This window comes from Gambusia affinis, linkage group LG24, assembly GCF_019740435.1.
Source record: "Gambusia affinis linkage group LG24, SWU_Gaff_1.0, whole genome shotgun sequence".
Taxonomy (NCBI): Eukaryota; Metazoa; Chordata; class Actinopteri; order Cyprinodontiformes; family Poeciliidae; genus Gambusia; species Gambusia affinis.
The window spans coordinates 3,249,195-3,825,910 of NC_057891.1; the positions used below are offsets into that span (position 1 = coordinate 3,249,195).

The following is a 576,716-nucleotide window of genomic DNA, read 5'->3' on the forward strand; positions in this document are numbered from 1 at the left end:
GCTCCGTCTCCTCCAGGGGTTTTGGTCTTCAGCTCTTCAGGAGTTTAGCAACAATTTCTTCTGACATCCAAACCTTTGTTCCTCTGAGACGACGGACAGACCACTGCAGAGACACGGTTCCCTCTTCCAACCAGTTTGTCCCAGTTCCTCTCAGATCAACAGTCTGAGAGGTTCAGACCTGAAGCAGCAGCAGGACCGGTTCTGCTGCTGCTCTGCAGGACGACCAGAACAATCTGAAGCTTTTAGCTGCAGCAGGTTGACGACTGTCCACTTTCTACTTTGTTAAAGCATCAAATCCAGCAGATGAACGGAGACAGAACTGGGAGCATCATGTGTTTGGTTTCTGCTCCCAGTTTCCTCTGTGGCAGCATTTAATAACCTGCTGCTGGGAACTTTGTTTCTATAGAATATCCTACTATTATTAATGATGATGATGATTCTAGATGCTGCAGCAGATATTGGCTAAACAAACCCAGAGATGCCAGAGGTCCACAGCAGGCTGGACTTCCTGCTCTGCTCACTTCATTTCTAACTCACTTCCTGCCTGGTGGAAGATCTCAAGGAGCCAAAGGGTCTAGTCCAAGTCCCAGCTGTGAGCAGTTCCTCCTCCTCTCCATCATCTCCAGTAGTTTCCTTCATTCAGCTCAGTCAGCCTCTTCATCAGCTGCTGCAGCTCCTTTGAGGCTCTGATGCTGCAGCTCCATCAGATGCTGCAGAGAAAACTGAACTTTCCTTCACAGATGATAGAAGATCTTCAACATCTGACTGCAGCTGAAGGTCTGAGGACATGAAGCCTGGACCAGAACCAGAACCAGAACCTGGACTTTAACCAGGAACTGAACTGATTCTCTGTGGGGTCAAACTCAGTAAATTGAAGATCAGATGTTGATCAGATGATGACATCACTGTTATCATATTTTAGTCTGTTATTGATCCAGATTGATTTCATTAGAACTGATTTTATTTCTTCTCTAATCACAGACTTGGTGGCTGTTTGATCCAAAAGGATGAATGTAAAGTTTTGGCCTCAGCGCTGAAGTCCAACCCAGATCTGACTGAACTGGAAATAAATCAGATCTTCATAAATGGAGGTGGAGAATCTGATCTGAAGCCTCTGGTTGAGATCCTGGAGAGTTCAGTCAGTAAAGTGAAGAATCTGGGGTTTGTTTTATTTATTTATCCAATAAAATTATTGATTATTGAACTTTGTTTTTCTGATTTTAAAATGTTTTTGACTGATGAACAAAAATGAGTAAAATAATTCAAATGATGTAAATTAATGATGGAGATGTTTCAGTTTGGTAAAGATTCAGATTGTTTTATTTCTCATTTCTGATTCTCATCTTTACATCCAGAATGAAATGTTGTTCCTCCAGTCGAGCCACAAACACTGACAAGTTTAAATCATCATTAATGATCACATCTAAGAAACGACTGATTGTAGAAAAACAAATCTAGATGAAATGAATGAAAGTGAGGTTTGCAGCAGCAGCAGGTTGTGGTTCTGTTGGGCCGGGTCAGAGAGGAACCGTCCTCTTCAGTCTGACAGCCGTCAGTCGGTTGGAGCCTCGTCTCCGTGACGACGCTTCATCAGGTCACGTCTCCTTAGGAAATAATGTCCTCCATTGACTTTCAGCAGCTTTAATAAGAACCCAAAGGCCATTAATGAATAAACTGACTGGTTCTGATCCAGTTACCAAGTCGGGTCTCCAGCTGATGATCAGGAACCAGAAGAAATAGTTCAACTCATCTTTTGATCAAATGTTCTGGTTCTGCTGGTTTGGACTCTTTAAACCAGTTTGACTGGATCAGATGTTGGAATCAGTTCATCAAGTTTCTTTTACATTCAGGGAAATTAATTTTCTACATTTTTATTATTTATTTGTTCATATTTCAGTTTTAACCTGCATCCTGTTGGTTCAGCTCATCTTTTATTCTTTATTCAGATTGTGGAGCTGCAGTTTGTCAGAGACCAGCTGGACTTCTCTGTTCTCAGCTCTGAAGTCCAAACCGACCCATCTGACAGAACTGGACCTGAGCGGAACCAACCTGGAAGATTCTGGACTGAAGGATCTCTGTGGTTTTCTACAGACTGAAGGCTGCAGACTGGAGACATTGAGGTATTTTAATAATATAATTATTGATATTTCAGTGAATAATTATTTATAATTGATCATAAATCAAAGTTCATTTCTTCTGTTCTAATCAATATTTTCTGAGTTTGTTCCTGGACTTGGATCCAGAGTTTAATTTAGTCCCTCTGTGTAACTGAGTTGGACCCGCTGACCTGAGGTCAGAACAGGACAGCATTCGGACCCCCGGTGTGTAGAAATCCCCCTCATGTGAAGCAGGTCAAAGGTCATTCAACCCAGTCTAGAAAAGTGAATCCTGGAATCTGACAGGAACAAATCAATAATCAATGATTGATGCTTCAACACTTTGATCAGAACCTGGAATGATTTTACTGACTAAAATCCTCCAACACAACACGACCCAGTACCAGGTTCTGGTTCTGGTTCTGGTTCTGAAGTCAGCAGGTCTTTATTGAAGCAGCAGCTTGTTGGCATTAATATTCATGAGAATCTTTAACTGGTTCTGTTGGACTGGTTAACCTGCATCCTGTTGGTTCAGCTCATCTTTTATTCTTTATTCAGGTTGTTTGACTGCAGTTTGTCAAAGATCAGCTGTGATTATTTGGCTTCAGCTCTGAAGTCCAACAGCCTCCATCTGAAAGAACTGAACCTGGAAAGAAACAACCTGAAGGATTCAGATGTTCAGCAGCTGAAGGATCTTGTAGATGATCTAGAGTAAGTAAATGTTTGTAGTGATTTCATCTCCTGTCAGCATATTGAACTAAACCCAGTTAGCATCAAAGCAAAGATCCAGTGTTCCCAGTAAAGCTGCAGCTTCTCAGTGGGAGGAGAATGGTTCAGGCTTCCTGATTGGACACAGAGACAGCAATCAGCCAATCAGAGGAGCAGCAGCTTGCTGTGTTCCTGTGTTTGTGTGGGTGTGAAGATGAGTGTTGTTGCTGTGTCCATGTCTCCAGGAAGTCCAGCTGGACTCCAGCGTCCAGCCGTCCAACATGTCTAGAGACAGTCAGTGGTCCTCATTCATCAAACTGTGGCAGCAGCAGATCTGATCTCAGATCTGATTGTTCTCTCAGTTCAACAGGAAACAACTGATCAGGTTCATCTTGGTCACAGCTCTGAGATCAGTCTGACTGCAGCCTGGAAACCATCGACTGGATGTGCTGCGTCACTGACTGCTGCTGGAGAGTCTGGAAACACTCACTGATCTGATCTCTCCTTCCTTCTTCTCTCTGCAGGTTCTGATCTCTGTAAAGTAGAGAATGATCTCTGTGTCCTGCTGATCCTCAGAGGTTGAAGCTGCAGCAGTTTGAGTCTAAAGAAACTCTGACTGGATCATGATGATGACCTCTGACCTCCAAGATTTTCCTCCTGTTTATTTTCTCATGTCTGTCATTTAGTGTCTGATATTGTTTGTCTCTTTGGATCAATAAAGATCCAATTCAAACTGGGCTCCATTTAGAGGCTTGATGGAGTTTTGATCTGAACTGGATTCAACTGGAAAGTTGATCTTTTTTCTCTCTGATTCATTTTCATCCTGGAACCAGAAATGGTCTGAGAATGGAAACATGGGAATCATTTCCAGTTCAGCTTTGAAGCCATGAAAGACACTTCAACTCTCTTTTCTCTGCTGCTTCTTCCTTCTGTTGACATGAAAATGTTCCTCAAAGCTCCTCAGAGAAAAAGATGCTTTACTGGAAACTGGAGAGAAACTTCAGCTTCCATCACAGAAACCAGTTGAACCAGTTTAGAACTGGATGTCCCACAGAAATCTGATCTTAGAGCAGTTTTCAGGAACATCCATCTTTTATCTGAAAAAAAATATATAGATATATATATTGTGATGGAAAAATTACAATAAGGTCACATCTGCTAGTCATGTTATATGAAATGCTTATGAACTCTCACCAAAAGAACTATTTGGGTTTCATGTACAAGGTTGGAAGTTTGTTTTCCACAGCTGCATCCCATAACCTTGCATAAAACCCATGTGTAGTTTTTGCTTGGCAGTGCTTTGCATCCAGACTTGCTTCATTACTGATTGTCCTATGAGCTCTCGCTATATTATGCACAATATATGAATAAACCTGATTGAGTGATTTTACCTGAACAGTGCTTGGAAATAGTATATTTCCACGAAAATATATAAATAACTTTTGCATCATAGTTATTGTTGGGAAATTGATTTTATCAGAAAGTTAATGTTTTCATATTATTATTCTGTTGTGTTTTTTACTAGGCTCCTTTTCTTTCATGATACTTTATTAACTGTTTCAGGACGTCTACTTTAAACTGTTGTATCTCCAGGTTTCAACACTTGTCCAATAACCCCTGACCAAAATCTCACTGAACTCCAGAAAAACACAACATATTTCTGACATGAATATCCAAAAACGCCAAACAAGTAATGAATGTAACAGTATGGATGAGATCTTGTAACAAAGGATTTTCCTCATTGTTCTGATGGATGTTATCGGTTTAATTAACGGACTGCTTTGTTTTCTTGACAAATGTATAATTTGTCTGAATAAACCTGCAAATAAACATTTTTAACGTCATTTATTTTTGTCAAAATAAGAGCTCTTTCTATTTCCTGACGTTACCATGTTTCTCTTTGTGGGCGAGACGTGAGCAGCAGCAGCTGTGATCAATTGATCGATTCTCTGCTGAAGTTTGCAGCAACAATCAGCGATGGAAAACCTGGAGGTTGAACTTCTGGAGTCAAATAAACCCAAATGTTTCATTTGGTCTCCTAGAAATTCACTGATGGCCCAAATGAGAACGACTCATATAATAATAGTAATGTTGTATGGCCTGTCCATCACAAGTGCAGATGCAAACTTTTTATTTGTCAAAAATTACAAAAGAAAATGTTAAATATTTGTCAATAATATATTTTATGTTTTGTTTTGTTAGTTATTTTCTCCAACTGAGGATTGACAACCAGACAGTGAAGAATTAATACGTTACACATCACTGTTTTTATTTTTGTTATATACAAGTGTTTTTTTAAAAGTAAAGTAGAAAGAAAATGTTATTATAATAAAGCAGATGTTGAGTTTCTCTAATAAATTACACGTGGACTCTAAAAACACGGATATAAAGGTTTAATAAAAACACAAGATATGTATTAAGTTTTATTGTTAAAGGAGCAATGAAGAAATATTGTAGTAAAGAAATATATGGTTTGATTTGAAAGGTTAAGTTTTAATGTAGCTGTTAAAACTGCAGCTGCAGTAGCGTCAAGGTCCAGTTCTCCCAGTGCAGTAGTCCAATCAGCCACTAGAGGGCGCAGGACGACTCTCGCTCCTCACGTTTCTTCTTCAGCTGATTTTCTGCTTTCTTGGGTTGATAAACAGGAAGTGTGAGGATGGCATCTTCACCTTCATCGTCCTCCTCTTCCTCAGCTGCAGCATCAGTGGTCCTAGTGGTCCAGTTCATCTCCTGCTGATGCTTCCAGTTCTTCTGGGTTTCTGCTGCTCAGCTTCATTGACAGCTTCAGCTTTTCTGACTGGACTAACAGATGATTGATTTGTTGCTGGAAACAGAGATGGTGGAGCAGATCCTGCAGGGGGCGCTCTGGGGCCTCAGTGTTCAGGTCGGTTACAGTCACAACTCCCAGAGTCCTGAATCTTCTGGTTCCTTCCTGAAACGATTTCCTGCAGTAAAATGTTGGCTGTAAATGAGCTGAAAACAGAGAAAAACCTGAAAAACGTCAAATCTGACATCAGAGTTTCACGGTTCAGATCACTGTGGATACAAAGAGAGGAAAACATGGAAGTAAAGGAGTTGAAGTTGTTTTTACTTCAGAGTAGCCGGACCTTTTGAATGCAACCAGAATTAAAGATGAATAATTATTATATTCATAGATGTCCAGCTCCAACCAGAAACACTGAAGTCGTTGTTTGTTTGAATCCAGAAGCTTCTTGCTCTGTTTTGCTTTAAACGAGGAAAGAATGAAGCCAAACTCAGTGATGGAACCAGCAACCTCAGACCCAAATGCTTTTCTTAATGCTCTGAGGTTCTGCTCATCTCACCAGGAAGGATCTCGGCTGCCATTTTCCTTCAATTATGACATAAAAACAAATGAAATATGAACGTCACTTCCAAACCACCAGAAGAAGAAGAGATGATGAATTAATTTCAAACTTGTTGCATGTAGAGCTGAAGTTGTTCTCCATTAGTTTTTTGTTTACTTTTACTCACTTACAAAGATCAACTAATGGCTCTCAGTCTAAAGGTGTGGAAAGAAGAATTCAGTCAAACTTTGGCTGTTCTGATAACAAATTTTATTTATTGAGTCACTTGCACCAAAGCAGTTTTCAAAATGGCAGCCTTTACATCCAGCAGTCCATCTATTAACTAGTTAAACTCCACCTTGTCAATTTCCTCAGGCCAATCAAACTGCAGCTCGTTCTACAAAGGAGCTGTGTTTGGGGCGGGCCTCCTCTTTAGCACAATCCAAGATGGCCGCTGCAGAGGACACACCGCAAGGTAGCAAACATTTCATCGACAAAGACTCATTAACACACGCTGGAATTCAAAATGTTGAAGAAAAACTGGCTCCTTCTTAACAGAGACATGAAGTAACATGATAATTATCACATTTCTGGACCGTCGGGTCAAAACTTTTAGCTCTCGGTAAAATAGAGGCTAAAGCAGCTCAAGGTTGTTAAGCTACTGGATTGATAAGATGCAGGAGAAGACGTGAGAGTTTTTGTTTAATGGCGTAATGACGTTTTGACATTATTATTGCATTTCATCCGCTGGTATCGTATATCCGTGATAACGGTGTAACTGTGGGTCCTTGTCGCTCTTTGCAGCCCCTGCGTGTTCGTGGAGGTGGGCAGCGGCTCCGGAGCGGTTCGTGGTTTTCTGTGGTCGGACCTTCAGCTCTACCTGTGAGTTACTGACACACTGTATGCAATGCAGACACGATGGTAAAATTAAGGCTTTATTGTTTAGATGTGATTCAATAAATCAGCGCAAATAAACTTGTATTATTTTGAAATAAGGTTGTATTGTGATGTTTGAAGCTTTCAGCAGGTATGGAAAAGTAAATAAAAGTATTTTATTAACAGAAAAACATCTAAAAACTCACGAGGTCAACCACGAGTCATCCATAGGGGCTCATGAATATTGGTAATGTGAATATATTCAGAAATCATTTATGAGGGTAAAACATAATAATAAGATTACGTTTCTAAAATGCAAGATCAGCATTCCTGCAGTCTGCATCTCCAATCTTAATCCATGTAAGCCTGAAATTTCCCCAAATATGGCAAATAAAAATGACATTCTATTTAATGTAATTAGAAATAATGGGGACTAAAACTAGACCAAAAATGAGGAAATCTAATATGATAGAGGTGGCTATATTTAGGAAAAGAACTTTGGAGTCAGTGATGAATTGGTGTATCACATTAACAACATTATAAATAAGTAATTATTGTAAATGTCTATGCTCCATATGAATGTCATCATAGTGAAGATGAACACCTTAATAAACTTGATTATTTTTGCTCTTTTATGCAAAATGAGAAGTGAAAAAGTATCTATGTGTGACATGAATGCAGATAAAAACTCTGATTCCTTTTTGTACATATTGTAATTAAATAATTTCAAGTAAAGAAGTTTTCCCAGCATCTAGTTTCACTTCTACAAGTGAAACCTGTCATAGTTTGTTTGCTGGACCATCGTATCATTAATATCTTTTACAATGTGTTTACTAGTGATGGGTAAATGAGGGGTCACGTATCGTTTTGACCCAAAGCTAAACTGTATCGATATCGTCACTGAATACTGACACCTGCTGGACGTTAAAAGTCCCTACAGGCAACGCAGTTGGCAGAATGATTAGATGACCTGGTCTAAACAATAAGATTGAAGTCATTGTGTTTTATTATATATTGCATTATGTCATATCTTCATTTAAATCTAAATATATTTGTTATTCTTCGATACAGTAAATAAACAACGTGAACCAAGTGATGAAAATGAAAGTGTTTGGAATGAGGATGATTGTGGACTGTTTATTTTTTTGTGTTGTATTTTCACAAATTGTCATTCAAAAAATAAGTTTTTCCAACACAACTTCTCCTGCTGTAGAAAAAAAATGTAAACAATAAAATAATAGATAAAAAACAACTGATGGCTGCATATCTGAGTTTATCCTGGTGAATCTGTTACTTCATTCTGATTCACTATAATGTCTCAACATTGAGGAGGTGGATTTATTTAAAGAAAACTGATTTTAGTGACACTGTATGTTGTTTATATAAATTAAATGTTGTCTTTTATATTTAATTTGTACGTAGATCTTTATGAATGTGTTTTGCAGGAAATGTCGTTTTTTATTTATTTATAGCGGGGTTGTCTTTATTTATGGAGGTTTAATTCAAGAATAAAAATATGAAATGTATAATTTAAAAGGACAAACATAATATGAAAGTAAACTAAGAGTCAATTTCATCTGAATTTGGATTCAGATCAAGTAGAAACAGAAAAGAACTGGATGAAACAACAAAGTGAAAATCAATGTCTTGTTTTCTAACATAAGAACAAAATGGTCCCAAATACAAAACCTTTAGTTTGTGTTGAGGCTCCAAAGTAAAAGATGAAGAATAATTTTGTCAAATTCATCCCATTGACAGATTCACTTCCTTATAAACACAGTTTGGTGAATCAGCGTCATTTAGAAACAGTTCCTGTATCGATCAGGTGACTTTGAAAGCAATAAGCACCGACACGAGGTTTGGTCTCTGGACTTGAGACAAACATCACTAGTGTCTCCTGTTTATCACCTTCAAGCTGTGAATTAGATCATTTACCCACAACTGTAAATAGTAATGAAAATGAAACACATGTAGAGTGGTGTTGTTTATTTTCTGAACAAATATCCTGTTACTATCATCAAACCGATCAGTTGTAACGTACCTTTAAATTACCAAGAGAGGCAGCGACTTGTACAGACTGTTAACTTCTGTAATCTTGGACATAGAACCGGATTATATTGTGACATAATAAAAGTGATGTAAAGATAAAAACAGAGCAGGTTGGAACACAGATTTGTCTCTAAATATCTCAGTGAAGCTGCTACTTGTAGCAGGTAAATGGAGGTAAAACAGAAATATGACAGAATGAACAAACCATGAGGACGGACTGCTTGGCCAAAAGGCTCCTAGTTAAAGATACAAAGCCTTTTGGAAAGAGGTTAAAACTATAACAACAGTAAATTCTCCCTCACATCGTCGATGAGGAGAATATGATTGTAGATTTTTCAACAATCCTTCATCAAGTTATTTATCTGTGAACCTTTCCAAGTAGAAAAGGTCAGTACTGTAGAAAGTATCATAACTCAGGATGTCTATCAGGGAATGAAATAACAGTCTGTAAATAAATCTATAGGAACGGATGTTATTTCAGCAGAACATCTTAAATATGACAGGTCAAAGGTCACCACTCTTCTTTCCTTGTGTTTCACTGGTTTTATTATGTTTGGCTTTATTCCTGATAACTTGATGAATCTACTTCCTGTAATTAAAAACATTGTCAGCTCTAATAACTATAGATCTATAGCACTAGATAGTAGACTGTGTAAAGTCTTTGAACTAATTATTTAGTCAAAACCTGACACGTATTTATATATTGTTAAAATAATTATAACTGCAAACATTCTATGATTTTTCTGTGTTTTTTGATTGTATAAATCAAAGAAAACTAAATATGAAATGTAACCAACCTGGTGTGGTCAGATATACAGTAAGATGTCTGACCTGTTGATGAAACAACTGTGTTTCTGCATCCTTTCATGTCAGAGAAGGAAGATTTTGATCTCCTCTGGTGTTTAATGTTTATATGAACGATTATTAATCATTTAATGCTGATTATTTGTAGTTTAAGTTCATCATCTGTAGAACTACATGATGTTCAAATCAAAAAGTTTCATCTTGATCTGTGGCACTAAGGAGGAAAATAATCAAATATTTTTACATTTCAAGCTGCCTGGGACTTTATTGAATGAATTAAAATATCTTGTTCACGTGTTTACAGATTGTTTTTCTGATGATGTTTACTGTCAGGTTGAATGTTAGATGATCAGGTAAATAACATTTTCTGTAAGTTTGGATTCTGTTGAAGTGAAACTGAACTTGTGTAGATAAATTGTAGATAAAAACTATTTACAAGTGAAATCAATGAATGAATCACAATACAGAGAGTTTGTAGGATAATCAGTAATGAAATTCTGCCAGGCAGAGAAACACCTGAGTTTGATCCAAAGGCTGGGAAACCATCTGGTTCTGACCCAGATAGATTTATGTTGGTGGGAATAAACATAGAGCAACTTATTGTAATTATTCCACATCATTGCATTTGTTGTTTAATGTTTAAAAAGTCAGTCTTCAGAGATTGAAGGTTGTTTATGATGATGCATTGAGATTTTAGCTAAATAAACCCAGATGGATCAGAACCAGTGAAGTGTTTGTATTTGCTGCATCAGCACTTTGATGGTTGTTTTAATAAAGTTTATGTATAAATGTGTTAATTTTTTAAAGGAGTCTAATAATAAAACGATCCTTCTGTTTACTAACATTAAATATAATGCAGTAAAATATTCATCAGTCCTCTGGAGACGTTGGTATGATTGACTAGTAGCTTTTATTATGTGTTTTTTAAAGTATTAAGGACTTTGAGTGTGTAATAAAATCTGTGTTTAAATGTATTTTTATGTTTTTTTCCAATTGGTGAAGATCATAATAATTGTAAGATGTGTGGTTAATATCAGTATTATCATAAATTATCCAACTGATTGTATGTAGAAGTAGAGCACAGTATCAGGATGCACTTTGATATTTATTCTGAATTATATGAAACTTTACTGTCATCACAGTAACATGGATCCTAAAGAAAACATCTACAGTATAGGCTTCATTTTAAAATCATAAATATGTATGAAATGTTTCTGACATGAAGACTCAATAGATTTAGTTCAGTGGTTTCATCCTCCAGATGTGATGTCACTGCTCAGCAGGTGGTCCAGCCTCAGTTTCCCCTCACTGGTTACCAGAGCAACTCCTGAGAAACCATCATGTCTGATTTCATCCTGAATCTGTATTTTGGTCATGCTGTAAATATCTTGTTTGCTCATGGATTTACTTTAAAGAATGTGTCAAAGCAAAGGGCCAAATCTCTGCATGCGGTCCTCTAGAGTTTAAGTTACAGGTTCCTGAACTTCACTCTGTAAGTGACACAATAGAGATAAGAATAGTCAGTTAATTTAAATAGGCACCACAGATTGTCAGAGATAAAAGAAAATGTTCAAAAGTGTAGAGGAAGAGTTACAGTAATATTTTAATTGTTTTTTTCCTAATGAGGTTAAGAATATTTTGATAGGAGTTGTTGCAGTGTTGAAAAAGTAAAACCTGTATTTTATGAATGTTTCTGTTCTTTCTGACTTTCAGCCAGAACCGCCTGCTGTAACCGGGTCGCCCCGTCATCACAGACCTGCTAACAAGAAATTTGAGAGGTATCTGAGTGAAACTGTTAGTTTAGCAAAGCAGGATGAATGAAAGATTCACACAGTAAGTTAAAAGTATTATATTGGAACAACTTTGAGATAATGTTTTATTAAAAAGTTTTTTGTTTTCCAGATGTCATCACTCCATCAGAAGAGTCGACTGCATCAATGTTGAGGTGACTGAAAGTTTCTTCTCTGCGGTTGCTGCTCTCCAGAAGAGGCCACTTTGTCAAGAACAAGGCAGGTTAGTAGGAAAGTTTCTGAAGCAAAACCTGAACAATTCTGTTAATGAGAAACTGAAGGATTTGTTTCTCCACACAGGAGATCATGGGCTGGAAGAAGAGACTGTTTCCATAGAAACCAGCAGAGGTGAAAGGTAAGAATTCACAGTCATGTTTTTATTGTTTGTCTTTATCTCAGACAGACTCACTTTTCCTTCCAACAACTTGTGGATCAGAAGCTCCATTGTGAAAGGTAATAGTTGACACTTGACTTTATTACAGCCAGTGATGAACTTTTATAATGTTTGTCTTTATTTCAGACAGATTCACTTCTCTCTCCAGCCAGTGCAGCTTCCTGATGGCATCACCTCTTCATACATCATGTTGTTTCATTAAAGACAAATCAAAGTGTCTCCTGTGTGATCATTGACCCTGCACAGAATCTGGAGTAACTTTAACTTTAACTTTAACTTTAACTTTAACTTTAACTTTAACTTTAACTTTAACTTTAACTTTAACTTTAACTTTAACTTTAACTTTAACTTTAACTTTAACTTTAACTTTAACTTTAACTTTAACTTTAACTTTAACTTTAACTTCTTAACTTTAACTATAACTATAACTTGAACTTTAACTTTAACTTTAACTTTAACTTTAACTTTAACTTTAACTTTAACTTTAACTTTAACTTTAACTTTAACTTTAACTTTAACTTTAACTTTAACTTTAACTTTAACTTTAACTTTAACTTTAACTTTAACTTTAACTTTAACTTTAACTTTAACTTTAACTTTAACTTTAACTTTAACTTTAACTTTAACTTTAACTTTAACTTTAACTTTAACTTTAACTTTAACTTTAACTTTAACTTTAACTTTTCAAGGGTCTTAAAGAGGAAAAGGCACATGAGACAAGCAAGGTTTTTACTTTTTATTTAAACAAAAAAATCAATACATGTGATTGTTGCTACTTTTTAGTAGCAACAATCACATGTATTCAACACAAGATGCAAAACATTCAGTACAGATCATGATGGCTGGAAACCTGCAAAGACAGAAAAAACAACAAAGTATTGTCACATTTCTTTACTCACCAGATGAACCTCTTCAAGATCCTGCTGGACTCACAATCTGAAAAAGAAATAAAAGTTTCACTCATTCTGACCAAAGTCTCTGGGTTCTTCTTTACAACACTTTTATTTCTTGAAAAAAAAAACTCACCAATAAGCAGGCCAAGGTTGGACATCTGGCTCAGTTGGTATTCAGCAAAGACAATCTGCAGAAATAAAGCTGGAGGAGACAAACTTTCACTGATTAAACATTTTACTTGTATTGAGGATGAAAATCAACCAGGTCAAAGTTCACCTCCAGGCTCTGCAGACAAAAACGAACAATGTTACTGATGAGTTTAACCACAAATAAACGTTTTCCTACACTTCCATGTTTGCTGAACTGAACATAAAGTCTCATTTTAACGAGACTACACACTGGAAGCCACCACAAGGGGGCGATAGAGGCCTGAAACACTTTGGTTTCTGTTCACTGTGTTGGGATTTAAGCAAGTTTAAATTCGCAATACGTCTCTGCTAAAACTGGACCCAGCCAACTAAATCCTTACAGACTCACCTGTCAGCAGCTGTTCATTCCTCCAGGAACAAAACTACAAACACTACAATCTAAATCAGCTGCTGTCAGCTCGTCCGACATGGTGGACCTCACAGAACCGAACCAGGAGGCTGTGGATCCACGGAGATCTGCAGAGACACAATAGATTCTAACATGGATCAGTTACACACTGAGGCACTTTAAATTGTTTTTATGCATCAAGATGCTGCAGCTTCTGTTTCAGTCATCGGCACTGGAAAAAAAATATTAGTTTCTCTGAAAATAAAGAAAAACGTTTAAACACATTGCCATTTCAGAAACTAATGCACAAATAAACCAACCTGTGTTTGACCATGAACCAGGAATCGGTCACAATCCGTTTCACCTGCTGTCTGCGGCGGACTGGAAGCTGCGGGGACAAACGTCACGCTAAACGTCAAACAATGTCTGGATTCACATTCACGCAAAGCGACAACGCTAAAAGTTTGCACCAAATACAAACCCAACAAAGAAGTTGCTCTGAAAACAGCCTTTACTATCGCTGCTCCAAACGCCAGATGAAGTTTTAAGGAGCCGCTCGGCTGCAGATGAAACCCACCCGTGGACTCAGATGGACACGACGCTGAAAAACTCTGGAGGGGAAAAACAGAGAGAAGTTACTTCACATTTTAGACACTCAAACAATCGTTCGTCAGGTATGAGAGCCTGGCTGACTTTACCTGGAGCACAACCTGGAGACCCACTGAACCGAACCTGATCCAGAGCTCAACTAAACGCCTCTGGCTCATCCCGTTCCTTTTTATCCGGTTCCCCACAGGTGACTCCAATCAGCGCAATCAGCGCTGATTACCTCCTCCGGATGATTCATTCGCTTTCGGTCTCTTCTTGTCATTTTTACTATGATGATTGTGCTGCACTTTTCTCCTTTTGGGTCCATTCGCATCATTTTCTGGGGACTTTGGTCATTTTAACCTTTTTTGGTGCAAAGACAACGGAAATATAAAAAACCTTTTGCCTAAATGTGTCACTTTTACATAAATATAAATACATACAGCTTATTCATAAAGCCCTTTTCACAAACATAATAATCGACCTTGAATTATATCTATAAAACTAAATTTAGACAATAAAATCATCAACTGTCCCCAGCAGGCTGCGGAATGTCGCCGTCTAGTGGACAGAAGCTGCACCTGCAGCGGCTTCAAATAACATTTCAAAACAACCAAATCTTCTAAAACTGAAACTTTCTGCAGTTCGTGAGCTACTGGAGATGATTTCATACATTATCACAAATACAAGACTATAAACATCATTTTATTCCTTTTTAAAAAAGACAAAATGCCTCTAAAACTATAACAGTGTTACTTTAGTGAACGTTTGATCATGTAGAGCAAAGGATGAATCTGCAACTAAAATATCTGAAAAGCTCAACAACTTCTGCTGGACTGAACATCCATACAGAGTGTGGATGATCTGTATTGATCCTGATCAATATATAGATTCACTGGTTCTGAACTGGATGCTGAAGGTGATTGAAATGAAGTTTTTACAGGATGTCAATCAGGTGAAGCTACAACTGAACTGGAGGATTTCTGGTGGAACAGATTTTTAGCTGAGCGGTAGATGATGAAGGTCAGCTTCTCAGATTCACTGGAGCAGGAAGGACAAGTGCTGATGTTCAGATGGACCAACGGACCGGTGGGACAGGTTTCTGGGACCGCTGGAAAGAAACCAGTAACTGTTGGTCAGTTAACATCTGCTGATTGTCATCTCAGCTGAAAACATCAGGAAGAAAACGGTTTAGTTCAAGTCTGAGGAGGTGACCATCAGTTCCAACTAGATTCACACAGAAAAATAATCATTTACTGCAAATGCCACAAACCTTTGACCTTTCAGTCCCAGATACCAAACAGGAAGTGACATCATATCAGTGTAGAGCATCACATCTCCTGGTGGAGGACAAGAGTTTTTGATTTCAAATTCAGCAATCATCCATTATTAGAAGTATTTCTGTATTATAAAGAGGAAATATTATAAAAATGTTATATTTCCATTTGTGTTTCTGTTGCTTCTACAGAGAATCCCAGCATTAACTCAAATATATCACACTTCTACTTTTGGCAGTAAGTTCTTGTTTTTGGTGTCTGAAAAACAAGCATTTCCAAAAACATTCAGAACGCAACATCTACCATCAGCAGGAACTGTTACCTAGCAACCTGAGTGAAGCCCAGCCTGTTACCTAGCAACCCCACCTAATCTCCAGCAGGTTTTACCCCTTTATAATGTCTGTCTGCATCAAGCGTGGCCAGCAGCAGGTCATTTGGATTTAAAGTGAAAGAGACACTCAAACATCTCAGGATAGTAAGAACTGACATCTGATCCGACCAGAACCAGCAGCAGATCCATCAGTGGCTTCTTACCCTGAACAGGAACCAGCAGAGAACTGGATTCTACTTCCTGTTCAGTGAGCTGAGAATACAAGTGATTGATGAAACTGCAGAATCATCACAAGACGTTACCCATCAGGTTGAATGACCACTTCCTGTCACATCACAATCAATCCGTCCAATTTAAACATCTAAAAATGATAATAATGAAGTGATAAAAGTAATCTGAGGCTCCATAAGCTCTTTCATTTCAGAGCTTCATTCTAACACCAGGTTCTGCATTCACTAAACATTTACTTTGACTTGACTGTCTCAGTTGTGCAACTTCTTTTAGAGTAAATCAATAAACAAAAAAAACATTATTATTTATGCTAACAATCCTAGCCTGGGTAAAGATGCCAATGAGTCTCAGTTCATGTTCAACTCACCACCATGTTTTAATCATTTCTTATAAAACCAAACCAATGAATCTCTGCTAAGTTAAAAATCTTTGCTGCTCACCTGATAGAAGACTGAAGGTGTCTGTGTAAACAATGTTTTGGTTCTGCTTCATCCCGCAGTAGTCCAGCCTGCTGTCCTCAGAAGAGACGGTTTTAATCTCCAGATAGTTCCCAGAACTCTGATTTTAACTCTGCCTGGCAGTAGGAAGGGGATGTTGACAGACTATGTCCAATTCCTGCTCTGAACTGGCTGTGGATCTTCATGAACCAGGAGATGTCCCCACGGTTAACAGAGCACATCCTGACCCGGTTCTACAGAAACATTCTTCAGGTTCTGGACCTCTGATCCCACCAGAACCTGCAGCAGAACCGTCCCCAGCAGATCCATCAGACCGACTGCTGCTCTGCTGTGAGAGAGCAAAGTCAGACATACGTGGAGAAAATAACCAAACTGATAGCATTAGCTTTAGCATTAGCATTAGCTTTAGCATCCCACTATTAACCAGTTAATCCATAAATTGATCAGGATCAATAGGTTCATACCTGGTGAGGCACTGACTTCATCATAATCACATTTACTAATATAGACCCCTGCATGTTATTGTTTACATACGGAAATTTCGCACATGCGCACATTGCTGGAGAGAAAAATACTTTTATTTTACATGCAGTGGCAGAACAATTTATATAACTCAATAACACTTAGAAATGTAGATGTAGTGCTGTTCTCCACATCATAGGGAAAAAACAAAGTACAAATCAAAACCACTTCTCTCTCGCTCTCTGCAGCTACTGGTATACTCGTTGCCATAGCAACTGAACTAAATGCAACTTTACGTTTCAGGATTTAAAACCAAACAAACATACGGCTTATAGAAGTGAGGATTTTTCTGTCCTAGTTTGAAAATAAAATGAGAAAAAAAATTAACTGGAAAAAATAAAACAAGATATACACACAGGTGCAAAAAAACCTGCAGCAGCCTCACCTTGATTATGTCGGCCAATGACGTCATCATTCACAACAACAAACTGCCCATAAAAGCACCACGTGGACCCAGAATCTACCTGTCTCCCTCTTGTGGCGAAAACTTGAACTGCAGCATGAATTCATGAGAGGACAATGACATTCCTGCAACAACAGAGAAATTTAGCATCAAATTACACAAAATACATCAAAGAAGGATGTGAGACTGTATGAAATAGAGTACATTAAAATAAATATTCATTTGACTAGAGTAGCTCTGATTTGCAGCTGAAATTAATCTATGGAGACATTTAAGGAATGAAAGTCATTTATCAGAGACAATCAGCCTTAAACCACTTCAATATCAGAGCATGAACATTATAATCTATTAACAGCTTATAACCAAAACTTAAACTGAGACGTTGAATTTTACAAAACCGAAAGTTTACAAATCAGCCAAATCAATTAGCGCTTTAGCATTTATCCGGAACATTTAATTTAGGAAAAGCTCAATGTTTTCAACATTTATTAGATTTGTGCCAACATCTTACTATATGTAGTAAAACATTTTTGAGTACATAAAAACACAATACATTAGAATGATTTTTCTAACCACATTTCAGCTTTGGGATGATTATTATTGTCAAAAAAGACTCAAACTCCGGCGGGCTGTTGTGATATATTCTTTAATCCCTATACGTATATTTTCCCTCTTTGACATTGCACATTACTGTCATCATTTCTGGACAGAACAGACAGATGGTGTATTTTGGTCAGATCACTATTAAATTAATAAAAAATAATCAATAAATAATAGAAAAATCTTATCCACACAATCACATAGAAATTTCTACATATTGAATACAACAATGTAACAGGACAGTTATTCCAGTGTATCTGTACAAATAGATTTTCGCATATTTTTTTGCACATATTTCACATACTTTATGATATATTTACTGCACTTGTGGCCAACATGAAGTGATGAGCTGCAGTCGTAACTCCGGTTCTGAGTCTTTAAAGGTTCCCCAGAGTGATGACAGGTGTCTCCAAACCCGGGGTTTTTTGTCCAGGTTCTCTTTCATCCTCGTTTGGATAAATCCCAGATTTTCCCAGGATTCCCGGCTGCAACAAGCTCCTTCTCTCTTGTGTCCATGAAACAGTGGCAGACAATATCTATGTTTTAAAGCCAACACACTTCACATTTTTACTGCAGAGGGAAATGAGTCAGTTAACATGAACAAACACTCCAGTAAACAGTGACAGCAGGGCTGCTTTAGTCTTTTTTCATGTCCTTTTTCTTACCAAATGCACCTTGTCACAAAAAGTCAAAAATAAGGCATTTTAAATGCCTGCAAAAGAAAAAAATACATTTCCAGAGGTTCCCCCTGCAAAATCTGCCACTTAGAGAATCTAGAAGGCTGCACTTAGGCTTTAAAGTTTGTTTTTAAACAAAATGTGTCATAAAATTTAACATTTTATGGATTATGTCTTGGATTGGATGCTAAAAATCTGAAAAATGCCGTTTAACCATTTGGATTTTGTTCCAAGTATTTTTGGTTGACTTCACTCATGTAGCGATGGTTAGCATTTCATTCACAAAAGAAACAAAATCTACACACAGCACAAGAAGAGGCTCCGACTTTTTGGAACAAAACTTTTCTTTTTTGTAAAGATCAACATTTCCTGGATAAATTAGTTTGCATTGATTGTGTATTATTGCTGATTTTAATTAAGATCAGCAGCATGCCTAGCACAGCAAACTAAAAGTAAATTTCAAAAGGGTTAAAACTGTAGTGCAGCTAGCTGTTACAGGAGGGTAGAAAAGAAATGTAGCTGTTAAAAAGTCTCATAAGCCATTAACTCAAAACTTATATGAAAAAAAGCCTTTTTTTTATATGATGATTTAAAATTTCTCCCCATAAACAGAATATGCATGAATTCCACTTATCAAAAATTGTAAAACAAAACAGAATCTTAGGGAGGACAATGCTTTTTCACAGAACTATAGCTGAGAACCTGTCAGGAATGATGCGTTCATTTGAAGTATTGAGATGTTTTCCCCCCTCAATCAAACTAAACCAAACTCCTTGAGTTTAAACTGATAACGTACTGAACTTCCCTACTTACTTTCTGACTTCGTCAAACTGACAGTAATCCGATCCTGGTCCCTCAGCCCATTTTCAACACAGATTCACATGCATCCGCAACTTTTCACCCAAACTAACGGTACAGTGTACTTCCCACGCACGAAGACCCACAGACACGCACGGTAAAGCTGGACGCACACTGCGCGTGAGTTTTGTTTGTTCCTACACCCAGGAGTCGGGGGACCCGGTGAACTTGTTGGCCCTGTTGGAAGGCCTCCGCGTGGTGGAGTAGAAGTCCACGTAGTTGGTGTTGGCTTTGAATCGGAGCGACTGGGTGGCGTAGCCGTCGGGCGAGGACGGCAGGTGGACCGCTTCGTCCTCGTAGCGCTCCTCGCCGTAGCCTTGAGGCGACGACAGGTACATTCTGTAGCTGTTGTAGTTCTTCCTGTCGGGTTCGTCGTAGAATGGCTCTGGGTGCTACGAGAGAAATACTGGAGTGAAATAACTGTTTCCACACCAAGTTGAACATCCATAAATATAAGTTCAATTTGGAGATACATGAAGAATCGATTGAGTAGCTCACTTTGAGGCTAAACTCCAAATGTGCTTCTTAATATCGGCTCAAGTGAAAACATTTCTCACCTGTGATCTTCTTATATCCTCTCCTGACTGGGAGGAATATGTCCCAATAAAATAGGGAGTTTTCTTGTCTGACCCTGACAAAAGACATTTCAAATTAGCTTTAAAACAACAGGGGAGGTGTGTCCAAAGTGTGGCCCAGGGGCCATTTGTGGCCCTTTAAATTATTTTGTTTGGCCCCAGCCACAAATCAAGATTGGCACAAATTTGGCCAACAGAACATAAACAATTGATGCCCACAGACATTTAGAAATTGTTTTTTTCTATTAATAAGGTAACAGTTCAAAGTCCTTTTTAATGTTCTTTAATATACAATTTTATAAAAATAATATTGGTTTATTATTGCACAAGGAAGCTCCCTTAAAAACCCCAAAAAGAACTAGCTTTTTTATTTTTCAATTTCATTATTTCTGTAGCTAAACTAGCCAGTTTTGGCCCCCTGGAGAAACAGTTTGGACACCACTGCATTAGGAGCTCAGGTACACAACCCTGAGGAACGCCTAAATACCAACCTGTGTACTGCCGTTTGTGTAAACTGTCTCCATAATACGTGTCGAGTTGCATAGATGACTGTGCCCTCTGGTAGTTTGAGCTGTGTCTTCTTATCCCCAGCATGGCGGGCGAGGATGTCGCACTGCCACCTGGTGGTGAACACAAAACAGGAAATGTTTACCTTAAAGTTAGGGTAAAATATGGATGATTATCCCACATTTCATACCTGACTGGATGACAGGGGACATCTGCAGAGGGCTGGTGGGCAGGGTCGGTTGGGATCGGTAGCGGTCTCTCTCCAGGGTGGACACTGGGGTGACAAAGTGAGTGTAGTTCCATCCGTCCTGTTTGCATGCGAGACATCACAACAAGAAGTCAAATTCCCTGGGAAGATCAAGCTTGTAACTGGAATGTTTTAAATGTAAAGAGTAACCTTTGTTAAATATTCCACCCACCTGCTTATAGAGACTCCTCAGCTCTCTGTATTGCCACAGTGTGTTCAACACCTGAGCAGCAGCCTTTACTACTTTCATTGAGTACCTGTAACATGAAGAACCTTATTTTACTTTATGTTTAACCCCAAAAGGACAATACCAAAAGAAGCAAACATTAAATCTAGAAAATATATTTTTGAACTTATGTGAGCAATGTTTTCTGCATACCAGAATATATATCAATGGTTTGCCATACTGGTTTATTCAAACATTGATTTGCTATGTTGGATTATATGAATATTGAGCTTTCCATACTACATTTGTAGCCACTGAGTTTAGCTATAATGAATAAATGATATGAAGATGGAATTTCCATTTTGCACCATTTGAGCATTTGGCTTGCCGTACTGAAGAATATGAGCCTTGAGCTCATGTGAACAATCGATTTTCTATGCTGGAGTAAATGGACAATGTGTTTGCCATACTGGAAAAAGTGCTGGATTTGCCGTACATGATTAAATAGGTATTTAACTTGCTGTACTAGATTATATGAGCATTGGGTTTGCCAAACAGCTTTCTCCCCACTTCTGTTAATCATCATGTGATGGCCTGCAGCACTTTCTGCCATTCAACCATCTTTAATTAACAGTTCATGAAGGAAGCAGCCTCTGTTTTTACCCTTTCCCTCGTCCTTTGCTGATGTCCACCAGCTTCTCGATGCCGCCGCTGTCGGCCAGAGCTTTGGCGTTCTCCATGTTGCGGCTGGTGACCTCATGCAGCGTGCAGCACACCGATGCCACCGTGTCGTCGGACAGGACAGAGGGAGTGCCGCCCGGCAGCCGGTTCACCAGGTCCCGCATGGCGTACTTTCCTGACATATTCAGACATATTCATCTCAAACAGCTGCTGCTTCTCCTGTTTGTCTTCTGACTGTGTGTGCGTACCGATCAGCTCCTTGTTGCGGCTGTCCAGCGCCATGTTTCTGAGTGCGGTTGCGACGGAGCAGACCACCCGATCGTTGTCCATCCTCAGCAGCTCCACCAGGATGGGCAAACCTTTCTCTTTACGCACAGCGGCTCGGATGTAGGCGGAGAACTGCAGGTAAAAACACAAACTGACTGAACGCTACATTACTTTTTTATTTATATTGAGAGACAAGAAAGAAAAATGTACTAAACATTTAGTGCCAAAAGCATATTACTAATTTCAATATTTCAGAACAATAAGTGAATCTGTGCTTCAAAATAAATTAAACAACCATTACAACTCTATTTCCCAGGGAAAGATTACAATCAAATCTTTCCCTGGAAGTCCAGATTTAAAGGAACTCAGTGTTTCGGGTGTTTTGCAATTTTCTGGAATTTAAAGAAGTGTCAATTAATGTGCATTAAATCACTTTAAATGTTTATCCATCAGGTATTTAGGGTTGCTTTCTTCTTTATTTTGTTACCTTTTTAACCGTGTTGAGCATTATTTATCTCTCTTCTGTATTTTTTGTAGCTGGACAGCCTCAAAAGTACAGAATGCTTCGTTGTGATGAAGTGAGATGTTCTACCTTCCAGTTTCCGGCAGAGAGGTTCTGCAGGGAGCCGGCGGCTCCCTCCAGGGTGGCCGGGTTGGAGCTCTCAGCCAGCAGGTTGAGGTACGGCTTCACCACCATGGGGTGCCACAGCAGCTCCGCCCCCCTCAGAGACTGGCAGAAACCTGGGATGGGGCCGATGCCGTCCCACTGCAGGGCGGACAGGACGTCAATAAAGCTCTGAACTCAGATCAGGAAACGACTCTTTCCTCCGCCGTCGTACCTTGCCTTCGGGCCAGCCGCCCCTCTTCCTGCCGCGCCGTCTCTTCCCCCAGCACAGGTAGTCCAGCTCCTTCACCGGCGAGGAGAAACCCAGCAGGGTGTCCAGCTCCTGGTTGCCGAGGAGACGGGAGGACGGCATCTCCACCTCCAGGCGGTACGAGAGGTTCCTCAGGGTGCAGACGCTGTTCTCCACAATCTGAACAGGAGAAACGTTTTTCCATTTAGAATAATTCACCCATCGGTTTGTTTTGTTTTCTTCTTCACAAATTATAAGTTGAGCCTGAAGGTGGCGCCACATGAAAATATTTGGAAAATCTGAATTTTAATCCAGTAATTGCCAAAAGACAAACATTGTTTTGTTTTACTTTTAAGCAATACATATATCTGTTCTTGTTTGAAGTTTCTAGAAACCACATAAAGTTTTTGTTTCTATAAATATTTAGGACCACAGCTGAAGGTAAAATCTTTCTGCTGGAACAAGTCAGGCTTTTGGTTTTGCATAAAAAATACGTTTTGATCTGATTAACTCAATAAAATCTAACTGTAATTTATTTTTATAGGTCTTTTGCATAAGCCACCAGTATTAGGCTCCCCAATATGAATATCTGAGTCCAACTTTAATTAGAAATAAAAACATATATTTTATAAAAAGTTCAGATTGTTCATCTGCTAAATAATTTATTTTCTCCACAAAGTTGTTTGTTTAGTTACATTTTATATGAGTAATATAAACTATTGCTTATATAAACCATATGGATAAATCTTAAGACGACCTTTGATAAAAACAACAACAACAAAAATTCCCACAGCTTTACTTATGATCCAAGAATACATAATAAAATAATAATACAACTGTTTATTTTATACATATAAATGTTTAATGTTTGTTGTTCTATTTGTATTGATGTGTTAATAGTGATGAAGTCAATTAAAATACGTATTTTATTCATTATTTGTTAAACTCTACTCATTTTTTGTGCCAGAACCCCTAGAATAAAAAAATTGGAAAATTGCTCAAATAAATATTGATTTTCTTTTTAACATAAAATTGTTGTTATTCAAACTTATTTTATTTTATTTTTACAAATGGCCCCCTTTCTCCCGTCAGTAGCAGCCCCTGCATTAATCATTTCTAGGACCGGCCCTGATGCTGGATAGGAAGTTGGTTATTTTATAGGTTTTCCTGCATATTTCAGCATGATGACTGAATTATTCAATAATAAACATAGAAATTTGATCATATTAGAGGTTAAAATGCAAGTGGGTGACAGTGTTCAGCTGAGTTCGTCTCATCCTCAGCCTCTCTCCTGCTGGGAAGAAACTGAGAAGCGCGGCGGCGGCACCTTGCTGTCGTAGTCCGAGGTGTTGACGCAGGCCTTCAGGATGTGCAGCAGCGAGTCGACCAGGCCTTCGCAGCAGCGCAGCTGGCTCCTCGCCTCCTCCCCCGCCGAACTCAAGTTCCTGACACACAAACACACCGGCGGTTCAGACGGCGGTTCAGACGGCGGTTCAGACGGCGCTGCAGTGCGCGGGTTCCCCCACAAGGTGGCCTGAAACCTGCCCGGATACAGGAGAGGAGGGAGCCGCCCCTCCAATAGGAGCGGAAGGAGAACGACCGCACAGCAGCACTGAACTCCCACAATGCATTTCTATACCATCAATCTACAGCTGCACATCAGCGTGAATGAAGGGAAGAGCTGCAGACTGCAGAGGATGGAGTTCGCTCTCTGGGAGATTCACTTCAGCTAAACTTTGGATAAACACACTTCACAGTTTAAAGCAGCGGATTTTTTTTTCTCCTTAAATTGATTAAAAAACAAGGAAAGCTTTTAAATGAGTCGCATCAACAATTCACAGCTGCATAAAATCTGCAGCATTATAGAATCGTTAAGATGACAAATAAACCCAGATGGAAGAGATCAATGTAATCAAACATCCAGCAGCTCCGCAGCTTAACGAGGCAGAATCAAAATAATTCAACTTTTTTCATAACTACAAGCTTGAAAAAGTTCAATTTTATGTGACAGACTAAAACAAAGTGAAGATACATTTTCAACATTTTATTTTACTGATAAATAGTATGATTTCTATTGATTTTTATGCATCCTGATACATTAGTTTGCAACTTTACACTAAACTTTTTGCAATAATAGCTAAAGATAAGAGAGATTAAATGGAGGGCATTTGTGAACATCAAGTATTTCACAGATCTTTGAATGGATTTAAGCGTGGACTTTGACTAGGCCATTCTATCTTGTTCCAACCCATTCATCTGTTTAGGATTTTTGGCTATCCCTAATTTATATTTTTTATTTAAACCATTAAATTTTAGGGTAAAAGAAAATACAAGACAGTTAAAAGTGCTTCTGCAAGACTTGATATATATTTTTAACACAGTTCCAACATTTAGTTCATGCTGTGAGGTGCGTTTGGTTGGCGGCTCACCTCAGACAGCCGGTGGTGTTGCGCAGCAGCATGGAGGACTGGAACTTGACTTTGTGCTCTTCGCGGTGGGAGGCGGTGCTCCAGCCCGAGTGGGGGATGACCACTGTGTTGGTCAGCGTGCTCAGGGCGTCGCGGATGATGGTCATCTTCACAGCGTCGCACGAGGAGAGGTTCCACAGGACGCCTGACCAATCAGAAACAAGCGTTGAGATCTTTTGCATTAGAAACAAGATCAGAAACAACTGGTTTCCTTATAAAACAGGAAACACGGAGTGATGTTTTAAACATGCAGGTACATTTGTGAAAGTTAAGCATGGAGTTGTTGAAGAGCATCTTCAAAGAAACGGAGCATCCTGCTCTGTAATCATCCCAATCCACAGCTGAGTGTTCAAGAGCAGCAGCTCTCAGTGAAAGGACTCTCCTCTGTGTCTCTAGCAGCTTCAGATCCGCTGGCGCTCCACAGTATGTGCCGAGCCATCGGCGCCGTCCTGTTTCCAAAGCACATTATCTGAGCATCTGTCCCGGCGGCTGTGCCGAGATCCGCTCTGCCAACAGTGTGCGGCGAGTGTTTAAGCCTCTGCCACTCTCACCTCCCACCAAACAGCCAATCCACGGATTAATGCGCCGCCTGCGAGCCAGCCAGCCGGTCAGACGGCGCCGCAGAGCGACGCGCAGTCGTCGAGCTGGCCAGCTGGCCGACAGACCTCGCTAGCAGGAGAACTCCCACGCACATCACAGCGGGATTTCAGAGTGTCACGTTAACGTTTGGAGACAGATTTTGGTCATTTGGATGCTGAAATCAAATGTCTGATATAATAAATATCCATAAAGCTTAAAACTCCTGAATTAGTTTAATAATTTATTGCAGTCAAGGCTGAACTCATCAATTGTTCAAGATGCATGTTTGTGCAGAAAAACATTTTAACCCTTTCCAATCTGGTTGTATTTCACTAAATATATATATACAAATAATTTAAATATAATGTGAGGTTTCATTGCAAGGTTCCAATACTAAAAAGATAAAATAATAATTTAAGAAACATATTTTGTTTTATTAAAAAACACACGTTTTATTATATATATTGTTATAATTTATATAGTGTTTAATTTTTGATTAAACAATAAATATATATATGTACTTTTTATCATATAAAATATATATATTTATAATAAGACTAGTGTTATTTTAACAAGTCTCCATAAATAAGTAAAATATATAAAAAACATGAAAATTTATTTTAAAAAACATTCTAAAAATATACATAAATTACTTTTTTAATATCATTTATAATTTTTTTCTACTAATTTTCATGTTTTTTATTTATTATTTCATTTTAATGTATTAGTGGGAGTATTACACTGAATACGTACATATTAAATGTGCAGTTGAACAACAATAAGTTATTATTTCCATTTGAGTAAGGAAGCAGACCAACTTAATTCTGATTGGTTAGTGTCATGAACAGGCTCCGCCTTATGATCCAAATAAGGCAACAGGGGCAAAGAGTTTATCAATTGCCCCACTGCAGAATAATGTAATGATGTATCTGTTTTTAAACTCTTTCCTTAATGTATCAAAAACTGTATCAAATTATGTCATATTGTGTCAAACATTTCGTATCGCATCTAAACTGGTAGATTGTATCAACATATCAGATTGAAACATGTTGAAAGTTACTCTTCTGGATTGTATCAAATAGTATCGCAGCAAATTCATGATGTAGCTGCAGATAGCTAAGCGGCGCAGAGTTAGCCGATGCTAACAGGCGTACCGGTGACGAGCTCGCGGACTTCGTTGTCTGTGGTTTTTCTGAGGAGGCGCAGCAGAGCGGGAACGCCGCCGCAGTTCCTCAACGCCACCTTGTTGTTGTCGGTGGCTTTGCCATAAACCAGGTTCCTCAGAGCTCCGCAGGCGCTCTTCTGGACCTCAGGCGTCTTGTGATCCAGCAGGTCCACCAGGTGCTGGATCCCTCCCAGGTGGCAGACCTACAGATCCAAAACCAAACTGTTGAGTTTGTGTTATTCCTAAACTACTAAACAATCGACTGTTTCTAAAACTCTTACTCCAGATTTAAATATGTTTCCTCTTCTTTTCTTCTTCTGAGTTTAAATTGTGGTTGAAATTATTTGATTCTGCTGTGTCTCTAAAAAACTAAAAGCTCATTTTAAGGCTGCATCTAACAATTATTTTACTTATTCATTGACCTAACCTTAATTTAATTCCTTTTTAATAAAGAAAGTAAACATTTTAGTGCCTGTAAAGCAGTAACATATAATTTCTTTAGGCTTTGTAATTTGTAGCAAAGGATGCATCTGTTTTTTACAGAATTTGAACCAAATGAACACTTTAGGAGTTATAAGTACGTAAACTTACAGACAAAGAAGGTATTTTAATTTTAAATGCTAAATGTATGTATATGATGTACAGCTTTTGCTTAATTTCTACTCTAAGAGCATTCTGCCTTTTTTTTTAGTCTGCATACTCCCGTTGACGAAGTAAATAATCAACTAAACTAGTTGATTATTCTTTTAATCATGATTAATTTTTAAGGAAATTCGGCGACATTAAAAGCCTCCTGCACATGAAGCCACAGTGAAAACGTTAGCTGCAGGATTTCAGTGCTGAGAGCGTTTGGCACTGATGTCAGGTGGAATTTTCTTTGGAGCAGATGGTGCTTTGGCTCTGAATCTGGCTGCCTTTCCTAAAAAATCAAATTTAAACTTTAAAGGCTTAGAAACGCCCAGAGCAGCAAAGCATAAAGGACAGTAAAATGAAAAACATCCTGAATAGCTGGTTTAGAGAAATAGAACCGCATTTACTTCATGAAACTCCAACAGCAGCAGGTTTTCTCAGCGTGACGCTTGTCGTGATGCATCGACTTATTTTTAGCCAGACCGCCGCCCAGCGTGCCTCGTCACCTTACCTCCACCTTCACCCTGTTGTCTCCGTAGCACAGGTGCTGCAGGTAGGCGGCGGCGTTGGCCTGGACGGAGGGGAAGTGATGCTGCAGCATGTGGATGACCTCTGGCAGCTCCGGGTCACGCCACGCAAACTCCCTGAACACAGACAACAGTTTGTGGGTCAGTTTGTTGCTTTTGGATATCGACTCCAGCTAAACATAATTTTTTATAAGATGCTCTAAATATTTTCCATTTCAAAACATTTTCAGAAACAGTTTCTCAGTACCTGGGATCCTTGTGGATGCTTTCGATGGATGGCGTGCGAGTGATGACCCGGTCCACCAGCGCTGAGTGTCTGTGGGAGTACACAGGCTCGGTGGACACCCTGATGGAGTCGACGAACGCCGCCGCTGAGCTCAGCCCGTAGCTGCTTCTTTGGTACGGCAGCGTGCCGCAATGGCTTGTGGTCCGAGGAAGAGTCCCCATACCTGAGGGGCGACATGAGTTAGAAAATACAAAAAACACGACTACGTTATGAGCTCTAAAAGGAGGCTAACCATTTAAACTGAACACAATGTCTGAAAGGCAGCTTAAATAACGACTAAACAAAATTAAAATGGCTCCTTGGATACTTCACTATCGCCCTCCACAGAGCGCTCAGCTGTAATTCTTTCCATTAGGAAGCTGCAAAGGAACATGAAAGGCTTCAGTCTAATTAAGAGCTGACCTCAGGGAGCAATAATAATCACAGCTTCCCAGCCTGCAAACCACAATTTACAGAGTTTTCTTTTAAAAAAGAAATGATCTGAGGAGAAGCAAAGGCCTTAAGACGAGGGGAGTGGCAGACTTTGGTGTGGAGATCAGGCTGTTTGTGCCATTTAAATATGAGTTAAATGCAAATTAATGCGCTGGAAGAAATCTGAAAACTTCTGTGTTAGAAACTGACGCCAAAAATCATTTTCTTCCCACAACTGGAACCAGCTGAACTATTATAGTTTACTTGGGAGGTTTATGACTGTTGAAAGGTCGAGAAAATTAAATATTATTATGTGACCATAGTAAACATATTCACACCCTTCACATTAGATCACAGAAATAAACATCTGAAAAATGTCTCTTTTAATCTGAGGTCAATGACTTTTACATCTTTACCTTCAGTCCAGCCACAAACAAACAAAAGAAATCTTCTTTTACAATCTCTACTATCGGGCATTTAATCAAATTTTTAAATTACAATAATTTTACTAGTTACATATATTGCATCAAAACACCTAATAAAACCTAATAAAACCTTTTAATTAAAACAATGCTCAGTTCTTTAATGTTTGGTGGATTCCTGGTCCAGTTCAACCAGCTGCACGACAGTGGCAGCATAATGCTAGGGGAAACAAGTCTAAGATGAAAGTAATCTTAAAGGCAGAAAAGGTTTGATATCCTGAACAGCAGCTCTAAACATGCAGCCAGAGCTGTAGTGTAGCTTTTTCTGACCTAGTCAAAGTCCTGATCTAAATCTAACTGAGAGTCTGTGGAAACGATATCTTCAATCTACAGAGATATTGCTTTTTAAATAATAGAATGAGCAACATGTTCTGCAAAGCTGCTTCATGTTGCTGCATCGCTTACACTCTCAGTCTGTTTCTGGTGGTTGAGGGAGCAGTACCTGTGTTTGCTCTGTAGAGGGTGCAGTACCTGTGTTTGCTCTGTGGAGGGAGCAGTACCTGTGTTTGCTCTGTAGAGGGAGCAGTACCTGTGTTTGCTCTGTAGAGGGTGCAGTACCTGTGTTTCCTCTGTGGAGGTGCAGTACCTGTGTTTGCTCTGTAGAGGGTGCAGTACCTGTGTTTGCTCTGTAGAGGGTGCAGTACCTGTGTTTGCTCTGTAGAGGGTGCAGTACCTGTGTTTGCTCTGTGGAGGTGCAGTACCTGTGTTTGCTCTGTAGAGGGAGCAGTACCTGTGTTTGCTCTGTAGAGGGTGCAGTACCTGTGTTTGCTCTGTAGAGGGTGCAGTACCTGTGTTTGCTCTGTAGAGGGTGCAGTACCTGTGTTTGCTCTGCAGAGGGTGCAGTACCTGTGTTTGCTCTGTAGAGGGAGCCCTGGGGGTCGTGGGTGGGGCTGTGGTACAGGGGGCTTTGGAAGGAGCGGTCGTCGAAAACAGGCGTCATCTGGCAGTCTGGTGACAAGGCGGCTCGCAGCTCGGGGTCGATCTGCGTCCCGTGGCCGGCGTAGGAGCTGTGCAGCCCTGCAGGAACACAAACAGCCAAAACATGAACCCTATTGACTATTTATTGACCAATTATTACTATAGATCAATGCAAAGGGTTTTAATCATCTTTATTATAACAGTTTTGGGGTTTTTCATTACAATCTAATTCTATATTGTTGTGACTTTTTGTCTAATTCAGTTCGTTTTTAGTGAGTTTGCTTGTTTTTATTCCTAATCATTAGCAAGTTATAGAAGTAGTTTTAGTTCTTTCAGACTTTTGAAAGAACTAAAAGTCTGAAATCAATTAATGTATAAATTGACTGAATATTTAACAGAAGATGCCATTTTCAACTAACTGGTGTTTTTTTCCAACCTGTACTGTTGCTATTTTGCGGATTAGCATAAGTCTGACGTAAAAATCAATTTCACATCAGTTTGAAAACCTGATTAACAGATTCCAAAACACAAAATGTAGAATATTATATCTATAGTTTCATTTTTCCCCATTAATCATCATTTTTTTTCATTCCAGTTAATGAAAATGTTCACTCCATTTCAGTTTTATTCACCTTTTTGTGGAAAACATACATATTTCATGGAGACTTGGTGCAAAAATCCTGCATGCAAAGCAGAGAGAATTCGCCGTTCGGCTTAAAATCTGCACCATGACTCTGGTCATTGGGTTTGCTGCAGGCCTCGGCATCAGCAAGTCAAACAAACGGGGTGAAGGGTTTTTCCATCCTCCAATCTCACAGCAGATCAGCTCAAAGAGCGCTCCAATTATAAAGAGGCTTCAGGGCAGAAGAGGGAGGGAGGACAGACTCAGTGGATCAGTTGAGCAGCTCAAGTGAAAGATTTGCACATAAAGCTGGTGATGAAGGAGTCATTTCCCTGCTGCGCTTCTCTTTTTTATGATTTACATAAATTTCCTGTTAAGATCAATTGCAGAGCATAAAGAAATATGAGCCTGGGACAGTCAGGGCATTTATGTCTCCCTTTTCAGTCTTCAGCTGCAGAGAGCAGATCTGTAATCTGCAAGTTCGAGGATTTTAAAGGCAGAAGGAAAGAGCTGATTCAAGAAGAGAGTCTTGGACCGACTCATTTATTATTACAGCAGTTATGAAACGGGATGTTATTTAACTCTATTAATAATGAAGACGACTCTATCGTAAAGTCCCCAGGAGAATTAAGTCTCTTCTAAGTTTGTTCAAATGTTTTAGGATGTTTTTAAAAAGTAGATTCTTTTATTTTTTTCGTCTAAGCTGCACAAATAAACATTATTTTAATAAAACATAAGTACTGTAAGTTGGATTTTGTAGGATTTTAGCTTAATTAGTGAAACAAATCGTCTGTTATTTCAGATATTGGGTAAAAAAACACCACCAGAAATATTAGACTATTATATAATACTGTAATAATTTTTATTAATTGTGCCATGAAATCCAAAATGTATTGACTGATGTATCAATAATGATACAATATATGAGAAATCCATGTGAAGATTCATTACAAACATCTAAAAAACTATTAAAATGATTAAGGTAAAGACTCAAAAGTACCTTAAAGGAAAAGGAAACTTTAGTTTAAATAGGATTGAAGTTAGAAAGTAGGACAAGAACATTTTGTCCAACTGATGCCACACAAGAAACAAAATGAAAAATGTTTTTCACTTGGATTTCAGTTTCAAGCTAACAGTTTAAACGCTAGAAGAGTTTCAGCTGATGTGTTTTTAAAACTATTAGTACCATTTGTTCTTCTGTTAAAACCAAACATCGGTGCTTTGCTCCAGTTTTATAGTTTCTGCTGAGTTTAGACGTCTCCAAACTGGTTCTCCCAAACATCAACAACACTTCTTAGAAAATGTTTTTTTGCAATAAAAAGGCTCACCAGTCAGCTTCTGCTTGTTGGCAGATTCCCCGTCACTACCTAAGCTACTATTATTACTGGCCTAATCATGTGGCTCCATCTATTGCTTATCTCCCTCATGTAATCTGGGATTATCATGGATCTGCAGAGTAACCCAGAATAAGTCTGGAAACAACATATATGCCACTTAGCAGGAATTTCTATCGCATTTTCACACATGCAGAAGCATAAAAGAGCATGAAAGCGTCTGCAGCTCTGCCTCGATTTGAACAGCCACAGCAGGATGAAAACCATCTGCAAATCTGTGCAGCGTCGGGCTTTGCGACAGAATCAGACCTATGTGGGTCAGAGTGAGCGGCTTTGGGCAGCATGCAGGAGTAAATCTGCGTCTCTGCAGCCTCAGCAGGGAGAGCCGTCGATAAACAGCTAATAAAAGCAGGAGGAACGATAAATCTGTCTTAATGTTTGCAGAAGAAAGACTTTGCAGCTCAGAGAGATCCTGGTGCCAAAGTTAAACACAGTCAGTTCAAAGCTACATTGATGCGTTTCTTTTTGGTGGGAAATTTGCTCAGCGTACGCCTCAAAGACGTTTGTAAGCCGGGCTCAGTGAAGAGTCTGGCAGCAGCACAGAAATAATCCTTTCTCAAGTTTCTCAGCAAGACGCGGCTGTCTTACCCAATCAGAGAGCCGCAAAGTGGAAGGATTGGATCTCCAGGGATGTCAATTAGCTCCCATCATCTGGCCACAAAGTTACAGCTAAATGTCAAAAACGAGAACTGATAGATCGCTCTTTCATCCGATGGTGGAAATAATAAATCAGCAGCACTGAGGAATCGACAACAGTGAGAAACTTCAAAGGTTTTTGGTATAATTTTATAGCAGGTGAGGATTCAGATAACCAGGGCTGCAAGTTACAATTATTTTAGTTTAATCGAAATATTATTTTTCAGATAAGAAAATCCTTCTTTTAATATCTAAAATACAATAATAGCATTTATTTAGTGAGAATTTGATCTTTTGTAGAAGCTAAAAATATTTCTGACATCAACATGTGAAAATCTCAATCCTTTCTGCTCGACTCGATATCAATACTTTGATCTGTTGATTAGTTTTTGATCAATCAATTAATCACTGTATACCAGAATTTGCTTAGTAGGCCTTTTTTTTAATTTTTTACAAAATTTGAATCCTGTTGAGGAGTTTTGTATTTACAAAATATTTTTTTTTATCTTAAATGGAAACTTTTTATATATTTTCTTTTTTGTGCAGTTTTGACTTAAGAACGCCTCAGAATGTGTTTTTTCAGTCTTAACACTCAAGTTAACAATTAACAAATGACTAAATTAATTAATAATTATTTCAATAATTGATTCATCATGATTCAGGTCTAGATAGAAATAATAAAAAACAAAGTGGAATAGTAGAAATTTCTGAAACTGGTTGAAAAGAAAACACAATACCACAAGGAAGTGAAGCAAAATAAAAAGATGTTATGATGCAAGAAAATAAGAATACAATCTAAATGTTAAATTTTAATGGCTGAAATGGCAAAAAAACAAAGAACCAACTGTGAAGCAAGGTGACTTTTCTCCTCACATTAAAAGCTAGATGCAGCATCACAACGATCCAGCAGGATAAATCTGACTAATATGAAAGGCTGTAAATCTGGGGATTCAGTTTAACCACCCAGTGGTGAAGGAGCAACTGTTGATACTAAAACAGTTTCCTGAAATCCAGCAGATTCCCACTGATCATACTAGTGAGTCTTTCTGGCTTGTTTTCCTCCTGCACATCAATCATAACGTCCAACGTTGTGAGCATGAGGCCTCGGCTCAGAGTGAAGCCTCTGTTTTCCTCTCTTTTACACCAGCTTGCATCATGAGATTCAGCTGCGTTTGGAAAAGTTTCATCTGCAAACGCAGGAAGAGAAAACCGAGTCTACATACAGTAAGTTAACTCAAACCAAAACTAGATTATTACATCAACACAGAAAATAGTTTCACGTTTATCTAAATGAAATCTATCTGCTCAGATTGTGACCTGAGGTCAGCTGACCTCTCAACCTTTCCTTTCATATTACAGATTCAAACGATGGAGGATTGCATCACTCCATATCCAGCTCTGTTATAGGAAAAACAGAACAGCATTTTATTTTCTTTAAGGGAACCAAAGCAAAAGCTGTAAAACTATTATTTTATGTTTTTAACAGTTTCCAGCAGGTATTTATTCTATTCTATATTATTTCACCAAAAAGTGTCAAGTCAAACATTTAAAATTTTCTGATTATTCTCACAAATTCTCACACATTTTAGAAAATCTTTTTGAAAAATTTATGAGTTTGAAAAGTTGAAAATTTGCTAAAAACAAAAGTAAAACTTTTTGAATCATCCAAAAATGTGAAATTTTCTTGACAACACAAGAAAATAACTGAACCCCAGAGTCAAAAATTTGCAAGAGAAATTTTCGAGCTTCAAAAGTGGAGAACTTTCAACTTTTGAAAGTTTTAAATTTCTAAAAGTTGCACATTTTCTAGAAAGTTGTGGATAAGTTGAAAATAATCTCAGAAATATTCTAGAAAAAACGAGCAAATGTCTGAGTTGAAAAGTAATTTATTTTCTGAACATTTCTGAGGTTAATTTCAAAGTTTCTGAGTTCTTTCTAGCAACTTTTCAACATTTCAAACTCAGAAATGTCCTTGTTTTTCTAGATAATATTTTATAAATTTTTGGTGGAAATTTACTTTTCTTTATTTCTATAAAAAAACGCCCCAATATGCAGCTGTGAATCGATAACTAATCGCAGGTTGATACCAACAGGAGGTGTTGGGTCGTGTTTCTGACTGACCTATCAGGCTGTCTGGGCGCGGCAGGGCGCTCCTCTGGTACAGGCCGTACGGATCGGCGCCGTACGCCAGCGACTGGCTCTGTCTGGGCAGCGTGGAGCCGTAGTGCTGAGGCATCGCCGTCATCCCAGAACGCAGCGGAGACCCCGTCAAAGCCCTCCCCTCGATCAAGGACAGCGTGGAGCCCAGGCGGACGCCGCCTCCAATGCCTCCTCCGTTTCCCAGGGCCTGGGTGGCGTCGCTGGGGGAGGTGGGAGACGGGCAGGAGGGCGGCATGGTGGTGCCGGGGAAGACGGCGGCAAGCGGTTTGGGCTCAGACAGGATGGGCGAGTCGTAGGTGCTGCCCTGGGACGTTCGCATGGAGATTCGGGACGGGGAGACGGTTCCGGTTGTGCCGCAGCCGGGTGACTGGCTCCTGGAGGGGAGGGAAGCCATTCGCCTCAACATCCGACTGGAAGCCTGGGAAAAAGAAGAGGTTAGTCTTCACAATCCAGTGGAAATGTGACATTTAATTAGTCTGATAGAGGACTCTATTTTTATTACTCCTTCCATAAATGGGCTTTAATTTTCACAGGTCATTATGTTTGTGGGAATACTATTAAAGTGTGCTTGTGTTGAGTAGGAAATGTTATTAATTTGAGCTAATGGGCTTGAAAATCTGCTTTATGGTGCAGAAAAACACTCAAAACCATCAGCAGTGATACAGTTATACTTTTAATAAACAAAAATTTTTAAAGATAAGCTGAAGAAAATGTAATTTAATTGAACTGATTTGATGCATTGGTTAAAAATCGAAGCTTTCCAGATGTAAAACATGACCAAGCATCCAGGGAGGCGGCGAAATAAAGAGAAAATTGTAATGAGTTCATTAATATCTGCCGTTCCTGTTTCATCTGTCACACAGGGAGAATAATGTGACACTTTAAAGGTGGGGAATAATTTGACATGATGCTCATGGCAATAATTACCGGGCCTGCAGTCGCTGCTGTCAGTCAGAAGTAGAAAAGAAACAGGAGGCAGCTGCCAGTGGAAACGGTGAGAGCAGAAGATATTCTTCCTCCATAAAGTCGCCATGGTTGAGCTTCATGGTCTTTTGTTCTGCTCTCGTTTTGTTAGCGGCCTAAAATTTGTGTTTTTAACTTCGGGGTTTTTTCATCTAAAACTTCACAGTAATAAGAGGAAATTAAAAGATTTAATCTACTGTCCAAAATGAACTATTCATAGAAACCTGGATATAATTTAAAATATATTTCTTAACTCACAAACTTAACATCCAGTAGCCATTGGGCTTAACAAGTTACCACAAATAGTAAGAAACTAATATTTACATTATGGGTGTAAAATATTAAACTGTATTGTATATTTGTTTTGAAGTGAATACTTGGTTTTGACTGTGGATTATTAAGTACAAAAGTCAGAGTACAAGAAAATATAAGGGAAGAATAATTTGCATTCATTGATTTCTGGAACATTTTATGTTTTCATATTTTTAAGTGTACTCATGTGACAGTTGTTTATAAAAACAGGAGGATAAATTTACATAATTTCAATCCCATTCAGTTACTTCCTAGTCACAGGAATGCAGAATTCCCAGCTGAACCAGTAGCTGCTCCAGTGGTTTAGTGGTTTACCCGCATGAGTTACCAACTAGGACAAATCTTCTTCTTCTCTTGTTCCGCTGCAGTGCTGCTTATCATTCTGAATAAAGCAGCTTCCTCTGATTCTCAGCAGACACTAAACCTGGGAGTAGTAAAAGACGCTGACCTGAACATTCAGAGTCACATAAAGACAGTCACAAAGTCGGCCTTCTGTCACCTGAGGAACATTTCCAGTCTCAGCGAGATGTAGAGAAACTCATCCATGCATTTATCTTTAGTGGCATTGATTATTGCAACAGGTCTGCCTATAAAATCAATCAGATCCAGAACGCTGCTGCTGGCAGTAAGACAGAGAACATCACTCCAGTTATACAGTCCTTCCACTGAGAGAATAAATGTACTTAGTTTATAAACGACTGAACCACCTAAAGGTCTGGTGTTGTTGTCATAGCAACCTTCCAGACCTCTGAGGTCTTCTGGTTCTGCTCTGCATCCCCAGAACCAGAACCAAACGTTCAGCTTCTATGCACCACAAATCTATAACAAACTTTCAGAAAACTACGAAGCAGCCAAAACACCGACTTCCTTTAAATATAAAAACCTCATATATGCTTTTGAAACATTAATCAACACGTTTCAATCATGGACTGTTTGTTCTTTAAATTTGTATTTTTTTGTGTTTTTCTGATGAAATGCAGCGTTGCTGAAATGTGCTGTACTTACAAACTTGACTGGTTGATTAAAGTGAGGTTAAAGGTCAAACCCTACCTGCCCAGAGGCTTGACCTTCTGCTCTGGGGCTTCTCGATATCGAGGCTCGAGGTTCTGAACGCACCACGTTCTGGTTGCTGTAATAACTGACGCTGCTGTCTTGGTACCCGCTGTCTGAATACGAGGTCATGTGGGCTGAATGACCTCCTGACCCTGAAAAAACACAAAATAATCACAACGCCACGTCATCACAGATTTATTAAATATCATGGATTTGTGCGTTATGGTTTTGTGTTGCTCCTTGAACAATCTGCTGTCCTACTTTCTGCTGTAGGATGAGGAGGAGGAGGAAGAGGAAGCATGTGGGGGATATTTTTACACTCTGATACCACTCCAACTGTATGGAATACAAATAAACCCAAAGGCAATTTGTTTCAGCATTTCAGATTCTGCATATTTACCAAACTGGGAATTAACCGCAGAACGTCGGAGGTTAAGCGGCTTTCAGAATCATAAATACGAGCCGCGTTTATGAGACAATTCCTATAAATTATTTAAAAGTGTGGAGAAAAACAAAACAAACAAAAGGCTCAAATCAGAATTTACAGCCACACCAGCTGCTCCGCTCCATCACCCGCCCATCTTTGGCGGTTTAACAGATGCTGCCAGGAGGCTTGATGGAAGCAAAGTGTCAAACGCTCCAGTGAAGGTTCCTAATGTCCAACAGAGAGCCGCTGCAGCTGCAACGCTGAGCTCCAGGTGTGAGGACGAGAGGAAGTTTTACAGCTAAAAATAAAACGAGAGCAGCAGAGAGAAGACAAACTTTAGTTTCTGGGAGTTTTAGTGATCCGGAAAAAGCTGGAATTGTTTTTCATTTTGGTTAAAAATGCAGAAACATTAATTAATTAATTAGGTAATTTTACTGATTAAATTATGAAGAAATGCCTTTTTGACCAAAATACGGAGGGTTTATTTGTTTGTAAACACAGCTGATGCACTCAAAACTTTACTGCCTTCAAACGCTTACTGGTTACCATGGTAACCTGCATTTATCTTGATGTTTTAGCCTGTTGTCAGCGAACTACAACTGTTTACAACACCGTGATAAAATATAAATCATTGTAAATCATTTTATTAGCCTAATTGTAAATAGTTACAATAATTTATTCTTGCATGCATTCTGAACGCGACCTGCACAACAGCAGGGAGGAAGGGGGCGGAGCCTCCATCAGGCAGCCATGTTTACTTTAAAACATTTTAAGAGTTGTTTTCAAGCGTTTATAAGTCGTCATTATCTGCAGTTCCATTACAAATGTGTGCAAAAGTTTCTTGATCTTCCACTAATGTAAAAAAACACCCATTAAATAAGAATTAAAATCACGAATGAATAAGTTCGTTAACACGATAAATTTTTTCCACCAGCAGTAACATCCAGCTGTTGATCACGACTCATGAGATGCGAAAAAACTGTTTTAACTTTTACCAAATTAACTTGTTGGAGTTTTTGTAGTGGATTTAATGAGACATCCACTCCTAGAAAACTTTCAACTCTTAAATATTTTAAACTTTTGTTCAGATCAAACTCTGGCCTCCAGAGTAGCAAACCGCTAATCCTGCTGATTTTTCCAATTAAATCCTGTGGAAGCAGCAAAGTATTACAAAGTTTCTCTTGCTGATGTCATTGTGCTCACACATCTGTACGCAAAACAAAATTTTTTTTGCTTTTAAAGGACAAAGATGCTGTCCTGCCAAAAACTATTTCAATCTTCAAGAAGACTTCACTGTAATTTGAAAACAATCTGATCTGCTGTCTGAAACGTTAGCGTCCCCTCCGTGTGTTTCGTGGATGTGGACGGACCCTCACTGTCATGCAAGGAGGCGCGGTCCCCTTCAGGCAGGTACAGTCCTTCCTCCACTAGGTGGCGACCTGGTGCCTCTGCAGCCACACCCTGAGACTCTCCACCTATCACACAACATCCCTGTTAGCCAAACATTCATCTCTGGATTCAAATGCTCTAAACATTCACAAAGACGTCTTAAAGTCAAAGCGGCAAAATTTTTCATTTAGGGTTTTGTATAACTGATTATCAGGAGATGCATAATGTAAATAATAGCGCTGAAGGATCTTTGACAGAATAGTAAATGGTTCAATTCAAAGCTCATGGTCAGAGGCTGAAATATTGTTTTGTTTTGCTTGACCGTCTGGTGCTGCATGCCAGCAATCCTCAGTCCTCTGGAGGCTATAAAACGTCCTCATCTGGAAAAACGATGCCGCCCGGCTGGCAAATTTATAAACATTTGATTCTTTCTGAAGCTGCAGGATTAGGAAAATACAAGAAGCCTCAAACTAAACTTCAGACTGACGATCACAGAAGCAAACTGCAATCAGAGGGCAAAGATATTAACATAACACATTAAAAATAAGGAAGTATACCTGCAGATCTCCATGCATACGACTTCTCAGAAGAGCTTTGGTAGCAGAGAAGAGGAGGAGGAAATGGAGGAGACAGGAGAGCAGAGGGTAAATTAGATCACAGAGGAATAATTAATGTTCAGTCGAACCAGGAAGGAGGAAGAAGATTCGTTCAACTAAAAAAGAACAATCACTTTACCCTTAAACAAAAAGCACAAGGAAAATAAATGAAGTTTTGAAAGCAGCCCGTCCAAAAGATATGCAACAAAATGAGTTTATAAGGGTTTTATATTTTATATAAAACTGCCAGATGTCATTTTGTTTTGTGACGCAACCTTAAAACTTTATCAGATTGTAACCACTTTACAGTAACTACAGACTCAAAGCCATAAAAGTTTTAAGTCACTCCTTTCATCTCAAAAAGCCGAACCCAGAACTGAGGAGCCATTCATCATGTTTCTGGACACGTAGAGTAATTCAATAACATAAAACTGCAATAAACTCAAACCGGGCGGAGAAGTTTGAATTTATAGTTCAGTTTCTTCCATCCAAACTGGATCAAAGTTGCTAAAATATTTTCAGGGCTGTGAAAAAGATTTCAGATTTCTTCTGTTTCTACATTAACTGCAACACTTCAATGTTTCAGAAAACTAATTTTAATATCAGACAAAAATAACCTGAGTAAATACAACCAGCAGTTTTCAGGTGAGGATTTCATTAATTCAGGTTTAAATCAATTAACTTATTGATTCAAATAATCACTAAAACAGGAGAACATCCAGTTTTAATTTTAAAGAGTTTTTTCACAGTAAGTCAGTTTGGTTTAATGCTTTAATCAACATTAATAAAAAACATTTTTCTTATGTTGTTTTTGATTATTAGATACTTTTTATGTGATCAAAACAAATAAACAGAAATCTGTAACAGAAACAATATAATTGTCTAGAGAACTCAGAAATAAAATAATTCTGAATTTCTTAGATGAAATTATTTAAATCATCGTGAAAAAAGAAAAACAAAGACAGGATCTACCTGCTACTGTCTCCCGCTGGCGACTCAGCTCCCAGCATGCACTTCTCCAGCTGGCTCGCCACAATCTGCCGCTCCTCTTCCAGCTCCCGGGTCAGTCGCTCAAACTGGAGCTCCTGCAGCGAAACATGAACAGAACAATAACAAACCAACGTTTTCCATAACACAGCAGCTTTTTTATTCATGCTAGTTGGAATTAAACAAAATCAGCTTTTTGGACTCTGTGATAGAAGCTTTTCCTTTTCAATCTATTTTCTACAGAAGAAATAGGATTCTGACACTAGCTAAATAGCTAGTGCACTGGTTTAAAAGCAAAATAAACAATATATATGTAACGGGAAGGAAGTGAGCGTGGATGCTTCGTGGTTTTATGCTAAAAATATATCAGACATTGAGAGAGATTTAGAGGACGTTATCTGGAACAGAAATCTGGACAGGAGCTGACTGAGCAGCTGTCACTAGGCAACCCAGACAGGTATGTGCTGTCACCTGTTTTCATTTTATGATGAGTATTTTATATGCATTTTACAGAGCAATTAATTTATCTATTGGCTGCAAGTGTGTTGGTAGCAGGCTGGCTTATAAACATGGTTCAGTGTAATATGCATCGCTCTGTGTTTAGTCACACTATTTTAATTTAACATTTTCTTTATTTTAGGGATTGTAAAGCTAAGCTTTGTCTCAATATTTGCAATACATGTCATACAGGTTGTTCTTAAATGATGGTTTACCAAATGAAGAAGCAGATTTGGGTTTTTGGGCTTTATGCTAATCTGTGGAGGCAAAGAAAAGGAAAAACTACACGGAAAGTCTCTAAATTTGTTCGTGAGACATGGATCTTAGACACAAGCAGCTAAAATAAACTTTCAGTGCAGGATGGTTGGGCTCCATCTTAGAAATAAGACCAGAAACTCAATAATCTATCACGTTTTTGGGACTAATTATTCAAATCAATCTGGCTTTATGTAACCATAAAGAACTTCCAAATTAAATGTAATAACTGGCTGTTCCATCCTTGGAGGCAACAAATGCCATCAAATGTTCTGAAAACCAGGCAGTCAGTGTTTTAGATGGATGTGGAGGATTGTTGACCCACTCTTCTTTGCAGAATTGGATGGTTTTCAATCATCAATGTCCTCTTTAAGATCATGCAACAGTCCATCCTGGTCTTTTACATCATAATCCCTTTGAAACTACAAAAGACTTTTTAAATCCACACATGCCAGCTTTTCATCTATTTCCTTTTTGTTTTTGGGTCAGCCATGAACGAGCTTTTCTCTCATTTCTTTCACCAACATGCTAAAGCCATCGAGCTGCTGCTGCTGATGATGATGATGACGACGATGAAAATAGCAAAGCTGGCCTGATTTCAGAAGCAGCCAGTCCGTTTCTCTGAGCAAAAACCAACTCCGAGAGTTTAGCGACTTTATTTCAAACACCTGAGTGGACGCATTATCATCTTAACTGTAACAGCATGAAACATCAATAATCTCAATGAGGAGGCTGAACACTCAGGAGTAATTTTGCATTTTTAATCAGTGTTGATTCTCTGATCCTCGCTAATTGGACAGATGTTTGTGGACTCAGAGCTCTTGATGCTCGCAGTCGGCTGCTGTAATCTGCTGCAAAATGTTGTCCTGATGACAAATTGACTTTCATTAAAGCTTTTTTACGTTTTAGTCGTGTTTATGAAATGTAACCTCCATTTTGTAACAGCATTCATGCATCGTTTCTACTTGAAATGTTCTGCTGCAAGATTCAAAGTAATTATATTTTAATCATGTGGTATTTCTGTTTTTTGTTTTATTGTTTTAGCATGGCGCTTTAATACAACGTCAAGGTGGAAAGAAATCAGAAATGACCTTGAAGAACAAGCAACTCTCACAGCCTATTTATTTGTGAAGAACTGTAAAGTCATTTTGAAACAATTTGATTCCCATCCTTCCACCGTAATAAAGATTATTCAGGAGTGGAAAACATTTAGGAGCGCTACGTTAATAAGTTAAATATCGATTTTGTCTTTCCTGCAAGCAAGAAGCTGTGAAATCTCACTGAAATGACTTTAAACTAGATGAATGGTGATGGAAATTTTATAGCAGCTTGAAACAGGTGACTAACTTCTGGGGATAAAACTGAGAAAAGCAGAAACAAACTGATACAGATTCAGTGATGGTCTAGTTCAGGAGCTCGAATCAAGATCACATTTTCTGAACTCATTATACGAGCTACTTCTCAGTGAAATGCTGCTAAAATGTTGCAAAAAGGTTAATACTGGAGCCATGTTGCAAAGACTTCCTGAAGGCGGAAATTGTTTTTAAAGAGACAGAGGCCCAATTTGAAGACGTTAAATTACAAAGTCAATTTTCTTTAAGTCAGATTTGATATTTAAAGCATTTTTATGACAGTAACTTGATTCTGCTATAAAATGGCACTTTGTAATTAATACTAATCCTCTAAATAAACCTTGTCTGTTTTCAAAGGATTCTCATTTCCAATAAATCCATCAGAAACTCATATTTGTTGCCATCTGGTGTCTCATTGTTGTGTTCAAACAATAATCAACATGATTAACACGATGTCCACTACAGGCAGAAGAATTTCCCCAGATTGTAAACAGAGCTGGTGAATGTGAGAGTTCACCAGTTAAAGCTGCACACCAGCAAACAAATTTTGGAGCTTAAAGCATGCAGCTTATTGTCACAGCACTGCTGTCTTCCTGCATTCCTTACATCACCCTAAAGCTTTGCAGAGACAGGACAACAGCACACAGGCCTGCTTGTTTAGCCTGGCTGAGTTACGGCACAGCATCAGGCCAACATAAAGCCGTGCCAGGCGACTCCTCGCACCAGCTGAGGGGCTCTGACGGACGATCCGACACAGCTTACTGTGAGCCGTCACAGCCTGTTTTTCCGCCCCATTATCGAGTCGCATCAAGCACAGACCTCTGCCGTTTGCTGTGTCTAATCTTGGCCCAGCAGTTTGGTTTATCCACGCCGCATCTATGATATCCATGAAATGTTCGGCCTACTTCTCTGGCTTCTGCAAACTCCATCGCTAAGGCTTTGTGACAAAGCCAGCTGGAACATTTTCAGGCTAATTTTGCTGCAGTGGCAGATATTTTCCACGAGCGACTTATCGTGAAGGAACGTGTGATAAAGAAAGAGAAGAACGCTTCCACATCTTGCACCATCCAGTGATCCCAATCCAGAAATCCCTTAAGTATATAGAAAAAATATAAATACAAAATAAAACAAAAAGAAATGGATGGATTTACAAATTGTCCCACTAAAATAAAACAGTCTGGAATCAATGTTTTCAATGGTATTTTTACAGGTATTTCCAGGTATTTCCATGTTTTCCAGGCTGCCATCCTGTAACTGGATGAAATCCTGAGAGTAACATCGTCATCATCAGACCTCTGCTCTGTTTACCCTTCTCTTGTTTTCCCATCATCCCACTCTGCACGCCTCCACCTGCGACCCTCCGATACATTAAAGCACTTCCAGTCTCTTCACAGCCATCTGACTAAAAGCAACAAGTACACTCCTCCTCTAATGGCGGACACGCGTCAGTAAGTGGATGAGGCAGGTGGAGGCGGACCCGCATCTGCAAAGAACATCACAGAGTGACGCCACAGTGCAGCAAGATGGAGGATCCAAGAAATCTTCTTAGACCTTGGAGAGACGACTCCAAATCACCAAATTACCAGCATCTGTGCTGGTAATTTGCTGCGACGTGGAGCGTGCTTTCTTGGCTCCTTTCATTGAAACCCAGCTCAGGGTGAGAAGCGCTGAAGTGGCTTGGTTGTTGTGGTTTTGTTGAGTGCCTCATACATCTTGTGTGTGTTTTTTGATGAGCATGCATGTTCTTTTTGCATCACGTTCATCTGGGATCTGGCCTGCAGAGCAACAGCCTGCTGCTGTCAGCTCAGGGACAGAAAACCACCCCTGCAAACAGCCGAGGCGGGCAATGCCTCCATTCTGACGCAGTCTGGGAAAAGCATGGACTCCAGTTCATCTGTAAAGTCCAATGAGATTAAAAACTGTAAATTAAACAGAAGAAATCCAAACTGATGTGAACTGAAATGCATTAATTTCAGATAAACTGAATTAAATTAAACTGAAGTGATACAAACTAGTGAACTGAGGATCCACTTGCCTTGTAATGTGTTTTAAGGTAAATGAACTGAATTGAACAGAACTGGATTAACTGAACTGGATTGAATTTAATTTTGTATAAATTGTCTCTAGTTGTCTTGTAAGGTGAATTGAGAATCCAACCAATTGTTGAGAATCGAACTGAAGCGAATTGAACTGAACCAATCTGAGCTGAGATGAACTGGACTGGATTGAACCAAACTTATCTGAACTGAGACAGATTGGATTTAACTAAACTGATCTAAATTGAACTGAACGGTTTTGAACTAACTGGCTTAAACTGAACAGCTCTAACCCAAAGTGAACTGAACTGGGAAATGATGCACTCTGAATAAAATTAAAATAATGTGAATTTAGCTGATTAAAATAATTTATTTCAATCAAACTGAACTGCAGTAAATCAAGATAAAGAACTGGATTGATGTAAACCTGAAGTGAATCGGACAGGATATATTTTCAAACATTCCTCTTTGTAAGTTGAGTTCAGTTTCCAGAAAAGTTGGATGTATTTTTTTTGATCCCTGCACCGTTTCAAAACCCAATTCAGACACGATTCTCATCTTTCATTTAGCGGAAACGGCTGCAGGCTGTTATCCCAACATCAGATCGATCCCTCTGTTTGCTGAAGAAGTGACAAAATCAAACTGACACCTCTGTGGAGTTTCAAGTTTCCGAGTCGGCCCGTTTGATATTTCCCTGCTCACATCCATCACTCTCCCACTTTTAATGGGCTAAACGGGAGCAAAGTGGAAAAGCATCAGGCCCTGAACACAATAGAAGGCAATAACTGATGCGCTCCATTTAGCACCTCTAATTTGACATTTCTATGGAGGAACTGCAGGCGGAAGATTTGACGCTTCAGCAGCACCGACGCAGAGAAACGTAAAGCAACTTTGTTTTATTTTCTCTTCCCAGGCTGCTCAGCTGCCTGAAACAAGTCACACGATGAAACGTTTGGCCTCTAGGAGCTCCAGGCTTTTCGCCGTGGCCATGTTGGCTTTATGAAGGTGGGTTTTCCTGCTTCACATCTGTACATTTCATCTTCTAACCAGAGAAATCTAATAGAAATGTGTCTCAATTTGGACAAGTCCTCAGGACAAAATCCACAATACAGAATGATGTCATTTTCTTCTGATCCCCTGAAAGTTTCTAACAGTTTTCCTCACAAAACAACCTAACTGGAAGTTCAAAAATGTCCAATTTTAGATTTCAAGTGTCAGTTTTGCCCTTAATTGGAAATTAACCGGGGCTGCGTCACAATGAGCAATAAATCACTTCATTGCAGGACAAATAAAAACAAGCACAATCATTTTATTTATACAATTCTTTGTTTTTCTCATTTTTCTCTCTTTTTCTACCAAAGACTGATGACATAAATCTCCACTCTGGTGCTTTGATCTCAAATAGCCAGAGACTCCAGTATCCATTTTATTTGTTGTTTTGTTTATTTATCTTATATATCTAAAATGTCTTACAATTCCAGAGTTAAAAGTTTATTAGAAATAAGTTTAGTTGTCGTTGAGAGTGAACTTGCATTATTTTGCCATTATTATTATATTCTAACTTTGTTGTTGAGCAAAATGTATCATCATGACAATCCTTCATTCGAGTTTGACTTAAATTTTCTTTGAAAATAAAAATACAGCAGACTATGAGCAATGAAGTCAGTAAGTTTTTTGGCAAATGGTTCACAACACAAACATCTTTGACCCAAGAAAACAGGACATTAAGCAATCTACCAGATCTATTGATAAACGGTCTCTGAGTGTAGATCAATCAGAACCGACAGAAGTGCCCTTGACTTAACCCTTCTGCACACAGATCGTTTATTCCACTCTGCAACATTGGATCGTATTTCACCTGCTCAACAGAAACAGTGACATGTCTGCAACTACTCAACCACTAAGAAGACATTTTGGATTTTTAAAACAAGCTAAATAAAGTTTGAGTTTCTAGATCTAAAGTTTCTACCTGCAGACCAATGCATGTGCAGAAAATGTTTGCTCTTGATGAACATGAACCGTCTTCCTGAGATTTAGGCACAATCTGCATCCTAAAAACTGCAAATTAAACATCGGATCTGACTCTCTTTTCTTAGACATCACAAGCCTTTAAATAGCAGAGCGCCTGATTCAGAGCAGCACGCCCAGGGACTGAGCAGAGAACATGGCTACTGTCCAGGTATAATTAAGAGGAGGAGAACAGAAAGACTCCCATGCTGAATGGATATAAATCAGCATTAAACATAACAGCAGGGACAGCGAGACAGACGGAGGCTGTCCTCTAAGGCTGGGATTGTTGTTTTCCTGCAAATATGAGCCATTTCAGGGAGCACCAGCCGCAAAAAACAATAAAAAAGAAGTTTGGCATTTAACTTAAAATAGCTATAAAGCAAAGAAAATAAAACAGCAGCATGACGTCACTGTTCATTTAAATTCCTGCTGGCAAACAACAAATATCTCCTTCTGATCTGGTGCAAACTGCATCTTTAGCTTTTCATTTCATGCCATACGCAGGTTTTTCTGCACCGCTACATCGTTCTCCTGGTGCTGAATTAAGAAAGTGCAGCAGAAGAAATTATTAATGAGGCTTTTAATAGAATTTAAGGTGCAGATTTGTGTGACTCAGCACCGCAATTCATTTTCACTTCATCCTCAAATAGAGATAATCCCCTGGATTTACAGTGTACATTTGGGCAACTCAGGTTACAACCACAGCTAAAAACTGCTTAAAACTTGTATGGAACTCCAGAAAAACAAGACAAGGTTGAACTACGACCCAGAAAAGAAGCAAAATGACAAGAAATGGCTCAAGTTTTGCTCAAATTTTGCTCAAATTTCTCTGCCGTTTTCTTCGCGTCACCAATCTGAATGTGCAGTGAAATTGATGAGCGCATAAATCTTTGTAAACAAACAATAATTTGTGGTGTTGAGTTTTTGTATCTCACACTCAATCACTTTTGGCATCTGAAGTTCCAGATCGGCATGTACGGAACACAAGAAAAGCCAAAAAGTTGTGAAATTTCATGTTTTTCATATGCAAAGTAAGATGTGAAAATGGAAGCAACTGCAAAGCGAATGTAAATAAACCACATCGCCAACAAATAACAGACAACGTTTTCATCCAATCAGGGTATTCCTTAGATAAACACAAAACACAAAAAACACAAATTGGACATTATGGTGAAACATTTCTTATCATGACTAGAATTTAGATTTATTGTTTCCACAATAAATTCCAACTACTGATGTTTAAAACCCAACAAACCTGTCTGAATTGCTATTTTTTCCCGTTTTTTCCAATGATGTCAATAAATATCAATAAATTTGAAAACATGATTAATTGCAGGCACTGTGTGCAGCTTAGTGAAATAAATCACACTTCTTTATGTGACTTGCATCCGAAAACAAACGGGAATGTTTTTTAAAAACAGTATTGGTGCATCCCTAAAAAAGTATTAAATAGATCTAATTGTAACTTTTATTAAATAAAAGTCTAAATCCATATCACCCACCACTACCAGGAAGTGAAAGAAACTACAAAACTGCAGGATTAAAGACAAACACACCATAGTACAGTTGAATTTTGTAGCCTAATAACATAAAGTTATTGAAGATAATATTTCTACATTTCTTGAGTTATTTTGATGTGATCTTGAGCTTAAGACTCAAAATAACCAGAAAACATGCTGAATGTGATGGAAAATCTCCTGTAAGAATCACAGATTCATCACAATTCTGACAAATTTTCATCCTAAAATTAAAAATATTAGCAAAGTCACACCATAAAGCTGCCAAGGTGGTGTTTGCATTCAAAAAGAAGGAAGAAATGAGCGACAGCAGCATCTTACTTGCTCTTTAACAGAAGCCAGGAGGTTGGTGGTTGTTGTGGCGGCGCTGGACTCTGACTGGAGGCCTTGGCGGCTTGGACCTTCTCTGACCACCATGGGTCCTTCCCCTTCTGCGTCGCCTTCCTCCATATCCCCCACAGATCCGGCTGGCTGCTGCAGGCTCCCCCTCTGACCCTGCAGGACGGTCAGGATGAGGGTTAATGCACAGAAAATCACGGTAATATAATTTTAGGGAACCACTGTGTTTCAGTTGCAGGGATTAAGCTTTTGAGATGTTGCAATATCCCAGAATTCATGATATTCCTGCAATAAATTCCCCTCTTACGGTGTGGTTGTGCTTTTTAAATTCCTCTAGAGACACGAAGAGAAAAAAGATGATTATTCCATTTTCCCCTATGCATGTTTTTCATTTCTAATCTTTAACCCGTCATTTGTGCATGCAGGTACAAATTTCTCCACACATACAGGAACTGCACACACACACACACACAGAGCGCTGCAGGCTGCGTCCTTCCTCCTTCCTCTCTGTGTGTGTTTTACGTCTCAACACACATCATTGCTGCCTTTATGTATTAACAGGTGTGCATGCACGATGCATGGGATTGCATGCATCTCCCGGTCAACCTTGCATCCTCCATCATTCATTCACCATCCGGCAGCCAAGGACGAGGTCACACCGACTCAGAGCGCCCGAGCCCGGGCAGCCAGCAGAGCTGCTCGCCCGCAGCTGAGCGCGACTCACCGGCCAGATGTTGCTGTTAGAAGCAGGCCACAGCTGGCTCAGTCCGCTTCCATCCTCTCCTCCGTGACAGCTACTCCATTCCCCACCGCGCCGACGTCACAAACAGACAGCCGCGTGCACGTCCTCGCGCTTGTCGTGCAATTATAATTTGCCCCTTTTTTTGTTTTTCTTCCAATCAATCCCCTCGTGCAAGAAGAAGCAGAGGAGTCAAACGCGCGCATCCATCCCTGAAGTCAAGGCTGCACCCAGCCACGAGCGCCGGTTAACAGCGGCGTGACGTCACCATGCGGCTATGGATTATTTCCGATCGACGGATCGATGAGGAGCCGCGCGTCGCTGTGGCCGCGGTAGGAGTCGTGCGGCAGCTCTTCGCTACGAGGAAGGATGCAGCCTGCAGCGCGCGCGTGTGTGTGTGTGTTTTACCGTGATATGTCCACACACACACACACACACACACACACCAGTGCTGGTCACTGGGATGTTTATGGGATTCCCAGTTAGTAGCTCAGGTTATCAGGTTCATTATACGGAACTCCAATATTGTCAAGATTGCAATTTAATCCAACATTGATTTTAAAATAAATATATTTTAACAAAATTAATTAAAAGCTATTTTTCTAGTCACTTGTCTACACTATTATTGTATAAAACTAGTTGAATTAATGTAAATGCAAAAAAACTACAGTAAATTTTAGACACTTTAAATTCAAATTGGGAAAAATAGACTGAATGAATGAATGGGTGGAAAAATGGACACCGGACTTTTCAAAACTCAGTAGTGACGTTTTCCATTGTCTTTTTACTTTATTCTACTATTTCCTGTTTTATTTATTGTGTTTTATGAAAAAACCACACAGCCAGTAGAAAGCAGTTAGTTTAGTGGGTATTGTAAATAATTACTCAAATAAATGTGTTATAGATGATTAATCTAATTTTAATATTAACAGAAAAATCACTGTTAATAACAGAAAATCTAATATTTAACGTGTGATAAATCTCAACACTTTTTACTTAATAAATTGACATCAATAATATTCTGATTTATTGAATAGGTCTCTAAGTAAACATTTTAAACTTGGATATAAAATATGCTAGAAGTGTGCTTATAATCCTTTGATTTTAGAGGAAAAGTAGCTTCTAAGCTAATATTACTTTAGTCTTTCCTGGATTTCAGGAACTGTTAGTTTTTAGTTTCATCTTTTTTTTTAATAAATGTGCAAACTGAGCCTGAAGCAAGTTTATATTAATAAAGGGAAAACACCACCACACATGAACATGCACATGCTCATTTATTGAAGTGACAATTAATACTGTGAGAGCAAAGTTACACACTGAGAAGTGACGGAGAACTTCCCTTCATTTAAAACCTTCTTCCATCTCAGTCGGCATATTTGCATTTTTCAAAACCACCTTAAGATTTGACAAGAAAAAGCGAAAAGAAGATATTTTAAGCCACTAAAGGTTCCTACTGCTTCTTTGTAAACTGAAAAACCAGACAGAACGTTTACCTGAATATTTAACAGCTCATAAATAATAAACCTGTACTTCAAAAAGGAAAGTTCAGAACATGATACATTCCCAGTTCCTCACACTGCAAAGTAAAACCCAGAGTCAACATTTAACACTTACAGATAAAATATATTTAGCAGTAAAAGCTCAAATTGTTTCTACGACTAATTAGTTGGATTTATTCCAGTTTTAAGGAACAGGATGTAACTCCCAGCTCAGTTATGCCTTAAAATGACAACTGTGAGGCAAGTCAAGGCATTTATAAAGCGAGACAGGGATGCATTACCTCCTGAAGTCCTGGCAGTCAAAGTAACGGGACAAAGAGAGGAGGAACAGCAGACCTCTATTGTCTGCTGCAGCACTTTCAGATCACTTTGCTCCACCTTCCAGGAACATGTCAGCCCGTTCCTAATGGCTTTGCTCACTCCTCTGCTCTGCTGATTTGAAGGATTCGTCTCAAAGAGAAGCAGAAACGACAAGGTGTCAAGATTTTTTTTAAGTCGCATTGCAATTTTAAACCTTTTAAGATGATTTTACTGTAGATTTAGAGATTTTTCAGACAAGCAATGCAAAAAAAAAAAAGCTTCAAACTTCAAGTGTCTTTAGTCAAAATCCTACAGCAAATCTACATTTAGTCATGGCTAAAGGGGAATGTTGTGATTTCACAGCGAAACAAGCTTGGCCCTTTTGCACTAAAGCAGTTAAAGCCTGTTGCTTCAGCTTCGTCTGATTTACTATCATTATTTTGGCAGGTAAACACAGCAGTGAGGCCATACAATTCTTCATTTAGGACGCTTAATTAGTACGATCAAAGGAAAGAAAGAAATAAAAACATCTGGCTCCTTTTTACTCAAACAAACCTCAGCGTCTCCGGCCGTCAGTTTTCACTTCATCATGTGATCGCAGCTGCAGGGTTGCCGTCTCGACAGATGATCGTACGCGTCGCCTCGGCCAGAAAATAAAATAAAACACACCGAGCCGAGCAAATAATACTTCACGACACTGGAACCACGAATCATCAGCACAAACATTGAAACGTCACCAAGTCGATCTTCATACGTCCAGGGCGGGAAGCGAACAGCAACGAGGCTCAAAAGTAAAAACCAGCAGCTGTTGGATTCCAGCCCTGCTTTCAAATCGAGCACAGAAACAAAACACAAAAAGTCACCAACACTGACTACACTACTCAGAAACACTCCTTTCTTCTTCTTCTTCCTTCTATACAAATTAAAGCAATAAATAATAAAGACAGTACCTTTGCATAAACATGAGTACAAAACCTAACAGTCAGTGGATTTACAATAAACATGAGTAAAACATAAGAGGGTGCAGAGGTGTGTTCACACCCGTATCGGGGGGAGAAGAACCTTAAAGAACAGCCCCAATGTTCCTGCTAACCAGAACCTGAGCAAACTAATCCAGATCATCCACATCCTCCGTCATGACGGTGCTGGTCTGTTCTGAAGTCACACCTGCAGATCGAACACAGAAAACAACAAATCTAAACCCTGCATGCAGCGTCAGCAGCATTAGCAACACATTAATAATTTATTCAGGTGTTATTTTCACACATTTCCAGTGAAATTAATTGAAAGATTTATGGCCTAATTTTATGTAACCAAATCAGTTTCTTCCCGACTTCAGATTTTATTTCTTGCTAAACTATAAAAATGTTTGTACTTGAAGTATCGTCATCATTTCCAGACTTCTTCTTCTCCATGTAGCCGTGACTGAGCAGCTTGGACATGCTGACCGGAGGAGCTTTCTTATCGTAGGATCTGAGGAGAGAGAGAATCACGTTATCAAACCTAAAACCTTCCAAATAAATCAAGTTTATGTCAGTAAATGCAAGAAAGGAACAAGTTCTTACATTCTCTTATACTTGTTGGTCATGGTCAGACCCTCCATAGGCAGAACTGCATCATCTGGAGACATCTGCAGATTGAAACATCATCCAGATTCAGTCATAAAAGCAGCAACAGCCCGACTGATGGCTGCAGAACTACAGGGATTCACCAAGTTACCAAACATGGAGAAATGAGCGGCTGGGGAAAGATCAGGGAAGCAGAGCAGAGAAGGAAAACTTAAAGAAAAAAAACAAAACTGCCATGCAGTTAAAAATAAAACCAACCAGAACATTTTAAAATGATGATTTATCTATTAGTTTTAACCCAGAAACTCAGCAACCTGCAAACGTATTCACACTCTGTGAACCGTTTCCCATTTTTCCAAACTGCAACCGCAAACCTGAATGTGTTTAACTGTGATTTTATGCAGCAGAGCAGAAGGTAAAGCTGAACTTTACTTACTAATAAAGTGACCTCTGAATGCACCACACGTTGCAGTTTTTTCTTTGTAACTAAACCATAAGTTACATTTCTTCCACATAAAGTCCCAGTAAATACAGTGAAACCTGTGGTTGCAATGTGGAAAAACTTCAAGTGTGTGTGAATACTTTTGCACATCACTGTAATCCAGTTTTCCCAGATTAGAACCAGCTGGAATATTGGAGAGAACTGCAATCACTGAGCCAATGTTTCCCCTCCAAATTCCCAGGAAACAACAAAATCCCTCCGGAGGATCAAATCCTGAAACAATTTCCAAATGCAGGGATGAAAAATGAAGGTGGAAAATGAAGGAAAGCCGTGATAAAAACTGAAATAATGGCAATAACAAAAGATGGAGTGGCGTCTGCGTGGCATGAATGTTGGGGAGTGACTAGTTCGGTCCATTCACCTTCTCTTTACCATGGGAAAAACTATCAGTCTCTCTTTCCCAGGAGGAATTGTTATCAGTGCCAAAGGGAGCAGCCAGAGGCTGCCTGCCCGCCTTCATCTGGCTGTCAGGAGACGAGGCTTTGCTTCCGCTGAAAGCACAAAACCACGATGACAATCCATGTGAAGGTTCTGGGAACATTTCGCCTGCAGCCGCAACACTCGGGTGACAGACGTTACGATCACGGAGCATTCAGGAACATTTCATTTTCCTTTCCTCTGGACTTTTCCTACAAAACGTTTTCCTCTAAATCAGCGTCTGGCCCGTCTTACCTCTTTGACTCATCCCCTCCGAACCAGTTGGGCGGGTTGTAGGCTTTCTTCGGTGCGTCATCGTCATCAACATCATGACTCAATAAGCCTGCAGCAGGAAGGGAAACATTCCTGTTGAAGCTAAAACTCTGCAGGCGGTAATAACCCTTATCTCTGCTCTGAAAACACCAGAAGGGGTTTAAGTCACACCTAAAGCAGCTCAGTGGCCAAATAATTACTGCGACCTCTCAGAGTCGGGAATTGTTTCAAAATGATGAGTAAAAATGAGAATTCATAACGTTTTATACACATTTATTTCCCATTTTCTGCTTATGCATCATGAGTAGGCCTGTCACAATAACTAATATTACTGGATGATAAATTGTTCCAGAAATTATAGCAATAAAACCTAATATTGTTGTTTTATAATATATTGATAATAATGCAAGTTCTCAAAGAGCAATAAACTTTCATTTTGTAAAGAACACTTAATATTATCACTATTTAATTTTCTATTTAATTTCCAATCATTTGTTTTTATTAGTTGCAGTAATTTTTTTATTTACCATCTTTTTTTGTATTTATTTCGTTATTTTGTAAGATAATTTAAATACCAAAAACAAATAAAACAAAATTAAATCCACACTCAAACAAAACCATAAATAAAATTCATTATGATGTCTCTGGAAACAAAATTAATCTTCAAAAAATATTAGTCAGAATGGAAACTGTTGAGCTCTTTTAACTTTTCATGCGATTAATAAATTATTTGCTTATTGCAATGGGCTTGATCATAAAGTTAAGATAATTCTGAACGCTGGGAGGGAAACAAACAGATACTAAACCAAATAGTGAAAGATATTCTTTATGATCAACTTGGATTATTGTCAGTAACTCTTGAACTGATCAGTAATTTTAAATCTGTGGTTTATTGGTTCACCTTTGTGTCCTCCCTGCTTCGCCAGCTTGACGTAGTCCGAGTCGGTCTCAAATATTCCCACTCGCCGCCCGCTGGTCCTCTCCACCTCCGCGCTCTCGGTGGCGGTCTGGCAGAGGCCGGGAATCTGGGAGGTGGGTCCTGACACGCCGCTGTTCGCAGCTCCAGGCTTTATGCCTGCAGAAAAATACAAGCATGACCTTCATTAAGATGACAAATAGTGGCTCTCAGATGAAAATAGTTTCATTTTTCTACTGGTTTTATTGTCACAAACAGTCTTCAAACTATAACCAGTCTTACCTCCGGGTTTGGTCCTTCGATGGTTGGGTACAGCAGCGCTCATTTTAGCTGACGACGAAAGAAAATCTACAAACTAAATACAAACATTTTAAATTCACAACTGCCACAAGAAAAAAAAGGCAAAAACAAACTATAAAATACTTTTTAATTAAATGAATGAGCATCTGTAGCGTTTAAATAAATCAATAAAAAAAATGATTAAAACTGAATTTTATTATATTTTATCGCTTTAAATAGAAACAGTTATGATGCATGGTTCTACAAGGTTTATAAAAAGGTCAGAGGTATTACACAATAGCTGCGATCAGAGTTATTAGTCTATTTTTTAATATTTTTAATAGAAATGCAGAGATTCATGATGTATAAATCAAAGAAACATTGACAAATCAATGGATGGAAAAATAAACTGGCCAGATTCATGCAGATAAATATGTGCAATAGATGAACGTAGGTATGGATGAGAGGATGAACAAAATGATGAAAATGATTGGTTGGATGATTTATAGATTATGAATGGATGAATGGATAGCGATTAAAGCAGATGGGTGGATGACAACATCCATGCAAAAGAATAAACAGATGGATGCAGATGGATGGATGGATGGATAAACAGATGCATGGAGATAAAATGTAAAATCTGGCCATGGTGAGTAAATGTAAATGAGCAAATAGCGCTCAAGATTTACTCATTAACTACCGTCGGTTTTATTTCCATAGTTTTACTTAAAGTAGATTAAAACGTACATAAAACGTTTATTTTGCCGTAACATAATTTACATCACCCGGCTCAGGTTTCACCGCTAATGTGAGCAATAAATTACTGAGATAAGAGGCTAACAAAGCGTTGCTAACCGAGTTAGCCGCCTAGTTTCCATCGCTATCCCCCCATTTTTTTACAATGAAATTGTGCTAGTTTTTTTAATAAAGTGCTAAAAAATAAATAAGAAAATATAAATATTTCTTACTCTAATGTTGCAGTGTGCTTTTTTGTATTTGATTAGTTGGGTTGCTGCAGGTAAAAGCCGACGGCTCCTTCTATCCTCCTCACAGAGCGAACAGCTTCCTGTGGCACCTGCTGCTCACTTCCTGTTCACAAATCAGAGATCGTCAAGTGAAACGACACCGTACACTGTGTGAGTTTTTTCCCCCCGAATGGACTGTAGGTTTATGATGCACGATAATGCGGTGAGAGTGAGAACTCTGTGTTAAGCAACCTCTTTTGGATAAATGGATAGATGATCTTTGATCTGCGGTTAAAAAAAGTATAGAAAAATGTAAAATTCAAAAATACTTTTTTTGAACCCAAGAGGGACGTTTCTAGAATGTTTTCAAGAGTAATAAAATATTCCTTTTACTTAACATAAAATCTGAAGTTTTGACAGTGAACTTTGGCAGCCATATTGTCTTGCATTCCCTTTTTACTATAACCATGGGAGGATGCCCACTACCTCATATTGTTTTGGTGGTTTTTAGTTAAACCTAGTGGGTCCCATAAGAACCTCATCATTAATCCAGATCCACTTAAGAAAAAACAAGTAAGGAACAGAGTCAGGTTATTCAAACTTTTCAAACGTATACATAAATAAATAGCTGAGATGAGATTTCACTTGGAGTATTTAAGGCTTTTTATTTAATTTTAACTATTTAGTTTATTTAGATAACATTACAAGACTACAGGAAATGAAAACAAAACATATTGGGAAAAACTGTTAGCATTTAAAATAGATGTTATAGTGCTTGAAAAAATAAAAAGAAACTCAATAATTTACATAAACCTAAACAAAAACCAAAACTTCTTTTGACTGACAAATAATTGAGAATAATAGACTTTTAATTCTACTGACATCCAGGAATACCTACAGATGAAACATCCAAAATTATTAGACAGAGAAGAATTAGTAGAAAAACCTATATGACATTACTATTTAATAAAAATGCTTAAATGCATAGAAGAAATTAGGCAACAAAGGTTTTCACTTCAAACTGATATTTATATAGTTTTTCATTTGATCTTTAAGACAAACTTTTGCTTAAAACTGGTTCCAGCTTCTCAATTAAAACCAAAGAAAGACATCATGCTGGTTAATATTCATTAAACTGGAAAATAATCGTCATAGTATGAATATGCTGCAGAGTTGTCCCGATTGGCCGTCAAACTGGTTTGACTCCTTGGTGCTGGTGACCCCTCAGAGGTCTTTACCACAGTCAGGACAGAGGATGTCGTTTTTGAACATCAGGAAGCCGCGACCAACCATCGACGAGTTGCATTTTTGGCAGTTGAAGCAGTCGTTGTGCCACTGTCGATCCTCAAATGAGATGTACTTGCTGCCCCCGAGACCTGAGGTAAAAACAGCAGAGAGGAGTCCCATGATTTTATGCAATAACTCTGTAATTGATGGTGATTGGAGACACCAGATTCCAAGTTAAGCATATGATCTTATGATCTTGAGAATGTTGAGAGTTTAGATTGAAGGTGTTAAAATCAAACCAATTACAGCTCAAAAATGGTTTTGGTGAATCTTTTCAGCTTGATTTCCAAACTAAAAAACTGAAGCAAAACTTACAGTTTCTGCTGTGACTTGAAACTTTTTTTTTTCCAACACCTAAAATAGTATCTGAAGATTTGTGCAAGGTCATTTTACCACTGATTGGGTTGGTGCAGTGGGCGCATTTCTTTGCAAACAGGTTGCAGAAACACTCGAGGCAGTAGGTGGAGTCGTCTCGAGAGGTGAATCTCTGCCCAGCCAGCTGCATTTTGCATCCACAACAAACGAAACATTCCTTATGCCACGGCTGGTCATGGTAGCTCACTCCTCCAGTCGTAATGGGCTAAAAGATCAAAAGAAAACAAAGTAAAACAAACAAATGAGAAAATATTTAAAAAAATTCTAGTTTGTCCATTGAAATTTTTGATTTTATGGTAAAAACTCTGAAGCTATGGCAATTCTTTTTGGCTACGACACACTTAATTCAGGAACAGAGGTGAAAATAAAAACACAATACATTAGTCAGCTGCAGAATTGTTGCCATATTATAATAAAAACTAAAGCAAGTTATATTTTATTATATTTTAAAATAAAGCAAAAATTTCTTTTTCTTTTTTTAATTACAATTATCTTGAAGGTAAAGTCTAACTGACTCTCAAGCAGTTAATTAGCCAAACTCCAATTAAAGCTTAAAAATGAAACCAATCAACCTGGTTTGAGTTGAAGCTAAAAGCTAATATCACAAACTTAAATACCTTAAATGGAATTAAAGCTAAAATCTAACTAACATTAAAACTAATAGCTAACTATAATAAAACTATTAGTAAATAAAGTTAAAGGCTAATGATCTTAAAGATAAAGCATAATTGCCATTAAAGATAAAAGTTAATTAGAAATGTTATTTGCCAAAGTGGGATTAGAGATAACAGTTAGCTATCATAAAACTAATGAGTCTAAATTAATTGTTTTACAATTAAATAAAATTTTAACCACTAAACATACTGAATGAGAAATGAGCAACTCCTAGATTTTTACAATTAACCCTTAAAGTTTCCTGAAAAAAATAAACAAATAAATGAGACTAAAGCTAAAATAATAAATAAAAGAAAGAAATCAAACTGCTTATGTTGGTTTACTGACAATATTAATTTAAAATCTATTATATTTCATGTTAAAACACTTTATGCTGCATAACTACTGAGTTACAGTTTGAACAAGAACAGATATTTTCAGCAAATGTCCTCTGAATTAGTAGATTTAAACATTTTTCTGCATCACTCTGACATCACACTTTGCAGCCATCTTGGCTTTTCGTTGCTGACTTTTTCTCAAGTGAAACAGACGACTGCTGCCTGCCTGACCATCTGTTTGTTGCTCATATTTGTTATGTATTATACATGTGAGTCACCAACTTTCAGCTCCTCAGTAAAACCCTGTATGACCATATATTTGCAGAACATTGTAATTGGTTTAACAGCGGAAATTGTAATGGAACGTTGTGAGGATGTTTACCTTCTTGCAGTGGACACACTGCAGGGCAAACAGTTTCTCATAGCAGCCCAGACAGTAGTTGTTTCCATCCTTCTTGACAAAGCTCTTGGTGCCAATAGTCTGCTGGCAGAATTTGCAGATGAAACAATTCTCATGCCAACTGTTCCCCTTATGCTCCATCTTCTTGGTGCCTGGAATGAGAATATTGAATTGCATATAGCTTTGATCTTATATCAATCTTCTTTCGTACTGAATCAGTGGTGTTCAAACTTTTTCCCATGAGGGACAAAATGGTTAAGCTGTGGGGCCACAGAAAAACATTTTAAAACAAACTTTTTATGTCTTTTGTACATTTTTATTACATTGAAATAAAAATCTATATTTTTTTTAATAGAAAATGGATCTGTAAATCATTATAGATACATTAAAACAACCTCCACAGTTTCAAATTTTTGGGGTTTATTATTTTCTTATTGGACCACAAGCACTTTGGATGCACTAAACTATTTGAGCAACAGTATAAGGAATATTTCTTGTACCTGGCATGATGGTCTTCAGGCAGGCATGGCACTTGGAGGAATATTCATTGGCGTAGCAGTCGGTGCACATCAGGAGGTTGTTTTTGGTGGCAAACGGTTTGTCGACCAGAGAGCGGCTGCAGCTGCTGCAGAGGAAGCATTCACTGTGCCAGTGACAGTTCTTGAAGGACAGATCCTTCAAAAGAAAATCAAGAAGTTCACAATTTTTGTTTTACCTAAATATTCCATCAGCGACAAATTTAAATAGATTTTTTTTTTTTTATGAAAGTTACCACTCGTTTAGTGTCATTTGAAAAATGTCCAGAAACAAAAATGAGGCAGATATAACCAACTCTCAGTTTGCTGTTTTATACAACCCACAATTACAATATTTTAAAATGTATAATAATATTAAAATGCTAGCAGGAGTACTATATTATATTCTATTCTGTATTTTGTATTTTTTTATTAGAAGACAATAGAACAGCTGAAACTGAATCTCAACTTATTCCCATTTACACACCAGATTTTGTTAGCATTGCAGCACAGCTAGCTGCTACAGGAAATGAGAAAACAACCAGTTTACAACACTTTGTCTGTGAACCCATATCTGATGTAGAGTAACAATGAAATAGAAAGCAGCACAGCTGAAGCTGAATCTGTACTTGTTTTCCTTATTTATGTTTTCTACATTGCAAAGCAGCCAGTAGTCCTAAAATTAACTCCAAAAATGATAGAATTTTATTATTTTCTGTTCTAAAAATTTAAATAAAGAAAAGCAACAAGTGAAGACAAATCTGCACTTCTATTAGATAGCAACATGTTACAGGAATTAAATAAAATTGACTCTTACACCTACATGAACTCGCAATTTTAAGTTTTGTGGGACTATTTCTGATTTAATTATGAACTTTTCCTTAATGGCAAACATTTGGTCAGACAATGATTGCAGTGAAAATGTACAGAGGACATTCTTTCTTATTGGTTACAACAAAAAGCCACTGTTTTGATTTGTTCTCAAGAACAAATTCACACTTTATATATGTATTTTATCCTTAAAAAATTAAAATGATGGAGAAATATTTTAATTCAAGATTAACTGTGGTTCTTCATTTAAACAAAACCAAGTAAAGAAGTCACAGACATTGGAGTTAAAGCAAAAAATAAAAATAAAACATGGATATATCACCTTGCTGGTGCAGCTAATGAGCTTCTTGCACATTTCACAGCTGCTGGAGAAAAGTGTCTCATAGCACCTGATGCAGTAAGGATATTCCTCCCTCAGGATGTACTTCTGTCCATACAAAGAGTCCTTGCACTCTGTGCAGTCATAGCGCTCAGACATTTTGACTCAGATCTCCTCGCGGAGTCTTCTCCTCTGCAAAATAAAATAAAATTAGTTTAAAAGATTCAGTATTTATTAGTTGTACAGTGGAGCTTAACTCCAAATTATTAGAACAATATTATCCTATTCAAAGATATTTTCATAGAGCACATCTAAAATATTCAGTGGTTTCACCTCCAACCGCAGTGAATTGAGTGTATTTGTGTCAATCTGAAAACTCTACAACAAATCCAAATATCTTTTGTTTCTAAGTTTCTGAAAAGCAAACGCAGAACCTCTTAAGAAGTCTTTCTGCTCTACATGACACCAGTAACTTCTCTGAAACCAGTTTAATATATGATGACTATATGAATGTAAATACACTCATAAAACAATACCTTAACTTGCAATTCGCAGTCGTTTTAAACTAAATTTACTGTCTCAATATGTTGTAGTTGAGACACCATCATCTCTTCTTGTCCTTACTATCATCTGTTCTAAATCCCTGTGACTTGTGGCTCAGGTAATTGTACAAACTTCAACAAAACCAATAAATAAACACCAACAGTGTGGAAAAAGTTAAAATTTTTCCCCACGGAGAAAATAAATCAGAAGAAACCATGAAGGTCTTACCTGCCCGGCTTGGTTGCTGTCTGAGACCTGAGGTATTTACTGTACAGAGTACTTGGTGTTTCTTATTAAATTAGTCCAAATCGAGACCCGTGACAGGACAGGAGGGTGGAGACGGGTGGCCTGATCGGAGGAGGCAGGCTGCTTTACATTCAGCCTGTATAAAAATCACAGCAAACTGATTACATTTTCAAACCGGAAGAACAAAAACACATTTTAGTGATGATAAAACGATGAAATTTTAACACTACCTGTTCTGCACACCAATATTTACTACACTGAAAGAACTGCTTTTATTTTTTAAATGTTAAACATCGTTATAATGCATCCATTTGTAAGCATCTGAAGTATTTTTCTTGGCAGAAATAGACTTAAAAGTCACATTAATCACATTTTCAGTAAAGTTTAGTCTGCTTTAGTCTAATAATAACTGGTGAAAACCAAAACATGAGTGACCATCCACAGTGAAAGCAGTTTTACTTCCAGTGGAATCGGTGTATTGCATAAAGTGGAAGGAAAAGTGAAGGATTTTTCAAGGTTATTTTAATACTTTGACGTAGTTAAAGGTTCTGATCAGAAAATGGTTCAAATTAAACATCAAAACTGATTTCAGATTGGATGAAATAATCTCAAAACGTGAATAAATTTTACCAACAAAACTGACAAGATGATGAGTTCAATATATTAAATTATGATTAAACTTTTATGTTTGCAGGTATAAATGAGTTGCATGTACATATTTGATGTTATATAGATTGAAAAAAATCCACCAAAACTGAAAAATTAAGCACCAAATTTGTGTTTTTCGACATTATTTTAGTTGTGTGTTGCATAATCATTGGATAAACATCAAAAGCCCAAAATGATTACACCATAATGAGTGTAAGTAAACATCTCACCTATACTGTATTTTTAAAATCAGAACTGACAACCACATGGATTGTTAATGTAATTAACTCGTAAGCATATGACTGGAAGCTGTGAATATCTTTCCTCAAACCTGTCAGCGCCACATCAAATTCTTATGAATAAAATTTTCTTCACATCACAAGACGAAGTGAAGCCTTGAAGGGTTGACTGCTGGCTGCTTGGCCTGCTGTGAAGCTGCTACTTTGTGGTAAGAAGGCTCAATTTAATCCAAATCTAATAAAGATGATAGTTTAACATAATTATGTAGCGTCGCAGATCTTCCAGGAGACAAAATTGTTCAGATATTTTTTACACACAGACAAAACATATCCTTTAAATCTCTTTAAATTTGACCGAATATATCTTACATAAACAGTTACAACAAATTTATTCAGCTACATTTTGGTTTTGAGTCACTAATTAAATGTATTTTTGCCAAATTATCCACTTCTGTGTCCGGTATTCACTTCCTTAACGTCGTTTAGCCTTAGACCATCTAATTTAACCCATGTGAGGAATGTATTTTGATATATCACGGCTGGCACATTAAATAATGAAATAACACCAGATAAACCAAACAAAAGAAGGAATAAATAAGATAAAAGTAGAATGAGATTTAACCTGTGAAAGGGCCTATTGTTCTGGAGGTCAGCTGATTAGCAATACCCAGGTAAACATACTGAGAACATACTGATCCAAAACTAGTCACAAGGTTTAAATATAAATATAGTTAAATGTAAACAAAGGCTTGAACTTTGTAATGCTTTAAAATATTGTACAGCCCTCAAATTAGCTTAGCTATGGAGGACATGCAGCCTTCCAAGATGGCGGTTCTTGTGGAAACTACACATTAGGATCTACAACAGAGGATTTCACTTTTAATTGCTGCTGAAAACCTGATTTAAATTTGGGTGAATTTTTGTAGCTACATGTGACAAACATCAGCAGTTAATTGAATACAATTTGGAAAAAGGCTGTAACAAACCAAAATGTGGAAAATGTGAATACTTTCCAGATAAACTGTCCAAGTTGATTTTTATTTCCACATTACAAGAAAACAGAATCAGGTCATTCATCTGAGCTCAGTTTAAAACGTTCGTAATTAGGATACTAGTCAAATTATCAATCAGATGTTTTATTTAGCCTCCTTCCTGTTCCTGGTTTTCCATATAGAAACAAGCCAGGGTCGGTTTTCTGCAGCCTAAATGACAGGAATGTGTTATGGTGTTAGACAGAAAAGAAGATTTTAAATCTTAAAGTCTAATTAATAAATTAGCAACAGAAAATATTAATTTGACTGCTGAAACCTTCTCTTCTCTTACATTTAGCAGAGAAATAACATAATTATCTGTACCAAACCACATTATGTGGTTCCTTGAGAAGAAACAATAAAGCTGCAAGTTTTTCTGGGTAACATCAGGAAACAAACCTTCTTTGGAAAAACATTGCAGGTTTTCAGTTTTAATAAATCAACTTAAAACCACATTATTTCCAGACTCCTCCAGCAGTAAATGGAACAAACTTTATAACAAAGTCTGTTAAACAACTCCGCTTATCACTTGACTTTTTTTAAAGTCATGTTTTTCAAATTACGTTATTGCTAAATCTGTCCACTTGCTTTCTTCAACTTAATCTTAATTCTGAAATCATGATTCCATTTAGAGAAAAATAAGAAATAAATAATCAAGAGCAATTTTTGTTTTGACATTTCCAACCTCTTTGGTTGTTTTATGTGCATACATGATGCCAGTATTGTGTAAAATAAAAAATAACACATAATATATATTTATCCTGCTTTTGGAAAAATGGCTTCTTCCTCTTTAAGTGGCATTTCAGCCCAAGATACTCGCTTACGTTTGATTAAAGTTTCAGTAATTTTAGTGTACTTAGATGCTCAATAAATTTTAAAAACATTAAAAACAACTTTCTGAAGGAAAAAAATACTGAATGTATGCTTATAGAGAAAATGCATTAATCTGGTTTCAACTGAACGTAGTTTTATGAAAATTAAACAGAAAACAAAGCAGCCTGGGGTTAACTGGTGTTAAATATTTAGAACTTGTTTACAACCTCAGGTAATTAGAGCTAATTACCTTTTGAAATAGATACTGAACTGAGCCAAATGTGTAACAGTGTTAAGAAGTCTCTGTCAGTGGTTTCTTTCTTTTCCTTTTTATTCACTCCGATCTCCAATAAATCCAAAATAGTTTCAGATACTGTGTCATGCATGATTAAATCTTTTAAAAGCAAAAAAATATATAAAAAATTTAAAGGAATGTGAAAAAATACCCTTGTTTAATTTAATATTTGTGTTTTACGTTCAGCTCCTCGACTTAATATTTAGGTTTTCCTATTTACTTTCCTTTAGAGTAAACCACTGCGCTTACATAATTAGTTTTACCATCTGCTTCCTAAGAGTCCAACAGGGGAATTCTGGGAAGTTTTATGAACTGTGGCCTGATCTGATTAGCCTCTCCAGGCCCATTCACACAGAGGAGTCTAGTTAAAGACCATATGTTGTTCATTTGGTCTTCAAGTCAAGACTGTAACTCTACAATCACTTTTATTAGCTGCTGCATTTCTGATGTAAACTAGTTTAATCAATAAGGACTTACTGTTCATCATATGATAAAAGCTAAATTAGGTTAAATACTAAATATTAGGTTTTGTAAATAGTATTGCTATTGTGCATCTTGTTTACTTATTTTTCTGTTTATTGTTTCTGTATGCCTTCTTGAATGCCTGTAGTTGTGCATTCAACTACATGTTATTTTTGAATAATATGTTTTTAACAATAATTATAAAAGTTCAGCTTAGTTAAAATCTTTTTGTTCATCTTTGGGGTCCAGGAGGGATTTTATATATTTCTAATGTTGTTGTGAATCTCTGAAATTATATTTTTGCTGATTCTGGTCAGCAAAAATCTCTACAAGCCTAAATAAATTCACATGTGGAAATAGGAAATATTTGTTTAGAAAAAGCAAAAAGAAAGAAAAAAGGAAAAAACAGAGGAAATAGTAGGTAAAAACTAATACTTATCTTCACTTTAGAACAATTTGGGATTTTTTTATCTTTGTTTTCATAAGTCTTGCACAAAAACACAAAGTGTATGTAATAGGATAATCAAATGCCAGGAGAAACGGGCATCATGTGCTTCTTGAGCTTTCTTATTAGTCCTGGAAGTTTCCTGGAGCTTCCGCTTTCATGGTCAGGATCAAATCCTCCGGCTTTACCTCGATCATTATTACATTTCAAAAAGTCACAAGAATAAAAACTAACTACTGTTGAGTCAATTCCTGTCCCCTAATGGTTAGAACTCACAAAATTATAGATGCACTCACGTTTGGAAAGTCTTTTGAAGCCTTTCCCAAACAAGGGCCTGGGAAAATAGCTAAATCAGCTTAAAGTCTAGTAAAAAAAACAATTTGGGACGTTAGCCTCTCTCTTCTGCAGTACTACTGATGGAATACCTGATGTACCATTTGAACAAAACTCTTTCCACAATAGATACGGCTGTATTACCCCTCTTCAGTGTGGGTGCGTTGATGGACTGTCAGACTGTGTTTGTGAGTAAATCTATTCTCACATTGGTCACAGCTGCATGGCCTCTCTCCATTGTGGGCGGGTTGATGGACTTTGCTCACACAGTCATCATGAATTTTGTTCCAGTTGATGGTGTTCTAGATCTGTGGGACCAAATCATGAAATATAATAAATTACATCATAATTATACAAGACAGAATGAAAGATTTGCCATAACATCTTATGGGGGTGGGAGGAACAAAGTTCTTTCAATACATATGTTCTGTTTTTACATTGAAAGCTAAAATAACACACCCAGTCTTGTTTTGGTTGAGGGTAATTTAGTCCAGATTTAGTAATTTTAAACATATTTGACGAGATCGAATGTGCAAATTTGCAATCATAGATAGATAGATAGATAGATAGATAGATAGATAGATAGATAGATAGATAGATAGATAGATAGATAGATAGATAGATAGATAGATAGATAGATAGATAGATAGATAGATAGATAGATAGATAGATAGATAGATAGATAGATAGATAGATAGATAGATAGATAGATAGATAGATAGATAGATAGATAGATAGATAGATAGATGTTTTAACTTTGCATTAAAATGTCATTATTTACTAAGAAAATACAAAGTTCACACTTTTAATGCAACTTAAAAGTGTTGCATTAAAAGTGCAACACTTTAATCGAGTAAAATATTTAACATGTCCTGTAACATTTCATTTAGATCAAATATAACTCAATTAAATAAATGTTAAAAATGTAAAATCACTATATAGAAAATGTTCTTTTAAGGGCGCAGGTTTAACCTCTGACCACTAGGGGCGCCAGCGGTCGCGTTGTTTCCCTTCTATCTTTAGTGAGCTGCAATATCGGTGGCGCTGCTACGTTGTTTTGGTTAGAAGAAGAAGAAAAAGTTAAAAACAGGAAGTGTTTGTAAACAAATACGTGTTGGATACTAAACGGGGTTAAGCAGGATTTTTACATTTTTTTTCTCTTTTTGTTGATGAAATGAGAGAAATATAGCAGAGAGTTGGAGATGGAGGACAAGCAGCGGGAGGATATCGGAGGAGGAAACTCGGACTGGATGTCCCGTCTCCCGGAGGAGCTCCTGGACGTCCCGCTTTGGAACCTGGCTATTCCTGGTAACACCTGAACTGCTCAGGAAATACCCAAACGTTGTTGTAAGTGTTAATACTAACCATCTGTGCGTAACAGGGAGTCATGACAGTATGTCCTTCTGCCTGGACATGTCTTCCCCGGTGCTCGGATCGGAGCCCTGGCTTCTCCGGCTGACAGACCGACTCTTCCCCTGCTTGATCCGACCCTGTATTTACCGCTGGTGCACCACACAGGTACCGGGGTCTGATGTAACTCTTTGTTTCGTGTCTTTTAGTGGTCATCTTCATGATATTTTTCTTGCAGCAATCTGTCCTCTGGTATCAGTGTGAGCTCGGTATTCGCTACTTGGACCTGCGGATCGCCAGGAAGCCAGCAGGGGGCAACAGTTTGTTCTTCGCCCACGGGATCTACACGCTGATGAGCGTCAAGGTGTGTGAATGAGACAGAATCAGAGGTGTTAAGAGAAGCACAACTTCAACATATTTTTACTCAAGTAAAAGTAAACCAGCCAATAAATTACTCAAGCGTAAACGGGTTCATGTGTGTCTGTGTGTGTAGGAGGCTCTGGAGGAGCTGGCGTCCTGGCTGGACGCTCATCCTAAAGAGGTCATCATCATCTCCTGCTCTCACTTTGAGTCTCTGACTGATGAAGATCACGTCCAGTTGGTGGACTTCATTCTCTCGCTCTTCAGCAAGAAGCTCTGTTTGACACAGGTTAAGAATCAAAGCATCTCCTGAAGACACATGTTATCTGTGAACTTTATGTGCATGTGCTGTGTGTGCAGGACACTCCCACGTTGCGTTCCTGTTGGTCTGGAGGTCAGCAGGTCATTCTCTCCTATGATGACCTGAAGATGGAGTGTCAGCACTGCCAGCTGTGGCCAAAGATTCCTTACTGGTGAATTTAACACACATTTAGAAGCCATATTTCCTTCCCCCCCAAAAATATCACAAATATATTCCTATCTGGCCTCATGGGAGCCCTGTGTCTGCAGGTACGCTGACAGCCCAGATCCAAAGAAAGTGATTGCTTATCTGGAGGAAAAGAAACACCAAGGAAGACCAGGTACTTCAGTTTTAAACCTGTAAAACAAGTTGAGTTACATTGAGGAATGTTTCTGCAACATTCTGCATGCAGGGTAGCGTCAGTAGTCAGTATCTTACCTGGAGTAAATGGAAAATCAGGAAGGAAAGTGGACTGACAGACCAAACAGACTTAAAAGTGTTTTGTGTTTCCAGGTAGATTTTACGTCAGCGGTCTGAACCTGACTGAAGACACTCGCTACGTCCTCCTCCACCCCCTCCAGAACCTGAGGATGATGACGATGGAAGCGCTCTCGCCGCTGCTCCGTTGGACCGCAGAGCAGCGCCCCGGCCCAGGAGTGGGCGGAGTCAACATTGTGGGCTGCGACTTCGTGGGCTTCAGTCAGTTCTGTTCGATCGTGATCGGCCTGAACTTCAAGCTACTGAAAGCCGCAGGCAGAACTTCCTCTGATTCCCAGTTACCTCCAGGATGAGCCGCTTGAACTGGTTCTCCTGGTTTAGTTGGGAACATTAGCGCTCACTGTTACAGAAAAACATTTGGAGCATGTTACCAGAATCTCCACACTTTCACTTTCCATCAATTTAACTGCAAACTGTTGCACTTTTAAACACATTCCTAAGTAGAAAATCTAGTTTGATAAATCATCTGTATATATGTGTAAAAAATTATTTAAACCTGTGTTTTCTTCTGTTAAATCAAATATTTTTGTACAACTGAATGGGCTCAAACCAATCTGTTTAAGGGTCTTTTTATTTTAGTTTTATGCGAAAAGGTTTTAGTTACTTTTATAAATCTCTCACTATCTTCTCATTACTTATTAGTCACTCTGTCTACATGTCAGTACACAAATAAGACATATCTAGTAAACTACCAAATACCCAGAGCATTGGAAAATGTCTAAATGATTTGATTTCCTGACCAAATCCATCTTATATCAAATAAAATTGCTTCCATTATTTCTTCAACTCTCTTTGAGGAAATTTGTTCCCACAGATGAACAAATGAGGACAATGTTTTTTTAGGAGGAGCTGAACCTCCCAAAGTAATTTAAAAAACGCACCATCAAGTTTTCCCACACAAGTTTATTCAACCATGACATCTCTTTCCAGGATGACGGAGAAACAATCTCTAGCTGAAGTTATAATAAAAACAGTGCACAGCAGGTTAATGGCTGAATCCTTACGTATCTGTTCATACATTTTATATCTGTGCTCTCAAACTTTGAAAGCAAATCACATCACACGTTACTGTCAGAGTAAAAAAGCAGTTGATTTAAAAAAAAAAACTAATAAATATCCCTTTGTTATTGATATAAAATATTCTCCATCTTGTGGCAAAGTGATTAAGCGATAATACTCATGTGCCGTGGGCTGCAGTCAGTGTACAGAAGTGAAAAATATAAATTTCACAGAAAAGAATCATTTAATCTTTGGTTTGTTCAGTCACTTGGATTTAGTGGATTTACACGCCTACTCACCTATTTTTCTGTGGAATGTGATTCCAAGTTATTTGCATATTTTTGGCTGAGCATATCTAAAAAAAATTAAAAGAAAAGGCAGATGGGAAAGCTGAAATACCTAAAAATAATGCTACTATCGGCTAGGGTTTGCAAAGCAGCCAATCCAGGAGCGCGATTTCTTTTTCTTGCAGCTGATTGGCTGAACACCCAAAAGGGGAGATAAAATAGACTGTAGATGCAGTTTTATCTTCACCAGGGTAAACCTTGGGAACCAAGGTCTAAAGGTGTAGTTGCAGCTTGCTTGAGAACCTCAGGAACTCATCTTTGATTTTTGCATCTTCAAGCCATGACCAGGAAAGCCATTAGTAGATCTATTGGTAGAGCCACTGCTCATCCACATTGAAAGAAATTGAGGTGCTTTGCATGCCTCATTGGGTGATCTTTACAGTTTTCTTCAGACATTTTGCACTGAGGATACGTGAAGACACCCAGAATCCACTTGGGGGATTGTATTACCTTCCAAATGTCCTGGAATATCCTGATAAAGCTGCAAAGTATTTTCACTTGGAACAGGTTTCCCTCCTGAACTTGTTACCCATGTGACTTAATCTCAGAAGTCAGAGAACAAAGGAAGGGTGGATGGAAACTATGGATGAATGAACTACAATAAAGGAAGATTAATTCCTGGCCTGCCTTAATCTTAGCGTAGGGAAGCAGTTTGAAACCAAAGGTAAGCAAGAAAACAATGATATACCTCCAAAATAAGACTGAGTCACCTGAGTTTAACCAGATGTGTAGGATGATTCTCTCTAGCACCATAAATCCAGGCTAAACAAACATAAAGTGATATTTCATGATAAAAACATATATACAATGCAACACAAACGGTGTACAGACAAATTCAAGCTTAGACTAGATCTATCTTTGCCTGCTGTCACGGATGTAGCTGTTCTCGACACACAGCACGATGTAGGAGCTGGAGCAGCTGCTGGAGCTCTGCTGCAACAGGCTGCGGCTCTGCAGCGGCGACGCCATGCCCGTTAGCGCCCGTTCCCCGACGCGCCACGCCTCACAGTAGTTGTCGATGTTACGCTGACCCCTGCTTGTCGACCCGTGCCACATCGTCTTCTCTGGCCTTGAAGCAGCAAACAGAGCGGCTGTAGTGACCCTTTACATTCAGTTTGTAGTCTTATGTAGTGTTGCCTCACCATGTGTCGTCTTGGAGAACATCTTTGCCGTTGAAGGAGTAGATCGAAACGTTGTCCCTCATTCTGCTGTCGCTGAAAATGCGGTTCCAGTTGTCGAACAAAACCTCATCCTGCAAACAAACATGCATCAGAATTAGCTTTTACAACTTTAGGGCTTTATCTTGTCAAGCAGATCAGTTTCAGCACCTTCAGGTTGACTATTGGCACGTTCTCCCTGTTGGAGCTGTAAACGATGCTGTTGAGATCTTCCAGTTTGGAGGACAGGAAGGCTCGGAAAGTTCCCTTCATCCCGATGGCCTGGGCCTGGCTGAAGCACAGGAAATCCACGCCGGAGATGCCTCGCATGTCGCCCTTCTGAGGGCTGTTCAGCGCAATCAGGTGAAGCTGAGGAAACAAATCACATCTCAAAGAATACTCGCACAAATTGAGAGGATTTTGACTGACTAAATTCTTCAGAAAACAACAAAGAAGGGGATCCTTTTGGTGTTGAAATTGTCCGCGGAATATATCTGGACATTATGGAGGAGTGGCGATAAGAAGAAGACGTCCTGTTGGACAAAAACCATGTAAAAAAACAAAACTGATATTTTTGGATTGCAACCAAAATCCTACAGGGTGCAAATCCAAAACTGCTGGTAAAAAGCATCCCCTTCCTCAATGCTTTGCTTTCTACAGAGGATCTGGACGCTCAGCTAATGAGGAACAATTGCTTTCTTGAAGCAAGTACCAGAACAAGCAGATTTCTTTCAAACCCACTTCCTTTTAAACCCACTTCACCTTTCAACTCATTCTGGACAAAACCAAAAAAGAAAATCCTTCAGGTATTTCTGGTATAGGAATTGTTCTTTGGGGGGTTAATAACTGTGTACTCAAAATATTATTTTTACCAAGACTTGCTCTTCATTTCATTATAAATATACTTCCATCTTGTCCTACCGCTGGACCTGAAGTGTGTCTGTGGATGGGAGCCTGGGGAACCGGAGGCGGCGGTCTCTGAGGACGGGTGACCGAGTAGCGGGGGTCCAAATATCGATTGTCCGGCTGGTTGAAGCGGTCCGTGTAACTGGGGTATCTGGGATTTGACGGCTGTGGGTAAACCAGATCTATCTGGTACCGTGAGTCGGGTCGGTCAGAGTCTGGGTTTGACTGTGATGGGGGCTGGATGACAGGGGGCGACGCCTCAGCTGCAACACCCTGAAAATAATGTTTAATGGGTTAAAAAACACAAAGAGTATTATGGTTTAAAAACTTAAAACAGGAAACCATACTCACCAATTCACTTGGTAAGGCAATGTAGTTCCCAAGCTGAAAATAACAAAAATTAGAATTAAAAAAAAGTTTTTGTGACAAATTTTGGATTATTACTCAGAAACAAGTTTCACCTGAACTTGTCGGACTCCATTCCGGACTCGTACGTAGAGGTCCATTTGGTCGATAACGTACACCAGAGATCCTTCAGGCTGTCTTGTAGCTGTGGCCGCCATGGTGTCATAAGACCTGAACACTGTCACCTGAAAACACAAAGAGACAACCAGCATCTTCTTAGCCTGTTTAATTCATTTGTTTGATTCTTTATGCTACCATGGATGCAACAGGAGAAAAAAAAAAAAAACAGCTGCAGGTCCATGAATATCGTTCAGTTTTATGGTTTTCAGGTAATTATTTAAGTAATTATCCTTGTCTTTGGGATATATTTCATAATATTTGAGATTAAAAATCATTTGCATCAATCTAAAAACTCACTGCTGAAGAGAATCCTGGAAGACCTGGAGCTCCAGGTGGTCCTGGGGGTCCAGGAATACTGATGGCTGTGATAAAACACAGAACAATAAAGACCTTTAACACATCTTTAGACAAAAGCTAATCTTTTCCTTTTTCTTTCACAATTTTTTAAAAACTCAGTTTGTCCAGAACATTAAGAAAAAGCCAGAAAGCTGCTGAGTACATGCACTATAACTACTAGTCACATATTTTACAGTGTTAAGTTTTTAGTTATAAAACTAGAGATGTCGAAAAATGCAAACAGCAAAAGTTGTTTTTGTAACTGGACTCACTCTGTGTTCCTCCATAGGGCCCAGACAGAGATGGACCTGGAGGTCCCGGTGGGCCTGGTGGTCCAGGTCGACCGCCATAGCCTGTTCCTGGGGGTCCAGGAGGCCCCTGAGGGCCCGGTGGACCAACAACTGATTCTCCTTTTGGACCCTGGTCAGAGAGACAACTTTGATCGTCCCTAAATCAGGATACTGGAATCTCACCCAGACAGAAAAAGGTAGAAATGTTGTTTTGTTTTTTCCATTCAGAGTTAATAACTTCTAGTTATTTTAAATGCTAATTTGTTCAAACTAGTAACAGGAAATTCCAGACATCTATATGTGTAAAATATATATATTGTATGTTTTCAGAGTATAAGAGTTAGCAGAAAATATCATGTTTCTGTGTTGTGAATTAATTTTCACGTGGACATTTATTCAACCTTTAAAATACTTATATTTTCACCAAACCAATAACATGTGTAACATTTCTAGACTTTTATCATTTCATCAGTGCTCGAATGTTTGTGACCCACTAAAGCAGGGATGTATCCTGTTAAAAAGTCTGGCTCATCTTTGGGAATAATTTTCAGATGCTTGAAGATGCCAAATTCAGCAGCTCAAGTAAAAATACACAAGTAAAGACAGGAGTTAGGAGACGGGTTCTGGTCCAAAATATGTAGAATCCACAGTGAAATGTGTCTGGACTAAAAGGACTAAGAGGCCATTTCTCTAACTTGCAGTTTGCAAATGTCCACAGGGACAAGACCTGATTTTATGGAGACATTTCCTGTGATCTGATGAAACTAAAGGAATGCTTGGGCCATTCTATGAAGAATGGTGGTGGCAGCATCATGTTGTGGGGCTTTTTTGCTGCAGGAGGAATTGGTATTGATGGCATCAACATTATTCCAGATGGATGATGAAACTCAGAATTCAGCCAAAGTGGCTTAAGTACAAAGTTTGAACCAAAACTCCAGAAACTATTGTGAGAAGCTTGAGGACAGAAACCCAAAGTCACACCGTTCAAAGACAATTCTACCAAATACTGAGGAAATGGATGTTAGTGGCGGTCTTACTTGTGGTCCAGGTGGTCCAGGTGAGCCAGCTCCTCCTCCATATCGGGGGTCATAATAACCGCCGCCTGGTTCTCCTTTCTCTCCTTTTAAACCCACCTCACCTTTCAACTCATTCTGGACAAAACCAAAACAATTTCCATTTAAAAACAAACCGATTTCATCTGCAACACAGTTAGAATTGTGGAACCAGTGGGTGATTTTACCTTTAAAGTGTAAAAGTCAAAGCCTGTTCCCAGACCTGAAGAATAGAGGCGCTCACTGTAAATATTTACCTCATGTTGTATTAGTTTCATATATATGAACATCAATAATGCTACCTTGAATTTCAAGTATTCCTGGTGGTCCAGGATCGCCTTTCTCTCCTTTAACTGTGCAAAAAAAGGATGAATGAAAACATAAATAGCAGCAGATTTCCTTTGTGAAACTTTGATTTGTGCAAAAGAAAGTCTGAAACCTTACCTGCGTAATACCTGGAGTACTCATCAGACCCCTGAAACAAAGAGAGGAAACAGTCAGAGACCAAGTCATTGTTCCTTGATCTAAATGGAAATCAGATGTCTTGACCCAACTCACGCCTGGAGGTCCGGGGGGCCCAGGGGGCCCCGGAGGTCCTGGGATGCCCTGAGAAATAACAAGCAATGAATTACGTCTTCATGACTCACTTGTTCCAACACCAAAGCTTTTCACTTACAGGGTAACCGTATCCAGACCCGCCGCCAGAGTCTCCCTTCTCTCCTTTGACCCCGTTTAATCCTGGTCGACCCTGAAATATTAAGGTCATCCTTCAGTCATTTTCTTAACTTAATAAAAACAATAGTTTAAAAATTGTCCAAACAGAAACATACTGATCTCCCAGGAATACCAATCTCTCCCTTTGGTCCAGAAGGACCCCGCGGACCCTGGAGAAATAGTTACTCTTGTCACACTTGCACAATCCTGGTATCTTGTCAAACAGATGACAAAGTATTAAATCAGTACATACAGGAGGTCCCACTGGGCCACCCATCAACAGTCTCTTTAATTGTTAATTAAATTTAATTCATGCCTCAATGGCTCAATGTCTGATACTTAAGATCGAAGAAAGCCAAGAAAGACAGAGGATGTTTTGCATTGGTGTACCGGCTGTCCTGTCAGGCCTCCCAGATATAACGGTCTCCCATCAGGTCCCATGATAATGCCAGGCTCTCCTTTCTGTCCCTGCAAGATAAAAAGTACACATTTTCTCTCAAAAACATTTAAAATGAGAGCAAACATCTGACAGCAAGACTGCTGCAATCTCCATCACTGGTGAGAAGTTATTCAGATCGACCACCACACTAATGACGGTTGGTCAGATCCAGATTTTCCAGGTTTTTTCTGTTCATTACTAGTGGAGGGATGTGGATAGATTTTCACTAAAAGAACTGTCCCACCTTAGGAGCATATCCTGGAGCACCAGCATCCCCTTTGTCTCCTTTAGGCCCCGCTGGCCCCTAAATCAAAAGACATACCACCATTACTTTAAGCTGAATGCTTGTCTCAACAAAGTGAGGTTGGTAGATGCATTGATACGTACTGGGAATCCTGCTCGGCCTGATGCACTCTAAACAGGATGAGAGACGGCTCATTAAATACAGAACAGCCTGGTTCTGACTTGGTAAACATCAGTGAGTTTTAGTTTAGTTCAGGGAACTGGGGGAGCATCAACTCACCTGTCCCAAATCGTTCCAATAAACCTCGTTAAACTAGCAAGACAAAGTTAGGTTAGTTAGTAACAAGCAGTGAGGCAGGCAGTGACCGTGCAGTGAAGGAGGGAGAGGATGATGAAAGGTTAAAGGGTTAATTTCATTTTCCAATTAATGTACATTTATAGTTAGAGCTCTGACTCACATCTCTTGACGACGGCTGGTAGAGAATCTGTCCTGGTTGTCCAGGCGGTCCGGGTGGTCCAGGTGGTCCACCGTCTCGACCTGGACGACCCTGAGTTCAGAATAAACTAAATTTAAGAGACGGCAAAAATGTTTTTTCATGTGAACTTGGGTTAACGCTTAGTGAATGTGTTGTAGTTTAAGATTAAAACACAGTAGGACCTGCAAAACTTCAAATAGAAGTAAAAATAAGATTCTGAAATGACATTTTAGCATCAGTGTTTGAACAAACAATTAAGTGTTGAACACCTCTTAGTCTTTTTTTAAAGCTATACAATATAAATTAGCTCATTTTTCAACAACAATATTAAGACTCTTCTCAAAATACCAAATTGGGCACACAGTTAAAAAGCAAATATTTTGGTAGAACAAGAAAATATTTTCGTTGCAGATAACAATAAAGTTAGACAGGACAAAGACAAGATTCTCATACATTTTTCATTCAAAGTTTCCAGACATTTCTCAATAGATTTAACCATTTGGAAACAAATATTATTGTGCCGGTCTAACCTATCGGTTACTTCACCCGCACACCTCACCACCTTCTTGCTGCCCTTGCAAGTATCAACAAGGTTTCTCTGACTTTTCTCTAGATCCATATACTTTTCTCCTACACTCTTACAGCAAACGTAATATTTTTCTCAACATTTAAACCAATTGGCCTCACCAATCTTCTGAACCTCCTTCAAACAATCCCTCTTTATCTGTTATTCAGGAAATAAAGGAAACTCACCGTCTCTCCCTTCTCCCCTTTCTCTCCCTGTTTACCCTAAAGAAATCAGCACAAGTAAAGATTACTATCTTAAATGACACATTTAACTATCATGTGTCTGGAAATATTGCGTGGTGAAGATGGTCAGTACTGGTGTTCCAGGATATCCATCAACGCCTGGAATCCCAGGAGGTCCTCTTGGTCCCTCTGCTCCTTTAGCTCCATGATCCCCTGGAAAACCTGGCTTGCCCTACAAACCACAATTAAACATTTTCACATTTAATTTTTAACTAAAAGATAAAATGAATAAAGTAGGCCTTTTAGGGAACTTAGCTGGACCAGTTATTCCTGCATTGAATGGTTAGCATTGATGCTAACGGACAATAAAACCCAACAGCACTAATGTGGAAAAACATTTTTCAACATTAAACAGTTATGTGAAAAAGTTTAGCAGCTAAAACAGTTAATTGAGTTTCTGAGGGTTTTTCTGGAAAATTTGTCACAAAAGAAACCATTTTATTTTTTTACCAGTTGTAAGATTTACAAAAAAAAGCTGCAAGATGAAAAACCTAAACATATTTTTTCACCAAACTTCATTTTAAAAGCGATATAGTCATAAAACATAAAACATATAAATCAGAGAAATATTAATTGATGGAAACATACAGGAAGTTTTATGTAAAAATCCTTTGGAAACATAACTTATCATATAAGGCAGGTTGAAACCATAAATAAAACATTTAATACAAACAATTATTCCTAATAGTTGCCATAGCAACACCTAAAACAAGGCAGCAGCTTATAGAAAAGCAGTCCGGTTAGTTTTTAGTTCTGCTAAAAACAATATTTTTAAATATTTTTATGTACTACAAATATTTTTTGACACTACAATTTCCAGACAGTGACGTATTTGTTATACTTTACAAACTTCATCATGTTTTCTTATCCTACCAGCTTCAAAAACTCAATCTGACGTCCTGACAAGAGCAGCTAAAGAAAAGGAACCACAGGAATTCATTTCCACTACTTACAGGTAGACCAGCAATGCCAGGCGGACCCTGAAAACACCATACAGTTCAGATCAGATAGTATAAGGATGACATCATCAGAGAACCAACTGTGTCCAATATGGCTACCTGTGGTCCAGGTGGACCTCTGAGGCCAGGCAGGGCATTTAGCACCTCATTTTGACTCCCCTGCATGGAGAAAATGTGAATTATAAAGAATATTTGAACAGTTTTACACTTTTGTGATTTAGATTTTTTAATCCTGCCTAAAAGGGATTAAATTTGAAACTGCTACTCACACTGCCGGCGAGGTACGGTGGCCCCGGTGGTCCAGGAGGCCCTGGAGGCCCGACTGGTCCCATGGGACCTGGAAGTCCAGCCAAACCAGACTCCCCAGGAGTACCCGTCCTTCCAGCATCGCCCTGACCACCCTGAGTCAGGATCACAAGCAGAAATATGGTGTTTTGTCTTGGAAAATTATGTTAGACAATTAATATTTGTCACTGAAAGGAGAAAAATTAGAGAAAAACAGAAAGAAAACATTCAAAAAGTGGAAAAGCGGAAGCAGATTTCTAAATATTTAGACAAATGGATAAGAAATAGAGCTTTATTTGAAACATTGCCATCTTTATGGAAATGGAAAACGTTAAAAAGCAAAGCAGATCAGCAGAGAAGAAACCCAACCCAGTACCTGCTACCCATTACACACCGTAGAGGATGGAGCAAAGAAAGAGAAGAAGTAATTGAAAGGGTTGGAGTCCGTTGTGTCTTGCTAGAAGAAAGCAACAGAGAACCTTTGTGGTTTTGCAGCAGCATTTCCTTTTATTTTTAAACAGTAAATAAATCTTCATGGGTTTTATTTTTTACTATTTTAACTAACCTTTTCCCCAGCTGGACCAGGAAGACCAAGATCACCACCGTCACCCTAAATAATAGAAATTAAAACATTATTGCTAAAGGCGAAATCATCATAAAAGCAGGTGGTTTCATTAGCAAGCAGAAAATGAAAACACTGACATGGTGACAGACAGCAGGAGGCGCTGTTGTCAAACCATAACACAAAAATGAACTGCCTTCATCCCACAGCCACCAGTAAGAAGTACTGGTTTGTGTCTGATTAATAACATATACTCACATTTTCATACCAGCACTGACAGTTGAAATCAAAAGTTTGCATTCACTGAATAAAAAGAAAGATCCAACTTTTTCAATATCTGCTCAAAGCAGACCAAATTAAGTGACGAAGAAGCCATTACTCAGAAAAAACCCCCCATAAAAGCCAAACTGTGGTTTGCAAATACACCAAAAAAAAATCATTTCTGGAGACACCTGGTGGGCTGAAGTGGAACTGTTTGACCAGTTTGACCATCGCTACATTTGGAGGAAGAACTGGGATGTTGTACCAGCCTAACTGTGAAGCATGGGGGTGGCAGCATCATGATATGGGTCTGTTTTATGCAGAAAGAACTGGTGAGCTTCATAAAGTAGATGGCATCATGAGGAGGTGGAAATATTGGTGCAACTTCTAAAAACATCAGCCAGGAAGTTAAAGCTCCAGCGTATCTTTTTATCCAGAATGTGTAAAGTTCTTGTTGCAGTTTATCAGAAAAATTAGTCTTTTAGTTTCTTTTTAATTAATTCGAAGGTTGGTCAGGCCTAAGTAAAACTAAAGTAGATCTTACTACCTTGTGGAACCCCTTTTGTCTGACTTAGAAAGCAACAACAAACTGTTGTGTAGACGATAATCAGTTTTACCTTTTCTCCTCTGAGCCCGGGTCTACCAGGGAGACCAGGAGGTCCAGGTGGGCCCTGAAAACAACAGAAATACAGATTTACACCCTTTAGCTACCAAGCAATCAAACACAATACAATAAAATAAAATTGGCTTCTCACTGGTAGGCCAGGCACTCCATCTTGTCCAGGCGGTCCAGGAGGTCCAAAGGCTACTGGACCATCAGGTCCGATGGCTACTGAAGTACCAGGTGTCCCAGGACGGCCGGGTGGACCAGGGGGTCCAGGAGGACCAAGTGGACCCTGCACATCACATTTCACAACTGTTGATACTGAGATATTTTTTAACTCTTTTCTTAATGTTGAACAACTTACCCGGAAAGTTTCCAAGTCTGGGAATCCTGAACCCTCCATGTCAACAAATGTCTACAAAAACATTCATTGTGGTTAGATTTTTTTGGTTTTCACAAGTGAAGTAACGGCCAGAAAGGCGGATATTTTCACATACTGGACGATCACCAGTGCCAGGTCCTGGAGATCCTGGAAGACCTGGGGGACCTCTTGGTCCAGGGGAACCCTCTCCAGATTCACCCTGGAATGATTCAGAGATAACAAATTATTACCATAAATAGAGACTTCGCATGATAAGTCTAATGTCTTCATGTATCGCACCTTTTGGCCTTTCATACCAGCTGTTCCTGGAATTCCTGGAATACCCTGCGGTCCAGCAGGACCCTAAAAAATATCATAAAAATAAAGACGTCAATGGATAAATAATCAGTCAATTCAGTGAAAAGTTCTGCTAAAAAGACACTTACAGCTTTTCCATCCTCTCCTGGATCACCCTAAAGGAAAAAGAAACGGTCACAAACTAATATTTTTATTCAACCGTTTTAATTTCTTACACTTACAGGCTGTCCATCAGCCCCTTGAGGTCCTTCAGCCCCTTCCGGTCCTGTTGGCCCGGGTGGCCCAGCTGGACCAGCCAAGGGCTGCACAACAGAGCCGTCACCAAGTCGGACAACCTCAGCTGCAGGTCCAGGAGGACCAGGAGGACCAGGAGGCCCCTGAACGCCACGTTCACCCTTTTTGCCAGGGTATCCAAAACCAGTATCACCCTGGAGAGAGTAACAGGCAGGCAAGCTTTTAGATGTTTGGTTTGACTTTGCTTGGATCTACATCACCGATGGTCCACTGATGGCTCCCCTTTCACCATCACAGTTCTCTTTCTGTTACCAATCAACCCTGATACCTACCCCCATCCACTCCACCATGCCACCATTCTCTTCCTCTCTAAACCTTCACTTTGAAAATGACATTAAGTCATGCACCGTTAGAACTTCTACTTCCTGTAACTTCACTGTTCAATCTCTCTTCATATATGCTTTCCTTATTGTTTCACTTCTATTTGGAAAATGTTTATAGCATCTCTAAAATATTTAGCAGCAAATGCAAGTTGGGATGCTGAAATCTGGACACAATGCTGCTTGGCTGCAAAGCTCAAAAGCGTAGATAAGGAAGACTGTAGGCATTAGCTGTAGTGCTAAGACAGATTGCTAAGACTGATGGATATGAAGGCCTATTTGGTGTTCTAACTATTAAAATGCTATTTTTAGGAGAGGTCTCATGTATTTGCAAATTCCAGCTATTTACTGTGACTGTGGTCCCTAATTCCCATAAATTTCTGTTGTAGCATCAGAAAAAGTAAGAATCCACTGCCCCAAAATCCAATAAATGCAGTTCACATACCTTTTTACCCTTTTCTCCCTAGAAGGAAAAAAAAGAAAACTGGTTATTTGTGTCAGATATCAATGTCAACTCAGAAATGAGAGATTTCTTACTTTGTCGCCTTGCTCTCTACCCTGAGAGGAAAAACTTGAGCCTGAGCTGCTGCCTGAATCTCCCTTTGGTCCTGCAGGACCTTGGTCCCCTTTCAAGCCTTTCTCTCCTCTGTCGCCCTTCTCACCTTTGCCTCCTGAGAAGAGCAACAATTTAGGGTAAAGGTGATTTCTACTCAATCTAACAGCTGCACCATCTTACTGCTAAAATATTTTATTATTCAAGCTAATAACTAGGAAAGCTAGCATCTACATAGCTAAATCAATAGCTAAAAGCTAAATAAGCTAACTAATGCTAACATGTCACAAAAACTAACTATAACTCAAGCTAAGAATCAAGAATGCTAACCTTTGCACATGCTAAATCTACCCATGCTGACTATAAGCCATGTGCTAATAGCACTAGCAGCTAATAAAGCTAACTTAGCTACTTAAGCTAACAGACGGAATAATCCACAAAATACATAGATGCACTAAAATGGGTTCAGATCATCAAACAAGTTTTAAAATCCCAAAATGCAACACATGATGGCCCAATTTGAAGAACAGTCATTAATATCATTTGTCCAGAAAGGTATACAAAAAACATTTCTAAGGCTTTGAGACTCAAGTGAACAGCAGTGAGAGATATTGTCTACTAATGGTGAAAATATGAAACATAAAACAACCTTCCCAGAGTGGCCGACCTACAAAACGTACCTGTATATCTTCTTTACACAAAGTGCACAAAAACAGTAAAAGGAATCAAATATTATTAATTCAGAAAAATATTAACAACCTAACATTGGTGCAATGCAAAAGGGATAAACACTACACTTGACAACCCAGAGTAAATATGCACTAAGTTAACTTTTAAACACAGAAGTCGACCTTTTCAGCTCAGTGGCTTGTTATGAGTGGCACAATTAATGCTCCACTTACAGATTACAACCGACAAACTTGGCGCTTGGAGCAAAACTTCATTCTCAGGTACAGACAAGTTGTACCGAGTGCATATTTCCACTGATGAGACTTTGACGCTACATGAGTAATCTTTGGCAGAGGCAAAAAATATTTCCAAGTTGAGTTTTTGTTTTTTTTACCTGAGGGTCCTTTTCTGGTTTCTGTTTGGGATGAAATTGGGGGTACAGCTACTGGACGGAGGGGTGGAAAAGTGGTCTGAGAAAAACAAAAACAGCGCCAAACTAAAAGTTACTTTCCATTAGATATATATATGCAGAAAAACATCAACACAATTGTATCAGGTAGTTATTATTCCAGCTAAGAAATCTGCAAAGAAATCTGCAAACCAACCGTCTTTGTGTTTTCTTTCTGTCTCCTGTCAGCCTCTCCGTTGCCACCGTCACCAGAACCCTGACATGAAAAGAAACGTGTCAAACGGATGTGTTTGTTCACTTAAATTAAGATTTTTACAGAAACACTCACTTCATCGGCGTAATCCTCATAATCACAGAAACTCTGAAATGCCTGAGTGTCTCCCACGAGTTTTAGCTCTACAATTTCACCCTGCAAAGACACAAATAACTTATAAGAAATGAAGTAAGACAGTAGAAGCATAAATTTGTAAAAATATAGTTAACAACAAGAACAAAGAAGTAGTTTCAGGCCTACAATGATTACAGAATACTATGTATTGTTATGACTTCCTCATGGTGAGACATTTGAATATTTCAGCTTCTTTTACTTGGTCACTTTATATAAAACATGTCATCAGGACCAAAGTTCTGCCTTCTAAGTCCAAAAACTGAAAATTTCCAACAAAACCCCTGGGTGGCAACAAGTAGTTTGTTTCCTGAAGGCACTTTCTATTTCATTGTTTGAAAAAAAAAGGTTTATTTGCAGCAGAAATATGGACAAAACAATAACTAGAAATCTCTTACAGCAAAAGTTGAATTAATTTGATGCCACAAGTTCAAAAAGTGGTCAAAAAATTATTTTACAAAACCTCCTATTCTCACACAGGACAGACAAACAGACATCCATCACGCCCCCTGGTGTGTTTTAATGGGAGGGTGTAAAAGTTACCAAATTAATCCAAACAATTCCAAATATAACAATTGATAACAGATTTTGGTTCAAAACTAAAGTATATTCTAACTTCCCAAAGAAACCTAAATTGCTACAATTTAGGATTTACAAAAATTCAACCTAAACGGCCAAAATACAGCAAAATCTGAATTAGTCAAAGTTCAGACTTCGAGTTTGTTGAAATGCTGAGGTGGGACTGAAGATAATCCAGATAAGTGTGCACAAAAGTCTGCAAAACTCAATGAAATGGCAAAGAATGACAGTAGAAGGAAACCTAAACAGAAAGTCTAGCAAAATACATCCAACACCTAGAAAAAGTAGGAATAAACTAGAGTGAAATCACACAGAAGCAAACAAATCCAAAACTCAAATATTTGAACCAACTGAGGGAATGAACTAGAATGGGAGAAATAATGGAGAAAAAAGAAACTAAAGAGGTTGATATAGTTTTCAACTGGTTGCTAGCTCTGGATTTGCATCCAAGAAGATAAAACCTGTGGTACCAAGACGATTGTAAGAGTTACTTATTTATTACCTCAAACTTGTCTGGATCAGCTCTTCCTGCTTGACCCACAAAGATCATACTTCCAGCATCCAGGTCCATCGGATCAGGCGAGCGCTCAAACTTCACCACTTCTGGATCCCCGTCACATTCTGAGTAAAAACTGACCTGTTCGTCATGCACAGACAGAGCGAAAGGTTTCCAATAGACATCAAGCATTGGAACGTCAAAGCTGGCCGCCTCATACGAAGACTCAGAATCAGGTTCAGTGTAGAAGAACTGGATCTTTTGACGACCAGACTGCACTGCGCTGAGCTTCACACCGATGTACATCAATTTCTGGGCGCTGTCTGTGATGGAGAAGAGGACGGATGCAGCAGGAGTGGAAGCGTGGAGGTGGAAAATGATGGTGAAGTCCCTGTAGAATGGACTGGGGACAAAATCCTGGGCCAGTTTTCCTGATGATGATGCTGAGGTAAACTTGTAGGCAGTTCCTCCGGGCCTTGAAACTTTAGGTATTGAATCTCCAATCAGCTGGTGCAAAAAGACACCGCTTTTTTCTGCAAGAGAGACCGAGACCGAGGATAAAACAAGAGGATATAATGTGGACCAGATGAACAAAACGTTGCTGGTAATCCAGTTCCCACAGACCGTAGCAGGCCAAAAATAAACAACCAGCACCTTTGAGAGCAATAATTACATTTTCATACACCAACAGTCACAAGGGGGAACGAGTTTTGGCCTTTTGCCGATTCTTGAAAGATGTGGGGTTTACCCCAGGGTATACATGATATCAGTGTCTTGATTCTGTGGAAATAATTTAGCAGTAAATTACAACCCTAACAAAGGCTATTTAATGGGAAATTGCAATCTAGCATGTCTGCAATAAATCTAATGTGCAATAAACACATTGAGTGTAATTCCTTGAGGCTGATTTAACTCCTGGAGAGGCGCCGTCACACAGGTTATGCAGTAACAATTATCTTCTTATGGATTGCTTAAAGCTGGTGCTTTTGGTCAGTGGTTGTTTTCACTTACTTTAATGCATGTAATGCAGAGTCAATGAATAAAAGTAGACCAATCTGAAGTATCTAGGATCTCAGCAGGAGATAGACGGACTGTAGTTTCATCTAATGGTGAAAGAGAGCTGAGCCAAACAGCAGAGCTGTTGGTTTATCATTCCAGATCCTCGTCTAGTCAGAATATGGAACACAACCCAGAGTAAATATCAACCTAATTAACTTTTAAACATAAGAAAGATGTTTATGAGGACTTTGCCAACCTTATGTCTTATGAGTCACATTTAATGCTCCAGTTGCGGATTAAAATAGACAAAATTGGCCTATGGGGTAAAACTTCATACTCTGTTCCAGACAATTAGTGTCAAGTACATATTTTAGCTGACTAGACTTTGAGGCAGCATTAGTAATCGTTGGCAGAGGCTTCTGGATTCTGAGGTATCATTTCTGTTTCACTTTTCCAAGTTGTTTTATAACGTTTGACTATATTTCTTGATTTAGTTTAGATATTGTTTCACCTGAGGTTTTGATTCCAGCTCCTTTTTGGTGTGAAGTCGTGGGCTTAGAGACTGGACGGAAGGATGTCGAAGAGACCTGAGGGGACAAAAGTGTGAAACTGAAATTTATTTCATGTTAAACATAAATATGCACAAAATCCTCAACGCAGTTATAACAGCTATGTGATATTCTAACTGGACAACCTAAAGAAGTCTACAAACCTACCGTCTTTCCTGTTTGCTTCCCATCAGCCTTTCTGTTGCCGTCATCTCCAGAACTCTGAGACATGACAAGGAATGTGTTAAACTAATATTGATTCGCTTTAATTGAGATGATTATAGAAAAACTCACTTCATCTGGGAAACCGTCATAGTCACAGAAGTCCTGAAAGGCCTGAGGGTCTCTGACAAGTCTTAGCTCTCCAATTTCACCCTGTAAAGACACAAACAACAATAGAACCATGAATTCACAAAGGTTTAGTTAAATTTATGAAGAGAGGGACTCTCAACAGCACAGGAATGGGAGACAGAGGCAAAAAGACAAAAAAACTGTGGATTATGGGACAAGGTGGATCCACCTGGAGACCTTCATCAGCACTCTTGTGTGCCGATGTGAACACTGGTCTTGGGAGAGCTAAGGAAACGTTGAGCAGGCCCTATTGCTTTAGCTCCAAGCATTAATGTCCTCATGTCCTCTGAAAAGATGGGAAGTAGACTGTGGTCCTCTAAGAAGATGATAAGAGGCTTCTGGTGCAGTAGAAAAGGCATCAACCAGACTCTCCTGACCGGGAGTTGAGGCTTCTGTCAGGTCTGTACACAGAAGCGGAGGCGTCTCAATGAAAACGCTTCCACTTCTGTGGGAGGCAGAGGGAGCTAATACAGAGCAGTCTATAGGGTATAACATCCTCTGGAAGCTCTTTGGACCAACTCCAGGTGAATCCAACACCAGCTTAAACCCACTGGTCCAGTTCTGCAGGATCCCTATGGGAACGGCGTGCTTGACCCACAATTTGGCTGGATCCTTCTGTCAAGAAGTGTTTGGTTGACTCACTAGAGAATGGCAATTAAAGGTTCAATAAAAAAATAAATCTTATATGACGTGGAGTACGGACAGAGTAAGGTTTGACTAACAAGATAAAACCTGTGGTACCAAGACGATTGTAAGAGTTACTTATTTATTACCTCAAACTTGTCTGGATCAGCTCTTCCTGCTTGGCCCACAAAGATCATACTTCCAGCATCCAGGTCCATCGGATCAGGCGAGCGCTCAAACTTCACCACTTCTGGATCCCCGTCACATTCTGAGTAAAAACTGACCTGTTCGTCATGCACAGACAGAGCGAAAGGTTTCCAATTGACATCAAGCATTGGAACGTCAAAGCTGGCCGCCTCATACGAAGACTCAGAATCGGGTTCAGTGTAGAAGAACTGGATCTTTTGACGACCAGACTGCACTGCGCTGAGCTTCACACCGATGTACATCAATTTCTGGGCGCTGTCTGTGATGGAGAAGAGGACAGATGCAGCAGGAGTGGAAGCGTGGAGGTGGAAAATGATGGTGAAGTCCCTGTAGAATGGACTGGGGACAAAGTCCTGGGCCAGTTTTCCTGAGGACGATGCTGAGGTAAACTTGTAGGCAGTTCCTTGGGCCCCTTTGACTTTAGCTATTGAATCCGGTGGAGGATCTCCAATCAGCTGGTGCAAAAAGACACCGCTTTTTTCTGCAAGAGAGACCAAGACAGAGGATAAAATTAAACCTTTAAACATTTCTAAACCTAAAATAAAAACGCATCCTCCTGGTGTTTAACACCAATTCTAAGGTGCCAGAGACCTACAGGTTTGCTCCAACACAACTGATTCAAAGTGTTACATAAACTTATCCAACATGTCTTCAGATTCTGCAGTCTTGTGAATAACCCACTGATTAAAAGACATCTTCTCCCGGGAACGAGGGACAACTCTGTAACAAACAGTCTAATTAAACAAAACCAGGCACAAGTTGCTGCAAAGATTGCTAAAAATCAAATGGAGCAATGAGCACCAGACGAAAAACATATAAAGCTGAAGGTTAAAAAGAAACCTGAAATTTCATCTAGCAGAGTCCTTGAGAAATACATCTGAGACACATTTAGATACAGAAACACAGGATCATGAGCTACATTTATGAGACAAAGAGTGGGCCCTATGAACAAAAACCCCATAGACTGAAATATGCTAAAAATGAACAAGTAACAGCTTTGAGAGCAATAACACATTCTGATACACCAACAATCACAAGGGGCAACAAATTTTGGCCTTGTGCAGATTAATGGGAGACATGGAGTTTTCCCAGGTTTATGTGGGATGTGAGTGTCTTTGAATCAGCTTCACTCACTGAAGGAACTACATACAACCTTTCAGGTCTGGAAAAGCTTTGGGATGTCTTTGGAAAGTGTTGATAAGGAAAACAATATTTGGTTTACACTACAATATTTCCATGACAAACTAAAGTGTAAAAAACAGACGTGATAATTAGCTACTTAAAAGAGCTCCAAGTTGTTTCCTCTTAATTTAGATGTAAATTTAAATAAATCAGCTTTAAACCTTCCCAAGGAGATACCAATGTAACAATCTGTTATTGCAAAACCGTGCAGCTTAATTATTGTTTTCTTGTGTTTAGCTTAGCGTGGACCCTTGTGGGATTCTGGTCCAGCTGAATCTGGGGTGGGACAGGGTGGTCTTCTTCCCACTGAGGGCACCTGCTATCAGTTCATCTCCCATGAATGCAGCTGCTGCAGCTGTTGCAGCTCGTGTGTGCAGAGAAAGTTCACTTCAGCAGGATAACTTGCTTTTAATTAAGAGCCTCCAGTTCTGCTTTAACTGAATGAATTTCCCCATCTGGAGGTTGTTTAAACTGACCACAGTTTCTCCACAAACAGAAACCAGAAGTAATAAAATGAACCTCCACTGAACAGGGAAAATGTCTGCCTAAAAAATCAGACATACAGTTTTACTTTCATCACACTTGCAATCTGTTTCCTGACCTGTGGAGTTATTTAAGGTTTTTCTAAGAAGCTGGCTTCAGAAAACAGATTTATATATCCTACAGCCTAGAATCTTACATTTTATTAAATAATCTCAATTATTAGACAGAAAGAAAATGCATTTCCTCTTCATTTTAGTTTATAAACCTTTAAAACGTTGGATCGGTTGGTCAGAACCACCTGGAGCTTAAACTTTTCAGGACAGTGAAGATGATGGTTGACTCCATCCTCAACAACAGTTTCTACACTCCTGGTTCCTAAAACACCATTTCTCTGGACCTGATGTAGATATTGTCCAGCAGAAACTGGACTTCCTGCAACTCAAGTTGTACAACCGTCTACAGAAACTGTTTTTTCTGCCATTTATTCAGTCTGTCCAGTTTCGTTTCAGGTCTAGAGAGAGAATCATTGGGACTGACCATCCCTCCGTCCAGGACACATCTCATGATTACTGGTGTGTCATTTCCAGATATCTCAGAGAAAATGCATCACTGGATTACAAGTTGAAAGAAAAGCCTCTTCCAGCAGTAGTTAGAGGCTCAGATGGAAAGATGGCCGAACAGGAGGAGGAAGGAAATGCGTGTCAGATATCCATGGGAAAGTGGATCATGAGGGACCTTTGGATGGATGAAGCACACAGCCCCGAAAGAATGAGACAGAAAACACTGGTAGAAACATGCCAGAAGGTCATTATGGAGCAAACAGGATTCCTCCAGAGGTTGAAGAGGGCCTCCTACCCTCCCCAGGGGAGACGTATAGATTCCCTTGCAGAAAATACAAAAATAACCAGGCAAAGATTTACTACTTAAACTTTAAATTGTTAAAGATACAGAACATAAATAGCTTCAGAAACACTAGTTAACTTTCTTCTTGACCTAAAATGTCTTCATTGATAGAAAAAAAAAAAGGAGAATCATTGTGTGTAATCTTTGTCAGGCCCATTTCCAGCAGGACTGAATTTCACCTAATTATAAAAGCTGCCTGTCTTATTAGGCCGAACCAGCCCAGCAGAGGCATGCTAATCTAACCACATAATGATACACTGTGCTGAATTACACCTTTATCCTCAAATAACCTGAAACTGGCATTCACACAGTCAGAGAGAGACAAACATTTTCACCAAGTAGACTAACATGGGCATTGCAGAAGGTTGATTTTACTCTGGTTTGTGTCAACTTGACTGTACATTTTGAATCACTATCCTGCTGCAAAACCCAACGATGACGGAGCCCATCAGAGTAATTATATTCCAGGAAATACACCAAGACTTGTATCGCCAACAATATTCACAAAACGTTTGGAAGGAAAACAATTTGACCACAACATAAATCAAATGTCAAGATTTCTTTAGAAGCTTGGAAAGAGTACTGCAGAATATCAGTCACTCATTTAGTATTAAAACCAAACAATAACATAATCAGGAAGTGACATCATGACCCAGCAGAACACAGAGTTACGGTTAGCATGGCTTCACCTGATGAAGTTGTGATAAAAGTTTCTCTAACTATTCTTAAATCATTTGTTTACAGAATTTTGTTTCTCCAACAGAAACAATGAACAAACAATATCTAAGCTTTGAAAGCTCAATAAACAAGTTAAATAAAGTCATTTTGCAGCATAAATTTTTTCTCTTAAGTTTTCTTTGACATGATTTTAAAATATAATCTCATCCTCATGTTTGGTCTTATGAGCTCCAAGTATCATTACACCTCCAGTAGATATTCTTCCTAAGTCTTATCATCATCTTAACAATTACCTTCATTAGTCCTACAAGAAGCAGAAAAGAGGAGAGAATTGGCTTTCAGTGTCTGAGAATATCTTCTGAAACCAGCTTTGTTGAAAAGTGCAGCAGCAACTGTATTCAGGAGTATTTTGGTGCTGCAAACATGTTCTGAAAATTAGGTGAATGTCTGAAAAAATGGATTTACTATTTCCAGCTCTAAGTAGTCCAAAAATACATCAGGGTAATTTGTAGAGACTTTAAATAGCATCCAAGAATAAGAAAGCGTTTCAGCTGATATCACTTAAAGTTAATAGAAAATTAATCCTAACTTAACAATAAAACCCTTTTTCAGACAGTCTGCTCATCTCCTAATTATCTGCCCAACACTCATTTACTGTAAGTGCTGCTGGTTTCAAAGGGTAGGCGACTGGCGCTGCCCTTTGACCCCACAAACTGCCTTGTGTCACACCAGCGACAAGGCTGCTCTTTTTTCCAACCCCGACATTGTTGCCCTCTCCCAAACCAAGGATACAATATAGGCAGTCTTCCCTAGAAAAAAACCATTTTCCACCCACAGCGTCCATCAGAAATGTCATCTGCAGCTTCCACCCCTACCCAAAAAAGTTTCTCCCACAACAGATGACCTCACTGACTTTCCCTCTCTGGGATTATGAAAAGGAGCAGATCCCAGCAACTGATTAGAAGTCAGCACAATGAGGAGGAGACATAAACCAGAACAGAAACAGAGGACTGGGATGGGGGGAAAACCCGTCTGACTCCACTGATACTGAACAAAACAAAACAAAAAAACACTATTTTATTACTGCTAATCCAATGAAAATCTAAATCATTGCACAGAAATGATAGAAAAACATGAATATGTGCCAAAACAAATCCTGTAGTGATTTATAGTGGGTTGCAACAATGTTTTGTTTTCATTCCCTATTTTGATTTTAATAGTTTAAAAGCCTAATAACCCTTAATATGCATTATTAAGGGGTATAAGAAACACTGGAAATGCCTTTCCACTGTTACTGCAGAATCTATAGCATCCATGGTCTTTATTAAATCTGCCAGAGTGATTAAATGGTTCTGATCTCCTGTTCAGATTCTGCGATTTTGGTAACTTTTTGTATTTTCTTTGGTAATCAACTACAGTCGCTGGTTTCTACTGGTTATAAATAGTTATTACTCAAATGATTAGCTTTAGTCTGGGCCCACCAATCATTAATTCTTACTTTTATTGATATTAGCCTCATTAGCTGATAAATCCTAAAAATAAGTAAATAAGTATTGAATGTGCTGCATGTTGGTCCAAACTGTCTAATCAATGCATGACTGCTACAAAATGTCCCAAAGGCCAGAACAAACTGGTGCATGGTGATTACTGATCATCCTGAAGGCAAGTTGGTGCAAAATCTCAGAAACTACATTTGTTAAATGTCAGGCACTATTTGAGGCCAATGTGGTATGAAAATCCACAAAGTCACTGATGAATTGTTGTTTTGTTTGGGTGTTTTCTGTTTTGGAGGCTAGATATTTAAATATATTTGGTAGATTAATTATGTTATAGGAAACATGTCTTTGCAACCCTCCTTATTTATGAAACTGGAAAACGTTCAGCACACCAATGTACTGAACAGTGCATGTTCACCATTTCTCAGGATGGGAAAATGATCAGGGATCAGATCTGATGAACATGCATTCATGAATTACGATGTTTGCAGATGACATTGTGATTTTTATGGATCAGGAGGAAGAAGGTCAGGAGACATGAGGAGAAAAGAATGAAAGTGGGTGACAGTAACACATAATACAAGTGTGAGAACAAGCTCCAGGGAGTAAATGGTTTGAAGATGAATGAGTTTAAGTACTCAGGGTCAACTATCCAAAGCAACCGGGAAGCATCAGGAGTGATTTGTGACAGGAGGCTGCAAGAGAAAGAGAAGGTTTACAAGTTGGCAGTGAGACCTGCTGATATATAGACGTTTACATCCACAGCTATAAATCATCAAGACTGGAGGAGGAGCTGAAGATGTTGAGTTTTCACTAAGAGTGAGAGAAGAGAAGTTGAGGTGGTTTGGGGATGTGCAGAGAACAAATCAAGCACAAGTTGATAATTAAGAGAGAGAAGGAAAAGAGGAACTCATTAATATCTTCCACATTTTGATCAATTTAAGTTGATTCTTTGATGTGTTTCAAGTTTAAAACCCATAACAGCTGTATTTCTTTCTGTACAATGTAAAGCAAAATCCAAAACACCTTTACCTGAGTAAATTTACAAGCCTGTTGGCTTTCTGGAGCAAAATAAATGTTCCAATTAATTTTTGCTTTGCAACATAGGAAACATTGTCCAGATGTAATGGAATATCCGTCCTTTAAATTTGGGACATTTGTTTCTATGGGAAAACATACTGACAGTTTTATGGAGCACAGTTCAGAGGTTAACCCTGAAAATTAGCTGACAGCCCCACACTGCTAAATATATGAAGACACTAAAACACAAATTACATCCCTTTAGATTTTACAGAAAAGAAGAAAAGCTTTTAAATTATTTCTTTACAATACAACTTGTTTTCAGCATAAAAGGGGATTTTGTTTATCTTAAATAACCAGAATTGCAGTAAATAAGATATCAGGTAACTCAGAAATGTTTCGTTTTATTTTCTAGGGCTCAAACAAAAAAAATGTGATCTGTATCACTAAACTGCAGCCAGTAGCTACATTTACTAATTTATTGACATGTATTGTTGCTAAAATACATTTATACTCAGCCTTAAATATTGTAAAATTCAACATGATTTAATTTTGAGAATACAGAGAAATCTGTTTATTAATATTTGAAGTTTGTTGATGGGTTTTATCAAGACATTGGCCCAAAATAAAAAAATGATTTAAAATATAACATATTAACTTCAGCTGCTTCATGATGGACACATCTAGGCAAAACGTGTGAAGACATTTAAAACAACAGATACAAACAACGTTGACCAGATCTGAAATGTATCGGCACTCAGGATACATTTCAATCCACCAGGTTACCTTTCCTGCTACTAACAGCTGCACACCCAGGACTCTGGTACTCCTGCTCTGTTTCCGGCAGGAAGTGACAGTCCACCGGGAGACGCCCGTTTTCCAGGAACGCCCAGCAGCTGTCCTGCAGCACGTGGCACAAGCCGCGACTGGGAAGAGGTGCAGCGGGAATCGGGCACCTGGGTGCCAGCAGGAGGCAGAGGAACCGCTCTGTGTGGCGGTGACACCTCGTCCTCACAAGCCACACCCACTCCCGCAGGACAGCATCCACCTCCTCCACAGAAGTGTGGTTGAAAAAGTTTGGCAGCGAGAAAACGTTTGGCTGTTTGCATATCGGCCAATCAGAGGGGACAGGGAAGCAAGGTGAAGTGGAAGTGGTGTCAACGCTAGAAACCTCTGAGCCGGACCAAAACCGATCCCCAACCCCCTGCTCCACCCTCGCCCCTCTCAACCTGCCTTTTTCATCTGTAATGTTGGGCTTTGCTGTCGTCCCTGTCAGGCCTCCACTGGTAGTCCAGGCGGTTGTAGTCGCATCCCAGTCGTCGATAACCTGACGTATTCCTGTTGCCACTTTAAGGATTTCCTCCCCAACCTGTGATATTTTCCCATCCTTCGTCCCTTGTGTCACCAACACCCCACTGGGAGTGGTGGCTCCTTCTGTGGTTGTGCTTCCTGTTGTAGGTTGAGGATTGTTGGAAAACCACCAAGCCTCCAAGCTGCCAGCACAGAGAACCAGGAGTAGTGACCACATCTGGATCCCCGACATGCTGCTGCTGTTTCCCTTCAGCGCAGAGCTCCACTGTTTCCCCTGAACGCCACCTGTTAGCCAGCCGCTCAGCAGTTAAATCCAGGCTGATCGAGGCTCACTGAGCGTCCGCTGAATGGCAGCTCAAACATAAACCGCTCAGAGAACCTCCCAGTGAACAGGCCAAAGGGGGAGACCTGAGATGTGATGACAGAAAGTTTCCCCAACACACTGAAACTCCTCCCTGAAAGACTAAACAGCTGGTTCCCACAATCTGCAGAAGTAGCTTGAAATATTCAGATTAAATTCATATTTTCAGACCCAAAACTTGTATTATTCCAGACCGGTACGCAAACCAGGGCAAAGGAAATGCTTGTGAAAGAAGAGAAATGACTTGTAGTAACGTAATCTAACATTTCTGCAAAAACTTTTGATATTTTCCAAATTCTATCTATAAACCTTCATGTATTTTGTTGGGATTTGATATGATAAACCTACAAGAGAAAGAAGTTTCTGAAGTTGTGGCATGATTTTATATTTTCAACTTGATACTTTTCAATAAAATCCTCCAAGAACAATTGACTGTAGTCAGCTAATACTTTGCCAGCATTAATAAAACAAGCAGTAAAATGATACATCATAACTCAACTAACAGGACAATTATTAGTTGTGAATTTGACAGATGTTGGAGTTGGGATATGATCTTTGTCCATTATGATTGATTGAAGAGATGGTTTGAACTTCCTCTGGTTTTCTGATCAGGTGTAAAAACAATACCTTGTTGCCACGGTTACACATCATAACTGCACAGCTGCCGATGCCAGAGGGAATAATTGTCCAAACATGCAATGATTCAACCAAAAATATATACAAATATGCAATGTATTAGTAGCATTCGTTTCTACAATAATAATTATTGTGTTTTCTACATAAATATGTTTTTTATAAGTATTATTTCTTTAAAAGGGAATTTCTTCTGCCACCAGACTGTGGGAAAAAGCAGAAAAATCCTGTGGAAAAACGAGAGCCGCAGCTGACATATCACATGACGCTGTGAGAAAACTCTCCACGTGTTGCGACAGAAAACAAATGAGCTGCAGCCGACGAGAAATTAATCAGGTTCCACAGCAAACAGGAGGCTGAACAGCCCTGACGTGCTTCTCTACTCGTTTTTCCACCAGAACAACGAGCGCAGAAGACGTCAGTTTGTGTTGTTCTGGTTGAAATGTGATGAGCAGCACAGCTGGACAGAAACACAGCAGCAGCACGGAGTGATGGATGAGAGGCAGCAGCTGACATCTCACTGTGAAAATCCCCAGACTTCCAGGTTCTCACAGATAAGAGAAGAAGGCATCTTCCTCTTCCTCCTCATCGGGTCCATGTCATCTGCCAAGCGGGACGTCCAGCTGTTCCACATTCCAGCTGCCGGACCTCCCACACCCAAAACTGCGTGGTACATTTGTTTATTCAGACAACGCTGTTGCTGTTAGCAGATGTGCTGAAGGCTCTCACTGCAGAAACACAAAGTCTTACCAAGTCGTTTTAGTCTCGTTTGAAATAAGTCAAAATTATTTCAGTGAGATATAGAAGAGGCTTGTTTTAGGTAAATAATTCTTTAATGTTGATGAAAAGAACTTGTTGCATTGGTAGATTATTTCACTCGCAACAAGACATTTTTCCCATGTTAAAAGTTAATTTATCTGCCAAAGGAACTCATCAATATTAAGTAATTATTCACTTAAAACAAGCCTTTATATCTTCCTGAAAAGTTACTGTTAAGTTAGTTTGTCTTATTTCACGTTTACTAACGCATTTACAGTACAAACTGGACCATAAATACTTGGGAAGATTTTGTGTTTTCACAGCTGGGACAGAAAGAGAAAACATTTGTAACAGAAAAAGTTACAAAATAATTCACATAAAATAAGTGTCTAAATAAATATCTTATTGATAAAAGCAATAGAAAAGAGAGTCTGGGCTTAATAAAAGTAAATAAATCTTTTAAGAAGTTATATTTATTTCAACAGAGAAAATGCATGTAGACATTGCTAAATAAATAAACCTCTGACACATTTTCTTTATTTTATTATTGTGGTATTTAGCAATCTAACTAACATAAAACATGAAAAGTTTAGTCAGATTTTACTTCAGTGTCAGAAAAAGCTGAAAAAACCTTTTTATTTTGTGTATTATTGTATAATCCAGAACTAAAAATCAACTGAACATGAAGTGACTTAGAGTTTTGCAGCAATTATCTTAATAAGTCACAACAGCTTCCAGTCTCTCTCGTTTCCCTTCTCATTATTCTCCTCTCTGTGAGGCAGAACAAACTCATCAAAAGCATTAGAAACTAATAAAACCACATCACCATCCATTTGTGTCTGATAACATTATCCCAAATGCTGACTTAACATTCCAGATTTATGACCCAGAGCATCACCAACCACCAGTTCTGATCGCTGTCTGCTGTTGCTCCAGGCCACTAAGCCATAAAAAGTTCAGTTTTTACTCTATTTAATGCACAGGAGCAGATGTGTTTCATCAGGAGTGTTTTCTGGTGGACAATAACACATCTGAGCATGTGAACTGTGCCTGAAACTTGATATCATGACGCTGATAGAGCTGAGAAACTGCTGCAGGACCTTTAAAATCTTTACATTTATCTTAATAAGGACGTGTGGAAATGCATAAAACATTATTAATTATTATATGCAAACAGTAATTAACATAAAGGCCAAACTACAAGCAGAAACCAGGACAAAAGAGTTAGATTTTTCACACATGCTGATGCATCCATACACCACAACAACCAGCAGATGGCAGCAGAGACTAAGTTCACTGTTAAACTCCTTTTATTACTGATTTAATGTCTAAATAAAAGCACTGGATGAACAGAAATCAGATTTTAAAATTACAGTTTCTATTTCTTATGGAAATTTGGGCAGAAATGTTGGTAGAAATGTAGTATTTGGTGATTATTTTGTTTTTTTTCCAACAGTAAAATGACGTGCAGAACTGGCTTGTTGACTCTGCAGCTCCTCCTTTCCTTGTCTCTCAGTTTAGTTAGGCTTCCATCTGATCGTCGTGGTGCTTTCCCACTATCAGATAACCTGAATCAACTACAAAGCCAAGCAGGAAAGTTTTCCTCAAGGCTACTTTGGCAGAAACTCAGAAATCAACACCCATAACAATCCTGTCGGATGTTGGCGTGAACAAAAGCAACAAGAAGCTGCGAGACGTTTTAATTCCCCCATGCAGCCGCAGGCGCTGCATTCACAGCCGACTGAAGACAGTCAGGCTCTTGTTTGAGCCGCTGAATGAACTGCAACAAGCCTGAATTGTAATGTAATATTTTCACCAACTATTGCAGAAAATGTGGACTTTCCCCACTGATACAGGAATATTTCCAACAAAATTTAAATTTAACCAGACAACTCAAAGAGGTTCTGATGCAGGAATATTTTCATGTATCCATCCCTGAACTGCAGCGAGAAATAAAAATGGAAGAACAGAATATGTATCAAGCATAAGGGCCAACTAAATTAAACCTTTCTGCAATGCTGGAGACTCTAAGTACTTAATGAAATGTATTTACAGGGTTAAAAAGATGAATTTTGCATGATATATCATTTTTAAAAGTGTTAAGATACAACAGAACACCATTCTTATTGGTGTCCCACCTTCTGATTTATTTATGAACAACAAAACAGAAAACAGTTTGAGACAAATTATCTTCCTTAAGTTGTAGGTAAATCAGCCAGAATGTGCAAAAGCTTTAATTTCACTGTAACATAGAATTTATTTCCATATTTTTATATTTGAAAGTATTTTTTCATTGTTTTACTTCTTTGATTGTTTTAGATTGAAACCACGCTAATTTCTAATAATTCTCTAAATATTTTAGCACCATTTGTGTCAGATTTCAGACAGCTTGAAACATCTGCCAAGTCCAAACATTTAAATCTCAACCCAGGTGTCCCAGCTATTGAATTAAGCTAAATTTAGCATGAAGCCGTATGCTGTTTGTGGATTTCTGATGATTAGATCTGAAGGAGCGAAGCAGGTGAGAGCAGAAACCACAGCCACCATCGTCATGAGTTCTGCAGCTGGAAAAGCAACATTCCCCCATTAGCTGAGATCAGATGGACCAGCGCGGACCTTCACACGGACTGTACATGGAAAGATGAAAGATGTAAAACCAAACATCCTGTCACCCCCTCTGCATGAGGTCACACCTCTGCTGCAACACTTCAACATCTTGCAGCAGGTAGAAAACACCCCCAGCTGCAAAGGGAAGACTTTGAAGTTTCACTGGTTGCAGTCTGCAGGGCTAATCAACTGCAGGAGGCAAACGAAGCTGCATGCGAGACACGCTTGGGATAAAAACTGTAATTACACAAAAATGGGAGTAAGCTGCAGATGGGAAAAGTCCCTGAGGTGATGTGGAGCACAAGAGGCGCCGCGCGTTTGTTTTAAGAGGCCAAGCGTCACGATTTACTCAACGTGTCCAAACGCCGCCGCTGCATTACAAGCATATCTAAACATAAAAACTACAAGTGAAATCAGCTTCTTGAACTCTACTAATATTTATTTCTAACTTAAAAGCAGGAAGAGAGAGCATCAGAACTAAAAGTTTGAGAATCATTAAGCATATAGTCGTGATTTATTAGTTTTCTCTTTTCTCACTGCTTTTGTTTCAACTTGCCCTCGTTTTTGAAGAACTATTTTGTTCACATGGAGTTAATAATTCATTCTCTGTGTCTTTTTATTAATTTATTTTGGATATTTAACATAACTCTATAAAGGTTCATTAGAATTTAAAGTTTATTGATTTTTCAAAATGTGTAATTATGTTATTAGCATAATATTACTTCTTATTATTGATCATAATAACTTCTGGGATAATTTCATTGTGACTGCAAATAAAAATTAGTTTTGCAATTAACTTTTTTTCTTCATTAGAAAAAGGAACTAATTTGAATAAAGAACTTTGTATTGTAGACAAAAAAAGTCTACAAATGTATTTTCTAAACAATTTTTTATATTTTTTTAATTGAAATTTGTTTTTGCAGAATAATAAAGAGGCAAATTTATTTTAGTCTAAACAAATCAAGCCGTTTTTAGGAGAAACAAGAATAAATTTATGTTTACATAGACTAAATGTTATTGTTCTAGATAATACTGCTATACACAGTTAAAATAATCTGGATCTTTAATTAAAAAAATAAGTAATACATAAAATTATTAATAGATACTCCAATAAATTTTTATGCTACTTATTATTAAATCAGTATTTATTGAATCAAACTGATGGTCCAAAGAATCACAATTAGAATTTAATCGTGAGGTTATTAATTGGAGGTAAGATACTGACTGCTCAAAAGTACTCATCTTTAAGTAAACTGAAAATTTTTAAAACTTCATATAGCCAATCAAAATGTGGGATCAGATTATATGAGCAAAAAAAGTAAAACGTTAAGAGTGAATTTAATTCTTACTACAGAAATGGCTTCATAAATCTCAGCAAAGACTTAAAATAACATTCAGTTTACATAAACATCTCATCTAATCTGATCAGGATTGTAGGATGGGATTAACTTTACAGATTAAACCCAAGACAACATGTCACACATGGATTATAATTCATTCATCTGTAGTGCATTTAAAGCTTGTATAATTGATTATTTCCTGTATAACTTCACTCTGTGCCGTCTTCTCTTCCATCATGAAATCTTCCTTTTCTTTGTTTTCAGGGTTTAAAAGCTCAGAATATTAGCCAAAAACTTTTCTCCCGTAAACCCAAGATGGAAAATTGGGGCTTCGTGTTCAGGCAGGTAATTGACTCTCCAGTGGGGATAAATAAACTTTTATTCTCAACTCCAATTATCCCACAAACCCCCCTGTATTTTCTTTACACACCATGGAGCTTAGAGCTTTATTGATAATATATAAGCTCCAATATAACATAAAACATGGCGTTGGGCCACCCAAGGGAAACATCTTCTGCTCGTTATGTGCTGAAAACTGTAAATCTGGAGATAAATGGAACAAGGAGGATGTAGAGATCCACTCTGTCAACAGATCCAGATGGTAAATGACTATTTTATGAGGCTTTTTTTATGACTAAAGTTAAAACATTCCCTTATATGGAGGATTTTAACAATCATGCTTGCATTTAACTGTTTGCATAGATTATTTACCTTCATAGAAACCTGTAAACTCTGCAAAAACCTGCATTTTTATGCACTGAAATGTTTCTGACTTGATGTGTGAATTCCTGTACAGCTTGCAGAGCATTTCTGCACATTGAGAGGCTTTGTCTCGACATGAATGTGTGGGCATGCCTGAATGTCAGCATAATATTTCTGTGTGTCTATATATATATATATATATATATATATATGTATGTATATATATATATATATATATATATATATATGTGTGTGTGTGTGTGTGTGTGTGTGTGTAGTCTGCAGAAGAGACAAGCTGCCAGGTAAAATTAGGCCATAAAGATGTTTTCCTGGGAGGGTCTGGTGAGCCCTGGAGAAAGGAAAATATGAACTTTTAATTTGATTTAAGAAGAGAAAATTCACCTTGCTCTTAAAATTGAAAGTGTAATTCTCAGAAAATGTTAATAACGTAACAGAATTACACTGATTCTTCAAGGATTTTTGATTGGTTTGACTTGGTTTTCTTTGAAAAGATCAATAAAATGAAACAGAAGAATGCATTAAACAAAAATCTGCACCACAAAAAGGCTAAAACTAAATATCTGCCAAATAACAAAGAAAATGTAAAGGAACAACAATAGTAGGCATAAAATGATCAGAAAAACATCTATGGTGACAAAAATAAAACAAAGACAGAACTGGATATTTAAAAAACCAACAACACAAGAAGTTGTGCTTCCAACATTAACTTTAAATTTCCTTCTGGCAAAAGTTGGAAATTAACCACAAAAAGTCACAATAGCTACAAAGAAACACAAATATACTTTTTGGGTCAAAGCTGCAGAGAAACAATAATCATCAAAAGTTAAGATGTTAAAACTAAAGTAGTGAGTTTTCATGGGGGAAAAATCTCTTATGCTTTGCTGGAACACGATTAACTGGAACAGCATTGAAATATGTTACAATCCCAACTATGAAAACCGAGCAAACATGCAAAAATTAACTGAGCAAATGTACGTTCAGAAACAAATAATGAAGCTTTGCAGGTTTTATCAGAACATTGCAGAAGAACAAGAAGAGGAAAAAGCTGAAGAAAGAAAAGGAGAAGTAGAAAAAAGGTTTTGTTGGTGGTGTGTGTATCTAACGGATACCAAGGAGAGGCTGGAGGCGGGTCGTTATGGGCAGGAGTTGCCAGGCGATTGGGGAGAGTTGGCATTGCTCTTACCTCTAATTGATGCCACATTGTTCTAAAACAACCACAAATACATTAATGCACAGTCACACACACCATGGAGTGGTGAGTTTTCCAATCTGTTGGCTTGTGTCTATCTTGATCCATGATTTCTGTTTATCAGCACCGGTTGCAGTTTTCTGGACAATCTTTAAAAAGCCTCATCTGTTGATTCCGATTTTGGTCGATACCAAATTTTTAAATCTGAAATGTTGCTAAATATAGCAAGAAAGTCGCTGATTTGGCAACAGAGTTAACTTTAAACGTGCAGACATGAACTGGTGGGCCGGTCAAACCTCTCTGGAGAGAAGAAGAGGTTAATAATTAGAGGTAGATGAGATCTAGGAGTAAGATCGGCTTCACCTGTACGCATCAACCGACCGCCAGTCTCTAAAATATTTAGGAAATCATCCAATCAATAAATCAGTGCACCCCTACTTTCCTGCAACGGATGGAGGTGCATCTGTAGTGCATTTAAGTTTATATAATGTCACAGTTTAAATGTGGCACTAAAGTCACATAAAACAAAAACAAACTCAAAAACAGCTTCTTCCCAAAAGTATGCAAAGAAATGACGCTTTAAGGTTACTTTCTGGCAGCTACACATTCATATGCAACAAAAACTCAAGGCAGATAGAAAATGGAGTTAAATGTGCCCAAGGAAATACCAATCCATAAAAGGCTCACAACACAGAGACTTAAAATGACCACATAAATGACCATCTGGATCCTGTAACCACAGAAAAGCCTCCAAAAACTCCAAATAAATAAAAACCTGCCACATAAAGTCAACACAAGGACCCAAAGTGATACAAAATAAAAACAAAATGAACACATGGAGGCTAAAATCAGCAGAACCAGTCAGAAGCGCCCAGGTGACATCCTTTAGACATAAATCCAACTCAAACACAGCAGAGAGGGTCTCTGACAGCTGAGGAGAAAATTTGTCCTTAATTCCCCAAAAAGCAAGCCTGGACACTTTCATCAAGCTCAGACACATTCCTGCTAGGAAAGCTTCTCTTTGCATCCAGTTAACTTATTAGAAAAGAAGCCCAACACATTCCTTTTAAAAAAATCTCAATATTTTAGCACCTTCTTCATAATTTCAATGCATTTGTAGGATTTCAATGATTAGTTGCCTAAAGTTTTCTAAAATCCTCTTACCCCTGTGCTGAGATTTGATCTGTGCGACCAGCAGCAGCAGCACACAGATGCAGGTCTGCCAGCTCCTAATCAACCACCTGCGGCGTCCAGGCATCCTGATTCCTTCACGATTCTGACACAGAAAACCCCCCAAATAAAATCCTCCTAGATGTTTGGAGGGTCACTTCTCATCTCAGCCGCAGGAAGCAAAGAAATAAACAGCAGAAAATCCTCCTGCTGACCAGCGCAGGGTCTGTGCGCCTTTACGCACAGCGCTGAGCAGGAGACACGCCGCTCTGAACGCTACACTTCCTGTGGAGGTTTTCAAATTAAAAGTTTTTCTAATTAAGAAAAACGTTGATCAAAAAAGGTTTTTTTTGTAATCTAAATTACTAAAGCAGAAGAAAAACTTTGCAATGTTTGCAAACTATCCATAAAATTTGTGTAAAAACGTGTGTTAGTCTTTAGAAGACTGATCAAACTCAACTAAAAGACACTCTTAAAGGGACAGTCTTGGATTAGCGCTCGAGAAATTAGAGATACATTTACTTTCTTTGAAGTCAAACGTTTACAAAAACAAGATACAATTACTAAAAAACAATAAGAAATGACAAGACCAGTTTGAAAAATGAGAACTAAAATGTCTAATAAAAAAGTTATAATGAGCATTTTTAAACTACACACTGTAATGTTTTAAATAATTTCTGGAACTTTTACACTTTTATAACCTTTTATTCATTTTCACATGAAAATACACTTGATGACCATTTAATTTTTAAGTACTGAATATCCATCCATCCATTTTCTGGTCACCCTTTGTCCCTAATGGGATCAGGAGGGTTGCTGGTTCCTCTCCAGCTACGTTCCAGAGGGGTCACCCTGGACAGGTCACCAGTCTGTCGCAGGGCAACACAAAGACACACAGGACACACAAACATTCACACACTCACACCTAGGGAGACTTTAGAGCCCAATTAACCTGACAGTCATGTTTTTGGACTGTGGGAGGAAGCCAGAGAACCCGGAGAGAACCCACCATGCACAGGGAGAACATGCAAACTCCATGCAGAAAGATCCCGGGCCGGGAATTGAACCCAGGACCTTCTTGCTGCAAGGCAACAGCTCTACAGTAATATATAGTAAACTATTACTATAAAATAATTGTTTTAAACTATTCTGTGTTTTGTAAATTATGGTGATCCTCGGGTCAGGATGATGTGTGCCTTGAATATTGTTGCTCAGAATATGACAGAAAAATGAGCAGAAATGAGTCAGTCTGTCTCGATTCATTCAAGAGACAACATGTATTACAAGAAAAGGTAACATATTCCTGCTTCACCAGGTATAACAAACACCTGTCTTGTCATTGTGACTCATTTAAAAGTCACAAGATTATCATCTAGAAGAAAAAGTATTTTGGTGGTAAATAAATAATTTTATTTAACCAAACTGTACATCCATGAGTGTAAAATATATTTACAGTAAGAGCTTTTATTTTATTCTAACACATTTTTTCCTACTAAAAACAGATTTTGATTGTAACAAGTGGAGTGCTGCCTTCTAGTGGTAATACAGTGAATTCAGCTCCCACACTGCAAAAAACATGCTAACAAAAGATGTTTATAAATACATTTACATGTAAAAATCTTTACATGTAGTTTTAAAGCATGTTTGATTGTCTCTTTAGTATCTTCATTTATTGTTTATGATGGCTCTGATGAATAACTAGAGTAAAACTCCATCAAAAGCCTCAAACACATTTATGTAGGAATTCAAGTGTTTCTCAGGTCATTTCCCATCATTTACAAATCTAAAGTAAAAAAGCTAAGCTAAACTAAAAAGAACTAAAATCCAATCCAGCAGCACCACATTAGGAACTAGATCCTCAAACTGGTCAATGCTTCGATTCGTCATCAATATCCAAACTAGAAGTTGATCTCAGTGTTTTGAAATGAAAATGAGGAAAAATAAGCAACAAAGACAATTAAACAGATAAATGTGCCAAACAATAAAAACCTCAAGAAAAGTTAAAGCTTGGAGAAGAAACACTCATTTATCAAACTCATGGTCTAAAATGGTCAAAATCTGGAAGAGATAAAAAAATAAAAATAAAAATTCATAAGTCAGGCAGCCTTTGTTCCCTTCCAAGTTCGTCCCTCCAAATCTCAGACATACTATCCACCAGCTGAATCCTGTTGCTCTCACGTCTGTGAAGCTAATATTTTCAACATTTGAAATATTATCTTGTTCAATAAATACAAGTCAAGCAGCCTTAAGCAGCGTCACATCTTCCCAGAGGACCAGCTCACAGCGTTTCTGCAGAATCTGTCAGCCGTTTCTTCACTTGGCTTCGGTGGTGAAGTCTCTGTTGACTTTTAGAGTCTCTGCAGAAAGACAGAAGAATTATTAACACACACAACACTGGACTTTAACAAACAAATATAATAATAACAATAACAGATTAGCATTAGAAAACCAATAAGCTGCTTTCTGTCAGCACCTCAGAAATGACAGAACATTCATTCTAATAATCAACTTGCTGCTTAAACAAAGTAAAGAATAAAAAAGAGACATTACTCAACATCTTCTTCAGGTTTTTCTCTTATATTTTCACTAATTCTTGGTCTGTAAATGATTTAAACCTTTGCATGTTACTCTGAGTGAAATAATGTTATTTGTTCACCTTAACAGGCTAATATCCATTGAGTCCTCCTTCCTCCTTTGAATTATTCGCTGTAAAATTGACAAAAGTAAATTATGTTTGTTTTAATAAACAAAACAAAACATTATTTTTCCTTAAAAATGAGTTTAATAAATAAATACATTCTTATTTAAAAGCATGTCTACATGTTTCAAAGATTATTGTCAGAGCTCCTTTTACATCACATCTGAAAAGATGGCTCTGGACCAATAAACATCAACTCATTCGCTTCTCAATTCCTGAAAGGTTTTCCTTCCACTCAACTTTCCACCGCTATGCTTGGATAAATCTCTATAAACAGCCAATTTATTTAAAAACAAGCAAAAGGAGAAAAAAAGTATCATAATTACCAGCTGGGGTTTCAGGAACTGATAGCATAATTTGCCCTGTGAGATAAAAGACAAACTATTAATACCACAGATATTAAAACATCATAATTTTATATCTTATCTATTATATCTTATAGATTACATCTATTGAAATATGACTGGAAATTAGATATTTAGGAAATGCAAAAGTGTGAAATTATTCTCTTAAACAGCAAACAGAGGATTCAGACTTACCTTCTTCAGGTGCAGCATTTTCTGGATCTGTTAGAGAAGAAGATAATAAATGTTAATTGTCTATTTGTTGCAGTAATTCAGATCAAATAAGATTATATAGATTCATTTTTAAACAAAAAATGCAAATTGGAATGTCTTTCTACCAAACCCAAACATGTCTGTGTAATGCACAGACATGTTTATTATGTCAATACTTGACATAATAAACATGTCAATACTTGATCAGGGCTCCTTTTGCTTTAATTACTGCATCATATCTTAAAAGATGCTTTTGAAAAACTAAGCATCAATCATTGTTAAACTCCCTAAAACTTATTTTAGTTTCATAATTTCTCAAAGTTGTCATTTCTGCTGCTTTTGCACCTTTTCCAGCCAGTTTTTCCTGCCACTCAACTTTCCATTACTGTGCTTGGACAAAGCCTGTTTCTTTGTGGGTTAGTGTTAATATCACCTGGTGTCCAGTCAACAGTCTTAACCATGACTGTGTCCTGTTGGATTCAGACTTACCTTCTTCAGCGTTATCTTGATCTGTTAGAGAAGAAGATAATAAATGTTATGGAGTGATGACAGTAGGACCAGTGGAGCTGTTCTCCATTTATTCTATCTTTTATATTCTGGTATAAACCTCATGGGATTGCCCAGATATTTAACTGTTCAGGAAGGAAATGAATTAAGATGATGCTAGAAATATTGAAGCAGTCAGGAAGTAAAGTTTGAACACAAATGAGTCTTCCAAATAAATTAGTTGTGGCTTAAGGAAAACAAGGTCAATGTTTTGGAGTAGCTCTCTGATTTATTGTCAGGCAGTGAGAAAAACATATAGATTAAGTAAAAATCTGGCTTATATTTCAATTCTAATAAAATACATTGAAGGTTCAAACAGTGACAAAATGTTGAAAAAATAAAAAAATTTTCATATTTACTCATTACTTCTGGCTTAAATTGTGCTAAACCATCAGGATTAGTTAGATGTTAGAAATAAACTGTTAGAAAACTTTTAACTTACTCTGTGAACAATAACTAAAAGGCCCTGTGATAAAGAGAAATACATTTATTAGATTTTCACAGTCAGTCATATGTGCATTATGCATCATTTAGAACAGATTTAATAACTTACACATTGCCCTCACTCTGGGAACTGAAATTATAATGGAAAAAAGACGTTAGTGTTAAATATTTCATGTTTGCCATTTAGTTCAGGCTTAAAGACATTTTAAAAAGCAACATAAATCCACTGTTATTTCTAGGTTCAATGTAAACAAACCAAAACCTGCTGGTTGATAGGTGAATAAAGTGAAACAGATAAACACAAACTATTTTTACAACAGGAAGTTCATCAGTGATTCCCACAAACCTGAGCAACAGATCAGCAACACAACAACTTCTAGCGCTATTTATTAACTTTCAACAGATTCAGCTGTTCGTAATGCCCTCGGGGATTTTGTCGTGTTCAATTTGAGCTTTTCAGGAAGTGTGTTTAATTATCCGTTGTACAGTTTCACTGTTTAGTGTGAGGAAATAAATGTCTTTATCAGTTGTGCTTTTGTCTCTAGGAGAAAGAGAAACTTATTTTTGATTCCTCTGTATAACTGGAACATGTAGAAATTAACTAGGAAGTTGATGTGAACTTCTTTATGCCAGAGCCTCCATGAAACTCTCCCTCCTGATGACTGATTAACTAACAAACACTCTGCGGCCAAATATTTTTTTGTTTTTGTTCAAAGGGAGGAAGAAACGTAACATGATGAGACATTATATTAATACAAGACAGTAACTTGAATGTTTAATGCATTCTTACCTTTTCTGTACATCACATAGACAATAATACCCCCAATCAAGAGGACACCCAGCACCACTGCTGCAACCACTTTTGCAATATTATTCCCTGAAATAAAAAAGAATTAGTTATTAAAACTAAATCATTCAGAGTTCACCAGAAACACAAACCATCACCTAGTGCTCTTGGCATTAACGTCGTACTTTAGCTTTTTTTGCCTTTGTGTGGCAGAAAAGTCATAATGCGCACAACATCCTAAACATGGTGGTGGCAGCATCATGCTAAGGGGAAGCTTTTCTGCACTGAAGGCAGGGAAACTGGTCAGAGTTAAAGGGGAATTGGAGACATTCCCCTTTAACTAGGACAATAATGACATGATTATTGGGCATTTGTTGTATTTGAGTTGTTTTGTTCTCTGTTTTCTTCCAGTTTTTTTTTCTTAGACTATTTTGTCAGGCTTGCAACTATCAAAACAAAAACTGATTTAAAATGTCCTCTATCAGAGAGGTCAAAGGTCAGAACAACCTCTGGAAAACTCTCTAATGTGTTTGAATTAAGATTCTGTCAGTAACTTTAAAGACTCATTGTCACTTATCACAAACTCTTGATGTCAGTTATAGTAAACTCAATATTTACACTCAAACGTGAAAATGGCAGCAAACCGATACACAATCATACAACCATACATCTTTGAATAGCAGTAGTGGCGCCTCCAGCACAACAAACAAGAATGCAGCAATTGATTTCTGGATGGAAAACATGATGGGGCTCAGCTTGGGTTGCTAGGTAACAGGCGGAACTCTGTTGGGGTTGCTAGGTAACAGACAATGCCTGCTAATTTATGATGTTACATTAGAAGGTTTTTGAAACGGCTAATTTTCCCATAATACAGCTGGGTAGTTTTATAAGCACTTGGGCTGTTTTAAGAATCAGTTTAGACCCAAATTGAGGTACAAAAATGTACAAAAGGTGAATTTTGCATAATACGTTCCCTTTAACAGAGTCAGGTTGGTTTGGATAAGTTTATTACCTTGATCATAGGGTTGAAGTGATATTAAAATTTATCAAGCTATTAAGTATTTTCACTCTATTTCTCATTTAAAATCTGCTGTTGGATTTATTCAGGTTATGTTCAAGTTGTTCTATGATTTAAATAATTGAAATCTGTTGGAGGAAAATACTTTTTCAAATCATTACATCGCAAAAAATCCCAATAAATCACAGTGAATTTTGTGGGCTAATATCAAAAGGTGAATAAGAACATTATAGCAAGAGAAAAGATGGACAGAAATATTTGAAACTCACCATCGCTATTAGGGATAGAGAACTCGTCACTGTCCGAGCTGCTAACAAGGTTTGTCAGCACACAGATGAAGGAGCTCTCGTTTTTCTAAGAAGCAAGAGGAAAACAGCTCTTAACCACCTAAATAAATCATGGTTTCATCCTGAGTTCTTACAGGGTTTCTATGAAGAGGTTCGGCTCCATCTTAAAACATACCATTGTTATTTTGTTATGGTCAGCGTCTTCTTGTCGGACAACACTGTGTCTCCTGTTTTCCATTTATATGTGACAAGTCCAAACTCAGAGGAGATGCTGGCTTCACAGGTGAGATCACAAAGTTTCTCCTCCTCTTTGCACTCCATGGATATTCTGGGTTTTGGGACCCGTCCTGACAGAAACAACAACAGATTCCGATCAATTGGATTCACATCAAACCCAACAAACCTGAATCAAACTTGTTGAACTCACTGATAACTTTGAGTTCCATCGTGGTACCAACCACGTTGTTAATCTCAGGTGTGTATACACCGCTGTCCTCTAGAGTCAGATTTTTGATGGTGAAACGTCCAGTTGTTTTGTCCAAATCACATCGTCCTGGAGGGAAAATACAAGTAAAGACATCATGCATGAATGAATCTGAAGGAGTTTACAACATTTTATGGCTCAATCACAAGTGAACTTACCTTGAAAGGTTCTGTAGTAAGCAATTTCCTCTCCGGTCCAATCCAAGGCCAGGTCCTCTTGGTGCTTCCAGGTTATGCTAGTGATGGAACCAGGCTTATGACCTGGATCCAGGACAACTGAGCCACCAAATGCTCTGTATATCGGATCAGCTGTGGATGAAAAACATAATTTTTTTTTACTTCTGAGCAGCTTTAAAATGTTGATCCCTTTCTACCATCCTGCTTTCAAGATCTAATCTACTTTTGTTTTTTCTTTTCACTCCTAAACTAAGCTAATCTTTAAATATTATCAATAACAAGCTGAGTTTTAAAAATGATGCTCTAACTTTATTCACACTACTTTTAAAACAGTCAAAAAGACATTAAATACTCTCTGAAAGTTTGTAAAACCAAACACATTTCATATCTAAAATTAAATAAACATACTGTAACTTACTAATGTTATACAAAAGAGAAATTATTATTAAAATATTCTAAAATATATTATTTTACATTCATCTTTCTGTTCATTATTTGTTTGAAAAATCACAAACTAAAAACTTATTTGAGGTTTTAGGTTAGTAATCACTACTTTTAACGTTTTTAACGCAATCAAAAATAATGATTTGTAATGTTAATTAAACCATACATCATAAGAATACTGTTCAAGTAATGCAAATAACAAAAACACACATTTAACGCAGTTTTTCAACATCGTATTTAAGGTCAGACTTCAGTTTGTTACCATATAAATTTAAGATGCTACTATTTCCGCCTTTTCAACAACCCGGAAATGCACAAAAGGCGAAAAAATAGCAAATTGTAGAATTTCGACGCCGATATATCACGTTTTCTGTGATTTAAATTGAAGTAACTATCTGTAAATCAGTCGTATATTTCTGATATTTGCTTTTTTGAAACCATTAAAAGGCGTTTTTAGGTTATTAACAAAAATGCCACTAAAAGTCGCGTAATTACACATTTACACGGCGCTGTGCTTAAGAGGCAGAAAAAGAACCAAATAAAACAAATATTCAATGTTTTTACCCACCTAAGCCAAATTGCGACGTAAAAAGGACGAGGAGGCCAATGAAAAATGGCTGGAAAACAAACATGATCCTAAAGCGAAAAATACCGAGACCAAAAACACAACTTCGACTAATAACAATGATAATGAGCGTCAGCAGCAGATGTGGACTGTTTAAGTTAAGTTTTGAGAGAAATAATTAAGTTAAAAAGAAAAAATGATGGAGTCAAAAAGAGCCGTCGTAAACTGAGCCTCGCCCCAAAAGAATAAAGCGAAACTATTAATGATGTGTCGGTCGCGAACGATCCGGCTCTAAGAGCCGATTCTTTGAAGTGAACGATTGGAACCGGCTCCACAATGGGAGCCGTTTTAGGATCCTATTTTGGAGCCGGGGTTTTTTTTCTACAGTATATCGCTTTCTCTCCGCCTCCCTGTCGATGTGCTTGTGCTCTGCAAGTGCCAGAGCCGACAGTTTTCCCCCCCACATCGTTTTTTTTTTTTTGTCCTGCGGTGCCTCGCTGTCTCTCCCCCCTTCTCCTCACCCTTCTCCCTCTCCTTGCGCGTTTTGCTCTTCTGCCAGTGTTGGAGCGGGGAGTTTTTTTCCCCTCGGTCGGTCCACTGCCCTCATGTCAAGCGTGTGCTCCACACATCTGACCAATCACACATAGTTTCAATTAATAATGTGGGGGGGAAACTGAAAAAAAAGTTTATCTCCACTTTTCTTGTGGAAACGGCAGGCAATTGGCCAAGCTGTATAGCGTTCGTCGGCAGGTGTTTATGTACAGACACTCACTCAGCGGTCAAGTGATTTAATACAGTGAGTTCTTCATCTCTAGTGGTTCGAAACTTGTGTTGTTCACATATTTTTTATCTTTCATAGTTTTATACTTTAATTTAATAGCACTGTATTTGATATTTGTATTGTGGCACCTTTTCTGTTATGAAGCTGCTTTGATACTTTTTCGTATTGTGGTGGGTGTTTGTATTTATATTTAACTGTTTAATTTATTTTAAGTTATTTTTGTGTAAGTGGTGCTATTTTGTGATAATTGTTTATAATAAAATGTTTATTTATAAAGCATTGTTATGCGGCATTTTTACTCCTCATAAGTGCTTAACAATGTCAATAATGAAACAAAATATTATAAAATTAGGTTTAAGCTATTATTTAATTAATAATGTCAAAAATATATATGAGGAGACGTTTGGGAGCCGAAAAAGCCGGCTCTCCACAGTAAGAAGAGCCATTAGAGCCGCATCTCGAAAAGGAGCCGAAAATCCCATCACTGGAAACTATGAAAAATTTTGACGCAGTAGAAAATGAGAGGTTGAACTCCGGCGATATATACAACAGATCTCTGGAGATGTTTAAGTAAAATAATAAAAAATACAAATTAATCTCAGACAATAAAATTAATATTTTAGAAAACAAATGCAAAAAAATCTGACGCATTCATCACACAGAGATATAACTCAAGGGTTTATTTCTGTTAAATTTGATGATCATGGCTGACAGATCATAAAACCCCTAAATTTCACAGCTAAAGAAAACCCCCAGAGATAAACATAATGAAAACTTTAAAAACTCCTCTCTGCATTTAAAGTCGGAATTAAAATGTGCAATTGCTTGAACCTACCTGTACATCTTAATTTGGCTTCAGAGCATTACAAAGAACCTGGACTGAAATAAACATTTATTTGTCAGAAAAAAATCCTCGTTATCCTAATTTTTAACCCATCCAATCTGTCTAATGACGTAATTATTAAGTCACATGTTTCAGTGTCTGTCACTTTTCAACTATTTGTTAATTTTTTCTAAAATAAATAATATGCATAAAATATCTGACATGACTATAACATTTATTTAGTCATTAAAAAGATTCTGTACTCATAAGCCGGTAAAGCCTTTTTAAATATTTTTGAATTCAAGCTTTTTGTCCAAATGGATTTCCGTACATTTGCTCGTCTTTAAATGAAAACCTCCATAAATTCAGGGCTTGATTTTATCACACTGAATCTCATTAGTTTATTCCTTGATGAACAAATGAGTTAAGGATTAATAAAAAAACTTTTCATCAAGCAGCGACACGAACACCAGCGTGGATGTTTACAACGCTTGTTTATTAGTAACCATGACAACGTAACATAACCTTACTTCCGCACATGCGCATGTAACCGCACTTCTCAACCTAGAAGCAGCATAAATACCTTATATATCTTAAAGTCTAAAATTAAAAAATAAAAGTAACACAAATAAAATAATTACAAAGGAACACATTTAGGTCGAAGAAATTTTATAACAATACTGTTGAGGACCAATTTAGACACTTTATGAGCAGAAATAGTTGATTTGGGGGGTAACAACAAATGATTGATTTAAAGAACTTTGCTTCCAAAATCTCAATAAAATGTATTTAGTTTGTTGTGAGGTGGCAAAAGACAAAGGTCAAGCGGTGCTTTGCTTGATTCAATACATCTGTGATGAATTTAGAGGTCTCTCTGAAGTCGGAATTCCCGCAGCTCGCGGCTCAGCTTCCTGTACTCCGGATGGTTCTCCACCCACCGCTCTTCGTCATCTTGGAGATAAAGTTCTCGTGCAGAGCTGAACCTCCGTACTGGAGCTGGGGTCGGTCTGTCAGCACACCACAAACAAAAGCACATTTTGTGTATTATAAAGAGCTGTTACTGCAGTTTGGTTTTTCTCTTATTAAATAGTTTTCTGGACATGTAAAGATTTTCGAAAATTCCAAAACAAACGTCTCCATCAAAAAGTTGTAGCTTCTAAATGATTCTCCACAACCTGCAGCTCTTCATTCATAATCCAAGGTTTTCTTCCTCTATTTACTGCATGTACACTTGGACCAGAGGTTAAAGTTCAAGCTACATTGGTAAAGGTTTTTATAGAAAATCTGTTAACTCACCTAATACTTTCAATACTTTCCAAACTTCTTCCTGCAACAGAGATAAAAACGTGAGTTCAACTACATTTCTTTTACGAGTTGATGTCTGAATTGATATTTGAAGTTATATCCTTTCAAATGGATCTATTTTTCTCACTGTAGAAAAATAGTTTGAGCAACAAATTGACAATTTCATGGAAATTAGAGCTGCAAAGGTCAACTCCAACGGCCGTACGCCAACTATTAGAAGATTTAGTAACGTGATTGATAAATAGGAATATGCTGTGGAAGTAAACAAAGCATTTGACACTACAAGTCATAAATTACTGTTGAGTAAATTGGAGAAATATGGTGTTATGTTGGTTGAGGCGGCTCTAGAGGACAACAAAGACGTCTGTCTGCTTTCGATTAACGTGCAAAGAAATGAGGGATGAATCCAGACTTTAAATAATCTAATTTTACCATTTTCCCTCACGGGTTTCAGGGGTATAGCAGGCGTCTCGTCAGGGGGTTCTTCAACATTCTGTGCTTGTTTTTGCTCTGTGAAAATGAAACAATAAAGGCATGTTATGGCCACACTGGTTCTTTAATTACAGAAAAGGAAGATTATTATTATAAAGCTTACAAAATACAGCTGAGTTTGTGTTTACAGTAATGCAATGAAAGTCTTGCAAAGGCGATATTATCTAAAATCAATAAATAATTATAATGATTCAGTATTAAAAAAAGGAACAACTGTAACATGATGAGACGTTAAAGTAACACAGGACAGCAGCAGCTTCATGTTTTGGTGAACTCTCACCTTTCTTGTGCCTAATATAGCCACCAATGGCAACCAGAGTCAGAACCACAATCAAAACTGGTACAGCCAGTGCTGCAGGATGAATCCCTGAAATTACAGCGTTAGTTACTGAAACTAAACCATTCACCAGTTCACCAGTCACAGACTGACACAGTCCAACACCACTGCTGTTGGTACTAACATGTGTATTTAATCATTTTTGACATGTGGCATTAAAGTGGTCACAACCAGACCTTTAAAAAGGACACAGATAGAAATATTTGCAGCTTACTTCTAGGTTTAATGGGGTTCCGCACCTCATCACTGGACGAGTTGCTAAAGGGGTTTAGCAACATGCAGACATAGGAGGGCTCCACGTTATTCTAAGAAGCAAATGAAGCATCATGGGTTCATCCCGAGTTCTTAAAATCGTTTCTACTCAGAGGCTCGGCTGCATCTTAAAACCTACCGCTGTTAAGCTCAGCTTAATTTTACTGGACAGCAGCTTGTCTCCTGACTCCCATCTATACGTGACGGGTCCAAAATGAGAAGTGATGTTGGCTTTACAGGTGAGGTCACAGGAGCTCAACTCCCTGTTGCATTCTATGGACACTGTGGGTTTTGGGACTGGTACTGACAGAAACACCAACAGATTAGCATCAACTGGACTCAGATTAAAACCAACAAAACTCAGTCAAACCTGCTGAACTCACTGATAACCCAGAGCTCTATCTGATCAAACATCTTGCTGTCAATCTCAGGGTTGTAGTTGCCAGTGTCGTCTACTGTCAGATTGTTGATGATCAAACTTCCAGTTGATTTGTCCAAGCCACAGCGGCCTGGAGGCGAGGTCCAAATACAGGCATCAGGCATGAAAGAATCTGCAGGTTTTACTTTGACTCAATCACACGGGAGCTTACCAATAAAACTTCTTAAACAAGTTACATCAGCTCCAGACCACTCCATGATGTTGTTCATGTTGTGCTTCCAGGTTATTGTCGACATGGAACTGAAGGTCTGACCTGGATGCAGGACAACAGAGTCGCCAACTTTTGTGTAGATCAAACGAGCTGTGAATGAAAAACAAAAACATTTTCATTACTTCCTGTGAACCTTTTCCTGTTTCTGAGCAGCTTTAATGTTTTGATCGTATCTATTTTTATTTTTTCTTTAATCTCATAAACAAAGCCAATCATCATAAAAACTCCTATAGCCTGATCTGCAGATATAAATTCAATATCATGCAAGTCGACCCTTTTTTCTCCAAGAGAAAAAAAAAGGTAATTTTAGAGCATGGCCGATGTTGTATGCATTCCTTTTTTTAAATTTAAGTAATTGTGATATTTCCGATAACTGTCTTTTTGAAACCTTTGTAAATATAAAGGGTATAAAGTTTCAAGTTTACAAGTTAATTATAAAAATGGCACTAAAAAGTGACATAATCCCTGTAGCTATCAGGTTATACAACGTCCAACTCTAATTTATAAATTAATCCATGTGCATTCTTGTTATTATTTCACTAATATATTTTATTTAGTCATATTTCATTCAAAATATTTCACTTATGTATCTATTTTTAGAACATTTTGGACGGAATAGCTGTAAGTATATAAGTAGTAATAATATATTCTATTCTGTAATTATGTCATCTCTATGTCTACCAAGCAGAAATGCAACCAAATAAAACAAAAAAATCACTGTTTACACTCACCATAGCCACTTTTCTGCATGAAGTACAGAAGGAGCACGGCAGAGACAGTCCAGGAACCAAACATGATCCTAACATGAAAAATACCAAAACCAAAAACACGTCGACTTATAATACTGGTGATGTGTGTCAGCAGCAGACGAGGTGTTTAAGCTGAGTGGAGAGAAAAATAAAGAAATTAGAAAGACGAAGTGAAAAGCAAAGAGTGTAAATATGTGATTCTAACTTTTGTTTTACTGAACAGATTTTTGGAGATGATTCAGAAAAATATTTCAAAAAGTGAAATATCAGACATATTCATCACGTAATTCAAGTGTTTTAATTCTACTTGGTTTGACGATGATTGCTTACAAATTATTTAGCATCTCGGAAAATTTGAATATTAAACAAGTAGAAAAAATACAATAAAATAACTAAAAAGTTGTCCTTCTTTTAGGTGTGTTGTTCTTTCCTTTTGCAATAAATAGTCTATTATTTGTCTAATTTTTCAATAAAGTTGGCTAAGATTAAGTCCTTCTTAAAATAAATAACAAATTAAATATTTGACATTGCTTTTGCATTCATTTAGTGATTTGTTTTCATTTTTGGACACTCAAGCATGAAATGTCTATTAAAACCATTAGGTACAAATGATTAAAAGTGTGTTTTCATAAGAAAACCTGCAAAAAAAGCAAAGATACATTTAAGCTTTTCAGCTTTTTGTCAAAATGACTTTCCGTACAGTTGCTCTTGTCTGAAAAACAAACCTCTCCTGTTATTATGATCCATTAAATCAGGACTAATAAGGTTGATTTTATTACAGCAAACCTCCTGACTGGTGCTGAAAGGATTTCTTTCCACTGAACATTTATCCATGTGAGACTGAGTCCAAACAGAACCACTTACCTCTGTGTTTTAGGTCAGAGGTCAGCGAACCTGTGGTTTCATGCTTCCACTTCTATTTTTTGTCGTTTACTTGGTGCTATCAACTGCAACTGCTAATTGAACACGAAGATCAACTTCTACTTTCTAAAAAGCTAAAAAGCAAGAAAACAGTTTAAATAAAATACACAGCCATTTGATGCATTCTTCAGTCATACATCATAAAAAGATGAGTAAATATTAATTTTAAAAAACCATTTCTTTAGGTCAAAGAGTGAAAAGTAACAATGAACGCCAAGCCAGCTTCAAATAAATGGCTCACGTTACTCATTATAACTTACAAATGTAGATAAATGAAAACAAAAACACTTTTAAGTTTACTCTGTGGTTTCCAAACAGTCTGGTCAGACATTTAAAAAAAGAAGCAAAGAAGATAGCATAGCCTTTACTCACTGTTTCTGGCACTGCGCTGCCCTGCTGTCAGTTATGTTGCTCTTGAAAGTTGGTGGTTACCATAACAACCAGTAACCATGGAGTGAATCAGGATCAGTTCTGTGTTTTCTTCCCCAGCATTATATCAGATAGATTTAATTATACACAGGGTTTCATGTGTAATTTTGCATTATTTTGTATATGTTTTTATCTACTGTCATAATTAATGTTGTGCATTTTAGTTGTTATCTGTTGGTGTTACAGCAGTCCAGCCTTGAAGTAACAAACACATGGACCTGATTTCCAGCATCACTCCTGGACAGAATATTTCTAACCTGGTTTCTACTTCACTTAATTATTTGATCTTATAAATAAAGAATAGACTGGATTCATCAGGCTTTATGGATAGATGTAGCTGAGTATCATCAGCATAACATAACATAAAGTTCTAACTTTCAAAATTGCAAGAAATATCTGTGAAACTAAGGCTGAAGTGACAGAAATACAGAACTGAAAGATACTTAGAAATGTAGTTATAAATCTGATACACATCTGATCTTTTCAAATATGACCTGCATCTGCATGGCCAGGTCACATTTAATTAACCTTATACTCAATAAATGTCACTATTCCTTCCATCCTGGGAAGGAAAATGACGACCATAGTGGACAATAATCCAGAATAAGTTGTTAACAACTTCAGAATCATAAGCTATGCTCCACCATTAGCATCCATCCACGTTTACATCCGCAAACACTGAGCAGTTCTTCTTTTTTACGGCGGCTGGGAAAACACTGAGCAGGCTCTCTGTGTGTGACATTATATATATCTATACCTATAATAGAGCAGAATAGAATATAATTTATTGATCCTCAAGGGGAAATGCATTGTTTGCCATGCTAATACTTGCAGTGAGATTTTAAGGACTTTGTTAAATTGACTATACAGTTCTTACATTTTGGTGTCCAAATTTTACAAAACTAAAATTAAATATGTATATTTTCTTTTACAGATAGAGTTTTTCTGTTTTTATGCCTGTTTTTTCCAAGAAAACAGAAAATATGCAAAATAGCTCGAATAAATAAACTGCAAGGAAGAATATTTTTGACGTTTTAGCCTTGAAGTGCTGCTGATTACCGCTTGGTTTGGCTGCAGCGCCCCTGGAGGATGCAGTCGGTACTGCAGCAGGGAGCAGCGCATGTTTGTGTTGTACTGAAAAAAGCGAGAAACTCTTTTAAGGGCGGACAAAATCAAAACAGTCCGACTGAAAATGTTCAGAGCACAGAATAGACTAGCTTAGCCACTAGTTTATCTAAATACACTCCTAACTTAACACGTTTAAGTTAGGAAACTTAAATAAACTAACACCATTTTTGTGATGTGAAGGGATTGTTGTTACTTAACAACCAACAGAAACTACTGCTACTATCATATTTGGTTTGTTGTGAGGTTACAAAGAAAAAGCTCAAGAGGTGCTTTGCTCAATTCAATACATCTGTGATGAATTTAGATGTCTGCAGGAATTTGAAGCTCCTGGCTTTGCTTCTCAAGTTTCTGGTCGTCATGCTCCCTTTGTTCTTCATCATCATAGAGACAAAGGCGTCCTTGTCTGGAGTTCGTCTTCTTCATTGCAGGTGAGACCAATCTGTCAGCACACCAGGAACAGAAGAAGGAAATTCAACTGATTGCAAATAAATTTTGTGTTGTAAAGAACTTCTTCTTCCTTTCTTCCTCTATTTACTGCATGTACACTTAGCACAGAGGTTAAAGTTCAAGCTACATTGGTAAAGGTATTTATAGAAAATCTGTTAACTCACCCACTTTCAATACTTTCCAAAGTAAATCCTGCAACAGAGATAAAAATGTGAGTTTAACTATGTTTCTTTTACAACTTGATGTCTGACTGAATTGATATTTGAAGTTATATCCTTTCAAATGGATCTATTTCCATTTAAAATGTAAACAAAACAAGCCATTCCATCATATAAGAGTGGCAATAAACATCAGTTCTCCATAAATAAAACAATATATCTCATCTCTCAGTTTTTTATCACTATAGAAAAATAGTTTGAGCAACAAATTGACAATTTCATGGAAATTAGAGCTGCAAAGATCAACTCCAACGGCCGTACGCCAACTATTAGAAGATTTAGTAACGTGATTGATAAATAGGAATATGCTAAGTAAATAAAGCATTTGACATAAATTACTGTTGAGTAAATTGGAGAAATATGGAGTGAAAAAATAATCTTTGAAGCCGGGCAGATGTAACTCATGTTTTTGTTGCTTTTGTCCGAGAAAACCTGCTGAGATGTTGATTCAGGACAACTTAGAGGACAACAAGGACGTCTGTCTGCTTTCGATTAACGTGCAAAGAAATGAGGGATGAATCCAGACTTTAAATAATCTAATTTTACCATTTCCCCTCACGGGTTTCAGGTCTATAGCAGGCATCTCATCAGGGGGTTCTTCAACATTCTGCGCTTGTTTTTGCTCTGTGAAATGAAACAAATAAAGGCATGTTATGGCCACCCTGGTTCAGGCATTAGTTTACACATTTTAATAGAGAAAAACTTTAAAATGACACATTCAGCTGCGTTTTCTGATTAAATTACTACCAACTGTAAAGGAAATGTTTGTTTTTCAACAAAATTCAAAGCTATACGTGAAAAGTAAACGTATGGACCCACCAAAACAGATAAACACAAACCCTTTTTACAGCAGGGAGGATAAGATTTCCTTGTTTTTGTCCAAACATGGGAAGAAATGAAACATGATGAGACATTATAATAACTCTCACCTTTCCTGTGTTTAACATAGCCACCAGCCACAACCAGAACCAGGACTACAAGCACAACCGGTACCACCACTGCCGCAGGATGAACCCCTGGAATTACAGTTAGTTATTGAAACTAAATCAGTCACTGAAACACAGACAACACCAGCATCATGCTAAGCTTTCATCAGCCAGGACAAGGAGGCTGGTTAGATTATTTACTGTCTATCGTTTTGTAATCTTTCAGTTTTTCACCGTTCTCAATCAGTTCCTCCCTGGTTCCTGACTTAAACGTTTCTCAATATTTTTTGTTTCTACTTTGATTATTTTCTGTGTTCATCATTATTGCCATGTCCGTTTATTTTTCACAGGCTTAGTTCCTCTTTGTTATGAACTTCCCTCCCTCACAGATTTCTTCAGTCTATTTATGCCACTCTGATGAAAAACACTAAACTTTTATTTTATAATTATGACTTACAGTGACACTGCATTTTCATGAGCTAGTTAAGTCATAATAATAAAAGTTTTTATTTTTCCTTAAGACTTTGCTTAAGTCGTAATTATGAGATATAATTTATAAAATTTTTTAATTCCCCTCTACAGTTTTTGCCCTTCTGTCACTATTAAATGTTTTAATAAAACAAAACAAATAATATAAACGATAACCAGAATGAATAACAAATACAATTGTTAAATGATGATTTCATTTATTATTAAAACATGAATATACAGTTTTAATATTTCATATTTGCAGCTCACCTTCTTTAATAGGGGCAGCCACCTCATCGCTGGTCGAGGTGCTAACGGGGTTTTTCACCTTGCAGGTGTAAGCACGACGTAGATCTTTCTACGAAGCAAATGGAAAACAGCTCTAAACCAGCCCATCATGGTTTCATTGAGTTCTGAAAAGCATTTCTCCCCAGACAAATGGATCCGTCTTAAAACATACCACTGTTAAGCTCAGCTGATTATCAGTGGACACCACCTTGTTTCCTGCTTCCCATTTATACGTGACGGGTCCAAACTGAGGACTGGTGTTGGCTTTACAGGTGAGGTCACAGAGGGTTCGCCTATCGTTGCATTTTAAGAGCACCATCGGTTTTGGGACCGGTTCTGACAGAAACACCAACAGATTACCGTCCGCTGGACTCAGATTAAAACCAACAAAGTTCACTTAAACCTGCTGAACTCACCGATGACCTTGAGTACCACTGGGTTAAGAACCAAGCTGTTAATCTTAGGTGTGTAGCGCCCGGTGTCCTCCACTGACAGGTTGTGGATGATCAGACTTCCTGTTGTTTTCTCCATGTCACTGCGACCTGGAGGCAGAATCCAAATAAAGACATCGCATCAATGAATCTTTACAGCTCAATCACAGGTTAATTTACCTTTATAACTTTTGTAAGGAATAATGTCCTTTCCAAACCACTCCAAGATAGGGCTCATTTCATGCCCCCAGCTAATGGAAGTGATGGGAGTGAAACTCCGACCTGGATGAAGGACAACCGAGTCACCGACTTTTGCGTAGATCACAGTAGCTGTGAATGAAAAACAAGAGCTTTTTTACTTCTTCCTGAAAACTTTTCCCTGTTTCTACTTTTAGGTTTTTATTTACTCTTATAACAGAAAAAAACTGAACCAAATAAAACAATATATTCCATATTTATACTCACCACAACTCTTCTGCGCCATTAAATAAACAAGCAGAACCGCAAAGAAAGTCCGGAAAACAGACATGATCCTAAAATGAAAAGCATCAAAAACACAACTTTGAGTAATAACGCTGGTAATGAGTGTCAGCAGAAATAAAACACACATACTTCAGATAAACACTATGAAAACATGCATCTGTACAAATTAAAAAAAACATTTTGGTAATTGGAAGAACCACGCAACAAACCAAGTTTGGATAAATAACTTGCGAATGCAGAAAAATAAACACAAAAATACCTCAAGTGTTTGTTTGTCTTCCAAACAGTCTGTTCACACAAAGCTAACAGCGCACTGCGCTCGCTCATCAGTTAAATAAAACTGTTGTTTCTCTTGACTGTTGGTGGTTACCATAGTAACTAGCAACAGGAAGCTCCTCCCCTTTTCTGTAGATATCTTCCGGAATTAAGGATTAACACATATATTAGACCAATATAATTATATACGGGGTTTTGTGTGTAATTTTGCCATGTTTTAAGATTTTAAGTTTGTTAAATTTTTTACATTTTTCAAGGATTGCTCTGTAGTTTGTTTGGGTTATTTATTGTATGTATAGAGACCAATTTGTTTTTTTCTCTTGTTTGGTATTTTTACTTTCTTAATACAAAGTAATATTTCAGGTACCACTTGTGTGATAGTTATTGAACGTTAAATGGTATAGTTTGTTTTTCAACCTTTATTTAGCCAGGTAAAAATTTATTGAGACCAAAGTTTCTTTTATAAGAGACAGAATACAAAAATATGACTTTATATTGGTAGTTAAGAGATAATAAGAAAATAAAATACAAAGCCAACCTTTTTTTTAAAAAAAAGAAGAAAAAAAGTCATATTTGGAGAATAATCACAGATGAAATGTGTAATGAATCAATATTTTTCATTAATTAATGAAATAAATTAACTTTATGATATTAACTTTATGACTGAGATGCGTTATTGTTTAGACTTAGTTGCCTAGTGAATGATGGGCTGCACCTGGTTGCTAGGAAGGTCCTCCCTTCAAACCAGCTGTCGCTCATTTTAATGACGTAGATGATCGCCCCCTGCTGGAAGGGCTTATATTCATTCTATAATCACCACTCAGGGCTTAAATGTGATTTATCTTGACAACCAGGATACATCCTGACTTGAACATTTAGATCATTTTGTGTTTGTACCGTTGTTATGCTCAGCTTCTTGTCGTTGGACAACTCTGTATCTCCCATTTATATGTGACAGGTCCAAACTCAGAGGTGATGTTGGCTTCACAGGTGAGATTACAGGCGGTCTTCTCATTGTTGCAGTCTACAGATATTGTGGGTTTTGGAACCGGTTCTGACAGAAACACCAACAGATTACCATCCACTGCATTCAGGTGGAAACCATACAAATTTCCCGAAACTCACTGAAAACTCAGAGTTCCTTTTTGTCAAGAACTGTCATCTAGCGTCAGATTGTTGATGATCAAACTTCCACTTTCTTTGTCCAAGTCACAGCAACCTGGAGGCAGAATCCAGAAAAAGAGATTATGCAAAAATTAATCTGCAGAGTTTTACAAGACTTTATGGCTCAATCACAAGTGTACTTGCCTTTAGAATCTCTGTAACAAGTAAGGTTCCTACTGAACCACTGCAAGGCGGGGTTCATTTTGTGACTTCTCTTTAAGGTCCATCAGTCTTCGGTTGACAATATATTTTGGTAACTAGTTACTAAAAACCCCCAACCTCTAGGTTGCCTCAGGTGGAGCAGAGAACACCTGGTGTAGGACCTCTAGCAGCTCCTCGTTAGTATAGTGGTGAGTATCCCCGCCTGTCACGCGGGAGACCGGGGTTCAATTCCCCGACGGGGAGAATACTTTTTTATCTACAACACACACCCTATGCTATACCTTTTTATATAACACCTCTCATACAAATAAAAAAAGGGGACTGCATTGGCCGGGAATCGAACCCGGGCCTCCCGCGTGGCAGGCGAGAATTCTACCACTGAACCACCAATGCTTACACATTCATGCTGATGCCCTTGCACAGACACACACATTCTTGTTCTTCTACTCAACTGGGGTTTTGGTATTGACTTCCATACATGTCAGTTACTGCATTCATGCCTAAACAAGGAGTTCCACGGTATTAGGACTGGGCTTTGGTCTCTTTAAGGTCCATCAGTCTTCGGATGACAATATATTTTGGTAACGAGTAACTCCAAACCCCCAGTCAACCTCTAGGTTGCCTCAGCTGGAGCAGAGAACACCTGGTGTAGGAACTCTAGCAGCTCCTCGTTAGTATAGTGGTGAGTATCCCCGCCTGTCACGCGGGAGACCGGGGTTCAATTCCCCGACGGGGAGGAGGTGTCTTTTTCTTCAGCAACATTTACTCTATGGTCTTCTTTTTTTAAAACACAACTCATACACCTTAACGTAAAAGGAATGCATTGGCCGGGAATCGAACCCGGGCCTCCCGCGTGGCAGGCGAGAATTCTACCACTGAACCACCAATGCTTACATATCCATGCGCATGTCCTTGCACAGACACACACATTCTTGTTCTTCTGCTCAACTGGGGACTTGGTATTGACTTCCATACATGTCAGTTACTGCATTCATGCCTAAACAAGGAGTTCCACGGTATTAGGACTGGGCTTTGGTCTCTTTAAGGTCCATCAGTCTTCGGATGACAATATATTTTGGTAACGAGTAACTCCAAACCCCCAGTCAACCTCTAGGTTGCCTCAGCTGGAGCAGAGAACACCTGGTGTAGGAACTCTAGCAGCTCCTCGTTAGTATAGTGGTGAGTATCCCCGCCTGTCACGCGGGAGACCGGGGTTCAATTCCCCGACGGGGAGAATACTTTTTATCTACAACACACACCCTATGTTCTACGTTTTTATATAACACCTCTCATACAAATAAAAAATGGGACTGCATTGGCCGGGAATCGAACCCGGGCCTCCCGCGTGGCAGGCGAGAATTCTACCACTGAACCACCAATGCTTACATGAGTTTTACTCTTCTCTCTCTCACACACACACACGCATACATACACACACACACACACACACACACACACATTCAACCTTGTCCCACCAAAGTGGACTTCTTGTCAACTTCCGTTCATTTCTCTTACTGAATCCAGTGCATTGTCTCTGTTATTAGTGCAGCTGTGTCTACTATCCAGTAGCTTGTTACCGTCAGTGTGTGAATGTGTGCTTGAATGTGAAAAGCACTTTGGGTCTTCTGGACTTAAAAATGTGTAGGAATTGCTTGAGAAAGCACGCACACTCACCCCACCGGTCTTAAAAACAGTGGGACTCATAGACTGACATCATCTCCTCGTTAGTATAGTGGTGAGTATCCCCGCCTGTCACGCGGGAGACCGGGGTTCGATTCCCCGACGGGGAGTGTAAATCTTTTTTTATTTCTTTCCTGCACTATCTCATGCTATTCTTTTCTTTTTATCACAGCTATAGGACTTTTCCTAGGGCTTGAAAGAAACAGTTTGGTGGCGGGGGAGGTTTGTGGTACAATAAGAGTTCTTTAAAGTAGTGGAGGTGGCTAATGGCTGAGAGGTGTAAAGTGACAAGCCAGGATGAGTGTCAGCACACCCACCATTCATCTCCCACAAAATTAAACTTTAGTCCGTGTGGAATGGCCAAGATTAAAAAGGGGCAGTGGAAAACACATCACAGCTTGTCACGGGGGCTACCATCGTTAGTATAGTGGTGAGTATCCCCGCCTGTCACGCGGGAGACCGGGGTTCGATTCCCCGACGGGGAGTGAAACTTCATTTTGTCTTGTTTTTAGTTGTGGAAGGTTCTTTACTTATCGTTTTATGCACAATGGATACCAGCAAGACAGACTTAAATGTGGCTAGAGCATTTGGCTCAAAATGTTTGGTTCACAGGCGCAGCATTAACGACATGATTCTAGTTTGCAGCTGCTGTCGAGCATGACAAAGTAGCTTAATTAGTACTTTGAAACTGCTTATTTCACAAGCACTGAATGTTTTAGCAAAAATTTGAAGAAAAGGGTACAAAATAAATGAAAAGTATGAGTTGCATTGGCCGGGAATCGAACCCGGGCCTCCCGCGTGGCAGGCGAGAATTCTACCACTGAACCACCAATGCGTACAGGTCAAGAAAGTCCTGTATGCAATGTCATACACCCAACACTCAGTCTGTGACAAACTTGTGACTGAGGGGGGTGAAAAAAAGTACTTCGCCCAACGTGGGGCTCGAACCCACGACCCTGAGATTAAGAGTCTCATGCTCTACCGACTGAGCTAGCCGGGCTGATGTCTGCTCCGTCGAAACATTTTTTGAAAACCATCTCAGTGCGGCAACGTTCAGATCATTTCATTTAATTAATGTAATCAGAAAGTTTAACACTGCATATACTTTGATATATGCAGTGCTCTGAGATTTATTTGACTGAATAATTTAGGGTACTGAGAACCTTGCTCTTTATTATTTTACTGATTGCACGTTTTTCAGTTGTCCTTTTGACTGAATAGCTACTGCATTGGGCCTGCAAGTATTTCGTATGTTTTTCTCTAAATTAGGTAAGTTAGTGGATACGTTTTCCAGATGACATAGTAGCATTTAGACCTAAAGCGAAATATTAACAGCCAATCCAGCTGATCGACGATCGCCAGTGATCAGCCCTCATGTGTGATCGGAATAGGAATCAACAACAAAATACCTGATCGGAACACCCTAACAGATATAATTGTAATTCTTTAAGTGACAATCAGTAGATGAAAGTCGTAAATAATTAAAATATTTTTAAATTATAAAAAACTCCAAAATAAAACTAGGAAAAACGGTTAAAAACATGCCCCGTGTGAGGCTCGAACTCACGACCTTCAGATTATGAGACTGACGCGCTGCCTACTGCGCCAACGAGGCCTGAAACAAACACAAAATATATCCCGTTTTGATCACAGCACTGCGTGGATCTATATGACATTTATAGCTCAGTATGACACAGAGACAGCCTGAATACACTTAACAATAGCTAACAAACACGCCCACAAAAAGGACGCTCGGACCTATAAATTATTTTTGATTTGATGTAGTTCATCTTTCTGTGCACCAGATGGCAGCAAGGCACTGCTTGATGTAAAATCAAGGCCTTCTCGTATGTGAAACCCACAAATTGTACAGCCATTCAACTTAAGCACTTTCTTAATATGTCTATATCACCTAAACATTTGAAATTAAGTAAATGTTTCTTACCTTTGCACTTGTCCATGTTTTCTCATGTTTTTCCTTCAACTTCAGGCCTCAAGCCTTCCGTCCCGTCTGCGAAGGCATGTCCGTTCAGCCATTTTGGCCAAAAAGAATGAAAAACTCAATTTCTTGTGAACTTTCTAGTAATGCGTGTCCATTCTCCACAAATGCATCCGATAAACCATCTTTCTGTCCGTGGTTTTCACCAAAAATCGTGTAAAATCCTTAAGTCCGGCTGCAAAATAGGCTCAGGGAAGATTTGCACCTCGGTTCCATCAAAGATAGAAAAACTTCCTTCTGCGGTTCTTTTTCGACAACAAAGTTGGAAAACTCCGTCCATGTTTGCTAAAAAGTAACTAAGGAATTCATAAACTGACCGAACTGTCGAAAATAAGCACTGGTAAAGGCTAACTTTTCCAGCACTAAGCGTAAAAACATGACCGACACACCTGTTCACGTGTTCACATGACGTATGTCATGTGATTGACAACGGATATTTTTATTAACAGAAGATTAACCATGTTTTACCCAGTAAAATATATCCGCTTATTTTTTATTCTAACTTGGGTTAAAAATTAGGACAGTGGTGGGTTTATGTATTTATATTTTAGTATTTTACTTCCCCTTTGGGACCAAAACAGTTTGTAATTTCAATTTAACTAGAATTTTGGCTCATTGTCATGATACAAAATATAGTTCTTAAGTTTAATCTTTAAAAGATGTTGGTACTTTTAAGGTACTCTAATACATGGTGGATTCTATGGTGGTGAGCTGACGGGTCCTGAAGCTTCCCTAAACATGATACTTCCACCTACATATTTGTATTTTTTATGCAGTAGTGGGAGAGAAATATATGAACTCGTGTTCATAAGACAGCATATCAGGACCATTGAAATAGAGGGAGAAAGGAGTAAATTTCTGCCTACAAACTATGAAATGTTTTGATTAATTAAAAAACTTGGAAAGTTTCAAAAAGCACAAAAAGTTTTTATCACAAAACGTTTTTTTTTTAATTATTATTTTTATTATTTCAATTTGTGCAATTATTTTTTATGGCGAATCAGCTATAGAGAGCCAGAATTCAGTTTTTAACTCTGCAATGTAATTTTTGTATTTTTTTTTTTCCTTGTTTATTTTTATTTTGCCTGAAAAAGCACATTGATTTGCTCTGTTGCTGAAAATATGCTATAGAAATAAAATTGTTTTCATTATGAAATGCTTACTTCAAATTGAAACAATATATTTTCAAAACTTTTCAGAGTAGAACAGTCTCTAAGCTGACTTTGCATGAAAAAAACAAACTGCTAGACACTTCCATCACATTTCTTTCTTCCAGTCAATTTTCTTAGTACATTTGGACACAGTCCATTTCTTTTATTATAAATGCATCGCATTCAGATCATGATTTGAAAGCCAGGTTTAATAATTTAATTACAACATGCAGAAACCATATAGAAAATACTTTACAAACATGACAATAAAAAAATGACATTTCATGATGCTAAAAATAAAGCAAATTTCACAGACAACAGACAAGAGGCTCAGAGGGAAAGTTTGATGTTAGTACTTGGTTAGGTAATGTTTGATAAAGAACTTTGTTAGTTACATCCAACTCTTTACTTCTCCGGGTCATCAACGCTTCAATTTAAACACCGTCCCCCGACAGAAGTGGGGGTAAAGACAAGAAATAGGGAGTCTTAACTGATGAGGAGAAACAAGCAAAAGGCCTCCATTTTATCCCTTCAAATGACACAAGTTTCTTTAAAAAGAAGATGAAAATAAACTCCTTCATATTACAAGCAGTTATCAACAGCTTTGGACCAGAAATACTGACTTGACTGGTTGAAAATGTACGTTAAACCTTCACAGCTGGAGATGTTTGATCAGATTTAACACTCCTAATAATTTACTTGTGATTCAGTTAAAATAACAGTTTAACAACTCATAGCAAAAGTGTTTCAGCAACAAACGTCTCAAATTAAAGCTCAGCAATGGTATGAAATAGTTTCTCTGCTGTGTAGTTACAATCCAGCTTTGGGAGGAAATTTAAAAACAGAAAAGGTCCAAATCACTGATGTTTCGAGTTTCTCATTCATCCTGCTGTCTACTTTCATGAAGCCAGTACTGCTTCCTTCTCAGAGGAGATTTAAATGAACATGTTGACATCATAGTGAAGACAGAAAAGTGAAGTCTTGAAGTCTGTAGCAAGAAAAACACAACATGTCGCAGATTTGATTATTTCTTTGTTGTAAAAATGCTTGTTGGTATTAAATCCCTGGAAAGGCCTTAATACATGTAATATGACCACCAATCCAAGAGGAGTTGAAAAGAAGGCTTCATGGTTAAAGAGAGAGAAAGAGGATGTTCAAACCATCAATTCTAGCCAACCATATCCCCTACTCCAACATCTCTCTGCCCGGTTTTCTAACCATAATACATTCCAAAAGACTCTTTGACAATATGAGTTATGACAACATTTAATTTCCCTTTGGGATAAATAAAGCATTTTTTATTGAACTGAACTGAAATTAATTTTAAATGTTGCTGAATTTTGCTTACCACAGTTTTAGACAGAATAAAGGTTTTTAGCTAACAAGCATTGCTACAACAAAGAGAAAAAATAAATGTCATATGCTAAAAATTACCCAAATAATATACAAATTGAGCTCATTTTATGGGATTTGCTTCACAAATCTTCTTCTGTAGCTTCCGATTCAACTTGAAATGTCAAGATGCATAAAACAATGCCACCTTTGTTGGTCTTCTCACAGGATAAATAAACAGAAAAACTAAAAGCTAAAAGTTTCAAGGCATCCGTTTAAAAAATAAAACCAGTGTTTCCCCTACATGGGCATTTGCTACGTTTCTTTTTACCTCAGAAGGCTCAGAGTTTCAGCCGTTATTATCAATATTTAACATCTTCAAGTTTGCTGATTGTGAAAGATGACATATAAATGCGGGGGAATCCTCGTAAACAGTCCCTTCCTTCATCTTTCCAGACATGTTCCTCCATTTCTCCGGAGCTTTTTTTTGTCCTTTTCTCTCAGAACAACACATCTTCATTGGTAATGAGTGTCTCCACCACCAGTCTCTGGTATCGGATGTCATTGAGGGCCGTCATGGCGTCCAGTTCTGGCGCCCTCATCAGCGTCGGGCCGAAGACGATACCCAGGTTCTCGCTGGACATGAGGTTCTCCTTCTCATAATCCGTGACCCTGGATGAACAGCAGGGGGCGACATAAGATTTCTTCTTCTGCTAAGTTAAGATAAAGACATTACAATTGGTAAAGCTACAGTGCTGACCTCTTGAGGTGAGCCATGAGGTATCTGAGTGTCTCGATGTGGGCGGGGGGCAGCAGCTTCAAGGCCTCATGCAGAGACTCCAGTCGTTTTTCTGGGTCTGTAATTTCTGCGGCACACAGTAGGAAAACATTAACCATCAAATTACATCCTAAACTTAACAAAAAATGTAAATTAAAGCAGGAACACCCACTTGCAGTCTCTATGAAGCGAGGGTAGGCGTCGTATGTGATGAGAGGAATCGGCAGTTCCCTGAAGTACAGCTTGAGGGCGCCAGTGATGATGTTTATGTCTTCATAAGCGTTTGATGAAATGTCTGCTTTCTCTCCGTCTGTGGAAAACAAAAAATTGATCAGCGACGGAAATAAAAGTTGTAAAACAAGATGGCCGCCCTGAGCTGACACTGAATTATAAAACCCCAAGGAGCGCATTCATAAAAATATCCATATTTTCCAAAAGTTAAATCTTCAAACAACAAAACTTTGATTAAATAATTGATTAAATTGCTGTATTGCCCAGCCTTGGTTGTGGTGACAACATGTGGTCAGCAGGGGGCGACACTCACCTCTGTCAAAGGCCAGCTTGACGTCCTCAATCAGCTCACTGAAGCCAGATATTCTGTACAGACCCTCAGACTGAAGACCTGAACGATTGGACACTTCAAATTCAGATTCATTTCTTTGATAAATAATTTAAAATATTAGGTAATAATCCTAAAAATAAGAGCATGAATTGTAATTTAGAGGAGATAAATCACTAAAACTCCCACACAGAGAGGAGCACCTCCAGACAGAGCTGTTACATCTCCTCATTTTCTGCTTATTCTATTAATCGATGAGCGGCTGACGCACGCAGCAGCCTTGTGGGTGTTCTTCTCTCTACGTTACATAATCTCTGACTCACTCCCGCTTTCTTCGTCTCACCTCGAGCTTCGATTTCCTGTATGCACATGTCGACCACCATGGGCCTCTTGGTGTTGTGGGCTTTGACCAGCGTGGTCAGGTCGCAGCTGTAGACCTTCTTGACGTGCCGCAGGTCCGGCTGGCAGTCGTTGGGGACGACTTTGGAGCACTGCTTGTGAACGTTCAGCCCGCAGTCTGACAGGAGGAACACACACATCGTCTTTTACTCATATAAAGTCGTGATGTGACGAATTTAAAGTCTAAACTCTGAGTCTTAACCAAACTACAAAGGAACAATGAACACCTGAATTTATGGCAGAATAAATATAGTTTTAACCAATTCATGAAATTCCAGAATCTGAGAGAATAAACGGAGGGAGAGAAGGAAGGAAAGAAGGATGAGTTAATGATGACTGGATGAAAACTTGGATGGAGGGATGAGTAAACAACTGGAGGAATGAAGGGGTGAACAGATGGATGGAAAGATTGGTGGATGGATGACTGGAAGGATGGATGGATGAAAAGTTGGATGGACAGATGGATAAATGGACAAAAAGATGAAGGAATGGATGGATGGATGAATGGATGGATGAATGGATGGATGGATGGATGGATGGATGGATGGATGGATGGATGGATGGATGGATGGATGGATGGATGGATGGATGAATGGATGGATGGATGGATGGATGAATGGCTGGATGGATGGATGGATGGATGGATGGATGGATGAATGGCTGGATGGATGGATGGATGGATGGATGGATGGACAGATGGATAAATGGACAAAAAGATGAAGGAATGGATGGATGGATGAATGGCTGGATGGATGGATGGATGGATGGATGGATGGATGGATGGATGGATGTAAAGTTGGACAAAAAATGGACAGTCAGACGGATTAATGGATAGACTGATGGATGAATTGATAAACGAACAGATGGTCAGATAAATTGATAGACTAATGGATGAATAAATTAATGGATGGATGAATGAACAGATGGATGGACATTAGATGGACAGATGGGTGGTTAAATGAATGAAGAGTTGGATGGACGAATGGATGAATGGACAAAGAGATGTATGAACGGATGAACAGACAAATGGACGGACAGTTGAATGAAAGAATGTCTGAATAATTGAATGTATGGATGGATAAATGGCCAACAGTAATGAGTCCTGTTCCTCCAGTTTTCTCTTCTTTTCTCCGTGTTAATAGGAGTGAACTGCAACTTGCTGAATCATCTCTGACGGACTGAAGCGTAGGAGCAGGACGGGCGCCCACACACAGACACTTTGTTCTTCAGAACTGGACAGGCTTCACGTTACAAAACAGATGAGTCAACGTCAGCATCTCTGGGTTAAACAGAGGGGTGGACGGCGTCAAACACCCACAACATATAGATACAGATATAAATACCTGCACATTTGACTCCCTGAGCGATCAGACCCCACATGAAGTTGGCACAGTATTCACACCAGTGAGGACCTCTGAACGTGTGAACCTGCAGGGCAGAAAAAGTTGATTTTGCACATTTTAAATGAGAGAAAACATAATTAAAAGGAGAAGATATGAACTGAAGTAACAAAAGGTTCTGTTGAGCAGCTCTGTGTTGATAAGAAAAGGTGAGAAAATCATTCAGAAAGGTCAAGAAACAGCAGAGTGCCAGCTGTAATCTTAAACACAGACAGTCAGGAAGGAACAAAAGCCTGAGAGAGACATGATGGAGAGCTTTCATCAATTTAATTTATAATGACATGCTGATAACCTCACTGAGCAATAAGCAGGTTAATATTCAACACTTGGGTTCCTACAAGTCAGGAGTTCATGTTCAAATGAGTCAGTTTGACAAACTTTAAAGAACTCTGAGGTTAAAATGAACCAATCAGCTCAAAGAATACCTTTGATCTGGATGGATGGATGGATGGATGAACAAATGGATGGATGGATGATGGATAAGTTTAGTGAATGTGACAATAAAAACCTCTGGTTGTGTCAATACTTTTTCATTCTCTTATCTTGTTTTCCTAACTTCTCATAAAACCAGTCAAACCAGCTGCAGACGCCTCCAGACTGCAGGAACCTGGTCCAACCATCAGCTCTGTTGTCATGCCGACACAGAAGCTCATGTTCCCCACCAGCTCAGTGGAACCCGGTCAGATAAAGGAGAGCCTCACCTTGAAGTTGTGGACCTTCTCATACTTGGGCACCATGTCGCTCTCCCTCAGCGTGGCGCGCCGCACCAGAGACGTGAGCTGCGAAAGGGCAAAAGATCTGATTGGTTGCCAGAAGGTGGAAGCAGGGGAAGAGAGTTTGGAGGGGGCCGCCGTCCGTTTCGCCGGGTCCGGACCGCTCCTGGAGGCGGCCAGGGAAGGAACTGAACCGACACTCGCATTCAACCCGAGAGCAACTGAAAACAAAGATCCTTTCTGACTCGTTTTCTTCTTGTTTCGTCTGTTTTGCTGCTTTTTTCCTCTTTTAACAGCATAGGACTCTCTGCTCGGCATGGTTCAAGATCTAAAGTGGATTTCTATTACAGGAATTTACCTAAAAATAAATAAGAATAAAAAGTTCTGGAACAATTACAGCCTCCAGTTTCCGACTGACAACATCCTGACGAAAGCAACCCACAACAAAGATCAGCCAATCAGATTAGAGCATCTCCATTTCACAATAAAAGCTCTTCTGAATCAGTCCTGTGGTTTAAAACTAACAAAAACACAAAAACGCTTCATTTCTTGGAAGGTGACAGTGAAAAACTCCCGGCTGGGAATGATGCGACAGGATTCCTGAGTCTCCGGTGGATGAGCGCTTCTGCCCACATGGCTCTCACTGTGTTAGTGAGAGACAGGAGGGAAGGATGGAGGGAGACGGAGGAGAGGCGGGGGGAGGAGGCTGCAGCAACGGACGAATTTAACAGGTCACAATGAGAGAGGAACCGGCCAATCACGCTCCAGCGGTTCCTGTTGTTTCGCCACTGGTTCTGCCACCTCGCCTGGTCCCGGGGGAGGAGAGACGGAGCCGAGGAACAAGCTGTTGTTTTATTCATTCCTTTACACTTTTTCTTTCCCTCCATCCTTTTGTCTTTTAGTTTAACATTTACAGAGGAAAAAAACAAACAAACTAGCTTTCACCGGCGTATTTTGTAATAAACAAACAATAACAGTAAGGTCTGTTTGCACCCAACAAAGAGAAGAAGCTGAACTCCTAAAATGATGACATCACTTACTTTTAATACTTAGTTTTTAAAAAAAGAGATTAATGCTTTTAATGCTGGATGAATGAAGCAATTATTGAAATAATTATCAACTAATTCTGCAATCGATTAATCGTTACAGGCTCAAAAGAAGAAACTTTTGTTGAAACAACCACATATTCAACAGTAATTAGGCCAAATCTGTACAAAGCATACATTTTACATTTAAGATGGGAAAAAACAGCAGTTTGTCTGAACTCCTTAAGTGGCACAGTTTTAGCTTCACTGTAAAAAAATCCTACTAAGTACATTTTGCTATCCATTTATTAATCTATTAATTAGCATTTCTTTAGCTGAAGATGCATCCTTTGCTACAAATCATTAAGCATCCACTAGAGGAATTATATGTTGTTGCATTTTAAGCAATAAAATAATTAATTTTGAATTTCTTATTTGTTTTTAAGTGTGAATTTATTTGAGCGTCTTCATTTATTCTTCAACATAAACTGCATTTTTCTCCTGAAATTCACAAAAACAAATTAAAGCGCAATTTTTTTTCATTTTTTAAATAATTTTGATGTTGGTAAAGTTGATATTAAATAACCATATTGTCCAAATATATTAGAGAAACAAAAGATTGTTTCTCCTAATTGTTGCTTCAGGTAAATATATATTCTCTGATTTCTTAGGACCAACGTAGAGTAAAAAACTTTAAATTGTGTATTCGGTTCTTTTAAAATTATTTTTGTTGTAAAATATAATATAATAAATAGAATTTAAACATTAAAGACACAAAACAAGCAAGCAGACAGTCATTGCAAGGCGCTCCTGGATCATCTGGAAGCTTTAAAAACGGCAACAAACCATCATATAGAGGAATAAAACAATGATGGGAGCCAGTTCTGGTCTCAGTGTCACAGCTGCACTGCTTTGTCTGCAATTCCACCCAATTATAAAAGCACACACGTACACGGGACCAACCCCCCCTCCACCAAGACACATGCACACCGAAGCACAGACAATGATGTATGAGGTGCAGTGGAAGGTGGTCATGCACTGCAGGTCATGCAGGGCCTCAGGATCCACAAATATCACTTTCACACCTTGCAAAAGTATTTATACCCCTCAAACTGCAACACTTAGTCATATATTTCATCAAAAGATACACGTGGAGGATGATTCTGGGGGGTTTAGTGTGCAAACAAACACTAAGTTCACCTTATCAAATCACCTCCACCCCCGTGCAACTAAACTGAATCCACCTACAGAGAGACAACGAATCATTTCACAGCTGAATGGAAATTAATCTTGAACATTCTGGAGATTGCAACCTTCTGCACCCGGCTGCTGTTATGTAACTTTACTGCAGAGCCCTTGGCTGGAGGCCATCTCTCCTCTGCATCCATCCTCCTCCACCTCCCACTGCTGCATCTACACCAACCGCTTTCACCTCTGCTCTTATTTAAATTCACCTCTGGTTGTCTTAATTACTTCAGTCGTGACTGGGATTTCACAGCTTTCACAACTTGCAGTTTTATTACAAAGTGTCTACTTAGGACGGTACGGGCCGGGTACTCAGACATTTTATTTGGTGCATTGCCTGCAGAACAAACTCTTACAGCTTCCGCTAATAAATTATTCAGCCCTTTGTGTGCGTTAGTGAAACAACAGCCCTAATGATTTCTTATGTAAGTTTCATAAATTTAGACAAAAGTTCAAGTTTAATATCTTGAATGCAATTATCTTCCACTCTAAGTTAAGTAGCAGTAAGGCTTTGTTGTTTCTTGGGTGTTTGTGTTTGTTCAGCTAATTGGATAATCAGGAAATGATTAAAACTAGAATTATTATTTATATTTCTGCAGCAGCAGCTCCCAGATTAAAACTGTTTATCCAGGAAACGATGGGTTTTTAATGTGAACCCTGAAAGTCTTAGGGTTCGCCTACAACCTTTGACCTTTCACTGTAGACAGAAGGTTGGTCCTGATTGCTCACCCTCTCCTCTGTGTTTCGGCCATCTTTGATAGGGACCGGTCCGCCGGGCCTCTCTGGGCTGTGTGGCAGGAGTTTCTTCAGAGTGGGCTCCTGGTTCAGAGTGGTGTAGCCCACGCGTTCATAGATGGGGTTGATGGTCATCTTGGCGATGTACTCCGCTGCCTGAGAGGAGAAATAGAGCCACAGTATTAATGTGGCTTCATTTGTTGAGTAAAGCAGATTAAATCAGGGCGACTGCACAGCTTACATGTAAAAATAAAATTTTTCCAGACAAAATTTTCCACAGTTTTCAGAAAAAATATCAAAGACGTCTGAAAAAACATGTTCTGTTGTGTTTTTCCTAAAACAGTCTGGAAAAATATTTTCACAAGCACCTTTGTCTCGATGTAAAGCGTGATGAGGCCATCTGTCACCAGGTCATGGATAGACTCGAACCTTTTCTCGCCAACAAAGTGTTTCCCATCGTGGTAGAGACGGAAATTCCTGGTCTGGTTTCCAAACCTGGAAGAAAGAGGAAGATGTACTGACTTTGTTCTGAAAGTAAGATCAAAATGTTTCTAATTCTCTCAGTTCAAATGATTTTTTTTACCAGCTGGTGCCAAACATCGTTAAGCTGGACATGATTTCAACTCTTGTGAAAATTGTGATTTTTAACCTGAGCAGAGCAACAAGTACTGTCTGACCAAAGACTTGACAATAAAATGCTTTCCTTCAGGATTTTCTGATTTTAACAACTGTTGAATATTTTTCTTTGCTTAAGATGACAGATTTCATGTGTGAATGTGTAACTGTGCCCAGCAAGTTACTGTTTCTGCAGGAAAACTGAAATGGGTCAACAGTGAAAACGCTGCGAGATAAAACAGCACCGGAATAAATCATTAACCCAAAACCCAACCTTTCTTTTTCTGCCACCCAGATTGGGACTCTGGTTTATGAAGGAGTATTTATGGAAGGTAATTAGAACCACAGGGAGACAGAGCGGTTCAGGTGGAAGAATGACGCGTCTATGAATAGAGCAACTGACCCAAAAGCCAATCTGAATCGAGGCATGTGCCCATTTCAAAAGTGTGACGCCTACTCAGTGAAAACGTGGCGGCTCAGTTAATAAAGCCTCATATTTAACCAGATGAAGCCTCCTTTAGAAGTGATGCACTGAATTTATCAGATAAAAACTACTCTGACTCAGTTTTGGAGATTGAGTTAAAAAGAACTCCATTCTGGTGCAAGTTCAGGAGTCGTCTAAACACCAAGTCACACACGGTTTCTTAGAAATACCTTAAAGCCAGAGTGTAGGTGCCCGGCTGCCTCTGGCTCTCCCTGATGAGGTAGCTGCCTTCAGCCTGACTCAGGAGCTGATCGGCCTCCTCTCTGGATATCATCCCATGGAACCTGGACCAGGAAGACAGTCGGATTTAGCAACTAAAGATCTAAGATCAGAGGTTATCATGTTCAATCACAAAACAGTAACTTACTCTCTTCCATAGTACTTAGGCCGGTTTTCCACCTGAATGGGGAGAAAATACAGCTTAAATGATGGCAATAAATGTACGGTTGAGTTCAAAACCTGAAAGTGTTTCTTACCAAACAGCCACTGTGTTCGTGACTATGTGGGCGAACAGAATATTGCATGATTCAGATATAAAAGCTGAACACTTTGTTGCTGCCAAAAAACCTGCTGCTGAGCCAATAAATCAACACAAACAGCAGTGAATGTTAATTTTAAAACAATAACAAAGCTTATGGATTTCCATAAAAGATGGGATTTTTTTGTATATATTTACATTGTGCTCAACCTGACAAAGTAAACCGTGACACATTGTGTGTGAGATGGTGAAAGTGAGAAACATTTCAGCTGGAATGAAGGACATCCAGCTGGTTTATGAGCAAAGTGGAGGTTCACTACCCGCCTCATGCCAGCTGTGCACGTGTTCCCAGGACACGAGCCAAGCCAGCCCTAATAACCATTACTAACACCCAATTGACACCATCAACAGCACTTAGTAAAGAGGAGGGATTTAATTCACGCTCAGACATTTCAGCGTTTTTGTCCCCTGAGAGAAATGATGAAACAAAGTGATGAAATGTGAAAGGGTATTTTTGTGTTTAAACAGGGAACAGCAGGAAGTGAAACAAAAAAGTTATACTCTCTAAAATGTTAAATCTCACCAATACTTCAAAGTGGTGAGTCTTAGGTCACACATTTTTAAATATTATAGCCCAGGGCTTTGTAGAAACATCATCTGCTAATCCATATTGTCAACAAGCAGAGCTGCCTGAAGGGGATCATACAGCAAGTTTATCATCCACTTATAGAACGGAAGGGTTCACAATGTCAGAATACAACAATCTAAAGCAGTGGTGTGCATTCAGAGTAGTGTTAAAAACTACTTCATCAGAAAGTAGGGAAGATACTGAGAAAGGCCAGACAGAGTCCAACATCGATGTCATCATATGCAAGAGACAGAGACAAAACCAAGACTTTAAATGACCAAGACCATCGAGCATTTATTGAAATGGAAAAAAGTCAGAGGAGATCAAGGAACAATTGATCGTTGGTAGAATGATTGGTTTATCAGTCATTAACAAACTTTTTTTTAATGAAATCACTAATAATTAACTCTCCATTTTGACTAATGAAATGAAATCAACTCAAATCAGCCTATTTCATCATTTGTCATCACAGAGGTTGTGCAGACCTCTTAGATGTTACAAAGCCTCTTGGTGTCACAGAACATTAATAAATATGAGTCACAGATAAAGGATAGTTATTTAGTCACATATGGCAACACCTAAACAGTCTCTGTTGATTGGAGCAGATGAGGGTAAGGAGAGGTGGGGTGTCCTCAATCCAGTCTACCCGTCTGCTATAATTGGGTCATGGACTGGGTCGCAAAGCCAAAAGCTGCTCATTTAGTACCTACACAAACACAACGACAAGCCCAACCTCAGAGGACAGCTATGAACAAACTCAACAGACGGACAATCCCAACAGTAATCCCTTTGGGTTCTCCCAAACCACCAACATCTGGTGTCTCGTTCTAGTTTGGACAGATGTGCAGGGGTGTATCAATTAGTGTAAGGTCAGCAAGAATCTTGACCTTTACATTTTGCAGAGGAAGGCAATTAGTTGTGTATGAATATAGAGGTGTTCTGTGGCCAGCCTGACCTTTAGAAACACAGGGAGACTTAACACCGCCTCCCCTGCTGCCATGATCTGTCCTGTTCTCTGGGTTGTGTTTGACTTTTACATTATTCTAAATCGGATTACTTCTTGTCAAAGTCTTTCTCAAGTATCTTCCATAAGACCTGTGGCAAACAGCGAATGGGATTTCTAATATAATTTGTTCAAAAGTTGCACAACTAATCAATGACTCTAATAGATTCTTTCAACTCAGCTGTTGATCTCTGTAGCCCTTCATGAGTTAAAATTAACCTTTTGTCAGCTTTTCTGATTACGTCGGTGGTCTAAAAATCAAATAAATGAATAAATATTTCGTTATTAGAATTGTGGATCTAAATATTGCTGCTAATGATGACATATAAAAGGTAAATCTTCTGGTAAACGCAGTGATGATGCCAGAAGACGGAATCTCACCTCTGATGTGCAAGTGATCCTGCGAGGGTGTGGCGCCTCCTGCTGGAGCTGGTACACTACAGCAGAAAACAGACTTCAGATGGTTTGCCAAACATCAACAGAGAAGGCATCACTTTGTGCTTATCTCAAAGTAATAAAGATATAAGATAAAAATCTGAAAAATAAGAAACAAAATCACACATATTACATAAAAAGTGCCTATACTGATACTTACAGTAAGATTTCCAGACTGGTGGTCTGTACTCATCGTGATCTGAAGACAAAGGAAAAATAATACTGTTATTGCCCTTTGCTATGCTGCCATCTAGTGGACAGAATTTGGCTGTTATGTTTGAATTTTTATATAATCCCTGAACTAGGTAAAGTCAGATTAGATTGAATTTTTCATCCCCTGCCAGCTGTTGTGTGGATTGAGGGTCACAGTAGCTGAAAATGCAGCGTTTCCATCCAATAAAACAATAATAAATAAAAGCATCGGCAAAGCTTAATATTTCAGGAAAAAGTATCAGGATTTTATCCAGAGTCTTTGGGCTTAACTGCAGGAGTCATTTTGTTAGAAAAAAAAAAGTTTTAATAAGAAAGAAAATGCACAGAATAGGTGCATCAAAAATGGAAATTCATAACACGTAAGGAGTCTTTTGCAATATTAATATTACACACACAGTTATTGAGATGACAATGTATTTGCAAAACATTTATTAGCCCTGTACAAAATGACCCTTCTGAAGCATTTAAGCACATTTTGTGCAAATGTTATCATCTTTATGGCTACATAATGAAACTCTGGCAGATAATGTTGCCATATCTCCAGTTTCTTGATCAGAACAAGTGTAAACGATTAACAGATGCCTGGATTTGCTCTCACTAGAAACAATGCTTACAACAGCAAAACATTAAATTAAATTGTTTCCACAACAAACTCCAAGCCCTGCAGTAAAAATAAACATGCCCCCTCTGGTCAGCACCTTGCAGATTGTTCTGTCTTTGTTGCATGTGTAAAACTAACAGTGGGACTTCCTGTCTTGGTGTACTCTGTGCTCATTCCTCAAGCCTTATCTGTTGAGCACTCGTCCTCTTTGGTATCCTGTCTTCAAAATAACTCCCAATCCTCCCGGAGCGAGCGTCTCGCCCTCCCTTCTCGGAGCAATACAGCCGCTCGATTAGACAAACCCGACGAGGGCAGACATAACATGGACTCTGTGTTCAGAATCCACTGTAGTTACCGTGACGTTTTGTGCAAATACACGAGGAAAGGTGTGGCACGTTGTAGATTACTTTACGACAGACTGTTTATTACAAAAGGAAGTGTAAATATTCAACCTAAAACTACATTTTGCACAAACCAGTGGCAATCCAAAACATTATTATTTATTTAATAAAACAAGAAAATAAATATATTAAAATAAAATAAATAATTGTAGGTAAAATATCTCTGGAATGTATCCATTAAATTGGTTATTAAATCTGGAAATAACTGGTAACAATAGGCATTTATTGCCTTTTAAATTCATATAGAAAAAGTTTAAACAAACTAACAATTGTAACAATTAACCAAACAATCATTTTACCGGTGATTGTAGTAAACTATGGAAAACAATCATCATTTATTAAATACATGTGCTAAAAATGTATTTGTGACCATTATGTATAAAACTATTTAGATTTAGCTTAATGCATAATTAAATAGTGGACAGAAACTATTTGATAACAAATAGGATTGTATGTTATGTATTTATTGCTTTGAATATTTTTCACATTTATTATGTTTATTGATTGATTTCCAATTTTATTTTAATGATCACATTTAAATATGTTTGCATGTTTTATTGCACTGTGGCACTTTTACCCTCAATACTGGTCTATAGACATGCAATAAAGTGAAAAACTAATAGATTTAATTTGCAGATAGCTGAGAATGTTAATAAGCGGTGGTACATTTGTACCTACTAGATGTAGATATTATTTAATGTCAATTTTATCCACAGTTTTACTTGTCCAGCTTTATAAAACATTAACCTTAAGTGAAAGAAATAACAGATCTTACCATCATTTCCGAAATACATACATAGAAAAATGAACACACTCCAACTACATCACCTGATGTGTGATGCTGCTTACCAAAGACATTTAAGGCCATCCTGATCACCAGATGTAATGAACAATTGACCAGCAGTTCCCAATACCGTCCAAAAACGGACCGTGGTAACTCAGATCCTGGCAGAGAGGAGACACAACCACAAGAAAGAGGAGAACCTGAACATCACTGGGTGCGATCCAGCTTAATAAGTGTAAAGAGCTCAGTAGCAGTATAACAATAAGTGGTCAGATGAGGCAAAGGAGAGCTAACGTTAGCTGATTCACGCACAGCGCTTCCTCAGATGGCAGGAAGCAGGGGGACCAAAACGGAGCAAAATGCGTCCCACTTCTTTTTAAGGATAAAAAAACAGCAAGTCTGCGCTAAAATAAATTATCAATCTTCACACCCGTTCAGGGGAAAAGCCGCGGTAAGCGAATGATACTCACACTTACATCCCATTCTACATTATAGTCGCCATCTTGCCAGGTCACGTGAGCAGTCTCGTCTTCTCTTGGGGGGTAACTATGGCAACAGACCGTCACTCCCGCCTTAGGGTTTGTTGGACCTGGATATCCTAGATTATTCGCAGTGTTTTGTCTTCAAAATGATAACTAAATCCGGATTAATAAAAGAAAACACAAAATTCCACAAAAACAGAGGCGATTTATGGTTCTTGAAAGACACTGGAGGCGATGGGGCGTATGGCCGGTTAGCTCAGTTGGTTAGAGCGTGGTGCTAATAACGCCAAGGTCGCGGGTTCGATCCCCGTACGGGCCACATAAGCTTTTTCTCTCCAACGCTACAAGATTCATTCAAATATAAGTAAAACATTCCGACATAATATTACGGCTCAATTTTTTATGGACCTAATATCGTGGCAACATTGTCATTGAAGAAAAAACGGACATTGAAACACCTCTGATGATACTCTCATGTTGCGCTGCAGATTTTTAACGTTCTTGTCTGTTTTTTTTTTTTTGCTTTTCTTTATACGTTTTACAATGTTTTATTTTTCAATGTCAAAATTACTTTCAGTGTCAAGATAAAACTGTCATTGTTTTAGCTCCAAACTTAATTCCCCCAAAATTGATCTATGTGCAGCCGTTTTGATATCTTGTTTTCAAACCAAGTTTATTTTCTTTTTAGCAAAACATTTTGAAAAATGCTAGATTTTAATACTTATAAAATGCTTAAGTTTTATGTATATTTTGTATATTCTTCTGAAAACGTCATATTACATATTCGGATTTACATTTGGGGCATTAGCTTTAAAAGAAAAAAGTTATCAAGCCAAAATCACATTTTCCAACATGTTTGAAATCAATTCTAACACTTAAAAACAAAAATGAAAGAAAAGGCATTTGAAAAGTTTTATATAAAGCAATTTTGCCATTTCTGATAAGTAAAAAATATTGCACACACATATTTATTCCCTCTTAAAATGGCTATAATCACACACAGCAGGCATATCACATGCTAATCATAACAAAATATGTCCTGTTTAGACCGCAGACATTTAATTATTCTGCTGAAGTTAGAGTAAACACAACCGTAAAGCAAATAAAATAGTGCACAGCTGGAAAAAATGTCACATTAAATGTAAAGCAAGCCAAAAAACAGTTTAATCCAAGAACTTAATTGTTTTAAAAGACAATTAAAGCAATAACAGCCAATTCAGTTTGTTTTTCAGCATCAGTGTTCAACATATTAATCTTACTTACCTCACTTATACTGTTGAGTATTTGTTTCCAGCTGTATCCAGTTGCTGTTGTTTCACGAGTTCAGAGATTATTGTTCTTGTCTGTGTTGTCCGTCCTCGTCTTGTTGGCCCATATTTGCGGTTCTAGCAGGGCACGAATAAACACATGGACACATTTATTTATTTGTTTGTTCTAGGTCACACAGAAACACGACCTACTGACCTGACCTGACATGATCTGACCTGGCATGACATGGCAGCGGCGCCACCACCAGGAGGTTTCCATGTCTGTTCTTTGTTTTTCTCATTAGCAAATGAATGTAATTTATGTATAAAAAATAAAACTAGGTCAAGTTGTGATTCATTTAAAATGGGAGTATGCGGATTTGTAGCAACAAAACAATGTAACTGTTATTTTATGAGTTTTTTTTATTGTTGTTGTTGATGATGTCACTCAATCCTGCAGTTTTGCATCCAGTGTTTACAGACTAAAACTGTGTAGTGGTGTCCAAAATGCGGTGCAGGAGCCATTTATGACCCTCTGAAGGATTTTGGATGGATAAACAGACATTTATGGTCTACAAGCAAAGTTGGTTAATACAGATAGATAATTTTTTAGGGAAGTGTTTTTAAAGAGATATCTTTTTAAAAAATTATGAATATTAAAAATGCAAAAATAGATTTGCATTTATTACCAACATTTTTGTATTTATCTTCATTTTGAAAAAACTTGTTTATTGACCTAATCTTACTTAAAACCAAATCTTGCCGACCAAATAAGAAAACAATGAACACAAAAAAATTAAAAACTGTATGCCTGTCATACTAATGCAACCGTTAAATTCCGAGATTAATCTCCAAAATCTCCTTTTTTCTTGCAACTTTCTGACTTTTCAGTTTGAGAAATTTCCAAATTTTTTTGTTGGAGATTTTCTCCTTGTTTTCTAATGATAATGTCCCTTTTACACCGTCATAGTTTACATATAAAATTAACATGAAATAAATTATAGTACTTTGCAGCTGTAAATGCGGAAAGGTGAAACACATTTGCAGGAGAAAGGTGTAGCGGAACCAACCAGGAGGTGTCGCTGTTGCCCTGGCTCTGGTTGCGCTCTCTCCGCGCCCGACACGCCGGGTTGCACCACCTCCACCAGCTTCAGCGCTGGAGGCGGTGTGCAGCTCTTTATTGTTCTGCTGGAAAGCTTGATCCGCGGCCGGCCGCATTTGTTTCGATGGCCGCCGCTCACAAGCCCCGTCCCAGCTGAGAGGGAGCGGTCCATCTGCGAGGACGACACCGAGGTACCGAGCGGTGGATCGGGATTTCTCCTACATAAAAGCGGCTTCTTTCTGGCGGGCAGTGTGTGGATCCTGGAGGAGGAAGACGGGGTAAGGAGGAAGGCATCCCGGATCAGAGCGTGGCTCCATGCAAAACGCTGGATTTTTACAAATTTGAGAGTTTTCTTTGTTTAGTTTTCTTGTGCTATAAATGTGTTTTTTGCCTAATAGTAGTTTAAGGACGCCCCTGTTGCAGAGCAGCCTGGTTATTTTCCTAATCTGCAGCGCTTTAGGGGTCCAACTGAGCCTGTGTGACTGTAAGCTTAATATCAGCCAACCATACCTTTCTATTGGCTGTCTTCTGATTATCTGCAGTTCTGATTTGGCATTTTAGTCCATCAATATGTCCTACAAACATAAAAAATAGGACATCCTATAAGGGCTTCTATCTTCTGACACATTTGGACTTATTTATAATACTAAAATGCTCAATATAAGCAATAAAAACTAAATTAAGAGTCTGAAAGAGGTTGAAATCATCTATTTATCTATAGTAGCCCCTACAGGAGACCTTTCCTGCCAACAGTCATCATCACTATCTACAATAACTCTTTGAAGAATTTGAATAAACATGAGTTACAGCAACATTTATTTTCCCTTTGGGATCAATAAAGCAGTTTTGATTTGATTATTCAAAATAGATGCTAAAAACAACCGCCCAAACAAATTCACCCTGAAAGCAGACCGCAAGATGCTAAAGAAAGGAAATTCTTTGGAAATGTTTGGCATAGTGCTTCTGTGATGCACAGAGATGGAAGTGCCATGTTTTCTTTAAATAGTAGACATCAACATATGAACATTTGTTAATTTAAAAACCAACTTTGGTTGTATCTTAAAAAGGTGCTTCTTATTGGCTGCTTTTGTGTCACTTTTGTTTGTGTTTTTTTGTCTTTTTTTTCTCTGTTTTTTCCAGAGTTAGGTAGTAACTAGTTACATTATTTGAGTACATTTTTGAAAAAAGGAATATTTTTACTGCGCTGTACTATTTACTTTTACTTCAGTAATTTTATCATAAGGAATTTCTGCTGTTATTTGAGTAAAATTTCTTGATTTTCTACCCACTGAATGAAAAAGAAACATGTTTTAACCAAAAATTCACCAGAGACACACCTACAGTTTTTGTTAAAGTTTAATCAATTTTTATTGAAAGAAACGTATTAGGAAAAATGTTCTTTTCCAAATCATTTTGTTCTTAAAATACCAAAATGTCCACTTAACTTTACATTTTGGTCCATCTGATGATGTAATTTTTAAACATGAAATGATTGATAATTTGATCAGTTACTTTTACCAAATACTTTTTTTTTACTGTTTAGTAATTTCTTGGCTACTTTTTCCTTTTACTTTAGTAAAAATACGCTGAAGTAGTGCTACTCTTGTGTAAATGTTTTGAGTACTCTACCCTCCTCTGGTATTTTCTCTGTTTTCCTGCAGTCAAACATCATGCATGCTAATCTGCAGCACACAAACACAGGTTGCCTTACTGTAACCCACTGACATCGTCACACTAGCCTAACGGATTACTCTGCTAACCTACATTCTGGCTACTGTACTCAACTTCTTTATGTCTCTCTCTCTCTGGGCCGGATCTGTTTTATTTCAGCCTGACAAAGCGAGCTTTCGCTCACTGATCTCAGACGATCGTACGCCCCTTCCCCCCGTCTTTGCACCCTCCTGAGTGGGGTCACAGCTCAGGGTCACCAAAGAGGCAGCACTGACTTTTTTCTTTTTGCACGTGGTTGGTGGAGCATGTAGCTGTAACATAGCCTGCTCAATTGCTTTACATCCCCTCTGCATGTTTTCAAATCAATATGTCGCAGTGTGGTTGGTGTTTGTGTCTCAGAGCAGCTAAATTGCCCTTTCAGTGAACAGGGGAGGGTGTCACCTTGATAAAACGTCGTGTCGGGTGTAGCGTTGTGGCCTGGAGCTCGCCGCCGGCGGCTCATCTAAACAACGGAGTCATGCAAGACAGTCAGCAATAAAACCTCTGCTGGGTTCTCTGCTGTGAGACAGAGACACACTCCATGTTGTTTCATTTTCAGATCTGAAATGCACCAATAAATGTAGAAATATAACAAAATCTGACCGGAAATGGCTTCACACACACTTAACAAAAATATAGTAGGTCAAATTCTGTTGCTAAGAAACCAAAATATATCAGACGTTTGCATTTTAAGCTTCTTAAAGGGTGCGTGGATTTTCTTAAAGTGGGGTTCTGCGGAGACATTCTGAGTCGTCAGTAGCAGGGTTGCAATAGTTTTCATTATGTTTAGTTTTATTTTGTTGTAACTTTTTGTTTGTCTAATTCTGTTAGGTTTTAGAGTGTGTTTTCTAGTTTTTCTATTAGTTTTTATTTAAATATTTTTTCATACTTTGCTTAATTTTTAGGTGCAGAATTCAAAAAGTAATGATTTGCATTGAAGGATACATAAATTGGGTAATAAATATTAAACAGAAGATGCCATTTTCAAAAAAATATATTTAATTATTGTTGAAGAGGAGTGCCATAATTAGCTGTCAGCTGATGTAAACTGCTTGTGTGGGTAAAAATAAATATATTTCACATCAGTTTGAAATTAATTGATTCATAAATATGGAAACAAAAAAAAATTGTCTTTAATTTTATTATCGTTTAGTTAATTTTATAAACGCTTTTTTTGCTAAATAAACTCATTTCAATACAGCCAAAACGCCTCATCTGAGCATAAAACCATCTTTGCTAGCTATAAATCTTCAGTTTATTCAATGTAAAGTGAATTTTATCTCAAAAATATCTTGGTGGTTAAAAGAATTAATTTAATTTTTTCTTTTTGGTTTTGTAGAATAATTATGAGTGGTCAGTATCTTACATGTGTTCTGGCCAAAGAAGTTCCTGCTACCATTTTATTGGTTACAGCGGCCAGACCAAAGCAGATTTATTCCATTCTTTAACCAAACATAATCCTAAAAATGTTTTTTTTATTTATTGTTTTGGTGGAAGAGAGAGGTTAGGATTTTTAAATGGTAAATCTGGCTCAATAACTTCCTTCATTTTGCTTAAATCGAGATTAGTTTGTCAATTAAATGTTATAAAAACCTTAAATGCACATATATACAGAAACAGTTCAATCAATGCTATCTTTTTTCAAATAATCAAAAAAATAAAGTATTTACACCCAGTATTAAACTTGTATTTTATAATATTTACCAATTTGACTTCATCTTGTGTGAATTTGGTGCCAGTTGATTCTCTTTCCCTTATTTCCCACAGTTGTGCTGCGTCAGTGATTGCAACATCTATGCAAATAAAATTCCACATTTTAAAACATTCCTTTGAGCTGCATGCATTAAAGTTAATTTAGATGTTTTAGTTGCCAATGATTAATCAAAAATAAGGACTGGTTCAGATTATGGGAAATACCACAAATCCACATTAAGTGGTTGTCGCATCCCCTTTACATTGTTTCATGTGTGACGGCAGCTTCTCTTTTTCAATATGTGTTCACATTTTTCATTCTAATCTATCAGTGACAGCGCAAAAAATAGTCTGAATGTTTTTAGTACTTTCTTAAATTTTACATCCAAAAGACTCGGGTTAAAGAGGGAAAGAGAAGTTATGGTGTAAAATATGTGAATTAATCCAATATAAACAGCTCAAAACGGTGAGAATTTACTTAGAGAGTGAATCCTGATCTGTTCCAATGTGGGCTGAAAGGCTGATCTGAGAGGAAGAAGCCATTTCTACAAAACAACAAAAAAATGCCAAGTATTTTTTGAAATAAGACAAGCTAACTTAAAAGTAACTTTACAGCAAGATATAGAGGCTTGTTCTAAGTAAAGAAGTGCTAGGAATTTTCCCATGTTATAAGTGAAATAATCTTCCAGTGGAACTTGTACTTTTTTAATAAATATTAAGGAATTAAAACAAGCCTCTATATCTTGCTGAAAAGTTACTTTTAAGTTAGTTTGTCTTATGTCAAGATGGCTAAGATATTTGCACTAGAAACTACTTGGTAAAATTTTGCATTTTTGCGGTGCTGTAAGAATCTAGAGGAACTCCCACCAAATAAATTTATGACGTATGAACAAAATGTAATGTTTAGAACCAGATTAGTGAGCCCTGTTTGACGTAAAATGTGCGTCGTGGCTCATCTGATTCCCAGGCTCCTGCGCCCAGCCGCCATCTCTTGGGAAACGCTGGGCGAACCCCAGTTGAAAGGCGTCTCTGGAGGCCTTGGTGAGTTAAAGCTGCGCTGCCTGACGCTCCCACAGTGGCTTCCTTTGTGCCTGCTGTGTGACCGGTTCACTCTGTATTCCAGCCTTGCACAACCAGCCTCCCTGCTGAAGACAGAGGGTGATGAGGAAACCTCCCAATTTTTTCCCTCTCTGGGTTTAATTGCTGGAGACACTGATCCCAGAGTCTTAAATCAGAAATGTTTTGTGGGTTCATTTGGGATGGAGGTACACTCCTTCAGATCAAGTTGGGTTTTCCCAGTTTCTAGGGATTATCGACACCTGCTTGTTAGTAATAAAGTGAATTAGGGCTGTAAACTAGCAGGCTGGAACATGGCTACCCACCGATACTGAACTGCTGATAAGCTTTCACTTTAACGCTGTGGGGGAAGTAGTGCACAAAGACGAGCCAATGTTCCCACAGGTGTAATCAGTAACTTGAATGTCAGCTCCCTTTATAGTTGGGTCACTTCCTTGGTTCGGCTCCAGTTTCCAGTTCCAGCTTTTTGTCATGGAGGTGAGCAGAGGTAACGACACCCGCAGGGATTAAGGGAGGCTTCATTTTGTATCTTTTTACACCTGGATTACCTTAATAAAGAGCAAACAGGTGACTGATAGAGAATCAGCTATAAATATAACAAAATTAAAGTGAATAAGACACATTATAGAGTTATCACTGATACCCTATCTATTCACTCTAATTCTATGCTTTGCACTCCAAAAACCACAAAATCTTACCAAGTACTTTTGGTTTAGTTTCTGGTGTAAATATCCGATTACACTTAAAATAAGACAAAACTAACTTGCAAGTAACATTTTAGTAACATATAGAGGCTTGTTTTAAGTAAAAAATTCTTTAATATGGATGAAAAAGTACTTTTTCCATCGACAGATTATTTCACTTACAGCAAGACATTTTTCCCATGTTATAAGTTAATTTAACTGCTAATGCAACAAATCAATATTAAAAAATTAGTTACTAAAAACAAGCCTCCATATCTTGCTGAAAAGTTACTTTTCAGTTAGTTTTATTTCAAGTTTATGAAGATATTTGCACTTGAAACTACTTGCTAAGATTTAGTGTTTATGCTGTCTGTCCTTTATTTTTTTTTTATTTTATATTATATTTAGAGTTCCTAATTGCATTTTCTGTTGGTTTTAATGGCTGTTGGCAGATAAAATCTCTTGTTGCGGTCTAAATGAGAGTGCTGTACTGGTGCAGAGTTATTAAATAAATTCATAATTCAGTACATTTCTGTCAATGTTTAAGAAAGGAAACGTTTTAAGTCAATATATTAGTGTTTCCCCGTATCGGATTGTTATCAACCAATACTAAAGCTCAGATATCGGTATCAGAAGTTAAAAAAGTTAGCCTTTTTGCTTTTTTTGTCACATTTAAGTATTTCAGATCCTCAAACAAAGGTTAATATGAGGATATTATTTTGATTAAATGATTAAAGGTGGTAAAAATAAGCAATAAAGAGAGAAAAAGGTCCTTTTTGCCCAGTGATGTATGTTTTAAATCATCAGATCTCATGCATATGTAAAAAAAAAAAAGCTAATAACGGAGAGAAAATACAGACTTGAAAGCGAGGTTAAATTCCTGGTGCCTGACATAGATTACTGCCGCTGCTAGCCAACTCTTCCTGATCCACTTTGTTTTCTCATCCTTTGATCTGGTCTGGCTGCAGCTTTCATGCAATAAAAACCCTTTGAAATTATTGAGGCTTTTTAAATTGACTCTGAAGTGGATTTTTATGTTGTCGATAAAAAAATATTATTGTTATTTGAGTTTGCAGATTATGCAACTTTTTCTCCTTATTTCTTGTTTTAAGTGGCTGTCGCTCCATCTTCAGCTCCATCATCCTGTTGACAATGTGAATTACATTGAACACTTTGAAGTCGGCCGCCCCAACTGTCTCCCTGTAAATATTTAAAACTCTGTATATAGTTAAAGCCTGTCTGTATAAAACGATAGCGAAGTCATCAATTTAAAAGCCAACACAGTCTGAGACAAATACCTAAATGTTTAGAGACATGTTCTGTGGTCTGAAGCAAGGAAAACATGTTTGACCGTCAATATATTTGGAGAATGTGAGAACTGTGAAGTATGGGGTGGCAGCATCATCCTGTGGGGATATTTTGCTGCAGCAGGAAGCAAAACATTGAAATACTGAAGCCAGAAAGTTGAAGTTCGGACACTAATCCGTTTTGGAAATGGAAAATGACTCTTAGCATCCAGTCAAACTGGCTTGAAAGAATGAAAACGTGTTTGTGAGCAAATGTGACTCAGTTCTGTCTGGAAAAAAATTCAGATGATGAAGTAGAACCAAAATGTTTGACCCAAGTGATACTTTATTTGACTTCAGACTTTAATCTTTCTGATATTTATGTAGTAGAAATTATTTTAGGAATTTTAAATGATCCAAAACAGGAAATGTTTAGTGTGATTTAATGTCTTAAATTAAGGAATTTTTTTACATGCAAATATTTGATATAATCTATAGTTAGCCGCTAAACTTTGGCTCAAAAGAGAATAAAAATGTACCGTGTCCTCAGATTGTTGGTGCAGGATGGTTGATTGGTTTAAAGATTTAAGAGGTTGCTGAACTGAGGCCACCTTCCTCTCTTGGATCTCTTGTTGAGGCAGTGCAGAAGTGAGCAACCCTCCTGTCTGTCTTCTAAGACATTCCTCCACCCTGATGTCACCGACTGCCTCAGAGAAAGGATATTTATTGCCGGCGGTTGAGGTTTATCAAGTGTGGGATGGAGGCAGGGGAAAGGCAGACAGAAACCCTCTGGACTGGACCGTATATCTCCAGTCTGGAGGGCTGCATTCAAGTCTGGGCTGGTCTTGAATGGAGGTCTGTGTTTAGATCCCACCTGCTGGAATGTCTGAACGTCTGGGAAGGTGTGAGACATGTCTGTCTGTTTTTGCTGTGTTGTGCTTTATGGCTAATTTCTTCAGAGCTCAGTGAAATATGTTGTGGTTTAACCATTGTGCAAAGCCGGCTTAAATCCCACTAAATAACCAATTAGTGATTTAGGTATTAAATCAATTAATCGACTTACTATTAATTGTCGATTAATGTTTATTAGACTAAAATTAATTCCATTAAATTGACTAAAAACGTCCACTTGGAAATGTTGTTGTAGTTTAACCTCCGTCCAACAGAGGGCGCCGCTGGTCATCTTTGGGCGGAACCAATGGATTTAAAAACAAGGAGCCTGAGCGAGAAACGGTCCAAATGGAGTCTAGTTTGAGATGTAAAATGCACTTTATGATGCTATGTTTAAAAAAATAAAGAAGGCGTCGGGCTATACCAGACCTTGAAAGAGAAACGGTCCAAATTTAGTCCGGTTTGGGATGTAAAATTCACCGTATGCGGTTCTGTTTAAAAACAAGATGGCGGCGGGCACTGCAGAACGGGAGAAGAAACGGTCCAAACGGAGTTCGGTTTGGGATATAAAATACTCTTTATATGGTTTTGCTTAGAAATATAAACACTTGACAAACTCTCAAAGGGAGTAGCGTCGACTGCTAAACCAAAAATGACGGTTTTACTACGAAGGCTAAGCTAATATGACAGAAAAGCTGTTGTAAAAATTGTGATGTTTAGGCGTAGCAATGTGAGAAAACTAAAATTTAATGTGTATTCAGTCAGTAACTTAACAGAATTCACATAAAATCGTTCAAATATAATGATGTGCTTGAAAAAAATTAATAGCTAATTTTTTTCAAGCCAAGATGGCCGACTACATATAGAAAGAAGTTGGCCATCTTGATGCAATACAAATCTCAGATTTTTAATAAATCAACTATTTGCATCTGAGCAATGTTTCTGTCCTCTTTCTCTCTATCAGACGTGAACATCGGTCCCTGCTGCCTTTTCAAAACCCATCGCCATGTCTGAACTGACCGAGAGGCCATCCACAGCCGGACAGCGGCTAGGCGCCCCGGAAAGCTTCGGAGTGTCCACCCTGGAGCCCGGCATGCGTCCTCCGGTCCAGCCCCCGGGACGGCAGCTTTCCATACGGGTTCAGATGCTCGATGACACGCAGGAGGTCTTCCAGATATCCGTGAGTGATACTTCTTTTATGGAATACCTAGCTTTACATCTTAATCACAAACGTTACTGTTTTATATGATGGCGCAACACAAAATGGTTGAAAATTTGAAATATCTTTACTATTAATATGAAAAGCGTGATGTTTATGCTGGACTCTGAATGATATCCCTAAATAAAACCCAGCACACTATATTGGAGTAAACAAACTTCCTAGGCAGAGTTGCTAAGTAAATAGTTTACTTGAATATGCTTTTGGAAATTATGTACCTTTAGGAATATTTTTGCGACATAATATGTTTTACTTCCACTTTTCAGATTTTAGTTGCCAAGATTTTTGAAACCATGCATGACATTTGCCCAGTTTCATGTTATGGACTTCTTTTAGTTGGTTTGTGACAAACAATCTTCAAAAAATGCTTGAAATTTTGATGTTTCTGCCTGTTTCAGATAGAATCAGGCATAAGTTTACAAATTTAGATCCTGATCTGTTATTCCTTTTTGTCTTTTGAATCTTTTCTCTTTTATTTATCTGTTGAGACATTCATGTCCACACCTGAGGTGCACATGTTTTCCTTTATTTCCTTCATTTCCGGCTAAACTTGTTGTTTAAAGGCGACTCGCTATGAATGCCTTGCTCACCTTTGACTAAGATCCCCACTTCCTGGAGATACACAGGAAATTGGAGCAAAGCCCACTTCCTGTTTAAACACACCACACCTACAGACCCTGACTCAGTCAGCTCTCTGTCTACCACCAGCAGGAATTTGATTTAGTTCACCCAGTCACTCCAAACATGCTCCAGCAGCTTTTCTTTGTACAATCTGTCTGCCTTTACGTCTGAGTCACCTCTAAAACTGTCATGTTCGCATTTTGCAGCGTTTGCATGTGTTTTGAATCTAGCTGAAGCATGTAAAACGTCCTTGCACAACAGTTCTGCTCGTGTCTCTGCAATTGATCCCACACTACAGTGTGTCAGTGTGTCGTTTCCTTGAATTTCTGGTTTAACGTGTTGCAGTGAGCCGGTACTGAGTGTGCTCTGCTCCAGGGCTTGCATGCCTTTTGGAAAATCTAGCTGCTGTATTATCAGCACAGATTTGAGGGGATTTTTTGTTCTTATTTGTGATGTTAATTAGGAGAGAGTCCGCTGGCTTGTTGAGCTGCCGGTCTGGGAAGCCATAATTGGCTTTTAGCGAAAATGCTAAGAATGTGATGCGGCTGCTGCCTGAGGACGTGTCTGTGGATGAGAGGACAGTTAGGCAGGAATTTGGTCTGGATCTTTTTTTGAATGCAGTTTTAAATCCTAAATATATGGCTTTGCTTGTTAGGTTAAAACAAGAAGCTTGTGGTGCTTTGCAGAGCAGCGGCTATCCAGCAGAGAGGAATCCTGATCATTCTCCAGTCCCCAACTTAATCCACTCGTACTTTTTGAGAAATTGAAACCAGATCACATGAGCTTAGAAGATGGATCAGTGGCTGTTTTGAAGAAAATTTCAGATTTTTATAAAATCCTGACCCTATGGAATCATTTTAATGCCTCTAGAGCATTTAATAGTTTCAATTTTTTGAACTTTTTTATACATTTTATCCTTAGGTGAACAGTACAGTGGGTCTGGCTGCTGTACAGTGTCACAGCAAATTTTTACTTTCAGCACCTTACAAACATTACAAAATGGCTAACTGTAAGTCTTTTTCACTTGGTAAAGTTATAAGATTGTCGTCTGCTTTAGACAGTAAATAATAATGCTAATGACTAATTAGTCTTTAGCTTAAGTGAATTTTTCAGGCTGACAGAAAACATTAACTAATAATTTAGCACTCTTATAACCTAAAGCAAACATCCAGTAGCATTTCATGCTATAGATAATCAAATTAACACTCTAAATTAACTATTCCTGCATCAGTGGACTGATATCTATGATGTTGCTGCTTTCCAAGTTTCTGTTGCAGCGACGACTTCTGAAATTTGGTGTCTTGACTCTGAAAAGCTGCTTAGGAATGAAGAAGCTGTTACTCCAAAAGCCACTTAAAAAAACAGATTACAGCTAAATATAATCAAATACTAAGAAATTTCATGCAAACTACTTGTTTTTTGCATTTAGGAAACAAAATAGGTATTTGGTTAATCCTAACTGATCTAAAATGTTTAGTGATGTGAATTTAAATACCTGGTTAAAGTTGGTGGTTGTTTCTCTGCAGTAGCACCAGAAGTGGCATTAACCAAAGGAAACCACAGGAAGCCTCGGCTCAAAGTGATCCAACCTAATAAATGACGGCTGTTTTTGGTACTTAATGAGTTTGGTGAAATAAAGCCTCCATTGTGTTTTCAGCTTGTTTCACCTAATCTGTTTTCCTGCTGTATCGCCTTGCAGTGTGTTTGTGCACTAGGTGAATCCTCATGTGTGAATCAGGAGATAAGCCTCCAGCGTTGGCATTCATCGGGCATTTTTCTCCTTGGAGTTGGACCTCATTAACCAGCCGGTTATCTCTGGACCTCAGCAGGGCGCCGCACCACAGCAGCAATCCATTTTAAACCACTTTTGCTTTCATTCCCATTAGTCAGTGTGTGTCTGCGGTCTGAAGGCGTGAATGCATCATCATGGGTTCAGAAAGGATGATGGCGGATTTGTTTGATATTCTGTTATCTACGTTCAGCTCTGCGTCACTGAAAACCGTTCAAAGATCTGCTCTCATTGTTGTTCTGGTTTCATTTGTTTATTCAAATGTTTCCTGTCCTCCTTTGTTCTCTGTGACCTTCCTTTCTCTCTTCCTCATGGCGTTCTTTGTTTTCTTCTTTTTTTCTCCCATTGTGATTATTTTGTCCTGTGACTTTCCTTCTTTCTCTCCATTGCATCCTTATTTCCTTCCTTTCATTCCATTTGTTCATTCCTCCTTTTCTTCCTTTCATTTCTTTTTCTTACTTTTTTCCTTTCTTTTCCTCCTTTTATTTTCTCCTGATTGTTCATTCCTTTTGTCTCATTTTTTATTTCTTCCTGTATCCACTTTTTACTTCCTTTCCTCCTTCCTGGTGTCCTCTGTTCCTTCCTTTTCATTCATTACTTCTTTCCTTCCTTCATTTCTTTTGATTGTTCCACCGTTCTTTCCTTCTTTACTTTTGACCCTCCCCTCTTTCCTTCTTTATCTCTTCATTCATTCTTTCCTGTTTTCTCTCTTGTTTATAACTTTATTTTCTTCATTCTTGTCCTTTCATTGTTTCTTTTCTTCATTTTTCCCTTTTCTTCATTTCTTCAAGATGAATTCTCTTCATCTCTCCATTTCCTTGTATTTCTATCCTTCCCATCTTCCTTTCCTTTTCTCCACTCTTCCTTTGTATCCTTCCTTTCTGTCTTATCCCTTTTTCTTCCCTTTGCTTGTCTTTACAGTTTTCATATGTAAATTCTGCCCATCACATAAATATTTTCAATAAACTAACATTTCCTTAATATATTCATTTCTTAGAATTAACTCTGGAATATTTCCACTGCTGCTTGTTCATATTAAACCTGATTTATTTAATGAATATTGAATAATTGAAGGTGCTGTTAAATCTTTTAGCTTCATATTAAGACATCGGGACATATAGACGCAGCCTGTGGCTCCATTATTAATAAAAAATGGAGGCAGCGATCACTCCCACCTGCTAAATAATTAAATCCAGATAGGAGGTGCTCTTTGTGCTCACATCCACCTCAGTGAGATTGTTTCCATTATAAACACTGACCGTGTTGATCTTCATGCTGCCATTAATGAGACTGTGAATGCAGGAGTTAGCAGCTCAGATGATGGTTATGACTGCTAACAGGCTGCAGCTGAAGCAGGGCGGGTAATTAAGAATCAATTTTAACCATTTGCTCTGCGTTGCATCCGGTTCTGTGCAATGCAGCATGAATGGAAACCATTCAGACTATATTTGTCTCAAGTAAGACTGGAACTGTGCTGTTTTATTCCTACTTTGGTTATTTACTTGCATACCACTTTTTAAAAAATGTTTTTGTGTATTTTAATCAAGCATCTCCGTTAAAAATCACCAGATTGTGCGTTCATTTTCCTCCTTGGACTTATGCTGACTAAGATCAGATCCTCCTGATTCCCTGGAGATCAGTTGAGCTGCTTTAAGCTCCCGTTCACCTCCCCTCACTAGGAAATCCCATTTACCCACATGACGCCTTGCAGACTTCAAACCAGCACATATGGAGCCACGTTACCTCTCTACACCACCTAGCCTTTCTTTTTCTAAATTATTTGAGTTTTCTTTCCTTTTTTCATCTCTTCTTTTTTCCTATTTTGTCCTCCATGTTGACTTGACCCTAATCCCTGTAAGACCATCCAATATCTGCTCTCTGTGATTGACTTTCTCAGTGGATGTCAGAGGCTTTAAAGGCACACCATCTGACAGCAGGAGTGAGATGAAGAGGAGTGGCTTTAGAGGTGATAGAGGTGTGTGTGTGTGTGTGTGTGTTGGGGGAGGGCTATCAGGATTAGGATGACAGATCTGCTCCACGGACATCATTTGATAACCTAGCGACACTCTTGGGTTATGATAAATAACAGACAAGTCCCCCGACATGTTTCACCGCAGCAAGGGGCACACAAACACACACGCCGCTGACATTTGAAATTGATGGGCCTTTGTGCTGCCTGCTGTCTGGGGACTGAATGTAGAGGCTAAAAATGAAGGGAGCAGAGAGCTACAACGCTACTTTATGGTCCTGATGGACAGAGGTCGCAGTAAACATTAATCGGTTTTATTGTAAACGGTCAAAATGCTAAAATCTTTGTTTTATTGCAAAGGAGACTAAAGTACCCGCAGAGTTAGGGTCCTTGTAAAGGTTCTCCCTGTTGTTTTGGTCCTAAAAATTAGGGCTGAAACGATTAATTGTGGTGAATCAATTATTAAAATAATTGATAAAAATGTATTAATTAAATACAGACTCAAAAAGTCAATTTACGGGCCAATTAAGTCAAAACTGTACAAATAAAACCTGTTTTGTTAGCACATTTTGCTATCCAGTCATTAATTGCCATAAACTGTATTTATGTTAATTTGAGCAGAATGTAACTTACAGTGTTCAGAGGTGAAAACAAATATGAATTTACAAAATAATGTCTCAGTATTATTATAAACTCACAGTGATGAGAAGAAAACTGTCCCCATATATTGAAGGAATGGACAGTCAAAGATGCTAAAAGTAATTACAAAGACAAAAAAACAAAAAAGTGAACATTAAGTTTTAAACTCTTCATATTATTTTTCTTAGAATATAAATGCCTATTATGTCTTAAGTGCTAAACATGATATTTGATCAATATTCAAAATAATAAGTTCAAAATGAAAAATCAAATTTGACATTATAGCATCATTAGCTACTATTTTGGATTGGCAGCTAAAACATAGCAACTAATTTCTATGTTCTCAGTTTGTTTATTACAACAAAGCTTCATTAATCAGACTTTTTAAAATGTTAGTCTAACATTAACATCCTGATGCTGAATTTATGACGTTAGCTTGCTAGCTACAAAGATGAGCAGCTAAAGCATTTGAGAAAACTGGCTTGTTTTTCTGGTGTTGTAGTTTGTATGAAAACAAATGCAGTTTTTATTTTAATTTATTCTGAACGACTGCATCATTCTGTTCTGTTTGGTTTTGGGTTTTCCTGGAACGGGTGGGTTTCTTTAACCCAGCCATTCCTGTGGGTAAAATAAAAAAACATTCCTGTCATCTGTTTTAAAATTGTTTTAATGTTTATGGAAACAAGCTGTATTACATTTTATGTCTTTTCTAAATCCAAACCTTAAAGACCCTCTAGGTCTGGTCGTAACAAGTAATTTTTGTTGCAGTCAGTTTGTTTTTTACAAGATGGCTTTATAAAAACACTTTTAACATTAACATGCTAACTCTGAATCAATGATGGCTAGGTTAGCTTGCTAGCTGCAAACACTAACAGCTTGTATTATAGTTTGTTTTTATTGTTACAGAAGTGATGTAAAAGCACAGGCAGTTTTTATTTTCATTTATTCTGAGCGACTGTGTGTCATTATGTAACGGTTGGTGTTGGGTTTCTCATTCCTGTGGGTAAAAAAAGCATTCCCTTCATCTTTTTTAAAATTGTTTTTATGTTTAAGGGAATAAGTTGCATTGCATTTCGTCTCTTTGCTAAATCCAGACTTTAAACATCTTCTTGGTCTGTCTCTGTTGAATTTCTGAGATCAAAGGGACACAGATGATGCTTCCCTCTAGGTTGGAAAAAGAAATGATAGCAGGTTACTGCTGCAGAGTGAAAACTGTCCCCGATGGACAGAGATGATTGCTGAGATTGTTTGTAAATGGGAGCAGTAACCAAATGAAATGAGGCCCAGTGAAGGACAGAAAGGAGACGTGGTGCTGAGCTCTTTGTGGTGGAAAAAGAGACACGCATCCGACTCCCACAGAAGCCAATGAATGAGCAAACACTGGCTGCTCCGCTTGGCTGCAATCCTTTTTTTCTGTACTGCAGTGAATTTGGGCCTCGCTGAAGTAGTTCATCAGCAGTCACTGTACCCTTCTCACACAAAACCACCAAACCAATTTTGTCGTTATTGTGGATTACAAATGTTGTTTTAGTGCAACTCTCTGCAGCCAGAAAGGTGAAGTTGTGGTGAAGTTTTCACTGTGAGCACCAGGCGAACTGGGACCAAGCCAAACTCATTTGTGAAATTCTGGCTGAGGTTGTCTTCTTCTCTAAATGTCTCCTGACAGACAGAGCTTTGTCCTATTAGTCACTGCTGTAAATCTTCATTTTGATGATGGAGGGGGGCCTTCGGCCTCCGTCAGGGTTTTCCCCGCCTTCCAGAAAATTAAAACGAAAGGAATGCTGAGTAGAAATCTTGCAGCAATTGCGAATTGTTTCCACATGGATGACATCAAAATTAATTGGAAACTTCAAACAGTTTCTAAATACTATAAAGACCCTATAATCACACCAGTCTTCTAGTAAGGACATTTTAAAGTTAAAGAGCTGGACAAGATCAAAAAGGCTGAAAATGGTTCAGTTTTATCTACTTCCGCCAATTAAATCGCAGATTATACAGAATGGGAATGCATGACTTGAAATATAATATCCAATCAGTTTAATTTGGATCAGGTTGCATGCACTACAATTGCAGTCATTATGACATATTGCTCCGTTTCAGGAGGTGTTTGTTCTTCTCTTTGCTTGCTGCCTCCTCGTTTCTTCCGGGACGTTTTCCAGAAGACTTTGTGTTATTCTGCAGCCCTGCTGAGTGGATCGTCTGAGAAACTGGCGTTGGAATGCAGCTCTGACTGTGATGTTTAGGAGAAAAAAGTAGATTCAGCTTTCATCCATCTCTCTTTGGGTTTTATTTTTCTCTGATTAAAACCTTTTTTTTGTCATTCTCATTCCAAACTGCAGCAAGAAACTGGAAAGAAATTCCTTCAATTTAGAGCTGAAACGACTAATCATCATGAATCGATTATTGAAATAATTGTCAGCTAAATTAGTAATTGATTAACTGCATAGAGTAAAATATAAAGTCATCAGAACAGCAATTAAGACAAAAGTGTAAAAATATAGACATACATTTTGAATTTATGATTAAAAAACAATTTGTCTGTAAATATGTTCTACTCAAAACTCAGATAGCAGTTTTAGCTTCTCCTGGTTCAAATTCCGTAAAAATAAAAAATATATTAATCTCCTTTTGCTGTCCAATTATTTAATTGTTTAATCAAAAAATGATCAGATCAGCGATACTGTTTTTATGTCAAATTCAGCAGAAAGGCCTGAGGGTTTCACATGATGATGTTTTTATATTTTTAGCTTTAGATGTAATATTTAAGAAGTTAGATATTGCATGTTAGGCAATAAAATGTTTATTTTGTTATTTACAAAAAGGAGTTGTTGGCATATTTTAATGTATTGCTAGTTCTTTGATGTAAAATCTGCACAATGTGCCATTTTTTCATCAGATTAATAGTCAGAAAAATTGATACAGTTATCGATTACTAAAATAATCAATAGTACAGCTTTACTGCAGTTACAGAACTTCATTTTAATTTGAAATCTGACATTTCTACATCCTAATGTTTCCTCTGCTAATCAGCTGCAGCTGCGAAACCAGAACCTCCTGATGTGACTCAGATTTGCAGATCTTTGTAAGCTTTGCTTCATTTATTTATTTATTTTTTAAAATTGTGCTCACAATCTCTTATTATAGTGAAAAAGCCAGCAGACATTTGAGATCAAGCTTTAAAAACGGCTGCAGGTTGTTATTTTCAGCCCTGAAGGAGATCCAGAGGCCGTTTCTGTGCCAGATTTTTCCACAAGGCGTAGTTCAGACACACCCACCATCAAACTACACAAGATGCTAATTACGTTTTTATGCTTTGGAGCTGTGCATGTATTCCCTCTGCTGCTCAGTTTAATAGTCTACCACGTGTGTCCTGCAGACCGTAGCATCCACACACACAGACACACATTGCCTTTCGTTACAGCAGCTCCCCATCAGCAGGTTTGTGAACTTAATTTCCAATAAGTGGCAGGTATTTGCCAACATGCTGCTTTTGTTTTTCTTAGATGTGTTTGTGCGACTCTCTGTTTGTGGAGTTGAGCTGTTTAGCATAATCCAAACACGCCAGGATGTGATTGGTGGAGAAATAAAAAGGGTGAAAGCGTCTCTCTGCTGTCCTGTTGTTCTTTTATGGGAAACTGTATATTTTACACCAACCTGTCGTTTTAGTAAGCAGCTTTTTTTATACAGGTATTGCTCTCACACACCTTTTCACTCCAGATATTAACTTTGTTGCTCTTAAACCATTTTGAAACAAATTTTAGGGTCGTTATGATTAAACACTTTAACTTCAGTTTTATTTGACTTTATCTTGCTTTTTTCTCTCTCATCTGCCGAACATGGTGTTTATTTTCTCCAAGCTTCAACTACTTCATAACGTTACACCACCTTCTAAATGTTTAAAAGTCATTCATATCTCATCTGGCTGTTACTGGATGATTTATCTGCCATGTTTGTTTTGAAACGGTTGCACGGACAGAACCAGGAAGTGAACATCTGAAAAATAAAAACCTGTGAATGATTTGTTGATAGGGAATACGAGTGTTGATGATGGGTTATTATTCTGTTACACCAACCAGTGGCAGGAAGGAGAACCATGTATCCTCCTTCCTTTCCTTCCTTCCTTACTGCATTTCTCTTTCCTTCTCTTCTTCCTTCCCTCTGTCCTTCTTTCTTTTCTTATTTTCTTCCTTCCTCCTACATTTAAATTCTCTGCGTATATGAATATCTTACATAAATATCATGGTCAACTGTCACCTTTTGGGTTTAAATCTGAGGCTGGATCCCACTGAACTCTGGGAAGTTGAGTCTGGGATAATCTGACCTCTTGAACCCTGCTAGTCTTCTTCTGCATGTTTGTAACCTGAGCTGAGCTTCCTGTGTTGATGCTTCAGGTTTGCTGACGCGGTTCATCAGCAGGATGCAGCATGTTCTGTGGTATGAAGTTTCATGACAAGACTGACCATGAGGGGAACAAAACGCATCACCAGCCTGAGGTTCTCATGACCTCTTCTCATTCCTCCTCTTTTTGTTCCAGTTGTTCAAACTGGATGACATTACAGACTGAAGGAAACTTATGTGCTTTTCTAAATATTTCCTCCTGTGAAAGAAACAATGGATGGAGATTATTTGGAAACTCTCCATCCAACAAGCTGAATATCTTATTGGCTTGCAGAGTGAGAACTGAGTTTAACAGCCAATCAGATGGTTCTTTATATTATTGTTATTATTGTTGTTGCACCAGTGATTGTTGTGGAGTCCTGCTGGTTTCCAGTTTGGTCTTTTTCTAGGAAACTTTTCCAGGATTCCCACAAAACCTGGAAAAGTTCAGAATCTGATTTATTTCCTGATGTGGATAAAGATGGGAAAATTTAATGTTTTTGTTGTTTTACTTCATTCTGTGTCCATCCATCTTTTATCCACCCATCTTTCTATCCATTTGTCCATTGATTTTGTTTCTGGTCCATCTGTACATGTCATATTTAATTATTTCCCACAATAGAAATATAGTAACCATTTATTTTCATACTGCTGTGTATATGTTTATAAAACTGTAAAGTGATATCCTTTAGGAGCAGAGATGAGATCAAAGGCAGTAAGTTGAAGTCAGTGAATGTTGTGTTAGCTGCTGGGCCCAGAGGGGCCTCATGTGGGGAGGATAGTAGAAAAACAGTAAGTGATTCACTCTGACATACCTCTCAGCTTGGCGAGGCGCTGACTGGATCACATGAGAAGTTCTGGGTTAAAGGGAGAGGAAGTGTATCTGTCAGTGTTGTAGCTGGCAGCTGATTCTGCAGAGTCGGCCACACTGACAGCTTCCTGGCATGTTTCTTTCAGGCTGTGAAAGAAGCCGTGACAGAATGACTCAGGAGGAAGTGAACGGGGCACACAAACAACCTCTCATTAATCCAACTTACTAAGCAGTTTGTGTCCATTATGGACTCTGATATAGTCCGCTGTCTGATTTGCTGTGAGAATCAGCAAGTTGAGTCATGTTATGGAAGGTAAACGGAGAGAAACAAGTTATTTGTTATGCAGAAGGACAGCTGGTCATTAAGGCTCTTGTCTCAACCTTATAATTATCTGAGAAGAGGAGAGTTCGGCCCATAAACCCAGCTCTGGGAGCTCTGGGAGCTCTGGGAGCTGGACACGGCCCCCACATGTCAGCTGTTTTATCCAGACTCTGCTTCTGTGTATGCAGGCACGTTGGCCTCTACCTGGAATATTTAACCGCAAACAAATCCAAGAAGAAGAAGAAGAAAACACTTTATCTGAGTCTTGCACAGTAAAAATGTGATTAGGAGTGTATGTGTGTGCCTGTGAGGTTTTGTCTGGGTAAGAAGGCCTCATTGATAGAAACTGCTGAAAGAAGTGATTGTGATTCAAAATGAAAGGACCTCAGTCTGTGCTCAGCAGGGACCAATCTGCTCTCCGTCTGCTGAACGGATTCAGCAAACAGATAAAATCTGTTATATTTGTCAACCTTAAAACAACACACACTAAAAATTTATAGCAGTTAATTTCTGCTTTGTTTTAACCTCTTGAGATTCCTCTTTTTCTGATAAAGCTGCCAAGAGAGGGTCATGAGAAAAGGCTGAGCAGTTGCCTGTTGAACTTATTCTTCATTTATTGTCATGTAAATGGGTCTAAACGATTTTTCCTATTTAAAATACTAAAGATTAAGTCACCAGAACATCCCATTTTTCTTTTTTATAGCTTTGACCTTTCTGATACCCGTTTTCGCCCAGTTTCGTTTTAGCAGAAGGTAAGAGAAAAGTCAGAAAAGAAGGATTCTCCTGTTTTGAGACAAAACGGTTAACAATTTAAGCTAGCTGTAGCATATTATATTAGCAATTATTATGGCTGACATCACTAAATAAACAATATATCTGTATATTTTGAGAATGTAATCCTTTAACTCTTCCAAAAAGCTCAAAACGATGAAATCAAGGAGCTTTGTTAGCCTTCCTGTTATCTGCTGGAAGACTTGCTCTTGCTCCATAACAACTTGAATGAACCACAAATGTTGAAGAAAACATGGATTCTTTTTAAATAGCGTTTTATTCCTCTATGCTTCCTCTAACTTCAGTTTTTTAAATTACTCATTAATACTGAATACAGTTAAGTTTGAGTCTTCTTCTCTCTGTACCAGCTTCCACACTGAAGTGAGTTGGTTTTCCAACTTATTAACCACATTAGAAGTACATTTTTAATACTATGTAGCCCTTTTTTCCATTTAGCAAACCAATTGGAGCAGACCAGATGTTCTTAAAGAGACAGGAACCTAATTAAGAGCGTTTTAAAGACTCTAATTTCTTCATTGAAGAGATTAACAGAGATGCTATCAAGCAAAATGAAATAAAATATACAGATTGTGGTCAAGATTCCTACAATTCAGTCACAATTAGCTTTTTGCATGTTCTTTGAAGCCAGACTGTACATTCAATAGAAAACAAAAGGTCAGTCCTTTCCAAATTAAGCACATATTTCAGAGTTTCATGTAGCAGAAAGAGAGAGTTTGGTTTTTTCAAGACCCACTTCTCTCTTTCAGTTCCCACATGTGAAACTGCAGGGTGAACTGGTGAAAGCATGCAGCGGGATGGTAAACAAAACAATTTGTTTTGTCAGCAAATGTTGGAATTTGGTGTTGCTAAAAATGCACAAAACTTAGGTTTCCATGAAGTGGGCTAAATGCTGGCTTTCTCTAGCCACATCTGAAGAGTTTAAACTTTACTTTCACCGCTCTGTTGGCCGAGTTTGGTCAAGTTCCTGCCAGCTACTGTCTGTTGTTTGCAGCAGAGCTGTTTGGGATTCTGCTTTCCTCACTTCTCAGCACTTCAGCTCTCACCTTTTTTGTTAGTCTTTTTTTATTTCCCCCTCACACACTGTTCAGATTAGATCCAGTTTTTTCTTATGACTACCAGCTCGCTGTGTGGACAGAAAACTTAACGACAAACAGGTTTGCTGCAGCCTTTCAGATGAGCCACTGCCAGCCAAAGGAAGAAAATTGAATGTGTGGACATTTTCTGGCAGCTGGAAGGAGATAAAATCCATCAGGTTCATGAAACTTGTGTTGGTATAACTGGATTTGAGTTTTCTGGCTTATGTTTCCACATGCATTCCAGCGTGTAAGGTTACTTGAATGTGGTAATAGGTCTATTTCTTGATTTCCGTCTTTAGTTACTGAAGAAAGGTAAGTGGAGGAAATGGCTTAAACTCAAAGCTAAAGGGTCTCTGAACATCAGCCTTTTGCAGATGATGCAGTTCTCTTACTGTGGAGTATCTACCTGTGTAAACTCAGCGATGGAGATAAATTGGAGATTGAGAATATGAGAAATCGAGCTAATGATATGCCAATGATGATCTGACTTTTTATTAACGCAGGAGCTCGGTGTTTTTGTCCTAAAATAGATAAAAAATCTAAACTAATTCCAGCTCTCAACTCATTTGTTACCTCATTTATCTTGGAAATTAATTTAAAATCAACAAATTGCATCTTTGTTTTTGTGCTTGTGTGTAACGGAGTTCATTGAAAATATTCCAGAAAAATGGTGAAAAGCACTGGTTTTAAGTGATGCCAACTCCCACCTGCAGATGGCAGTACATTTTACTGCTGCACTTATTTACAAGTAATAGAAAGTCACATTTATTATCACATCTAAGTGAATCAACCAATCAGCACCAAGGACAATGAATGGCATTTTGGGGTTGGCTGCTTTGCATTGCCAGCCGATGCTGTTTCAGTTTCCCAAGCTGCATTTTCTTTAGAATATTTTATATGTGCTCTATGGAAAAATCTGCAAACAGGCAAATTTCTTTCTTCAGCCTGATATTCTAACAGCAGAAAACAATAACCAGAACTCAGTGTTGAGATCGCTCTTTACATCTATGTTTCCAAACTCTGCGTTTTCATTCTCACGCTTGTCAGTGGGATCCAAATCTGTCCTTGTGTTTCCACCAGAGCTGTGTGCTTTGTGGGTCGGACTCCTGCACCTCCTCCAATCCCAATACGGTTCTGCACGGCAGAAAACCTGGAGCTTTTGTTGTTGAAGTTGGACGTCTTATTGGAGGAGATTGGTTTGCTAATGAAGGCCGTCTGAAGAGGAAATAGTTCAGCTCAAAGTAAAGGAGACAAGCAGAGAGAAATCAATACAGTAAACCGGACTAATGTGTTTATAGACGTAGGTAAAAAGGAGAAGAGCAGTGAAGGATTGTTTTTGACTGCTTTCTTGCCATATAAGCCGTCCTCCTGTCTTCTGTTTTCCTACATCCTCCCTTTTTGTCCCGTCTTAACCGCCTTAAGGCGAAGATTACCACCACCCAGACCTAAATCCCGTCCAAACGGCAGCATCTGTCAGACGGATAATAAAGACGTTCTTCACAGAATCCTGATGTTTCCTTGATATCAGCCTGCAGCTAGAGCCAGTAAATGTGTGTTGTGCTTGGTGAATAGCTGGATGAAGAGTGTGTGGGTGTTTCCCTGCGGACAGACTGAACACACACTCACGTCGACATGCGGAGGCCAGATGGTGACAGACTTGGCTGCTCTGATGCACCGTGGCTGTGGTCGGACTTGTCACAATTAACAATTACATAGAGCTGTTTGGAGTAATCCTGTCCATATAAACTTATTGAGCTTCAGCGTTGTTGGTTTTTTTCCTTTTGTTTTTATCCTGGTTGGAAATTTTGACATTTATCATCTATTTCTGGCTAAATAAAGAGATTTAATCCAGTTTAACTGGGATTAAATTGGATTAAACGTTTAATGTTTTTGATCAATAATATTTCTATTGGCTAATCGTGAGAAGAACAAAGTTCATCAATCCCTCTTGAAGTAAAACATGATGCTGCCACCTAATTCTGTTGCAGTAAACAATCAATTAATTGCACGATTAATTTAAAAAACTTGCTTTTTGTCAGGATGCGCTCTTGATTTTTCCGAAAACTGTTGGATTAGGAATGACCTGTTCATCCATCCATCCCAACTCTGATTCTGTCGCCATATTTTCTCTTTTTCTAGTTTAATCCAACATGGCTTCCCCTCTGCTGTTCTTCTCTTGCAGCAACGTGCGCCTGGGAAAATGCTTTTTGACCTGGTCTGTGTCCACCTCAACCTGACTGAAGGCGACTATTTTGGGCTGGAGTACACGGATCACCGGAAAATGACGGTAGGATGAGTTTCAGTTGTAATCTTTATAAATTTGCATTGATGTGGATTTAAACCCCAGCTTTCTGCTGCAGTCTGGTTCCTATAGTTTCTAGCAGCAGCTCTTTGTAATGATCTGCAGACTGGATGTGTCTGTAGTTTGCAGTTGAAACTCCATTAGAGCACAAACATGTAGTAAAAAGAAGAAGCTTTCTGGCTCCTATAAAAGCTGAACTGTTCTCTAAGGATCAAATAACATGAAATCAAATAAATAATACAAATCTAAACTTCCACCTCCACTCTACAATGTTTTTACTTCATTTTTTAAAGCTATTAGTATAATTTCTAGCTCTCAGATTCTATTTGAATTTAATAAACTTCTTTAATGACGTCCATTTTCAGGAGTAATGATGTGTTCAGCTCCAAAGTTTGTGCTTTTGCTTTTAACTCTTTCAGCTTAAATGGTGCTAACTCCTCTATGTATTTTCAGATTCATACAAATTATTACAATTTAATTTCCCTAATATGAAGCCAAGTTTTAATCAGATCAGGTCTGACTCTGAATTTACCGTCTGGCCTCATAAGTTTTGATTTAACATGTTAGACTTTGTGACACCGACTCGATTTGTAGAACAGATTGATGAATTTTAACTCAATAGTTTCACTTTATAATGCAGCTTAGTTCTTTAAAGGGCCAGCGTTTAGAAATGAGCGACATCTAGTGGTCAAGTTGGGGAATGGAGTTCTTTGTCCTTGTGTCCTCCCTCATTTTTTCATTTTTACTTTTTTCTTTTTGTTTTCATTCTGTTCTTCCATTTTTGTTTTTCTTCCTTTCGTTTATTTGTTCTCCCTCTCATTTCCTTTTCTCCTTCCTTGTGTCCATCCGGCTTTCCTTTCTGCTTTCTTGCTTTCTCCTTCGTTCCATTTGTTCTCCTTTCATTTCTTTCTTCCTTTGATTTGTTCTCTCTTCCTTCCTTCCCTGCTTCTTTTTCTCCCTTCCTTCTTATCTCCTTTCCTTCCTTAACTCTCTCCTTTCTTACTTCATTACTTTGATTCTTTCTTTCTGTTCCTTATTTTTTTCTTTCTTTCTTTTTCACCTTTTTCTTCTCTCCTTCCTGCTGTAAGTCCATTTGTTCTCCCATCCTTATTTTCTTCTTTCTTTTCTTCTTTTTTCTTTCCTTATGGTCAAGTTGGACATCATTATGTCTAACAACAATATAAGTCTTCAATTTTTGAAAAATGTGAATTTTCCAAACTGAAGTTGTTCAGAAGGTCAGATATTTCTCAACAATCCAACATGGCGGCCGTAGATCTGAACCTCAGTGAAAACAGACCCGGTAAACTGTTGATTTTTTCCACAGTAGAACCAGTTAGTGAAGGAGCTGCTGCAGTAATGAGTGAACACAATGTTCAGCGATGTTGTGTTGTGATGCTAACAGTTGTTAGCCTGCTCACGGTTAGCGTAGCAGCGCTGTGTGATGTAATGAAGTGTTTTCTGCTCTCAGGTGTGGCTGGACCTCCTGAAGCCGGCGCTGAAGCAGATCAGACGTAAGAATTCGTTTTTCTCTCTGATAATCTTTCTTCCCACGTCTCCACTTCCTCTCTAGCCCATAATTTCTCTCTTCCAGGACCTAAAAACACCATCCTTCGCTTTGTGGTGAAGTTCTTCCCTCCTGACCACACGCAGCTCATGGAGGAGCTGACTCGGTAGGTTTTTCACAGAAACCACACCTATACTCCTCTAACTCGTTTTCAGCCTTCCGTGCAGCGTTTTCTGGATGTTTCTAATGATACCATGTCAAATATTCTGATATTTTTAGCTGCCACTTCAAGGCTAACTGTGGGATCTGGGAACCAGACTCCTTGTAAAACTTTTTTTGTTTCATAGCAGCTAAAAAAGAAACTCTTGTTTTGCTTTTAGTCTGATAATCCGGTCCAAGCCGGCCCAGATGTTTGTCCAAGCTCTCGCCACCAACCTTTGACCTTCAGCATTTTCCCATGATGCAGCAGCTCCCAGAATATTTCTGTGACTTTGGGGATTTCTTTCTTAACCCAGAGAACAAACCAGTTGTAGGTTTTAGTTTAGTCACAAGGACAGGAAGTGAGCTGGCAGCTGTTTGCTCTTCCTGTGTTTGGTCAGATTGGTAGAAACGTCTGGAAAAATATGGAAAAAAAATAAGGGTTTAGAAATGTATTATTTTTATTATTCCCTTTTTTCCTTCCTTCCTTCATTCCTATGTGTCCTCCATACTTCCTTTATGTATTTACTTCCTTCTTTCATTCCTAAAACTCTGATGTTTTAGTTTGTAATGTGACAAAAAGTTTAACATAAATCAGCTCTGGTTTAAGGCTGTTTTGTTGCTGCATCATGACTTGTTCCTGCCAGCTGATCTAATCCGACCATCTGATCATTTCCTGATGTAAGGATGTTTTTTGTCCTGCTGTTCTCCAGGTATCTGTTTGCCCTGCAGATCAAACGCGACCTGGCCTGCGGTCGTCTGATCTGCAATGACACCAGCTCCGCCCTCATGGTTTCCCACATCATTCAGTGTGAGTAAAACGCAGGTTTCACTTCCTTATCCAGCCACCATTTGAACACAATATCAAAAATAAAGTAATTTTTATTTATATCATGCAGAGACAATCAGCTGCTCTCTGTTAGAAATATATCAATAATTTGCTCAAGTCTCTTTCTGCTCTGAGAATATTCAGGAAGATTTTTAGGATTTCTGCGTTTTTACTGGAAGTTTTTCATGTCAGAAAATGGCTCTGGTCTGATTCTAGCAATTTTGATCCAAAAAGGCTTCCGTCTCTGAATGCCTGACTATAAATCAAACACAATTCAAAGGATTTGTCCTGTAGTTTTATAATCTCTGCAGATTTAGGAGAACAAATCAGCCTGGAAAAGAAAATATCGACAAGAATGTCTTTACACGTCATTTCCTGTACAACTGATGCATCCAGTCAGCCATCTGTCAAACCATCCATCCAACCATCCATTCATTCATCCAACCAGTCGTCCAGCCATTTGTCTAAACCTCCGTCTGTCCAACCTTCTGATTGAAAAAAGACAGGATGTACTCTTATATTTGTACAGATTTATTTATTTTATCAGTTTTCTTCATACTTTTCAAACTATTTGAATCTTTTCCGGCAGTTTTTTCTCCTTTCTAGTCCAAATAATCTCAGTTTTTCCTTCCCTCCGTCCCACCAGCTGAGATCGGGGACTTTGACGAGACGCAGAGCTGGCAGCACCTGCTGCACAACAAGTACCTTCCTGACCAGGACGCCATCAGAGACAAGATCATCGACTGCCACCGCCAACATGTGTGAGTTCAGCTTCCACAGACCTCCACTGCTGACTAACACGCAATCTTAACATTTGTAAACCAGGCGCACTTCCCCTCCCCCAGCTCAGATAAAGACAGAAAAACAAACCTCTGGTTTTCCCTCGCTCCAATCCCTCAGCTCCTTCGTAGCCGATGCAGGAAGGAAGTGGCTAATTCAGGCGCTCATACAGGAAACAGGAAGCGATTTTCAGATTTTGCGAGGAAACAAAGCTCTTTTTGCGGCAGGTTTCTTTCCGGCCTGCAGCAGGCGCCTCCGTCTGATCCTGTTGTTGTTGTGGGACTTGTGCAGTGGGTTTTCTGCTTGGATTTAAAGCTGCAGCTTTTGGACTTCATTTCAACTGAGTGGGGTTTTTCTTCCACAGAGGGCAGACTCCAGCGGAGTCGGACTACCAGCTGCTGGAAATCGCTCGGCGCCTGGAGATGTACGGCGTCCGGCTGTACCCTGCCAAGGACAGAGAGGGGACGAAGCTCAGCCTGACGGTGGCACACACCGGGGTTTTGGTTTTCCAGGTAGGATCTTCCTCCAAGTTCTGGTCCAAACACACCAGAAGGCAGCGACTCCGTTTGTAAGGGAAGTTCTACAGAATCCTGCTGGAGACCCAAATGTGTGGTTGAGGTTCACAGAAGCAGAGATGCACCTGAAAGCTGTCGGACATGAAGGACTGCAGTCTAATGATCTGTCCTTCCTTCTGTCCCTCATTACTTATGTCATTCCTTTCTTCCCTTTCCTTAATTCCACTCTTGTATCTTTTCTCTCATCCTCACTTGCATCCTACTTCCTATCTTTAATCCTTTTTTGTCTCCTACTTTCCTCCATGTATACTCCCTTGCATCTTTCTCAAACTATTTAATTTCCTCCTCCCTTTCTCGTGCCCTTCTTTCCACTCTTGTATAATTTATCTGTTCTTATTTGCATCCTACTTCCTATCTTGTATCTTACCTCTTTATCTTTTGTTCTGACTTTTTTTCTGTTGTACTTTTCTTCCTTGTGTTCTCCATTGTATCCTTTTTATACTTCTCTCTCCTTCCTTCCTTATGTCCTCCCTTATCTTTTTATCTCCTACCCTTTTCCTTTTCAAATCTTATATTATTCCTTCTTCCCTCCTGCAATCCTTCCTCTTTGTCTCCTTCATTTCTTCCTTGCACCTTGTATCCTTCCTTGTATCTTCTTGTCTTACATTAATAAATTTTACTCATTGTACAACAGAATCCATAAATTCATGAGAAAGTTGTGTTTTAAATTTTAAGCTAAACAAAAAATGACCTTAAAGTCTGCAGGAACTTTAGGATTGTTAATTCCTTAAATATATATAATAGTTTCTTTTTTTGCAGTAGAACTGGCTGCATTCAGTTGGTTTTCTGTTTCTCGTTCAGGGTTACACAAAAATCAACGCTTTCAACTGGTCCAAGATTCGCAAGCTGAGCTTCAAGCGTAAAAGGTTCCTCATCAAACTGAGAGCCGACCCCTCTGTAAGTCTATCTGAGATCAAAGTTTTTATTGTTGAAATCTTGAAAAGATGAAACTTTTCAACTGATTTTTCCAGTTAAAGCCACTAAATAGTTTTATTAAGATAGACGGTCACTTTTCTCCTACACAGGTAAAAATATGTTGAAGTAGTGTTACTCTTGAATATATTCTCTGGCTACTCTGAGATCTTCATTTAAGGAAAATGTTCCGTTTGATTAGAATAAGGGTGCGTTTGTTTTCCACTCCTCTGAGTCCATACTTTGCACAACTCTTGGTGTCGTCCAGCAGAACTCCCACCACGACACGCTGGAGTTCGCCATGGCCAGCAGGGACTGCTGCAAGGTATTCTGGAAGATCTGCGTCGAATACCACGCCTTCTTCAGACTGTTTGAGGAGCCCAAACCCAAACCCAAGCCCATCCTCTTCACCAGGGGTTCCTCGTTCCGGTTCAGGTGAACCAGGACCCAGAAACTGCTTTTTCTTCTGTCTTTTTTGTTTAAACTTACGTTTATATTCACTTTTCCTCCAGCGGGAGAACGCAGAGGCAAATCATCGACCACCTGAAAGACTCTGAGCTGAAGAAAGTCCCGTTTGAGAGGTGAAGACGTGTCCTGGTTCTGCTCCAGTTTCTCAGACAGACCCTTGTGTGGCTGTAATCAGATTTGCCTGGTGGGTTAGCTGATTAGTGGCGCATGCTTTGACCTGGTGTCGCCTCCTGTTTTCACAGGAAACACAGCAAGGTTCTGTCCAGCAGCAGCATGTCGCCGCACTCGTCTTCCTTCAGATCCCAAGTGCCAAAAGAGGTAAAACACCTTCCTGCCTTACCTACCGTCATAATTAATAAATTAATCACATGATGAATTAAAATGAGCTCCACATTAACAAAATCAAACCAAATTGAGATAAATTATGCTATGAGTGATTTGTTTGGCTTTGTAAGTGTGTGGGGAACCGGTTGACCTTTAATGACCTTTAAATGTAAAACTATGGCGGCAAAACCAATTTCAAGAAGGTGGAGGGCAAATTCACTCAGTCTGAAATCAAACGGTATTCTAGATGATTCTCCAGACTGGGAAGTTGGAGTTTCCCAGAATGCAGCATTAGCTAACACTTTCATTTTTTTTACAAAAGTTCTGATTAATATATCTTTAAGATCAAGTTTGTCATCAGAGACTAGAAAATCCATTTGATTTATCTTCCAGTTCCAGTGTTAAATGTTCTTTGAGAGTTGAATGTGTGATATTTTATATTTATTGAGAACAAACTCAAAACAACAATATCATTGTTTGTCACTCGTTTTTCTTGGTATATTTTGCAGAGTGCTACATCTATTCTGTTAGCAGACCAGCCCGACTCGGCCAAAACCAACGGCACCGAGGAGCCTCCCACCAACGGTTTCCCAGACGGCGCCCTCAGCTCGGACCCGAGCCGACAGAACCAGAACGGAGCGGGCCAGCACCTCCTGAACCCAGGTCCAACCTGCAGGGCAAACAAAGGCAGCAGCTCCTCTATTCCTTACATAGACTGCAGCGACATAGACAGCGAATGCGACGTGGGGAAGAGCGGCAGGGCCCCCAGGGGCCACAGCAGCGCAAACGACAGCAATGAGGATGAGGGCAGAGAGGGGGTTCTGTTCGGGGTGGTGAACGGGTTCTACCACACCAACCACCAGGGGCTGATGCAGCAGGGGGTGATGGGAAACAGAAATGCAGAGGAGGTCCTGTCCAATGGCGGCTCCTTCCACAGCCGCCTGCCGCTCCACAGCACGCTGCTGGACGAGATCTGCCAGGGCCGAGACAAGCGCGGCGCCGGCGTCGTTCGCCCGCTGGGGACCGGGACTCGCAGCCAGTGCTCCAGTCCGGTCATCAGCAGCTTCCACCCGCGAACCAATTCCCTCAGCGCCGAAATGACAAACGGGCACGGTCAGCCGCGCGCAGGGTCACGGTGGGACGACGGTGGCCATTATTTTAGCAAACGGCCCGGCGCCGGCCCAGTTGAGGCTGCCGCCGTCCCGCCGTCGTCCCACTACGGCAGCTACTCCCCGATCCTCTCAAACCACACGCCGCCACATCCGTCCAAACCATATAACCTCAACATCATGCGGAATCGTTCCGACACCGACCCGTTCATCCTCAGCCAGCTTACTTCCACCCCGATACGCCGAGCGGAAACCCCGTGCTCCGCCCCGACGGAGCGGAAAGCCGCCATAGCTAACGGTAATCTCGCGGTTCCGGGTCAAGCGCGGTCGAACGCGGCGGCCCAGCGGTTGTTTGGCCAAAAACCAAACAACAACAACAACAACACGCTGAGTCAGCCGGTCCAAATGATCGACGGGTCCACCAGCAGCGGCACCGACACCAGCGACACAGAATCCGACACCGGCAGCAGCGCGTACAGCCAGCCGCTGCTGTACGGTAACCCCGCGGCGGTTAGCGCTACTGACGGGAAGCTAACGTTTGGGAGTCTGCGGGCCGACGAGGAGCGGGAGCGGCGGTACCGGTTCGGTGAGGAAGACGTGGCGGGTCAGGTTTTTAGCTGCTGAGCAGGAAAACACAACCAGACTGATTTAATCTACAGTTTAACTTATTTACCTTTTAAATGTCGGGATGTAGTGATGTGGAGAATCTGGAAGGCCTCATTAAATATTGTGTTCTCTGGAAATTCGACTTTTTTAAAATTTGACATTGTCAGAGTATTTTGGAAAACACACGTTTCCATGGGGTGTCCTCATTTTTCCACACAATTCTGAAAGTAGAGGAAAAACATTTTAGTAAACTTTTCACAACTCTTTATAAAACGTTTGTGTAACAGATTTTGATCAAGTTTAACCACATTTTCTTAATTGTAAAATGGATGATTTTTAACAGAAATCTGTCGTTTTCTACTTTCATATAGATTCTTTTTCTTTCTACGCCCATCTGTTTTATGTTTTCCGTCTGAACCAGCTGTTGATGCTGGTTTATCTTGTTGCTGTGACGACGGTCTTGTAAATAGTTAAAATTTCCACGTAAATAACCTTTTTTAAGGGGAAATCCTTCCTGTACAATGTGCCATAACTTAAAAACTTTGTTGTTAGGAGGAAATCTTAAAGCTCACATTTGGAGCTTCTAGTTAAGATTATTTCTGCAAGTCTTCCAGTTATTTCTTTTAGCGTTGATTATATTTATATTAGTCTCTTCTGTATAGCAGGAATGTTAGATTTGTTGATATTTAGCTGATAAATTAGAGCGTTTTCTTGACTTATTGAGGAGAAACTGATTTATTTAGAGGTTAGATGTTTGACATGAATCTCTTTCTGTGTCCATGTTTGTGACGTGAAATAAAACCTTAGAGTTTGACTTTGTATGGTGCAATAGCAGTTTTCCTTAGAGGTTTTTATTGGGGCATTATAGAGGGAAAGTTGTGAGCAGCTCAGTTTATTTAAAGAAATGGTTGATCTAAATTATAGCCCTGTTTAATTGTATATGTTTTCCCAGAGAATGGGTTTTATTTTAGTGTTTGAAGTGACAGAAGAGGTCCTGTTGAGCACTTTTTGTTAATTATTTCAGATGACTTGCTCAGGAGATCTGTTAGAGGTGTTTTTCCACCTGTTACGCAGCATTTATTAGATTTTTTTAGAGAAAAGTCAACAAAAACAAAAAAGCTGCAATAATGAGGTTGCGTAAGTGTGCACATCCATAAACTAATACTGTTTAATATCCTAATACTGGCATAAAACAATTAGTGTAAGGATTTGCACACTTATATTTTACTCTAACAGATTTTTTCCTGTTAATTTGTGCTGGATGCATGTTGCATTAAAGGAGGGAAGTATTTTTCATGTTCTTTAACTTTATAGTAGCACTGGTGTGAAGACTTCAGAGAACTTATTCTGTATGTATCTTCGACTGAGATTGATTAGCTTTGAATTGAAAACAGTCAGATTTTGTGATATATATATTTTTCTGTTTTTCCTTCACATCCCTTTGTTTTCCTTACTGTAACTCAAAAGCACCACCCATAGTTGTCTGCTTGTGCTTGGCTCGGCCCCTGGCATGAACTCCACACTCTGCAATTAAATCTGAATCACTCGGTTCTGCTGCTCTTTCCTCACCTCTTAAACTGCAGTTTATAGGAGGCTCCTCATCTCCATCTGTCATTTGTTGCCCGTTCGGCTGCCTGTTCTCCACTTTTATTTTTGGCCTCACTGGAACAAGCAAATTCAGTTTTTCACACCAATTTGAGGTTATTTTTGCTTCATATTGTTCACGAATGTACTGCTTCAAATCTGATGTTTGACTTTTTTTCCTGCTTTCTTCTGAAAAAACAACAACTTTCTGCTTTGAAATGCACAGTTTTTTTTCTTTCTGTTTCTATGAATGCATGTTAACCAGGCTGGAAAAGTGTCACTTTACTGCTTTTTGCTCACTTTGTGTGTGTTGAGGGGTTCACAATGGTTCAAAATGTTTGAGATGCAGGTGATGCAGTCAAACATATAACCAAGCACATGCTCTTTGTTTTTTTTTTCTTAATTTTCAGAGTTGTGCCTTTCAATCGTTTTCCCCTCCTGAGTAAATCACCTGCACTGCGTTTATTTCAAACATTTAGGAGTCCGTTGTGTTTTGGATTTGTGCGACTTGGCTCCAGTTTCATTGGAAACAGAGAGGGAGGGTGAAGAAAGACAGACCAGTGAAGTTCATAACAATGCAATTATGCAAGTGTACAGAAGATATATTTGAGAAACGGGGCGTTTATGTTGTCAGATGCAGAAGTCTGCGTGTTGTCAGAGCTTGAAAACATGTTTAAACACAGGAACACTGGAGCTGAGTCTCACACTGTGGCGTCCTTACACTTTGCCTGTTTCATATTTGCATTTGCTACCACTCAATTCCACTGATGCTTCTTCTTTGTCATTTTAATGAAACTGAATGTACAGTGTACAGTAACTGTCACGGCACATTGGGGTTATTTTAGGTTGAAAGAAATCTTGGAGCTGCTGGATGTGTTTTTCTATCTTTTTTCTTAATCAATTAGCTTTTGCCTCATCTAAATTTGATAAATCAATTGTTTTTTAATCCTAACCACTTCCACTGGCTCTCTGGGTTTTTTAACTACCTAAAAGGCCTTTTAAATGTCCTTGCATTGTAACAGGCTTCTATGATTTTGTATTCATGCTGTAATTTGTATGTTTATGGACTTAATCCAAACCAAATTTGTTAGTTTTACCACTTTAACACTAAAATTATTCTTTATTCTTATTACATAGTTGTCCTGATATTTGGTGAAAAAAGGGAATAGATTGATCTTTTAGGAAGTAAAAAGCAGCATTAGATATGGGATACCAGCTGATGCTAACAGCCAGTTAGCTTAGCTTAACTCATATAGCTTAGCTTAAGAGAGATCATAAATATCAAAGTATCAATTTACAAAGAATTAAAGTTAAATAAACAAACAGTACAATGTTTTTTTAATAGAAGTGGGAGTATTTTGGTTATTTTGCAACTTGTTTTAATATTTTTAACTTCACCTCACCCTGGTTCCTTCTTTCTGTTACATTTCACTTAGCGTAGCAATATTTCTTGAATGTCTGTGGGTTTTTGGGTGTGAAATATTTGAAAACAGAATTTAAGTCTTTCATTGTCACTATAAGAACTGTTATATAAAATAATAGCGTTATTGAAACCAAAACTTTTTAAAATTCTCAATCCATTTCCTTTGTAAGCTTAGCTAACTGGCTAACAAAGCTATGCTAATGGTATCACCCAGACAGTATAGCAGTTATTCTCAGTATATGGAGCTAATATAAAATGCAGTTCATAAAAATGTGAAAAATGGAGTATTAGAATAAAATCTGCATGTTTTCCTGCTGTTAGCTGCCGACTTTTTAAAAAACTTCAGCTAGCCTTGCCGTGTTGCTGCTAACTAAAACATTAGCGACTGCTCCTGTTTGCATGTTAATTTTCTACTTTTAAAGCTGACTAAATCACCAAAAATCTAAAATAAACTGACTAAATCTGAATAATGATAATTTCTGATAAATGTGTACAGTTTCACTCGTGTTTTATCACTTTTGCAACGCTGTTCCTTCACATCTATCGCCAAACTCTTGCTGGATGTTTTATTTGTTGCTTCTATGACTTTTCCTCCTTTCTTTCTTTCATTCGTCTCACTTTTTAATCTGTTTGTGGTGCACTAGTGTTAATAAAAAAAAAACATTGTTTAACATAAAAAGGGACTCCAGAGTTCTGTTTGAACTGTGACCCCTCCCCCTGTGTTGCATTGTGGTAGATGTAGTCTTCCTGTTAGCATGTGTGTGTTGTGTCTGGAGTTATTTGTCCATGGAGTTTTTTTTCTCATAGCTCTGCATAGATCTGCACTCACTGGTTGCGATGGTTTTACCCATGATGCAGTTTGATGTATAGCAGTGGAAACTTTGCAGAACTGGGCAAGTATACAGTCGAATTTAGAATCATGTAGTTTAGTAGTAGTAGCTGTAGTATTAGTACTAGTATTAGTAGCTGGTTTCTACAGTTTAATGGGAGATGTTTGTGTAATGCTAGTATTTAATTGCGACATGCATATTTCAGATTCCCCACTGAGACTCCATTCAGAACCCCGCTATGCCCTGACCTACTTCCATTTCCCACACACTGCATGGTTGAACATCAGTATGTTTCTCTTGGAAGTTGAGATTAATGCAAAAAAGTTTAATTTTCTCTCATGTTTTGGTTTTGTTTTGGTAGATGTAATTTATTCGGGGTTCCTACGTAGTCTGGAACTGGAGTTTAGTATTTCCCAGTTTGGATAATTGTGGAAAAAGAAAATAAGTTTGCAGAAAAATATTTTGATTTCCAGATTTTATTGTTTTATTTACTTATTTTCCCTTGTTTGCTTCCTTCCTATTGTTAGTTTCTACCACTAATCTCTTCCCTTCTTTTATTCCGCATTTCTTCTTCTTGTGTCCTTTTTATTATTTTTTTGTATCCTTAGTTCCTTTCCTAAGTTGTCCTTTTCTCCTCGTTTCCTTCCTCGGTTTCTTCCTTCGCTCCCTCCAACCTAAGTTTCCTACGTCCTTAACTTTTTTTATCTTTTCTTTCCTTCCTTCCTCCCTTTCGTTTATTTGTAATAACTTAATAACAAATGTTAAAATTTAATATTTTTAAATTAATGTAAAGGACAGAAAACTCTGGAAAATTGAGTTTAAAATATGTAGGAACCCACATTGAACAAATGCTTTCAATTAGAAAATTGTTTTAAAAATTAATGCTTTTAAAAACTAAAAGAATCACAACCAAGTTCACCAAATTCAAAACCGACCTTTAATTTAATTTTCACACAATCTGATTAACCGTTTGCCTTGTTGTTCACTTTCTCCTCCTCCCCATTTGTGTTTTCCATTCCCAACGTTCAGGCGGCTCCGATTCCAAGGAATCTCCTCAGGAAAGTCCCCAGCTGGTTCCGAACGGCGGCGGCCCAGGGGAGGATCAGGAGAGGGGCGTCACCGCCATGGCGGATGTGTGTCAGATTCCAGGGGGTCATCCGCTGTCGCCGCTCACCAGCCCGCTGCTCATTGAGGCTGGATATGTCCGCCATGATGACGAAGAGGAGGCGAGGAGGAAGGTGTGCTTAGAAGTGGAAAAACAAAGAATTTGATTGGATGAATCAAAAAAAGAAGAAAATTTGCAAAATACCTGTATATATACTCCGTTGTTTTATAATTTGGCTATAATAGGACAACAAAAAGCAGAGAATAAGGTTGAAATAAATAAACACATCTCACAGCATGATACTGCCACTACCAAACTATAAAGATGTTTCCCCACAGCATGGTGCTGCCACCACCATGCTCAATGTTTTTATTTTAAATTTAAAGGTTTTCATAGTTATGGGAAGAAGATGCAAATAATTTCAGTTTTTATTTGTAGAACATTTTAAAAAAGATTCCCAGTTTTCTTCCTACTGTAAAGATCTATGTAGATTTGGTGATGATCTGTGTAGATGTAGATGTGCTAGATGTGCTGTGTGTGCTTGTGTCCAGAAGTTTCCCACAGACAAAGCGTACTTCATGGCCAAAGAGCTGCTGACCACAGAGCGGACGTTCCTGAAGGACCTGCAGGTGATCACTGAGGTGAGAACTGCTTCCTGTTCCTGCCAACACGCCGTCGCTTCATGAATTCCTCCGAAATGGTTCGGCCAAATATTTATGAATAAATCTGGGATCTGGTTGGAGGATTTTCCACATCTGTTAAAGTGAAAAAGGAAAAGAAAGAGGAGTGGAATGTTGTTAGATATAACTACACGTCCTCTCTTCATCATTTCTTCTTTCCTTTCTTCCAACATTTTTCTCCTCTTGTCATCCTCTTCTCTTCCTCCTGTTCTTCCTTCCATCTGCCATACTTTCTTTCCTCTTTGTATCTCTTCTTGTATTCTTTCTTTTTCCAGCATTTCTTTTGCTGCCTTTTTTCTGTTTCTTATTGTTTGCTTTCTTTGTTCCTTTTGTTCTTTTTAATTTTATTTCTTTCCATTTTTCTCTTTTGTTTTCTTCTGCTTTTTTCTTATTTCTGTTTGTTTTTCTTCTTCTCTATCTTGTTTTCTTTTTCTTCTTTCCATCTGACATTTTCTTTCTTTCTAGTTTTCCTTCTTTGTCCTTTTTTTCTGTTGTTCTTTCTTCCTCTCTCTTTTCTTTCTATCATTCTTTCTTTTTAAATCTCTAGGTTTTGAATGTAAATCCTGACTGGAGAGTTTCTGTTCTCTGAGACCTTTAACCTTTAACCCGTCTTTGCAGCAGAAGTTTGGTTTCTCTGCAGGTTTTAAACTTTTCTTTCAGATTGTTTTCTCTCTTTTCTTTTCTTATTTTTGTTTCTCCTTATAAAATTAAACTTCTGCATCATAAATCTCTACTAGAGGGCAGTGCAGCCTGGGCTGCATGGTTTAACTCTTCTGTGTTTTTAACAAAAATAACTTCAGGTTCAGACACCTGCTCTGAAGTCCATCATGACCTCTGACCTTTCCTGTGGAAAAAATCTCTCTGCTGACACTTTTTCTTCTATTTTCCAGTTTGACTTTAGATTTCTATTGGAAGTGGAAGGAAGGCGAACTGGACGACCTCTTGACCTCTCTGTCGTCCTATTTCCTCCCTCCCTTTCCTCCTTCCTTCTTTGTTTTCTAGCTTGCTGTTTTTGTTCCTTAGCTCTGTCCTCATCTCCTTCCTCCTTGTGTTTCTCATGTCCTCATTCCTTCGTTAGTGTTTACAAATCAAATACTGAGAATTCTGGGATCTGGAAAAGTCTGAAATATTTTCAGTGAATGTGTCAAAAGTCTCCTCTTCATATTTTACCATCTCCTCTCTCTGCTGTGTCTTCTTCTGTTTCCAGTTCTTCCAGAAAGCTGCAGGGAAAGATGAAGCCTTTCCAGACTCCGTTAAGAACCTGATCTCTTCCCACTACGATCCCGTTTACAAGTTTCACCAGGGGTTTCTCAAAGAGACGGAGCAGCGGCTGGCTCAGTGGTGAGCTCTCTTCTTCTACTGTTCTCCTCCTACAGAGGGATACAAACTTTATTTTGGTTTAGAGCCTCATAGGAAGTCCTCATTTCCTTAAAAACCTGCTTTCTTGTCTCTGGAAGTCTGTATGGTGACGTTTTCCACCTCAGTGTGTGAAATTTATCTCATCCTTCCCTCTAGTGGAGATTATAGGCAACTGCACATGTATAAATAATAAATGTTCTTCCTCCTGCAGGGAGGGTCGGTCCAATGCTCACATCAAAGGAGATTATCAACGAATTGGAGACGTTTTACTGAAGAATATTCAAGGATTGAGGGTGAGAGTTCTTCTGGATTTTCTCCCAGATTGTGGCGATTGCAGATCTAATCGCTTCCTTTTGTTCCTGCAGCAGCTGACGGTTCATCTGCAGAAGCATTCGGAGTGCCTGGTGGAGCTGGAGCGAGCTTGTAGGTACGGCAGTGGAATTAAATTAAAGCCTTAAATTAATTAACAAAAATAAATCATCTCAGGACTATTTAATCTCATATATTCTACATTTTATATTTTCTGAGAGACTTTTCTGTCAGTCAAAAGTTTGAGTCGCCTCCACAGATCTTCATTCGTTGAGGAAAACTACCTGCTAATACTCTCACTAGCCAGCTTTTTTACATCATTATTTTTAATATTTATTAGATTTTGTTTAACAACAAAACAAAATATACAAACTGAAAATGATATAAAATATAAAATGATATACAAACAAAATGATAATTTCCAGATGATGTATCCTAAATACTCCTCCCTAACTAACTTAAAGGTATAAGAAATTCTCAGTTGGAAGAGTTTTTGTGAAACATTTATTAATGTAAAATGTGGCAGGCAGTATATTAATATTTATCAAATTTTCAGCTTCCTTTCTGATTGAATTTCCATATCTGATCCCTTGAACAGGATTGGATTTTTCAGTTTCTATTTGCAGGCGCTGCATGTAACATTGATTTTAAATTCACTTTTCATGTGTCTTGTAAAATAAACATGTTTCCACCGTCGAGGAGCGGCCATATTGAAACACAAATCTACTTTATAAATCCTAACTAGTGGAAAATTTTGTATCTTTTTGTGTCTGGAAACCTGATTTCTGAGTCTGCCGTTACCTAGCAACCCCAGCAGATGCCAGTGTTGTTGCTTAGCGACCCCAGTGTAGCTCAGGGCTTACCAAGCGTTAAGTCTCAGTCTGTGTCCAGGTCGAGTCGTAAGGTGGAGGCCGTGTGCAGGGACTTTGAGCAGCAGAGGGTTTGCTACCTGCCGCTCTACATCTTCCTGCTGCGCCCGCTGCACCGCCTGCTGCACTACAAGCTGATCCTGGAGAGGCTCTGCAAGCACTACCCTCCCACCCACGACGACTTCAGGGACAGCAGAGGTGAGTGGCCTCGCCTCGTTTCGTCTCCGCCCGCCTTTTCCTCGCCGTCGCCCCTCTAAAACCTGGCTGCCTCGGTTCCTCCAGCTGCCCTGGCAGAGATCTCTGAGACGGCGCTGCAGCTTCAGGGCATCATGATGAAGATGGAGAATTTCCAGAAGCTGCTGGAGCTGAGGAAGGATCTGACTGGCGTGGAGAACCTCGTCACGCCTGGCAGGGTGCGTCTTCCTCCGCGCTGTCTCCTCCTCAGGTCTGCTGGACTCCAGCTGACGGGTCGTGTTTGTGTTTGTGGCCTGCAGGAGTTCATCAGGCTGGGCTGCCTCAGCAAGCTGTCAGGGAAAGGTCTGCAGCAGAGGATGTTCTTCCTGGTACCAATCACAGCTTCACTCAGTTCACTCTGCTGCTCCAGAAAACTAAACACAGGGATATTTACACACCTCAGTCCCAAAACCGAGTCACTCTTCTTCTCCTCTTTTTTCCTTCCTTTCTTTCTCCCACCAGTTTCTTCATTCCTCCCTCATCTTTTTTCCTACATCCATTACTTTTAAAATGTTTCTGTTCTACCTTTGTGGTGTTTCCCTTTTTTCTTTTCTTTTTTTCTTACTTGTCTTTTTCTCCCTTTTGTTTTACCTCATTTCCATCTTTGTCCTTCTCATCCTACCTTGTTTCCTCCCTCCTTTTTTCATTCTTATGTCCTTTTTCCTTTCCTTCTCTGCATCTTTCTTTCTTTTTTTCCTCCTTTCCTTGTTTTCTCTTTCATTTTTTTCATCCTTCCTGTGTCTCTAATTCCTTTCTCATTTTCTTCTTTCTGTCATTCTTTTTGTTTCTTTCCTCCCTTCCTTGTTTTCTTCCTTTCCTTTTGTCTGCTCTCTGTCGATGCCTCTTTCATACATTCAAAGTTAATTTTTGCATTAAATTTGTTTAAGATGTAATTAAATGTCAGATAAATCTTGTATTTTACACGATGGCATGTAGGAATGTTGTCCTTCTGATTTTATAACCGCTTCCTGTTTCCTCCAGTTCAGTGATTGTTTGATGTACACCAGTCGAGGAACGACTCCGTCCAACCAGTTTAAGGTTCATGGCCAGCTGCCGCTGTACGGCATGACGGTGTGTGATCAATAATAAGACCAAAATAACAATTATTGATCAGATTCAAATCTGTTATGTGTATTTTTTTATGCGTTTCTGCTGCTGTTTTTCAGATCAGAGAAAGTGAGGAGGAGTGGGGGGTCCCTCATTCGTTTACGCTCTTTGGACAGCGGCAGTCTGTGGTGGTGGCAGCCAGGTGAGGAAAACAACACGTCTCAGCTGTTTTTATTCCTCTAGAGCAGGGGTCTCAGACTCGCAGCCCGCGGGCCAACTGCGGCCCTCGGGACGATAGTTTGTGGCCCCCACCTTAATATGAAAGTTTAATGTTAGTGTGGCCCGCGAGCAGTGATGTCAGTAACGCGTTAATTTGTAACGCGTTACTGACGTCGGACCACTTTTTTCAGTAACCAGTAATCTAACGCGTTGCTATTTCAAATCCAGTAGTCAGACTACAGTTACTTATCAAAATCATTTTTGCGTTACTATCTTCTTTTGTTATTTAATCGTATTTCCTCTACTCGTCTTGTCGAGTGACCGACGTCTCTATGCGACAGAAATGTAAACAATGGAGGGAGATGCGCATTTTGTTGGTGGAAAAACTGGAACTATTTTGAGATTCTGCCGCCAAGTCCGATTATTATAAGCGGCTTTGGGCTTCATTTTTTAAAGTCGCTTGCCGATTTAATGAGCGGCGGGTTGCGCTTTTTGGGCTCGTTTTTGAACGTGAAGTTGCTCATTTGGGCTTGGAAATAAGCAGAGACTCATAATAAATCCCAGAATTTGTCCGTCATTAAGGTAGTTTTACTCAGTCTCTCCTGTTCATCATTTCTCAGATGATCCGTCCCGCTGTGTCTTTGTTAATGTCAAGTTAATGTATTACCTCTGAATGACGTCGAGCTTCGCGTTGCGCTCCAGAAAACTACAAACATCGAGACCAATATGAACAGCGCAATAAACGTGAAAACAGCCACGAATGAACGTGTCCGTAGTTTCCAATAATTATAATGGCAACTTAATTCTAATTATTAATACTAAGATAAGTGTCGCAAATCTGTGCAGCCATCTGAGCTGTGAGCTGCAGGAGGAGCTCTGTGCGCAGTGACACCAAATGCAGGGCCGTAACGCAGAACCTGGAGGCCGGGGGGGAGGGAAGGGGAGGCTTTAAAATCCTTCTTAGAGTTTTCCAGACAACAGTGGACCACACAAACTACTCACGTTTTTTATTTTTCTACAATCTCCTCTTCAGTTCAACCTTATCAGTGGAGACACATTGTTGATGTTACCATTATAAAATAGCTTACAAAAAAGTATTGGCAAAGCTCAATGTGATTTTCACAGGAGGCGGAGTGTTGTTGTTAGCACCTGCTGAAAGTAACTAAAAAGTTACTTTTAGTGTAACTTAGTTACTTTCCAAATCAAGTAGTCAGTAATCTAACTAAGTTACTTTTTCAAGGAGTAATCAGTAGTTCGATTAAAGTTACTTTTTCAAAGTAACTATGCCAACACTGCCTGCGAGTTTGATATGATTGGCACTTTTCAGTGTTGTGTGCGGAGCTGAACTAACTTACCAATCACAGTGCTTCAAATGGAGCTCATTGACCCGCAATGCCTCTCTGAACTCAAAGCCAAGTTCAGGGAGGTGAGTGGAAAAGCAGACAAGCTTGGGCAATTTTTGAGAGAATTGCCACCCAGCTTCCCTGAGCTTTCCCAAATGTTCAAGCGGACCATGTGTCTTTTTGGGAGCACATACTTGTGCGAAAAGCTCTTCTCTACCTTGAACTTCAATAATCTGTTATAATCATAACAGTTTATGTTCAATGTTCCATTCATGTTCAGAAAGTTAAAGGTTAAAGAACTGTTAATACAGCCATTTGAATCTGAATTATAATAATTACATTTATCTAGTCTTCTATAGCTGCTGTGTTATTATTATATTTTATTTATTTATTACTGATTAAGTTTTTTTTTCTTATGAATTGTTAATTTATTTTTTCATCTTATTTTGTGTTTAAAAAATAAAAATAAAGACATTTGATAACATTGGAATGTTTTTGTAAGAGCTTTTCTTGTGGAAAACCCGATGCGGCCCAGCCTCACCCAGACTCTACCTCCATCGGCCCCCAGGGAAATTGAGTTTGAGACCCCTGCTCTAGAGGCTTAAAAATAAACACTTTCTTTTTTTATATACTATATCTTGTTTTATTTTCTGAAAAAGAAAAACAAATAACAGAAAATATTTTTATAAAGCGGTTTTTATTTCAGTCATTCAGACGTTGAAATGATCCCTTCAAATCTGATCCTTAAGAGTTGAAGTTTGAAATTACAACTTTACAAAATGCTCAACATTCATCATTTTATTTTTTATGTTGACATTTTCTTAAAATTATGACTTCATTCTGGTAATCTTAGCGCTTTATTCTCACATTATCTCTCGTTTTACTCAAACTGTGACTTTATTCTTGGAATAAAAAAAAATAAAAAATCACAGGCTGTGAATTCAAAGTCCACATAAACAGAAGCTGCAAAAAATAAGCTGTCAAACTCACTTTAAAAACCCAAATCTTACCAAGTATTTTTGGTTGAATATCTAGTGAAAAAATCTTAATACAGAATTTCTTAAAATTGGGAAAGAACTAGTTGCAGATTCTTTCACTAATATAAATACATTTTTACATCTTTATAAGTTAAATAATCTGTCTAGTACTTTTTAAAATCAATATTAAGTAATTATTTACTTAAATCATCTAATATTTGCAGAAAACTTAGTTGTAAGTTAGTGTTGTCTTATTTCAAGTGTTTTAAGATATTTTCACTAGAAACTCGACCAAAAATACTTGGTAAGATCTTTGTTTTTGCAGTGCAAAATGGCGGCCAATCTGGAGTGCATAGATGAAAAAAATAAAGAAGCCATATTTGTTTGTTCCTGCAGTTGTGCTGCAGAGATGGAGCGCTGGGTGGAGGACATCAGGATGGCCATCGACCTGGCAGAACAGAGCAGCGGCCCAAACGCCGAACTGCTGTCCACCAGTCCACCCGACACCAGTAAGATGCTCCCAGTAGATCAGCAGTCAAACTGGTTCCAACACCCGTCCAGACGGCGTGTCTTTGTCCTTCAGAGCCTCTGGAGGACGCTGGAGCTGAGCTGGAGTCGGAAGAGGAGCTCTGCGGCTCGCGCTCGTCCCTCGAGCGTCAGAGTCACCGTGGCAACACCACCGTTCACGTCTGCTGGCATCGCAACACCAGCGTGTCCATGGTGGACTTCAGCGTCGCCGTGGAGGTGCTGCTCCGCTCTCCGCACTCATCTGTGCTTCATTCTGTGTGGTTTCCTGCTCAGCTTGTCTTCTCTTTATCCACCTGTCCTCTTCCACTCCATCTGTGCCTTCATTTGTTTGTCTGCTCACGCTGGCATTGGTAGGGCCGGTCAGTGAGTTCATGAGGTCCTGCAGTCTCACCTTGTGGTTTGCAGCCATTCTGTTACTGACATCTGGTGGCGCAGAGAGGTACTGCAGCAGCCGGGAAAGCACTTCTCTGTTTAGAAAGTTGTTCTACAAGTCAAATTGGTGAAACTTTTGTGAAAGTAAAGAGTAGATGGTAATAGAGGCAAGCAGCTTTCCCTTTTTTACGCAATTTGTCCAATTTTCTAATCAAAATTGTGAGCAGGGACGTTTTAATGAGCTTTGGGCTTCATGTGCTTGTGTTTGCAGAACCAGCTCTCAGGTAACCTGCTGAGGAAGTTCAAGAACAGCAACGGCTGGCAGAAACTCTGGGTGGTCTTCACCAACTTCAGCCTCTTTTTCTACAAGTCGCACCAGGTAAGATGTGCAAACGCGTAACAAAGAGTCCCTCTGGGATTTCTTTAACAATATCTGGCGTTCCTGCAGGATGAGTACCCTCTGGCCAGCCTCCCTCTCCTGGGCTACTCCGTCACCGTCCCGGCCGAGTCCGAGAACATCCACAAAGATTACGTCTTCAAGCTTCACTTTAAATCCCACGTGTACTACTTCAGATCAGAGAGCGAGTACACCTTTGAACGGTGGGTGTTCACTCAACAAAGAGCAGCAATTTAATCTGGTTTTACCCAGGGGTGAGTGTTTTATTTAAACCACAGAAGAAGTTCATAAAATTGCTTTTGATGTTGCTGCTAAAATATTCACGACTAATCGTCTGCCTGTCCATCTGTACATCCACTGACCAACCAGTTGCCAACTGGTCCTTACAGCCAACCATGAACCCTTCTGTCCATCATCTTTCCCAGTCATCCATTAATGAGCCCAATAATCTTTCCATTGATCCTTCTGTCCTCCTAGCAATGCGTAAATGAGTAAATTTTTTTGCCAATCTATTTGTAGGCCTGTTGAACCCGTTCATTGGACTCTATGTGTGTCCATTTACCCATCACTCCATCTACAACCTTTCACCAACTCATCCTCTCACCCATTGATCAATCTGTTTATTCACCCAACTATCAATCTGTCCATCAATCAATCCTTTGTGAAAACCAACACAAATTTTATTTGGGACAATAATTGACCAAGAAATTAGAATTTGGAATTTAAAATAAAAAATCAGCGAGAGCCTTTGAGAAAATGAAAATATGAACTGATTTCTTTCACAAACTAAGTGGGTTTCCTATTGTTGGTTATCAGGTGGATGGAGGTGATCCGCAGCGCCACCTGCTCCGCCAGCCGCCCCCTGCTGAGCTCCAGGAAGGATCTGTACTGATGACTCTGTCATCTCCACCTCGGCCTTACACAAAACCACAGACTTCTCTTCCAGCCTTTAAAAACTCATTTTTTTACACACCAACACACTCAGAGGTCCTCAAAGTTCCTTTCACACCATTTATTTTCAATGCTCTTACTTTTTCTGTGCCAAACTGGAAAATATTACTAGTATTGTCCTTATTTTCACTTTTTTAACTCGACATATTTAGAGTTCCATAAAGCAGATGTGTTGATTAATCATGATGCCAGATTAGGACACAGAAACCATGTTTTCTTTTTGTAATTCCTCTTTGTACAGTATTTTGATAACACTGTGAAAATAGTTTTTTCCTTCTTCGTTTTGTCGTCACTGAAACGAAACACTTCAGACCTGCTTCCAAAGCCGACAGAGATTTTCAATCTTTATCGCCTTCTTCCCAGTATTTTTACAGCTTTCTGGAATTGTTTTGGAAAGTTTGTGTTCATAAGAAAAATAAACAAAGCAGATTACAGATTATTTCATATTTTACTTGTACAGATTGCAGATTTTAATCCTTCATGACGGTGTTCCCCAAGGCACTGTGTTGGGGATCCTGCAGTCTTTTTTTTCCATCGTCTTGGGAGCCAAAATATCCAGTTGAAAATACTCAAAGTTCACAAAACTTTTTAGTGTTTTTCTTTTTAATTATAATTACAAAAACTGTTGTATTTTAAAAAATCTTACCTCCTGAATAAACAACATAAACACAATATTTTAATGGAATAAGCAAATGAGATTTCAGTAGATTTGAAACAAAAAAGCAGCAAAACATCCTAAAATATTCCTGTTGATTTTTTCTTTGTTTTGTTTTTGTTTTTAGCGACATTAACAGAATTTTTCTCACTTTTTCTTTATTTTTCCACCTTTATCAAGTCAGCATTTTATTAGTATCCACTGGAAGTTTTTAGTCCCTTTTACTAATAAATTAAATGGAATTAAAAACCAAAATCCGGGTGAAAACTTTGTGTTGAACGTTACATTTTAAGAGTTGACTCCTGTTTCAGTCTCGTCACACTGGTTTGTGCTTTTTTTGTCTACGGATTATCTCTGTAATCCAGGCAAAAAAACCTGTTGCCCTACCTTTATTTGTGCAAAAGAAAAGAAAAAAAGCTTTTATTGTGTATGAGAAGAAATGAACACTTACTGAAGAATTCAAAAGCACCACAAGCAGCGACTTGTTCAACAGAGGAACCAACATTAATCTTTTATATTCCTGTAACACAAAATACCTCGTAGGATGAGGCTGTGGACTTTCTCCACATCCACGAAACACACTTCTACCAGAGAAACAACCCGGAAAGACCCAGCGGCTCAATCAAATCACACTGAACAACAGAGTAAGCAATAAAAAACTCAAATAGTTAAAGTACAGAGAAAGCACTTTGATAAAATAAGATGCATCTTTTATTACAGCTTAACATTTTCATTTTTAAATATTGCTAACAGCTGATTGCCTCCCAGAAAGTTGTTCATTAAGAGACAAAGTATAAAAAGCAGACAAATTTTCGGATAAAACGTAAGACTGAGTGTATTTGAACAACTGAAGTTCCTCATCTGGCTTTAAATAATTAAAGAACAGAAAACTTAATCAGTTATTGATTTTTTACTCATTTGCTAGAACTCTTGATCCTCTTTCTGTGGGTTTAAAGGCACTAAAGTCATCCTACTCATCCACATCACTATTTCCTGTCTTCCCTCAGTACAAATTTCAGTCCGTGGTCTCCGTTGGAGTCGTAGTTGTCGTAGGTGGGCAGTGATGGCCAGTCCGGCTGGTAAGTGGTGGTGCTGTACACAAACGCCTCCATGATGCTTCCAGGTGACAGATTCTCCTCTCTGTTCGCCATCTTGACTTCCAGCTCCACTACAGTGCGCTGGTACATGGTGGGAACCTTCTCGAACCAGTCCAGGTATTTCAGCATCTTTTCGTCCACTTTGTAGACTTCCCCATTAACTCTCTTGCCTTGTCCAGGAAGGTTAAGGAGGAAGGGGATGTTGTAATTGGTAGCAATCACCAGTGGATACTTCTGGACGGTGACGGCGGTACTGAGGAACTCAGCCTTTCCATTATTGCTGTCTGTCATGTAGGGGTAATTGGGTTGGCTCCTCTTCAGGGAGCCGTAAACAAAGACACGATGCATGAAGACTGAAGGCACCTGGGAAATAAAGGATTATTGGTATAGTTCTGGTTTGTTCACCTGCATTGAATCGATATTATTTACATATCTAGAAAAAAATACAACTTAAAGCTGCAGTATGTAAATTTTATAAACTGATTTTTACATATTTGTTAAAATTGTCGCCATGTCCTGAAAGTTTGAGACCGAAAATGAACAAAAAGATTGATCTGAAGAAATTAACCCAACCAGAAACAACCAATCAGAGCCACTGCTGTCAATCAATCCCATGTACTCACTGCTCGTATGCTAATGGTGGAGGAAAAACTTTTGGTTAACAAAAAAGTAGTTTATCTGCAGTAAACTACAGCTTTAAAAACACAATTTTTTCACTTTATATTTAGGGACGTGAAATTCAGCCAAATTATTTAAACATTTATTTGATTCTGCATGATGTATTTACGTAATTTTGTCCCTTGCGTCCCTCCATACAAAACACAACATAAACCTCTACATTTAAAATGTCTGAATAAGGACTCTGATATATTTGGAAGCATTAAAAACAAAATTCAAAGGCTGAACTGAACGCAGGTTAGACAGGGTTGATAAATGAATTTAGGAGCCAACCAACCCGGAACTGAGGTCGGCACTCGATAATCCAACATTTCCTATATACAGTAACAACCGAACATTTCTAATGCTGCTATTTTGTCTGCTTTTATTAGTCATCCCGGCCTCCGTAGTTTTTGCTCAGCCCCCAACAACTGAAAATCCCAGTATTGTAAACGTAAACCAGACGTATTGGTCTTCTTACCTTGCAGGACAATAATTGTCAAGAGTAATCCCAGGATACTGGTTCACGCATGCGCACACGTGACGCCGGTCGCATGTCTTTCTCAGCAGTAGAAAAAATGGATTCTGGGTAATTTAAGAGCAAAATCACACCCAGAAACATAATCTCTCTGGTTTATTATTTGCTTTAAAGTTAATTTAACTTGATTTAACGCAGTTTGATTTGACCTCAACTGAGATTGAAGGCTTTGTACTGACACCTGCTGGGCTAAGATAGTACTGCAGGAGCGAAGAAAGAACCTCTTTAGAAATTTGACCAAAACATAATTTAAGACTTTTGCCATCCATCCAGTCATGGGAATAGTAGTAAAGATATTTTTATAGATACAGTTTGTATAGACCAGTACACTGAGTCTTGCATCTGTCGAAAATGGTTTAATAAAAGATTTTTAAAAAGATACTGAACTGCAATACTAATGCAGCCTATTTATCATTTCATATTAAACAATTTTGCTGATTTGCACTTAGCAGGTATGTTTTCTAAATATTTACAGATTATAGCTGGTTTCTTGGCTTTCTGCATTTTACTGAGAAAAATATTGGTTGTGTTCAAGACATATTTTGTGTTAGTAATTCTTAGGGGAAAAGAGTTATGAGCATCACTCGACTGAAGCCCACTTTCTGTCTTCCCTCAGCTTGTATTTCAGTCCGTGGTCTCCGTTGGAGTCGTAGTTGTCGTAGGTGGGCAGTGATGGCCAGTCCGGCTGGTAAGTGGTGGTGCTGTACACAAACGCCTCCATGATGCTTCCAGGCGACAGATTCTCCTCCTTGTCCACCATCTTGATTTCCAGCTCCACTACAGTGCGCTGGTACATGGTGGGGATATTTTCAAAACTGTCCAGGAATTCAAGCATATTTCCATCCACTTGGTAGATTTCTCCATGGACTCTGTTGCCTTGGCCTGGGAGGTTAAGGAGGAAGGGGATGTTGTAATTGGTAGCGATCACCAGTGGATACTTCTGGACGGTGACGGCGTTGCAGAGGAACTCAGCCTTTCCATTATTGCTGTCTGACATGTAGGGGTAATTGGATTGGCCCCTCTTCAGGGAGCCGTAAACAAAGACGCGATGCATGAAGACTGAAGGCACCTGGGAAATGAAAAAAAGGGAAATTGGTTTGCTTCTGTTTTTTTAAGCAACTCAACTTGAAAATCCAGAGAAAACACTAAAAAAGACAAAACTTTTCCACTCAAACACAAATGTATCTAGGGAAAATTAAAAACAATATCAAATGCTAACCTTCTTTAAAAAAGGCTTTAATCAGTGGATTGTTCTTAACAAAAAGCAATGATGAATTATTAACAGTACAACTTTAAGAGCTTCCTGCAGAAACACTGATTAGTCTTGTTCTTAGTGTTATGTAATCAACAGCCTTCAATAAAAACTGCTGTACAGAGCAGGTCACTGTCAAAAGTGTCAATAAAAATATTTATTAGTTTGCAGGGCGGCTGTATAAAGACTGAAACCTTGATAAGGTGTTTTTTACAATTTAGATATTCCTTCAGCTGCTCATTAGACTGAGTAACTAACAAGACTGCACCACCTCTCCATTAGTCCATACAACTAAAAGAAAACTTGTTCAAAGCAGACAAATAAATTATTTTTTCTTTTTATTTGGTGCTTGTGCGCCCCTTTTTTTATCTGCCCTGAACATCTGCCTATGTGGCCAAACTTCCACAAATAGATTCTACAAAATAATTTAATTAATATTTTAGACGACTATTTTTTAAGTTTTCAATAAAATCTGCCATTACTAAACTAACTGTGTCCATCTTGTAGCTTTAAAAATCAAACATTATCTAAAACTTATTCTTATATGAACATCAGAGCTGCTCTAGGTGAACATTTCTATTGTTGCTGTGGTTTTGCAGCGTGCAGATCTTTAATAACACATTATACAACGTCCTAAATAGAAACATCGGAGCAGAAGCGGCTTTCTGGCCGAAGTAATAAACTACAAACTGCTCTACAATGTCGTCATCACGGCCTACGTAGTGCACTAAATTCAATAACTTTTATTTTCGCTAAGCGAAAATAGCGGAATTATCCTGCAGACTTAAAACTTGTTCAGTGGTCTTACCTTGCAGAACGGGAAGAACAAGTTTCAATTTGGGTCGTGGAGCAATCCCAGGTCATGTGCTTCACGCATGCGCACAAGCTTCCCTAGAAAACTGTAACGTCAGCTCTCACGTAATTTTACACGTTAAAGAACATCGTTTCCCCGATGATTACAAGTTTTTAGAGACGATAATATGAATTATTCTGGTATTTATGATGGTAATCAGTGGGATAAAAATGAATAATAAGTAGAACGACTTTTTAAAAATAATTTAATTCAGATTTTATCATAATAATCGGTAGATGAGCTGGTAGATTTTGGCATAAAAATGTCTTTTTGTTTGCTAAATCTCAGGTTGTTTGTGCATTTTTTTGGCTAACCACTGCTTAATTAAAATAAATCTTGATTTTAATCTGGAAAAATATGGAGATATATCCTCATATTTCTATTTTTATCTGCTCAAAAATGTATTTACACTCATTTTAATAAGGTTCAAAACCGAGGACTAACTTTGAAAATCAGTTTTGCTAAATATTATTTGGACATATGTGATTTCAGTTCAAATGACACAGAATAAATGTAATTTTACCAAACAATCAAAACAGAATAAATATCTAAATATTCTTTGCTTCTGATAAATTAGAAATCTTCACAATTGATTTCTGATGTAGAAAATAGTCACAATATGATGAGGAAAAACCATTTGCTACAGTGAAAAGACAAACAACTTAATTTCTTTAATAGGCCACACATTTCCCCAACACATATGAATACCAGAGGTTCTCAGATGGAGGTTTGTAAATAAAAACACGGAAACAAAGCAGTTCGCCTTCTGCAATTTACACAGCTGGCTCCATTAAAATCCACTTAGCAGCACTGAGATATGACAGCTTTAATACGCTTACAGCAGAATTATGGCATAGGTTTTAAATCAGGAGTTCTTCCAGATCTGGAGCCAAATTTACTCATTATTCTCCTTTCTCTAACGCCTGAAGGACAAATAAAGGTCATGCCTGGTGCAGAAGATGGATGAAACCCCCAGAAGAACAGCTCTTTCATTTTAAATGTGCTCCTCTCAGAGTATTTCATTGTGGAAATGAGCTGATCCAAGAAACTAAAGTGCATCTGCGTGTTTTATTTTCCAAATCAAGATGGCTGATAGTAAATCTGCCAGGAACGAGGCCTGCTGACTCAGCCTGCAAATCCACTGAGATCTAATAAACTTTCAGCTTCTGCATTATGAGAGATCTTCACCAGCTCTGGTGATGCAATAAAGAGAAATTTATCATTTTTTAAAGCTAAACTGTGTCTTTATCTCTTTTAGCCACTAAGAGTTCATTTCGGCAAAGTGGATAATATGAAAATTTAATATATGGGGCTGATAGAGCATATAAGAAGAAAAGGGAAGGCGTAAAAACTGCCACTTCTGATTTCACATCACTTTAAAACTTAATTTCACTGATATTTTTTCCAGCTTCCCACCTTCTTTTTCTCTGTATCTTGCAGCTAAAAGTGCTAACTTCCCCTTCCTACTCTTTCTAAACTGCCACACTATTCTGCCATTGATAGTAAAACGGCAAAATAGTATCAATTTAATGTTTATTTATTTATTTTTCCTCCTTAATAAACCAAATTATTACTTGAGAGTATTTTTCATTTTGCATTTTTTTATTTATCTTTAAAATTATTATAATTTGTTTTACCTGAGCAAATCGTATTCTAAGCAAAAGATTAGAAATGGACAGCTAACTACTACTAGAAAATCCGACATAAAACACAAAAATAAAACGTAATAAAACATAATATGAAATAAAAGTGATGCAGTAATTAATTAAAATACATAAAAAACTTATAAACTATAATTTCCTATTTCTTTTTTTATTGTAAATTGAAATCAAAATGGATCGATGACCGCCTAACCAAAATATTACCGGAAAAATTGTAGGCCACAGAAGTAATAAAGGAATCATTTGCCATCAGCGTCCGTCGCACGCTCTCGTAAAGATTACGTCATCACGTCCGCAGCCTAGCAGCAGAATCGACGGCGTAAACAAAGCGAGCCGCTACGAGCTAAATGGACGATGTTTCTTTGGTGAAATAGTGGCTGTGTCTATACATTTTTTCACCAACCTATAGACGGAGCTCGGCTTCTCGTCGCTGAATTTTAAGACTTACTTTTCCGTTGAGTTCCAAAAAAATTAGCCTACCGTTACTGCTAGCTGCGTTAGCTCTAGGTAGCCTTGGATAACGGGATTTTTGTAGTCCTGGAATAGTTTTCAATCGAGTCGGTGTTATTTATTAAAGCTGTTTTATTATTTTCACTCATGTCGAGTAAGTAGAGAGCTGCTAACTCTGCTGGCATGAGGAGTTAGCTCGCAATGATGTAGCAACTCGTGACTAAAAGGATCGTTGATCTGGATAGCTAGATAGCCCCCCTTGGATCGATGACCACCTAACCAGCTGCTGCGATCTGGAGGCGGACTGACATGTTTAGTTTGATGGCGAACTGCTGCAGCTGGCTGAAACGATGGCAGGAACCTGCCAGGTGAGTTGAAGTCTTTTCTTTTTCTTTTAAAGAGACCAGAATGATAAATAACAGAGGTCCAATCAGTGCAGCGCATTCACAGATTGCATTATGTAGCGGAAGATTCCTGCAGTCTAAACCATTTCTAATGCTCTTTATAGATATTTTATTACATAAAATTAAATGATGGATCACTCATCATTAATACTCCGTTAGGGGAAGACCCTATTTGCTTTAATTTAATATAACCTCACGCTTCAGGATCACACAAACGATTGATAATAATGGAGTTTTTAAATTTATCTCTTATTATTGGTGTCGAAGAAATGCAAACAATCCTAAAAATAAAGCTTTTTATGCAGTATGCAGAAGTAGAGATGGATAATTATCATAAATATAATTATATGAATAAGTTACCCGGTGATAATACCTATAAACTGTAGCTGATGAAATTTGCAGACTTAAAAATACTTGTTGGTAAATTTAATCTTTAATCCCTGTATGATTGAAAACAATCCAGATTTGTCTTCTTTGTTTAGAGGTAATTAATTTTGATCTCCTTCTTATTGTAATTTAAATTGTAATAAATGCAGCAATATATTATGATCAAACTTTTAATTTGCTTATTGTCCACACTTCTTTATCAGTCTAACACAAATGGCAAAAAATGTAATAAATTCACAAAGTAAAAATATATAATAAATTGGGGCAAATGATGTGTAAGCATTTATGTTTTCCTACTTATTTACATTCAAGATCAAAGTCAGAAATGTGTAAAAAAAAAAAAATGTTAACCATTTATTTATGTATGCATACCCTATAAGGGCAGCATAAAAGTTTTTTACAAAATTAAAAAACATTAGGAAAAACAAAAAGTCTGCAACGAAACAAAAACCCAACTAAACAATTTATGAGCTATAAAAAGCTAATCATAAAAAATGTGCAGCTAATAGATGTGATGTTTGTTTGAAAGAATTAATACATAGATTCACAAATAAAGAATAAAAACTGGTAAAACAAGCAATACAACAAAATCAATATGTTTCTTTTTAATAAATTGATTTGAAATTAATATTAAGCTAGCAAAACCCTCTTTCTAATTATTTTATTACAGAAACTAGTTGAGAAGTTGATGCTAAGACAAATCTGTCATATTTTTTGTTTTCTGCATCAAACTTGTTGTTATTAGTGTCACTTATTTCACCAGACAGCAGCCAGTAATAAACAGTACTTTGCTCACGTGATGACTGAAACATCTGATCCTTAAGACTTAGTCAGAAATCCCAGACTAATCCCGCAGCCAGGTCGCTTCAGTGGGTCTCCTTCATGCTGCTGTTGCTGGTTTCCAGCGGCGACGACTGCAGCGTTATGGGTTAGTGGACGGCGTCTCAGCTCCTGGACCGATGAAGGCCAGCTGGCTGCAGAGAACGGTCACATGGATTGTGCGTTTGATGTCTTTTAGGCGCAGATGTCAAAGTTAAGTTGCGGAGAGACGTGGAGGCGGGTTGTGGATCGCTACGGCGACGTTCTGACTGCTTAGAGATTTCATAACTGTTTTGGTTTGTGATGGAGAACCTGGAAGGTTACTGTTGCTTTAAGAAGCTGCTGCATTTCTCAACTTCCTGTGTGAATTGTTCAAGTAGCAAGTAAGGCTTCATTTCTGAGACTGATGCATTTAATAAAAAATAAACCAGAATAGATTAATATACTTACATTTAGTTGAAAACACAGTTTAGTATTTTTGATTTTCATTAAATTTTTATTGCTATTGTGATAGCACTGCTTCTCTCGTTTCATTGACAGCATAATATTCTCCTTTTTTTAAACACCTCAAAGCTTGAATGCAAAATGGCTAAATATATTTTAGATTCTTTCTTCACTGAGCTAAAAAAACAAAATCAGTTTTAAAAATCTTCTTAGCTGAAAAATTTGACAGAAAAACACTGAAAATATTTAATGTTATCTCTTTAATCAGCTAATAATACATGTTCTCTCTTTTTGTAAATCCTTACTTATCCGTAATGTTTAACAGCAAAATGAAAAAAAAATTCAATATCATCACTTTAGTTTGTTAAAATAATAATCCTTTTTAATTTCCTGCTTAGCTGCAAAGTTTGACAGAAAAATACCTAAAAATAAATGATATTATCTTTTTAATTAGCTAAAAATTTCTCCTTTTATCAATATCTGCTTAGCTGACATCTAAATAGCTACAAATATTTCCTATTATCTCTTTAATCAGCTTAAACCAGTGATGCAGCCTCATCTTGGTCATCAGTGTTATGACTGCTGCTGACGCTCTCTGGCTTATCAGATGCATCATCATACCAGGTGTCTCTGCAGGCTGCCTCTGCTCAGCAGTAGCAGTGATGACTTAATGTTCGATGTTCCTCACAGGAAGGTGACCCTGGTGATGGTTGGTCTGGATAACGCAGGGAAGACGGCGGCGGTGCGAGGAATCCAGGGAGGTTGGTTTCCTCAGCCGTATGTTTTAAGCTGTGACTGAAGCTGCAGGACAGATTTTGCGTCATTTGTGTTTCCCTGCAGAGAATCCGCAGGACGTGGCTCCCACTGTGGGCTTCTCCAAGGTGGACCTGAAGCAGGGGAAGTTCGAGGTGACCATCTTCGACCTGGGAGGCGGGAAGCGGATCCGCGACATCTGGAAGAACTACTACTCGGAGTCCCACGGCGTGGTGTTCGTGGTGGACTCCAGCGACGTGCAGCGCATCCAGGAGACGAAGGAGACCATGGCGCAGGTCCTGCAGCACCCGCGCATCGCTGGAAAACCTGTCCTGGTGTAAGTCCAGATCAAAAATTCTGAATTCAGTCTTCCCTCCAGCTCAGTGATTTCTAAACTTCCTCTCCGCTCACAGACTTGCTAACAAACAAGACCTGGAGGGGGCGCTGGCAGAGGCTGACATCATCGAGAACCTGTCGCTGGAGAAACTCGTTAACGAGAACAAGTGTCTCTGTCAGATCGTGAGTGTTTCAGTCTAACAGGGAGAAAGTACAGCATAGTAAAAATACTAATAAAATAAAAGTTACTAGTTACATTTACTTAGTTCAGTTTACTTTTTTGAGTTGAGGAGTATTTTTACCATGTTGTACTTTCTACTCTTGAGTAAAATCTTTGGATTTTCTACCCACTGAATGAAAAACAAACAAGTTTTAACCAAAAATTGACCAGACACCTGCAGTTTCTGTTAAAGTTTCATAAATTTTTCATGGATTTGGAAAATTTTTCATTTGCCTGATTTTGTAATTCTTTTACTTAGAAATTATTGTCATTTTAAAATACCAAAAGTTCCAGTTAACTTTAGATTTTGGCCCATCTGATCATGTAATTTTTAAATATTAAATGGTAATTTGATCAGTTAGTAGACTTTTTTTTTTTTTTTACCAAATGCCTTTTTTACTCCTACATGAGTATTATCTTGGTTACTGTTACTTAAGTAAAATATATTGAAGTAGTGCAACTCTTACTTCAGTATAATTTAGTACATTACTGTAGATTAGCTTTAGCTAACCCAGGCTAACTGTTAGGTTTTCTAAATTGAAAGTTTTAAACCTGGTTTTAAAACCATGTATTCATTTCAGGAACCGTGCTCCGCCATCTTAGGATGTGGAAAGAAGGTGGACAAGTCCATCAAGAAGGGCCTGACCTGGCTCCTCAGCAACATCGCCAAAGACTACGAGGCGATTGCTGAGCGCGTGCAGAAGGACACGGCGGAGCAGCGCGCGCTGGAGGAGCAGGACAAGAAGGAGAGAGCGGAGAGGGTGAGGCGGATACGAGAGGAGAGGTGAGGACACAACGGAGGACAAGAGGACGACTCCGAAAACCAGAAACTAAGATGTTCGTTCTGTCCACAGGGAACGGCTGGAGCACGAGGAAGCAGAGCGGGAAGGACAGCCCGTCCAGGAGGACGAGGCTGACGGGAACATCCAGAGCCCCTTCCAACCCATTGGAGACTTAATCTCCGAGGTTCATGATCGCCGCTGAACACCGCCGCCGCTTCAACAAGCAAAAAAATAAAACATTTCCTTCTCCAGAGAGAAGAGACGGAGAGGCAGGAGCAGCTAGAGTTAGGAGACAGAAGTAACGGTCCAAAGGAGAAAGAGGAAGAGGAGGATGAGGAGGACAACGCTGGAGAACCAAACGACATGAGACAAACAGCAGGAAACATGACGCCCAGTGAGTTTCTGTTCTCTCAGACGAGATAATTAGATTATTAATCAGACAAGGAGGACAAATTTATCTGAGGATAATAATTATCTAATTATTGTGAGAAACGATATGACATAATAATGCAAGAACACATTCTCAAAAATCAATAACCTTTAAATTTTAATCAACATTTAGTAATTTAATTGGAAGATATTTAAAATATCCAAAACAAACAAACAAAACAACAAGTAAAATTAACAAATACAGCGTTGTAAAAATCCTCTTAAGAGTAACTGAAGCAATGTGTCATTAGTCAACACCAGCCTGTCGGTCCCAGCAGGCGAGCAGAGCAAGAAGAAGACGAGCAAACTGCATCTGAAGAGGAAGCACCGGGTCGACCCGCTGAGGGCCGACGACAGCCCCACAGAGAGCCTAACGCAGCCGCCGCCACCGCCACCCGGTCAGTCTGATGGTCAACACTGGATGCCTACAACCTCACTTCCTATCTACTTTACATATGTCCATCTTTCCTTCTTTCCTTCCTTCCTTCTTATCCATGTTTTCTTCCTCGTTGTTTTCAGTCTGTCTCCTGTAACGTCTCTAATCTTTCTGCTCTGACTTGTAGTTCTGTAGATCAGTTGTTTCAGTGATGGAGGACCAGCGCCGTCGCCGCTGTCTCTCTCTCTCTCTCTCTGTTTTTTTCCCCTCATCACTCTGTTTTATTCGTCTCCTTCCTCCAGTGGGATGGGCCACGCCCAAAGTCTCTCGGCTGCCCAAACTCGAGCCGATCGGGGACTCGGGACATTCTGGTAAAGCCGCCTGTGATGTCATCATCACCTCATGTCGTCATCGCACTAAGTCCTTCCTGGTTCCAGCTAACCTCACATGTGTTCATGTTTAAGTCTCGCAATCAGTTTTCCTTCTTAAATCAACCTTCATAAGGGAAAACTCAACTTTTGTTTCTCCATTTTTGGAAAAACGTTGATCTATTCGCCTCAAAATGCCACACTCTGGTTCTTTCCCCTCCTGCATCTCACAGGCATGCGCTTCACTGTTGTCGGTTGCACTAACTCATTTTCTCTCCACATCATCACCACCCCATCGCCGTGCCTCCTGTGGCTCCTCGACGGATGTAGTTTAGTAACCCAGTTAAAAATTTTCTCCTGCCTTTCGCAGAGTTTTACAAGAAACCGCTCCCGCCGCTCGCCAACAGGCCGCGACCTAACGGTGACTCTCAAGATGTCATCTCTTAAAGCTCCTTCACTGACAAACTCATTGACTGAGGTCAACTTTTGACCAATCACAGCTCTTTTCTGTGCTTTCTGTCCCAAGCGAGCGCGGTGTAGACCACCAAAACCACACCAATGGGACAACCGTGGGAGCCAGCGGATTGAGCTGAACAGAGGAGGAAAACGAAGCCAAGTTTCATGCGGAACTGTGCATCAAAACAATAGATTTGTTTTCTATTATTGATCAGTATTGAAATTTGGGAGTCAGTGCATCCAACTAAAACACTTTAAACTGAGAAGCAATGTAAATAAAACCTCATCTAACCTTAGCACAATAAGAAAGGACGTTCAAGTTCCTCAGTTGTTTCTTTGTTGTTACAATGCAGTTGGACACACTCTTTATTTCCTCTAAAATGGTGTAGTTGTCAAGTTTCTAAAGAAATCTTAAAACTGTGGCACCATTTCAGGAGAAATAAACTGAATTGGTCAACAAATGTTGCAGCGTTACAACCAAGAAATAATCAATCAAATACAGATTTCCCTACTTTTTGCGCTAAGATTTCTATGTGTTTGTTTTGAAGAAATATATTTGTATACTGATTGCCATTAAAAATGAACTGTCATTTATTTTTGCACTTTGAGATTCGTAGAGTAAGCTTGATGTAATCATGATGAACACGAACAAGATGGTAGAGATGTCTTTGCTTTTCATAGCTTTTTACATATTTATATAAGCTGATTAAACTCCAGAAAACACTAAAATTTTCATTGCTGTTACAAGAACAAAAGCAAATTCTCAAAATCTTTTTAGATGCATTTTTATACCACTTTATTTCCAGTTAGAAAATATGTAAAAAAGCTACAGGGCTTCATACTTTTTCATGCATTCTGCTGTTTACACTGTGCTTGTGTTTTTAAAGTGATATTTCCTCCGGTGTTTACCAATGAAATGGCTCTGATTTCATTTTATTTCTGTTTTATAAGAGTCAGCAGGAAGAAGGAAGTGAAGAAACAAACATCACTTTAAAAACACAATATGGACTTTGGATCTGTAGTGCAGTGATGATCCAAATGTTTGAAAAAAAAAAAGATTCTTTTTCTACCCTGAAATTTTATAAGAGCACTATTAAAGATGTTTTAAATATTTAAAGAATTGATTAGAGTCATTTGTTCATGCTGTTGCTATTTTAGAAGTGTGGTTCCTGTGAATGTGGAGTGTTTGTTTTATTTTGGGAACCTATTAGCATCCAAATCGCTTTCTGAAGGTCACGACTCGGTTGTTATTCATTACTTTCTGCTGATGAATTTAACACTGTTGGGATGGATTTGGTTGTCAGATTTTGTCATTTTAAAACTGAAGGTAGATAAGGAGATAAAACATAACCTAAAACTGTTCTTGGGTTTTAAAAATTATGTATAAAACATATAATGGGATTTTTACTGTCATACCAGTGCATATTTACACGGTCATGTTACTAAATTTCTAACCAAGTCCCAGTTTAAGAAGCCTAGTCAATAAATAAGAGTGAGTATATATATATATATATATATATATTTATTAATATTGCACCTTGGTGATAGTGTCAATAAGTGCGGCTTTTATTTATTTATTTATTTATTTATTTATTTATTTATGTTAACGCCACCAAACTGGCTCAAACGAGAAAAAAAGTAAGATTTTTTCAGCGTCACCAATCCGTTTCCATTGTTTTCATGTTAGCCATAGAACTGATAGGAAGTTGGCCTTTTCATTCGGACACAAACTGCGCATGCTCAGAGTGTGACGCGTTCAATTCTTTCCTCGTGCTCGATGTTTGTAATCAAAGAAGAATTAGCCCTGACACAAGCGTGAATTTTTACTTTTCTGTAGTTACTTTAAATATAAATAACCACTGCGTGGGTTTCTTGCGGGACTGCTGGTTCGAAACCCGCAGTTTTACATTTATAACATTTATGTTAATGTTAGCTAAAAGGAAGTGGCTAATCTGCTCTAGTTTACAGGAGCTACAGTCTTTCCTCTCTGCCTTTTTTGTGAGTGGTACTTGCTCTCCATAACATTAAAATGTATTTTGAGTCAAATTATGAAGAAGACGTAGAACAGCGAGACTAATTTGTGAATCTATGTCCTGTGGCACATTGGCGGCAGGAATTAAAAGGTTTACCAGAGGAAGAGCCGCCATGTTGGATTCACTTCCGAGGTGAGAGAATCAAAGTTTTATTGGTATTTCCTACACCTTTCACTTAACACTTGTTAACGGGTGACTACATTTAATAAATATTGTTTTCTGTTCAGTAATATTATTGTTGGAATGTTACTATTAATGACTTGCAGTCTCTTCTGTCTCTTTATGCCAGGGGTGTCAAGTTCCAGTCCTCAAGGGCCGCTGTCCTGCAGTTTTTAGATGTGCCACAGGTACAAAACACTGGAATGAAATGGCTTAATTACCTCCTCCTTGTGTAGATCAGTTCTCCAGAGCCTTGCTAATGACCTAATTATCCTATTCAGGTGTGGTGCAGCGGAGGCATATCTAAAAGTTGCAGGACAGCAGCCCTTGAGGACTGCAGTTTGACACCCCTGCTTTATGCTGTGTGGTGAGGAAAAAGACTACATGCTACAGCAAAGTTTTATTACATACATTAGACTTATTTTTCAGGCTTAATGACTTTTGACCCTTGACCTGACTACTTTCCCAAATCTCCCAGAAAGCTATTCTGTGTGGTCAGACACTACAGCCTAACATTATGAAGCTGAAGTTCGCTTGAGTTTTGGAAAATGATAAAGGGTGATTCCACCTAATTTTTCACCACCTTGAGCATCGTTAATCTGCTCTAGTTTTAAAACTACAATACTTGGAGTCTTCATACCCAGACTAGATCATTATTCACTCAGAAACATTCAAATAAGTGTAGAATAATGTAGTTTTAAGTTTTTGAGCTGGGCTAACTGGTGCAGAAAAATGCTTATATGGATTAAACACCTGCACTGAAAATATGTCGCTTTAACCACTTCAAATTGCCTCCATTCTCTGCAATGTTGAATTTAGGTCAAACTCATATTGAACTAACACTATAATTCTACAATTTAGTAATTATATTTCATTGTTTGTAGCCATTATTTGCTAAAAAAAAAAGTCACCCTTCTCATCCAAGAACATCTACAGCATATTAATGACTAACTTTACATTAAGTATTATTTACTCAGTAACATTGACATAAATGTTTTCAGATGTTTATTTTTAAAATGTCATCCACCATATAATGCAGTGCTTCACTTAAAATCAACTGAAACGTAGTCAGTTGCCTTCTGCTTGATTCTCATCTCCCTTTACAGCTCTGTCTGGGATTTCTCCCATTGAACTTAGTTCTTTTGGTTCAATTGAACAATGACGTTGATTTTCTGCACCATTCTAGAACTGTAGTTTGGCGCAGGAAGTGAACAAACTCATTCAGTCTGTGTTGGCCACATTTCTAAATATTTAATTAGTGAAGGCAGTACCTGCAGAGGAGTGAATGCAGCGTTAACTGGACAGGGCAACCCTCAAAGAACAAATATCCTGAGAAATTTCGACATCTGACATCATCAGACCGACGAGCTCACAGCTCCCACCTGCCTATGATGCCACTTTCCTGCCTATATTTACAGGCTTAATACCAGAGCTTCATAGCTCTGAAACAACTGATTGTGTTTTGGTTTCACTGGAAAATTAGGATATTATATCTTGAATGCTGCACTTGAGAAAAGAAATAACTAATTTGCATGCTGAGAGGGTGAATGACGATGGAAAGTGAGGTTGAATTAAATGATCCATGGCCAGAGTAAATTATATTGCTTTGCAAAATTCATTAGTTTGGGTTTCTGAAAGTGTTGGACACACTCAGCGACTAAGAATCCTGATTACCTGTAAGTCTTTGAATGGTTGAGCATACAATGACCTAATGATGTTGTCTATGTAGGACATGGACCTCAGTTTTGTTGGAAGAGAGTTGCACCTGCTTTGTTTCAAAGGGAATCAGTCGATGTGGTTTGGACGTCTTTAAGAAATCTTTTTGGACATTTTGGAAGAGATGGGTTTCTGACATCCTGCCTGGAGGAAGCCTCAGGGGAGAACAAACGCCTACAGAGGGCTTTTATTTCCACTCTGAGGCCCTGAAGGGAGAGTTAGCGCTGCTGCAAAAAAAATATTGCACCCTCATGGATCTAAATCTAAACAAATCTGGCCCGTTATGGAAGAACTAAGCATCCGCTAAACCTACCAACTGGTTTTCACTCATTTTGCTAAACAATTAGTTTTTTCTTCCACTGTGGAGGAATTGCAGAACAGCTTGAATTCAGATTGGAGAGTTTTTGAAACATGACCGTCTTCATTAAGGTAATGTGACTTTGGAGTTAATTGCAGAGTCAGCCAAACCAGTTCCTTTGTTTTTGTTTATTTTGTGTCAGTCAGAGGCAGACTTGCTGCATAAACCAACTAATTGAGTTTAAAGTCTCTAACTGATGGATATTGGCTGTCAGCATTTAATTCATATTGTTTTATTTTATTAATCACAACAGGTTGTCAAAGTCCTGAAGCATCCCAGACCATCTTTCTACCACCACCATGTTTAACAGAAGGTATGTTTTTTTTCTGAAATGCTGGTTTTTCTCCAGTGTTGCCAAGATGTCTTTTTACAGTTTTTTTTAGCTTTAATCTGCTCATAAAATGGGCTTGTTCCAGTCTTGAAGTTGAAAAATAAAATAAAAACAATTAGCACACAGTAGAGAGAGTGAAACGTAGAAGAATGATGGCATTAAATGAGGAACATTGAAGTCTCCAGCAGGCCACATGTAGATCTTTGCACCACTTTATGTTTGTGAGGAAGAATCTTGGAGACCTAACGAACCGGCACCACACACAGAGATTTAAAAGAAACTTCTGTTTAAACCAATCTGCTTATATTTTCCCACAGTGGTGAATATCCAGACAGAAAGCCTTTATTCAAAAGTAAAAAGTGAAATGCTGCAATTGTACTATATCATAGTATGCTCCTGTTTTAGGCATTGTCCAATCTGATTGGCTGTCATAGGTTTTAGCTTCACGCTACACTGCCCCCTATCGGTTTGGCATGTTTAAAGCAATGCTCAGGGTCAGATTTGTGTGGTTTCATGTGTATGACAGTATTATTATTTTTTAAACAACGTGGCGGACATATTTGTTTTTTCAAAGACCCCACATGTGGACAAAACTTTAGTCTCACTTCATGCTAGCTCTACACTTGGCTAAAGGGAGAACTAATAATATGATTTACAGTTCACTTCTTCATTTGGCTCCGACACTGAGGGAAAAAAAATGGTTGTAAAGTTAAATATTGTAGCGAAGCCGAATGCTGGACTAAACAGAGAAAACATCAACATATTTTTCTTGCAATAGAAATCATCTCACTGTTGATACGTCTCGTCTTGTCGATGTTCTGGATGCTGACTTCACCACAGCTGTTCGCCGCCTGGATCTACGGAAAAAGTAAGCGTGCTGCTTCAATTTTTTAAAACTACTTCCACAAAGGAGCCACAGATCTGCCTGACAAATTCCCATAATTTAAGTCTTTTATAACATCAAAAACTAGATCAGTTAGATAGATTTATTTATGTATTACCAATAATAATTTGTAAGCTTTCTAGCACCAAAACCTAAATTGGTGAAATCACGTTCTCAATTTATTATGAGGATTTTTCTTACCAGATTAAAAAAAAATATATAATTTTTTGCCAAAGTTTGGTAGAAATGAGTTAAATTTACATTTAATTAAATTTATTTTAAAAATTACTTTTAGGAGTATTTTTACTACGCTGTACTTGAGGTTTTATTATAAAGTATTTCTACGTTTACTTTAATAAGATTTCTGGATTTTCTACCCACTGAATGAAAAACAAACATGTTTTAACCATAAATTCACCAGACACAGACACACACTTGTAGTTTTTGTTAAAGTTTTATAAGATTTTTTATTGATTTCGAAACATTTTCTTTTGCCTGATTTTACCATTGTTGTTATTTACATAAATTATTGTAATTTTTATCATTAAAATGCCAACATTTCTACTTGTTCACTCATCCATCTGATAATGTAATTTATGAATATTAAAAGATTAGTTGATCAGTTACTCAGCACTTGAGGAGATTTTTTACCAAATACTTTTTTAGTCGAGTAACTTCTGGTACACCTAGCTCTGTTTTTGACCAAGCGGAGGTTCTTGATTATAAGTTGTACGTTTTTATCCTCTCTTCACCTTTTTTTCTGATCATTTTGTGCCAAGTCGTCCAACATGAACACTGAAATCAGTTTAGCAGAAAACTTCGCTGAGGAGGAACTTGATTAAGTCATGTAAATGTCATATTAGTAATACATGAGATGTTCAGAGTGAGGCTTGTTTTCCCTGCGTGAAACACTCTGCAGACTTCCTGTTCAGAGTTGACATCAGTTTTTTAAAAGAAAGCACCATTTCACCAGCGCTCCTAAATATTTATGTGTGTAAACCTCTGAGATATCTTTCATGCTGAGCAAAAATCTCCAGAACCATTTCATCTGTTTACCCCCAAATAAAACTGCAGGCGCTGCTAGAAACATAAAACGCATCACTTCCTGTGCTTTGTGGCAGAGCTTTCATCCCTGGGACTGACCTATAGCAGCGAGCGCTGAGCTGTTTTAAAATGCCAAACGTAAAAGCTTTCATGAGTGGGGAATTCGCTGAATCGCTCTTGTGTTAAATCACTTGGCAGCAGCAGCAGAAGTGCCCTGAACTGAGATGAAATCTTTGGACTTTCTCAGAAAGTGTTGCAGGCTGCGACTTTAGGTTGGTACAATCCTCCAGAGGCTGCGCTCTTTGGTCAAACATCGGGTGATATTGCTGCTAGCGCTCACTTCAAAGCTCGCTGATTTCTTGAACATGTTTTATCACTCAAGTAAAAAAAAACAAAAACGTTTATTTCTAACATCTGTCCAGCTGAATTCTGTAAATAATTTAATAAGTTGTGAGGGAAACTTTTTTTAGGCAGAGTTTGTAAGTGAAATGTTGAACTTCAGTCCAATCTGTTTGTTTTTTCACAACCACCTTTACTTTTATTTAAATTGGATGTTAAATAAAACAATAACTTTTCTTCCTTCTTTCTTCCCTTGTGTTTTTCCTTCCTTCCTTTATTTTCTATTTTTATTGCTTCTTGTGACCTTCCTTCCTCATAATTATTTCATTTATATTCCTTTATTTTTTTCTTCTCTCACTACTACATTCTCTTTTTCTTCTGCTATTCTTTCTTTTATTCATTGTATCCTTTCTTCCTCAGACTTATCCTCATTTCTTTTATCATTTTTTCTTTGTTCCTTTCCTCATTTTCTTTATTTCCTCCTTTCTTGTCTTTTCCATTTTTATTTTCTCTATCGTTTCTTTTCTTTCTTTCATTTCCTTCTAAGTTCTGCAGATTTTTTCTTCCTTCCCTTTTTTTTCCTTCCTTTCCTTCATCCTTCTTTCTTTACATTCTTCCTTCCCTCTCTCGTTTCTTCCTTCCTTGTTGTTTCTCCAGAATCCATTTATATTTCCTACCATAAAATCCTGGTTAAACTTGATATATTTTTTTTTAAATGTAAATTAATCACTGAGGAATTCTGGGAAATTGAGTTTAGATGCTCTTTGAATTGAGACACAAACACAAACTGTAACATTTTAATTGTAGATGACAAACTTTATGGTTTTCCTCTGTATTTCTCTGCAGTTTAATCATTTTTCTGACCTGTTGCGTTTCGAGCAGCAACTTCCTGCCTTTCCTCTGCAGTTATAACTCTTCTAGGCAACCTGGCAGCAGAAGAAACCCACACTGTTGCTCTCATGTGCCATCCCTCCTACACAAGACCTCTGCTGCATGTTGGCAGACACTTTCTTCTCTTTCTTTCTGCTCTGAATGTTCATTTGAACTCAGCACTGAGCCTTCAGGTGCAGCTTTAGACCTTGATGTCATTCAGGTGTGACGCAACCTGCAGTACAGCAGCACATTCACCCAACGGCTGCAGCAAAACATAGTTCAGTTTTCTAACTTACTGTATTTTCTTCCACTGTTTTATTAAATATTTGGGCTTTTTTTCCATTTAAGCACAAGACACATCCACTTCTTTACTCGGATGTTTTGGAACTAGGGAGAAAACATGCTGATTTGACTCCAGATTTATAATCTTTGGTGCCCAGCAGCGACTGGCACTCAACTTCACCTCATCACACCTTGAATAAACCCGACTGCAGCTCAGATCTATAAAACAGCTCATGGTAAATAAGCAGAAAGACACTCAGTGTCTCTGTCAAGGACGTGTGGGCAGCTGGATGCAGCAACAGCCTGCAGCTGTTAGTTACAGGTTGCTGAAAGTTTTCCCTACTGTATCCCATAGTATAATCCAGTGTCATGCTATCTTTGGGAAAGCATATTTAATTTAAAGTGCATACTTGATTTAACATTTTTAACACTGACAGAGTGGCACAAAGTAGAGCATGATTATAAAGTGAATAGAAAATTAAATATGGCTTTCAAATTTATTTATATTTTAAGAATTTGCAGCGTCTGTTAGAAGCGAAAATGCTTGAGACTGCCTCTAAAACCACTAATAACTTACTATTTTAATAGCTCAAACATGAAATATATATTAATCTGCATTAATACACACAACTGAAACCTTTCTAGTGCTTTTCAGCGAACATTTAAAGTAAGACAAAACTAAATTATATGCAACTTTTCAGCTTGTCTTAATATTGATGATAAAATACTTGTTGCATTAGGATATTATTTCACTTATAACATGAGAAATTATTTTGTTAAAAGTGAAATAATCTGCCAATTTTCATCAATATTAAGGAATTATTGACTTAAAACAAGTTCCTTGCAGCAAAGTTATTTATGATTTAGTTTGTCTCATTTCAAGTTTACTAAAATATTTTATTAGGAACCAGAATTAAGATTTTATGTTTCAGCAGCGAATTTATTTATGAAAATAAAATGTATTAAGATAGAATCCTCTTAATAAGATAGTGGAGCAAAATATGAGAAGTTCAGGGCGTGAAAAGACAAAACTTTTTCAAGGGGCTGCATGTGTTTTATCATGAACAATCAGCTGTTAAAGTGCCTGCAGTGTGCAGCATGTTGATAGAGCAGATTCTCTAATGAAAGCTTGAGGGTTAAATAAGAAGAAATTAATGAAGGAGTCGAGAACTGGCTTGCTGCCTGTGCATCTGTCTTTAAAATGGATAGAAAGGTAATTGCTTAGATGCTGCAGGGGATCCAGACTGTTGGAAGCTCCTGCATCGTTATCCTGCAGCGCCTTTAGCCGCCTGCAGAGGGCACTGCAGCCACAGTAATCTGATTTCTGGGAATATCTGGACACCAGCAGGAGGCTTGCCAGTCATCTGCACTAAATGGCATCTTTCAGTTTATTTCTAAGGTCAGCCAAGACTCTGACTGACGCCTTTGGACAATAAAAGGAAGACAGTGATAGGCAGCTGAAGCTCAATCCAGGTTCCTCTCCAAAGAATACAAAAGCCGGCTTTAGCTAAAACACCAAAGCTTTATCTGATTGTGAAGCTCATGTTATGTGTCTTTAAATAACTAAAGATGACTCATGTGATGAGTTGATTTTTACCAAGCTCCTGGAGAGGCAGGAACAGTTGAAGATGTAACAAACAAACAAATTCAGCTCAGACGCAAGCTATCTATTAGTTTGAATATCATTTTAATCCATCTTGAAGTCAAATTGGGAAGCAATTATTAAGAAAATGCAGTTTGTTGTTCATAAAATGTCTTTATTAGAAAACTTTTTAAGGGCTAAAAGGTGACTTTTCCCAATTTTGTATTGATAAAACAATGCAAATGTAAGATATATGACCTAACTTCATTTAGGCTTTGACTTTGAGGTGATTAACTCCTGACACCAATCTTGATCTGGGTCTAATATATTTTTATCCGACTTTAATGAGGGCACTCAGTCCCTGATTGCCCTTCTTCAGACTGTCACTGCAACATTTTTCTGGAAACTCATATTTCTACATACCGGCTGAAGAGACAATATATAAATTAGCATTTTATTGCTGTATTTAATGCATATTCTGGTGTGAGATCTTGTGTTTTAAGCCGTCATATTTATTTTATTACTTGATGCATCACTTTAAGATCGTCCTATTGACCTTTAAAGTGATGAGATCTTTTAATATAAATAGTTTTAATTTGCAGAACCTGTCATGTTTTAGGCTCTTCTCAGAAATATTATGACTTTCTATTGTCTTAACCAACTTCTCTCAACCCTCTCCACCTTCAGTGTCTCTTGGCTCCGCCCACTTTTGGGCGAGTACACAAAAATGAATTCTGGACGAGTCTGGTATGGCTAGCCATTTAAAAAATTAGCTAAATCTAATGTTTGTTTGGCTGGAATGCTTATCATGTTGGAAGTGTTTCATATGAGTCGGTTTTTGTTTTAAGTATACATAAATAAGTGAGGATAAAGTCATAATATCACAACAATACAGACATAACATCACCAGAAAGTTGTAGTATTAGGAGAATAAAGTAGTAATTTTAGGATAACTCAAACATGAAAAGGAGCAAAACGATAAAATGAAGAATGCTGAACATCTTGTGAAGTTTTACAGATAAGAAAATATTTAATCTTTTAACATGTTGGCATCAAAATATTATCAGAAGCAGGACTTTGAAGCAGAACTCCTCATGTCATGTCTTTATAACTCCAGAAGCTTTTTTTCATTACAATTATTTCTGATTTGTTATTATGATTATATTAGCCTGACCCTAATACTCTGACGTAAAACTCACAGAAGGGATGATTGAAATAAAAGCCACGTTTAGAAAATACCTTTTGCCATTTGTAAATTATTATTGTTTAGAAAAGAAGGCGAGAAACAAACTGAGCACCACTGAGTCTGTGTGTGGGGTCATAAAAATGATGTTTGTGCAGACCTCCAACAAGTGAAATATAGCCACGTACATGAGGGGGAACTTGAAACTGCTGCTGTGCAAGTTTCTCAACAGGTTGCTAGGCAACCACAAGTTACTAAGCGATTTGTTGGTAGGTAACCAGAGAGTGAGTGAGTTAATTCATTCCACCAATCTTTCTTAGCTGCCCTTGACAGCTAACAGGATGAACGGCTAGAGGATTTCCTCAGCATACATTTCCCAGAATGCCGCTTGGTTCTGGATCGGAGTTCAGAGAAATTGTCAAAATTTTATCACATTTTCTATTGATATTGGCTCCAAAGGCCCTCAAAGGTTAAATCAAATGTAATCTTCTTAAACAATTCAAGTTACTTTGTTGTTGTAAGTTGTGAAAGACTGAGTGAAGCTCCATCTTCTGCTGCAAAATCTCGTGTAAAGCGACATTTCTCAATTAGTAGCCTGACAACACAATCAAATTTCACTTCCCATTCTTCTCAAGGGGAGGGCTAATTTTGTGAGCTGGCACTAGCTGGAGCGTTGCATAATGTAGCAGCTAGAAAGCTTCGCGCTGGCTCATCAGATTCAGGCTTGATTCCACAAAAGCAATTTGCATGTGTTGGCGGAGACGAATTCTGTTAATGTAAATGAAGACTGTGTCCTACAACATAGTTGAACTAAAGCCCTCACTTTCCACTGTCCTTAGCTGCAAAGACACTGCGTTAATGAATGCCCAACACTGTCATTACAACCTGTTAATAGTAATTGAGAACAATAAACTAATGCATCAAACACACTGTGCCGTTAGTCGGTTCATTTTTCTTATTGCCTTTCTCTGGTAGTACAGTAGCACACCTGATAAGCAGACAATGCGGAGGCTTGATTGAGGTCAGAGAGATAAAAAAGAGGTTAACAAATGGCAGGAGGAGTTGCAGAGAGGCAGAGAAGGATGGGAAAATGACTATGGGAGATGGAGGAAGAATAAGAAAAACAGATAACAGATAATGAGGTGTTCATGGGGAGGAGAGATTGAGAAAAGGGCAAAAAAGGTGCAAATAATTGGTGAGTGTAGTTTAAGGAAGAGACAAGAGATAAAGGTGGAAAAGGAGCAGAGGAGGGTTGTGCTATCTCTGGCCTGGCTGGGGAGCCGGAGTCACAACAGGGGAAGTAACAAGATTGGGTGAAGCCACCGGCCTTTGACAGGACGGAAAGGTGTGAGGGGAGCGGAGAGGAACACGAAAGCCAGCAATGAGGCAACGCGGGGAAATCGGGGTTTGAATGACAGATTGGAAGAAGAAATTGTCTTTAGTTACGGAAAAAAAATGCAGATCTACGTCAGCTCAAAGTCTGAAATGACAGGTGATTGACGAATGCTCTTCTGGGAGGGAACGCTAGAAATCTGCTTTTCACTTGGCTGGATATACACGGCGCTCGACAGACTGCTGTTGATTTTATCTTGGGGGGTTTTGTCTAATAAACTGCACCTAGACAAATTAATGAAGGTGATTAATCACATTCATTTTAAGTTGAAAGCTCTAAGAATTGATGAAGGAAGATTTTCTGGATCCTGTGAAAGAAGAAACAGCTTAATTTGTGACATAACACATTAAGACGATTTAAGGAAAAGGTGATGGAGAGAAAAATAATTCACTGAGAAATTACAGTAAAAGTATTCACACTTTGGGCTGTCACAATAACAAATCTTGTTGTACGATAAATTGTCCCAATAATTATTGCGATAAACGATAATATTGTGGTTTCGAAACCATTTTCAAGTAATGTATCGATAAAGGCATAATAATGCAAGTTCATTGATTTTAATTTAGCAAAAAATACTTAACACTGGAAATGGAAGATAATTTGAATATCAAAATAAAACGCAATACGGAACTATACTACACCACACTATACTGCAATATACTACACTACACTACACTATACTATACTATACTATACTATACTATACTATACTTTACTTTACTATACTATACTATACTATACTATACTATACTTTACTATACTTTACTTTACTATACTATACTTTACTATACTATGCTATACTATACTATACTATACTATACTATACTATACTATACTATACTATACTATACTATACTATACTATACTTTACTATACTTTACTATACTATACTTTACTATACTATGCTATACTATACTATACTATACTATACTATACTTTACTATACTTTACTATACTATATTTTACTATACTATGCTATACTGCGCTGCACTGTGCTATACTATTGCTTACCTATATCATAATATATGGTGCTGTGTTATAATATGCCATGCTATGCCTTACCATATTATAACACACTGCCAAAACTGTAAATAAAATGTATTATTATATCTCTGTAACCTTAAAAAACATTAATTATGAGAATGGAAATTATTTAACTCATTTTAATTTATGATAAATAGATGAATTGATTATCGCCACAGGGTTTCCAGTTTTGTCCTTATTCTGATTTTCCATAACAGATTAACACAAAGTAGTGGTTGTTTTTAAAGTGGACGAAAATGACTTACTTATTTTTAAATGAAATCTGAAAAGTGTGGCATGCATTTGTATTAAGCTCCCCTGATTTAATATTTTCTAGAACCATTTCTAATGCAATTTTAACAGTTGTTAAAACAGTTTTGAGTTGTTTCCAGCCCATCTTTGCACATTTAGAGGATTTTTCAAGTCTTAAGACATTTCTAGATTCAAAAATAGTTTACATTACTGGAAGACTTTAAAGACCCAGCAGCTATCTTTTCTCCCCAGATAAATACGTCCATGAGTTAAATTTTATTCCTTTGCTTGCAGATCAAATGAAAGTCAATAAAAATTTCCCATCTGAATGAGAATCAAAATGTATTTTTTTTTATTTTATTTTTTATTTTTAGTAAGTTAAAAAAAATAAAAACTTGTTTCATGAGCTTGCGTTTGTCAAGGACTCCTGGCTGTCATGGAAACCACTGTGCATAAATATTAACAGTAGAGACGGGACTCTCTGTTGCCTTTCTATATCTAATAAAGCCTCTCAACAGGTTGTCTGTGTAATTAAAGCAGCTATGAAGGGGCTTCGGTTTGCAGCCGAATCACCCATGAGACGCACAAGACTTAATATATGAAGTTCTAGGGTAAGATTCAAGGATGTTTAATATTACTCTATAAATATTGCCAATAAATTGTGGATGTGTTTGCTCTGAGTTGTTCCAGTTAGAGCTACTGTAAAGAGAAAATTCACCTTATTATGCACTTTGAATTCCAAGACTTTTTGTCTGAGAATATAATAAAACTTTTGTTGCAACTAATGATTATTAGAATTAATTATTCTGATGATGAATTATTATGCAGATTTTTTTTATTCAACCACTTCAGCCATTTTTAAAAATCTAATATAATTTTATTTTATTTTTTTCCGATAACGCTGCATTCCTTTAGAGTACTCTTGGTTATTTCTAGGCTAAAAAAGACTTATAAAATCAACCAGTGAAAAGCTGAAACCTTTTTCCACAACTAAAGATCAATAAAAATATATTTTTTAATTAAGATTAATAATTGGAAAGCAAAAGGTGCTTAATATAAGGTTTCTCTTTACAGAATTTGATCCAAGTGAAGCTAAATCTGCCATTTAAATCTTTAATTTAATTTAAATTACAGACAAAGAAGGTTTTTATTATTTTGAAAGTAAAACGTAAATATGTTTTGTACAGTTTTGGCTTAATTATTGATCTGAAAATGATGTTATTTCCTCAAATGGCCTTTTTTGACTCTATACTCCAGTAGCATTTAATTGATTCCTAATATAGTTGATGATTATCTCAATTACATCTGGCCTTTTCAAGGTTGTATGTTTATCCAAAACTATCCTGAAGTGTACCAAAAACTTAAAATGTTGTTGAGATAAAATCAAATTTTAGGATTGGATTGGGGGTTGCAGCAAAACCAAACACAGTCCAAAGTCGTACTTTGATGGTCCAAAAGAAGATTGTGCTCCTAATGTTCAGCTCTGACTGATATGAGAAAAGTTGGGTTATAATCACTGGCTAGCAGGAGTTGGAGGTTAAAAATAGCTCAAAGAAATGTTGAGTTGTCAGCTGCCTGCAACGCTGTGATGTCAGTCCTGCTCTGGCTCAGTGGTGTCATTCATTGTTGGTCTGAAGCTCTTCTCCTTTTGAAGGAGATGGTGTGGAAACTAAGCCTACGACTAATATTCAACTTTGATCCTGGAAGTTTGCAGTTGCAGCTGAAGAAAGAGGGACACAGTTAAAAAGCAGTTTTTGAAGGACTCATCAAGATTATTTAACCGTCCATTTTATTTGTCTAATTCAGGCACTGTTGAAGCCACCGTCTCCATCTTTCCCTTTCTCTGTTATAAGTTATTGATTCTTCATTTAATGTTATCTCAGATCTCTTAATGTGGTCAGATCACATTCAGCTGGTCAGAACACAAATAAATGTAATTATATATTAGCTGGTGCACTTCAAACAAACTTTCTCTCTTTCTTCAACTCCAAAGTACTTCGCCACAGTCTAACAGGAAGTGCATATGCTTGTTATTCAGTAATATTGTGCTGAATCAATAAAAAGTAAACAAAACTGTATCTATCACGTATGCAAAATTTTAGATTGAATTAAGTAGTTATGTCCTGTGTTTCACTCTAACAGAAGGCACTTTATTATTGCCATACTATATGATATCATATTAGGTTAGCATAGCCTGATATATACTATATATATATATCAGGCTATGCTATAATACACTATACTATACTATGCTTGTGTTATTCTATATAAGCTATAGTATAAGGTTTACTTTACCATGCTATACCATACCACCTATATTTATTAAGTACATATTTATGTGCCAAAGGCTTTAGCACATAACCTTGAAACAGCTACAACTGTAAAGTATGTTAAAGCAATCCAGCCTAGACGTAATAAAGACGTGGATTATTGTTTCAAAAGCCTTCGATAGAAAGGGCTTTATTCTGGTGAAATGATAAAAACTAGATCTCACAACAGCTCTAATCTAACTTTTATGTTTAAGGTAAGGATCCATTTTAACACTCAGGACTTTTTACATTAATAATTCAGCTAAGAGTCAGAGCTATTAACAAATACTACAATTTGTAATGAGATGAGGTGTTTTATGGCCAGATGGTGTTGGCAGTGATTTATTGAGACGAAAACATTAATAAAACTTAAAAATGTGTCTCTGTTAATGCAGATTAATAAAGAAACTGCATCCTTTGCTTGCATGGCAATAAATCTACTCCTCAGTATACTTATGCCTCTCATTGCATAACATTAGCTAACATTTAAAGGAGTGGGTCAAATGTTACTAATTGTTGCTGTAATTCAGTGTTAATAGAAGACCTTCTATTAATCCAATAGAGAAGCTTTTCACAAAACATGAAAATGTCTAAATAATTATGTTGCATTTCATGTCAAGTTATTTCCAACTGGTTTGTGAATCATTCTGGTAGTTTTTTTCCATCTCCTTTAGCAGTTTTTTTTCCAGTTTAATTGATACAAACTTGTTTTATTCTCCTTTTGGTTTTAAATTACCTCCTGCACAAAAAAGAAAGCAACATTTTTTTTCCTGTGATCTTAGAGTCTTGACATTCTTGTTTATTTTTCTCATTTCTCAGTTGGATGTTATGCGTTGCGTTTTTTCACAGGCAGAGGGTAATCTAATTTATGCAGTTATTTTGCGGCTTGCTGTATCACATAACCTTGTTATCTGTTGTTGATATAAAAGTGTCAGTTTCACACTTGTAGCTGTAATTGGGATTTTTTTTAATGTGAAATCCAAAGTGTCTCAAAATTGATAACGTTTCTTTGGAGTCACTTCATTTTCAACTGAAGTTTGGAGGCTCTGGTAATGAACAAGATGTTTGATAAGTTGCCTTAAAGTGGGAGTATTATGTCAAATTAACTTTTTTGAGTTTATGTGGAACATGCTTGAAGAGTTGCTTTGATTACACCACATTTAAGATTCATGGGATGAACTGATAAAGTGTATAATCACCTCAATTTGAGACTCCAACTCGTATTGCACTCAAATTACAAAAATAAAACTTCAGATTTGACTTAGACTTGTGCTACCAAGACTTGAAACTTAACTTGAACCCGTACTCTGAGATTCTAGTTTTAGTAAAGTATTGAAAAGTTGCAGTTGTGAAAGGACTAGCTTGATTATAAGCCAGTGTTGTTGGTAGATTATTATGGGATGTTAAAACCTCAAAATAATCTGTTCATGTTAGCTATCGTTTCATTGTCTTAACATTGTCTTGCTGCTAAGCTAGCGGTAGCATTAAAATGACACTTCCTGTTGAATGCATCAAAATAAAAGCTCATTCAGAAGTTCAACACTTATTATAAATTTGGGCATCAATTGACAAAATGTAGATTACATTTTTTTCCCAATATTATTGAAACTTCTCCAGCTCACAATGACAAAATTTAGTGCAATATATGATGAAATTGACAATATGAAAACAGGGATAAATAGGTGTTAACTTTGTCATTACGAAGCCTAAAAATCAAAAACTTTAGCACTAACAAGTTTTAATCTGTTTCTAATATTTTTAAATGCCCATTTATATTTCTAATAGCGGTAAATATTACACTTTATCCATTTCTAAATAACATAAATCAGTCTTTCATGTTGAATTAAATGTAAACTGAAAGATAATTATTAAAAGTTAATGAAATAATTTCTGAGATCATAACCTACAGCAATGTAAGGTTAGATGTTGTGAGAAAATGTTTATTTCTGTCACTAGAGACTTAAATAATTCAACCATTTAACATTTCTGCCTCCTGTTACCTGACAGGGCAAACCATTGATGGAAAGTTGCTAAATGAACATTCACTGCTAGGATATACAGATTGAAATCTCTTCTAGTTTTATATATTTTTCCTCTGAGTCAGGCCCTTTCCGATGAAAGGTCATCAGGTTTTTGACGGCCTCTTGTCAAGTGGAGGAGAAAAAAAGATGTAAAAAGAAAAAAAAAATCTCCAGCAGATGAAACAGTTTCTTTGCTTTTAAGAAAGAAATTGAATCCAGTAAAGAGGATCATCCCTCAGTTGATCTACTGTTTGCCAAGTTTCACTGAATATCTCTGGAAATCAGTGTCTTTTATCTAAAATACAATTTTCAATCTGTCAAACTGTGTTATATTTGCCATTTTACACTGATTAAACTAAAGAAAGGGGAACAAATTGTTTTTGTGACAGCCTGTTGGTAAAAAGTGCCCAATTTAACATTTAATTTAATATCGATTTGCTAACTTGTCTGTAATATGTCAGCTCAAGTCTTATTCATTCTTCAGACCAGGAGGCGCTGCAAGCCTGAATAAAATGTAAGTTAGCCTTGGAGCTTTGAGTTTTCATGCTCTCAACATGAACACATTGATTTGTGGGCTGTGAAGGATTTATCATTCTTTTCAAGTCTGGAATGGTTATTAAAAAAAAGACAGTTGGTTTCATAAGTTTTTGTCTTTTTTGTGGTCGTTCACTCAATAAAATTTATACACACAGGCTCAGACATATAGATATAACAAGTATTTTTGGTTTAGTTTCTTGTGCAAATGTCTTAGTTTTGTCTTGTTTCAAGTGTATTAACTTACAAGTAGCTGTTCACCAAGATATAGAAGGTTGTTTTAAGTAAATATTTTCTTAATATTGATGTTAAAGTACTAGTTTTGTCCACCTATAACATTGGTAAAATTAATTGTTGTAAGATAAATAATCTGCCAGTGCAACAAGTACTTTTTCGTCAATATTAATGAATTATTTACTTAAACAAGCTCCTATTTCTAGCTGATAGTTATATTTTAGTTTAGTTTTTGCAGTGCGTAACTTTTAGTCAAACATCCCTCAACCACAGTCTTTTTTTGTCGCCACCTATTATCTTTTTGCATAAATCCTGCTAGATATTTGATGAATTATTAAAATATGTTGGTTTACCGCACAGCAACATCCTGTTGGTTTCACTTTTACACTGTAAAACATTTGAAAGTGGTTTAAGTCGACCTGCTGCCTTAAAAAGAAAATTGTTTTGTTTTGGTTTTAACTCAGAAATTAAAGTTTATGCAGTGGCTTTAACAAGAGACAAGTTGTCTAAATGTTGTTCTTTAAGTTCATTAATCTTGAATTTTAACTTCATTTAAACTAGATAATAATTTCACAATATGCAAGAAAAAAACCTGCCATCTCCTGGTTAGAGCCACATTTCTCTATTATTTTACTCGCAATATAAGTTAAAATAAGCACTTATTTTACTTTAGAAAAATTAACATTTTTGTTTCAAATTACATGAACAAAATTTCTGATCAGGTAATGAATTTTATTAAACATCACAACGAATTCAGCTCAAAAACATTGATTGTGAACAGGACAAAAATAAACATTTGCCTTAATAAAACACAAGAGTCAGATCATTGTAACGTATGTTCATCTCAGGATACAAAAACATCCCGCTAAGCATTCTGGGAAATAGTTCCCACTCTTGTCAGTTATGTGCTAACCTAAAAACTCTGATTTATTCACCTGTTAATAAAAGGTTAACACAACTTACTATTGTAAGTTTATTTTCCACAAACTCACATTTAGGTTCAAAATATAAAACTTGCTAAATTTATTTGACTTAAAGTAAAAGATAGCAGACAACTAAATGCGGCTCAAATGTTTTACAGTTCAGTTTCGTCTTATACATGGAATATTTCTTATTTCTTCACATTTTTATTTCTTGTGCGCCGCAGTTAAATGCATAAGAGGTTTTCTTGAATTGCTTTTTTCAGTAAAACTCCCCCCTGTTGAAATCACACATGTAAAAGTTGATTTTATTATGTTTGGCTTTGTGTCCCACCAATCACTACTGAACGTGGGGTGATCAGCACCTGACATTTCCACTAAACACACGGGCTGCTAGGTCTAGAACACAGTCGGGGTCGTGTTACAGCAAATGAAACAGTCAATATCTGGTATTACACCCTGTGCCACATCCAATAACACAAAGCCTCAAATAATTCAGCGGGTTGTTATTAAAAAAAAAAAAAAAAAAGAAGTAGGCAGCCGGTGGTGTGTTAGACACCAAATGTCAGTGGATATTGTGCTCACAGGGATCCATACCTTCCTGTTGCGCATTTAAGCCAAGCAGAGGAACGAAGGGTTTTTATACCCCTCAAACTTTTTCTGTCTCAAACTTCAATGTGTTTTTTCTGGATTTTATGTGACGTGATTTGTAACAACTTTGACAAACAAAATATGAGCTGCAAGTCTTGAGAGTACACCGAAGGCTGTTGGGAGACAGATTGTCCCAGAAATGATGGCAATAAACAATAATATTTTTATTTTGATGGGTTTCCCCCAGTGTATTATAAGCCTGGTGGGCCACCAGGCTTTACTTGTGCCCCACCAGGTTAAGCATTGTTTATTTATTCAAGTCTTTTTAAAATGTTTGCATTTTTACAGACTTTTTAGTTGGTGTTCAGGTATTAATCTTCCAATCCTGATTATCAAGTGATATTTTTCAATTTCCTGTCAACTTTAAACATTTTTAACTCAAAAACATGACTGATGAATGATTGCCCTAAACCAGTACAGCCAGATGCTTTTCCCAGATGGTCACATTCCCACTCTGAACAGACACCTGCGTCCTAACATCAGTATTTCAGAGCTAGTTGTTGGTTTTTCTTAATGCCTCACCAGTATGGGGATAGATAACTGCATGGAAATAGGCTTTTGGGAAGACTGATGGACACCATAACGCCAAACGCGTCATTATGAGACGGCCGTGAATCATAAACAAATGGCATTACAGTCAAAAGGTGCTTCAAGAGTGAAGGAGAAGATGAGAGTCCTATGTGGCTACATTAAATGAAGCAGTTAGCGTCTTCCACTGATGATAAATCTTATGTGCACTGGATCAACATGTGCTTATAAACACCAATAGTCTGTCATTGGGTCCCTTTTCTTAAAATTTACCTGCAAAGGAGTAAAATAACCACTTTTCTCTCATCGTCGCCTTCTGTCATGTAGCTGCAGTGGAGCGTCTCGGTCATTCATTCGTGATCTATGTTGATGATGCCGACTTGCCCACACCCAACTCCATCTGGAGTGACCTTAGTCATAACCTGGTCTTACACCGCTAGCTCCAGTAGATCCCATCATTCATCATGACGCATCCTTTAAATTGGCCTTCTGACAATGACTTCCACATCACAAATTAGTAGCCCAACAGCTACATACATACGGAAATAAACAAATAGCTGTAATTATCCGCAGGCAGGGTGGCACTATTAATCACAATAATGGGTCGAGCCAAGGTGGCGGTGCCGTTAAAGGAAGCGCCCCATTATCTGGAGGTTTGGGACGCAGTGTCAGCCCACATGTTTAGTCACACTCTGTCAAACGAACTCAAACCACCAACAACAGAGAAGAGGAGTCTAAAATTGAAGTTGTAGGAATTTTAATTAATATGAATTACAACATTACTTTTGAATTTGTAAGTCCAGAAATGCAGCACTTGTTCATCATCGTTTAGATTAGACTCGCTGACCAATAAGGCGTATCATTTATCATTTATTGTTATAAATGTCTTTTGATTTGTCTTTGTTGCAATAAATTCCAATGAATAATGTTTAAAAATTTCCAAAACCCCCAGTGTTGTCCAATCAACAAGTTGAATTGTATAGCACATTTCAGCAACAAGTGCTTTACATGATAAAAATATAAAAATGCAGTCATAGAAGACTCCACACAGTCAACAATTGAGAAAACCAGTAAATATGACATTTTCCAAGGTGATTTAGTTTTTCTACAGCAATATTTGTGTTTGTTTGGCTAATATTGCTGTGCCATGCAATCATAACCATAGTTACCTGAAAAAATAAGAAACAATCAGTTTTTATTGTCACTTTTATTGTTATCACGATACTACCACAGGATATTGTGATAAAACTTAAAGTCTGTATTCAAATCTTATTAAAATAGAGAACGTAATTGTCTTTCTTTAAACTGTTTTCATTGTCATTTCATAATTGGACCGCAAACATTGAGTGAATTTAACTGGAAAACAAACTTTTATTAAACCTGACAAACTGTAGCAAACATTTTCAGTGACGCCCATTTGTTAAGCAAAGACGTAATTGGTTTCTTAGGACCTTCCATGATGGTGATTTAGTAACAAATGCTGGTTTTAACAGTTTTTCCAGTTATTATATTGGATTTCCACAGCAGAAAGACAATAAAAGTACCAGTAATATGTTTTTTAGATTTGTTTTTCTGGTATTTACACTAGAAACTGTGTAGTTTTTTACATAATTTTACACCAATGTCAACATCTTTTACATATTCAAGAACTTTCACACATAATGTTTTTGCATTTAGTGGAGACTTTAAAGCTAAAATGGAAACTATTTGCTTCCCATTCCTGACAGGAGGAGTAATTGCACACCAGCTAGCTTGTTTGTGAATAATCTTACTTGCTTTTTAGCTTCTCTTATCAAACTGGAAACTGTTTTTAATTACTGGAGATCTTATCGTGTATGCTGATAACACACTGCTGCATCAAGGCTATGGATTTTTTTAAGACTGTGATTGAGTGTTTGGATGTAAGAGTCAAAGATCTGGGATAAATCTCGACCAATTAGGTTTGTTCGCTCCTGGTTTCTTTTTCTTGCAGAGAGTCAGCTGGAATTGAAACTACAGAATAATAAGATTAAAGTAGTGCTGAAATTGTATTGAAATAATCGTCAAAGGATTCAGTAATTAAATAACTGAAACTCAAAAAATGGCAACTGCTTATAGAATAACATATTCAGATCAGTAATTAAGAAAAAACTGGACAAAAATATATATACATTTAGCATTTAATGTATAATTAAAAAAAGATATGCGCAGAACTCAAGTAGTTTAGTACAAATTATGCAAAAAAACTCAAAATATTGTATTAAGCAACTTCTGCTTTCCAAATATTAATGCAAAAATTAATCAATAAATCAGCGTTACTGAATTTTAGACAAAATGTAAAATTTCTTGTTTCAAAATGTTTATTTGCATCTTTTAACGTGTTAAATTGTATAAAAAAGGCTCAAGGTTTCACCCAGAAAACTTGCTAAGCCTGGTGGTTGGGTGTCATCCATCCAGCGACCCGCCGTGGGTTTGAGTTTAAAAATGCTTAAAGTTGACAAGAAATCTGAAAATATAATTTCATAATTATGTTATTGAAAAGATTGGAAGATTAATACCTCCTGAACACCAACTATAAAGTCTTAAAAAACCCTAACATTTTAAAAAGACTTAAAAAAATTGGCACTGCTAAAATACACTGGGGGAAACGCAGAGGCTTAAAAATCTGTAAAATGCCACAGTTCTTTTTAACCGACTAATTATCCAAATAATTAGAAAAATAATCGTTAGTTGGTAACTGAGTGCTGTGTTTGATAAGTCTCTACCTAAATATTAGTAAAAACTTTAAAACTGCAGAGTATATTTAACTGTAATTTATCTGAGGCAATAAAATAATTGATGTGCAGATTATTCTGACCATGACTTCCTTTTAAAATATGCAACACTGTTATCACAATGTTCTGGCCGATCTCCAGCTCGACTGAGTCCTAATTTCCCTCAATGCAAGCTGAACATGTCCTTTCTTTGTGACCCTTCCTGTCTAATAGATGCCCGTTATTGTCAGACGTAACATCCAGAGAAAAGCTCATGCTGAATTGGAGAGGGCGTTACAAAGCTAAATGTGGTGCAGAGGCGCTCCTTACACTTTCTAAACTGATGATGTGTGAAAGTGCCTCTTAAATTGAACTTTCTGTTCGTGAACAACTCCTTTCAATGTCATCTTTTCAACCTTTTCTGTTTTAACATTTTCTCAGTATTTTCAAATACCAACCAAGGCTCCGTCTCCGCTGACCTAATATAGCTCACTCCTGTGAATTGTGCTGCGCCTAATGACTCAGAGTATAATTACGGCTCATTTCAAACAGTTCAGCTCTCACTCTGCAGGCTGGATGGTTTCCACATCTGTTGGACATGCAATAAATACGTGATAAAAAAATAACCCTTAATGTCAGATTGTTGTAGCTTCATTTGATTTAAGTTCTTTACATCTTTAAATACGGTTACTGTTTTAATTTTGCCACAACTGGCTCTTTTTTTCAAGGACAGTTTTGTTTACAGAAACTCTAATTGATTTTATTTGTTGTTTCTGTTGTTTTGTTTATTTATCTTGGATATTTAAAACGTCTTCCTCTTCCAGTGTTTTAATTTAAAGCTTACTGATCTTTGATGATGTGTTTTTCCATTATTATGCGTAAAAAAAAACCACACAAAATTGATAGAAAATCTATTTTACTAGGCAAGATTGTTTTATCGATATTATTGTTTATCGCATTAACTACTGGGACAATTTATTGTCCAGCAAAATTTGTTATTAACGGACCTAATTATAAAATCTTACCAAATAAATCGAAATGTCTTGATACACTTGAAATAAGACAAAACTAACTTAATATGCAAGTAACTTTTCAGCAAGATATAGGTGCTTATTTAGAGTCAATTATTCCTTAATATTGATAAAAAGTACTGATTCAACTGGCAGATTATTTCACTCATAACAAGACATTTTTTCCCGTGTTATAAGTGAATTTATTGACCAGTGGAACTAGTATTTGACTGCTATATTTCCCAAAAACTTTGAACACATCCTCTCTAGCAGTTCTGTTGACTCTTTAGCTCAACCTGATCTGAAGAATCATTTTCCTTTCTTAGTTTTAGCTGCTAAAAGATAAGAAGAAACACATCCTCCTGTTTGTTTCTGGCACCTAAACATCCAAAGGTTCAGTTTGAAAGGATTTCATTTCATTCCCTTTTCTATTGTCCACTTGGAGTGAAAGTACTGGTTCAAGTTTTCACCGCCATTGATGCTTTATGGGTCCAACAAAGGGCGCGGCGCCAGCTGAAAGTGAGGCTCCGCGTTTGTCCAATGATGAGTTGAGAGGCAAGCATGACACTCCGGTTAAATTAAACGTGAGAGAGTGACAACACATTCAGAGGTGGTCATTTTGAAAATGATCACTGTAATCACACACTTGCTGTAATTGGCAATCCGATGCAACGGCAATTTCAATCAAAGCAGAGGGCTGGAGCTCTGGCTATTTGTTTATCAGACATGTGAAGAGAGAGTTGTGTGTGCTTATTTTCTAAAGGACAGGCTGACTGTAAGTGGTGTTTAAAACCAATTTTAGCTGCATTTTCCCCCAGACTTGTAATTTTGAAATTAACCACAGCCTGGGATATATGTTTGCTTCTTCTTCTCCTTCTTTCTACAACCGTGGATGTGTTAGTTTGAGAGATGGCAGCCTTTTGTTCGTTGATGTTTGTTATAATTATCGGAGAGCAATTTTGAATAAAAATAAAGTTGTTTTCTGAAACCTGGAGAGAGGGAAATAAAAGGACAGCATGGAAAAGCTGAGTTGAAACTTATGAAAGACTTCAAGGAGAACCCGCTGAAAAAGTCCAAAATTCTGGTTGAGTTTGAATCCACTCTTCATCAGCATTGATCTCTGATCTCTGAAACTCAGTATGAGCAGCTTTATCTATTTTTAAACCAGTTTTAATTATATTTAGGCTCATTTTCCTGTAGGAACATAACATGCAATGTGGACAATCTCTGGCGTTTTACTGACACAATACAAAGCCAAACTAAACTTGTTTTGCAACACCAAAACTCAATAAAAGTTAAATATCTGTCACTGCAACTAAATCAAGGGTTTAGTGGACCACTTGTTGCTGTATCCATTCCTTTTTTAATCCATGTGGTAAAGAGAGCAATGAATCCTGTGAATAGTTGATGTTAAAGAGAAGTTTGTTTTTATCCAGGGAGTTGGAAATTTCAGAATAAATGTCGGGTACACTTTGCTTTACAAGTTCTCCAACTCCACCGCTCCAAAAAGATGTTGCTAGAGCTGTTAGAGAATAAAAATCCCCGTTAATCGAACTCTGGTTGGTTTTTCTGGGAGGTTTGGTTCGTTGTGGAGGTGTGAATGCATAATCAAACTCTGATGGGAACCAAAGAAACGAACTCTGGAGGTCTAGGAGACCACGTCAAAAGCAGGAAGTAGACTACAGCTCAAGACAAATTGCGTTCAGTGTCTTCAGAGGTTTTTATGTCGTTTCCTTCAGTGTTTCTTGGTTTAGCAAGTTAACCGAGTCACCTGTCTCCTGCCAGGTGTGAAAACACATTTAGTCTTTTGGTGAGAAGAATAGTCAAATATCTGGGCAACCCTTTGTTAACGGATCAGGGATATTTACTCTAATATCTGTTGGGTTTAGACATATAATCACCTGAAAATGGACAGACCTAAATTATTAACTGGATGTAAGATCCTGGCAGTAACTGCTGCATTTGCCACATTTAAGCTTCATTCTGCCTCTTCCTGACGTCACCATAAAACATTATTTTGCAGATCTAACCTGCCCACCGAGTGGCAGCTCTTTGCTGCATCACTAATCACTGCAGGCACCGGTATTCTCCTCAATGCCAAAATAACAAAACCTGATTTCTGCATGATGCTTCTCTCAAAGGACTTGCGCTCGACTTTAACAAGAGTGCAACATGGCTTTAGAAACAAAAGGTAATTTCTCAGCCGTTCAGAAAGCCTAATTTGTAAGCAGAGCTCAGGGAAATCTGCATGTTAGCACTCAGGCAGGAACTGCTTCATTGCTCATTCTGCGTCTGCAAGGGATACATCCAGGCAAACCACTTGATGTAATCTTGATGAGGCAACTGCATAAAATATTTGTAAAACACAGAATATGCAGACAAGACTGCGGTGTACTGCATCTGTTCTGCTACTTATGCATCACATGGTAAAAACGGAGACAGTAGATACATGGAAAAACATTTTCTTAAGCCTTTTTCAGCTCTTCAACAGCCAAAATTGTAATTATTTTATATTTAAACAATCCTTACAGGTAATAAATAAACTAGATTAGGACGGCAGAAATACTTACATGTTACAGATAGCTATAAGGTTAATACAGATATTTAGATTCATTGTGCTGTTCTGACATGACAAGTTTAAAGGTTAAGGTTCTGCATGAGGATAAAACCAAAATAAAACCAAAACAATGATGCTGCCAGAACATTTTCAGCAAGAAATTCAGATTTTTCTTTCAGATTAGAGACTTGGATTCTTACTCTTAATTTCTTCTACAAATCAATCATGATAAACAATATTTTTTTATTTTTTGGGGACAAACAAAGACAAAAACCTTTAGCCACTCGTTGCAGAAGAGACCAGATTAAAATCTCATTATTCAAGAAAGATTTTGTGCAAAAAAGGTCACCTTTTAACATTTAAATAAAGAAAACTATATTTTTAATCCAATTAATCATAAGAATAATCAATACTAAAATAATCAGAAGTTACAGCACCAATATGTTTTATTTTACTTTTTTTTTTTACATAATTAATGCAGTTCTTCAAATGCATCAAATTAATTGTTTTTCCGAACTTCATAAGGAATCATTAAAAAATGTCTTTTCCTGTTATCAGTCAGATTGTAATCCTTTTATTTGACATAATTGCACGGTTTTATTTACACATTTTTAATAATTAATGAGTGAATAGGTAAAATATTTCATTACATTGAGGACTAAATAAATGTCCACTTCTTTATACTTCTTTTCAAACAGAAAAGTAAACAAATTATTTTGATTTGCACGTTTTCTCGTCGTATTTTTTTAAAGATTCGTGATATAAATAACCAAATAAACCGAAACATTTGTAGTTATAAACCTCTGATATTAAATTGAGATTTTTTCAGGGTTTCCAGTGCAGCTAATATAAAATAATAAAGTCGGCTCCAACTCCCAGGATCCCGGTTTATGTGGTGGAACAAGCTGCACTTTTGTTCCTGCGTCCTCGCCTGAGCGGATCAGAACCGCTGTTCCTGCAAACACAACACCAGGCAGGTGGGCTTAATGTTTTAGCTGATTGGCGTTTTACAACAGGCGACACAATTTCGCACGTCTCCATCAGGGCTGTGTGTGTTCCTATAAGTGAGAACATTGCTATTGATTCGTCTTTTTCACCCCGAATGAATAAAACTAAACCTCTTAAGGGACTGAGGTTCGGTTTGTCATCTGAAGAGAATAAAGGAGCAAGTTCTGCTCGTATTCGTCTCTCTCACTGAGAAAATCCTCCGTTTTCCTGCGATGCAGGTCCTTCTACCTTCTGATTCATTAATCATAATTTAATCACCGAGGTTTCAGTAGATTTTCTCCACCCTGGAGAACCTGAGAGAAGGTTGAAACCTGTTTTTGGTGCTTAGAAACAGAAATCTGTGGGGTGAATGTATATTTATAAGGTCCAGGTACGGACTGTGACTGCAAGAAGAAATAAAGCTGATTCAGGCCCTGAACAAGCAGCTACAGTGTATTAATAAATTAGATTACAAGAAGTATCGACTGAACTCGCTTTCAATAAATGGTCTTGCCTTTTTCCATAGCGGATGGAAAGTGTTAAATTACACCATAATAAATTAGTAGAAAACGTTTTCCACTTGATAATTGGACTTTTATCTTTTGAAGATTAATTTTAAATTTTTTGGAAAATTGTAACTTTTTTTTTTCACCAACTTCTGGTGTCCAAAATTCAGGGCCTCCATTTTGTTTGACAAGTTTTTAGTTTCTTTTTATTTCGTCTTTAAATTTAGGTCAACTGTTAGGGCAAGTCTACCATTTATTTCTTTTTTTACCATAGAAATAAATTCATAATACTCCAAGGATAGAATCGTAATGTTAGCAGAATGAAGTAATATTTTAAAACGACTTCTAACTCAAAAAATATCCAACAATTAAAAAATTATATAAATTTTTCCTCATTAAAATGACTTTTCTCTTAATTTTAATAAATTATTTTGGTAAAATTGGTAAAATATTCTGCAAATATAGAAATTCTCGTACCCTGCCTTTACTAAACTGAACATTTCCATCTTGGAAGCGTTTTTCAGTTTTGACATGAAAATTAAATAAAACCTTTTTGACTGAATTCCAATAAATCATCAATTTGCTGAAGTTTTCCCACCTCTGGAACGTTTCTGTAGATTTTTATTCCCAGATTAAACTCCATCCGTGTTTTTCATGGCTAATTCTCCTGATCTTTGTCTGAATTTAATTTAAAAAGGCAATAAAAACACTCCTACAAAATCACCTGAGCAGAAATTAATGGTGTTGTTTCACAGTTTTGATGTTTAACTAATAATCCCATAAAATAAGAGTTTTATTGGTATTTTATTCCTAGCTGATTTTATAAACATATCTGCATATTTTGTTGAATTTTTTTAATTTATTCAATGTTTTTACACACAATTTCACCAGATTTTCAAATATTTTAAATATTTAATCATTGTTTTTCAAGTGTGTTTTTCTGATTCATGCAACAATTATTAGTCAAGTAACTAAGATAATAATAGCATCTTTTTCCACTTTTTTCTCTCCTTTGAGTTATTTTCTTTAGAAACTTTTAAACATTTATATTTCTGATTTGAAAACAGAGTAAACATTTCTAAAAATACAAAGAAAACTCACCTATTCATCCAAATGCGTCTATAAATCCAAAATATTTGTGAAAAATTCACTTATTTGAGAATCTTTGTTGAAAATCTGAAGTATTTTTCCTGATTTGATTTTAAAAAGCTGATTGGTTTTTGAAATATTTCCTTTATTTTGCACTTATTTAACACTTCTGCAGCGTAAACCGTTCTCATTTTCTCTGTAGGATCTTTCCACAGTTGTTCTTATTTATTTTTGTATTTTAAACCTTAATATTGTAGAAAATTGCAGCGAGTTGTTAACACCTGAGTGGAGGGCTTGTCATGAAATAAAGAAACCTGCTGCGACTTGCTGCAGAAAGGTGAAGCAAAGGGAGGAGTGGAGATGTTGACTGTGAGAAGGAAACCAGTTCTGATGGGATTAAGCAGATTAGCAGGCGATGTGGAGGATGCACAAGCTTCCTATGCAGCCTTCAAAGTCTGCAATTTGATTTTACCGTTTTAAGGTCTTTGTTTTCTCTCCATTCCTTCACCTTTCTATCTATCCTGTATTCCTTCCTTTCCTTGTGTCCTTTCTTTCTCATCTGTATTTCTTAATTCTTTCCTTATTGACTTCATTTTGTCCTCCTTTTCTTGTCATTTATATTCTGTTCTTTCTCCCCTCCTCCGTTTTAATTTCTTCCTTCCTTTCTTTGTGTCCTACTTCCTTCTCTATGTCCTCCATTCCTTTCCTTGTGTCCTTTCTATCTTCACTTTATTTCATAATTTTATTGCAACTTTCCTTCTTCACTTCATTTTACCCTCCTTCCTTGTGTCCTATCTCCTTCCCTACCTTCTGTTCTGTCATTTCTTTTTATGCTTGTTTTTCCTTCTATACATCCTCACTGATTCCTTTTCTCATTCCTTTCTTTCTATTCTTTTTCATTATTTTATCCATTCTTCTTTCTTTCCTTTCTTGCTTCCTTATTCATCTCATTTGTTCCCCTCCTTTGTTTCTTGCCTTCCTACCTCACTTCCTTTCTTTTTATCAAAAATCATAGTTAATTAAATGCTTCAAATCTTAAATTACTGACTCTTATTTCTTTACTGTTCCTATATGCAGTTCTTTTCGGAGCTGCACAGTTTGCTGTAGTTTGGCTGTAATCAATGCAGTTGAGCTACCAGTGAATATCAGACTGTTTGACCAGAGAAGCTTCATTTCTAGTTAATGTGCCAGAGTCTTGCATTCAGCCAGCTGGCGCTCCAAAGTTCTCCAAGTCTTCCTGGGCCAACAGGACTTTGTTGCCATTGCGACACAAAGGAGCCAAAACATCCTGGAGCCAACAGAACATGAGTAAAATATGAACCGACAATTATCCTGGAGTACAATCTGTTAGAGAGACGACTGTGTGAGCGTGAGCTTGCAAGGTCCAGATGTTGTTTGGGATTGTTATTCTGTTTCCGTCTGAGCTGAAGATGCTTTTTGGTGACTGTAAAAATAATCTCAGCGCTCTCGCCGGGACGCAGACGATCCAAATTGTACGTGACTAAAGCCTCGTTTGGGTTGGGAGCGAGAGCGCAGCGCCCCCAGGATGTGTGAAGTATTAGCAGGGAGCTGCAGGGCATGCTGGGACATTTTCAACACTGTGGGTGAGGCGTGAATGTGTTTCACAACAAGAGCGTGTAATCGCTTGGGATGCGTGTCCATGCGAGGCTAACAGGTAGCCTGGCGCCCAATTAACTCTGGAGTTAAAGTCCATTTCTCCCTCCTTTGTCTCCCCGAGGGCGAAAATCACTCCGAACGTGCATAGAATGGACAACATGGAGGAACTATTGTTTTTGCAATAATATATATATATTTGTTCATTTTTATAACAGAAAAAAGTATATTATGTTGCTTCCTTTCTATATTTTTACAATATTTGATTAACAAGATAAAAATTTATTTAAACTTGTAACCTCAAATTAAAACTGCAGTTCCTAAATTTTACAGAAAAATTTTTTTTTTACATATTTATTAAAATTATCCATAATAAGACAGATAATCTGTGAAAAAAGAGCTCTTCTGTGCTTTCAATGCTAACTTCAGAAATACACCACTCAGTCAGAAACAGCCAATCAGAGCCAGGAGGAGGGTCTTAGCGTTGCCAATCACTCTTGTCTGCTGTTACAGCTGGTACACCACAACATAGCATAGCCTGCCTCAAAGGCTAATAATAGGTAGCAAAGCCACCGAAGATGACAAATAAATGGTTTTTCTGTAACAATAAGTTTTTTTTTATTAAAGCGGATTTATTAAAGTGAAATGTTCTCTGCCATTAGCACATTTAGTACATGAGGTTGATTGACAGCGTTAAGACCCTCCTCCTAGCTCTGATTGGTTGTTTTTTGTCGGAAGTGGTGCATTTCTTCAGACTGCAATAATCCACAGCAGTAAATTGTGGTTTCCTCATGTTATTAAACATAGACAGCCCTCTACATGTTTGTCCGATGCCTTTAACCTTCATCGGCTCTAAATCCCGGGTTTGCAGGTCCTGTTCGATGTTTTTCCTCTCCTTTCCGGTTTCCTCTCTGAATGCTTTCAGGCTGTTCCCTGTAATTAACCTCTGGATATTTGAACTGTTTTCTTCTGATCTCTTGCATTCAAACTCCCCTGTATTCTCCATTTTCTTCCTGTTGCTGTTCTTGCGTGTGATAGGCCGATATTTTCTTGTAGTAGCAAAGGCGAAGAGGTAAAAAGCCCTGAAAGAGGTCCTCCAGGGCCACTTCCTACTGTCACAGCATGCACAACAAAGCAAGGTGCCCTGAAATGACCTGCCATTTACTGCAGAGGAAAACAGCCTAATGGCCGTCTCTTTCACTTTTATGCCACCATTAGATTGACAACATGCTGCTGCCATTTAATGTTGTGCAGACATTCACGTTCTCCTCTTGGGCTGAGAGATTTTCGTCACAGACATGCTTTATACAAACCAGATAATTGCTAAAAGTGATGCTGAAACACGTGAAAAGGACTGTTATTCTTAATAATTTATTGATTTTCTTTCCTTTCCCCCTATTATTCATGACCTATTTTAACTTCTCAGTGCTCTATATAGAATAAAAAAAAGTCAAAACAACCTTTTCTTTCCTGGCGGATTTCAACCTCTTTCATATTTCACTGAAATATCTGAAGTTTTTATGATCACAGCCTTATTTTTTACTCATCAGGTCCATTTCTTCTTCCTCTGCTGGAATCCAGTATTATTCAGACTCTTCTCATTTCCTTTCAACTTTAACACTTTTTACCTGACAAAAGCCAAATACTAGACTGACAGACTAAAATCAGCTTTGAAGAGAAAGAATTACAAAGGATGAGAAATAAATGAGTTATTGGATTTTTTTGCATTTATACAATGACATTACCCTTTTCAAATTATGTTATCACAGAAACCTATTTTCTTTCATAACCTAACTTTGTTTTAATGAAACAAAGTTGAATTTTTTTTGTCTTAATAAAAGACAAGCAGTTGTCTAACTTTGTGGATCATTGTTTTTCCAGTTGATTTGGTCTAGAAAATCTCTTAGTTTATTCCCAGTAATGAAAATGAGAACTTTCTTCAAGGAAATCTTTTTTTAGTAAAAGTTTAAAGGGAACACATTCATCAAAAGTCACATTTTGCATTTTTTTGTGCTTTTATTTTGGTCTCAACTGCTACTAAAAAAGCCCAAGAGCTTAAAAAACAAAAACAACCACCCAGCCAGTTTTTGGCAATAAATTAATGTTTTTCTTGTTTAAGAAATGAGGCGTTTCAAAAGCTTTCTAAATCTGTAACGACACAGATCTCCAGATGCTGCCCGTTTCCTAGCAACCTAAGCAGAATTCTGCCCGTTTCCTAGCAAACTAAGCAGAATTCTGCCCGTCACCTAGCAACCTAAGCAGAATACCAGCATGTTTGGTCAGTTGGTTTTACCACTGTAAGTTGCTGGATGTTTATTTTTTCAGCCCTACTTAGTATGAAATTATAATTAAAAGAAAAATACCTAAAATTTTCATTAAAGAATTTAATTTGTCATTGAAATTTTATGTTAAAAATTGACAAAAATCTGCGGCATTCCTGAATTGCCATTTGATGGAGCAAATCCATGAACTGGTTTTTCAGCAGGATTTTAGCTGGCAGTCTTTGTAAGTAGTATGTATATTTTTTTACATCATGTCATTCACTTGAATGTTTCTTTACGATCATAGTCCTCCACAGTAACATCACACACTCGATACCCGTCTCCACTCAACAGAACATCCTGCTGCACGAATGCAGTGCGGAGCTGTTCTTCCAGGCCTTAATGTCCCCAGAGACTGCTCACATGGAGTCTAATTGCATCTGCAGAAAACCTTGCCTCACCTCACAACCCATAGGAAACACAGTCCAACCATAGCAGATGCTCCACGACACCACAGATGTTCTGTTGAAATAGTGTAAACAGAAAAATCACCTACTAGATATTTGCCTGGTGGTCATAATGTTTTGGCTGATACTTTCTTGGTGTATTTAACAAGCTGTTTCCTGAAGCTCAATCTGAATCGTGATCTGTATGACATGCAAACAATTTTCCCCTTCCAGTGTAATCAGGTTGATGTAATTAATTTTCCGTCTTGTGCTAACATACACAGCAGGCTGCAGCTGTGAAGCTACAAAGGTATAATTTCACTCATCAGCCAAATTGGCCAACAGAATCACGCTGTCACATCTAATCGACAACAAAAGCTGCTTTTAAATGAAAAAGAGACAGCATTAAACATCGAAAGCAACAAAGTAAAAGGGGCCAACGCCAGATCGGTGCTGCCAGATTTTGACCAATCTTTTGTTGTCTCTAAAAATAGTTTGATGTTAAATGATTGGTTTGTTTCTGTTGTACGGGGATGAGCAAACCTACTGTGTGACCGCCAACGATGCTGGAAAGCATGTAAAGCATGTGAAGTTAGAAAACATGCAACAAAATCACAAGAAGACAACGTCCATCCAACCCAACAGACAAAAACAAACACAATGAGAGCAGAACAAGGACAGAACAATACAAGCATGAAAAAATAACATCCACAAACATTAAATCAGAGGAGAGACCAAGTGCAAAAAGATAGCACAAAAAATAGAAGATAAAACACAAAACGGGTAAAAACCAGTTATGTAAATACAGGAAATAATTTTCCACCACAACCAAAAATAAGCCACATATCAGGCAGAAGAAAGCATTAAGAAAATAAAAATAATTCAACACAGAGACGCATCAACAAAAATGAGTCAATAAAACAACATAAAAGTCAATTAAAGCACAAATAAATTAACATTAAATAGGAATAACACATCACTATCTTCCTGTCACTTTTCTTCTCATCTCCCTCAAAAACTGCTTGATATGATTTATTGAAAGAATGAATGTGTGTAATTAGCTTTCTGTCACATTTAAAACACCTCTGTTTATAATATTTGAAATAAAATGAACCAACAACAACGACATTAATTTATTTAGTTTGGGGTGACTGGTGAATTTTCAGTAAGTGAAATTAAATATTTGCTGCATTTAAACCTATTAGAATAATTAGTTGCATAAAAAACTGCTGGTTATATAATCTTTTATAAAGTTTTTTTAAATATACATAGTAAAAAGCACAGTTTATAATAATCTCCATTTGTTGCAAACTCTGAGATAGTTAAAATAACAATTAGGCTTTTTGTTACAAAATTTTTCTTTAATATTTAATACATTTTTACTGTAATGTTTCTTCACTTTATCCTATAATACCTGTGAGAAATTTTATCTTTATTTTGCCTTTCCTTTTTCTATTTTTGACAAAAGAAAAAAAAATTTGAATTAGCTCATTTTTGTACATTTTGTTTAATCGCCTGAAGAATTTATACCTCAATATTGTAACCGTTTTAGTCGTTTTAGTTCCTCCACAATTTTGTGATTGTACTTGCAAAAAAATTACAAAAATGTTGTAATAAATTACAATAATCCATGCTATAAACTATAAAATATTGTTATAGTTTTAACAATAGCAGTGTTAAAACTAAGACTTGACGTGTACTTCCTTCTTAACAGTCTTTGCACATTTTGTTTTGAACACCTGAGTACTTCTCAATGACGCTCAGTCACACTCTGAACTTTGACCTCGATTATTACACACAACCTTTCCTACCCTGAAAACCATAAATCACAAATCAGCCCAAAACGTCCTGGAGGACAACACAGGAGTGACTTCTGCTTTCTCATTTTAGTGCCTAAATTCATACCTGTCAAAGCAAATCGGTACAAACTGCAAACCCAAATCATACAAGGTAAAATGTTCGGTTGTGTTAGAGATATTTCATGATTATTAGTTTTACCACCTGGTGTGTGTCAGAAATGGAAACATAACCTCAGAAAAGAATGGGAGTCGCCTCCTATTATTGCTCCGTTGGCTCTCTGCTCTTGCTCTACAGCAATGATCCATCACCGCGGTGATTCATGAGCGCGTGACATGTAATGTTTTATATCACTGCAATCAAACTTTTATAAATGTCACCCAAAACAAGGAGAGCAGGACCAGCAGGCGGGGCGCAGCTATAAATAGATGTAGAGCTCAGTTTGGGTGCATCCATGCAGATTATTAATCAGCTGGTCCAGGTGGAGCTGGAAGTAAAATGAAATGTCACTCAATCATGTTAAACGCTGTAATGAAGAGGTCAGTAGCTCTGTTTTTACTGTAACGTGGCTACAAAATGAAGAGAGCGTTTTCCATGTAATGGGTGTGAAAAGGAGAGAAAGTGTTAGGAGGGATGAGACCGAGTACTGAGGTCATTGTAGGCAGAAGAAAAAAATAATATAGCCACAAGGAGCTGTAATTTTCCATCAAACAAAGCAGATATCTACAGATTAATTTATCTTATTTACGTATTCTCCAATGTCAAAAAGTCATAAATTTGAGAGAAGAAATGGAAAAGCTTTATTTGAAGGGAGTCCCAAATAGACAAAAGCCGTCGATTTCCCAAAACTCACAACTGGACTCCACTGAAATTATGTGGAATATGTTTAAAGATGCATTTTATTCTTTTACACCACACAGTTTAATCAAACAAGTATCCAGACAAAAGCTATGAAATGTTGGATCCACTTTTCTCAAAAATTAGTGGATCAAACTTGGAAATAGATCAGATTTAATCTTAAAAAACCCAAACTGGGACATTCATGCCCATAAAATATGGATGAAAACTTCTCCCCAAACCTGCATATTTTCATTTCATCATCATCGTTTCTAAAATGCTTCCATTAAATCACCCGTGGATGTCATGAAGATGCTCTTGTGTTCCGGGAAAAAACAACAGTAGAGTTTTATATTGCATGTTGCTGCAGTCATTTATAATTAGTGTGTCATCTGTTCCCTATTTGTAGTGAATATGGGAATTATAAATCTCATTTTACTAGAAAGTGTCTGCAAACTGAGAATGATAAAGCCTCCTAATAATGTTTGGTTTAGATCTCTCTCTTCCAGATGCCTTTGGGCTATAAATAAACTGAATGAACATATTTGTAGTTGAGTTTCTGGTCCGCGTTTGAAAATTTTTTGACGACATAATGTCACAGAAAACTAAATGTATGCCACTGGGTGCTTTTTAAAAGTTTACAACAAAGTACAAAGGTCTAGTAAAAGTAACGCAGCAGAATGGTGAAATTCTTACCTAATAGTTGCGCAAGATTAATAACAAGAGGATCAAAAGTCAGTGCGGACTGAAAGAAATGACAGAAAGGATGCTTTCTGTTTGATGTGAAGACCCGGAGGGTGGAAGACAAAACAATGTTGCATCCGATTTCAAAAACAACAATAATAACCAAAAACATTCTGAAAAACATGAAAACAACAGAGATAAACAGAGAAAACCTCACAGCAGATCTGAACCACTATCAATTTTAAAGTTTTTAAGCAATAGCCTTCTACAGTATTTGTCACAAAACCTTAACAAGAAGAAAGCTAAGAGAAAAGCTCATCAAATGGCACCGATGGTGTTAACTTCTGTAGAAAACTCTGGATGTTGGAGCCAGGAGTGACGGGACACAAACTGCTTTCATAATTCCATCATCATGATTTTCACCCATTGATTATGTCCAGATTTATCGCAACTTTCTTCTTCTGGTGCAGAATTATGACACATGTCTCAGGTTTGTGACGTGCGGAATTCTGCTTGGGGTTGCTAGGTAATGGGCGGAATTGTACAGGGGTTGCTAGGTAACGGGCGGAATTGTACAGGGGTTGCTAGGTAACGGGCGAAATTGTACAGGGGTTGCTAGGTAACGGGCGGAATTGTACTGGGGTTGCTAGGTAACGGGCGGAATTCTGCTAGGGGCTGCTAGGTAACGGGCGGAATTGTGCTGGGGTTGCTAGGTAACGGGCGGAATTGTACTGGGGTTGCCAGGTAACGGGCAGCGTCTGCAGATTTTTGTCTTTACATTAAAAAAAAGTTGGATGAAACAACCGTTTAGACTGCAGACGTTTTGAAAACAATTGTTTGGTATCCAAATTAGTACCATGTATGGAAGAGGCACAGTTAATTTTTTGGGGGGGTTCAAAAGTTCGGGATTGAATCGTTCAGACCGCTGTGAAAAAGTAGGAAATTGGTTCCATATGGGCAAATAATTTTAATTAGTCATATTTGTCTGCTGTGTAAATGCAGTCAATTTTATTCTCCTGGTGAGAGCTACAGAGGCGATCATAAAGAAAATTTCAGCAGATTATGAGTTTGTTAAGTACGCCAGAGGTTAAGAAAAAATTATTAAATTGCTAGAATAATGTTTTATGTCAGTAAGTCAAAATAATATGTGATTAAAGTTATATTACGAGAATAAAATCATATGACAAAGAGTGGAAATACAGGAAAAGCTGTGACGTGAGAATCAAGCTGTATTGTCGCCAGAAGGAAGTCGTAAAAATCTGAGAAAAAACAATAAAGTAAAAATAATACGATAATAAACTCACCAACCCTCCTGACCCCATTAGGTACAGAAAATGGAAAAATAGTCATAATATTAATTTCTATTAATATTATGACTATTTTTTAGGTGAGTTTATCCACTACTTACTACTTCATTCTTGAAGTAGTAATTTAATGGTAACTTCTACACAAAAAATTACAAAAAAATTAAATGAGGAATTTTGAGCATCTTGTGAAATTATATTCTGATATCAGTTTTACAAATAGTTTTAAAATCTTTTAACTTGTTAGCATCAAATTATTATCAGTAGCGGCTGATAATAATAAGAAGAAAGAATCACAGATCTTGATAACTCCTAATTAAAATATCTTTTGATAGTCTTTTCATAACTTCATTCTGGCAATATTGTGTCTTGATTATTAGATTATGATTATAATGTTATACAATTTTAACTTTATTCTCACAATTTAAAAGAAAATCTCAATCTTATTACACTTTTGCTGTTCTATTCCTGTCTTTTTCTGCAGGACAATCATAATTCAAAATCACAAGTTTTTTTTCCATTTTATATTTATATTACTACATGTGTGGAAGCCATTACTCAGCAAAAATCCGAGTGACTCCTAAGTGAAGGCCGATGAGCTTCCTTGAAATAAACTCATTAATAAAGAAAATCAACCTTCTGCTGAAGAAGAAATGAATCCACGTTTATGCTGTTAAAAACTCGAGGCCAAATGTTAATGTCTGAGTGTGAAAACAGTGTGTTGCTCGTGTTTCCTGCACCACAAATGAAACACTCATCTCATTTTCCTAATGTGGAATCAGTGGAAGGAAGCCAAAGCTTGACTTCTTCTTTCATTTATTTATTTATTTCTAAATAAATTCTCGCCTCTGTGAGCGGTGTGGTCTCACCCACACTAACTAATATCTCTTTAATAATTCAGAGACCTGTGCCAGAGAAACCGGCTGAAAAATTAATGAAACAACACAAGTTTCTATATCCAAGTAATTAACTTGAGTCCTATACCGTCTCTGGGGTGGTTGGCTGTGGAAACCTCGTCTAGGTGAGAAACTCAGGTTTAATTCGCCAAATGATTTACACTGAAAACATCATATCATGTTTATCTGTTTTGTATTTCTGTGGCTAAACATAAATAAGTTGTTTATCTCTATAAAACAACTATCATTTCAATTTGCTGCCTTCAGCCTGGGAACAGTTTCATCTAATATCTAATATGTTGGTATTTATGAAAAGTGTGGAGAATTTTAGGGGAATTTAATAGTTTGTTTTTCCAGAGGTATTTTTACATCTCAGAACCGACAAGATGATAAACTTCATAAGAAAGTGAATAATCCTTAATTTATAACAGTTAAATTTTAACGCATCGTTTTCGTCCGTCCATCTTTATTTTCGTCCAACATTTCCAATGTTTGTCTATCAGACAGACAGACAGAAATAATAAAGAAGCTAAAGTTAAAGCATGTCTATGTTTCCTATTTTATCCCCAGAGAGCTGTATATTTTTTCCACAGTGTGACAGTTTTTTATTTATTTTTTTGTTGTGGTCTTTTTCTGTGCGACCCAACCTGGCAGTCAAGCAGAGGTCACATTGAGATAGTTACCTGACCAGGCCCGCGGACTCCCCACTGGGCCGCACAGTTTGCAGCCAACCTTGAAACGGCTCCAAATGTCAGCTAGCAGAAAATACTGAAACTGGGGCTTTACCACTGCAGATGATTAAAAGTTACTGTGGAAATCCTCAGACCTATATGGAAGGATGATTAACTCTTTTGAACATCAGTTGTTTTTGATAAGCTGCCTTTTCGCTGAGTCATAAAAAAAAAAAAAGAAACCCTATTGCTTCTGGGGAATGTCAGTCATTGTACCAGTACGGATCCTCTTCCTCCTCTTCCTCCTCTTCCTCCTAAGCGGATCTGGGGATGTTTTGACGTTCTGCCAGCCTTGGTCAGCGATAAGCTTGACCCGGTCAATTCACAGCAAGATCCTTCACAACACTGTCTTTTCTTTAGAGAATAAGACAACAGTTTCTGTCCTTAGTGGATATCGTCACACCAATGCAGCTGAATAACATGTTTTGCTTTTCTAAAGCAAATTCTTGAAGTAAAATATTTAAAAACTTGTTTAATTTTTTAGGAGCTTTCACTGACAGAAATTAAGCCTCAGAAAAACATTTGACACTTGCGGCATAAAAACTTCTTCATCCGACTTCTCCAATTTCTCCGCATTCAGTTCATATCAGCATTTATATTTTCCCACTTTGAAACATAAACATCCAAATGTGTCACAAATCGACAGCTTTCCTTCAGGGCTTTGTATTTACCAGCTACAGATAAAAAAATATAAAAAAATGAACCTTAAATTGCTCCAGTTTTCTGTAATTTCTCCTGCTTTCAGCAATTATAGTTCATGTTCCTGCAGGCTTTTTCCAGTTTACTCAGTTCAAAGCAGAAAAACACAAAGGTTTTCTGCGCTCAGCAGCCAGTCGTCAAAGAAAGTGACACTAATAATGGACTTGTTCTGAGACGTCTGTCGATGTTGCATTCTGCTCAATGAAATAAGTTCTTTACGAGGAGAATCGTCTGTAAAGGCTGTCAGGATTGTTAAATCACTGCAGTTTTCACCACGCTTCTTGTATTACTTGAGGAGGGATGTTATGATGTTGCAGCAACGAGTATTTGACAGAAACAATATAAAACACCATAATTTGAACAAGCCTAACAAAGAGACAATATTTAGGAGTAAAATCCAATAAATCAACATTTCTGAATGCTTTATACTCATTGAAATGTATAAATAACTAAATTAAATCAACTTTTCTCAGATTGCTCTGCAATGTTAATGCCACAGCTAAGAGTTTCCATTACAAATGTGCGTAAAACTTTAATTTTCTAATGTCAAAATAATTAAATTTTGCAACATTGGTGTTTCCATTGAGAAACTCACGTGTGAACAAGTTTCGCTCATTATAAAAACATGCAACCACTTCCTGTTGTCTTCTTCGACGTTTCCGCCAGTAGTAACATCCTGTTGTTGATCACAAGACAAAAAGTGTTTCCATTCCAGTTTTGCAAAATAAACTTCAACCAGCTGGCACAAGACCGTATCAAAAATGTGCTGTTTTTTTAAATTCCTGTTTCCATTAAGCAAATTTAGTTTTGTATTTCCAATTTGTGCAATTATATAATCAAAGGAAATACAAACATTTTTTATTTCGCCAGAAAGCCACAACTGAGGGAGAGTCTCAAAATATACATTTAAATGCTCATGGAAAGTTTTTTTTAAAGCTTTTCTAAAATTTAGACTTTGATTCAAACCAGATACTCCTGATGCTCAAATCACCTGCTGTGTGAATGCACTCTTACCGCGTTGCTACTGAAATGTGTAATTCAAATAAGCTTGACTTGACACCCAAAAGATCTGCTACAGCCAAAACATTTCTGCAAAAGAGTTTAAAATTCCTCAGTATTTTCTGGTTATTGCAAACACTTTTTCGCTGCACTGTATCATATTTTGTGATGCTGAATGCAAAGTATTCAGACGCAGTCCCTTTCTTTCGTGATAAATGAGTGTTTATGTCATTGTTTGCCTTCTCTTAGACTTGTTCATCTTCACATAGCAACAGCTGGGCTCATGTCTCTGCAGGTTTTTTCATCACCATAGAAACAGTTTGTTCTTACTCTGACTCGTTTTGAGATGAAACAATTAGCGTTGTATGAGAAAAGGGTAATATAAAGATGTAGTCGTAAGTGTCTGATGGTTTTCTCTTTGTCCGTTTCTTAGTGCACAGTATGTGGAAGTACATGCATGTTACATTCAACATTGATAATTTATTTTGAATCTAGGAAGGAGATTTGAATAAGATGTTTTTTCTGAAATGTACATCCCTGGGCAGATCGACCAGTGCTATTTAGTTCGATAAGCCACCCGGTGGATGATGGCTTCTACGTCTGCTCTTTGCTGCACCCGTCAGTGGATGACTGGTTTAAAAGTAAAGACAAGCAGAGAGAAAAGCGTTTTTTTAAACAATAAAAAAGATGTTTGCAGGTGAGAGGACAGCCTGTCAGTGTGATGAAAGATGACATTGGGTGTATTACATTCTCTTCCCCTGGATTTCCATTTGAAATGGTGCGCAAAGCTCAACCTCCCGATATAACCAAGGTTCCTACGTGTTTAATGAAACGATTCCAGACTCAACAAGTTCAGAGTCTTTTGCCAGTAATTTTAGGATATTTAATACTTAATGTTCACTATAAATTTATTGCAGATATTCTGAAAGTAGATATGATTCAAACACAATACCTGGAAGGACCTGGATGGCAGGAATAAAAACAATGAAACTAGGATGGAAAGACAGACAATAATAAAGAGACAAGCAAGGAAAAAAAGAGACGGTGACAGGAAGACAAAGAGACCAACACAGGAAGGCAAGGAGCTAAGGACAGAAAGACGAGGAGAAAAGGATGAAAGGACAGAAAAGTGCAGAAAGAGACAAAGACAGATGAGGACAGAAAGGGAGAAAGACAAAGAAACAAGTTGAGGAAGACAATTACAAACATGGTTGATTAGTTCGGAGAAAGTTTGGGTGAAGTACGTAAAACCTTTCAGAAAAAGGTTTGAAAAGCACTGGGTCTGATTCATAAAAGTTATTTTTAGGTCCTGAGAAAATCCAGAGTCAATATATTTGTTTCCATCTCTGATAGCTTTGTCTTTTCTCAAAGCTGAATATATTTTTCCTTTAAGCTACATTAATAAAACACATCTGGTTCATACAAATTTTGATATAACCTGAAAAAAACCTCCTAATCTGGTTGTAAGTTTGATGCTTTACTAGAGAATTTCAGTTCAACAACACAATAAACTTAACGAATGTGACAGTATACAACCAACTCAAAGGGAGTTATGCAAAGAGCTCATCCTGTTCTGAGACAACCGTCAAAACATCCACAGAGAGACACCGACACAGAGCATGACAAACACGACTTGCAAGTAAGTCGGTGAGATTACACTGTTTGCTAAACTCTCCACGGGGAAAATGTTAAGCAGATCCAATGGATGAAGTAATTCAATTTGAGCCCCTGAATAATAGCATCATTTGCTAAGGAATTAGCGTCCGCCACTATCAATCAACACGCTGAAAGCCTAAGACATGCGGCGCCCACCAAGGACACGGGGCTTTCTGTGAAATTTAACTCATTTATCAGGTTACTTCTCTGGAATCAAAGGAGAAACTGAAAGTATTTATGTAGTTTTTCCTTTAATGAATCCATTCTGTAAGCAGCTGTATGGGTTTTGTATTTGACAAAGTATTCAGCCTTGAGTCTCTGCAATGTGGTTTTTCATATTCATATGCGCTAAAATGGAAAACAAAATATAACAAAGCTTCAAGGCAGATAATTTGCCTCAAGGAATTTTAATAATCAAGGGACTCAAATCATTTGAGGAATCGTTACAGGATTAATTGAAATGGGGTTAAAGTTCACATCTTTCACTAGGGTCTTAGTGGCACCATCAATGTGAGTTTTTCACAGAGAAAAGCACCAATTGTTTGCATTTAGCTACTAAAAACCTAAAAACATTTGCCACATTTTAAGAAATTAACATATCAAAAATATAAACAGGGTTTCCCCTGGAAAATTTTCTCACTTCTGTACTTTACAGTTAAAAATGTTTAAAGCTGACATGAAATTTGAAAACATTTCTAGGTATTTGTTATTGGAAGACATTATTGGCAATACCTAAACAAACAATAATCGATTTAGTTATATCTATTTAGTAATCAGCCTGTGAATTTTAAAATAAGTTGATGCTGGTTCATAAATAAAGCATTAAATGCCAATATCCTGGCTTTTCTTCAATAGTTTCTAATGCACTTTTGCAGCCAGAAGATAAATTATTAGTTTGTTTTTTCCTCCGATTTTTCAGTTAAATGGCAGAAAAAATACCAAATGTTCTTCTGAATGGTTTTTATCAGCTACAGAATAGTTCTGTTACTTTCATATTATAAATACTTGCATTGAACATAAATGCAAATTATAGTAAAAATGTAATTTGGTGAGTGGTACTTTGTCGGTAGAAGAAAAAAACGAGTGGAAGTGTAATAAAGTGCGGTCAAGTTGCTGCGTGGGAATGAATTTTAAGTTTTAATCTGCATAATTGGTGGAGCTGCTGAAGTACTGAAGGCGGTTCTGTTCGCTAACATCTTTTTTTAAATTCAAAGCGACATGAAAGCTGATTTCCTGCAGCTATAAAATAGTGTAAATATGCTGTGGGAAGAATATAAGCAACTCTGTTGTTAATAATAGTAGACACATGATTGCTTTAATGTGAAAGCAGATCCTCTGCAGTCTGATCTAAAAAAAAAAAAAAAGTTGAAATGATTAAAATTTCCATTTGAGGAGCAAATAAAACAAATCTTTTTCCAGTTAATGGATGCCTGAGTCTAAACAATAACAGCACAGACTCAAACTAATGAACTGAGTGGATGTCAGGAGTCTCTGGCAAGGAGACGGAAAAGAAACGAGAGTCATTTAGGAAATGTGTTTGATGGGGAATAAGTGAAGCTACGTATCTGGATGGAAAGCTGAGCCCCACAGAGACGCTGCTGCATTCAGGAAACCGACTCTGCCTTCTCATCGCAGTTAAGGCCTATTACTGAGTGAATCCAATTTTCCACAAGAGCTTTGACATTGAGAACCCAGCGTGAACTCCGATACAATCCAGAGACCCAGAAACAAAGAGGTGCAGCTTTAAACGCCACGGACCGCAAAGTGCCTGTGTGGCCCCCGGCAGCGACTTGAGTTAGAGAGACGAAACGACTCGGTTTGCTTCACAGACCCACAAAGGGTTAAAACACATGCAGAGACTGAGGACCAATCATCTCTAATAATCTGCACCAAACGGAGATTTGTACCAGAAGTTATCTCTTTAGACGATAATATTGTTTAATATTCACACAAATAGTTTCCTAACTTCTGTAGTTTTTTTTAAAATGCACGGCGGTGGTTGTATTATTATCCTGAATAAGGATGGAGGTCACACCTTAATACAAAGATTTACACATATTTTCCACAAAAAAATGACTGAATTCATAAGTTTGGTTCTTTCTTTTGTTTGTTTTCTTCTGCTTTTCTTCATTTTTAGCTGAAATTTAACAATCCTTAACATAGAAATGCTTAGGATTGTAAAATTTGTCCATTTGAATCTCCACTGTGGTGATAAATGTTGCTTGATCCACTCTAGTAATGGGTAAACATTTTCAGAAAGGACAGTTTTGCTTTTATGTTTCATTAACCAGCCTCTAGGAATTGAGCCAATTGGCTAATTGTTACTAATGACATGCAAACTAAAAGAGGAAAAATCACACTGTAAAAAAAATGTTCTGGTTTCTAACAGAGCAGAAACTGTTGGCTTTTCTCTGGCTGATGCTAATTATCTGTTGAAGGGAAAAGCAGCTGATCTTTTTGGCTGCAGAGACGTCCAGCAGGCCAGAAAACCAACCTTTCTCGATTTTAATTGAAAAAATCAGAAACAGAGAGATTGACTGTCGGATCTGTCAACCTCAAGATCATCCAGGAGAAGAGACAAGATTTTCATTGCCCCAGGTCTCACTCCATCAACACCAACTCAATCTGAGATTGAAGCCTCGTTTTCTTTCCTTTTGAGGTTTTCTTTCACTGCTAGCTCTCTTTGGCTGCAGAAAATGAAAAGAGATCCTTGTTATGAGGTCATACAAGAACCTCCAGGGTTCTTTAAGCATCCCAAATGGGTTCCACTCTTTTAATTTAATTTAAAAAAATAGTCGATATGAACATATTATGCTCCAGAAATCCTTTGAACTCGACGCCGTTCCAACTTCCAGGTGATGTGGCAGCGTTTTGTTGCCATCTGTTGTCTCAACATTTATCTGAAGGACTCGATTTTCAGACGAACTGCACAAATTGTTAAATTTTCGACATCTGGTGCTCTCATTCTCAGTTGGCGTTGACTAATTAGCCGCTAAGTTGGTGGCTTTGAAGCACAGCCGGAGAGTAGCACCCACCTCGAGTTGATCGCATAAAAACAATCAGTTTATAAACGGCGTGACAATAAAAAATATATAAAGAAAAAGAAAAGGAGCTCAAGAAAATCTTTGAAGCAGGATGTGGTAATAGGCTGTAATCTCTGTTGTGACTGGTTCATACTTCATGCTGCACGGGTTTAAAAAATAAATCCAGAGAAACAGTTTGTGGCTTGAACATTTTCTGGTTTTATTCGGTTTGTAACTTTGAGTTATGGATTTCCATTAAATACAACATAGAGCACACAGCGCTGATGCATTGAATGGTTCTGATCCATTTGGGAAAATAGTTATTTCTGCTGTTTTAAACCAGTTTGTTTCAGTGGTGGTAATAAATATCTCTGATAGGCTCATAGTTTTTGCTTTTCTTTTTTAAATTGTATTTCTATTGTTTGGTGTATTTGATGCTTGTTTGAACATTTCTGGCCACGTTTCATCAAACTTCCATCTTTTTAGCTCAAATGATAGAGAATCTATTTTAGTTGTGTAATTTCATTGAAGAGCAAATTTCTTTTGATGCGAAAAGTTTGATATTCTAGTTGATTTTCCTTCGAAACGAATAGAAAATGTCCGTTGAAGTCTGAATGAACAGTAGCTGAATGCTTCCTCTTTGCTGTCTTAATGGGTTTTTAATGGGTCTTCCAGAGGCTCCAAGAAAGGGTGTACTGGTCTTGCTTGACTCGCGTCGAACAGATGGGAATCCAGGAAAGTGAAATAAAAGAGTTTATTGATCCAGCAGCTTAATTAAACAGGACTGAGTCGGAGGACTTGGACTGCACAGAGAGCGAACTTCCCAGCGTCTGGAGTGAACTCTGCCCAGCAGCCAGACGACTGGTGACAGCCACATCACAAATCTTTGTATACACACAAGTCTGCACAAATACTTCAAACACGTCCTTAGCTGCAGGCTCAGGAAGGCAGCTAAACGTAGAGAAGGGAGGTAGAGGCGGAGAACGACAATAGCTTTACAGCATCCCAAAGGATTGTTATATTTTCCTCTGCAGTAACTCGCTCTTTAGGAGCTTGCTGCAGTTTGTTTTCACCTCTGGGCTTTTCCTGCTTGTGCCTTTTTCACTTGGCTGCTTGATATCCTGCAAAACCTGTTGTTTTTGATTAAGTAAACAATCAGATTTTATTAATAGGTATTGAAATAAGAGGTTTTAGCACCAAGGTTTGTATGTGTGATTGAAATCCTTCGAAATATTTGAATTACAATTCGTTGTTTTCAAGTGAAAGTGCTTGATTTGTAATAAAGTGCCTGAATAAAGTTGAAAATAGATGTTTGCAGTTTTTTTCTGACTGACTGAGGTTAAATCAGACCAAACTTTTCTTTTTTCAGGTCAGGTAGAATTACCAAAATTACTAGTAAATGATTAATCGATTACCGAGTTAGTTGACAATTATTTCTATAGTCGATTAATCGCGATTAATTGTTTCAGTCCTGATACTTAACACAACATAAGCGTTTCATATCAGTCTATCAATAATTATTGATTAGTTTTTTGCTTTAAATGTCTGATCGTTTTTTATTTTTAAGCAGTTATGAGGCTCGATGGTTAAACCTGAAACTGCTGCTGTGCAAGTTACCCAGCAGGTTGTTGCTAGGTAACCACTAGTTACTTGGGAGGCTGTTGCTAGGTAACGAAAGAATGCGAGTCATTTGATTCCACCAATTCGGGAGGTTGAGCAGCAAAAGCCTTTCTTATGCCTACATCTCCCAGAATGCTTTGCAGTCCTGGATCTGAATATTAGCTAATTTGTGTTGTTTTGATCTCCTTTAATTTAAGTGCTGGTGCTGGAAAAGTTTGACAACTTACCTTGTGAAGTGCTTGGATTTCACTGTTAAAGTTTGGGAGCTGGACCGGACTCCTGCAGGCTGTCGCACTGAGACTGATGAGGCCTGGCAGGCAGGCATTTAGGGAGGAGCCCGTCTGTTCCACGATGAGGCAGAGCCAGCCGCCATCCATCTCCATTATACACATCCACATGCCACTGGGCAGGGGACAACTCCTCAGAGAGTGACCGAGGGAGGGGAGGAGGCGGGAGGGAGCGAGCGACTGTCAGAGTCCTGTTATACTGTTGTTCCCTGCTGGTGCTCCTCCTCAGTTTATGCATGTCACGCTGCTGTAAATCACTGACAGAGGAAGAGGAGCAGACATGATTTGAACGCATGCGTCATGGCAGCTCAGCTCGCTGTCACTTCTCTATATCCCTGTTGAGTTTTTGGGTTTTCATCAAGTCCGTGGAAGACGTGTTTCATTTATTGTTGACTTGCCGTTTTCCATTTGGGTCCACGAGGGTTGAGTTGATGAAACGATACAAAATAATCTTAAAACTGTGAATTATATCTTATGTTTCAGAATATTAATAATCACATTTTATGACTTGATTTCATTTTATTTTGCACTGTTGTTGTTGGGTTATCAGTTCATCTCAATCAGATTTAATTAGTTATGATCTGTAGGTGTTTCCACTTGATTTGTTTCTGTATTGATTATTAATTTAGTCAGATTTGGGTTAGTTTGTTTATTGCATTGTTTTTGCTTTGGACTTGTTTCCTTAGATTAGTGTTTCTTTCAGTTTATTATTCGTCTCTGGTCCAGTTTTGTTCTGTTTATCTTTCACTTTCCCTCCATGCTTCCACCTTTCTCCTCTTTCCAGATGTTTTCTATCTTCTCGTCTCTCTCTCTTTATTTTGCTATAATTTTCTCTCTCTCTCTTTCTCTTTATCTCTTCCTGTCTTTGTTTCTTTCTCTTTCTCTCTTTCCTCTTTCTATAGTTAATAAAATCATTTAAATTCTAGTAATAATTATATAATTATCTAACAATTATTTTTCCAGTTTACTTTATTACACATAATAAATAAATCTATTTAACAGAAAATTCTTATAATTTACCCACAACAAACCAGAATCAGACTCTTAAAATAGTATTACAATTAAAGAAAGGTGGTTTAATTAAACAAAAAAAGTTATTCTATGGTTTTCCTTTGAGAAATAAAACTCAAATCTATTTGATGTGACTTCATCTTGATATGTTTGCTTTACTTTCTTAAAATGTGCATAAAAACATTTAGAGCCGTAACGAGCAACAGTTGAACAGCTGTAATCCAGGAATACAGACCAATCACGTTCATGAAAGTAAAAGTGCTTTTATCCCCTGCTAACAGGCTCAGGTTTTTATTATTAGCGTCGTGTCTAACATAATTTCTGTCTCGCCAAAGGGGAGAGTGTGGCTCTGAGATCTGGTGGGAGGCGAGTCATTGCAGGAAGATAACGGCGTGGAAGTGAGCGAGAGCGGAGGCAGCCATCTGGAGAAGGAGTGAAATAACATTACACACACCTGAGGTACATTAAGTGTCGCTTTCTAAAAACAGGGCAATGTTTGTGTTCCTTTAAAGTGGAGCGTAAAATGCTGAGCTTGACTTTGTGCGGCTTTTATAAGTTTCATTAAGGGGACTGGGACACCCTGAAGTCGTGACTCTGTGCTACAGGCAGATGTGAATATAATGGTCCTTAAAAACTTTCTTTAGACTGGGTGTAGTGGTGCAAAAACAGAACAAAAAGGCTCAGAAAATTAGAATATCATGGAAAAAAGAAGCTTTTTGCACCAAACACCAACATTTTTAAACCATTAAACAGTTTAAAAGTAGACATTATTTGCAGTGTTACATTGATAGCGGTTTTTTTGACAACAAACATATTGGATTGATGAAACATTAGTTACCTAACATGGTAACTTATGTTTTTTTTTAACCATAATTGCATTAAAATAGGTCTTGCTTCCCGTTTTACTTGGCATTTTGTGCTACATCAGAGGTTGCATGGTTAATTTTTCAAGCCTAAAATCACAAGAGTTGCTTTTTGAACTTGTGATGTGCCACCTCTGCAGCCAAGGGTTACATTTAAATAAAAATTCAAAACTTCTTTGCTTTCCCCAGAGGAATGTCCAAACTCCTCTGCATGGAGACATTAACATGAGAGAAACAAACTTTTGAACTTGGATTAAAGGGGAGTGAAAACCTGGTTTCAGAGGAGGAATGTCAAGTTTTCTGGCATATAGTCAAGGGCAGTACTGCTACGAAACATTAGCATAAAAAAAGAAACAAATATTTTCATCTTCGAGGTTGAGGTTATTTTGCAAAACCAACGCTAGATGTTAATTCAATCAGAATGTACAATTATAATGATAAAAATGTTGAGACATGGGTTCTTTGGGAGGACAAAATAGTTCTAGAAAGTGCTTGCATATTTGGCCTCTGCTGCTGTAAAGGTCTGAGGGAATGAAGGACTTTCAGAGCAATGTGTGATGACAAAACCTGAACAAAAATACAGAAAAATAAACTTTGAGTTTTATGCAAAGGTCCATCGGTTATGCATATAAACAAATAATCATGGAACATTTGGATTAGAGGACTAAAATAACTGCCAGGAGCTAAAATGTTATGCTAATCAAACTGATCAACTAAACATTATATTTTTAATTCAGTTATCTTTATTGCCTTCTGTGACTTGAGTCAGTTGCGGCTACTGGAGACTAGCTGCTAATATTGCTTTGCTAGCTAGCATGCTAGCTTTCCAGGTGTAAGTTTGTGCAAATTGTGCAGCCATAACTTTACTTCTGTTACCAACCCATTCAGTTTATTTATTTGTGATTTTCTTTTGTTATTTTGTCATAACACAGGTCTTAAATTCCATTTATAATGGTCTTAAAAAGTTTTTAATTCATTTAAAAATAAATTTGTCTTAAATACATTAGTCACAAGTCTTAAATTTTATTGTGGCAGGACTGTTTAACAACATATGTTCTATGTAGTTTTCTTTTAGAGCCAAGCACAGGTATCTTCATTGCCTTTTATGGCTTGAGTTGGTTGTGGCTAGTTGCTAATATAGCTTTGCTAGTTAGCATGCTAGTTTTTCACATGTAAATTCATGCAAATTGTGCAGCCATAGGCTTACCACTGTTGCCAACCCATGCAATTTATTTGTGATATTCTTTTGTACTTTTCTGTTGTGACATAGGTCTTAAATTTTATTGATATTGGTCTTAAAAAGTCTTAAATTTGAGATGGCGGATCTGCTACCTGCCGTAGTAGCATTACCAACCCTGAACGGCTCAATGGGACCATAATACCCAGCAACGGTGGCTCATTAAGTCCAAAAAAGACATAGATTTCCTGAAGTTGGTTTAGATGAAGGCTGGGCTGTTTACCATCTCAGTTGCTCGCCAGGGTTTGCTTGAGTCTGTTCACATCTGCACAAGAGATCTGGACCAACAGGGGTAAGAAACTGGTTAATTTAAAGCGGATCCACCACATTAATAAAAAAAGGAGGGAATTATTGTTGCTACTTGTTTGATAGACTCGTAAAAATCCAATCTTTGCACTTCCTCTTTAGACTCTTCCACCAGTTGTTGAATGCAGGCCATCTCTTCCCTCTCTTCTTTGCTTCCTGCTCAGATTACCACGCTGTAGCACAGTCTTTTCCCCAGACACACGTAAAGAAGGGCTGATGTTAAAAGTGGAGGCTTGCCAGCTGGTGTGTAATCACTGTTTTAACCTTCCTCTCGGTCATTAATCATAGTCAACACATTTCAGCGGGGTATGCGATCCTCCAGCCTCTTTAACTGCGCCCAGACTTATATATTCATGTGAGCTGACGAGCAGGAGGCCTGATACAAGGCAGCTAATCAGGGAGCCTACCGTGACAAAAGCTGAGGACCTGGATAAAGAGCATTTATTTAAATGAATGGTAATTTAAAAAGTCGGTTAGTATTAATTTAAATGTGTTTGAAGGGCCAAACCTTGCCAGGGGCTGAACTTACACATACCATTTAAATTTGGCAGTGAATAATGTGCAAGAACACCTCACTCCTGTGTTTTATTTCTCCAAACCTACAAATCTCTGCTTTGGCAGTTTAAGCTTCGAAGCAAAACGGGAGAATGAGTTCTGTATATCTTTAATTAAATTTTGTAAACAGTATTTATTTAAAAGGAAAAAGGAGTATAAAGGTATTTTACTATTGTTGGGATAAATGTGGTAACAAGGCCTTTTGTTCTGCTGTTAAACCCACGCTTGTTTTGATTTTTAGGAAATAGAGTTGCTGTTCTTTGGAAATGAACCTTACTTTTTTTATCTTGAACACATTTGTGCAAATTAACATTTGTAGTTCAGCACAGAATCATCAAAATTTGTCAGTAAGCCTTTCGTTTCTGTTGAAGGGAGTCTTGGTACTGAGTGAAAACAGACAAGGTATCCAGGTAGCTTTATTAATCACACCACAGCAACATTGAACTGCTGTATAGTCTGATATGTAAATGCAATATTGACAGAAATGTCTCCCTGTTCTCCCCCTGAAGTACATGGATATTTTCCAGTCGTCTTTCAGGTCCATTTGATCATTTTTTGTGCCTGTGCATTTGGATGGAAAGTGTGAAATTCTCGGTATTCTGCTGCGTCACACTGGGTTCGTTAGTTTTTCAGTGATATAACCCTCAGATCTCATTTTTCTTCAAATGTAATAATCTATTGACCATCTTGGGCCGGAGGTTTAGGGGTCCAAAGAAACATGCAGAATATTTATTTATCTCAATGTTTACAATAATAACATTACGCCTTGATATTTCAACTTGGCTGCATTTGTTTCATCTTTTGAATATTTCAGATATTCTATTAAAAAAGATCCGCACATAATTTGGAGTCATGTTCCACAGAAACATTTATGAATATGTGGGACTCTGCTAGAGTTTAGTAAGTCTTATAAGTGGCAGGATGTTGAAACCTTTCCAAAGTTTGTTGCACTCAAAAAGTTTTATCTTCCTCTTCTTCTGCTCCAATTGGAAATTTGCAGATCGTCATCTTAAATATTCCATCATCCAAGTATAAAAACGTTAGGTATTTGCTCTGATGCACCACAAAGCACATTTCTTCTGGAGTCATTTTTGATTTCCATCATATTTCCTGGCAGAATTGAAGCCAGAAAGTTATTAGCTTCTTTAAATCTGGAGAATTTTTATTTGGAAGACCTGCGACCTTACAAAAGCTCAGCGCTGTTGCAGAAAGCGTTATTCCACTTCCCCGAGGGTTATCATTTATAATTTCTTTTCATCAGCCACAGAACTCAACTGGAACAATCTATTCCTCCTCGGCAAAAAGAGCACGATGGGTTAAACTAGTACCAATCAGTTGTTGTCTTTTGCACCTACCAGTTCCACCACCAGCTGTAAAGCATGAAGTGCATTAGTAAGATAACACCTCTATTACTTTTAACAATGCTGCCGTTCCCCGGTGGCGGCCCGCTGATGGTTGTTAGTCACAGCCATCAACTCGAGGGAAGCGCGACTTCAAAAGACGCTCAGATCTGAGCCGAGCAGTCAGCCGTTTGAGAGGAAACAACATATTAGCCTTGCCATGTTTGATGACTCCGTCCTCCAACTTGAAATGACGGTGTGAAATTATCGCAAACCGATTCATGAACAGACGCTGAGAGTTCAAACTCAGGACTTTTTAAAATTGTTTTTGTATCTGTCAAAATAGTTTGCTTTTAGAGCTCCTGACTCTTCTGCAAACCTGACATTCACCTGGATATCCTTGCTGTTGAACAAAAATAAATTACTTACATTAATTTGTAAATCTCTCCAGGCATGTCGAGTGAGAAACAACAAGCCATTAACCATCTCTGGAGATTCTTAAAAACAGTCAAAATATTAATTACACAACTTTAGGTGCAGCAGAAATCTGCCTTTGGGGAACTGCAGGATTAATTTTATATCTTAAGACTTTAGTCAAGCACATGTTTACTATGCATCACTTTTAAAACTAAGTTATGTGGTTTCAGATATGAAAGCTGCTTTTTAAAAATAATTTTAGGTTCTACTCAAAAGATATTAAATTCAGAGGATGACTTAGGAAGTTCAAAGCAACCTTGAAACTCGTGTTTCTGAGTTTTACTCGTGACGTTGAACTTTACTGTTCAGATTCTTTGTAAATTTTGGTTGTTTTACTGGACTTGCCTGAAATGTCTCTTACTATCCACCAAAACCCTGAAAATAATTTGGCAATGAACATTTAGAAATAAGAATTTTGAATTAAACTTAGTTTTTATTCAAAACACATATCTATGTCTGGTAAGATATTAATAATTCACAGAATTAATGAATGATTTTATTTTAATCATTAATTAAACATCGTTAATTTGATCTGGGCAACACAATGACAGATAATCAGAGAAACGTAACACACCCAGTCCTGACACAGCAGAACACTGTGAACACTGAAAATATGTCTACATTTTTACAGGTAAAGAGATTTTTTTCCCAGTTATTACAGTAATTATTCATCAATGTGCTTTGTACCTTTTCACTGAATAAAAACCAATTAATTGGGTGTTAAAATTTATATCGTCAGTCAAACCGAAGAGGATGTGGTGGAGAGAAAATGTTGAATTTGTTGCAGATTTTAAAAGTCTGATGTAGTTTTTATTGCAGCTGTATTTTATTGTAAACAGATTATTAGTCAGAAAAAATCCTTCAGAGAGAAGCAGAAGCTTATTTTTAAGTCAGAAATAGTTGCACTCAAATATCAACCAAACAATTTCAGATGCTTGTGAGTCATTACTGATAGAAAATAATAGAAATAATTCAAACTGTAGCAGCCAAACTGCAGCCACATTTAAATGAACAGTGTTTCAAAACAAATAAGGCTATCATGCTCTTGTTTGTCAGAATGTCACTTGAAGCATATGTGTGTTTTTTCCTCCATGCTTTACAAGGTAATAGCTTCCCTGTAGTGCTGCAATCATTGTTTTGTTCTTGTGCATTTTTTAAAGCATCACAGTTATTATTAATTTGTAATTTTGTTTAAAAATACTGTCTCATAAAAACACGTATAACCTGTGCATATATTCCCTGGAGCAAATGTTTCCAATTAAAACATTGAGATAAAAAAGCAATAAAACAAAAAAAATATCAAGTTTTTTTAATAGTCTAAAACAGACATAAGTTATACAAATAAAACTAAATGTTCTTTTACGTTAAACAGAAAATAAAAACAAGACAGTATCTCTGTCATTTCAATTTTGAGCTTTAACTAGTTAGTTGAAAATGTAATGTTGGAGTTTAATAAAAATATTATTATGTCTCTCTGAAGCACTGCAAAAACAAACTTTTACCAAGTATTTATGGTCTAGAGTCTGGTGAAAATATCTTCCTTCATTTGAGATAAGAAAACTAAATTAAAAGTAACTTTTCAGAAAGATATAGTGGCTTATTTTAAGTAAATAATTCCTTTACATTGATTGAAAAGTTCTAGTTTAATTGGTAGTTTGTTTCACTTACAGTGTCGTAAAAATACAATAACAAATTTTTCTGGACGATAAATTGTCCCAGAAGTTATTGAGACCATTTTCAAAAAATATAATTGTAAGAAAAACATTCTCAAACATCAACAAGCTTTAAATTCAATTCGATGTTTAAAACTGGAATTGGAAAACATTTTAAATGTACAAAATAAATAAACAACAGAAATAAAAATTAAAATGAATGATAAAACTGACCTTCAGAAAAAGGGCAAGTTGAGATCAAAGCATCAGAGTGAAAACTTTAATCATCCACTTTTTGGTGAAAAGAGAAAAAATGTTTAAATGAAAATGATTGAGTTTGTTTAAATGTATCAAGTGATTAATTGATTAATTGAAACAAGCTTAGTTAAAAATGAAATATTCTGCCAACGGAACTGGTACTTATTCATTAATATTTCAAAATTATTGAATTAAAGCAGAACTCTAATCTTACTTTCACTATTTTTATCTCGTTTCAAGAGGACTAAATTATTTAAAAAGAAACTAAACCAAAATACTTTGTAAGAGTTTGTGTTTTTGCAGTGTGATGCTTGTTTCGAGGTGAGTTGATAAAACCAAATGAGTGTGCTTCCCTTTAAAACATAAAAAAATAAAATAAAATAGTGTATGGATGTGGGAAAGTGCTGCTGCGGTTGGGCAGAGATAAGTCTGTGTGGCCCCTGAGGAGCGCAGAAGGATTTCACCTACAACTCATTCAGATATCAGAGTAAGAAGGTCATTTGAAACATCAAAGAAAGCTCATCTCTCTTCATGCAAACACTCACCCCTCTTTTCAGTTTTATTCTGAGCTCCAAGCTCCAGATTCATACACTGATCCCTTTTATTTAATGAAAGAAGCAAAAAAAAAGATTTTTTTTTCCTGAATGTCACACTGCGTTTAATGGATTAACGCTTTTAATCTGATCTTGTACTTTAAGAAAATGCTTTTAAAGGATTCCCAGTGCTATATTTTCTTTTTCTGTACTTATTCAAATATGGAAAATACTTAATTTCACTCTGTTTATCAGTCCTTAAAGGCAGAAGTCCTTTACATTTTAAATCAACCAGTCAATTTTTAATTATAGAGCACTTTTCATTCACCTACATTAAAAACAGAAGAGACATTAAACCACTAAAAACCAGTGGAGACACATTAAAGACGATCAAACTAAATGATGTCTGTAATACTATAATAATAATAAAAAAACACGTTTAAAAATGTGTATGTTCAATCCTAGTTGTAATCTGAATTATTTACATTTCACTTCCACCAACTGATTTTCCTTCATCAATATATTCCTGTGAATTTTATTAACAAGAATATATTGTGTGATTTGCTGCGGTTGCTACGTTGTGTGTGTGGTTGCTATGGAAAGATAATAAACATTCGTCCAATCCCCATTGCTTAATTTAATTTGTTTGAAATTTCTCCCCTCATAAAAGATGCCAGAGCGTTTTGGGTTGCTATGGCGATAATGTTGATGAAGCTTTATCAGCATAGATGAATAGCAGTGCAGATGATTTTACAAATCTATGGTAAGCTACAGCTTCTGTTTTATTAGTGTTAGCATGCCATATTTTTGATTTTTACTTTTTTTGTTCATTAAACTCCAGTTATGAACGACGCTGCGGTTTATTTGATGCTTATATTGGTCTGGTTAGCATAATGCTAATGCTGCTCTGGATAAATGTTGCTAATTGTTTCTTTTTTTTTAAAAATAAATGCTAATAACGATGATGCTTTTTGCATTTGTTGAGTCTCTGCTGCTTTGGTAATGTTAATGTTTGGTTGATATCATGACGTTTGTTCTGATGTGGTACTGTAGGAGTAGATGGAGTTGGAAAATCTGAAACTCTGTGGAGCATCCATCAATCAGAGTCGCCTCCATGTGACGTAGTGGCCTGTAGTTGGTGTCAGGAGATGCAGTTTTGATGGAGTTTTGAAACTCACAAAACTCACAACACCTCTTAATTATCTGGTGAATTCAAACAATCACCCGATGGCGTCATTCTGCTGTTTTCAGTAAATAAAACCAAAATACGGTAATCTGAACCAGCTTTAGCGTTTGACACTGATTTAGTATATTTTGCAAGTTAGAACTAAGCAGACAAATCTATTCCCATTTCAGCTCCACCTTGAATTTTCTCCACTAATCGCCACTGCTTTAAGAGTTCATCTCCAGTCCTGACAGGATGTAGAAAATGAACATTCAGTCTTCCTTTGTAAAGACTCTTTAAGTATTTCTGTGGCTTTTACAGAGCAAAGCTGCAGCAGAAATAGGTGTCTGAACCTTTACACGTCTGCAGCCGGAGGGCCGTTTTGTGAAGTGACAGTGGAGTGGATGGCCCAGGTCATTGGTTATTATTGTATTTTTGTGTGAAATTGCTGCATCAATGAAGGTGGGTAGGTTAGCAGTGAAGAGACTTGCAAAATGCCTTCCAGCACTTTTATTCAAGACAAGTCTTTCTAAGCTGATTGATAAAAATAAATGCTACTTGTTGCATTCTGCAGAGAGATCAAGTGGCTGAGCTAAAAATATAAAGAGTGTAAAATAAAAGCATGTTTTTAGTTGTTTTGTGGTCTAATTTAAATATCAATTAGACTATCAGGAATGAAAACACTCTGTTATGTTATTTTAACTTCAGTTGTAATAAAAATCACTACTTGATTGTTATTGAGCTGTAAATTAGAATGTCAGATTTTTATTATCATTCCTCTACTTCATAATTAACCAGTGTTGGACTATTATTAGATAAAATCCTATTAACTTGGAGGTTTGTGGTGATATGGTGACAAAATGTGAAGCAGTGCAGTTTGGTATTTGTTATACAAAGCACAGCTAAATAAACTTTTATCTAATAATGATTGAATGTTCTGCCTTTAGAAGTAATTGGGGGAAAAAAGCCTGAAGGCTGAACGTTTGTTGACTAAATAAACTAAATAAAAACCAGGTGCATTCAGTCTTTCAAAGTGCTGATAAAGTTTCAGCATGTAATGAGTTTGGCCTGAATCTATTAGTTCAGTTTTACTTTTATTCATTGACCTGCTTTCTTATTTTGGTTTTCCATCAAAAAAAAAAAATAAAAAATCTACTTTATTTGTTTATATTGAGTCCTAAGAAATGCAGCATGAAGTTTTAACTTTAAAATATTTCAATGCTCACTATTAGCAAATACTGAATGTATAGATATAAATATGGACTCATAAAGTGGCAATATCTTCAATGTTTGTCTTTACGGAGACGCAATATGCTGGGATTACGTTTTAGTTTATTATTATCTCCTATAGATTTGTGTTTAAGTTATGAATGAGTGATATTAGATTAGTAAAACGTCGCTGTCAGATTTTGCAACAGAAATTATCTCTGTTGATAGAAATCTTGCAGAAAATGTTTTTTTTTCTCAGATGCACCATTTTTCATGTTAATTATTCTTTCTTTCATAATTTAAAAACCAGTAGACAAATAATGTTACATTTCTGGATGCAAAATCCTCTCCATCCCATTTAATGTAGTTGTAGTTTCTACTTCCTGCCCCTTTTTCTTAAGATAAAAATATCTGTTCCTTCTTTTGGCATTTCAAACATTTTCCAATTAGCATCCTATAAGAATTCAAATTAAAAGGGGAGTATTCTGAGGAAAAAAATTTAAAATTCTGAGTTTAATTTCTGAAGAAAAAGTTAAATTTTTTATTTTACAAAGTGAAAAATTTGAGTTTGAAGTTATATTTTAAATTAAGAAGGGAAAATTCTGAGGAAAAATGTTAAAATTCTGAAAAAAAAATTTAAATTCTTAGAATGTTTAAATAATTATTTTAAAAAAGTGAGAATTTTAGATAGAATTTTATGCAAAAACATTTCTAGATTAGAATAGTGAGATTAAAATCTGAATTTTTAAAGTCAGAATTCTATGAATTAGTTTATAATTTCATAAATAAGTTTTTAAAAAAAGGGTCAAATATGAGAAAAAACCAATCAGAATGATTAGATTAATTCAGAGTGGAAAAAGTTAAATTTCAGAGGAAGAAAAAGTCTGAATTATGAGATTAAAATCTGAATTTCAGGGATTTGGAGTGAAAAAAGTTAAATCTGAGAAACAAAATTTGCATTTCCATAAAAATAACTAAGAGTTTTGAGATTAAATTTAAAATACAGATTTGTTAAATTCTAATAAAAAAATAGTTTCTTTTTTAAAAATAGAAAATAATATTTTAAAAAAGAGTGTTTTCGTATTAATCCAGATTGGTTAGGAAAAACTTTTCCCCCCTAATGAATGAAACCCTCATTTGAAAACTGCTTTATATTTACTCATTGTGTGGTGGATCATTTGTTTTATAATTACATGTCAATAATCAACTCTGAATGTCAAGTTACCAATAACACTAGATTGAAACGCCAGTAAAGTCCAGTACTTCCAGTGGAATTTTCAAAATCGTCCTTTTTGCCATTTCTACCCTCAGAAAACAAAAATAATTGTATTCCTCAATTTTCTCTTTTCCTGCTTTCCAGAAAATTAAGAACAGGAGATTTCTTTTACAAACACAAATAAACAAAACAACCAGAGCGACTCTGCAAGAAGAAAACAAAAAGCCAACCAGCTTTGTTGCAGAAGAACCTGGAGGGACCGGTTGGACCCGCTCTCACTAATCATACCTCCATACACACTTTATTTTCCCCCTCAAGTCTGAGTGCAGCTGCAGAAACCTTGCTCTTTCTCTCTGCAGCTGCTGTGCTCAGCTGAAGAGCCCCAGAGGGCGGTAATATCTACATTAATTCCCACTGGTGCATCATAGTTATGCTCCCTGAGTGTCAGTTAGCGTGTTCCTGTGGATTTCCTGCTGGTTCACTGAGCAACCCTGGAGCTGACTGCAGCTACAATGGATTCGCCTCAGTAGTTTCTGTTTTTAAACAACCTGCAGTCAGGTTTAGATAATAGCTGCCTTAAATGAGGTAATGATGACTAAGCAGTTTGAGAAGATAAACTCTATCCAAGGACATGTGGGTGAAAAAAGAGCAGAACTTCATCAACATGCTTTTACTCAAGTAAAAGTAAAAATTAGCCATCTAAGAAATTACTCAAAAGTATTAAAGTATTTAGTAAAAGGTTTACTCAAGTTCTGAATCATTTAATATTTAAAAATTGCATCATTAGATGGAACAAAGCATAAAGTTGGATGGAAAATTTGGCATTTTAAGGACAAAAAAAAAAAAAGACAATAATTCATACAAATCAATAAAAAACATGAAACTGTAATAAAAACTGCAGGTTTGTGTTTGTCTGGTGAATTTTTGGTTAAAATATGTTTGTTTTTCATTCAGTGGACAGAAAATTCAGAAATTTTACTCAAGTAAGAGAAGAAATACTTTCTAATAAAATTACTCAAGTAAAAGTAAAAAGTACAGAATAGTATAAATACCAATAAAAGGATTTTTAGTATGCTGTAATCTGTTCCACTGACAGATTATTCCACTTATGTCATGGAAAAAATGTAATTTCATAAGTGGAATTAGAAAATCTATAAATAATATCTAAAAATAATTATTCAATTATTGCATTTTTGTTTCTCATCTTCCTAATCCCCCTGGTGACTCATTTAAAATATAAAATAAATAGAAGAAGCAATACTTCATGCTCCCTTTCTTCAATTTTAGTAGTTTATTTTGTTTCAGGATTAATAATTTTGATTAAATCTGAGTTTGCGCACCAGTGTGAACGTTCCAACCTCACATCAAATCGCCCATCATGTCCAAAACTTTCCATCTCTCTCAAACATGGTGGATTGACAGCATTTAAACACCCGATCCAACCCACCGGTGTCCACGTCTCCGAGTGATTAATGGGTGTTCGTGGTAGTGCACACTCATGCTTTCACCTGCTTGATTGATGGACCTGTGGATTTGACAGATGGACAGATGTGTTGTAGCAGAGCGCCGCGTTAGGAAGAGAAACCTCAGAGTGCAAATCTAGTTTGAAGAGAGGAGACAAACCAGATGTGATGTTAAATGTGGTTTTATGTAAAGGTACAAGTTGAAAAACTAAATATGAAAGGAGCGACCACGACTCCTGATATCGATCCAACACAGAAAACCAGCTCTGAGTTTAGGCATAAATATAGTGAATTACAATTTCTGCACCAGTACAGAAACTTAATTACACCAATAACTTCACAAGTTTGGTCCAACTGGTTGAAACAACTTTAATTTGTTCAATCAGCCAATGTAAAATAAATAAATAAATAAAAACCCTGAAAAAATTAGGTAAAAAAATAAAACTGTTCTATCTGTAGCAGCAAATTCTTAACAAAAAAAAGCTTTACCTTGTTTCTGTTCATTAAAGTGTTGGCTCCAAAGGAGCATTTTTACTAAGATTGATTCCCATTTCCTCTAAAACTGATCCAGAACCCACATGAGTAATGAGGAAACACCTTCAAGCCAAACTAAAACCTAATAGACCTTAAGGCTGAGCGTCCAGTCCAGGATATTCATAAGAAACAGACGTACTTTGACAATCTGGGTCCACTTAGAAATCTCAAAATGCACTTTTTAACTCTCACAAATCAGATCTTTGAAGATAAATTACATCAAAACCAAAACGTTTTTTTAAAATATGTCAGTTTAAGTTTGCTTCATCTTCTTCCAACCATAATGTGGCCAACCGATGGGCTTTCACTTAGATGTAAAGATTTAAAAATAACTCACAAACCTGACTGTTCACTTTAACACAGCAGTAAAACCTTTAATTTTAACTATAGTTTAATCTATGTAGGGACCAGAAAAACTGAACAAAAGGAAAGTAAATGTATGCATGTAAATAAAATTAACTAGACGTCCTATTTTAATAGTTGCAACACAGAAATACCTTAATATTCATTAATACTCAGATTGGTTCCCGGTTTAGCACTAGAAGCTAACAACTACTGTTTTTTTCTTCAAGGTTCAACCAATCAGAGTCAAGGAAAATAAGCTCCGCTTGGATTGGCTGCTTTGTAACTGCCAATAGCCAATAGCGTGTCAAGTAGCATTGTTGCTATGCAGACTAGCTTCCCTACCTGCATTTTCTTTTGAGTATTTCAGATATTTTCAGTGTAAAACTAGGTGATTTTTCAGTGAATAATAACACGTTTCAGAGAAAAAAATAGCTTAATTAAAACCTTTCGAAAGTAAATTATTCTGCAAATTCCGGTCCAGCGTATGAGCTTCTGACAAGTGGAAAAACTTTGATGTTAGTGGGAAAAAAGAGGGATATTCATCTGCCGAGTGATGCTATTCAGCTGACTGACAGCCGAAAGCGAAAAAACAAAAAAACAATTACAAGTCATGCAAATCCAATGTAATCCATGGTGTTTTATTTGAAACAAAGATAAAGGAAGAATATTAAGGCATTTCTGACATTTTTTTCTCGGGTAACCAGCTGATTTTTGCCATATTAACGCCGTATTTTTCAAAGGCACATGCTGAAAACACATTCAGGTAACTTTTTCACTCAAACAACAAGAAAAAAATCCTTTTCTGTAGCTTTGATCCACTCCACTAACGCTCACTTTGAGATACACAAGACCTCAGCAGAGCATAGCCGCGTCCTGGTGCTGCTGAAGTGAAAGCGGCGTTGGTTCCTGCAGGAGCAGCAAGACAGACCCATAAATCATATGTCTACTAATGGCAGCTCCAAATGAGCCCTCTCATCAGACAAGACAAGTGCTTTGCTTTGTGTGCTACTTCAGGCTCCAGTGTAACATCTGTGCGCTCTCAACCAACCCTGCATGAGATGTGTGGCGCCCTTGTATTCATTAGGAATCGTCTGCTGAGACCCAACAGTTCAATTTAGCTACATTTACGGCATATCTGAGGGATAAACACTAAAAAACAATACTATGTTCCCTAATATTCTACAACACTATATATTGCAAAGCAGCCAATCCAGAAGCGCCATTTATTTTCCTTGGCGCTGATTGGCTGAACTCCAAAGAGTGGAAATAAGGAAAATTGTAGATGTTAGCATCTGTGGTAGCGCTATCGCGGTTTCTATTGTTTCTATTGATACATATTAAGGTATATTTTATGTTTCAGCTATTAAAATAGCCATTATTTAAGTTTTTGTAGATTTTATCCATTCATAGTGATCTGTGGTCGCTAACCAATGAGAATTCCCCGAGCATAAACTGTAATAAATGGGATTTATTACAGTTTATGCACCACTCCACTGTGGTTCATAAACCATTTTAAAGCCAAATATTTGTATTTTTAGAAAAAATTGAGGATTTTCAGTCGTGTTCTTACATTTAAGCACAATTTCTCACTTTTAGAAATTCAGCCTTGATATCTGCGCTGCTTCAAACCATTTTTTCTAATCATGCAGAGTAAATATGGATCATTTTTATTAAACGCAAACAAATGAGTGAGCAAAACTGGTTGAATGGGTTTTTCTTTAAATGCACTTGAGCCTTGAGGAGGATAGCAGCTGATGAGATCTTATTCCAATAGCATGAATTAAAAGTTATAGTCTGCAGCTTCTGACTGTAGCACAATTTGATGTATCACCTGAAAAGAGGCTTCTGTCTCCTTTGGAGTGCCAAACCCAGTGAATGTTGCGCTTTTGTTCCATTTGGTGAGTGTATAATGGAGTTTGAGTGAGGTTTGCTGGTGCTGTATGCAGATAGTGGCTGAATAGAGGAGAATGTAATTACTATACCTGTCCATGCAACAATGGCCGACCACCTTTCCCACTCCGGGCGCCTCTCGAACAAGCTGAAAGCAAGTGCAGTTGAATTGTGAGATCACATAAGCCACCGTCTGCGTTGAATAAATGTAAAAAAAAAAAAAATTAAAAAGTAAAAGCAGATGGGTTTATCTCCAAGTGAACGTCTACTTTTCCATCCTTGGTGCCAGTGTGGGTTTTGTTATTTATGGAGCTACTTTGATGCATTAAAAATCTCATTTCAGGATGATTCATGAGCAGGAAGGAAGCAGTTTTATAGGCGGCATAAAGTTTGCAGGCATACAAATGTGAAAATAACTAGGCATTAAAGTCACAACTGCTGTGTAAAATATATTAAAAGCTGCCTGGTAGAAAGCAGCTCCTGCTCTCATCCCAGACAAATCATAAGCTGCTAACTTTCCCTGTCACTTTTCAGCTTATTCCAGCTCAGACTGGACTCTAATATCATGAATGAATAAATTCAACTGTATGATTTATGACATTTCACTCAGATGAAAAAGCTGGTTAGGTTTTTTTTCTAGCTGCCCTCTGGTGAAACATCTGTATTTTTTAAAAAAGGAAACCCTCTCATTCGTTTTAAATTCTAAACATTCCAGCGATTTTTGATGAAAAAATCAGTGTTTGACTCTCTTTTGCAGGACATGCATATTAAAAATCCAAAAGTTTAGGAGAATCCAGTTTGAACGTCTCCACTAATTTAATGTGGGATTAAATCCATTTTTAACTTGGGGGGAAAAACTCACATAATACTAAATGGAATAGAAAGAAACTTACTAGACACTAAATAAGAGCTACAATATAATTATACAGCTAAAGGTTAAAAATAAAATCTGTTTTTTTTTCATACCAGATGAAATTCAAAATGACAGAAAACATTTTAAAGAATTGGTTTTTATTTCAATCATCCTTTCTGTGAGTTGTATAAAAGATTATTAAAGAAATTTTATTTGATTATGGAAAATAAACCTATAATATCAGCAGAAAATGTGCAATTTTACCTGAAAAATGTTGCTGATAAACTTGGATAATTAATTTTACGTTTTTTGTGTTGGAGTTCTCATAAATTTACTACTTCATTCTCCCAGTGTTATTATTTTATTCTTGTAGATTTAAGACTTTATTCTCATTATTTTGACTTTATTGTTATGCAATTTTACTGTCTTATAATGACAATAAAAAATGTTAGCCTGACTGTCATATTTTGATCTGATATGAATTCAAAACCTAAATAAATAGAAGCTGTAAAACTTGCTTGTCAAACAAGATGGCCGACGATACTGAAACCCAATGATTGAATCGGTGGGAAAAAAATCAAGATTTTCCAAAACCTAAATCTTCAAAAACCAAAAACCTGACGATTAATCAGTGTTTTGGATTTTTTGTTATTTCATTGTGACTTTTTGTTTATCTAATTCAGTTAGTTTAAGTGTGTTTGCTAGATTTTATTAGTTATTATTAGCTAAATAGTGTTGAGTTTTTGTTAAGTCTTTACTGGTTATTGTTGTAGTTTAAAATTCAGAATTCAAAAAGGTTAAAGTATTGTTGATTTTATTGATTTGGTAATAAATACTCAACATGAGATACCATTGTCAAAAACATTTATTAAATTATTGTGGAAAAACCAGCTGACTGCCACCATTTTGCAGACTAGCATAAGTGCAATGATATATTATCAGATCAAATTAACTACCATTTTTATTTACTTCAGTTAAAAAAATGTCCTATCCATTTCAGTTTTTACTTCATTAATTCTCGTTAACTGTAACAACCTTGCCTAGCTCTGCCTAAATGGACACAAAGTTGGATTAAATCCATTTTTCTTACTTTAAAAAAGTTCAAGCAATATAAATTGAAAGTTATAATTTTGCAACAGGTTTGCAGCCAAGTTTAAAAATGAAAAATTTAGCTTTTTGACAGAAACATGTGGAGTTTAGTGCCTCCCTGGCAGCAGTCTGTCTGGATCTGGTCTGCATGCCTGCAGCAGCTGGAGATTCAGCTCCTTTCCTAAGGGCTGTTTTGCAAGGTGGACACTTTCCAGAGAGCGACTTGCGTCTGGCTCTGTTTACCCACCGGACTTCAGGCAGTGTTTTGCCATTCTTGCAACTTGAAATGTGTCAAGTAAGAGCAGATTTCCTTTTATTTTCTGGCCTTCCTCACTTTTAGGTGACAGCTGCTGAGCTGGCACATGTGCATCGTGCTCTTAAGCACTGGTGCAGCTATGACAGCAGCGCTGACGGTGCACATGAGCAGGAGACACTTTGTGGATCTTTTGTGACTCTGTGATTGGAAAAAAAGATGCCAAGTAGAAGAACAGAAGTAGAAGCAATTTTCTGAAGACAATGGGAAAATATTGAGGTCATGCGATCTTAATTTTTTCAGTCTGGATCTGAAATGACAGGTTGTGTGTTAGTCCTAAACACATATTTCTAAATATTTAAAATATGTAAAAATACATTCTCTGCATGTAATGAGAATGTACTTTTTCTGTTTTGTCACATTTCAATGATTCAAATCATCAATTGTTTATCAAGGTAAGAAAGCTAACCAAGCCTATAAACGGTTCACTAAAGAGCCGCCGTCTTAGACGGCTGCATATCCGCTTTACCTTGCAGACAAGCTACATTAGCTAAGCTAATTTTGCTAGTTTGGTTATTTTAAATTATTTAAACAATTTCTCCCTTATATTGTTTAAATCTGACCAGTGATGCTTGAACTAGAAAAAATTAATGAGTTGTAATTCAAAATATAAAATAAAACTACTAAAATTTGAACTGAGATACAGATTGTTTAGTGATTGGTTAAATTTATTTGTGGAAAACACAAATAAAGTGAGAGATTTTGTAAAACTCACTTGAATCGATGTTATCGTTTTTATTTTGTAACTGAACTGATACATCACATCTATGCGTTAAGGTTATCATAGTCAAGCTAGCATAACTGAGCTACTTCCTTCTCTCGCTATTTTCTTCTTAATTGAACTTTTTCCTGACCTTATCTAGTTGTTGTAATGTTGACAATAAGTAGCAAAGCAGTTTGTTCCTTTGTCTTTTATACATCAGATGTACATTTAAGATTTAGCGTGTTACATTGGCAGCTAAAACCAATGCTAGTTGTTGTTGTGGAGCAGCTTGTGACATCCAGCTGCAAGGAGTTTGTACTTGCATCAAAATCTAGCAGATTAACTTGCAAATATCCAGACAAACTTTGTTTTTTCTTAGTATTCCACTTTCCTGACTCATTTATTACCCTCCCTCACTCTCCACTCACAGGTTGCTGTGTGTTGTTTGAAATTACTCAGCCAGCCTGGCTCTGGATCTTGTGCCATCCCTCTTTCACATCCCGACAGTCTATCATCAGCTCGCTACCTTCCATGTTCATAAACTGTGAAGCAAAGGATGGCTGATCTGATGGTCACTCTAGCTGAGGCAGAAAGGAGCCGGTCAATAAACCCAAAGAGTGAAATGCCTTTTTGCAGAATCGCAACACAGGCATTAAAGTTGAGCCTGTAAAATCATGCATCCACACTCTCTGTGTCGTTTTATTTCTGGGAGTGTTTGGGCGCGGCGTGACGGCGAGGTGTTGAGGGCTCTTCAGGGATAGATCTGAACACTTGTGGAAATAAGCTGCCACCACTTAGAAGATAAGCAATTATTGGGCTTTTTCAAACAGATGACATTCTGGGAGATCTTCAGAAATGAGAACTGTAAACATTTTTGGACTGAGTCACTGCGGTTTCCTTTGAGGATACCAACCAACATCATTTAAGTTTTGGATTTTGTCTCGTCGGTTCCCTCAGCTCAAACACATGCAGTGCTGTCATCTGAAATGTTTTATATCAAACTCGTTTAAATATCACACAAAGACAACATGAGGAGATACAAACATCACTTTCCAAATGAGAATTTCATTTATTAAGGTAAAACAAATAAACCTAGGAAACAAGGTGGTATTATTACATTATATCAATGTAATAAAGGTATAAAACCTCTTAACCAGGAAAATGATCTTACTTTTTTTAAGTAAGTCATTTAATTCATCATCATAGTGAATTATTTAAGATTTTCTTTTTCAACACAAGGAAAAGCTAAAGATTTATTGCCTTGTTTCTCATATGGAGGAAACATGATACCTGGAAATCCCTAATAATAAAACCAAGCAGCTCAGGGGACGAAAGCTGCAGGAAGATTTAATATATACAACTAATAAACACCCCCAACATTCAGCGTTATGCGCCTGGAATCCCCACCATCTGAACGTGCAACATTTCCTGAATAAATTAATTTTAATGTTTTAATTGCTGTATTTCAACCAGACAATTGGAATCAGGGGCCGCTTCTCACATCTGTGCGGCGCCTGTAACAGTTTGTGTCTGTGTGATAAATTTAATGAGTTCGGTCTTTGTGGAGAAAGATGACCTTTTTAAAATGACATTGCCAGATGAAAAGACTCGGCTCAAACCAAATAACAGCAAATGTCTTCCCTGAGGTCCAGCGGCTGATCAGAAAACTCTCTGGGTTTGACAAACTCGCCGTTTTCTGCACATCTGGAGGTGAACGCAATTACAAATGAGCAGAGGTGCATGTAAACAGTTCCTCAGATTGGTCTCCGTATTTTAAAAAAACCCGTTGCAGAGGAGAAAATATGTGTTAAATGAGGCAAAGCAAAGGAGCAGAAGGTCCTCTCACATCCTTCTTAGCGATGCTTCTGTTTGCAGCTCTCATCAACATTATGATCTAATCTGCACAGCCATATTGCCCTTTGATGCACTGGCTGCCATTATGTCCACCATTAGTGGGAAGAGTTTCAAGAGGTTTTCATTACTACATGAGGAAAAACCTTAAGTCAGTAAATACGGTGAGATCTTTGGATGGTTTGAATTTCCTCTAGTGTTTGCTCAGAGATTAGAAGAACAGGGAGCTTCATTTTAAAAGCTTTATAAAATAGAAGCCGTAACTCACTGCAAATACACGACACATATTTGTTGATAAAACATAATCATGAGTTTTATCATCATGATAGATGGTGGAGGAGCCGATCTGTTTTATATCTGACTCAAACTACTGATTATTGTCAAAATGATTTTATGAAACTATTCTGTTTGCTTAGAAAGTCTGGTTCATTTGGGGAGGTGTGAATGGTCTCTGTTCTGTTGAAGTGAGCTCTGATGCAGTTCGAATGGAAATATGAATGTAAAGCAGGAAGCAGAGTGCAACGCACGGCATTCTGGGTAAATAAAACCGAAACAAATGCACGTAACTAGCGCCAAAGACAAAACAGAAATAAAACAACTGCTGAAATCTGATGTTCACATTTCTTGAAGTTGGAAGTTGCATTCATGTCTCCTTCAGAGGTTTTTGTTGTTCTTGGTGCAGCGCCCCCACAGGTGAGGAGGGGAACAGGTTTTCCCAATAGTTTGGATCGTTGGACACGGTGCAGTGTGAATGTGAACCACGGCAGCTGAAAATGTAACAAATGTTGCAACTTTGGTCCCCAATCAAACTGAGTCTACCGGAGTATTAGGTGTGAAAACTCCTGATAGTCTGGCAAACCCCCCAAAAAGGAAAACTGATGATCCTTCTGTCAATAAAATAAGACCAATAAAAACTGTAAACAACATTCAGACATAAATTAGCAAAGGAAGTGACACAGACAGATGCCAAGATGCTTTAAATTGAATTAAACGACATATTAATCAAACTATAGCTGATTTCTTTATAAAACTGGACGTAATGAAGACTAATTGTGGCTGCATCTCTAATCAATTGCTTTCTTCATCATCCTGCTTTTGCTTCGTGCTGAAAGATGAGGAGTAAGATGCGAGACGAGTGCGAGGTGGAGTCAAACTTTTCCCTCCTGCTCCTTGAATTTTAATGCGCTTTCACTTAATTTTATTGTCCGACCAGATTGAAAAACACATCAGTCTGTGTTAGAGCCACACGGTCGCCTCATTACTCAGTTATGGAAGACTAATCGGACCGACGGTGTAACCTCAGTGAGTGTCGTGTCAGTCAGAGAGCTGTGGCTTCAGGCTGGGGCAGATCCACCATCTGCCTGCCTTATCGCCCCATTTATGCTGATCAGAGCAAAAACTAAAAATCCACCTCCTTTTATTTGCATTTTATGCAGAAAGTTACATTTAGACAGATTATTTTTTACTGTTTTTGCTTCTATTTGAGACATTTTGACTTGAACATGTATCTAATTATTGCTAAAACATTCAGAGATCATTTAATTAAAAAAAAAACCCCAAAACGTTACTGGTTTTGTTTTACTGTTTTCCAAGTTGAGAAAAGTATGACCAGAAAGAAAAAAATAAATCAGAACTTTGTTCACATCAAGTAAATAACAACAAAAATGACACAAATGAACTCTAACTTTCTCTGCTTCCACCAGTGGAAGTTAAAAACACAAAACTTGTTGATCAGAAACATAAAAAGACAGAATTTAGTATGGAAAACATTTTATTTTCCAGACTTGTTTTCCTCTTTAATTCATGTACAATCAAATGGGACTCTTTATGAAATCCCTGTAAATAAATCTGAAGTATTAAAACATCTTTATGATGGCATTTTTGAAAAAATACGTTTTACTTGCACATAAATTTAAATTCTGGAGAAAAATTCTTGTTCTGTTGGAAGATTATTTGTTACAAGTGAAATAATCTACCAACATAACTCGGACTTTTTCCATCAATATTAAGAATATATTTACTTAAAACAAGCTCCTGTATCTTGCTGAAAAGTTCCAGTTAAGAGAGTTTTGTTTTATTTCAAGCATATTTGTACTAGAAAGGAAATAAAAATTACTTTTGTGTTTTTCAGTAGAAAAATGTATAAGCTCCCTGCAAGAAGAGAATATGTGAAAAGCTTGTTCAGGTGAAAACTTTAAACCAATTTAATGAATAATATCCATTGTCCTGTTTGATTATTCCCAACAAATAGTTAATAATCTAAGCATTTTATTTAAAACAACCCTGACTGGGACTCAAAAGTCACTTTTCTCCAGCAGGTCGATCAACCTCGGCGTTGCTCTGCAGGATCTCCTTCCACCAACAGCAGCAGCTGACAAATTACTTTTGATTTGCTCATTTCACATCTGACCTTACAATATCGGATTTACAATTGGGCTGTTCAGACAAAATAGCTTTGCAGATTGCCCGCGAGAACCGGTCCTAAAACATCACTCCGAGGAACACCGCTGCTTATTGATCGAGATGAATGGAGCCTAACGATTGCAGAACCGAAGAATCACTCAGGACTTTCAGACGGAAACTCAGCAGCAGGAGGAAACTTTCTGTCCAGGAACATTTATTATTATTATCTAACTGTAAATGTAAGATGCCTTAGCTTAAATAACTGTCACCAAATAAGATCCAAACTGCTGTTATGTGTCAGGAGAAAAACTCACAGATTGAAAGTGAGGATTGGGTGAAAAGAGTTAAACATTAAATTTAACTCAGAGGCCAACAGCTAGTTTTCATGAGTAATGAAACTTAAAAAAATCTTTTAGGAGTGTTTTTACTACACTTTACTTTCTACTCTTTTATCTAAAGTACTTTAAATACTAAAGTATTTCTTCTCTTGAGTAAAATCTGTGGATTTTCTACCAACTGAATGAAAAAACAAACATGTTTTAACCAGAAATTCACCATAAACAGACACACACCTGCAGTTTTTGTTAAAGTTTAAAATAGCAAAAAACTGAATTGGAAAAATTTATTTTGCTTGATTTTTTTATAAATTATTGTAATTTTAAAATACCAAAAACTTTATGTTGTTTCGTCTTAAATAATTGATCATTTGATAAGTTTCTCAGTACTTTAGTAAACTTTTCCAAATTTTTTTTGTACTCTCACTTGAGTAATTTGTTGGTCGGCTACTTTTTACTTTTACATGAGTAAAAATATGTTGAAGTCGTACCACTCTTACTAAAGTACAGTTTCTGGAAGTATCTGAAGCTAGCTGTTAGCATACATGCTGCAGTCTCTTCCTGCCTCTAATCCCTGCTGTACATAAATCCAGTTTTCCTTAAAGTGACTCTGTGTGTCTATAAACTTGTTTGCCGTCTGATAAAAAGTCGCTCTTGTTGGACGTCTTTTCCTGTAGCCTCTGTTTCGGTTCACAGTATAGCGAGTGTAAACACGGCATTATGATGCAGGCGGACAGTCGCTGGACTTCCTGTGGTGTCAGGATGACTTGAAGTGTGAGCAGCAGCTCTATTAAACATACACCTTCCCTCTGGGCAGAGCCACGTCCCCTGTGTGATTCATTCGCTCTACAGGGAGCAACATCTCCTCAAAACCTTCAATATTTTCCCAGCCTGTTGGTTTCCACCACCTATCAAAGGTTGAGCTTCTCTCCTCCTGGTTTTGCTTATTCCTCATTTGCTTCGTTGCTTTGATTTGGCAGCCGCTCTCCACCGCCACCCACATGCATTCATCAAAAAAAAAAGAAAAAAAAGAGACTCCCCATTCCTATTTGCCTTTCACTAAAAATTGACTGCAGTGAATTTCCACTTGCAGGCGATGCGTGCGCTTGCTCCAACGTTTTCTTTTGATACAGATGTAAATGAAGCGCTACGCCTGTGAAATCCGTGTGATTAAATGTGAAGGATAACCGCTCGCCTCCTGCTGGGAACATGATTTACAATTTCACCATAGTTCCCGTCTTTCAGGGATCACATAAAACAGATTGGCTTGTTAAATTGAGCTGTTGTTAATGTTAATTAACTCTAATTGATTGCCAACGTAAAATTGTTTATTTGCAAAATGCCGCCCTAATAATTCAGGAGGAATCAGTCTACAGATCACGTTTTGTTTTATCCTTACTCTTTAGCTTTGCCAGTATGTAAATATATCTATATTTTAATCACGATTTCCTTTCTGGCTCCCAATCATGATAAGATTTATTTTTTCCAGTCAGGATGCCGGCCCACATCATGACACCTCCTCCACCGAATCCTGATTGACGTTAGCAGAGAGCTTACAAGTTTTAGCTCCAGTTTTCCAGACAAATTAAGTTCCAAAATATATAATTAAAAAGTAAAATACATAAAATAACTAATTGGATTTAAAGAAAAATCCTAATTATTGCTAAAAACGTATTAATTTAATTTTTAAAAAAGCAGTAATCAACGTTGACCAACACTTTTCTGTTTTATGGACTTTAATCTTTCTTCTTTTTAGTTTTTATATAGTTTAGGTATTGTCTCTAAAATAAAGAAAATGGTAAACCATTATTAAATAAACTTAAAAATAAAAACTATTCTAACAAAATCAAGTAATAAATAAGTAATAAATTAATTCATTGATTAAAAAGATCAATAAATGAAAATTAATTAATGTATGTATATTTTACAAAATTAGAAATTATATAAAAATACTCAAATAAATACAAACTAATCTTTATGAATTAGTATAAACACAAAAAATAAATATAATTTTAATAAAATTTAAAATATGAAGTATTCTAATTAAAGTAAAAAAAATAAAAAGAAATTTATAATTTTGTACAAAATCAAGTTGTATAAAAATATTCTAACTCATGCAAATTTAATAAAAAAATAAATCTATTAAAAAATACAATTAAAATTCATTAATTGATTTAAATAACTAAAATTAAGTAAAATATTAAAATTTACTAAAATAATAAAAAAAATTTAATAAAATATTCTAACTAAAATAATAATAATTTTAATCTTTTAAATTAAAATTTTTTAAAATAAGTCGCAGAAGAATAAAACTATTACAATAAAGATGAACAAACTAAAATGACAACCTGAAGTTTTTGGTATTGGACAGTTTAAAACCTTTTATTAAAGTTCACTGGAGCAGAGCAGGATCTCCTCTGAGCTGCTTCACCTGTTGAGAAACGACCCAGAGGGGCGTGACGAGACCCCCAGCCCACCATCCTGTCATCACATCGCCGTCTGTGCTACACCCTCTCTGTGGATTACCCATAATTCAGCCTGGCACCGACTAGCAGCTCTGCAATGCTCCATCTCATCAGGGGTCATGTGGGCTGGCGAGCGGTGGCAGGAGTCCTGGCGGCGGCGGCGCTGGCAGCAGACGGCTTGGCCGGCGGCGGGGAGCTGTGTGGGAGATGTGGACTGTTGCCTTCAGCAGATGGGCTGCAGACACACGACTTCACTCCAACTACTGTGCACACTATATCATGACGCCCTGTGGGCTGTGTCAATCCTGAACACAGGCTGGAATGATATCTGCTTCGAGGTATTAAGAGCTGGGTGGTAACTGTTGTCAGGCTGTCACAAACAAGGTGACATATTCTTTGATGGGAGAAAAAAGCAATCTGCTGTAAATGTTACCGAGGGGGAAAACGGTTTTATTGGGTTTCACACTGACAGGGCGACATCAGGTCGTGTCCTTTGTGCTTTTATTGATGATTTTGTTTTTGCTAATTTGTTACAGGCATATCAATGAAATATGTGAAAGTGGCCTTATATGTGGAAGCAAGTAGAAGATACAAATGTTTTAGTGTTTTATTTTCATGTGGAGAAGATCTCTGTAACTACAGGAAGGCCAGTCAGTGGTAACTAAAACACAAAGGAGCATTCGAAGCTGAATTTTCACTGCAATAACAAGTTTTACCCTGGACTCAGCCTGTTGGAGCAAACATCTAGATGTTGTGCTGTAGTTTCTGGAGGGAAAGGCTGCAGCAACAGGCAGGTGCTGCTGCTGTGAATTAGCTCAGCCTGACGCGTACTTAGCCAAGGCCCAGGCAGCTTTAGCATGTGTTCATTAGCGGATGCCGGGGAAGCTTATCATTCTGAATAGCCTCATTAGTGATAGGGATTAATAAGCGGCAGGTTCATTAGAGAGACAGGCGGAGAAGTGTGTTGGCAGAATTGCAACAAGGATGCGGCGCTACAGACTGGCCTTCGCCTCTCGTGTTGTTTCAGCTAATAACAGCAGAGGCTTTAAGATCAAGAACAATAAACATCATCTGGTTGTTGCTGCATGTTGTGTTGCTTTTATTACTGATCAGCCAGTTAATCATCCATCTTGTTAAAGAGAGTTCCTCTCAGTTTGGACAAAGATTTAATTTAAGTAGGGCTGAAATGGTTAATCGTAATAATTAATTATTGAATAGTAACTTAGTGTTTGGTTAACTGTTAACTGGAGTTTGCTGACTCAAAAAAACAACATGTTAAAAGTAGCAATTTGCCAAAAACTGTTCAAAACATGGCGGAAAATGTATCACAATATAAGCGTTTAATTTCAGTCAATATTGATATTGATATATTGATTATTTTTTTAGTTTTAGATATCTTAAATGCTGCCATGTTCCTGATTCATCCACAGTTTTCACTCCACACTGCTGTATTTTTTTATTTTGAAGCACTTATGAGCCACAATGACAAAACATAAAACTGCTGCTGTGCAAGTTGCTCAACGAGCCGTTGCTAGGTAACCAAAGAGTGAGTGAGTTGCTAGGTAACCATAGAATGAGTGAGTTAGTTGATTCCACCAAACTCGCTTAGCTAGCTGGGAGAGGTGGAGCAGCTAAAGCTTTTCCTCTGCCTACAACTCCCAGAATGCTGTGCGGTTTTGGATCAGATTTCTATTGATGTCGATTATGTCTCTATTGCGATATATATTGTTGCTGATTTATTGTCCAGTCCTGCTATTTCTATAGTTTGACAAGAAAACGTTTATCTTATTCTTTTGAAAAATGAATTAAATTACTTATTTGCATATTTTAATGTATATTTAATATTGTATAAAATAAGTTAAATTAATAATCTGTAGGATACTGCAAGTTTTTTATTCATAAAATAAACAATAACTAAAATAATTGTTAGTAGCAGACCTAATTTATGACTTTCTGAATATGAAAAGCTGGAAAACTGAGATTTTTGCTTTGGGACTAAGTTTTAGAAAATGTGCATATTTGCATTTCAAGCATACAAAGTTAACCATAATATTTAATCACAGCTCTAGAGTTTTAATAACTTGACAGCACAAGTTTCCTTTGGATCTGAAACATTTACATGAGAAACATACACAGAAATAGAAAATCATAAAGGCAGTAAACATCTTTTCTCACCACTGTGTGTTGGCAGTATGAATGAACGGGACCTTGAAGTGAGTTATCCATGCAGCAAACTTTCTTCCTTTGTCATCTGAATAACTCAGAGCTGCTGGCGAGCCGCTCCATATGCATCCTCTGCCGAAAGCAAGCTGAAAAAAAACTTTTGCCTCATGCGCTTTTGCGGCTCATTAAATATTAAATGCAGTGCCACCCTGTGTTCTTTTATTTATCCAGTGCTTCAAAAACCAAGATGCAACGCCTGGTGTGCGTTCAGAAAAATACTTTGGAACTTGTTGTTCCTTCACACAGGGATTAAAAGTGCCTAACAGTCAATAAATCCTTTGCAGATACTGATTGTTTCTTCAGTCTTGATGGTAAATATTAATTTCATATCACTAGTTTCATCTAGAGTTGACTCAAGCTGTGCTTTCAAGTTCCTTTGGCTCCACTGTGCCATCATAGTGACTCTTCTTCTTCTTCTTCCTCTTCTTCTTCTCCTGACTCTCATCGACTCTGACCAGTTGGGCTTTTTTTCAAGAGTCAAGATCCAAACAATCATTATTGCTCTGGTGTGAAAGTAATTTTTATACACTCCAAGATTTTTACTCCAAGATGTAACCTTGAATGTTTTCTGGACTCAAACAGCTCAGGTGATGTTTTATTACAATAAACCAGAATTATGAGGAATTTTGTATCCATCAAGCAAAATAAGGTGCAAAAAGAGATTGTCCTTATTCTGAAAACTCAAAAATTATAATCCTTTAATTATTATTTTACTATTTGATTATTTTGACGATTAATCGATTAATCAGATTTTTTTCTATTTAACCACTTAAAACTTTTTTATACTATTAGATATCCACTAAAATATGCAAACAAATAATGAAATTCATTGTAAATAAGAAAATAAACATTTTAATTTGAATCAGGAGAAGCTCAAACTAAACAACTTAAAGAGTTTTAGCAAAAACATTTGCAGATAAAAAGATATTTTTTTATCTTAAATATAAAATAGTTTTACTTTTGTACAGTTTTGGCTTAATTACTACTTTAAATATAGATGTTTTTTTTTTACCAAACTGACTTTTGTTAATAATCAGTTGACAATGATTTATTAATCACAATTAATCTTATCTAATCAATAAAGCATTGTTGAAATTGGCCAGTTATTGGGGTTTGACCAGAAAACCACAAAACATTTTGTTGCAAATGGTGAAGAGTATCTAAATATGGCATGAAACCATGAAACCCACATCATAATACCACCACCTCCGATACACCAAATTCTGACTCGACCAACCCAAAATCTGAAGGTTGGAGATAAAATCTGAAGGTTGGAGCTAAAATTAAAGTTGGAACTAACTTCAGTGATTAAAAGCGGCACTTAAAGTCACGTAAATCCCCATTCTTCCCATTTTGACGTTTGGTTTGAACCTCAAAAAGTAAACTTCTTCAAGTTTAGATCCCTAAAAGCTTCAAGTTGCTGCTACTTTATTAGCTTATTCACTATTTGAGTTACAAAGTGAAATATTTACTTAATATTTAGATGAATGTCAAGATGCAACATTTTAGAAAACCACCAGGTTCTACTAAATTCAACTTAGCAAACACAAACATCAAATTTTCAAGAATGTCCCTTTATTAACAAAATAACAAAAGCTTGAGCTAATTATCTGAATTCCCAGTGGTTGAACTCAATGCATCAGTCCAGCAAACAGGTGCCTTTGTTAATTTTCTGGTTTTATTTGAAGTGCAGATGATGTTTACCCACTTGTAGACTCTGATTATGCTGAAAATAAATGAACAACTTTTTCAGATTTCCAGTCTCACAACCTCAACCACGAGTTGACGCCACTGACCTCCCCTCTATTCAGTGTTTCAAATAAAAACGCTAAATAATTTGGTACCTTTGTGGCACTCTAAAGGCTCGGAGAACATGTCTGACACCCACAACAGGAATTAGTATGCAACAGATGTTGTGAGGCATCAGAGCAGCACAATGACTGCAACAAAGCTGCAGAAGTTCGACTCAGATGTACCTGGCAGCAGCAGAAAGAGAACGGAGGAGTTCTTTGCCTCTGTTCATCTGTAATTTGAGCTGCAGGAGGTAGTGCACCTGTTTCTGAGGAGACAAAGCAACCAGAAATCTGACTTGCATCTGGGTTTGTCATAAATAATCATCAGCTTCAGCAGGTGCAACACATTGTGCCTGAATCTTAAGCCTAATAGGGGTTCCTCGTCCCCCCAGCAGATCTTTGAATAGATTTTAGTGGGTTGCTTTGAGAAACACACAATGCACCATAGAGTTAGAAATAAATTGGAAATTTAATTTGGATAATTCTCAAACACCTTCAGTATCACAACAACCCCTGAAGTAGCAGATGTGGTGTCCAAACTGGCAAGTTGAAACAAGCGGCGCCCCACATAATTTATTAAACTAAAAATGAAAAAATTGGATGTTATTTCTTTAACCATTTGAGTTGTTGAAAACAAACTCTTACTTACAGTAACGACCTGTTTGACCTATTTTACTCAACAAGCTACATTTTTATTACACTTTTCTACCACATTTCCACATTTTTTGGTCATCATTTGTTTTCTGTTTTGTTTTTTAAGCTTTTACCTCCCTTGACGTTTGGTGGGGGACCAAATAAAATCTTTTCAAGGGCCACAAATGGCCCACGGCCCACACTTTGAACACCCCTGATCTCATATTGTCTTTATGAGCTTCAGGTTTGTTTGGTTTTATCCAGAAGAAAAGCATCTTGCTGCAACATGATGCTGCCACCACCACTTTACTTTTAGTTTTAGTTTTTCTCTATATTTACTTTGTAAATTTGATATCACTATCAGGTTACTTGAAACCTCTGGGACAATTTTATCAGCTAAACTTATGGTGACTTGATATCATTTCTTAATTTTAATCTGTTTTTCATCAATTTTTCTTATTTTTAATTATTTTTTGGCTCGTTTCTTCACTGTTGCATCAACTTTTACTTTCTTACTTCTCTTTCAAAACATGAGTAGATTCTCCCACCTGAGCTGTGAGTCTCTGCAGCTCCTCCCAAATCACCATTTACCCACTTTTAAGCTTTTCTGATTAATTTATTGACCTTCACTTGTCTTTAGATTGGCGATCAGGACTTGACAGATTTCTGATGTACCAGTTTGTTATTTTTCTGTCTTGATGCTCAAAGCAGGTTAGAATATTGAAACAACAGCTCGGCTTCATAAACAATATCTCACACTCTGGCCCAATTTCCAGCATCCCCAGGAAAAAAAAGTGAATTATAAATAAAATAAAATAAAACGTAACAAGCAGACAGCTGCTCTGCTGCTCTGGATGTACATTTCCGAACAAAATAATGTGGAAATGCTGCAGATAACCCCGCTTTGTGATTAAATTCTCTCCCCAATTTAAATAGCTCAACTTTATTTAAATGGAAATAAACAGCGTAATCTGGAAATGTTATAAGTTGGCAAATGAGCAGGTGATGAAAGTGCAGGACCGCCTTGCTTCCCCACCGTCCTGTTGCTCAGCGGAGGTAATAGCCCCACCAAAAACTTTGCCCTGAATAGCAGCACCGTTCTTCCACGCCATTGTAACTGGTGCATAATGGATTTTCCCCCTCATCAGTGCTTTAATGGACTTATTTGCATACAGAAATGAGTAAATACAGTGTATATTTGTGCTATCTAAAAATAGCAGCAAATGAGGAATTGAAAATGCAGAGGAAGATGAGTGAAGCTGACACCTGTGTCAGTTTTATTTTCCCTCCAGCGAACATGGAGCTGAGCGTGACTGGTTCACAGGACTGACAGATAACTTTTTAAACTATTTTTAAAAATGTATTTCCCATCACAAACTTATAGAGACATTTAACTCGCGTCGCCCCAAATGCTCGTCAAGCTGTGGGTTTGCGTTCGTTGGATGTAGCGTTGACATCCAGTCTCATTTCATTTCATTTTTTACATTTTGACGGTTTTATTTTAGGGTAGAAAAACAAACATTTTCCAACATTTATGGATATGGAAGTAGATTTTATGGAAACTGAATCCTTTGGTGCTTTGTAGTTTGTGTAAAAATAAAACAGTTTGACACCAGACATTTAAAAACCCTTAGTGTTATTGTTAGAAATAACGTTACAAACGTTCAAGTATTTAAAGGTTTTGCTAAAATGTATCTGAACCTGAAATCAACATGTTGGATTGAAGAGCCGTGATAAAGATGTTTATGTTGTCTATTATTTCTTTTTTTGTGTATTCATTATACAAACTAGCTGCTGTGCAGTGTTGTTTTTACGTCTTTCATCTGATATGCTTTTATTATTTAACTGTTTGTTAGTAAAATCATTAAACAGACAGAATCTCATATGTTTTTATGCTTATTTTATTTAGTGAACAATATCTTTTGTTGAAAAATTGGACTAGAGGTTACGTAACCAATTAATTAGTTCTGCAAATTTTTTATTGAAGCCGTTTTTAGATATTAAAAATAAATTCAATTCAAACATTTTATTACCTAAAATGCAGAGATTTAAGCTGCAGAAAAAGTTTTTTTTCAATCATTTTATATTTTTGTTACAGTGTTTCTTGACATATAAATATCTTCTCTAAATAAATAACTTTTTTTTAGTTCTACACTCCAGTTATTTCAGTAATCGATTCATCTTGTTTAATTACTTGTGAAAAACATACAATTTGATGATATTTTTCTGGTGATATTGTTTTTTAACACCATAAATATTAAGCTACATATTAACATATTAGATCATTTTACTTGCATGTTTTCACTATGATGGTCTGTTCAGGTGTGATAATAAAAAATATTATCAGAAACTCACATTTATCGGTGGTTTCACACTCACCAGCACAAAGTGCCAATCTTCTTAAAAATAAATCATGACTGACACTAAATAGGAAGAAACATTTATAATTAATAAAACCGACTCTTTGTAGAAGAAGAGTCGTTTTATCTGATGTCACTGCTTTGAATTTCACTCAACTGTGAAGAAAAAGGAATAAAATGGAGATAGACTCTATTTATTTATCTGTGTACAACATAAATTATTGAAACAAACAGCTCATGTTGGAATTACAGAAAAAGGATTTTCAGTCAATTTATTTTTTAAGAATGCTGAAGATAAAGAACAAATCTCCTTTCTTGTTGTGACAAAGGAGTCCAGTTTCACAGATATGGAGTTCATTACAAGCAACCTGATAGGATTTTGGAGGGACAGCAAAAATATTTAGGTTTTAGTGATTAATGAAGTTTAAGAATGCATTAAAAACCAAAGAGCAGCACCTCAGACTGTCTTCATTAATGTGAAATAGCAGCGCGATAAGCAGCTGAAATAATGTGCTCTCATGAAAGGATTTCATGTAACTTCCTCCCACGTTGCGGAATCTAATATTGCAAAAGATAATGTGAGAAATATGAGAAAAACATTTCAACCAAAAAATTAAAAAGCAGAAACAAAACTTTCCAGCATGGAAAATAGAAAAACAACAAATTTTCTCCCAAACAAGTAAAAAAAAAAAAAAAAAAATTCTCATGTAAGTAACTAACATCATTTTATTTTGTAGTAGTAACGTAATTTAATTTTGAGAAGTTTCCAAACATTACTGGTAGTTTGTTAAATGATATTTTAATTTTTCATCTGATTTTGTTCATTTGATCAAATTTATTTTCACAAAACAAGAGATTATGACCCTAAACTCCTGCCAAGAGTGAAATTATGTTAATTTATGTTCACAAAATGAACTAAAGGTCCCTTGGCAAGTGAATGATAGATATAAAACTAGAAAATTCCTGAAGAAATTTAACTGGGGCCTGCCAAAGTGTGCCCGTCGGTTTGGACCCAGCGTTCTGATGGTAACAATTAGCATCAATGCTAAGCTTAAAAACTTCCAAAGAACCATGTGGAGAATCACAAGAATGTTGACTAACATGGACATGCACGATTCAGCATGATAATCAGCTCACTAGCATGTTGTCTGTACTTGACTTACACCATTTAGTATACTAAACATGGCTAAAAAGACAAAAAAATACCCAATAGCTTATTTAAGATAAAATGCTAATGCTAATGAACTGCCTTGCTGCGCAAGGCAGTTCCCTAACCTGAGAGAAGAATATAAAGCATTCTAATATTATTGCATCGCCTTACGGCGATGCATTAACCTGAGGGTCATATTCAGGCTTTTATTTTGAAATTTGCAGTAAGCTTCATATTAAATGCCCACACTAATCCAGTGTCTAACAGTGCTTTGGATAAACCAATCACGTCAAGCAAAAATGAGCAAATATATGATGTAAAAATTGCCAAGGCTTTTATTTTGAAATTTTCAGTAAGCATCATAAAAAATGGTCAAACTAATCCCATGTGTAACAGTGAATGTGTTAAATCGGTTCTATAATGCTCAAAACACAAGTAGTTCTAAAGGCCAGCTCAGTCCTCCTCTGTAGTAACTGACAGTTCCACCATGTTGTAGTTCTAACCTTCAGTCTTTGTAGTTCTAAAGAGCAGCTCAACTGTCATGAGAATGAAACACACAGGGAGAGATGGAATACTAATAGTTTTAAGCAGTTACTTTTTCTGATCAAAGCAGGCCAAACATATCTTTACCTAAGTGTTGCCAATAGCATGTGGGGTATCATTTGAATGTTTTCTGTAATTGATTTACTCCATTCAGTATATTTAAAATTAGTAATAAGTAAGAAAAATAGCTAATAGTTTATTTAAGGTAAAAGTCTTATCTTAATTGACTGCCTTGCTGCGCAAGGCAGATCCCTAACCTGAGAGAAGAATATAAAGCATTCTAAAATTATTGCATCGCCTTACGGCGATGCATTAACCTGAGGACAATATGAAGGCTTTTATTTTGAAATATAAACATAAGCTTCATATTAAATGCCCACACTAATCCAAAGCCTAACAGTGTTTGGGTTAAATTCCTTATTTACTGGCCTAAACAGCCAGTAGTTCTAAATGGAAGCTCTGTTTTAACTGAGTGTTAGTTAGAACTACAGATATGGTGTTCTGATAGTCCTATTTAATATCATTAGGTCAAAGGTTAATGCCATTGCACTGGCTTGCTGCGCAAGCCAGTGCCATAACCTGAGAGGAAAAGATAATATAGGCAGAGATTTTTTCACTCACCTGACAGAGATATTGGGGCTTTTATTGGGAAATTTCCATTAAGCTTTATTAAAAAATTACACACTAATCCTATGTGTAACAATGGTTTGTTAAAATCTGTTATAAAATGCCCAAAACACAAGTAGTTCTAAAGGCCAGCTCATTCCAGAGTGTCCTCCCATAAATCAGCTGCTCTGGCCTCATGTGTTCCGTTGCTATGGTAATGGATCAGCTGGTAACTGTCAGTGTGTTTGAGACAGAAAGGGGGGAAAAAAATTCTATCTTTGTGAGACACCTAGCCAATTAATATGGAAAAAGCACTCCGAACAAACCTTTGCCGTTCAGGAACCGTAATACATATTTGAAAACCGTTTGAAGCGTATGAGAGGGCTATTTGTCTTCTCCGATAGTACCGCAATTCATATTTTTACCTCATTCACAGTAATTGCAGTGATGAGACAAAAAATTGTGCAGAAACTTTTCAGAAATACATGGAAGTCAACCTGGGAGAGCGTCAGTTACCCTGTCCCATGATTTCACTCTGAAGCGCCTTGACAGAAAACCGTAAATGCTAGAGAAATATCGAACACATTTTACCGGAGCAGGCATGCGTGTCAATGTCATGACCGAGTTTGATACCAATCGGGCGATATTTGTGGGCGTGACAGCGATTTCAAAATCACTTTGGGGTCAAAAATCTGCTTAAATTCTCACTCTAAAAAAGCGGCAGTTGGTGTCAGTTATGCTCTGCGTTTCGGCAGTTGGAAATTTTGCTCTTTATTCGCTTTTTACGTCGCCATAAGTCCGATTCCTTATAAAAATAATAGCACACCTGCCGGGAACGAGCCGCACGTTTTGATACCACTTTTATGGGTGGGCTCGCAGCGGTACGAGCCGCATTAACGGTGACGGAAGAATAAGTTAAGAATAATAAAGAGACATTCTATTAGGTGTAGAACAATAGGTGTGCCATGCATATGTATGAGGTAGTGACTGACTTGCTTCGCAAGTCAGTCACTGCTCTGGTCCCTTGGCAAGTGAATGATAGATATAAAATTAACAAAGAAATGAAAAAATAACAATGTAAAAATGACTAAATTTGGTCATCTTGAACTCAGCTTTTCAAGAATAAAATTACTTTTTTTGTAATTTAAAGTAAACCCTGATTGATCTTGAGTTGGTTTCCCATTGATGGAAAAAGCGCACACACCTCCATATTGCACAGAGTTTCATGTCAGGGTTATGCATCTCTGGTTTGTGGCTGAAATAAAGCACAACTTAATAAACTCTTATGAAAGATTATGTATTTTTCTACAATGAATGTTATATTTAGATTTATAATAAGAACAGAAAATAATCTTTATTGAGCTGTTTTTTGGGAAAAAAAGCAGAATTACAAATGTGATTTTAGCTGAAAATGATTTGGTTTTGTAACCTTTTGTAACTGCAGCTGTAAAAATGAGCAGCACCACACACCAGCCTTTGAAATTTCCTCTGAGAATAAAAGAGTTTTTAAATTAAAACCCATTAGATAAGAAAGGAAAAGCAATCTTCAAGTATTCGCACCAAGTTTAATTGTAAATCATGCTGCAAGTGCAGTTAATTTACTCAAGTTTCCCCCTCAGACTGCTGGTAATTTGCAAGCGTCTATTTGCATTGCTCTACATTAAAACACCAAGAAGGGAGGGAAGTTTAGCTGAGCTAATTGATGCAGAGAGAAGCTCAGTCGACTCTGTCAAATCTGCCTTGGAGGTGGGAGATTATTTCCTTCTTCACACCAAATGTAATATTTTGTATCTATAATTCGTCTTGTGTACGTCTTAATGATATTTAGATGCTCTTTTGTAATGAAAATTGACTCTACTTAAAGGTTTCTGTATGTAAATGTGTTTGGAGCCTCTCTGTTTTACAGCTTCCATGAACATTTTGTGACTTTTTCTGCAGTAAAATACTCTGACTCAAGATTGCTACTTGCTAACTTATTCTTGTTTGCTTACTAGCTGGCTCGCTTTTTTGCATTTATGGGTAAATTTGTTATGGTTGGGAAGAAAAATCAATAATTAAGAAAATACAATATAATTTCTTTTTGTACACTTTTGTCAAGATGCAAGTATTAAATTTCATTAATAACGTTTTAAGAAGATCTTAAAAAGTCTTAAATTTGAGTTACCCTGCAGAAATACTGGCTGCTTCCATTACAGCCAGTTTAAAATGGAAAAATACTTTAAATCTTCTTGTAAGACTTGTTTCTAAACAACTTTAATGGTTGAGCCAAACAAATTTCTAATCTCAATTTATTTCTTTAAAAATATTTGCTGCGGACTTTTTTGCAACAATTCCTCGATTGAACGGATCATCAAGGTCATAAAGTAGCAAAAATCTAGTCAGAAAAATGTACAATGATTAAACAAGCTGCAGATATTTGAGTTAGTACCCAACTGTCTCCATATTTATAGATTATTTTTATGATTAAAAAAGAAGAAAACAACAGTAAATCTAACCTATTTCCTCACCCTGAGCCACTGTTATCTATGTTTTATACCTAATAGCAGCGGATGCCTTTGTTTTCCTGCCTGGTTATTTTTCACCACTTGGTCACAAGCATCCTTTGGTTTCCTCAAGTAAATCTTACACACCTTCACACAGGTCATGCTCTGCAGCGGCCCATAAAACACTCACAGGCCGAATGATCCGAGGCGTGAATGATGACCCGTGTTGTCTTGCTTTCATGGAAGCAGGCAGACACTCTGCTTAGCTACATGATTACACGATGAGCTGGGCTGAGACCGCCTGGCGCTAACGCCGTGCAGGTGATCCATCAGTTACGTTTACTGGAGCAACTATTTTTGGAAAATTTTTTACTACGCTGTACTTTGGTAATGTTATTATGAAGTATCTCTTCATAATTCCACTGAATGAAAAACAAACATGTTTTATGCAAAACTTCACCAGACACAGACACAATCCTGCAGTTTTTGTTAAAGTTTAATCAGTTTTTTATTGAAAGAAACTGATTTGGAAACATTTTGTTCTGTTATTTTCTTGTTTCTTATATAAATTATTGTCATTTTAAAATACAGAGCCATTTGCAGTCCATGGTCTGATTTTGTGCGGCCCCCAACTTCAACTCAAAAACGATACAGATTTGACCCATTGATACAGTTGGAAACTCTTAATTTGTAATCAGGGTAAAAAATGTTACCAACATGATTTGTTTACACAGGAAAATATGAAGCACAACACAAAGTATTTGTGATTCAGAACCGAGTTTTAACAAAAGGTTGAACCAGGAGAGTTTTAATGAAAAGCAAACTTTGCTGCACCCAAATCAGTTTTAATTTTTATTAAACTTGGCTAAATGTATCAAACATTTTGCAACAAACTGACCTGAATCCTGTTCTTATTACTGAAAATAAAGTTATTCAATCAAGCCCAAAAGAAACTAAAAACTGGATATCTCTATTTTAATGCAGCGATATCTTAAGTTTTTCATTTGCGTGACCCAGTTTTCAGCCATTTTTAAACACAAATAAACGGTTATTTACATGCAGTACCTCGCAGGCCACTAGGGGGAGTCGGTTTGAGAAAGACTTGCTTCCTATTTCCTGCTGTTGAGTTTTTAAGCAAAAATTACATTGATAAAACTTTAAACTCTTGTAATTTTCCTCCCACAATCCCATTAAAACATGCAGAGCTGAAAAGCAGAGACTTTGATGTCTTCTTTAATGGAGGATCTCGCCGAATAAAGTGAGAAGCCTCAACAGACTCATTTGGAAACAAAATTGAAGGATTAAAGAGAGATGCATTCTGCTGGTGCATTATATGTCCAGAGAGTTTCATTTAAATGTAAATTACAGACTTGCCTAAGAAACTTGTGAATCCAGAGCCAGCCGAGATATATCTGCATGTAAAGACACGGGCGACTTATGGAGTCAAATAGAAAACGAGTTTTGCATTAGTAAACTGAGAGACGGGCCGCTGCCTAGGTGAGAGTGGTCTCTGTTGCCTCCACTCAATGTTTTAAAGCTTTTTATGCTCTGTTTACTTAATAATAATGTTTCTCTACAGGCTGTTTCTCTGAGTGTAGCAACATAAATCGAAAAAGCTGCATTCATGGGTTAATTTGTTTTGTTTTCTTTATGCTTAAGACTTTGTTTAATCTTATTTATGTGATAAAAATGAGGTTGTTAAAATTGTAGCATAAATATTGATATTATCAAATAAAAAGTTTAATGTAAGGCCAATAAGCAATAGAATGGATTTACATGGAGATAATTAGTTAATAAGATGTTGGAGTTTAAATTAAATTCAAGATTAGACCTGATAAAATGGATTTACTGTAGGATGATTGAAGCTTTCTGTGGGATAAATACCTGAATATAATCTTCTACCAGCAAGAATTTTAATATTTTGTGTTAAGTAGCTTACATCACGTGTCAAACTCAAGGCCCGTGGGCCAAATCCGGCCCGCCGTACCTTTTTATGCGGCCCTCTAGATTCTAGACTGAACACTAACTGTGCTTAAATTAAATACTTTGTGAATCAAATTAATGCGGTTTTTATTTCGGTCTCTACAGTTTCTTGAGAATTATTGCAGAAATTCACACAAAATTGACAAATCCGTTATAAATAAGTGCAAATATTTGATTTTTATTTTTAAAAATCACAAAAAGAATCACAAAATCCTGGAGGGACTGAAAATATGTTCAATAATATTTTATTTAAGAATTTATTGATACTTTAACAGTTTGTGAACAGGTTTTATCAATACATTTAAGAGCATTCACAATCTGGAAAATGATTTTGACACCCCACAGATCATTAATGTAAATAATGAATAATTTAGGCCCCAACATTGAACCCTGAGGAACCTCACAAGCAATGTCCAAACATCCAGAGACTTTTTCCGTTTTGTTATATAATCCCAAATGTTTCTTTCTTATAATACTATTCAAGATATTCCAGATTTCTTCAGCATTGTGTTTATTTTTATTTAAAATACTAATGAATTCATTTAATTTTGTATTTATTATATTTACATTCTGCTTCTCTGGTTTTTAGTCTTATATTTAATCCTTAGCATATTCTTATATAAGCATTTTGTAATCCTTTTGTTGTCCAAGCAGAATTACAATATGAATGTTTATTAATATAAACCTTTATTGAACAGTTTTTATTATAAAGCTCCATTAATTTTTTTATAAACAAATAATTTTTTCCTCCCATGAATATCTAAATCTGGTGATGCAACTTATATCAATGCAGAAAAAACAAATATTATATATAATATCACTATCATAATGTGTAAATTAGGGTTCTTGTGGTTATAAGTTGGGGTATATACTGACAGGAATGGTTTGTCTGTGTTTTTTATTTACTTGCACTATTGTCACAGGAATGTTTTCTCCTGCTGGGGATAACACCATCAATCTCCCGCTGTCTCTTTCACACTTTCTGTCTGGCTTTTTCCACTATTTTATACCTTCTAGCAGTCGATGCAGAGATGAGCACGCTAGTTTCTTCAACCCGTATTCTACCGATTCGGTACCAGAGTCGCTGCACAGAGTCAAAAGATTGCTCTAAGTTGGTCAACACTCTCCACATGTCCCTCTATTACTGAATCAGAAAGGTGATAAGAAGCCAAATGTTTGTATATTGTTGTAATTATCTGCTGACCTCTTTTAGCCATTATATTGTCCAGGAGTTACAAAAACAGCCAAACTCAAAGAAATTCAAGTTGACGACGAATGTTGTCCTTGCTTCTTGTTTGACCTTTACAGCAGAGGCGGTAATTATTCGGTGTGTAGTGTTGCTGTGTATTACATGGACAAATGTCACAGAGATGTCTCTGTGAGATGAACGCTCCCGCCTTAACCTGCTAAAGAAATCTAATTATCTCCACCAGCTACGGTTTCATTGTGTCGCGCTTTTCTTTGTGCAGCGTATTTACCTGTTAATTTATTCCAAAAACACAGCAGAAATGCTCAGTGTGGGGGAATCAGACTATCTGATGAACTGGAGATGAAACCTCTCTGATATGTTGGGGGTTCTTTTGCTGCAAAGCTGAGCGTTGACAGGAAATTGCTTCTTCTCAGTGCAAAACCTCTAAAAACAAACATGTCACCTTTGGAGTTGCTTTTTTTCCAACCAAAACTCTTTCTAACATTCTTTGTTTTTGTTCGTCTCACTATTATCCTTTCATGGCACCTAGTTTTAATCTGTTTACATGCTTCAATGTGTTTTTTTGTTTGTTTCTGGGACTGGAAAGCTATATGCTAACATTTATACCTAAAATATTTGGATATATTTTCTTTTTTTGTTACTTTAAGAGCTTAAAATGAGAAATTAATTCAGCAGATTATGGACAATACTTGATGCCAGAAATGTTCAAATGTAACAAATCTTCTTCCACACAAGAACAATCAGTACTGGCGTCCCCCAGGGCTGTGTTCTCGCCCCACTATTATTTTTTTCTCTATGTTGGGTGTATTCTAAGTTGCGCAAACAGTTGAGATTTTACAATCGAGTGAACCAATTATCTGCATTTTTCATGTCGAATTCCTTCATTTCCCACAATCAAACTAGATGCTAGCAAGTTTTTTGAGCTAGCCATGTTTCTTCTCCACCTGAGAAGCCACCACTTATCTTTTAATGCTTTTGAACAGCAGAATCAAAAACCCTAATTTGCCTGTATTTAACTTTTTTAATGTATTGATTGAACTCAAAAGTGGACAGAAGTCAAATTACTTGTTTTTATCTGCACAAACGGGAAATAAATCTGATTGCGATTCTGTTTTTTGTCTAAGCTCAGTAAAAGTAAGAGATTTAAGTATTTTTAGATTCACTTCATGAGGAAATGTTTAAAAAGTGCAGCAATTAGAGGATTTATTAGAAATACGTAGAAAACGGAGATGATGTCTGCTGCCCTCATGAGTCAGACACCCAGTGTGGAGAATCATTGCAGGGTTTGTGGAGCTCATGACTCTTCCCACAGGGTTTTTCTTCCTCCGTTTGGCATCCCCAAGGTGAATATCCAATTAACCCCTCAATGTTTGTGCAGAGATGGATTGGTTCATTTGAGTGCCAATGGACCAGAGGGCTTTTGGAAAGTCACATCAACACATAGCCTGCTTTCTCTCTCTCGCTCGCTCTCCCCTGAATATTCACAGACACTGATGGTGGTCTGTCTCCTCTAAACAGCTCTAAAAAGGTTCGGTGTTGACATAAAATGCAGATAATTGACTCTTGTCTTGAATATAAAACAGATCATTCCCAAGGTGAGGAGGCATATGGTGTGGAAATGTGGAAAACTGCCACCTCTCAGCAAGATAGCAAAGGGTTTGATTCTAACCAGTCAGAGGCTTTCAACAGTATATGAACATGTAGGCTCAATTTGGGTTATTTTTATTCCAAAACAGACTTTCACTGGACAGAATGGGAATAATGGTGCAACTGGTTCTAGATCTGCAACAGTAATTGATGCTCTAAACACACTGAACATGTTTTCTCCTTTTGTTTTTAGGTTATTAAACAAAGATAACCTAAATAAATAAAAAACAGCTACTCAAACTAACTTATCCAATGTGAAATCATTACCAAGAAATCCCTTGTAGAAGATGTGGTTCGCTTTCACACTGAATTATGTCAAAACAACCAAACCTTTTACAACCGATTCCCCTCCTCGCCTGTGGGGGCGCTGCACCAAAGATACAAATCTAAAGAACTCTTCAGTCGACACTGAGCTCAACTCCTTCTTTACAAAATGGAAACAAAAATGGATTGGCATCAGATTTGGACAATTTTAAGATTCCTCTTTTGTCTTTAGTAAAAGACCTTGAGCCATTTCTCCCACTAGCACTAGGCTAACATATTTGTTTTGGTTGTATTTACCCAGAATGCCTTGTGCTGTAGTCCACTTTGTGCTTCTGGAGCGGTCTCCGGTCCACTTGGCTTTCACATTTGCATTGATTGGTTGGTAAATTTGGCGTCCACCATATTTCCCACCCTGGCTGTCAGTAACAACTATTGACTGGTGTTTTGGACGCTACATATTCTTTTATGCTATATGTTTTTTGTATAATAAATAGTCATTTATTGCTGTAAAAGTCAAAATGTTCCTCTTGTCTCATCTTCACCCACTGAACACCAGATTTTAGTCAAATTGTTTCCAGCTATTGTTGTTTACTCTCCTCATCTACTTCATAAAGAGTCTAAATGAGTTGTTTCTTTCTACACAACCAGTTCATTTAAATTGTTTATCCTGTTTTGCAGCCTGATACACAAGTCTGTAGTATTTTATCATAAAAAGCTGCGCTGTCAGCTCCACCCGATCCAACGCTGTCATCAAAATGGAAAAACAAGCTCTGGGCGTCCTGGGCTCATTGCTGAGGAGATGTCACAGCTTGTCGCCGCTGAACAAACACAGTTCGCTAAGGAATCGAAGGGCGAGAGACTAGTAATGAGAGGGGAGCTCCTGGTTTGGTGCCATTTCTTACCTTGGCTGTCTGTCAGGAGCCTCGTTATCTCTGCTTTCTACTGCTGGCCGGCCTTGTTATCCTTAAGTCCTGTCTATTGTCTTATTATCTCAGAGGGGAAAGAACCAGTGTCATTTTTAAAGACTGGACAGTATCTATTCATAGAACCAAGGCAACATTTCAGAACAGTACCTCACCTTTGAGCATTAGCTTAAATCAGCTGCTGTATTACAGCAAAGGAACATCAGCAAAGTCCTGATAACGCTGTCAGAGAATAACAGGAAACTTCTAGTCCAGACATCATCAGTCCGGTTTATTAGAGCGAGAATTTTCTAATCTTTCACTGGTTTTACTGCTCTGTATGTGTCTGTAAAGGTTGGATTATTAAACTCAAAGTTAGGCTTTAACATCACTCAGAAATACCTCAGTAGAACGTTTAGGCTCGTCACGATGGCAAAAGTAATTATTGTAATAAACGATTTTATCGTTTTAATAGAGTTTTCAACTAATATATTGATAACACAATTTGTCCCAGAAGTTATTGTGATAAACAATAATATTGTTGTTTTGAAGTAATGTAACACCAATGGTGTAATTAGGGAAGAACACATACTCAAAGATTAATAAACTTTAAATTCTGATGAACATTTGAGACTGAAATTGGACGACATTTTAAATATTCAAAATAAATAAACAAAACAATAAATAAAATGAATTATGAAGGCTTTGTATGCAACATTGTCCTTCAAAACAAGGGATAGTTGAGACCAAAACGTCAAACTGAAGACTTTTATTATCCAGTTTTGGGTAGAAAAAGAAAAATATCAAAAATAATAAATAATCCAAATGCAAATTTTTGAGGTTGTTTTAATTTATTATGCGATTAATTGATTTATTGCTTATTGCAACGGACCTTTAGACAATAAGTTGTCATCAAGTTATTACAATAAATTATAATTTTCTCAAGTAATATAGTGGTGATGGCATAAAAATACAAGAAGATATTCTCAAAATAAATGGATTTTAAATTCTAATGAACATTTAATACAGGAAAAAAAAATTAAATATCTGAAATAAATAAACAACAAACAAAAAAACCTTAGTATGAAGGGCTAGTTGAGACCAAAACGCCACACTGTGAAAAAACAATAAACAATTAAAATTATTGAACTGGTTTTAATTTACCATGTGATTTATTGATTTATTGATTAATTGGTTTTTGCGATTAAAGATCCAAAATAAAAACACAACCAAAAACAAAAATAAAATTCATTATTTAAAAAAAAAAATCAATCATCAGAGTGGAAAGACTTCATTTTAATTTATCATTCAATAATTGATAAATTTCATATTATGACAGATTTAATGACTTCTATTTTCTTCGTCCCTTCAACAGCCTTTACAGTCACAAAATAAATCTTAATTCTTCTTGAGTTGTTTGGTTTGAGAAACTCTTTCCTGAAGCAAAGCAAACATTTGGATAAGAAATATGAACAATGCCTCCACTGCGGCTGCCTTAGGATATTATTCTATTGCAAACAAATTGGGAAATGTTAGAGCGCAGAAGTGTTTTATTATTTATAATACTCAGAAAATCTCTTCTCTGCCTCACAGGTACATTGCCTCTACTTAACATTTCAGCATTTTACCTTCTATAATGTGAAATTTTAATGTGATATCCCCTTTTAGTTTAATCTTTATTCTAGTTCTTGTTTTAACAAAACATTTTTATGAAGGACTTAGATTCTTCTTACATCTGGAAATAAAATAAAAAAGTTCAAAGATTAGCTTAATGTATTTTGGAGTTTTATGACGCAGTTAAGATCATAATACAGGCTTTTTAATATAAAATATAAGGAAACAAACTTATTAAAATGTAGATGCAGAGGAAAAACCAGTGAGTCAGGAGAAAGAAACCGATACTGACTGATAAACTACATAAAAAGACTTAAACCTATAAACTCTGCTTGTTTTAGGCCTGTTAGAATTACCAAAATTATTTCTTTTTGCCAAAAGCCACAAAAATCAGAGAAAGAATATGTCAGAGATTTATTACTTATTGATTGGTCAGCATTTGGTGCCATATTCTTTGAACTGGATGACTTGGCAGAGTGGCTAAACATCATTAAAAATCTTAAAAAGTCTTAAATTCATAGAAATAAGTAGGCTGGCCTTAAAAATGTTAGACACAGATCTTAAATTTGGTTGTTGCAGGACTATTTAATCTTATACAGTATATTCTGTCTAATTTGTCTTTTCTTGGAGGACTTTACTGTTTAAGTTGTGCTAATATACCTTTGCTAGCTAGCAAGCTAGCTTTTTTACGTCCAACATGGCGTCAAATTTATCAGACAATGTTTGTCACTACTATCCAATTCATCTGTGCCTTTTGTACATTTCTCTTCAAAAGGTCTTAAATTTAATTCATAGTAGTCTTTAAAAGTCTTAAATTTGAGTTAGAACAAAAGTTTAGGTAAAAATACTAAACATTGTGACAAAAACAGAACAGAATCAGAAGAGAAGGCAGAAACAAAACAAAAAAAGTGAATTCCATTGAATTAACTGAATGAAATAATCTTAGAAAACTTTAGATTAGGAGAGAAAACAATCCAGGAATTGACTGAATGTTATTTCCTACCAGCATACATTTTGATTGTATTAATATTTTTTCTCTGTCTACTACTTAAGTGTATAAAACCAAAGTACCTGGTTGTTTTCCAATATTAAAATCTGAAGGGAATTCACACAGCAGTGCAATCTCCTCCATCTTTTGCATGGGCTATTTGCTTTATTTCTGGATTCACAAAGCAGAGACACAGCAGATGTTAGCGGCGTCACAATTATCCTCTCTGCAGTTACCAACACAGCAGATGCCACAAAATGATCAGATACTTTAAAAAAATCTTTGTATTTACTGAAGAACTCAACTTTACACGTTGATTCAGAGATAAAATACACTAAAAGTTAAACTTGTATTAGCTTAAAAAATTGTATTTGCGGTTTTGTTTCTGTAACTTTTTCTTCACTAACAGCAATAAGGAAATATTTGCTGGGGATTTTTGTTGTTTTGTTAAATTTTTGCTTTTTGTTTAGTCATCTAGTGGTTTGTGTTTGTTATTCTAGTTACTTGAATTTCTCTGTCATGATGTTTAGTGTTTAAAAAATGAGAAATATGTGAGTTTATGTTTTCCAGAAAGTTTCTGAAATTAATTTCAAAATTTCTAATGTTTTATCTAACTAACTTTTGGTACTCTGAAATTTCCATGTTTTTTCAGTTTATGAGTTTTATCTCAAAATTTTAGTTTTTATAGCAAATGTTTCAAAACTAGAAATTTCCATGATTTCTTTGAGATATATTTTTTTTCTAGCAAATTTTTGACTTTTCAAACATTTTGGGAATTTTCTAGCAAACGTTTAGCTTTTTAAACTCTAAAATTTACAATTTTGGAGGGGAAAATATTTTGATTAATATAAAATATTTTCTAGCAAATCTTTTGACTTTTTGAACTAAAAAAAATTCCTGAATTTTTAAATTTATTATATTTTTATTTTTCAATCCAAGAAATGTCCATATTTTGTTGCAAATTTTCAACTTTTCAAGTTTTTTTTATGACATTCCTGATCATTTCAAAATTTCTAAGTTTTTTGGAGGAAATATATTTATTTTTTTAATATTTACATTGACCTTAAGACAAAACAGAATCACTGCTCTGGGAGGTATGCTCAATTGATTGTGTGCTAGTCACGTTGATTAAAGGCAAATGCACTATTTAAGTTTTTCAAATCTCCTTCGCTTTAATTAAACTAAAGTCAAACAGCCAGACTTAAGCCTCTCTATCTCCTCGGAGCTCGCCGTCCTCTTGGGTTATCACAAACAAGCCAGTTGGTGGAGCTCAGCCGACTGCTTTATTGCTTACAACACATCAGAGAGGCTCAGGTCTGCTTTTGGGAACTTCCGAAAAGCTATTAAGACCAAAACAAATGCTAAATTTCAACCTGTCCTCTAACACAAAGTATGCCGAGGCTTATTGAAGAAAACGCCCAGGAGAATCTCTCTATCCGCTCAGACAGCGACAACTTTGTGTAACCAACTGCTGCTGATCCACAAATAACACAGCAGCTTCCATTTCCATCAGGAAACACATTAATTACTCATCAGCACATCGTTTACCCCATCGCCCTGCTGGTCCATGTCTCACCCAACGTCTTGTCACAAACAATTAAGCCAACAAAGATGGCAGTTAATTAAATTAAATCCAGTGACGTGTCGTTTGGTTGCAAAGTCGTTGCAATTACAGAGTCTGGAGGGTGCAGGTTGGTGAATTGTTGAGTGTGGTCAAGAATGCGGCATTTATTGGAGAGACGGATTGACGTTAGAGAGGCGAAGAATAAAATATTAGTACGTTCTACTGTAGCAACAGTATTAGCATTGGATGTCAACATCGGGCCAATTTTTCATATTTGTATATTTGTACCAACAGCTCATTTTCTAAGCTAGGCTGGTCAAAAACGGTGCAAAAATTTTAAATTAAATTCAATTTAATAATCAATTTTCAAAGACATTTGTAAAAAGAACTGTTTGTACTTCAGTTTTTAGTGTATCTATTCCTCTTCAGTCAGTTTAATAGATGAAACCACACCTTGCACAGCCATTTATAGCTTTTACCTCCACAATAGCGACAGGATTTGACACCTTCGTTCATCACACATAGGAGTACATCTACCAGCTACGTTCCGCCACGACGCATTCTGCCACACATTTGTTGTGACCAAGATGGTGGTGCATTTAGTTTCTGCTCAGCTGTATTAGTGCACCCGCCGCGCTCTTCACCGCCACCAGGCAGCAACTCCATGAGGAAAAAGGCTGCTGAACTCCAGGAATTGTGTCTGTCAACTTAAGGATGCTTATCGATCCTTCAAAAAATGGTTGTGCTAAACAATAAAACATAACTTAACGAAGCTTCGAGGCAGATAATTTGACTTGACGAATTTTAATAATCGAGGAACTCCAATCATTTGAGGAATTGTTAAAGCCCTAACTATAATATAACCAAATGTGAAGAAAGTGAAGTGAAAGAAAAATCACTTGAAGAAAATAAAAGAAATTGTGAAATTAATTTAAATTGATATTGGGAAAGACCAACTGAGATCCAAAGTGAAATGGGGAAATAACAATATTTAGTCTAGCTTCTTCTTACAATAATTTTGACGGATTTTGGTAAACGGTTGAATTATTTACATGACTCATGCACTTCTTTGAGTTTTTCATTAAATTATCCATTTTACACGTGACACATTCTCATCCATAAATGTCTAAAATAAAACACATCATTGCATCATTACATATTCCACTTGCTCACAGTTCAGCTTTGCAATTACAAAGGCCAGGCCATTTTCATAAAATTGGCGAAACATGCATATTTAACCCACTTATCAGTCAAATGCACAAATTGTTAATCAGTAGAGAGGGGGATTAATGAATGAATTACATGCTTTAGTGATCCCTGCTGAGAAATTGGTGTTTTCTGAGCTCATCTCTCTGCTGGAAGGTCAGAGCAGAGGGTCAGCTACAGAAAGAAAAAAATGTTCAAAAATGCTCCGGGAGCTAAAAGGGCTTCATTCTGCAGGACAGGTTGGATCCCTGCCAGCATGTCGGGCTTCACCCTGGGTTCATCTATAGACGGATGGCCTCGCTAACCTTAAGGCGGCCCGAACTTCATCATATGAACACATCAAGGAGCTGCCTCCAAGGTTTTCACTGCAAAAATTAATACCAAGGCAAACGTGGAAAATCTGCCCTGCAACTGAAATCCTGCGAGTTAAATTTCCAGTAATTTGTTTTGCTTGTTGGGATAAATATTCCTTCTAGTTTTGCTCTTTCTAATGACGTATTCTAATATCCAAACTTTATTTTTCTTTTAAATTACATTATTTTCCCAATATTTTGTATCTTATATCCATTTTTTGAAGGATAATTTTGTTTACAGAGACTTCATAATTAATTTTATTTGTTGTTTTGTATATTTAAAATGTCTTCCAGTTCCTGTGTTTAATGTTCATTAGATTTTAAAGTTTATTAATCTTTCAGGATATGTTCTTTAATTTTTATTACCATTATATTACATGAAAATGGTCTCAAAACAACAATAATATTGTCTATTGCAATAATTTCTGGGACAATAAATCGTTCAGGGAAATTTGACAGGTTGAAACAAAACATTAAAAAGTTTTGCATGATTGCAGTTTCTCAATTTTTGAGTTGATTGTTTTCTTATTTGAGCTGCAAGATGAGGATGAATGCAAGAACTAAACTAATAAATGGAAATCTTTTTGTATTTGTAAAACAAAAGATGAAAAAGTTTATATCTGCATAAACATACTAAATATATAATTTCCTCAATCATTAAGCTTTGATTGCAGATTAGTTTTTTTTCCTTAGCATAGTGGCTAACGATATGTGAAGTAATTGATTTATTGGCATTTGTTGTAGTTTTGTATTTCATAGAAATATCAATCTTTAGGTGACAAAAAAAGAAAACTTTTTCTGCTTTTCTCTTCTCAAACAGATGCAGGAAGCTGCAGCCAGGAAGCAACTCCATCCCAGATGTTGACGCTGTCCAAAGGTAAACCTGAAAATGCATTTTCTGCTTCTTTACCCCATTCGATCAAAATGGACAACTTAAAAAAGCTTCCTAAAAGCTGAGGGTTTTATGGAAATTAAGGTAAAAGTAAAACTTTGGAGTGTAGCCTCTGAAGACAATAAAAACAGTGAGAGTGGTTAAACAATTTGTTTTTATTGCAAATTGAGCATGGTGTTTGGCTTCAGGGCGAAATGCAAATGCAGCCACAGATCAGAAAGAGAAACACATTTATTAGGTTCAAGGAAACAATGTAAGTTGTTTTTATCAGCTTGAATTTTCCTCCTCTGGCTCACTGACAACTATGAATTTTAGCATAAGAGCAGAACAGGCATATGATCTTATTTTTAACTTTTCCTTTTCAAATGTGTTCAGGCTTTTAGCTCATGACAGCAGTTTTAATTTCCTTGTCAGAAGCTGAAATATACGGCACAAAAGGTAAAGCGAGGCAGCGATCTGAAATTACGTTTGTAATAGCTATTCAGGATAAAAGCAGAGATAGAATACTTAGATTTAAGTTAATAAAGTGGAGCTTATTTATCCAGTGAGTGGGGAAGAAAACGGGAGTCAGACTGCCTGAATCACTGCGATAGTTAATAAAATTTACAAAATAACAAAAACTGAAATTAAGGAATATTTTCATTAACAACAGCTGCTTTAGTTCTGGTATGAAACTTATTGTGAGCTCATCCCTCAGCTGTAGTTTATTAGTTTATTTATTAAGATCCCCTACATTTTCTGCAAAGATATTTTCTGTAGCAAGAGTGGTCACTTCATTCTTTTCCTGTCAGCAATATTTTGGTTAAAATGTATGTTTTGTCAAGAAATAATTATAAACAGGCTTGATGAGTAAATTATTTCTAAAAATAATGCCGTCTTGATATTTTTTATGTAGAAAAATCTTTCAAATCAGTTATTTGTTTGTCACAGTTTAGCCATGCTGTCATATTAGCATTTTTATACTCCTGAATATCTTTAACCTTTTCTGTTTGTATGTTTTATCCACTTTAGTTTCCATAGATAAAACCAAACTGGTATCTTTGGACTGAATATAATAAAGTCTGAATAACAATATGCTAATAAAATCCACGTTTGAACAGATTTCCATGCAAATATGAGTCACCAGTGCTGCTTTGACAGCTATACTTACATTTGACATGAAGTCAGGGAGCACAGCTGGATAGAAAGAGGAAAAGTTTAATACGTTTTCTCACCATGCGAGCTTTAAATCCAAGCTTTTTAAAAGAGTTTACTTTTAGCTTTGGGTTCAGAAACGGTTGCTAGGCAGCTTGGTGACTGAAAGACACTCCTGTGTCGTCAGAAACTGAAACAAAAGGCAACACTGAGCACAGATCATGTCCTCTGAGGGGAATATTGCAACAGTTTTCTGGATGTTTGTCCATAAAACCCTTCAGCTTGCAGCAGCAATTCCCTTCCTGATTGAGTGTTTTAACGTTACCATGGGAACCTGCGCTCAGTTTCGCAGGAAGAAACCAGAAAGAGCTCAAACTTTCACAGGTTCTGCTAAAATCGCAAAAGAAATTAACCAAATGTGCCTCTGTGACATTGATACACAGAATGTAGCTTTTTAATAATTGTTTAAAGAAGAAATGTGGATGATCTACAATAAATATCAAGCTACTTTATTTGCTTGATTTTAGGTTTCGAGGATCTTAAAATTTAAGTCTAGCCAATCTGTAACAAAAACTTGTGATGCGGTTCACGTTAGGACAAAAAGTTCAGGTGAAATGTGCAGGACGGCTTTACCTGAAAGTGAATCCAGCAGCAAAGAGTCGCAAGCTGTTCTGGACTGAAGTGACAAGTGATGCTGTGGGAGGAAGGTTAAGACTCCTAAAGCTGCTGTTTCCCTACAGATTTGGGGGATATGTTTTGGTTTTATGGGATGTAGACAGGAAATCCTGGGTGAGGAAGAAGAGGTGCAATAAACATCCAAAGTTGGACTCATCCACCTGGACACAGGAGCAGAAATATTGGCTTTTTGTTGAGAGGAAAGCAAACATTCACACCCTCTGTCCATCCCAACATGGCTTCTGTAACTTCTTTATGGAGACATATGTTTTTCACCTGTTATTAGAACAATAAATTATCTATTATGCGCCACTGTGGAAGATGCTGGAAAGTTTTCTGCAGCTGTTGTTTTGTCATTATTTTCCAAACAGCCAATCAAAGCATGGATGCAGCAACTCTTCCAACGCTCTGTGGGGAAAGAAATCGAATTTCCTAACACTCCAAAACACAATAGTGGCTTTTGCAGAAAAAATAAAGTTTTAGTATTTCAGAATACATCTAACTAACACTGAAACCTACACAAATCTAAAACGAGACGGCTTGGATGCAAATGAATTAAAGGTTAATCAGTTTCCTTTAAATGAATTGTAATTACTTGAGAAAGCAACATCTTTTACTGATGTTTTAATAAACTTCTTTAGCGTAAGGGAGACCTTAAAGGAAGAGGTATTTAATTAAAGAATAACCTTTTTAAATCCTGGGAAATGTTTTTGTGTTGCAGAGCAATAAATCTCAAGTCCTAATGTGTAAATAGAAGATTATTTATCTAATATTTCAAAACGTTTTGAAATCAGACTCTAGAGCATCATGGTATTTTGCTTATTTATTCTAATTAAAAGCCGTCATGTTGTATTTTATTACTTTATAAAAGTTGCTAATTCTTTTGACAGCAATTTCTGGAATCCAAGCAAAAAACAAATGAAACTAATAAGAATTTAAATTAGAATTTGTATAAATTATTTATGTATTTTGTGTTTAATTGCTTCTGAAAAGAGAAAAGAAATATAATCATCAAGAATTTCATATTTTTTAATTTGTTAAAAGTCTAAAGAATTTCATTTTGGAGGTCTGTCAGAGTGGGTTTACTTAAAAATAGTTTTTTAAAATAATTATTAACGATCCTTGAACTTTTATACATTTTCTAACGTTGCAATTATGAATTTTAAAGTGTTTTATTTGTATTTTATGGGATAAACCAACAAAAAACGGGGCTGAGTTAAAACTGAAAAAAGTTTTAACCACTTTGTTCCTTCAGTAGAAAAAAGATTTTAATATCTGGTGTTGTAATTATGTTTTTATTTTGTAAAAAGTTAAGTTAAAATATGGATTGATTACAGTTTTTCCTTTTGATTTATATCTATATTTAGCTGGAAGAATTATTAATAATAAAACGATGTGGTGTTTTTATAAGTGTTTCTGATTTTTTTGGACATTTTTTGGTTTTCAAGAATTAATTTTTACTAAATCTAGATTTTTATTGGTGACGTCATCGCTCTCCATAATTCATTTTATTTGTTTTCTTTTCTTTATTTAGCATTTTTTTTAAATATCTTCCAGTTTTAGTATTAAATGTTTATTCCATCTTAAAGTTTATTTATGTTTGGGAATGTGTTAATTATTATATTACTTGAAAATCCTCTCAAAAGAACAACATTATTGTTTATCACAACAGTTTCTGGGATAATTTAACATGACAGGAAATCTAAATACGGCTTTTATTTCTCTCTTCCTGCAGTTATTCTGTTCTACATTTGCAGTTTCCAGACTAAATCTATTTAGTTTTGTATGTACACCGTGTTTTCTTTTTTCACGTCTCTGCCTGTTGCCTGCTAATGTTCCCGGAGCACATAAATAGAAAACCCATTTCCACTGATAACACTCATTAAACTGCCTGTGCTGTAAGCCTTTGTTAGTCTTTAGATACTGTACCACAGCTGTTCTCCTTTTCATCCTTTTTAATGTTATTCCGTCGTTACCTCTCCGTTAATTGGCTCGCATTGTGTCTTTACGCTCAGTCGCATCAAGCCGACGCCCCGTGAGATTTCAGCGTCCAGCTTTTTCCACGTGAAAAACACTCAACGTTTCAATCCCTCGTTGGCTTTCAGGTCTCTTCTGACTGATCAGACAGTAGTTGTACGGTGGAAGTACAGTAAACAACAACTGCCAGCCTGTGTCAAACACAGATCCTCGGTTTTAGCTCGTCATCGCCCCTCCACGGACGCCACGAGTCGCCATGCATGTAATAAAGACGGTGTCACTCCGCGCCTCGATACGGCTGTCTGAGTCTATCAAGATCCAGGTTCTCTGGGGAAAATGAAAGAGTAGATCTACAGAAGCGGGACAAAATGAGATTGAGAGCTCTCTTCCTTTTTATGTTGAGACATTTTGAACTGACGTTCCACTTTATTACAGCATAATGACATGAGCGCCGCACATTCTCAAGCATTTGGAGATAAGTAGAAGGAGTCATTGAGGAGATTTTAGGCTTGATTATAATAAATTAGGATTCTGCAGAAACTCAAGCTTGATCTTCATCTTGAGAACACACCAAGCATCCCTAAGCACACACACTTTTCATGTGTTTGACCTCTTCATCTCACCAAATCCACTCCAAGACAAAGTTATTTGGCCTCAGCACCGACCTCAGCCTCAATGAAAGCCCTTTAAGTGCCTTCTACTTCCTCTTTCTGCACACCTTCTGCTTGCCTCCATCAAGCCGGCATCCACTGAACTTCATCTGCCTTCCCTTCACCTTCTCCAACCCCTAAAGACGAGCGCATAATGTGCTGAGCAGGTGTGGAGGACGGCGGTGAGAACGCTCCATATTCAGCAGAAATATAAAAGGTTCAACTACACTCTCCAGAATTACAGGAAAAGCTGTCAGAGAGGTCCGGACTCTCTTCTCAATGCATGACAGATCGCTGAGATTATGCTGCACTGAGGCAGCACTCTGAAAGAGCTGCATACATCCAAGATTAATCTGCCACCGTGTGAATATTGGTGTCTCTCCTCTTCTGTTTCAACGACCTGAAGTCAAAGCCTCCTATCTGTCCTTCATGACTGAGATGGATGAAGGTTTACTTAGAAAAGCGCCTGAAATGGTGACGCTGTCCACATCTAGAGGAGCTGACGTCTCGCCAGATGACGAAACTGAAACAGGCAGAGTCAGAAAGACTGAAGGTTTCCAAACCTTTTGTAAATTTGAGCCAAATTGTACATTCAAAAGAAAAACAATGTAAAATCAAGCACATAAAGTATCCCGATATTTATTGCATGTTCAAAACTTTCAAGGGATTTTTACCACGGTGTTTTAGGCCGTTGTAATTAGAAAATGATTAATTTACCCCCAAAAAAACTTGGAAATGTTCAGAAAAACATGAAACTTTTCCCCAAAGAAATTTGACATTTGAAATTTTAAATATTCCATGTTATTTTGTAAAAACAAAAATTTTGAGATTGACCTAAAAATTAGATTTCTGAATCTACTCTCAACAGAAATGTGCTTTGGGTTTTTACTATAATGCAAATATTGCGGCTCGGGGGCCATTTGTGGCCCTTGGAGTGATTTTGTGAGGCCATCAGCTGCAATTCAAAAATTATACAAATTTCTCCCCTAGATTCAGATGGAGACTTTTAATTTGATGTCAGGATAAAAATTCTTACCAACATAATTTTCTTAAAAAGCATTTATTGAACATTTTGAAACAACGTGACTCACATCCTGTTCTTATTGCTGCAAATTAATTTATTCAGTCAAAGTCAAAATAAACATGATGTCTTTATTTTAATACAGCAAACATGCAAAATCTACAATGATTCATTCAGGCCATTTTAGAGGGGAAAAAATCAGAAGTCTTCTAGAAATTTCTTAAATTTTTTTTTTTTAATCTTTATCAGAAATTTTCTTCAAAATAACTTGGAAATTACTGAGTTTCAAATGGCAAAAATTTTCTTTACTGTCAAGTTTTCTGAAAAACTGTCCAAGTTTTATAGAAATTTTATTAGATTGAATCCAACATTTCTGAGTTTTTGGTGAAAATTTCTTCCTTTCTTTCTACAATCACCCTAATACATGGTGGTAAAAATCCCCCTAATGATTTGGATCTACAGTTAATATCGCAACGCTTTATTTGCCTGATTTTAGTTGGTTTTTTTTTTCCTGTGACTTTTTTTGAGGCTTCAGTTTTGGCCCACAAAAAGTTTGGACACTCCTGCTTTAATCCGTCTTTGCAATCACCTTTAAAAACAAGATATAAATCAATTAACAAACAAAGCAGAGGTGTAAGTAAAGCCTGGTGGCCCGCCAGGCTTATAGAACACTGGGGGGAGGAGCTTCGTCTCGGAGGCGGAGCTAAGGCCACTCAGGCATTTGAATGGTTGCAATGGAAATAAAAGATTATTTTTTATAATGCAGCCCCTTTAATCATTCAACAATAAGGAGGAGAGGAAGGGGACCATTTTATATTTAGACGAAACAACAAAAACAATGCATAAGGGGGAAAATATTTTTACTTTTTCCTTTGATTTGGTGAACAACCGGACATTCGGTGCAGGATTCGATCCTGTGAAAACGTCGCATGACTAACCCAAGCAGTGAGTCACAGATTGACTCATCTTCACAGCAGCACATCGGGTCTCTGGAGTGGGATGAGAGACCCGTCTGGCAGCGCCGGGCAGGAAGCAGCTGACAGATGATCACTTAGATCATGTAGATGTAAATACAGAAACAAAACAATACAACATGCTGCCGTCAAAAAGAGAAGAGAGTCCACTGGGGTTCTGGTTCAAATGTGCTTCACAGCCATTAAATCATTCACAGATTTATGGAAACAAATATTCTGTCCCAGCTGGGTTTTATTTACTTTTTAAAGCCCGTTTCCAATATTGTGTTTTAAAATTATTGTTAGACAAGCTTTGCTAGTACCTGTTTTGCAAAAAAAACAAACAAAAGAATCTTCTTCCTGTGTATTTAAGCCATATAACTTTAGATAAAACTCCCAGCATGACTGATTTTAAAGGCTACTTGCTCTGCTAATTTTATTGGGCATTTAAAATTCAAACAAATGTTATTTCACTCTGTCATCATGTGCAGCTCAAAGCCCCACAGCAAACAACAATTTAGCAGCATCCGCGTTTCTGTACCGGAAGACAAGAAGCGATCAAATATGAATGGAGCTGCTGTCAGAAGGCATCAGGGCCGCGGCTCAAAATGAATGTTCCGCCTTCAACTGAACGTATGTCGGCGTTTATAACTTAGATAAGAGGCAGGAAGGGAAATCTGAGAAACTGAAAACCTTGGAGTCACCAGCCGAGTGCAAAGTTAAAGTGTTGTCTCATAAATTACAGGCTGCTGCTGTTTGAGAACCAACTTTACTGGTGTAAAACATTTTTGATTTCAGTCATTTTCTGTGTAGACAATGAGGAAATGAGCAAAACTACCCAAAAGACAAACATTTTTAAGAATAAAAACGGTGTAACAATACAACTTAGGTCAGATATTTTATATGTAAACATGTTTTCATTTGCGAAAAATCACAGTATAAGTGTTTAATATCAGTAAATATTGATCATTATTAATCCTAAATACTGATAAACCTTTGGTGTGACCTACGTATTTATTTGTTTATTTGGAAAAATAGATTTTTGTCATTTTGTTATTCAGAGAAAGTAAAGAAGTGGGATGCTAGAGTCACATTAAAGGAAACTGAAATAGAGCTTCAATAAGTCACTAATTCCATTTTCTTACATTTCCTTTAATCAGATTTGTTAGTTTTTTGGTTGAATTATAAAATAAAAAGTCAGAAAATGTTTAGAAATGGTAAGTACACTAACTGGGTGCATTTATGATTTAATTTTGGCTTTTATTTTTCAACATACAAGCCAAAAACACAAAACCTTACCAAGTATTTTTGTCTAATTTCTACTACAAATATTTTAAGAAGACAAAACTAAGTCACAAGTAACTTTTCAGCAATAATTTCTTAATATTAATTTAAAAAGTACTGGTTATACTCATGACTTGTACTTCCTTAAACGGGCTCCTATTTCATTCTGAAAGTTATTTTTTGCTGGACCAAAACCATTTTATGTAGAAATGAAACTAAAACTGGTAGACATTACGATTAAAGCTTTAGTCGGCTAAATTGGAGGAAAATATCAAATCTTCACTCTTTTCATCGTCTGCCATTGTGAAGAAGTGACAGCACCCAGAGGAACAGTCTGCAGATTTGGCAGCTTGTATCAATAATTCATGTGTTCATATATTGAACAAATATGGAATCCTTTTAGTCCGGAAAGGAAGGAGCCAGGAGCCGTCTCCAACATCAGCGGTTAATTGCACTAATTCTGGAACGGCTACGATACGCCTCTGCAGACCAGTGGAAATTAAAAAAATAAAAAAGCTCCTGTGTTGTTTAAGAAATTAATTACAAGCTTTTAATAAAAAGGAAGCGCTCCCATTTGCATTTTCATGGCTTGAATATCCGATGAGCGTCACGCTGATGCGGACTGACAGGACGGGTTTCTGCTCTGACCACACGCTAATGAAAATTGCCTTTTAACCGACATAAAAAGTCGAACCAGGATAATGTCCCTTAAAGTCATTTCCATTGATTTTTGGATGCTGCTTTTGAATAGCACTTATCTATAATTTACATCATTTTGCCGTAGCTGAACATCTCCAAGTTGCTGCTGTGGTTTGTAGCGTTGCTTCCCGCTGCGATCGGACGTCTCCACTTCTCTTTTAACCCTGAGGGCCGAGCGCCTGGACATGAAGGAGCGTTCTCCAGCGTCCGGCACATTGCAGCGACAAATTTATGAAGATGGTGTTTTGAGAGGCGGTTCGACCCTTAGCATGCTGGCAAAATGCCCCGAGGATCGCCAGTAATGGATTGCATGATATCCACACATCCGTCACCAGCCAAGATGGGAGGGCCAGAGGACTCTCATTACGATTAGAAGTGCCTCGTTCGCTCTCTGCTTATGTTCAAGGCCAGAGGTCTTAGTTTTCAAAGCGCTGGATCTTCGGGGCTCTTCAGCAGTTTGTTTTTAACAAGCAGTGACAAATTACATATTCTCCTTTCGCTCGCACTCCTCTTCCTCCTTCGTTCTTCAGGCTTTTATCTTTGCTCAGACTTTGAACCAGGCCTTAAGGCAGCAGCCGTGGCCCCAAGGAAACCTGTCTCCAGACACAACACCCTCCCACTCTGACGTCTCTTTATTAGATAACAGGCAGGAAGCTGCTAATACATCTCACTTTCCTCACAAGGTCCACACAGAATCATTAAAACTGACAATTATTATAAAAATACACAATCGGCTTGTTACAGATTAAAGCTGAGGCTTTCTTGTGACCCCTAGACGTAACGCAGCCTTTACTTGTATCTCAGATCTTAGTATATTTGTAGTCACACTAATGAGGATGTGTCTCTGAATCTGAAAGAGATAAAATACTCCAAATTTACTTTGCCTCACTTTACATATTTCACTTTCTTTTTTTAACCTCATTAGTTATTTGGACCCAATTTACACTGATTGTAAGATCTAACCCCTTCATTCTGGTTCTGGCTGAGCTTTTTATAACCAACCAAATCCGAACATTTTTGGCCAAAATTTCCTGGTAAAACAGAAAAATCAGAAAAAGATCGTCTTTGGAAACTCGTAGCACAATAAACATTTAGTTTACTTTGTAAATTATATATGTACTATCCCAAAGACATATCAAATATTTACTTTACAAACTAAATATATTTAAGTTGCCAAATAAATAATTAGTTTTTAACTCAATATTTAATTTGTTAAATAAACTATTTAGCTTGCTAGCCAGTTATTTTGGAGCTAAATATTTAGCTTGCTAACTAAATCTTTAGTTAGGTAGGTAGATAGTTTGTAGCTAAATGTTTAGATTGCTACATGAATATTTAGTTTGCAGTTCAATATTTAGTTTGAAAGCTATATATTAAGCCCTAAACTAAAGATTTAGTTTGCTAGCTAATTATTTTGGAGTTAAATATTTAGCTTGCTAACAAAATGTTTAGTTTGGGGCTAAATATTTATTTTCTAAGCTAAATATTGAACTGCATCCTAAATATTTAGCACGCTAAATAGCTAAATAAATACTTAGCGTAGAGTTTAATATTTAGTTTACAACTATATACTGAGCTGCAAACCAAATGTTTAATTTTCTAGCTAATTATTTTAGAGCTAAATATTTATCTGGCTGACTCAATATTTTGTTTCATTTTAAAGGTAGTTTTGATTTTGTAAAAGTGGGCAGGCTGGTTGACCTTTCATGACCTCTGGAAACATTTCTTAATACCTTAAAAATGATAGCGGCACAAATGTTTGACTCTATTTTTGTCTGATTTGAAGAAGCTAGCTTTACTCAGGTAATGGCGACTGCAGACATTTGGAAAAATCGCTTCAGTCAGTTGGTCGTTCAACAAAAAAAATGGCATCTTCTGTTGAGTATTCAGTCGATTTAAACATAATCACTATCCGATATTTTTAAATTCTGCACCTAAAATTGAACCAAAGTATGAAAAAGCTAAGGTGGTAATAATAACTAGTAGACCCTGAAATGAAACTTGTGAGTCCGTCCACATCAGAAAACAGTGAAACTCGACACAAAGCCACACGTATAATAAAGCATTTTTCTGCCTCCAGTCAAATAAAGATGTATGTGTTATTCTCTCGTGTCCTCCAGCAGCTGAAGAAAGAGCAAGATGGATTTCTTTGTGCAATATCTTTCTTGTGCGAGAGAATACATTAGCTGCCCGACTCCTCAGACTCACTCTGATATTTACACACCCAACACACACTCCTAAATTAATTAGAAAACAACTTAATGGAGTGGCTGAGGGCTTCATAAGCCGGCCTTAACGACGCTCGCCTACATCAGCCGATTTGGAGGTTGAAATCTAATTCAAACGGCTCTGCAAAGATTCCCGTCATTATGACTGGCATCTAATTATACACGGTGAGCGCGGTGACGGAGTAAGAAAGAATTAAAACTTGTCGCGTAAGTCACCCTCTATCTGAGCTGTTCTGCTGCCTGAAAAGGATTGTCTAAATGATTTCAGCTAAACGGTGATGAAAGGCGATGCGTCTGACTTGTCTGTAGTGAAGGAAAGGTGATGGGTGCTGATTACAGCGGGCGCCAAGTTAGCGCCTGAGTTTCACCAAGAAGGATTTACTTTATTTATTGATTTTTTTTTTCATTAAGTTTGGAGTCTTTCACATCCCTGAAGAGTAATTAAGCTGCACTTATTACAAAATTGGGTAGAAATTAGTTACATTTACTGAATTACATTTACTTTTGAGTAAAATTAAACTGTAAGCGCAACAAATTTTGATAGTTTCTATTTTTAAACATCTTGCAGGTGTATTGTGACTTTTTGTCCTTTACGGTTCAACTGAAAAACTTAAATTAAAGGAAAGAAAATGTAATATTCAACTTATTAAAGCAGAATTTGATTCAGTTTTGAAGTTGAGTTTTCAAAAATATGAATCTAGCAATTCACAACTTTACTTTTCTCTTAACAATTTTGACTACAAAAACTTTCTTCCAATAACAAATGGAGTTTTAGAATAGGAAAAATAGGCAAAGTGTTACTAAAAGTAAGATCAACTTAAATTAGTTTTTACCTTTAACTTGGAAATTATTTGTCCAATTCTATTTTATTATAAGAAATAAAACTGAATTGTTTATTTATTTGCATTCTTAAAGTATTTTTTTATATCGTTTAAAATTATTAAAAATTTATAGAATATATAATTTGTTAACTAACTAATCATCAGAATAATAATGTAGTAAAATTTATTCTAGCAGTAAGGGGACAAACAAAAAGCTCCACGGTAACCTGCTACTTTTGATTTTTCATTTTTAATTTTCAAAAATCAACGCTCTGTTAGGTTAATGTTGATTTCTTTTCATTTTTTTCCAATTTTTTTAAATGAGTTACCTAGCAACGGGAGAATAATGAATGAAATAATGTTTTATTTGTTTCTGTTTTTTGTTTATTAATGTGTTTACCTGCTTCAACCATAAGTGCCACACTAAAGAATCAGCTTTCTGCTTGATGCTTTCTGGTTATCCATTAAAGCCACTAAAGTGAGCTGCTGGCGCACAGGAAGCTAATTGTGTGTTATTGGTGCATCAAAGCTCTTTTTCTACTATTAATGGCAAACATGTAGTGATTAAGTGAGGCTAGCGCCGCCATTTCACAGCTTTAATAAGAGACACGCTGGAGAAAATAGGCCAATCCAATTAATCAGCACCTATTAAAACATCCTGGCTTTCCTGGGTGAGTGTCTCAAATCTTCCAGGTGAATGAATAAATGATTAAACCAAACTAAATTTGACATTTTGAAAGAGCTCGCAGTGATCAGAAATAATGTTGGATGATGAGCAAGGGTTAACGGCAGCATTTAAAGTCAATGAAGAAGAGAGGCTAATTTATTATAAGCTATCAATGAGCTAATGAGGCCTGTAATTCAGAAAAATAAAGACACTTTGTGATGTTTGCCTCTTGAAAACCCCTTTATGATGTTTGTGGTAAATGAAAAATATGCAGAAAGTACCACATTTTTCTAAATAATCAAAATAAAATAATCATTAGTTGCAGCCTCAGTAATAAACTATAAATCTTAGCTTTAAAACATCTGAACTTTTTAAACTCACTGAGTGTCGATTTTTACACTATATTAGCAAAATGGGTGGTTGCCCTGAGCAGCATCAGATGGTGCAATGTGGGGCGTTGGGCACCAATTAAAAAAAACAAAAACATTTCTATTCTATTTTGGTTTTTTGAACTGCAGTCAATAAGAACTTTTTGATAAAATCTTAAAACATTTGCATCTATTCTTCTTTAAAATGTCTTAAAGCTCAGATTTTTGGCATTTATTGTGTTTATCTGTTATTGATCAGATAAATGTGACCAGTAATGCAGATAGATTTATCATCTTCTACATTCCTAAGTCAGTTTAAATGGCAAAAAATAAAGGAAAACAACCCAAATATTCTCCAAAATCATAATTTTCTCAATTTTTCCTTTGACAAAAGAGCAAACTGAAGTTATATTATATGGTAGCAGTTTTATCCAGAAGAATATGTATACCAAAACTACAATTAAGCTTAAATTGAAGGGACTTTAAAATGACCTGATCGATTATTCTGTGTCAGTTCATGTGCGAAGCCAGCAGGAAGTTATTCTGCATTTCATTCTTTCATTCTGTCAGTAAAAGCCACTGGGAGCGCCTTTGCAGAGTTTCTTCCTGCTGTGGGAAAATGTGCAAGAAAAACTTTTTATTTGCCTTTGTTTGAAGAATGAAAGCATTTCCCTGCCGTCAGGTTTGAAGCAGATCTTCAGCAGCTCATGAAATTAAATGTATTCTATCGTTTTTCCAGTACAAACTTTCTTTTGTGCCAAATTTGGGAGCAGAATTGCCTGAACAGGTGAAAGTGATCCGGTTCTGAGAATAAATTAAACAATTTCTGTTTCTGTTGCAGGAAGTGAGGAAATGATGCATCAGGAGGAAACTTTCTGCAACAACAGCAGCAAATCAAGGTAAGGCAAAATGTTTTGAATCTTCTCCCTTCTGAAATGCACCAAAAAGTAAAATCCCTGACATTTATTCCTTTTCCTGCTTAACAATAATAACTATCGACTATTTTAATTAAACAAAATGTTAAAAAAAATTATTTGCACATCACTATTTGAAAATGCTTGCATTTTTATGCCAAATTTAACTTATTAATTAAAAGCCAAACTAAAGGTTCGGGGGCCAAATTTGGGCCTCAGTAGGTTTTTATGTGGCTCCAAATGACATAAATCAGTTTTTCGCAATTCCAAAATTGTAAAAATTGATGCAAAATCAAGTGATTCCTGCATTGTTTCTCTCTACTGCATAACTTGGAGTTTGTTGTGAATTTTACACAAAAATGGATTGAAGTGACTTCTAACTCCGACCTGCAGGTGGCAGTATTTCTTTTACAACACTCCTGCCTCAGCCTTACTTGATCAGCTGTATTTCATTTGGGTTGTACGGAGTATTTTATTCATTGTGGGATGATTTTTAAGTGCTGCTGAGTCGGATAATTAAAAATAAATCTACTAAAATATGAGTGAGTATTTCAGCTACAAAAAAGCTAGACAAATTCAACTCTTGATGTTTTAACAATAATTGAACAACTGAGCAACTTTCTGGAGTTGATATGATTAATCGGATTAATCCTGGACTAATTCAGTAAGAGATTAATACAGATTAATAAGGATATCTGAGGAAAGAACAACATACTCAGAACAAATATTAAGCTAAAATTGTACCAAAAATATTCATTTGGTATGAAAGACAACAAAAAACCTTCTATTTGTTTAAATTTGTTCAACCCAGATTTCCTCAAGTGGCACTTGAGGTAAAAAATATATAATCTAAAATTTTTAAATATTGGTTTTTAACCATAACTCTGCCACACTTTGTGCTATTTGAAAAATTTCAACAGTTTCTTCAATGTTGAGCTTTCCAGCCAATATTAGGTTATTACGGTAATTTAATGGACGGTAAATTGCGAGAATAACTTACTAGATATTGATAAATGGGCAAATACATATTTACTCACAGAAAAATATCCAGGTGGACATTTGAAACTTAAATACTGCAAGCTGAAGTGTAAATTTTCCACATTAGCTGCATTTTTGTCTTTGCTCTTCCGGTACAGGCACTCTTGTTTTGTGTTCTACACAGCAGCATGTTTCTGATTCCCTTTGTGTTTCTGTTAATTGTCTTGCTATTGTCTCGGGGAGAGATATGCAGAGAAAACAGGAAATAGAGTGGCAGTATAACCCCCATCTGTTGTCAAGGTCACTTGGCGCGCTATAAACACATCCGTCATGAGCAGAAAATGTTCACACTTTACTGGAAATGGAGTCGTTAGTCTTGCTGACATTTCTCGTTCAATATTTTGGATCATTGTGTGGGATAACAGGGCTGATGTAATCACCAGAGCAGATATAATCACGTTTTTGATCTATTTATACAAACCAAAGCACTCAACTTACCTAAAAAACAAAATTGGCAGCAGAACCTGGTGACATTCTCCAGCAATGCCAGCATGTGGTTCTGCTTTCTTGCCTCTGACATTCTTCGTATAACCGTCTTTGAGGATCGTCTAGCCCAGGGGTGTCAAAGTCAAATGGACGGAGGGCCAAATAAAAAATTTAGCTACAAGCCGAGGGCCGGACTGATCGAATGTTCATTGTTCAATGTTCATGACGCATTTGGTCTAGTGCAGCGGACGAAGTGCGCGCGTTGTGAGGATCGAACGGGGGGGTTGCGTTGTGAGGATCGAACGCAGAAGTGCGGGCCGGTTCTAATATCATCCCAGGGGCCGTAGAAAATCTTCTCGCGGGCCGGATGTGGCCCGCGGGCCTTGACTCTGACATATGTGGTCTAGCCAATGAGACGAGTCTCCACAAAGGGCAAATTCCCCAACTTCCTGTCAGTCATGCATGCACTCCTTCGGCTTTGTTTCATCTCAAATGCCAAAGTGGGAGTACACCGGTGTCTTGGCAGCTGAATTCAGGTTATTTCATGGTGGAATCAGAGACCAGGCTGTTAATCATCGCTTTTTCCCCGAATTTGTCTTTCTTCTTTTGGGCTTGGATCACTTTATTGAAAAGAAAACGGCGTTAATAACCCAGATACACGTGGAGCCGCTCTGATTTAGAAAGTAACCATCCTGCTTAATTAGACTTCCTTGGCAGAGGAAGTCAAAACAAATCCAAGTCCTGCCTGTGAAACTTTAATTAAACATGATGGAGTTGGCCGCACTCTCTCATAATTTTCTTGTTCACGTTCTGCCTGTTTTCTATGTTTTTTTCCAAGCTAGAGGTTGTAAAATATAAAATAAAATGCAAACGGCATGAAATATTAAGCAATACAATGTAGAAAGGTAGGTTTTCATCAAGCAGTTTGAGTGTCTGGGTTTCATCCAAACACATGTTGGGTTAATTCATCTCTCTAAATAAAAGTTTTTTAAATTTTTTTTAGTTGTCTTGTTCAGTTCAATTCCTTTCCCAAATGTCATGTGTTTTTGTATTTCCCATTAATTGTTTTTAAACATTTTCAGTTGGTTAATTGTGGTTGTTGGATCCATGCCATGAAGGATGAAGGCTAAGCAGCGTCCAATAAAGCGGCCTATGAATGTGAATAAAACCCACCTTTGGTTTTGTAAACAGAGTGCCCTGCTTACATTTAGCATCTGTAATAAATCGTGTGTTAACTCGCCCGAGGCTCGACGGTTATTGGTTTTTAAAGTCCCGTTGGACTGAGTCTGACCCCAATAGCTGCTGAAATGGATTTATTTATTTCTATGTTTCTATTTGTATATATCTACTACTAATTTCCTTTATGTTACTGCCTTTAATTAATATTTAATTCTAATTGTTCAGTTTGGTCAACCTTAAATTGACGTTTCAGCTGCTGAAAGCTTCAATCTGACCACCGGCTGCCATGTAGCACAGCTTTGTTAAAGCGTTAGCTGCACAGCTTGATGAAACTTAATTTAAGCTAAAACAATCTGAGAGGCTCTGCAGAGACGGGACATAACTCTCATTAGCAGTGGCAGCCTCTTACACCTCACACAAAGACCTGATTAATATTTGTGTTAATAATAATACCTTAGAGCTAAAAGGCATTCTGACCCTCCTCTCAGGACGTCCTTTTATTAATTTTGACATCAGCTTCAAATTAACCTGCAAGGCTTCCTCATGGTTTTATTTTAAATGTTCTGCTTTCATGGATTGGTATAGTCAAAAAAAACCTTCTTTGTGAGTCAGTGTTATATCTGCAGATCCTTTTTGGTTACCGTATCTCAGATATAGAAAATAGAAAGAAAATGCAGCTTGGAAAGCTGAAATACTTCAGTGCAGTTCTACTCGAGACGCCATTGGCTGGAGTTTTCAAAGCAGACCAATCCTGGAGCTCCATTCTTTCTCCTTGCAGTGATTGGCTGCAGCCCCAAAAAGCAGGAATAATTAATGTCGAACTCAATTTCATTTCAGGACAATGGTGGCAAAAGGTTTTCACATTTCTTTGTGTTCAATTAGTACTCCATAACATTTAGTTTAGATCTTTTAATGATGTAGTTTGGCCTCCAACCAGAAGAGGGCAGCACTGGTCATCTTTAAGTGGAGGCAGTTGTTACAGAAATAAAGATGGTGGCCCTCGAGTACAGAGCACAGGTGTCAAACTGGAGGCCCGCAGGCCAAATCCAGCCCACCAGACTATTTATGTGGGCACAAAGGAGTCTCTAAATAGACAAAACCTATGAAGATACAGACCAAATTATTTACAAAGTAGCAAAAGTCAATGTCAGTCACATAGAAAATTACTAAGAGATCTGTTAAAAAGTCTCAATATTTAGGCGTTGAGTCAATAGAAATAAATTTGAATATCCCCCAAAATTACTGAATGTAAAACTGTGACAGAATTTTTTCTTTTTTACATATTTAATAAAAAAATATCTTGTTTCGAGGGTTCAGCAGAAACATTACTGTTCCAGCTCACACTGCTGCCATATTAAGATTCAGCGATAATCAGCTGGAATAAGAAGCTTTCACAGTTCAAAATGTGAAGTCACAGAGTACGCATGTGTCATTAAGACGATGTGGCCTCTGCGCTCTCTGTAAACCCAGACGTGGCTCAGAGTGTGAATCAGGGCCAGTGTTATCAGGCTGTCAACACTCTGAGGCCTAAATCCCATAATAACAAACCCCGGCTGCTCCGACGAAGACTCTGGTCAGTGAGGAGGAGGAGAAGTAGAAGAAGAAGCAGCAGCTGTCCCCTGAGTCACCCTCTGCATCTGCATTGTTAATGTTGAGTTGATGTGTTCACATCAGAAACGCTCCAGTTCAGCAGCCACACTTCTACATGAAACTCACACATTATACATATCGCTTTTATGTGCTAACATTTGTTCATTACTATTTTAGTGAGGCATACAACACATAGATACAAACCAAATAGGATATTTTATAGTTCTCATATGACCCTCTAGACAACGGAAATGTTATTGAATCAATCAAATCAAATCCATCCATCCATTTTCTATTCACCCTTGTCCCTAATGGAGTCAGGAGGGTTGCTGGTTCCTCTCCAGCTGCGTCCCGGGCGAGAGGCGGGGTCACCCTGGTCAGGTCGCCAGTCTGTCGCAGGGCAACACAGAGACATACAGGACACACAACCATTCACACACACACACTCACACCTGGGGAGAATTTAGAGAGACCAATTAACCTGACAGTCATGTTTTTGGACTGTGGGAGGAAACTGGAGAACCTGGAGAGAACCCACCATGCACAGGGAGAACATGCAAACTCCATGCAGAAAGACCCCGGGCCGGGAATCAAACCCAGGACCTTCTTGCTGCAAGGCAACAGCTCTACCAACTGCGCCACTGTGCAACCCTCAAATCAAATCATAACAACATATTTAGCTGGACGATACATTTTCCCAGGAGTTGTTGTGACAATTTTGAGACCATTTTAAAGTAATTTAATGGTAATAATAATGTAATAACACATTCTCAAAAATCAATAAACTTGAAATTCTAATAAACATTTAACTCTGGATTTGGAAGATATTTTAAATATTCAAAATAGGTAAACAAAACGGCAAGTGAAGTGAATAAACAATAAAATATCCAAATGAAAATTAGTGAGTTTATTTTAATTGGATTAATTTTGCGAAAAGCTTATTTTGTTGAGTTACAGTTTCTCCGTGAATTTATAAAAAAAATCAACAAATCCCCTCACTTCTTTATGCTAATCTATAACTGTGAGTTTATTGCAAATTTTCCACAAAAGTGATAAAGAATGTAGTGTTTAAGTGATGCTGACTCCCACCTGCAGGTGGCAGTGTTCCTTACTTCCTCTACACTTCTGCCTCAGCTTCAGTCCAAGATCGATTTGATAAAGAAGAGTCACATTTATTGTATAAATATTTCCAAAAATTTCTAAATTTCCTCCATAAAATCAGCGATTTAAATTTCCAAAAATTACACAAATAATTTTCAGTTTTTCAATTTGATTCTAATTTTTAGATTCGATTCAGAAACAGTTTTTCTTTTCAAACGGTCTTGAGATTCTCTTTAAATTATGTGAGTGACAAGAGGAAAACACAGTAAACAAAATAAACATTTACAATATGTTTTATATATTTAAATAAAATAAGTTTGTTCATAAATTTTTCGAACTTAAATTACCTGAAGTTAGCTTAGCTGCCTTACTTATCCTGGAGTGTAAAAAAATGCTCCATATTATTTAATAATATCTGTATCAAATTTAGATGCTGCGATTTATCAATATTTTAACATTTTAATAGATTTTATAAATACATTCTGCCACATCCGGCCCTTTAAGACCATTCACAGCCCGGCTCTACAGCATCCATGCATATTATACTCTATTCTTGTATTTAAAGAATATCCCTTAATGCAGCAAACTGTAAAATGCACATTTCACCCACTGAGACATGCATGCAGGCTTTTCAACCCCAACTTAGGCCATTCTTCAGCACACAGTCATGCTTTAAGCCCCAGAATGGATGAGCGTGTCGGCGTGGACGTTTGATTTATCCTCGTAATATCCATCGGGTCAGTGGGACCTTGGGAAGGCTGGGCCATAAAATCAGGACTCTGGCTGGGCCTTTTTAATACAGTCTCAGTAAAATGGCTGAAGGTCAATGGCACTCTCACTCAATCAGATAGAAACAGCCGGAGCAACTCCTGTAGCGCCAGAGTTGGGCCGATACAGCACAGTAATTATAGATAGATGCCTTGACTTTTTATTTTTATCAAGGGAAGTTATTCTGACGCTATAGAAACGGTAGGAGATGCACAGCTTTCTTCGTATTGTTTTATGTTGCTGTGACAACCAGGTTTTCAATCTTGACACAAATTAAATTTTTTACTCCATGAAAAATGGATTTCATTATAGATTTTATTGGTTTGATAGGATTCCTCTATTATCTGCATCTTGGGTCTTACTGGTAATTAATGCTGGTGATGATGGTGGTAGTGGGAGTGTACTGGTCTGGAGAATCTCCCTAATCCTAACTGATCATTGTTTAAAGTAGGAAAGCAACTTATTGATTGAATTAATCTAAATTCAAAAATGATCAGTGGCGACCTCTTCTGGATGGAGGCTAAACCACAACACAACGTTAACAGCTGATCAAATGGAATTAGTTTTAATCTAATAAACTTTTAATTGACCACAATCTCTGAGGAAACTGAGCTAAAGAATAAACCAATCAGATCCATGAAGCTTCTGCTGTGATTAAACATCGAAACCAACAAGTTAAATTTAGATGCTGCTTTAAACTTTAACTCAAACTGAGTTGACTCAAATCTGACATTTCTTTTAGAAGTTCAGGAAATGTGAAGGTCTTAATAATGAATATCTTATGATTCATAAAAGCAACTTAGGGTTGCTCAGAGGTTCAACTAAGCGGTTTTGGTAAAACGTTTCTCCTTCATATCCATTATTTACACCTTCATTGTTCCCTCAAGCTCAAATATTTCAAACTTGTTCCAAGATTTATTGACGATAAGTAAGACTTTTATTGGCTCACATAAAACACAAAGAGGTTTAAGTTGAATAATATTTAACTTTCATAGCTTTACTGTGATGTTTGATGTTGATTGTTTACATAAAGTTTCAAATTAAAACCACTTGAAGCCTTACTTTATCCTTTAAGATTATTATGCAGAATGTTATTCTGAACCGTTTTCTCCAGCTGAAATCTGAATAAGAACAAAAACAAAGTTGCATCAATGCCTTAGATTCAATACATACCAGCTGCATTCAATCATTTTCTGTTGCTGCTGATCTTCTCCGTCTCCTTTCATGATTGGATCTGTGGAGTATTTTGTATTTCTGAGCTTTGTTCTTGTGTTTACGGCTGTAATTGCAGTCTGTCTGTTCTGCCTGTACTTTAATGTGTTGGAGTAGAGTTTTTCCATCTCTGCAGCTCCAGCGTCTGTTGAGCTACCTTGAAAAGTAAAGCTGAGTTCAACTGAAAAGCTAGCTGCTGTAAATAGTTTCCTGTCATAACACGTCTGGTGGGGAAAAGAAGTTTTGGTTTCACATATTTCAGCAAGCAGTCAGGCTGAGCAAAATGCTGTTTCAGCTGCAGAATCCCCGTTTTTTTATGAGAATTTATTGTGTACAATACAACAAAACAGATAATGCCAAAACTCCTGAATGTAAAAATTATTTTAAAAAAATAAATCAAATGATGCCCTTTTTCTAAAAATAACATTATTAATAATATTCAGCAGCTCTCGCAGAAAAACAAACAAAACATATTTCACTTTAATTACTCTGATCAACTGTCTTTAAAGCACAGCGTTGCCGTGACGAATAATGTTTCTGAAACTCGTCTCCGAGTGAAAAAGCCCAACAGCTGCACTGTTTTTATGATCCCACTCCATCACTATCTGAGGACTTATTGAGGTTTTGTGTGTTGGTGGCGTGTTGTCTTTTTGTCGGGCTGCAGAAATTAGAGCTCAATTCAGAGCAGAGCGACGTCGCCTCAACGCGCGAGCGGAAAACAAACAGATCTGCAGAGAAAGAACGGCGGCAGTTGTGATTAATTGCGTGTGCATTTCCTTCCGTCAGTTTTGGGAGCGACTCTGACGAATGAATAAAATGTGATTTGGAGGGTTTAATTAGACAGAAAGCTGTGGAATCTAACAACCAGCATTCACGGAGAAGAAAATACATTTCTGTGTTTTTTCATTTATTTCTGTCATACACAATTCTGTAGGGATATCTATTCTTTTTTTATTTCAATTAAAGCAGTAAAAACACAAGGAACTCGGCAGCAACAACTTAACATGAATATGTATGTTTCATTTTGAAGTAAAAATAAAGAAGTTTATAAGGTTTACTCTACTTTATCCTAGCCAACAGCGCTCTGCTAACCTAAATATTTAAAATTATTTGACGTAAAAAGTAATGTTTTCACTTAACTTGAAGTTTCTTGCAGGAAACTTCAAATCAGGTTTGATGTGTGATTTTCACAAATCAAAATCAAATGTAATTGAATCTCACATCATGATCATTTTTTTAATTTATGGGTAAAAATAGATGGACGGGATTTTTTATTTTATTTTGTTGACTGCAGCAGTTAAAATGACAGACAACTGAAAAGTTCATTTTTGTCTTGTTAGATTTGAAAAGAACAACCTTCAAGTGGCACATTTTTGTTTTTAAAAATATATATGTTATTGGTCTGGTGATGTAATATTCAAATTTCAAATATGTTTTCATTAACTGCAAACATAAAATATAAGTAATTAACAGAAAAAAAAACCCTAAACCAACATTTTAAATGATCCAATATAAAAATATTATCTTGGATAAGTTTCATTAAAGGACAAACAGCTTTCCAAACCAACATGAACTAACTTTCATTGATGACATTTTCGAAAACTGGATCATTCATAAAGTTTTCCCAAGACAAAATTGAAGACAGCACTTCAGTAGAACCAGTCTGACAGCATGAAGTAGGCTCAAACACCTCAAAAAGCCCTGAAATTCAAGAACAAACAATTAAATGGAGACAAAAAAAATGGTTTCATAGTTATTTCTACGACTTTGGGACTTTTATTTCTCCATCACAAATTTAAATCACTGGAAACCTTACTTTTTAATTTACTCACCTGATCTTAAACGTTTAAGTTTGACAAAACAAAAGAAAGACTAACACTTTGTCTCAGCACTGTTGACGAGTAGGTAACTTTATTTAAAAACAAACCTCTAACGTAGATGATTCACATTAGATGTTGAGCACATTCTTTGTTCTGAGGAAACATTTTTAGCTGCATATAAATACATGTATTTGTAATGCTTATGAGCCACTAGAGACTATACATCCAGTTAATGCAGTCTCTTTCAGCAATAATGAGTTTATCCACAAGAGATTTCTTCTTTTTTTTTCTCCTCTCTGCTGGAGACCTGCTTTGAAAGTCCTAATGTTGTGTTTGCGCGGGCGAAATGGAAGATTTTTGTAGGAAAACACATTAACTGTTGGGATTTAGTTATAGATTAACTGCGCTCTGGTTATTCCTCAGCCTCTGCAGCCGGTGTCCATCAGTGCTAATGTTTCCTTTTGGCATTAAACACCTGCTGCTGCTGCTGCTGAGGAATCTGGAAACTCTTGGAATTAAAACACGGGTTGTACAGCGACTGCAGCACAAAGCTGGATGTATAAGAGAGAGAATTATCTGGATAAAAAATCATTAAGGTTATTTGGCATCAATGTGTTGGAATGATCAAGAATGAATGAGTTTCTCCCCCGTGACAAACTGTCAGGCCTGCTTACTGCCATTTAGAACGACCTTGTCACTCCTACTCGGCATATCTTTAAATTACATCCCGCTGAGATCCTCTAATGCCATCATTACGATTATTAATGATACATGACACAAGCCACGACTGGGAATAATGGTTTCCTTATGATGTAATGCCGCCGCTTGCTTAGTCGCCGTGTCAGGAAGTCAAATATTGAGAGTGCTACGATGTAACAATGCAAAAGTGGTGCATGGGAAATCCAATTTCATCTGTGGGTGAGCTTCTCTGAATTAAACACCCCCATATCTGTAATGTGTTTGAAATAGATCAGCTTTACCAATATTATGTGGACTGAAAAGGTGCAGCTGAGATTGGTCCGTTTGGTCCAGCCGTAAATCACTCCTGATTATATGTAAATTATTCAGAAGATTCAATAAAACATTGTTATTTTCTCGCAAAGTGGAGTTTGGTACACAAACAAGACAGCTGGTTGGTGTTTCTGCACTTTTGCTCAACTTGGTGGAAGAAAGATTCACTGAAATGTCACAGGAAACTTGTCAGTTCATAACAAATAAATTCAGCAAAACTGTTGAAAATGTTTGACTTCTCAAACTCAGAATATTTCCAGTTTTATTTTTTTTATTATTTCTGAGATGAATCTCAAAATGTCTGAGTTTTTATCTAGACAATTTTTAACTTTTCAAACTTGAGAATTGCCTTTTTTTTAACTTAATCTCAAAATGTCTGGATTTCTTTCATGCTAATTTCTTAATTTTTGCAACTCAGAAATGTTCACGTTTTTTCTAGAAAATTTCTAGGATTAATCTAAAAATTTCTGAGTTCTTTTCTGAAAAATTTTGAACTTTTCAAACCAGAAGTTTCCAATCTTTTCCTAAAACATTTCAGAGATTAATCTCAAACCTTTGACCTTTCAAACTTAGAAATTTTCAGGGTTTTTTTGTAGAAGTAAAATATCCTGAGGTTTTCTGGCATATTTTGGACTTTTCAAGCTCTAGATATTTTCTCAGATGTCAACATTAGATTTTTTTCTGTTAGAAATCTACTCCATTTTTTTCTATAACGTCTGTAAAAATAACAATAACATTTAGATGGAGTCTTCAGCATGGGAACAGTTAGGAGTTGTGAATTTTTGTGACTTATTTCCTGTTTTCTTCAGTTCTGTCGTTGATTTTACTTTATCAGTAGGTTTGTGAATATTTTCTGCAGACCAAAAATGAAATTTGATGCTTTTATTGAAGCAGTCAAACAGGAAGTTGTCCGTTTTCTTGAATAATCTGGAGGCTGGAATCAAATCTGTGCAGCCAAGTCCTTTTTAGACGGCAGCTCACTGTGGTATTAGTGGCTTATAAATATCTGAGTGTAATGCAGTGTGCATGCTTCCGGCCCTAATGTTATATCAGCTCTTAACACTGCTTGTTCAGTTCATCTGTATCATCTCCAGCATCTATTTTAAAAATTGCTGGACCCAACAGTTATTGCAGCGTTATGATAAAGCCCGTAGCGACAAAATCATCTGCAACGGGTCCTTGAACAAATGTCAAGGTTTAATTAAATGAACTTTAGTTAATTTAAAATTGATCTTTATATTCTACAGGCTACTGAACATACCGTCCGGGCCTGATCCAATTGACCGAAGTTTGTATTTGGGTCAGAATACAGGAGGGTGGCGCATTAAGATGCCGCTCTGACCTTTAGCTTTGCAGGGAAAGAAGCGGCTGCAGAGTCATGAAGATGTAGTGTGTAATGAGGCTGGTGTACAGTGGTCCTCAAAAGTTACAAGAGAGTTTCTCATGGCTCACCCAGCCACCCACAGAGAGCCGCCTGCTGCAAATCGACTGCCTAAGGCGCAGAGTTAACATCTTCACACATCTGAACTTTGTTTAATCCGTAACTTTGTCGTATTCGTCGAGATAAAGAGCTCAAATATTCAAGGCACACAGAAAGAGGCAAAAGACAACAGAATGACGTCGTTTTCACGTTCAAATCTGCAGAAAAATACATTTTTAAATGCAAACATTTTATTAAATAAAGCTTATCTGCCCTAGTAGGATGTTTTTTCATTTCCACCCTCTAGTTGAAGCCAACTCAAGTATCTCTGCTCTTACTGAAGTAAAAGTAGAGATACTTCATGATGAAATTACTCAAGTAAAAGTAAAGAGAACAGCATAATAAAAAATACTCCTATCAGTACATTTAAAAAATAAAGTTACTCAAGTAAATGTAAGTAGTTACTACCTAACTCTATTTATTGTTGTCTGTATAAATAATTGGCCCGGTCCAGGCTGGAGGCTGTTTACATATACAGGTGCTTCTGTAATATTTATAATCATTTGTGGGGATACAAGCAGCCATTTTATCCATCTTTTCTCACTATTAACATTATTCCCTGTCAGCTTGGCTAAAATACACATCTCATCATCCAGCGCTTCCTTCCTAGCTGCCACTCCGGCATAGTAATTACCTCGCTCCCCTTGCTGCTAATGAGAAGGTAAAATATGAGCGTCTGGCAACCAGTCATTTGCGACCCAAGCTGGCTCCCGGCGGGAGAGAGAGCGGGGTGGGGGAGCGGGAGACTAATTTCTGCCCATGAGCCACCGAATGAGCGGCGCCATCTATCCTGAGCCCACCTGTAACGGCGACGCTGTTCGGCTGGAATATCCGCCACTGAATCATCCAGGTGTGAATATGTTCTCACTAGATGATTGTCGACGCCTGACCTTTTGGTTTTCTGTGATAAAAAGGAACCAGTGTTCACAGAGTACATACAGAGGAAACAAGAGTTTAGGGAAAAACGAAGAAAGCTTGACAGACTTTCCCAAAATTTAACAAACTTGACCTGTAAAAGCAGATGGAGGCTTTTAATTTGAAATCAGGGGGGAAAAATTACCAACATAATTTTTCAGGTACAGAGAAAAATCTTTGCTACTTTGTGAGATTGAACAAAAATAATTTTTTAAATGTGTTTTAAAAGTCTTAAAAATATATTAAATGTGCAAATAGTGCAGCTCTAATAAGTGTTTCAGTTTTAAAAATCACATTGGTTAAAGGTCGGTGCCATTTTTTTTAGGTGACACTGGTACGTTAAACTACAAAACCTCAAATGCCCGAGTATTTGAGTTTTTGAACGTTGGAAAATTTACATTTTAGCATTAATTATACCTGAATTTGTGCAATTCTTTTCAAAAAGACACTTGGAGGAAACATTGTCTGTATTTTCTCAAATGCATTGAATTATTTTTTTCTATTTTCTAATATATTTCTAATACAAATGTAATTTTTTATGTCCAGTTAGTGGTCAGAATAATGCATTTTTTCCATCCATTCTCACTGAACTTGAGCTACTAAACTGTTCAAAGTTTATTAAAACAAACTTAAAATAGTTGCAGGTGTTGAGTTTTGATTTTTAGATAAAAATAAAACTAAATGCATGATTTTAACACATTAAAACTGAGTAAAATGCATGCAGCTTGACGTTGTAAAGTGACGGCACAGCTCACATATCAAAACCAGGTTTTAGTTTGGAGATGGGAAAAGTTTTTTCCCTGCTGCTTCTGGTCGGCCTTTACCTCGAGTGAAAATCTGAGGACGGGTTTCAAAGGAGCCTTTCTTCAAAGGCAGAGAACTGGAAGCCTTTTGGAGGAAGATTAGGCAAAATCCTCCGAGCAAAAACTCTAAGACATGCAGCTGCTGTGGCAAAAAAATAAAAAAATAACACCGTTTCATATTACAGAATATCACAGAACTGTATCATATTTAATTTTCTGCCTTTTGGGAATAAAGTCTTTTTACTCTCCGGGATATTCACAGTCACGGAAATTTTAGCTAAACTTTTGAATATTATAGCCGTGTTTCATTTCACAGGTGGATGAAGGCAGAATTCTTCTTATTTTCTGCCAACAACCATCCATTTGCTGTCTGGTAGGAAATTGCTAGATTTTTCTCAGTTTAATGGATGAGCAAAATCCAAGCTGGGATCTTAAATCTGCAGAGGAGACGGAAAGATCTGCACACGGGTTGGAATCGCTCCCTGTGGTCAGGCGTCGCTTCCCGGGTTCAGGAAGGAAGTTACAAATTAAAATATGGGATTCAGTCACACGGTTATATATTTCCTGACACTTTTAGTGTTAATATGTAATTAGGAACTTTGCTCATGCTGTAGGAGAGATTATTCTGTATTGACAGGAACACAGAGCTAAAGAATGGAGAGTAAAAAATACAGATTTTCACCTTTTTCCACATTTAAATATTTTAGATTTATATGTGGGACAAATAAAATTAGTGAATAAAATGATGGCTTCTTTGATTAAGTTGATTTGTATCGCACACTTCAGCAATAAGGCAGTTACATGATTAAAAATCTAATAATTTACAAGCAACATGACATTAAAGTAGCAGAATAAAGAGAAGTAATGAATCATTTTTAGCCTCTTTTTTACTGAGATGTAAAAGTTTCTGTATTTTGGTATGAGTTTTCTATATTTTTAAAGCTTGAATGATTTCATACCAATGCATTCTAGTTTAATTTAAATCCAGACTATGACTGAGGCAATCATAATCCTCCATTTTCCAGCTTGCTTCTCCACATAATTATACTTTTCTTGAGTTTAAGGTCACAAGTTGATGGTCGGACAATTCCTCTTTAGGACATTTTGTTTTGTCTAAAACCAGAATTAAAAGTTGCATCGATTACAGTAATTCCTAATAATCACACTAACGCCACCATGTTCAACCAGGGCTGGATAATAAATCAATAAAATATATTGTGATCAATATGTGATCAATATCTATAGAGAAAAGGCTTCAGCTACTCAACCTTTCACGGCTAGCTAAGCTAGGTTGGGGGAATCAACTAACTCACTCCCTCTTTGGTCACCTAGCAACAACCTGCTAAGTTGCTGGCGCAGCAGCAGTTTCAGTTTTTCACATAGAGCTACCCAAATCCGTCCAGCAAAAAACGTGGAGTTACATTAAATAAACATTATTTAGACGAAATATGCAGGAAACAGTGGAAGAGTTTGAGGGACACGTACGCCAAGGAATCTCCTCTCAACGCCGCAGAGAGCAAAATGTCAAGCGTCTGACTTTAAAGTGCACACTCGTCGAACTTGAAGCATCGGACGCGTTTTTGACACATAACTCCACTTTAGAAGTTGATATTTTTTGTGACCTCCTGGATGAGTTGTGCATTTATTCTTGGAGTAATTTTTGTTTACGTCTCACTCCTTTTGTTCACCGGACTCCCAAAGAAAAACATAGTAATCTTTTCCAGACTGATAAATTTGTTGCTTTTCCGGATAACTTAGCCTAATTCATGTTCTTCTGTTTTACATGTCAAAGCTGAGACAACTATTAGAAAAATCCCATTTCATGCTGTGTTAAATGCATCAAGAGTTTCTCTTTGCTATGATCAGAAACGTTTGAGAGATTGACCTCTCAAAGGAGCATGTCTCCTGCAGGGTGCAACAAAATAAGAGCACTCACACTTAAAAGAACAAAAAGCAACCCTCTGTAAGAGTCTCCGCTCCCTGACTTATACATATTTGCATGCCAAGACACTCTTCTTACGCCATTATCATTTTTTTATCTGATAGGAAACAAATCAAGGCTTTCCCAGTGTCGGGAACGAAAGCAATTTTTATGTTGAAGGTTACAGAAAGCTGCAGAGACGGAAGAGAAAAGAATATATTCCTGCCCTTCGGATAGACTCCAATGTCACACATGAGGAGACAAGGAATCTCATCACTGCCGCAAACATTTTATGCTCTTTGCTGAGTTTCATATTTGCCATAAAATCTTGGAGATTGACTCCTAACCCCCACAGCATGCCTAGAAAACTAGATTAAAGAACATCCAGGGAAACTGAACTGTATTAGCAGTAATAAGTAAGATTGCAGAAAGCTTGGACGGTTTCAGTCTGGAAGGTCATGTAGTGTAAACGCGTCTGTTTGCTGGTTTTAGAGAAACTCCCATTGGAAAGCTATTAGCTGGAGTATTACCATGATTTACTGAAAATCCACGCTAATTCACTGATGCAACCGAACGTACTTGAGCCAAAGTTGGCCGATTATTGAGCCGGAGTCTCTGTGTGTCGTCTCCTCGTCTGGGAGGGAGTAAGTGGATTTAGAAAGCCCAGATTGGTGGAGGCAACATGTCAATAGAATGCTATTACAGCTAAGCTACTGTCCCGACCTCTAATTTCAACAAAAGGAGTTGACCTCTACCACCGCAATTACAGATAAGAGTGACTGTATTAAAGTTGTCTCTACAAATACGGAGCTTTGTCCATGTTGAGTCGAGGACATTTTTCAGATGAGCCCATATTTTATCTCTCCAGGGTCACATGTGGGTTAGTTGGAAAATTTCTTGACGCTGTAGTGTGTTTTTATTTTTATTTTTTTTGCAACAGCATACCACATATGGTCCTCTTAGCTGTTGCAACGTCGTAAAAAAGGAGAAAGTGCACCATCTCATTATTTTAAGACAGTAAATCTGAACTTTCTAAAGGTTTAAATCTAAGATAAGGTGCACAAACACAACAAACATCAACATTTATCAAACAAAAGTAAGTACACCCAAGTATTTAACAACTTTGTAAAAGTAAAAAGTAGATGTTCAAGAAAATAATAAATGTATTTGGTAAACTGATCAAATTATCAATCATTTAATATTTAAAGATTGCATCATCAGACAGGCCAAAATATGTTGGTATTTTAAGGACAATAATAAAGTAAATAAGTAACAGAAAAAAGCAATTAAGGCAAAATAAATGTTTCCAAATCAATTTCTTTCAATAAAAAGCTTTAGAAACTTTAACTGCAGGTGTGTGTCTGATTCTGGTGAGTGTTTGTTTTCCTTTCAGTGTAAATTCAGTGTAAATGTGGACTGGCTGGTTGGTCTTTGGAAACATTTAGTAGTTTATTAAAGATTATAGCTGCACAAACGTTTGACACCAATTTTGTTTAATTCAGTAAATTTCACAAAGTCTTTGGTTTTTACCAGCGTTAGCTCTCCATAATTAACAAACAAATGCAGTTTGGTCCCAAAACTCTAATGGATAATTGATAATTGATTGATTTAAGCAGAAAAATATGCAAAGAGGCAAATCTTCCATGAATAATTTGGAACCAAAAACCAGATAAGAATGAACACTGTCATTGGAATAAGTGGACATTGAAACTGGGTCAACATCACCAGGAGATAAATTGATTTGCACTGATATTTATTGAACTCTATTTGCCCTTTCTGTCCATACGGCATGAATTAGTCATGTTTTGTAATTTCACTTTCTAAAGTTGCTTCAAAGTGCAGAAAAGCACAATGTAGGGCATTTAAATTTGCACTTTGCAACTTTCAAGGTTTTCCATATTTATCTGTATAGCGTCTTTAAATACTGACTACAAAAGCGTGCATCTGTTGAAACCTCTAGCGATTATTTCTGTTCATGTTTTATTACAGTGAATGTGTGAAATGAATTGATTAATCTGGCTATTAAGACAAAACTGAGAGAACTTCTCTCTGAATGTGTAAAAAGTAGAATTTAACTTCACAGAAAGCATAAAATATGTCAGCTGGTACTTAGATATTTGTCCTTTTATTATTTCACAGCAGATTTAAACAGATTTTTATTGATCCTGAGTTGTTTTGTGCTGAAAACGATGTTTATGACTGAGCCTTTCAAGGCAGAATCACTCCCATTATTTGTGTAATTAAACAACAGCTTGCACATCGTTGTGCATTAGCATTGTTGGACCACTGATCAATTAACTGCAAGTACCTCTGTGTTTTATCATGCCGTGTTTCCCTAATTGACTAAAAGTCTTAAGTCTGGAGAGAAAGTCTTAAGTGGAAATATAATGAGATACTGGAAAATAAATTGAAGTCTTGATTGAGGTCTGTGTAGTTCTTCAGGCCTTATTGAAAGAGCTTGTTGGGTGGTGAGAGAAACATCTGATCGGAACGTTTTAAAGCTCACTGAACCTTTGTTTTCACAGTCTGCACCTTCTCAGCTGCAGTTTCCAATAGTTATTTCCCCAGCATGTAATTTATTTCCAAAATGAAAGTTAAAAGGAACATTAGACAAGTTTGGCAGACTGTGAGAGCCGCTGATATGAATGGTGCAAAGCTAAACATCAAAGCCATGTCAAAAACCAGCAGCGACAAAAAAACCCCTGCTGGGTCTTTTAGTTCATAACGTCTTGGAGAAGAAAAAGTGCTTGACAAACCACAAAGACTTCATCCAACTTTCAGTTCAGGACTATGCAGCTATAGAAGGACATGAAAGGGTGTAACTCACATCATGGCTCAGATATCATCTTTTCATTTAAGAACAACTCTTCTTTTGAAATATAATTGTACATTTATTCAAAAGAAGTCAACCTCCAGAGGCAGCAATAGAGTTTTTAAATAATATTTTGTTAGTTAATCAAATAACTGACCAGAAAGTCAACCAACTCCAACAGATGACACCAGTTCTGTAAAGACTAGTCCGTCAACAACTGTACCAGAAACCTGCAGCTGTTTACAAAGAACATGCAAGGAACAGCTTGCATTTACAACTTACATTCTGTTTTCACAGCTCATAGTTGATTAGAGACCAAAATTGTAACATTTGATACATTTTCAGCTGCTGTGGTTCTTTTTCTCACTTCAATAGCCAAGCAAACCAAACTAACTGAAAAACCTGTTCTCCTCCTCGCCTGTGGGGGCGCTGCACCAAGAACCACTGAAGGAAAATGACATGAAAATCTCTGAAGAAGACATGAGCACAACTTTCTTCTTCACAAGATGTAAACAAAAATCAAAAAAGGAGTGGCATCAGATTTTAGCGGTTGTAGGATTTCTTGTTGGTTTCAGACTACAAGCCATTTCTCCTGCTTACGTTGGACTCTTGCTTTTGTTTTGGTTGTGTTTACCCAGAATGCACTGCGCTGTAGTCCCCTTCCTGTTTTTGGATCAGTCTCCGTTCACATATGGTTTTGAACTGCACCAGAGTTCGATTACACATTCACTCCTCCCCAAACGAGCCGGGCTTTCTAGACAAAAGAACCAGAATTTGATTAAAGTGAATTAAACAGGGTTGGTGTGAACGCACCTTTAGCCAAATATTAATTAATGGAAGTAAATGAACGTATGTGAAGGATGGATTCATGATTCTAAATCAAACTTTGTAAGTTTGTGTGTTGCATTTCTGTAATAACCAACTTTTCTTTCTTCTGCAAAACTTTGAAATTAAACACCATCAGTGTGTTTTTTATGTACATAATTCTTGAAGATGAGATTTTAAAAACAACTTGTCCGTCCGCAATTTAAACTCAAGCACTTAGCATAAGAAAAAAAAAAAAGTTTGGCCGTTTAAAATGACAAAACTGTGGCACCACAAAGCCAAGCAGATCAGAAAATGACATCTCTCTATTCAGATTGGCTGATTTCCGTCGAGGCGTGGGTGTGAAACCCGGCCGCGCCGAGTGGCTCGTACAGTAGGGTAACCGCCCTGTTGATAAGGTTGAGCTCGGCCGGTGACACGCCTGACTTGGGAGGAAAAAAAAAAAGCAAATCATTCAGGACAATCTGTCCCCGCTGCTGCAAGTCACTTAACTTCTGTCAATTCAATACGGGCTGCTGCAGAGCAACACAGTGGCCCGTGAATGCAATTTCCATATAATTACTCCCACATAAACGGGAGGCTTCTTGCTGTTTCATCAACCTTTTGGACCACATGCTGGTAGATAGATAAATAAATTTCTGGAGGAAGTCCAGTGAAGGTTTATAGGAGGATAAGCTAATGGATGTACCTGCAAATGGCTGGCATTGATGTTCATTGTTAGACAGATGACCCCCCTACAGGATGAACATTTGTTAATCACAGAACATGCTTGCTCTTGCAAAAACAGGTGCAGGTTTGTGAAATCAGCTGCTGACATGGAGGAGAAAACATGCTGAATGTATGCAAAACACTCAGGACACGAATAATGAAGGATTCCTCCCAAACTGGATTTCACAAACAGCCAGTCTGATAATGAGTCCGATTGGAAACACACACTGCTGAGATATTAAATGGAATATTTCTAAAAGCCAGGAAGAGATGCTGAGTCAAAAGGATAGAAAACATCGTGCTGGATTAGAAATCAAGACTTTCAGTTCAGTAATACTTTGGAGGAGTTGTGATTAGAGGCCTTATTTTGGGATAAAATCTGAATTAGATTGTATTTGTGGTTCAGAAACACAAAATGTTACCAAGTATTTTGGTCTAGTTTCTAATGCAAATACCTCAGCACACTTGAAAAAAGACAAAACTAACTTACAAATACATTTTCAGTAACATATAGAAGCTTATTTTAAGTCACTAATTCATTTTTTTGTTATAAATTAAATAATCCACCAATGGAATTAGTACTTTATCATCCATATTAAGAAATTATTGCTCTTATATCTTACTGAAAAGTTACGTATAAGTTAGTTTTGTCTTTTTTCAAGTGTAATAAGATATTTCCATTAGAAACTATCTTTAAAATACTTAAGGTTTTGTGTTTTTCCATCCATAAAGCTTATTAGCATATCGTCTACAGGATTAAAACCCAACCTGGTTTCAAGTTGAACATTTTGCACATTCTGTCCTCTAAAATGTAATTTTAGATGATCTTTAAGTCAGGGTTGGATGTGTTTCCTAAAGTAAAACTCCTGCTAGTTGGTAGTTTATGTAAAATCCCTTAAAGGCGAACACACCTGTGGATGAATTTCCTCCTGTTAACCTGCTTCCAGCCTCTGGTTCTTGCATACTTCCTGGTATCATCCTCCACTCTTACACCACTCAGAATATATTTTCCTCTCTTCCAGAGCAGCTTTGAACAATATTCTCAAACATTTCTGAGCTTTAAAGGGGAGCAAAGAAAATCTATTCTGCAACTTTTCGTCCTCAAAGTCCAGTGACATTTTCCTGCTGCTTGTGTCCTGCTGGGAAGTTAAAAGCATCTGCATTTTGCAGCTACACGACTGCAACTGAGGCTTTTATTGGCCTAAGTGCCCTTTTGAATCTCTTAACATATAATTTACGTATAAAGCTCCCTTCTTGGCTGTCATATTGTAGGCAACATTCTTGGTTACACAATCCTAAAATCCAGAACCTTTAATTAAACATCTGCTTGATGGGGATGTTTTAATCTTTAACATTTCACATGGAGGATAGTAGCTGCTTCAGTGGTGTAACAACTAGAAAGCAGTCAAATCAATAAGATGTGAAGCTCCCAGCTCCTTTGAATGTCATTCATCGTCTCCAAGAGACGGAGAGCAAACAAGCTTCCCGTTATAGAAAAATAAGTGATTCATAAATTAGTTGGACCAGAACTTATTTGCATGCAGTAATATAGCGATGAATTTATTTGTGACTAAAACTGATGGAGTGAAATTTGTGTGAAGTTATTTCTTAAAAGGAAGGAAAATAGAAGTTAGTGGGTTATTTTGTCATGTATATTTTTTTATACAGGCAAATACAGCTCTGGAAAAAATGTCCACTGCACTGAACCCAATTGAAACCTGATGGTTATTTCACCAAATATGGATTTCTGAACTCTTCCTGAGTCAAAACTTCAGTATTGTTGTTTCTAAATTAATATGAACTGCATGTTTTTATTATTTTTCTGCAAATGAATACAAAATGTTTCCTTTGAATTTCAGACATGTTGTCAGTAGTTCATAGAATAAAAGAACAATGTTCATTTTACTCAAACATAAACCTATAAAAAGTAAAATCACAGAAACTGATCATTTTCAGTAGTCTCTTAATTTAGCAATTGGATTAAATGACAACAGTTTTTTCATAAAGTCTCAAATTAAACTTGTTAATGAAAAAACTGACTGATAAGACAAAAGAGAAATTTGTTGGATTTGTTAAATAATTTTTTAGACGATGTAGCGTGGTTGAAAACCCTCAAATATGACTAATTCCTCTTTAGATTTACATTTTCACATAGAGCTAAATTGTTTTGGAGAGCTTTATTTTCTTATTTTTGTATCTTTTTTTGTCATATGGTGGATGATCTGGCAAGAAAAAAAGCAAAATAAGAAGAAATCTGAAAGGCTCACAGAAACCTGAAGTTTCACATGTAGACAAATAAAGTCTCAAGTTTCTTTTCCATTTATTAAATGCACCAAAAGTTAAACTCCTGCTTTTTTCTGTTCTGTAAATGCGTCAACACCATGTTCTTTAATAAACTGATTGATTTATATAACGAGGCATCTATTAAAAGCACAAACCAACGAATTAATTAAATCTATTTTGACACTAAAAGTCAATCTAGAAGAAGTGATTTTGCTACAGTTGTGGTTTAACGCTGTCAAAAATCACAATTCCTCCTCAATGAGGTGTTGAACGGAGCTCTACCTTGGCTCCAATTTGCACCTGTCAGAAGGTTTTTCTAAAATATCAATGTGGAGAAGCAACTCCGACAGCGGTTGACCGTGAAAAGTTCAACCAAGAAATATTTTCCATGCAGAGCTATGAAAACCTTTTGATCACATGTATGTGGGTGTAGTTCTGGAAACAGCTTTTGATTTGTTCTTTCATTTAAATAGCCTCTGGATGAATTTCACAGTCCCATACTGAATTATTAGGACTTTTGCTGAAACCCAGAAACATAATTGTGGATTTATTGTTGAAGAAAATGGTGTAAACTGATTTCCGAATTAGACCAGCAGTGATATTTTAATCCAAGTGTTCCTATATAAAACACAACGCAAAGACGTTTTGGAGAACTATACATTTTTGATTTGGTACCAGATATAAAAGTGGCTCAAATTAAATTTATTTTGGGTGACAATATCGGAATTGTGCTGTTCAAATTGATGGAAATTAGTTGGATTCAGCTGCTGTGTGAATGTAACGTGAGACTTTTTGACTTAAAGAGAAACCTGAAAAAACAATTGTCACATTAAAACAAATTATATTAATTCTTTATAGGATCTAATCAAAGTTTTTATAACAAGCAATAATTATCTTACTTTTCTATTTGAAAAGCAGCAGGAAGATGTGAGCACTTATTCATTTATTTCTACTTTATCTCAATTTAATGAAATATATTACTTACCAACTCTATTACTTATCAACAAATCAATACTTCAAAATAAAAAAAGGTGAAAATTAAAATCAACACTTCAAAATGAAATATTTTTGGAAAATACACTTTTAAGCGTATTGATTTTGGAAAACATTACAGCATTTCTTCAAATTTTTTATAGTGAGCTCATATAAGTTTTTCCTATATTAACGAAGACATAAAATTATGTGTGGCTAGTTAGCTCATTTGGTAAAAGCAGTGTACTTATAAAGCCAAGGTCATGGGTTCAATTCCCACACTGGCTGATTGAAGCATAAATGTTTTCATAAAGTCAGCTCTTCAAAATAGCAGGAGGCTGTATATTTAACCATTATGCACATTGATTTTGAAAAACATTAGAATATAAGCTCTTTATTCAAATCTTCATTGTGGTAAGATCATGTAAGTTTTGGTAAATGCATGGAAACTCAACTTTATGAGTTACAATGTAATTAGGAAACTTCTGTCCAGCTGACTTAGCTCAGCTGGACAGAACCTGGACAAGTTGTTGTGCTAATAATGCTAAGGTAGGTGGTTCAATTCCCATACTGGTCAATAAAAATCTAATGTCTTTCAGACAAACAATACTTCAAAACAAATAAAGGGTGTAAAACAAAATCAAAACTTCAAAATAAAAAGGTTGCAAAATAAAATCAATACTAAAAAATAAACAAAGGTGCAAAATAAAATCAATACTTCAAAATGACAAAAGGTGCAAAATAAAATCAATACTTCAAAATAAAAAAAGGTGAAAATTAAAATCAACACTTCAAAATTAAATATTTTTGGAAAATACACTTTTAAACATGTTGATTTTGAAAAACATTACGACATTTTTTCAAATTTTCATTGTAGTGAGCTCATATAAGTTTTTCCTATATTAACGAAGACATAAGATTATGTTTGACTAGTTAGCTCATTTGGTAAGAGCAGTGTACTTATAAAGCCAAGGTCATGGGTTCAATTCCCACACTGGCTGATTGAAACGTAAATGTTTTCATAAAGTCAGCTCTGCAAAATAGCAGGAGACTGTATATTTAACCATTATGCACATTGATTTTGAAAAACATTATAGCCTCTCTTCAAATTTTCATTGTAGTGAACTTATATAAGTTTTTCCTATATTAACGAAGACATAAGATTATGTGTGGAAAGTTAGCTCATTTGGTAAGAGCAGTGTACTCTTAAAGCCAATGTCATGGGTTCAATTCCCACACTGGCCTATTGAAGCATAAATGTTTTCATAAAGTCAGCTCTGCAAAATAGCAGGAGACTGTATATTTAACCATTATGTACATTGATTTTGAAAAACATTACAGCATTTCTTCAAATTTTGGTTATAGTGAGCTCATATAAGTTTTTCCTATATTAATGAAGACTTAAGATTATGTGTGGCTAGTTAGCTCACTTGGTAAGAGCACTGTACTTAAAAAGCCAAGGTCATGGGTTCAACCCCCACACTGGCCAATAGAAGCACAATCATTTTCATAAATTCATTTAATTTCATTAATTTCATAAATTAATGGAAGCATAATTGTTTTCATAAAGACAGCTTTTCAAAATAGCAGGAGACTGTATATTTAACCATTATGCACATTGATTTTGAAAAACATTACAGCATTTCTTCAAATTTTCATTGTAGTGAGCTCATATAAGTTTTTCCTATATTAACGAAGACAAGATTATGTGTGACTAGTTAGCTCATTTGGTAAGAGCAGTGTACTTATAAAGCCAAGGTCATGGGTTCAATTCCCACACTGGCTGATTGAAGCATAAATGTTTTCATAATGTCAGCTCTCCAAAATAGCAGGAGACTGTATATCTAACCATTATGCACATTGATTTTGAAAAACATTATGGCCTCTCTTCAAATTTTCATTGTAGTGAGCTTATATAAGTTTTTCCTATATTAACAAAGACATAAGCTTATGTGTGGATAGTTAGCTCATTTGGTAAGAGCAGTGTACTTATAAAGCCAAGGTCATGGGTTCAATTCCCACACTGGCCAATTGAAGCATAAATGTTTTCATAAAGTCAGCTCTGCAAAATAGCAGGAGACTGTATATTTAACCATTATGTACATTGATTTTGAAAAACATTACAGCATTTCTTAAAATTTTTTATAGTGAGCTCATATAAGTTTTTCCTATATTAACGAAGACTTAAAATTATGTGTGGCTAGTTAGCTCAGTTTCACTGTACTTAAAAAGCCAAGGTCATGGGTTCAACCCCCACATTGGCCAATTGAAGCACAATTATTTTCATAAATTCATTTAATTTCATTAATTTCATAAATGAATGGAAGCATAAATGTTTTCATAAAGTCAGCTCTTCAAAATAGCAGGAGGCTGTATATTTAACCATTATGCACATTGATTTTGAAAAACATTAGAATATAAGCTCTTTGTTCAAATCTTCATTGTGGTAAGATCCTGTAAGTTTTGTTAAATGCATGGAAACTCAACATTATGAGTTACAATGTAAATATGAAACTTCTGTCCAGCTGACTTAGCTCAGCTGGACAGAAGTTGGACAAGTTGTTGTGCTAATAATCCTAAGGTAGGTGGTTCAATTCCCATACTGGTCAATGGAAATCTAATGTCTTTCAGACAAACAATACTTCAAAACTAATAAAGGGTGTAAAACAAAATCAAAACTTCAAAATAAAAAGGTTGCAAAATAAAATCAAAACAAAAAAATAAACAAAGGTGCAAAATAAAATCAACACTTAAAAATAAACAAAGGTGCAAAATAAAATCAATACTTCAAAATAAAAAAAGGTGAAAATTAAAATCAACACTTCAAAATTAAATATTTTGTAAAATACACTTTTAAAAATGTTGATTTTGGAAAACATTACAACATTTCTTCAAATTTTCATTGTAGTGAGCTCATATAAGTTTTTCCTATATTAACGAAGAAATAAGATTATGTGTGACTAGTTAGCTCATTTGGTAAGAACAGTGTACTCTTAAAGCCAAGGTCATGGGTTCAATTCCCACACTGGCCAATTGAAGCATAAATGTTTTCATAAAGTCAGCTCTGCAAAATAGCAGGCGACTGTATATTTAACCATTATGTACATTGATTTTGAAAAACATTACAGCATTTCTTCAAATTTTGGTTATAGTGAGCTCATATAAGGTTTTCCTATATCAACGAAGACATAAGATTATGTGTGGATAGTTAGCTCATTTGGTAAGAGCAGTGTACTCTTAAAGCCAAGGTCATGGGTTCAATTCCCACACTGGCCAATTGAAGCATAAATGTTTTCATAAAGTCAGCTCTGCAAAATAGCAGGAGACTGTATATTTAACCATTATGTACATTGATTTTGAAAAACATTACAGCATTTCTTCAAATTTTGGTCATAGTGAGCTCATATAAGTTTTTCCTATATTAATGAAGACTTAAGATTATTTGTGGCTAGTTAGCTCACTTGGTAAGAGCACTGTACTTTAAAAGCCAAGGTTATGGGTTCAACCCCCACACTGGCCAATTGAAGCACAGTCATTTTCATAAATTCATTTAATTTCATTAATTTCATAAATGAATGGAAGCATAATTGTTTTCATAAAGTCAGCTCTGCAAAATAGCAGGAGACTGTATATTTAACCATTATGTACATTGATTTTGAAAAACATTAGAATATGAGCTCTTTATTCAAATCTTCATTGTAGTAAGATCAGGTAAGTTTTGTGTTAATGTTGAATGGAAACTCAACATTAAGAGTTACCATGTAGTTAGGAAACTTCTGTCCAGTTGAGTTAGCTCAGCTGGACAAGGTGTAGTGCTAATAACGCTAAGGTAGCGGGTTCAATTCCCATACTGGTCAATATAAATCTAAAGTCTTTCAGACAAACAATACTTCAAAACTAATAAAGGGTGTAAAACAAAATCAAAACTTCAAAATAAAAAGGTTGCAAAATAAAATCAAAACAAAAAAATAAACAAAGGTGCAAAATAAAATAAAATCTTAAAAATAAACAAAGGTGCAAAATAAAATCAATACTTCAAAATAAAAAAAAGGTGAAAATTAAAATCAACACTTCAAAATTTAATATTTTTGTAAAATACACTTTTAAAAATGTTGATTTTGGAAAACATTACAACATTTCTTCAAATTTTCATTGTAGCGAGCTCATATAAGTTTTTCCTATATTAACGAAGACATAAGATTATGTGTGGATAGCTCATTTGGTAAGAGCAGTGTACTCTTAAAGCCAAGGTCATGGATTCAATTCCCACACTGGCCAATTGAAGCGTAAATGTTTTCATAAAGTCACCTCTGCAAAATAGCAGGAGACTGTATATTTAACCATTATGTACATTGATTTTGAAAAACATTACAGTATTTCTTCAAATTTTTTATAGTGAGCTCATATAAGTTTTTCCTATATTAACGAAGACATAAGATTATGTGTGGCTAGTTAGCTCACTTGGTAAGAGCACTGTACTTAAAAAGCCAAGGTCATGTGTTCAACCCCCACACTGGCCAATTGAAGCACAATCATTTTCATAAATTCATTTAATTTAATTAATTTCATAAATTAATGGAAGCATAATTGTTTTCATAAAGACAGCTTTTCAAAATAGCAGAGGCTGTATATTTAACCATTATGCACATTGACTTTGAAAAACATTACAGCATTTCTTCAAATTTTTTATAGTGAGCTCATATAAGTTTTTCCTATATTAACGAAGACATAAGATTATGTGTGGCTAGTTAGCTCACTTGGTAAGAGCAGTGTACTTATAAAGCCAAGGTCATGGGTTCAATTCCCACACTGGCCAATTGAAGCGTAAATGTTTTCATAAAGTCAGCTCTGCAAAATAGCAGGAGACTGTATGTTTAACCATTATGTACATTGATTTTGAAAAACATTACAGTATTTCTTCAAATTTTTTATAGTGAGCTCATATAAGTTTTTCCTATATTAACGAAGACATAAGATTATGTGTGGCTAGTTAGCTCACTTGGTAAGAGCAGTGTACTTATAAAGCCAAGGTCCTGGGTACAATTCCCACACTGGCTGATTGAAGCATAAATGTTTTCATAAAGTCAGCTCATCAAAATAGCAAGAGGCTGTATATTTAACCATTATGCACATTGATTTTGAAAAACATTACAGCATTTCTTCAAATTTTCATTGTAGTGAGCTCATATAAGTTTTTCCTATATTAACGAAGACTTAAGATTATGTGTGGATAGTTAGCTCATTTGGTAAGAGCAGTGTACTTATAAAGCCAAGGTCATGGGTTCAATTCCCACACTGGCCAATTGAAGCGTAAATGTTTTCATAAAGTCAGCTCTGCAAAATAGCAGGAGACTGTATGTTTAACCATTATGTACATTGATTTTGAAAAACATTACAGTATTTCTTCAAATTTTTTATAGTGAGCTCATATAAGTTTTTCCTATATTAACGAAGACATAAGATTATGTGTGGCTAGTTAGCTCACTTGGTAAGAGCAGTGTACTTAAAAAGCCAAGGTCATGTGTTCAACCCCCACACTGGCCAATTGAAGCACAATCATTTTCATAAATTCATTTAATTTAATTAATTTCATAAATTAATGGAAGCATAATTGTTTTCATAAAGACAGCTTTTCAAAATAGCAGAGGCTGTATATTTAACCATTATGCACATTGACTTTGAAAAACATTACAGCATTTCTTCAAATTTTCGTTATAATGAGCTCATATAAGTTTTTCCTGTATTAACGAAGACATAAGCTTATGTTTGGCTTGTTAGCTCAGTTGGTAAGAGCAGTGTGTTTATAAAGCCAAGGTCATGGGTTCAAACCCCACACTGGCCAATTGAAACATAATTATTTTCATAAATTCAGCTCTTCAAAATAGCAGGAGGCTGTATATTTAACCATCATGCACATTGATTTTTAAAAATATTAGAATATGAGCTCTTTATTCAAATCTTTATTGTAGTAAGATCATGTAAGTTTTGTGTTAATGTTGAATGGAAACTCAACATTAAGAGTTAAACTCAACATTAAACCCCTCTGCTGCATCTTTCTTCTCTGCTGGAGTGATGAGAACCAGGTGGATTCAATCTCCTACCAATCAGAGTATAGGTACTTAAGGTGTGACTGACCTGTCACTCCTGTTTGAAGTTCCACAGCAAGAAGGCAAACAATCCTGTTAATATGTAAAGTGAAACTGTGCAAAAGTTTCTAAAAAACTGTGAAGGACAGCCGGTAAGCTCAAAATACTGTTGCTCATTCACATGGACTTGGTTTGATTGAGAGTTTTATATTATTGAAAAGAAAAAAAAGACAATACACTTGGTGTTTATTGCTTGAAGGAAAAAGAAAAAAAAGGGGAAAATGTTGGTTAGGAAGTTTGACTATGAAATTAAATGTTGTTAAATATGCTAATTTATTTATTGTTATTGAATTTTATTATAAAACATTTGCTATTTATCAAACTTTAGGTTTAAAGGGGTGGAAATTTATCTTGTTAATTTCACAATGTACTTATCTTGTCAATTTCATATTGTAATTGATGTGTTTCTGTTTGTTTTGAGGTTTTTCACCTAAGTGGTTGGCTAAGTTGTTGGACTACAAAGAATTATGGAAAATAAAGATGGATTAACTAAAATGAAGACTCCATGAGTGAAATCCGGTCATGTTTCACAATAGAGACCTATCCCTTTCAAGTGGGGATCGCACAGTAAATCAAATCTAGCAGAACTTGACACAAACAATACTTCAAAACTAATAAAGGGTGTAAAACAAAATCAAAACTTCAAAATAAAAAGGCTGCAAAATAAAATCAACACTTAAAAATAAACAAAGGTGCAAAATAAAATCAATACTTCAAAATAAAAAAAGGTGAAAATTAAAATCAACACTTCAAAATTAAATATTTTTGTAAAATACACTTTTAAACATGTTGATTTTGGAAAACATTACAACATTTCTTCAAATTTTCATTGTAGTGAGCTCATATAAGTTTTTCATATATTAACGAAGACATAATATTATGTGTGGCTAGTTAGCTCAGTTGGTCAGTGCAGGGTACTTATAAAGCCAGGGTCATGGGTTCAATTCCCACACTGGTCAATTGAAGCATAAATGTTTTCATAAATTCAGCTCTTCAAAATAGCAGGAGGTTGTTTATTTAACCATTATGCACATTGATTTTGAAAAACAATAGAATATGCGCCCTTTATTCAAATCTTCTTTGTGGTAAGATCATGTAAGTTTTCTAAATCCATGTAAGCATGCTGAGGTCATGAGACATCCTTGGGGGAGGGGGCATCATGTGACTGGATTGGGGGAGGGGGGCATAATGTGACTGGAAATTCAAAGCAATTAATTAGGGTCATTAATCACTCATCAATCATCCCCCGATTAAATTTTTTACAGAAGGGTGCCTATATAGTTTTTTACGTAAACAAAATGATTACAAACTAACCCTTATAGAGCTTCTCAAAGTGCTTTACATCACAAAATCACAAAAATACAAAGTTATCAGTCAACAATTGAAGCATTACATTTCGTAAATGCCGTCTTTAAACATCAGAAAGTTGATTGTTGTTTCATTTATGTTTCAAATCTAACTCCACCCAGCTGGGTTTCATACTAGATTTAAAGGAATTCAGTGTTTCTCCTTTTACAAAATGTCTGGAAGAAAAAGCAAAAATCCCTCCTGGCATAAAGCTACTTGACTTGCTTTTGGTTGGCTATTGCAAAGCAACCAATCCTGGATCATCTTTTCTTCTCCTTGTTGCTGATTGGCTGAACCTTTAAGAGCGGAAATAAGAAAGACTGACGATGTTAGCGTGTATGCTATAGCTAAGATTGTTTCCACTGTTTGAATTACTATTAAGGTATATTTGGCTGTAAATGTTGATAGGTATCCCCAACCAATACCACTTCATTTTCCTTCTACTTCACAAATAAATGCTACAAACATGTTGGTCTGTCTCATAAAACCCTGATAACATAAAATAAAGTTTATGTTTGATTCTCCTCACAAACCCTCTCTTCAGGAAGTCATTACATTCCCATGTAGCTCTGTGGTCCTCGGGATCTCCATTGCTAATAATCGTTATAATTGATGTTTCCCTCCTAAGCCTCTAATGATGTTTTCAGTATTTATGTTTGCAGACAGCAGGGCGAGCGGAATCATAATAGTTTCTCCCTGCTGTTTTTATTGGCACTGCGTTTCTCACATTTACATCAGTAAATTAATTTTGACCCCGCCACACCGTACATCACGCCAAACCAGTGCACACTGTATCTGCATGAGCGGGTTCCCTTAAGCTGTTGTCGTAAAGAATGGCTGTATCGATCCTCCCCGCTGACGCTTTAATAAGTGCTTTGCATAACAAGTGTTTTACTGTGGGATAAATCACCTGCAGCCGTCGCGCACAAACAGCAGAGAGTGAGAAGAAGTGGGCCATCAGTTTAAACCAAAAAAACAAAAAAAACAGTTCTGATCATCAACCCAAAGAGCAATTGTTGTTTTAGCTCCTGCAAAGTCGGTTGAATATTCATTCAGAGGAAAACATGTCAGGAGGAAGCGCATCAATACTCATCCTCTTAGAATAATGTCCTGTCTGTTGCTAGCAGCAGCAGCAGATCTGTTAAGAACAAGATGAATTCAATCAGGAAGATCCATGGAGCGGCGCGGAGGCCCCGCGAGTGTTATCGATGGCTTGAGGAGGAGGTCGCGAAGGGGCCGCCTCCTCTGGGTCCCCTGTTGCTGCTTCTGTTCGGCAGGATCAGCCAAAACGAGCTCGGCTGAATCAGAGTCCCAGGAGCTGAAGCGACATCATTTCATGTCAGCCACAAGTCGGAGTTTCTCTCATCTGGTGGAGGAAGGGCGGATTGATGACTGGTGGAGGAGATGTGCCCAGATGAAGCAGCTGTCTCTAATCTCAGAGACTCCAAGTGATTTCTGGAGCATTTAATAAATCTAACAAACAGATTTCATGTTCACTAAGGTTTGTGCTGAACTATTTTCACGTTTGAATTCAGATTTTTTTCATGAAAGAGCAAACTTCTTGAAGTTTTTCCACCTGATCGTCCGGTAGCCAGAATTGCAAAATTTGTTACATTTTCATCTGCTGCAGTTTGCTTTCACGTTGCACTGAGTCAAACGATCCAAACTAATTGAAAAGCTTGTTCCCCTCCTCGCCTGTGGTGGTGCTGCATCAAGAACTACTAAAGGAAACAACTCAAAAACCTCTGAAGAAGACCAACGCAAGTTCCTTCTTCACAAAATATAAACAAAAATGGAGAACCATCAGAATTTCTCCTTTCGTCTGAGGTCCAGTAGATTGACTTCATGACAGACAGATGCAAGTTCACTGTATTTATTTTTACAAGAGAATAAATACTGGACTGAAGTTGGTGGTTAACATCAGTCCAGCAGCTTCTGCCTCTGTACGAAAAGTAAAATATAGTAAAAAGAACTTAAACAAGCTATAAAGCCATAGCTCCCAATGTTAATAGCAGCAGTTAACATTTGTTGAAATTAAACATTGCTAAAATGGAGAACATTAATAAGTTAGAAACATAACATGGCAAACGTAGTCATGAAACACTAAAATTTGTCTAAAATATACATTTTAAAATATAACACTTGTAATTCATACCAGTTACCAACGGCAACAGAAAAAAGGGGACGCGCTAACGCTAGCGATGTGATCAAATAGTAATACATTGACCAGAATGCCCTGCACTGTAGTTAGCTTCCTGCTTTTGGAGCGGTCTCTGGTCCGCTTGGCGTTCATATTCAAACTTCGCTAGAGTTCTCTTTAACCGACCCAAGACCTGGGTTTTCAAAAATGTAAAAACCCTGTCTGAATACCTTTTCTCTACCACAACTACAGGTTTATTTTTCACGTTTTGCTGAATTTGCGCCCCCACATCCTCTCTCCTTGCTATCAAATTCATCCAAATGCACAAGAATGGCCACAATTATGTCAAGAAGAAGAGAAATTCAGTAGACGTCAATATTCAATGTTCTCACATCGTCTGCAATCAGTTGAACTTTGTGGCCGGGTATGAAGTGCAGAACAAACTGGTTCAGTCTACTAGGTATTGGAGGTAAAATGAAGGGTGATTTAAATTGTTTCATTCCGCCTTTAATCCTCCAATCGATGCCAATAAACATTGACAGGAGGCTGAAAGCAAGTTCTCAGAAATACAAACCTTACTGTGAATCACTTCTGAAAGCTTGAGTGAGTGATCAATAGCAGTCTTGTTCAGATGTGCAGTCTTATTTTGAAGTGATCACAAACCCCTGGAGAGCCAGCTCAAGTGGAGGTTTTGATTGGTTTGTTTCAACCATCTGTTAAAGCCAAGACTCCAAAAGGGGAGAGAAAAGAGCGCTAATAAAAAGCTATCACGTTCTTACAGAAGGAGATAAATCAACTGACAAGATATAGGGAAGAAAAATAAATAAATTCAGAAATAACTTGAAAAGGTGTGCTTGAAACGTTTGATGGGTTGTCTTCAAAGAGACAAATAGATGAACTGAGAGGAGAAAACAACCTTTGATCACCAAACTGAGAGCTACAGCCATTCATTAGACAAAGAATTCAACACTCAACATAAACACTTCATCCATACCTCAATTTACGCCTCCATATGCTTTACAGTTCAAACCACCCTACACACGCACCTTCTGCTTCTTCAACCTCGTACTACAGCAGAGTCTTTACCACCAATTAAAGTTTGCAGGTGAATGACTTTCACCCAACAACTTTGGGTTTGTATTTTTGCTCCATTGGGTAAAAGAGAAGAGCTTTAGTGTAGCAAGCTACAGAGTTAGCGTCACACCAAATGTTGCTTTTAGATCTGTTTTCTGCTTTAGTCACACCAGAGAATCAAAACTGGAAAACTTCTGGAGTGTGTGTTTTTTACAAGCATCTTTGAACGTATCAAACTCTCTCCAGTTTTCACCATTGTCCAACCAAACAGCAATAACTAAAAAACTAGCTAACAAAGTTACAGCATCTAATTTCTGGTAGCCGTGCACGACTCAAACGTTTGCTTGACAGAAAAGTCCTGCAAGAAAATAGAACATGTGTACATAGAATATACAAGGTTAGGATAAAATTAACTTACATTTTTAGATGAATTTAAGACATTTTAAGGATTCATGGACTATATTTTTATAGATGGTTTTCTTTAACAAATATTGAGCAGATACAACTCGTCATATGCAACTTATGCCATGCAAATGTAGAATCATAAATCTTCTTACTTTATAGATCAATTTAATAAATCTAATCTAATATCAGGATCTTTCTGTCTTATAAACAGGTGAGACTCTGTTAACTCTGTCACCTTTTCATTGACAAATAAATAGCTATAAAACTTTCTATAAAACAGAAATGTTTAAAAAGGTCCTCCTCTGTTAACAGTGGTTAACAGTGAATGGAAAGCCTGTTTTTCTCCTGATCATTGATGTACAGGATGCCTCCAGAGCCATAATTTCTGGCATCGCCCACCATCAGCTCTTTGCAGCTTGGGGAAAAAAGGCTGAGAGTTAAGAATGCTCTTTTTACTCGTGTCCCAGTCATTGCAGAGATATTCAGAGAAATGTTTGACTTCAGCTACATTCTGTCCCAAAGGTTTTTGTGCGACTGACACAGAAAAGAAAATTGAGCAGGCTGTTATCATCAAACATAAAGCTATATATGCTGTATTAAAAGTGCTGTAGTGGTGCTGCTGTTGCATGCCTGTGGCTTTCCTTTTGTAATATCAACTGTGGAGTGAATGCAACTTACAATACAGCAAGTATACTATTATTTTGGATCGCATAATTTATATTTATGCACTTTGATTAATCAGTTGCCTAATTTTTAGGCAACTGATTAAGAAGGAGAGCGGCGCTCAGAAGTGCTGCAAATGTAACATCTGTCCGTTTCAGGGAAGCGAAACCACGCAAAAAAGTCCTATTAAAAGCGCAGGCCCCGACCGCGCACAGGGTAAAAATAAAGTTAAATTGATCGGTTTGGATCTGACAGATCCAACTGACTGATTAACCAGCGCAGATTTCAATGCAGGAGGAATTTGGGAGGCTGTGCTTTCAGACCGCAGTGCTGCTGATTTAAGTGGAGTTGTTTAATTTCATTTATTATAAGTTATTGGGGCCACAGTCAGTGGTTTTTGTCACGGAGAAAAAGTTACCGTAGATGTTTTATGTGTGATGAGATCTGGATTCACTGTTCAACTAGGTGAATATTAACCAAACCACAAAAATGCAGCTAAATAGCCTGTTAATATGATTGTAATTTGGCGGGTAAAAATAGTACATGACCGATTTTTTTAATGCTGTCGGTCAAAATGACGGAAAGCAAAAAAGTCTAGCACGACTTCTGGTAGTAACATGCAGATAGGCTACATGTCTGTTTTAGCTTGGAGGTTAAAGCTACATTAGCTAAGCTAATTTTGCTAGTTTAGCAGTAAGTAAAACTCAGAGGTAGGAAGAGCACTCAAAAATTGTGATCAAGTAATAGTTGTAATGCACCTGTATTGTTTATAAGTTGGAAACAAGGCAAGAACTAGTTCTAAACTTGTGGTTTGTTTATTGTTGTCATAGCAACTTCATAGCAAATGCCTGCCAAGACGGCTGTTAGTTATGTAAGTGTAACATCACATGAGAGCTATGTATTGCACACAGAAGGAGCAGAATGGCACAACGATGAAGTGTTCCTCAGTCTCTGGGGGCCAAAACAACATTAAAGGGTTAGTTTTACGTGAATTTGTGTTGAATTAAAAGCTTTTGTAACTTCCATAGCAGCCTGGGTTTCCATAGCAACCATCAGAAGCCAGACCTTGCCCCTCAACCTTTGTGTTGTGAGCTCACTGATGTGTAGTGAGCTCACTGTTGATGTCATAGAGATGCTTAAAAACTGTTGGATAGGACATCTCTCAGTTTTTCTGAACTTCATTGAAGGAAGAGACGCAAATTTCCACACAGATTTTTAGATTTCTTTAGGATCAGCTAATATCCCGTCACCATGTTATTTCACATGACCTATTTTCTTGGATGTGCAATTAACCATGCAATAGGAAAGTTTCGTCAGTGGTACTTGGATAAAAATGACTTGGTCGAGGAGGTGTCTCAGGACGACAACAGCTGTGAAACCACAGTACAGTCATCAGAAAATTTAACTTTTTCCAGCGTTCCTGAAGTCAGCACAAACCCGGACGGGAAAGTGCAATCAAAGGACGAGAAAGGCGACGCAGCAGTTAACAATTTGAAGTCAGAAAATGTTGGTGATTTTGCCAGCGTTTCAGAAGAAAACAGTAACCTGGATGTGGGAGTCTGTGTCAATGTTGAGAAAGTTAACTGTGAAACAAGAGCTAATTCCTTGACATTGAAGATGTCAGAAAGTGTTGGTGATTTTGCCAGCGTTTCAGATGAAGACAATAACGCGGAGAAGGGACTTAGCGCTAAAGTTCAGAAAGTTAGCTCTGAAAAAACAGTGAAACCATTCAAATTTAAGGTCTCTGAAAGAATTCCTGATTTTTCTTATGCTTCAGATGAAGACAATAACCAGGACATTAGAGTTAGGGCTAAAGTTAAAAAAGTTAGTGTTGAAAAAACAGCAAAACCGTTCAAATTTAAGGTCTCTGAAAGAATTCCTGATTTTTCGTATGCTTCAGATGAAGACAATAACCAGGACATTGGAGTTAGGGCTAAAGTTAAAAAAGTTAGTGTTGAAAAAACAGCAAAACCGTTCAAATTTAAGGTGTCTGAAAGAATTCCTGATTTTTCTTATGCTTCAGACGAAGACAATAACCAGGACATTGGAGTTAGGGCTAAAGTTAAGAAAGTTAGCATTGAAAAAACAGCAAAACCGTTCAAATTCAAGGTGTCTGAAAGAATTCCTGATTTTTCTTATGCTTCAGATGAAGACATTAACCAGGACATTGGAGTTAGGGCTAAAGTTAAAAAAGTTAGTGTTGAAAAAACAGCAAAACCGTTCAAATTTAAGGTGTCTGAAAGAATTCCTGATTTTTCTTATGCTTCAGACGAAGACAATAACCAGGACATTGGAGTTAGCACTAAAGTTAAAAAAGTTAGCATTGAAAAAACAGCAAAACCATTCAAATTCAAGGTGTCTGAAAGAATTCCTGATTTTTCTTATGCTTCAGACGAAGACAATAACCAGGACATTGGAGTTAGCACTAAAGTTAAAAAAGTTAGTGTTGAAAAAACAGCAAAACCGTTCAAATTTAAGGTGTCTGAAAGAATTCCTGATTTTTCTTATGCTTCAGACGAAGACAATAACCAGGACATTGGAGTTAGGGCTAAAGTTAAAAAAGTTAGTGTTGAAAAAACAGCAAAACCGTTCAAATTTAAGGTGTCTGAAAGAATTCCTGATTTTTCTTATGCTTCAGACGAAGACAATAACCAGGACATTGGAGTTAGGGCTAAAGTTAAAAAAGTTAGCATTGAAAAAACAGCAAAACCATTCAAATTTAAGGTGTCTGAAAGAATTCCTGATTTTTCTTATGCTTCAGACGAAGACAATAACCAGGACATTGGAGTTAGGGCTAAAGTTAAAAAAGTTAGTGTTGATAAAACAGCAAAACCATTCAAATTTAAGGTGTCTGAAAGAATTCCTGATTTTTCTTATGCTTCAGACGAAGACAATAACCAGGACATTGGAGTTAGGGCTAAAGTTAAAAAAGTTAGTGTTGATAAAACAGCAAAACCATTCAAATTTAAGGTGTCTGAAAGAATTCTTGATTTTTCTTATGTTTCTGAGGAAAACATTAACCTGGACGTGCAAGCTAACTCTACGGTTGAGAAAGTTAAGTCTGAAACTACAACTAAGGCTTTGACTATGAACACATTTGACATCGTTGATTTTGTTATAGATATTTGCATAGAAAATATCAAGCTGGCCAGGAAACTTGAATCTAAACACTTATCTGCCGAACTAAAAACAACAAAATTAAAAAAATTTGAGGATCTTTTCATTGCGTTTGTCCAAAATTTTAAAGAAAGAAGTACATTGGAGAATGAACATGGCAGAATGATGACTTCTGAGGATGCGAGTACTTCAGCCTGCCCAGATCTTGCTCAGAATGAAAATGCCACCGCTGATGAAACAGGCACAAACAATGAACAGATCAGCCATGGAACCCATCAAGACTCTCGTCAAAATGAAATGACTTTAGAGGACAAGATTAACGGTAAATCTGGAGATGACGCAGACTTTGAAAAAACACTGAACAATCAAGCAAATTGTAATCTTGATCCGACTGTGTCCTTTTGCAAGTTTTCCAACTCGTTCAATAACTGTTGGATGAATGCCACAATGCACAGCATTTTGAATCTGAGTATTACCCGAAAGTACCTGACTCAGAATCCTGAAAAGGTCTTTGGAGCTTTATCAGGAACTCCATTATGTGCCACCTTTCTCTGCACAGCCTTGAATAACCCAGGGAAATATTTCTGCCCAGATGAAATCTACCAAGTTCTGATAGAATTAAGCAGAACTATACCGTCTTTGGCGTTGGAACAACCGAATGATATAACAGAGTTTTTGGAAGCTATTTTAATCTGGCTACATCCATGTGGTATTAACTCACTTTGCAAAGTGAAGAATGTCATCACCTGTGAAGACTGTGCGGTGGTTAGAACAGTTATATCAGAGCTTGGTCCTGTAATTTACCTGTCAGATGCACAACCAAATGAAACTACGGCGTCTCTTCTTGAACGTTTTGTTTTTGTAGAGTGGTCTCAGAGCCAATGTTGCAACACCTCCAGTTTCTGTAAAAAGTACGTGGACAGCTCACCTGACGTGATAAGCTTGTATCTGCATCGGTACACCAATGAGGAAGACAATAGACTACCTGTGATTCCTAGCGCAACCCTTCACATTCCTTTGGAAAGTGGAACTCAACTGTACCGTTTGTCTTCGGTTATTTGCTGCAAAATCTTAAATGCAGCGACCAACCATTTCTATACATATGTTGTGGGTAGAAAACGGGTATTTAAAGCTGATGGCACAGAGATAAAAATTGCAGGTAGGAGCGGTGCAGACGATATGAACACACTGGGATTCATCTACATCTATGAAAAATACTCATAAAAAGGATGATTTTTTTGTGGGGTTTAGGATAACAGCAATCCTAAAAGCAAATATGCCAATGTCAAGAGCTAAAGTCTTTAAAAGATCGTGTAAATGAAAGTATCGCAGAGAACAAACTGAGGACCAGTTTTTAACTTTTTTATTTATTTTTCATTTTTAACAGAACAAAAGGCAGAACATAGTTGTGGAGGGTCCATTGGATAGTCGAACCTTGGATTCAGGAAGAGCAGTCTGGTTGTGGAGTTCTGGCCCCGCTCTACACCCTCAGCAGGGTCCTGGAGGACTTCGCTCAGTCACTCCACATGTGCTTTATGGACTTGGAGAAGGAGTTCGACCATGTCCCTCTGGGAACACTGGGGGTAGGGCTTCTCTGGGAGTATGGGGTACCAGGACAGTTGGGGACACACCGAGGGGACGCGAGGCATGTAAATGAAAGATGCTGGTAGATAAAGGCCAGCTGGGGACACACTGAGGCGTGGGATGCTGGTAGATAAAGGCCAGCTGGGGACACACCGAGGCGTGGGATGGTGGGATGCTGGTAGAAGGCCAGCTGGGGACGCCACGAGGCGTGGGATGGTGGGATGCTGGTAGATAAAGGCCAGCTGGGGACACACCGAGGCGTGGGATGGTGGGATGCTGGTAGATAAAGGCCAGCTGGGGACACACCGAGGCGTGGGATGGTGGGATGCTGGTAGAAGGCCAGCTGGGGACACACCGAGGCGTGGGATGGTTGGATGCTGGTAGATAAAGGCCAACTAGGGTGATGTGTTGATGCAATGAGATAGTGTATAACAGATGGAAGGTGCCGGCTATATATTACTGTGATAGCGAGAAAGAAAAGATAGAAGAGTAAATAGATTAGAATTGAGAAGATGATTGCCTACTAGAGAGGAGAAGTTAGATCTAGGATTAGCATCTCCTCTGTCACGGGGTGACAGTTAGTGGAGATGAGACTAACTGTCACGAGAGATGAGGATTAGAACATTCTGGAATGAACCCTGAATTAAGGATATGAAGGACAAAGGGGAAATATGCATAACATTTGCTGGGTAAGAGCATGCACTTTTGCATGTGGTTGACCAACCACCACCAGCCAATTGCACAGTGCTCATCTGGCACTGAGGGAATCTGTGAACACAGAAAAGAGATACAGTGATCCCTCGCCACTTCGCGGTTCACTTATCGCGGATTCGCTATTTCGCGGATTTTCATAATGCATTTTTTTTTTTTTTTGGTGCATTGTGCTCTGCATTCTGATTCGCTAAAAACTCACTCCCGCTTCTTGTATCAAAACATGCTACGAATTACTGGAAGGACTAACGCTTGGTCGCTTAGCAACCATGGTGCGAATGGCCACTGAACTTAAGCGAGTAGCTGAGGAATGGGACCCTTTGATGAGCCGTTCATTACAGTTCTCCAACGTAATCGATGGTGGCATGTCGGTGTACAAGGATCTTTTTGCAAAGAAGAAAAAAGAGCGACAACAGCTGCTTATCACTATGTTCTTCTCCCGAACAAACACACCTGCACCGCGGGCTTCAGAAGAAGAGAACACTGCAGAGCGCAGTCAGGATGCAGCGGCCCAGTCTGAAGAGCAGTGAAACGGCCTACACGTCAGTCACTGTATTTGTATACATGTAATAGTTGCTAATTGTAAAAAAAAAAAAAGTTTTCTATTTCGCGGATTTCACTTATCGCGGGTCATTTTCGGAACGTAACCCCCGCGATAAACGAGGGATTACTGTACATTAAATGATATGAAGAGTATGCTGAAGATGAATGACGGCATACGTTTGAGAGAATACCTTGAAGACTGTATGAAGGTAATCTATATACAGTCTTCAAAGCATACATACATATATATATGTGTGTGTGTGTGTATAAATACATGTATATATATGTATATATATATATGTATATACATACATGTATGTGTATATATATATGCATATATATATATATATATATATACATACATGTATATATATATATACATACATGTATATACATACATGTATATATATATATATATATATATATATATATATATATATGTTATAGCCTAGATTTAGGCTATAACATATTTTTACTTTATAGACAATAGTGTAACACAGTAGAGAAGGGTATTGTATATATTTTAGATAAATGGGCCAATAGGTTAAATAATATAAACTTAATAAAATATGTTATAGCCTAAATTTTAGCTTTAACTGAACGGAGAACAAGATGAACCAACTGCCAGAAAGAGCTAACGGTTCTTAACGGTTCTAACGGCTCTAACGGCAGAAAACTGAAGTTCAGTCTTTACACTTATTTCCAGCCCAAAAGCTGGACGATCAACAGAAAATCTATTTACAAAAGAGTTTGTTTACAATACAGTTTGTAAATTATACAGTTTGTACATAATATTTTAACTGTCACAATACATACTCCGGCGCTGCACAGCTCAGCAGTCTCACCTTGTCGGATCTTTAGGGTAAACCAACAGTACTGCAGACCCGGGGGAGAAGGGCGGGACCCACAACGACAGTCTGCATTCTGATTGGTTCAGACTCTCTGGAAACTAAATTTCCTATTGGCCAGTTAGACCACCCAGCTTCCTTAACCGTTCACACTACACGTTATTTCACACCTATTTTTTCCCCTTATGACAATCTTAGAACGTTGATCGTTCTAAGATTGTTGCTTGTGATCATCCTGTAGTGTGTTACGGTAGATCGTTGTGGCGCTCCGATCTAAATCAGGGGTTTTCCCCGACTGGGATCGTTAACGCAGCCTGTTGAATGTGACAGGTAGCCAATCAGAAAGCGCAGATTCTCCTCCTGCTTTCTGAGGGGAAATTACCGAGGGAAATTCCAAACAGCTGACACGGCGCAACCCGAAGTCCAGCGGACATTGGAAATGATAGGTGAAAACAACATTAATGTTTATTAAACATTTGGTGCAAAGAATATAGAAATGACGAGGGGAGGAATTGGAGCGAAATTGCTACGCAGTTGATGAACCCGGTAACTTTTCAGTTGTTCTTCGTTAACGTGACATAAATAGGTTCTAATGATTTTCATTCAGTCAGGACGTTACGCTGACACTAGAGCTACATGAATTGCAAGTAGATTGTAGTAAAGCATTGATTAGTGCCTGGTTTTAAAATGAGTTCACTGGACTTGTAGCCATTATTTTTGTGCTCATTGTTGGACATCAGACGGCACATCGAACCCGATCGAACCGTTATACATAGGATTTCTGTCGGCTAATGTGTGATCTCTCAGGTTTTGAAAATGGGCCGACAATCGGCCGACAGCTCTAAGATCGTGTAGTGTGAACTGGACATTAAACTAAGGAAATGAGGAAGGGAGGGTCAGTGGAGAGCACCGGAGTTGAGCCTGTTTTCATTCAGCGTCATCAACAGAAAGAGAAAAAGGCTGGGAGAGACGATAAAGGCAAAATGACGTTGATATTTTTAATTTATCGTACGATTAATTGATTTATTGTTTATCACGACAGGCCTAATCACACATATATGTGTGTGTATATGTAACCCTGGCCGTGTGAGATGACACCTCGCTGTTCCTTTAATTGTTGTTGTCGGAAGGAAACTTGAGGCAGGAATCGGACACACACGGCGGTTGAGATCGTGGTTCAGACCGTTTATTCGGACCACCCGACAGCGCAGCGGCTTCGCCTTCAGAATTCACAGCAAATACTGACCGTTGTACTGCTAGTGCACCGTAACGGATTCCAAGTACGGCGTCCTTCAACGGACACACTTTACCAATTTCCACAACTCAAAGAACAAATTTTATATATATATATATATATATATATATATATATATATATATATATATATGTATATATATATATATATATATATATACATATATAGCGCATAAAAAAAAAAAAAGCTAAGACTCAAAAAAAAAAAATAATATAAGGATGAAAAACTGAGAAAATATATGGAATAGAATTAGAGTGCATGACATGAGATTGAGATTTGAAGTGGGTGATTTAGTCCAATAGTTGGAGTGGACTGGTAGCTGGTAGGTGCCTAATGACAGAAGTGAGACTGGAACAAACGGGTTCCAGCGTAGAACCTGGGTAAGCTTGAAAATAAGCTGCATAGACCTAGAAGTGACAGGATTTAACAGGGGGGGTATCGATTTAAATTGGGGGGGGGCAAATGTTTATGTAACTGAACATGAACATAGCCACATTTCTTCTTAAATTTTATTATATTTCGATTTTATTTGAACTCTTCATTTAACTTCTTCCATAATTTTACACCATGAATTGACATACATTTTAAGATTAATTGTTTTCTAAAAAGTAAACACTGAACCAATTTGATTTGAACATATATTTATGAAAGACTTTAGATCTGTAGGAACATTTTTGTCTTTTTCTTCAGTCGGCCTCATCTTCAAATTACTCATAGAGGAAAAAACAAATTCCTGAATAAATCCCAGATTTTAGATTTAGTTTGATTGCTGCTTCATAGCAAGCAGATGTATCAGACAAGACCCCTTCTAAAAACAGAAGACACCAGATGTTTTTCTTTAAACTTTCATCTTAAGAAGTTTGGGGAAGAAAAAGTGAAAAAAATCAATCAAAACCTTCATAGAAACTGAACATTTTATCTTTAAAACACAAGAATGAGGAAAAAATATGTTTTACACAGAACTTCATTAGGTGCAGCTCATTTTTGATGTTTTTAACCTCTAATCCATACTTTAATGTTATTTCCAACTTGTTGAGAGGTCGTTTCACATCATGGAGCTAATAGGAATAAAAATAAAGCTCTCATGTGGCTAAAAGCCCAGCTTGATTCTCCTCATCCTCTCGCCCTCTGACCGAGTGTCGTGTTGGCTGAGCCTAATCTGACAGTACGTTAATAGATCGTCTAATTAACATAATGTCCACCCATTAGGAGTGGTTAACCTTTGACTTCTCACACTGACAGGAATAATGCCAAAAGCTAAAAGAAACACATATCTGTTGCTGCTTTAACTCGAAGCAGCAGTTTCCTTCAGTCTTTGCAAACATCCGCTGATCCGTCATGACGCCCCGTTCCTCCTCATTTCCTCACACCCCTGCCTCTTTCTAATTGAGGAGGGAGTGAATACAATTATGGTGAGAATCATCCCGGGCTGATGTGAGGGAGGGGATTAACGGGATTAAGACGATAATCTGCTGACCCTCTGGCCCCAGCGCAGTATGGGGCTGGAAAGGCAATTTGAAGCAGGGAGAAGAGGAGATATGGAGGGCCGTAATGAGGGAGCCGCTGCAAAGCCCCTGACCACAGAGAGGCTCGCTCAGCGGGCCTCTGGGAGATTATTTTCCGCAGGACTCCTTTCCACAATCTCCTCTCGCCTCTCACATGCACCTCAATGCCCGCGAGTTCACTCCAGCTTTGAGGAACAGCTGTTTGCTTCTTGCGCGAAGGTCTCAGATGAACAAGGTGTCAGTGGCAGGAAGAACTTCCTTTATAATGCCTATTTAAGGTAACAGGATTTCAGAAACAGCACCATGCAGCCTGAGCTTAGCCAGACCTCTATGCTTTAATAACTCTTAAAGAGATCACAGATACACAACACCTTAACTTGAATTGTTAAACCTAAAATATGGAGCTGACAAGAATCGCAGAAGAAGCAAATCGTAAAGTTACATCCAGCTTCCAACTGTTTCTGATGACGCAGCATTTAGAGCAAAACTTGACTTTGTGCTGCACAGATCAATAGCAGATGTGGATTTTTTACTGCTGTTTGAAAAATTTGTTCCTGAATTGAATGTTGTTTTTTTTGTGTAAATCCACACAAATAAAACTTAAAGCTGGAAAAACATCACTCAAAGCTTCCCTTGAATTTGTCCTTCTAACAATGCTGCGTCTTAGAAAACCTGCTTTCTAACTTGCCGAGAGGATGAATGCTTTTGTTCAGACAATACAAGAGCAACCCAGCTTCAAATCTATCACTGTAAATGTCTTACAAGAGGTAAATAATGTTTTTCTTCAGTTTAGAGCTACAAGACTGTTAACTTTATCTGCAAAATGAATTCCTGTGGTACAACTTTTTAACATTCAGCGTATTTTATTTACCGGAGATTTTAGTGACAGATTTACACAAACTAGAGCATACTTACGAACTAGAAGGAAAAAATATGCTTGATTTTCAAATTTTTAAAAAAACATTCACCTTTTGTTTACTATAAAATCCTATCACTTCAACTTCCTCCTCTCACAATGCTGTTAGCAGAGCAAATGTTTTACTGCTTCCATAACTGTGGAAATGTTTATCATAATGTATTACAGCTAATGATGTTATAAAGAAAAAAAGAAGGATAAAAATAGTTTTTAAACCATAAATGTTACATTTTAACAATCATATGGAGCATTTTTAACAGATATACACTTTAGATATGTTATTTTTTGCATTGAAATGCTGAAATCAATCAACTTTCCAAAGATATTTGGAAATCATGAAGATATACTTGTAGTAAATAAGTTTCAGACTGAGTTTTGAAATGTTTTTCATCAAATTATTTCACCGTCACTACGAGTACACAGAAAGTCAAAGTGTTGATGAGTGCATCAGATGGCTCACAGAAAACGCAATAAAATTATGCAAATATCCTAAAAGTAAACAGATGCACTTGTTGCCTTTTGCCCTGCAACTAGAGCATATTTCTATTTTCTTCACACCATATGGCCTGTGCTGCAATATCCTCAGAAAACTGACACTCGTCTGTCTAAATCGCTTCCATCACATCCTTTCACCTTACATAGTGATTTTCTTTATAAATAAATAAAATCCTTATTTACAAATTACAATGTTTTGCATTGCATAAAGTTTAAAAAGCGTTTCAGCAAGTCAATGTGCTTGGTATGTAAGTGAAAATCTGTCTTTGTCGCATAGCAACAAACAAAGCCCTCAGCCCACAGGCATCTGTTTGTATCATGCAGCACTTGATGATTGTCCAAATGCAATTAGCCGGGGGGATTTGTAATTGATTTGTGTGAGCAGGATGCTGCTGAGGGTAGAAATGTTGACAAAACTCTGAGATGCTAACAGCTGCTTCTCGGACTCCTGGTGAAGCCAGACAGGAAGGTACAACAAGACGTCAATGATGCAGAGAAGAAGAGACAGTTTGTGCTAGCTGCTAGTGATTTCTTGCTTCCAGTGGGTTTGGGGATCTTTCTATGCAGGCCACGCTGCATGCCTGGTCAGCAGGGGCGTCCTGGGGTTTAGCAGTCAAAGCCTGAGAGGAGTAACGAGTCTTCTCACCTGGCCAAAGGCAGGACTGTTAGCAGCTGTCAGAGTTTGTGAAGGTCTTCAGTTTTAGATAAGATTTGAGCCAAGAGAATGGAAAATTGGTGAAAATACACAATGAGCCTTTCTGTTTCGCTTAGAAGTTGATTTCAAAGTTAAAAGATCATAAAATAAATTCATTATCATTCACATGACATTGTCTTTATCCCTAATAAGCTGCTCATTTCATGCCTTTCTAGCTAAAACCTTTCATTAGCTCAGTTCTTTCACCTTGATTGGATAGTGATTGCTTTCCAGCGCTCTGAATTAATTTAACCCTTTGTGCTAAAATCTTTAATAAATATATCATGTGACATCCTCCTCATTCAACAACAAGTTAAATGACAACCCCACTTTCCAGTTTGTTTTTGCACAAATAGAAATATAATTTGTGTTTTTGGTTGTTTACTAAACAAATCAAGAAACTCAGACACGCTGGACCAGGTTTACCTTCTATGTTAAAGAAAACAGTAACACTTTATTTGAAGGGATGTGCATAAGACTGACAGGACAGTGTCATAAATATGAGTCTTTATGAATGTTTAAGACTGTTGTCATGAAGTCATTCGATAAATAACAACACTTTTAATACAAACTTGACACTTTTAATGCAAATTTTAATAGAACTTTGCATTAAAAAAGTCACTATTTACCGAATGATGCTTTATGGCAACAGTTGTAAACATTCATGAAAACTCCTTCATGTTTATGTCAGTGTTATGCAGAACCCTTCAAATAAAGTGTTACCAAGAAAATAACTGAGAAAAGACAGGTAATAGTAGAGAAGCACAGAATTTAAGCTGAGGAGAACCAAATAGATTCAGAAGAAGTAATTCCATCGTAAAAAAAAAAAAAAAAAAAAAAAAGACACTCTGAGCTTGTGGTACTTTCCATAGGAAATACCTCATACAGTTAGAGTAAGATGAAAAGCATAGTAGTAGAGTTACTGCAATCATCGCTCCAGGTTGCTTAATTTCAACTATAAACATCAGATACGTCTAACTTAGTGGTTTGAGAAACTTGTTTTGTATGGAATTGAAAGGACATGCAAAATGCAAGTTTATTTTCTTTCAAAGTAAATTGACAGGATTTTTTTTAGAGGTTTTATGATGGCAACTTCTGTCGTATTTGGATCTAAACTCTACTTTTTCCAAGCTTCTATATCTTCTAGGCACGTCTGTAATCTAATTAACTGACCGTCTTAATAGTAAATAGAACAAAGTATCACCAACATCACAGTGGAAATTTATTCTCTTGTTACGGTCACTGACCTCTAGGGGCTCTCTTTATGAGAAAGCTTCTTCTTTGTGTTTCAGTTCCACCTGGCTGCCACAGGTTCAATGTGTTGGAGCTCGTCAGCCACATAAAGAGCTCCAAACCAGAGATGTCAGATCCCTTTTTTCCCTGGGCCTTGATCTGACGTGATCATGTCGGTGGTTATAATTTAGTTTTTCTTCACAGTGGAAGCTGGTAGGGGTTCTCTGCCATTTTGTTTAACTGTTTTTCTCCTGTTTCTTGGTTAGCCAGGGAGTTCAGGTTTTGTACTTTATTTTCAGTTCTCTTCTAGAAAGTGTTTTTATTTTTTAATTAAAAGGGGGATGTTTTGTTTGTTGTTTTGGCCTTGGAGACCCTGAAGCTAAAAGCTTCCCTGTGCATGTTTATTGTGACTGAGATTTTATGTTGAACTATCAATTAAATTATCGTTTTTCTACTGAAGCCAACTGTTCAGGATACTTTATTTTGTGTTAGACCCAGTGCCAATTTTTACCCTTGGTGGTCTTGGGGGGGTGGGGGTGGGGGGGGTGGGGTTGTAACATCTCTTCTCTTGAATTATTTGACCAGGTCCCAGCATGAATTCTGTAAAAATTATAAAATAGACTCAAGCACAATGCCCTGAGGTTCTCCATGAGCAACTGGTGCATGAAGAAGTCTTATTGCTAACAAACAAACTGAAATCAGTCAAACAAATTAAATGAAACTTGTGATCCCAGCAACATGCTGAAGTTATCTGCAGCACAGAGATCTAATGGAGTAAGCAGAGATAGAAAAGACTGTAAGAATATTAATTTATGTGCTATTAAATCTGACTGAAAGCCTTTAAATTGATTTTTACAGTGGAAATGCTCATACAATTGATCATTTTCTTTTTCTTAGGAAATGTACATAAAACTGAAGCTGGTATAGATTTGTGATTGGCTGGGACTACTGGTGTAAAGTAAGGGTTTAATTACAGCCACCTTAAAAGGCTGCAGTACATATCCATTAACTAAAAGTAGATTGATCTGGTGCCTGTGGCCTCGCCTATTCTAATTAGTTTGATGTACCAGAAGAAAAAATGTTGAATCTCTATTAAGAAAATTACATTGTGACTTTTGAAGAAAATAACATCGACATCTCAGAAGGTGATGGATTCCTCTTCAGCATGGCAGCTTTGTGAATAATGATTCCACTACAGAAAGCACAAATAGGTTCAGCAGATCAGCTGTTTTCTCTGTACTAAAGTGATTAGTTTGATTCATGATTCCAATAACAAGTAAACAGAGTCAAGCTGCCTTTGCTGGGTTTGATATGGACGTAATTGGGGTAAAACCTTTGTGGATTTGCAGGAATGAGCAGGAATGAGCCATCCTGCAGCCGTGTAGAACTAGAGTTCTCCATGTTGGTTTAGCAGGTCAGATTTGAAGGGCTGGTGGTGTTGTGACACAAATATAAATGGGTCAAAGCTTGGACAGAGAGCAGGAAGGGGAACTGGGCTTCATTTGGTCCATAGTGTAATCTGTTCAGTTCTCACCTAGACCTTTGCTTAAATTATTTAAATTCCCAGACCATCAAACTGTCCTCTAGTGGTACTTTCTACAAGTCAGTTTGGGTCCTCTGTCTCTTCTCTTTAACTCACCTCTAGTTAATCTGTACTTTTTGTTGCTTGCCGAACTATTTCTGTGTTGACTTGGCCAAATGTTTTGGATCGTTATTCTGCTGAGGACTCAGTAAAAACCCAGCATACTTTAGTTTTTATTTCATAGAGTTCATTAATCTAACTCCTACTCAAACTGTGGTCCGTGGACGCCCCCCAGTGGTTCCCAAGGTACTGCATGCAAACAACCTTGTATTTGCCATGTCGTGCTATGCTACAGCTAGCTTACCAAATGATTGTGTTTAAAAATAATTAAAGGCGAATAGCTTAAAACCGGGTCACTCAAAAGAAAAACTGGTGGAAAGAAAATATTTATATGATCGGAAGAAGTCAAGTCAGTTTTGACGCTTAGAATCCAAACTTTCAGAATCCGTAAATAATTTAAAACAGCACCAAAGACATCAATACACGAGTTAAGAGACTAATAATATTTTCATTTCATGTTTTGTATCTTAAGTTGCTGTGGTTTTGTGGGGCAATTTCAAGTTAGGTGATCTGAGTGTTTGTTGAATGGATTAAGTTTTCAAATTGAAGCCATTTTATCCAGTTAGCATCATTGATTTTTAGTTTTCTAATGGCTTCACATCTTTTCAGTCCCAAACCTTTGGTGTGTGTTTGATACCGTCCATATCAAACACACATTGTGTGTCTGGAAATGGTTTTACTTGGATTACTAAACAGAAACCAGAGGTCTGCTGTTGGTTTTCTTCCAGCTGAGTTCACTAAACGTTAAGATAAAGATCATTCAGACTTTGATCACAACTTTACTTCATTTCTGTGCCTTCTTAAATGTTTCTTCTGCTTGATATCAATGATTCTAGGTCTCTTAAACAGACTAACACCTTTTCCACATGGTTATTTAAGAATTGCTTTAGTTGGGGTTCAGTAACATGTTGCCAGCTGAATGATAATCACCCATGCAGTAATTACCCAACAGAAGGTTCCTATGTATTTGCTTAGTTAAACCCAACTGGAGCCTTTCTGTTTTTTGGCAAGGCAGCGGATGTTGGAACCATTTCCTGACTTTTAAAGATCAACCTGAATGTTTTCCGGTCTTTTCAGTGTAAATGGTATAAAACATTTTATCTTCACCAGATTGGAGGTAACCAACATAAACCAATCCTCTCCATTTTTAGTGCTTCTACATCATTTTCGTTTTGTTCTTAAGATTCAATAACAGACAAAGCAAAGAAAAGTCTGAATGCAACAGTTAACACAACGTTCATGTTTGCTAATTCTGACGCCTCCTGTACTGTATGTACTTTGTGAAGCAGCTCGCTGACAGTTTGAGAGCACGCTCTGAAGGGGGATGACCATCTGGAAATCCCGTCTGCGCCGACACCCATCCAATTTATCTAAGTCTCCATCACTGCTGTATTTCTACTGCACACACAATTTTTCTAAATCAGTGGCGTCTCTGCAGCGGCTCCGTGTCATTTGCTTAAAAACTTTCATGCACCACATTAATCATAATAATCCGCTTCTTCCTGCGTTGATGTAAGGCTTGTTTTGTGTTTGAGAATCTGCTGAGCCCAGCATCTTTTAACTTGTTTTTTCAGCACCTTGGTTTGATCAAGTGCGCTGTGTTTTCTTTTCAGCTGAGAGGAAAAGACACTCCAGGCTACAATGTGCCGCACTCTGTTTGTTTCAGAGAGGTGTGGAGCTCGCTTCCTTGCTGTGTGACATATTGTCAAGGGAGATGATGTGTTGACATGCCATGTACACCCACTCTCTCATCACCGAGAGGCGAATTTATTTATATATAAGAAAGTCCTTGCAGAATATATAAGAGGCGTTTCTTTTCTTTAGGGAGATGTTCATATCTCTTGGAAGACAGAAAATATGATGATGTGCTTGTGTCCCGGTGCCTTCAGGTCGATACGTTACACGTGTCATATCCCAGCCAGAAAAGCACATAAGGAAATTATTATTGCGATGTGGACTTGACGGGAATGTAAACACAGTTTTTGTATGAAGGAAGACAGTCACACTGGGGACGACCTGTCAGGTTCTTCAGTCAATAAACAGAGGAGTGTTTGACGGAAGAAAAAACGTTAGATTAATAGCTTTCTGTCTACAGAAAGTTTTCTGGGTTTGTTTTCTATGTGATCGCAATACGACAGCGATGCACACATCACTATTAAAATGACAGACTTTTGTATGGTTTCCATAAATCATTTCAACACTGTTTCCATCTTTAACCTGAGAGATATCCTGTTTTGTCTGATTGAAAACCACATTTAGTAGAGGAAATATTTAAAATATAAAACTCTGGAAAACAATGGTTGATGATTTGTGCGCAATCTGGACGAGTAAAAGTATCAATCTGGTGTGTTAGAATTTGCCTTTGTGGTCGTCTTAATCTTTTTCTGTAGCCGCTTCAAATTAAAGGTCTTCCTTTAGACGTCTTCATTTTGATGCACCTCAGGGTTCTGTTTTGGGGTCCTTAATATTTCTGGTTTGCATTCCCCTAATCACATGTTTTGCACTCTTAAAGTTGTCTCATGTCACTGCTATGCAGATGATACTCAGTTATTTGTTTTTTTAAGGATTCACAAGGTATTGAAATTGAACATTTTACAAAAGTGTGTGAAAAGTTGAGGTGCTGGTAGAGTTTTCGGACTGAAGGAAAATAAAACTTAACATTTTTGTTTGGTGCAAGAAAGTTACAACTCTAAACCTACATTAATTCTACAAATTTCATCATGATTGATCTATTTAATGTCCTATAATTTATGGATTTTATTTTTCTGTCAGGCAAAAGCTCGAGTCACACGCAGACATCTTAGTTGCACTTCAGGCAGTTGAGGCTACCGCTAACTAGCTGCTAACATACCCTTGCTAGCTAGCCAGCTAGCTAGCTTTTTGCTTCTATCAGAGGTAAGTATAAATTCATTGCCAATGTCTCACTTCTGTTGCCAACTCACTTACTACTACTACATTTCTGTCATGGTACAAGTCTTAAATTTGATTCATACGGATCTTTAAAAGTCTTAAATGTGAGTTGGTGAAACTGGGACAGTAGAGTTTGAGTGGATGTGATGTTTGCAGACGTCTAGAAGCATAGAGTCAATGACAGAGAGGAGTGACAGATGAGCATCAATCAAGGCCTTTTGACAACAAGCATTTTGTTTCATCAGTGTTCAAAATGGACAGATTAGATTCTCAGATCCACAGTGCTGTGAATAATGTCTCTATCACCAATCCGAGGAGATGACAAGCATCTTCCACAATGGATTATCTGTGCACATGACTCTGCTGTGAGGACGCTCTCCACTGCAGATATGTGACCCACTCTGCTGACAGCAGCGATGACGGAGCCGTCGCTGACAGCCTGACTTTAAGAAAGGCCACGAGTCACTCCACCAGGCACAAAACGCTTAATCTCTCCTTTCCCATCACAAAGGGAGCTGCATGACGCAACGCTTTGCAACAGAGAAGAAGTGACACTCGCTGTCAGTGACATGTTGGCCATGAAATGGACTGTGGCTTTTAAATACAGCCATGCTCACCCTGACAGCTGGAATTATGCTCTGCATTTAAATGGAGGTGAAAATGTGCAGAATTGAAATGATCGTCTGGCAACTAGTGAGAGTATTTTTTGTCTCACAGCATTCTGCTTCAGCAGGAAAAAAAGGAAACTAAATTTAAAAACAGTTTGTTTGACCTGCATAATTTTGGACAAGGCGCCCAAGGGAAGTTCAAACAACCCGCAGACCCCAGTCCAATCTTTCCTCCTGAAAGAGTTCACTTCATAAAAGCAGAACGGTTCATGTCATTCACACTGAGGGTGGACTGCTCTGCACTGCAGGACTTTATTTGCACTTTAATAACATGTTTGAAGCACAGGTAAACATTACAAATCACAGAATAATGAAGTTCTCTCAGCTGGAAGCTGTGTTGCCGTGCAACCAGAAGGTTCTGTGTTCAAATCCCAATGGAGTTTGCATGTTCTCTCTGGGTACTCTGGCTTCCTGTTGCAGTCTAAAAACATCTATATTTGCTAGATTCTTTTAACAAACTGCCTAATTTAGGTCAAATGTTTTGGGTCTTTTCCCACTCTTGCTATATTCTGCTGTGATTTAGAACTGATGTAATTGAATCAGTTTTTTATCTCTACCAACATATTTTCCATTCTAGTGACATCAGAGCTTTGAAAAAAATAACTATGTTGTTCTTAAACCTCAAATTTGACAGTCTGCTTTTGGTCGTTGTCCATTTGGAAAACCAATCTGTGCCCAAGCTTTAACTTTCTGTCTGATAACATTTAGTTATTAATTTAGTAATTATTTGAGTTGAGGGTTTGAAGTACATAAATAAAGCTTTATATCGGAATAATAGGAATAATAAGGGCCCCAAAACACAGCCCTGAGGTACACCAAAATTATTAATTATGATTCTAGCATCTTGCAACGTAAAAAAGAATTTAGATTTTTAAATAACATGTATTTAAATATCTGGTTTCAAGCTTTTTTTTCATTTAATGAAAACCCAAAATCTAGATTCCCTTAAATTTAGGATACAACAAAAAGGACCAATTAAAATAGATTTAAATAATAAAAATTTAATAAGCTTTGTTTGGGAAGAAATAAGCCAAATACGAGTGTTCATTTTTATTCCCGGCATACAAAGTGAGGCGACAGCTTTAGAAGACCCACAGAGCCATAACTTATACTTACAATCTTTAATTAATGACAAAATTACCTCATAAACTGAGTAAACCGCCAGGGTTTTACAGCTCCCTGGTGAAGAAGGCCACACAACACCCTCTGTGCATACTCAAGTATCTGTTTGCAATGCCAGACAGCTTCCACAACTAATACCTGGAGTAACTGTGATTTGCAAATACAAGGCTTTGAATAGGCCAGGTGTTTAAAGTTAAGTAAGGTTTAAGGTTAAGTAGTTTAACCAAGCTGATTTTACAAGGATTTTCTTTCTGTTTCAGCACTAAAACACATTTTAATAAATGATCCTACTCCGGTTTCTGAACAACGGACAATTATTCCCTCTCGTTTTGGATGTGTTATGATGCGTAACCGTGGCAACAAGGTGTACCATCTTCTTTTCTTTTTGTTCTCCTCTCCTCAAAAGCTACAACAACAAATTCCAGAGGATATTGAAATGGAGGAAGCTCAAATCGCTTCCCGCGTCGATCAGGACGGAGAAGGCTTGAGATTTAAAGAGGAGCGGCAAAAGCAAACGAAGTGGATTAGCAGTGCTGGCCCACATCCAAGTCATGTTCATGTGGAAGATCATCTCTATTCTCTGGAAATTGAACTGTTAGCATGTTGTAACAGTCATACAGCAACAGTCTTCAGTCAGAGGCACCGTCAGATTCGCTGGAAGACTGACAGCTACTGGAGTTCCTTCCTGTTTGTACCATTGCAACTTATGTAGCATGTTGGACTAAAATGCTGCATTTCTTAATCATGTAAAAGGATTACAAGTTCATATTCAAGTTAAGCTAAATTAACTTAAAAAGGTGAAACCAGTTGCACCAAACTGTAGCTTCAAACAATAAGTCACTATTTCTACTGAAGCTCTTATATTTTAAAGCTGACACTCTCAATGTATTTTCATATTTGTACTGCTATTCAATATTATAAATGCTTTTAAAACATTGCTTTAGGTGCACATCTATAAGTTGCTGCTTTTAAGAATTACCACTGGGTTTTACAGTGTTATGACACCATTTTAATGTTTATTTGGGTAAATAAAGTGTTTTTAAATAGAATTTCTGAGGATGCAGGTGTTTGGAAATCCCTCAACCTGCAGCAACACCAGTGAGGCTGTGAGATCTCCTCTTCTACTGATCCAAAGAACAAGACAGGTCAACTCGAATTTGCTCAAAACTACATAAAGGAAACCCAGAGGTTTGGATTTTGTTCTGTGGATAGAAATGTAACACCATGCCTACAGTTAAATTATTAAATCTGGATTTCCATCAAGGTCTCAGACTTCTATTTTTTTATAGTTTTCTAGTGTACACTAAGAGTGCTTGACAGAAATTTCTCCATAATTCCCACAACTCTGGTCCAGACTTTGCCTTATCTGCCTCAGTTCCTCTCATTGCATCACTGTGCTGGAGATCTTTGGGGAATTACATCCTTTCTGGCACGTCTGGTACATTTGCAGGTATATGTGTCAATTCATGGACCAGAAACTGAGTTGTTATCCTGAAATACAATCCAGAGATGCTGCTGTAGGTAATAATGTCAAGTAGCCTTGGTATTATTTTGAAATGATTCATCTCTACTAGTGTGAAGAAACATGATTATTTGAAATAATCTTTTGTAAATTTGTCCACTTGAGTTTTGCATGAAAATCAAGACCAGAAAATATTAACTAAAATGTTCTGCATGATCAATATATGTTTATTATTTTTCTCCATTTCAAAGATGTACATACATTTTAATTTTTGGTGACTTGGATTTGGTTTTGTAATGTTTTCCCAGTAGTTTTCAGATTTTTTACTCCCATCCTTCCCAACAGAACTGGTGCACCTTAAAAAAAAAACACAAAAAAATATATATATCTTTATGTATAAATAAATAATGTTCCAATTTAATAAAGCTTGTCTTTTTCTCTCTGTGTCACCTAGAAGACTCTATCCTAGAGGAAAATACCCACCTCTATAAATTTCCTGATCCTGATTAGCAGCCAATTATAAATTCATGGATTTAAGAGAGAAAATTACAAACTTAAAACTTTATTTTTCTTTGATAGTGGAAACTTTTAATGTCTGTCTCTAAGTCCTGGCACAAAGTTAGGTCTAAAATAAGGAGAGTTTCACTCTTTGCACAATAAGTTTGATTAACTATTAATATTGTAAGCATTAAATGCTTGAACCACCCAGTGAGAGTTTGAATACAGTCACCAGATTCATGGTATTGCACACCACTAGTGTTCATAAAAATTATTTAAACATTTCTCTCCATCTTTTATTTATGATTTAAGCAGAAATTGGTGCAAGTTCTTTTAAAAACTTATCTAAAACTTTTGATTTCTCCTGCATGTATTTAGTGCAGTTTGCTTTGTAAATCCAGTGCAGCTAAACTACAGAAAAAGAATCAGTTTACTTTGGAAAACTGGATTAAAAATGCCTTATTTTGCAGATTTGCTTTAATTAAGTTTGTTTTGGTTGGTAACTGGAGTAGGAGGACATGTATTAGATTTAGAAAAATACTTGCTCCATTGCTGATATGGAGTTTTTTTAGAGCTTAAAAATATTTATTAAATCGTTCTTGGACATCCTAAACAGCCTCCAGCAGACGAACCGAAGCATACACACATTTACAAGCATTTTCCTCTTCTGGTCTGTTTACCACCAGCAGTGATGTTGGTGAGGATCGATGCTGGAGGGGAGCGAGGCGCGAGCACGGATCGGGAGCGCGCGCATAGGAAGGACCGGGAGGAGGAAGCAGCAGCAGCAGCAGCAGCAGCTCAGTCGCCAGCGGAGACCAGGACGGCGGATGAACGGACCAAAGCGAGCATCGTTTTCCCACAGCGGCTTTCCTCCGAGCAGCGCCCTGCAGCCCGAAACCTGCCCGAAAATGATGCTGAAAGCGGCCCTCCTCTTCGGGGTGCTCGTCGGCGTCAGTCAAGGTGAGCCGGATGCGAGAAAGCCTTTTGGAGCTTGGTGACTTTGTGGATAAGTTCTGTGCCATTTTGGTCCGCTGCGACAGGCGGGGAGAAGTGGGGCTGGATTGTTTAAGTGGACGTTGTTTGGTAGTTGAAGCACGTCTTGCGGGGGGCCAGAATGCTTTCGCCCTGAAAAGGGGGATTATGATGTGGGTCCTTTATAGGAATGGGGAAACCAAAGCTTTTTAGACACAAACTAAGCGCCCGCGCTACATTTTTGCATCCTTTACATTTTTGCTTTATTTCCTCCAACTTCAGCTGCATTTATTTGGACCACCGCCTTCCTTTTTTTGTGTGAGCTCTCACTCGTCGGTGCTGCATACTGTAGATTGAAGATAGCGTGACAGAGTCGTGATGCGGCTTCACAAGCCTCAAAGTTTAGGGGATTTAAAAAAATTTTGAAGCGCTGTTAATTGCTATCCATGCGCACCTGTTCGTGGCTACTCGTTACCTGCGCGCGATTAAATGCAGCGTGCGCAGCTGCATCCTTTTGACTTGTCGTGTCTCTAATTATGTGCTGGTCAGTGAAGCCTGAGGGGGGCGGGGTGGAATGGCTAACTCCTCATTTCTTAAACCGCAAAAGCACAATTCAATAAAGCACAAAACACTTCTTTATATGTATATATTGAGAAAAATACTTAAAATTTAGTTGGAGGTTTTTGCAGAGGGGTTGCTCTGGTTTCCAGAGCGCGACGCCAGGTGGGGGTAGAGCGCTGCAACGTGCCGCCAAGGCTTAAGTCGTTAAAGCTTGTAGCAGCCTCATAATGCTTTGAGGCTCAAACTGGGGGCCATAAAGGAGAAAGAGATATGCACAACTTTTATTGCCATTTCCTTTGATGACATGCATCAGTTCAACATGTTGAAGGCTGTTCTTGAAGCGTGTTTTTATGGTTAAGCACAAACTGTAATGTGTGTTATTTGGCTTTTTTGTGTGAAACCAACAAAAAGAAGCAAATAACTGTGAAGAGTGGCACATGTCTGCCAACATTGCTCAACTATAGACTAGAATTACTCCGGGTCAGTTGGACTGCATCTTTTCTCAGGTCTTGCTTTAGAGAATGTGTCAAACCTGAGGCTCAGGGGCCAAATCTGGCCCGCTGTAGTTTTTTATGTGGCCCTCTAAACTCCAGATTTTATCAATAAGTCTCTCCAGTTTTTCCACAAATACGCAAAATCTACAGATCCCCACGTTTTTTTCTTTAAGAAACACTTATCGAATGCTAATTACTGATATTTCAACAGTTTAATGGTTTTATCAATACATTCTGACCCTTTAAGAACATTCTGATTTTTGATATGGTCCGAAATGAAAATGAGTTTGACACCTCTGACTTGGAGTCTTAAGATTGAAGTCTGGGCTTTGACTGGGCCATTCTAACAGCTGACTGTGATGCTGGATATTTAACCTCCACTGCAGTTTTTGGAAGTTTTTTTTATTTGTAGATTTCTCATCTTATTGTTTATGATATGTCAGGATAATATTTAGATATTTTGTTGTCATGATGCTTTTTTAAAAAGCAAACCATATTGTTAAGTTTTATTCATAAGTCATTCATCCATAATTGAGTTCTACATATGTTCCTTTAACTCCAACTTTGCTGGGCCTTCTGAGGAAAAAGATCCTCTCAGCATGATGCTGCCACTGCCATGTTTTACCAAAAGGATTGTGCCAGAATCAGCTGATCAGTGGGGAACAGTTGGTCTTAAATTTGTTATTAAAGGATTGTTTAATCTCATATATATTTATAGTTGTAGTTTTTTTCTGTTGGACAAAACTTGGGGTTGTGTCCAGACATCTTCACTCAAAACAGTTAGCATCAACTGTTTTGAGGCAGTTGATGCTAACGCTAACTAGCGGCTGGTATATTCCTACTAGTTGGACTGCAGAGAATGGCTGAAAAACCCATCAGTGGATATTGATAAGTATTGATTTTTTGTGTATTGTGAACTGGAGTGTATTGTAAACCCTCCTGTTTTATGCACTTCTCACTCCACAGTGTTGTTTTTTTTATTTTTAAGCAGTTAAGAGTCATAGTGATGAAACTTTAAACTGCTGCTGCGCAAGTTACTCAACAGGTGGTTGCGTGGCAACCAAAGAGTAAGTGAGTTGCTAGGTAACCAAAGAGTGAGTGAGTTGGTTGCTTGCTAAGCAGGTTGAGTGGTTATAGTCTTTCCTCTGCCTACATTTCCCAGAATACCATGCGTTTCTTATTGGATTGGAGTCCAATAAGTATTATGCATATTGAATATTGAACATTTTATCAGATGTATTTTGTATAGATATTGACGTGTTGATTACGACATGTTATTGATTTATTGTCCAGCCCTTCGTGCTAGCAAGCTAGCTAGCTAGCTCTTTGTGTCACAGAGCTCGACACATGGGGAGTGACAAATGATGGCGACAGGGAAAGGTCATGGGTGAAACCCAACACCGAGGAATTTGTAGCGACGACGGCAACAAAAGTTTAACATTTTCTCAACGTCTTTGTGTCTTTGTGTCATCAGCCTGTTTGTGTAAAGCTCAAAATTAGCAACACAAGTTGCTAATTCGTTTGTTTTCGCCACTGTCTCACATCTGTTGCAAACCAGTTTGAGGCGAGTTGCTTTCTGTGCAAACTGGAACTATGTTAAGGCTGTAGAGAACCATATGCATCCTCCTAACCCTACTTATTATTTAATTTCATTCAAGGTGACATTGAAAAGGTCTTAAATTTGACTTGTTGAAACTTGTTCTCATCATTCTTCCATAAGAGCCAGTTCCTTGGTCTTCATGGTGCTGTTTATTTTCTAAAAAATCTGAATTAATCTGGATTTATACTGAGATTAAATCACATACAGATGGGCTCTGTGTTGTCTTCATTTATCTTTCAGGCTGTTTTATTTATATTTATATACTTTTTACTGTTTTACCGGTGTTGTTGTGTAATTCTGTTAAATTTTCTATTTCTCCCACTTTCCTGCAAGGAAAAGTTTCTTAAGGGAATAATAATAAATTATTATTATTAATCTGATATATAGTAGATTTTAGGAAAAGATATTTGTACTTTTTCAACTTCCTGCATCACTTAGTAACCGGTGAACTTAAAACGTAGCGGCAGAGGAGAAGAAGAAGCATTTAGAGTCTCATTCATTATTAAATTCTGACATTGAACAAAGAGATGCCACTATTTTAAGTTTTCACTTGAATATTCACGGCTTTGTTACTGATTCTTGGTTGCAGGGGTCTTACATCACCCACCAACCAATTTCCATTCTTATCGAGCTTTTTCTGATAGCAAAGACAACTCAGTCTGACCCAGCCGACGACACACGGCTCGCTGTAATGGGAGTAATGAGGGATCTTTGCAGCGAAACGCGGAGTTGTAGTGGATCTTTTATCAGTGTGAGGTTCTGGATCCGACGTTGAACCAGATGCTTCTGGCGCCTAAACACAGTTTCATCCCCTCTGGCTCTTGAAGGAGCAACATTTGCTTGTGAACTCCCAGCTCTCCGTCTCTTTCCCCGCATCCTTGATGGTTTATGTATTTGGCTGCTGCAGATGCTTAGCACAATGAATTATATGCTTGCTTGGGCTCACCCGGGACTTGCCGATGTGATGTTAAGTGGCGTAATTAAGATATTTTGCTGTATCTCTTGGGGATGTTGGTGGTGTCTGGGGCTAAGGGTTTAAAAGATTTATACCAACGTGCTTCAGTGTGCCTCATTACACCCGGAGCAAAGACTTCACCGTGTATCAGGTTTATATTTTATCTACATGCTCACATTAGCAAGCAGGAATACAAAAAGGCTTATTTAAAGGGACAGTATGATGTAAAATCAATGTTTCTGAGCTTTACATCCTCTGCAGTATTGCCTTGATTCTTTCATGCATGTTTGAGAAATCCTTTAATCTCCATGACAACCATTCAGCTGCAAAAACCTGGTTGGACTTAGCCCCGCCTTTGAAGCTCCTCAGTGCTGCAGCTTCCAAGCTTCTGTTTCACAGAGCAGTTCCTTCAGACTAGCCAGCAGCAATTAGCAAACACCTGGTGGAGCTGGGCATCTCGTTATAGGAGCTACTCTCAGAGAAACGCTGGTAAAACGTTTTTAAAGGGTTAATAGAGGAGCCATGTTGGAATGACTTTCTGAAAGCGGAGTTTTATGTGCTCCTTTGGACTCCAAATTACATCAAAAAGTTCCTCTAGTTTTCTATAAATACGTAGAATTCATGCAAAACCAACAAATCCTCACATTTGTTCTGATTTTTACAGCAGATTTTTCTCAAAATTGGCCGAAAACATTGGATTTAAGTGACAGCTGCCTCAGATTTACTTGATGTTAAAGTAAAAGTTAAAATCTGTGATTGATACAGCGATGAATAAAAAGTCACATTTACCATCATACATTAGTGCAAATATTTTTAAATTAGCACCACAAGAATCCCAAAAACAATCACAAATCCTGGATGGACTGATCAGTGTGAAAAGATGATCAATATTATTTAATTTTAAGGAACACTTATTGAATCCTATTTATTGATATTTTATCAGTTTTTATAGATACATTGAGGCACAACCGGCCCTTTAAGAACAATCAGATTTTTGATTTGGCCCAAAGCGAATTGGACACCCTGCTATCCGTACCTGGAAAATATCCGACTCTTTTAAAAAGTTCTGATTCAATTCTTCTCACACCTCCTAGTATCACCCAAAGCAAATCACAGGTTCCCCTTTAAACTCCGCGGCGCCCCTCGCAGGGCGAATGCAGCGCTGCGTGATTAGATTAATGGAAAAAAGGAGAGATGTAAAGAGCCAGCGCATATGAGAATGCGATCGGTCCCTGGAGGCAGCTGTGCATGCAGGCATCAATTTAAGCAGCGACCGGAGTCAGCAGGGCCCCCGGTTGTACAAAGGCCAATCTCTGTGTTATAGATATGCTGTTTATTTGCCTGCAAGCTTTTGATTCCTCGTGTTTGCCCTTCAGCACTCGAGGCGCCGCGTTCTGGCCTCAGCTTTGAATAATCGAGCGGAGACTCTAAACACCTGGATGTCTGAGGAACGACAGCGCAGCTTGGTGAATGAGAAAGACGGTTTCTAACATCTACATCTGCATTTTCCTGCCTGTTTGAAATTACTGTTTGATTATTAATGAATGAGCTGTTGGCATACTTCATTAAAACTCATTTCAGTCTGTTTGGCTGAAAATGGAAACAAATTACAATCATTACACCATAAAACATCAGATTATCGGTTAAAAATGATCAAATAAGCCAAGCAGCATGACTAATCGGAATAAAACTGCAGAACATCCTTACTCAGGATAAAAATAAAGCATATTTGTTGATATTTTTCTGTGCAAAATTTTACTACTTGTTATTTTTCTGTAGAGCATACCAAAAGTTTTGGAAGCTGAAATATCTAGGTTGAATATTTATTTTCCTTGATGCTGATTGGCTGAACCTGATGTGTTGTTAGCTTCTGCGGTAGCGCCAAGACTGTTTCCATTGTGCATATTGACCCTTCTAGACAATCCAACCAAATCTGCAGTGACTCCGCCACATGTTGCGCTGTCTGGAAAATCCCAACAGTTTCTGAAAGGGGAGACGTTGCGCTTTTATTACGGGTATTAATTTCACTTCCTGCCTGAGCAGGAAGTGAAAATAATCTGAGGAATCATTGTTTTAATAGACGGTAAATAGTGAAAATAACTTGCTAGATTTTGAAAGTTTCTGTTGTTATGGATTAATAAGCAAAGATATATTTACGCAGAGGACATTTAAAGAACTTCATACAATTAAAATACGCAAAAATATCCAGGCGGAGATTTGAAACGTGGATTAAGGTATATTTGGTAATTGAACTTTCTCAATTATTCTTCAGAAGTTTTTGCCTTTTCTGCTTGACTTCACATCATCATAGTTTAGGGCTGATCTGATTATTATTTTTTGGGATAATCAATCAATAATTGGACAGTAGAAGGTGATTAATAGGAGTTTTTTTTACAGTGTTTGAAGTTAAAACTGGCACTTGTGGAGTTCTGGGTTGAACTCTTACAGATTAAGAGGGATTTTTTAATCTTCAATGAAAATGTTTGTATTTTTTGGACAGTTTTGACTTAATTATTTCTCTGTGTTGCTGTTTCAGCAAGTGGACTTGTCCTTGAGTCTATATACTCCAGCCAACAACTAATTTATTGCTTGATTCAACACGATTAATCTTAATTTCTTGCTACCAGTTGAGTGTAATTGCCTTTAGGAAGTGGAGAAACAGTAGATTTTGAGATTCCTCCTTGTCAATATGGACTTAAACCTCTTCAGGAATGTTTCTCACATGTTGTTGAATCAATGCAACGCCATGAAAGTTACCTAAAAGCTCCTCTTCACACCAACTACTAGTATTTTGATGAAGCAATCAGCTACTACATTCATCTGCAATGACAGCTCTCTAATGCATTATTGTGTTTTGGTTCACTGTTAAGATTTATTATGTTCAAGGTTCTCTCAAAATACATCATCAATTAGATTATATTTATATTTAGCTGACGAATGATTGATAATTTGGGCTTGAAAGCAACTTAAGTCGGGGCAAAAGTGCTGAATTAATGAGTATTTCATAAAAATGCTCAGTTTATTTGTGGTGCGGTGGGAATAAACAGAAACACGATCAATAATACCTTCTGCCAAACTTGTTTCATTTTCTCCTGAATTACCCATTTTGTCATTGAAGTGACTAATGTGCTCCTCAGGGAGTCTCTTCCAACTAGATGGCGAGAAAACCCAGATAGACTGATCAGTTGGGGTCCGTGTGCCAGGAGGAGTCTTGCATCGCTCATTAAAACCTACATTGTGAATCCCAGAAAGGGAAAATTAGAGCGGCGAGAAGATTTGTACGGAGAGAGGAAGACAGGATGAGATTATGTTTAAAAATTCACTCAATTCGAGGGAATCTGATTGCATCTAGTTAAATTGCATCGGCAGAAATTGAATCAAACTCGATGTAGTCGCACTGTGCCAAAATTAATAAAATGTAATTGAATCCTGTCGAGTAGGAATCAAATTAAGCCAGAGTGACGTGATTGGAGGAGGCAGCTGCAGCATATTGCAGTTTGCTCCTTTGAGCTTGTCTGCAGTTGCACATTAGTTCGCCGCTGCCTGAGCAGGAGACCCCTTGGCTTCTGCTCGCGTCTGTCCTGCCAGTCTAAATGCCACTCTAACTAGCAGGCTAATAGGCAGAGCTAGAATGCCAGGGTGACAACAGAACCAGTGGGCACGCTGGCTCGCTGACAGATGGATGGTGGGGGGAAGTGGTTTCCACTCTCCCACTCCTGTTGCTCACTTTCTTCAGTAGCTCAGGCATTCGGTTGCTTCACAGGCTGCTTCTCCAAAGCGCTTCCTCTCAGGGGACGCAGCACTGTTGGTCTGAGGCGTACTTTTGGGTTTGGGCACTGGCAGGCATGATTAAACGACGAACAGAGGGATCAAAAACAGTGGCAGCACAGCCTCGGAACCACTCCAGTTTGCTTTGTGTGACCCACTTCTTCTATATTAATAACTACACTGAAGCCTTCGGGTTTCGCTTCAGAGTGGGCTGACATGAGTCATATCTGGAAGTTAATTGCACAAAAATCATTTTTATAATATAATGCTTTTATAAACAAATTAAAACGGAAGCAGACAGTCTGCTCCTATCTTTATTTGGTCTGCCTGCCAGGATTGGCTTAAACAAAATCATTTTTCAGTGTTTGGGGAACTAAAGGATGATGTACCATGTCACAGCATTCTGTGTTATACTAGAATCTGATCTTCATGCCAGTTTTACGTTTTAATTATCATGAACTACCTTTTAAATCAAATTTTGCTGCCATTGTGGTCAACTTAGCAACTATAATTATATGTTTATCAACTTTTCAGAATCCTGCTAGTCACTCTGAGACAACTAGCAACAAATTTTGCAAAATTTTCCTGTTTGTTTTTGAGACTTTTGCCAACTGACAGGAAATCATGTACTGTTCTTACTGAAGTTGTGGCACAAGCCCTTCCCATGATGCAAAGCGCTTACATGTGAGCGAGTCCTCATGCTTAGTGCTTCCCAGCCATACTGACACTGAAAGAATTTATGTGAGAACATGCTAATAACATTAGCTGAGAACACTGAGGACATGCTAGTGTTAGCTGAAAATACTAACATGTGAGCATTCTAGCATTAGCTGAAAACATTTGTGTTAGCATGCTAATGTTGGATAAAAATACTAATTTTGAGCTTGCTGAAAATGCTAATGTGTGACAATGCTAACTAGCTGAAAATGCTCTATAATCATGCTAACGTTAGCTAAAAACTCTGTCAGCATGCTAACATATGGGACAAAGGCTCATTAGCACATTATGATTCATGGTAAGTGAGCATTTTTAGCTAATATTAGTGCGCCATGTTTGGTCAGCTTACCTGTAGTTCTGGTTTGCTTTGACAGGCTAACCTTGTCCCTCCTAATGTTAACAGTAACACAGATGTTGTTATGGTAACACTGAGGTTATTATGCTCTGTTGGCTCAGACACCAGGTCATTTTGCTACTCTAATTGCACCAGGGGACCAATATTGAGTCGGTAAAAAGTAAAAGCTGCACTGAAGAAATGGTCAGATTGCAGTGTGCCAAACAGTCAATACTTGAAAGTTTGTTTTGGTAATTTCAGTTGTGAAAGCTGATATTGAACCAAGTGTTGAGGGAAAAAGGTGTGAAGTTGTGTTAAATTAACTGTGATGTTTGTGTGGGAGCAGTAAACCTGCTGGCATCCTATTGATTTCTGTAGCCAGACTCTATGATTACCACTGACATTGTTAATGAGCACCTGGAAAAAAAGAGCACAACAGTCTAAGAACTCCTGAGCTGTTAAACGTAACATTATGTTGTGTTTTTGACATGACAAATGTTTTAATTAAAGGGTTTTAGAGGTGGATGGAGCTCTTGGTAATTACTGCTTTATCCTTATCACATTATTGTAAGAATTGTTTACTTTCTTTTATAGTCAGTCTGGTTTCAGGTGGAAGCAGGAGTACTTGACAGGGTGTTCTAGCAGGAAAAACCTGAATAACATGTGATCTTCTGGAAGTCAGAGATGCCACAATATGTGCCAGGAACTGGGAAAAATAAATTACCTGACAGGCTAACAAGCTCATAGCCTGGCTAGTCTAGCAGAGTTAAACTGATCAATAAAGTATTATTGCATTTTCAAGTGAGAAGGTCAACAGCATTTTTAAGTAGGGTTGATGTTAAATTGATTTATGGTTTATTGATAAAATGGTTATGTTAAGAACATTTTTCTTTAGTTTGACAGATGAAACTGCTCACATATTTCTTTTCATGCATTGCTGCTCTTGTATCAAAGCCTCACGATGGATTGAAAAAGCTGATAAAATGAGGCTCTTTGTTTGGTGATTTTTCATGCAACGAATGCTAATTACTCTCAAATAACAGCTTTTCTGCTACAAGGTGATAGATAAAGTTTGGAACATGAGGCTTTGGTGATGGACTCAGACGAATTGTAGAAAAACACGGCTGGATGATGGATTAATACACAGCTGAATGTAATAACAGTGAAACACAGAAGCATAATGAAGAGATGCTAGTTGTTGACAGCAGAAGAACAACATTTATCAAGCAGTGCCAGCTGGATTTAAGCCTTTCGCTGCTGCTTGATACCATTTATCTCAAACGTGGACAAAAACTAAAAGAATCGTTCACAGATCAGGAGGAAGTGAGTCAGATTTCTACTAATACCTGAAGGAAATGCGAAAATAATAATTTGGTAATGTTTGTTTTTGGAAATGAAGACATTTTTGCATTTGGTTCAAGAAGCAACAATTACTCTTAACAGCATGTACGAATGTTGTTCCTGTCGCCGTTTCATTTCTTTGCTGCCACACAATAGCTGTTTATATAAATTTTGTTAGACGAATTTGAGCTAATTCACAGCCGCAGCCCAAAAACTAGTTTATAATTCAAATCAGAGTAAACCCTGGAAGGAAAATATCTCTGAATTTTAACCTTTGAACTGGAAACGTTTCTGTCAATCCATCCAGAATCTTCCATTTTTGTGCAAATATGGAAAAAATAAAAAGGTTATGACTTTTACTTACTTTTTATCATATTATCTTCAAGTTTTTTGTCTATTAAATGTTTGTTTTGTACTGTTTAATGGAAAGTTCTGTAATTTTGTGTTAAATTAAGGCTAAAAAGGGTTTCCTGAATGTGGGAAGCAAGGAGTTTTGGGGGGCTGAAAGTACAGCTGGAGATATATCCTGATGTATATTTAACTAAAACTTTATTCAGTTAAGATCTCAGGAAGCTTTGTTGGCTGTAATAAAGACAATCCAGTCTCTTCATGTGAAAAAAAAAGTTTTTCAAACATCTGCAGACTGAAACTAAGGATCTCTGTTATCGTGTGCCATCATACGAACAGAAATGAGTTGAGAGAAAAGGGAATTCACCATATTTCCACTGCACTCAGACTGGAGATATTGTGATAACCTGGTTGGGTTGAAAACCTTCTTTTACAGAAATCAACTTATTACATCAAATCTTGGAGTAAAGTTGCGTTCCTTGCTCTCATTATCCTGGTTTTCCTCTGGGTTTAAACGATCTGCAGCTCCACTCTGTTGGTTTCTGTCCACCATAAGTCCTTATGTCCGTTTATTTGCCCGTTTCAGCTCTCTAGCTCTCGTTCCAGCTGGTTAATTAAGCCAAATTGTGATTGATAGACTCTCAGCTGAATAGCTTGCTGTTGTTGCTGACCCAATCAAGGAGATCCTGCCAATCATTTCGTCACTGTGCCTTTGTGGTGGCTGGTTGCAAAGACCCAAGAGGGCGCTCTGTGCCGCTCACTCTGCTGCTTCCCAGCACTAATATCCCATCAGCTTGTGTCCTTGCAGGATTGGTTTTGTTAAGAACTGATGCAGAAAGCGCCTTGAAGAAATTGCGCCTCTCAGATTTCCTTCCCGGTGGCCTGGTATCTTTATTTATAGGAGGCAGCGCCTGATGAGGGATAGATGAGACGGAGTGAGTGATAAATGATGGTGAGACGGAGGAGAGAAGGAGGAAGGACACTTGAGATGTGTTGAGACGCTGCAGAAGAACGAGGCCAAACAGTCTTTGCTCTCCTGATTGCCTCTTCACGCCAGACAATCTTCAAACAGAATCTCCTAATGCCGTACGGGTTGGCATATGTTTGTTACCATCCGCTTCAGTTTGATTCCTCTTTCTTCCAATCTCCTTTCTCTTTCATTTCTCTCTCTCTTCATGAGCCGGCTCCATTTTTTCCCCACTCAAGTCTCATGAAAAATGTCTGTGAGAGAAATAAATCCTTACTTTTCCCTTTGCAGGTAGCTTCCCAAGCAGCGTATTCTTGTAGCTCAATGTATTTATTAGCAGCTATGGATTTTATGTTACCTTAGCAACTTGCTAAGTTGTGCTCTAGGGCATCAATCATCCAGCGGCCCGTCGTGTTTTTGAGTAAAAAATACTTCAAGTTGACAGGAAATTTAAAAATATCACTTGTTAATTATGTGTTGTTGAAAGATTGGAAGATTAAAGTCTAAAAATTTCAAACATTTTAAAAAGATTTAGCCTGGCGGGGGACAAGTAAAGCCTGGTGGCCCGCCAGGCTTATAATACACTGGGGGAAACCCTGATCTTTGGGTATTCTTTGGTTATTTTTAAGCTTTGAAGTATCAAATTAGCATTTTCTGCCTCAAAAGTGTAATTAATGTCTTAAAAAAAATGCAGCAGACAAAATGTTATAGTGTTTCTCCATTTCTCTTTGAGTTTCTACAGGATCTCATTGTTCCTCCTCGTCATTGTTTGCTCTTGTGAAGATCTGTTTGCTTTCAGATGTTGCTGCTCTCTACATAGCATGCTGGAATAACAGGAGAATATTTTAGGATAGACTTTACCGTCCTGCCTACTGAGTGTCACCTGTAGAAAGTCACTGTGACATTTGATTGAACCCTAAGTTGCTTAGCAGTTTCTCCTAGAGAGTGATTTTCCTTTTTCCATTGTAGCAATTTGTGAAAATTAAAGGGAGCTATTATTTAAAATTCACATTTGCATGTTTTTGTCCTTCCATTTGGGTCTCTACTGCCTCTAAAAACAATTTAAAAAACCACGTCTGATTGTTTTTTGGTAATAAGTTGCTATTTTTTTGGTGTCTGGAAAATGAGCCGTTTCAAAAACCTTGAAACTCAAAACGAAGCTCTGGCACATTTGGTCTGCTGGTTTTCCACTGCTGGAAAAGACAAGTGTTTTGTTGTTGACGTACCATCCAGAAACCACTTGCTGCATTCCTGTTGGTTGTGCAGGAGGCACCATTTCTGCTTTTCAAAGGTATATAGTTGTATAACTGAGCATGTTTTCAGCCAGCAGTTTTATGGTCTAAAAAGCTCAAAACATGCAGAACTAACAAGACAAAAATCTAATTGTCTAAGAAACATTTTGTGGAAAAAACATTTTGTAGCCCATAGAATGATCCTAATCTGTTCAAAGAAGTATAATAGGTCACGTTTGAATAATATTTGTTTCAAAGTTCACAGAATCCACTGCAATTCAGATCGTATCTTAACTTAGAGAAGAAAGTAAGTCCAGCTGTTTGGTTTTTTTTTTTTGCTTCATCTTCACCACATCCTGGTTGTTTCCTGAGAAACAGTGAAGCAGGAAAAAGACTCCCAGAGAGATTTGCTAGATGTTGGTTGGTGTTGGCCGTCCTTTCATGTGCTTGTTTTCGCTCCAGGGCATGAGTCTTAAGAGAGCCTTGTGATCGTGTTCATTTGCACCTGCTTTTGTAACAGAGCCTTGTTTTGTAGTGTGAAACAACAGCTACGGCAGCCAGGAGGAGTAAATCAGTTCCATGTTATGCAGAATCCCCAAACTCACGGTGCCAGTTTTGATTCACACAAGGGGAACAGAGGTTCTGTTGGATCCAATTTTGGCAGCCGTTCCCAGCAGGTTTCCTCTTGTTAGCTTCAAACCACTCTTGTGGTCATACTTCAACAACACTTCCAGGACTTTGCAGCAGAAATAGATTAGATTTCCCCGGGTTTGCCATGTTGTAGGAACAGGATGAATTTCAGCTAGCTGAAGCCGGTTTATTGCTCCAGAACCCAAGATTACTTTTATTTCACGCTCCTTTTTCAGCCAACCTGTAGCGTCTGCAGCGGGCGAGCGGAGGAATGATAGATCGTCTCGGCACTTGAAGCGAAAGCCACGGCCTCGGATGCGGAGAAACATCGGGGCGCAGCTTGCTCAGTCAATAAGCAGGGAGAGGCTTAGCTGGGTGCTGTAAGGGGGAATGGAGCGGCGGTGGCAGCTTTCTCCCCAAGGAGGCGGCCTGAGCCACAAATTAATAGAGCACTCCCACATGATCTGGGACTTTCATTTGGAACCGTCACGCTACATAAAGCCCTACAGAAATGAGGAGTTCACAGAGGTCCCTTCCCGCTTCCCGGAGGGTCTCTACATAACCTGTGTGATTGTAACACTCAGCCCACCGCTGTCCCACCTTTGCGCTTCCTGTAAAACGCAAAGCCTTCCCGGCGCCGAGCCGTCTTCAATTACCACAACGCATTATCTGCTTTCTTCTCTTTCAGAGAGCTTTTGTTTTGCACGTGTGATTCTTAATAATACAACCGTCAGCCAAGCAGCTCTAAACAACTAATTTCAGCTCTCTCTGGCGGAATAAGAATCAAGAACAACCCTCAACTGTAAATGAGGGCTTAATTTGATTCTGCAGCCGTGGTTTAATGCAACCGCAGCATATCAGTGTTTTTATTTTACATATTTGACAGCAGCGTGAAATTCTTGGTGACAAACATGGCGAGTGCGTTGCCCCCGGGGGCCGCTTTACTCTTATCATTATCTTTGCAATGGCTGAGATTAGACACAGCTACCAGGCCGCTCACAACAGCTCGCCTCGCAGCGAGGATTAACACAATGACTATTCACTCAAACTCTCCGGACACAAGAAAAGCCAGCGCCGACTCATTTTTTGCCACAAAGTCCACTTAATTAAAAACTGGCAAAGAGTATTGGCTTGTGGCACAGTATAATACACTAAAATAATCTGTAAATAGATTCTCGCCGTCTTCTTTTGTTGCAGTTAAGCAATTTCCACAGTGGAGGATTTAGGAAGTGTCACATTAGAGGAGATATTTATTTATTCTGGATGTGATTTAGGTTATTTTGTTGCAACTTGTAGTCATTGGAAAATTACCCCTGGAGCTGTAAGACTAAATAATCCAGGTTAAATACGAATTATTTGTAGATGAGGATTGTAATAATTAGGAAGTATGTTCAAGAAAAATCCACTAAGGATGATCTAAATGCAGCAAGGTGCACCTAGCAAAGTGGGAATTGAGTGTGTACATAACCGTCTACATTTTCTGCTGATGTCCAACGACTCAGAGAATCGGTTTCACTTTCTTAAGGCCCAGAAGAGTCTTCGACATGTTGACTTTGTGTGGCCCTGCTTCAAATTAGATTTGTATCTTAACTCAGACCTTTGTCACAGGTTGTGCACTCGGTAATTTGCAAGCGATTCAATCACATCTAGGTTTCAGAGGTTGTGATTTATCAATGCCTGTGGCACATTTAGTCGATGTTTGTTTCCCTCAAGCTTTGCTTTTCTGAGAAGTCTCCCTTTTCAAGGTTTTAGTTCAGTCTATACAGAGGAGGGAATACAGAAAATGTGTCTGCTGCTAGTAAATATTTTACTTTCTTGCCTTTGTTTGCAGTTCAGACCTTCTAAGTTGATGTGCATTTTGCTATTCTGTTTTATACATGCCTTCACAGAAAGCACTTTCTCTAATAAACAAAAAGAAAAGACTTTTCTAATATCTTGCAGATCTTTTCTTTTTCATTTATTGCGTACTGTTTAACTTCTTCCTGCATAAAAAGAAGCCGATGTTAGAGTTTGTTAAAAAGCACCTCTGTCTTCACTCAAGTTTACTGTCTACTGAGCCAATTATCTGTGGGAGTCCAAAAGTACATTGAAAACAAAACAGTCGTCAAACGAGGCTGATTGCTGCCAAAAGCAAGCTCTGGCATTCCTGTAGTACCTACATGTGGATTCTTTTGGTGCTTTCTTTGTTTTTATTTGGCCAAGCAGTCGCTGCATAACTGCAGGGAAACTGTAAGCCAGTGTGTAAGCTCTCCATCGCCAAGGACACGGATTCATCACTAATTTGTGGGCAGCCAAACCGATTGAGAGCTGTGCAGAGATTTCCTGCATGAGGTAGTGCTCTTAAAATAAACTCATTATCTGAAATCTTAGCATCAACCCCATGTAAACACCAAACATAACCACACCAAGACTGTTAACGTTTGTATTTACATATTGTTTTATTTTGCACAGCACTGTATTGGCAATTTATTTCAGGCTTAGCAATGTATAACCAGTGTTACCGCTTTGAAGTCGAGTCTGTGCTGTTCCCAGAGAATCCGTTCAGAGCTACAGTTTCCACCGCGCTGCAGACCGGCCCTATTGATCTATTGTCTCACAGAGTTGCAAACAATTTTGCTTTGCTCTTTCTCTCTCACTGCAGGCCCTCTGCATCTAGGAATGAATTATCTTTGTGGCGACTGATAACTGCTTCTTTCAGCACCTCACTGTTTCGAGAGATTACTTTAAAAAAAGAACAAATCTAATTTATAATGACTTTGAACTATTATCGCGGCTGTGAAAACACTCCAAGGCTGTAAAATAGTAATGAGAGATTTGGCATTTTTGCAGAGTCACAATTCAGTGATTGATCTCTCCTTTAAACGTCGTCTGTTTAAACTTATAAATGTGGTATGTGGCATTTCTGCTGTGCCCTAGTTTTAGCATAATGCTTACACAATGGTTCATTTGATGGGACAAACAGAAAACTGTAAACTGGAAGATGCACAATCTCAAATCCCACTCAAACTAAAAACATTTTTCTGTTACTTTTCAATCCAGATCATGTCAGATTACATGTGGAGAACTGCAGGGCTCTGTTTTGGGTCTTCTTCAGTTTTTACCATAAATAGTACATCCTGTCACTTTTATGCAGATGACATTCAGCTATTCTTCTCCTCCAACTTCACTGATTCATTGAAATTGACTGAATTATTTGTTATTAAATGACCAAAAATGAATTTACCAACTCATCATTACTGAGAAAACCTGGTTCCTCTGATGAGGCAACAAATTAGAAATCAACTAAACTTTCTCTAAACTATTTTTATTATTTACACAACTAAAAATATTATCAAAAGCTGAAGATTAGATGGTATTTAATGGTTTTATTTCCTCTCGTCTGCCATGTTTTCCATGTGCCAAAAATAATTTTAATAGATCAGACTCTAGAACAAACAGTGATGTTTTCCACTGGTTTCCTGTCAGCTTCATAATTTATTCTTAAAATATTGACTTTTAGTTTCAAGTCCATTGACTCTGAGCTTAAAACCAAAAATCTACTCATAGATTTTTGGTTTTAAGGTTCAGATGTAAAACTGGAGGGAATCATTAATTTACAGACTGTGGCGTCTTTTTTTATTTGACATCATCGTCTCAATAAAATGACTCAAAAAGCAGATAAAACATTGTTAGCTTTTTATCTTTTTTAATAAGCTTTAACTCTAATAATTTTTCAATTAGAAACCTGTTGATTGTTCGTCAAGGTGCAGGAAATTTACCCAAAATATTTAGTAGCTACACGTGAACCTGATTCTTGTTTTTTATCCTCACAATCATTTCCCCATTAAAAACAAATAACTTTGAGTGTATGTAGACATCTGGCCACAACTGCAGGTCTTGCCTTCCAGGTCTTCCATGCAAATCAAATGCAAAAGGTTTACCAAAGGGGAAAGATGAATTAAATCAAGGAGGGGTTGCAGCTGTGCTCATTTGTTTATGTGCATATTTATTTCAGGATTCTGCTTACGCTTTGATTTTTGATGTTTTGGGTTTTGCTTTTTTCTAGCCAAAGGCTCGAAGCGTTGAGTAAAGATCTCGCCTACATCAGCAGAATTTATGCAAAACAAGCCAGTGAAAGACCTGAGTTTGTCTCTTACTCATTTATGGTTCCTGTAATCCCAGAGCTTCGCATTAAATTTGACTCCTGACTTGAGTTCTTCAGGTAATTGCAAAACTTTTAATTTAATCTTCATGCGTGTGACAAACTTTCTTGTGATAAGAACATCAGATAAGCGGAAGAGGGAAAAAGTTCAAGCTTTGAATCAAAACCTGGACCTCCTGAGCCTGCCAGCGATTACAGTCCTATCATAATCTCTTGGCAGGATCCCTGCTTGCGTAAATGATCACGAGAAAACCCGATAGTCCATTAGCCGCTCAGAGGGAGGGAGCTACAGCATGACTACGCTCAACATGTTCAGCCATCTGCAGCCTGTTCCTCTCCACACTCAGCTCCAGAACTCCTGCAGCTTTCTGGAGAAACTGTGGAAATCTGCAAAGAATTTAAAAAAAGCAGAAATGTGGTCAGCAGTTAGGTGTGTTCTGACTTCAGCATCTCAGTGCATGTCTGGCTGACCTCTGCAGAACAATTGTTTTAATAACTGGTGTGAAAAGGCAGAAGGGAGCCAAGAATCGGCATTTTCTTTCATGAAACAGCTTGACATCTGAGCAGCGGGAGATTCAGCTGCTCCCACCTCTGCTGGAAGTCGCTTTAGATTTCACTCGCGCCACATTTCTGACACCCATCCTATAATGATATTTCACTCGCTGCTGTCTGAAGAAAGAGCCCCCATGCTTTCATATCAAGCGTTTACTCCCGACGCTCAAATCAAGCCGTCTCTAGTCAGTGAAGCTGACAGGAAGGTCTATCAGGTTGACTGTGTGTGAAGGACAGGCCAATAAATACCAGCTATTTTCTGCCGTTTGCTAACATCAGAAACACAAACGAGCTTGGATTTATTCGTTTCAACCAGGTGAGGATCATGTGATGTGTTCCTGCGGCAGTTTGCTTGACAAAGTGGTTGTTGTTTGCCGTGCAGGGCGAGTGACGCTATGGGTGCTGATCTTCTTGCTGGGTTATTATGCAGAGAGATGCCAGAAGCAACTGATGAACTGCGCCGCAGCATATGAGCCTCAGTGGGGGCCAGTTGGACGGCTCTGGGTGTGTGACTCTGTGCATATGGGCATACTGGGTGGGTTGTTGCGCAGATTAAGATGATTAGTCAGTTGACCTGCATGTCAGCGTGAAACTTTTCGATACAAACAGACACAGAGCTTTGCCCTGACTTTCTTCTTTCAACAACGCCTTTCTTCTTTGAGGTACCATGACAGGATTGCAGTTGTTAAATCACACAAATAGATTTAAAGCACGTTTTGTACGATTGTTGCTTCTGAAAACAGCCTGAGTGCTTAAAAAAAACACCCAGCTGTTCTTTTTTTGGCAATAAGTTAATGATTTTTTGAGAAAGTTACAAAAACATTCCCTCACCTAGTAACCCCAGCAGAGTTCTGCCCGTTACCTAGCAACCCCAGCAGAATTCCAGCACTTATCGTCAACTGGTTTTTCCTCTGTACAATGGCTGCTAGAAAAGACAAGTGTTTTATTGTCGACACGTCAACCTGAAACCACTTTCTGGATTCTTGCTGGTTGTGCAGGAGGCTCTGTTTCTGCTTTTCAAAGATCTATGGTTCTATAATTTGCAGCCATTTTCACATGCGAGTGTAAACATTGAGTTGGGGTTCAGGGGCGTGACCAGCAGCAGCTAATTTACTCTTGAACGTCTTTAAATCAGAAGATAATGTGTTGCTTTTTGGTATCAGATCGGTCCAATAAAGTAGTTTTCATGGTTTATATTATTGTGAGGGCTGGGTCTTTAACTCGTTGATATTGATTAATCAATTTTATAGATTTTAAAACTTTTAAGGCAATTGACACAAAAAGTCCAGAACTGGAACCTTTGTATTTGCTTGTTTCTGGTACGTCTGTGAATCTGACGTACAAGTGACATCTGCAAACAGCGACGAATGACTGATGGTTCAATAACTTCAATAATATCTTTGTTGTTGAGTTTATATATCTGTTTATTCGATACTTTAGTGGCAGAAATGTCTTTTTTAATTGCTATATAAATAGTTTTCAATTAAAATGCGATTAATTACAAACCCTTCTTTTAAGCTGATTACAAAATGTAACTGAGTCCCACCACTAACTATTACATATATTATTTATTCATCAAATCCTTTTTGCAGCACAGTAGGCCTGAAGACCAGATTAAGAATCTCATCCAGTAAATTAAAGAGCATGAAAGCTTTATATTTACGAGCATCCACTCTCTGCCTGTCACCTACATGTTGGTATGGTTCACACAAACCCATGTTCATTTCCCTGGTTAGTCATGTAAGGAAGATATAAACAGTAAATCACACGCCTGGCTTGCAAAATCAATAGTGAGCATCTAAATGTCAAGGAGAGGGATGCATTAATGAGTTCTCACCTCATTGCAGAAATCACTTTATTCATTTCCTTTGTTCAAACTCAGAGTGGAGGTCATTATGGTCCTCTTTGCATTTTTATTGCCTCATCACACAAATTAAAGTGAAAAATAAACTGGAGATATACTTTGCAGACTAAGTGAAATCTATGACTGTTGTAATATAGTGTCCATGACTAATTATTGCTGACTTCATGTGATGGTGAGACAGGATGTGTCCTTCAACCCTCAAAATATTTGCAGAGGATGTTGGTGCGTGCTAAAAGCGTTGGTCTATTTGATCCTGCGTGTGTGTGTGTGTGAATGTGAATAAGTGTGTGCATGTACACAGACCCATGTGAACAAGTGATTTATGGTCTGTTTTTAATCAGGCGGTAGAAAATGTTATTAGGCAGCCTTCTCGCACTCCCTCCGCCTGCAAATGAGCCGGCGCCCACTGCTCCCAGGGAGAGCCGCCTGTAATTAGTTCTGGGAACTCACCTGTTACTGAGCAAGATTGAAGGAGGGACATGAAGGGAGGATGGAGTGAAAGGGTAACAAGCAGACAGATAAACAAACACAGAAGAAAAAAGAGGTCGGGCTGAGGAAAAAGGTCCAGGAAAATGATCAGTACCACACAGCTTTTAGCTTTCTAACCTTCTAATAAGCTAATCTGCCTCAACTTGTTTCATTACTGCGGAAATTTACTTCATTACATTCATGTATTCTCCTCTGATATTTCATTTTGTTGTAATTTTTCTAAAAAATTGCCTTCACTTATTCATACACTGATGTTTAAATTTACCATTTAAAGAGAAACTTGAAGATTTAGTTATTATTCATACATTAACTAGAAATTAAGTATAAGTAGTGTTTGGTGCTTTTGAAGTTGCTTTTTATTTTGGAACAGCCAAATATGTATTTATTTTATTTATAGAGCATAAATAACTTTAAAAGTTCTGTTTTAAAGCAATACAAAATTCAGTTATTTCTTTTAAAATAAATCAATATTCCAAATTAATTTGGCTAGCCAAGAGAATGTATCTTAGCTTAGTTAGCTTTGCTGTTCACTGCCAACCAAGGCTAGCATTCCACTTAAAACTTAGCAAAGCCTTTTTAGCCTAATTTGTGATATTTAACTTTTCAATCCCATCTTAACACAGATTATTTACCCTAATAAATTGGGACTAACTTGAGTTATCTACCTTATTTCTCACAACCACAGCTAACTCAGTTTAGCTTAACATAACTTATTTATTATGTTAAGCTGATTATGCTAAATCTAGCTTAACCTAGCTGGTGATGACTAAATAATCTATCCAGAGCTAATAAAATACCTTAAAAGAACTTATTTACCATATTAAATCAGGGCTATCTTAGCCTAGCTTGAGATATCTATGTAATCATATACTTTCTCAGCTAATTTAGCTTAGCATGTTGTAGCTAAGTTATCTATTCAGAGCTAATTTAGCCTATCCAAACAAGACATATAGTATGTAGCATTTTAAATCAGATCCAACTTAGCCTAGCTTGAGGCACCTACATTATTTCAAACATTCACAGCTAACTTAGCCTAGCTTGAGGCACCTACATTATTTCAAACATTCACAGCTAACTTAGCCTAGCTTGAGGCACCTACATTATTTCAAACATTCACAGCTAACTTAGCCTAGCTTGACATAACTCATTCAGCTGATCATGCTAGGTTTAGCCTAGCCTAGATTGTGGCGACTAAATTAACTATTCATTGCTAAATTAGCATATGCTAACCTGGCTAATTTACCCTGCTTTGAAGTGAATAACAGCAGCTGCTGGACCACAGAAATAGAGATAAAGATACAGAATCAGTTGGATTCTGTATCCAATTAATTTCATGTAATGTATGTAATTTTCTATGCACGGACTTCCATTAGAGAAAGAGTGGAATACAGATTGTGCCTCATATTCCTATTTCAGGAGAAAAATAGGTCATATTCTCTCACAAAAACCCAACAAGTACCAGAAGTAAGGATGTTATTTTTCATAGATCGAGTTTTTTCAGGTCCCATTCTGCTGTGAAAATCAGGATTTTTTTGTTTTTTGAAGCAACCCTGAACTCTCGTCAAATCATGGTGAGGCCTGGCTGCTTTTGTTCACATCACTGAACTTCGATGAGGTGACTGCGGCCGGCTTCGGACTCTCAGTGAGCGCTGCCCTGACAGCCAATCAGCCTGTCACTCCTGGCCTCACACACATGGTCCATGTACATACAGTTTAAATCTACCCATATAGACTCCAGGAAAACACACACACACTGCACACAGTTCCCCAGCGCTCCTGACAGTCCAATGAAAACATTATGAAATATTCAGTAAGCCTCGCTGTGGTTTAGATTCTACCTGTCTCAGCTTTTCTCCTTTCTTTGTGTGTTTGTTTGCATGAAACAGGAAGAGGAGCTGTCTGTTTGCATGTTGGCATCAGGAGACTTTTTCTTTTTTTGTCTCGTGGATGCAGTGTGTATGAGCGTGCAGGTTCCTGTATGAGTTAGTTTGTTCGTCTGTATCTCAATTCCTGCTGTCATGCTTGTGCGTAATTGGGTCTGAGCCAGTCGAACCTTTTGTCTGAGTCTTGCCTTGTGCTTACATCAACTGTGTTGGGCTTATAAATAACATCGGAAAGTAAGAAAACTTGACTCAAGAGTTACTGCATCACTATTTTTGGAGCCTCAAGCTTACACAAAACATTAAAACTGTGTAATAGAGGAATTCTCATAATTACCTATTATTAGTGTAAACCTCTACGTATTGTTTAGTTCAGTTCCTTTAGCTGGAAAGTGACATCTTTCATACCCTTGACTGCCTTTGTAGAAAGTCTTTTCACAGTTGTATCCACATGATTACTCCTCTGCAGTTCTGTTTCCTCCCACTTGACTTTATAACTTTCTGTCTCTATCTGGCTCAGACTGCCACTGGGGAGGCCGTCTGTTGATTAACAGACCATATCACGCTGCAGCATCTCTGCACAGAACAGGGAGTCTCTCAGTATTTATTAATTGAATGTGGAAATTTGGGCTGATAAGTAAGAAGCAGTATAATTCATAAGCTACTTATTTACTTGATTCTTTTGCACAACCATTGATAATGTTTTGAAATCCAAAATTACAAAGAGCTGATATCTGTTAATATTTAAGATCCCCTCTATAAACACCTATAACTGCCTACTTTAATAGTTCAAACCTTTAAATTTATCTTTTACATGAATTGATGCATACAGTCGAAACGGTTTTAGCGCTCATTCATGGACTTATCGCAGCCAAAGCTGCATTTTCTTCCTAATATTTCAATATTTCAGTCATATTCCACGGACAAATGTGTAAATACTGAAACGCTAACAGGTGGTTATGATAAAAATTGTTGAATTGTCCCACAAATTATCATGATAAACAATAATTCTGTTACTTTAAGACTTTTTTGTGCATAATAATGCAAATTCACCTTCTGAAATATCACTTTATGTAGATATTATAAATATCTAAATAAATAAGATATCCAAAAACAATAAACAAAATTAATTATGAACAAAATTTCCCTTCAAAATGTATTAATTATCAAACATATTTTAGCTTATTATGAGATTAATTACTGTGTACAGGTAAATAAGAAAACAAATGAGGATTAATTATCTCTGGCTATAAATCAGTATAATTACTAAATCGTTTTTTTATTAAACTTTGTTTTTTATCAGATGTGTTTTAATGAGTGTTGACTTCACAAACAGATAAATTTTACCTTTAGAGGATATTTAATTAACATCTAAAAAGGTAGAAAGTGTTGTTTTATTAACATGGGAACATTATTTATATTGGAGGCGAAACAATTGATGTGCCATAAAATTATCTTTTGGATGCATTTCAACCAGCTTTGCTTTTCCAGAAAGTAGAAATCTGCAGAACATCTGTGTGCAGTTTGTCATTTGCATTTAATTCTGGGCTTTGACTGGACCGTTCTATCAAATGAATATTATTTGACATAAGTAGCAGTGGAGGTATGCATGTTTTTGGACGTCGTCCTGCTGGAAAGTGAACTTCCACCTCAGACTTAGATATTTTTATTTAAGGATTTCACCCGTATTGAGCTTTGTCTGTTTTTATTAAAAAGAAAATGTATCCCCACAGCATGATACTGCCATCACCAAATGTCAGACAAAACTTCAACGTTGGTTTAATCTGATCAGAGAACCTTCTTTTATTGCCAGGATTCTTTTGATTTTTAAACTTTCCTGTTGAAGTTAAATAAAAATAAAATGGCTTGCAGCGACTGTAAAAATGACTTCTTTCTTCCTTTAACCTGCTGTGCTCCTTGGTCGTCATGATGTTGTTTGTTCTCTAAAAATAACTCTTAAGCCGTTGAAAACATGTTTACAGTCTCAGTATCAGGCATCAGCTCTGTCCTGAACGGTGACGCAATAAACCAGCAGGGCTCAAACCTCGCATCGCCACCAGGTGAAAACTGATGACGGCATTCACCAGATATTCGTCTCGCTTCATTTCAGAGATTACGTGGGTTTCTATAAGCCAAGAAAACACTTGAATCCACTTCAAACAAGCAGCAGGGGGGAAAAAAGGTCATAAAGTGATTTTCTTAATTCCTTAAAAGTTACCATTTTTGAATAGAGCGTGCATGATCATTTTTACCTTTCGTTGGAGCTTACCTGGAGCCATAGGAGTGGGAAGAGCCAGAATGCAGGAGCAGTGTAGCCATGTAATGGTATTACACTAATCTACTATAAATATGGTACCTGTAATCATCTCTGCAATGGTGTAGATAGCTTGGTAATCACATTAGGAGTAGACAAAAATAATCACTGTTGGGTTAGAGATTTCAGGACTTCTGGCAGGAAATGAAAGCTGAAAACTAAGAGGTTAGATAAAGTTAGCACAAATCTTGTTTGTTCAGTTGCACACTTAAAGGCTGCAGTGGTTTTTATGAACCATTAGTGGCTGTTTTGAATGACGGAGTGATGGCTGACATTTCCCAAACACACGTCGGGTCGTTGTTCATTAGCCGAGCCGCTCATGAATCACAACCATCTGGAGCGCCGTCCGCGACACAGAGTGACGCGCTCGCCTCACCAGGCCGCCCTCCCACCCGGCGCTGCTGGCAGCCGGCCAATCAGATGGCAGATCCCACCAAGCGGCGTCATGGCTGAGCCGGACTGGGACGGTCTCTCCCTCCAGAACACTTTACTGGTTAGCCTGGAAGAGCTACATGCTAAAAACACTAGACTGCACCAATATAGTTGTTTAAACAGTTCAACCTCAAACTGAACTGCAAAAACACAAAATCTTACCAACTAATTTTGTCTGGTTTGTAGTACAAACTTCTTAAAACACTTGAAATAAAATAAAACTAAGTTGCAAGTAACTTTTCTGCAAAAATATGCATCTTGTTTTAAGTCGGAACAACACATTTTCAAAGCATTAACACTACTATTAAAATATTAAATCAGTTATCAGTGCAGTCTTATCGTGATAGTATCTAATATTTATAGAACAGAATAGAAATATCCTTTATTGGCCCTCAGTGGGGAACTTTTTGTGCAAAGTGACGGCTAACGGCTGGAGTAAAGAATAAAATACTGCATAGTAACTTTTCAATTCTACGGTCTATTGAGGGGATTAGAAAATATATCTAAAATATTAGATGACGATTAATTAGCACACCTTGTGATACTCAAACCTCCTTAGAAAAGTATAGAAAACTCTTCAGTTTTGACCCAAAGATCATTGAACACACAGAAGATTCACTTCCAGAACAAAAATCAATTACAAGCTAAGACACCTGTCAATTATAAAGTGCTGAATATGATGATGAGAATATGCTTGGTGAGAAACTTGGGTTTGTAAAGTCTGAAGTGGTTTAGCATCTACTAGTTCTACTAAACATGACACCTGTGCAGATATTCAGACATGCAGTGGCTTTAAAACGTATTTATTACTGTTGAACTTGCTCAGATTTTGTCTAATAATTGATGTTCACACCCAGATTTTTTGGAAGAAGAAGCAAAACTGGAAGATGGAGACACCAAAAATATGTGAAACCTCTGAGATCAGAGCAAAAAGTGAGCTGAATAAAATGTATCAATTCTTAAATCTCCAAAATTTTAACTGCACAAACAATGGACAGTTGATCAACTCCATTTTGTAAATTTGGACTGTCTTGGTTGACCTTTGCTGACCTCTAGAAACACTTATTGTTATCTTTAAAATAACAGTGACAAGTTAACATTTTTTGCAGCACAAACCTGGTTGAGTTGGATTCTGCAGGACTGATTTAGATCCTGATTTGTCCGTAAACATGCGGGGAAACATTTGTAAGTTTGAGCTGGAATTACAAATGTGTTGTTGTGTGAAACACTGATGCAGTATTCATGTGCCGGAGTAGACGCCTGCATATTCAGGTCACCGCCTGTTGCTCCCACTCGCTGTGAGTCGACTCTAAATTACAGGGGACAAATAAATAATATTTCCTTGACGGTGAGTGACAATCGGTTCATCTGGACGCCGAGTTACGGCACAGAGAAGACGAGAAGAGACATCTTCCAGCCATGAGCATATTCTTCCTCCTCTTCCTCCTCCCTGGGGAAATCACTACAGGGACGAGAAAGGAGAGATGTTGTTTTCTTTTCGCTCAAGTGCCCCTCCTCTCCCTCTTCTGTCCACCTGTGCCCTCCTCAGCTGCAGCGTAATAATCTGCCCATCTGCTGTAATCAAACTTCTCCCTCCTCTCCTCCTTCTTCACCTCTTATTCATCACTCTTCAACACCCTTCCTTTGTTTGACATTGCACCTTGCACCATTTTCGCCCTTTTTTTTTATTTATTTTTTAACTCACCTCTGATTTATTTCTGCCTTCACAAGTTATTGATCGACCTAATTGCAGTCGTAGCGGTGTAGTTCGGTTGCAGATGTGGTTGTCGTGACGAAGATACAGAAAGGGAAACGGGGTTGACGGTGCTACTGCTGAGCCGCTGCTTCCTGTCAAAACCAAATCTTTTTTCTTTCTTTCTTTGGTTTCCCTCCACAGTCGGCTTTTCTCTCCCCCGCTGTTTGTCCTATTTACCTGTGACTCAGTGTATCCACCCCTGATCCTCTTCTTCTCTTTTTCATCTCCTCCTTTCCTCTCGCTTCCTTCCAAACATCTCTTGCCTCTTTGTGGCAGATTTCGAACAGACTTGTATTGATATTCAAATAATTCTCCTCCAGGGAAATAAAGGGGAACATTGTCTCCACCAGTGTTGATGTTTAAACTTTAATTCCCTTTTTTTCTCCATTTTGCATGCAGGAACTGAAAGCAGTACACTGGCAGATATGTTTTCTTTCCCTGTCAACAAGAGTAACTATCTGTAGATTAGCAATACTTTAGCAAATATTTAAAATGTCTTAAAATGATAAACTAATTTTTTCATCTTTAATATCTGATTGGTTGAATATTTTAGTGTTGCTACGCATTTTTACTCAAAAACCACACTATTATAGAAATGTCAGTTTTCGAATGTTTTTCTAATTCCATTTGGGTTTTTGCTGCTTTTACAAACAAATACTAAAAAACCATCAAAATATATATATTTTTAGCAATAATCTAATATTTTTTGTGTTTGAAAAATGAGACATTTCAAAATCATCCAGATTATGACATCACAATCTGCAGGCATTACACAAGCGTCAGCTGTTGGTCAGCTGTTGTACAATTGTGCATCTGTTTTCAGCCATTTTGAAACATATAACGTGTAAACGTTGAGTTAAAGGGGGCGTGGCCAGCAACAGCTTATTTGAATTAAAGTGACAGCGCTCTAAAACTGTTTGTTCTGAAAGGAGCTGAAATCTCATTATCTGAGAATGATTTTGTTTCCAAATTCAATACAAATTTTGTAATTATTCCAAAGGGAAATTAAATATGTATCAGTCACCTTTAAATTAAAGCTGTGCTGAGAGTTGAAGCAAATTTATCTGAAATCTGACCTTTTTTTTTTTTTACCCAAATATGACAGATTTCTGATTTATTTTCTTTTATTCATAATAGTCAGTAAGTCTATAACTAACAATTATTGTACCAATTAATTATCCTACTGATTAATCTGATTATATTTAGATTCATACAGTATTAGACATACAAAGATGAAAAGAAAAAATGTTTATATTTCTTTTTAGAATAATTTTATTTTTTCTGAAGCTCTGTAGTTTATTCTTCAGGATGCTGGCAGCGTTTATTTGTCAGGAATCTTTATTTAATGTGATTTTTAATGTTACAGTACACCATCAGCCTCTTCTCCTGTGTTTGTGAAACTTTTCTGTACGCGTGTAACTCAATAATAGACGGAGACGCCTGGATTTTTTTTCTTGACACTTTAAATCAAAGGCAGATGTAGGTGCATAATGTGACATGTTTATATAAAGTGTCTGGTTTTGTTGATCCATGTGTCAGTCAGTTGGTGCAATCACAAGGAGGTTTTACCCCAAGGGGGACAGAAGCTCAGGTTTTATATTGTGTAGGCAGGAAGTGGTGCAGCACAAGGAAAAGTGGATTATTTGGTAAAAATCTGTTCAATTTATACGTGTATAGATACTTTTTTTTTGTCTGGTTTAATGTTTTACTGTTTACTCAGTGAGGATTAACAAATGTTTCTAATTATAAAATATTTTTAAAAAGTTTACTTTAGTATTTGGTAACATTTTCTTTAAAACTGTTTGACTTTGGTGAAGCATTTTGGGGTTTTTCCACCAGCTTCCCAGAGTAATTCACTGGGATTTTGGACCATTCCCTCCAAAAGAACTGGTCTAAATTGGTCAAACATCTTTTTTCCTCCCAGTGTTTTATAAGCCTGGCGGGCCACCAGACTTTATTTGCACCCCGCCAGACTAAACAATGTTTTTTTTTTTTCTTACACAACAATAACAGAAACAGGTTATGGCAACATAGTATGATCATTATGTTAACACATAGGGAGACTGAGGTCTGATGTTTTTAACTTTTTCTTTACTGGAGCTTCATTTCCACTTCCTATCTTTACCGGTTTACAAGCTGACAACTTCAGCTAATACTCATAGATAAAAGATTTTAAAAAATGTTGGACACTTTATTTAGGATGAAACAATTGAAGTGCAATTTTCTTATGTTTACGTTTTTCAGACTTTATTCTTGGTGTTGAGGTGTTGATTTGAAACTTGTCATAGTTTCAAACTCAAAAACACGGTCGGCCTCTACCAGTCGGCTTAGCAAGTTTTCTGAGGTTAACCTTGTCCTCCAGTCAGTCAATCAATACATTTATTTTTAGTAAAGAGTATTTCATTGCTTTACATCTTAAAAACTCAAAAATACAAAATTGTTTAACACACATTCAACGATTGAAACTTTACATTTAGTCAAGTGCAAGTGCATGTCAAACATTTGAGCTTTTGCTTTAGATTTAAACTAACTCAGTGTTTCAGCTGTTTTTCAGTTTTCTGGAAGTTTGTTCCAGATCTGTGGTGCATAGAAGCTGAATGCTGCTTCTCCTTGTTTGGTTCTGATTCTGGGGATGCAGAGCAGAACCAGAACCAGAAGACCTGAGAGGTCTGGAAGGTTTATAGGACAGCAGCTCAGTGATTTATAAACTAACAGGATTTTAAACTCTATTCTCTGAGTGTAGGGACTTTATAAATAGGTGATGTGCTGTATCTTCAAGACTGGTTTTAGTCAGAACACCAGCAGCAGCATTCTGGATCTGATATATTTTTTTAGGCAGACCAGTTGCAGTAATTGATGTGACTAAAGATAAACACATGGGTGAGTTTCTCTAGATCTTGTCCTCTACTCCTGGAAATGTTCTTCAGGTGATAGAAGACCGTCTTTGTAACTATATTTGTTAGATTCATCAAACCACAGAATAAATATTAGGATCTGCCTCCCTGAGCCCATTTTCAATCTGTAATCTCACTTTTTGTTGCTTTTGGATCAATGGCTTCTTCCTCACTGAACAGCCTTTCAGTGCAGGTCATGTTTCACGTTTTCTATTTTTGATTTGCACAAGAAAGCAGTGTGTTTGTGACCATAAAATACATCCATTTAACTGTGACTTAAAACAGTAATGAGAAATAGTCGAGTCTTTTTCTGCAGTGTGTGTACATATCTGTAATAATCATCTCTCTGTTCATCTTTAAGTGTTGATTCCTGTGTGAAGTGGGATTTTCTGACTTTGCTAAATCCAGCAGATACATAATTAGATTCTTAGAAAACAGAAAAACCCTCTGATGCATATGAAATGAGGAGAGCGCTCAAGATTCACAACTGATGCACCTTATGTGACAAACACAGAAAAGCTTTTTCCCTCCCAAATAGATCATCTCTGTTTCGCTAACAGATTTCTCTGGAAATGATTATCCAAACAGCTTTTTGCTCTAGTTGCACCAACCTGACTGTAATCCTAAACAAATCAAGCAAAACATTTTTTTTTATTTAATATTCCAATCGTCCAGTGTCTTATTTCTGCAGATTATGGGTTGAATTAATATTTTCAGGATGTTTACTGTATGAAAAAAGAACGTTTAGTCCTTGTCGGCCGGTGGGTTCCTCGCTGTTGGAGAGGAAGAAGGTGCATCAGCTCTCGACGAGCCTCACCTTGAGTTTAATTCGTGCGAATGCCTCTGAGAAGGCCCTGTCTGCTCGAATCAAAGCATGCACGGCCTCTTGTTGTCCTCCTGCCTCCGGTCATTAGTCTTCCTCGCTCAATTTCACTCGTTTATAAGAATCGCTTGAATCCTTCACTTCTTTACTGTGGCACTCCGGCGTCCAGCTTGTGGAGATCAAATTGTAGCGATTATACGAGGTAAAAGTCTTTAGAGTAATTTAAATCACCAAAATTATTTCTGTTTGCTAAATGCCTAAAAACTTGGCGAGAAGAAATTTTTAAACCTTTTTTCCCATTTTTATTTAAGAATTTTTACATTTAAATAATGCCTTTGATTTAAAGTGTCCAACATTTAAATTGGGTGATTTTTTTTTATTTTTATTAATTAGTGCTTTGTGACATTTCATTTTCTTCTATTTCTGTTTACTTTCCAGAATACTGCCACAGAGAAACTATTAACTAACTGAAACGTTTGTTTTAAATCGTTTTAAATGGTAAAATTGTATAAAGATATGAGACCTTTTGAGCAGCGTTGATAACAGGGTGCTGCAGAAAGAAAACTGGCTGTATCAGCTGCAATTCGCCCTTCAGTTTAATAATATATCAAAAAGTCTGCAAAGAAAAAATGTGTCACACCAGAACAACAAATAACTATCCGAAATGCTTTCACATCAAAGAATGTCTGCAGCACATTTTCCCCCAGGTATCAACTTTTCTTTTTGAGAGTGAGAATCCGACATAAATAATCCCACTGCTTTGTTCTCCTGTTATTTCTCAACGATACCCTCAGTATTATTTAAGCTTGAGCTCTTTGATTTCCCGCCCTACTTCTCCTGTCTGCAGGCAGGCAGATGGAAACCTTTTTAATTCATTTGAACTCTTAACAATTCGTCTCTTCTAAAGCGACTTTACTGGATCTAAAGTCGGTGACTTACTGTACCGAACAAAGTGAAGCCAGTCGTCCAGGGATTTCGCTACACGCTGGTACTTTAACACACTGTGACACCGTCGCTGCTCCGTCTAACCGTCCGCCGGCCGCTCGGCTATCCCCCCCGGAACGCGGCCCGGTATCTCGCTCAAGGGCACCTCCACAATAGATGTGAGGGGAGCGGAAAGCCTTTCTCACTCAATTTCCTCGTACAGATCTGCTCAGCTGGACTGGGACCGGAGAGTGTGACCTTGGAGTAACAAGCTCAGTGTAGAACCTGCAGCCCCACTGCTGCAGCGACCCCAGACTGGGACGGCAGGTTCACAGGAAGGACATCCTGCATGTGGGGATACATGTGTGCTCCTTGCAGGAAGTGCTCTAAATAAATCCCTGGGTATGGAGGCGTTAACCCCCAGTGGACCCGTCATGTTTTACCCAAGAACCCAAAACCTTTGCCACTAATTAGTTCGGTTCTCACCATACATCATGATTTTTGCATTTTTAAACTCTTAAGTGGCAGATATTTAATAAATGCTTGTGCTTTATTGATTTTGATCACCGTGTATCATGATATTACATGCAATAACAATTTTATTTGAATTTATAACTTCTTAAATGTCAGTTTTATATATGCATAAAACTGAAAAGTGTCCATTTTTATATTTTTAATTTATTTTATGAAACAAAAACAATTATTTAAATTGCAATTTCTTAAAGTGCAATTAAAAATTTTATGTTTAATGGATTTTTTTCTCACCTTTTTTGCAAAACTTGTTTTTATTTAAATTCTGAATATTTCTACTAGATTATTTATCCAAAATGGAAGATTAACGCTAAATAAAAACACATTTGATTTTAACAGCATGAAATTTTAAAAAATAAAAATAAAAACTGAAATCATATTTTAAAAATATTCCAAAAATGCACTTTTAATTGCAGTTGGTGGCATAATAAATACAAAAATAACTCAGATTGTCCTTTTTGATTTAGGGTGAAACCTGACCAAATATTCTATAAAAATTTGATCAAACATAATTTGTTCAGTGACGATAAAGGTGAAAATGATCAGATTTTACTTCCTGTCTCCTATAAAAGTTGAACATCCAATTATTTTTAAACCTCTATTCATCTGCTGGTTGTGGAAATTAAAACAAGAAATGTGAAATTAGAAAAAAATTGACAATATTCAACCAGATTGTAGCTATTAGCCAACTTACTGCTGCAGTCGCTTTGCAGCAGAAATTAGGAATATAGTTGAAAATGGTAAATAAAACAATAATATAGCAACACAATCGCATAAGGATTCAAAAGATTTATCCTCACTATTTACTGGAATATTAAAGAGTTGTCTTCAAACAGTAACCAGACAGATTTGTGTTAATTTAGAAAAATTGATGCATTTCTTTAAGTAAATTGGCGGCCATATTGAGTTTGTGACTTTAAGTTTGTCTTTGTTGGGTCAGAAAGTTGAACCACAGGATAATCTGAGATTTTAAAGGTTCTGATTGACTCACCTGCCATTCAGTTGGGGTTTGAAATGTTCTCCGTTTGTTATTTTTAACCCAGTTCTCATTTCCTTTGGTTTGGGTTAAGAGGCGTGTGAGACTAAAATCTTGTCACCTTCTTCGTCTGCAACGTCTCCATTTCTATTTTCTGACTCTTCAAGCTGTGACTACAATCTGCTGCTGTCTACTGGAGCCTCTGAGGGCTTTTATTGAAGCTTACCTTCACTAGCTGTCGCTATGCTGTGCAGCAGCGGCGTGCTGAAGGATCTGCTCTAAAATGTGACGCATTTTCCACTACGGCTGTAAAGTAATTACCACTAACTGGTTGTGCCACCCTAAAAGCTGCCGTTTGTGTTACAGAGAGTTTGTGTTTTATGTCGCAGAGGAGGAACGTTGTTTCCACTGTGAAAGTGTTTTTCAACCTGTTTAAGCATCAAATTGGTGCCTGGACTTTGACTAAGCCACTGCAAAACCTCCTTATTTTTTGCATTTAGTGGTTATTTTTATTTTTATTTTGGCGGTTTAGTAGTATTCTGGTTCGGCTCTGGCTGGTTTTAATTTTTGTTGGGACGTTTTTTTAACCGTTTTATTTACTTACACACAGACCTTTCATTAACCTTTTAAAGTGGCAGTATTATATAAAGTTTACTTTTTGAGCTTCACATCATGTTAAAATGTTATTCTCTCCTCAAAAACATACCTGGAGCTTTGCTTTCATTTGTCCATGCATGTGTGAGAAATCATTCAATCTCCATGGCAACCATTCAGCTATAGAAAACGCCTTGTTGGACTTAGCCCCGCCTCCAAGGCGCAGCTCCTCCTTGGAGTTGCAGGTCCACCTCACAGGGCACACTGACCCTGCGCCCCCCCCCCCACTTTCAGCTCCTTCAGACTAGCCAGCAGCAATTAGAAAACACCTTCTTAAGAGCTTCTTCTCAGTGCATTGCTGGTAAAAACGTTGTTAAAGGGTTTATAGAGGGGCCATGTTGTGACGACTTTCTGATGTTTTAAAGGGACAGAGGCTCAATTACAAAGTCAAATTTCTTTTAAGTCATATTTTAACTAAAGTTAATATAGTTACTGGCCTGCAAAAACATAATACTGCCTCTTTAGACAGAGAGATAGCAGAAAACACTAATTTTGACTTGTAGTTTAATTAATTAATATTAATAAATATTATTTCAAAATCCATTGTGTTTTTTGGCACAAACGTTACCTTTTCATTCTGCCAGAAAAAGCTTGAATAAGCTTTTCTTAGACGAAGCATTTGGGTCCAGAATACAAAGAGAGATGAACGATTTCCTCAGGAACTCTCTTTCTTCTCCTCACCTACGTTTCCAGTTGGCAGTTTGTCTCCCTGCTTGTTTTGTCTTCATCTTTGATCCATCTCCACGTTGTTTCATGTCCCTCCGGACCCCCGGCAGGTAGCAGATCACTCGTCTCCAGCACAGATGGCCTCCTCTCCGCCTTGGAGGGGGGAGCTGTCCTGATAACTCGAGGCTATCAGGGATTCTGTGTTTGGCGCTGAAACGTGTCTTTTCACCTCGTCGATGGGAGAAAGACGGGAGGATGTTGTGTGATGCCACTTCCTGGTTGCTCTGCCTTTTTATCTCTTACTTTTGGAGCAAGAGGGGAGAGCTGTAGGAGGAAAGGCTTACAGATTTGACAGGAAGGTGTGACTCTGACAGGAACTCGGCGCTTCAAAGCAGGCAGGTGAAAGTGTTCCCCGGCTCGTTGGCGCTGCAGGAACAGTGACACGTTTGGCTCCGAAACTCCTTCCTCACGGGGAAGAACGGCCATTTGTAACCCGCTCTGAGAGTGTAAGCGCTTTTGAGGAAGAAAAGAGCTTCTAGTTTGGAGATCCAAAACTCAGTGCTGCAGAAACAACTGTTGTGACTACGCAGGACTTTGACTGGGCCATTGCAACTAGAAAACAGATTTTGCTGGATGACAAATTGTCCCAGAAGTTGGGTTTATATTTGATTCTGTTTTCATTCATTCATTAGGATATTAGTGAAAGACGTGTTCTAGAAAACATTGTTTATTTCATATTAAGGCTCACAAGGATTTCTTTCAACCAAGTTCTTGGTTAATCTATGAATTATTCAGACAATTAATCAATTAATCAGATAAAAACGATGAACAATTTTGTAGTTTCTTCATTTAAGTCTTTTTATACATTGTTTAAAGAGCATTAAAAGATGCAAATAAAGAAATAATTCATTTCAAATGCTCTGTAGAGCTGATCTACAGAGCATCTTATGGATTAACTGAATTATATTTGGGGAACAAATTTGCTTAATTGGAGATTTTCTTGACAGAAAATCAAGAAAATCTTCATTTGAGGCTACAGTTTTAACTTCAAGTAGCCTCAGATTTAGCAGGTGAAGCCAAAACTGATGAACAAATTTACAGATGAAGAACTTTTTATTTATTTTAGATGCATAAAGTATATATTTCTATATAGTTTTGGCTTAACTACTCCATACATGTTGAATCTTTGAAGAATCTTAATGTAAATGTGCTACCTTTAGCTGGAAGTGTCTGAAATGAAACATTTTAGATTTTTTTGGAAATATTCACATTATGTTCACATATTTGTGGTTCACATAAAGTTTTCTGATGTTCCTGGCTATGAGAACTCAACAAAGACATCCCGTTGTGTTGACTTTGAGTGGGAAGGACGGAGCTGCTTTTCTTCATCCCCTTGAGCTTTTTTGTATAAAACAAAACCCAATTGTAGTTTTGTTGATCAAGCCCATTTTTTGACACCTAAAATCATGACATGTCGTCCTGGAAAGTGGAAATGAAATCCACGCTGCGGGGGGAGAAGAAGAAGGACCCGACAGATCAACACCCTGCTGGAAATCAAACCCTTCAGTTGCACAGGGTGCCATTAGTGCTGACTTTGATTTTCTCTCAGCTTCTCATCAGCCGTTATTTTTAACCAAATCCTCTTACAGGACATGTGTGTGTTTCACTTCAGCTGCAACTTGCAGGTTTCTTCAAGGAAAACATCAAGGCTGTGTCAGCGGCTCAGCTCATTTGATTTGACTGTTTTCCTTTTGGTCGCTCTGACTTTCTTAAAATGTGCAAATCTGATAAGATGTTCGCTCATCTAACACAGATGAGTCCAAAGTCGGCGCTCAGAACAGTTTTGGATCATTCAAGGAAATGTTTTTACTGACAAAATAAATCTTAAAACGGAAAATGTAAGGTGCAACACAAAGTATTAATTTCATCCAGGTTTATACTTTCATATTTATGTAATTCATTACCAAAAACAATCCAGTGGCTTCGACTAAAATTACAGCTTGGACAATAAATCCGTTTAGAAAAAATAAAACAAAATCTTGTTCTTGTTGCTGAAAAAAGTCAGAAACAAATCCAGAAAAAAATGTAGGACGTGCTTTATTGTTTTCTTTTAAACAGGACAAACCTGTTTAACTCTTTACGACCCAAGTTTCAAATGTCCATTATACAAAGTTCTTTAAATGTCCTGTGAGTAAATATAGATTTACACATTTCTCCATAACTACTGGAACTTTCAATATCTAGCCAGTTAATTTTACCATCCATTAAGAGTGTTTAATAGTGTTTAATTTCACTTCCTGCTACGGCGGGGGTTAAATTACCGTAATAACCAGATATTGGCTGGAAAGTGCAACGTCTCCCCTTTCAGAAACTGATGTAATTTTTCAGAAGTGTGGCGCAGTTACGGTACTGCAAATCTGATTCTTTTGTCTTTCTTTATTTCAATAAAATATTGTGAGTTGAGATTATCATTTATTTAGTGAGTAAGAATAAAAAATAAAATAGTTTTTACAATTACAGTAATAAAGGAAAATAGTTACAATTTGACATTTATGGCCCAAGCTGCAGAACGTTTTGAAAAACCTGCAAACATTTGATCTGAAAAGTGAATGAAAGTGTTTTTCACCAACATGAAGGAGTTGATTAGCATCAAAGCTCTTGTTTGAAGCTTTAATTAAAATGTAAGCCTTCGTGTTTTCCAAGCTCATAACTTTCTAATGGACTCTGCCAGTCCAGTCCAGTCAGAGTCTCACAAAGCCGGTTTTATGTGACGCCGTCCGCCGCCACTTTATACGGACGCCGTAAATATCGCTGACAGGCAAAACTCGCTCCGGAGCGCCGACGCCCTTTAATCACTTTTATTTTATCGCCATAATTTTATTGGGTCTTATCATAAAACAGCATAGAAGATGTGCAGCACTTATTTTAAAAATGACAGACCCCAACCGGTGTTGATAAACATGAAAGCGCCAGTAAATGTTGAGGCTTGATAATCGCCATGGTTACGTCAGATAAAAGATTTTGATTGGCTCCGTTTGCGGAAAAAAACCCAGTAATATCCACATTAGTGGCTCTTCTAATATATTTTATCTGCTAGAACTTGCAGAATATATTTTTTTGTTATTGATTCTTACATTTAAAAGTAAATATTTCCACTTTAGAGTTGTGTAGGAAAATAACTGAAGTCTTTGCTTTAAAAAGTAAAATTTTTAATTATGTAAAACCAAAAATAATATGAAAAGTTTGTAAAATAAATTCAGCAGAATATTTTAAAACAATCCAGAAGAACAAAAACTTGAATTTTAAAACGTTTATTGTGAGGCTAAACATTTCCCATATTAAGAAATAATTGTTTTCAGTCCATAATTCATTAATATTGATGAATAAGTATTTGTTCCTTTGGTGAATTATTTCACTAAGACGTTTTTCCCTTGTTGTAAGTGACATAATCTAACATGCTTTCATCAATATTAACAAATTAACTTCAAACAAGCCAATATTTCTTGCTGAAAGGTTCCCTGCTTTATCTTATTTCAAGCATATTCAGATATTTGCAGTAGAAACTAAATCTAAAATATTTGATAAGATTTTGTTTTGCAGTGTTTTCCTGTTGCCATCTGCAGATTCCTGAAGATAAATGTGACTCTCAATGTCATGATTTCCAGTTTTTTTTCCATTTGAAGAATATAAATAAGATGTTGCATCTTATTTATGACTTAAATAAGATATACTACTAAGTGCTCTAGTGGTATTAGGAATTGTTAGCTTTTAATTTTAACTGGATTATTCTCTGATGGCGTTTATTTGGGTAACTTTTCTGTAAAATAATAATAATAATCCAAGGAGGTGATTGTAGCTTCCTGCTGGCTGAATCCGTCGTCTCTGGCATCTTTTCCTTCACCTTAAGTCGTTTAGTTTGTAAAGCTAACATGAGATTCCTCACTTAGACACACTTGACCTCCGTCCTTTCCATCCCTCCTTCAAACAGAGACACAAACGTTTGGCGGGTGGCGCCTGCAGAAGAGCCTGAAGTGTCTGGAGTCAAACGCCGCGCTCACCTTGGGAGGAAACTCATTCGAGCTTGAGGGTCGCCGCGGTTACCGATCCTCAATCCGGCTCTGACCCCGGCCTCATCCTGGCGCCGCGGCAGCCGGTCAGATTTGCATCAAGAAGACGACGTGGTTCAAAGATGCAAATGTAGCGGCGTGCATATTTATCTGTGCTGACCCAGAGGTAGCTGCTCTCTGAGCGCTGCGTGTGATTTATGACCTCATTTCCATTTTAAATGTTTCATTTTTACATAAGAGGTGATGTACATTTAGTGGAACTATTAAAACATGAGGGAATCTGAGCGCCATCCACCGACACAGTGGATATCAACTTAATTAATCATAAAAATATTTTAAAAGCTTTAAATATAACACATACAATAAAAAAATGCCAAGAAAACCAAGACAATGCTTAAATATTGCTCTAGTGGTCAACCTATGAATAGATTTATGGAAAGGTTCTAGTGTCCTAGTCAAACTCCGGACCGAAATTGATTGAAACATCTGGAAAACCCCTCAAATAAAAATTATTCTGCACTACAAAAACAAAAACCTTCAATATTTTTGATCTAACTAAGTTATATACAGGAGCTTGTTTAAAATCAATAAATCCCTAATATTGATGAAAACGTCTTAGTTCCACTGAAATATTGTTTTACTCATAACATGGGAAAGTTTCAGGTACTATTTCAAAACTATAAGGGATTTTTTATTTAAAAGAAGCTCCTGTAAGTTAATTTTCTCTAATTTCAAGTGCAATAAGACATTTCTACTAAAAACTAAACAAAATAATTTTATCAAAGCCTCAGTCGTTATAATATAATTTGTTGTGATTATATATCTTTTTATATTCATTTCTTTTTTTAAATTTAGTTTGATTTTGTAGTTTGAATTGTTTCTGTTGCCTCTCTCAGCGCTGTCAACACATTTGATTTCATTTCATGCCGTCGTGTTTCTCCTTCTGTCGCAGTCGGCCAACTTTCAAGGCTCTCGTTCTTTTCAACCGTTTATTTGCGTTCGCTCGACTTCGACATGAAAAGAAGCAAAGTTTCATGATGGAGTTGCCAACATCAGGACATCCCGGTGTGTGATGAAGAGGGAGGACAAAATCAGCCTGGCTGACTGACTGGGTCCGGTTCTTCTTCTCCACAAAGTGTCTCTGAGTGATCTGCCTCTGCTTCTCCACATTGACAGCCAGCTTTTGTCTGCAGCGAGACAAAGCTTTCGGTGACACCCGCCGCATCAACACACTCAAGAGTAGCGCGAGGAAAGGACTTGAAAAGGCTGGATTGGTTGAAGGCTTTTCAGCCAGATGCTGCTTCGAGTCCTGTGGGTTCAGAACAATAAGAGAATAATAAATCTGCAAAAAAGTGTGGGAATTTGTGAATTTTCTGTGAATTTTCACGACAATTCGCAAGAAACTAGAGGGACTGATGGATATAATTTGACAGTAAACTGATAAAAACTGAATTAACTTGATTCCTAACTTCATATTTAAGCACAATTAGTGTTTAGTCTAGAATTTAGAGGGCCGCATAGAAAGCCAGGGCGGGCCAGATTCGGCCCACACGCCTCGAGTTTGACACATGTGATTTATAACATAAATAAGAAAACAACCTTTAGATGGCTGTCCACTGCAGTGAAAGGGTTAAAACATTGCACACCCGGCCGTTTTGAATGAAGTTATTTTTATATTTATTGGGTGTTGATGTAAAATCTGAATCTCCTCACTGTAACCAAATCTACTTAACGGTATAAATCAAGTTGATTGATTGATTGGAGACAATAAACATACTGAGAAAACCTCTTTACATGAAATTTTATACAGTAATTTCATTTTAAAGCATTGCATCCTCTTACATACTGAAATGTTTCTCCTTTTCTTGACCAAAACGGACCAGCGCGCTCACTCACCCATAAAGACCATTTAATGATCTGGGATCAGCAGTTCACAGCCAGCCTGTGTAATTATGTGTGTCTTACATTTTATGTGACAGGAAGAACAATGACTAATTCCTGTGTTGCTTTAGCTGCAGTTAGCAGGCTGAATGTCTAAGTGGCCATTAATGAGACCTTTTACCTGAAGCAGAGAGAATGGAGAAGTTTGTTGGATGTAAAATCTTCAAATTGTGGATTATTTCTATTAATGCTGCCAGCAGCTGCATGCTGAGTTTTATAATGACACCAATGTGAAGAAAAATCGACTGCTGTGATTTAAATTATATGAGACTCATTGGTATCATCCTGACAGCAGCCAACAATGTCAATTTCCCGCTCAGGGGTGTTGAAGAAAGGCGCTCCAGCTGGGAAATGTGTCGCTGTGCTCCACTTTTGTTGTGCGGCGCCGTTTGATGGACGGCTCGGCTAGAGGAACTGGTGAGAGGACGGATACGTCGGCGACTCGGTGGCGCTCTGACAGGCCGCCGAATGCTGCGGACGTTCAGAGAAGCTTGTTAGGCCGTCAAATGATCAAACCATGGAAGATGCATGCTTGGTGTAACATTAATTTAGCCATATACATGCAGAAATATCAACAAACACCATTCCTACCCAGTTCCTGCATTACCCAGCTGTCAGGATGGAATCACAGGCAGTGCAATAAATCAAGCCAACGAGGTTCTCGGAGCCATATGGCCCTGCTGCCCTCATGATATGATCTGTGGGATATTATTACCCCCTAAGCCCTCTGCGTTTGTCTGAAAGGCCTTTTGGTCGTGTGAGTGGTGAGCAGGTGAAGCCAAGGTGGTGCTGACGGGGAGTACAGACGGGCCAAGGTGACTTTAAGAATACAAATGTGTTGGAAGTCCTCCTATGACCCACGCAGCATTAATACGCAGCATTAATACGCAGCATTAATACGCAGCATTAATACGCAGCATTAATACGCAGCGACTCATTACACTTGGAAACTAGAAAGGCCTCAGCGTGAATTAGCCCTTCACCGTTGGGATGATTTCTGCAACCTGTGACTCCAGAGGAATATTCAGGAAGTTTGGTGGAACATTGTTCAGAAGTATAATTGTGTTTTCACTGATTGTCAGGATTCAGTTTCCATAATGGAAGTTAAACAAACCTAGAAAGTTGTTTTGTTTGGGAAGGTGTGAAGGCCTAGTCAAACCCTGACACCATACAAACCTCAAGCTTGGTTCAGTTGAAGTGAACTCTGTTCGCGGTTTGAATTTATATTTTACCGCTCCAAAAGCAGGAAGTGGACTACATCAAAGGGCATTCTGGGTAAATACAACCAAAGCAAACATGTTAGCTTAGCGCCAGCAAGAGAAATGGTTTGTGATCCTTTACCAACCGCTAAAACCTGACTCTACTGTTCCTGTTTACATTTTGTGAAGAAAGAAGTTGAGCTGAGTGTCTTCTTCTGAGGGTTTTGTGTCGTTTCCTTCAGTGGTTGTTGTTGCAGCGCCTCCACAGGTGAGGAGGGGAACAGGTTTTGATTGTTACAATGCAGAGTGAAAGAAAATGTTGGTCCGCAATCGAACAGTTATCAAACTATCAGGTGTGTAAACACTTTAGTACTGCAAAATATCTTTCTTTTTCTCAATAGACTGCAGGCAAAGCATTTTGTTTTTTTATTTTGCATTTATGCAACGTGTTTGTTCTTACAAAAGTTTGATGTCTGAATTTTATCCAAAGCATAAAAAAGTTTTGTGACTCTTAAGAAAATGTTTCAAAATATCAAAAATATTTAAAGCGAAGATCCAACTCTTCTCTATTGGTTTTTATTACGTGAGTTCGACTTTCCCATTGTTCTGATTATTGGTTAGTTCAAGAAGTGCAGTCAAACAAATCCACAGCAGAAAAATAAATGATTATTGATGCATCTCAGTTCGAAACGTAGAAGATTGGATCAACTTGAGCTGAGGGAGCTACAAAATCCTGTCTTTAGCTTGTTGAACACATGCACTGATCAATAATTAATGGCTTTGTGAGTAAAAGTTTGGATTCATAACTAATTTAGGGAGTGTTTAAGCATTACAGTTTAATGTTTGATCAATTATTTAGAGATCCTAAGCGAGGAAGTAGCAGCTATAATGAGCATTTAGTTACGAGTTCAGCTAACTTGTCAGATGTGGATTTATGACAGACAGCTGACCAGTTCTATCGTCGGCTTTTTATTTAATATTTTTTTCCTTCTCGGTGTTTCTTGAATTCACTTACGTACTTCGTGGTTTTATAAACATGGCTCAACCAAAGTCTCGCTCTGACATTTTTCATTCTTAACCTTCCAGATGGCTTTCATTGCAACCTTACACTGTGCATGTAGAAAAGGCACAAAACATAAAATTGGCAGCTGGTAGATAAATTTGACAACCAGTGAGATAAAAAGGCTGTAATTTAGATGCTAACGGCCAGCTGTCTTACTGTTCATGTTCCCACACAGGCTTTCTTCAAGTCTTTCCGGTCCATACCCCTAAATTTGGGGAACCTTGCTGTCGTAATGTTCTTTCAAAAAAGCTTTTTAATGAGAGTTTTGTCTCAAACTTTAGCTTGTTTCTTAGCATTAACTGCTATTTGTTGTTTTAACTATTCAAGCTTAAACCAGATGATCCCTGGACCTTAATGGACAACAGAACCTCTGATTAACACAACAGGAACATTTAGTACATCAAAATAAAACCAGGAAATAAATAAATTTAAGCGTGAAACCAATTCTGGAGACAGAGTAAGATCTCTGATGACATTGTAAGGTCCCTTCACTTCCCTATTTTTTGCTATTTTTCTACTTTTACAGATTTTTTTTTAATTTAAATCTGGTGTAATTTGTCTTGATCTTCAACCATGTGCAGAGTTTTCCTCTGGAAAATGACTGGAAAGTCCAGAGATCGGGATGCTAGGAAAGTCACGTTTTTGACTTTAAACATGCTCAACGTTGACAGAACATTTCAAAATATCTTTAGCTAAAGACTTTATTAACTATTCCTAAATACCAACTATAAATTGTTACATTAAAAAATGATAAATTCTATAAATACACAAAGAGAAACCCTACATTTGTTAAAAACGTACAGAATTTATTTGATATAATTAAATTACAGTAGTTTAAGAGGGAATCCTTCACCATGTGAAGTTGAGTATTTGTTGCACTTTTTGGAGTTTTATTTCCTTAAATGGATGCAAAAATAAATGTTTTTAGAAAAGTATAAAGTTGAGTGATTCCTCCGTCGCTCCCTGAAGCAGTTTGTCTTCTCTGTCCAGACCAGATTGTCCTCTAACAGAAACAAAGAGACGTTTGCCTTGAACTCTCTCTGAACCTTGCAATGCGCCGCTGACATTTTACACAGCCCTCGCCTGGTAATACACACACAGAGACACATTTTTGCACTCAATTTCCTCCTCACAACTGTGAATGAATCACATCATTGCACATCTTTCCCTCACACACTCGCTGGCTCACTCGCTGGTGTTAACTCGTGTTTCAGAGGGTCCTGATGCGAGGGCCGAGAGACGCGCTAATAGGTTCCGGTGGGTTGCCTGTGTCCGCTGCCTTTGACCATCACTTAGTGCGATCAGGAGTGACAGTCCTCCCGGTGGCCCCATTGCCTCTGTGATGGAGAAGGTCAGTGCAGGACAGGTGTCTGTCACTGCTGTTCAATTATAAAAATGATGTTGGCGGCATTAAAGAGCAGATATGATAAACCGCTGACCCCTGCCTTCATACATACGGGCAGAAATTAGCATTTACAAGAGACAAGGCTGCATTTTTGAGCAGAAGTCTTTAATGAAAGTGTGTACAGGCGACTCCAGCTCCTCTCGGTGTCATAACCGCTTTGATCTGCTCCTCTCAGATGGCTCTGATGAAGGCTCCACAATGGCCCTGATTGTTGATGATCAGTGCCAGTGATTCAATTATCGGCTGCAGCTTGCACTGTGAATGTGTAATCTAAAGCACATCAGTGGCAACACGCGGAGCTAACAAGAGCCGCTGATGACGGGACAGACTTCAGAGCACTTCAAGAAACTTGGGGGACTTTTCAGAGAGCATGCCGAAGCAGGGAGACTTTTATTGATTATTTAACGCTAAATGGCACAAATGAAGACCTCATAGACCCTGTTTTATGGTTTCTGTGCAGAAAGAAAAGGTGGTGGATATTTTCAGAACTGTTTCATCCAATAAATGATGGGGAGAAAATAACTTCTTGATCAGTTTACAACCATTTGCTAGTAGCTTTTATACCCTTATGTTGCCATTTTGTGCCAAGGAATTCACCTTTACTTTTTTTAAGTTAAGTATATTCATCAAAATTCATTTTATTTTTTATGACAGACTGTTTTAATTTAATATGTTTGGACCAGGAAATGTGAGATGATGAACTCTGATCAAACCAACATGGCTTCCTGCTGGTAGATATAATCTTTTTGAGACGTAAAACTGATTTTCCCTGCTGCAAATTATGAGCAAATTCTAGAAAAGGACTTTGAAGCAGGTACTAAACATCACTCTGGCAGGTAGAAATTTACTTATGGAGAGAATTAAAGAGAATTGGTTTGCAAAAATACAAAAACTACAGAAGATGCAAAACAATGAAGGTGAAAAATTAGCATTTCTCTTTTTTTTTTTGGATGATTCTATGCTTTTATATCCATGTCATTGTCTAAATGTTAGCATAGTGATATGTTGGCCTTTGTTTGCCTAAATTAGAGAAATATCCACTGTGAATGCCTAAAAAAGTCAAACAGTCAACTTCTTCCTGTAATAACTATCGTCTGTGCTGGAGCGCTAATGCTAAAATAGATTTAGTTGTTACTTTTTATGTTGTGTTTTATAATAATTCTACTATTGATTGTTCTTGTACAATTACTTGCTTGTAGAAAATACATAATTTGCTGCTGCTTGTGTAAAACCAACATGCTAGCATAGCGCTATGCTAACCTAAAAATCAGGTCAGTATTTCAGCCTTTCCTGGACTTTCAGTGACATTTTTGATCTGAACTTTTTGTCGTTATTTAGCCATTTAAATATATTACACTTTTTACATTTACATTACACTTGTTAATTTTTTAACCACTTTTAGACATTGTGTTAATTGGCGTTAAATGAAAAACAAAATTATAGTCTCTCTCCTTTTTTCTTTTAAGCAAAATTTTGTTGGCGTGAAACTATCTACAGCTGTCAGATGTAGATGTTAGAAAAAGCTCAATATTTGCATAAAAAGCAATTTGCATCTCTATTACTGGAAGTATATAATCCAGCAGGAGAAAAAAGTTCACTCTTGGAGATGGTAACTCGACTATCATCATGTAGGAATGAATAGGATTTGATTATTTTCCTCAGAAAGGTTCTTATCCCTTGATTTGTTAGCAGATTTTCTGAAAGCTGCTTGAATAGAGAAAGAAAACTGCTGTAATTTCCATCCTATATATGTAACGTCTGAGCAGAATAGAAACATGCATCTGACTCGGGCTTCTATAGACGCCATTATTGCCATTTCCTCCTTTATGGCTTTCTTTGCATCCTGTGATGCTATTCTCCACTTTTAATGTTTCATTCTGTAGGTTCTTTCCCTCTTATTGTACTATTTTCATTTTATGCATATGCATTATGAGAAATCCAGTTCCAAGACATTATAAAAGCATAAACAGAAACTATAAATGCCAGCAGATATGTTCATCATAAGATGGGGTAATTTAACTTTTGTCTGTAAAGTGGAGAAAATGTTCATAGCTGATTAGTTAATAAATCATCCTAATAGAATTCATAAAATATTCACTTTACTCAATTTATTTCACATCTTGTTCCTACTTTTCTAACTTCCTGCTGCAAATAAACGGTGCTACAGTGCTAATGCTAACTTGTGCTAATGCTAAAACATGATAAGTTTTAGTTTTGGCTGCTTTTATTTCCATTTGTTCTGCAAAATCCTGCAGCTAATAAGCAGGGAATCTATTTGTTTGCTGCTTCTTGCGTCACTGGTTTGTTTATATTCAAGTGACTTCTCCTTGACAGATGATCATTTTTACAAGCCTTGCTGCCCTTATGGGGGTTTTGCATAACAAACAGAAGACAGTTGGATCCCAACAACCTAATGTTCATATGGAAATCCAATAATAATTCTTCCCATCCCGGCTGCACTGGATAATGTGTCATGTTTTTATTTCTGCCTTGGATTTGATTCAGATCTGGCTTTGTGCTCGGCATACGGAGACAGCTTTGTGAATCCTAGTTAAATAATCCCATATGTCACTCTGAAGCAACAAAGTCTGTGTTTTTTTAAATTAAAACTGACGTAAATAAACATGGTTTATAGTTTTAGATCTTGTTGGGTGAGAGTGATCAGGATTTAGCAGAGCTGAGGTTAAAAATAACAAGTACATTTTAAAGTTTTAATCAGCTTGAACCTTTTATGGCTGTTTAAAGCAGGTATGACTCAATAAGACTCTTAAACAAGCCCAGACTCGGCCGTCTTTAATGTCAGCTGACAAGCATATGGTGCCGGGGAGCCTTTCCTGACCCCTCTTTGCATTTGAGATGAGTCGGCGTGTTTGCTGGGTCGCATCCCGGAGAAGCTCGTCCGCCATCATGCATGCAGGCGCCGCCTTAAAACAGCTCAGGTCGAATAAAGACGAGTCGTCCAGTGAAATAGATCGATGGGGGAGTCGCTGCACCTGAAGAGAGAGAAGAAAATGGTCAAAATCAAACCAAAGCTTGAATCATCATCAGAAGTAGAAGTTTGAAATATATTCTCTTTAAATGAATTAAACATAATCACAAAAATAAATAGTTACACCTTTAAATAGAGTTAAGTAGGAAGCAGTTCAATCAACTCAATGTATTATAGAAGACAGGTTGGTGTTTCACTATTTAAGGAATATTTGGTAAAACCTTATTATTAAAATTTGCATAAAATCCATTAAAAGTGTCATGTTATGCACAGCCCTTCAAATAATTTTCTCTGATTTTCATCAAGTCTTCTTATTTAGTTTGAGATGATTGAAAAGCAAAATTACTGCAAACAAACAGTTCAAGGACGCTTATGGGAATATGATCTCTGAATGTTAAACTGGACAATAAAAAGTTGGAAAATATTCAGATGACAGGGTCAAAATTTGACACAAACAACAAGAAAGCAGTGATCAATCACTCCTATTAACCAGTGGCTGTGTAATAGTGTCTCATATATTTTCTTGGTACATGTTAGACCTGTATTGCTAGCATCTTTGGGTTATGGTGGACACAAGATTGACATCCATCTGCTGCAACTTTGTGACGCGATTAAGTCAATATGAATCAAAATCTCTGATGAAATCTGCCATGAAGAATTAAGTCGCTTTCTAGAGTCAGGAGGATCCAACACGGTTCTAGAAAGTTGTTGATTCATTGTAGACCTACATAAATATAATTCAAGCTTCTGCTTTTCTCTAAAAGTAGCACACTGTCTGTATATCAGTCCGTCTTTAATCTACTGTCTACTCTGCTGAAGATTTCATAGCTCAAACAAATCTCTGCAGACGACTCTTCATTCTCTTTGATATCAGATCCTGAAAGCCTCAGTCAGGACTCTGAAAGTTGTCAGACATGCTGCCCAGTGTCAAAGTGAGGAACATCAAAAGTTTCCAAATGGTTTTTAGTATATTTTAGAAGCATCAATATCAGCCTTTAAGTTATTATCTTTAGACTTAAAGAGGAACAGTTTGGTCATCACACAGATTAAATTATTACAGATGGAAAACACTAATCAGTTCTGAAATCTGGCTGCAGGGAACATTCACAGACACATAAAGATAGTTACAAAGTCAGCCTTCTATCTCCTTATATTTCAGAATGACTTGATACTGCAGAGATTCAGTGACGTTAACTCAAACACGAGTCTTTCTGTTTATCTGAGCACCATAACATGAGTAATGTCCTAATGCTCATTATAACATGAATTATTACAGAAAATGCTTTTTTAATCTTTTAATTTATTCCTCCTCTCTGTTACCCAGCATGCATTCTCTGTAATATGTGTTCCTAAAGAGAATACACCCATGCTACCAACACAGTCATCTTCATGTAATGGAAAAATGATGACAAGCTGCCAGCTCTACAATAGCCAGAGGAGTCTGTCTTTTTAAAAGCATTATTTTCCTCCCAATCCAATTCCATCCTGCAAAGGAAACTAAAGATTGATTTCCTTCTCCAGCTTTTCTTTGTCATTTCCCATCTTCTCTGTCAAGATAGATAATGTGATTGTTTCCTGCACACCAGTTCAATCACATATTCGGCCATATTTGTTTTGAAATGACATATTTTTCTGCAGCCATACAGACAATCTGAGCCAGTAGAAAGTAGCGTTAGACTCCAGCATCCTCAGTGTTTCAGTCTCTGGGTTTTTCTTTCTCTGTTATTTGGGTGCCATAAAGAAAGAAGAAAGAAAAACACAACTACCGTGGTCAGCTTTAACAAAGATGGAGTCTTTGTGCCTTTTAGAAATGAAACCTTTTCTGAAAAACATTGAGGAATCAGTGGGTTTCCTTCCCTGCGTTCACTTCCAGGGTGCAGATAAAGGTTGAAGTTAATTGTTTGTCGTGACTGATTATGCTGTTGATTATTTATTTAATTATGTGACTGATTTTTCACTTTAGAAAATATCCAAATTCATTAGAAGAAACTGTAAATAAATCTTAATCAACGCTTCACTCTTTGGAAAAAATCTTAAACGTACCAAACTGTGTGAAAATGAGGCTGCAAATGGTTATTTTTGAATTTTCTGTATGTGAAAAGATGTTGTATGACTTAATGAAAAGACTGCCCATCTTACCGTTACTATAGTTACATTAATTTGCATTGGTTTGTATTAAATTGACAATAGCCAGCCAGAGATGATTGTGATTGCGATGAGATCACAAAAGGAAACAGAAGGGAGAGGAAATTGCAGCAACTAATGCAGTGTGCACATTTCTGCTCATTTTACCGCCTGCAGCCTGTGTTGCTGGTTATTTAGGTTACATTAGGACAAATAGTTTAATCACCTGGATGTGATGAGGCGCCTCTTCACAAACTCTTGGCTGCAATGCAGAGCAGAAGTGTTACAGAAACATTATTCTCCCTTCTGTTTGTGTTTCTACAACAGCAGTAGGAATAAATATCGCTCTCTCCTAGTGAAGACGTGTTCAAAACATTTAAACAATTTCATCTTTGTCCACATTGACATCGTGCCAACATGAAAACTCTTCATTTTAGCTCACGCTTGATCTGAGTTCATTCAGATTTTTTTTCATAAACATATAAATATTGGAAGAAAATGGCAGCTTAAAATACTGAGCTGCAACAGGAGAGCCTTTAATTTCCTTGGTGCTGATTGGATGTTAGCTTTTGGAATTGGGACTGTATTGAGGTCTATTTGGTATTTGAACCATTTAAATAGCCGGTTACAATCATTTTTTAGAAAATGTCTCAAGTATTCACTCAATATTTGTTTTATGACAAACATACCTGGAGTGTTTGTTAACAAAAAGTCGATCTAAGGCTTGTGTATACTCTGTAAGGACAATATTTATTTCAGTTTTCTCCTGTCAGGAAGTTTCATACGTCATACATCATCACACTCACTTCAAATTCCTGGCCAACTAAAACAATAGCCGTCAGAAACTACACACAGAAAAAGGTTTTGGCCAGATTATACGTTCAAAACGAGCAACAGGAACTCCCAAACCGTGACTACTTGACCAAATTCACCTAATTTTGTTCTTCTCCGGTAGGAAGAACAAATTGTTTTCTTCTTCTTGAGGTTAAATCGGCTTTTATCCTCATCTGACCAAAGTCTCAGTACTGTGTTACCTACTCCTCGTGTTTATGTTTGTGATAGTAGGACAGAAAAAACTCCTTGTTTTCCCAATGCTGCTTTCACACAAATACGTTTCAGGCATCAAAAACTCGTCTGACGCTTCGAGTTCAAAGCTGCACTTTGAATGCAGAAGCTTCACATGTTGCTCCAGACTGATGTGTCAGTGACTCTATACGGCATTGAGAGGAAACTCCTTGTGTCCCTCAAACTCTTCCAACGTCTCCTGCATATTTCGTCTAATTAAATAAAGATGTTTGTTTAATGTTTATTTAACGTGAATCAGGGTTTTTGCTAGACGGATTTGAATAGCTCAAATGTAGGGAAATATTTTCAATTTAGTAAAAGTTATAACTTACTTGACTTTCCAACTTCCTCGCTAATCATCTTCCAATCAAGGTCCTTTTTATTCCTCTCTCTGTAGTCAGAACTTGATTGGTCGTAGATTACAGGACGAGAACAAACAGCGACAATTAGTTTATGCTCCATAGTTTTATTTTCTGACATTACGTCACATATTGGAGTCTCTCTGATTGGACGATGCTCTGTGTGGAGCAGAAAGTTCAGATTTTGAGTCGGACTCTTCAAACGCTGTAATTTCGCTGCACTAGACACAAAACGCACAATTAGTTTCAGTTGTTTCAAACGTGTTAGTCACTAATTAGATTGAAATGTGGAAAAACAGGTATTTGCGTCCTGTCATTTGGTATATTGTTGAATTAAAATCCAGTAGAACATTCCTGTAGTTCAATAATGAGACGCTGGTGTTTTGGACTCCGGTTGGTTTTACACATTTCCAACCAGCCTTCTTTAAAAGTTGGTTGCGCTGCAGAACTGTTTCCTTCTAGGCTTGGTGAACCTACTGAACTGCTTTTATTAGGATCGTTGCTTCAGATTTATCGCAACACGTAATCTCCAGAATGCAGTTGGGTTTATGCAACAAGCTCTGGCGTCTTGTTAAAATGTTGTGCTGTTGCCGTCATGATTTGTTGTCTCAGATAAGAGCAACGTTGACAAGTTCTCTGGAAACGTGTCTCCTCTGCAGAGGCACTTCCCAGCTATCATCTGGATAATTAATCATCCTCGCAATTAGAAACACTGATTCTTTTTTTATTTTTAGCTCACAAGGTAGTAATAAACCACATTTTCTTGTAACGTTCAGTTTAAGAAAAGACGTGATCTGCTGGTAATTGCAGGATTTCTGTACAGTAGAAGTTAATGCTGACCCTGTCCTGCTGATTTATCCACTGTAGTCAATGTTCCAGACATTTGCTGCTTGGCAGGTGTTTACTGTTGAGACTTCCTGTACACAAATGGGATCAAATTAGTCCTAAATGGTTCCCAGGGGGGAAACGGTTGGTTTGGCTCTACATCGTTGACCTCAGGGTTGTCAACATGCTTCCTCTCCTCCACCCTCCATCCCTGCCCAGCTGGTGTTGGGGTGCAGGGTTATTTCTTCAGGCAGGTCTTGAATTTGAACATGCATATAAATTCAATTTAAGAAGTAAAACTGATACACAGATTTATGACAACCAGATTGACGTTTCAAGCATTTACTTATCTTGGTGTCTCTAAAAATTCAGATGGTTTTGTTCTCTTTCCAACAGAAAAACTATGTCAGATCTGAGTTTTTATTTATGTATGCTCAGCCTGTCTTGCTCAAGCAAAAGAAAATAAAGAGAAAACATGTTGAATCTCAAACTACCAATGAACCTGGCTCTGACTTAAGCTTTTAATATACCTTCTTCTCCAGCAGTCTTTCTCACTGCTGCCTTAAAGTAATACATTTTTCTCTGAAATAAAGAGTCTTGCAGCTCCCCAGGTGAATAAAAAGACAGAACCTCAGGGGAAAACTCAGCTTTCTGTTAGGTGATATATATTGTCGGTTAATACGTTTCACTCTAATGTGTGGTTGTGTTGAGAAATATCTAGCTTGCTCTCAAAGTTCACTCTTCAGAAACAAGCGTCGAGGTGGGAAAAGAGATTTGAGGCAATTTTTCTGTTAGGATTTAAACTATTTAAAGAGATTTCTGTAAAGTGATGTTAAAAAGTATTTGTCCCTTCATAAACTTCTCCTGTTTTTTTAGACGTTTTAATTTACCAAAGTACAATCAGTCAAGGAGAAAACAACTTTTCAAGCCATCCTGGTACTGAGAGAAATTACCTGAACCATCGCTGTTTTTCTTTTAACCTTTATAGTTAAGAAATGATTTAACTGGGACCTGTCTGGCAGCTTGAAGTAGACTTATAGATCTCAAAGGCAACATTTTCTCTAATCTAGAGTAAATTAAAGAAGCTCAGCAGTCCTCAATAACTTCATTTAAAGTAAAACTCTCAAAAACATCAATTCTCATGCTTGCTAACTTCCCAATATTTCCCAATATATGGTAATATTGTGGAAAATTTCTTCAACATTAGGGAATATTTGGGAAATATTCTCTAATATTGGGAACTTAGGAAGCAACTATGTAATCATAAATGGCCTTAGTATATAAAATAGTCTTTTAAAAACTGCTTCTTTCTGTGCCTGATCTGATGTTTTTAAATGGGGAAAACAGAATAAATCTGTAAAGGAGAAAACAGTAGAAACAACGTGGAGAAAACAGTAAAAATGCAGGTAAATAGGCAAACAGAAATATTTTGAGGCAACATGGATTCCATCGTAACTAATATTTTCTGTCTCTTTAGTTTTGACAAGCTACATTTTCAAATGGGCTTAAATAACAGCCTTGACTTGTTGTGAGTCATAAAAATGTCTCAGCGTTGGAATGAACTTTAACAATTTCTCACTGCTGGTTGTGATAGAAAAACAGGAAAATGGAAAAATAGTCATTTCTGAACAGTGCTCTGATAGCTTATAAATGCTGGATGCTGATGTTAAAGTTTGGGGAGGAGAAGTAAAAACAAAACCTAAACCTCTTGCAGTGACAAGCGTCATAATCTTACCTTTCAATTACATCCCACAAACCCACTGGTGGACGCTGTCTGAGTCCAACATCTAACATAACACAGGGCCACAGTGAGAGAAAATGCATCATACATGTCAGCTCTAGGCAACGTTTTCTATTTATTTTTAACACCAAACTACACCAACTCTGTTCAAATGATGTACCAGCTATTAAAGGATTGGAATACAGAAAGTTTGGTTTGAATCTGAGATCTTGAAGGAATATCGCTCCAAAAACCTACAGGAAATAATCAATACTGGCTGATGACATGTTAGCTTAGCATCCAAACGAATCACTACATAACATCTCATCAGTCTAAGCCTTAGACATGGTAAAGAGATTGTTTTAGTCCCAGAGTGAAATCATTTTAATGCACATTAAAACTTTTAATGTCGGAGTGGTTAAAAATTGCAGTATTCTTAAACTCAACATGCTAATGCTAATGCTAATGTGCTAATGGTAGCATGCACAGCTAATTACTGGAATCTTCCAACTGTTGGCATAATTCTGGCAGGTTTGTCTCAATATTTTACACATGAAATAATAAATACAAGTGTAAAACAAAACCTAGGTAGAATTTTACCATTTTAGCCTTTGACGTAACTACAGCAACGACTCTGTGCTTGATGAACTTTTATCAAAGTTGCTGGTAGTTTTACAACAGACATGGCAAAAACAGCTTTTTTAAAAAGAATATACATTTTTTCTCCAATTTATATAATCCAGTGTTTCATAAATATTCACAATCACAGACTTTGATAACTTTTAATCACCTTTAGCAGCAAATAAAGCTTCAGGTCTTCTTGGTCATGCCTTTAAAAGGATGGGACACACGTCTTTGGAGATTTTCTGCATTAATTGACTGAAGTTGAATTCAGTTTGTATCTGAATGAAGTGCAGGCTAGTCCACTAAAGAACGCTAACAGCTCTTGAATTCCCTTCGTTGTCATCTTGGTCTTTGGTTGTTGTTGTGTTCTTAGATGAGAAAGTTACACTGTGCTTTAATTTGGCCAATGAGTGTCTCCTTGTTTACTGCAATTTTCTTCAGTTGGACAATTCATTTCTAATTATTAATAAACCTTGATGATCGCCAGCAGAGTTTTATAAGCAAACATGAGCTGCCTTCTAAACAAGTGAGCCACTCTCTGGATTTTTTGTATCTCTGTTGGACCAATCAGTGACCTTCAGCTTGAGAAGGAAGACAAATTTATCTGTCAGGTGATTTTCAGAGCTTGACCAGCAGCCAGATTCTGCTGCTGACGTCCTACTGATTATCCCCATTAGCTTACCACCCGGGACCTGACCAGTGAAACACATGACAGATGCCACAGCTGTTGATTTACAAAACCCTCAAAAAATGCAAACTGATTGGAAATGTTTTATGGATTTGAAAACTATTTTGAATGTTAATTCATAGGTGTAGCTTCTCAAAAATCCATTTTACATTATAACACACATTAAATCAATCAATAGATCTGATAGAATATTTAATATTCAAAAGAAGACTCACTGAACTCCAATCCAGAAACGCACTGCATTCTGGGAAATGTAGGCGGAGGACAGCCTTTAGCCACTCAAAGTTATCTTTGCAAAATGTGTGTAATCGACTGACTCACTTCCCCATTGGTTACCTGGCAACAATCTACTTTGTAACTTGTGGTTACCTAGCAACAACCTGTTGCATGCAGTGTGAAGTGAAAACTGTGGATGAAACAGGAAAGTTTGGCAGTATTTCAGATATTTAAAATAAAAATGTAAAAATATTGACTGATATTAAATGCTTATACTATGCATTTCTCAACCATATTGTCTAAAATCTCAAGCAAAAACAGTAAACAAATGCAAAAATTAGTACTTTATGAATTTAAAAACAATTTTGGGTGTCAATTTCAAAGGAAGAACTTCATTTTAAGTATTACATTTAACACACATTTCACTGTAAAGCAAGCAAAGTTTTCAAAGTTTATAAATGTTGCAGTGCTTGCTGGGTTAGTGGTCAGTGATATTCCTGCCTGATTTATAACTTTTGTCTCTAAATTAAACAAATGTCAATTTACTATAAAAAAATCAATTTCTATTGCAGGATAAAAACAAACGACGGTTTAGTAGAAAACGCTCAGATTCATTGTCTCTGCTAGATGACAACTCTAATGCTAGTTAGCTAGCTGTCAGCTGCAGGTTTTTGCCTTACACTTGTAATGGTGTTGTTTGGCTTGTTAAGCTGTCATCTGTGCTGTTGCTTCTGATGCGTGCTGAGAGTCTGAGGGAAGCTGTGACAGCCAGTCACACGTCTGCATCTCAAATGGCATTCTTTGATTCAAGACTCCACCAGTTGAAAAATAGAAACTAAGTCAGTTTTTTGTGTTTCAGTGGAGAGAAAGACATTGTTAGTGCTATAAAAGCGACAAGTCTGCCTAAAGCAGTTAATGCAGGATCTGTAGTCTGGAATCCTCTTTCCTTCCTGGGGCAGTTTCATTTCTATGCAACAAATTTGGCAGAAGCTCATGTTGCAAATCAGGATTTTTGTAACTCGACAGATTTCTAATTTCCTCAGCACAACATTTGATTCTGCTGCCGTCTTAGGCTGCTGCCTGTTCCCTTTTCTTTGGCGTTTGGGCTCAGAGCGACTCTGCGCATTTGGATGAGTGTTACAGCACAAACACCCCAGATCCATAATCACACACTTGGCAGGCGCTGGGAGTAATTTACTTAAACCAAGCTTCCTCATTTGAATACAAAGATGTCTCTCTTGCATTGCTGCTGTAATGAAATTAGCATGCAGCATGGCGGCTCTCGTCGGGAGTCTCATTGTGCTGCTGCTACATGTTAATACTTGACGCTTTCTGTCAATGAACTCTTCCTGGATGGCTGTCTGTGGCAATCACCTCGCCTCCACAGCCACTCGGCTCAATACGTGTGGCGTTTCAGAAACAAGGCGGAGACTCTTCCCCATCTCAATTAGTCTGCATGTTGCTTTCCTTTTCCGTTTCATCTGTATCAGCTGATCGTCGGCCCTCGGGGACGCGGAGTCATTCTCTGCTCAGTCCCTCCTGTAGCTATCAAGGACACACAGCCTGCATTATGAGGAGAGCAGAATTGCTTTCGCATTTTTAACTCGGAAAGGCCACGGCTCGCCCTTGGCTGGTGTTAACATTCCTCTGAAATGTAAACCTGATCTCCGGTGTCAGGAGGTGTCTGGGTTGGTCGCACCCTGCATGTCGGGACGCGTGGAAGAAAATTACCATAAACCTCGTGTGTGTCACATGCTCCCATTTGTACATCTTCACCCCAAACAAGCCAGTTCTATATAATGCTGAAGGTGGTTTTATTCTTTTACTTCCAAGGGTTTCAAGGTATTTGGAAAATAGTTAGAAATCAAAGAGAAAGATATTTTTAGAAGTGCAACAGTTGGACACTATTTAAATGTTTCTCACGTTATTTTGCAGCAGCAACATTTTTCTCCTGGATTTATCTCTAGACCAGCGTTTCTCCAACTATTTCAGTTTGCGGTTCACTTAAACCATTTAACAAACACTCACTTGTTGGCAAAACCATAAATACGTCCACTCAGCGTTTTGAGTTGTTTATTGGTGCCAAATACTTGGAAACCACAAAAGAAGAAGTTGTTCTTTACGCATTAAAAACATTTGGAGAGGGGTGTACAAACTTTCTGTCATCTGGGCCAAAATTGTAGACTTAAAAGTATTTGCAGGATAAAAAATCCCAACCTAAACTAAGTAAATAAAGTAGGCTGGTATTTATTGTAGATCCAAAACGTTGACAGTATTTTTAAGACGGTGAAATTGGGCCTTTGTTGAAAGGATTTGATATTGTTAGAATAGATCAAATGTTAAACCCACTGGGACATGAAGAGCAAATCCCAACCATTTAAAGCAAGAATTAGCATTTTATTAATAGTGGAAGTGATTAAAGATGGAGTACATATCCCCACTTTGCATTTTTGCAGCACAAACGCAGCAGACGACTATCTATACCCCACAGAAGAAGAATGCAGTTGCAGATGTTTATTTTAGAAATGTTTTTCTGCAGAACATTTTAGTGACTAATACCAGCTTGTTAAGTTCAATTTTCACAAAAATGATGAACAACTTTGTTAATCAAAAGTTTTCAACTCTTTAATTTAAGGCAAATTACTTGGAGCCTAAAGTAAAGAACTTTTAATACCCTTCAAAAACATATTTTCATGCACGCTCACAATTTGCTTCTCAATTACTTCAATTAACCAAAAGCAGATTGGAAAATGAATATTTTAGAAAAATCTGTCAGCTAAATTATTTATTTTAGATGTGGCCAAAAGTCCAGGAGCTTTTCATCCATAATTTATTGCAGAGGAAAGCCAGGCCTAAAAAAACCCCGTCTGACCTCTTGTGACGTTTTAACAGGTTTAAACTTTTATTGCTTTCATGAAAAACTGCAACAAACAACTAAATAGTTAATTAAATATGAACTTAGTGGTTCAGCAGCCAATATTAGACCAAGTTTAAGTTAATTATTCATCTTTTCCAGGTAAATTTTCAGTTTGTGATTTAATAGCTGGATTTTAATCAAAGAAAGGTATTAATATTAATATTAAAGATATTTCTCTGTCCTGAATGTTGAGTCTTGCTTTAGTCACCAACACCCGTAATTAAGTTGAATAATTTTCAGTAAGAGCATTAGCTAAAACCACGGGGGACAACAAAACCCAATTCTGGAAACAAATATAAATGATTGCGATTAATTGTTATTGGTGGTATGATTTTTAGCAAAGTAATCAAGTTAATTATTCATGACTCAATCATGTGCAATTGTTGTTGGATTCTTGAGTTGATTAAAACCCTTGTTGTGCATTTTGCAACGTTGGGTTGAAAGCAAACGCTGCATGTTGACACAGGAAGGAGGATGAGGAGGGTGAAGGGTGAGCAAATGTGAAATGACACATTGACAGCCACAATCATCATATTTAAACCTCCTGTATCGTCTCTGCGGAGCGTCAGCTTCTCCTTTGTTTCCATCAGCCCGGATCGATGCACGTAAATACTCAGATTGCTGGTCTGCCGTCGTCTCGGGTTTCCGTTAAGACTCCCTCTGGAAGACGTCAGTGCCCTCAAAGATTTGGTTAGCGGTTGCTCTCTCGTAATAACCCCTCGACGCTCTTGGGGAAGTAAGCAAATACGGCAGATGGGTAGAGGATAATGTGTTCTGTGGCCCATTAGAGGAGGTGAGAGGTCTGGAAAGCAGAACGTTTTCTGAATATTGCTCTTCATCTGACCTCCAGACTCACAGCTTGATGGAATCGAGACACTCCGGAGTGTTTATGGTGTGATTAACGTCGACTGATGCCTGGAAATTGGCACTTAATCCTCCAACATTTCAGAGAGACAAAATACTTTTACGTGACTTTTGTCAGATGATTTGGAGACGCAGGTTGGTGGGAATCTCAGTTCCAGTTAGTTAACACCAGTTAGGTGTTTTCAAGGTTTGGGAAGAGCTGGAAACTGAACAGTTTTGTGATAAATTGACATTTTATTTCCAGTTTAAACCAGCTGCATTTTATTCTCACTGTCCGAAGTGAAAATAAAAGTGAAATCAAAACAAACTTTTCCTGTTTTAGGTCAGTTAGAATCAAAAACTTATTTCTGTTTGCTAAATCAACAGCCAACATGACCTACAACCATTTTAATTAATATGAATCACAACAACACTTAATAAAGTATTTTTGAATTGAATTGAATTTGAAATGGTAGAAAATGTAGCAAAAATATATTTTTTTGTAACTTTCAAATCTAAACAGGAAGTTCATTTTAACAATTTGTTTATATTGTTTGAATGTGATCAATGTTTCTGATTCCTAAAATCTCAATAACTTATTGATCATCCTACATTTTATACATTGAAATTAGGAGATTTTTTGTTAAATTAGTGTTTTGGTCTGGAACCAGAAGACATTTCAAAACAAAAAAATGGTACATTTTGTAGAATACTACTACAAAAACTTATTAATATTACTAATAAAAGATATATAGTAATGAATTAAAAGTGTGTTTTTTAGTTCATTTGAAGTGTGGTGCTGGAAACGTAACATGAAAATGATTGTTTGCTTATTTTTTGTAACTCAAACTGCTAAAAGTATCACTGGTTGAGACAAAAAGGTTTTTTTTATAAAAGATGTAAAAAATCATGTTATCTTGAATGGCAGCAAAAGGAATGTGCTGCTTCCATGCTGGGATGGGGCGGGAAAAAATCCCATGGAGGAAACATTTCACAAAGCAATCACCTGCAGGCGAAGTACATGAACGCTGCGAAGGCGTTTTAGAAAAACTCATTAAAAGCCTTTTTATTCCAGTTAGCAGGAGCAGCTCTGGGATTATTCCCCCGCCGCTCCACGGGCCAATTGCCTCGGCCATGACACCGCAGTTACTTCCTGTTCCCCGTCAGTCCCAGGACCATCAAATCACCCGACGTTACTGACAGGTGAAAGACGAACGGCAGCCATCGCAGAGGAAGTAGCAAGCATGATTGGAGGAAGAGTGTGTGTGTGCGTGTGTGTGGGTGTGTGTGTGGGGGTGTGTGTGTCAGGGCCGAGTGGAGAAAAGACACACGGCGTCAGGTTTGATGCATTGGAAAGTGTTGAGGAAGCCCCTGACCTCATGTCTCTTTTTCTTACATCTATTATACGGACTTGCTGTTTCCTTGACATCCAGCAGTGAAGATCACAACCTTTAATGGAAGAAGTTTAAAATAATTCTGATTTTATCCACGCTTTTCCAACTGGACATTTTTGCAACCAAAAACGTTCACATGGTTCTTGTAGATCAGCGAGGTTTTTATCTGCTAATTATCCAGATGGTACGAATATATAATGAAGAATGTTGCCATGGAAACCTACAGGTTTTTTTACCTCCTCATTGACTGTCATGGCAGCAGCTTTAAAAACGTACAAGACGAGACGCTGACCAGTCTTTTCTATTTATGCTAGGCTACATGACAGGGCTTCCTTGTCTCCATGGTTACTGATGGTTAGACGGGTGTTTTATATCTTTCTAATCAAACCAACTTATGAAGTATATCAACGTTAATCTTCCGAGAGCTGGCAGTCATTTTGATTGATCGACTGGTATCCATCTTTATTAAAAGTTGTGAAATAAAATGACACATTTGGTTTCCTCTCTTGTTTGTTTGTGCTGCCAGCACCTGTGAGCGTTTTTAAAGTGAAATCAACTAAATAGAAGCGACATTAGCTTACAGATGTCTGTTTTTAGGGAGCAAATTGGTTGTTTTCTAAAGAATGTGTCGCCACATGCAGAGATTTTGTTGATTTTATTTCTTCACAAAACGACTTCCTGTTTGCTGGTCCAAAATCCTCTGAGTCTCCCAACCAGACCAAGATGCTCCTTTTATTCTCCTTCACATTCATGTTTCTTTAAATTTCCACTTTAGCAGCACATTGGACAAACTGAGGCGAGTATCTGTAGATTTAAACCTTCCTGTTTGTCTTGACAAGCAGTTTCTGTATAAATGCAGCAGAAATAGAACAAACGTTTCTTTCTTTTCAACAGATAAACTTTAAATAATGCTGACTGAAGTGTTTATGTTTCTCCCTTGCAGCAGATGTGTTTTCACCTCTCTGCTCATTTCTTCAGGCCCATTAAATGCCTCCCATGTTTACGTTAGTATACAATGCCCCATGCAGCAGGGTGGTTTCACACAGGGAACCCCTGTTGGTCTTGTTTACATGCCTACTGGTTGCACAGCTGTGGTTCATTGAAAAATGGAGGAAGAACATGGAAAGCCTTCTAATTTGTTTTCACAGTTTTAAATATTTACTGTTTTGCATGTTTGGCTTAAAAATACATTGTTGTAGTTAGTTAGAGTCACACAGAGGGGTAAAATACTCTAGTTTTGAGTTCAAACCTCATATTTTGACAAAGTTTGTCGCCAGTAATGATCTTTTTTCCTCTCTGCTTTTGGCGTTTCAGTTTATGCTGATTTGTTGTTGTGATCAGATTTTTTGGCAGATGCTAAAAAGCTCAATGATTGAAATGAAATTTCCTCCCTGAGGTCGGCATTAGCTTTGGCCCTCCAGATGTGTCATAATGAGGAGTGAGGATTAATCCGTCTTGTTTGGCTAGATGAGGTGAAGAGTGTAAACTCCTCATCACACGCCTTAGTTTTGTTGCTAAAGTACATTTTTAATTGGCTGGACTTTAGAATCCTCCACATTTATTGGCACCAGGTCCAGCCTTATTTCTCACTTCTTGCCCTGAAATGTTTTGACTGTAGATATTTTTAACCTTAAGGTATTTTATATTTCCTTCTCTTATGGCTGATGTTGCTTCAGTGTTTTTTATGCTGGTGTTTCCATTTATTTTGTGTAATGGACCAATTCCTTCAAACCAACTCCATAATTAAAATTGTGACGGTGTTATCAAGCTGGCATTTTAGCTCATTTTTAATATATTGGCTACTTTTAGCAAACTAAATGGAGTAAACCAATGTAGGTCCACATGCTAGCGATACCCAATAGCATTGAGGCTAACCTTAGCATTGCTGCTAATTTTAGCATCAAATCGCCTGATTTGTGTCAGACAAACATGCATACTTTGTTCATACTTTGATCTAGTTACTTATTGCTCTTTAATTGTGGAGGATGCTGATGTGTATGTTGGTTGAAAAACAGTAAAATTTTACTGAACTGATAATTATGAGCAGAATATTAACCCTTTACTGACCAGAAGGGTTTATGTTACATTTTTGTTGTTTGTTCTGTTTGTAAGTGGAAAATCACTAAAAATCAAAACATTTTTTTTAAACACACACAATAAATATAGTTTTTAGTTTTATTGCAATATTAGGAAGTGATTACTGCTGCATCCGTCACAGCTTGAGGGAAAAGTGAACTTCTTTCCCTCTCACTAATAATTCCCGGTTGACCATTCTGATTGCGACTTGCAATGATGCTAATTTGTTCTTGACTAGTGGAGTTAAAATCATTGTTTTTACCCAGGAGGGGAGGCAGGGGAGCAGATGCTGCAGTTTAAAAGCAGAAGCTGTGGGACTGCTAACAATAGATTAAGATCAAAGACAAACTAATATTTGTCAAATGTATCACACGGCGTCCTAATGAGGCTTTGAGGGAAATATGGCTTGTTACTGTGTTTGAAGATCTAATCAAAGGTGTAATGATTTCTTTTTCTTTCTGTTTCATGTTCTCCGCCCCATGTGGATTGTCTTCTCAGGTAAGTCAGCCATTGTTCTTCACACAAACACACAAAACATCCATCGCCGTCGCCGCCACTGGTCTCTGAGCGAGCATCAACCAAACAGCTGTCAGCCCCTCACAGCATCGACACCATCTGCATTTCCCTAATGCACTGCACAGCGGCTGATACCTGCGCAGCCGATTGTGTTCGGCAGAAGGGCTCCGCTGTGCAGAGTGGAAGGTTGTTGTTCACATCGTAGTATGACAGATGCGTGCGTCCTGTTGCGACGGCGCCGAGGACATTACGAATGCGTGCAGAAGGCAATTCATCACTGACAGCCGCCGTGCTCCGGCGCCTCCGACGAACAGGCCGTTTGATTGAAACTCACGCCTGTTCATGTGTTCATGTGCGTATTTACATGCAGATATTTTTATCTCCTCCCTCACACTGCCTCATAAACATTTCAGAGAATATTGCTGAATTTCTTTCAAGCACATGCTCTGCTTGTTGTGTAATTTAAAGGCTTAGTCTTGTTTTAACTAGTCTGAAGTTGCGTTTTATGCAGGGATGTGATGTGATATTTCACTGTAGATCCATCCGTACACCAGGGAGTTTGAAAAATAGTTCAAGCTATTTTTGCTCCTGGATTCAAGGGAACTTCTACAAAGAGTTACTTCTTACTCTGCTGGTGAATCTTTCTTCAGTCCTGCAGCAATGTGTGGATCCTCTCCTCACTGCTGCTTTATAGAATCTAAGAATATGCATCTTATGCCTGTACAGGTTCATCGTTTCAGCTCTTCTTTTGATTTGCTTTCTTGAATATGAACTGAATTTCTGGATGACATGCTAGATGCTAACGAGCGACTCTCCTCTTATGCAATAGTGTCGATATAATCTGTTATATTTACAAAGAAACGGAAAAATACTAGAAATAAAAGTTCACAATTTATTTTGAAACAATATTTTAAAGTAGAGTTGATTTAAAACGATTACAAGTCAAAAATAAATAGTTAATAGTTTTACAAGTTTCAAGTTTTTCTCTTGAAATGATTTGACTTTATAAAATCTCAGTTCTTTTAGGTATAAACCAGCTCCATTTGATTCAAAGTGATCAGAAATTATTCTCAGTGGCAATAAAAACGTTCATTTCACCATGGATGATGATCCATGAAGTCATTATGGACTTTTAGATGATCTCTGTCATTTTTGGACAGATTTTTCTCATTAAACTAAACATTTAATCTCAGAGTAAAGAGATAAGAAGCCAAAAATATATATATATTTATCCAAGTGGAACTTCTTCAATTTGCGTTTGAAAATAATCAACAAACTGAAATATGTGAAGCTTCAAAATTGGAGCAAATAATGACAAACCAGACAGGAGAAATCAAACATATTTGATCTTTTTTGTACTTTTATGAGAACAAAAGGTTTAATTTGAGGCTTAAATGTAGAAATCTTAATGTTTTCTCATCCTTGTTTTGGATTCTGGATCCAATTGGACCAATTTAATCATCACTGTCGAACTAAAACCCTCGACCTGCTGGCAGAAATCATAAAACTGTCTCTGGGTTTTCACATTAAAAGTATAAAATACGTTTTTACAGTGAGTTTGTTTTTGTCTCTTTGCTGCAGAGAGTTCATGAGCCAGAAATAAAAAATCTAGACAATATTTTCTCTATCAAATCAGAGTGCATTATTTATGAAATTCAATTTCTATTGATTTCTACCTGGTTTTTTTCCTGGTACATTTTGAAAAGTGTTTAATAATAAAGGAGAGCCACAAAATCTCTTCTTGATCAGCGAAAAGCAAACTTGTTGTTCTGTTTATATCCGGCTCTGGAAAAAATAATTAAGCCTCATAGTTATTCCAGCAAATATCAGTTTCTGAGTTAAAACATTAGTATTTATATTCTTTGCATTATTTGAGGGCTGCACTGCATCTTTTTTGTTATTTTTCTGCAAATAAATACTAATATTTTGTTTGACATGTTGTCAGTAGTTCATAGAATAACAGAACAATGTTCATTTTCCTCAAACATTTACCCATAAAAAGTAAAATCAGAGAAAATTATTTCCAGAGGAAAACAAAGTTTTCTGATAAAAGCTGCTGTAAACGATAAAGATTTCAGTCCAGATATGAAGGAATAAAAAGTTTCTGTACATTTAAATGATCTTCTAAAAGGTTAACATTTTGCTCTTCTGTCCATTTTCCTCCAGAGATTGACGAACTTTTCTTTCCACGCAACAAACTCTGAATCACTTTGAGCTGCACTTTCCTCTGTCCTGCAGACGTCCAACTCTGACTGTCTCACTCAGCCAAAGGTTGACATAATTGAACACATTCTTACTTGTTTGGCATAAAAACCTAATAGCTACATCCATTTCACTGACATTAAAGCTGTTTTTTTTTTTTTCATTTTATTCTTTTCTTTCCTCCTCTCCTTTTGTGGCACGTCTCACTCTAATCGAGCCAGGCTACAATTTATTGTCCGCCCTGCAGAGAAGCGTTGGAGAGGTTACCTTTTATCCTCAAAGATCGCACATTAGTGCACTAAGTGCTTTTTTTTTTTTTACTGCCACTCACAGTCTTCCAAGCTTAAGCTGTCTGCAGCCGTATTAAAAGCTGTTTCTCCGTATTAAGATCACTTAAGGGAGCTGCAGGAAAGATTCAGGTTCATCAGGTGGACTTAAGTGATGTTTACAAAACCCTGGTGATTTAGGTCGAGTTTATAATTCCTGCCGTGTGGTTTTGTTTGGTGCTGGACGTTTAAGGAGCAAACGACGCGTCATAAAGTCTGACCGCTTTAAATTTAGCCAACACAGCACGTGTTGTTGTTTTCTCACCGCGCTTTAAGGCGATCTTTGTTCTTCTCAGAGTTGGATGAATACTTCAAAGTATGGAGGACCATGTTGTATCTAAAAACAACATGCAGAACGTCACCAGGCCATTCTGTCCAGGAAGGAAGCGCTTTTTCTTTAACAGGCAGAGATACGACAGAGGGGCGAGCTGTCCTTGATAAATGCAAAGCGGTTTCCATGACAGCTCTCTCTTTTTTCCTGCTGCAGCGTCTTTAAGCGGCGCTGACATGAGCAACTAAGACTGACCATGAAGCTGTAACGTTTTCACACCTTTACCTGTTTTTACAAGCTGTATTTCTGGATTTTAGCTCAATTTTAACTGGAAAATTAGCATTTTTGTGCTACTTGACATGTTATTGGCAAAGCAGCCAATCCAGGAGCAGCATTTATTTTCCTTGTTGCTGATTGGCCGAACCTGGAAATAAGGAAGACTGTAGATGTTAGCTTCTGTTGTAGCGCTAAGATGGCTTCCACTGTGAGTATTAATGCATATTAAGTATATTTGTTGTTTTAACCATTAAAATAGGGAGTTATTAAAGTTTTTACAGTGCATAGAGTTCAGATATTTTAATGATCTTTACTGTAGAAACTTAAAATTTATTTATGAAGGGACAGTTCATGTTAAACAGATCATTTAAAAAGCTATGTAAAAATGCCAGATTTAGCAATAAGGAAAAAAATAAAGAAATAAATAATACATATAACAGTTATAGTTGAAAGAAAATCATTAAAGTAGAGAAAATCTCCACTGGGAAGCATGGTGGTGGCAGCGTGTTGCTGTGGTGATGCTTTTTTGCAGCAGAAACACAGAAAGAGCTGAGAATTAATGACAAGATGGATGATGGATACATAGTCTGTGCAAAAAGCAGGTGAAACGTACTATTAGTCACTAATTTACAGTTAAATTAAGAAATTTTATTGTAAATTAGTGTTTAAGGAGAATATTCAGGAATTGAAAATGAGCGTAAACTGATGCTCTCCATGAACTTTTCCTAAATCAGTGGATAAAGATAAATCTTTGGGTTTCTACATGTTTAGCTCTTCCATTACATTTTCACCACTATTTCCAGATTTAGATTTTTAAGACATTTATGGAAAAGCAAGGCTCGTTTTCTTCTCCCTATCATGTAAAAATCTGGTTTTAGCATGGCAGAGTGTGAGAAACTTCAAGAGGTTTCAATGCATTTGGGAGGCAATTTGTTAGAATAAATGCATTTAGCTGGAATATATTTTGTTTTTGGAGTTCTAACTTCAGCTCCATCGCAGTGACGCGGCGTTCTGTATGTACAGACAGACTGGTAGATGCCATCTGAACAGAGTTGTGCTTTGTAAGCAGTGTTTAAAAAGCCGCTCTCAGCTGGAGGACGGCGTCAGATCTCGGTCTCCTGCTGGAGCTTTGTGTCATTCAGCGTCTCGTTGCTGCAGAAGCAGCGTGACGAGGAGCCTGAGCTGAATATCAGATGTTGAATCAACAGAAAGCAAAAAGAAACATTTATTATGTTTCCCCACTTTCAGCACCCTCAGATTGATAGTACTACAGCCAGGAGGTTAGGCAAGGTTTGTCATTATAGCGCTCTTTAGCAACAATATATATAATTCAACTCTTTCTCAACTTAAAAGCAGGTAGAGCCACAATTTTCTTTGATGGCTTGAAACCAAAACACTCCAACTCTTCCCTCCCACTCGGCTGCCGGCAGCTGCAATCAGCCGCAGGACCGGCATTAAAGAATAAGAGCTGGTTTTAAAACTGGAGCTGGTTTTTTACACCCACTGAGCTTCTCATGGCAGATCATCACAGACAGTAAACTACAGCCAAACAGATCCACATCTAGAGCAAAACCAAAGTAAATTAGATGTGGTGAGCAGAACTCCAAGTTATTTATGTTTATTGTTTTTGTTGGAAAGCTGAAATATATTTTATCATAATAATAATTGATTTATTATCTCAATAAGTTCAAAACTATGATTAAATACAGTTTACTATATATAATTTAAGCTCAAATGTACAACAGCGTGTTGCGTTCAATGTAGATGGGGAAAAAAGAACTAAATAAGAAAATTTATGAATTTGAAAAGTCAAAAATTTGCTAGAAAAACTAAAATTTTGTAAAAAAAAAAAAAAAAAAAAAAAAAAAACTTGAAATTTTTAGATTAATTTCAGAAATTATTTAGAAAAACGTGGACATTTCTGATTGCTATTGCTAATTAGAAATTTTGAGCTTAACCAAACATTTTCTAGATAAACATTTCAAAAGTCAAATATTTTCGATTTTTGAAAAAAGTATTTATATTTGTGGTGCTATAGATGTCATAACATACAGTCACAACCATAACCTTACCTAAAAAGTAGTAAAATGTTAAAAAATGTCCAATATTTTAGACTTTTTAAATGTTTTATTTAGAAATTTTCTGATTCATTTAATCATATTTTTGGCTTTTCAAACTCTAATTTTCTTGTATTTTCTAGAATTTTTTGCCGGATTCAATTTTTTCTATTTTTTTTTTAACTACAGTGACGCCAGTATGGTGTCGTACAATTAATGTTTTTTCAAGGACAGTATTTGTACTCACAGTCACAACCCTACAGTTACCTAACAAATGTAGTAAATAGTTTTTATTAAGTCATTTTTATCATTGTTAATACTGTAATAAAATTTGCCCACCCATAATGCCTAGCTTAAATGCTACCTGACACGTTTTTGGCTGGCTTTAGATTAAATGGAGTGTTTTAAGGGGAATTGTTAACTTTTCTGTTGTTATTGTTGATATTTTTTTAAATGATTGACAATATCACATGTTAAAATATGCAGAGTTGGTTGTAATTTGGTATTTTTAGGTGTTTTTTTATGGTTTCGTCCTGTAGATTCCTTCCTAAATCCTGTGTGTTGTTGTAATTTTCAGGCCTTGGACTCAGTGTAAACTGTTTGCACTCTATAAATAGTCTCCAATTGCTGCAGGCTGATGTCTAGTCATTTCCTGTAACTAAAAACTGCCCATTTTCACATGTAGTTGCTTTGAGTGGAGCGTTTTGAGGCCCCGCTCAGAAAATAAACACTCCAGAAACGAGCAGTGAAGCTCTCGGGATCATTTGTGCTACCAGGGAGGAAGCCGCTCACCATGTCCTAATCCCCAGGCAGCCGCTGTATTGATTGAGCTCTCGGCTGGAGTGTTGTCCTGTCATCTGCTTGCCTCTACTTAGAGACGCGGAAGGTCGGCTTCCACGGCGTCCGACTTTGTGAGTCTGACACATTTCTTTTTGAGGAACGTGACTGAGGAAAGAGATTTCTGACAGCTGCTCTCTGAAAATGTTAGAAAAGAAAGAAAATCAAGCCGTGAAGCAGACGGAAGAGTGAGAGACATTGCAGAGGGAGTAATGAAGGGCAGGTTTCACCGGAGAAGGTTCTGGAAATTGGCTGGCCCTTTGGGGTCTGTGACATTTCTTTGAAAGTGCTTTGAGCAGCACTTTTCTTGGCATGCCACTCAGACCGAAACTCTGTGTTGGAGGACCAAAGTGACTGAGCGGAACCAACTTTGTTCCCACTTAATTAGACTGGAAAACGTCCCCATTTAGCAGCTCAGCAGAAATTAAACAGCCTCATCAATAAACCTTGAATGCATGTGTTAGTTTGTTTTCTACGGAAAATGATTAGGGCCACAAAAAAATTAAATTCTGACTTTAATCTCATAATTTTGACTTTTTTTCCTCACAATTACGACTTTTTGAGGACAAAAAAAAGTCAGTTGAGGTTAAAGTTAGAATTTTGAGTCAAAATTCTCATAAATCATACAAAAAGGAAGAAAAAAACCTGTCCGGGATCCCTCAGCAACAATTTAAAAATAAATATTGGTTGTTCATGTTAGCCCAGTTTTATTTATCTGGCCAATACCGATATGTCAAAAAAATTACTAACGTCGTCCGATACAATATGTCGTGCAAAATTTTGCACAACATGGATAAAAATTCAAGTCAACTCATTCTTATCGTACCAATTCAAAAACATTTCCGCTGCCATCAAGTGGGATCTTAATCTATTGAATTAAAAGGGGGGGTCTAAAAATTATCAAGTATTTGGAATATCAACAATTCCAAAATCAAAATGTAATTAGAGACTTTGGTTAGAAACTGGCATATTTTAACTGCCTAAAGAAAAAAACAATGTTGATAGAACTCAAACTCAGACATTTTTGTTTTTAGAAATGAGCAAACTCTTATTTTCAAACAGCTCTGGAGAAAGAGGCCACTTTAAAGGATCAGTTTTTCTAATTTTACGTTTTATAGGTATATGTTTGAGTGAAATGTTTCATTCTATGAACTACTCAGACAAGTAAACAAGTTCAGATTCATTTAGAAACAACAATGCTAATGTTTAGACTGCGGAAGAGTTCAGAAATCAGTATTTGGTGGAATAACCGTGAGGTTTTCACCGGGGTTCGGTGCAGTGGTCTGAATTTTTTCCAGAGCTGTATGTCAATATATTAAGAATATTACATATTTTTTTGCTTTAAAAAAGTAGAACGTGTCCATTCCTCCTGTAAAAATGTGCAGACTGCTTGCTCAACCCTTTGGGCGAGTCTCCAGGGGAGTTTCCTATCATCTAAGCTCTTCATACCCTGCAGCAGTTCCTGCAGAATCAACTGGAATATGTATCCTGAAACACGACTTGTCACCGCTAAGCGTCAGGGCCTGTAGCAGTGAGTGAGGGCTGCTTTCAGAAGTGTTGTAAGTGCCAGTTTGAATTGGTCATTTGTTATATTGACTGCGCACTGAAGGCTTCCCATTGATTCTCCATCGATGTGTAGGTGAGCAGTAGATAAGGCAGCAGATGGGGGGGGGAGATAAGCGCCTGCCATTTTCCCTGACAGCTATGGACGCCTCAGAGGACAGCACAAAGTCAGATGTCTGACAAAGTCACCCATGGAGCGTGCAGTATACCGCTAACACACACACTTGGTCAAAATCACTCAACATTTTCATGCTTAAGCTGGTCTCTTGCCGTTGAGCACTGCAAGGCTGCTATATTGAATTAGCCGTCGTCTCTGTCACATTAGAAGCTCTCTTCCTGACAGCACCGTATCAATCAACTGATTCATTCTTATTAGATTAAACTATGGGGGTGTCACGTCGTTAATGTGAAAAATAGGACGTTAGAGCCGGAAAATGGAAAATCTATTTCAACAAAAGGCCAAGAGTCAGAGGAAGAGTGTCAGACATTACTAATGGTAATGTTTGGAGTTTGAACTAAGGATATTAATATTGATTGAGTGACACTGTAATATGCTTTTGTGCATGGAAATTCAGATGTTGTGATTCTTGATGGGCACAATAAGGATTCCTTCAGCAACCTTGGACAATGTAAGCCTGGAAATCAATCAGGGAACGGCCACATGCATGGAGAGATCCTGTTAGACTGAAGACACAAATAAAATGACCTTAAAGAGGTCCGTCATCCTGTTTCTGAGAGGTAACTCTGATTTATGAAGGTTTCTTGAAGGACGAGTTGATTAAACTGGAGACAAGCGAAAACAGGAGGCACTGCGTTGTTTTTCAACAAAACAAACTGTGAACTAAACAGGAAAATTAAACTTGGTGTTTAATTTACATTAAAGATTCAAAAATCTGAAATATGTCATCAATTTGTAAGATTTAGGTAAAAATATTTAAAGAGGTTGTTGTAAATTTTTTGAATTTTGAGAAAAAGTTCTCTTACCACGCTCATGATTCTTTCACTTTGCTGTAAAACAGATTTTTATACATATTTCTTGACTGTTTTGCACATTTTATTAATAGCGGGTATTTTGTGGCATTGATATTACATTTTTCTATTTAATGAAGTTGTTTACATGTTGCACTCTCCTTTCTAGATGGTCATATTTAGATCTTCTGGCACATTTTAATCCTCAAAACAAATATAAGAAGTTAATTAATCAGAAAATAAAGCCAACTTTTACACCTTCCTCAGCGCAGAAAGAGAGCCTGCATAGTGTAATAAGTAAGATATTTCAGGAGCTCAGTTCAAAAGTTTTAAATTCAGACAAATCAAAATAATAATATAAAGTGTTAAGGTTTACATAATCATGGTGAAAAAGTCTAACTTTACACCTGGAAATAAAACACAACATTTTATTGCTGAAGAAGCTGCTGTTCACTGCTGCATAAAAGAATATTAGTGGAAAGTTGAGTGGAAGAAAAATATGTAGTTGGAAAAATGGTGCACAGGCAACAAGAATAACTGAGTGGATTGTGAACCAAATATAATTTAAAAGTGGGTTTTACCTCCAATTTCTGTTCTGGATCTAGTTGTTAGCTCTGGATCAAAGTATATTTCTTTTTTCTTCTCCTTATCAATATGATGTCCATTGGTTTATACCAGAACATCCAACTGGATCATGTTGGAATCTATGTGGGGTTGCTAATAACAGAAAGCAGAGATTCAAATTAAAATTTGGTGATTCTCTGCTGCTAAGTCAGAATAATTTTTGCATTTGGAAAAACTGGACCTTTTGTGTATTTTGACCTCCATTTTATATCCACGTTTTGCCATTTTCTCCTGCTTTGTCTTCGTTCTGTACTTGATTGCATGAGTTTATTTCTCTTGGTAGCTGGGGATTTTAAAAGAGAAGAATTTATTTTGCATTATTCCCTTTGATTTTTGTTCTGATCCCCATAAGGGCCAGTTGATTCATAAAATTAGACAGTTTCTGACCTCTAATCAAACCAATGCAACTCTGAGCGACCTCCAGCTCACAGATGCTATTTATCTAAGTTACAAAATTATTTTTAAACATCAGTTGTCAAAGTGGGAACAAACATCCTTATTAAAAGTTAGGATCCAAACAAACCCAAACTGTAAAAGTGAAGAGTTGAAATCAGCCCTTTTGAGTATTTGACATTTTCATTAGCTCTAATTTCCAGTTGTAATTCTACATTTTTCTTGCTTTATTTTCTAAAAAAGAAATTACAAATTACAGAAAATGTTTTGAAACGTGCTTCTGAACCAGATCCCCTCCAAACACGCAGCCAGATCCTGGTCATTTAGTTCAGTGTCCATGAGATTATATCAAAAAAGGATTATTTTTAATGATTACTTTAGTTTCCTCTACTATGTTTATAAGTCGAGGTTGTGAATTATAACCTGTCAAAATGACTGACAGGCTTAAATGTGGGAAATATTCCGGTATTGTGCCGTCTGGTTGGAGCTTCAGCTACTGGTGTCTTTTCATCCGAAGTCGTTTCACCAGTGTCATCCCACTCTCTTGACTCTACCAATTCATGTTTTTAACCACATTCATCCATTTTGCTGGTGGCTTTTGCACACTATGCTGTCCCTTGGGCTCGTTGCTCTCCTTTAAAGTCGGGCGAACAGAAACCTCTAGCGAGGCGTAAACACCAAAGACAACATAAATCCCTACAGTTTTCTTCCTGGTATAAATTGTATCTGCTGCTTGTTGTTGTGCAATGTTATACTCCTTTTAACTTTTTTTTAGCAGTTGGCAAACTTCACCTATAAATAGTTGTCCCCAATATCTCCTCTTGCAGACGTCCAACCAGCAACTGCTAAGCCTTAAAAGGGCATTTTAGCATGATGTATTCCTCAACGATTACCCAGGCCAGCATGTTTTATTCTTAGCTCTGCTAAATCAGAAGAGTAACGCTCTGTAGTGCTTTCCAGTTGCATTTATAGAGTTTTTATGCCGATCAGATCTGGCAAATCAGACAGCTGTGGAGAAAAACATTCGCGGGAATTCATCAGGGATGCACAGAAAGTTCAGCTGAAGCATGAATGCATGAATCTACAACAAACACCCTTCTAAACGGTCTATTAAAGGCGGCGTGAATAATGCATGGGGATGTTGGCCAGTTAGTTTTTTTCTTCTCTTTGCTGCAGTTTCCAGCGCCAACTGATGCTGAAGCACAATCAAACGGTCAAACAAGAGCAGTCAGAGGCACTCTGCCTCTTTGCCTCTCAGTTTGCTTTGGCAGCGTAAAAGATCCACAGTCCACTTTGTTCCTGACAGCGATTTCTTTCTTTCTCTTGCCGTCTTGCGCTTTCTTCTGGCCGTTAAAGACGGGGAATGGGAGTTGGCGTGTGTTATCTGAAGCCTTGTGAGGCACTCTCTCGTGGCCTCCTGCATCACAGTGGGTGTCTGCGAGCCGCGATTCCCCCTGGGAGGAGTGAGCAACGCTCGCCCACCTGGGTCCGCGCCGAAGCAGGGCAACTGAGAATCAGGGGGTGGCGATTAAAGGAAGAAGAAGAATGAGATGAACTGCTGTGTCCGCAGAGAAGCCTCTTTTTTTTATTACTGCATAACATATGGGAACAATCCTGAGGGGCACATTGAAAGAAACGATTTGCCTCCTTTCTGTGGCTTTCTTCAGGGCACACATGCTGCTAGAAGTAACCTCCCAGGAGAACCAGGGAAAGGAGGCTTTGTCACCATATTTATGCGCTAATGTTGAAACACAATGTTCCTGAGACAGAAAACTCCCTCAGACATTATTAGGTGAATATTTTCAAGCATTCAAATGCAGCTTAAAGCCAGCTGAATGCTTGGAAGAGTAACAGATCTTGGGTTTGTGAACGGTTGATGACTGTTTACATCTCACCTTTAAATTCATAGCAAGATTAGCACTTCCTGATGATACATATCTACTTTTTCCCAGAATTTACTTTGTTTTCAGAAGTAGTGGTTTATGAAGTTTTACTGCCATATTCTTCCACAGGAGCTCTTTAATCCAGCTCCAGTTCAAAGCAGGAAGGAAACGACGTTGCAGGGCATTCTGGGTAAATACAATCAAAACAAACATGCTAACTTAGTGTTAGCAAGAGAAATCCTACAACCACTAAATTTGATGCCACTACATTTTTGTTTACATTTTGTGAAGAATGAAGTTGTGCTCAGTTTTTTCATCAGTGGTTTTTGTGTCGTTTTTTGTGCAGCGCCCCCACAGGCGAGGAGGGGAACAGGTTTCCAAAGGGTTTGGTTAGTTTGGTGCAGCTCAGTGTGGAAGATAAAATGTAACAAATGTTGCATCTTTGGTCCCACTGGACTGTCTGATGTAAAAACATCCTAACATCCGTAGCAACCTTTACCTTTTTTGTTTTTTGTTTGATTGCTGCAGACAAACTGTTGCAGCTTTTGACTTTTCGCTTTTGCATTGTATTGACACACATTCATGTTTAAGATCAGCAAACCTGTTAGACTCCCACATTATTGAGGCGTACATTGTTATTTCAGTGACTGTTGGTACTTTCAAGGACGCAGACTTTGTGCTCCTGATCCCCTGCAGTCAGTGTCCATATTTTGTTCTTTAGGGTTTTGTCCAGGTAGAAAGAATCTCCTGAATCTCATCGTCCTTCACAGAAGGACCTTTGAAAGCTCAAGTCTGGTGTCATCAGTCAGGTTGAAGGATGACAGGCTGCTTCACTTCAAAAAGTGGCTTCAAATGCTTTGTTCTCTTGTTTTTTTCTCAAACTACCTAATTCGTTTGTGCAAAACTTGAATCATGTGTGACTATCTATTAATTTTCTCGATGTATTTGAGGAAGTTAGGGTTTTAGCTGTTTGCATTCAGAAATCAAAGCAGTTCTCTTTTAGATTTCAGTATTTTTCTCCTTACTACAGATTGACCAGGGTAGTAAACATAATTGTTCACTTCATATCGTACATCCTCAGGGCATTAAAGTGGAAACGGCTCACGCAGTCGCCTCTCGCTACAAGCTGCCAACATGGAAGTCTGCCTGCCGCAGCTTTAAAACCGTGTTTGATAGATAATAATTACAGCCAGAGTCCTGCATACAACAAAACGCGGCACAGCAGCCGCTCAATGTGCCTGACAGCAAAATCAGAGACTCCTGGAGAGGCTGGGAATCTGCAGTACCTGCAGCACAAAGCCCAGCTCTCTGTGTTCGCTGCTCTGGGAATGAAGGGCAGGTGTCCATGCCGTGGCAGCAGTCACACTGCTGGCAGCCTCTGGGAGAGTAATTGATGACTCCTGGTGGCAGCAGAGATGGGATCAGCTGGAGGGACCCGCTGCAGCTACTGAGAGGCCGAACAGCCTTATTGCATCACCCACACAAAGATATTGCACTCATAAGCCTGAACTCATTCCTGTGTAGCAGAGAAGCGACGTTTCAGCTCCAGGTCTGATTTGGGTTTTTCTTTCTGCAGGTTTCTGCAATGTGTTTGTGGTTTTTCTGTTCTGTTGATTCTTTTTTCAGGATGGAACATTCATCACACCTAATGGATTAAATCCAGCAGAAACTGGATTATACCATTAAACCTTAATTCATATTTTTACCAGGTAGAGTTATTTAACACTAAAATACCACAGTTGAGTATGATGGATGGATGAACAGATGGTTAAATAATAATAATACTAATACTAATAATAAATAGATGAACTTGGACTTGTTATGTGAGTCAGTGAAGGAACTCAGTAATTTAAAGTTTTTGTCTTTTAATCTTCTTCATAGACAAATGCAGCATCTCCTCTTCTTCTCCTTCTTCTTCTTCTATGACTTTAATCAGTTTGTTCCTCATGCTGCCCTCCCCACAGCGAGAGTCACTCCCGGTCCGCCACACTAATGATTTGTAACACATTTACTGCTGTAATTGTGCAGCCTCAGACTGCGATTAGCATAGCGCTCCATATTTATGGAGGAGATCTCCATATATCCAGTTGGTGGCGTATATTACCAGTTATCGTGGCTCATTAGGACGATTGTTGGCTGGGAAGGACGAGAGCTTTGATTCTGCTTCCTGTCAAATGAATCTCGCCCTCGGCTGACCTAATTAGCCGGGTAATAAATCAGAGCACCATGCAGGCTTCTGGTACTCTGTTGATGTGATATGTCAGTGACCGTCAGGGGAGGCCGGGGCAACCTTCCTCACTTCTCCACATCAAGGTTAGCCAAGAAAACCAGGCAACGCGTTCCAACTCCGGCAGTGGACGCTTCAGCTACCTACCAAGTTAAATCCAAAGAAATGAGCACAGCGCTGCTCCCAGAGTCCCAGGCACATGTCTGACTGAAGCTTCACCTAAATACACAGTCTGACTGTAGAGGATTCGTTGGACGGATGCTGATGGGTCAGAACCTCCAACCCGGAGGGAAACGTCCAGCTGCTGGCCGTGTTGGTGTGGAGATGAAGTTAGGAAACCTGGGAGAGCATCTCCTGTGTTTTGCTCTAAAGTTGCTATAAAGTATTAAAATTATCAAAATTCACCAAACACAGATTCCAACTTCCATCTTTGTTAAAGTTTAATCAGTTTTTTATCGATTTGGAACATTTTCTTTTGCCCTATTTTATTATTTTTTTGTCAATTATTAACATTTTTGTCCTTAAAATACCAAAATGTCCACCTAACTTTGTATTTTGGTGCTTCGGATGATGTAATTTTTAAACATTAAACAATTGATAATTTGATCAATTACTGAGAACTTGAGTAGACCTTTTACCAAATAATGTTTTACTTTTATTATAAAGAATATCTACTTTTACTTGAGTATAATTGTTGGATTTTCTCATTGGAATATTTTATTCTAACTCCATTTAAAGACCAAATTCTTGGTGGCAACAATTAATATACAGAGTTTGTTTATGAGAAGAGAGGAACTTTAACTGAATTTCCATTCCAGTCTTATTACTGCATCAGTGTTTTAGTGAGGAATTGTACAAAGTCTGCAAAAACAACTTATTAAGTATTTCTGTCTATTTTCTGGTGCAAATATCTTATTACACTTGAAGTAAAACAAAACCAACTTACATGTAACTTTTCTGTAAGAAATAGGAGTTTATTTTAAGTAAATAACTCCTCATGAGAAACTACTTGTTGCATTTAAAATGAGACATTTTTCCACGTTGCAAATGAAATAATCTGAACTTTTTCATCAATATTAATGAATTATTTACTTCAAACGGTTGATTTTTTTAAAGATTCATTGAGATCTACTTTTCTTTTCAGTTCAGTTTATTTAAAGAGTTGGTTGTTTCTTAACACTCTGCAGTTCTCAGGTACGGATTTTTTTATTTTTAACATTTGGACAAACACTGATTGTCTGCTGAATGCAAAACAGAGACGATGTTGGTTTTTGTCGTAGTTGATGAGGTTGCAGACGTTAATGATGGCGTCCATTGGGGGTGTCGTGGCATTGTTAACTTTTAAATTAAAAAGCAATTAAATGAACAAAAATCATTTCTTTCTACTTGCTGATCAAGATTGCACTTCCACCCAATCTGTTACATCAAAGCAGATGTTAGTTGTTTTTTTTTGTTGCTATTAGCAGCAACACACATGGGGTGTTAATTAAATTGTTGGATAGATTTAACACCAAACATAAAGTAGAGAAAAATAGATGCCTAGTTAAATATATTTATATTGTAGTACATGTCTCTGTTTTTAATAATCACGTTTTGTTCGACAGCTCATGCATAAAGAACAGGTGCAGATTGCTTCATTAAATCTGAAAATTAAGAATAAATGGCTGTTTAAATTGATTGTGTGAGTTTTCCTTTGCATTAAAATCAGCCTGTTATTCTTAGAGAAAGCAGAAGAATTTAAATTTAGACCAGAGTAGCAGCTAGTTTTTGAAAACAATTTATTTTGCTTCCATAAATTCTAAGTGGGGTTAAAATCTGTAAATTTATCTACAAACCTAAAGTTAAATTATCACATTCTTGGATTAAGACAAAGTTTTGGTTACAGGACCAAATATTGACATCAATGCCTTTTTTTAAGTGATGCTAAATGGTGCTAGCATGCTAAACGCTAACAATTACGATCAATTAAACATTTGATCAAATTAAAAAAAACATCAAGCCAACATTTTAAATGTTTTAAACATTTGGATCGGCTTGAATGTTTTTCGTTTTGCTTTTCTCAGCAGAGTTTAATGTTAGCATGAACTTTATTAGCATTAGCTTTAGCCAGTTAGCATTAGCTTGCTCTATTTCTTCCACTGCTACTGCTAATTGAATAGAAGTATGTAGATTTTTCCAGTGTGATAAAAGTAAAATATACAAATCTTATAATTAAAGAATAAAAATAAACCTTGGAATGAAGAAAGCTAAAATCAGAAAATAAACTGTGAAATTTATTCAGTTTTTGCACCTTAAATACAAGAAAAAGACGATTAAAAACATATTTATGTAGAGTCGTATTTAGTTTAAACAAATAGAAACTCATCAGAAAAAACAAATGCATCATTTCTTGACACAAAGGAAATAATAAAGCTGAAAAATTAAATTATTTTTATAAAATCTGTTTGAAGAAGCAGGTAATCAATATTTTTATTAAATTATATCTTTAAATAAATCTGAGTTGTTTTTTTTACCAGGATAGCAGAACATATTGATGAAGTCATAAACCAAAATTAAAGTTTTTGCACATTATTAAATTAATTCTGCATAATGAAAGTGTAAAGTGTTGGTTGCTTTTCTCCAACAATTAGCTTTGGACATTTTTATTATCGAGATGAAGTTTGGTCACCAAATATGTATTTTACGTCATTTATGATAATCTTAATAACTGATAATCTACTTTAATCTTTGGAAAGTTTGTCATAGAAGAAATAAAGGAAATCCAAATTTTTTTGTTGGAAGCAGCCGCCTGTCTTGTATCTTTTATTGCGTCGTGTTCGACATGATGTGCTATCGCCTCGGCAACGGATCGATTAACTTAAAGTACTTGCTTGTTTGTATGCATGTTGGATTATTAGCTGCCAAAAGCCAAATCCAGAGGCTCTAATAAGGAGGAAGATGTTCTGTGTAATTACAGTCAGATGCAGCAGGCCTCAGCAGATAAACAATAAATTGAGTTGTTTTTTTGCTGCTGGCTAAAGATGACCAGTTTCATCTGTCCGTCCAACTAAAGTGAAATAATTGCTTTTTTCTTTTAATTTCTTTTTGTGTTGCATGTTTTCTGAAAAAGGTCCTGCAATGAATAGATTGCAGCTTCCTTCAGGAGAAAACTAATTTCCTGTGAACGAAAATGAAAAGTTTTATCATCTGTGCAGATTTTGTTTCTGCTTTTTCCACATCTGCTTCATCTCTGCACTCAAATTGAGTTTTTCAGTGCTTTGAAAAACGATTCCTTCTGCCTTACATATTTCTGATTTCTTCTTTTTAATTAAATGTACACTTTTTCTTTTTTTTCTTTTTTTACAAATTTGAACATTACAAATTACCATAAATTATTGGCTTCTGGGATGTTGCTTAAGTTCATTGTAAAGAACTTTGTGACTTTTGTCAAACTGTCTTCAAGTTACTTCAATACTGTTCAAATTCTTGGATTACATCATCAGGAGTTAGCTAGCACTGCTAATCCACCTCATTTGCTTTTCCCTCTCCTCTTTAAATATCTGTCTGCTCATATGGTTAGAAAATCAGACAGAGATGCTGGAGTAGGGGATCTGATCATGTGATTGATTGATTGATTGATTGAAGAGATTATTCTGTTTCTGCTCTGCTTCCATCAAGCCTTGTTTTAAATTTTTCAACTCCTCTGGGATTTTGAGTTGAAGTTCAGGTGTTATTTTAGCTTGTGAGATGCTAATCAGTTGTAGAAAGTATTCCTTGTTGCCACAGTTACGCCGTATAACTATCCGGAAAAAAAAAAAGAAAAAAAAAGAGTATGAGCATGAAGGGATACCAGATTACAAGAATTTAGACTCACTCTGTTCATCTCAGTGAAATTTGTGTCCAGACTTTGACTGGGCCATTTTTAAATGTCATTTTGTCCTTTTATAATCCATCCAGACTTGCTGATCTGCCGATAGTTTAGTGGATTCATGACAGTCCCACATCATCATGCTGCCTCCACTATGTTTCACTGTGTGTATTTGAAATGCTAGCAGCTTAAAAGCAAATGTGACAGAATGCAAAATTTCTGATAATGTCACTTGACAGAATAATGTTTTAGGAGTAAGGCTTGGTGTTCCCATGGAAACCGTTTTTGTCTCTCGCTGCTGTTCTCATGTTTTCTGTAACAAAAAGGGAACAAATCTTTTTTCTTTGAGAGAGAGAGAGAGCCGTGAGCTTGCCAATATTTCTAATTCTCCTCCATCATCGGTTGAACGTCAGCGGCCCGGATTCCTCCTGAGAGTAAACACATCCCTGACCTTTCAGGGGTTACTGAGGCTTTCATTGGGCTGCGGCTGCATCCCGTGTCGTGTTGATTCGCAGGTAATCATCTCCATGCTCCGCTGCATTCTGAGAGATGGGCCGAACACCTTTTCTCACTCCGGCGTTAAGGCCACCGCCGTGTAAACACACACTCGTCCGTGTCGGAGGGGGACGCCGGGCCCTCACCGGGGGATCCAATTACCTGCGATTGTAATGCAACGGTTAGCACACATCAGAAGCCAGGAGACGGACAGACACCTGCTCCTCGCTCCACCTACATGTAGATGCTCTTTGCATGCCATGCTGCAGCTCATTTATGCATCGCTCAGTGAACCTTTACCTCCCCGCTCGCTTTGAGAGTTTGGGTTTGTGACGCTCCAGTTTGGGCGCCATCAGTCCACGTTCTTAGGAAAATACAGATCGGAAACATCCCAGCTGCAGAGCAGGAACACGTTTTATTCACGTTGTTATTATTACACATGGAGATGAGCGTGATGTCGATACATTAGCGTGTTTACTCCAAGCTAACTGACGTTTCTGAAATGAGTCTTAAATGGAAAGTTGTTTCTGCTGCTGGTCTCAAAACTAAAGGTCCAAGGGCCAAATCTGGCCCACCAGAGCGTTTTACGTGGTCCTCTACACTCCATAAACTACAACAGACCCACTGTAGATAGAAAAAATGTTATACATTGCCAGTAATATCTCAGAAATTTCTAGATTAATCTCAGAAATGGCGTAGAATAAAGAAGGAAGGTTCTGATTTCTAAACGTTTAAAATTTGAAAAGAAAAATATTGCCTTAATCTAAAAAAAGAACTAATTTTCACAGCTGCATAAGTTGAAAATTTGAAGGAAATGACAGAAACAATTTGAGATAAAAAAAAATACAAAAGTCAAAGAACCTCAAGGAAAAACAAAAAAATGTAGATTAATCTAAAAAGAAAAACATTTCCGAGATCCAAAAGGTGAAAAGTTACAAGACAAAAACCAAACAAATTTTTTTAGATTAATCTTAGAAATGTTCTAATATAAGCAAAGACATTTCTGGGTTTCTAAAGAAAAAAAAATTACTTTTAAAACTCAGGACATTTCAGAAAGAGGGAAAAAAAAGTTTATTTTGAGGTTGTTTTTTTTTCTTGTTTTTTAGGGCAGAAATTTACTCTCCTTTTTTTCTCCATCTCTAATTTTCTGCTTAAATATTTCTTCAAACAAATCCAGTAACGCCATATTCAGCATTTCTCTCAAAATCCAGTATTGGTTTATCGCCACACTGTTTGTTTTATATAATTGTGACTTTATTGAACATTTTCTAGAAAAACAGTTAAAAATGTTGGGTTTAGTTGATACTAACTCCGACCTGCAGGTGGCAGTATGTTTCACTTCTTCTACTCAGCTGCCTCAGCCTTAGTTTAAGTAACATTTTAGTCGTTGATGTGGCGAGTGACAAAAGGAGCAAATTTTATGCTAAATTTTAAAATTGGCTCCTCAAAATCAGTGCAAATCAAACACAGAACCACTTGAGAAATCCATCCAATATTTTTTTATTATAAGAGGTTCTTGTTGAATTCAGACACAGCTATTTATTAATATTTTTGACAGTTTGGAAAACGTTTTCCGGCATAAATTCATGGGAACATTTCTGATTTCAAATGAGTTTGACGCTCCTGGTGTAAAGTGAAAGCAGAAAATGTGACGTGCGGTAAAGTGGCTCGACTCCGTCAACATGAGGCAAAAACACGAGAAGAAAGCGGAACAGATTGAAGTAAAGCAGCTTTTTTTCTAAATGTCCCATTAAAGTCCAAAAGAATCCATTTGGAAAAGTTTCTTTACAGAAAGGAGATTTTTCTTAGCTTGTTTTTCATGTGCAAAGTGGAACCAGGAGGAAAGTGTGTGTTGTGATCAGTGATCAGTCTGTTATCTGAGGTTTCCTCAGAGCCTGCAGGGGGTTCAGTGGCTCACCAGCAGGACTGCTCTCCTCCAAACCTGATGCTTCACCAGCTGAGCTTCCCTTTGACCAAAAGGTCAAAGGGAAGACGGAGCTGAACAGCCGCTGTGTATTTATCTGGTCTGTGTTGATGCTACTGAGTTTCAAACATTGTGTTTAATTTAACTAAAATCCTTCATTATCCTCCAGAAACACACAAATCAAAGACAGTGAAGGTGTTAAAAAGGTGAAACCTGATTAGACCTGCGACAACAAGCAATAAATCAATTAATTGCATGATAACGTAAAACAAGCTCAATCATTTTCATCTGCAAGATTTATTGTTTTTCTCTTTTTAAAAAAAATTTTCTACCAAAAACTGGATGAGAGAAATAATAACTCCTGCTTGATGTTTTCCTTTATTTAAAAAAATATTAAAAATGTAGTTATTGGATTTTTTTATGATTCAATTAGCAATATTGTGGAGGACAAAATTGTGTTTTGTGTCAATGAGCGTCAAAACGTTTTCCAAAAGAGTAGAAATTAAGCAAACAGTGTAAAAATTGTCTTTCTTATTTAGCATAAAAAATAAAAAAAGGTTATGTATTTGTGAATGTGGGCTTTGTGTGGCTCAGTAACAGTTTTTCTGGTTGTAAATCATTATAACATCCAAACATAGTGGTGATAATGTGACAGTAGGAAAAAATGTAGGTTTTGGAGTGGCCTAGTCAAAGTTTGGACTGGTTGTTCCTGCTTCATAAACCTCAAATTTGGCTGAATTAGAATAAATCTGCAATGGAGAGCAGCTTAAAATTTCTCATTAGTGATGAAAAATACACTTTTTACTTTTAAAGCACCATCCTTCTGGAAAAAAATAAAAAAATCGACAGAGTGACCTAAAACAAACGTATTGGCTAAAAACACTGAAAACAAAACCAGTCTCATTGTTTCTGGTGGTTTATTGTCTGTACTGGTCCATTTCCACGCAGGTTTGGTTCTGCAGATGATTTATTAATACATGTGGAATCGGTTTTCATCCATCCTACTAATTACTCAGGGAACCAGATAAAACTGTAATTAGAGAGAAACTGTTGGTATCCGTCTTCTTCTGTGGTGATTCCCTCACTTCCTGTAACAAGATCCAGTCTAACTTACTTTTATTTGTTTCTAGCTAAACATCAAGCTTTGCTATCAAGTAATACATTTAGTAAACTTCACATTTTAATTGAATTTCTTGTTTTCTTGCTGCTACTTCTGCTCCAAAATCTGCACGCTAACGACGTTAGCTGCTCAGAATGATTGCTTTTATATGCACTTTAGTATCTGTGTGTAAGGTTTTTAATTTAATTTAATTTGTCAAACATTTCCTGATTTTCTTACCAGAGTAAATAATGTGTTAATGCTTTTATTTTATCCACTCTGATTGGTGAAAAACAAGATCTCCACTTGACCTTTTAAAGTCGATTTTCTTCTGTTGGATTTAATTTGAATCTTCAACCAGATTGTGCAAGAAATAAAATTCTCTTTTCCCCCACATCATAGTGGAGCTGTTTTATAGCGGTAAGCAGTAGAAATGTTTGTTTTCTTGTGAAAAGAGGCAACCGTGAGTCTCCTGGAGTCGTTTTGGTCTTATTTTGGGAGCTGACCTTGGTGCTGAAACCGCAGCTCTCTGCTCTGCTGTTGAATTTCTATCAAGATGTTTTCATCCCCAAATTAAATTCACTTTCCTCTGAAAACAACGCAGTCCAGATCTGAATTCTGGTTTAAGAGAAGGATAAAATTCATGTGTCTAAAACGTAGGCCTTAAAAAGTCTTAAATTCATTTAAAATGTGTAAGTTGGCCTTAAATATGTCAATCAAAGGTCTTAAATTTTATCATAGCACATTTGTTTAATCTTGTATATTCAAATTTATTTTTCAATTTTGCGTTTTATGATTTAAGGTAGTTAAGGCTACAGCTAATTAGCTACTAGCATACCCATGCTAGCTAGCTTTTTTGCGTCTATAATTGGTAGGTTGGCTGGACGATGTTCAAATTCGCCAATGTCCAACCCGTACAGTGTTACGTGCAGTGTGTGCAAAACACCTTATCACTACCATTATATGAAATACGCAGGGGTTTTTTTTATACATTTTTGTAAATTTCATTCATTATGCTCTTAAAATGACTTAAAGTTTACTTTATGAAGCATGTTCTGAACTTTCCTCATAGTCTTGAATGCTTCATGAACATCTCAAGATGGGTACATTTTAAAAAAAGTAACAAAAAACTTTTTCCTTCCACTCAACTTTCCATTTATGCAATAGAAAGGGATAAAACTGTTTCTTGAACATGCAGCTTCTGGCATTTTATCTGAAAACAGTCAAATCAGCATGATCTGCTGGAACATTTAGTATATTTTTCTGGCTAAAGGATATCAGCTGATTTCATTTTACTTTCACTGAAAAAGCCCCCAAATCTGAGTAGTTTTTGTTCACTTTCACTTTAAAGGTTTGTGTCCTGGTTAACTGATGAATGGGAGCCAGCAGGTACGACTCACCTGTTCAGAGGGAGCCGTTACTGAAGAGCCGCATGAGGCCATATTCCTGCGCTTGTTTTTGTAAAATCACCTCTTGTTTCGACAAAGAATCAAGGAAAAAAGAAAGGATGTCCACTCGGGCTGACAGATGAGTATTTTTGAGCCCCTGCGCGCTGCGGGAGGACCACTTATGTGACACAGATGTAGTCACGGAGCGAGCGATCCGTCAGAGAGCTGGAGGACGGCGCCGCAGACATGCCAAATGACAACGCCGTCGCAGACAGATGAATCAGCCCAGTTGCTGTGAAAGGAGCATGAAAGAGACGTTCACATTCATCCATCCATCCTCGTCAGCCGCCGGCAGGGCCACCCGCCGCTCCCTGAACCTGACGGCTCTCACCTCAACACACACACACACACGCACGCACGCACACACACTCGAGCAGGTTTTTAGCTCCATAAAGCGCCGCCGCCGCCGTCATGGGAGGAGGGGGGTTGGCCACATCTTGTTGACATTTTCATAGGCACTCGGAGTAATTTATGTAAGGTTAGCTCGCTCCCAGTGCAGCAGGCCAGAACACAGTAAAAGCAAACAGAGGGGGAAAGAGAACAAATTGCTTTTTTAAATTGCTCCGACAAGAGCTGCTCTTTTTGCTCTATTAGGACGGAGTGCAAACAGCGCTCCAAACCAGGGGGGCGTGAGCTGCAGGACTGAATGAAACAGAAACAACAACTACTCAGGGTTTCCGTCCGGCCGTTTAGCTCTGTTTTCAGGGTCGCTGGACGGTTTTGTTTCACGAGGCTCGTCTGTGCTAATAGCTGAAGACACCCACCTGAACGGGCGCTGCAGTTCCTCCTGACCTCGTGGTGTAAACATCCTCCGTCACTATTAATTAGCCGCTTCCAACACATACTTTCCTCTCATTAGGGGGAGGAATAGCAGATAATGAGGAGCAGGATGTAAAGTGTAGGAGTTGTGTGTCCTCTATGCATTTTATCTTCTTTTTATTCTTCCCAAACCAGCCTGATCCTTTTTAAACATATAATTTCTCTTGCTGAATCATTAGTAAACTGTAATTATGAGTCAAGTCATAATTATCAGAAACCAACTTGATGATCACCAAAGATTATCTTAAAAATGAGGCAAAAGTGAAGTGGTTTAGATTTGGTGTAAAACTAACACAACATTTCATTTAAAAAGTATCATACTAACATTAAAGTGTGGTGATCTTAAACTTTCTGTGATTGTTGGAGTCATTCATTTTTATTTCTGCCGGTGGAGGATAAAGATTCAAACTGCTGCAGACGCTCCTGACACTGACGTCGCTTTCGGTCTGAACTAGTTTAGTTTACATTTCTACTTTGGATCAAAAGCTGAATAAGGAGTCTGGTTCAGTTCAAATCCATATGTGAACGTCAAGTGGACTGGAGGAAGTGGACTACAGCGCAAGGAATTCTGGGTAAATGCAACCAAAAGAATCGAACTAGCAAGAGAAGTTGGCTGAGATCTGACGCCATTCCATTTTTGATTTTGTGAAGAAGGAAGTTTTGCTCAGTGGTTGTTGGTGCAGCGCCCCCACAGGCGAGGAGGGGAACAGGTTTTTCCAAATTCTTTTGACACAGTGCAGCTAAAAATGTAACAAACGTCTCAATTTTGCTCCCTAATCCAACTGAAACTATTAGGTTTGAAAATCCCTTAAACTAGTCGATTCTGCACTCTGTAATTACTTTTTAAGCATCGTGACGACTAGTCCTAATTATGTAACAGAAAAAGATGAAAAGGAGCCAAATGCATCTTTAGAAGTGCAGATTGAATAAGAGGTTCAGGTGTTCACCTTATACCTGTTTAATAGTCAGGTGTCACATAGGAAGCCATGTTGGCTGTCTGAAGGAAGCACGCCCCCCGGTGAGTTCACGGCCCGTTTCTGGCCTGGACCTCAAAGGTTTCTTGTAATCCCGTGTTGTTCTCTCTAAAGCTCGTCCTTGGAGATTAATTTGATGCCACAAACACAGCTGGCTGTCCTTTTTATTGGCTTGTGATCAGAAACGGCTCAGCTGAGTAAGACAGTACACTCCCAGAATTCATAAACCAACTTCAACCCCGGTTGTTGAAAGTTTACACGTCTAAACTGCCCGTCTGAAATGTACTCCAGAGCGCAAACAGAGCACTTCACCCTTCCCTCCTGATGTTGACACACGGTGGATCTGGAAGATTAGCAGATTCTGCACCGTCTCTCCTTCCTCTCCACTAACCGTCTGACTTGGCTGCACCTGCATTTTGTGGCTGCTGTTGAGAACTACCAGCTCTGTGATTTATCTACTTCCTTTCTGTTTCAGCGGCTGAAATATAGATTTATCAGAGGACGCATAGCTGCATCTAAAGAGGCATTTTTCATTATAGCACTCAGATGTACTGTGGGCGCAGTTCAAGAGGCCAAATCTGCAACACATTACATATTATCTTTGATGTACTAAAGTGCAGCTTTTCTGCTGCAGAAGAAAATAAATCTTTTTCTGCTTTCGCGTTGTAGACGGAGACGCCAGTTGCTAACTAGTTTCTGCATGAAGTGAAAGAGCAGGAAAAACAAGAGTTTTTCTGTCTTTATGGGTAAAAATAGTAGAAAAGCAAATAACCGTCTTTTTTCTTTGATCTGTGGAGGTTCAGACTGTACCAGGACTTTTCTCACTTACCGTTAAACGATTGATGTCTCACACAAAGACGCGGATCGCTTTGTTCCACGTCTAGGAAACCTTTCTCTCCCCTAACAAGGTGATAATGGGCCGGTGTTGAAGCGATCCCCCGCCGCTCCTCTTCCTCTCTGTCCTGGAGCGCAGCATTCCTCTTCATCACCGCTGAGAACCTGAAGGAAGCTGCTGCTGCTTCCCTCAGATCACAAACGTCACTCTGAAGCTGTAAAACATTCACAACCCTTGATTTGTGTTGTTTTTTTTTAAAGTTGGGACGGTTATAAATACAAATTTGAACCTTTTTAAGATGTAAAAATCTATCCTTGGATGAGTCAAATTTATAGTTTCACTACAGATTCTCAATGGACTTTGACTAGGCCATTTTAACCCAAACGTTTACTGCAAAAACCCAAAATCTAATTTGAAATAAGACAAAACTAACTCAGAAAAATATAAGAGATTCTTTTAAGTTAAATATTCATGAACATTCGTTGACAGATTATTCCACTTATAACAATATATTCTCCCCATTTTGTAACAAATAACTTTTTTATGAATATTAATGAATTATTGACTCAAATCAAACTCTTATATCTTGCTGAAAAGTTAAGTTAGATTTTGTCTTATTTGAAGTGAATTAAGATATTTTCACTAGAAACTAGACCAGAAATAATAAAAATCTTGTTTTTGCAGCGAACAATTACCGTTTTTTTTTCTCTCTTAATGAAGTTAACCATCTTCCCAGTTTTCCCTCAGAATGATGGAGCCACTACCCTGCTGGTTTATACTCATAAAACGTCCCTTTTGTGGGATTTTCCACATTAAACGCAGCTTTTTGTCCGGCAAACCTTAAAAAAGCTCACAAAAGTAAATATGTAATGTTCTGATTTAAATTAAAAGTCTGTATTTAATATAGAAAACAAAAATCCAGATTTGTCACATTTATGTTTTTCAGATTTTGAAACAAACGTTTGTCCAGGTGCAAAAAAAAAAAAAAGAAAGTTAATAAAACTGTTTCAATCAAACTTCAGCCTCTTCTCAAGATTTATGGAAATAATCTGAATGTCACAGAAGTTACAAAAACTTAAAAATATATATAAAATGATCTTTTATTTTATCTCTCCTAGAGTTTGAATCTGAAGTCAAGCTCCTATTTCCTTTCCTTGTTTCCATCTATCTTCCCTTCATTTCTTGCTACTAAACTGATTTATTTGTTTTTGCTCAACATAATGTCTAATAGATCGTAGAGAAAACATTATAATTACAAACACAGTTGTTCGTCTTTATGTTTCCATGTCAACCATGACACGGTTTTATCAGACTCTCTGCTGCGAAGCTGCAATAAAATATCATCTAAACTTTTCCCTTTGCATTTCCTTCCTTTTGTAATTCTTTTATTGAACACTTTGAAGATTACCAGAGATCCTGTGAATTCTCTAGTTCTTCACGTCAAGTCAGACATCTTGACTGGTTTCCACCCGTTTCATTGAGAAACAACCAAACTGGATGAAATGATCTCAGACAGCCGCTACCTGCACCGTTCTGAGAGTTTTAACAGGAAGTAGATGTCAGCCAGACTTGGACTTTAATGCTATAAAATGAACATTTGAACTAATTGCTGTCTTTCGTCACATTTCTGGCTGGAAGTCTTTGAAACTGTGTGGAAAGTGTCGGTAAAAGCTGCGTTATGCGGAGCTGCCAGAGCAGTCGAGGGGCCCGATTGTTTCACAGCCGTTCGCCAAACAAAGGTTCTAAAGATCTAAAGCTTAATGGCAGAAAAGCTCCTCATTCTTCTTGATCTGCCGGCCTGATTTAAAGGCGACTCAATCACAGCGGCGGCCTGACTCATGACGTCTCCGTCTGCTTTATTTCATTACGTTTAATGGCGCTCTGATTGTGTGCTTTTAATGTGACTGCGGGAACTCTCTCTTTGTTCCCGCTGTCCCTCGGACAGCGGGAACAAAGAGAGAGGTGTGCGCCGTGCAGGTGAACACTGTCACACTTTTTAATTACACACTAACTCAGAAGTTGGGCGAAGTTTTAGGAGCAGAAATGTTTAAGATTTGGAAGAGTTTTCATCCACTTTTATTTTGTTTTATGTAACAGATCTGCAGCTTCAGAGCAAATATGCAAACAGGTTTATCAGCTGAAGTCAGCAGGTTAAAAACTACCTGGTTTTAGGTTATTTTCTTTAAAAAAATGTATCTTCTATTAAAGCTAGGTTGAAAAATTAAATTTAATTCAAATTATTAAATTTGAAAATATGAACTGACTACCAACACATGTACTTTATTTATTTATTCCTTGAACTCGCTGTACGTCCTGCAGCAGTTCAAGAAATACAAAGTCTGTTTGGAATAAATTATTCATCATTTAGAGCGTAAATCTAAATTAATGTTTCATTTCAAACTGATTTGATCAGTAGTTCCAGGCATTTTGTGGAAATATTTTCACTGGACGGCGGCTTTTAGATAAAGTTTCTACTGAGTTTGCAACCGAAGGCGAAACCTTTCGAAGGCTATCGATTCTTTTCCAAAGCAGAGCAGGAATGAATCTGAGAATCAAAAACAAACGTGGAGCTGATATACTGACGATCCCATCCTACCTGTCCAGCCTCCCCACCTGAACCAGGCGTTGACCTGAATGCTGATGCGTCCTCTCAGGAAATTAATCGCCCCGGCGACGCTACTTTAGTTGAATCGATTGTCTCACAACGAGCGGCTCTCTGTCACGTCAGCTGCCGAACAAAGCGAGCCGCGGTCCTGCTGGAAATGTGCGATAAGAACAAAGGTGCCCATCACGTTTAATTCACGACTCTCATAAGGGAGGGTTCCCATTGTGGCTGCAGTGAATGCGCCGCTGTCTGATAAATGGAGCCTAATGTCCAGATTTTTGCCCCTGTCTGGTAATTAAATCGCCTGCTTTCCATTTCAGGATTTTTTCATGTAACTGCAGCGGTTTAACAAATCATTTTAGCACATTACTCCGGCTTTTTGTGTTGATCGGAGTGAGTTACTGATTGATTTATCCTCCCAGTCAAACTCCAATATAATTGATGCAATCAGTGTTTATGAATCTCTTACAATCTCTGCTCTATTAAAATCAAATTTAATAGAGATTAACTGTTTTCTCACAATCTTATTTTTTTAAATAATGCAGCAAACAGCAGCCGTACCTCATGCGGCGCTTGGGTGTATTTTTCTCTGCAGTGATGGATCACAGCTTTTACAGCCGGTTTAGTTTTAACGTAAAGAGTTTTAAAAGTAAAACAGATTCCTAATCGATTCTGGTGAAACCTGACAGGAATCATTTTCATCTAAAGCCAAAAATAACACTTAAAACTTGTACTTTATGTAATAAAAGCTTGAAATCTCAGGAACAAACAGCTGTGATTAATAACTTCATATATTTTTAAAGAATTGAACGTGTGCGAAGGGTGGAAAGTTATTTTTTTGGCTTGGTATCTAAAGTCAAAGGGCCTAAATGGATGTGAATTCAATTTATTTGAAGGTAAACCTGGAGGTCCAAGATGAAAATATTAGTTTCTTAACTCACATTGTTCTCTTTAGTTACTTACAGATTCTGAACGTTTGGATCTTAAGCTTTCAAACATTTTAGGACTATTTGTAATTTAATAAAAGAAAAATAAACTTGAGTTGTTTTGGCAGAAACAGAGATCCTCTTCTTCACCAATGAATATAAAAATGATTCCTGGACCCCACTCGTCATATTAATCAGGTTTTCTGTGTCGTTTCTGCTAGAACGCCTTTCTGATCTGATGTTTAAAAGCTCCTGAGTGATGTTGATGTTGCAGTGCTGGCCACCCACTGGTCTCCCAGCATCCTGCCAGCCACTGGTCAGCCAGTAAGTTTGGCCCCAGCAGCCGCCCACACCTTTATCTGCTGATTAAGTCCTGCTGCTGCTGCTGCACAATTTGTTTGCACAGGCGGGTCGCACCCAGCAGAGGAGAGGCTGAGTGGGACTCCAGGGATGTAAGGAAGAAAGTTAAACTGGTTTCCATCCCTGCAGCCTCACTGGAGGAAACTTACAACTGGAGGCTTTGATGTGACGTTTTGCCATTTATCTTCTGATCTAATTAAATCAGAGATGGAGCCGTAGCTCTGCGTCGTCAGCCAGCACGGCGACTTGCTTGTTCTTGATTTTGTTGAAGGCTTTCAATAGATTGGTGGTTTATTTAAATCAACAGAGTGAATCCTTGGGGATGCGTGTTATCACTGGGATTCATAACAATTGCGATACAAGCAGCTAGACATGCAGTTTTTATGCACATTTTGCACTTTAAGCAGCAAAAGAAGTTGTTGAGCACGGTGGTGGAGGAGTCATGCTGTCTGAGCTGCACATTTATGCTTTAATTAACCAATTAAAGGATTTTACTGTAGATGTTTCTTTGTGTTTTTAACTTTAAAGGTTCATTTCTAACAACCTGGATCTGAACTGTTTCATTTAAATGTAAAGTAAAATAAAAACAAAACCTGGACTGTTTTTAAAAAAAAAAAAAAAATCAATTTAGCACATTTATCATCAGTTTCTATCGTTTTTATTAAAAAAAAGGCCTCTTTTGCTGAATGCAGCTCTTTTTGTTCAGCCTTCCTGTTTTCCCATCTTGTAGTTCTCTCTTTACAACCTTCATTAAAGTGTAAAGTGTATTTTGGTTTGATTAGAAATTTCAAATGTTCTACAAAAATTTCCAAGTCAGATTAAACTGTAATCTGTAACAGGCCTAAATGAATCCATCTGGATGCTTTAATAGTACATGCAATGAATTCTGGGTAGTTGCTTTGTTTAAAATAAATTTAAAAAATCATTAGAGACTTACTGAAAACAAGAATAAACACAAAACATCGTCATTAACCCCAAACATTTGGTGAAAATATAAACTTTTAAACCTAAGACAGCATGCACACGCAAACATGGTAGTGGCAGCGTGATGATGTGGGAATGCTGAAGGATCATCACTTTCTGACATTAAAGTTAAACCTTTTCTTATTAAAATTTACTCAAAAATCCATCTTTTATGGCTGGAAAGCTGACATGAACGTCCTTTGGAGTGTCCTAGTCAAAGTCTGGACATAAATTAAAGCAGTACGCTGAACTTGAATGCCCCTAAACAGGCTGGAAAAACCTCTAATGTGTAAGAAAATATATTTTTTCACATTGGATCAGGCTGGCTGTGTCAGCTTTTTAAATTTTGTTTTCCGTTTTATAATTTGATCATCCTAAACCTTTAACTGCGACGCAAAAGGAAAAAACAAGAAGCATTTCATCTGTTTTTAAATATTTTCATAACTTTTAAGGGATCTGAATCCAAACAGAAGAAGAGAACGATCTTTCAGAAAGCTTTGAAAGCCGGTTAGGGTTGGAAAAGTCCCCGACCAGAACACGAGTCAAGCAGTCCTCTGCTAAGGTTCTCTTAAACAAATCAATTCTGTGCACAAAGAAGCCGAGGTCCCTATTAGAGCTCCCAGAAGAAGCCGAGCTCGACGGAGGCGTCGCGTTTCGTTAAGTTCATTAGAGCAGAAACAGCTTTTCCCGCCATTTTCTCCTCTGCTTTTTATCCTGCAAAAGCAAAAAGTCGTCTCGTTTTAATGTTTGCAATCATCCAGATAAGTAATTACTATGAAAGGAGTAAAAATATGGTGCAGCATGATGGAAATGTGTTGAAGTTTTCACCCCGGTGACTCTTGGTAATTGGAACATTCACAGCAGGAGGGCGGTCAGGCTTTAAATAACCGACCAGGCTGGTTTACACTTACCTTCATACAGCGGCCACAATCCATCCGTCTGAAGGTTGCAGGAACGTTGGTCAATAAATCACAATGAGGGAGATTCGACTGCGCTTTAGTTTTTCGGCCCGTTTGCTGCTTCTGTTTAATTCATCAGGGTCGCCGTTGACAAGCGCTGTCGATAAATGCAGAAGCAGCCGAGTGCAGCATGTTTGCATGAGGCTCACGATGTATCGCCGAAAAAATGGACGATGGAAATGCTGCGGCTGCCATTTGCCTGGTTTTCTGTTTTTATTATAATAAGCACGACGTTCTGGTTTGACACAGAGATGAACCGATCCACTTTTTCACCTCCGATACCGATATCTGATATTATCTGAGGTCTAATATCAGCCGATTTGATACAGAGAAACAGATCCAAATTTTCTGAACTATAAATTTATTGATGAATCTGACCAGCAACAAATAAATGATAAAGCATAGAATTAGACTGAATAGATCTTTTTTAAATGTCATGGTCGATATAGATATTAATATCAGATCAGTGTATCTTTAGTTTGACCCTTTCATACATTTTTACAGATTTCTTTCTCTGTTCCATAGAAAGTATTCCTGGCTCAGTGTAGAAACAGCATTTATTATCCTGTGAAGGAGAAATTCACCAGCATCAGATAGAAAGGTTCACACAAAACCAAAACGTTCTAAATGTTTCTGCTTTCATTTTCATAGAAAGTACTCTTCATTCTGTTTTTTTTCTCTGTCCTGTGGAGAGCTGCCATCTTTGATTTGTGGTTTATTTATTTTTTGTTTTTCTTTTTCCATAGAAAGTTCTCCTGGGTCAGTGTTTAACGTTCACTGCATCTCTTTCCTTTGTAAAAACGTCAAAGAAACCAAAGTCAGCATCTTGTTTGTGTTTTATCTCAGTTTATTTCCAATAGAAAGTGCACCTGACTGCAGCTGTGTTAAGTCTGACTCCATTTAATAAAACCATAGTTCACTTTCAAAGTTTGGAACATTAAGAACCAATATTGAACCAATATTGTTGATTATTTGAAAGCTAAATTTGCTACTTTGACTAGGCCTGTCTGGACTTTAGATTAAAAAAAAAAGAAAGAAGTAAAAACTGTTTTTGGAGCCACACGAAGCAGAAGTTGCTTTGACTAGGCCTCTCAGTATATTACATGATTTCATTATTTGTTTTACTCCCAGTGATACGTCTGAACTTGTGTGTTGAAAGTAAAAGAAATGAATATTAAAAGCAGTCTCCCTTCTACACACACACTCCTCCAGGCTCTCACTTTATTATCCTGGGCTCCGAGCCTCTGAGGTTTAGATTCCTCACTTTATTTTTACCTTTTCCCTTGGAGACATTGTGGTGCTACAATAAAAGCTGCTTTACTGCACAGTCTGCCTCAGCGTAATGAGCCACCATGGGTATCTTTCCTCTCAGAAGTTCTGAAGCTTCCCAACTTAATGTATGATCGCTGATTTATCGGTGCAAACTTTCAGAAAAATTGATCAGATATCGTCGTGAAAGGTTATCAGCACTGCGACTGAAAATAACGCTGGGAGTCTTTCTCTGTCTCGCTTTAGGGCCCTTCAGCAACCAGGAGGGGAGGGGGGAGGGCGGCCATGCTTTCTCAATTCTGCTGGACCCGATTCAGCTCTATTGATCTGCACCGGCTCCCTGCAGGCTAACATTTATCAGCTAATTGGGCTAAAGCTGCTCCTGTTGCATTCGGATGTCCAAGTTGGGGAAACTTAAAGCTAAAGAGTCATTTTTAAATTCTCTCTGCATCAGTGGATGTCGTTTATTTCTGGCGCTGCTGGTGGCAGCATCATGCTGTGCTTCAGCAGCGACTGAGAAATGGTTGGAGCTAAAAACTGGAAAAGACTGGAAGACAACAACTCATGTATAACAAGATACTGATGTGCTGGAATGTCCTAGTCAAAGTTGGGAAAATAATAGTCTTGTTTTTATTTCTCAGAGTTATTTCAATGTTTTGGATCTACAATAATCCACATCCCTTTCCAACAGAACAACAAAAATAGTATTTAATTAAAGTATTGCAACTTGGTTTATTATTGAGAAGGTGAAAAAAGTCAGTATTTATTTATTTTTGTCCTTTCATTTTCAGTTGTAAAGAAACAGCTTCCTTGTTTCACTTCGATCAGCCGTGTCCAAACTTAAATTGTAGTCTGGGAGGAGCAGATTGCCCAGATCTGGATGATGAAAAATCCAGGTGGGATACAAATGTACGCCTCATTTTTCATATTTTTATCTGGAGAGTGTTTAAGATATACTTTCCCTTCTGCATTACGTTGATCGACCTCTTTGTTTTGAGCAAACCATAATAAAATAAGCAGCATCTAAACACAGGAGTCCCTTTGCCCTCATGCAGCAGAGATGAAAGAGAAACATGGCCGCCTCTGATCCACAATCCGACACAGCCATCCTTTATTAACTCTGTTTGCTGTTGGTCCAGTGGAGCTTTTCTCTGGAGATTTTCTATCTCATCCTATGATTGGTCACGGCGCAGACTCCTCTGGCGCTCAGCTGGAGCTCAGCTGCTGTTTAAAAAGGATTATTTACATCCGTGAGGCCCGGTCCGGCCCGGCCCGGCCCGGCCCGCTGACCGCCACATAAATATTCCGCCGGTGTTTTTCTTCCTTGGAGATCATCAGCAGTTTCAAAGCATCCGCGATTGTGTTGTGGCTGAGGATTCGTTTGATGAATGGAGCCATTAATGATTGATTCCTGGCTGGTGCGCGCCGCTCGGGCCCCGCCGGGGGCGCAGACTTCGCCCGCCGTTGGCAGGCTCCCGGCGCCGTTGTCATAGAGACGGGCAGACACGACGAGAGGAACAAAAACGAATTAAATCAGTAAGAGTCAACCTTGTACTGATTGATCCTTTGAGACAGCAGGCGAAAAATCCAGGGAAACATTTTGAGCTGTTTGTTGTTTATTTTATTTCTTTTGATTGTAAAATATTGTTGGTGATTTAAATCCGACTGAAACTTTACCTCAGACATCCTGAATGAATCAGATTCTTTACACATAAAAAGGCTGCGAGTCCAAGGTTTTGGTTTTACATTTTAAAAACTCATTTTGAAGTTATTCACTCAACTTGAATCCTGTCAGATAATTAGATATAATAGATAGATAATCTGTTCAGTTCAGGTGGAAAAACACAAAATGTGTTAGTGAGGATGTAATAAAATGGATCTTGGTTCTTAACTTTGACCTTTTTACCTTATAATCAATTAATATTTATTCCTCCCCACCATTATAACTTAATATACTTTAATTTCTCTGCATTTCCTCTGCTGAAAGCGTGACGTGTGTATCTCAGCTTCAGTTACTGTAAAATATAAATATATGTGAGTCGGCTTTTATTGCAACATCAAATCTGAAGCCCCGTCTGAGGCAGAAGCAGCTGATCGGAGGCACTTTTAGTTTTAAAGCCATCAGGCGAAGCTAATTCTGTGTGAATCGCTCACACTCGCTGTGAATAACCAGATTTGACGGAACAAACGGCGTTTTGTGTTGCGTTTGTGGGCGATGTTTTAAATTAGCCTGCAGAGAGCGTATAATTTATTGAAAACAATCAGTTTTCATGTTCCAGAACCTCTAAGCAATCTCCAGCGACCCGAAATGAAGATGGACGTTTTAAACGGAGGGCATCCTTCTTCCGGTTGTTTTCCTGCCAGGATAGCTGATGGAAAGCTAGATTTAGCCGTTCTAAATCTAAATAAACCCACTTTGTGGTGCGTTCAGGGTCACAGAATATGGAGTGTTTTTTTTTCTTTTCTGACCTTGCTTCTGCTGTTTTTTTTTCGCTTCATTTTTTCAAGAGGAAACATCTCCTCCTCCTAAAACATGTAATAAATCAAGAACGACCTTATGTTGCCATTTAAATTTCCCCCAACAAGGCGCGTGAGGAATGTTCCAGTGCCGAGGTGAAGTTTCCTGTCCCGTCCATTCAAATGATTACATCTGACTGGTTGGGAACTGAATACTGGACCTGTGAAGGGAGTAAAGCGGCTGAAGCTTTTCACAGTCGGGTTTCATGACAACGTTTAAAGCTGCATCATGTTAGCATGTAATGAGCGTTTCCAGTCGTTGTGTTGAGGTTTTTGGTCAGACCTGTTCCCCTGAGATGGTCTTGATTTCTCCAACTCAAACTGGGATCTTTTCTTGCTGCAGATTCAAACTGAGCTCCTTTTTTAAAGGTTGAATTCCACAAAAATATGAAAATATTGTTACACTTGCAGAGTTTGGCGAACTTATTCTTCATGATTTCTTAGACTTTCTTACATAAACCCACACAAAGTATTGAAGTTTTTCATATTGAATGCATTTGAAAATTCAGTTTTTATGTTTCTAAATTCTTATTTTTGTTCTTTATAATAATTCAAGACATTTAAGATTAGAATATTAAAACATTTTTAGCACATTTAGCTGTTCTGATTTTACATTTTTAATAATAATTAAAGCAGGTTTAACATCTGTTTAAAGATTAGTATTTTCAAAATCTCATATTTTTAACATGCTGTGAACCAGGCCTAATTTTCCTTCCACTTGCTGCCACTTTGTCCCATGAAATCCAAACGAAATCCTGAATTTTCTGTCTGTACTAGGAGGAAATGTGACGTATTTGGAGGTGTGAAGCAGCGTCTCAAGTAAAGTTCGTCTTGTCACGTGATGCCGGCAGAAAACTCAACTCCCGTTTCCTTCACTCAGAGTCAGAATCTTTGCACACATCCACTTTCCGAGGCTTCGCTGGCACACAGCAAAGACATAAATCAATAATCTGATCTGGGAGAAAAGCTTGTTGCCAGCTGAGACAATTTTTAGCCACAGACCAAAGACGGCATCGAGTCTCTTCACCTCCCACTGATGAGAGACGGCAGAAAAATCCAGATTTCCCTTTTTTCTTCTGATCAACCTTTGATCTGCTGCTCTTGTTGCTTTTAAGTGCAGATTCATTCGTGCTTCTTGTCTTTATGGGCGCCAGGAAAACGGCAGATGAGAGCCAGAAACGTGAACTGCAACTCAACAATTCCTTATCTTGCTGTTTGGGACTATTTATGGAGAAACACGTTAAAATTAACGGGAGTGAAGCGAAAAGCTTCAATATAAGGGAAGGTTTCTTTAAACTGGGGTGTTCAAAGTGTGGCTCGGGGGCCACTTGTGGTCCTTGTGTAACGGATATTAGATATACAAGTGAAATTCTTGCTAAAATATGTTTTGGTAAACATCTTTGTATATATTTCATAACTGCCTTGTGATGAGTGGTGTTTGGCGCCCCCTACTGGTTGCCTATAAATAAGAGGGGAAACCGGAAATTCCACACAGACGGTTTTGCGCTCTGACGTGGTAAGTCATCAAATCCGGTTCTCCTCTGACTTGTTTTTGTGGTTTTGTTCGGGGACTAAATTGGAGTGTTGTTGCGGTACACAGAGCGACTGGTGGACCAGTAGGGGAGGCTAACTGGATGTTTCTGTCAACCACTCATTACAGATTGTAAATTAAACAACTTACAATCCAACCCACTGTCCACCCGAGTCTGTATGACGGGACGGGTATAAAGGAAGCTGTTACATTAGAAAATATAAATTTGTGGTCTCTTGATTGCAGCGTTATAATAGTTTTAGGTTTTTAATTATAGTTTAGTTTTACTTTTTGTCTAATTAGTTAGTTTTTACTAGTTTGTTGTGTGTTTGCTAGTTTTAATTAGGCTTTAGCTAAATATTTGTAGCTTAGTTTTTATTAGTTATAGTAGGTTTTTCATACTTCAGTTCATCTTTAGGTGGGGAATTCAAAAAAGTTAAAGTATTGTATTCATAAACGCTAAAACAAAAGTTATTATTTTTATAATTTCTATATGTTTTAGTTTTATATACAAATGATTATAGTTTTTCCCCATTAATTGATGTTTTTATTTATTCCATTTAACAAATATGTTTTCTCAATTTCAGTTTATCTGCAATAACCTTTGTAGGCAGAAAGTGTTTTCCTTTTAATTTTTAGTATCATCGTAGAATTACAAACTTTTTATTAATAAAAAGAGACTTGGCTAATAGAAGAAGAAACTTTTGAAGAAAGTTCTTGTTTTAAGATTTTCTAGACCAAAATTTTACCCAAAAGTTGGAAAACTCTCCACCTTTTATTAAGACAAAGCAATATTTCCTGCTCAGTGTGTTGCAACATCGTAGTTTTGGAAAAACAGAATGGCTGCTGGGTATTTTCAGCCGGTTTTGTAAAGAGTTTGGACACACACACAGCAGCAGAACGGTTAAGAACCCAGCTCAGGTTCATGCTCGGTTTGCAGCTGTTCTGGGTTCTGGACTCATTTGTCACCCTGAAGCTGCCGGCAGTTACACTTTGAGAGGAAACAAAGCTGTTTGCCTTCATGTTGCAGGAAAGATTACTTCCCAAGACAATATTCAATCTTGTGAGCCATCCGCGGTATAAATATTAAAGAGGGGATTCACAGGCCGCCGTGCACCAGGGAGGTTTAATTTGGCTGCTGGTTCTGAGTCGGACTGGTGGTTCAGCTTTCGTCTTGATTACTCGATCCGAAGCGGCTATAGTCTGATGTAAAAGTGCTCAGTTTCAGGTCAGAACCGGCCCAGATGAGATGTGGCCAGAGCAGTTCTGACTGAAGCACTTCCAGTGTTGGTTGGGAGCCAGATCCTAAATTAAATTCACTTATTCCTGTGCTGGCAGTTTCAGCGAAGGTCCTTGATCCAGAAAGCTGCTGCTAAAGTAGAACCAACTCTTGGACCGCTTCGTTATTTCTCACCTTCAGGTCCGGGGATGAATCACGCCGTCCGGACGGATTCAGGTTTAAAGTTGTCTTGTTCTGGCAGCATCCTTCAGGGAGATATGAAATCAAAATGCAGAGCACGACGCATTCTGCAAACACAAATATAGAAAAAATGGAAGTTTCCATTAGATTTTAAATCAAGGGGGTTCAAGATGTGGGTCGGGGGCCATTTCCGGTCCTTAGACTGAATATATGCGGCCCATCACCCATCCATCACAGGTGGTGGAATCAAAAACACTTTTTTATTTTTAAGCAAATTAAAATCCTAATTTTTTAACAACACAAAATGTTAAACTTTTTATAACAAACAGAACCACGTTTACCAAAACACTTTTACTGAACAACCGACATCAGGTTCTGTTTAATTTATGGAAACCTGCCTAAATATAACAAGCATTTCAAAATAAAATGACCCAAATCCTGTTGTTATAAATTAAAACTACAGAACCAAATACAGCAAAGTCCTTTTTACATTTTGGATCCACTTTGGTTCCTGCACAACAACAAAAAGCTTTAATTTGCTAAGTTTTATTTTATTTTTTTATGTTCTTGACCTGCGACTACTTGTGATTCGATGATTTAAAGCTCTTCAGAAATACAGAATGGTTAAATTTCTGTCAAAAAATCCTGAAGATTTTAGATGAATTTTCATGTGCAGGAAGTAAAAATAGGCTTTTTGCAGCTTCTTCCTCTTTAGCTTAGCTTCTCGTATTTGTGAGAGAATATCTCAGTTTTAAAATTGTAAATTTATGCTTCTACTCAGGCCACATTATTATGTTTTCTGTTATCTATGATGACATGAACACTTTGCTGTACCTTTGAGAAGTTTGAATGTATTTTGCCTCCATCTCCACCAGACTCTGCTTCCCATTGCTTGTTTTGTTTCGTTCTTCCTGACCCTTCTTGTTTGCTGGCTTATCTTTCTGGCCTCTTTCCACTGCTGTTTGCAATGTAACAGAGCCGCTCTGTGTTGTTAGGTCAAAGCATTTTTTGTCAAACCTGCTGCCTTTTTTTTCTCTTGCTGGCATATCGTAAAATACAAACGAGTCTAAACTGTACTTTTTATTGTAATTAACAGTTTTTATTGTGAAAATATTTAGATTTTTACACACAGATTTGTGTAATTTAAGTCAAGGGTGCATATACATGTGTGATGCAACAGAAAACCTGATTTAAACTGGGGCTGAATTATCTTTAGTAGATAATATGTTGTGAATCAGTGCCTGTACCTGTCAAACATGGTTTGATTTACAAGTTTTAATTCTGTGGAAACAGAAAATGGCCGAGTTTTGACTAAAGTCGTCCAAATCTCATGTTTTTAACATGCTGGGATTTTTCCTCCCTGTTCCGCTGCTATCTCCTGGAAGACCCAAACCAGTCGGTCTACAGAAAGCTTCATATCTCCATGCCGCTTTGAAGCCGCAGCAAAGTGATCCAGACTTCCAAAGGCAGATGTTTAAACCTGAATTTGGCTGAAAATTGTGTGAATTTCTGATATTTCCCAAGCAACAGGAGCCACAGACCATCACTGTGCTCATGAAGAACTCATGCAGGATTACTGGAGCGTTATTCAGATAGAAGTCACCAAACATGGTTCAAATATCCCTTTTATTAAATGTTTCCTTCTTGATTTATTACAGTGATGGTCTCGTAGGTAGAAAGGATCAAAGAAAGGTGAAATAAGTGTGTGTTCATACCTTTTTATCTGTTTTTGTGGACCAGAAAGAGACGAGAGCTTAATAAATACGTGTGGGAACTGCAGGGAGGTGAAATTGAAGTCCTCCCTTGTTAAGGGTTTAGAGTACCAAAAGGCGGCCCTCAGGTGACCCTCTATATATTCCCAAGTGCTCTTCTCCTGTAGCCCAGAGCTGCTTTTGTGACTGAACTGGAAACAAAACGAAGACAATTTCTTTTTCTTTTTTTTTACAATCTCATCAGACTTTTCTTTTGTCATTTCCTCTTAGCAACAAACTCGTCACCCTTGCATTTCCTCTCATTGTCTGTTGCTCTACTCTCTTTCTTCTCCTTTCTGTGTCATAATAGCCTGCAGATGCAATTCATTTCACAAGCAGGGTGTAGGTGGAGGCATTGTACTTTGAGCGGTGCTTCTGCAAAATTACTGCCAAAACTCATACACTCACTATTGCTCCGTTTCATACGAGCCACATTCCTGGTACAATCCCCAACACTATTTTTATATTAGCCAGTTTTTGTAGACTTATCAAAAAATTGATGACAACCTGAGAAGATGAAGGGAAAGATGCCTTCGGGGAAAATCAGCCTGCATATTTATTCAGTAATAGGGCTGAAAAACAGGCTGTCAGTCGTTCTAGAAGATACAATTTTACCATAAGAAATTAGGTTCTGGATGGAGCAATAAGACACAACGCAGCACCAACACCAGCTCATCGAGTCTGACGATAAAATTAAAGGCTTTGTTGGAGTTGAAACACGTCTAGTTTAGTCAGCGTACAACGTAATTACATCCTCTAACCGTCTGCCGACAAATAAGTGATTAGCTTTCATCGGTGATTCAATGTCACTAATCTGAAGGTTTAACCTGGGAGGACAATTAGCAGAGTTAGGATGGAAGTTGAATAGATATCACAGATATTAAAGGAAACTTTTAGGCTTTTGATGTGATTATTTAATTGCATTATTTCCCCCAGGAAACGTGCTAAGCTCAGTGTTTGGGCAGTCATTCATCCAGCAGTCTGTCGTGTTTTTGAGTTTAGAAATGTTTAAAGTTGACAAGAAATTTAAAAAAATCTCCTGAGAATCATGTGTTGTTGAAAGATTGGAACATGTACTATAAAGACTTAAAAAATGCAAACATTTAAAAAATACTTAAGTAAATAAACAATGCTTAGCCTGGCGGTGCTCAAGTAAAGCCTGGTGACCCGCCAGGCTTGTAACACACTGGGGGAAACCCTGAATTGATATCATGACGTCTCTTTTGCATTCAATGTACAGAATTGGTGTAAAACTTGTGGAAAATGTTATTTACCTCAGTTTTATGCATCTGGTAGATCAGCTGCTGTTGACAGATGTTTGGTAATAAAAATCGCAAATCAGCCAATCACATAGCAGCAACTAATTTCCATCCAGTGTTGCAGTATTTTATTTTATTTTGTTTTTCCAAGTTCCTTTCAGTTTTACTGCAGCTTCCCAGGTATTTGTTGCACAAAGCAGTTAAAGATGAAGGCTGTCAATACCTCAGTTTAAATCCAATACTTTTCAATACTTTCCCAATTCCTCTCCTTCTGTCTGGTGCTGTTTGTTCCTCCTGACTAAAATCCATAAAAATGGGTCAGAAGTCTTTTTTCCCCCTGATATGTAAACAACAACAATAGTATGTAGTTAAGAGGAATAAGCTGCTGTGTATCAGGCTTCCCTTACACTCATAATGCTTCAAATAATTCCCTGCCGGCTTTGATGTGTTCAAGGGATTTATTCACAATATGAAGAATGTACCAACAGCAGATTATCCTGTAAAAATCAATGCTTAATTTGAGATATTCTCTCCGTCTGTATTCCAGTGGGCTTAACTGTGCTTTCTGTGACAGAGTCATGCACTTTGTATTCAAACCGTATTCAAAGGAGTAAAAAATGTAATTTCTCTTTGACAATACATTGCTGAATTGGATTAGCATAGGCATTAATTTGCCCACAAAGGCAAAATACTGCATTATAATTCATATTATTGATATAAAGAATGAGGTAGTGATTGAGATGGAATACAGTTGGGATGAAAAAGCTTTTTCAAAGCACAAAGGATTGCAGGAAACCTTAATAAGTCATGATAAAATGCCACATAATGAAATATGATGAAAGTAAAAATGTTTGCCTTTAAAATGGAGGTCGTCCTGTTAGATTCATTGCATGGGGGAAAATCCAGAAGTACCACATTAATGGTATTTTTAAAACAGGCTACAGAACAAGTGAAGCTGTGGAGATCTGAATGTGTGATAGTAAATGCTATTAGCTAGCAGATATATTTTCTCCAAAATTGGTAAATTTATTTATTTTTATTGTCAGATCTCTTGCCTTATAATTAGACCAACTAAATAGCCTCATAATATTTGTCTTTGTGTGGTTTCACTCTTTCACAAAGCAGGACAGATCCAACAATCGATCAGGTCAAGAATAGTTATTGTACAATGCAATTCTCCAGATACAAACAATATTTAACTCATAAAAGGCTACATATCATTACTTATATTGCACTTATCCCTTGATTAATTTTTGAAACTCATTAAACTCACAAAGCTTCTGAATAATCTGGTGAATTAAAACAGGAGCCAGACGACGACATTCTGGTGCTTTCAGTAAATAAAACCAAGAAAGTCTCAATATTTCATCCGCCATTGTTCAAAGTAACCAGAAGAGGTTAAGAGATTTCTAATAACGTACGTTGTGCCGTTATCAGCTGTTGCCGTTGTTAGTGAAATAAAAACTGAACTGATGTTCAGCGAAGACATCTGAGCCTCCGTTATAGTTGCAGAAGCTTTCATTATATAATAATTTGTTGCCACTCTCTCAATTTCATCTCTCAATTGCTAATGCAGCGAATAAGCAGCAGAGTGCAGGCTAGCTATATTAGGTTGACCAAGCTAATATTAGCTTGTTAGACTTCTAACTACTTCTGCGCAGTAATCTGGTTTTCTCAATACGACTAAATTAAGTGAGTTTTTATTCTATATTTCATTTCCAAATGATCTTGCAATAACTTTTATACCTTGAATCCAACAATTTGAGTAAATACCAGCTTTAAAAAATGGCAGCACATCCACCAAACAATCAAGTCGGTGTAAGTTTGCCCACCTGCACCCAGAGAAAGCAGAGGCCAGTTTACGGTTTGACTATTTTGTCTGTGACTCTGTGATTCAATGGAGGAGAAAGAAAAGGACACCTGAGCAGCAGGCGGTGGGATCGATACCCAGCAGGCCTCCGCCATGCAAGGGGTCAGAGTGCCGAGCGGCTGATTGGTGGAAAGCTTGAAAATAACTCGTGGCTTGTTGAGGCGTCTGTGACCCCCATCATTGACACCACACTTGACGAGATTGGAGCAACAGCAACAGACGCAGACGGTGGAATGAAGCTGTATTGGATTTCAGCTTCAACAGCCTTTTGGGTTTTATCCGCCCCTACTTTCAGATTTTCAGCCGACACTTTCTGCGCTGGCTTCTATATTGTGTTCGTTTAACTTGCTGTGAAATTGTTATCTGTTTTTGTCTCTCCTACGGAGGGAGGAGAATACATCCCCTCCATTACGCTGCTTTGTGAGCCTGCTGTGCAGCACTCAGTGTAAAAGTTGATGCACTTTACAAGTTCATACAGAGATCCGTGTGTAAACTTGCAACATGAAAAAAAAAACATCACTTTCTATGATGTTTACCTAATTTCAAGCTGCTGGCACACGGCCTGAAAGGTTTTCTGTGTGCCGTCTCCAACAGACCTGAATATTTCTGTAGCATTATTGAAGGAAAACTAACATCAAAGCTCAGCAAACCCACAGAAAACTGGATCCCAGGAGGAAGAAATTGCTGATTATGAGGGGCTTTTGAGCCGAGTTTAACCTAGAAAAATATTGGTAGAATAGGTGCAGCACGGGGAAGCTTGTGGTCTGAATTTCATCATTTTCATAAAAAACAACCCAGGAATGATAACCTACTTTCCTGACTTTCCTCTGCTATGCTGGATATTTTAATCCTAATTTTTTTTAATAATATTTAACTGAAAAACTATTTTCTGTGAAACACAAAAAATTGGTAAAATTTTACTTCATTGTTTGTTTTTTTGTCTGATCTTTACTGACAAATACTTTTTTTTTTTTTTTTTTTTACGTTTCCTTGGATTTCTTTGGTCTTTCTTCCAGCTGTATGGTTGTCAGGAACGGCGTCCCTCAAGGTTGTGACAACAGGGTTTCCCTCGGTGTATTATGAGCCTGGCGGGCCACCAGGCTTTACTTGTGTCCCCACCAGGAAATGCATTTTTTAAGACTTTATTTTTGGTGTTCAGATATTACTCTTCCAATCATCTAATAAAACATAATTATAAAGTGATATTTTCACATTTTCTGTCAACTTTAAAAAAATTTTAACTCAAAAACACGACGAGCGGCTGGATGAATGTTGTAGTAGTTATTATAAACTTTACACCCAGTTTACCAGTTCCTTTGTTAAACTTTCCAGTTAGACCAGTATATGCAATCCAGAATATGCTGCCAACACAAAGGTTAAATTTAACTGATTAATGTTCACACCAAGCGAAAAACAAGTTTTTTTGAAGTTTCCTGCAATAAAAGATAAAAATATCTTGATGATGCCACACACTGATTAGCATTTTATCTCCATCATCATGTTTCCATTTGCTTTCTGCAGCCTCTCAACATCTGCTTGTTCCTCTCCTTTCCTTTCATCCGTGTTCACATATAGATGGATTTGAAAGAAAAATGCCAACATAGCAGCTCAGCTCAGTGTCTCCAAGCGTTTCTCTGGGCTCCTGCTCTACTTCTTGTGTCGACACGCTGAGGTTTGACTGCGACATCTAAGGCAGAGCTTTAGATGTCGTCATTAGTTCTTATTATCCAGTTCCTGATAAAAAAAGTAGTCCCAGACCATCATACTGCCACCACTGTGTTTGACTTTGGGAAATGTTGCTTTTGATTTAAGGGGACTCTCCACTTCTGAAGAGTCATTTTTGAACTTTTGTCTTTAAAAGGTTTTGGGGATCAAAACCGTTTTTTGCTTGGTCTCTTTTGCATTGTGTCATGAACTCTGACCCTAACTGAGCCAAGTGAGGGCTACAGAGCTCTATGTTGTTTTGTTTTTTTACTTCCTAGATCAATCAATCAAATTTTATTTGTATGACACATTTCACCAACAAGGCATTTCAAAATGCTTTATATCATAAAAATGCAAAGTCATATAAGACACAGTCAACAATTGAAACTCTACATTTTTGCGTCGTTAGATCGTCGATTAATGTTTCATTGATTATCAAAAGCAACTCTGAACAAGTTGGTTTTTAGTTTACATTTGAAGGAACTCAGTGTTTCGGCTGTTTTTCAGTTTTCTGGACGTTTGTTCCAGATTTGTGGTGCATAGAAGCTGAATGCATCTATTCATTCAGCTTCTCTGAGTTTATCTAGATCTTACTGAGACAAGATCTAATACTGGAAATGTTCTTCAGGTGATAGAAGGCCGACTTTGTAACTGTCTTTATGTGGCTCTGAATGTTCAGGTCAGAGTTCATCACTATATCTGATCTCTAGTTTCCAGCTGTACTAACTGAAGTTGTTGCTTGACTCTAGATTGTTACGTTTAGAGACAATAACTTTAGTTTTGTTTCTGTGAGTTGTTTAAGTCCTCTTTGTGTGATCTCATTTGGCTGGTTGGATGCTTTCTCCATTTGTGGATAAAAACTCTTTCTGTGTTTAAAGCCATAAAATGGCGTTGTTACTATTTCCTTTGGATTTACGTCAATGATTTTGTTTCTGACCTACGTTAATTTTTCAGATATTTCAGCCAACAGAATGTTGTCAGTGATGTGACCCGACTTTTTCATTTTATTCAATTTCACTGCACCAATTCACAACATCAAACAAAACAGCATTCTCAATTACTCAAAGTAGATTAAAAAGTTTCTAACTAAAACAATCCAGCAGATTGCTTTGAGTCGTTGACTTTATTTATGCAGATCATTTAATGAAGAGTTTGTAAACTGAAATCTACCCAGACAGTTGTGGAGAAACATTCCCAACTAAACTCACCACTAAATAAAATGCAGCGCTACATAAACGCCTGTTTTTATCTGCAGCCATTCAGCTGAAAATCAGTAAGTAGTTCTCCCAAACTCTGGCCGTCCCACCTGGATGTTTATCAGGCGGTCATGAGGGAACGTGCCACTCTCAATCTGAACCACCATCCTTAACACCTTAAAGAAATCCTCCGTCCATCTCAGATGACAAGATAAATACCATCTAGTAGCTGACTGAAAGGGAAACCTGTCCTCCTCCTGAGAGAAAGCACTCACTTCCCTGAAGGGGAGGTAAGGAGAAGCGATGGTTCGTGACCAGAAGCTTTTAAAGAAGAAGTGAGGATCCACAGGAACAGATCTGGATGTTACATGTTTGTGGTGATTATTACAACCACTGCTGATAGTTTCCAGTTTCTCATGTTTATCTGCATGTGATTGTTTACATTTGTTTCAACAAACACAACCTTCCTCTATTAGATTTTATTTTGTTGAAACAGAAACGCCTCCAGCTGAGCATCATAAGGGAGAAATGTTCAGCCATCTTTAATAAACAGCAGCAGGTCTAATAAACACGGAGCTGCTTTTCCACCAGTCAGGACGTCCTGTCCATCATTCCTCAGTTTGGTAATTATTCATATAAACCAAAAGTGTTTACAGCTGAAATAAACGGAGGATTATAAACATAATCTTCATCAGTCTCAAACTGCAAAACCTGACAATCGTCAACATCATTATTAACTATTTATTCTCTACTTGGTGAAACATTTTTCCATTCTGCAGAGATTTAAATCTGTTTACAAGCAAAATTGGTGTGAAGAGACGTTTCTCACAGACGAAACTGTCTCTGAAAGGAAACAATCAAGACCAGAGGAGGGATGAACAAGCAATACGTCATAAAAAACTGGAAAAAAATCACAAGTCGAGCAGAAACCTCCTATATAAAGAACATAATTCATCAGACATCCAATAGGCTTGAAGAGATTAATTGATTTAATCGTGATTAAAAATCGTCAACTAATTTAGAAATCGATTCATCGTTAACTGGAGTATGAAGACTCAAAAAACAATTTTATGAAATAAAAATATACTGAAAGCAATAATTAAGACAAAACTGCACACTGAAAAATATATATATTTTGCATATAAGATTAAAACACCTTTGTCTGTAAACATGTTTGACTCAGAACCTCTCAAACTGTATTAGCTTTAGCTTTAGCTTCAAATTTGCTAAAGGACTGCAGTGGGGTTGCATTTTATACAATGAAACGTGTATTTTCTTACTTAAAAGATTTATTAATGTACTTTAAATACTGTTTTAAAAAGACTTGAGTGGTTAAATGAAAAATCGGGTAAATGTGCCATTTTTTATGTGATTAATTGTCAGAGTAATTGATCGATTAATCAGTTACTAAAATAATTGTTGCATGCAGCAAAATGACTAACAAAAATGAAGGAATCAGCTGAAACTTGTCCCTAAACAGAATAAATCAGAATGTGACATGGATGAACCGCAGCATTGTCTCAGGAAACTGTCAAAGCACCGAAATGGAAAAGAGATGATAGTCATTAGATGTGGATTTGGAGAAGAGTTGAGGAGAAAATGGATCAGAGCAGACAGAGCAACGCTGTTCTTCAGTGGAAAAGGTGGGAATGAAAAACTGAGAAAGGTGGAGATAGATGGATTTTTACTGAGCCGTACCTTTTATCATCTTGGCTTTGACTCTCTCCTGCTCCACTGTTTGTCCCTCCTGTCGCTTGTTTGTATTCCATCCTGCATCAATTATTCAGCTGCTCTTGTTTGCTTTTTGTCTTTAATTTTCCTCCAATTTTCATCTGCAAACCTAAGGTTTTATTTCCGGTGACTCTGTGAGATTCAACACAGCAGAACAACGTTCTCCCACACTTCAGGCACTACTTGTTCTTTATCTAGACCGCAGATCCCCTTTTTCTGACTCCTTTAGCTTGAAGATTCCTCCATTTTGCAGGATTATCAGGTTCCCCAGTGGGCTGTGAAGTTATTAGAAAAAATAAGACATATAACCTCCTCAACTGAGTCTATCCTCTTAGATCTGGGTTAAACTTTGAAGCAAATAAATTATTACAAATTATTTGTGGAAAATTTGCCAATGCATGGATTTGTTTGTAGAGTATATCTTAAATATTTAAAAGAAAATGCAAGTTGAGAAGCTGCAATGCTAATTGACATGTTATTGTTTGACGTTTGCAAAGTGACCAATCCAGGATCAACTTTTGTTTTTTCCTTCTTGACATGTTCTCGTCTCGAAAACATCTTGAAGAAGGGCAAAACAATCACTGAAAAGAGAAAATTGGTAAAAAATGGCTAGTTAATTGTCGTTTATGAAATGTATCATCACAAAATGAGTTTTATCCCTCCAAACAGCTCTAAAATGTAGTGGCCAATGCTGTAAAACTCACAGGTGTTGCTCTAATTCAGCCAAGCAGCCGCGGCCTGTGTTGGGGGATTTTACTCTGGGTGCAGCTCAGATAAAAAGAGACAGAAGGCAGCAGAAAACCAAATAAGTTGAGACAGCAGCACTGATACAGGATGTTTGCATGTATACGGTTCTGTGGGTTGGTCTTTTTCCTGCAGTCACCTTAATGAGGGCGTCTTTCTCTCTGAGCAGCAGCTCCTGCCAAGCCAAGATTATACACCCTCATTTCACTGGATTTGAGAAACTACCAACCTGATGGATGCTGGTTGGCTAATTTTGACATATTATCAGAGCCTCAGATCTTCCCCTGGTGTCTCTTTATTTCACGTTACAGAGCAAGGAAACTAATTAAAGGACTCTGTCCTCTTTAGAAGCCATTAGATTCAGAGGTGATTACTATTCATGCTGGTGTGTTTTCTGAAATACAACTTGCATTATGCCTTTATGCTCCACCAACAACAGCAGTACATTGGTTATCAGATATAAATAAGGCCACACTGGTGCATTATTAACATTTCTGGATTTCTTCAAGGGGCTCCAAAGTGTTTTACAACCCCACTCTTTCACAAGCATAGGAAAACAAAGCAGCTTGATCGAAATTTATGAGAAAGCTGCTGTATTTGTTTTCAGTCAGGAAGCAAACATGGCGGCTTTGGATTGTCCTGGTGTTGCTATGGAAGCAGCAAAATTACTTTTTCTTTCCTCAAGGCCAGTAAAGTAATAGTAATAATTACCTAAAGTTGCTGAAAACAATAGATGAAGTAGGTTTAGTAGAAAACCCTTTAATCAATACATTAATTTACAAATTAGCGCATAAATGATTAGAGATGTTGTTGAACTAATCTGGTCTCTGGCGATCTTTATTTACATTGAATTAAAGTGGCACAAAAAACGAGCCATGAGGAACTCCACATTTTAACTTTATTGTCCCAGTTCTTGACAAAGATCTGAGTCCAAACCCACCCACATTTCCAGGCTGTTAGTATGTTGAGATCCGCCTAAATCGCTGCAGGAAGCAGCAGAAAAACATAAATAACCAAAGCAGCAAACGTCAATATATCCATCAAAGTAAATGCCAGCTCTCTGCTAAGGAAATGTCATCGATCGCTTATAATGAGGCTACCATCCAGGGGAGCGAGGCAGCGACACATGCTTCAGAAAGCTCAGTATACGCAGTAGATATGAGGCAGGTGGTAATGGGTTTGAAACGCGGCGACTCATGGGGGTTAAGCAGATGGAAGTGAGATGTGGAGGTGACAAATTAAAGGTAAGAGAGGAACGAAAGAGCAAAGCACTCAGGCTGTGAGCAGGTTGAGCCCCTTAATTAACCTGTTGAACTATTTGTTTCCCATGTAAATCTGACTTTATGACTTGCATCATATCAGGATGACATTAATGAAGTGATTCGGCCACTTTAGGAAAATATTCAAGCCAGTTGACCAACACTTGCTTGTTTCCATTCATTTTCCACGTCTGATTCAATTCACAGCGCTATGAAGCTTTCCTCAGGATAACTTTAAGTAACTTCCTGGGTCTTGTAATGTTTTTTTCTCCTGGATGGACGGATGAATTTGGCAAAAATGGACAGATGGAAATGGCAAAGATGATTGAATGAGGTAAAAATTGAAGGTTTAGTGGAGACAAATGGTTGGATGATGAATGAATGATTTGGTAGAGATGGGTTGATGGATGGATGGATGGATGGATGGATGGATGTATCTGGTAAAGACAGATAAATTAGGTAAGGATGGATAGGAAAGGGAAAGTGGCAGAGATTGATGGATGGATAAATGGAGGTTGGATGAATGGATGGATCTGGCAAAGATGGACGAATGAGGGAAATACTTTTCTCTATATTTCACACTTTCTCTGATAATATGTGCCAGTTAGTATTTCTACAATAACACAATAGAACTGAGGCTACAATCAAGGTCTAAAGAGCTCAAAGGAAATCTGAGTGTAAACATTAAAACACAAAGGCACCATTTTAAAGTTTGCTTCAGAATGAAAACGATACAGTCCACAGAGAGATGTGGTCACTTTGCTGTTGTTCTCTGCAGCTCCACGCTTTTCTGAAACATTTATCGTTGGCTTTGCTTTTTATTTGTCACATATTAACAAACCTTTTGGCTGTAAACCGCTGCATCCTTTCAGCAGAGAACACAAGGACTTGATATGAAGCTCTGTCTATTTCACACCTCACACCTTTTTATTTGCACCCAACGCCTCTGCAGATTTTATCAGGTGTCATCCTGCCTGCGTCTGCAGCTCACTGCTGTGTCATTAGCTGCCATTAGCTCCACTGTCTGCAAACAAAAGGGAAGATCTCAAATGGCAACAGGCAGTTTTACTCAGCGTCTCCAGGACAACGTTAGAGCGATCATAGAGGCGGTGATTTTACCAAACAAGTTGGTCCTTTTTCTCCATGAAATTAAATTAGAGTAACATGGCTTGTCATGATAATAAATGTTACTGGACTATAATTTATTGTGATAAATATTGTTATTTTTACTCCATTTGACCAGGTATTATATTGGTAATGGAAACTTTAACACTGGAACTGGAAGACATTTTAAATATCCAAAATAAATCAAATGTTTTTTCAGTGCTTAGCGCCGTATCACTTCTGGTCAAACTTCTCAAGATCCCTGCTGATTCTTCCCGGAATGACCAAAACACAGTGGCCTATTTAAAGTCCTGAGCTGAAATCAATTCAAGGCTAAGTCAGGTTAGCAAACGGTGTGTTTTTATTTGTGTTTACTGAGATGAAAGGCAGACGAGCGGATGGTAACTCTGCCGAAAAGCTGCTGCAGAATGATGAGGCGCTGACGTGTGAACATGGCAGCAGGAGTTGTTTTGCTGAGTCGGTTAGTTGAGCTTTACCCAAATCAGCGCAGGCGCTTCAGGGACTACAGGGAAATATGCAGCTGAAGCATGTGTGCTGCTCTGCAGGGGGTCTGTCATGTTCTGCATGGAGCCAGGTCGTTTGTAATTCGGCTCAAGAACTTTGTTTGAAGGCTCTTTTCAGCTGTGATGAATTAACACAGATTTGACACGAACATCAAGAAGCCGCTTTTGATAACTGAGGGCATCATTCCATTTTATTTTTTTTTTCTACATGAATTAATTTGTTTTCTCTGGAAAAGAAAACTTGTTTAAATTTTTGCTGTTTGGTGCAAATTTTTCTGAAGATTCAGATGGAAATGAAGAGCTGGAAACAACCTAAACGTGTTGTAGTGATTTAGTTTCCCTGCCCTGCCACACGTGGCGTTGTTTTGCTGACTGTGTAAAATGTGGAGTAACTCTGCTCTCAACTATAAAACATTCATTTTTTAGCTTGTTGCAAAAGCCGTAGCGTTTAACTGGGAATGACAAAAGTGGTTAGAAAACTAGTTATGTTTAAGTAATTACACCTCTGTTAAATCATAAAATAATCGAGACATTAATACCAGAAGACAACAAATAAACAGAACCTGTCTGACAACACGAAGTAGACTAATAGATGTTCAACAGAAGTGAGTAAAATCATTTGCTGGGTTAGTAAAGCTTAACCAGCAGGTTGTTTTTTTGTGATTAACAGCGACTCACTTTACTACTGGTTTCTTCTTACCTAGCAACCCCAGCTGAAGTCCAGCACGTTTGGTCAGCTGGTTTTATTTGCTGTACAATGACCGCTGGAACAGACAAGTGTTTTATTGTTTACTTTCCCTTGTTTACTTTCACTTGCTGCGTTGTTGTTGGTTGTGCAGGAAGCTCTACTAATGCTCTTCAAAGACGCACTGTGCCAGCAGTGCTTATTTTGGATTTAAAGGGACAGTTCATCCTGAAAAGAGCTGAGCAGGCTAAAATCTCATTATCTAAGAACGATTTAGACCGTAGACCTTCCATAGATCACCTTTAGGAATAAAACAACAAAGACTGAATAGTGTTTGAATAAGCAACAGAAAAGAAGTCAGACGTTCTTCATTGGATTTCCATGACTGCTTTCATGGCGTTTAGCACAAAATCTCAGTGTTAGAAGTTTTCCCAGCGCATGTAAAGAAAACACAACTGGTTGATCCGTTTCGAACACGACCGCTCTCTGGTGGTTTCTTACTCAGATTATATTGCGCAGACAAGCGGGACAATGTCAGACTTCACTTCCAGACGACAACCAGCCAACCCAAGAGGGTTCAGTGTCCCGGTGACGCTCAGATCCCAACACTCCACGGTGAAGAGCCGGATAGAGGAGCAGCGAAAGGATTAACATTAGAGCTGGCGGCAGAGGCATTGCCCACAGGTCAGATTAGCTGAATGTAAAGCTCGCTCCCCTTTACACTGTACTTTGAAGTGGGGCTTACATTCTCAGCTTTATCCTATCAAGAAGTGGATTCAGTGTTGAAAGGAAGCATCAATTCAGCGTTTTGGGGTTTTTTGCTGAGGGTTACAGCAAGTCAGGGATCACATCAGGTCTGGTTGTTGTGGCTGCTGTCAGTGGAGTTTCTTCTTCTTTGAGTGCAGATTAAAATAGAAATGCTCTCACTGGTTCATGTTGGTGTTTCTAGAAACAAGGATGCATTTCACAGCTGGCACTGTAAAAGCAATAAACTGTCATAATTCAATCAAATCCTCTGAACTTTAACCTTTTCTTTCTCCATGGAAATATCTTTTTTTCTACATCCAGTTCTGTTTTATTAAATTCAATGAATTGTTATTTTGACAATAAATTTAATTTTGTAGCTTACAATTAAATAAAAAATTTATTTATACCCCTTACAGACTTTGATTACTGATTATTTCAGTTCAAATCAGACGTTTGTGTCTGTTGTAAGATGATAATAGTGCCTCTCAAAAAGATAATAAAACAAAGTAAAAACAATATTTGATGTATTACTTAAAAAAATGTAATCCTTTACTTCTAATTGCTGACCAGGATGTTTTCTCTCTTGTTTTGATGCTCCCAGCATCTCATTAAAAAAGATGGAAATGGTAAAACCTCCAGGAAGAAACTAATGCCTTGTTGCTACCATGGCAACCATAGCGTGGAAAGAAAGCCACCCGTGTCCCGTGTCACGGCTGTTGTTTATAGTTGTATATTTTTATTAACTTGTTGAATGTGGAGACATTTCTTGTACCTTAAATATGTAAATTAATTCATTTCAGCTTTATTTTTATTGGTTTGACAGAACAAAACATGTTCAGTTTTTGCAACTGAATAAATAAAACAAAAGTGATGAGAAGCTGCAAAAACTGTTAAGGAACATGAACGTTGATTTTTATTTTGGGGATCAGATTTTCTCAGCTTAAATCATTCAGTCTAACGTTCCTTTCTTTCTTTCTTTCTTTCTTTCTTTCTTTCTTTCTTTCTTTCTTTCTTTCTTTCTTTCTTTCTTTCTTTCTTTCTTTCTTTCTTTCTTTCTTTCTTTCTTTCTTTCTTTCTTTCTTTCTTTCTTTCTTTCTTCTTCATTTTATGTGCTTCCTGTGTGACCAATGGGATGCCACGCATCACTTCCTCCCTCGCTGGCATCAATAGGTAAGGCAAACAAACCGAGGGCTTTGATGGGTTTTATTGTTTTGAAATCTCTGCAGCTTTTTGTTGGAACTGCTTTGTCTTTTCTGTCTGAAATCCTTTAAGAACATGAAACGAATGAGGTGATTTGTATGTTTGTGGTAAAAATATATAGATAAATCGATCCATTAAGCTGTTCAAATATGAATAAATAGATGTTTCTACATTCAAACTTTTTCTACATTTATGTAATTTGGAAGAGTAAAGATAAAAACGGCTTTGATTTAATTGATAAAATAATGTTTAGGCACACAAATGTTTCTATTTATGTCTCTATGTGTCAAACTGAAGGCCCGGGGGCCAAATCTGGCCCACTGCAGCTTTATATGTGGCCCTTAGACTCCAAATGACATCAATGATTCCCTCTTGTTTTTCACTAATTTGCAGAATTAGTCACATTTAATGTCATTCATTAGTGCAAATATTGTTGAAATGTCTCACCAATATTTCTAAATTGGCACCACAAAATTTGTGATTTTGATTGCAAAAAAAGAAAAACTAAACTGAAAAATAATCACAAAATCCTGGATGGACTGATCAGTGAGAAAGGATAATAAAAAATGTATTTTAAACACTTATTGAATGAGATGTTTTGATATTTTAACAGTTTAATGGTTTTAAAAATGTCCCTTTAAGAACATCCAGATTTTTGACATGTTCTAGACGTGTCTAAATATTATTTTATTAATCAGTATTCTGCCAAATTACATCAATGTTAAAAAAGTTTAATGAAGAAGAAAGACTCCTATTTATTTAAATTTCAACAATTGAATGGATAGTTTATCAATAAACTTGTTCTTTGAGTACATTCATGATCTCGATGTGGCCACATTAAACCTTATGGCGGGCCGGATTTGGCCCCCAGACCTTCACTTTGACACACTTGTGGCTTAGAGTTTCAAACTGAAGGTCCCAGTGTTGATATGAAAACATTTCGCCTACAGGGGTTGATAAATAAGTAGAAGTCAACAGGATCGTCCCTAACAAAATCTGGATGTTTTTTTGTGTGTGTGCATGTAGTGGAGCCGTAATCCTCTAACAGGATTACAAACTGCATTGTCCTTTGTTCACTTGTTCCTCTCCACCCACATATCCTGGTATCGGAGATGTCAGCCCACATTCAGGATTAAGATTTAATGGGTTCACAAAGGAAACCCTGTTGGTTAGCTGCTTGTATTTTCTCTCCAGGGATTGCTTTGTGATTTCGCCGGAGGTTCAGGCTGTTTGTCATACATGAAACAACTGGTCAACTTGTGACTTTGATTTACACCTCCCAGTAGAAAACGGCCCCATATTACAGGAAATATCATTTTTATCATGTGCAACAATAAGAGCTGCATGTATTCTATGGATATTTGTGAGAGAAGCAGATTTCCGGTCAGATGTTGTGGGTTATAATATCATTCATGTTATTGTAGCCATGGAGAGAAGTTTAAAATGCCTACCTGCTGTGAATGATCAGTAGTTATTAGCAGTGGATTCTATATCTCTATATGAAAAAAAATTGATTTTTTTTTTTATTGCAGAAACAACATTTTTACCTCGAGTACAGTGGTTAGCTTCAGTAACTGCAATAAATATATACAGGCTGTCGAAATTCAACTTGTTTACCTCAGACTTGAGCTCACATCTGATTGTTTTTGTTCAATAAAAGACAAAATAATGCATTGATTACAGCTAATTGTAGTTTTAAAGGGGAAGCCATTTTTATTGGAGGATATTTTAAGTCATGAACAAACTGCATCTTTTGCAGGGTTTCACTCAGTGTTTTATAAGCCTGGCGGGCCACCAGGCTTTACTTCTGCTAAGCATTGCTTATTTACTTCAGTCTTTTTAAAATGTTATCATTTTAGATAATGTGTCCAACTAATGAAATCAAGCTGAAACTGAGTATTTTTTAATGACTTGACCAAATATTTTTGTTTGCTAACGTTTTTCATATTCCGTAGCGACATTGCAATGAATAACTATATATGGTGCAACTTCTGTTCTCCTTTTTACCTCTGTGATTCTTCCTTTTACATCCTTATTTTACAGCCTGTTACTGTTAAGAAAAATGGTTTTTACGTCCAGACCAGAGGCGTGATGTTGCAAGGTTGACTTTTCTCAAAAGAATTAGAGTTCTCTGACTTGCTGGTCAAATACGCACACCAATTTTTCAATAATTATTTTGTCAAAACTCTTGAAGCTAATTTATTCTAAGTGCTGACCTCAGAGTTACTCATTTCCATTTACGCACAAAAAATGGTAGAAACTCTGCAGAAGCATCGCGCCCATTATTATATCACTCCCTTTCCTCAACGGCCTTCAGTGCATCCCACAAATGCTGAGGCGTTTCTCCTCAAACGTGTGACAGTATTTGTGTCACCAATCTGTTGATTCACAAAGGTTACATTTCTTCCAACGATAAAGCGAAAGCACATCTCCTCTCTGCAGTTTGACGTCAGCTGCACGTCGGAGGTAACACACAATTAAAGGCAGCAACTTGAGTCAGGATATGGGGAAGTTATTTGAAAGCACATGCCAGCAGTTTTGCATGTTCTACCCCATTAACTGCAAATTGCACCAAGCTTGCTTTAGGGTCTCTCATTTCCCAAAACATAGAATAAGCAAGTTTTTAGATGGATTTTCTTCATTACAGTCAGTGACTAGAGAAGATGGTCTGTAGAGATCCTGCTGCCTGATGGCTGATTGGTCAACCTGAAGCACAAAGTGACTCACTTACATCTCATCTAATTTATTAATCCAACTGAAAGCTTATCTCTATATTTGTACATTTTTGTTTTAAGTTTTAATCCAACTTTATTCTTTAACACTAAAGGCATAAACTATTTCTGTATTGAAACATATTAAAGCAGCTCTTTGACATACAGCTTTTATTTATATTTACTGGTCATTGGTTAATGTGCAGTCAGGTTTTCTTTCAGTGTCTACTGCAGTGCAATAGCATTAGCTTTCCTTCCACCAGGCGTGACAATACACTCTGCAAAACGTTTGTAGGATTCAGCTTCTATTTCATGGTGTTTTCATTGTGCTTTGAATTTTCTTTGTAATGTTTTTGAAATGCTGATATCGTACTGAATTTCGGCGAACAATTTTGAGTTTTGCTCTACAGAGAGATCCCCAAATATTCCTTTGTTTGTGTGTCTTAAATTCATTAAATAACGGAAGTTGGCATTAAATGCATCAATCACAGATATTATTATTTAATCTTGTTTTTCTTTTGAGTCTTTATTGACTGAGAAAAGTTTGACGTCTTCAGTGCATCTTGTGATTCAAGGTGGTTGAGGCTACAGCTAACTAGCTGCTAATGTCCTCCTGCTAGCTTGCTAGCTAGATATTTATCTACATCCAGGGTTGAATGAATTTATCACCACGTGGCTGGATGATGTCCATTTTCACCATTGGCTCACTATTGTTGCTAACCCAGAAAAGGCTTGGTGCATTATATGCAAACAAAACTTTAAGCTAGGTGCTATGGGAGAGACATGGGAGAGCTACAAGGCCCCAGAAAAATTCACCGTTTTTGCTATATTTGATTGTAATACAGCAGGATCTCCCAACCAGTTTTTTCAGTCTTAAATTTCACTCAAGCTGACACTAAAAAGGTCTTAAAAAGTCTTAAATTCATTATTAAATTTTTATCTGTTCTTGCAGAGAGATATGAAATAAAACATGAACAGGCCCTAGAACACAGCCTGGAGGAACCCCACTATAGAAAAACTGGGAGATCAGATCACTGTTTGGAGAAGTAAAGCAGATTTCAGCACAACGTTGGAAAGAATTGCAATAAAACACGGTGAAAAAATGAAAACTACAGCTGGAGAGGAAAATGGAAACATTATGCTATTAGTGATGATTTGCACTCCAGTTGCTGCTTTAAGGTGGGAGGATAAATTGTATGGTAAAGTTAAGAAACACTTCAGAGTTCTTATTGAATATGCGCACATGAGGATTGAATAGCGCTTTGAGTGATTGTGTAGGCGTTTAAATGGTGCTATAGATTTTCTTGCAAGTGAGTTGAATCATTTCTGATCCAATCCTGCTGTCGTTCACCTGCAGCCCTAGATGTAGGCGATGGGAGGGGAAACGTCCAAGGTCAGCAACTGGAGTGGTGATGGAAAAGGCCAAATTGTCCCCAGGGGAAAGATTGTGTGTGTAAATGCGGGTATGTGAAACCCGAGCGGAGGGCTTGTGTTTTTGTTGCTGTTATCGACTGAGAAGCTATAAGTGGATGAAGGCGGTCTGATCTCATCCTGCTAATGCACAACAGCTTATAGAGACAAAGATGGCTGTCAGTAGATCAAGAAGATCAAAGAGGCAAGGTTGACGCCACTGAAAGCCCAATATGTAATCCATGTGTAAACAACAGAAGCACAGCACTTTAATCTAGTTATCAATGTATTCTGATAGGAACAAGCCAAAGTGTTGAAGATTAACCAAAAACAACACATTTTGAACACAATAAATAAATAATAATCTAATTTAGCAGTAATTAGCTGTACATGTATCCTCCTATTACTGTGATTAAAATAGTTTTAAAACTCCTTCTTTTATGAAATGGCCCATGTAAAGGTAACAACATGAAGTAGATTGTTTTCACCTAATTGGTTTTGTCTATTTTTTCCCTCCCATTGCATATCAGGTGCACTGTGTCCTACTTTTCACATACTTCACACCCCACCAAAAACACCCCACACCGCCTCCCCTGTAAATATCTGCAGGAAAGAAAATAGAATACATCCTGTGCTAATTAGCTTGTATCCTCCACATATGAAACTCCGTGATTCGGTTTGTTTGACGCATCTTGAAAATGCTGCAACCTGTTTCTGCTAACGAGATTAATCATGGCTTTGTCCTCTAGGTTGAGGCTTAAAACTAGATTTAAACTGCATGTTAAACGTTAAATTCATCGTATGTTTGGAAAGATCGCCAATGAAAAGGAAACTGGCATTAACACATGAAGGACTTTCACACCTCAGGTGTTTAGTCGGTTTGGTGCGACTCGTTTGTGTTTATGTAGAAATAGCAATCAGCCGTAGCAAGATCGATTGGAGGAGTTGGACTTACAGGTTTGAATTGTGAGCAGAGTTAATATCTTTTTCATAAAACCCTGTAACTTTCAAGATGTCTTCTCAAAATTATTTGGTTTACTTCTCAGAAAATTCTGCCTGAAATCGTACCAAGAAACATTACTGACATGATTAAATTCAACGTTTTTTTGTATTTACATCTGGTCCTTCTATCCTTTCATGGTTTCAAATGACCTATTTTGTTTTGCTTGAAGTTTTTTGTGTGTGAAAAGAAACCAAATCCCTGGAAACGTTACAAACTAAACTCATCAACTGATTCAGACCAAAGTAACCAAACAAGAAGTTAGTTTTGAATCTGAATGAACCACAAGTCTGAAGGAAAAATGTCTACTGGTCGGATGAAGCCAAGTAATTTTTTGGCAGCTTAACGTAACTGGTAAAAGTTTCCTGACTGGATAAATGAGCTAAAACCAATCAGCTTAAAGGGGGATAAATGCCAAGCAGATGATTCAGTTTTCTGATTTATGCGTCTTGTCTAAAGTCTTCATGCCTTCAGCAGTACAGAAAGAAATCATTGCTTCTCAGCCGTTACCTACCAACATTCACATTTACCATCATTCAGAGGAATCTGCCACGGGATCGGCTGCACTTACTTCCCTTTCTCAGACAGGTAGAGCGAATAAAAGAGGAAAATAACATGGCAATCATCGACTCAGAGACAGAAGTTATTTGGTCAGCGGAGCGATGGAGAGACTGTAGAGAGGTATCTGGAGGAGGAAAAAAAACAGGCAGGTTGTTGTTCTTAACTGAGACAAACTAGAGCCATTACAGGCCCTATTGTTGGCTAGCTGGCCCCTAAAAGAACAGCTTGTCCAAGCACTTATTCACTGAATAGATGTGGCCGGCGCTGCAGGCTGTCTGGACGAATAGCACAGATCTCTCTGACCAGAAAAAGCAGGAGACGACTCTGTTGGAAACAGGAAGATGGTGACAGATTATTTTTTTGTAGATGTTCTTTTGTAAATTATAAGTTTGTCAGATTTCCACTGTGTTCAAGTCTGTTTCTCAGACTCATTCAGGGGTGAATTCATTAAAACTGAGTTTGGTTTACCCCACATTCACGACATTATGACTGGAAGTGGCAAAACTCTTCTAAAGAAATGAAGACACTTTTTTCCAAAGATCAGAGATTCTCATATACCCTTAAAATTATGGAGTGTGTATATATATATATATATATATATATATATATATATATATATATATATATATATATTACCTTAAGGATGATCTAAGAAAACATCCGACATGCAGGGGCTGTTAAAAACTGGATTTACGTCTTGAATAAATATAAACTTAGAAAAAAGCTGGTTGCTGCACACACTAAAGCCTTTATTTGTAGAGATTTGTTAGCTTCCAACATGTTAGCAATGTTTCCTCACTTGTCAGGAGATCATCTGTTGTCCAATTGAATCCTTGACTTTGACTAGACCATTCCGAGGTTTCCAGTTTTTTCAGGAGAAACCATTTTTCTGCGTTTGATTTATTTTTGGGGACTAGAGTTTTTGTAACTTTATGTAAACGTAACTCAGTTCAATTTGAAGAATTTGAACATATTTTGTTTTTGAGCCGTGATGCAGAAGTTTAAATTGCTTGTAGAAGTTTATATTTTTACATTCATAAAGTTGGCATTTTAACATTTGAGAGCTTTTGTAAACAGCTCTTTTGTATTCTTTAATATAAACGTGCTGTACAACGTCTGCTCCAAACATTCCTATAGTATGTTACTGATCTCTTCCTTTTGCTAAACGCGTCTCTATAAACACACACACCTTTCACCTGCAGTCGCTGCACAGCTTCAAAGATGGCTGCTTTAACTAGCGCAATGTCCCACTCCAATAAACAGGATCCAAAGCGGCTTTGAAGTTGCATCAATCTTCCTTTTGCATCTGTCAAACTTCTCCAACATCCACCTCTCAACCAAACAGCCCATCTACAGGAAATCAGAGGGCCCTCAGGCGTCTGACGTGCTGTAAATAGCTCGATATGGATAAGCTGCCGCCCGAATGAGCTCTGAATGGGACGAGTCTATTTGCTGGCTCATAACCGCGCCGGTTTCATATCCCCCACAGACCATATAACACGGACCTCGTAATGGTCCTCTCATTATTTCAAATTCAACTCGCAGGGTTTTTATCACCTCGGCTTTAATTTGTGTGTGCATAATTGAAAGAAATGAGATTTATGGGAACCCCATGTACAGTAGTGAAACCCTGCAGTCTCTCTCCGTCTCTGTCTCCTCCTCTCACTCTCCTCTGACCTTGTTGCCTCTTTTATTTACTGCACAATGACTGCAATTTCCAGACTGTAATTAGAGCTGTTATAGCCCGGCCTTTGGTCTCAGTCATTTAGAGGTGAGTACACTATCAGTCCTCTCGCCGCTTCGCCCCTCAAGTCAGAGTTCCCCCACCCACTGCACCTCCCTCTTGGACCAAAGCCCAAAAGCGTAGACTTCCCTAGTTGAGGTCAAAAGTGGGCCATTTTCTGCACTCATTTCCATTTTAGATGCTTAATTAATCATTGCCACACATTTTCAGCTGAACACCAACAAATTGCCCCGGTCAGAGCCGGAAGACAAAAGGATTTTGTGTTAATTAAGCATATAGCAGTTCATTTACTCTCCCTTCCTTTCCTCTCACTGGCCCACATCCACCAACAGCAGCGCTGCATGTTTCACCACAAAACGCTCCACCTTCCCGGCTGAAACCAGATTCAAACTGTTGATATTTCACAGATAATCTTCTGTGGAGCCGTTTATTTTACCCTTTTACATGTTTTCTATGAATTATTTACAGTTTATGTAAAAGCAAAAATTCCTTTGGGTCTTCTGTTTTCAACATGCAGGGTTTAAAATGGTCAGTTTAGATTTAAATTGTACAAATGTGATAGAATTTGGCTGCATACCCAAACTGACCCATAAATTATAAAATAAACAATCTTTGAATTGAGCCACACATAACTTCATTTGTTTCCTTTTTTGTTTCGATCCTTTAAATAAACTAAACAAATTTATTTTATGATATTCTAATATTTACCCACATGTGTTCATGATTTAGCAGCTGGTTTAAGTTGATGCCTTTGAGGAGATTATCTTCTGGATGTTTCAGATAGAGAATAAAATGTTGCATTAAAATCTTTTGAATAATAAAATATATTTACTGCATCTTCAGTCCAGTAAATAAAAAATGGACCTACTGGTATTTTATCAATACTAATACAAAGTTTGGAGTGGACAAATTAGCCTGACCAGCCTGAGCAAACACTACGTACAACAACATCCTTTTCTTAAGAGGAAATGCTGAGCATTTATTTTCTGCGTAAGGCAGACAAATTGTCAGAAATTAAGCTAAAAGGTCAGGTAGAAATCTACAGTTTTATGTTTAGAAGTCTTTGAATATCTCATCTAAATAAACTAATTAAACAAGATGTCTATTCAAATATGTTAAAAACCTGTAAAGTGTTTCACTGATCAGTTGCTTCTGGAGAAATGCTCTCATAATCCATCTTTAAGTAACCATCCTGCTCGCTGCTAATACCGTTGACTCTTGTTTCACCGTTGCCTGGCAACAAAAACCCTTATTAAACAGATACATTAGTGATACAACATGTGGCAATGAGAGACAAACAAGCTGTTTTTTTTTTTTTTTTTGGCCCCAAGGAGGAAATCAGTGACTGAGTTTCGCTTTGAAACAAAAACACATCCCTTGTGGTGGCCTCGCCGTCGCCGTGGCAACGAGACGTGACCGTTTCGCAATAGGCAGGAGACTTCATTAGTTCTGGGCAAAAGCATGCACCACTTCGCAGAGGACCTACTGTACATTACACCAAACAAGCAAGGCCACTTATCAGTTAATTGGAGCAAAGGTACAGGAGGATGGAGGAGGGTGGAGGAGATGGAGGAGGATGGAGGAGGACGGAGGAGGATGGAGGAGATGGAGGAGGCATGAGAGGGTGAAACTGAGCCTGGGTCTCCTCCGACTCCCACCACCCATTTTATATCTGTCAGCAGGAAGTGAGGTGTGTGTGTGTCGGTGCAATGAGGAAGCCTCCAGGTGCCTGACAGGTTTATCTTTATCACCTGTCACTCTGATACCGGGTGTCTGTGCTTGGCCCAAATCTCTCTGCTTCCCCTCCTGTAACTGCCTCCATTGCTGAAGTAAATACAGGGATCCTGCTCACAACGTTCTGAAGACGGACGGCTAAGTTAACGAGTTAATCCAACACAGCAGGATAATGTTGCCAATTGTTAGATGGTTCATCTCTGTCGGACTTAAATTTCAGCTCTTTTTACGAGTTATCAAGGTCACATTAAGTGTTTTACAGATTTCTTCTGATTTATTTTCAGCATGTGTCAAACTGAAGGCCGGGGGGCCAAATCTGGCCCGCTATAGCTTTTTATGTGGCCCTCTGTACTCTAGATTATATCAAGAAGTCACTCCTGTTTTTCACAAATAGGCAAAATTCACAGAAAATCAACAAATCCCCACATTTTTTCTGATTTGTTTTTCCAAATTTTCCAAAAACATTGGCTCCAAGTGACTACTGCTTCTTCTTTACTTGATGTCAAGTTATAGCTCGATACAGCAATTGATAAAATCATACACTAAGGCAAATATTTAACAATTCCTTACAAATATTTAAAAATTAGCACCACAAAATCTGTGATTTTGATTTCAAAAATCCCCACAAAATCGAAAACAAAACCCAGATCACAGTGAAAAAATGCTCAGTATTGTTTCATTTTAAGAAACATTTATTGAATGCTAAAACAAACGGCTATTTATTGATATTTTAACAGAAAAATGTGTTTTATCAATACATTCTGGTACAACCGGCCATTTAAGGACATTCAGATTTGTGATGTGGCTCATAATGAAAATGAGTTTGACTCTGCTGGTCTACATTCATTCATGTGTGGATAATGGTGCCCACTTTGGTTCACTTGACTCCCAAAACTTTGAATATCTTCGTTATGCTTGAGTGGTTGGTATCAGTTTCTTGATGTGTCGCTTTTTGAGATTCTGTGTCCTGGTTTTGGGTTTGATGGGTATTTACCAGTAGTTTTACTGGTTAGCTCTTCAACAGGTGCCTACCTTTCAGATCTACCAGGTTTTAGGTTTTAGGCTGCTTTGGCTCCAGCCATGTTTCGTCCACTTTGATCAAACTCCAGTTTGTTTTCCTAGAAGGTTTTTTTCATTTGGTGCGGCTAAAAACCTAGGACTTCGTTCAGTTGAAGTGAACTCTTGAATTCATTTGTGAATGCAAGCTAACCGGAGATCACCCTAAAAGCAGGAAGTGAACAGCAGCTCAGGACAGTCTGGGTAAATCCAACCAAAACAAACGTGAAAAATGTCTTGTGAAATCCTACAACCACTGAAATCTGACTCCTCTCCATTTTTGTTTACATTTTGTGAAGACTAGAGCAGCGCTCAGTTTCTTCAGAGGCTTTGATGTTGTTTCCTTCAGTGTTTCTTGCTGCAGTGCCCCCACAGGCGAGGAGGGGAACAGATTGTGAAAGCGAACCGCAGCAGCTGAAAATGTAACAAATGTTGCAATTCTGGTCCCTAATGGAACGGAGTCCGCTGAACTATCAGGTGTGAAAACAACATCTTTCCCAAACGTATGCGTCTTTGAGCCGTCTGAAACAAACTCATTGACAGAGAGGCAGAAAAGATAAAATGATTTCACTTATCAACGCAGCTGTCCAAAAGACGCCAATTTCTGGAAGAAAACCAGATATTTCATCCACAGGGTTGACTTGATTGATTGACAGATCTTATTATCATCACATCATTCATGCGATGAAATATATTAAAGATGTTTTAATCTAAGACAACCCCTACTTGTTGCTAGTCAGTAAAAAGGCAGATTCCTCCCCTCTGACTCTTTTTTCCATTGTTTTTGCCCCCTGCCTGCTATTGTTGCCCCGCACTGTTAAAATCCAATAGTGACAACAAACCGCGACTCCAGACAAACAGCCCACACACTGAAGAGCAAGCAGACCCACACTGGCTGCCATACAAGCTAAATTGAATATTGATTGTTGGTAAGCACAGCAGCACTTTATGAAATAGTGTTAAAGAGACAAACTGCACCGTGTGGGATGATCACCTTCAGCCCGTCCACAGATCACACATGGAGTCCATTTGGACCGCAGCAGTCAGATCATGTTCACATCAGCAGGCCGGTCCATTTCTAAGAACCGAATCATCCCCATTAGGGCTTGATGGCAAAATTGAGGTCATCTTTTTGAAAATCTATCATCTTTACTGCCACATCAAAGAGGAGATACTGTATAGCTCGTTACTGCGGTTTGGGAAATATAGCAGGGAGCAGTTAATGAAGCACATTACAGACAAGAGATGACATGGGTTTTGAGGGCTTGAAATTGGCACCACAGATGCTCATCAAGCAATCAGCACTATTTGGATGTAATTTTATGGTAATCCTTTCATTTTTCTGAGTCGTTTTGTTCATTTCATGGACTGTAGATGTGACTGAAGAGAGATGGTGGGGGAAATGGCACATGGCATCCGATAAACAGACGCTCCAAATTCAAATGAGAGCAACACATCATGCTCAGAAATTATACTTTAGAGCGTAACTGTGTGTGTCGCACATGAACAAGTGCATGGGAGTCGTGTGCAGCATGCAGCAGTTGTAGCTCGATGGATCAGAGAGGAATAAAAGACCATGGTAATATTCCTTCAGCTGACAAGTTGTAAGAAATCAGAGCTGAAGAACGTCTAAATGAGGCTGCACCACCATTCTAGCACTTGTGCTGATTTTGAATAGGATGCATTAGCCTTATGAGTGGAAAAACAACAACAACACAATAAGCATTTACAAGCTGCTCTGGAAAAAATACCTAAATCTTTTCTGGTCTTTTTCAAGCGCTGACAGTTATAGAAATAAAGCATGTGAATTATTCCCAGTTATCTTGACCGTCTGAAAACTTGTGATCCCACACAAAAGATTATTTACTAATTAGTTTTAATTTCACCAAATACCTGCTGATGTAGGTCAGTTTAATGTAACCTAAAGGCTGCTAGCTAGTTAGCTAGTTAGCCCGCCAGCTAGCGTGGACAGTTAGCATGTCAAGATCTAATTAGTTTTTTATTGATGCCATCTGTCAGAAAATGTCAAATCTAAGTTTTAAGATATATTTCACAGCTTAAAGCTGACAGTTTTCTAATATCATTTCAACAAATCTAATTTAAATGTAGTTTCTAAGAAATAAAAGATGAAAAGAATCTTAAATATGAATTATATTTTATTTTAAGTTACTTATCTGTGTAGTTTATATCTCACAAATAAGGCTTTTTACCATTTTTATTGTTTAAACTATTTTATTATTTCTTATTTTAATAATAATAGTACAAAAATAAAAATAAAAGCAAAAATAGATTAAATTTTTAGCCATAAATATGCCATATTACGGGATATTTTTAGCCGTAATATGGGAAATAAAACAAATATCTAACCATCTTTTTTCTTATAATATATCTAATTATAGATTACAGTGAACTCATGAGGATTTTACTAAAGATTCACCTTATTTGCAGCTTTTTCATAGATAAAATCTTAAATATTTGACAGAAAATGTCTGTATGAAAATATTTGGTGTCCAAACTAATAAAAAAGGTTTTTATAAAATAACCTGTTAGGGCTTAAACATTGGTCTGTTCCAATTTAATTAGTGTTTGTTCTGAAAAAGCAACACCAAATTTCCCCAAAGATTAGATTACATTTTTATTTCCTGGACAAGAGATGAAAGAAAACATAATTGTAATCTTTTAAAATTATTATTAAAATGAATTTTGGCACGTCCTTATGATCCTGTTAAGGGAACAGCTGCTTTGAAATTTTAAATTAAAAAAAAGCTTAATTAGTGCAAGCAAACTGTAAAAAAATTAAAAGTCTAAACTAAGCAGTAAAGGGAAGATTTTAATAAAAACATGGGAACAGTTCTAATGGGAACTCCAGACAGTAAATTAATAACTTCCTTAAGTTATTTGTTCTTTCATACCATAATAACTGCCCCTTATTATGAAGTATTTCAATTTAAATGCAGCTCTCCACCCATAAAAGGCGTTTAGTTCTTTACTTTCCTCCTGCTGCAAGATAATCCTGCATCTTTTATGAGCAAATGCAAACAGTTATGCATTTACACCAGAATGCAAGAGTGCATTCTGAATAATTGAATCCCTTCACCTGAAAGCCACAGTAAATGATATTTAATCAGCTAATCGGTCTCACCATCCCGTTTGAAGCATGAATTGTTTTCCTCTCCTTTGAGACAACAGTTGAAAGTTTTATTGTCAGGATTATTAATTTACAGAGAAATAGAAGAAAAATTACGTTTACTTTCTGTTCTGGATGAATCTTCTGTTTACTGTTTTCATTGCTTTTCACTTAGAAAGTGGTTCTGGTTCTGGTTCTGGTTCTGTCGCTACATGCATGCTCCGTTTAAAGTATTGGTACACAATGTGTTTCGTTCCATTGAAAACTTTTTATTTGACCAGTTTGAACAATAAACCTAACTGGGCCGCGTTGTTTGATAACTGGGATGCAGTTGCCTTGGAAACTGTAAGACTGGTTTGAATTTACTTATTTTTGTGTGCAACATTTCCCCAAGGCAACTAATACACCAGGTTGTGGAATCGTTGAGAAAACCGTAATCAGATGAAATTTAAAATACCAGAACAACAACAAGAGGAAGGAGAAAAAGCTCCTGACTTTTATTTGACATGCTGACGGTTTCTGTTGTTTTATTCAGGAAGTCATTTTAGATTCAAACAGTGCAACAGGTTTCAGTCATGATCTTTTGTTTTGGATCAGAATATTGGAAAGTTTCTCTCTAAAATATAAAACTTAACGTAGCAGAGAGTCCAAACACTCAGGATAAAAGTTTATAAAAGTTTGGTTCTGGTATGGGGAAATGAAAAGAGACTTAAGAGCTGATTTAATCAATATATTAGTTAACAGAACAGCAACAGCTTAAAACAACAGCAGCTGTCACCATGAATACACTTTATATATAATATAATTCATGGAAATCTGTGTATGTACAGGATCTTTTGTATTCAAATTCCTTTCCAAAAAATCTGAAAACTGATTTAAAAATCAATATTTTTTGACTTCATACAGATGTAGTGCAAATAAAAGTCAGAATAAACAAAATATATTCATGTTTTGAATGGACTTAAAGCCATCAGGAAGATCTCTGAAATCTCTCCTGCTACTCTCGAAGCTCATAAATAAAGATTGCTACTTAAACAGTTTAATTAAATAAGTTAGTGCTGGGGTCTGTTATTCCCTAAGGTTATCGTCTCCCATGACAGTGAAATCATTTAGAACGACGACACATTTTGGGGCATTTTTCCCCCTCAGTTTGTTTTCCTAACAATGACAACAAACCGCAGCGCCGCTTCAGAAGTAGCAGCTTTTTCAAAGCCGATGTCCATGGGCAATTTACAGCTTGCTTTAGAAACAAATTGCTGATCTAAAAATAAAAAATAAAACGCTTCATATACAAGGACTTTGAAGTACAAATGGCTCTTATCAAGTTTGTCCAGCTGTTTAAAAGACACCCTGTCCTGCGTTTGTGTGTTTTATGCGTTTAGCTTTACCCAGAATTGCTTTTTATTCATGCAAATCTCATTCATTGTAATTCAACACATGACCAAAGTGCTTTTACTCAACAAACAAGTGGATTTATCGCCTAAACAGAGTCGGAAACTTGAGTTTGATCCGCGTTGCTGTAGTTTTCTTTGTTACATTAATGCTTCTTGAACTTTTTATTGGATAAAACATTTGAAAGGTGTGAACTCTTTAAAATATGTCTGAAAGTTTAAACATCTAAATGAATCCAGACCTTGAAACTAGTGAATATGAACCTCACATGATGACATTCATTCATGGGCATTGAGTACAAATTCATTCAGCAGTTTTACAGATTTCTCTCCATTTAATATTTCAAGCCATGAATCCTTTTCCTCTCGTCTCTCAGCTTTGTACCACTTGCCGTCGGTCTGTCACATAAAACACCTCCAAGTTTGTGATTGAAGCATGGAAAAAAAGAAAAAAAAAGAAAGAAAGCGAGGAAACCATGACTTTGCTGAGAAACGTTTAATTTCAGAGAAAACATGCTGTGGTTTAAAACCCGGACTTCTCCATGATGAACGTTGCTCTTCTCATCCTATTACCTGAGGGCAGCCACTAAGACAGATTGTGACATTTTTCTCCGGGTTGCAAGCCCAGCATGTGTGAGGAAGCTATTTCAGCTCCTGAAAAGATAAGTGTGAGTGTGTCTGCTGGCGCCTCGTCCTTGTAATAAATGTAAAATGGACGTTAAAGAGCTGATGGTGGAGATATTTCCAGGTTGGATTACCGGCTGCTTTTAGATTGTTTCAATTAACACTTCCACAGATGGACTCTGTAACTCAAACACGCTCATGACGGTCAGTTTTAATCCATTTGCGACGACCCGGGACATGAAAGCGGCCCGCGCCTGAAGACGACGCATTTTAATTAAGCGGGTTTACTCGATCGCTATCGGAGGGCATTATCAGAATGTGTGGCGCATTTTGGAGATGCAGGGATAACAGACTCTGCTCCTCCTCACCGTCTCCACTTGAAAGAACGAGCTAATCTGGTTTGACACTGGTTTGAAGTGGAGTTTTTACGCTGATTTCAGGGTCCAGGATTAGATGCACAATGATAGACAACAGATGGAGGTTTGCAGACAAAACTTAAAACAGCCGAGCCAAGAAAAATGAAACACTTTTAAAATTTGGTTTAGAGTAACAACTTTTAACACTTTTTACTTGATACAAGCGTAGAAAACATTTTATTGTTCTAAATTTATGTCTTTGTGTGAAGAAAGTCATATTATTTTAGTATTGGCATAGTTTTGGAAGATAAAAATATCAGAAAATCTTTAGTTTTAATTTAATCTGATGAAAGAAAATATGTTTTCTACAGAATTGCAGTTAATTCCCAAAACAATAGAGATTTGAGGAAACTTCAGTTTTCTTATGTCACTTAGAATCACCAAGATTATTTCTATTTGCTAAACATTTGTCTTCCAAATGTAACAATTATCATTAAGAGCAAGCAGTTCCACTTTAATGTTAGTTATCAATCTATAAGTGATTTTGACATTTGACAACTTCTGGTTTGAACCGTACTTCACTGCCGACTGGTTGTTGTTCAGGTTGAAAGCCAAGAAACATAAATATGTTGTTTGCTAAACGCTAAGGAGACTTTAACTGGTCAGATGGGACTGAAATATTTTCTTTTGGCATCAAACAATCCAGGATGGTTTCCTGGAAGAGAGAGGTTTAATATTTTATACTTTGTTTGCTTTGCAAAGATTTAAATGTGTTTATGTTTGACTTAATGAATGGCAGTTTTATAGATATTTATGGCAGGCTGTAGAAAAGGAGAAAGCTACTTGGACTTTGAAAAGTGCTGCGATATACAGCTCTTAAAAGTTCTCCTCGTTTCTTAGGTCATATCTTGTCACAATGCCAGTCAAATCATATTTATTAGAATTTTAAATGATTGTTTAACTCGACTGATTTAATATCCCTCTGTTTTATATCCAGATTTTACTGCTTTGCAGTTATGACTACCTAAAGGACAATGGTGCAGAATTTAAGAGTTGAGTCAGTTGCTACTGACTGAACCCTCCTGTGTTAAATCATTACTTTAAAAGCATGAGAAGGATCTTGTGGCTGAAGGACATGCAGCCGTAGAAAACAGCAGATCATTTGTTGTTACCTTAACAGCAGATGCTAACAAATATTAGCTGAATACTATTTTTGGTTTTGCCCTTATGCAACTTTGTCATTGAAATCCGAACGACCCGTTTTCGATCTTTAGATACACTCAAAAAGTCCAATTTGTGCCACTTCCATATTTACATTGTTAATGTGAGACATGGATCAGAGATTTGCATAAATCCGGATGTAAAAAATGATAATCAACTTTATTTTTTCATCTTAAAGTTGCTCAACAACTTTAAAACAGATCCATAGGTGGTGGCGTCCATGATTATTGCTGTAAATATTGCGTTGCTGTGTGACGTCAACGTTCCTGAGGTTGTAAATTGTTGACACAGAAAGTCTGAATGCGGTCGCAACTGGTGATTAAGTTTGTACAACCACGCAAAAAACAGTTGATTTCATCAAAAATCTGAATTGAGCATCATGAATGTAGCTCTAGCTAACGCAGGCAGTGCAGCACAGCTAGCCGTGCCCAGAAGTTAGAAAAGTAGAAATTCTACTGGGTTCTAAAGATCTATTGATTTTGATTTGCTGAAGTTTTTTCTGGTTGATTTGTTGTTAGAAACTGTTGCTGTTAGACTGGTAATTTTATTGAATGCTAACGTTAGCTTTTCCAGAGATACCTGCTGGCTGCAGAATGTCATTTTACCGTTAATATTAACAGGGACAGGCTTTGCTATGCTAATTAATAAAAACATTTAATTGCTTCATTCTAACACCCTTTGATTGACCCGTGATGTTAGCATATAGCTAACAGGTATCATTATATTCCACTGTCTCAACCTGAAAGTCGGTTTTAAAGTTAACAACTGTTTGTGTTTTGTGTGTAAGTTATTGGACATTTTAATCCAAAGCAGAAAATCCAGGACACCATGAGTCATTCTGGTTTTAGAATGTATTTTTTGTTCTGGTAAATGAGAACAGGAACCATTTGACATCTGACTGACGTAAAATGGAGGAAGAAGACTTGAAATATGATCATTTCTTCTCAAAATGATTGTTTCCTGTTTTGATATAACCTAATATAAAACATCTCAGAGCTCAGATTTCTACATTTTAGAAACATAAATAAATGTCCTTTTAGTACATTTTTGCCTGCAAATAAGATGTAGTTTTTATAACTTGAAGCATTGAAAGGGAACAAATAATAAATGTCAAGGACTAAAATAAATGTGCGTCCCAACTGGAGCTCTGATCTTATCTTCTGTGCTGTTTTTAAATATGAACTCTTAGTGGGTTTCCTTCTGTGTTTCTTGAATTTGAGCATGACTAATAGTAAAATCATAAAGCTATGCCTGGGTGACCAACTTTAGCATTATTTACAAATGGAAGTTATTTTTCCCCTTCCTGTGTAAATGCATTAGGTAAAATGTATATTCTGTGCGGTGAAACGACATGACGAATAGCACTGTCACATATATAAGACGACGCCGAATTGATTGAGCGTGCAGCGATAAAGGCTGTGTTTGTGCTAATGTTTGCGTGACTGCCGTGGGATGCGGCGGCGGCGGCGTTCTTTCAGGACGTTTCATCAGTCCAGCTGGCCGCTGCACAGCAGAGCGCCGCTCGTTTGTCTTCACTCGCCTGGTGTGAGACCAAACTGGATTACCCTGAAGTTCGCTGGTATATCGGGGTATTAATGAAATGGAGGAGAGCGAGGAGAGAGTCTGAAGGTGTTTGGCTGGCTGCTGTTCTGCAGCACTGGCAGATAAACAGCTTCATGTCAGGTGATGATGATGGTTGTAATGAAGAAGGTGAAACTTATTATTTTTTTTTATTTTTTTTTATTTCTATGCCTTTTTACATTTATTTTGTTTCATGTTTTCAATTATAATTCCCTCTGTCCATGAACTTTATGACACATAACTTAAACTTTTAAAATCCTTGCAGACCACACACATCCTGGACACAATCTGCACTACAGATAGCTTTCTGTAAAAAACAGCTGTCACAAAATTTCCACTGATAACCAATTTTTTCCATTTATCACCAATATGTCACCTTTTATTTAGCCTTCAGAGAACAAGCTGGATGTTTCATTGGGCCTTTCTGAAAGTAACTCCTTGTCTCTACAGAAAGTTTGCAGGAAGGCCATCCTGAAATTGGCAAAAACTTCCACTTTTAACTCCTAGTCACTGACAGCATCCCTCGCCTCATAACAAAAGTTGTGCTTTGGGTCAGAAAGGGATCATACCTTAATCCCAAACCATCAAACGTTCTATTGATTGCTTGTGACGCTTAGGTTTCTTCTTTTTCCTCCTTTCTCCTTCCACTTTCCTTTTATATCCCGGCCTTGACAGCTGAAGGCTGTCAGGAGCCAGGCGGCCCGCGGGGGTAACTAACACACCAGCACATCAAAGCCTCATCATCAAAGAGCGCCATCTGTCCTGCTCTGTCGGCCGTCCGCTGTCACACACTCTGGGCTGTTCACCTACAGTACCAACATTACGCAACACAGGTGATTTATGGCGTCAGACGTAATTTAGCTGTTAAAGGAGCAGTTCGTTCTGTTCTCTGAATTCAATTTTTACAATTTTTCCAATAATGATCTGGAGCTGTTAGTTTTGCTGAAATTTTAAAGACATAAATCCATTTTGTTTACTGTTTATCTCCAAGGTGGAGGTGAAAGGTTCACACTGCTGAATATTCTGTGAAGCACTTTGTTGTCTTTTCAGCAGCAGATATCAAGGAAAATCATTGAGAAGTGGCAGAAATACTGAACCAACATAGAAGTTATGTTTAAAAATGAGACGGTTTTAAGAGATGCAGGTGAGGTAGAGCTGTAAGCTTCAGAAAAGATGGAAATACATTTTTTAGCGTTTGGAGAGTACAATATGCTATTAGATCTATATTTATGCATAAATATAGATACAGTAGCAGATTTCCAGCTTTTTTCTTGAAATTATTCATTGAATTTCCTCATATTTTACATCTATTTTGTGGTTAATGGATTCAAACTATGCGCCTTTTCTTTTACATTGATTTCTAAAAAATAACATACCATTGAACAAGTGTCAAACTCAGGGTCCGGGGGCCAAATCTGGCCCGCCACAGCTTTTTATGTGGCCCTCTAGATGCTAAAGGGACACAAAAATAGATCCGTCAAGATAATATTATTTTATCGATCAAATCAAACCAGTTTTTCTCTGTTTACCGCCAAATTACATCAGTTAGTCCCTCCACTTTTCTGCAAATTATTGTCGAAATTCACACGAATCCTTACAATTTTCACACTGATACAAAATTGTGAGTTTATTGAAGATTTTTGGCAGAAATGGAGGCAAATATTGGATCCAAGTGACTTTTTACTCTTGCCTGCAGGTGGCAGTATTTCTTACTTCTACTAGTAGTAGTCTACTTCTACTACTTAATTTATAATCCAATGATAAAAACTCACATTTCCCATCATACATAAGTGCTAATATTTCAAAAGTAGCTCCACAAACACTTTGATTTTTATGGTAAAAAAAAGATGTTCAATTGATTTAATTTTAACAATTTATTCATATTTTAACATTTTGTTAATGGGTTCAGTTCAAACGTTGATATCCTGGAAAAACCCAGCTGCTGATTAGAAAAAGGGTTTTGGTTTTTATGTTTCACTAAGTATCGTTTTGAGAAAGTTGAGCATCCAGGGAGAAGAGTTCATAATCAATATTTAACGCTAACAAATGAAGCCTCAGGGATTGTGTTGGTTTTATAGGGATTAGTTTGGAGAAACACTTTCTTTTTCCCTGTACACCCAAAGTTATAAAGGTTTTTGTTTTCTCACAGCTCAGATGATTACACCTCCGTTTGTCCAATAAAACACCAACAGGCTCCAGGTTTCTTCAGCTTTTAGCAGAAAGTCGATTCTCATAACGTCACATTAGACTAGACCCAATAAAAATCTGTTTATATTATAATAACTAGTTTAGAAACTGCATTTCTATTTCTAAATTTGTACCATATGTTTGAATTCATTATTCAGAAGCAAGCCAGAAACTGTGATTACTTTACTCTTCATGCTCTAATCTTCAAAATAACTTTAACATGTCTGGATTTAGAAAAAGTGGTTTTAGAATTTATTTTCCAAGAAAAACATCCTTTCAAACAGGTTCTGGAGAAACGCCCAGGCAGTTATTGACATAATTATATTCACTGTTGTCATAAAAGTCTATCCTGTGAAAATTGACATACATCAGCTGTTTGGGGACGATTTATTTCCAGCCTGGCAGGTGCTTTCACTGACAATCCGACAGAAGAGATGCAGTTTAAAGGCTTTCTGGATGAGTCTAACTACTGAAACAAAATCTATCGGCCTTTTCCAACTCCAGTGGAGTAACAGCTCTGTTGGGTGGAGTCATTATATAGTCGTCTGAAAAGGGTTTCCCAGTGTGTTATAAGCCTGGCGGGCCACCAGGCTCATCATTGTAACTTTTGTGTATTGTAAGGGTTTTCATGATTTCATAATTGTTGTTTAAGTATTGTTGATAATGTCTTCCAGTGGCATTTAATTGTGATATTTTTAAACTTCCTCTCAGTTTGAAACATTTTTTAACTCAAAAACATGGGAAGTCTCTGGATAAATGATGAATGGTTTAAACCCTGAACATGGCCTGATCTGTACGCCACACAACAATGGAGGACATGGAAACTACACCTGCATTTCCATTACAAATGTGCACAAATCTTTATCTATGTCCTGCTAATGTAAAAAAAAAAAAAAAACACAATTTTGCCATTGCAGTGTTTCCAGTTAATAGGAAATTAAGTTACAATCATCTGAGTAAGCTTGAGTAAGTCATTAAAAATCATGGCTACACATGAAATATATTCATAATTCAGCCATAAGAATAGACGTCGGCATCTTATTCACTCGTTGGAGCGACAAGCCCGTTATGCTTTGGAGCGGCTACGTCTGCGGTGATTTGGGGAAATTGTAGTCAGCTGTTTTCCAGAAGAGCGATGGTGTTAATATGTTTGAATGACACAAGTTTTTATGAACTTTGCAATGCTGACAAGAACAAAAACAAACGATCGTCCTCCAACAACTTCCTGTTGTCTTCTTTGTCGCTTCTGCCAGTAGTAACATTTGGCTGTTGATGCAGTTTAGTGAATTGCATGGGCTGGTGTGTTCTTCCCAAGATTCATTGCAGGCTGAATGGGAGATTTTTATTCCTGTAATGATGGCGGACAAAATGAGAGAAAACAGTTTTAAATATAAGTATGTTAAAAACCTGCTGGAAGAAAAATTAAAAGCTTAAATTGGTTGTTTGACTTTTGTCATTCGCATAAGTGAAGACGTCTATAATCACCACAAACTGCACTGGCACCTCACTTCTAACTTTCACAGTTTCTTTTTAAATGGTTCCTCAAAACTTTGGTCATAAATTAACCTGGAGATAATCGACCAATTCTACCAAATGCTGTGATTGAGTTGTGTTGTGACGACGATTTAACATCCTGAAGCACAGAAAGCAGAGTACATCATGGATTAGTGCAAATCCTGCTCTGTCTTATCATTTTCTCTTTAACAAGAGGAGATGGCTTAAAGATGGCGAGCCATTTATCAATTTGATTTCCTAGAGTAATAGTACACTTATGTATTTTTGCTGAGGCGTCCTCTCCAATAATCCGTCCTGCTGTTTTATTAGGGAGGTAGATGCTCTGAATGGAATGACAAATGTGCTCCGGTTTTATTGATTTGTATTTTCTTCCCTCTTTGTTTACGCCATCAGAACCTCAGTTCATTACAGGCACAATAAGCACCAAGTTTACTCGACCGGCAGTGTTTGTCTCCAGAGAGCATTAAGACTCAGAAGGCACTCTGAAGCCTTTCATTAGCTCTTATTGAATATTCATGATTTTTTTACATTTCCTTTTGGTTAAATGGCAGTTTGGGCATATTCCTGTGCATTTATGCTCCACAGACTGCTGCTTTCCGTCCACGTTTTGTGAGTTTAAGTTGCAGGAAGGCATTTTTTGTGTTTGGGTTGCAGCTGAGAGGCTGCTATCGGATGTTAAAATCCGATAGCAGCCTGGATCTGGATCTCCTGTAAAAATGATGTTGCAGAGTTTTGCTTCTAGATCTAGTAATGAAAGATGCAGAGCAGACATTTGAACCTTTGGTAACATCTCCACTTTCTGCGCCTCATGGTGTCATTCATGCTCTGGGACGGATGTGGCCTAATGAGGCACTTAAAGGAACCGTTTAGGAATATTAATTACATGTCTTCCTCTTCAGTTTTGACGAGTTAGAACGTCCGTTGTTAAAGATCCGTGAGGCTTTGACTCGTGTTAATGTTTCGTCTTTGTTGAGGCTGTCACTTCCTCCATTTCTAAAAATTTAATGACAGTCGTCGGCAATTCTGCATAGATTTCTTTTAAAAAATATGGCAAATGTGTGATTTTCATGGGCTGATGTGATAAAATGGTTAAACGTTTCAGAAATATCTGATGCCACATAGCAGCTGCTGTCACTCTGACCCGTTTCTTTTCTTAGAAGCATTTTTATTAGACTTGGAAAACGAGGCAGGAGGTTTTTCTCTCATTCAGCCACAAAATGATATTGACTTTGAACTCTGATATTAGCCAGTGACACATGGCTCTTATCTATGAGAGGTGAGGCTTCTGGAAAAGAGAGTCAATTTATCCCTCACCAAACATGGAATATTGATTCTTTATGGGTCTTGGTTTGAGTAAAAAACTTATTGACATTTGGAAATAGTGAAGAGACCTGCTGAAACCTGCAGTGAGGCTCAGGAAACTGTAATATTGAGATTTATTGGACGAAAATATGACCCAAAACTCAGATTAGTGGTAGTGGCCAGTGGTGTAACGATACATAAAACTCAGAAGATGAGACGCGATGTTGAATTCATGAAAACAAAACAGGATGAGAGTTAATGTAACTGAAAAAAAACCTCAGAAGATAAAATTGGTGCTGCAAAACGACATTTTTATCAGCTTTTTTATTGATTTTCCCACATTGCGAACAAACTGATGTCTTTCTACAAACTACATGTTATTTGTTTATTTGTAGCCATCAGTAAGCGTGTCACAAAGCTCCTACTGGATTTGACCATTTGAGTTCCTAATCTGGATTATCAGTGCGTCCCAACAACTCTTGGTCTCATGTTACTGTGGAATATCGTCTCTGCTGGCTGTTAGCATTTCATGCAACAATCTGAGATCTCTTTAGATTGGTTTTGGATCCAAATTCTTAATTTAGCCTGTAAATCAAAATGTTATTGTCAACAATGATCAGAAATTGGTTTTGAAATAGAAAGAAAGCTCCAACCTCATATTGGAAGCTTTTTAAAAATCTTGGAGTTAATTTCAGAGTATTTTTTCCTCACCAGTGACTCACCGACCTGCAGGCCGGCGGATTACTCTTCTACACATCATTACCATCATCCACAATTACTGATATTTTCTGCTCTGTTGCTCTGAACGGTTACAAGATAATCCAGGTCATGTGTTGACATAAACACAAAGCTACCTGCTATTTCCTGTCAGGGGAACATTTAAAAATTTCTCCCAGTGTTTCATTGAAAACCTTGAGGACTAAATGTGTGTGCGCCTTTCGTCCAACTTTCTTTGACTTTTTATTGAAGTTGGCCGCCTTACATCCAACACTTCCTTTGCCCTCCTCCTCCTCCTCTGCGGCTGCCCTTCTGTCTGTCTCATTCTTGGCTCTTGCAGGGTTTGGTCTGTCTAACGAGCCAATGAGGGACAACTCCACAAACATTTCTTCACATTAGCATCAGGCTACTGGGGCCGGGGATTGTGTTATGCTGAGCATTAGCCAGCCTGCTGCTGCTTTAATTACGTTTGCTCAGCACTAGCCCTGCTAATAGCTAGCTGCCTCCCACGCTTCCTCCTTCATGAAGGGCGAGTGCAACGAGTTTCAGATGGTAGGAGCCACAGAGGACTGAAAGGCTAAGTACCTGGGCAGGGATGTGTTCTAATAAAGTGCTGTTCCCTTTTCAGTCACACTTAAATGTTTCAACAAGATTAATACCCAAATTAAATCTAAGCAGCAGTTTCTAAATGCTCCTATGTGGTTGGAGGAGCTGTGGCCCCAAACATATTTTAGACTTTTTGAACATGAATGGCCTATTTAAAGTCACACCAGTTATCACACTACTACCACCATGTTTACTTTCTTTTTCTTTTCTTTCTTAAATAGTTTTCTTCTTTTTGGTTGGATCTTTCCCATTTTCTCTATTTCTAATTGTTGAATTATGAACTTTGACCTTAACTGAGTCAAGTGAGGCCTGGAGAGCTTTAGATGTTCTACTTCCTGTTTCCATTTAGGATCTGTTGATCTTGCAGTTCTTACATGTTGGTTTGTCTCATAAAATGTCAACAAAGATTCAGTTAATCACTTAAAACTCTAAATTTAAGTCTGATTATTTCAGTAATTGATTTTTTATTTATCCGCTTTTTAAAAAACAAAATAAATGTTTTATTGACAAAAATGTAATAGTTGCATTTTTTTAGTGTATGCTTAATAATTTCAGTTTGTAAAAACAACTTGACATCAATTCAGTGGAGGACTAATGTGCTGATTTATTTTTTGGATTAACCAATTAACAACTGGGTAGCCAAAGGCAGTTAATTAGATTTTTTTAATTTTTATTATTTTAAATTTTGAAGCCCAAACTATACCACTTTAGGAGTTTGGTGTAGAAAATATTTACAGGCGAATCTCTTTTTTAAATTTTTAATGCAAAATGTGTACATAATTTTTGTATGGTTTTGATCTGATTAATGCTCTGAGTTTGTTGTTCCTCCAGAAAAAGAGTTAACGATTTTTTGATGACTAAAACAGCAGCTGATTATTTCAATAATCCAATCATCACTATTAATCATTTCAGCTCTAAACTGAAATGTGCTTAAAAAGTAAAACCAGCAGAAATATTTAGTGGACCAAATACTTTCCTCAGCTGTACGTATGGAGGTGAATAATGCTGTAAAATAGGGAATAAATCTTGTTTTAGTGAATCAATAATTGAAAGTTTTACTGTTTTGTCTCACTCTTGTCAGACAGTAACGGTGGAAAGTTAAATTCATGCCGTCTCTGTCTGCTTACTTCTGGGAATTTTAGTATTCAGGATTTGTTCGGGAACAGAAAACGCTCCAAATGTGTTGCAGCAGCCAGGCATTGTTATTCTGATTGCTGTTTTATAGCTGCACTCTTTATTCCTGCCTGTTTAGTCTAGTGTTCACTCTGTTTCCTCTGAACGCTGCGGACAGTTACCCCTGTGTGGGGAAACCACTGAAACATCACAACTCTCACTGTTTCATCTGCTCCAACATTCCTGACCATAAAAACTTGAAGCTGCTACAGATTTACACAAATTCAAGAGGCCGTTTTGATTCAATCAAATCATTTTCTCCAACATGTTGGTTTTATGGAATGCTAATGATGTTTGGTTGGACTGCAAACCTGCTGGATTTTATTCTGGATGTTTGAGACACAAACATCTAAACTAAAGCTGACGGCTGCGCAGTGACTGAGAAAGTTTCAGAAATCTGCAGTGAAACAAAATGCACTGATGTAGTCAAGCATATGAACTATAATAATGATGTAACGTGTCAAACTTGTTGTCAGTCTTGGCTTTAATTCTATAATAAACTCTTCTCTCGCTCGCTGCTAATTGCTGCCTATAACGTGATTATTAGTTCAAAACCGCACAGCAGGGGGGGTGTTGTGATTTCTACACAGCTATAACAACAAGACCTCCCACTGCAGCAGAGAGTTAGTGAGAAAACAACTGAAATACAGCAAGAGGAAATGAGTTATAGATAGATAGATAGATAGATAGATAGATAGATAGATAGATAGATAGATAGATAGATAGATAGATAGATAGATAGATAGATAGATAGATAGATAGATAGATAGATAGATAGATAGATAGATAGATAGATAGATAGATAGATAGATAGATGGATAAAAATAAAGCAAGACAAGTAGAAATATAAAAAGAGACAAAGACAGACACGTGTATTTATATCTACAGAGAAAGAGAGTTTTTCATGGCATCTTTCATATAATCTAATGTGTAACTTCCACGTTTCCATGGAAACCTAAAAGGTATTCCCATCCCAATACTCAAAGTAGATGGGAAAGGATGTAGGATGACAGTTTGGGGTCCAAAGGGGCTGAACAAGCGAGCTTAGCATAAACTTCTGGGTGCATTTCTGAACTCTGCCAGAGTGTGTGAGAGTTGTGGAAGTGAGGACTCCTGACAGCGAAGTGTGTGTGCTTAGCGGAAAAAGTGGGGAGGAGGAAGAAGCAAGAAGGAAGATCCACTTCGTCCCAGGTTAATTAAAAGATGATCTTGTCTTGAAGATGGCGTTGTGCAGCTGTCAAATTCAATGAGGAGATAGTAGTCAAAGAATTTCCTCGGGGAGTATTCCAGCAGAGCGGGTGAACTGAAGAATAACATCTCACTGATGCATCGGTGTGTCTGTGAGCAGGAGGAAGTGTTTTGTTATAAAGACACAGAGAGAGATTTCCAAAGTGTTCAGCTGTGGCGCTGAATGACAAATTTGTTAGACTTTCAGCTGAAGTTTCAGGTAGAAATCAGGAGAAGAGATTCCTTTACCTTGGGTTAAACGCTAAAGAGACATTTTGACCTTGGATGTTGTGTTTACACTGCAGGATAGTCAAAGTACTGGCCTGAATGTGATGATGCTGCTTTGAAGTGACCTTAAAAGCTCAGCAGTGTGGCTGAAACAAATAATTGTGTTTTTGTGCTAAGATGAGGTTTTCTGTCTGAATGGAAATTAATGCATTTCACACTTTCCTTCACATCATGAGGCATGTGATCAACAACAACAACAGGATGTTACTACTGGCAGAAAATACAAAGAAGACAACAGGAAGTGGTAGGAGGATGAAGGTGCAGCATGTTTTTAATGATTTATGTGTGATTTTAATTGCATTTCCTCTTTAATGGGAACTCTGCAATGATGAAATTGGTTTCTATCAACTGAGTTTTGCACACATTTAAAATGGAAACTCAACAAAATCTCCTGTTACTGCAAACACTTGAAAGCAGGTTTCAGGTTTAGACGGGATTATTTTCCAATAATCTGTCCTGGGTTTGTCATCTTTTTGTGATTTTAAAATATTTTTGTTGTGACTGAAAAAACAAAAATGAAGAAATCTGTGATATCAAGTTCAGACTTTTTGAATAAATTTCAATTAGTGATATAAAACAAAAAAAAAAAAACAGAATGTATTATGGGAAATATAATTTTTCCATTTTCTCCATTGTTTTCTTTTTCACAAGATCATCAAAAAATATCAGTAAATTTAAAATATGATTGAATAAAATTACTGTGTGCAGTTTAATATAAATTAAACTTTTTTCAGTGTTTCCAGCTGAAGAATCTTAATTCCAAAGGGAATATTTTTCATGAGCAGTATTTGTGTTTTAGGCGACATAAACACACACACTGTAATAAAGCCTGGCCTCTGCAGTTAATTCACAGTAAAACTAAATATGATTAATTTTAGTTCAAATGTGGAGATGAGAGTGAGCCGTAAAGGTTTGTGTTGATGGTTATTTCTAAGGACTGAGCCTTCGATTCTCTGCTGCCCCTCATTAAGGACCCGTGTCCTCAGTGCGACCCGTCCTGCTCCTCTAGAACTAGATTTAATTTGTTGCCCCTCCTCACTGCTCCTCTTCCTCTCACTGCTCCTCTTCCTCTCACTGCTCCTCTTCCTCTCACTGCGTTCCTGTCTGGCCCACCCAACGGGTCGAGCAGGAAGTGCTGACAGACGTTCCCGTTTCCTCCTGAGCGTCTCTGTTGTCCCGCCTGTTTCTGACGCAGCCTCTTGTTTGTGCTGGAAGGCGTCAGATGGGATTTATTACACTAATTGAGGGGAGAGGATGTGCAGATTGAGCCTTGATTTCTGCCTTGTCTCTCTCCTCCTTCTCTTCATATTCACATCCTTTCTTTTTCACCTGAAAGTTGCCACAAATTCACACTAAAAATGCAATTTTTTCGTGTCGACATCAAAACTGAAATTCCCCTTTTCTTCTACCAGGACGGGATTTCATTATCTCAACCCACAATGGCTGAATCTGCTGCATTTTTTCTTCTCGCTGCCCTAATCCTCTTTGTTCCCACTGCCGTTTTGAAGTCACTTGCTCTTGTATCTGATAAAGTTCATAATGGCTGCTAATGAGCCATGGTTTATTCCTAGCTAATCAGCTGCGTATCGCATAGGGGGAAGGGATTGATGGTAAAACAAAAAAAGTCTCATTTTTCATTCTGAACGAGAGCGGCGGGTGGGAGGAGGTCTTCCTCCAGGAAGAAGTAGAAAAAGGGAGTTCAGGTCAATTAAAAGAAACAGGCTATCACAGCTTGTTGCTGATATTTATCTCAGTCGGAGCAGAAATGGTTGATTTAATTGGGAAAGCAATGAATTTCACCTCAGATATAGGCAGCAACTTCTTCTTGTTCCAGTTCATGGACGTACTGGAACAGTTGTATGCATCGGGGAACATTTATAATATGTGGGTCTCATGTATTTTACTGTTTGGAGTCACGCTTGACACATAGTTGAGTTTAAATTAGGAATGCATGTTTAATCTGAGGGTCAACAGAATAGAAACATCCTATTTATGCTACTTGAAAACAGACAGAAACATGTGCATAAAATAACCAAAAGAAAATAATTAGCTTACTTTTCTGTTTGAAAAGGAGCAGGAAGAAGTGAACACTTATTTAATCCTGTTTGTAATTAAAACCATATTCATGTCTGTTCACTGAACGGGGCTAAAGAGCCAACAAATAAATTATATTACACAGACAAAATAGTTACAAACTATCTACGGATAATAATAATAATAATAATAATAATAATAATAATAATAATAATAATAATAATAATAATAATAATAATAATAATAATAATAATAATAATAATAATAGTGATAACAATTGTAAATAACAACAAAGAGCATCTGAACTGCTTGATGTTTGGTTTGATAGAAAATCCTTTCATAGTTGTTTGGATGCTACATATTAAATTGGCGGCTCTGAGATTATTTTTTAATTACATCTCCAAATGTAACACTTCCTTTTCATCGATAGCATTTGATGGAGAGACCTGGCATTAGTTTAGTTTCAATAGTCTCATTTACATTCTTATGTTTGAGTTTTGAAACCGAAGTGAAGGATAACGAGATGAAATGTCTGATACGATCTTCTGTCCACTAGTGCAGCATGTTTATTTATTAACTAATGCTCTTTATACGCAGGATTTATTTGATCTTAGTGCTGATTTTGCATTTCTCTCCTCATTTCCACCAATCATAGCTGAGCTCTTGCACAGAGACATAAAACTTGAGTAGCGCCTAAATCTTTCATAAAATCCCAATAAAAACATTGAACTTTATGATTTTAATTTGACAAAACATTTATTAAAAATTGCACTATTGCAACTAAAATCTTGAATTAGCAATAAACCAATAAATAGTTATAACCCACTCCACTCCAGGATCTCTCACTAAGATGCAAACTTAAATGTTGGACATTAATTCTGATTTCAGCCGTTTTCCAGGCACTTCTGTCCTCAGCGACTCCATGGTGACAGAAAGTCCTACAGCTTCACGTTTTAGCCTGAACCCGGCGAAGGTGCACCCAGAGGAATACACAATCTGTAAACTCTCACGCCGTCAGCACATCCGCCTCATCAGCAGCAGAACGCACACACACACACACACGCACACACACCCACACACTGCCGCGCTGCGTGTCTCCCCCTCATACACCTTTAATGGTTTATGGAGAACATCACCGATCTCTGACCTGAATTTTAACACCTGCATTACGCAGGAGTGGAGGTGAGGAAAATGGAGGAGTTATGCAAAACTCAGTGCAATGCATAAACAAAGGCATGCCGGGTGAAAATATAACAACAATCTCACACACACACATGCACACACACACTCTGTCTCTACTGAAGAAACCCCAAATAAGCCACCCGGTTACAGAGATTAATCATAAATTAATAAACCCAAACTTTAGGAAAACAAACAACTCAGTTGAGATTTGTGAGAATAAAGCGACAGTTTCCTCTTCTCTCCTGCTGTGTAGAATCTGCTGACTTTTGCTAATTAGCAAACTGCAGGGGCTCGATGACACAACCAGGCGTTGGTGATGATAGAGACCATGATGAAGTCTTTATAGGGGAACGTTTCCAGAATGTTAGAATCGGGGGATAAATCACCACGTCACTCAGGCACTTTTAAAGTTTTGAACAGAAATAGTTAGAAGAAAACATAAATGGTTTGGTTCCTGTTTTAATGTAAACACAGCATTTCTAACATGCATTTTCCTGTAAACACAGGAAGTATTCATGTGAGCTGTTTGCTTTCATTTGGTAAAACGACACATTATACATCCTGCTTGGATTCATTTTCCAGCATCAGCTAACATGTTTGTTACATTCAAGGACCTGTGATGGGTTCTGTTTGTTTGCACGCTCTGAGAAAGCAGCATCCTCCATCTCAACTGGCTGGTTTCGACCACAGAAGATGAAACTGGGCTTGTTTTCATGCACTTTATTATTAGGAAACGACGACATAACGAGTCAGAACCTGCAGCACGTGCAACCGCAGACCACTTCCAAGCTCCGCAGCAAATTATCTTCCTGATAAACAAACAACGTTGTTGTTGCTTCTACATTCCTGTTTTCAATTTGCGTTTGCATGTGCAACAAGCAGTCAGGTGACACCAGCTACTGTAATTATTTCCTAGCCTCAGGATGGAGATGGTAGCTGGTCTGTGGGGATGAGCCAGTGCATGATGACTGTATTAATACACATTGTTTCTCATCTGGATAAGGAGAATCTCATCGCAAAACCAAACAGAAGCATATAGAAGTTAGTTACAGTTAAATCTCAAAATACATCCCAGAACAGCCAATTAATTATTAAATCAGTTGCATTTTAGCTGCCATGAACTGCACCTCAAGAGACTGTAAGAAAAATCTGATTTAAAGAGAGACCATCATTTTCTAAGTCTTAACAGACCCAGCTGAGAGCAGAAATCCTCTGACTTCTGTCCATTAAGAGCTCTTAAAGTTAATAAAATTATCTTAAACTAAAGCAGGAGCCAGATTAATTGCATCAAAAGTAGAGTCACGTGAAAACTTGGGCCACAACAACATGCAATTGTCAAAGAGCAGTTTTTCTGAGACTTACGTGTAACAAAAGCATAAATCATTTTAAATCCAGTTCAGAACGAGTCAGTGGAGTTTAGTTTGATGGTAAAAATGTGAATGAGCCAGAGCATCCAGAGTAAAACCAGATTCCAACAGAGGATTTTACCAAAGAACCAAGAGGTCCAGTTGTAATTATTTCAGTTTTGTTTAACAGAACTAACCACCTTACAAACTGTGGCGTTCAGACGTTTCATTTTTGGTGTGCAACTGAATATCATCTGTGTAACGGCTGACATTTCTAGATGTCTTTAGAGGTTGACTGATTGTGCCCAAAATGGAGCAAATACAATAAAAACAGCTGAAGTCTCAAAACAGAACAAGGAGAGAAATAATCAGAGAAGCAGCCAGGAGGCTTTGGTGGCTCTGGAGGAGCTGCAGAGGTCGCTTAACCAAAGAGGAGTGGCCGTTACCGTAGCGTCCTCACCTGTGCAAACGTGTAGTATTAATCTTTGGAGAAAGAATCTGGATGTGATTATCTGCAGATGCTAATAATCAATAAATAAGGAGGAAAACTCCTTTCAGTCTCCAGTCTGGTGCAGTGCTCACAGTTTTCCTTTGCTGTTTTCCTGCTTTGCACCATTTGGAGTTGCTCTCACATAAAATCCTGCTGTGCTTGGCTGGCTTGTTTGTGTTTCAGCCTCAGAGCGGCAGAGTTACAAGCCAAGTTGTTATTGTTAATTGGTAACTTTATATTGGTGGAACACACGTTTTAATATTTCACCTCTGAGTCTTGGATGATGTGGTTAATGGTGGTTTCTAGAAAAGACAGGATATAAAACAGGCCAAAATACATATTATATATAATATTAGTTAATACTTTATTGTGTTTACAGACACTTAGTGATGTAAAAGGATATCTTTAGGATCCTGTAAGCTAACTGTGTTGTATTTTCTAAGATGACCGTCAACTGGATCTCATTATCAGGACTCCTCAGACCAAAACGAGAGTATTTGGTATCATAGTGGAAAGTTTTTTCAGGTTTCAGACCACTGAAAGCTTTCACAGCCCATATTGATCTCTGTATCGAGCATCCTTGATACTTTCCTCTCTGCAGCCGTGCACAAACTTTGGGGAACTGTCCCCCAGCACATAAAGAGGGACCTTGTGGAGTGCAGATAGTGGCTCAGACGGTCATGGGAAGCCGGCGATAATGGCCATCTCCTGGCAGCCCAAAGAGCCGTGACGGGCCACCACTGCCTGCCACCGGCTCCCTGCCTCTGATAAGAACAGGGCAGGTGAGAGAGAGAGACACTTTGCAGGGCATCTCTGTCTCCTGCAGTACATTCACACGCTCCTCATGCTGCACAGATAGCTGGCTGAGCGGCGCAGGCAGCAAGCTCGTCCTTGTTGAGCTGTTGGTTCAGATGAATGTGTGCACCTGCTTGGAGCTGAGGATCAAACAGAAGGAAACCAAATGCAGGGAAACAGAGGCTTTGCAGTTGGTATGTGTTTATTGTAGAGGACTGGCTGCTTACATATGATTACATTTCCATTTAACATCTCCTGTTTAAGCTTTATTTACACTCAGATTACCAATTTCTATGAATTTCAGTGAACTAAAAAATGAGTAAGCCATTAAACACACAACCATCTTATCTGAGTCTGAACCTGGAAGGAGGTTGAGTTGATATTTCCTGTGATTATCAGAGGAAATCAGAGAAACGATCTCTGCCAGGATTGTTTTCAGATCCTAAGGGATTAAAAATGAAACAGAAACCATTAATCCTGTGTTCAGCTGGAATAGTAATCATGACGTTTTTGGAAGGTTGTGAGTTTGATTCCATGCTGATATCTTGATGATGACCATACAAGATCAGTCCAGTTAGAAAAGTTAGCAGAACCTTATGATGGTTAACATAAACTTGATTCTTTTAGATGAAAACACAACTGATATCATTTAATAGACACTAAATGTTTTCGTCACCAGAACTGTCCAGCACAGACTAACGTCCAAATCCAGCATCCACTCAGTTCAAACCTCACAGGAATCTCTGATGAGACGGGATTTCCCCAACAGCTGCCATGATGCATTCAGGTACACCTGGGACTTTAGGATGTCTACATGGCTACAGTCGTATTTAAATGTGTTTGATCTACAACTTTGGCCTTATTTCAAGTGCATACATTGTTGTATGCTAAAACAGATTATAAATGAGAAACAGATCATATTGAGGCCTAGAGGTTCATTGTTTGGTGCGGCTCTTTAGTTTAGAGTTGTTTCTTCAGCCAAGTAGCTCAGGGTGAATGATGCATGAAGGAGCAGGATCTCAATAACCTTCTACTCCACTTTTGCATTCTTCGCCTTCAGGAGAGAAAGCACATGGTCTGATACTTTCATACATCCATGCTCACTTTCCTGAGGATTTGCATTGCATGTTTGTAAAGCAAGTCATTAGAAATGGCTGAACTCGGATTGGTTTTTTGGTGTGATAACACCATTTGTGTGGAGCTGCTGTGTTCGTAGCGTGCTACCAACCAGTTGCTGCGTCCGTCGTGCATATATCAAGTTGCTGTTCTTCCTGATTGATTGTGAAGAACTGAAATGTAGCTCTCTTGCTCTAAAAACAATTCAGCCCGGAAACAGAAGGAGCAAATGAATTTTACGTCCAAAGCGGAGAGGTTTCATGATGGATAGCACTCTAGCTAATGGCGTGCTGGCATCTGGACAGAGCAACAGCAGGCCACGGCCGAGACGAGTCGTTTCCTGAGACGGCGAGTGTGGCCGCCACATGAGCCATGGCTCCGTCAAGCACTGTCGGATCGTTCCCTCTACTCTAAATGGTAATGTCTCCCTTGGGCAACACAGCATGGTGCTACATATGGAGCTACAACATGCCCTCCCAAAGGTTTGTGCCTGTGTGTGTGCGAGTAAACCTAAGACGGGGAGCAGCGAGTGTGCAGAGCAGCTGTGGCCCCTCATTCAGCTCCTGGTCACCTCACCCAATCGAACTGGATCTCACGCACTGTTGATCCAATCACCTTAGCCGTCACGCACCATTGAGCCAATAAGTTTGTACGTGGCTCCGTGTCGAACTTTGGCACACCCTTGAATCTGGATTTTGTCCCGGTTCGGGCATCTGGTTGAGACGTGGCGCCAAAGAAGAAAAACTTGGGGCTTTTTTTTTTTGTTATTGACTGAGAAAAATAGCTCAGTGTTAACACACCTTGTTTTACCAGATGTACACCTGTTCATCGCAGAGGGCTCTCATATCCACCTGACATGCACCATGATCCATGTTAATGAGAAATTAACGACACGCCGTCAGATATGAATGAGCCATTGTATCATCTGTGGAGCCAGGGTGGTGATCACATGCACACAATTAACATAAAATCTGCTGACTCCATCAGCCTTTCCTTCTATCTGAATATCTTGACATCATTCTAGCAATTGGCAGGTTTGTCACAACACCGTAGGAAACACAAAGTCAGCAAATAAAGGGTTGCCAGAATGAATGTAACATGCAGGGTTTCCCCCAGAAAACTTGCTAAGCCTGATGCTCAGGGGGCTACAGCAGTCATCCAGAGGACCGTCGTGTTTTTGAGTTAAAAAGAGTTTGAAGTTGACAGGAAAATTGAAAATATCATCTGATAGTTATGGAAGACTAAAAGATTAATACATAAACACCAACTATAAAGCCTTTACAAATGGCAATCATTAAAAAATAAATAAATGTTAACATCTACAGCAGTCATCCAGAGGACGTTTTTGGAGTTTGAAGTTGACAGGAAAATTTAAAATATCATCTGATAGTTATGGAAGACTAAAAGATTAATACATAAACACCAACTATAAAGCCTTTACAAATGGCAGTCATTAAAAAAAATTTTAAAAATGAACAATGCTAAGTCTGTTGGGGGCAAAAGTAAAACCTGGTTGCCGCCAGGCTCTTACTAGACTGAGGGAAACCCTGGACATGTTTAAGAGGGACTTCTGACTGATTTTTGTACTTTTTTCTGTTTGGTTTGTTTCCTGTTCATCCTTACTCTGTTCCTTGTACAGGCCCGGTGCCAGGGGTGGGCAGTGGGGGGCAGAGTCAGCCATCCCTGACCGGAATGTGTTTTTATTTTACCTCAGAGTAACCATCCTTGTATTATTCCTATCTCGATTTGGTGCAGTAATGCCTCCTGCATGTCTTGTATCTTTGCCCTCTTTACCCTGCACTTTTTCCAGCCGTTACAACAGTTTGATCTGTTGTTAACATGTTGTTAACATGTTTTTTACACACTACATGACTACGAAGATGCTTGCGGCAGTTTTACGGAGACATCCTGCTGCTGCTGCTGGTGTGTGTTAGAATCACGGCAGCAAACCAGCAGAAGGCAAAAAACTTTGCACCGTTTTTCACCCCAAACTAAACCAGTTAATTGAGTAATGCTGTTGGCTGCAGCTAATGTTAGCTAAATGTTGACTAGCGCTTGTTAGCAAGAATAGGCTACTAATCTTTTTATTTATGTTTAAAAGTGGATAGTTCTGGTTACATTTACTTGAGTTTCTAACTTTTAGGAAACAAGATGAGTAGTTTTACTGCACTGTACTTTTCTGTTTCACTTGAAAATGTTATGATTTTATTTTGTCATTACATTCAGATCCTTGAATATTATTCCTGAATGCCTGTTGAAGCATATTTTACACACAGAGGACAGTATTGGAAACATTTAGTGCCACTTGAAGGATAAAAGGTGAACATCAGTATTAATATTGTGGAAAAACAGCCACTCAGTTTAACTGTATTTCAGATAGTTAAAGCAGAAGAGAACAAAAAACAAACCAATAATTATGGAGGTTATAAAGTTAGGAAACACTTTTCTTTAAACCAAATGTTTTTTAGACACCATGTGTTGGTTTTAATTCCTACTTACAAAGATAGAAACAAAATGACAGTAAAAACTGCATTTGTTCTCAAAATGTCCGTCAAATAAAGTCACACTGAAAGTAAACTCTTACCTGCTTATATAATCTTCTACTGACCTCTCTATACTTTATAACTATATTACTGTCCAACCCATCAAACTAATTACATTAATTTGATTTAATGTCTTCTAAAAAATGATAATGAGATTGATTGTGGCAACTTTCTTGGCTCTGATACGTGAATTACAGCCGCTTTGACTCACTACATCGTTTGAATCAGACTTTTGACATTTTAAATCGCAAATAAGTCAAAAGGAGGAAGAGTTTTAATGCTGTGGATCCACTTCTACAGTGGAATCCACTGAAAAGCAAACCTAAAAAGTAATTAATCCGATTCTGCAGAAATTAGTCCAACAAGCTCCTATGGGTTCAATGTAATTTTTATGTCAAGTTTCCATTATTTAAGTCTTACCTTCAAAATGTGGCTGAAAATCTAAAGCCGTAGGAAAGAAAAGAGGCTTTTCATCCAACTGTTTTTCTTCAGTCGTGTGTAGGTACGTCGTCTAACGGCTCTCAGGCAGCTTTGATCTAGCAGATAATTGAGTAGACGTATTTATCTGAGTGTAGAACAAAGTCTGAAACATTACATAAGATGTCAGAACTTTGTTTGTTTCAAACTTTGGAAGCTGAAAAACTAAAGATTTCCAGAAATTTGCCCTCATTTATGTTGTGAAAGACCTCCTCTAATGAGAAGCTGTACTTCTTTCTCCTAACACAGCAGTGAATGGCTGGTTTTGATTCCCTTCAACACTGACATAATATGTGTACATCCATATGTTTCACTCATTATGCCTCCAACTCATTTAGTCCGTTCTGAATTACCCACACACGTTTCATCCTCGCAGTCCCACCAACTTAATAACAATGGCTTCATTTCTGTCTGACTGCTGTCGTCCTTATCAGTCTCATATATTCACAGAGGTTATTGAACTGTGAAGCCAATGAATTGAATGTAGAGAGGCCCACTCGCACTAATGACTCACCAAATCCAAAGGCACGACATGCAGCTAATAGTCAGTTGGGTGTGTTAGCATTTCAAAACAAGGTCAAAGCCTCCTTGTGAGGTGATCGCCGGTCAGGAGCGTGTGATTTATGACTCAGCATTGCTCTGCAGGGGTCTGCAGGATGTGCTTCTCTTCCTGCCCCGGCCTGTAATGAATGTAATCTAGAGGGTGTTAATTTGGGAGCAGAGAGAGCTAACTGCCTCTTCTCCTCACAGGCTGACAGCAAGAACTTAGCATTTAAACAAGCTAATTAGTCCTCAGCCCAGGCTCCAAACTTCAGGAAATGGAGAAAAAGGCACAGGAAGGTGCTAATAATTCAAAACAAATGAACAGAAATCATGAAAGGACCAAAAAAGCTAATTAGAGCACATCCTTTATTGGAACATATGATTGAAAAATGGGAATTGCAGCCAACTTGATTTTATTCAATGCAAATCTTATTGGTTTTTCTGTAAGAGCTGAATACATATAAATCTGCATATCAGCAGTTCTGCTTCTAATTTAATCCACTTTACATTTTATGATTTGAAATCCAATCTAACTAAACTTCACTGAATTGAAGAAACATTTCTCGTGTTTCTGTTTAACTCTTCGTACCTTTAATAATCATGCTGGCTAATATAAGTGACGGCTGCTAAGCTACATGTTAGCTTCTCTGCTAAAAACAACTTAAAGTGTTTTTCAACCTTGATATTCAAAGTGTGGACATAAAAACATAAAGATGATTTAGGCAAAACAAGAAAATCAATTTTCCATATTTGATATTTATTTGTTTGTTTATTTATTTGTCTCTCCTGTAGTAGAGACTAAACTTTCTGGGATTCACACCAAACATTACAATAACAATCTTTTACAAACATTACAAAATATATAAGGGTATTCCTTTAATTAAACATGAAAAAATTCAAATTAACTGCTTCAAAGATTGACAGACATTACAAAAATACAAGATACCAGACCACACAAACTAGTTCAACTATATCAGAACTAAATTAAAAAATACAACAAACTATAAAAATAGATTTACAATATTTGTTTGGAGCAAATCCCCCCTAAAAAGAAAAAAAAACTGAAAATGTGGAATATTGCTTGTGATATCTTTATCAAGGTATTTTAAAAATATATTGTGATTTCATTTTTCAGGATTTATTCTTAAACACCAGAACATTTTTGAAATATTCTGCTTCTGCAGAACCATTCAGCCGTAACATTAAGCCTCTTTCCTTTTCTATAAAAATATACTCAGCATAAACCGCCACCGCTCAATAATATTACGTCTGATTAAAGCATACGGTCTTAGTTTAGGTCATGTTACTGCTGCATATTATTAATTCATCCTGTTAGCTCCAGGTCTGCCCTTTTTAGGTTTTATATTATTGCTTAAATTAGCATAAAAATCAGTTTCTCCTGGGTGGAAACTTTAGAAATCTCAAAGTTGTGAGCTGTTGTTTAGTTATTCTCATGGCTGCTTCAGTTGCTCTTGAAGTTGCTTCTTGCAGCTGCAGGATGTCCACTTCCCCCTCCTTCCTTTATCTCCATTTCTTTGTTGTGAAAGGAAGTGGTGTGCCTGGCTTTCCCTCTTTGTGCCAACTGTGTGGCCATTACACAGCTGATTATGCCAGTGGGCCATCTGTTGCCTGCTTACCACTGTCCAACAGGGAAGGACAGTGAGCGTAAGGTTGACCCTCTTTATAATTCACAGCTCACTCATTTGACTGCTGTCTCTCTTTCAGACAGAAACCAGGCATCACTCTTACTTACAATTCCAGAAATACCTCAGTGCACACACTTACACCTGAAGAATATCCTCATCCTCTCTGACACCAAACAGAAGCACCCACAGAGGACCTAATTGAGACGAACCCGGGTTACAACGGGCCCTTCTGAGCAGACGGGCTCGCTGTTAGGTCACTGCAGGTGGATGTGGTTCTGGCAGAGCCACAGGCTGACAGCTATGTCTTCAGGCTCTGCTGCCCCAGCAGCACTGCGAGGCCAGATGGTCGTACTATGGGAGTTATTAAAAAGAAGTCAAGAAATCTCAGAGTGCAGCCTGATCAGGACATTCCTTCCATATTTTACTCCTCTTCTTGTGCCCTTTTTCTCCTTCTTACTCCCCGCTTTACCAGCAAGATGTCAGTTAACGCTTATATTTCTGAAGCTAACCTTTCACAACTACTTTAGTCAGATCCCAAGTGTCGTTGACGCAGAAGGTCAACTCTAACACATAAATTAGAGCGTCTCATTGGTGCAGCCTTGACTCAAGTTACTTTTTTATCTCAGAGACAGAGAAGTTGTTTGATTTTTCTTTCTCGTGTACAATTTCATTCAGCTTTTAGACAAGAAATATGGATATTTACATATGTAAACAGGACTAGAAATGGAATAACTTGCTTGTCTTAATATTTTATGATAGCGTCTGTTCAATTTTGTTACTTTTTCAAGAATAAAAGTGGGTTCTAGCAGCTTTGTGTTCCTTTGAAGGCTGTTAATTTGCAATATTTCATGTTAAATTGACATTAATACGCTGGTGTAGATCCTCAGTCATCCAGTGCATGACAATCATAACTGGTTAATTAGAAAGCAACTGGACCTTTCATGCAAAAGACTTCTTCATGTTCATCAAAAAGTCACTAATGGTTGATTAAGACACATGAGCCACTGGCCCTACTTTATATTTAGCTCAATGTTTGAGTTGTTGACTCTAAGAAGCGTTTTAGATGAGAGGTAAAATGTCTTCAACAACAGAAGACATCCAGTTGTCTCTTGGCTAATTGATCGTCTATTGGATATTGATTAAACCAGCTTGAGGTTTTTGTTGGTTTTGTTGGTTTTTCTACAAAAGCTAGAATAATTTACTCCATAGTTGGTGTCAAAGTCTTGATGCAAATAAAAATACTACCACTACATGCTAAAATGAAAAAATTAGAGTTAATTTAAGAAGAGGAAATAAATTTTTTCTCGCTCAGCTTCTATTCAAGCCTGATTTACACTTTACTTGTAAAATTACGTTGGTTCTGCAACACGTTGTCCACACAGGCCATATTTTCCACATTGTGCAAAACAGAAATCCATCTGCAAACAACATGGCAGACAAGCAAGTGCTCCCCCTGGTGGAGGTCTGCAAAGACTTACACTTTCATGATTTGCTGCATAAAGAGTCACTGATGACTGATGATAGGTCGACATGTTACTATTAACAACTGTATTTTTACTTCTGAACATGTTTTATGCTTTGCTCTACACTGCCCCCTACAGTCCAGCAGGTTTGAGTATAAATGCTGCAAAGGTTGTTGCTCTCACATCAACGTACATCCATCAAATATAAACCAGTCTTTAGTCTTCTCCTGCCAGGTTCGGTTTCTACCTACAATTTAAAAAAATTAAATGAATCAAATTCTTTGTAGATATTCCAAGTTTTGATACAAATGTTGGCAAAATTGTGCATTTCTTGGTAGAATAAGCTGCTTATTATCCACAGGTTTTGTAGAATTTTGTCAAGGATTAGAAGGACTTTGACTTTGTGTTCCAGCTGGTGCTTGGTTGTATTTTTATTATAGAGAATATAGGGAATTATGGTGGGGAAAAAGTCTAGAAATCCTGAAATAATCAAACAGAACTCATGAAAATGACGAGACGTCGCCTGGTGATGGCGCTGGGAGCTTTAACTCAAGGGGTTAATACTGGAAACTACAAACCATTAATTGGAGTTTAATCAGCACATCCAATCAAAACAAAAGAACACTTAACAATACCCAGATCTATTAATACAACTATGATGTAATTAAATTATTTGGCTGCATATGCATTCATTTGTTTTGTTTTTAAAGTGGCAAACACAAACACCCTTAGGCAGAGCATTTTAAATTGAACGTCCCATAATCAGCTCATCTTCTTCAGGTTTCGGAGGCCCTCTGCTCTGGTTTGACTTTCTTGCTAGAAAATCACCTGGAGCGAAGATGAAAACAAACATAATACCTGGTAATCCTTCATATTAACATCCGAAGCCATCAGATCCAGAGCATTCACAGGAGAGTGGAAACAAAAACTCATTTCTGAAAACTGGATAGATGCAACAATATGAAAACAAATGTGTGTTCCTCGGGTGTTTGGATGAGTTACTGCATTGTCGCTGTAGAAAACATCCAGCCTCGTTGAGCTCTACACAAACAAACATCTTGATTTTTGTTGCGTGTTTTGGTCTATAAATACAGTAGAGGGGGTAACATATCCTGAAATATCATTTCAGATGTTTTGCAAAAGGTAGAAGTCTAAAATATATGAAAAAATACATAATGCAGTAGGTTATGGCTGGGCAATGTGGCTGAAAAACATATCACACTATAATCGTTTTATATCAGTCTATATCAATAAATATTGATTAGTTTTTTTGTTTTAAATCCTGCCAAACTGGTGGCGTTACCTTTGCTGTTTTACTCACAGTTTTCACTCAGCAGTTTGTTTGTTTTTTTAAGCAGTTATGAGACGAAACCTGAAACTGCTGCTGCGCAAGTTACTCAAAAGCTTGTTGCTAGGTAACCAAAGAATTAGTGAGTTGCTGGGTGACCAAAGGGTGGGTTAATTGATTCCACCAATCTGAGAGGTTGAGAAGCTAAAGTCTTTCCTCTGCTTACATCCCCCAGAATGCTTTGCAGTTCTGGATCGTAGTTTAGTGAATATTCTATCAGATGTATTATCTATGATATTGAATACAAAGCAATCAAAATGTGCAGAAGTCCATTGTAGATATCCTTAGTTCTTTGTATTCCAGGTAGATGTTACCAAAGCAGACGTTCTCAGGTGAAACATGGACTAGTGAGTCTGAAGAACCCCCAGCACTTTTAATTTACTTCTGACACTCTGAGAATTTGTGCAAGACTCTTACGGCAGTTACAGCAGTTGACTCCTCTGTGCTCTTGCTTGTGCTGCTGTTGGCCGCTTAGCTAAAGGGTGTTGGCTGGTGAAACTGCAGTCCTCTGCCCCACAGAGAAATAAATAAAGCACTAGACAATAGAGTCACTCACTGTGGACTTCAGCCTCTGGGCAATGCTCCAGCCAAACCGGCCAATTGCTCAAATGGAAATTAGAAGCGAGGAGAGAGATTGTGAATAGTACATTTACTCCAGTCAGGCTGTACAGATCGATGAGGCAGATTTTCAAGGGAAAGGCGACTCGTTTGTGTCTCAGCTTGTATGTATGCACCCCTCATAACCTTGTAAAGGCCAGAGTGCTCTCCAGTTATGCATGCATAGCTGTCTGCCTTTCTCTTTCCCAGTGACGGCTCTTTATTTCCCTCTGTTATCTACCTGGTCGTCGCTCAGCTTGGCCTCGACTCGCAGCTGGAGCTGCTGTCACAGAGCAGCGCTCTCTAAAACACGGACATCATTTCTTTTGTCCCCAGGCCAGAGCACGGCTTCAGCCACAGAAGTAAACAAAACAGCACACAGTGAAGAGTTGAAGGAGCATCACTTTCAAACAAGGAATGGTTTTATTTCTGACTGTTCAGATGAAGATATGACAATTAAATGAAGATTTCTTTCAGCTTCAGGTTTCTAGCAACCATAGGTAACGATTCATCTGTGGAAATAAAAAACAAAAAAGTTTTTATGGAAAATTTGCTTCTGGTTCTAATAATATTTTACATGTCAGTGCTGTTAATACCTGTTTTATAGATAAATTGACAGAAATACTGAATTGTATTTTCTTGACCTCTTTTTTCAAAACAGATTCTAATTTAAATCAATTTTTTATTTCCAAAAACATTACAAATGACAGGAAACAGTTTCAAAAAGTGGCTTTTACTTCAGTCATCTCTTCTTTGAGTTGTATTACAAAAATGTTTATTTAATTGCAGAATATAATCAGAATTAGCAGTAGAAAAACAGCTTTATCAGTAGGACATCTTAATTTAGTAAAATGTTTCGTATAAGAATTATTTGTATAATTTTTAAAGTACAACTTTATCCTCTTAATATTACAACTTTATTTTGGTGATATTGAGACTTTATTCTCATATTACTAAAGCTTTAATCTTGTATTATTATGGCTTCATTCTCCAAATTAGAATATTATAAAAATTAATCTTTCATAGTGTTTCCTTTTTTTATATTCCTTTAAATGGCAGAACAAACCATGAACTTCAGAAATTTAGACCATCAAAGGTTATTTATATTATTTTTATTTTTTTATATATATATATATGATATATAAAAGTACATATAAAATAGTTTTGTTGATAGGGGGATAATGCAAGAACATCAAAATGGAATTTAAATAGAAAATTTCAGTGTAAAATAAAGTTTAAAAAGCAGTGCTTCCTGGTCTAGAGTTGAGCTGTAGGTAAATGCTTTACAAAACATTTTGACCTCAATCATTTTCACTCTAACCAAACCAAAGCCAGTGGCTGCTTGTCTTCTGAACCACAGTTTCTGCTCATCAGCGGTCGGTTGCACTCTGAACCCGTTAGAGGCTCTGCAGTCCATTATTTCTGCATAGAGTTGTGATTTAAAAACCCAGACTGTGAGGGTGTGAGGTTGCGACTCTGTTTTCAGTCTTGTTTATCTGGAAGGAAGAGCAAGGCAAAGGCGGCTGATTTGTGTTTGAGTTCAGCTCAGACAACCACAGCCACAAACCCCCCAGTGTTTACCACAGATCTCTATTTCAACAACCGATCAGATCGGCCGAGATGAGACGCGGCGACGTCGGGCCATCAGGGACGCAAGGCAATAATACGCCGCTCTCCCATCGTTTGGCTTGCATGCATCATTCCCATAGCGACGCAGATAACCTTCTGCCTCCGTTATCTTCACAAGTCGCAAGTAGAGCCCCGTGTTTACAGCCCCTCTCATCCCCACATCACAGGAGAGTGGAAAAGACTCCCCTTCCAATAAATTCCTCCTATCAGACCAAGGCATAAGTCGCATAGCTGCATCAGATTTAGTGGTGCCACTGGGCTCTAATGAATCCCCCCCCAGCTTCTCCACCGCCCCCGCAGGGAGCGAGCCTTTGCAATCGGCTGCTCGCCTCACTGCAGAGCTATTGATAACGAGCCCTGGGGGGGAACGGCGGTGAGCTCAGCGAGGGTCGTAATGAAGGAGGCTGGGACTCTGCAGAGAAAACAGCTGGCATAATGAGAGTGGCAGGGGTCGCCGGGGCAGCTGGGGGTCAGTGTTGCAGGCGGTGCGGCTAGTTACTGCAGAGGCAGATTGGAGGAATCGTTAGACATGGGAGGTGTGAGGGACAAGACCAGCATCAGGTGATGTGGATTGGCAGTAAGGGTTTAGAACACCATCTGTTTAAACATCCCAGACATATCCAAACATTTGCTGCGGTTTCACCAAGGGCAACAGATCCAGGGTCTGTTGTTTTGCCGACTGCCTGTGATTGCATCCGAGCGGAGATCTGAAAACTCTGGGACAATTTGTTAAATGTTTTAGTAGATTGGAAATGCTGATTTACCCAAGTGAGTCATAAAATGGCTGATTGAATGAGCTATAAAGAGAATTGTAAAGCGTGTTGTGGAAACAGCGTTGGTGGAGGCCGGTTGCATTTAATCACTGGTTCAGACTGGGGCTGTTGGGGAAACGGGGCTCCATTGCTGGTAAACGGAGGCTTACGCTGCTCCACCTCCATCCTCACATATAATTACAGAACATCCTTAAACTAAGGAAGCAGTTTTATGTAAAGCCAATCTTTTTTAGCTTTGCAGTCTGTTAAAATGTTGTATACGAAGCTCCTCCCCCACTCAGCTCCTTCAGACTAGCCAGCAGCAATTAGCGATCACCTGGTGGAGCTCGTTATGAGCTACTTCTCAGAGCACCGCTGGTAAAAACCTTGTTAAAGGGTTAATAAAGGAGCCATGTGATGATTTCCACAGTTTCAGAAACAGCAGAAATTTCTTAAAGAGACAGAGACCCAATTTCAAGGCAATAAATTAGGAAGTAAAATTTCCTTTAAGTCATATTTGATAAGTAAAACATTTCTATATCAGATGACTGTAACAGTTAGTTTATTATACTGTGAAATGACACTATTTTCCTGGATAATACATAACATAACACATAATACCGGCCATCAGTTTTCAAGAGTTAAATTTTCTTCTGTACATTTTAATTAGTGAAACCTACAGAAACCCTGAATTAAGCCCCACAAACTCCCCAGATATTCCTCCCTGTTGCTGAAAACGGATGACAACCATCTTTAAATCATCGTCAGCGTTCAGTTTTCTTTTAATAATTGCCTCCTTTATCTCTGCACAGCAGCTCTTATCGCCGTATTGCATTTGAAGGTCTAAGAGGTCAGCATGTTAATTTGCACTTTTATCTCATTTAGACCATGGAAAATGACGGTGCAGCTTGACAAAACAAGAAGCACCAACACAGATAAAAGTTTGAGCTCCCCTGCTAAGAGTTCCTAAAAAAACAAGATCCTTTTTCTACATTCATATATCGTCGTCAGATCATTCAGGTTATGCAATCGGTAATTAATTTTGCAATCGCTGTTAATTACGTGAGTGTTTTTCAATCGCGCTCCGTTTTTCAGCAAATATTTACGGCCGTGTGACTGAAAAGCAGCCTCCCATTTCCGTCGGCGCTCGTCGGGGAGTGTGAGATGAAATTAAACTCGCAGATAATGAAAGAGAAATGCTTGATGCAGATGGATGTTGTGGAATGAGAACCCGTCGGAGAAATGGAGTACGCTGGAACGAGCCAGTGAATTAGGATAAAATGGAAATCCATCTCTGTGGTTGTTATCCATTTAGCACGCGCTGAATTCAAATGGATAAAAGCTTTAATAACCTGGTTAAATCCCCACTGTGTGCTGCCAACAGCCAGGCATGTCCTATTTTGACAAGTGTCAGCTAAGCAAATAATCCACAACAATCGGTCTGGGAATGTTTACCAGTGATCTGATTTGTACTTCAGAGGCTCTCTGAAAAGGCTTTGTTTGGCTAATCTGCTCAGAAAAACAGTGAAGCTCTAAAACGAAGAAGTTTTAGTCACACAAAATCAAATATTCATAAAATCCAAACATAATATCAGCCGTTGCAGGGAGCAATCACACATGGTTTTCTTTTGTTTGGGAAGATGAGTCGCGATTCTTCAGGCCTCTCTCTTCCTGCAGCTTTTTCTCTTCCTACTCTGCAAACCTTTCTTCACAGTAGCAAAGTTGACTCAAATAATTAAAATCCTGACCAATCAGAACTTAAAAATGTACTGGAGCCAGAGTGGAGATAAGACCGGGATGACTAGGCTTAGTATGAAGTCTGAATAGCTTGCAGATGAGAGTGATGATCAGTCCAGACTGGTAAAAAGAGCCTCACACTGGGCCAAACACAAAGGCACAAAAGCATGAATAATGTTCTGTAGATCTTCTCAGGAGACCATATCTTGGATTTTGGAAATGTTTTTAATTAAAGGAGAAAGGAAGGAGAAAAGGCTCTGATGTGATGTAACTTGTAGATCTTTGAAATTAGATGCAATTTCAAGACGCAACTGTAGGCAATGAGGAGCTGCAACTGTGTTTAAAATGAAGTTCGGTCATTCAGCAAGGCCCAGATTCATAATGGTTGTGTTGAATATTCAGATCGTTCTTGGAGGGGGAGTACCTAACGCTAAATCATTATCTGATGGTTCTGATTGTCATTTTATCCTCATATTGCATCACTGATGTGAGACGTGTGTCATAATTCTGCACCAGAAGAAACCAATGTCTGAAAATGATAATAATGAGAAAGCATGTCAGTGAAGAGCATCACAATCCCACCTTGTTCCAACTGCACATCCAAACAGACTTCTCTACAAAATCAATCAATCAATCAATCAAATTTTATTGGTATAGGCGCATTCAATACATGTTGCAGTCGTTACACATCAGATTGTTGATTAATGTTTCATTTATTATGTTCCAAAAGCAACTCTAACAAGATAGTTTAGACTTAAAGGAACTCAGTATTCCAGCTGTTTCGCAGTTTTCTTGAAATTTGTGGTGCTGCTTCTCCATGTTTGGTTCTGTGGCAGCAGAGCAGACGTTGCAGTCAAAGCTCCAGAAAATACCTTTGCTACCAGTTTCGTTTTCTTTTTATAAGCTTCTTTTGCTTTATCATTTTGACTTTGACTCTGAATTACTTTAAAATTATTCAGTCATGCAGACGTGACAGTGCTGTGTCATTCTTCTTCTGTGCATGCGGGTCTCTTTGGGGTCAGAAATGTTTCACAGAGAAGTCTGATTGTGATCTGGTTCACTGTTTCCCCCAGAAAACTTGCTAAGCCTGGTGCTAAAGCGGTCATTCATCCAGACGGCCGCCATGGTTTTGAGTGAAAAAATGTTTAAAGTTGAGAGGAAATTTGAAAATAGAATTTTATAGTTATGTATTTTTGGAAGATTAAATACCTAAACACCAACTATGAAGTCTTAAAAAGGTTTTGAAAAAGCTAAGATAGGTTAGCAATGCTAACCCTGGCGAACAGTAAACATTACTGTTCAGGAAACCCTCAAAAGGTTAAATTGAGCATGAAAACCTTAGAGTTGTACATTAGGTGTTAAACATTCGTCTAATTGTATTGATTTTACCTCTGATGCTGTTTTGTTGCGTCATTAATGGTGATTCTCTAGTTGCATATTCACTTCATTTGGCTGATTTCATGACGGCCCTCTGGAGAGCATGGCTCGGTCTTTCTGGTGAGCTTCGCGCTTTGAGCTCTGAATGTCAGTGTTTTTGTGTTGTGCTGATCACGTGGTCGCTGTGGCCTCATTTAAGCCATTGATTATTTTAACCACATACAAAATTTCCCATCAGAGCGCCGATCTGTACCTTGGTTCAAACACACAAACTCGATTCTTGGATCAATTTTCGCTGCCTGGAAGCACGTCTTGCATCCCATCCATTAACTTTCCTTGGCAGCGCTGCCCTTTCTGGATAAAGGGCAGCAGGCCATCATTGTAAGTAAGAATTTGTTAATTAATCACAGCTTCCACATGCTTGCATCTCCTGCACTGTATGAAATAAATATCAAACACAATTAAGGGATGAATGTAAAACCCTAATATTTTAAAGTCAGATCTTTATTTCTGAGCAACGCTGCTTGTTTTCATGTCAACGTTAACAGCAGCATCTTCTCCCTTGTGGTTCTCTACATTGATTTCAATCTTCTGCCTGATGAATATCATGTAGATTATTTAATTTCCCTCAAGAATTGAAGGTAAGTGCTGGTTTTTGATTTCAGAATTCAGAAGAGATCCTTGCATATCATGTCCTGCAACACCAAAATTGCACATTCAGTTGATATGTGCTTATATGCAACATATAAAGGTTAATATGGGACTGATATCTGTGAGATTTTATAAGCTGCGGGCTGTTGCTTGTTTGGAAAGAATGATACTCTTCCAGCAGCAGGGAAGGAAGCTGCCACAAGAGAAGAATACATGGGACAAGACCTAGTTACTATGGAAACAAAGGAAACCTGAAAGAGGTGTTGGGGTGGCAAAGAAGGATAAGATGGAAAGGAGAAGAAGAGGAACATCGGGAGGCATTGGGATGTTTTGGAGACGGATGATGGTGAAAGAAGGTAGAGCGTATCAAAAGGATGAAAATCTAGGCCTCCCCTGTGATACTCTGTTATTTATTCATCGCCTGCATGCGTGCCACATCATCATTCATAACCGCAGCCCTCCTTTAGCACCAAAACAAACATATCAAAGTATTTGCAGAGATGAAATATGTTCCCACGACTCATTATCATGCTAAAAGGCAAGGGTCTCTGGTTGGTCCTCCTTTAGAGCACAAGTGGTGCTCAAACATACATCCAAGTTCAGACAATCAGGCACCTTCTTACAATACATGTTTTCCTTTTTCCTTTTTAAAATAAGACAACTAGGCAGACAACAATGGGAGAAAGAATGGGCTCAGTATGAATAATTAAACAGGCTGCGCCATTGATAGCGATGGAGAAACAACAGCTAATTAACACCGAGGTGAAACGAGGGACGAGAGGGAAACTGAAACCTCTTTTTACTCCTAAGGAAGTCATTTTATCTCTTATTGGTGTAAACAACAGCCAATAAAGACTTTTGACACAAAGTTTGTTATTTACATACACTATGAAAAAAACAGGCAGCACACCAAGAATAGTAAGTATCAGGAAGAGAAATGTGGACTTCCACAGGTTTGGTTTATCCTCCGGTACGACTTTTAGATGCCTGAAGGTGAACGGATTGAAAATGTGGAAACCAACTTCAGAACAAAAGAAAAGAAACTTCAGTAACTACAGTGAAACATGTCAATCAGGAAGAAGCCATGACTACAGAAACAACAACCCTCAGGGTGAAGAACCTTAATTTCTTGAGATTTGTCCTGTGGTTGGATGGAAACAAAAAGGTTTGGAAAACGGGGAGCAGTCGTCAGCCTTGGAAGGAAATCCCAACTTTTGAGGTTCATTTTTTAGAGCTGTTTTGCTGCATTTAATCAAATAAATGACATCCTGAGGAAAGATTGAAGCAAAGTCTAAAGTCATCAGCCAGGAAGTCGACCAGACGGACGATGTGGTAACAAAGTGACTTAAGGACAACAATGTTTTGGTTGCAACCATGAATCTCAATCCGATAGGAAATTAGTGAGAAGAGCTGAAAAGCAAAGCCACCTGTTAGGAGAAATGGGCCAAATTTCTGTCAAACTATTGAGAGAACAAAAAGTCATAGTGTTTAAAAATGAACATTTAAATGTAAGTAAATTTGAGGTTGTGTCTCAAATTTCTGATCCAAAACAGAAAAAGTTGACTTTGATTGACGGTCAGACAGTAAGAAAAAGAAACAATTTGCAACAGTTTATGAATGTGATTCCATCTGCATGTTATCAACAAAACCTCTACATCACAGCTTCCCTAGTGTTCCCTGATGTTGCAGCTCATTCCCAATGCTAACAAGAAAGAAAGCCAGGATGCCTTCTCTTGACTCATTGCTGCTTTTTTATCCTCAAACAGTTGTTGCACTGCGTCAGAGCCGCCCAGGATGCTCATTGTTGTCAAGCCACTAGTGCAGCTGTGGAGGCTTGTTTTTTACCCCCCGTTTCCAACCCCACCATCCCACGCACCCATGTGGTCCAGCAACAAACACCATTATCAATGCCAACAGTAGAGGGATAAAAGCAACTCAAGCCACTAAAGAGACTAAGGTTTTTTTTCTCAGCAGGGACTCCATCTCTGAATGTTACCACTGGTCCTTTTTGCCAAAGATAGTGTGGAAAATATACATTCAGTGGGCAACACAAGGCTCATCACAGTCAGACATAGAGAATGTTCACCCATCAGTAAGCATATAAAAACAAAGAGAAAGTTGGAAATTGGAAAACAAATAGCAAAAGCAAAACACCAGACCAGGTTATTATGAGTAATGCATATAATTAAACTGAAATTAGGTGGCTGGGATTCTCTAACTCTGGATTGGATGCTTTAAGGACTGACACGCTTCACTGAGACTTTTCAATTGGAGTCTGTTTGAGTGAACTGAACCACAGGATTCCATTCAGTTTTCACTCCAGTCTAATAGACGACATTATTCTAGTGGTTTGTTGACAAAATGCTCCAAAGAAAGAGAGATTTCAGTGCAGTTATTTGCATCCCGTTGGATCCTGAGTGGTATTGTTAGCTTTCAAAAAGCAAGCATTGTTTTTTGTTCTGTGCACATTGTGTTTGAAAATTCATTTTCCGTGGTGTGTTTGGTACAATCTTTGAATTTTTCTCGTTTTGGGACACACTTGAATGCTCTTTGGAGGAACCTGGAGAACTTTCGCAAGTGACTCCCAGAAGGCTTTGCGCATATTTCAAACTTATTTTTTGTGAAAAGTATTTTTTTTTCCCCGCTGGGAAACTTTCTAGACATACATTATTGTCTTTGATTGTGTTCAGTTGATTAACTCGCAACAAGTGGGGGAAATTATTTGCTTCAGAATATCATAAAGTTTTGCAGGAACAGTGAAAGTTACCTTTGGAGTCTCGCAGCTTGAATCAATATGCTTTTTCCTCTTTTTCTTGACAGGTTGTCACTTGTCACAGCTTCATACTAGTTCTTCTCCTTCTTGTTGTGGCTCAGAAAGAGCCATGCAGTCATTTCAGCATGACAAGCGCTGATTATATCCACGGCACCACAGCTAGGGTACATGCACTCTACTGGGAAGCTCTTAGGAAGCTGCCAGCTGGTGTTTAGTGATGAACTACCAGCCTCAGCTGCTGAAATCCAGCTACACATTGATCCAGGCGTTTCAACAGCCTCTCCTTTTGACAATCTCCTGCCGACAGTCATCACCTTTTGTTGAGGATGACAACCAGTGAAAAACTGTCGAATTGGCCTTTGGATCCAATTATGAGTCATTTCCTGTTGACTATCAGCCAGGCGCACATATTGAATGAACCCCACGCCGTCCGCTGCAAAGAAACGCCGGGAACTAGTGATTGTGGGAAACCATCAAAGTTTAATATCCTCAACCAGGATCAAACAGACGCTGATATATGGCCTGAGAGTGTGTGTCATTAACTCGAACGAGCAGAGACGAGAACTGTGGGGGCATTTTTATGAGCGTATATCCAGCCCCCCCTCACACCATCCCTCCTCTCTGATTTAGAAAGCTGACATCTCCTAGTTGGCTTTGGCAGTGCATAAAAATGAGACTGTTTGTGCCAGAACGCAGCAGTGATATACTTCTCATTTTCAACAGCATACGGTTAACAACAGAGACATTATGAGTTTGTTTTGATGCTTTCTTTTTTAGCTCACTTTGATCTGCTTTATTTGCGCCAAGGCACAGAAAAACCGGTACGTCTGCAGTAAGGAAGCGATGGCGTGATCTGGCGCTCTGCTCATAACCCAGAACCAGCCTGATTCTGGGTTTGATTATAGATGTCTGGGGAAGAAAGTTGATGGATTTTCAGAAGTTTTATGTGAATTTTAGGCCTTATACACAGTTTTACTATGTATTGATGGCAGAAGATGAACAATCGGATGGGATGAAAGGATAAATGGCTGGTTGATTGGACAAAACAATGCATGGATGAGCTAATAGCTACATGGATGGATATGAAGGAATGGATAAACAGATAAAAAACAGGATTGTGGGAGGTAAAGAAAGAGGAAGGAATGGATAGAAAAATGGTAGGAAGTGTTGAATGGATGGAGAGAGAGAGAAAAGATGGGAAGATGAATGAACAAGACAGAGTAGGGTGTTTGGAAAGAAAGATGGATGGATGGATGAATAAATGACATAATATATGAAAGATAAACAGACGGATAAACGAACAGAAGGACGTATGAATAGATAGAAAATGGATGAACGGAAGGCCAGATGGATTGCTGGAGAGGGAGAAAGAGGTGGGAAAGAATGGATAGATAGATAGATAGATAGATAGATAGATAGATAGATAGATAGATAGATAGATAGATAGATAGATAGATAGATAGATAGATAGATAGATAGATAGATAGATAGATAGATAGATAGATAGATAGATAGATAGATAGATAGATAGATAGATAGATAGATAGATAGATAGATAGATAGATAGGTGGAGGGACAGACAAATGGTAGGATAACTCAACAAAGTATAGGATGGATGGAGAGAAGGAGAGATAAATGGATGGATGAACAAACAAATGGATACAAAAAGTGTAGAATTAGGATAGATGAATGGATGATGGAGAAATCGGATGAATGGATTGAGAGAGTAGGATAGACTGTTAGGGGGTTGGGTTGACAGACCAATGGATGGATGGATGGATGGATGGATGGATGGATGGATGGATGGATGGATGGATGGATGGATGGATGGATGGATGGATGGATGGAGGGACGGACGGACGGACGGACGGACGGACGGATGTTTTCCAAACCATTTTTCCACAGTTATCCAAACCTCGTCATTCCAAACTTTCCCAGCCTTTTCCAAACTCCGTTCCTCCGCCTCCGTTCTTTGTTGGTATTTTCCCCAGGTTCAGTTTAATCAAATTCTGCTTCTCATGTGAACATTATTTGAAAGCATTTCATTTGCCAATTAGCCAGCTGCTCCCCAGTTAAATAATGAATATGCTAATTCTAAAGCCGGGGGATATGTTGTCTTTGGAGCTGCAGCAGTGACATTTATCTAAGTTGGGATCCTCGCAGTGAGCTACAGTTCTACCTCTGACATGGGCATAATCTCACGCTTTGCTCCCATACAGACAGATATACATGTTTTCAGCATTTCTTTATGTAATGCAGTATTATGTGAATGCATGAAGTACAGTTGGAGTCAGAGGTAATGGTTTATAGGGATGCTTTCCTCCATGCATGCTGATGTGTTGGCCCACCTTTATCTCATTGAGTGCATGTCCTGACAGTTCTAATTGAAAGCCATGCAGAGTCGAGCCGGTGGACGCATAGAAACTCGCAGCTATCATCCGTCAGCGGCGGAGGGCCAGAGAGCTGCTGTTCTCGCCCAGCAGCTCAGTGACAGATCCTCCTTTAATGTGCTTACTGCCGTGTTTGGAGAAATCCTTCAGCATGCATGTACCGTATCCCCACATACAGTACTCTGTCAGCCTATTAATTATCCCATTAAGCTGTGTCCTACTTATGGTGGATGACAGCTAAAACACGCCTGAAGGCATCTGACTGTCCATTCTTTAATCTGCTGTCCATCAACCAGTCTGCAGGTTTTCCACAAGGCTTGTATTACAGAAAACAAGAACTAATTATCGATTATTCTGACGATTAATCAACTAAAAAAAACACTGGTACATTCAAGATACTTGTGGTTTACATTGAAATATGGAAATTCCTTTATAATTAAGAAAATAAACATTTTTTTGCCTTAAAGGCAACAAGCTGTCATTTCTTTGTAATTTGAGCAAATAATGCAAAAACAGCTAAAATAACACTTCTAAAATAAACATGTTGATTTAAACAATTAATAAAAGGTGCTAATTTGCTAAATTTGAACCAGGGAAGCTTCACTGACACTTTTGGGTAGAACATATTTACACACAAAGAATTTTTTTTTTATCTTAAATGCAAAATGTATAGAAATTTTGTACAGTTTTGGCTTAATTGCTCCTCTGAGGGTGTAGTTCTTTCAGCAGTAGACTTTTATTAAGTCTGTTTAGTCCAGTTAATGATTAATCAATTAGTTAGCAGTTCTATCAATTATAGAAAACTGAGATTTAAATCTTTAAGCTGCACAAAGTAACTACATTTAATAAGATTTTTAAAAAATTTAACCTGAATTCTTCTTCTTTGTTTTGTTGGCTTGTTAGAGGAGGAAATATATTTATTTAAGTTATTTTATTAGACTGAAATCTATTCTGCAATATTTTTCTCACTAGTGCAGAAAAGACGCTGACTACTAATAACTACCCCCAAGAAGCCCACATTTAAAAAATCCAAATAATCCTTTTGAAATTTCTGCAATTTAAACTGTAGTATCAAGCAAACAATGATGTTAATCTTTACTGGTGAGCAAAGTGAAAAACTGCAGACAAAATTTTAAACATAACTAGAAAAACATCCATTGCTTGAATAAAGAGGATCAATGGAGGGGCTTTTAAAAACACACTGCAAGGCTTTAGAGGGTTCCCTTCAAACTACAAGCTTCTTTTGAAAGGATTTATGATCCTCTTCAATACTGCTACACTCATATGAGCATTTTGTTGCTGTTATAAATAATCCATTAACTTAATGGAAGCCTTCATCAGCCCCCAATAAATGTTGGAGGTAATGTAGCTGTTTGCTTCTCTGCTTAATGCTGCAGCCTTGGCAGCTTTGAACACTGTTGTCTTTCCAAAAGAGAGATCTGAGAGAGAACATGATGAACCATCACAACGTCAGTATTCCTACTGTAACCCCAGGTATTAGCAGGTACTTCCTGCTAATAGGTGGAGTACGTCGTGAAATACCAGAGAGATGGACGTTATTACTGTAGACGCCGTGTAACTGATCTAGCAGATCTGTTTCGACTGCAGCTATAAAAGCAGCTATCAACTCATCAAACCAGTCATTTGGGTTGACAGATGAACTGCAGCAGAACCGCTAACATGCCCATTAGTGTCAGTCTCCTGTTTTAAGATCCAGTTACTGATCCAGTCCACATTTTCGGGCACCTGAAATAACCTTTAAAGTGTCCGTCATCTGAGTGAAAAAGTGGTTTAAATCTAGTAAAAGTTGAATATCTCTGTTGCATTAGTTCTGATTTATTTTTCCAGATGGGTAGTTGCTATTAATGCGTAACCGTGGCAACAAGGTGTGGCTTTTACAGCTCAGCTGCCGAGTGGCTTCTCAAAAAGCTCAAAGAACTCCTGAATTGTTGAATCCCAGAGGAGTTATGGATGCAGAGCAGGAAGCAGGAAGAGTTTCTACACTTCCAGAGATTTAAACAGGAGCAGCAAAAGCAAATGAGCTGGATTAGCAGAGCTAGCTAACAATTTAAGGAGAGGATACTCTGGGACTGTCATAGGGTGACAGTCTTCAGTCAGAGGCTTCTTCTGGACTGTTTGAAGACTGACTCATGCTCAGATCTTCCTGTGTCACTTGCTGCTTTTTTAAAAGTTGTTTGTTTTTTTTTCTAAGCCCGGTGGCAGGGTGAGCCAGGGCAGGATCCAGCATCCTAACCTGTTTTTGAGTAAAAAAAAGTACAAAGTTGACAAATTAGCTACACATATTGACACATATTGTAAATTTTACAAAAGCCAAACATACAATTAAAAGAAATATAATTTCTCGTGCCTCAGTTGTTTCATGCTGATTAAATTGTCCAACGTTTTCGGATCGTTTATCCATGACTTGTCAGATTATTTGCTGATGTTGTTAACGTGTAGTTCGGTGAAGACAGGCAGCGGTTACCGAGTTCTGGTGAATTTAAAAATTAAATCAGATATTTACCGTACTGTGATGTCATTGTGCTTCCAACCGTTTCACCAGAAACTCTTTGACTTGTAACAGAAGTCAAATCCCCTGTAGTAAATAAACATTGTTAAGCCTGGTGGCCTGCCAGGCTTAACAATGTTTTCTGCCTTCTTCCTTCATTTGGGTCCAATTAAATACAGAAAAATGAAAAAAATTTAGATTTTTTCTATCTTTTCTGATGACCTAATGTAACCGTTAATGGTGCTTCTGCATGTTATTGGTGTTGAATCCGTCCTGGCAGGAGCTGGATTCACTAATATTTACTCTGGCATAATGTAACTCCACGATGGCCGTTCCGACTGGCCGGTTCAAATTCCTCGTTGGCCGGTGCCATGGCGACGGTTGGTGGCAGCGTCTGTCACGTCCGCCGAAACCGTCACTGAGTTTAGGAACAAAGAGACACGATATCTGGAAGGAGTCTGACAGAAAAGGTGAACGGGCAATTCATTGCACAATGAAGCAAGAAAAGAAAAAAGATGAAAGGCTCTCTTGAGTAAAATTAAAGGTGATAGCAGCAAAGGGAAATAGAAGTATAGAAGTGTGCTGGGTGGGAGGAATTGAACAAGCTGGGAAGTGAATAAAACAGGGGGAGCCTTTGAATCCCTGATCTTAAGATCAGAGGAGGATGACATTAGCAGAGGCTATGACTTCTTTTTATCTCTTGTCCTCATTATTGGTCTTTTTCCTCATTGGAAACATCAAATTATGTTCAACACCAGCAGATCATGCAGGATCTGTACTGTAGTTTCTGCAGGAATCCTTGAAAATCTTTGAATTTCATTGAGGTGTTAATTAAAGTTTGAAAAGAGCTTGAACATCTGAAGGTGGTTTAACTTGGAAATGACAGTCAACCTGCTGCCTTTAAGATACAATTTAATTCTACAAGAAATTTTATTTCAACTCATGAAGTTGATTTAACAATGTCTAAACATTGTTTTTTAAGTTCATTAATCTGGAATTGTGACTTTTAACTTAATGCTGCAATTTAAGCAAAATAATTATTTCACAATATCAAAAAAATACCTGCCTTATTCTAGTTATTTTCACTCACAATATCAAGTTAAAATAACCACTTATTTCACTTTAGAATAATTTAAATTCTTGTTTCAAACTGCATAAACAAAATTCCTGATCTGACAATAAATTTTATTAAACTATCAGACATTAAACATGTGTAATGTGAACAAGATGTTAAAATAAACACGAGTCAGATCAATGTGAGACACTTCCACCCCAGAATACAAAAACATGTTGCTAAGAATTCTGGGAAATAATTCCCACTCCTGTCTTTTTCTTCTTCCAGTTTTTTAAGTGCTAACCAAAACACTCTAGTTTATTGAACTTTTAGATAAAATTAATAAAAAGTTAATAAAACTTAATAATGTAAGTTTGTCTTTCACAAACCTGCTTAAAAAGTCAAATAAATTAAACTAAATGCAGCTCAAATGTTTTACAGTGTGTAAAATTCTTGAAGAAAGTGTAAATTTTTTTTTTCTCACTCTGAAGTTGAATCAAACCAAACTGTTCTTGTTTTAAAAACCAGAATTATTTTTATTTACTAGATTAAAAATTTTCTGACATTTTTTTGTGACTTTTTGGTTTATAATCTGTTTTAGCATTTAATCTGATTGTTTCAGTGTTTGGATTTTTTAGTGTAATGACTGTTTATTATTCCTAAAGGCTCCAAGAGTTTTTCATCACCTTCAATTTATACATTAAATAATGTTGTTGAAATGGTTAAATTAGCGTTTTTATAGAAACATTTCAAATTGTTATATATATATATATATATATATATATATATATATATATATATATAATTTTACCTTTTTCCTGCTGTGGAATGTAATAAATATCATCAATAGTGAAATAAAGCTGTAGTTTTTTGTATGAACTCCACTTTAATGTGATGCTGGAAAAGTTTTACTGTGAGGAAAGTGGATGAATTGTAATCTTGACCCGTCACATCGTCACTTTAATCCCTTTTCCTGAACTGAAAAGCTAGTCAAGTTTTACAAAACTCAAACGTCTTTTATTCAGAGTCTGGTTTTGCTGCGGATTGATTTCCAGTTCAGCATAAGTTGGATTTAAAATCCAATACAGTTCATTCCTAAACTACAGGGAGAGCTTTATCCCATTCAGTTCACTTAGCCGGGATGCGTGGTCTTAATAATCCGGGCTGCTATTGTCCTGAGACGTGGCCTCCAATTAGGGAGCCAGTCGACCTCAAACCTTTCAATTTCATTGTAGCAAATCCAAAAATAAGGACCGTTTTGAATCCCCTTCCCATAATCCCCGGAGTCTATTCTCTGCGGCCCGGCTGGAGCCGCTGACCTCTCCTTTGTGACTGAATTAATCCATAGGGGGAGATAATGGCCGTATCACTGCCAATGGCAGGAAGTGGCAGGAGGATAATCAATCCACCGCCGTGCCAGTCCAATCCCCCACGGCAACCATCGTCCCTCCGCCAAGGAAGGAAACAAATACAATTGCATCTTTTATTCAGGATGCAGAAACCCGACTGTTCAAGCTGGACCTGTTTTACAGAACCAACCTTGACATTTAAACTCTTGGAGATGATTTGCTCTGATTTATTCACACGTCTGTTAAAGATGTGTGGAAATTCATAAAATAAGTAAAACATGTAAATCATGACTTCTTCCTGTTTCCCTGGATGTAAACAAGTCCCATTTCTCCAATGGGAAAGACAAGAGAACATACGATCGATGTACATATTTACTTTAAAAGTTGTGTTTCTTAAAGTTTTCTTTTTCAAATCCAGTCTGATCGTGACGTTAACCGTTCAGCAGGAATGACAGTAAAAGTTTTCTGCTGCTCCTCGTCTCCCTGGCCGCGTGAAGCTTCTGTTCTCTGTGCAGAGAGAAGTTTGCTTCCAGTATTTGCTGGTGTTAAATTGAACTCATTTGTCTCTGTAGCCCTGACATGTTCAGTATGCCAACGGCTGCACCAAAGCCCAAAGCATGATTGATCTACTCCATGTGGAATCGCTTGAGATGCTCCTTTTTATTTTATTCATGGAAATCTACTTTTTATTTTCAGTTTTAAGTTCATTTGTTGAAAGGATTTTTCTCTAAAGGCTTGAGATTTGTCTCTTAATCTTTTCGCTGAAGGTTGTTCTGCTGTCTTCATTTAGCCGCTTATTGGTCCTGAAGGCTTTCTGCTCTTAAATAAAACTACACTTTAGAAGCAGTTGGATTATAATTTTGCACAACCTTCACTATTTCTGTTCAATGTTTTGAAATAGAAGCAAAGTTAAGTCGACAACAGTCCTTAATTTAAAAGATATATTACTGAAAATCAATGTAAAGGTTCAGTTTCTGCTTTGCAAAAAAAAATCTGTTTTTGACAAAATATGGGAAGTTTGTGTAAATAAAAAAATTCTCTTTGAAAAAATTAGTAATTTCTGTGGATCTAAAATTGCACAGCAGTAATTTAAACATAATTTCTTAACATTTTGAAGGTTTTCCCAGTTTGAACCAAATAAATGTACAACTTTTATTGATTTTGCTTTTACAAATCAATTGTGATCAACAAAAAGTGGCTTTTTTGACAAAAATGGTATAAAAACCTTTAAATATCAAATTAAGAAGTGATTTTTACAAAAATAATGACAAATGTTGTTAAATGAATAATTGGATTTGCAACAACTGAACTGTTGAATTAGTTCAGTCACTTTAAGGTGGTGAACATTTTATGTTACATATTTTTGTTCTTATTTTCTAGAAATCAGTTTTCACATTTTTCATTTGACAAAAAAGCCAAATTTTTCTGAACATTATTGATTAGTAAAAGCAATAAAGAGGTAAAACATTCAACTTGGTGAATATTTTGTAGCTTGGTTGCTACAAACATGTTTTGACAAATAAATTCACTTAAAAAGCAAAACGCTAAGAGAAGTCACTAAAAACCCAGAGTTAGGAAACCTGTTTTAGTTTGAGGACATTTTTGTTGTTTAATCAAATGAAATTCTGAACAAATAATAAAATTATAAGGTTTCCCCCATAAAACCTGCGAAGCCCTGTGGTTGGGCGCTACGGCAGTCATTCATCCGTCCTGTTTTTGAGTTAAAAAATGCTTAAAGTTGACAGAAAATATGAAAATATCACTTGATAATTATGTGTTATTGAAAGATTAATACCTGAACACCAACTATAAAGTCTTAAAAAATGAAAACATTTAAAAATGTTAGCCTGGTGGGGAAGAAGTGAAGCCTGGTGGCCGGCAGGTTTATAATCCGCTGCCTGGGGGAAACCCTGGATTAGACAGAAATCTGTGAGGAAGATCTGAATATTCATGGAGTTTTCTTCTAAAAGGATGAAAAATATGATTGACAGTTTGCATCAGCAGGTGGAACAGGAAGTGTAGGATTTGGTTAAAAACAATAACCAGGCAGTAAACATGCAAACTAAACAAGAAAAACTCGTAAAAAGATGTTTGCTTGTTACTCAAGGACACTAAGCCCCTCCTTCCTTTTCCGTCTAACATCAGACCATCAAAGTTTATTGAAAACATGTTGGGATAAGTTGGATTTTTTCCCGTTTTTGGGGTGTTACAGAACTCATTTGTGTTGTACAGTCAGTGGTACTCGGGGCGGTCTGACTGGTACAATTACATATTGTCAAAGTGAGCCTGACTGGCATGCTGGGACTAAATAATAGCCTCTTTTTTTCACCAAACAGTGAGCGACTCCTGGTTGGAGATGAAAGCTAAATTGAGCATATCTTTAGCGCCAAGACAGACAAATTGCATGTCCTTGTTTTGAACAGTGTGAATATTTGATTTTTAACCACTTTTAGGCACAAAGGAGGATTTAATGTTCGTGTCAGAGGAAAATTGGCATGGGTGGTATTTATTTTTAACCTTTGATCCAGGTAACAGAGAGCAAATTCAACAATCTCCACTCCAAGTGAGGTTTGGCCGTTTGAGAAAGAAAGTATGCAGAATCGTTTTGCAGCAGAGTGTGAACATGGTTCTACTTGAATATCTGTGACAGTAAAATGTGTCCACAGTGGTTGTTGAGGTCAGCCTTTAAAACACGCTGCTCCGTCTGCTGCATGGAAGTTCTCAAGCGACCAACCCAGAGTGACCACAACCACAAAGTCTGAAGGTTTCATTTGGGTTTTATGTAGTAGAGCAACACAAAGTGCAACACAAACTGTTCCTGAAACAAGAAAACCCAAATGTTGCATAACAAACTATTCACACACAAAAACTCAAAATAAAAGCATCAACGTTTCCCTAAATGTGTGAAACCTGACTGAGTTTTAGCTGCTGTTGCATTTTTTTAACCGTAGTTTAACTTTTGACTGCCAAACAAAATCCTTCACCTCTCTTGAAAAGAGTCCAAACATTTAGTTGCATGAGCCAAAACTGTACATTCAAAAGAAGCTGCAGGTAAAAAAAATCCAACCTAAAATCAAGCAGGTAGAGAAGCTTTTATTTATTGTAGATCCAAAACTGGAAAGAGATTTTTATGACCGTTGTAGATAAAACAAAAAGTCAATTTCTGGCAAAAACTTATAAATCTAGTGATTAATCAGGTTTTTTGTAAAGAGTTTCTCTTAATCTAAAATCAGATTATTACTCAAACTGATCTCAAAGCTTCTGAGTTTTTCTATGGTGACATTAATGTTCTTGCCAATTAGCCAATCAGAAGCTTCCAAAGCCATGACATCATCATCTGGGCATCATCTAAAGGAACAGCAATCACTGTGTTTGTAAACGTCTGATTGTGAAGACATTAAAAATCAATTTTCTCTTCCTCATCATTGTGATTTTTCAATATTTGCAGGAATGAATTTCAATTAGCTCGGTTCATATTCTTTTACGTCGGCCAGTCGCTCTCTAACCTGTCAGCCGTGAACCTCGACTCTCCTCTCAGAAAATCAAATTCTGCCTCCGAGGCCTGGAGTTTTATTACTGAATCTCTTTGCAGACTCTATTGAGTATCCCTGCTAGGAGAGGGAAGCCTGGGTTGGTCTGCCTACAGTAATCAGCTCAGCTTCCCACCAGATCAATATGCAGCGCTGGCTTATTTTTGAATGCCTGGTTATTCACAAGTTCTCACAGATCATCAGACGTAAACATCTCGCCCACCTCAGCTGGTCTTCATTGTCTCCAGACTCTTATTGATTTGACTGTTGCAGGAAATGAGACTCAGACATCAAACATGCCTACAGTCCATCTTCTGAAGCTCATATGGTGATAGATAATAACCGATTGAATTAAAATGTTCTTTGACTTCCAACTCAATCTATAGGTGACTTTCTTTACCACTATTAAAACAAAAGCTACAGTTGATTAGGTTTATTTTTCAGTTAGTGCTCATTTAGATTTGATTTTGCAAAGGAGCAGTTAATGAGCAGAAGAAGAAAAAGCTGTGAGACAGTAAGCTAAAAAATAAAATCGTTTAAAATCGCTTTATGTTTGGGATTAAACTAGTAGGAATGATTTTGGTCATTCCAACTGACCTAAAAGACAGAAGTTTTGTCCGATTTCCCAGAATAATAAAAGGTTACGTCTCCTTGTACCATAATACATTCTAGGTTTCCCCTGAGAGAGATTGGTGACGTAAGGAGAGAAATGGGAGCAGAAAAGAAAGGGCGACAGAGATAAGAAAATAAGACTAATAGATTAGACTCAGGACTCAGAGCCCAGATAGTCGGAGCTCCTGCCTGATACCCTGTGAAGCATGATTCTGTTTTTGAAAAGGGAATGCGGATAACAGTATTATCTCTCACCAGTGTGTACAGGCCCTATTTTTCCCTGTGTTTCCATAAATATGAAGCCAATATCCAAGAAAATGTGATTTATTCTGTCACAGTGTGAGGCCCCAGTTTATTCATAATCTGGAATAGAAATCATCTCTTTTGATGGAGGATAAAGGAGACAGAGGTTATGAGAAAACAACAAGGATATTCTGCAGGCTGTTTGTTTAAACGGGACATCCAGGAATATTTTCCCTCCACAACGTTTCTCTGTTGTTTGTCTTGTTTGGCATCAAGACGCTCTGATTGCAGGTAGCATGTGAGACGCCTTGTTTACTCTCTCTGATTGCTTTGAAACTCAATAGTTTTCCCTTAAATGCCCTTTGACCCAGACTTCACTGTCTGCCAGGCATCCAGATCTTTAAGGGTTAATTCATGAGCCAATCTTTTCTAACAGGGTGAGCATTTATTGTGTCGTTTATCATCAATCGTGATACATTTTTATCCTGGTGAGATTTTGATTTATCATAGCTGCAGTAAATTCCAATTAATGGTATTTAAAAATCCATAAAACAGATTTTTACTGTTTTTATCCACTCTTTGTTCAATAAATCAATCAGTCAAGTTCATTTGTACAACATATTTCATTCATTGTTGGTTCCTGTAGAATCTGCTGTTGAATGTTTTCATTGGGAACAATCCAAGCTCACATTCGCGTCGATAAAAACGTTGCCTGTGTTATAAAGACGTATGAAAATGAGCAAAACCTACAGTTTTAACCACCTGCTAGATAAGATCAAGCTGCCTCTCCGTGCTAATTATAAAAAGATTACACATCTGTCTGAAAGCACACATCTGTGTGTTCGCACGTCGCTGCATGAGGTCCATCAAGGCCTCTGCAGCTTAGAGCTTAAGAGGCTTAAGGAGGGAGACATAAATGGTGAAGCAGCTGGAGAGTGGAAAGCAGAGATACAGAGAAGGTGTGTGAGAGAGTGGAAGATAATAGGTAGCTCTGGCTTCTGTTTGAGCCTTCGCTACTGTATGTTGCTCCAATTGGATATGGTTGGCTGAGTAGAGCCAGCTGTCTCCCTCACTCCCAGTTCCTCTGCAGCATGAAAGCAGGTTGGTGAGTTGGAGGGATAGAAATATGAACTCTGGGAATCCACTGGTGTGGCTACAAACGAGCCAAAATGACCAGGTCAGAGTTTAAAACCTCAAAATCATCGGATTTTGAATCTTTTTAAAATGTACGTCCTCCTGCTTCATGCTGTCTGACAGGTGCTTTTTAAAGAAAGGTTGTCTTTATTGTTAAATCAAGTTTATTGGTGTAGTAAATATCAACAGCAAGATAATTCAGAGAGCTTCACATCATAAAAATAAAAACAAGAACCAGTTTTGTTAAACTGCAACTATTTTATCAAATCATCAGTTAATCCGTCCACTTACTGCTGATCAGAGGCAACTCTGAACAAATCAGTGTTTCAGCATCTTTGCAGTTTTCTGGAAGTTTGTTCCACGTTATAGGAGTGTAGAAACCTGGATGCTGCTTCTCCATGTTCAGTTCTGATTCTGGCTTTTAATCTCTGACAAGATTTTTTTTTTATTTCAGTTTTTTGCAGGAAAACTGTAACTGTTAGTGAATAAGCTGAAACCTTCTAATATTTGAAAACACTTAAAACTGCTTTTTACAACACCAAATACTCCTCTTTATGTATTAATATACACAGTGGAAACTATTTATACTGATATATAAGTTCATTTGTCTGCTCTTACGGTATCAGCCAATCAGCACAAAGGAAACTATATGTGCAGTCAGTAGCGTGTCGAGTAGCATTGCATCTTGGGATTTCACCTTCCCAAACTGTTTTATTTTTTTCTGAAAGGTTTAGAGAAGTTTAATAAAAACAGGCAACACATTTTTCATGAATAATTTAGTTAGATTCCATAAATAGCCAGAAAAGAAGTTCAGAATATTGAAGGTCCATAAGAATCCAAAGGAATTTAGTGAAAGTTTGTTTTAACTTACCCACTGAGAAGCTGCAGATCCCGACCACACTGTGAAGTGTAGCTGTCAGAAATGCTGACTCTGAAGTGTTTCAGAAGCTAATTTCATGCTGCAAATCATTCCTGCCGTTGCAACACCTCTGAAGAAACGCATAAGATACACAAGTTCTGCTGAATACAAAACATAGTAATTAGTATTTTATCAGCTGCCTTCGTTTGCTCTTTGTCTGCCGGTTCTTCTGCTCGTCTTTATTGCTTCTCTGTCTTCAGGTTCAAGGGAAGAATTCCCTTTTATTCCTTCTCAAAATCACACACAATTAAAGCAGAGCATTTTTGGCCTCGGGGCCAAGCGCTCTGTGTGTGTCGAGCATTCACCCTCCCTTCCTCCCACACACTCAAAATAAAGGGATTCAGCACACATGCACCTTCCCACACTCTACGAAAACACAAAGGCTGCGTCTCTCCGGTGCATTTTATTTGGCTGTGGCTTTAATTGAGCTTTTCTAATGGAGAAAAAGGATTATATATTCACACACCTCTCTTCCTGGCAGATGATTGGACACATTTCTTCCTTATCAGTGAAGTATTTGGACTCAGGCTGCTGCTAAAAACAACTTTAAGGATGACAGGTGGCATAAAAAAGCACCAGGAGATTCTCCTTCAGCTCACACAAACAAAAATAAATCAAGTTGATATTCAACTTAATATTTATCTGTACCGTTCTGAAAATTTTAGTTACCTTTTTGCAGTAAGGTTGAGTAAAATTCAGCTTTCACATCAACCACATCCTGTCAGACTTTAATGTGGAGTCCCTCAGGGTTTTGTCTTCAAACCACTCCTTTTTCTTTTATACATTTCTCGTTCTTGGAGAGAATGAATAAATTCAATTATAAATCAGTTAAGAACATTTAAAAAAAAAACAACAACAACACTCAATTGTTTCCTGGGAGGGACACAAGAGGGCGCTAGGGAGGAAAATTAAAGGTAAGAGAAAAAAAATTTATTTTCAGTCCAACGATTCAGTAGCAGGAAAATTGTGCTAAGTTTGCTACGCTAAAAAGCTTTGGGTCTAAATCTGTTAGCATGGTGTCATGATAGCATCTTGATAGGAAAATGTTGATGAAGACGACCAGATAATTGATAATCTATTCCATTGTTTCCCAATTCCAGTCCTCAGGTCCCCCTGCCTGCATGTTTTAGATGTGCCTCTATACCAGAACAGCTGATTCAAATGATTGGATGACATTTTCTGCAGCCATCAAGTCCTGCAGGAGCCTGTTAATCACCCAAAGATTCAATCCAGGTGTGACAGAAGGGAAACGCCTAAAACATGCAGGCAGGGGGTCTGAGGACTGGAATCAGGAAACACTGATCTAATGTAAGTAATTAGTGGTTATGAAGCTAGAATAATGCTGTATGATCAGTCACATTTGTTGACTTGCTCAAACTGCACTGTGATTAAAGATTAAGTGGAAGCTAATATGCTAACATTTCACTGACGTTACTCCTGGGTTTAAACATGACTTTAAAACGGTTTAAAAATCTCATTTGTTGTTGGAACCTGTAGCTTTTTTGATGTGAAACATGAAACTTTGTGGCCAACATAAACATTTGTTTTGAAATTATACTTAATCATTTGTAATTGTTGTTTGGGAATCTGAAGCTGATTGGCCGTCGTTGACACTTCACAAATGGCAATCGATACTTTTGTTTCTGGTCTTTTTTTGCTCGTCTCCAGTGCTTCCCGCAGGAGATAATAATTGGAGCTGATAATTGTTACCAGGCTCATAACATATTGACCGGATCGCCTTAATGAGCCGATTGAACAGAGACAGCCATGCCTGGATAAAACGAAGCAATTATCACGTCTATATGCGTCGCCTGCTTGTACGACAGCGAGAACAAACAAATTCCCACTCGTCATATTTCAAACTCAGTCGTATAAAACCCCGTATTCAGCCGCAGTAACGACTTCTGGGATGTGAATTTTACCTCATCGGGGAGTTAAAGGATTAACTTGGTTCTGTTATTCACACCAAGTAGCACAAGAAAAAGCCCCGGCTCATTTTTCCTTGTACCTGAAGGTTCTAGTGAGCAGCTTATTATGTGATCAATCACGCACACCGTGAACAGCGCGAATCAATTAATAATTGAAAACCTTTAAAGTACTTGAAGCGCTGATTGGAATGTGCCTTAAGTTAAAGGCAGGCAGTGTGGAAGGTCACGAGGTTAAACAGACCTGATTAATCAAGCTCAGAACTGGACTTGAATTCATTTGAAACAATGAAACAATGCATCTCTCTCTGGAGAATAACCAATCAGGCTTTGAGGATGTTATGTATTAGAAATCAACCAATCAGGTTTATTTATATAGAACATTTCAAAAACAACATACAGTCACCAGCTGAGAACCCAGTAACAAACATTTTAACTTACTGGTAGGTTAGAAATAATCTCAATTCTCACGCAGTGTGGAAATTCAAATATGCAACTGAGAAGAGTTTTAAAAATGTACAGAAAAACATTTACAGGAATGTAAACAGTGAGTTAGTTGAGATCATGATGGCTGAAGTTAGCTCTTAAACCAAAACAAGGAAGACATCAATAAAAACAAAACCGCTGTTCAGGATTAAAAATATATGTTATGAACTCTTTAAATTATTTTGTATTTTTTGGGTCTAAAAACCACATAAAACTAAAAAATCCTGAATTAAAGCCACAGTGAAGGCATCTCCTCCACCATCCTCGACCTGAAGGCGTCAGGTCAATTTATTGCTTCATCATCTTTCCTTATGTTCAGGATTTTGGTTACAAACCAACAAATTTAACATAATTTAATCCGATAAAGTTTTGTTTCTGGGGGGAATAAAACAGTTGGAAGAATTTGTGGATTATAGTCCAATCATCCTGAACTTAATTACCTGTTAACAGGTAACAGAAGTGGGTCAACTTCAGCAAGGCTCTCTGAAATAAGAGTGTCTATTTCCGTTTTTAAATTGCATAATGTTGCTGTTTTTTCTCTATTTCTTTAGATTGAACATATATTTTCAAACACAATAGAAAAAAGTGAGTATCTGAGTCAGAAAATGATCATAAGTATTGATAAACCTGCTCCTGTACTTCTTCATGTTCATACAGTAGTGCCGATCTACTGCCATCTATAGGCGTCTCTGCGCCACAGCAGGTTGCTGCCAGTGATTTCTGGAGAGCGTTGCTGCCGTAGGCTGCAGCTCCTAGAAAAGCAGCAGATAATGATTTCATCATTTCCCCGATTATTGACAGGCGCCGTGAGCTCTACTATTAAGTTCCCAGTGTTGTGGAGCGAATTAACATCCATTAGAATCTGATTATTCAGCGAGAGTGTGGTGGGATGTTGATCCTAACGAGGACTGCAGCTCCAACATTGGGGGAAAAAAGGATCTGTGGGGTTTGACAGGCTCATCAAATATCCAGCTCCAGACAGCGATGTGTTGACTGCAGCGCTGCATCAGGAGCCTCTGGCCTTAAAGTGACCTCCTCCATGCAGAGCTGCCAATCACCGCTCATTAAACATCAAGACACATTCTCCTCTCCACCAAGCTCAGAGTTAAAGAGCTCTTTATCTGGGTTTCTGCTGCTCTTTTGACTCTCATTCTTCGTGTTTTTCAGGTGAAAAAGCATCTATTGCCTCATTTTAGTGGCCATTACAATAGAATATGTAGAAGTGTTGGAGGCATTTTCAGTCTGACGAATGTATTGTTGTTGATGCATATTTAGATTTTTAATGGCTCCATCTCTTCCCATTATGTCACAACAAACCCTAAATCATTAGCTTTAGTGTTAACCATTGCCAAAAAGACTATTTCTATTAATTGGAAACATTGGAAAAATTTGGAACATAACCTTTGCATAAAATATTTTAAATGATACTCACTTATATTATGAAGAACATAATTATTACTGCATATAATTTAACAAACTCTACTTGGTTGAAAAACTTAATTGTATTATTTAATCATCATGTGTTTATATTTACTTGCCCCTTAGAGATAAATTATTTTTTATTATTATTATTACTTGATGTTTTTAATTTATTTTCGTGTTGATACTAATAAGTTCGTCTACATTTTATAACAGATGAGGATATTTTGAGTCAATATATGGAAATACTCATGAAAAAAATCAACTATTTTATGATTGTTTTACATGGAACATATTGAAAAATTCAGTTTGGGAAGCTGACATAGTTTGGACTCGACATCGTATTGGTTGGTATTTGGAAATCGCCATTTATTTTCCTTCTGTGGACCCAAAGAGTGGAGATAAGGATGTGGATCCTCTTGTTTCTTAAAGATGTTTCACCTCCAATCCAAAAGGTTCATCAGTTTATAAATCAAAAAGCCTTTTGGAGAAACGAGAGACGTCCACTTACCTTCTATTTAAGTTAACTTTTCCTCGCCTCCATTACGCATCGACTTTCCAAAACAAGATTTCTTCCTTTCTCAGTTCAGATTCAGAGATCCAGAATGTGTTTCAAACAGAAGTGTTATCGACTGCTGTCCTGATTCCTCTCCGTTAAAAACCTGCCCCACTAATCTTCAAATCAGAAACACATCATGTCCCTGCAAGCGGCGAGACAACGGATCCAACGAACAAACATCATCAAACAATTAGAATCAAATGTGTAAAAACCTTCTTCATAAAAGACTTTCAGATATATAAAGGCACACTGGTTGCAGAATTGAAAGTACTGTTCAAATCTTTTTTGCAGTAACCATTATTTATTCTCTTTTCTTTTCCAGCTTCACTGCAGGTTTCCATATCCTTACACAAGGTGGAGTTGAGTGTTGGAGAGTCCAAATTCTTCATCTGCACAGGTAATTTAAAACGTTTATCTGTCCAGAAGGAAATTTAAATGCTGTTGTAACTCATCTTGATCCAAAATTCACCAAAGATCTCCGGTAGCTGTAAATTCAAAGTCACCTCTGACTAAAGACATTTTGTTTTTCTATAAGTGTCATGAAGAAGACGATATTTTAAATGTGGACAGGAAATATCTCAGGTAGCAGTCAGTACTGCCACAAATCTGAAGAGGCTTCTGACTGAAGAAGGTTGCTGTGACATGCTAACAGCTCTGTAGCTTCGCAGAGATGATATTCCACAGCAGCATCAGTTGCTAACCCACCTCGTTTGCTTTAGCAGCTCCTCTTTAACTCTCTGGGCGGATTTGAGGTTTCTGTTTTTGCAAAATGTTTCTTCTTCATAAATCACGTAGCGGTGAAGAGCTGTAAGGATTGTGGGTGTGTTTGCTGTCAGCTACACCAACATGGTTGACCAGTTTGTCCCTTTGTGAACGCCACACGTGCGCAGCAGTGAATAAGCCGTTGTCGGGGCCAACGGCGGCTCGGCGGGGCGGCCATGCTTTCTGGCAGGCCCGGCCCGCCTCCCACTGGCTGCCGTCTCTCTCCTGCCAACCCACTCGACAGGGGGCTAACAATCAAGAGGGTAGAAACGCGCTAGGATTGTAAAGGAGAGTTAAAGCACTGAGCAGTGAAGAAACGGGGTGGAGGGGAAGAAACACAGGAAATGAATAAAAACAGAGGGAAGAAAGGCTTTTAATGTGAAAGGCTTACAGAAGAAAATGGAAAAGGTTTTGAAGCGCTGTGAAAATGTGGAAGTGTTTGTGTCACCTTTAACACCCTGGACTGTTTTCATGCTAGCAGGAAGTTCTGCCAAACGCAGGAAACTGAAACGAACCTGCAAACAAAAAGTCAGAGCTGCTAAAGGGATTTTTCTGGCTTTCAGATGCAATCAACATCGCTGTGAGATTTGTGAATTCGTTAAAAAATCGTAGGTTTGGATTCACAAAAATATATCAATCAATCAATCAATGAATCACATTTCAGTAAGAAGGCAGCATGAAGTGCTTTACATCATAAAAACACAAAGTTTAACATTACATTTTGCCTGGGTTAATTTATTATGGTTCAACTTTAACCAGGTAGATTTTAGTCTGGATTTGAGGAAACTCTTTATCTTATTAGAATAATTGAAAAACTGAAAATAAATTTGTTTATCTGGCTTTTTATGTGGCTAAAAACCTTGTTTACAAGAACGTAAACTAGTAAATATTGTGAATATGACATTATGTCAGTATTTTAATCCCTTTAACTTGCGTTGCTATGGGAACATGTTGTCAGGATCAGATGCTTTTAAAGCCATTTTATGAAAACTAATGGTTTGATAGTTTATAGCGTCACTTGAGCTGCTGCTTTTTCACCTGCTAATAAAAAGCTGAAAGCTTGAACCTCTGGGTCCAGCAGTGGAACCACTTTCAGCTTTTGTCCCAGAACAGAAGATTTCACCTGGCGACTTATTCTTGATTTTAAGGAGAAAGTCTGAGAGGCTTCTCATCAGCGGGATCTGCTTTTGTTCTTCCCCTCTCAGCACAGAAAAGCTTCATTTTCTGTCACACGGCCTTTGAGAAAGAAACTGTAGGAGGCAAAGAGAGGAATGAGGAGCTGAGAGAGAAAAAGTTGGGAGTTTTAGATTGACCTTAGGAACAAGTTGAAGCTAAGTAGTCCAAAGAAAGTCCATTTGTTCCTGTGTCAGCTTGTCCTTTCAGATATTTTGTTGTTTGGATGTTTTCGTCAGAAAGCTAAACTAGAGAGCAGCTAAACTAGAGAGCAGTGGTGTCCAAAGGTTTCGTCAAAAGAAGCAAATAAAGTAGCTTGATATTTATTGAAGATCCAAAACTTTAAATAGATTTTTACGACAGTGTGTTAGGATCGTTGTAGATAAAAAAAGAAGAGTCAATTTTCACCAAAATATCAGAAATTTAGTGATTTGTCTTTTTTTTTTTTTTTTTTTTTTATAAAATGTTTATTAAACTAAAAATTTCACTTTTTTCAAGCAAATTTCTGAAATTTTTACTCCAGTGGCTCTAATACACTGTATTAGTATTATGATTTAACATGTTTGCTCTATTAAAAATAATTATTTTGGGTTTGATTGAATAAATGTATTTTCAGCATTAAGAACAGGATTTGAGTCACTTTGTTTCAAAATGTTTTGCTACATTTAACCAAGTTTAGCAGAGATTTAGTTTGCTTTTCAGTAAAACTCTCCTGGCTTAATTTTTCTTAAAATTTGTTTATAAAAACACAAACAGTTTGTCTTGTAATTTACATTTTTCTGTGTGAGAAACAGGAAATAACTTTCAGCCTGATTACAAAATAAAAGTCTCCATCTGCATCTATGGGCCAAATTTGCTGTTGGGGGCCGAATAGAATCCGTCCACGAACCACAAGTGGCCCTCGAGCCTCACTTTAGACACACTGCTATAGAGCAGTGGTGTTCAAAATGTGGGTCAGGGGCCAATTGTGGTGCTCAAAGTGACTTTGTGTGGGCCTCAACAATATAAAAATGGCACAAACTTAAAAAGAAACAAAATTAAAATACAAATGAAAGTTTTCTGAATTTGGAAAGTTCAACACAAAGTGTTCAGTTTTCTTTTTTTTATCAACCCTTTTTTCACTTTTTATTCAGTTTCATAGTGAAAAAGTTCACAAACATCCAGTTCTAGCTGCTGACAATAAACACAAAAAATCCAAAGATAATAGAAAAACATCATTTATGATTTTTTTACTAACCTGCTAGATTTTCTGTTTCAGACCCATAATAATTTATTACTCCCTTGTCTACAGATTTATTCTTCTTTATTTTATTAAAACATTGTGTTGTGTTAGATATGCAGGTAAAAACTAAATATTTTTCTTTATTTTTAATTAAAAATCAATAAAAATTGAACAGTTTTGTCCTTGGAGGTTAAACGTTTAGACAACACTGATATAGAGGATAAATCTTAAATGTTTAGAACAAGATATTTGTTAAAATATTGACTTCTGGGGTTTTAGTCTCTGTCTTTGTTGCTGTTTTCTCCAGACATTTTAAAAGCTGTGTTTGTTAGCTCTCATCCCAACCTGCAGTTTTTCCCGTTAAGCACCAGTTCTGCTGTAAAGGAACATTACAACCGTCACGTTAGCTGTGGTAATTGCTACCTGCTAACTCTTAACCACCCTGTTAGCAGCTGTTCTGCTTTGTAGGTATTAATCATTTTAACCTTGCTACTCTGCTGAAGCAATTACTAAAGATTATGGGAACAGGCCTGTCTAAAGGTGCTAGCATGGTTTAATTGTGTGAGTTTTTTTTTTTTTTCCAGAGTGTTTTATTCCAGTGGCCTTCACAGTTATTAGCACTCCTGGTAGAGAAGTGTGAAAAAAAACACCTAAAATTGATCTATTTCTTTTATGCATCAGTTTTTCAGTCAGGAAAGGAAATCTCTGAAAAACTGTTGATTTTGTGTGTAAATAAGCATTTTTATTTTGCTCATATGATCAGAAGCGTGTCCAGATATTTACATTTGTGACAGTAGGTTTAAAATAAAAAAAACATTTGCAGGTGGTTCAGACATGCTTCCCTGATTTAATACTCCAGTTTTTGTTTCTGTTCTTCCTGTTCAATATTTGTTGAAGAGAAAATGCAGGTGGAAAAAAATACAAATATGTTGGAACCAGGGGTTGCACCACTTTAAAGTTGACATTGACTAGCAGCAGTGACATCATAGCAACGTAAGTGGAAATATGTCACAGCACCTTACAGGTTTTATTAGCTATATTTATAGCAAATATTAACAAAAAAACCTGCTTATACTCAGTGTATTACCTAGAATTAAAAGAACAAGAAGCAGAACGTCATCATGCATTTATTCATTAGCAGCAGAACTGGAGCGAAAAGTTGCACAAAGTCGGTCTGACATTTTTATGTTTTAACTGCTTTGAACGGCCTTTGAACAGTGACATCCAAAGCAGGTGCTGATGATCGGGATGGCTGCAAATGATCACATTAACCATAATTATGCTTTTGGAACATCATTAAACAAATTTATTATGGCCGGAATGAAGCTTGAACTTTGTTTTAGTTTTTCTGGCTTCACTTCGCAGCAGCAGCAGCAGCAGCAGCAGCTCAGGCTCATGAAGTGAGAAGTTCCTACACAGTTTGAACTGAACGGCTCTAAAGATGTTATGCAAACTAAAAACCCCTGGATGGTGTTTCATCATCTCACCGGTACCTGAAATGAAAACTTTCCCACCAACACATTGGTTTCTCTCTGTTACACACACACTGGTTTTGTCTGAGAACCCAGTAACACAGCGGCTCATAATCTCCCCCTGGTGTCGGATGAAAGCAGAAAAAAATAGAAAACTTTTTAGAAAAATCGCAAGATGGCACAAAAAGTCTGCAGTTCTGCAAGTATTTTTTGTGAAGAGGTAATAAACTCATCCAGTTCTTTGGTTTTGTGTTCTGTCCTAAACTAAGATTAACAAATTATTTATTTGGAATAGTTTTAAATTTTGCATATTGGTGCCACTGATCAACCTTATTAAAAGTGTATAAGTATCTAAATATAGGTAAACTGCAAATTATTAAGTTTTATGTTTTCATTTCTGAAATTGATGGAGAAACTGTGGAAAGAGATAAAAATTAGGGTGATGGTATGGAGGCTTTCCAAACTCAAAGACTTTCATGACCAAAGATAAAACCTTAAAGTACCAGAGTGGGGGAAAAATCACTGTCAATATGCTGTTTTTTAAAATACATTTTCAATTAAAACAATCTATTTTCTAGCAGAAAGTCTAAATCTGGTAGATTTAAATCCTAAATGTGGTAAAAAATAAACCAGATTGTTACGTAGGTCATGTTAAATTAGCCTCAGAAAATCTGAGTAGAAACAGTTTGTGTCTGTTTATTGCTTATTTCTGTTTGTTTTTACAATTAAATTAGACCAAATATCTTCTATTTTTTTGCCTACATTTGAAAAAATAGCAACAGTTAGCATTAGCAACATTAGCATCATGAAAATGAAGTCAAGTTCTTCAGTTTTCACACAAACCTGACTAATACATTTTATGATTTGGATCTACAATGATTTTTTTCTGAATAGTTTTCTATTTTTCTGTTAATAGAAATATTGTCAGTTTCTTGTATTATAGCTCAGATCAAATTGTCACAATAAAAAGATTTTTGCATTTCAGTTTGACAATTCTCGCCCTTGTGGGAAAAAGTTTGAAGAAACTAGAGCAGATTTAAGTGACTCAACTTCTGAGTTCACTTTTATATTTAAAGTAAGGAACAGCTTGTATCTTGTTTTAGTGGGATTACAGTACGTTTCCAGTAGAGACATAAATGAGTCAGGACGTTCCCTCCCTGCTGTAAACTGGCCTCTTCCTTGAGTTTTACAGTAATGTTCCTGGTAAATATTGGCTCCAGTAGACATTTATAGACCGTAATCTTCCGCTTGCAGCATGCAAGGCGATCCGCTCCATGCTTCAGTTCTAGAAACCTTTACATATTTATTTTTTTTTACATTTCCAAGCCTATTCTAATCTCCAAACGAGGGTTTCGCTGCTGCCAGCGTTGATAAATCAGAATACCTCCGTGTCTGCGTTTTGCTAGCCTCTGGAGAAGTGGTCATCATTGTCCTGCCGTCGCACCTCTCAGTCAGCGCTTACTGTTCCTGCCAAGATGTCGCCGTGGCGCCGGAGCTTATGCAGATTTTAAGATGTGCTATTCACGCAGATGTTAAGACACACAGAGGGATGCCAGGCTGAGTGTGCAGAACGGGTCAGCACGCTGCACACTCCTGTCTTCTCCCATCATCTTTGATTCAAATGGGGCTGTCACCATGCCGGTTGCATCAGCTCGAACTCATAACTGTATGTGCTGTCAGAAGGCTGTATAATGCGGAGAGGCGATAACATTGTGGTGCTAGCAGGTGGAAAAAGGCAGCTGCAGTGATACTGAGCACTTATCTGTTCCTTTCAAGTGCCCACATGAGGCAGAGGAATCTGCTGGGTGCAGGGATGGTGTACGATCAGTGTGCTTTGAAGCTAAAAAGTGGCAGAGGAGGAGAGTTAGCTTATTTGTTTGCTCCACCTCCCCTCCTTCCATTAGGTGTTGCCTCCAGGCTACAATCAACACTATAGACCATATAGGTCACGCCTCAGTTTTGCTCAAAGGCATCTTGTATTTAATTTGTCGGCTTCTTTTACCTCTGGGTTTTGCAGAAATCCGACGTCTTCTCCTATTTAGGAAATAGTAAAAATGAGGATCTGTCTCTAGTCTTGTTCTGGGCTGATGGATAAGCCAGATAATGGGCTGACACAGTCGCTGTTTTATTAACACGCCTTCCAGACGAGGGGCACCTGCTGCTTGCAGATGGCTCTGTCATCTCCTTAAGTAGCTGTACGAGGTCTTGCTTCATGGGGCACATGAGGACGCCCCGGTTCAGGTTCGGTTTTGATCTGAACGGATTTACGTCTGAAGTGTTTCCTCTTTCGGTTCCGTGGTTTGATGTACCAAGAAGCTGTCAAATAAATCCTTGATGCATCCGCATTTAAAAGGGGAAACAGCAGCTAAGTCATATCCAATCAAATGTCAAGAAGAGTACAGGTAGCGTACCTTTAGAAAGCAATCGTTGATTCCCATCATGTAAATTTCCAATCATGCACAATCTTTTCAAGAGTTGATGTAGCAAATTCAGAAACAAACAAAAAGAGAACCTGCTGAGACTCTGCAAACCTTAGTTAGCATGTTAAATACAAAGAGAATGAACAAATATTGGTTGTTTGAAAGAGCTGACAATGAAAAGCATTCACACTTTGGATGATACCAAGTGCTTGACTATAACACACAGTATTATAATAAAAACATCCTCTACCATCTGTTTGGCATGGTAGTGAAGGAGTGATGATCTGGGCTTTGTGGTAGCCACAGTATGCAGCCATGTTGGAGTCATTGGTCCAACACCAGACGTTCTTTAGTTTAGGTTTAGTTTGTTTCTGAGACTTGGCTCACAGCCTCCATCAGACGTTAGTTTCATTTGCGTTTCCTCTTTCTCTGTCTGCCTCCAGCTATCGGTGAGCCTAAAAGGCTGGAATGGTTCAACCCTCTGGGTGAGCGCATCGTAAGCAGCAAACGAATGAATCTGCAGACGGAGGCGTCCCGATCCCGACTCATCATCTACAACGCCATCATCGAGGACGCAGGGATCTACCGCTGCCAGGCCACCGACGCCAGCGGCCACACGGAGGAGGCGTCGGTGGTGCTCGAAATCTACCGTAAGTTTCCTGTTACCATGCAAACGCACTTCACAGCAACCTGCAGATGCTCCACGCTGGCCTCCTGGGGAGAGTCAGACACGAATAGAATAAAGCTTTGAAATTAGGTTTTGATCACAGCTGATTCACATTCTCATCTGCACCACAAGCTGTTAAGGATGCCCCTGAACTTGAGGTCCATGTGTGCCTGTGGCTCCTGTGAATCTGTGTTCATGATTAAAAGATAATAACGGCTAGCGATGCCTACGGGACTCAGATCCTGCCAGGCTTAATGAGAGACCTGGCACTTTGTCTAACCTTCCTTTGTGGCCCATTGATGTTATGAGGCTGGGGGTCACTCCATCGCTATGGAGACTCTCCTACATGCAAGCAGTCAGTTTCCTGCCCTTTGCTCATTGAGCCCATAATGAACCCAAACCTTTGAAGGGAACCTAACTTTTCATACTCCCACTTCTAAAAACAGCCTTAGCCCTTAAACAAACCCGATATGTTAAAGATGTTTGGCGTCTGGAAGTGAGAAGTGAGATGAGAAGTTTCAAAAACCTTCAGAACGTAACGTCACAAATCGCCTAGCAACACCTGCGGAATTCTTCCTGTCGCCTAGCAACCCCAAGCTGAGGTCCAGCATTTTTGGTCAGCTGGTTTTACCTCTGTATGTGCTGTACAATGGCTGCTGGAAAAGACAAGTGTTTTGTTGTTGACCTTTCCAGAAATCACTGGCTGCATTCTTTTGGGTCGTGCATGAGGCTCTACTAATGCTTTTCTAAGATGTATAGTTGTGGAATTGAGTCTGTTTTTCAGCCATTTTCATGTGAAAGTGTATTTGTTGAGTTGGGGGGTGTGGCCAGCAGCAGCCTATTTGGATTTAAAGTGACAGAAGCCCTAAAACATCTCATTCTGAATTAAACTAACTCATTATCTAAGAACAATTTTGTGCCAACAAATGTTTTGTATCACCCATAAATCTATCCTAACCTATTCTAGGAAACATAGTAGGTCACTTTTAATTAGTTTGTGTCATCAAAGTCAGTGGGCGGGGCTATTGATGCTCCACTCAACCAATCAGATATGAATTTGTATCCCTATAATTCAAATCAGTTTAGTTTATAAAGCTCCAATTCACAACAGATGTCATCTCTAGGTACTTTTTAAAAAATAATTTCAATTTGCAATTAATTACCTAAAGGAAGCTCAGTATTTTGCATCGAGTTATTGACTTAATAGACTATATCAAATCATATGTTTGGGTTTTATTGCAAATAAATAATTGCCATACTTTTTACTTTGAAATGACATTAATTTTGTCACCTTTGGCCTTCCGTAGAGTCCATTTCTGAATCCACTTGAAGGGATGAATAATGAGAGGATATAAGATTCTGTAACATAATCCCATATATTGCTACATTTCACACTCTGCACAGCTGAGTCTATAACATTTGAGAGCTTAAATCCTTGAAGTGACCTGAGGAGTAAAAACAGAACACACTCATTCCTGTTCAAAGCCAGAAACGCTACATGTGATGAATTAACAATAAAGCACAAGATTTCCTCACTGAGAAATTACCCAGGGAGCCCTGTGATGGGACTGACTAAATACCCTTGTGCATGATCGGGAGAAAACACCGAGTTTAATTAGAAGAAACGTCAAAAGTACGAGGATTAACTCCGGGGAAACCCAGCCCTTCACATGCGCTCTGGAAATCATCACCTGCTGCGCTGCTGTCTTCCCTTCCTCTCCCAGAGAAGCATTAGCTGAGACATCACAGCCTCATTCCCACCTGCCGCCGTTCAGTCATAGCCTCATTCACCGCGTAACCAGCCCCGCTGTTTCCTTGGCAACCGAGCGCCGCTCACGCGCGGCTCCGTGGCGTGGGCTTCCTGAGCAGAATGCGAATGAAGAGCCCTGCTGAAGCCGGAGCCCGCCGTCCCACCGGCGCTCCTGGGTGGACCTGCTGGTCTGCAACGTGTTGGACAGAACAACCTGACCTCCGGGTTAAAGTACACACACATCTTTCCACACACACACTCCGGGTCACCCATCCGAATTATTGATTTCATCCACTTCCACATGTTTGTGAAATGCAGTGAAGTCCAGCATGCTGTGGCTGCAGTGAGGCCAGTCCAGGGAAATTTTCCTGCTGCATTTAAGGTTCATACTGGTGCTTGAAATCCTGGAAAATCCTTGATTCATTTAGGTCAGGGGTGTCCAAAGTGCGGTTCGAGGGCCATTTGTGGCCCATAGACTGACTGCAATTCAACAAAGATACAAATTTGATGCAGATGGAGACTTTTAGTTTGTCAGCAGAGTAAAAATTTTTTCCTGTTTCTTATAAAGAAAAATGTAAAGTACAACTTTAACAAAAGATAAAACCAAGAGACTTTTACTGAAAAGTCGACTTTGCTGCAACCAAATTAGATTTATTCTTTCTTAAACTTGATTAAATATAGCAAACGTTTTGAAAGACAGTGACTAAATCCTGTTCTTATTAGTGAATATAAATGTGTTCAATTGAACCCAAAAGAAACTGGAAACTAGACATCAAATATGTACAAAAAGAAGTATCAAATGTTTTAACTTTGACCCACTTTATAAATTAGTCGAGTTATTTTTTGACTCTAGCATCACCAAGTTTTTTTGTTTTTTCTTTTGAATTTGACAAAATGCTTTGTAGGCGTATTTTCCAAACCCATCAAAAGTGTCCAGATGTGGACGGAGGGAAATTGGCTGATATCAGGTGTTTAACTTCAGCGTTTCTGCGAACAGGAGAGCAGAAACTCTGCTGAGTGTTTCCTCAATTTGCTGATGTCAAGTTTGCAGCAGCGCGTTTCTCCAGAGACGATGTTTCCCTTTCCCATTCTCTTGTCGAGCAACGTGGCTACAAAAGGAAGCAGGAAATGGATACAAACAGAGTAAATAACTGACAGCAGAAGTATTCAAACTTTACTGAAGAAGAAATGAGGAGCGTCTTTTTTTGGAAATGAGCAAAGAGCGGCTGAGGGAATGATGAGAGCGGAGTGAGTGACAGAAACATGCACAGGCATCCTTGAAGTTAATGAAGACGGTGAGATTCCAGACACGTCGGCGGGCAGAGGGTGCAGTCGGGGAGCGAAAGCTCATTTTAGGGAGCCGCCTGGTATAAATCATCCAGCTGAAATGCTAATGCCGGAGCCTCGCTAACGCAGAAGACTGATAGGAGAGCCGCCACTGATTTATTCACGCCTTCATGATGCGCCACGCAGGTGATGGCATGTGGCTGCGGCGCCAGCAGAGCCATCTTTGGCCCGCATCAGAGGCGCTGATGAGGCCTGGAGACGGATCTGCTGCTGCTTAGCGGGAAGCTCTTCAATCGCTGAAGAGTCTCCTCAGAACCAAAATGTCTAGGTTTCCATTTCATCAGGAGCCTCTCTTCATTACATACAGCTCTGTGGAAAAAATAGGACACCCTAAGACACATTTAGGTGTTTAATAGGAACGTTTCACTTTTCTAGTAGTTTTATATCTGAAAAAGAAAGAAATTTCACTTCAAAAAAGGTAATTAAATACTTAAAATGCATCTTCTAGCTGCAGAAAATGGTTCCTCTTACTGCTTTGACTCAGCTAACTTTATTAAGTTTGATCTCAAGTCTGGACTTTGACTAGGCTTTGTGTCACTTTTTTCATTAGATGGATAATTAACAAAGGTTGGAAGAATAAAAACAACAAGATTCCATTAAATATTCAGTTTTCTATGAAGAAATGCTCGTCCTCATTTTTTGATCTGTTTTTGATCTCGATAAACACCTAAAAAAAAACTGTTTCATGCAAGATATCTAGATAAATCTTGGAATTTCTTGATGTTTTTTGTCATTTTCAGAGAGTTTTATGTTGGTTGAAAGAGTCTTAACGAGACCTGGGCTTTGACTAGGCCCAGGACTTGGGATTTTTTAAATTAATTGTCATGTTGCAGATTGAATTTATATCATATAGTATTGTATATTCTTTCCTTGAATCCTTTTAGCATCTTGCAGTCTGATTTTAGAATAAACTTTCTTGGATAACCAAACTTTTATTTGTTGCCAAAGTTTTCAATGTTCTCTGCTTATAAACGATACAATAGATTGGTAAAAACTGGTTATTAAATATTAATTTATCCAAATGTGTTTTAATTTTATAACAACTTGAGATCCTTGACATTTGTTAAATGTGTTTTTGTTTGGCTCCACAGAGAGGCTGACGTTCCGGGATGTAAAGTCGCCTCAGGAGTTCAGGCACGGCGAGACGGCAGAGGTGGTCTGTGATGTCATCAGTTCGCCGGTGCCGGTGGTGGTTTGGTACTACCAGGACAAAGAGATCACCGAGGAGCACCACAGTGAGTTATCACCACTTTCTCACTCACTTTGATTCACCCGTTTGTCTAGTTTTGCTCTTTTTCCTACAATCTGTGATCTAGCATAATTTAAAATGTTGCTCAACTTTTGGCTAAAGTCGTAACATTTACTGTTTTGTTTTCTGATCCATTCACTTCTAGTTTTTGTCTCCATATTTTGTCAGCCAAGCAGAGATTTACCGTCTCTGTTCTGTATTTTATGTATTTATTTAACTCCCTCTTACAGTTTTATTGATCATTTTATAGCAAAAGCACTTGCCGTATCATTTTTCTCTCTCTGTAATATTTGTTCAAACATCCCTGCAGCGTATTTCCATAATAAAAAAAAAAAGAAAAAGTTTTTATTTCTCAAATAAACAAAATGTTCTAATATTTTCAAACAGTGAAATTTATAATGAGAAACTGTTTTATTTATGTTCAGTTCTTACAAGATTTTCTGTTTTCTGGCTCCACAGTGTAATAATTAACATCCTTTGCACTTAACAGCAATTTTTCCGCCTTGCAGAAGCGGAGAATGGGACAGAAGTTGATTCACTGAGTGCATTAAAAACTGGAACAAAACGTACCAGTTAAAGCCGCAACAATTGTATCTAATGCTGCGGTTGGATTATTTTCATTTGGCCAACATTTTTCTTCTTGGTTTGTGTTCGCCCAGTGGATCGGCTGTAACTTGCCAAGAAATTTGCAGGCCTGCAGGGAAATAGCTGTCATTTTCAGCACCTCACAATTTAGATTTGGAGCTGTGAAAACCATGGAAATAACATTACAGTCTGGGTTACCAGTCGGCGCTGGTTATTCTAATAATTTGGACCATAAAAGTTGTAAGAAAAGCCATTCTCAGAGGAACTGAACCTGAATGTTCCAATATTGAGTGAGAAAATGTTCAGGAGCGCCGATCTGGTTTCATCTTATTGAAAACGTGCCAAAAATTCAGTTCTCTAGGAAATGCTTTTCCCTTCCTTTGTGTTGGATTCACAATGAGACAAGAGTATAAAAATCTATGAATAGAAACCCGATGGAGGAGGCATCTAATTTGGACAGAGACCATGTTAACAAGCCTCTGTGAGAGGATGGATTATGGAGCTGCTGGATGGGTGACATTCAAATGCTTCGCTTCCCCATGAGATTAAAAACACACCAGAAAAATATGAAAAAAAACAAAACATAAAAACAGTGGAGAAATGGGTGTTTTTATCCTGTACTGCCAATTCTGCATGGAGGATTTCACAGTCTCATTGTCAGCCCTCCTCTGTTCCCTTCAAGCAAAAGATGATTTATACCATTTATAGAGCTCTCCCTGGTAATCCCACCCTTTTTAGTTTTAACAGTGTTAAATATCAGGAGAATGGTCCACTTAATTTGCAAAGAGAAAGGAAGATGGAGGTAGAGGAGCACTCAAAGGAGGAATTCATTTTTAGTCATTTCCTTTCCTGTAAAATCAGTAATGCAGTGCGAACGGCGCGTACCGCTCATTATTTCATCTCCCCTCCTCCTTGATTTACAACTCGCTCCTAAAGAAAAAAAAGCTCTGATTGGAAAGAGTGACCCTTTGAATCCTTGAATCTGTCACATTTTTAATTGAAATTCAAATCTTCTGACACTACAAACCACCAACTCTTGTTAATGCATCTCAGCTGCAATATTGTCTCTCTTCTCTCACACTTAATGTAATAGCAGCGCAAGAAAAAAGTATGAATTGCATTTAATTTAGCAAATTCTGTTCTGTGGAAGATCCAATAAGTGCTAATGTAGCATTATTAAGTGATTCAACACTTGCCATGGTGATTCATGGGATTACACTTCTGATGAATTTCTCTGCCTCAGGAGTAATATTCTGCTACTTTGAGAGTGATGTTAAGCATGCAGCAAGTCTGATTTGTTACATAATTCTGCTGGCTAAATGTCAGCTTTAGCTAGAACAGGCTCAGAGGTGTCCTTCTTGCTCAGGAAGTGGACTTCAAAACTATGCATTCTGGGTAAATACCACCCAAACAAACGTGAGCGCCTAGCATTAGCGGGAGAAATGATTCCAGTTTTTTTGCCAAAGACAAATATCCAGTAAAATCTGACACCACTCCATTTTCATTTACATTTCCTGAAGTTGTACTCATGGTCTTTTTGGAGGTCTTTGTATCATTTCCTTCAGTGGTTCTTGGTGCAGCGCCCCCACAGGCGAGGAGGGGAACAGGAACAATGTCAAAATAACAAATGTTGCAGTTTTGGTCTCCAATCAAACTGAATCTTCTGGACTGTCAGGTGTGAAAACATTTAAATTACACTCATCTCTCACTGGTGCAACAAGTTGATTACTTAAAAACACAGATGCCGACTTTTAGCCAATCAGCAGCAACTCAGCGCACCAGGGTTCTGTCAATAGTTCGAGTTCTTGATGGTTCTTCAGACCCACTTTGAGATCCATAAACTGGTTTCTTGGACATAACAGTATCATAACATCCTGAGTTGGTTTTATACTTTCGAGGGAGGTGGAGGAGACGTCAGGAGGGCTGACCAGCCAATCAGAAGCACCGTTGGCATAATGGCTAATCCTGGTTCCCCATCAAATTTGGCTGGTAAAGTTTAATATCTGTGACTGAATTTAGACACCAAATTCACTTTGCACCAGTTGGTTAAAGGATGAATTGACTAAATAAAGCCAATGAGTGAAAACCAGAGTAACTGTCCAATTTAATATGTTGAACAAATGTTTTCCTTGTTAACTAAAATGTCGATGATGATTCCAACTTTAGAGCACAACCAGGTGTTTGTGTTTGACAAGATCATGAGCGCAAATCTCGACTCAATCCTTAAAAAAATTATCCTGATCTGAAAATCTCAAAATAAATCTCTCATAGCAGTGTTGGAAAGTGTAGTTAAGAAAACAAAAAGCTGCACAGCTGGTCTTTGTCTCCTCGATTCGGATAAAAAAACATCCATCTGGATTCCAGGCACACATGTGCTCCTCTTCGAACAGTGCCAGCAGATTGACGCGCTTTAGGGACCGGGCTCCCTCTGCATGCACAAGTCGTTTTGGTGCTCCCGTTTTTTAAACTCAACACGAATCGTTGCTTTTGTTCAGGTGGCCAAGGTTAAAGGTGCAATAATGAAACCAGGGCAGAGGAGAAGCAGCGAATCGTCTCACTGCATGATGAAACTATCGGTTCGGTTTCGTACGGACGCTTCAGATCCTTGAAAGGGCTTGAGGTTTAATGAGGTGTTTTCAAGGTTTGGAAAGTGCTTGATATTTAAGCTGCACAGTTTTCTAATGTTGGATTAACAGCCTGAATTTGGAAAATGTTATTTATGGTTGAAACATAGAAACTTTTCTTACTGACTGAAGTGAAATCAGACAAACTTTTCTTGGTTTTTCATAGTTAGAATTACAAAAACCGTTTAAAGTTGCAAAATGCTTGAACATTTTTAACAGAGGTTTTTTTTTAAAAATGTAAAACATTCAAAAATATTTTTAAAATGTTTTTGAAAATATTTAAAATATTTTGAATTATTACAAAATACTTTTTAAATATTTGTTTAAATTTTGACATATTTAGAAATACATTTAAAGACATCTCAATATTTTAAAATATTAAAAATGTTTTAAAGATTTTTTAAAAATGTTTTAAAAATATTTTTAAGATGTTAATTATTTTTTTAATAATTTTTAAAATATATTTACAAATATTTTAAAATTATAAAAAAATAATTAAATACTTTTAAAACATTTTTAAATTTAATTTAATATTTTTAAATATTTAGATGTTTTTAAATGTATTTCTAAATATTTCAAGATCAAATATTTTAAAATATCTCGTTCAGGTTGGCTTATATTTTAGATGTTAAAAGTTATTAAAATTTGGATATTTTTGTTAAATTGATGTTTTTTTCTCAGACCTCTCAGGTGCGTAAAATTAAAATTAATGTCTGTCTTCATCTCCAAAATGTGCTGCTGGAAAAGTTTGAAAACAAACCAAGAAAAAAACCTTGAAAATGATCTGAAACCTGCAAGACAAAATCTAAATCTGGATCTTTGACCTGGAAGTAGATTTAACTGTGACTGTGAAATGACACAAACTCCTCCACATTTCTCCTTCAGTTCATAATAGAGCCGTCATCTTCTGCAGATTCACCCGGGTAAACTCCCTTTCTGGCTCTTAAGCTTCTATTAGTGCGTCTTTTCTCTTCCCTTTCTTCTCCAACGTGACTGAAAAATAAAATTAGTAATGGCGCCGGGTGCCACGGTCCAGAAATCAATGGATGTCATTTTAATTTCCTCATTTGTTCTCATTTACGGTGAGTCACCTGAGACTGCCGGCTTGATTGAAATGTGATCTCACTAAAGCCACCAGCGTCTTGTAATGCTCGAACAGCTGCAATATTGTCTCTGCCTATGTAATTCTCTCACACTTAATGTAATAGCAGCGCAGGCCCCAGCCCAAAAAAGTATGAATTGCATTTAATTTAGCACACCACTTACCTCACTTCTGTGGAAGATCCAATAAGCCTGCTCAATGAGGCGCGGCCCATTATTGCAGTGATGCAACACTTGCCATGTGGCGCTGCGATGGGACAGGCTGCTTGATGAACTCTCTCTGCCTCAGGAAGAAATCCTCTGCTCACCCCGTCTGAGAGGATGTTCGCCCTGCAGCAGACGCCGTCTGATTTGTTTAAACGCCTGACGGGGCGCTAACTGTTAGCTTTAGAACCACACGGCTCAGAGGTGTCCTCCGTCGGCTGGTCATGTTGCCGTTTGTGAACGTTTTGGATTTTTAAACGTTATCAGGTTTGCAACACAACAGCAAAGAGAGAAAAAGCCGACATTTGAATGCGAACAACAAAACAAAAGAACAAAGTGTAGTTGGCTCCTGGCTTTCATGCTCTCATCATTTCTCAGATTTATTTGTTGTTTGTTTTGCCTTTTTCTTCTGTGAAGTGGATTTCGACCCATTACTCTCACCAAAAACCAGAAATTAAAGGTATTGAAGGTGTCCGATTCTTAAAATCAGACACCTTCATTTTTGTTTTAAGTTACTAAAACAAAAATTATCCAATAAAATTTCCATGCAAGGCGACAGGTGATTTTTTTTCTCAACGCACTTCCAATTTGATTCTTTGAAAAAAACATTTATTTCTTCCAAAAATAGACAAAATAATAGCTGATAAGTTCTTACTACTTGTACGTCAAAGAGAGTTAACATAATCTGATTCTTCCAGTTCAAAAAGTCTCAATCTGACTAAAGTAATCACATTTAAAAATATAATAATTAAAGATTTAGCTTCCAGACTAATCATTTCATAAAATTTCTGTGCATCATGGTGTATTAAACTAGTTTTATAAAGTCATTTTATGTATTTTCTAAGCTTTTTTCTTATTTTTGTAGTAATCTTTAAATAGATTTTGGTGCTACAGTGAGTTAATGAGTGGATAATTAATCCCTCTTCCCCAAGATGTTTGCACAATGCTGCAGAAGCGACACTGCAGCCTCTGCTTTAGTCGCTAACGCTAACTAGCTTTGGCCAAACTTCCAGTCTGATCTGACAAAGTGAGCAATTGTTGCAGAAATGCTTCCAGTCTCTTGATTTAATCAGGTCTGTCTCCAAACAGAAAAGGTCTGAGTGAGTAAGTAAGCAAAGTGAAGCGCCAAGCTGCTTTTTTTAGTGTTTTTCCTTCTACATGCCCATTTGTTTCTGGGGCAGCTGCTGTCCCCGACCCAGAGGGGCTTTTAATTTAGCCTCTGGCATAAAGGTGTGCAGAGAGGGGCAATAAAGGTGACATACATAGAGGAGACATTTACTTAAATGCCACAGACTGTCATGGGGCACACAAATATGAGCCTCCTGCCTCAGCCGTGTAGGAAGTGGAAATATATTTTGTCATGGGGTCGGCGCCTCGTTTTACCTCCAGCGTGTGACTTTCAGGAATTAGGCGGCGGCATTTTTATTTTCAGCCCAAAAGCCTTTTACTCTGTCATTATTTTTGCACTTTTCTGGAACGTTTAAATTGAAAGTTACGGTTTAACTCGGACTCATCATTAAAAATTTTATTTAATAATTTAACCCACAAATTTAATCTTAGACTTGTGCTGTTGCAGAAAACCACCCACAGATAAACACTTTAAACGCATTTAAATGAAGGACAAGCAGTGATACTCAAGTGTAGTTGACATTTTTGATAACTCGGTTGCCAATTAGCAAATTTTAACAGCTTATAAAACATTTTACATGTTATAAGGAATAATTGTCATGAATAAAGAAGCCTTCTTAATGGTAAACATGACTAATTATTGGCAGCGATGTTAAAAATAAAAAAATACTTCTGTATAGTCTACAAGAAAAAGTACAAGACAAAGTTGTGACCAAAGTTTGCAGTAGTTGTGTTGGGAGCTGAAACATTTAGGACTGGTGTCAAACTGAAGGCTTGAGGGCCAAATCTGTCCCCCTGCAGCCTCTCATGTGGCCCTCTACACTCCAAATTACATCAATAAGTCCTTCCAGTTTTTCATGAATAAGCAGAATTCACACAAAATCAACAAATCTCCACATTTATTCAGATTTATTTTGCAAATTTTCCCAGATTTGGTCAGTAATCATAGAGTTTAATTGGCTGCTGCCTCAGTCTGAGTTCATATGGCAAGTAATAAAAAGTCACATTTAACATCATATATTAGACAAATATTGTAAAAATTCCTTACAAACATTTCTAAATCTGGAATTTTGATTGCAAAAAAGTCTAAAATAATCACAAAATTCTGGAGGAACAGCAATTTATTGATATTTTAACAGTATAATTGGTTTTATCAATATATTCTGGCACAACCGGACCTTTAAGAACATTTAGATTTTTGATCCGGCCCAAAATAAAACTGAGTTTGACTCCTTGATTGAGGATTAAAATCTGTTTCCATGGTAGCAGCTTCGTAAACAATTAGCCAGACGTCTCTTTAAATGAAAATATTAAATATATTCTGGATAAACTTCAAGTGTTTACAATAAACCCAAAGCTGTATTTTGAAAAACATTTATTTTTGGTAATTGTAATCATGTTGGATGTTAGCATTAGCATTAGCATAGCTGAGCATGACTTAGCTTTGGACTAGTCGTGCATCAGTGTTTTTTGTGCAGCGCTGTACAATGATTTTAATATATTAATTTAAATCCTTAATGTTCAGTGGTTTTCATAAACGCTGCTTTCACCATCGGTAACCTTGAGTTGACTCACATTTTGCATTCAGGTTGTATTTTTGTCCTGCTGGTTTTACTTTCCAGACCCTCAGTTTGGATGTGATTTATTAGTGGATAAGGTTAAAGCTTGCCATGATTCAGGAGACATTGTGATGAAAGAAAATAAAGAGAACAGCTGAAAATGCTGTTAATCCATAAATGATATTACTTTATACAGCAGGAGCACAATTACAGGCTTTCCTTACATCCTGCAGCTTCTTATAGAGCCTTTTGTCGTGTTGCAATAATGCGGTACAGTTTATCTAAGTATATATTTTGTTTCCAACATACAAAATTATAGCTGCTTATGTGTCCTTGGGGGACAATTATTGCTCAACCCTCTTCAGGACCAGATTGAGGGTCAAGAGAGAATGAATTATGCTCCTTAAGCAAACTACGAAATCTAATTTTAAAATGTTTGCAAACTTGGTTTGTCACACAAAATCACAAACTGGTGGAATGATTCTGCTTTATTGAGAGAAAGAAAGAAAATTTACGACTGGCTGCTCTGCACAGGAAACAATCATTCATCCTGTATTTATTTAAAATGCACAGTGTCACAAACTGATGACTCACAGGTTGATGAAAGAGGTCACAGTAAATCTTACCA

General features: G+C 37.6%; 15 protein-coding genes, 4 long non-coding RNA genes and 10 other non-coding genes across 67 annotated transcripts in view; 11 read left to right on the forward strand and 18 right to left on the reverse strand.

Moving 5' to 3' along the window:
* LOC122827049 (NLR family CARD domain-containing protein 3-like) overlaps nucleotides 1-4,648 on the forward strand; it is a 10,586-nt gene extending 5,938 nt beyond the window's left edge. Inside the window, exons 6-9 of the mRNA XM_044109588.1 lie at nucleotides 982-1,161; nucleotides 1,947-2,120; nucleotides 2,655-2,807; nucleotides 3,329-4,648. Coding sequence (XP_043965523.1) covers nucleotides 982-1,161; nucleotides 1,947-2,120; nucleotides 2,655-2,807; nucleotides 3,329-3,335 — 514 coding nt within the window. The 3' untranslated portion in view covers nucleotides 3,336-4,648. The remainder of the gene's footprint in view (nucleotides 1-981; nucleotides 1,162-1,946; nucleotides 2,121-2,654; nucleotides 2,808-3,328) is intronic.
* A 7,092-nt stretch (nucleotides 4,649-11,740) lies between these two features.
* LOC122827131 lies at nucleotides 11,741-12,239 on the forward strand. 2 transcript variants are annotated; one of them, XR_006369960.1, is made up of 3 exons: nucleotides 11,741-11,851; nucleotides 11,929-12,081; nucleotides 12,149-12,239. It is a non-coding gene; the product is annotated as an uncharacterized LOC122827131 (long non-coding RNA). The 2 variants fall into 2 exon arrangements; XR_006369959.1 differs by having other exon boundaries at nucleotides 11,929-11,983.
* Nucleotides 12,240-14,958: 2,719 nt separating this feature from the next.
* On the reverse strand, nucleotides 14,959-17,265 carry LOC122827135. The gene is made up of 4 exons (XR_006369965.1): nucleotides 17,246-17,265; nucleotides 16,321-16,666; nucleotides 15,315-15,381; nucleotides 14,959-15,207 (listed from the first exon to the last, which is right to left on the reverse strand). It is a non-coding gene; the product is annotated as an uncharacterized LOC122827135 (long non-coding RNA).
* A 625-nt stretch (nucleotides 17,266-17,890) lies between these two features.
* LOC122827033 (plakophilin-4-like) lies at nucleotides 17,891-51,367 on the reverse strand. Of its 6 annotated transcripts, XM_044109529.1 has the most exons (24): nucleotides 51,227-51,367; nucleotides 50,940-51,022; nucleotides 50,786-50,841; nucleotides 48,690-48,863; nucleotides 40,686-40,798; nucleotides 39,675-39,709; nucleotides 39,099-39,203; nucleotides 37,299-37,453; nucleotides 34,935-35,391; nucleotides 30,090-30,260; nucleotides 28,312-28,513; nucleotides 28,049-28,181; nucleotides 26,897-27,110; nucleotides 25,125-25,308; nucleotides 24,023-24,140; nucleotides 22,681-22,875; nucleotides 22,434-22,607; nucleotides 21,823-21,973; nucleotides 21,557-21,749; nucleotides 20,900-20,984; nucleotides 20,671-20,788; nucleotides 20,465-20,593; nucleotides 19,956-20,029; nucleotides 17,891-19,790 (listed from the first exon to the last, which is right to left on the reverse strand). In XM_044109529.1, exons 3-24 carry the CDS (start codon nucleotides 50,789-50,791, stop codon nucleotides 19,536-19,538), a joined length of 3,441 nt encoding a protein of 1,146 aa, XP_043965464.1. In that variant the 5' UTR covers nucleotides 50,792-50,841; nucleotides 50,940-51,022; nucleotides 51,227-51,367; the 3' UTR covers nucleotides 17,891-19,535. The 6 variants fall into 6 exon arrangements, with proteins under 6 accessions (XP_043965464.1, XP_043965467.1, XP_043965465.1 ...); XM_044109532.1 differs by lacking the exons at nucleotides 50,786-50,841; nucleotides 50,940-51,022 and having other exon boundaries at nucleotides 51,227-51,364; XM_044109530.1 differs by lacking the exons at nucleotides 50,940-51,022; nucleotides 51,227-51,367 and having other exon boundaries at nucleotides 39,105-39,203; nucleotides 50,786-50,846.
* On the reverse strand, nucleotides 50,702-56,315 carry lg24h7orf57 (linkage group 24 C7orf57 homolog). Of its 2 annotated transcripts, none has more exons than XM_044109718.1 (8): nucleotides 56,169-56,315; nucleotides 55,204-55,276; nucleotides 54,907-55,080; nucleotides 53,988-54,075; nucleotides 53,677-53,806; nucleotides 52,811-52,875; nucleotides 52,621-52,718; nucleotides 50,702-52,412 (listed from the first exon to the last, which is right to left on the reverse strand). In XM_044109718.1, the coding sequence occupies exons 2-8, from the start codon at nucleotides 55,244-55,246 to the stop codon at nucleotides 52,354-52,356; spliced, it is 657 nt and encodes a 218-aa protein (XP_043965653.1). In that variant the 5' UTR covers nucleotides 55,247-55,276; nucleotides 56,169-56,315; the 3' UTR covers nucleotides 50,702-52,353. The 2 variants fall into 2 exon arrangements, with proteins under 2 accessions (XP_043965653.1, XP_043965655.1); XM_044109720.1 differs by having other exon boundaries at nucleotides 55,204-55,269; nucleotides 56,169-56,298.
* A 576-nt stretch (nucleotides 56,316-56,891) lies between these two features.
* Nucleotides 56,892-67,417, reverse strand: LOC122827104 (four and a half LIM domains protein 2-like). Of its 4 annotated transcripts, XM_044109708.1 has the most exons (8): nucleotides 67,305-67,417; nucleotides 66,148-66,247; nucleotides 61,656-61,809; nucleotides 60,888-61,076; nucleotides 59,720-59,894; nucleotides 59,202-59,371; nucleotides 57,846-58,032; nucleotides 56,893-57,541 (listed from the first exon to the last, which is right to left on the reverse strand). In XM_044109708.1, exons 4-8 carry the CDS (start codon nucleotides 61,041-61,043, stop codon nucleotides 57,390-57,392), a joined length of 840 nt encoding a protein of 279 aa, XP_043965643.1. In that variant the 5' UTR covers nucleotides 61,044-61,076; nucleotides 61,656-61,809; nucleotides 66,148-66,247; nucleotides 67,305-67,417; the 3' UTR covers nucleotides 56,893-57,389. The 4 variants fall into 4 exon arrangements, with proteins under 4 accessions (XP_043965645.1, XP_043965643.1, XP_043965644.1 ...); XM_044109709.1 differs by lacking the exons at nucleotides 66,148-66,247; nucleotides 67,305-67,417 and adding an exon at nucleotides 66,084-66,105; XM_044109707.1 differs by lacking the exons at nucleotides 66,148-66,247; nucleotides 67,305-67,417 and adding an exon at nucleotides 63,183-63,263.
* Nucleotides 66,974-69,231, forward strand: LOC122827099 (PI-PLC X domain-containing protein 1-like). The gene is made up of 7 exons (XM_044109700.1): nucleotides 66,974-67,247; nucleotides 67,321-67,457; nucleotides 67,528-67,653; nucleotides 67,783-67,938; nucleotides 68,010-68,122; nucleotides 68,220-68,290; nucleotides 68,464-69,231. Exons 1-7 carry the CDS (start codon nucleotides 67,142-67,144, stop codon nucleotides 68,739-68,741), a joined length of 987 nt encoding a protein of 328 aa, XP_043965635.1. The 5' UTR covers nucleotides 66,974-67,141; the 3' UTR covers nucleotides 68,742-69,231.
* Nucleotides 69,232-69,331: 100 nt separating this feature from the next.
* On the reverse strand, nucleotides 69,332-102,508 carry LOC122827030 (collagen alpha-1(XVIII) chain-like). Of its 5 annotated transcripts, none has more exons than XM_044109518.1 (45): nucleotides 102,376-102,508; nucleotides 86,469-87,007; nucleotides 85,639-85,719; nucleotides 85,513-85,566; nucleotides 85,308-85,383; nucleotides 83,804-84,330; nucleotides 82,666-82,746; nucleotides 82,534-82,593; nucleotides 82,323-82,398; nucleotides 81,244-81,377; nucleotides 81,152-81,169; nucleotides 80,314-80,520; nucleotides 80,221-80,247; nucleotides 80,075-80,137; nucleotides 79,911-79,994; nucleotides 79,778-79,828; nucleotides 79,565-79,705; nucleotides 79,427-79,480; nucleotides 78,552-78,596; nucleotides 78,381-78,443; nucleotides 77,971-78,102; nucleotides 77,801-77,860; nucleotides 77,696-77,722; nucleotides 76,816-76,914; nucleotides 76,686-76,721; nucleotides 75,915-76,004; nucleotides 75,737-75,769; nucleotides 75,601-75,627; nucleotides 75,458-75,517; nucleotides 75,165-75,242; nucleotides 74,891-74,944; nucleotides 74,737-74,808; nucleotides 74,619-74,666; nucleotides 74,505-74,535; nucleotides 74,363-74,413; nucleotides 74,249-74,283; nucleotides 74,046-74,159; nucleotides 72,991-73,138; nucleotides 72,680-72,744; nucleotides 72,319-72,447; nucleotides 72,209-72,241; nucleotides 71,873-72,130; nucleotides 71,123-71,320; nucleotides 70,937-71,046; nucleotides 69,332-70,863 (listed from the first exon to the last, which is right to left on the reverse strand). In XM_044109518.1, exons 1-45 carry the CDS (start codon nucleotides 102,467-102,469, stop codon nucleotides 70,647-70,649), a joined length of 4,680 nt encoding a protein of 1,559 aa, XP_043965453.1. In that variant the 5' UTR covers nucleotides 102,470-102,508; the 3' UTR covers nucleotides 69,332-70,646. The 5 variants fall into 5 exon arrangements, with proteins under 5 accessions (XP_043965453.1, XP_043965450.1, XP_043965451.1 ...); XM_044109515.1 differs by lacking the exon at nucleotides 102,376-102,508 and adding an exon at nucleotides 93,522-93,985; XM_044109516.1 differs by lacking the exons at nucleotides 75,737-75,769; nucleotides 102,376-102,508 and adding an exon at nucleotides 93,522-93,984.
* Nucleotides 102,376-110,637, reverse strand: LOC122827103. Its single transcript, XM_044109706.1, has 13 exons — nucleotides 110,391-110,637; nucleotides 109,361-109,510; nucleotides 109,146-109,271; nucleotides 108,903-109,065; nucleotides 108,701-108,786; nucleotides 107,417-107,503; nucleotides 106,736-106,756; nucleotides 106,625-106,648; nucleotides 106,126-106,146; nucleotides 105,619-105,645; nucleotides 105,406-105,441; nucleotides 105,038-105,087; nucleotides 102,376-104,738 (listed from the first exon to the last, which is right to left on the reverse strand). The coding sequence occupies exons 1-12, from the start codon at nucleotides 110,452-110,454 to the stop codon at nucleotides 105,047-105,049; spliced, it is 846 nt and encodes a 281-aa protein (XP_043965641.1). The 5' UTR covers nucleotides 110,455-110,637; the 3' UTR covers nucleotides 102,376-104,738; nucleotides 105,038-105,046.
* A 1,831-nt stretch (nucleotides 110,638-112,468) lies between these two features.
* Nucleotides 112,469-118,322, reverse strand: LOC122827100 (lymphocyte function-associated antigen 3-like). 2 transcript variants are annotated; one of them, XM_044109703.1, is made up of 11 exons: nucleotides 117,070-118,322; nucleotides 116,641-116,771; nucleotides 115,759-115,826; nucleotides 114,968-115,117; nucleotides 114,761-114,886; nucleotides 114,517-114,680; nucleotides 114,340-114,430; nucleotides 114,069-114,155; nucleotides 113,729-113,806; nucleotides 113,288-113,318; nucleotides 112,469-112,998 (listed from the first exon to the last, which is right to left on the reverse strand). In XM_044109703.1, the coding sequence occupies exons 3-11, from the start codon at nucleotides 115,820-115,822 to the stop codon at nucleotides 112,854-112,856; spliced, it is 936 nt and encodes a 311-aa protein (XP_043965638.1). In that variant the 5' UTR covers nucleotides 115,823-115,826; nucleotides 116,641-116,771; nucleotides 117,070-118,322; the 3' UTR covers nucleotides 112,469-112,853. The 2 variants fall into 2 exon arrangements, with proteins under 2 accessions (XP_043965638.1, XP_043965636.1); XM_044109701.1 differs by having other exon boundaries at nucleotides 115,759-115,908.
* Nucleotides 118,323-118,462: 140 nt separating this feature from the next.
* LOC122827098 (CD48 antigen-like) lies at nucleotides 118,463-121,885 on the reverse strand. Its single transcript, XM_044109699.1, has 10 exons — nucleotides 121,775-121,885; nucleotides 121,498-121,565; nucleotides 121,213-121,362; nucleotides 121,018-121,143; nucleotides 120,774-120,937; nucleotides 120,584-120,671; nucleotides 119,849-119,935; nucleotides 119,466-119,543; nucleotides 118,866-118,893; nucleotides 118,463-118,693 (listed from the first exon to the last, which is right to left on the reverse strand). The coding sequence occupies exons 1-10, from the start codon at nucleotides 121,840-121,842 to the stop codon at nucleotides 118,555-118,557; spliced, it is 996 nt and encodes a 331-aa protein (XP_043965634.1). The 5' UTR covers nucleotides 121,843-121,885; the 3' UTR covers nucleotides 118,463-118,554.
* An 809-nt stretch (nucleotides 121,886-122,694) lies between these two features.
* On the reverse strand, nucleotides 122,695-127,181 carry LOC122827138. Its single transcript, XR_006369971.1, has 3 exons — nucleotides 126,743-127,181; nucleotides 122,917-123,010; nucleotides 122,695-122,845 (listed from the first exon to the last, which is right to left on the reverse strand). It is a non-coding gene; the product is annotated as an uncharacterized LOC122827138 (long non-coding RNA).
* Nucleotides 123,289-123,360, forward strand: trnad-guc. The gene has a single exon. It is a non-coding gene; the product is annotated as a tRNA-Asp (tRNA).
* trnag-gcc lies at nucleotides 123,440-123,510 on the reverse strand. The gene has a single exon. It is a non-coding gene; the product is annotated as a tRNA-Gly (tRNA).
* Nucleotides 123,783-123,854, forward strand: trnad-guc. The gene has a single exon. It is a non-coding gene; the product is annotated as a tRNA-Asp (tRNA).
* Nucleotides 123,937-124,007, reverse strand: trnag-gcc. Its single transcript has one exon. It is a non-coding gene; the product is annotated as a tRNA-Gly (tRNA).
* trnad-guc lies at nucleotides 124,280-124,351 on the forward strand. The gene has a single exon. It is a non-coding gene; the product is annotated as a tRNA-Asp (tRNA).
* trnag-gcc lies at nucleotides 124,429-124,499 on the reverse strand. The gene has a single exon. It is a non-coding gene; the product is annotated as a tRNA-Gly (tRNA).
* Nucleotides 124,836-124,907, forward strand: trnad-guc. The gene has a single exon. It is a non-coding gene; the product is annotated as a tRNA-Asp (tRNA).
* On the reverse strand, nucleotides 125,562-125,632 carry trnag-gcc. The gene has a single exon. It is a non-coding gene; the product is annotated as a tRNA-Gly (tRNA).
* Nucleotides 125,725-125,797, reverse strand: trnak-cuu. Its single transcript has one exon. It is a non-coding gene; the product is annotated as a tRNA-Lys (tRNA).
* On the reverse strand, nucleotides 126,340-126,412 carry trnam-cau. The gene has a single exon. It is a non-coding gene; the product is annotated as a tRNA-Met (tRNA).
* A 957-nt stretch (nucleotides 127,182-128,138) lies between the features above and the next one.
* Nucleotides 128,139-142,353, reverse strand: LOC122827082 (N-chimaerin). 3 transcript variants are annotated; one of them, XM_044109668.1, is made up of 15 exons: nucleotides 142,252-142,353; nucleotides 141,841-141,936; nucleotides 139,937-139,975; nucleotides 139,723-139,778; nucleotides 137,600-137,631; nucleotides 137,403-137,516; nucleotides 136,502-136,628; nucleotides 136,128-136,289; nucleotides 133,117-133,194; nucleotides 132,359-132,443; nucleotides 130,960-131,133; nucleotides 130,602-130,679; nucleotides 130,230-130,367; nucleotides 130,040-130,145; nucleotides 128,139-129,951 (listed from the first exon to the last, which is right to left on the reverse strand). In XM_044109668.1, exons 2-15 carry the CDS (start codon nucleotides 141,857-141,859, stop codon nucleotides 129,780-129,782), a joined length of 1,380 nt encoding a protein of 459 aa, XP_043965603.1. In that variant the 5' UTR covers nucleotides 141,860-141,936; nucleotides 142,252-142,353; the 3' UTR covers nucleotides 128,139-129,779. The 3 variants fall into 3 exon arrangements, with proteins under 3 accessions (XP_043965603.1, XP_043965602.1, XP_043965604.1); XM_044109667.1 differs by having other exon boundaries at nucleotides 142,246-142,314; XM_044109669.1 differs by lacking the exon at nucleotides 142,252-142,353 and adding an exon at nucleotides 142,088-142,232.
* Nucleotides 142,354-144,553: 2,200 nt separating this feature from the next.
* On the forward strand, nucleotides 144,554-189,828 carry farp1 (FERM, RhoGEF (ARHGEF) and pleckstrin domain protein 1 (chondrocyte-derived)). 10 transcript variants are annotated; one of them, XM_044109582.1, is made up of 28 exons: nucleotides 144,554-144,884; nucleotides 152,910-153,125; nucleotides 167,743-167,847; nucleotides 169,331-169,373; nucleotides 169,454-169,532; nucleotides 170,278-170,375; nucleotides 171,040-171,154; nucleotides 171,538-171,685; nucleotides 172,550-172,645; nucleotides 172,932-173,095; nucleotides 173,173-173,241; nucleotides 173,371-173,446; nucleotides 173,962-174,115; nucleotides 180,034-180,242; nucleotides 180,661-180,750; nucleotides 181,997-182,130; nucleotides 182,360-182,441; nucleotides 182,514-182,575; nucleotides 183,349-183,524; nucleotides 183,609-183,739; nucleotides 183,821-183,889; nucleotides 184,542-184,631; nucleotides 184,727-184,809; nucleotides 187,543-187,655; nucleotides 187,730-187,890; nucleotides 188,318-188,425; nucleotides 188,495-188,646; nucleotides 189,260-189,828. In XM_044109582.1, exons 2-28 carry the CDS (start codon nucleotides 152,952-152,954, stop codon nucleotides 189,333-189,335), a joined length of 3,057 nt encoding a protein of 1,018 aa, XP_043965517.1. In that variant the 5' UTR covers nucleotides 144,554-144,884; nucleotides 152,910-152,951; the 3' UTR covers nucleotides 189,336-189,828. The 10 variants fall into 10 exon arrangements, with proteins under 10 accessions (XP_043965517.1, XP_043965509.1, XP_043965514.1 ...); XM_044109580.1 differs by having other exon boundaries at nucleotides 144,604-144,884; nucleotides 172,929-173,095; XM_044109583.1 differs by having other exon boundaries at nucleotides 144,605-144,884; nucleotides 180,664-180,750.
* Nucleotides 189,829-189,980: 152 nt separating this feature from the next.
* On the reverse strand, nucleotides 189,981-194,419 carry LOC122827117 (gamma-glutamylaminecyclotransferase C-like). 2 transcript variants are annotated; one of them, XM_044109728.1, is made up of 2 exons: nucleotides 194,402-194,419; nucleotides 189,981-191,509 (listed from the first exon to the last, which is right to left on the reverse strand). In XM_044109728.1, exon 2 carries the CDS (start codon nucleotides 191,492-191,494, stop codon nucleotides 191,036-191,038), a length of 459 nt encoding a protein of 152 aa, XP_043965663.1. In that variant the 5' UTR covers nucleotides 191,495-191,509; nucleotides 194,402-194,419; the 3' UTR covers nucleotides 189,981-191,035. The 2 variants fall into 2 exon arrangements, with proteins under 2 accessions (XP_043965663.1, XP_043965661.1); XM_044109726.1 differs by lacking the exon at nucleotides 194,402-194,419 and adding an exon at nucleotides 192,285-192,397.
* Nucleotides 192,421-194,533, reverse strand: LOC122827116 (gamma-glutamylaminecyclotransferase C-like). The gene is made up of 2 exons (XM_044109725.1): nucleotides 194,402-194,533; nucleotides 192,421-193,410 (listed from the first exon to the last, which is right to left on the reverse strand). Exon 2 carries the CDS (start codon nucleotides 193,393-193,395, stop codon nucleotides 192,922-192,924), a length of 474 nt encoding a protein of 157 aa, XP_043965660.1. The 5' UTR covers nucleotides 193,396-193,410; nucleotides 194,402-194,533; the 3' UTR covers nucleotides 192,421-192,921.
* A 1,802-nt stretch (nucleotides 194,534-196,335) lies between these two features.
* On the forward strand, nucleotides 196,336-202,731 carry arl13b (ADP-ribosylation factor-like 13b). 9 transcript variants are annotated; one of them, XM_044109680.1, is made up of 11 exons: nucleotides 196,346-196,925; nucleotides 199,302-199,372; nucleotides 199,452-199,701; nucleotides 199,778-199,883; nucleotides 200,502-200,704; nucleotides 200,775-200,886; nucleotides 200,955-201,096; nucleotides 201,407-201,529; nucleotides 201,810-201,878; nucleotides 202,246-202,296; nucleotides 202,402-202,731. In XM_044109680.1, the coding sequence occupies exons 1-11, from the start codon at nucleotides 196,867-196,869 to the stop codon at nucleotides 202,413-202,415; spliced, it is 1,200 nt and encodes a 399-aa protein (XP_043965615.1). In that variant the 5' UTR covers nucleotides 196,346-196,866; the 3' UTR covers nucleotides 202,416-202,731. The 9 variants fall into 9 exon arrangements, 7 of the variants coding, with proteins under 7 accessions (XP_043965614.1, XP_043965616.1, XP_043965615.1 ...); XM_044109679.1 differs by having other exon boundaries at nucleotides 196,336-196,925; nucleotides 202,246-202,731; XM_044109681.1 differs by having other exon boundaries at nucleotides 196,336-196,925; nucleotides 201,410-201,529; nucleotides 202,246-202,731.
* A 1,341-nt stretch (nucleotides 202,732-204,072) lies between these two features.
* LOC122827137 lies at nucleotides 204,073-314,570 on the forward strand. Of its 4 annotated transcripts, none has more exons than XR_006369968.1 (7): nucleotides 204,073-204,146; nucleotides 204,445-204,496; nucleotides 206,851-206,910; nucleotides 207,707-207,796; nucleotides 252,061-252,184; nucleotides 301,123-301,179; nucleotides 314,513-314,570. It is a non-coding gene; the product is annotated as an uncharacterized LOC122827137 (long non-coding RNA). The 4 variants fall into 4 exon arrangements; XR_006369967.1 differs by lacking the exon at nucleotides 204,073-204,146 and adding an exon at nucleotides 204,253-204,329; XR_006369969.1 differs by lacking the exons at nucleotides 204,073-204,146; nucleotides 314,513-314,570 and adding exons at nucleotides 204,253-204,329; nucleotides 302,924-303,130.
* A 55,802-nt stretch (nucleotides 314,571-370,372) lies between these two features.
* The window catches only part of LOC122827489 (neural cell adhesion molecule 2-like), a 265,284-nt gene continuing 58,940 nt past the window's right edge, over nucleotides 370,373-576,716 (forward strand). Inside the window, exons 1-5 of the mRNA XM_044110497.1 lie at nucleotides 370,373-371,387; nucleotides 557,148-557,222; nucleotides 564,318-564,524; nucleotides 568,730-568,873; nucleotides 571,375-571,461. Coding sequence (XP_043966432.1) covers nucleotides 371,135-371,387; nucleotides 557,148-557,222; nucleotides 564,318-564,524; nucleotides 568,730-568,873; nucleotides 571,375-571,461 — 766 coding nt within the window. The 5' untranslated portion in view covers nucleotides 370,373-371,134. The remainder of the gene's footprint in view (nucleotides 371,388-557,147; nucleotides 557,223-564,317; nucleotides 564,525-568,729; nucleotides 568,874-571,374; nucleotides 571,462-576,716) is intronic.

What these genes read in the sequence shown, in the direction of transcription:
- farp1 (XM_044109574.1), top strand. Translation starts at nt 152,952, where the DNA reads ATGTCTGAACTGACCGAGAGGCCATCCACAGCCGGACAGCGGCTAGGC. An exon ending in GGTTTCCCACATCATTCAGT is followed by an intron (nt 170,376 to 171,039) that starts GTGAGTAAAACG and finishes CCGTCCCACCAG; the next exon opens with CTGAGATCGGGGACTTTGAC. An exon ending in ACCTGCAGGTGATCACTGAG is followed by an intron (nt 180,751 to 181,996) that starts GTGAGAACTGCT and finishes TTCTGTTTCCAG; the next exon opens with TTCTTCCAGAAAGCTGCAGG.
- LOC122827030 (XM_044109515.1), bottom strand. Translation starts at nt 93,831, where the DNA reads ATGTCGGGGATCCAGATGTGGTCACTACTCCTGGTTCTCTGTGCTGGC. An exon ending in CAGGCCGAGCAGGATTCCCA is followed by an intron (nt 75,518 to 75,600) that starts GTACGTATCAAT and finishes CTTTTGATTTAG; the next exon opens with GGGCCAGCGGGGCCTAAAGG. An exon ending in TTGCCTTACCAAGTGAATTG is followed by an intron (nt 72,131 to 72,208) that starts GTGAGTATGGTT and finishes CATTATTTTCAG; the next exon opens with GGTGTTGCAGCTGAGGCGTC.
- arl13b (XM_044109679.1), top strand. Translation starts at nt 196,867, where the DNA reads ATGTTTAGTTTGATGGCGAACTGCTGCAGCTGGCTGAAACGATGGCAG. An exon ending in ACAAGTGTCTCTGTCAGATC is followed by an intron (nt 199,884 to 200,501) that starts GTGAGTGTTTCA and finishes TATTCATTTCAG; the next exon opens with GAACCGTGCTCCGCCATCTT. An exon ending in AGCAGGAAACATGACGCCCA is followed by an intron (nt 201,097 to 201,406) that starts GTGAGTTTCTGT and finishes TGTCGGTCCCAG; the next exon opens with CAGGCGAGCAGAGCAAGAAG.
- lg24h7orf57 (XM_044109718.1), bottom strand. Translation starts at nt 55,246, where the DNA reads ATGAGCGCTGCTGTACCCAACCATCGAAGGACCAAACCCGGAG. An exon ending in TTTCCCATGGTAAAGAGAAG is followed by an intron (nt 52,876 to 53,676) that starts GTGAATGGACCG and finishes TTCAATCTGCAG; the next exon opens with ATGTCTCCAGATGATGCAGT. An exon ending in ACCAACAAGTATAAGAGAAT is followed by an intron (nt 52,719 to 52,810) that starts GTAAGAACTTGT and finishes CTCTCTCCTCAG; the next exon opens with ATCCTACGATAAGAAAGCTC.
- LOC122827116 (XM_044109725.1), bottom strand. Translation starts at nt 193,395, where the DNA reads ATGCATCGCGTCTTTGTTTACGGCTCCCTGAAGAGGGGCCAATCCAAT.
- LOC122827033 (XM_044109529.1), bottom strand. An exon ending in CCAGCGGGAGACAGTAGCAG is followed by an intron (nt 39,710 to 40,685) that starts GTAGATCCTGTC and finishes CTGCTACCAAAG; the next exon opens with CTCTTCTGAGAAGTCGTATG. An exon ending in ACAACAGGGTGAAGGTGGAG is followed by an intron (nt 27,111 to 28,048) that starts GTAAGGTGACGA and finishes TTGGATCTGTAG; the next exon opens with GTCTGCCACCTGGGAGGGAT.
- LOC122827104 (XM_044109710.1), bottom strand. Translation starts at nt 61,043, where the DNA reads ATGTCTGAGCGCTATGACTGCACAGAGTGCAAGGACTCTTTGTATGGA. An exon ending in CCTGAAGACCATCATGCCAG is followed by an intron (nt 59,372 to 59,719) that starts GTACAAGAAATA and finishes TTCTCATTCCAG; the next exon opens with GCACCAAGAAGATGGAGCAT. An exon ending in AGTGTGTCCACTGCAAGAAG is followed by an intron (nt 58,033 to 59,201) that starts GTAAACATCCTC and finishes TTGATCTTTTAG; the next exon opens with CCCATTACGACTGGAGGAGT.
- LOC122827103 (XM_044109706.1), bottom strand. Translation starts at nt 110,454, where the DNA reads ATGTTTGTTTTCCAGCCATTTTTCATTGGCCTCCTCGTCCTTTTTACG. An exon ending in TTACTACAGAACCTTTCAAG is followed by an intron (nt 109,272 to 109,360) that starts GTAAGTTCACTT and finishes TTTTCCCTCCAG; the next exon opens with GACGATGTGATTTGGACAAA. An exon ending in CTCTATCCCTAATAGCGATG is followed by an intron (nt 107,504 to 108,700) that starts GTGAGTTTCAAA and finishes TTTTTATTTCAG; the next exon opens with GGAATAATATTGCAAAAGTG.
- LOC122827082 (XM_044109668.1), bottom strand. An exon ending in ACCAGTCTGGAAATCTTACT is followed by an intron (nt 139,779 to 139,936) that starts GTAAGTATCAGT and finishes TTTCTGCTGTAG; the next exon opens with TGTACCAGCTCCAGCAGGAG. An exon ending in AGAAGGTCCACAACTTCAAG is followed by an intron (nt 132,444 to 133,116) that starts GTGAGGCTCTCC and finishes TCTGCCCTGCAG; the next exon opens with GTTCACACGTTCAGAGGTCC.
- LOC122827117 (XM_044109728.1), bottom strand. Translation starts at nt 191,494, where the DNA reads ATGCATCGTGTCTTTGTTTACGGCTCCCTGAAGAGGAGCCAACCCAAT.
- LOC122827100 (XM_044109703.1), bottom strand. Translation starts at nt 115,822, where the DNA reads ATGTTTGGTTCCTGGACTGTCTCTGCCGTGCTCCTTCTGTACTTCATG. An exon ending in CATGCAGAAAAGTGGCTATG is followed by an intron (nt 115,118 to 115,758) that starts GTGAGTGTAAAC and finishes TTTCATTCACAG; the next exon opens with CTCGTTTGATCTACACAAAA. An exon ending in GATAGAGCTCTGGGTTATCA is followed by an intron (nt 114,681 to 114,760) that starts GTGAGTTCAGCA and finishes TGTTTCTGTCAG; the next exon opens with TACCAGTCCCAAAACCCACA.
- LOC122827099 (XM_044109700.1), top strand. Translation starts at nt 67,142, where the DNA reads ATGGAGGACAAGCAGCGGGAGGATATCGGAGGAGGAAACTCGGACTGG. An exon ending in AGAAGCTCTGTTTGACACAG is followed by an intron (nt 67,939 to 68,009) that starts GTTAAGAATCAA and finishes CTGTGTGTGCAG; the next exon opens with GACACTCCCACGTTGCGTTC. An exon ending in TGGCCAAAGATTCCTTACTG is followed by an intron (nt 68,123 to 68,219) that starts GTGAATTTAACA and finishes CTGTGTCTGCAG; the next exon opens with GTACGCTGACAGCCCAGATC.
- LOC122827098 (XM_044109699.1), bottom strand. Translation starts at nt 121,842, where the DNA reads ATGAGCGAGCGCAGTGCGCTGTTAGCTTTGTGTGAACAGACTGTTTGG. An exon ending in TCCTTACAAAAGTTATAAAG is followed by an intron (nt 121,144 to 121,212) that starts GTAAATTAACCT and finishes TTCTGCCTCCAG; the next exon opens with GTCGCAGTGACATGGAGAAA. An exon ending in CTATGTTAAACACAGGAAAG is followed by an intron (nt 119,544 to 119,848) that starts GTGAGAGTTATT and finishes TTCATTTCACAG; the next exon opens with AGCAAAAACAAGCGCAGAAT.